The sequence below is a fragment of the Hyla sarda genome, chromosome 1, assembly GCF_029499605.1.
Source record: "Hyla sarda isolate aHylSar1 chromosome 1, aHylSar1.hap1, whole genome shotgun sequence".
NCBI classification, from domain to species: Eukaryota; Metazoa; Chordata; class Amphibia; order Anura; family Hylidae; genus Hyla; species Hyla sarda.
The window spans coordinates 326,835,787-327,412,502 of NC_079189.1; the positions used below are offsets into that span (position 1 = coordinate 326,835,787).

The window sequence follows — 576,716 nt, forward strand, 5'->3', positions numbered from 1 at the left end:
ATCTATCTGGGCAGTGTATGTATCTTGCCAGAGGCTTACTACACTAGGGTCTACAGCCGGTTTTTCCAACTGTTATGGGGGAACAGGTTGAACCTAGTCAAGAGGGAGGTTACGTACCACACGAGGAGACTAGGGTGTTTATCTATGGTAAACCCCGTGGGGTTCTTAACGAACACCTTCTTGAAAGCCAACATTGCAAACCTCTGGAAACAGAGGGCTCCGTACGCCCCATGGATATCTTCCGGCTTACACTACCCCGACTCTGAAGGCGATATGTCGGTGGGGTCTGGGAGTGTGGGAGATCAGGACCCAGTCAAGGCGTCTCCTTGACAAACGGATTCTGTTGACCCACTTCCAGAAGCCTCTGGCGCTCAGGGACTGCCCAGGTCGGGATCTGAGAGTGGGGTTGTATCTTTTAAACATGAAAAGGATCCCCCAGAAGTTTTGGGACTTGGCCTGGTGCTGCTTTCAGGGGAAGCTATGTGTAAGGGATAATCTGAAGTGCAGGAGATCTGATGACCGGGGATATCCCCGAGAAGAGTGCGGGGACACGCTATAAAGCATGGACCACTTCCTGCTTCATTGTCCCTTTAACATAGGGGTCTACAACAGGGTGGGCGCTTCCATCGGCTGGAGTCAACTTGCCGGCCTTGCCTATCCGGAGTGGGCTTATGGGGCATACAGGAACCTGGGTGGCCGAGATCGGGGCACTTTATTCTTAGTCAGTTTAGTGGTTAGGTACTACACATGGAACGCACGGTGCTTAGTGTCGACCCAACAGAAAATCCTCTCCGAGGTGGAGGTCTGTAGGAACATCACTGGTGACCTCGGGAAGATCAGGTCTTTGGAGTATGGCAGTCTTGGTACCAGTAGGGCTTCTCTCCTGTGGAGAGGTTTCTCATTTCATGTACCCTAGGTACTAAACCTTTTGGGTAGAGTACCTTTTATTTTGGTTAGGGGCAGTGTTATAGGGGTAGAGATAGGGTGAGGGCAGGGTCAGATTTATTTTAGGGATAGAATTAGGGAGAATTGTAGGGGGAGTTAGAGAAAGAGTATAAAATGATTTATGTATCAGGTCTGCCATCCTTCTCCCTGGTGGTGGGCTGATGCATGTGCACATTAGCTTTTTGTTTTGTTTTCAGTAGACACGGTGTTAAGGGCTTACAGGCAACCAAACTTGGGCCTAAAGGGGGTTGTGGTTCAGAGTGTATAAGTTTGTATATAAGTTGGTTGGGAGGAGTGTTAGGTGGGGAGGGTGTATTTGTGGGTGTTTTTTTATTTATTTATTTATTTTTTAAGTGGTGTTTTAGGGACCTTACATGGGTCAGTTAAGGACAGGACTTTTAGAACTGTATGGACGGTATGGACTCTGACCCATGTACAGGAGGGGTGGTGTGGGTGAGGGGATAGTTTTAGTGTAGGTGTTTTCTGTTGTTTTCTGTAGTGTATTTATTATATTTTGTATATTTTCTGTGATTTTTGTATATATTGTGTTTTGTTTATATTGTGTTTTGTATTTATATTGTTTTATATTATATAGTGTATAGTGGCAGTCGGGCCAGTAGTAAAGTGGTGTCATATGTGTTTATGTGTATGTTTGTGTTTCTCCTTGGGGGGGCCGCTCCCTTCCGGTGTCCTCCTCCTCGCCTCCGGCTTCGCGGTCTCGTTTTTCGGCGGTGTTGTCCTTCTCTTCGGTTCTGGCTTGCTCTTTTTGGGTCTCGCCGGATTCTGGGCCATGCGCAGATCCTCTCTGGCCGTCCTCGGCTCCTTGCCGCGCTGGGCGTGCTTTGCGGGCCTTGCGGCCGTGCGGGGGCGGTGCGTGGGGCTGGGCTCTTTGGGCCCTCTCTCCGGCCGCATCTCCGTGCTGCTTTTCCTTGCCCTTCTTTCACCGGTGGATCTGTGGCTGGGAGGCAGAGCGTTATTTTGTATCGAGTATTTTTTTTTAGTAATAGTAAGGATAATTTTTGAGTTATAGCCAGTTGTGATACTTTTATGTTCCTTTTTGTTTTATTTTTATTGCCAAGTCGTGCTGAATTTTATGTTTATATATTTTTTATAAGCCAAGTTGGGCTATTTTTCTGTTCATGTTTTTTTTTGTGTGTGTGAGAGAGTTATTTTGGTATGGGGAAAAGAAAAAAAAGTGTATTTTAGTAAATTTGGGCTGGCCGGTTAGGCAGAGTTTGTTTTTGTAATTTTACTTTTGTTATGTTTGTTATAGCTGGTTAAGCTCGTTTTTGTTTTATGTTTTGTATTGGATGTGTTTTGTATTTTTATAATAAAAAGAGTTACAGGATATAACTCGATCAGTACAGGATAAGTAATGTAATGTATGTACACAGTGACCTCACCAGCAGAATAGTGAGTACAGCTCTGGAGTATAATACAGGATATAACTCAGGATCAGTACAGAATAAGTAATGTATGTACACAGTGACCTCAGAATAGTGAGTACAGCTCTGGATTATGATACAGGATATAACTCAGGATCAGTACAGGATAAGTAATGTAATGTATGTACACAGTGACCTCACCAGCAGAATAGTGAGTACAGCTCTGGAATATAATACATGATAGAACTATTATAATTACTAGGTTCACACTGAAAAATCTCCAGACAGCAATGCATTTCTGAGCGGATCTGCAAAAAGATCTGCACGGTCCTAGCGCCGCCCAAAGGGATCGCTTCTGGAGATTCATCAATGTGAACCAAGCCTTATACATGTGAGAAGGGGATTATACATGTGAGCAAGGGATTATTATAATCCTCCACTCACATATATGTAACATCTCCCCATCACATGTATAATCTAATAATCTCCTCCTCACATTTATAATCGCAAAATCAGATTATACATGTGAGGAGGGGATTATAAATGTCAGGAAGGGATTATACATGTGAGGAGAGGATTATACACGTTAGAGGATTATTATAATCCTCCCCTCACATATATTTATCATATCTCCCTCACATGTATAATCTGATAATCCCCTCCTCACATTGATAATCCCCTCACATATATAATATCATAATCAGATTATATGTGAGGGGTTTATACATGTGAGGAGGGGATTATTATAATCCTCCCCTCACATATATGTATTCTCTCCCCCTTACATGTATAGTCTGATAATCCCCTCCTCACATTTATAGTCCCCTCACAAGTATAATCTTCTAATAAGATTATATGTGAGGGGGTTATTAGACTATATATGTGAGGGGGAGATGATACATACATGTGAGGGGAGGATTATAATAATCATTATTATCCTCCACTCACATGCATAATTTCTCCCCCCCCCCACACACACACACAATCGCAACCCTGCACCCCCCCTCTCCCTCCAATCCTCACCCCACCCCCCGGCCAAACCCTACCCCTCAACTCACATGTAATCCAGATGACATATCGGTCCATCTGGCGGTGAGTGACGCTGCAGCCTGGAGGCCGTGTGTGGGGGCTGTGAATCACTGATAGAGAGGAGCGGAGGACTTCTCTCTGCTCGGCTCCTCTCATCTCTATGATGCCCGCGGTCCGCCGTGACGTCTCACGTCAGCGGGCGTGACTATTTCCCAGGCAGCCACAGCGATCCTGGGATAGTGGCTGCCTGTGGAAGATTGACGGCGGAGGCGGCGGCAATGAATTAGAAAAAGGCCCCCTCCCGAAAAAGGTAGCAGGCGGTGTCGGTGGTGGGCCCCCTCCCTCCTGGCCCGCCTGTTTCCCAGCCCGCCTGTCATGACCAGGGCCCCGCGTGGGGCAAAAGAGGCTAGCTGCTTTTGGGCCCCCAGGAATGAGGGCCCGGGGCTGCTGCCCCTTTTGCCCCGCGTTAAAGACGGGCCTGGCCCCAGCGGTCAGTGAGTGACTGTCACTCACTGACTCGCTAACAGTTTCAGTTCTGGCTGGGCCCCCCTGGGCTCCTGGGCCCCTGTGCAGCTGAACAGGCTGCACATATGGTATGTCCACCCCTGACACCTCTATACAACATGTACAGCGCTATACCTTATATATATCAATATACATAATTTATGAATCATGTACACCTGTATTAACCTCTTAAGGACGCAGGGCGTATGGATACGCCCTGTATTCCGAGTCCTTAAGGACGCAGGGTGTATCCATACGCCCGTGGGAATTCCGGTCCTCACCGCTAGCCGGTTGGGGACCGGAGCCGGATGCCTGCTGAAATCATTCAGCAGGCACCCTGGCACATCGCCAAGGGGGGTCCTGAGACCCCCCCATGTCGGCGATTGGAGAAAATCGCATGTCAATTCAGACATGCGATTTTCTCCAATTCCGGGCTGATCGGGTCTCTGGTGACCCGATCACCCGGAAAATAGGGCTGATCGGTGTTGTCAGCAACAACCCCGATCAGCCTAAAGGATTGGAGTGAGATCGCAAAGCTGCGATCTACTCCTATCCCCTGCCATTACTCAGAACGGAGTTCTGACCAATGCAGCGCAGGACAGGGGGTTGCCATGGCAACCCCCCGTTCTGCCCGCCCCTGGATGTCAAGGGGCTCTGGGAAGAAGATGGAGGCCGTACCTGCAGGAGAAGATGCCTGGGGACCTGGGATCTTCGCTGGAGCCTGCAGGATCCTGATCAGGTAGGGAATTGACAGTGGGGGGGGGGGGGGGGAATTGAAAGTGAAAGTAAATCGATCTTTACTGTGGCAACCACTAGGGGGGCAAAACTGCAACTCCCAGCATGCCCACAGAGCCAAAGGCTGTCTGGGCATGCTGGGAGTTGTAGTTTTGCAACAGCTGGAGGGTCACAGTTTGCTGGAGGGTCACAGTCACTGTTACAGTGGTGCCCAAACAGTAGCCCTCCAGATGTTGCCAAACTACAACTCTCAGCATGCCTCGACTGCCCAGGCATGCTAGGAGTTGTAGTTCTGTAACATCTGTCCCTTCAGATTTAGCAATTTTCATGACAATTTTGAAAATTGCTGCTCTACTTTGAAGCCCTCTAATTTTTTCAAAAAGCAAAAGTATGTCCATTTTATGATGCCAACATAAAGTGGACATATTGTATTTGTGAAGAAAAATAAAATTTATTTGGAATATCCATTTTCCTTACAAGCAGAGAGCTTCAAAGTTAGAAAAATGCTAAATTTTGAAAATTTTCATGAAATTTTGGGATTTTTCACCAAAAAAGGATGCAAATAACGCCGAAAATTTACCACCAAAATAAAGTAGAATATGTCACGAAAATCAGAATCAGAATATTCGGTAAAAGCGTCTTCGCGTTATTAATTTGTAAAGTGACGGTGGTCAGAATTGCGAAAAAGGGCTCAGTCCTTAAGGTGAAAAAGGGCTGCGTCCTTAAGGGGTTAATCATATACAGCTCTATACCTTATGTTTATCTATATACATCATTCATGCATCATGTACAGGGGTGTGGGAATTTAATTAAAAAAAACTACTTGTCTACGGGACTAAAACGGAGCAAAATCTACTTGTCCCTCATGACGATCCACTTGTCCGGGCCAATTTTCGCTTTTATACCCGTTTTTTCCTCCTCGCCCTATAATAGCCATAACTACCTACTATAATGATATCTTTTAATTTTTCAATAACATATTCTCCGAAACAAAAAAATATAAAAATAAATAAATAAATAAATATATATATATATATATATATATATATATATATATATATATATAATCGGTGAAGTTAAATTGAAATAGTAAAAGATAATTTTGCAAATTTGGTGGTTTTCTATTCTACGCCATTTACCTTGTGGTTGAGCTAACATGTTGTTTTGATTCTTTAGGCCGGACTGATTACAGCAATACCAGATTTGTATAGTTTCCGTCATGTTTTACTAAGTTTTTTTTAATTGCCATTTTCTGACCCCGGTAGCTTTTTTTTCTAATTTTTTTTTCGCATACCAGGCTGTATGAGGGCTCATTGTTTGCACCATAATCAGTTTTTTGTATCGGTACCATTTTGGTATTGATCTGACTTTTTAATCGCTTTTTAACTTTTTTTTTTCTGGGATATTATAAAAATTGCAATTCTGTGGTTTGGTATTTTTTTTCAAATATACGTCATTTACCGTTTGGGATGCATAATGTTATATTTTAATAGTTCGTACAATTACGCACGTAGCGATACTAAATATGTTTATTATTATGTTTACATGTTTTTATATAGGAAAAGGGGGTTAATGTGTGTCTTTTAAACTTTAAAACTTTTTTTATTAAACTCTATTGATCTGTGTGCTCTGCGATCCATTCATAGAGCCTAGTCCAGCCAGACTCTATCAATGACAGGGCCACGGGACAGCAGGGAACAGAGGTAAGCCCTAGTGGATCGCCCCCCCCCCCCCCCCCCCCCCCGATCGTGCTGCGGGGAGGGGGTCGATCCACCCCACTAGCCCACCAGGAAGCATTCACATGTCCCTTTAGATGCCGATGTCAGCTAAAGGGTTAATAGCCAGCCGTGGCGATCGCTGCATGCTGTCTATTAGCGGTGGCCCCCGGCTACTGAGAATAGCTGGGGGCTGCAGAGTATGGAGAGGGCACGAATCGGGAGCCCGCTCCATACAGACAGCTGAGCGCCTCCACTCTTGTCAGGTCCGGCCCTGCTTGCCCGAAGCCGGGCTAAGGGCCGGAAAAATTCACCCGCCCAGCGCCCGGAACTGCATGTCCTGGGCGTCGGGCGATAGGAATTCCACATCCCTGTCTATACCTTTATGTATATCTATGTCCAAGGAGGAAGACAGCACTAGTCCCTGCTCTTATGCCCGTGACCATCCGGATAACCAGTCCAGATATAGAACATCCAATTGGTATAGGTCACAGCAAAAAGTATGCAGACTCCCAGTTTCAAAAAGGCTGTGGTCTTTATTTAGGTCATCAGCAATGCAACGTTTCGGCTATAGTGTAGCCTTTGTCAAGCATAAATACAAAGTGAATAAAGTGCATATATATAGATCTCAAGAACAATCTGATTGGTACAACGTCAGGTGCAAAAGTTCACAATTAAACATAGTTACCACCCATAAAGTTTTTCATTGGTTAATAAAAGCATGTGACCATGTTGTCATGGTAATCAACAAGTAAACAAATGTGTAAAGTGTTATAAGCATATATAAAGTGCATATTCTCATATTCCCTTAAAAGTGTTAGGCTCAGATGAAACTAATCAAAGTACGGATGCTGACCTGTATCCCCGATCCTGCCAAACAGCGCCTTATTATATACCAGCCTCTCGAGCATGTAAACTCCGTTTGTACACAGACCTATTGCGCCTGCGTGTATCCCTGTACACCACTCCTCCTTTGTGTAATTGGCTACATGCTGCCCTTACCCTTTTCGATCAAGTTATCACTATTGAGCATGCGCCGAATCGCCGCGCAAGCGCATCACTATCTAGTTCTCCGTCCGTGCGTGTCAATCATAGACCTCCGCTACAGACAACAGAGAGATTGTGCGCAGGCGTGGGAGCCAACAGACGAGGGATGGAAAAACCATCACCCGTCCGCGATCCCCACGACCGCGCATCAGCTCTAGGGTATGAATAACAATAAAAAATGGGAGAGGTGCCTGTGCATAAAATAAAATATAGTGTCATGGCTGTGCTTGCATGAGGCTGGTGGACCAATAAGGCACTGTTTGTATACAAATATTTACTACAAGTATAATTTATTAACATAGGAGTTTATTAATATTAATTCATATGTAAAGCAGTAATTTAACATAGGGGTTAGGTCAATGCATCCAGGAATCCATCATCTGAGCCATAAAGTGAAATAGTGACGAGTATCTAAAAACAAATAGAAAAACAGAGTACCATTATAAAATTGTAATAATCCCACTGAGCAGGTGTAGAATAAAAGAAAAAAAGGTAAAAAAGGAAAAAAAGAAAGAAATATAAAGAAAAGAGGGGGGAAAAAAAGGGAGGGAAGGGGGAAGGAAGAAAAGGAAAGTGTGAGGGGGGGGGGTTGTGGGGGGGGGAAGGGAAGGGGAGGGGAGGGGAGGAAAGGAAAGGGGTGAAGGGGAAGGGGAAGAAGGGGGGGGGGAAGAGAAAGGGGGAAAGGGGGAGAGGGGAGGAAGGGAAGGGGAGAAGGGGAGGGGGGGAAAAAGGAAAGGGAAGAAGGCAAGAGGGGAAAGGAAATCTAGAATGTGGAAAATAAAAATTAAACTAAAAAACAAAAAGAAAGGAAAAAGAAAACAATAAGAAATGGATACAGTAAAGGAAAAGAAGGGGATAAGGAGTCCAGAATATGTAATTACATGCACGGTTTCAGATTAAAATCTACATTTAATCCTCTTGGATGCAATGTTCCCAACCTGTGAATCCATCTGAGTTCTTTTTGTCTTAATACTTTTTCTCTATCGCCTCCCAACCTCATCGGGGGTACATGATCTATTACCCTGAATCTAAGTTGGCTTATGCTGTGCCCAACTTCGAGAAAATGTTTGGGTAGTGGTAAGTCAGTTTTATGGGTCCTAATGGATGATTTATGTCCATTTAGCCTAATTCTTATTTCATTAGTGGTCTCACCTACATAATACAGGCCGCAGGGGCACTGTATCACGTAGATGACAAAACTAGAACGGCAAGTATATCTTCCGTTGATCTTAATTGGCTGACCTGTATGTGGATGGCTAAAGGTATCGCCTTTTAAAAGGCTGTTACAATGACTACACCCCAAACATGGAAAATTACCTGGTCTAAGGGGTGCCAATACTGTTTGGCCCTGTTTGCTTTTCATGCTCCCCACATCTGACCTAGTAAGTCTATCTTTGAAGCTCCTTCCCTTTCTGTAGGCCATAACTGGAAAATCTTGTATATCAGTGGTCTTCTTTATTAGATCCCAGTTTTTTCGTATGATTTTCGCAATCCCTTGACTATTGGTGCTGTATGTACTCACAAAGGGTATCCTGTTAGAGGATCTCTTGAGTTTAGTGGTAAGTAAGGAGGCCCTATCCACAGTATCCAATCTCGCTCTATGATGTTTAAGTAGAGACTGTGGATATCCCCTTCTTTTAAATTTCTCATCCATCTCTCCAAGACGTTTGTCCAACTGTTCTGGACTCGAGACTATCCGTTTCACTCTTAGCATTTGGCTCCAAGGTAAGGATTTTAACATTGGTTTGGGATGAAAACTATCGTATGTTAATATGCTATTCCGATCCGTCTGCTTGGAATATAAATCCACAGATAGTCTCGAGTCCGTCAGCTGTACCTGTGTGTCAAGAAATTGTATACACCTATCCGAGTGTACCATGGTGAACTGCAACTCTGGATAAATCCCATTGAGTTCATCCAGGAACTGTTGTAACTGTACAGAGTCCCCACTCCAAATTACAAAGGTATCATCGATATACCTAAACCAACAGTGGACAAATCGAAACCACTGCGAGGTATAGATATAATGATCTTCAAATTGTGTCATAAAGACGTTCGCGTAGGTGGGTGCTACATTGGAACCCATGGCTGTTCCCCTGTTCTGGACATAGAAGTCATCCCCAAACAGAAAATAATTCCGCCTGAGGATGACCTCCAGTAAGTCCAGAACAAGGGAACGCGCCGGCTCGGACATATCAGTTTTCACCAGGCAATTAGAGACAGCATTAAGACCTTTGGAGTGCTCAATAGACGTATATAAATTTACAACGTCAAATGATACTAGTAGGGATCCCTCTGGACATACAATATTTTGTATTTTGTTAATAAAATCCCCCGTATCACGTATATATGATTTAGCTGAAAGGGCATGAGTCCTTAACACTTTATCAAGATAGATGGCTATAGAAGAGAATACGGAATCCCTCCCGGAGACTATTGGTCTCCCGGGGGGATTCCGCAAACTCTTGTGGATCTTCGGGAGACAATATAGGACAGGAGTCCTCGGGTGTTCCCGAATCAAAAAAGTCTCCAACTCTTCATCAATAATGCCCTCTTCCTTTGCTTTAGAGATAATCACTTTAAGTTGTTCCTGAATTTTGCCCAGGGGGTCCCTATCAACCTTCTGGTACACCTCCCGGTCCGCTAGCTGTCTATGAATTTCTGCCAGATATTGGGGGGTGTCCATGATTACAAGGGCACCCCCCTTATCTGCTGCCTTAATTGTAATGTCCTTATTATTTTGTAATTTCTCTAATACCTCCTTTTCTTTTTTGGATAAATTGTGCCATGTGGGTCCAACATCCTGACTTGTGCGCAAAACTTCAATTTCTCTCATTACTACCTCAACAAAGGCTTCTATACCGTTATTATTTTTTGGGGGCATAAATGTACTTCTATTAAACAGTCCCGTTTCTCTCAATGACAATTCAGTTGACATATTATCAATAGCAGTATTATCAACAGTATTAATTGGTCTGTCTTTGAAGAAATCCCTCAGGCGTATCCGCCTGAAGAATGCCTCCAGGTCAACCAAAACATCAAACCAGTCCGTTCCCACAGTGGGATTGAAGGATAGTCCCTTTTCTAATACTTTCAAATCAAAAGATGACAATTGAAGAGAGGATATATTTACCACTAATGTTTCTTGTGGTGTATCCGTCCCCTCGGTGGTTTGTTCTGTGCAGCATATCGTGTTCGCACCCCTCCGCTTGTGTTTCCGCCCTCCTCGTCTCCTTTTGGGGGCAGATCCGAGGTTTTGGATAAAAAAGGCCTCTGTGCTGAACTGTCAGAGGAATCTGTATCCACAGCTGTGGATAGAAAACCTTCCACATTTTGATTTCTCCTGCGGTTAGGTTGTTTGGGGCGTCGTCGTCTCCCACCTTTTTCCATGTCGAGATTACTCTGCCACATATAGATCTTTCCATTGGAGTAATCCTCAAGATCTCGGTGCCACTTATTACGTTTCACACCTTCCAGCTCCTGTTGATGTTTGAGGAGTCTAGTGGCCAATTTTTCTTTTGCTTCTTGATATTCCTGTGGGGATAACAATGCTTTCAGAGAGTCCTCAATTTCCAAACATTTATATTTGGTTTTTTCCACCTCCAGATTTAGAAATTCCATGTTCAGTAGTATAACATCATATGCGTATTTATTTGAAATCTGTATGAACTTAGCATGGAAAATCTCATTATGTGGAAATAAATTTGGGCTTAAGTGAGAACGCATACCACGTGGGATGCGTTGTTCCTTGTAGTACTCACTCAGCGTCACCAGGTGAAGCTCCAGGGTAATCAGTCGACGGGATTCTGCGTCCCATTTGCGTCTCAGGACATCAACAGACGGAGTGCTCAGAAAGGTTGCCTCTTTCTGTACCGTGCCCAGTATTCTGGCTGCATCCTGCTCAGTGTAAGAAAAGGTGTTTGAAGTGACCTCACCCGACGCCATAGAGTTCATCGGGGTAGACATCTTTATCAGCCGTAGGGGAGTAAATGGTCTGTGCACGTCTTCAATGGTGAGTAAACACGTCCAAGGAGGAAGACAGCACTAGTCCCTGCTCTTATGCCCGTGACCATCCGGATAACCAGTCCAGATATAGAACATCCAATTGGTATAGGTCACAGCAAAAAGTATGCAGACTCCCAGTTTCAAAAAGGCTGTGGTCTTTATTTAGGTCATCAGCAATGCAACGTTTCGGCTATAGTGTAGCCTTTGTCAAGCATAAATACAAAGTGAATAAAGTGCATATATATAGATCTCAAGAACAATCTGATTGGTACAACGTCAGGTGCAAAAGTTCACAATTAAACATAGTTACCACCCATAAAGTTTTTCATTGGTTAATAAAAGCATGTGACCATGTTGTCATGGTAATCAACAAGTAAACAAATGTGTAAAGTGTTATAAGCATATATAAAGTGCATATTCTCATATTCCCTTAAAAGTGTTAGGCTCAGATGAAACTAATCAAAGTACGGATGCTGACCTGTATCCCCGATCCTGCCAAACAGCGCCTTATTATATACCAGCCTCTCGAGCATGTAAACTCCGTTTGTACACAGACCTATTGTGCCTGCGTGTATCCCTGTACACCACTCCTCCTTTGTGTAATTGGCTACATGCTGCCCTTACCCTTTTCGATCAAGTTATCACTATTGAGCATGCGCCGAATCGCCGCGCAAGCGCATCACTATCTAGTTCTCCGTCCGTGCGTGTCAATCATAGACCTCCGCTACAGACAACAGAGAGATTGTGCGCAGGCGTGGGAGCCAACAGACGAGGGATGGAAAAACCATCACCCGTCCGCGATCCCCACGACCGCGCATCAGCTCTAGGGTATGAATAACAATAAAAAATGGGAGAGGTGCCTGTGCATAAAATAAAATATAGTGTCATGGCTGTGCTTGCATGAGGCTGGTGGACCAATAAGGCACTGTTTGTATACAAATATTTACTACAAGTATAATTTATTAACATAGGAGTTTATTAATATTAATTCATATGTAAAGCAGTAATTTAACATAGGGGTTAGGTCAATGCATCCAGGAATCCATCATCTGAGCCATAAAGTGAATTAGGCTAAATGGACATAAATCATCCATTAGGACCCATAAAACTGACTTACCACTACCCAAACATTTTCTCGAAGTTGGGCACAGCATAAGCCAACTTAGATTCAGGGTAATAGATCATGTACCCCCGATGAGGTTGGGAGGCGATAGAGAAAAAGTATTAAGACAAAAAGAACTCAGATGGATTCACAGGTTGGGAACATTGCATCCAAGAGGATTAAATGTAGATTTTAATCTGAAACCGTGCATGTAATTACATATTCTGGACTCCTTATCCCCTTCTTTTCCTTTACTGTATCCATTTCTTATTGTTTTCTTTTTCCTTTCTTTTTGTTTTTTAGTTTAATTTTTATTTTCCACATTCTAGATTTCCTTTCCCCTCTTGCCTTCTTCCCTTTCCTTTTTCCCCCCCTCCCCTTCTCCCCTTCCCTTCCTCCCCTCTCCCCCTTTCCCCCTTTCTCTTCCCCCCCCCCTTCTTCCCCTTCCCCTTCACCCCTTTCTTTCCTCCCCTCCCCTCCCCTTCCCTTTCCCCCCCCCCACAACCCCCCCCCCCTCACACTTTCCTTTTCTTCCTTCCCCCTTCCCTCCCTTTTTTTCCCCCCTCTTTTCTTTATATTTCTTTCTTTTTTTCCTTTTTTACCTTTTTTTCTTTTATTCTACACCTGCTCAGTGGGATTATTACAATTTTATAATGGTACTCTGTTTTTCTATTTGTTTTTAGATACTCGTCACTATTTCACTTTATGGCTCAGATGATGGATTCCTGGATGCATTGACCTAACCCCTATGTTAAATTACTGCTTTACATATGAATTAATATTAATAAACTCCTATGTTAATAAATTATACTTGTAGTAAATATTTGTATACAAACAGTGCCTTATTGGTCCACCAGCCTCATGCAAGCACAGCCATGACACTATATTTTATTTTATGCACAGGCACCTCTCCCATTTTTTATTGTTATTCATACCCTAGAGCTGATGCGCGGTCGTGGGGATCGCGGACGGGTGATGGTTTTTCCATCCCTCGTCTGTTGGCTCCCACGCCTGCGCACAATCTCTCTGTTGTCTGTAGCGGAGGTCTATGATTGACACGCACGGACGGAGAACTAGATAGTGATGCGCTTGCGCGGCGATTCGGCGCATGCTCAATAGTGATAACTTGATCGAAAAGGGTAAGGGCAGCATGTAGCCAATTACACAAAGGAGGAGTGGTGTACAGGGATACACGCAGGCGCAATAGGTCTGTGTACAAACGGAGTTTACATGCTCGAGAGGCTGGTATATAATAAGGCGCTGTTTGGCAGGATCGGGGATACAGGTCAGCATCCGTACTTTGATTAGTTTCATCTGAGCCTAACACTTTTAAGGGAATATGAGAATATGCACTTTATATATGCTTATAACACTTTACACATTTGTTTACTTGTTGATTACCATGACAACATGGTCACATGCTTTTATTAACCAATGAAAAACTTTATGGGTGGTAACTATGTTTAATTGTGAACTTTTGCACCTGACGTTGTACCAATCAGATTGTTCTTGAGATCTATATATATGCACTTTATTCACTTTGTATTTATGCTTGACAAAGGCTACACTATAGCCGAAACGTTGCATTGCTGATGACCTAAATAAAGACCACAGCCTTTTTGAAACTGGGAGTCTGCATACTTTTTGCTGTGACCTATACCAATTTTATGTATATCTATATACATCATTTATGCATCATGTACAGCTCTGTACCTTATGTATATCTGTATACATCATTTATGCATCATGTACAGCTTTATACAACATGTACAGCTCTATACCTTGTGTATCTATATACATCATTTATGCATTATGTACTCCTCTATACAACATGTACAGCTCTATACCTTATGTATATCTATATACATCATGTGCGCCTGTATATAACATGTACAGCTCTATACCTTATGTATATCTATATACATCATTTATACATCATGTACAGCTCTATTAACCCCTACAGGACTCATGACGTACCGCTACGTCATGACACCCTGAGTCTTAAGGACCCATGACATACTGGTACTTCTGTGGGAATTCCGGTCCTCGCCGGGCAGGGACCGGACCGGGGTGACTGCTGATATCGATCAGCATGCACACCGCGCAAATGCCCAAGGTGGTCATCAGACCCCCCCATGTCGTCGATCTCCGCAAATCGCCGGTGAATTCACACCGGCAATTTGCGGCTTTTCCGGGTCATACGGGTCTATGGTGACCCGGAAAATAAGGGGGATTGTAGTTGTCCAAGACACCCACGATCCCCCTGCCACCCCTCCTATCCCTGCTGTTGGTCATATAGAAGCGACGATCAATAGCAGATCGGCGGCGGGGGGGTTAACTTGTGGTTTCCCCCCACGTCTCCATGACAGCACCCATGAGATTATCTCCTCCTCCTGATTGGGACAGGAAAAAACACTGAGGTTAAATTCCCCACCCCTTCCTGTCCACACCAGTGTTTTTTCCTGTCCCTGTCAGGGAATGAGCTGAGAGGTGCAGGGGGGTTTCTTACTATCCTGCATGAAGAAATGAAGGTCCTTACCGGGGCCTTGCGGACTCGGGGTGTGAGCATAGCACACCCCCTGTCTTTTTCTCCCCGTGGTACGGTCCTCTCTGTAGGTCCGCTCCGGGAGCATGGAGGCGGAGGGATACCACGGGAGTACCGTATAGTGTACAGGTCTCTGTACGGTCTCTGCCTTCAGCGATGAGCTCTCTCCTCGTGCGAGCGCTTCTAGTTTGTTTTCTCCCGGCTCTTCCGGCCAGAGATGCTGGCGTCTGACGTCACTTCCGGCCGTAGAATTTGAATCTGGAGACCGGCTTTTTTCCTATAAGAAGCCCCTCTCCCAGATGGAAGCTGCTCTACCTGATTCCAGCGTTGGATAATACAAGGCTGCATCATGAGCTCACCTGCAAAAGTTCCAGATCCTCCAGTGATTCCAGGATCCGTGAGTACTGAGGGCCTTTGGGTTCGCCCTGGCCTATCTTCATTGCATGGTGTTTTATCCTTCTCTTCCTTGTATTTGAAAGGAGACAAGGATTCTGCAGGTTCTTCGGTTAAACCAAGAAAATCAAAACCTAAGAAATGTGTTATTTGCTATAAGGAGTTTCCTGAATCTGCTTCTAAACCTCTGTGTAAATCATGCATTGCATCAGTAGTAAAAGATTACTCTCCAACTCTTATGCAAGAAATTAAATCCATGATTCATTCAGAGATACAATTTGCATTGGCCTCTTTTACACCTGTTACCCCTGTGGCTCCTACTACTTCGGTTAATGCCTCAGCTGTAAAAAAAGACTAAAATGGTGTCTTTTTCGGATTCTGAAGAAAGTGTATCCCCAGAATTGGAAGAAGGAGAATTTGTGGAAAATACTCATGAAGAGGAAGATTCCTCTTTGAAAAAATTCTTGTTTAATTCTGATGATATAGAATCCTTAAATGGGCACTGTCATGAAATAAAAAAATTGATATGTTGTAGTACTTAAGTACTACAACATATCTCTAATATACTTTAATAAAAAAAAAAAGTGATTTTAAAAAACTGAGAGGGAAAAAAAGGGATGGTGGGAGCTACCCTTTAATTAAGTCTGTCCGTACTACCTTGAATTTAGAGGAAGTTCAGGAGAATAAGTCTATCCAGGATGACCTTTTTGGAGGCCTAAGAGACAGGAGACCCTGTACTTTCCCTGTTCATACAAATTTGTATAAAATTATTAAAGATGAATGGGCTAAGCCAGAAAAGAATGCCTTTATTCCTAGGGGTCTAAAAAGGCGTTATCCCTTTGATGTTACAGACTCTACCTGGGACACGATACCATTAGTAAATATCCCGGTTGCTAAAGTGGCAAAGCGTACCTCTCTGCCTTTCGAGGATGCTACACAACTTAAAAATCCAATGGATAGAAAGGCAGAGAGTTTGCTTAAATGTTTCTGGGAGGCTGCTTCCTCACTGTTAAGGCCTAGTATAGCCTCTACCTGTGTAGCCAGGACTTTAGGAGTTTGGTTAGACCAGTTGGAATACCACCTCCAGTCTGATACCCCTAAGGACCAGATTTTGGAATCCTTACCTCTGCTTAAGATGGCATCTAATTTTTTATCAGATGCATCTGCAGAATCGGTAAAACATGCTTCTCGTACTGCTGTTTTGTCCAATACCATTAGGCGTGTACTGTGGTTAAAATCTTGGTCGGGAGACATGACTTCAAAAAGTAAACTCTGCTCCCTTCCTTTTCATGGAAAATTTTTGTTTGGTCCAGAGTTGGATTCTATTCTGGAAAAAGCAGCAGACAATAAAAAAGGATTGCCCTTAGATAAGGTCCAACCTAAAAAGTCTCCTTTTCATCTTTTTTTCCCAATCAGACCATTCCTTCAGAGGAGGTAAAGGGAAAACAGGATGTTGGTCTTACAGGAAGTGCGGTAGGGGTAGAAATATCTTTACTAACCCCAGTCAGTCCTCTTCCAACCCTAAGCAATGACGCCAGGCCAGTGGGGGCAAGGCTTTCCCATTTTGCACCGGGTTGGGAGTCACTAATTCCCAATCCCTGGATAGTGGAGATAATATCTCAGGGCCTCTGGATCGAGTTGTCATCACCTCCCCTCCAAGGTAAGTTGTTACTCAGCAGAGTCAAACAAGAAAAACAGAAATTGGTTCTCAAGGGTGTTCGGGACCTTCTCTCCCTGGGTGCTATCCAGGAGGTTCCTCTCCTTCAGAGGGGCCTAAGTCATTATTCTTCCCTGTTTTTGGTTTCCAAACCAAATGGGAAGTTCCGTACGATTATAAACCTGAAACCCCTGGACAAATTTGTGGTTTACAAAAAATTCAAGATGGAAACTGTGAAGTCTGCAGTTCAGTTAATAAAGGAGGGAGCGGTGATGGCGACTATCGATCTTCGCGATGCATATTACCACATTCCCATCCATTCAAATTCCCAAAAATATTAGAGATTTGCCATCCAGTGGGGGTCCGGTACTTTCAGTTTGTCTGTCTCCCATTCGGCCTGTCATCTGCGCCAAAGTCTTAGCAGAGGTGGTTGCCCTTCTCAGGAAGGAGTCTATTCTAATTATCCCTTATCTAGACGACATACTGATAGCGGTGGACTCAGTTCCTCAGCTGGAACTTCATTTACAGAGAGCTATATTTGTTCTCCAGAAGTTGGGTTGGATCCTAAATCTAGACAAATCAGATCTTATTCCCAGTCAGAGGAAAAATTTCCTAGGTACCCTTTTGGATTCAAGGATTCAGACCTCCTTTCTTCCGGATTCCAAGGGTATTACTGCAGGCATTAGTCTCCAGGTTTCTAAGCCTCCATTCCTATACAATCAGGACAGCAATGTACACTCTGGGTCATATGACATCATGCATCCAATCAGTAGCGTGGGCTCAGTTTCACTCCAGGCCTCTACAAAAGTGGATCCTAACCATTTGGGACAAGTCTCAGAAAACTTTAGACAGAAGAGTGATAATTCCCACTCAAGTAAAAACCCATCTAAGAGGGTGGACGTTCAAGAAGAATTTAAAGAAGGGAGTAAGTTGGTTTCAGTCAAACCAGTTACTCATAACAACGGATGCCAGTACAGGAGGATGGGGTGCTCACTCATAGTCTCGAGTAGTTCAAGGGAAATGGGATCCTCAGACAGCAAGAAAATCGTCCAACTTCAGAGAGCTACTGGCAATATGGATGACACTCCAAGAGTTAGAGGAGATCAGCAAAAATCGCCATATCCTCATTTACTCGGACAACATGACTGCAGTGGCCTTTATAAGGCGTCAGGGAGGTCCAAGGTACACAGCTCTTCAGTCAATTTCGCATCAAATATTTCTTGGGCAGAAAACAAGGTGCTTTCTAACTCAGCAGTCCATCTCAAAGGGGTCTGGAACTTGGAGGTGGACTTCCTGAGCAGACACATATTAGACCCAGGGGAATGGTCTCTAGCTCCATGGGCATTCAGGATGATTACAGAGAGATAGTGGGTTCCTCAAATAGATCTGTTTGCAACCAAGAGAAATCACAAGGTGGATCTATTCTATTCCCTAAATCCAAGGGACTCTCCGCTAGCAGTAGATGCATTAGCTCAGGATTGGACATTCAGTATGGGATACACATTTCCTCCCCTGCCGCTAATATCTCGGGTCCTTCAGAAGCTGATGAACTATCATTGCATTCTAATCCTAGTAGCTCCATACTGGCCAAATAGGAGCTGGTTCTCTCTATTAAAGACTCTGGCTGTAGAGGATCCAATCTGTCTTCCTCTTTAAAAGGATCTGCTGTCCCAGGGACAATCCTTTTAATCGTCAGATCAAAAACCTCAGCTTGACAGCATGGAAATTGAAAAGTCCATTCTGCTAAAGAAAGGTTTCTCTGAAAAGGTAGTAAATACCCTTCTATCAAGCCATAAAGATACTACCTCTAGAATCTATACTAAAACCTGGAAGAAATTTATCTCTTGGTGTGGGGATTCTTTTTCTATCAACACTCCGGTGATTCCTAAAATTCTAGACTTCCTTCAGCAGGGATTTGATTTAGGTCTTTCTCCTAGTACCCTCAAAGTACAGGCTTCTGCTCTCAGTGCTCTCTATCATGTAAAATTGGCTGATAACATGTGGATTTCAAGGTTTATTAAAGCGTCCAGCAGTCTCAGACCTAATACTTTAAATATCTGTCCTCAGTGGAATTTAAAAACAGTTGTAGCGGCTATTCCTTTGGATACCTTTGAGTCTCTGGATTCTATTTCTGAAAAATTTTTGACTCTCAAAACTATATTTTAATCGCCATCACTACAGCTAGGAGAGTAGGTGAAATTCAGGCTCTTTCTATCCGAGAGCCTTATGTCAGAATTTTGGATGACAAAATCATTTTTAAGCTTGATCCTAACTTCCTCCCTAAAGTTGTCTCTACCTTTCATAGATCACAGGATATTGTGGTTCCATCCTTCTGTTCAGATCCAAAAAATGACTTAGAAAAATCATATAGTCTTTTGGATGTTAGAAGAGCTGTCCTCATCTACATTAAAAGAACTAGTCAGTGGAGGAAGGATGACAATCTGTTTATTCAGTTTGCTGGCCCTAATAGAGGCAAGAAAGCTTCTAGGAGTTCTATAGCCAGATGGATTAAGACCACAATTTCAGAGGCTTATGTGACCATAGGAAAAGCCCCTCCTAGACATTTGAAGGCCCATTCTACTAGAGCAATTTCCTCATCATGGGCAGAGAGAGCTGGAGCTTCTGTAGAACAGATTTGCAAAGCTGCCACTTGGAAAAACCTTCATACCTTTTCCAGACATTATAGAGTTCACATTTTGTCTTCTGAGGATATGACCTTTGGACATAAAGTTCTCAGTGCTGTAGTCCCTCCCTAAGTAAATTCTTTGATATTTCTCATGGGTGCTGTCGTGGAGACATGGGGGGAAATGGTGAATTATACTCACCGATAATTCCTTTTCTGGAAGTCTCCACGACAGCACCCATACATCCCACCCTTTGGTTTTTTATTATAGTGTTTTTTGGTGCACTTTTTTTCCTTTCCTTCTGTGTTCTTTATAAATACACTGGTGTGGACAGGAAGGGGTGGAGAATTTAACCTCTCAGTGTTTTTTCCTGTCCCAATCAGGAGGAGGAGATAATCTCATGGGTGCTGTCTCATGGGAGACTTCCAGAAAAGGAATTATCGGTGAGTATAATTCACCATTTCCCTGTTCTGCCCACCCACAATAGGCGGGGCAGAACGGGGAAACCAACGAGGACTGGCACCAGAGGTCCACTTACTCATCGGCGACAGCGGAGGCGACGAACGGTTGCGGTGATCGGCGGCGATGATGTGCAGCTGGCTCCCTGGATACTACGGAAGCCGGTGAGTTGCCTAGCAACATCTGGAGGACTACAGTTTGAGACCACTATACAGTAGTCTCTAAACTGTAGCCCTCCAGATGTTGCAAAACTACAACTCCTATCATGCCCACACAGCTGTTTGCTGTCTGGCCATGCTGGGAGTTGTAGTTTTGCAACATCTGGAGGGCCACAGTTTTGAGATCACTGTCCAGTGGTCTCTAAACTGTAGCTCTCCAGATGTCGCAAAACTACAAATCCCAGCATGCCCAAACAGCTGTCTCGGCATGCTGGGAGTTGTAGTTGCGTACCTCAAGCTGTTGCATAACTACATCTCTCAGCATGCCCTTCGGCAATCAGTACATGCAGGGAGTTGTAGTTTTGCTACAGCTGGAGGCACACTGGTTGGAAAATACTGAGTTAGGTAACAAAACCTATCTTTAGGTTTCCCAACCAGTGTGCCTCCAGCTGTTGCAAAAGTACAACTCCCAGCATGCACAGTCTGTCAGTACATGCTGGGAGTTGTAGTTTTGAAACTGCTGGAGGTTTGCCCCCCCCCCCCCCCCCCCCAATGTGAATGTACAGGGTTCATTCAGACGGGCAGGTTTACATTAAGTTTCATGCTTCAAGTTTGAGCTTCGGCAAATTTTTGGCCGCAGCGCAAACTTCTGGTGGGAAACTCACCGTAATCCGCCAGTGCGAATATACCCTAAAAACACTACACTTAACTACACTAACATTTAATAAAGGGTAAAACACTAAATATACACCCCCTTACACTATCCACCCAATAAAAATGAAAAACGTGTGGTATGGCAGGGTTTCCAAAACGGAGCCTACAACTGTTGCAAAACAACAACTCCCAGCATTTCTGGACAGCAACTGACTGCATGCTGGGAGTTTAGCACCCTGTTTGGGAATCACTGGCGTAGAATACCCCTATGTCCACCCCTATGCAATCCCTAATTTAGTCTTCAAATGCGCATTGCACTCTCTCACGTCAGAGCCCTGACGTATTTCAAGGAAACAGTTTAGGGCCACATATGGGGTATTTTCATACTCAGAAGAAATTGCACTACAAATTTTGGGGGCTTTTTCTCCTTTTACCCCTTATGAAAAGGTAAAGTTGGGGTCTACACCAGCCTGTTAGTGTAAAAAAAAATTACACTAACATGCTGGTGTTGCCCCATACGTTTTATTTTCACAAGCGGTAAAAGAAAAAAAAAAGACCCCCAAAATTTGTGACGCAGTTTCTCCTGAGTACGAAAATACCCCATATGTGGGCATTAAATGCTCTGCGGACGCACAACAAGGCTCAGGAGTGAGAGCGCACCATGTACATTTGAGGCCTAAATTGGTGATTTGCAAAGGGGTGGCTGATATTACAGCAGTTCTGACATAAACGCAAAAAAATTAATACCCACGTGTGACCCCATTTTGGAAGCTACACCCCTCACGGAATGTAACAAGGGGTATAGTGCGCCTTAACACCCCACAGGTGTTTGACGAATTTTCATTAAAGTGTGTGTATATATATATATATATATATATATATATATAAAAATAAAGTGCTGGCGCATACAATAAATAAACTAATAAATATGATAAAATACCTATTTATTTAGAGAGTGTAGGATAAATATATTACTTGCAGTAAGAGCTGATACAATACAATCATGTAGAATAAGAATGGCCAGATCAATCTGTGAATAAAAGGAATAAATATTTCATAAATAGGTAAAAAGGAACTGATTGTATATGTATATATTAGAATTGCTGAGTAGTGGGGGGACTCACCTAGTGTGCTATAATGTTTATTACAGTTCTCAGCTCAGTGAGTAAGGTTCCTTGTGCATCATTCCTTGTGAGTAATGATTGGCAAGTGTGGTTGCCTATGGTAACAGGAATAATGAGAGTTGGTTAACCTATACTTTCAATGAGGCCGTTAGAAGCAGTATCAATCTGTGATGAACAATATGTTCATACCCTTTTCTCCGCAATGATGGAAAATGTACTGTGGAGGGTTGCCTCTAGACACAATATGTACGTTGTATATAATTGAAAGCAATATGATCCTGTAAAAAAAGGGGGATACAGAAATAAGGCACAATGTAGTTCCATTATTTTTGCACTTATTTACTATGACCTGTAGAGGTGGAGAATACCTTTAGTAGTATCGTCCTTGCATACGGTAGAGTAGTATTTTCCGTGGTACCTGGAAGCTCGCGCGGTATATAATCCACATGTCTGGCTGTAAGAGTTCGGGGAGATAAGCGGAAGATGTCCCCGGCCGGTGGTGCTTCTACCGTATCTCTACCCGAGGTGATGAAGTTGATCAGCTGATATTTCCCAGTGACGTCACTACGGGGTTGTTTAAGGTCCAAAAAGCTATCTGACGCGTTTCGGAGACTTCCGGTCTCCTTCGTCTGAGATGGTTGAATGCTCCAGAGCCGTTCTATATATGTTGATCAACCGTTAACCCTTTGCAGACAGGTGAGGATTAAAGAATCCTTATTTCCTTTAATGTTCTCTATTGTTTTTGTCTTTCAGAAAGCCAAAAATCTCAAAGTCACTATTAAGTCCATGTGGGGTCCGGGTGTTGAGGTTAAAAATCCATTTAGCTTCTGCCTGGGACATTTGTTATATATAATTCCCCCCTTTCCAATTTTGGGTAATGATTTCTAGGCCAAAGAATTGAGTATTGATTGTAGTGAAATTATGTTTGGTTTTGAAATGATGTGACAGTGGGAGCCCCTCAAAGCCGTGTTTGATGTTATATAGGTGCTCTGCGATTCTTTGCTTCAGAAGTCTTTTAGTTCACCCAATATATATTTTCTTGCAAGGGCACCTTTATTCCATAAATGATCCCCTTTGATTTACAATGTATGTGTTCATTTATTTTCTTTTTATTCTCATAGTTTTGAATAGTGTGTATTGGGGTTGTTGCTGTCATATATTTGCATCCTGCACAATGAAAGTGATGATATAGCAGTTATTGTAGTTATTGGGTTTGTTTAACCTCTTAAGGACCCAGGACGTATGGGTACGTCCTGGGTCCCGATCCTACGATATAACGCGGGGTCACACGGTGACCCCACATCATATCGCGGCGGGCCCGGCGTCATAGTGAAGCCGGGACCCACCTCTAATAGCGCGCGGCACTTAACTTCTCCTGTGCTGTCCGATCGCCGAATGAATGCTTCAAGCCTGAGATCCAGGCTTGAGCATTCAATTGACGAAAACACTGATGATCCATTCCTATGGAGATGGATCAATTAGTGTAAAAGATCAGTTAATGCAATGTTATAGCCCCCTATAGGAGCTATAATATTGCATAAGAAAAGTGTAAAAAAATCATTAACCCTTTCAATTATCCCTTCCCCTAATAAAAGTTTGAATCACCCGGCGTTTCTAAGAATAAAAAAAACACAGTGTAAATAATAATAATAAAAATAAATATATGTGGTATCGCCGTGTGCGGAAATGTCCGAATTATAAAAATATACTGCTTTTTAAACCGCTCGTTTAATGGCGTACACGCAAAAAAATTCCAAAGACCAAAATAGCGCATTTTTTATCACTTTTTATACCACTAAAAAGTGATCAAAAAGTCTGATCAGAACAAAAATGGTATTGCTAGAAACTTCAGATGACAGCGCAAAAAATGAGCCCTCATAGCGCCCTGAACACAGAAAAAAAAAAAAGTTATAGGGGTCAGAAGATGACCATTTTAAACGTATACATTTTCCTGCATGTATTCATGATTTTTTTCTGAAGTGATACAAAATCAAACCTATATAAGTAGGGTATCATTTTAACCGTATGGACCTACAGAATAAAGATAAGGTATCATTTTTGCGTAAAAACGGAAGCCCCCAAAACTTACAAAATTGTGTTTTTTCATCAATTTTGTCGCACATCGATTTTCTTTTCCCGTTTCACCGTCGATTTTTGGGCAAAATGACTGTCATTACAAAGTAGAATTAGTGTTTCAAAAAATAAGCCATCATATAGAATTTTAGGTGAAAATTATGATTTTTTTAAATTAAGGAGGAAAAATTGAAAATGAAAAAATGGAAAAAGCCCGGGTCCTTAAGGGGTTAAGAGTTTTTATTGCTTGACGTTGTTTCACTGTAGGGGCTATGAGGTTACCTAGATTTTTAGCCTTTTTGAATACAAAAGAGGGTTTGAGGGGCAATCTATCACCTATGATCTTATCTTCCCGCAGTAAGCTCCAATGTTTTTTTTATTATACGTTTGACTAAATTGCTTTGGTTGGAGTAGGTGGTAATGACTGGTATATTGTATTGTTCCTGGGAGTCACTATGTTTTGTATCTTGTTTTTGTTCTCTTTAGGTTAATAAAGTGCATCTATTTACCGCCTTTATTTGTTGAGGAATTGTGTCCATTTTTTTATCATCATAGCCCCTATTCACAAATTTTTCCTTCAATAGGTTGGCTTCCTGTTCGTAGTCCTCTATCTTACTACAATTCCGTCGTAATCTAATAAATTGACTGCGAGGAATATTTTCAAGCCATATAGGCAAATGACAGACAGCTGTATTTGAGAATAAAACTGTTGCAGTCCGTCGGCTTGTGGTATGTCCTCGTTTGTATATATTTAGATCTAAAAAGTTTATAGACGTGGTGCTATACCCCGCTGTGAAATTTAAAAAATAATCATTTTTATTAATACAGTTTAAAAATGCTTTTAACCTCTTAAGGACATAGGACGTTCTCTAACGTCCCCGCTACCTGGGCTTTAATGCCCAAGGACGTTAGAGAACGTCCTGTTGTATTTCAGGTCTCTGCCGCTCGCCGGGCAGAGATCGGAAGCGGTTACTTCCTCCCGCCCTGCCCGGCCCCTTGAAGTCCGGAGAGGACGGGAGGAAGACCGGAGGACGCGGCGGGGGAGTGCTGGGGCCTGGCCCCGATACTTACCTCGTCCCTGAAGACCCGGATCCCAGCGATGAAGGCGACGGCGACAGGTGAGTTCCTCTTCAGCCGCGGTCGGGCCCTTTACAGCAATGCACGGCGCTGTAAAGCGACATGCATTGCTGTAATGGGACCCTGTATACTACAACTCCCAGCATGCCCAGACAGCCCTTGGCGTCTGGGCATGCTGGGAGTTGCAGTTTTGCAACATCTGGAGGTCCACAGTTTGGAGACAACTGTGCCCTTCCAGATGTTGCAAAACTACACATCCTCAGCATGCCCTTACTGTCCAGGCATGCTGGGAGTTGTAGTTCTGTAACATCTGGCCCTTCAGATGTTGCAGAACTACAACTCCCAGCAGGCCTGGACAGTTTTGGCATATTGGGAGTTGTAGTTTTGCAACATCTGGAAGGGCACAGATTGGGAACCACTGTATTAGTGGTCTGCAAACTGTAGTCCTCCAGATGTTGCAAAACTACAACTCCAAGCATGCTGGGAGTTGTAGTTCGGCAACATCTGGCTCTAAAGATGTTGCCGATCTTCTACTTCCAGCATGCCTGAGACTGTTTGGGAGTAGTGGTTTTGCAACAACTGAAGGCACACTGGTTGGGAAACATTGTATGTTTCCTAACTCAGTGTTTCCCAACCCGTGTGCCTCCAGCTTTTGCAAAACTATAACTACCAGCATGCACTGATAGACTGTGCATGCTGGGAGTTGTAGTTTTGCAACAGCTGGAGTTCCACCCCCCCCCCCCCCGTGAATGTACAGGGTACATTCACATGGGCAGGGGGCTTACAGTAAGTATCCGGCTGCAGGTTTGCGATGCAGCTAATTTTGCGCGGCAGCTCAAACTCGCAGCAGGAAACTCGCTGTAATCCCCCGCCCGTGTGACTGTACCCTAAAAACACTACACTACACTAACAAAAAATAAAATAAAAAGTAAAAAACACTACATATACACATATTCCTACACAGCCCCCCTCCCCAATAAAAATGAAAAACGTCTGGTACGCCACTGTTTCCAAAATGGAGCCTCCAGCTGTTGCAAAACAACAACTCCCAGTATTGCCGGACAGCCGTTGACTGTCCAAGCATGCTGGGAGTTTTGCAACAGCTGGAGGCACCCTGTTTGGGAATCACTGGCGTAGAATACCCCTATTTCCACCCCTATGCAAATCCCTAATTCAGGCCTCAAATGCACAAGTCGCTCTCACTGTGGAGCCCTGTCGTATTTCAAGGCCACAGTTTAGGGTCACATATGGGGTATCGCCGTACTCGGGAGAAATTGTGTTACAAATTTTGTTTTGTTTTTTCTCCTTTAACCCCTTATGAAAAGGTGAAGTTGGGGTCGCCAACAGCATGTTAGTGTAAAAAAATATATTTTTTACACTAACACGCTGGTGTTGTCCTATACTGTTCATTTTGACAAGAGGTAAAAGGGAAAAAAGCCCCCCAAAAATTTGTAATGCAACTTCTCCCGACTACGGAGATACCCGATATGTCGGCGCAAAGTGCTCTGGGGGCGCACAACAAGGCCCAGAAGGGAGAGTGCACCATGTACATTTGAGGTGATTTGCACAAGAGTCGCTGATTGTTACAGCGGTTTTGACAAACGCAAAAAAAGAAAAAAAAAACACATGACCCCATTTTGGAAGCTAAACCCCTCACGGAATGTAATGAGGGGTGCTGTGATAATTTACACCCCACTGGTGTCTGACAGATCTTTGGAAAAGTGGGCTGTGCAAATTAAAAATTTTGTACAGCCCACTGTTCCAAAGATCTGACAAACACCAGTGGGGGGGGTAAATGCTCACTGTACACCTTTTTACGTTCCTCAAGGGGTCTAGTTTCCAAAATGGTATGCCATGTTAGGGTTATTTTGCTGTCCTGGCACCATAGGGGCTTCCTAAATGCAACATGCCCCCCGAGCAAAATTTGCTCTCCAAAAGCCAAATATGACTCCTTCTCTTCTGAGCATTGTAGTTCGCCCGTAGTGCACTTCAGGTCCACTTATGGGGTACCTTCATACTCAGAAGAGATGGGGTTACAAATTTTGGGGGGTCTTTTCTGCTATTAACCCTTGCAAAAATGTGAAATTTGGGGGAACACACATTTTAGTGATTTTTTTTTTTTTTTTACATATGCAAAAGTCGTGAAACCCCTGTGGGGTATTAAGGCTCACTTTATTCCTTGTTACATTCCTCAAGGGGTCTAGTTTCCAAAATGGTATGCCATGTGGTTTTTTTTGCTGTTCGGGCACCATAGGGGCTTCCTAAATGCGACATGCCCCCGACCAAAATTTGCTCTCAAAAAGCCAAATATGACTCCTTCTCTTCTGAGCATTGTAGTTCGCCCGTAGTGCACTTCAGGTCAACTTATGGGGTACCTCCATACTCAGAAGAGATGGGGTTACTAATTTTGGGGGGTATTTTCTGTTATTAACCCTTGCAAAAATGTGAAATTTGGGGGGAAACACACATTTTAGTGAAAAAATATATATATATTTTTTTACATATGCAAAAGTCGTGGGGTATTAAGGTTCACTTTACACCTTGTTACGTTCCCCAAGGGGTCTAGTTTCCAAAATGGTATGCCATGTGGGGATTTTTTGCTGTTCTGGTAGCATAGGGGCTTCCTAAATGCAACATGCCCCCCCAAAACCATTTCAGAAAAACGTACGCTCCAAAATCCCCTTGTCGCTCCTTCGCTTCTGAGCCCTCTACTGCGCCCGCCGAACACTTTACATAGACATATGAGGTATGTGCTTACTCGAGAGAAATTGGGCTACAAATATAAGTATACATTTTCTCTTTCTACCCCTTGTAAAAATTAAAAAAATTGGGTCTACAAGAACATGCGAGTGTAAAAAATGAAGATTGTGAATTTTCTCCTTCACTTTGCTGCTATTCCTGTAAAACACCTAAAGGGTTAAAACGCTGACTGAATGTCATTTTGAATACTTTGGGGGTGCAGTTTTTATAATGGGGTCATATGTGGGGTATTTCTAATATGAAGACCCTTCAAATCCACTTCAGACCTGAACTGGTCCCTGAAAAATAGTGAGTTTGAAAATTTTGTGAAAAATTGGAAAATTGCTGCTGAACTTTGAAGCCCTCTGGTGTCTTCCAAAAGTAAAATCACGTAAATTTTATGATGCAAACATAAAGTAGACATATTGTATGTGTGAATAAAATGTTTTTTTATTTGGAATATCCATTTTCCTTACAAGCAGAGAGCTTCAAAGTTAGAAAAATGCTAAATTTTCAATTTTTTCATCAAATTTTTGAATTTTTCATTAAGAAACGATGCAAGTATCGACAAAATTTTACCAATAACATAAAGTAGAATATGTCACGAAAAATCAATCTCGGAATCGGAATGATAGGTAAAAGCATCCCAGAGTTATTAATGTTTAAAGTGACAGTGGTCAGATGTGCAAAAAACGCTCCGGTCCTAAGGTGTAAAATGGCCTGGTCGTTAAGGGGTTAAAAGCTCTTCTCCTCTGCTCCATATAAAAACCACGTCATTTATAAAATGCTTCCAGAGGACCAAATTCGCACCCAGCTGATTCTGGGGGTGTATGGTTACTACCTCGCAACACCCCACATATAGATTAGAATAGCTGGGTGCGAATTTGGTCCCCATCGCCGTGCCCCAGCTCTGAACATAAAAATCCTCCTCATAATTAAAATAATTGTGTTCTAGAATAAATGAAATACAATCCCCTATAAAATTGACTTGTTCTTCAGTAAGAGAATCTTCTGTTTGTAAAAAGCTTTCTGCTGCTTCTCTCCCTTTCTGATGCTGGATTACCGTATATAATGATGACAGATCCAGGGTGCCCAGGATATAGTGTGGCTTCCACTCTACTGTGCCCAAAATTTCCAAAATATGTGTGGTGTCCTTCAAGTAGGCTGGGATTTTAACCACACTTTTCTGTAGATAGGTGTCCACATAGTGAGACAGGTTGATACCAGAGACTATGGGTCTCCCAGGTGGATTCTTTTCATCTTTTTGGATTTTGGGTATATGGTAAAATACCGGTATTTTGGGATTTTCTACCATCAGATAATCTACATCCTTTTTATTTAAATATCCTCTTTCCAGACCTTTTGATAGAAGTGATCTAAGTTCTTTTTTGTATATTTCAGTTGGATTGTTTTTTAGTTTTTTATATGTCTGAGTGTCCCCCAGCAGTCGGGTACACTCGTTGTGGTATTGGGTGTAATCTAGTACTATTATACCCCCCCCCCCCCCTTTATCTGCTGGACGTAAAATTATATTTTTATTATCTTGTAAATTTCTTATTGCTGTTTCTTACCGACTTAGGTTTCTAGGCAAATATTTATTTTTAGTGATTTTGCGCACATCTTTAGTCACCATCATTTTGAAAGTGTGAAGAAGAAACAGCAATCAGAAATTTACAAGATAATAAAAATATAATTTTACGTAATTTTAGTAGGCCACTGGATATGTGAAATTGCTACATGATGATGTGTTTCCCTCTTTATGCACTGAAGCTGGCACGTTCCCTGAGTTTTTCCAGCAAGATGGTGCACCCCCACATTATGGGTGTCAGGTCCGAGCATTCCTAGATGAACAGTTTCCTGGAAAGTGGATTGGTAATCGTGGGCCAGTGGAATGGCCCCGAAGGTCTCCCGATCTGACCCCCTTACACTTTTATCTTTGTGGTCCTCTGAAGGCAATTGTCTATGCTGTGAAGATACGAGATGTGCAGCACCTGAAACTATGGATACTGGAAGCCTGTGCTAGCATTTCTCCTGAGGTGTTGCTATCAGTGTGTGAAGAGTCTGAGAAGAGGATTGCATTGACAATCCAACACAATGGGCATCATTGTTTTTCTTGTGAAATTCCCAATAAGTTTGATGTGTCACATGACCCTCTTCCTATTGAAAAAACTAAAGTTGGATTCAAAATGGCCGCCATGGTCACCACCAATCTTGAAAAGTTTCCCCCCTCACATATACTAATGTGCCACAAACAGGAAGTTAATATCACCAACCATTCCTATTTTATTAAGGTGTATCCATATAAATGGCCCACTCTGTATATATTTGTGATCACTGCTAAAGGGGTACGCCCCCTCCCATAGACTTGCCTTGCGGGGGCAGGGTGGGGCGTGACATCACATGTAGCGATGAGCGGCATATGCCATATTAAAATTTGCAATATTTCGCAAATATATGGACGAATGTTCGTCCTATGCTCGCAAAATTCGCATATTCAATATAGTTGCGGTTATTTTTGTGTGTGTGCATATGGATAACTACCTATCTATATTATCTATTTATATTATCTATCTATCTCCTAATATTCTTTAGTGAGGATATTCGCAAATATGAGTTTATTCGCAGATATTCGCCTACTCTCATATTTGCGAATATTCGCTCTCCAGTCAAACACAGTAAATAGTATAGGAGCCTTCTTTAGACCACAAGCTGTAATCAGGGAGGGATGAGATCACTGTCATGTGTTCTGTGAAAAAAATACACGTATCCGTAATTGCGAATATATAGTGCTATATTTGCCACATTCGTGAATATATGCATATATGCGAATATGCGAAATTCACAATAAATATTCGAATTGCAAATATTAGCGCTCAACATTAGTCACATGGGGCGGAGTCGTGACGCATAATATTCCAGCTCCGTAGTCATGACCCGGCAGAATCAGAGGCGGCTGCACTGCGTGCAGCTCCCGCAGGTGGATGCTGCGTGCGAGATAGTGGGGGTCCCCAGCAGCGGGACCCCCCGATCAGACATCTTATCCCCTATCCTTTGGATAGGGGATAAGATGTCTTAAGGCCTGAATAGCCCTTTAAATAAACATAATAAAGTTTAGTTCAAACATCTGAATGTTTTTTTTATGAAGCTAACTACTGTGTTCATCCAGACTCTAACATCATCCTTTTCTCAAACAAAAATACATGTTTTTTTTTATTTTTTGATGTTGAACAATGTGTGCCTATACTTCTGCCTGACTCCTATATAAAAGGGAAGCATACACAAAAAAGCAAAACAGCAGGGAAATGTAGCATCATGAGGTTGCTCAATATATATAAGGCTACGTTCACACTATAGAATATACAAGCAGAGAAATTAAGTTTGGAAATTCCAATGGGGAAGCCTTCTATTGTCTTTAGTAGGATTCTGCTACACTGTTCACATTGCAGACTTCAAATTCTGGACTCCTCAGAAAGAAGTATCGTGTTCATACTTTCCTGAGTCCCCCCACCCCACCCGAATGTTGGCGATCGCTGGGTGATTCTGGGTCAATCGGGTCTCCGGAGACCTGATTGGGGCTGTCTGAGACAGCCCCTATAACCCTTACCCAGAAGGAGTGAAGTGGCACTGGTGCCACCTCACGATCGCCCTGATTCATCGGCCGTTGGAGAATAGTAGCAAGAGACCCCTCCAAAATTTGAAACCCCATTTCTTCTAAGTAAGCAAATACCCCATATGTGGATGTAAAGTGTTCTGCGGGCGCACTACAATGCGCAGAAGATAAGGAGCAAAATGTGTTTTTTGGAGAGAGAATTCAGATGTAATTGAAGGCAGTGTGCGTTTACAAAACCCCATGCCGCCAGAGCAGTGAACCCCCCCACGTGACCCCATTTTGGAAAACTACACCCCTCATGGAATGTAATAAGGGATGCAGTGAGCATTTACACCCCACAGGTGTCTGACCATGGGTGCTTTGTAAACGCACATGGCCCGCAACTTCAATTCCAGCCAAATTCTCTCTCCAAAAGCCCAATAGCACTCCTTCTGTCCTGAGACCTGTAGTGCGCCAGCAGAGCACTTTTTGTCCACATATGAAAAATTTCCATACACAAGAGAAAGTAGGCTTCAAATTTTGGGTGCCTTTTTATCCCTTTACCCCATGTGAAAATGAAAAATTTGGGGGCAACACCAGCATTTTAGTGTTAAAAATCTAATTTTTCATTTTCACATCCAAATTTAACTAAAATTTGTCAAACACCTGTGGGGTGTTAAGGTTCACTGTACCCCTAGTTACATTCCTTGATGGATGTAGTTTCCCAAATAGTGTGCCATTTGCTTTGTTTTTTTGTTTTTTATTCTTGTTTTTGTTTTAGCTGTTCTGGCACCTTGCAGATTTTCATAATGTAACATGCCCCCCAAAACCATTCTCTTTCCAAAAGTAAAATTTTGCTCCTTTCATTCTGAACATTGTAGTGCGCCCGCAGAACTCTTTACGTCCACATATGAGGTATTTCCATACTCAGAAGGAATGGGGTTTTATATTTTGGAGGGCATTTTCTCCTGTTTCCCCTTGTAAACTTAAAAATTTGGGGTAGAACCAACATTTCAGTGTTAAAAATCAAAATTTTCATTTTCACGTCCAACTTCAACGCAAAACTGTCAAAAACCTGTGAGGTGTTAAGGCTTACTATACCACCTGTTACGTTTCTTGAGGGGTGTATTTTCTAAATAGTGTGCCATAGAGAGGTTTTCTTGCTGTTCTGGTACCATGGGGGCTTCCTAAATGCAACATGGCCCCCAAAAACCATGACAGCATAATTTGCTCTCCAAAATCCCACAGTTGCTCTTTCCCTCTTGAGCCATGTTGTGAGCCTGAGGAGCACCTTTTTGTCAATATAGAAGGTATTTCCATACGCAAGAGAAATTTGGTTACAAAATTTGGGGGGCTTTTTCTCCTTATTCCACTTGTAAAAACTACAAGAACATGTTAGTGTAAAAAGTGCAGATTTTGATTTTTCTCCTCCACTTTGCTGCTATTCTTGAGAAACACCTAAAGGGTAAACAAACTTTCTGAATGTCATTTTGAATACTTTGAGGGGTGCAGTTTTTATAATAGGATAATTTATGGGGTATTTCTCACAAAAAGGCCCCTCAAATCCAATTCAAACTTAACTGGTCCCTGAAAAATTCTGACTTTGAATTTTATGTGAAAATTTAGAAATTGCTGCTATACTTTGAAGCCCTTTAATGTCTTCAAAAAGTAAAAACATGTCAACTATATGATACCAACATAAAATAAACATATTTTATATGTGAATCAATATACACTGCTCAAAAAAGTAAAGGGAACACTTAAACAACACAATGTAACTCCATGTCAATCACACTTCTGTGAATTCACACTGTCCACTCAGGAAGCAACACTGATTGACAATCAATTTCACATGCTGTTGTGCAAATGGAACAGACAACAGGTGGAGTGGTTCTGCAGTTGGTAACCACAGACCACTTCTCAGTTCCTATGCTTCCTGGCTGATGTTTTGGTCATTTTTGAATGCTAGCGGTGCTTTCACTCTAGTGGTAGCACGAGACAGAGTCTACAACCCACACAAGTGGCTCAGGTAGTGCTGCTCATCCAGGATGGCACATCAATGCGAGCTGTGGCAAGAAGGTTTGCTGTGTCTTTCAGCGTAGGGTCCAGAGCTCTACAAAATGACACCAGCAGGCCACAAATGAAAATGTGTCCACTCAAACGGTCAGAAACAGACTCCATGAGGGTGGTATGTGGGCCCGACGTCCACAGGTGGGGGTTGTGCTTACAGCCCAACACCATGCAAGACGTTTGGCATTTGCCAGAGAACACCAAAATTGGCAAATATGCCACTGCGCTCTGAGCTCTTCACAGATGAAAGCAGGTTCACACTAAGCACATGCGACAGAGTCTGGAGACCCAGTGGAGAATTTTTCTGCTGCCTGCAACATCATCCAGCATGATCGGTTTTGCGGTGGGTCAGTAATGGTGTGGGGTGGCATTTCTTTGGAGGGCCACACAGCCCTCCATGTGCTTTCCAGAGGTAGCCTGACTGCCATTAGGGACCAAGAGGAGATCCTCAGACCCGCTGTGAGACCATATGCTGGTGCAGTTGGCCCTGGGTTCCTCCTAATGCAAGACAATGCTAGACCTCATGTGGCTGGAGTGTGTCAGCATTTCCTGCAAGAGGAAGGCATTGATGTTAATTTTCACAAAGAAATGATGCAAGTATCGACAAAAATTTACCACAACATAAAGTACAAAAAAACAGTTGCAGAATCAGAATGATTAGTAAAAGCTTCCCAGAGTTATTAATCCATAAAGTGACAGTGGCCAGATTTGCAAAAAAGGGCTGAGTCCTTAACCCCTTAAGGACCCAGCCATTTTACACCTCAGGACCCGGCCATTTTTTGCACATCTGACCACTGTCACTTTAAACATTAATAACTCTGGAATGCTTTTAGTTATCATTCTGATTCCGAGATTGTTTTTTCGTGACATATTCTACTTTAACATAGTGGTAAAATTTTATGGTAACTTGCATACTTTCTTGGTGAAAAATCTCAAAATTTGATGAAAAATTTGAAAATTTAGCATTTTTCTAACTTTGAAGCTCTCTGCTTGTAAGGAAAATGGATATTCCAAATATTTTTTTTTTTTTATTCACATATACAATATGTCTACTTTATGTTTTCATCATAAAATTTACGTGTTTTTACTTTTGGAAGACACCAGAGGGCTTCAAAGTTCAGCAGCAATTTTCCAATTTTTCACAAAATTTCCAAAGTCACAATTTTTCAGGGACCAATTCAGGTTTGAAGTGGATTTGAAGGGTCTTCATCTTAGAAATGCCCCACAAATGACCCCATTATAAAAACTACACCCACCAAAGTATTCAAAATGACATTCAGTCAGCATTTTAACCCTTTAGGTGTTTCACAGGAATAGCAGCAAAGTGAAGGAGAAAATTCACAATCTTCATTTTTTACACTCGCATGTTCTTGTAGACCCAATTTTTGAATTTTTACAAGGGGTAAAAGGAGAAAATGTATACTTGTATTTGTAGCCCAATTTCTCTCGAGTAAGCACATACCTCAAATGTCTATGTTAAGTGTTCGGCGGGCGCAGTAGAGGGCTCTGAAGCGAAGGAGCGACAAGGGGATTTTGGAGAGTACGTTTTTCTGAAATGGTTTTTGTGGGGCATATTGCATTTAGGAAGCCCCTATGGTGCCAGAACAACAAAATAACCCCACATGCCATACCATTTTGGAAACTTGACCCCTTAAGGAACGTAACAAGGAATTGAGTGAGCCTTAATACCCCACAGGGGTTTCACGACTTTTCCATATGTAATTTTTTTTTTTTTTTCACTAAAATGTGTGTTTCCCCCCAAATTTCACATTTTTGCAAGGGTTAATAGCAGTAAATACCCCACAAAATTTGTAACCCCATCTCTTCTGAGTATGGAGGTACCCCATAAGTTCCCCTTAAGGGCACTACGGGCGAACTACAATGCTCAGAAGAGAAGGAGTAATATTTGGCTTTTTGAGAGCAAATTTTGCTTGGGGGGCATGTCGCATTTAGGAAGCCCCTATGGTGCCAGAACAACAAAATAACCCCACATGGCATACCATTTTGGAAACTAGACCCCTTGAGGAACGTAACAAGGAATTAAGTGAGCCTTAATACCCCACAGGGGTTTCACGACTTTTCCATATGTAAATTTTTTTTATTTATTTTTTCACTAAAATGTGCATTTCCCCCCAAATTTCACATTTTTGCATGGGTTAATAGCAGAAAATACCCCCCAAAATTTGTAACCCCATCTCTTCTGAGTATGGAGGTACCCCATAAGTTCCCAATAAGTGCACTACGGGCGAACTACAATGCTCAGAAGAGAAGGAGTAATATTTGGCTTTTTGAGAGCAAATTTTGCTAGGGGGGCATGTCGCATTTAGGAAGCCCCTATGGTGCCAGAACAACAAAATAACCCCACATGGCATACCATTTTGGAAACTAGACCCCTTGAGGAACGTAACAAGGAATTAAGTGAGCCTTAATACCCCACAGGGGTTTCACGACTTTTCCATATGTAAATTTTTTTTATTTTTTTTTTCACTAAAATGTGTGTTTCCCCCCAAATTTCACATTTTTGCAAGGGTTAATAGCAGAAAATACCCCCCAAAATTTGTAACCCCATCTCTTCTGAGTATGGAGGTACCCCATAAGTGGACGTCAAGTGCACTGCAGGAGTGCCACAATGCTCAGAAGAGAAGGAGTCACATTTGCAAACTTTGCTGAAATGGGGGGGGGGACATGTCGCATTTGGGAAGCCCCTATGGTGCCAGGACAGCAAAAAAAAAAACACATGGCATCACATTTTGGAAACTAGACTCCTTGAGGAACGTAACTAGGGGTAAAGTAAGCCTTAATACCCCACAGGGGTTTCACGACTTTTGCATATGTAAAATAAAAAAATAAAAATGTGGGTTTTCCCCCAAATTTTAAATTTTTACAAGGGTTAATAGCAGAAAAGACACCCCAAAATTTGTAATTACATTTCTTTGGAATAAGGACATACCTTAATTTTTTATGATTTTTGCTCCGCGGGTGCACACCAGGTCTTGGAGTGGGAAGTCAGTCAGGGGCCTTGAGCTTATTATAGCAGCCAGGATGTGGGATCCCCCCTCAAGGAGCATTAATGGGGGGGAGCACTGAGCCCTAAAATAGGGGAACACTATGGGGGACAATGGGCCGTAACTGGGGTAGACAGGTGGGGTACAGAGGCCCGTAATATGGAGTACAGTGGGCCAGAAAACTATAAATCATAAAATAATAAAACGGGATATGTTCCCAGAATGATGACCCAGAGCATAGCCAAAACTAAAAAAAAATATGCCCACCCCAAACCCTATGCTCTGAGTCATCATTCTGGGAATGTGATGTGTGTGGCCGTCCCTAACCTGTTGCCTCAAATGCGCACCCCGCTCAGGTGGAGAGAGAGCGCTGCGCATTTGAGGCAACATAAAAAGTCCCCGATGATAGTGACTCAGTGACCTATGACCCATTTTTGAAAAAATACCCCCAGAGGTCTTCTCAGGTTTTTTTTTTTTTTTTTTTTTCAGTTTTTTTGGGGCAATTTAGTGATTTATGGGGGTTATATTTTGAAATGTACTCTGGACTTGGTACATTGGTCAAATTATGGAAAATTAAAATGAAAAGGGAAAATTTAGGGCTCCATGGAAGTGTGATACTCCCTGAAGCAGCCTATGCAGAGGCCCGGATTATCTGGGCAAGTGTCACATTGGTACCTGGTGTCCCTCCGAATCCCCCTCCTGTAACACACTCTGCATTTTTTCTGGGATCGCCCCTTCTTTCCACTGTGGGGGATCTCACCTGGAAAGTGTTGGCCTGGGACGATCCTGGCGCCTATAACTCCAGACCCTTGGGAAGTCCGGCCTGCTCTTTCCCGGTCAGCAAAGATCAGGAACCTTAGGACTTCTTCTTGGTACTGAAGGAATGTCCCCGTGTTGCCAGCGTACTGGGATAGTACAAAAGCGTTGTACATGGCAACCTGTACCAAGTTGACCGCAACTTTTTTGTACCATGCCCGTGTTTTCCGCATGGCGTTATATGGCTTGAGGACTTGATCAGAGAGATCAACTCCCCCCATATACCGATTGTAGTCCAGAATACAATCGGGCTTGAGGACCGGTCCCGCGGTACCTCGCACAGGGACAGGGGTGCTGCCATTCCCATGAATAGTGGTGAGTATAAGGACATCCCTCTTATCCTTATACCTGACCAACAACAGGTTATCATGGGTCAGGGCACGGGACTCACCCTTGGGGATAGGCGTCTTAACAAAATTTAGAGGGAGGCCTCTCTGGTTCCTCCGCACGGTCCCATAAGCGGACGTGGATCTGGCGGAAAGGGATTTGAACAGAGGGATGCTGGTATAAAAGTTGTCCACGTATACGTGGAAACCCTTATCCAGCAATGGGTGCATAAGGTCCCAAACGATTTTCCCGCTAACACCCAGAGTGGGGGAACAATCTGGGGGTTCAATACGGGAATCTCGTCCCTCATATACTCTAAACCTGCATTTATAGAGCTTCACGCCATACCGCGCCCGCTTTGAGGGAATATACTGGCGGAAGATGAGTCTCCCCTTAAAACTGATGAGAGCTACCGAGAGGTCCCTGAGCGGTACGTAGGCCTCCAAAAATTTGGCCCCAAAGTGATCGATGACCGGCCTCACTTTGTAAAGCCGGTCATGGGCGGGATCACCTCGGGGCGGACATGCCTCATTATCTGCATAATGCAGGCATTTCCGAATCGCCTCGTACCGCTTCCGTGTCATCGCCATACTGTAAAGCGGGGTCTGGTAGAGGACGTCCCCGCTCCAGTAATGACGGACACTTGGTTTTTTGTCCAGGCCCATATGCAGCGTGAGGCCCCAAAATGTCTTCATTTCCGCTGCATCAATGGCGCGCCATTCATTGGACCTGGCCAAAAAGGAATCGGGGTGGTGGGCAATGAACTGCTGGGCGTACAAGTTCGTTTGCTCCACCATTAGATTGACCAGGCTGTCACTGAAAAAAAACTTTAAAAAGTCCAGATCAGTGAACCCAGCCGTGTCAATCCGGATTCCTGAGTCGCCAACATACTCAGGAATCCGTGGCTGATAATCCTCTGGGGTGCCCCAGACAGGGTCAGCGGAAGGGGGCTCCGCTGCACTTGTCTGGGGGGCCGGACTCCTATTACGAGCGGCATTGCCACTCGTACTAGTGTCGGCCACTGGGTCACTCTCATGGGGGGTGCGTGGCCTCGCCTGGCGGCGTCTCCGCCGCCGTACAGGGGACTCATCATCACTACTTGATGATGAGGAGGGCGATGAAGAACACAAAAAAGTTGGATCTTCATCGTCCTCACTGGCAGATTCGGAGTCGGAGGCTAAAAAAGCGTAAGCCTCCGCTACCGAAAATGCCCGGCGGGCCATCGCCTTTTTTCTACGTTGGCGGGAGGGAGGGGGTGTGTGCGGGGGTGGGGAGGGGAAGTATTTACTGTGTGGTGCTTGGTGTAAAAAGTGTAATAACAGTAATATAAAAAAAAAGCTGTGGCCAAAAAAAAAAAAAATGGGGTGGCGCACGAAGCTCCCTGAACCCCTAATAGGACCCGGGGTAAGGGATCAGACCCTAATAGGACCCTGGGGGACCTATTAGGGGGTCAGGGGGGGGAGTTTGTTAAATAAAAAAAAAAAAGCTGCGGCCAAAATAAAAAAGGGGGTGGCACACGCAGCTCCCTGAACCCCTAATAGGACCCGGGGTCCGGGATCAGACCCTAATAGGACCCTTGGGGACCTATTAGGGGGTCAGGGGGAGGGGGGGGGGGTTCTTTTTTTTTTACTTTTTTTTAACTTTTTTTAAACTTTTATTACACTTTATTAATTATTTGCTCCTACCTGTCCCTGCACTCAGCTTTCCCTATTCTACGGCTCCTGAGGGGCTCCGGAGCTCTGAGGGGGGATCAACGGTCCTCTTCCTGCTGCTGTACCCGCTGACTGAACGAAAACAGCGGGTCCAGCAGCGGGAAGGGACCATTAACCCCTCCTCTGCTGCGCTGCTATTGGCCGGACGATCGCCGGCCAATAGCAGCGTTGCTGGGGCGGTGACAGTATTGTCACCGCTCCCCAGCAACTGCAGGTGATTGGCGGTGTAATTGTACACCGCCGATCACCATTTATTTCCAGGTCATCGGGTCACAAGTGACCCGAATCGCCGAAGATCGCTTGCGTGATTTCGCAAGCGATCTCCGGCGATCGCCGACATGCGGGGGTCCCGGGACCCCCCTCGGCATTTGCACGGCATGCCTGCTGAAGGATATCAGCAGACATGCCGTTCCGATCTCTGCCCGGTGCACGGCAGGGATCGGAAATCGCCAGGACGTACGGGGACGTCCTGGGTCCTTAAAGCCCAGGGTGCGATGACGTCCCCGTACGTCCTGGGTCCTTAAGAGGTTAAAGATAAACAAATATTTTTAAAATAAAAGTACCAGAAAGTTAAAAAAATTTGTAAATCACTTTTTTATTTAAAAATCTTAAAGGTGTACTCTGGTGGTTAAGATTTTTGGCTATATTGCATCTTCTTTTAATGTTCATGTTTTTTGCAATTGACATGTATTTTTTTTTTTTTTTTTACATTAACGTTTTATTAAAAGTACAAAGTCCAAGTAAATTACAAAAACACCATCAATAAACAGGCATCGTAGGAAACGCGGTTGTCGATAGGGTACACACATATGATGCGTACCATCACTATATAAATTCAGGTATTCAGTAACAAGACAGGATGTTGAATACATTAAAGTGAATAGTTAAAGACATGACAATTCAAACATCAACTAGTCAACTCAAGGTACATGGTCCAAGCTTCTATGTGATCAGGGTAGGTACAATCAACAACAATGTGGTTGGTGTAAGCAGCATATGGGAAGAAGAGGAGATGAGGACAGAAAGAAGGAGGAAGAAGAGACAGGAAGGGGTTCCAAAGGGACAGAAGGGAATGGGAACGAGGAAGACTACTAGGTTCGTAAGAAAGAGGTTGTTAGACTTACCCAGCGGGTCAGGAGGGCTTCAGAACAACATGGCAAAGCAATGAGGCATGGTGGCTATTTGTGAAAAATGGGCTGTTTAGGTAGAGGGAGCACCGGAAACTGGGCGTGCTGTAGGGCTTGGGGGACATATGTTTCCGAGTGAAAGATGCATGGACGTATAGTCCCTAGAGGATGTAAAATGTGTCCAAGGGTGCCAGACGGTGTTGTATTTGTCTATCTGATTTTTGGAGTCGGCTAGCAATTCTTCCATCCTGTGTAGATGGGAGGATTCTTGGAGCCAAGAGGTAATGGATGGGGGAAGTTGTGATTTCCAAAGTCTTGGAATTACCGTTCTGGCCGCAAGCAACAGAAACGATATTAGTTTGGCCGTGTGCTTGGGAATGTGAGCAGGAAGGATGGTGAGTAGGATGACTTCTGGCGTGGGGGGGAGCTGGGTCAATGTGATACGATGTATTATATCTATAACTTGAGTCCAGTATGTAGATAAGTGGGGGCAGGTCAGCCAAACATGAAGCATAGTGCCACCTACACCTCCACATCTCCAGCACGTATCTGGAAAATCGGGATAGAATTTGGCGAGTAAGGATGGCACTCTGTACCATCTCGTTAGAACTTTATAGTTGATTTCTTGTGCTTTACAAGAGATGGAGGTGTGGTGGCACCGATTCAGAGCCCTGGTCCAGTCCTCCTCCGCGAACCGATGTCCTATTTCTTTTTCCCAGCCTAACCGGAATGGGAGCGGATCGGTTGTAAATTCACGTATGAGGAGAGAGTAAAGGACACTGATTTTATGGTTGATTTTATGCGAGGAAACACAGAGGTTTTCAAAGTTGGTGAGTGGACGATGAAGTGATAGCTTCCTTTTGTTAGACAGGTAAAAGTGACTGAGTTGTGCGTATTGAAAGAGTAAGTGGGTAGTCACCTCGGTCTCCTGTAAGAGATCAGGTAGGCTCTTCAACGATGTCTGAGATGTTAATTTGGAAAAACAAGTGCCATCTCCCCTTTGGAAGGTGAGGAAGGGGCTCGTGGATAAGGCCGGGGGAAAAGCCGGGTTGTCAAACAACGGGGTAAGGGGGCCGTCTGGGGAGAAGAGCGAAAGATGACTAAGATATGTATTGCGAGTGCGAATGATTGAGTTAAGGACAGCCGGGAGACTGGCCACATCTTTAGTGGAAGAGATGTATTGCGGGAGCCAAAGTAAGAATTTGGGGTTTTGATTCAATATAGTACCCTCAAATTGTACCCATTGTTTGTCTGTATAATGGTGAAAGCAATCTAGTACGCGGGAGAGGACTGCAGCCAGGTAATATGAGAGAGGGTCAGGCATCGCCAAACCCCCCTCTCTTTTCCTTCTAATCAATATGGTGCGGGCCAGTCTAGACGGTTTGTGCATCCATACAAATCCAGAGCTGAGAGCAGAGAGTTCCCTGAAATAGGATCTGGGTATTAGGCAGGGAATACAGGAGAAAAGATATAAGAGACGAGGTAGCATATTCATTTTCAGGATATTTACCCTCCCCAGCCAAGAAAAGTCTCTCCGCTCCCATCTGGACAAGTCGGATTTGAGAGAGTGTAAGAGTGGTGGGAAGTTGATGCAAAAGGTTTCAGACGGGTCAGCGGGAACATGGACACCTAAGTATTTAATTGATTTAGCCTGCCATCGGAAGGGATAACATTCCTGCAACTGTTGTAGGGTGTGGGCAGGGAGTGTGATGTTTAAAGCTTCACATTTGGAAGTATTGAGTTTGTAATTGCTATAGTTAGAGAACTGGCGTATTGTGGACAATAGGGAAGGTAAGGTAGTTAAAGGGGAGGAAAGAAATAACAGCAGATCATCTGCGAAGGCCGAACATTTGTAATGGCCCGGGGAGACATTCAGACCCTTAATGTCCTCATTATTGCGAATGGCAACCAGAAGATGTTCCATACACAGGACATATAATAAAGGGGATAACGGGCATCCCTGTCGGGTGCCATTACAAATATTGAACGGGGTCGACAATTGGCCATTTATTCTTATCTGAGCCTGTGGGTGGAAATATAACGCCTGTATACGGGCCAGCATACGGGAACCTATACCAATTTGAGCCAGCGATGCATATAAGAAGTCCCAGTCCACCCGGTCAAAAGCCTTTTCTGCATCTAACGACAGCAGAAATAGAGGGACTTTATTTTGTCTAGCGTAAGAAACTACAGAAAAGGTCCGGAGTGTATTATCCCTCGCCTCTCTGCCGCTCACAAAGCCTACTTGATCCGGGTGTACTAGGGACGGCACATGCGTCGCCAATCTGTTAGCAATCAGTTTAGCAAACAGTTTTGCATCTGTGTTAATTAAAGATATAGGTCGGTAGCTCTGGCATAGTAGCGGGTCTTTACCCTCTTTTGGGATTACAGTTACAAAGGCTCGCAGAAAGGAACTGGGTGGGGGGGAGGAATCAGATATATTGTTGAATGCACTGAGTAATGGACCTGATAATTCCTCTCTAAGTGATCTGTAAAATTTTGCCGTATAGCCGTCCGGGCCAGGGCTTTTCCCCGCCGGCATGGAGGAGATGGCTAAGTCCAGCTCCTCAGATGAAAAGGGCTCTTCCAGTGTCTGTATCGTCTGTTTGGGTAGTTGGGGGAGAGCTGTGTCAGATATATATTGCATTAAAGAGGGGGTGTCAGGAGACGGAGATACTAGGTTTTTTGGTTTGGGCAGACAGTATAAAGCTGAGTAGTATTGCCGGAACGCCTCAAGTATTTCCGGGGTTAGGTAAGTTGGCAGACCCGTGTGGGATTTAATAGATGCTATGTAAAGTGAGGATCTCTTTTCCCTGAGGGCAGTTGCCAAAAGCTTTCCCGACTTATTGCCCCATTCATAGAAGAGGCGTCCAGTAATTTGTTTATAGTGTCTGTGTTTAATATTTATGTAAGATAGAAGCTCAGTACGTATCTTTATGAGATCTCGGTAAGTGGAGTCTAACTGAGATTTCTTATGGAGGGATTCAAGGGGTTGAAGCTCCTGGTATAGAGAAGCCAACTTTGCGGACGCTTCCCTCTTCAGCCTTGCCCCATGACTCATAAGTATTCCTCTCAAGACACATTTCAACGCCTCCCATTTAATCAGAGGCGATGATGAGTCTGAGACATGGTCAGAGTGAAAGTGAGTAATTGATTTCTTGAGGTCTTGTATACACAGGGTATCTAAGAGCAGAGATTCGTTTAGTCTCCATGAGGAGTGGGGTTTGGCTAAAGAGGGAAGCGTAAATGAGCATCTCACGGGGGCATGATCTGACAGGGTTTGGACATCTATTCGAGTACGTGTGATATTAGGAAGGAGATGGTGTGGGAAGAAAATGTAATCTATACGACTATAGGTGTTTCTTGGGTGGGAATAAAAGGTGTAATCCCTATCCTGGGGATGTAAGGCTCTCCAGGCATCGACTAATTGCAAGGAGTGCAATTTCTTTCTGAGAGCGCTGAGTTTGCGGAATGATAGAGTAGAATGACCAGAAGATGTATCTACCTGAGGGAAAAGAGGTAGATTGAAGTCACCACATAACAGGATCGGTCCCGTTGCAAAGGCTCTCAAAGCTTCAAGCGTGCCCAGAAAGAAGGGAATCTGGTTGTGGTTGGGGGCATACACAGCAGCAATTGTAAGTGGCTGGTTAACTAGCGTGCAATTGGCGAATACATAACGTGCATTAGGGTCTAGTTGGGATGAATTAATCGTGATGGGGAGGGATTTGTGGAAAGCGATTGAAACTCCCTTAGTCCTCGCTTCAGTGTTAACGCTGTGCAACCAGGAAGTGTAATATCTGTTATTTAATTTGGGTAGGTGTCCTTCTTTGAAATGCGTCTCTTGAATCGCTAGGATATGAGTTTTCAGTTTATGTTGGGAATACAGTATTTGGGCCCTTTTTTCCGGTGTATTGAACCCTTGAACATTAAGAGTAGTGAGTGTTATGTCAGCTGCCATTGTGTGGTTGTGTAATATGGGTCCACTTACCAGCCATGCCATGAGTCCATAGAATGCTCCGTCCGCTGGGCAGGAGAAGGTGAGAAACACGAATCCTAGGAGGGAAGAAATAAAGAAGAACAGTAAAAAAAAAACAAGAGATGGAGAGGATTAGAAGGAGAAGTATCCATAAGTGAATGGGTACACGGGTACTATAAGAGGAGGCCATAAGGGCCAAAGACCAGAACGGGGCCAGCCCGAACGGCTAGCTAGTGTGGGCAACGTGGAAGGTGCGACAGAGACAGGGCACTGTTAAATATGTTAAGTAGTGTAGCAAGTAGAGAATAGCATGTAAGTAGCACTCTGGGCTATTATACTATCTAAAGTAACTCTCCCAAACACTAAGGGGGGAGAGGAAACATGGACTAGGGCTTACAAACAAAAGGTGACCAAAGGGCCACTTAACAACAAAATGGTGGGAGGCAAAAGTCAAACATGGCAGCTAAATGTGGTGGTGTAAGGGGTGAGGGGAATGGTAGTTTTTTAACTAAGGTTGAAGAATACTTAGTGCAAACTGGCAACTATAAGGTGGTTCAGGAACCGTCCCGACTAAGGCCACTGAGCCGATCGCTCACACGGGGGGCCTCAGCTGAGGAAAACCGGTTGACCTCAAAGCGAAGGAGGTGCAGGCATAGCAGTAGTCCTAGGTCTTGCGCTTGTGTTTCTGGGAAAAATGGGCAAGTCCACTGTTGTCATCTCTGATGTCCAGATGCTTTTGGCGATCTGACACTGGGAGTGGCACCGGCTTCCATGGTGGGAATAAGCTGCACCAATCAGGAAGGGGGACATGTGGCAATTTGAATGTCTCTAGGAAGGCAGGGAGATCTTCCGGTCTGCGAAGAACAGCAACGGTGGAGCCATGTCTTGCAGTTAGCGAAAATGGGAATCCCCAGCGGTAGATGATTTTGGCATTTTGAAGCTTATGAAGGAGGGGTTTCAAGGTTGCCCTCAATTTCAGCGTGCGAAGTGAAAGGTCCGGAAAGAGTCTGATGCCAGTCCCATTATAAGCCAGATTAGGGAAGTTTCTTGCTTTGGTCATTATTTCATCTTTTAGAAGATAGTGGTGAATTCTGCATATTACATCCCTCGGCTTCTTCGGATCTGGGCTCTTTGCTTTGAGGGCTCTATGTGCCCTGTCTAGCTCTATTGGTGTGTCGGGGGGTCTTTGGAGAATGCCATTGAAGATCTTTTGCAGAGTCCCTGAAAGTTCTTGCGATGAGACTGATTCCGGCAGGCCTTTGATCCTGATGTTATTTCTCCTGTTCCTGTTATCCAGGTCATCTAGGTGATCAACATCTTGCGCTCGCTGAATGGTCAGAGTTTTGGTGGCGTTTTGAAGATCTTGAATTTGAGAAGAAACTGACGATCTGAAATCTTCAAGGCTTTGTACTCGCTCATTTAGTTTAGTGACTTCGGCCTTCACAGGCTTCAGATCCTGTCTCCAGGCATTTTTTAGGTTGGTAGCCAGGGATAGCATGTCATTTTTGGTTGGGAGCAGGGCCAAGAGGGCCTGCAGTTCTGGGAAGTTTTTCAATGTATTAGCTGCCATTTCAGGAGTTGGTAGATCGGTAGTCACTGCTGGAATTTGAGGTTCGCAGGGCAACAGCTGAGACGGCTTATTGAGAGCATGCAGACGGTTTGTAGCGGTCTGTGGTGAAGTTGGCGTATCATCAGATGATGAGTGACCAGAGAAGCGTGGGCTAATATGCGAGTGTTTTTTTGGAGTCTTAAATAATTTCTTTTTCGCCGGTGGACTAGCACCCCAATAATCAGGCGTGTCGCTTTCAGCGGAGGAGTCATTGGGACCTCCATCAGAGTTAGAAATGTCAGAGTCCATAGCAGCAGACCAGTCAGTGATGTCTTGGGCTGGAGGGCCTGGTACTCGTTCTGAGTTTGTATGTAAAAGTACAGTCTCAGCAGGTGGCATAGAAGTAATTGCATATTTCTGATTAGTACTACCCCAGGTGGCTGAGTTTTGAGTCTCTTTGTCAGTGTTTGCATTCACATTGAGCTCAGTTGTGAGACCTTGCTGTGGAGGCAGTGGTGAAACAGTTAAAGCATGTGTCTGTGAGAGCTGAGTCAGCGTCTCACTGTGCTGCTTCACTGAGCTGTCAGGACGGGAGGAACTTCCTGGTGGAGATCGTGCAGCTTCTGCTGGGGTCAGGCTGGCTGAAAGGTGAGTGGGGTCTGGAGAGGACTTGTTAGAGTCAGGTGTAGCCCCATGTCTTTTGTGAGGAGCAGTTCCAGTTATAGAGGGGCCAGAGGGAGTGTGGGTTGAGGCAGACTTTGAAAGTTGTGTGCCTCGCTGTACAAGCGGGGGAGGGAGAGAGCGAGATGGAGAAGGTACCTGTTTGTTGATGCTCTCAGCCATCATATTCAGCTGCTTCTTATGCACTGCTTCTGTGTCTGTCCGGGTGCCTGAGCGTGCAGTCACCAGCCCAGCTTGCACACACAGTATTTCCCGCGCTGCGCACAGTGGGTCCGGCTGTGTGGAGTGAGGAGGCCGCACTGTGGATGTCCGAGGCTCAGATGAAGCCGGGCACACTGTGAAGAACTTAGTTATGTGCTGGGGACGTTTAGCTGCTGCTTTCTTGCTTTTCTTTCTAAAATTGCCTCCCATGACACTTAGAAAAGCCCTAGATGTGGTAGCCCAGGCAGGAGCACTCACTCCATGCGGCTCATCTCTCGGAGCTCCAAGCCACGCCCACCTCGCAATTGACATGTATTATATGTATGTGTAGCATGTGTCTTTTTTTCTTACCTGTTTGTGGGCCAGGAAGTTCTATAGTTCTGTGTTGGATCTCTTACTGTTGTCCACAACATCTGCCATGTTAGGATTAGGGTGTGGACAACACGTCAGGGCTTTTTTTTTCTCTGTTCTTTCAGAGCCTGGAGGACACAGGTCTGCATGAGAGAAAGAAGCCACACCCCCTCATCTCCCCCTCCCAGAGGACAGAGGTCTGCATGAGAGAAAGAAGCCAGAGCAAGGGGAGAGAGAGGACATACACAGCTCCTCATCTCCCCTCCCCCTGCTCTTCTTCTGAGGACGCAGGTCTGCACTGAAAGAAGACAGAGAAGATAAGAGTGTTATCTGAAGGGGAGGATAACAAAGTGCACGGGCTGGGGATGTTACAAACAAAGTGCACTGTTTCCCATCCAGGGTGTCTTCAGCTGTATCAAAACTACAACTCCCAGCATGCCCGGACAGTTTTTGGCTGTCCGGGCATGTTGGTAGTAGTAGTTTTGCAACACCTGGAGGCACCCTGGTTGGGAAACAATGGTGTATGCCCTATAGAGGTGTCTTGAACTACAACCCCCAGGAGACTACAGATGCAGCATGCTGGTGTTATATATAGGTGTTGCTGGCGGGTTTATAATGCTTTTCTTGTAACATGCAGAAGAGCAGATATGTAATGCATACAGCAACTTTTGCAGACTTGGTGTGTGCAGACATACATGGCTCAGATTTATCAAACTGTATGAGAGCAAATAATGGAGTGATTATCCCACATCAACCAATCACAGCTCAGGTTTCACTTTACCAGAGCTAGTTAGCGGAGCTGTGATTGGTTGCTGTGGAAAATCCCTCTATTTTTTTCTCTCACACAGTTTGATAAATCTGGGCTATAGTCCGCTGTGTAGAGCAATGTTCTGCCACAGTTCTGGGTGGGGAACTAACAGGTGTGTTGTGGGAAGGTAGAATGGGTTTTTGGTGTTTTCAGAACTGAGACAAACAGGTAATGAATTTTATATGCTCCTGCAGCTTTATTTTTACTTGATGTCGGAATACTTCTTTAATCCCTGCTTTGTGAAAAGGGGTTTATTTTTGTCCAGGCACCTCAATTTGGCACCTCAATTCCTGGAGCCGGTTTCCTACGCAACCTAAACAAGCTCATAGGTGGTATAACCTTAGCCTGCAATATTTTCCTTTTCTGTGTATAGTGACGCATGGAGGAGCAGGTAGGGGCAACAAGATACATAAAATAAAGCCATCTGATCCAATAAATAAAAAAAGCAACCCAAACAAATAAACATTCATTAAAAAAATAGCATCTTGCCTCTGCTCCCTTATGGGCTCAGTATACTGTATAAAACTATGTCCCACTTTCCAAGTAGATTCTTTTTTCCTAAAATAAAAAAGCCAGAACTAGTTTAGGCTGAACAGAAATACTAATGAATCTGGTTAAGATTACTTCAAACAGTGCAAAACTGAACCTTGGAATTAAAATACATTAGGATATCTAGGCCAGATAGATGCATACTTCATCACTGCCTTTGAAGCACATTAACCAAGAGCCTATTCCTAACTTGTTCATTTTAGATATTTTTATCATTACAATACTGTAATAAATGAATGTACTCCATAAATAAACCCAATAGGGGCCCTTCATTTTTTGCTATTGTCTCACTAACTCAAAAGGCTGCAAAGTAAGCTAACAAAAAAGCAGCTATAAGCAATACTACCCCACACTCAGAAAAAACAAACCTAAGATAAAACACCACATAGCTTCAACAATATATCAAATTGATATGTTTACGATCATCTTTCCTGGAGTACAGCCTCCTGTAACCCTGTAAGTACTTTCTAACTTGGAAGATTCCTGAAAATACCTGGTAAAGCTTTCAATTTGAGAAATGTCTGCCAAATTCATTGCTGTTACAAAAGGAGATTTATTCCTCTACATTAAACTAGCAAAAAAAAAAAAAAAAGACAATTGGCCCAGACTTATCAATCTTTGCTAGATTTATTCCTCAGACACATAACAACCAATCACAGCTCAGCTTTCATTTGTCAAATTGCTCTGATCATTTTTTTTAAATGAGATTAATAAATCTGGACCAAGGAACCACCTATATCTGATTGGTAGCAAAAATAGAGATATCCAGAACAACAAGCAAATATATGGGTGGCAGATATAAAAAACAAAAAAGTTGTAGCATCACCTAAGATAAAAAATGAAGACTCTTTTTGATCAAAACATGGAGTTGGCCTCACTTTGGATGGGACTCAGGTGGGATTTGTAAATACTTAATATTTACACTAAAGCAAAACATTGGCAGTAGAGATGAGCGAACTTATAGTAAATTAGATTCGTCACGAACTTCTCGGCTCGGCAGTTGATAACTTTTCCTGCATAAATTAGTTCAGCTTTCCGTTGCTCTGGTGGGCTGGAAAAGGTCGATACAGTCCTAGGAGACTCTTTCCTAGGAATGTATCCACCTTTTCCAGCCCACGGGAGCACCTGAAGGCTGAACTAATTTACGCAGGAAATGAGCCGAGAAGTTCGTGACGAATCTAATTTACTGTAAGTTCGCTCATCTCTAATTGGCAGTTCTCTCCTTACAACTGTATACTTAGCCCAATTTCAATTTAACAAAGACCTAATATTTTCAAGGATTGAGTCATACGTCCCAAATCTGTTCCCTAAAGTCTGTTAGACAAGGAGTTCCCACCTGATCTGCTTTTGGTACAAACTCTCAGGTAACATTTTCTTGACTCTAGGTTGCTGCTGGTTGGGTTGCATAGCCTTTTTATAGCATCTTTATGTTGGACCAGGCCCTTCACAGAAAGAGAATATGCCAGTAGCTGCAATTGCTTTTCCATTAGTACTGGGAATCCCTTAAAATTTAAAAAAAAAAAGACTAACTACTTTGGGAGGGGGGGGGGGGGGTAACATGAGATCTAGCTCAACAAGCTTACAACCTAGATAGACAAGGCATTTCTGACATTACATTTCATTATAGCTAAACCTAACTTTAGAAATTATATCCAATTGCTGAAATAAGCCAGATCATTTATGAAGCTGTTTCTCCCTCAAAACTGCTATAACTGCAAAAAATGCAAAAAACATGACTCTAATTATAAGTCGAGAGAGGTGCTGTATGTGTTCTTCTTTTATCTGCATTTTTATCCTATTTTTGTCAACCTTAACTATATATGTTCTTTAGTAAGAGGGCAGCAGGGACAATAAATCCATAAATTCATTTCTCAATAGTCTTCCCTTCACCGAAGGTGAGAGGTGATAACCCAGTGGAGATATATTGCACGACAGTGTATCTTAAACTCATAACTCAGAAACACCAGAACTTTTTTCAACAGAAGGTCTCAAAGAATCAACACCCAAGAGCTCTGAAACTTTTACTCTAATAACAAAAGGAAAGAAAACATGAGTGGCTGTTACCTCTACTTCCCCAGCCCACACATAAGCAAGATTATTTTTATATTATGGTGAATATTCTTAGACCGAAACATATTTTTCATAAGGTAACTAAACAACAAGACATTAGCAATACCTTTGTTAGCCACCGTGGGCTCCTGTTGACTCTCTGGGCTGCTGTGGAACTCATTTGTGTTTAGTACCACAGGCTTTCCATTTATGAATTATCTTCCATGTGAAGACCTTCTTCTGGGTTGCGATGGTGGCGAATAATAAATATTTTTGATCTTCCTTCTCCTCTTCATAGGGACCTCTTTGTGCTGAATATCATACTGGACCTTCTCCCTGCTACCTCTTTTTCCCTGAGTGTGACTAGTTTAAGAACATAAAGTCCCTTCTTTTACCTCTGGCACAAGTCTTGTAGACATCTTCTTAGCCATTCTTCCCCCTTGCACTCTATTTATGCTAAATAAGCTGGTGTACAAGGTCTTTTATCTTGGTACAGGACTTAAAAGGGCACTCTTATTAACCCCTTAAGGATCACGGGCGTATGGGTAAGCCCTGACGTCCTGTACTGAAGAACCAAGGGTGTACCTGTACGCCCATGGGAATTCCGGTCCCCGCCGCTCGCCGGGCAAGGGCGGGACCGGGATGCCTGCTGAAATCGTTCAGCAGGCACCCGTGCAAACCCCTGGGGGGTCCTGAGAAGCCCCCCCCCCCCCCCATGTCGACAATTGCTGCAAATCGTCGATCAATTCGCGATCAATGCAGCGATTGTGGTTCAATCGGTGACCCGGAAAAAAAGGGTGATAGGTGCCATCCGACACTGCACCTATAACCCTTTAGCACCTCACGATCTTCCTGATTCATCAGCAGTTACCTGATTCAGGACTCCTGCTGTGAGGGTGTCCCTAACGGCACCCACTCCGCCCAAATTCCGGAGGGGGAGAGCGGGTGCCGGGAGAGAGTACCTAAACTGGGGACCCCCGATCTCCGGCATCAGTGGCGGGATTGGGGCCCCAGGAGCGGAGACAGCGGCGGCTGGCGGCAGAAGGAGGTAAGGCTGGCCTCCTGCTGTTGCTTAGCGACAACTCCCAGTATGCACAAAAGGGCATGATGGGAGTTGTTGTTATGCAACAGCAGAAGGTACTACTGCAACTCCCCGCATGCCCTTTGGTAGATTGTGCATGCTGGGGTTGTAGTTATGCAACAGCTGGAGGCACATTTACAAAAAAGTTTACATCTATGAAAAAGTGTGTCTCCAGCAATTGCATAACTACAATCCCCAGCATGCACAAACTACCAAAGGGTATGCTAGGAGTTTCAGTAGTGTGGCTCCAGCTGTTGCATAACTACAACTCCCAACATGTATGGTCTGTCAGCGCATGCTGGGAGTTGTAGTTTTGCAACAGCTGAAGGTTTGCCCCCCCATGTGAATGTGTGAATGTATAGGGTAAATTCACATGGGCGGGGATTTACAGTGAGTTTTCTGCTGCAAGTTTGAGATGCGGCAAATTTTCCGCCGCAGCTCAAATTCCCAGCGAGAAACTCACTGTAAACCCCCGCCTGTGTGAATGCACCCTAAAAACACTACACTACACCTACACAAAATAAAAAGTAAAACACTACATATACACATACCCCTTGCACAGTCCACACCCCCAATAAAAAAAAAAAATGTCTTGTATGGTACTGTTTCCAAAACGGAACCTCCAGCTGTTAAAAAACAACAACTCCCAGTATTGCCAGACAGCCACTGAGTGTCAAGGCATGCTGGGAGTTTTGCAACAGCTGGAGACACCCTGTTCGGGAAACACTGCCGTAGGGTATTTTGATGGCAAAAGCAATTCCCAAATTTAGGCCTCAAATGCGCATGGGGCTCTCTTGCTTTGGAACCCTGTCATATTTCAAGGCAACAGTTCAGGGCCACATATGAGGTATCTATGTACTCGGGAGAAATTGTGTTACAAATTTTGGGGGGCTTTTTCTCCTTTTACCCCTTATGAAAAGGTAAAGTTGGGGTCTACACCAGTATGTGTAAACATTTTTTTATTTTTTACACTAACATGCTGGTGTTGCTCTATACTTTTAATTTTCACAAGCGGTAAAAGGAAAAAATTTTGTACGGAAATACCCCTTATGTGGACACAAAGGGCTCTATGGCACACAACATGGCTCAGAAGTGAGAGCACCATGTACATTTGAGGTCTAAATTGGCGATTTGCACAGGGGTGGCTGATTTTACAGTGGTTCTTACATAAACGCAAAACAATAAATACCCACATGTGACCCCATTTCGGAAACTACACCCCTCACGGAACGTAACAATGGGTATAGTGAGCCTTAACACCCCACAGGTGTTTGATGAATTGTCCTTAAAGTTGGATGTGAAAATAATAATAATAAAAAAATGTCACTAAAATTTGTAGCCCCATTTTTTCTGAGTATTGAAATACCCCATACGTGGATGTAAGGTGCTCTGTGGGCGAACTACAATGCTCAGAAGAGATGGAGCGCCATTAGGCTTGTGGTTACAAATTTTTGGAGGCTTTTTCTCCTATTACACCTTGTGAAAATGAAAAATTTGGAATAACACCAGCATTTTAGTGAAAAAAAATCAAATTTTTTATTTTCACGTCCAACTTTAGCGAAACATTTTCAAGCACTTGTGGGGTGTTAAGAGTCACTGTATCCCTTTCAACATTCCTTGAAGGGTATAGTTTCAGCAAAATTTGCTTTCCAAATGTGACTCCTCTTCTGAGCATTGTAGTGAATAGCAGAAAAGTGAAGGAGAAAATTCACAATCTTCATTTTTTACACTCGCATGTTCTTGTAGACCCAATTTTTGAATTTTTACAAAGGGTAAAAGGAGAAAATGTATACTTATATTGTAGCCCAATTTCTCTCGAGTAAGCACATACCTCATATGTCTATGTAAAGTGTTCAGCGGGCGCAGTAGAGAGCTCAGAAGGGAAGGAGCGACAAGGGGATTTTGGAGCGTACGTTTTTCTGAAATGGTTTTTGGGGGGCATGTTGCATTTAGGAAGCCCCTATGGTGCCAGAACAGGAAAAAAAAAACCACATGGCATACCATTTTGGAAACTAGACCCCTTGGGGAACATAACAAGGAATTAAGTGAGCCTTAATACCCCACAGGTGTTTCACGACTTTTGCATATGTAAAAAAAAAATACAAAAAAAAAAAAAAAAAGTGTTTCCCCCCAAATTTCACATTTTTGCAAGGGTTAATAGCAGAAAATACCCCCCAAAATGTGTAACCCCATCTCTTCCGAGTATGGAGGTACCCCATAAGTTGACATGAAGTGCACTATGGGCGAACTACAATGCTCAGAAGAGAAGGAGTCATATTTGGCTTTTTGAGAGCAAATTTTGCTCGGGGGCATGTCGCATTTAGGAAGCCCCTATGGTGCCAGGACAGCAAAAAATACCCACATGCCATACCATTTTGGAAACTAGACCCCTTGAGGAAGTTAACAAGGAATAAAGAGAGCCTTAATACCCCACAGGGGTTTCACGACTTTTGCATACGTAAAAAAAAAAAAAAAAAATTCACTAAAATGTGTGTTTCCCCCCCAAATTTCACATTTTTGCAAGGGTTGATAGCAGAAAATAGCCCCCAAAATTTGTAACCCCATCTCTTCCGAGTATGGAGGTACCCCATAAGTTGACCTGAAGCGCACTACGGGCGAACTACAATGCTCAGAAGAGAAGGAGTCATATTTGGCTTTTTGAGAGCAAATTTTGCTCGGGGGGCTTGTCGCATTTAGGAAGCCCCAATGGTGCCAGAACAGCAAAATAACCCCCACATGGCATACCATTTTGTAAACTAGACCCCTTGAGGAACGTAACAAGGGGTACAGTGAGCATTTACCCCCCACTGGTGTCTGTCAGATCTTTGGAACAGTGGGCTGTACAAAATTTTTAATTTGCGCAGCCCACTGTTCCAAAGATCTGTCAGACACCAGTGGGGTGTAAATTCTCACTGCACCCCTCATTACATTCTGTGAGGGGTGTAGTTTCCGAAATGGGGTCACATGTGTTTTTTTTGTTTTTTTTGCGTTTGTCAAAACCGCTGTAACAATCAGCCACCCCTGTGCAAATCACCTCAAATGTACATGGTGCACTCTCCCTTCTGGGCCTTGTTGTGCGCCCCCAGAGCACATTGCGCCCACATATGGGGTATCTCCGTAGTCGGGAGAAATTGCATTACACATTTTGGGGGGCTTTTTTCCCTTTTACCTCTTGTCAAAATGAAAAGTATAGGGCAACACCAGCATGTTAGTGTAAAAAATTTATTTTTTTACACTAACATGCTTGTGCAGACCCCAACTTCACCTTTTCATAAGGGGTGAAAGGAGAAAAAGCCCCCCAAAATTTGTAAGGCAATTTTTCCCGAGTATGGTGATACCCCATATGTGACCCTAAACTGTTGCCTTGAAATACGACAGGGCTCCAAAGTGAGAGCGCCATGCGCATTTGAGGCCTGAATTAGGGATTTGCATAGGGGTGGATATAGGGGTATTCTACGCCAGTGATTCCCAAACAGGGTGCCTCCAGCTGTTGCCAAACTCCTAGCATGTTTGGACAGTCAACAGCTGTCCGGCAATACTGGGAGTTGTTGTTTTGCAACAGCTGGAGGCTCCATTTTGAAAACAGTGGCGTACCAGACGTTTTTCATTTTAATTGGGGAGGGGAGGGGGGCTGTGTAGGGGTATGTGTATATGTAGTGTTTTTTACTTTTTATTTTATTTTGTGTTAGTGTGGTGTAGTGTTTTTAGGGTACAGTCACACGGGCAGGGGGGGGTTACAGCGTTTTTCCCGCTAAGAGTTTGAGCTGCCGCGCAAAATTTGCTGCATCGCAAACTTGCAGCAGGATACTCACTGTAAGCCCCCTGCCCATGTGAATGTACCCTGTACATTCACAAGGGGGGGACCTCCAGCTGTTGCAAAACTACAACTCCCAGCATGCACAGTCTATCAGTGCTTGCTGGTAGTTACAGTTTTGCAACAGCTGGAGGCACACGGGTTGGGAAACACTGAGTTAGGAAACAGACAATGTTTCCCAACCAGTGTGCCTTCTGTTGTTGCAAAACCACAACTCCCAAACATTCTCAGGCATGCTGGGAGTAGTAGTTCGGCAACATCTTTAGAGCCAGATGTTGCCGAACTACAACTCCCAGCATGCTTGGAGTTGTAGTTTGCAACATCTGGAGGACCACAGTTTGCAGACCACTAATAAAGTGGTTCCCAATCTGTGCCCTTCCAGATGTTGCAAAACTACAACTTCCAGTATGCCAAAACTGTCCAGGCATGCTGGGAGTTGTAGTTCTGCAACATCTGAAGGGCCAGATGTTACAGAACTACAACTCCCAGCATGCCTGGACAGTAAGGGCATGCTGCGAATGTGTAGTTTTGCAACATCTGGAAGGACACAAACTGTGGACCTCCAGATGTTGCAAAACTGCAACTCCCAGCATGCCCAGATGCCAAGGGCTGTCTGGGCATGCTGGGAGTTGTAGTATATAGGGTCCCAATACAGCAATGCATGTCGCTTTACGGCGACGTGCATTGCTGTAAAGGGCCCGACCGCGGCTGCAGATCTACTCACCTGTCGCCGCCGCCGCCATCTTCCTCGCCAGGATCCGGGTCTTCAGGGACGAGGTAAGTGCCGGGGCCGGTCCCCAGCACTCCCCCGTCCCCCGCCGCGTCCTCCGGTCTTCCTCCTTTCCTCTCCGGACTTCAAGGGGCCGGGCAGGACGGGAGGAAGTAACCGCCCCCCCCCCCCCTGCGATTGGTCGGTTAACTAACCGAAGAATCGCAGGGGATCGGAGGAGGTGGCAGGCTTGCCACCTCGCTCCTGTACGTTAGCATGGTCCTGGCTGTCTGTGACAGCCGGGATCATGCGAAATTACCGGGCGGTCGGGTCCCAGAGACCCGATCAGCCCGGTATCGCAGCATATCGCAAGGGCGATTTCCCTTGCGATTTGCGGCGATCGCCGACATGGGGGGCCTACATGGCCCCCCTCGGCGTTTGCCCTGGATCCCTGCTGAAGGATTTCAGCAGGGATCCGCTTCCGATCACCGCCGGGTGAGCGGCGGAGACCAGGAAAAGACATGACGTATGCATATGTCATGGGTCCTTAACCCCTTAAGGACCCAGCCATTTTACACCTCAGGACCCGGCCATTTTTTGCACATCTGACCACTGTCACTTTAAACATTAATAACTCTGGAATGCTTTTAGTTATCATTCTGATTCCGAGATTGTTTTTTCGTGACATATTCTACTTTAACATAGTGGTAAAATTTTGTGGTATCTTGCATCCTTTCTTGGTGAAAAATCCCAAAATTTTATGAAAAATTTGAAAATTTTGCATTTTTCTAACTTTGAAGCTCTCTGCTTGTAAGGAAAATGGATATTCCAAATAAATTTTTTTTATTCACATATACAATATGTCTATTTTATGTTTGCATCATAAAATTGACGAGTTTTTACTTTTGGAAGGCACCAGAGGGCTTCAAAGTTCAGCAGCAATTTTCCAATTTTTCACAAAATTTCCAAACTCACAATTTTTCATGGACCAGTTCAGGTTTGAAGTAGATTTGAAGGGTCTTCATATTAGAAATACCCCACAAATGACCCCATTATAAAAACTGCACCCCCCAAAGTGTTCAAAATGACATTCAGTCCGCGTTTTAACCCTTTAGGTGTTTCACAGGAATAGCAGCAAAGTGAAGGAGAAAATTCACAATCTCCATTTTTTACACTCGCATGTTCTTGTAGACCCAATTTTTGAATTTTTACAAGGGGTAAAAGGAGAAAATATATACTTATATTTGTAGCCCAATTTCTCTCGAGTAAGCACATACCTCATATGTCTATGTAAAGTGTTCGGCGGGCGCAGTAGAGGGCTCAGAAGCGAAGGAGCGACAAGGGGATTTTGGAGAGTACGTTTTTTTAAAATGGTTTTTGGGGGGCATGTTGCATTTAGGAAGCCCCTATGGTGCCAGAACAGCAAAAAAAAACCACATGGCATACCATTTTGGAAACTAGACCCCTTGAGGTACGTAACAAGGAATAAAGTGAGCCTTAATACCCCACAGGAGTTTCACGACTTTTGCATATGTAAAAAAATAAAAATAAAATTGCACTAAATTGTGTGTTTCCCCCCAAATTTCACATTTTTGCAAGGGTTAATAGCAAAAATACCCCCAAACATTGTAACCCCATCTCTTCTGAGTATGACGGTACCCCATAAGTTGACCTGAGGTGTACTATGGGTGAACTACAATGCTCAGAAGAGAAGGAGTCATATTTGGCTTTTTGAGAGCAAATTTTGCTCGGGGGCATGTCGCATTTAGGAAGCCCCTATGGTGCCAGGACAGCAAAAATCCCCCACATGGCATACCATTTTGGAAACTAGACCCCTTGAGGTACGTAACAAGGAATAAAGTGAGCCTTAATACCCCACAGGAGTTTCACTACTTTTGCATATGTAAAAAAATAAAAATAAAATTTCACTAAAAGGTGTGTTTCCCCCCCCAAATTTCACATTTTTGCAAGGGTTAATAGCAGAAAATACCCCCAAAATTTGTAACCCCATCTCTTCTGAGTATGGAGGTACCCCATAAGTTGACCTGAAGTGCACTACGGGCGAACTACAATGCTCAGAAGAGAAGGAGTCATATTTGGCTTTTTGAGAGCAAATTTTGCTCGGGGGCATGTCGCATTTAGGAAGCCCATATGGTGCCAGGACAGCAAAATAACCCTGACATGGCATACCATTTTGGAAACTAGACCCCTTGAGGAACGTAAGAAGGCGTAAAGTGAGCATTTACCCCCCACTGGTGTCTGTCATATCTTTGGAACAGTGGGCTGTACAACATTTTTTGTTTGCACAGCCCACTCTTCCAAAGATCTGTCAAACACCTGTGGGGTGTGAATTCTCACTGCACCCCTCTTTACATTCCGTTAGGGGTGTAGTTTCCGAAATGGGGTCACATGTGGGGTTTTGTTTTTTTTGCGTTTGTCAAAACCGCTGTAACAATCAGCCACCCCTGTGCAAATCACCTCAAATGTACATGGCGCACTCTCCCTTCTGGGCCTTGTTGTGCGCCCCCAGAGCAGTTTGCGCCCACATATGGGGTATCTCCGTACTCGGGAAAAATTGCATTACAAATTTTGGGGGGCTTTTTTCCCCTTTACCTCTTGTCAAAATGAGTATAGGGCAACACCAGCATGTTAGTGTAAAATGTTTCTTTTTTTTACACTAACATGCTGGTGTAGACCCCAACTTCCCCTTTTCATAAGGGGTGAAAGGAGAAAAAGACCCCCAAGATTTGTTAGTCAATTTCTCCCCAGTACGGCGATACCCCATATGTGACCCTAAACTGTTGCCTTGAAATACGACGGGGCTCCAAAGTGAGAGCGCCATGTGCATTTGAGGCCTGAATTAGGGATTTGCATAGGGGTGGACATAAGGGTATTCTACGCCAGTGATTCCCAAACAGGGTGCCTCCAGCTGTTGCAAAACTCCCAGCATGCCTGGACAGTCAACGGCTGTCCGGCAATTCTGGGAGTTGTTGTTTTGCAACAGCTGGAGGCTCCATTTTGAAAACAGTGGCGTACCAGACGTTTTTCATTTTTATTGGGGAGGGGAGGGGGGCTGTTTAGGGATATGTGTATATGTAGTGTTTTTTACTTTTTATTTTATTTTGTGTTAGTGTAGTGTTTTTAGGGTACAGTCACACGGGCGGGGGTTACAGCGAGTTTGAGCTGCCGCGCAAAATTTGCTGCATTGCAAACTTGCAGCCCGATACTCACTGTAAGCCCCCTGCCCATGTGAATGTACCCTGTACATTCACAGGGGGGGACCTCCAGCTGTTGCAAAACTACTACTCCCAGCATGCCTGAGAATGTTTGGGAGTTGTGGTTTTGCAACAGCTGGAGGCACACGGGTTGGGAAACACTGAGTTAGGAAACAATGTTTCCCAACCAGTGTGCCTCCAGCTGTTGCAAAACCACAACTCCAAAACATTCTCAGGCATGCTGGGAATAGTAGTTCGGCAACATCTTTAGAGCCAAATGTTGCCGAACTACAACTCCCAGCATGCTTGGAGTTGTAGTTTTGCAACATCTGGAGGACTACAGTTTGCAGACCACTAATACAGTGGTTCCCAATCTGTGCCCTTCCAGATGTTGCAAAACTACAACCCCCAGTATGCCAAAACTGTCCAGGCATGCTGGGAGTTGTAGTTCTGCAACATCTGAAGGGCCAGATGTTACAGCACTACAACTCCCAGCATGCCTGGACAGTAAGGGCATGCTGAGGATGTGTAGTTTTGCAACATCTGGAAGGGCACAGTGGTCCAAAAACTGTGGACCTCCAGATGTTGCAAAACTGCAACTCCCAGCATGCCCAGACGCCAAGGGCTGTCTGGGCATGCTGGGAGTTGTAGTTTACAAGGTCCTATTACAGCAATGCATGTCGCTTTACGGCGACGTGCATTGCTGTAAAGGGCCCGACCGCGGCTGAAGATCTACTCACCTGTCGCCGCCACCGCCATCTTCCTCGCCGGGATCCGGGTCTTCAGGGACGAGGTAAGTATCGGGGCCAGTCCCCAGCACTCCCCCGTCCCCCGCAGCGTCCTCCGGTCTTCCTCCCGTCCTCTCTGGACTTTCAGGGGCCGGGCAGGGCGGGAGGAAGTAACCGCCCCCCCCCTCCTGCGATTGGTCGGTTAACTAACCGACAGATCGCAGGGTATAGGAGGAGGTGGCCGGCTTGCCACCTCGCTCCTATACGTTAGCATGGTCCTGGCTGTCTGTGACAGCCGGGATCATGCGAAATTACCAGTTGGTCGGGTCCCAGAGACCCGATCAGCCCGGTATCGCTGCAGATCGCAAGGGCGATTTCCCTTGCGATTTGCGGCGATCGCCGGCATGGGGGGCCTACATGGCCCCCCTCGGCGTTTGCCCTGGATGCCTGCTGAAGGATTTCAGCAGGCATCCAGTTCCGATCTCTGCCCGGTGTGCGGCAGAGACCGGAAAACGCCAGGACGTACGGGGACGTCCTGGGTCCTTAAGGCCCAGGGTGCGGGGACGTCCCCGTACGCCCTGGGTCCTTAAGATGTTAAGACCCAGGGTGTGATGACGTATGCATACGTTATGGGTCCTGAAGAGGTTAAGGTGTGTATTTTTTATTTTTTTTTGCTGTTCTGGCACCATGGGACCTTCTTAAATGTGACATGCCCCTCAAAAACCATTTCAGGAAAAACTCACTCTCAAAAATCCCATTGTCGCTCCTTCCCTTCTGAGCCCTCTAGTGCACCTACAAAGCTCTATACGTTCACATATGAGGTATTTCCTTACCCAAGAGAAATTAGGTAACACATTTTGGGGAGCTTTTTCTCCTTTTATCCCTTGTAAAAATTCAAAAACTGGGTCTACAAGAACATGTTAGTGTAAAAAATGGAGATTTTGAATTTTCTCCTTCACTTAAAGGGTTAACAAACTTTCTGAATGTCATTACTTTGTGGAGGACAGTTTTCATAATGGTGTCATTTATGGTGTATTACTAATATAAAGGCCCCTCAAATCCACTTCAAAACTGAACTGGTCCCTGAAAAATTCCAATTTAGAAATTTTTAAGAAAAATGTGAAAATTGCTGCTGAACTTTGAAGCCCTCTGATGTCTTCCAGAAGTAAAAACGTGTCAACTTTATGATACCAACATATAGTAGACATATTGTATATGTGAAACAATATATAATTTTTGGCATGTCTATTTTCCTTACAAGCAGAGAGTTTCAAAGTTAGAAAAAGGCACCATTTTTTGTATTTTTCAAGAAATTGGGGAATTTTTCATCAAGAAATGATGCAAGTATCGACGAAAATTTACCACTATGTTAAAGTAGAATTTATCACGAAAAAACAATTTCTTAATCAAATTCATAGGTAAAAGCATCCCAAAATTATTAATGCTTAAAGTGACAGTGGTCAGATGTGCAAAAAATGCTCTGGTACTTGTCCAGAGCACATTTCCCCCCATTTTTTTGCACAGACTTTGGACTCCTGCTGGCCTGGCAGAAGTCCAAACACAGGAAATGCAGTCTGGAGTGCTGAGATGGGTGTGTCCAGTCTTATCCAACCATAGCTCCTCTCACACTTAACTGCCGTTTGCTGTTGGTTGCAGAGTAAGGCTGCATTCACACCATGTTTTTGCAATACGGTTCCCGTATCAGGTTTTGGATGAAAAACCGATTGCTCAAAACCGTACTTAACTGTATCAAAATGTGTGTACAATTTTTAACCCGTATACAGTTAAAAACAGTATACGGTTTGAAAGATGATGTCCGGTTGCATCAGTTTTTTTAAGAAAAATCTGTTTATGTTTTTAACTTTTCAATCCATTATGAATAAAGTTTCACTTGCTTGATAAAAATTTCAAGAAAAAAAAAACTGTGCAAAGTGAAAAGCCGTATGGTGCAAACCAGATGGAACCGTATGCACATACTGTTCTCTACTGTTCCCATTGACTCCCATGTTAAAAAAAAAAAAAAACCTACACGGTTTCAATACGGTTCTTCACCCGGACCAAAACCCATGGTAGGCTACGGTTTTGGGTGCAGGAAAAAATGGACAAAATTGTACAATGCGCAAAACGGATGCTACCTGATGAATAGTTTGGCATATGGTTTTCAATGGAGAGTCAATGCATACAGTTTTCAAATTGAAAATGTAGACGGGAACTGTATTGCAAAAACGTGGTGTGAATGCACCCTAAAGGAAGAAGTTCTCCCCTGTATGGCTTCAGATGATGCCACACCTGCTGGGTAAAGCCCCTTCCTGGTCTGTGAACCTGAACATGAGGCTGACCAGAAATATAACATTATAACATTCATCAAGTTAATGAGAGGTACTCTCTAACTTTTTCAATAAAGCAGCTAAAGTGAACTGATCCTTAGAGACAGTCACTCCCTGCTCACAGTTGGATTATTCAGTTAAGAACATCTTTCAAACTTGTACTGGAACTGAAGAATCCTCAGGAATCCAGGCAAGTCCATCTAGGAGTAAGGGGGTGTGTGGCAGAGAAAGCAGCCATACCCCACAAAGAAAAGAAGGTTCCTTAAAGGGGTGCTCCATTGGAAAAAAAAAATTCTAAATCAACTGGTGCCAGAAAGTTAAGCAGATTTGTAAATTACAGGCAAAAAACAGAGATTTCAATGTCCGGCACAGCTGCTGACCACCGGTAGGACCTGGATCTAAGGATGAATAGATGTAGTCCCCGAAGCTAAAGTAGTGCTCTGACTTGTAAGACGAGTCAAGTATAAGATGCAAGGAGAAGGTGGAAAAAGTCGGCAGACTCACCAAGGCTTCTTTTTTCAGGGTAGCTTCTTTATTTAATACTCACATATAAAACATCGCGAAGAGAGGGAGAGAGGATCACAGTGTGACAGCCTGACAGTGAATCACAGCCTGACAGTGAATACCCCACACTGTGATCCTCTCTCCCTCTCTTCGCGATGTTTTATATGTGAGTATTTAAAAAAGAAGCTACCCTGAAAAAAGATGCCTTGGTGAGTCTGCCGACTTTTTTCACCTTCTCCTTGCATCTTAGATTTGTAAATTACTTCTATTAAAAAATCTTAATCCTTCCAGTACTTATCAGCTGTTCTGGAAGTTCTTTTCTTTTTAATTTCCTTTCTGCCTGACCACAGTGCTCGTGCTGACACCGCTGTCCATTTTAGGAACTGTCCAGAGCAGGATAGGTTTTCTATGGGTATTTGCTCCTACTCTGGACAGTTCCTAAAATGGACAGAGGTGTCAGCAGAGAGCACTGTGGTCAGGTAGAAAGGAAATTCAAAAAGAAAAGAAGTTCCTGAAGATCATAACAGCAGCTGATAAGTACTGGAAGGATTAAGATTTGTTAATAGAAGTAATTTACAAATCTGGGGGGCCTGACGAAGCGCAAGAGCGCGATAATGGACCGTCGCCCACCGGCCGAGCTCACCCGCTCCTGTACCATCTAGCCACCTCCCTGTTATGCTTTTGTTCTCGCACTATGAATAAAGAAAAATTTGCAATATAACCAGTGTCCGAGGTGAGTGCTCCGAAAATACTTTTCTTGTCTTATAAGAATATGGTTTGCATACCTTGCCTGGAGTCGAGTAGCAACACACTGAGACACGCACCGAGATACAAGCTGCTTGCTCCCTGTCTGCTGACAGGTGGGCATTCCATAATTGTTCTGACTAGTGCCAGGTCATTTCTCCTATGTGATACACATAATTTACAAATCTGTTTAACTTTCTGGCACCAGTTGATTTAAAAAAAATGTTTTCCAGTGGAGTACCCCTTTAATCCTATTTTTTATCACTTGAATAAATGAGGGGTAGGGGTGGCTTACTTTATTCAATGTTTTGTTCTTATATTAACTGCAGTTTAAAAAACTTTTGTTCTCCTCCTGAGGATAGGCCACCACCAATGTCTTGACTTATTTCTGTCTCCTCTTTAAAAACATATGCAACTACAAGCAAGCATGTACATAGGGGAGTTGGTAGGAATAGCTGTTGGCTAAAAGGAATAGCTGTTGGCATTAAGGTACATGGGCAATCAGGGAATCTGGGCTGATATACAGTCATGGCCATAAATGTTGGCACCCCTGAAATTTTCTAGAAAATGAAGTATTTCTCACAGAAAAGGATTGCAGTAACACATGTTTTGCTATACACATGTTTATTCCCTTTGTGTGTATTGAAATTAAACCAAAAAAGGGAGGAAAAAAAGGAAATTGGACATAATGTCACACCAAACTCCAAAAATAAGCTGGACAAAATTATTGGCACCCTTTCAGAATTGTGGAAAAATAAAATTGTTTCAAGCATGTGATGCTCCTTTAACCCCTTCACGACCCAGCTAGTTTTGGCCTTCATGACCAAATCCGTTTTTTTCAAATCTGACATGTGTCTCTTTAAGTGGTAATAACTTTGAACTTCTTTTACCAGGCAAAGTGATTCAGAAATAGTTTTTTCGAGACATATTGTACTTTATATTAGTGGTAAATTTTTGTTGATACATGAAGCAATTTTTTTGAAAAACTAAAATATTGTGAAAAATTTTAAAAATTTTCATTTCTCTATGTTTGAAAGAGAAATAAATGTAGTTATTAATTCACATGCACAACATGTCTACTTTATGCTGGCATCATTTTTTAAACATTCTTTTACTTTTTTACGACATTAAAGGCTTATATTATTATGAACATTTTTGAAAATTTTCTACAAAAGTTCAAAATCAAATTTTTTGGGGGAACAATACAATTTTGAATATATATGTGTGTATATATATATATATATACACATATATATATATATATATATGTACATATATATATATATATATATATATATATATATATATATGTGTGTATATATATATATATATATATATATATATATATATATATATATATACAGTGGTCCCTCAACATATGATATTAATTGGTTCCAGGAGAACCATCATATGTTGAAACCATGTCGAGTACATATGTCTATGTAAAAATTGTAATTGGTTCTGGGGCCTCGGAACCATTGTATGTTGAATACTTATCTCTATGGGAAACTGCCAATTGGTTCTGGGATGACCATTGTATGTGGAGTGTATGGGGAGTGTTTAACAAACCATGGTGCCTCCAGCTGTTGCACAACTACAATTCCCAGCATGCATGTACAGCCATTGACTGTCTGGGCATGCTGGGAGTTATAGTTTTGCAACAGCTGGAGGCACACTGATAGGGAAACATTGATGTATGGGGTGTATAGTGTGTATATGTATTGTATGTGATGTGTGACATCGCATACAGTACTGTACAGTTCTTTAACCCCTTAAGGACTGAGCCCTTTTTCACCTTAAGGACTCAGCCATTTTTTGCAATTCTGACCACTGTCACTTTAAACATTAATAACTCTGGAATGCTTTTAGTTATCAATCTGATTCCGAGATTGTTTTTTCGTGACATATTCTACTTTAACTTAGTGGTAAAATTTTGTGGTAACTTGCATCCTTTCTTGGTGAAAAATCCCAAAATTTGATGAAAAATTTGAAAATTTTGCATTTTTCTAACTGTGAAGCTCTCTGCTTGTAAGGAAAATGGATATTCAAAATAATTTTTTTTTTTATTCACATATACAATATGTCTACTTTATATTTGCATCATAAAATTGATGAGTTTTTACTTTTGGAAGACACCAGAGGGCTTCAAAGTTCCGCAGCAATTTTCCAATTTTTCACAAAATTTTGAAACTCGCTTTTTTTCAGGGACCAGTTCAGGTTTGAAGTGGATTTGAAGGGCCTTCATATTAGAAATACCCCATAAATGACCCCATTATAAAAACTGCACCCCCCAGAGTATTCAAAATGACATTCAGTCAGCGTTTTAACCCTTTAGGTGTTTCACAGGAATAGCAGCAAAGTGAAGGAGAAAATTCACAATCTTCATTTTTTACACTCGCATGTTTTTGTAGACCCAATTTTTGAATTTTTGCAAGGGGTAAAAAGGAGAAAATTTTTACTTGTATTTGAAACCCAATTTCTCTCGAGTAAGCACATACCTCATATGTCTATGTTAATTGTTCGGCGGGCGCAGTAGAGGGCTCAGAAGGGAAGGAGCGACAAATGGTTTTTGGGGGGCATGTCACATTTAGGAAGCCCCTATGGTGCCAGAACAGCAACAAAAAACACATGGCATACCATTTTGGAAACTAGACCCCTCGGGGAACATAACAAGGGGTAAAGTAAACCTTAATACCCCACAGGTGATTCACAACTTTTGCATACGTAAAAAAAAAAAAAAAAAAAAATTCCCTAAAATGCTTGGTTTCCCAAAAAATTTACATTTTTACAAAGGGTTAAAGCAGAAAATACCCCCCAAAATTTGAAGCCCAATTTCTCCCGATTCAGAAAACACACCATATGGGGGTGAAAAGTGCTCTGCTGGCGCACTACAGGTCTCAGAAGAGAAGGAGTCACATTTGGCTTTTTTGAAGGAAATTTTGCTCTGGGGGCATGCCGCATTGAGGAAGCCCCTATCGTGCCAGGACAGCAAAAAACCCCACATGGCATACCATTTTGGAAACGAGACCCCTTGGGGGAACGTAACAAGGGGTAAAGTGAACCTTAATACCCCACAGGGGTTTCACAACTTTTGCATATGTAAAAAAAAAAAAAAAATTTTACCTAAAATGCTTGGTTTCCCAAAAAATTTACATTTTTACAAAGGGTTAAAGCAGAAAATACCGCCCAAAATTTGAAGCCTAATATCTCCCGATTCAGAAAACGCCCCATATGGGGGTGAAAAGTGCTCTGCTGGCGCACTACAGGTCTCAGAGGAGAAGGAGTCACATTTGGCTTTTTGAAAGCAAATTTTGCTCTGGGGGCATGCCGCATTTAGGAAGCCCCTATGGTGCCAGGACAGCAAAAAAAAAAAAACATGGCATACCATTTTGGAAACTAGACCCCTCGGGGAACGTAACAAGGGGTTAAGTGAACCTTAATACCCCACAGGTGTTTCACGACTTTTGCATATGTAAAAAAAATAATTTTTTTTTAACCTAAAATGCCTCTTTTCCCAAAAATTTAACATTTTTAAAAAGGGTAAAAGCAGAAAATACCCCCCAAAATTTGTAACACAATTTCTCCCGAGTACGGCGATACCCCATATGTGACCCTAAACTGTTGCCTTGAAATACGACAGGGCTCCAAAGTGAGAGCGCCATGCGCATTTGAGGCCTAAATTAGGGACTTGCATAGGGGAGGATATAGGGGTATTCTACGCCAGTGATTCCCAAACAGGGTGCCTCCAGCTGTTGTAAAACTCCCAGCATGCCTGGACAGTCAGTGGCTATCTGGCAATACTGGGAGTAGTTGTTTTGCAACCGCTGGAGGCTCCATTTTGGAAACAGTGGCGTACCAGACGTTTTTCATTTTTATTGGGGAGGGGAGGGGGGTTGTATAGGGGTATGTGTATACGTAGTGTTTTTTACTTTTTATTGTGTGTTAGTGTAGTGTTTTTAGGGTACAGTCGCACGGGCGGGGGTTCACAGTAGTTTCTCGCTGGCAGTTTGAGCTGCGGCAGAAATTTTGCCGCACCTCAAACCTACAGCTGGATACTTACTGTAATCCTCCGCCCATGTGAGTGTACCCTGTACGTTCACATTGGGGGGGGGACATCCAGCTGTTGCAAAACTACAACTCCCAGCATGTACGGTCTATCAGTGCATGCTGGGAGTTGTAGTTTTGCAACAGCTGGAGGCACACTGGTTGTGAAACACAGAGTTTGGTAACAAACTCAGTGTTTTGCAACCAGTGTGCCTTCAGCTGTTACAAAAGCTACAACCCCCAGCATGTACGGACAGCGGAAGGGCATGCTGGGAGTTGTAGTTATGCAACAGCTGGAGGCATACTACTTTGGCTGGGGATGCTGGGGACTGTAGCTATGCAACAGCTGGAGATACACTGGTTTGCTACATAACTCAGTGTGCCTTCAGCTGTTGCAAAACTACAACTCCCAGCAGTCACCGACAGCCAACGGGCATGCTGGGAGTTGTAGTTATGCAACCAGCAGATGCACTACTACAACTCCCAGCATGCACTTTAGCTGTTGGTGCAAGCTGGGAGTTGTAGTTACACAACAGCTGAAGGTACACTTTTCCATAGAACAAATGTGCCTCCAGCTGTTGCAAAACTACAAGTCCCAGCATGCCCATAAGGGCATGCTGGGAGTTGTGGTGGTCTGCCTCCTGCTGTTGCATAACTACAGCTCCTAGCATGCCCTTTTTGCATGCTGGGAGCTGTTGCTAAGCAACAGCAGGAGGCTGTCACTCACCTCCAACGATCCTCGCCGCATAGGTCAGTCCCTCGTCGTCTGCGCCGCGGCCGTCGCTCCTGAGGCCCCGATCCCAACATTGACGCCGGGGATCGGGGTCCCCAGCACCCGGGGTGCACGTCCCGCACCCGCTCACGTCCTCCGGAAGAGGGGCGGAGCGGGTTGCGGGAGTGACACCCGCAGCAGGCGCCCTGATTGGTCGGCCGGTAATCCGGCCGACGAATCAGGGCGATCGTGAGGTGGCACCAGTGCCACCTCACCCCTGCAGACTCTGGCTGTTCGGGGCCGTCGGAGACGGCCCCGAACAGCCTGTAATTCCGGGTCACCGGGTCACTGGAGACCCGATTGACCCGGAATCTGCCGCAGATCGCTGGACTGAATTGTCCAGCGATCTGCGGCCATCGCCGACATGGGGGGGCATAATGACCCCCCTGGGCAATATGCCCCGATGCCTGCTGAACGATTTCAGCAGGCATCGGGCACCGGCTCCCCTCCGGCTAGCGGCGGGGGGCCGGGATTTGACAGGACGTACTCAAACGTCCTGAGTCCTTAAGGACTCGGAAAAGGGGACGTTTGAGTACGTCCTGCGTCCTTAAGGGGTTAAATACCTTCAGGGGGGACAGAATGTCCTCCATTACGATCCTGCCGACTACAGCTCTATAGGAAAGGAAGGGGAGCAGCTCATTGGATGCCTGCAGCAAGATGCTGCAGGCTATTGGCTATAGCTGCACTGGGGGGGCGGGGCTTACACAGAGCTCACAGTGGAAGCCTGCGTGAGTTAGCAGGACAGCATGTGAGTAACAGGAGGCAGAACGGGGTACACGGGGCACATTAAACAACTATCTGTCAGTTGCTGAAGTTGTCAGCGCTGTCAGATAGCTGTTTGTACGATGGCCCCGACACACAGCAGCATCATATGTCGAGGCTGCCTTCAACATACGATGGGCTCTGAGAGGCCATCATATGTTGAAATGATCATATGTCGGGGCCATCATAAGTCGGGGGATCACTGTATATATATTCATATATATATTAAATTTTATTCCAGTTATTTATTTTACTTCTTTACATCAGCTCCCCCCTAGTGTCTAGTGCACAAAACATGTAGTAACAAGTTTAGGACACTAGGGGGAGCTGTTGTACAACTAAACTAAAAAAAAAGTGAAAGTGAAACTAAAGCATGCCAGCAGGCACAGCGTTGGCAGCTCAGGACGGGTAAGGGACACTGGGGTCTCCTAGCAGAGCAGTCTCTCTGTCCCCATCCCTGTAATCGGGAGACACAAACTGCGCTGCTCAGAATTTTTCTGTGCGAAATGCTGCCATCAGCTAGTCAGATTTGACTAGCTGATAGGAGCGATTGCTGTGAGGGGGGAACGAAACCCCCTAGGTCCCGAGGCAAGATGACTGGCTATCAGTGATAGCCCCCTTCTTAGCAGGCGCGGTGGGATGCCGCGAGTAGCGGCTAGTATCTGCATGATGTACATGTACTTCAGGTACGTATGGGTCGGGAAGGGGTTAAAGTCACCTGGGGCAAGTAACAGGTGTGGCCAATATAAAAATCACACCTGAAAGCAGAAAAAAAGGAGAGACGTTCACTTAGTCTTTGCATTGTGTGTCTGTGTCTTCCACAATAAGTATGGACAACAGAAAGAGGAGAAGAGAACTGTCTGAGGACTGGAGAACCAAAATTGTGGAAAAATATAAACAATCTCAAGGTTACAAGTCCGTCTCCAGAAATATAGATTTGCCTTTGTCCATAGTGCACAACATTATCAAGAAGTTTGCAACCCATGGCACTGTAGCTAATCTCCCTGGGCGTGGACGGAAGAGAAAAATTGATGAACAGTGTCAACGCAGGATAGCCCGGATGGTGGATAAGCAGCCCCAAACAAGTTCCAAAGATATTCAAGCTGTCCTGCAGGCTCAGAGAGCATCAGTGTGAGCATGAACTATCCATCGACACATAAATGAAACGCTATGGCAGGAGATCCAGAAGGACCCCGCTGCTGACACAAAGACATAAAAAAGCAAGACTACATTTTGGCAAAATGAACTTGAGTAAGCCAAAATCCTTCTGGGAAAACATCTTGTGGACAGACGAGACCATGATAGAGCTTTTTGGTAAAGCACATCATTCTACTGTTTACCGAAAACGGAATGAGGCCTACAAAGAAAAGAACACAGTACCTACAGTGAAATATGGTGGAGGTTCAATGATGTTTTGGGGTTGTTTTTCTGCCTCTGGTACTGGGTGCCTTGGATATGTGCAAGGCATCATTAAATCTGAGGACTATCAATGGATTTTGGGTCGAGCTGTACAGCCCAGTGTCAGAAAGCTGGGTTTGCGTCCGAGATCTTGGGTCTTTCAGCAGGACAATGACCCCAAACATACATCAAAAAGCACCTAGAAATGGATGGCAACAAAGCACTGGAGAGTTCTGAAGTGGCCAGCAATGATTCCAGATCTAAATCCCATTGAACACCTGTGGAGAGATCTTAAAATAGCTGTTGGGAAAAGACACCCTTCAAATAAGAGAGACCTGGAGCAGTTTGCAAAGGAAGAGTGGTCCAACATTCCGGCTGAGAGGTGTAAGAAGCTTATAGATGGTTATAGGAAGCCACTGATTTCAGTAATTTTTTTCCAAAGGGTGTGCAACCAAATATTAAATTAATTTTATCGAGCCCATTTTTGGAGTTTGGTGTGACATCATGTCCAATTTGCTTTTTTCCTCCCTTTTTTGGTTTAGTTCCAATACACACAAAGGGAATAAACATGTGTATAGAAAAAAATGTGTTACTGCAATCGTTTTCTGTGAGAAATACTTCATTTTCTAGAAAAAATTTCAGGGGTGCCAACATTAACGGACATGACTGTATGTACTGATATGAGTTTTTGCACATGTAAAAGTTTACAATGTGATGATGCAAATTTACTAACCGATGCACAGAATTTTTTTCATTTGTACGCATTTTCCTACTAGGAGTCGATGCCTGTAGAATGAATGAGATATTTGCTTGTCTTGACAGTGCTCCAATTACAATCCCATATTCTGGTTCTCTTATCTGTGATCACAGTATCAAATACGTTTGAAGTCTTTGTTATCATCCAGGTTGCTAACCATAGCTATTATTCACTTTGAACATCACTCAAATCCTCAGAACACCAACAGAGCCATCTTTTTTCCTGAGTATCCTTTTGTGTTGAACAATAGTTGGTTTCAACGCTCATTTTTATTTTTATTTTGAATAGCAGAGTGATGCTAATGAAACTGTCTATCTAATAAGTAAACTACAAATAATGACTAGAAACTTTTCAAACTGTTTTTACCAACTTCAAAAACAATCAGTGTTTTATTGCCTAAAAAATTAAGGTAAAACTTAATAAACTAAAAAGGCAAATAAATGAATAGAAATCTAAGGCATTCTAAAATAAAATAAGAAGTAAAAAATAAAGCACTTCAAGCTGTATCAATGTTTCTATGAAGTACACTGATTAGCCAGAACATTAAAGGGGTTATCCAGTGGCTGTTTTATTTATTTATTTATTGTGAAGTATGTCCATTGTGTGGGAAATAACAAAATAAACTTGTACATACCGCCAGTGTTTCTGCAGTGCCTCTGGTGTCCTACTTCGGTCCCCCACGTCTTTCTGAGCTGCAGCGTAACTGTGAGGACCCGGAAGCACCTGGGCCCATTGTAACATACTGCCGCTTAGCGAATCGCTGGCCGAGACAGGACACTACTGTAGCCAGCCATTCGCTTAGCGACAGTGTGACATACTAGGCCCAGGTGCTTCCCGAGCCGACACATTGGAATTGTGGAAGTACTGGAGGTAAGTACAAGTTTATTTTGTTATACCCCACACAATGGAAATACTGGATAACCCCTATAAACCACTGAAAGCTGAATTCAGTGACTACAATGGCACCTTCAGTGTAAGATTTAAACTGTGTTTTTGTCTCCATTCACTGTTTCTATTACAGTAAGTTTAATTTAGCTGTATACAAATAAGTATTTATCTACTATTTAACTACTAAAGCGTATATGTTACAACTATTACTTTTTTTATTATGTACGTCAATGGGAAATTGCTTCTGGGGTATGGCATACAGCAGCATCAGTTTTTAAGCATTCATAAACTTTTTTTTCCCCAAGTGTATAAAATGTTAAATGGAAACAAAAAGTGTAGAAACTGTTGTGTCTTGTATATCAGAGATAAATATGTTTTGTATGTTTGGTTTACTGTATATTGCACAGTATAGCTGAAGCTGCAAGGTATAACAAGGGTGAATGCACTACACAAGTGTTGTAGAATGTACACTAAGTAAAGTACACTTAACCTTTTAAGGACTCAGGGTTTTTCCATTTTTGCACTTTTGTTTTTTCCTCCTCACCTTCTAAAAATCATAACGCTTTCAGTTTTCCACCTACAGACCTATATGAGGGCTTGTTTTATGCGCTACCAATTTTACTTTGTATACATATCAGTCATTTCACCACAAACTCTATGGCAAAACCCCCCAAAAAATTGAAAAAACAAACAAACGCCATGTTGTAATTTTTTGCGGCTTCTGTTTCTATGCAGTGCACTTTTCGGTACAAATGACACCTTATATTTATTCTGTACATCCATATGGATACCCAAATTTATGTAGGTTTTATTTCATTTTTCTACTTAAAAAAATGATAACTACATGCACCAAAATTTGAATGTTTAAAATTGTCATCTTCTGACCCCTATAACTTTTTTACTTTTCTGCATATGGTGATGTATGAGGGCTCATTGTTTGCACTGTGGTGTGTAATTTTTATTGGTACCATTTTTGTTTTGATGGGACTTTTTGATCACTTTTTATACATTTTGTAGGATATACAAAATTACCTAAAATACACAATTTTGGACTTAGGAATTTTTGAACATATATGCCATTGACCGTGCAGTTTAAGTAATGTTATAATTTTATAGTTGGATATTTACGCATGCAGCGATACCACATATGTTTATGTTTATTTTTGTATAAATTTGTTTTTACAGGAAAAGGGGGGTGATTAAAACTTTTTCTAGGGAAGGGGTCAATTCACAATTATTAACTTATTTTTTCCTTTTTTTTTACACCATTTTTTAGTTCCCATAGGGGACTATAACATGCAATCTTCTGATTGCATACACTGTTCAATGCTATGCCATAGCACAGCATTGATCAGTGTTATCTGTGTATTCGATTGCTACAGGCTGCTAAGGATGCCTGGAGCATCGCAGAAGAGATCGGAGGGAATGGAGGTAGGAAGGGCCATCCTCTAAGCTGATCGGAACACCACGGTGATCCGGATCAGCCCGACTGAGCTGCCGGGAATGCTTTTTTTTTTTTTTCATTTTAGACGCACCAATCAACTTTGATCGCCGCGGTGATGCCCAGCATTAGACATGGGTCCTGCCTGTTGATAGCCACCGGAACCACCCCGCTATGATGTTGGGTCAGCTCGTGACCCCACATCATGGCAGGCAAGCGGGCGCAGGGTGTACAGGTACACCCTGTATCCTTTACAGGTTAAGGGACAGAGCACATGGCAGGTGTAGCCTATAAAAAAAAAAAAAAACATTATCACCTGTCCTGAGTTGATCATGAGTTAAAAATGAGTGGAGAAAACTAAAAGGACCATAAAGAAAAACCTACCATCTAGCCTATGCCACACTGACAGGGTGTCCACTACATTCAAGAAGGGAGCTTTCAGGAGAAATTTACTCACAGGGCCTGATAGCAAGTCATGGGATACCCATCTGGATGTGTAAGCTGGAACGTGTCTCAGTAAAATCAACTTTACCGTGATATGTGATCCTGTGCACAAGTCTTCAAACCACTTCAGTCCCACCCCTGAGAAGACCCTGCATACAGTTTTGGGATTGTACTAGAGAGCCCAAAAGTCATTTAAGTCTAAGTCATATATCTTCAGAGTCAAGTAGCAAGTCAGGCTATGCTCTAATTAGCAACCAAAGTCACATTCTGGGATAGACCCAATCGCTGCGTCCTAAACTTCTAAATAAGTTAGTCTTGCCCCTTCTTCTGGTTAACTGCACTCACAACAAACACATATTGTACCTACCAACACCACCAGTACAAAGTACACTGGTAGTTTAAACATGTGCAGACAAAAATAGTGCACTCTTGGGTATGAATTACATGGGGTTGCCACACCACTTGCAGCACCTTTGACAACTGAGTAGAACTAAAGGTCCAGGCAAATAACCCCTAAGTCACCACACATTCACATCTAGAATTATTGTTGTACCATGTACATCACACAGTGGTGGATTATAATAGGGCCCCATTGCTCCCATGGCTGCCCAAAGTACCCAACACTTAATCTGCATCTCTTTCCTTTAAGCTGCACTTATTTTCTTAAAAACCTATCTAAGCTCAGGAAAAGCCTGCTCTTGCCTGTCTTAATTCTCCTTATATTTTAAATTAGAACAATATATTACAGCTGGCATTGCCCACCCACATTGTTGCCAAACTCCTCTTCAGGTCTAGACTTTGTCCCAATGATTCCTGATGTTTTCCAATATTAGGGTGTAGTGTGTGGCAGCACACATTATGTAATGACATTGTACAGCACAAAGTGCAGCAGTGCTTGAACCTGAAGAGGAGGGTTAGTATATTAGTGTGGTACAGAGTCTTAATATTTTTTCTACTTTTTTTTCTAATGAGTTGTCTTCCATCTTGATTCCTATTTCCGCTCCGATATGGCCTCTTGATACAGCCTACATTCCACATGATGCCTTTGGCTTTGCAGAGAAAGAGGGTGTGGGTCTAATCATTGCACTTAGCACAATGATAGATCACACTATAGATATTGTATATCTTCTGTTTATCATTGTCAGCTTTTTAAAGCAGAAATCAGGGAAAGTGGTGCCAAGCTGCATTTTATAGGACACACTAGATAATATGAACACAGAAGAGACAGGCAACACAATTAATGGGGTTACATTGTTGAGTTCTGAAGCTAATCATTGTATGGACTCACTTACTATATCACTGAACTCCTGATCTCATCTAAAGAACAGACATGCTCTTTTTAGCAGCACTCTATACATGGATGGGCATGCAGAGGAACAAGTAGGGTGGAGCTGAATGGAGAAGGAACGTGCCAGGAGGAAGCTTAAACATTTATAGGAAATCAGCCACAATGGGAGACTGACATTCTGTCTACAGAGTAGAACATGTAATTAACTGGTTGCCATACTGGGGACATCACATCACATGATAAGGTTTTCTTAATGTATGGATGCATACATTAAAACTGGATATAAAGACTCTATACTGCTAGAATACTGCTGGTGTGGTAGCATTATATGGGCAAATAAACAGCTCACTTTTATGCTGTAGGATTAATATTCCATACATTATTAAATATAGAAATTATGGTTAAATAATATTCAGCTTTTCTTCTGTTAACAGAATCATAGACTTGTTTGAGTTCTTTCATTTTATTATAAAATGTATTATAAGCTTTGCTTTTATGGGTAATTCACGTCAACAACATAGTTTAACAATGAACAAAATAAACAGATTTTTGTGTTGAACCTTAAATCTAATTAATATAAAGCAACAAAAAGATATATTTATATAAACACTGGCAAACTCTGTATTTTATGTTTTTTTTCTAACTCACTGCCATCACAAGTATATCCCATACAATTACCTTAGGCAATGAAAACCATTTAGACGCAGTATTTAAGTAAACATTAGAAAGTATATACAATATCCCTATTCAATTAACATTCAACCTTCAGCAGCATATTATTAATATACATTTGCATTTGAAAATAAAAAAAGAATTGTAAAAAAAAACATCCACAAGCATAAGAAAGTATATCACATTATGGCATTCAAATTTGAATTAAAATGCACTCCAGATTAGATCCTGCATGAAATGTATTCTCTTTTGTGCAACAAATCCAATTTACCACTAAAAATGAGAAAACCCATTCTTTCTTTTTCTGAAAGAAACAAAAAAAAAGAAAAACAGTTAGTACGTGATTAAAACGGCAGATGTGGCACATCAAAAGAAAACACGGATCACATTCTAAAAGAAATGAAAGCACACAGAAAGAATAGCTCATCTTGTATAGATCTCTCTGCCTGCCTATATCTAAAGGACTTTGTGAATAAAAATTGGAAATTACAAAACCATATAAAATTTATGTCACATTGGTTACAGGATTTGCATACGTCAACAGAATGGCTAATCTGACTCTATTTAACTCATTCCCAGTTCATGCTACATTTATTACAAGGGAAATATAATAAGATCAGTTTGAGGTTGGGAAGATGTGCTACATTTACGGCTTAATGTTTCATAACTCCACTAAATATTTATTAAACGTTGTAATACGGCAAACTAAATTTATCATTCTTAGTAATTTAGACCCATAAATAAAAGGTTGTTCATTATCCCCTTGGAGCTGCAATTAGTTTTGACAGTGACTTTTTCTTCGGTTTTATCCCTGTCTTCTGAGAGCCATAATTTTGTTCCTTTTTTCGCTGTATGAGGGCTTGTTGTGTGTGATATAATATGTTTTTTTATTACGTCATTAAATGTACCAGATAATGTAGTTCTGTGGGGTGGAGGAAACACAGCGCAGTAGAATTATACTACACTTGGTTTTGCCACTGGAGATGGGTCCTATAGAGACACAATGGAAAGTTTATCTCATATGGCACAGCGATATACAGCTGAAAGCAGCCAGGGGCGGGAAGAAAAGCTCTTCGTCAGTTATTTAGGTGTCAATTTTGAGATGCATCATGATTTGACAAATGAATATTGTGCACAGTGCTGTAAAATAGTCATTTGGGGGAAAAGCTCTTGGGAAGTCTACAGGGATTTATAAAATGCCAAACCTACCTTTGTTTTTTGGGTTCGGCTTTTTTCCTAGTTTTTGGGCTGCATGCTGAGACTATGGCATTATGCCATAGTTTCAGCATCTACTGAGATAAGTTGTGATGCTATGCATCACTACTTGCCTCCACTGGCCATACAGTATCTATCGCTGCATAGAGCAGCGCTGTATACTGTCTCTGTTATTCAATGCTGCTACATTGTCTATCTCCTACCCAGCAAGAATATGCAGTATACCAACGATCTGTAACCCCTTACCAGTACACTTTTTGTATCAACCCTTTATGGTCGTGCAAGATGTAAGCTTGCCGTCATTCAATAGATAATGTCATAGTTTCTTTCAGAAAATAAAAATCTGTCTGGGTTGCATGACACAGATAGGCAGATGGCACTTATCAGTCAAGGTTACTACAAAGTGAGAGCAAGCAGACATCTTGACAACAATGAAGGCTTGGTGCAGAAATTATATTTGAAACAGTAAACAAATTAACAGTGTAGAATAGTTTAGAGAAGATACAGGATGGCAGGTAAAGGCATAACAGGTTACTATGTATAAACATTGAAATAAAGCTTTGAAAAGTATGACTACACTATTCCATTGTTTTGGTTGCTATACCTCAGGTTTTGACAGAGTACATATTTATTTTATATTATTGTATTATTTTATTGTTGCTCTCATGAAATAATGTTAAGATACAGCTTTACCCAACATTTTAACATGCTTTTACCAAATGTTATTCATTTGCATTTTGGGGTATAGTTTACTGTGCCACCAGATTTTTGTAACTTCCAATTTACAGAAACAGAAAAACTGGCTGTGCTAAGTTGCCACAAAGTAATATAGTTAGTATGGTTGAAAAAAGACCGATGTCCATCAGGTTCCACCAAGGAGGTGGGAAGGGGTATGGATGGATTAAGAGGAGGGGGTGGATTCTATATCTCTACATTCACAAATTAATGTTATTTTGTTCTAAGATTGTATCTAAGCCTGTTTTGAAGCCCTCAACTGTTTTATGTGACCAGTTTGTGAGGTACACTATTTTACAGATTCAGAGTTCTTATTGTAAATAACTCTTGTCACTTCTGGAGATTTAACCTGTTTAAAACCAAACTGAGTGGAACAAGTTTCCCCATACTTTTGTATGGTCCATTTATTCAAATGTAAGTTAACGGCCAGTAGCCAGTGATATTCTCACCAGGTAGGTTGCGGTCAGGGAACCCCATTACTGGAGATATTAATCCCAGAAGTGTGCCTAAAATCTATCAGACATTATTAGCATATCTTGTGGATATGTCATAGATGCCTAAACTGGTAATACTCCTCCCTTATATTAATGAACATATAGTATTAGACATAATCTACTGATCACAAGTTGGAGTATTACATTTGTAATCTTTAGGGGGTGACCATGTTTGTGAGTATATTAGTCTTAATCTAAACCGATATTGCTTTTAAAATGTATTTATAATAGTGGGTTATTTCACATAATAAATGATCCAGTAGATTATGGATTTGCCTAATTCTACAGTAATTGTTTTAGCTGCAGATTTGAAATTTGGGTTGCGTTAAAAAGTGACATGTAACTGACCATTGTGCTGGGAAGGCTGCATGAACCACCACTGGATCAATTGTCTACAATCAACTGCCAGCCGTACATCCCCTGTTACACAGGGAGAAGTGCAGCCAACAAAAATTGATACTGAAGCAGTATTATTAACTGACCCATAGCCTTGTATTGGTCCTACAGAAGACCGGAAGACCTAACCCCATCAATAGCTCCCAGCAATTACAAATCAAGGTTGAGCTGATGCATGGTAGCCGAATGTAACGGCTGCCTGCCACTGCTGGTAGCGCATCCCGTGCAGAAACCATATGTGGACCTAATAACTCAAGGCGCAGGATGACTTAGTCTATCTATCAGCCAGTACTGGTCGTATCTGCTCGATGACCTTGGTCCGCCCGCTTACTGTCTCTGTTGTCCCAATACAGCTTGGCCAGTTTCTGTAGCAATGCATGACTCAATACCCATTATACATTTGTGCTGTTTGGTAAATAGAGCATAATATTAATTCAGACTTTCTTTGATACCTTATCTTATGGAAACATAGTAGATCAGACTTATTGCTTGGTTTTGTATGATCTGGATTATTATAGATTCTCTTGAGGACGTCACTTATTGTGATAGAAACTTGCCGAGCGTGATGCATAAATCTAACATTTACATGCAAATTGTTACTATGTCAGTTGTATATATCTGAGTCTGAGATGATCTGATACCATTCTTGTATTTTTTGGTGGTGGGTCAACACCTATGACTATGGCGAGATTTTAAATTATATTAATATAAGTTATGTTTTAGGCTTCTCCCCTTTAAAGGGGTACTCCACTGGAAAAAATTTTTTTTTAAATCAGCTGGTGCCAGAAAGTTAAACAGATTTGTAAATTACTTCTATTTATAAATCTTAATTCTTCCAGTACTTATCAACCTACACAGGAAGTTCTTTTCTGTTTAAATTTATTTTCTGTCTGAGCGGTCCAGAGCAGGAGAAAATCCCCATAGCAAACCTATCCTGCTTTGGAAAGTTCCTGACATGGACAGAGGTGTCAGCAGAGAGCACTGTGGTAACACAGAAAATAAATTAAAAAAGAAAATAACTTCCTCTGGAGCATACAGCAGCTGATAAGTACTGGAAGGATTAAGAATTTTAAATAGAAGTCATTTTTAAATCTGTTTAACTTTCTGGCACCAGTTGATTGAAAAAAAATAATTATTATTGTTTTCAGTTTTTTTTACCTTGATATTGCTCTGTTCAGTCTCAGTGAGTTCCACAGACTGGAAAAGGATGTTCACCAGGAGGTGTGACATCATCTAAAGCCCTGCTGGGGAGAACTTCCTCCCTCACTCTGCTACACACAGCCAAATTTGAGATAGGCTGTGATTGGCTGAGGCTACAGACACCTCCCTCATCTCCCTGAACTCTACTATACACTCTACTGAGGTCCTGCCTGCATTTCTTGACTTAGGTCTCAAGGCTGCTGAGGGAGACAATTTGCAAGCAGGACCGCAGGCAGGACCAGAAGGAGGACTGGTGGCCAAACTTCTAGGGGTTAATTTAACACATAAAGTTAAAAAAAAAATTATTAAGAATTAATAGTAATTCAAATGGGCTAATCTATATATATATTTTTTTTTTTTACTAATGACAGGTATAATTTAAAGCTCAGATTGTGGCACTCTGAGCTAGAGCAGGTTAAGGGATGAAATTGATTTTTGTTTATTGTATTTTGGTTATTGTGGCACGTGCTTCAAGCCCACCCATCCTCATATAGTTACATAGTTAGTACATTTGGAAAAAGACATATGTCCTTCAAGTTTAACCAAGGAGGTAAGGTGTATGGAAGGATGAAGATGAGGAGATGCTATGTTTATGCATATGCATTCTTGGAGAGGAGTGATGCATAGCATCCCTACTTCCCTCCAGAGCCATACAGCATTTTCCAGGGCAGCATTCTGCTGGAATATGATCCCAGAACAGATTGGGACTACAGAGCTGGGAGAACAGCTGATGCTGAGCAGTAGATATATGTTGTATATTTACTGCAAAGCAAGAACTTGCAGTGAGCCTGCAATGTGTATACAATATACACATTGCTGGCTCACTTAAGCCCTCGCTGAGCTGAGCGCTATGCACCAGCTCAGAAAGGAAAGAGTTAACCGTTTTGGCGGTATGCACTATATACAGCTATCTATAGATAGCTGTATATTGTGTATAGAGAAGACACTTACCTCCCTCGCTCCTTTCACCGCTGGGTCCATGCAGCTCCCAAAAAATGGGTTAGGACATTTTTGGCGCTCTCCGCTGGGGAGAGTGCTCATAGTTCAATATCTTCCCAAACAGAGAGCCTCCAATTGTTGCAAAACTACCCAAACCCAAGGCAGAAGGGTCTGTTCACATTATACACAACGTACATAGTGTTGAGCAGCATAGGCCATATTTGAATTTGCGATATTTTGCCAATATATGGATGAATATTCGTCATACATTGCTAAATTTGCATATTCAAAATATTCACATTTTATTTTCGCACATGCGAATTTGCATATGCTAAAATTAGCATATGCAAAAATTTGCATATGTGAAAATTAGCACACCAGTCTCCCACAGTAGTATTAGAGCCTTCTTTACACCACACAAGCTGGAAGCAGAGAGGGATGATCACTGTGATGTGTACTGTGAAAAAAAACAACAATATTCCTAATTGCGAATATATAGTGCTATATTCGCGAATTCGCGAATATGCGATATTCACAAATAAAATTTGCATTGTGAATATTCATGAGCAACACTAAATGTACAATGTGAACAGAGCCTCATACTTACTAGCCTGGCTCCCATCTGTAGCTCCGCCCCCTAATGACGTAATCACTAGGGGGGCAAGCTACACAGACCCGCAGGGACAGGGAGTGATGGAGGTAAGTTGACCTTGTGTTCTGTTTACAGTATACAGCTATCTATAGATATCCTGTATACAGCCCAAAGGGGCTATAGGAGCAGGGAGTCCTGTCAGTCTGGTGACAAGATTTCGGGCTCCTGTATAGTATACAGTTGCAAGAAAAAGTATGCGAACCCTTTGGAATTAGATTTCTGCACAAATTGGTCATAAAATGTGATCTGATCTTCATCTAAGTCACAACAATAGACAATCACAGTCTGCTTAAAATAAGAACACGCAAAGAATTAAATCTTACCATGTTTTTATTGAACACAACATGTAAACATTCACAGTGCAGGTGGAAAAAGTATGTGAAACCCTAGACTAATGACATCTCCCAGAGCTAATTGGAGTGAGGTGTCATCCAACTGGAGTCCAATCAATGAGATGAAATTGGAGGTGTTGGTTACAGCTGCCCTGCCCTATAAAAAAAAAAAAAAACACCCACCAGTTCTAGGTTTGCTTTTCACAAGAACCATTGCATGATGTGAATGATGCCTCGCACAAAAGAGCTCTCAGAAGACCTATGATTAAGAATTGTTGACTTGCATAAAGCTGTAAAGTGTTATAAAAGTATCTGCAAAAGCCTTGCTGTTCATCAGTCCATGGTAAGACAAATTGTCTATAAATGGAGAAAGTTCAGCACTGCTGTTACTCTCCTTAGGAGTGGCCGTCCTGTAAAGATGACTGCAAGAGCACAGCGCAGACTGCTCAATGAGGTGAAGAAGAATCCTAGAGTATCTGCTAAAGACTTACAAAAGTCTCTGGCATATGCTAACATGCCAGAGATACATAAAACACTAAACAAGAATTGATTTCATCGGAGGATACCACAGAGGAAGCCACTGCTGTCTAAAAAAAACATTGCTGCACGTTTACAGTTTGCACAAGAGCACCTGGATGTTCCACAGCAGTACTGGCAAAATATTCTATGGACAGATGAAACCAAAGTTGAGTTGTTTGGAAGAAACACACAACATTATGTGCGGAGAAAAAGAGGCACAGCATACCAACATCAAAACCTCATCCCAGCTGTGAAGTATGGTGGTGGGGGCATCATGGTTTGGGGCTGCTTTCCTGCATCAGGCCCTGGACGGATAACTATCATCGAAGGAAAAATTACTTCCCAAGTTTGTCAAGACATTTTGCAAGAGAACTTAAGGCCATCTTTCCACCAGCTGAAGCTCAACAGAAGATGGGTGCTGCAACAGGACAACGACCCAAAGCATAGAAGTAAATCAACAACAGAATGGGTTAAAAAGAAGAAAATATGCCTTCTTGATTGGCCCAGTCAGAGCCCTGACCTCAACCCGCTTGAGATGTTGTGGCATGACCTCAAGAAAGCGATTCACACCAGACATTCCAAGAATGTTGCTGAATTGAAACTGTTCTGTAAAGAGGAATGGTCAAAAATTACTCCTGGCCATTGTGCACATCTGATCTGCAACTACAGGAAATGTTTGATTGAAGTTATTGCTGCCAAAGGAGGTTCAACCAGTTATTAAATCCAAGGTTTCACATACTTTTTCCAGCTGCACTGTGAATGTTTTCATGGTGTGTTCAATAAAAACCTGGTAAGATTTAATTCTTTGTGCGTTATTAGTTTAAGCAGACTGTGATTGTCTATTGTTGTGACTTAGATGTAGATCAGATCACATTTTATGACCAATTTGTGCAGAAATCCATATAATTGCAAAGGGTTCACATACTTTTTCTTGCAACTGTACACAGGTACACTATGCACCCCTGTATACTATAAGGCCGTGGGAGGTGAGGAGTGGTGCTATACATCACTCCTCATCTCCTTACACTCTGTGGACCGGGGGCTCAGCATCCAACCCACAGAATGGTACCATGAAGGTGGTAAGAAAACTGCCGCAGGGTAGAAAATTGGCTGTTTCCACAAAAAACTGCCACAAAAACTGCCAAAAAGCAGTAAAAAGCCGTGGCAGTTTTTCTGGCATTTTTCCTGCCATTTTCTTAGGTGTAAAAAAAAACTAAGTGAAAACTTAGCCTAAGGGTACGTTCACACGGGCGGATTTACTTGCGGGTTTCCTGCTGCATACTTGAAAGGAAGCGGGCTCTTCTCGGCTGTCCACAGCAGATTTTCCGCTGCGGAAAATCCACCGCAAGCCCCATTGAAGTCAGTAGGGTCTGCGGCAGATTTTCCGCAGCGGAAATTCCGCTGCGAAAAATCTCCTGCCAACAGCCGAGAAGAGCCTGCCCCCTTTCCAATACGCAGCAGGAAACCCGCAAATAAATCCGCCCGTGTGAATGTACCCTTAATGTTATGTTATACTTGAAAAAAAAAAACAAGCACATAAATGGCTACTTTGAAAAAAAAAAGTTATGGCTGCTGGAACAAAGGGCAATTTTACCAGTCATTAAACAGTACTTACTTAGAGCAGTCATGCCCTGTCCAACTTGGTGGGCAATGACATCTGTTTGGTCTTACACATCTACCTCCATTTAAGCAAGGGGACTGACAAACAGCTGTAAGAAGAAAGTATAGATTACAATGAGGCAAAAAAAATTAATTCGTGTACAGGATACATACAGTATATAAAAAAAACCCACAAATTACTCAGATCAAAAACTAACGATATAAAGTGGAGCTGTTGTTAACATTTACCTTTCACAGTGAAACCCTCTGACAGATTCCTTTAAGGGCACGTTCCCACTTGGCGTATACGCAGCGTATTTCACACAGCGCAAAATCTGCAGCAGCAGTGGTAAATACACTGCTTATCCCTCGCTCACCATACACACAAGGGTTTCCGGCGACAGCCCTATGTTTGCAGTGAGTTTTGGAGGCGGGGCTGTGTGACGGTGTGCCTGTGATGTGCGGCTCCGCCTCCAAAAGTCACTGCACACATAGGGCTGCCTTTGGAAAGCATTGTGTGTATGGTGAGCGAGGGATACGCAGCATATTTTCCGCTGCTGCTGCAGATTTTGTGCAGCATGAAATACGGTGCGTATACGCCAAGTGGCAACATACCCTTAAACTATAGTTAACTGACTTCAGTAGGTGATCTGAAATCTACGTGGACTAAAAAAAGCATAAGCAAAAAGGCAACAACACTCAAGTGGCTGCATATTCTCTACCTTCATCCAAAGTACAGAATCAAATAATCCACATGAACAATTTCCTTCTGAACAAGTGTTGAAAGTTTTAAGAACATTAGTATTATTCACTGTAAAGCAGGATTTGATAGGAAAGTTTTCATTACTTACCAAGATGACAACGAGATCCAGTCCACCCCTTTAAACAGTCGCATTTGTATGGAGCTGTACAACGACCTCCATTTAGACAAGGAAGGATGCAAATTGCTAAGACAGAAAACAAATAGTTTACACTTTAGTTTACACAGGAACAGAACCAAGAAAAAATATATAGCTATGACTAATCAAGGAACACATGCAATTGGTCCAAAGAAAGCCCAAGGCTGGACATTGGCATAATTTACATCAATGTGCAGTGCTGTACCATGACTCCCTCTGAACTGTGGGTAGCACAGAGGGGTCCGCCCTGAAGCTCCCATTGAAGTGAATGGGAACTTCAGTGTGTAGCCACACAAAAAAAAAAAGAATTGACATGTCACTTATTCTCTGCACAGTTCTCCACCTCCCATTCAAGTAAAATAGGAGTGAGTTTCAGGAGCCATGTAAACATGCCCTAACAGTAGGACAGGAAATGGGGCACTTTCTGAATTAAACATAAGGTAAGGAGAAAAAAAATATTCAGTAGGGTGATATAATAGTGAAACCAGAAGGAGAAGGAAAATCAAATCATCTGGTAAGTCCCTTCAACCAGAACAATCTTGTAATGTCTGTTTCTGTGTTTTTGCATTTTTCCGTTTTAAGTCCTGTTTAGACAGTTTTTATGTTTGAACAGTTTTTGTGCTAATTCTTCCTTGGGTTGAAAGAGTTAATGCTCTCAGCCTTTGAGAGCTTGGTTGTGGTTTTAAAACCAGAGCTCTGCTGGTACTCTGTGCTGGTGATTAGTTCTACTTTGACTATGACTGTTTTATGATTCACCTTTGCTATGTCCGTCTGTTAATATCTGTGTTTTAACCATGGTTATTATTCTTGTTATGATATAGATTTTAGTCTGCTTGGTTTTAGTATATCTATCGGCTTTTGGTATTACATCTTAGTCTGTGTTCACACTGTTAGTCTTGTGCTTGCACCCGTGCTCATTATTTAGTATTCCTGTTTAGAGTCTTGACCCGTATTCCTCCATGTTATGGAATTTGGCTTTTGAAGTTTTCTCTGGAGTCAGACTCATCCGGTTCTCAGTCTAGTGTTCTGTGTATTATATTTCTGTTTCCTTCTAGGCCAGTATCCTGATCACACGGTGGAGTGTGCCTGCTGGCTAGGAGTCTATTTGGCTTTGGTATTGATGTCCCTCCATGTTTGGCGTGGGGAGTCTAGTGTGTTCTTTGTTCAGTTTCCAGTGGGAACAGTGTTCTATGTTTCCTGACCTGTTTAGTGTTTGACATTCAGTTCATCTGTTCATCCCCTGCATCTCCTGGTTTTTGCTATATACTTATTCCATATCTAGTCTTGTTCATTTATTTATATCTGCTGTTAATCTTGATTCTGGTTTCTGAACTGTGTGTTAGTATGCTATATCCTGCCCTGTTAGTATTTATATCTTGCCTGGTATATCTGTTCTGGTTTTTGTATTCCCGTTACGTTTCTGACCTGTCCCCGACTATGTACTGTATTATTTGTGTACCTTTTGCCCATTGCACTTTAGCGCAGGAAGGGACCAGCTCCAAGTTGTCAATCCGCCGTTTAGGACGGATGGGCAAGTAGGCAGGGAGAGTGTTTCTAAAGACAGCTTAGGGCTCCCTCTCCCTGTCCACCCCTGGTCATGACAAATATAAGATGAGCACAGTATATTTTTCTACCATTTGACATTATGATATAACAGAACTGTACTTATGCTTGTTCTGACCTGTACATATTTAAACAAGAGATCTGTTTTAACCAGAAATACTCTTATGCTTGAACATTTCTAGACTTGTGCTTTCACTATGTGTTCCACTAGAAAAATGTAGGATATCACACTTATAATTCCTGTGTTATTTCCTGAAAAGATCATTGAGGAGGACTTGGAATGCAAAAATAAATCAACTAGGGTAGGGTCACTCACAACTTATATGCAGCGTATTTTACAGTGCACAAAATCGGCTGTGCACAAGGCAGCAGCCCTGTGTGTTCAGTGAGGTTTGTAGGTGGGCCTGCACGCTGCCATTACTGTGATGCAGGCCCCGCCTCAAACCTCACTGAGCACACAGGGCTGCCACCAGGTAGAAGAATGTGCAGCGTATTTCGCACTGTGCAGCATGAAATATGAGACATATATGTTGTGTGTTACCCTACCCTTAAACTGAGCTGAACAAGCAATATATACACATCCAGAATCTGCAGTCTTTATAACAGGTCCATAAAAAGTAGAAATACAAAAATTCTGATATTACAAATAACTGTATTTTTTAATTATTAAATGTGATATATTTGACAGAGGATATGCATAACTGTGTGAGATCTCTTTATCTCTTCACTGCCATCTGAGGCTTTACTTCACCATTGACTGATCTCCTCTGATTTTGTTAACATCTAGAACTGCCATATTGTGCCTGAGTAACAAGGTTCCTTTGTTTACTGTGACGCCCCATGGGTGTGGACTCACCGTGCCACAAGTAGTAGCCAGCGAGGCAGGCAGAATGGGGCAAACTGACACTAATGACAGCACCAGACAGCAGAGCTGATTGAGGTGTTTATTAACAGAGCAGGTACTGTGACAACGGCTATAGATGCAGAGTGGAACAAGCTGCAAACAGACAGAAACCATGGTAGACAGCCCAAGTTAATGACAGGAGAGACAGGTCTGATTCTAGGGGATGAAGCAAAGGCAAAGTCCAGTATACAGGCAGGGATCAACAGACAAGATACGCAGGCAAACAAACGACTTAGCAGTTCAGTATACACAACCTTGCAGAGGCATCAAGCAATAGGTGTGGCTTCTTTATTTAGAGAGTGCCTTGCAGGGACTGGAGGGGGAACTACTAAGTAGTGCACGCTGACCCTATAAAACTCAGCCAGTGCTCATGTGCAGCCCCTAGTGGCTAGAGTGGAAACTGCAGCAATAGACACATCAAAGCAGGAAGACCAGGAAATACAGCAGACACATGGCATAGAGAATGTTGCCCAAAGCTGGTAAGAACCAGGACACATGGTATGCTGGTGGTTGCAAACCAGAGTTAGCTTTACATTCATTTGTGAAGGTGTTTGTTGCTTGGGGTTTAGGATTTGACCTGAACTGTATTAAAATTTGAGACCATAATACAGTCCAAATAATTGTAAGAATTTTATAAATCATTTTCTAGTCCTCCCATTTCCCAGTAGATTGCTCTTTTGCAGGACTAGTTATAATTTTTAGTGGTGTAATGAAGAGAGTCAATTAATATTTTCAGTATGTGGTCATATGTATTATATGCTGTTATTATCATCATAATAATAATAAATAATATTTACACATCCAACTTACAATAAAAAGACAAGCACTTGTAAATAAGGTAAATTTTACCTTCTCTATTTCTCCTATCCGGAAGTGTTTTATTGACTTACAAGCCTTTACTTGCAATAAATCTAGAACTTGTACTGGAGTCATTGATTTGCCTGTTTCCAAATAGTTTGCAGCTCTCTTCTGATGAAGAATTGCTTCTAAAATAGTTTGCTGCAACCTTTGCAGACTGTCACCTCATCCTTAAATCATTGCTAAGAAATGGTGCAACTGAGCAGTTCATAGCCCTAAAATACATTGCCACTCTGTCCTTCAGCATCTTGCCACAAAGCAGAGAAATTTGCTATTGACATTGGAAATCTTATATGTGAAGTATGTTTATCCAGATTTCAGTTTTTAAAAAAAGGTATGTGGTACCGATATATTCCACATCAGCTCCAAGATAATAACATGTCAGTGACCATTTGTAATAAATCTACATATATGCAGCTACTGTAATTGAGTATTTACTTTCTTCCTACTTTGTACTTGACAATAATAAAATCTCTGCTTTTAAAATTGTTCTTGTATTAAAGTGGTTTTACAGGACTTTAATATAGATAATTTATCTTAGGTATCAATTTCAGATCTTAAGAGGATCTAAATAGAGATTAGTGAATATTTTGAGGTTTATTTGGCAAAGTATGTGCAGGAAGAGGGACTCCTTTTACAGGAGTCCCTGCTTCGTACACTGAGTGAGTCTGGTGCAGAGTGTAGTTGGTAGGAATCGTGAATCATACAGCAATACCACTTACTTCCAGAAAGCTCTGTGTACAGGAGCAGAGATGAAATGAATGAAAGACAAATCACAAAAAAATTCACATTTTAAGTAGTCAGAATTTTTCTGAAATAAGGAAATTTTCACTATAAGGGATCCCTTATGTTATGTCTGCACTGTTATGTTATGTCTACACTGTATAGAATAAATTGGGGATAGATTGGGGATCATATTGACAAACACATTATAATAATTTGGAGGTGAGAGAGTAATTTAGTTATTATTTATTTTTTGTATGTCATACTAATATCTATTCATCTCATTATTGATCATGGGTGTTATTAATTGACCTATAGTATATACATGTTTGTATAGTATATATGTTTCCTTCTGGTTTGTTAATTTATTGTCTGTGACTCCACATCCTAGTGAAGTGGAGTCACAGGCAATAAATATGCAAACTGAGCCAGTGAAGCCCCGCCTCCTGTTCACTATTCACTGAATTCAGCAGAGGATCTTCTGGGGGACATATCTAAGGATCTACTGGATGTATTTAAGTGACCCCTCATTGGACTCCTGTTCACCGCAGGAGGAGTGATATAATATATGGTTACAAACAAGAAGATAAAGAATTTTATGCATAAGGAAGAAATGAACATGGAATCCTATGCACAAATATGTTACCTTGTTGAACCACGTGGATGTAGTAGTGGACCCTTATCAGGACTGTGGAGTGGATTATATCATCATGGACGTTATATAAACAATAATCCACGATTATATTATTTGGATTGGTCATAAAATGTGTGTATGACCATGATTCTCATGGCAGATATGGTAATTGTATCAGGATGGGGATGCACTCACTATGTGGGTTTTTTAGGGTGGTTGGGTCATCATGGAGGATAGGGGAGTAGTCATTGAGGTGTGAGGTCATGTTGGGGATGGGAAGGGGGTGGTGGGAGTATGTTTGGGAGTGCTATATTGATGCAAGAGGGTGTGATTATACTATGTGTAATTAAAAAGGGGGGGGGTAAATTTTTGGGGTTTATGCACTAAGGGACATATTTTACAGTTCACCATTTTGGGGCACACTAGTCACGGTTCCGTATGGGTTGTTTATATTACATACGTATATAATTCACATATTAATTGGGCCAGTGGCCCTCTTACAGGAGTATTGTCAGGAACGAGCACAAGGTATTATTGTGGTACTACACTGGGTTTAGTCACTTTAGATTATTGAGTTTGGGTGGTTTGGTATTCCTCACATGTAGTTCCATCAACTAATTTCCATGAGTCATGGGTAGTGTTCATTATGCCAGGATAGTTGGTTGGAGGGATAGTTGAAGAGGGACCATGAATGGTATGACTTAGTTTATTATGGGGCGTGGTGTAAAGATTGGGGATCATATTGACAAACACATTATAATAATTTGGAGGTGAGAGAGTAATTTAGTTATTATTTATTATTTATTTTTTGTATGTCATACTAATATCTATTCATCTCATTATTGATCATGGGTGTTATTAATTGACCTATAGTATATACATGTTTGTATAGTATATATGTTTCCTTCTGGTTTGTTAATTGATTGGCAAGATGCTGAATAACGCCCCCTTATGGTGCTTGTCCAGTACAACTATGCATTGCCCGGTGCGCATGCGCATGATTCCGGCAAGGCGCGGTCTTTCGTTCGGCAGTCTATACGGGCGGATGTTGTCATCATGACGTACTTCCGCCTGTGACGCTGCCCGGAAGCCGTGCGGCGTCCAGATCACGCTCATGCGCCATTAGAGGGCATGTAGTATAAAGGGCTAGCAGTTCCTCACTCCCATGAGCCTCTTGAGAAAGGTATTTGCCCGAAACACGTGTCGAGGTGACAGGAGCGTTTGGGGACGTATTCAGCATGTTGCCGACAGGTACAGTACTTGATATGTATATTTTATAACAGCATGCTGATAGGAATATTGTGTACATCCTTTATACTTATTATTTAGGTTCCCTACAACCTGCCTTTTGTGTATGTGGGGGGGGCATTTTAAGGGTGGGTATTTTTATGGGTTTTTTCTACCTGTTGTTATTGATTAATAAAGTGATGTTGGTTATATATATTTTTTCTGGGCAAATTTTTTGTAGGTTACATATCTGCAAAAAAGCCTACTATTTTTTCCCTTTTTTTCCCTTACAATCGTCAGTTACCTAAATAAATTGCATATATTAACATTCAAGTTATCTGCATATCTGAGTGCCAAATATGTGGGGGTTATTTTATATGTATTTAATGAAATACAACTAACCGGTTAACGACCATGGACATCTTTACCCGTCAATGTGCCATTAACCGGGTATGACGAGGGCTCCCGACTCGAGCCCGCGTCATACCGGCCAGCCCCAGCTTATTCCTGTAGCTGGGGGCCGGCGTTAATAGCTGACATGCGGCGATCACTGTGGGTGGCTATTAACCCTTTAGATCGCTGCTGTCAAACCGGACAGCGTTGTCTAAAGATGCCTTTATCCCATCCCTGGTGGTCCAGTGAGGTGGCTCGCGATCGCGCGCGGGGTGGGGGTTGGGGGGCTTGATCCACCGTGGAGGTAGCTGGAGGGCTTACCTCTGCTTCCATGGCAGCTGCTGCTCTGTGAATGATAAAGCCTGGCAGGACCAAGCGTTATCAATCATCAATCGAGCACAGAGCACACAGATCAATGGGGTTCTATGGAACCCCATTCATCTGTATGAGGAATCAAATTATTCCTCCTAGAAGTCCCCTAAGGGGACTAAAAGTGTAAAAAAAAAAAAGGTTAAAAAAGGTTAAAAACACACACATTAACCCCTTCCTTATTGAAAGTTTAAATCACTCCCTTTTTCCCAAATTCCATATAAAAAATATATAAACATAATAAAAATAAACATATGAGGTATCGCCGAGTGCGTAAATGTCCAAACTATAAAAATACATTGTTAATTAAACTGCACGGTCAATGGCGTACGCGCAAAAAAATTCCAAAGTCCAAAATAGCGTATTTTTGGTGACTTTTTATACCATAAAAAAATTTATAAAATGCGATCAAAAAGTGGTACCGATAAAAACTTCAGATCACAACTCTAAATATGAGCCCCATACCACCCCATACACGAAATTTTTTTAAAGTTATAGGGGTCAGAAGAGGACAATTTTAAATGTATACATTTTCATGCATGTAGTTATGATTTTTTCCCTATAAGTAGGGTATCATTTTAATTGTATGGACCTACAGAATAAACATAAAATGTACTGCGTAGAAACGGAAGCCCCCAAAAGTTACAAGATTGTGTTTTTTCTTCAATTTTGGCGTACAATGATTTATTTTTCTGTTTCGCTGTAGATTTTTGGGTAAAATGACTGATGTCATTACAAAGTAGAATTGGTGGTGCAAAAAAAAAAAAAAGCCATCATCTGGATTTTAGGTGCAAAATTGAAAGGGTTATGATTTTAAAAGGAAAGAAGGAAAAAAACGAAAGTGCAAAAGCAGGATAGGAATAGGAATAAATAGAGAAACTGACTTCCTGTGCACACATTGGATGCTAAAAACAAAATAAGAAATCAAAATAAAGTGCAATATGGCATACAAAGGAGTAGTCCCACAAATACAGTATATGGGCAGGTAAACTTAAAAAAGTTTTAACCAGGAGGAATGCACGAGGTATAAAGTTTAACAGTGCAGACTACCGCATATATCATCACAAACACGTGTCCATAAGTTGCTTTGTCTAGGGGATCCTAGAAGACTGTTTTGCTTTACCTGCTTTCATACTGTGTTTGTGGGAGTTTATTTTGTGTTTTTATTGATTTCTTCTTGACAGTAATAAAAACAAATTACATTGAATTTATGCTATATTAATATCTGCTCTCTCTTGTTAATATAATATTATGGGACATGCTTGAATGTTACACGTAAGAGTTAGCGAGTCTCAATGTCGATCCCATAGCAAAAGGTGTGACCTAAATGGGGTTTATAATGTAGCTCTGCAATAAAAGCACTGGTGGCAAAATTGACTGCTTTTCTATTTACATCATCTAGGGCCAGGGAATAAAACTTTTTTGGGAGTGTTTTTTTTTTTTTTAATATATGTTTTTTACTTCCATTCTTTAAAATTCCATATTGGGACTTTAATTGATTTAATTAACTTTTTTACTACCATTAAGCTTGCATAATTGTGCATGCCAGGAAGTATTCCTAATAGGCAGACAGAAGTTAGGTCCAGAGCTATCTCTCTGGTGATATCCTGGAAATAATGTTGTCAAGACCAGTGATCACCTTAAGAGGGCCTCCTCACTTGTACAACTCTACAAACATGGAGGAGTTAGTTACCAGGATTGGAGTTTTTGGTGAGTGCACTAAAAACCATGATGCCGGGCCTGAAAGAACTCTAATGTACATCAGAGTGATAGCCACCCTTGATATTTATTTTTATTATTGGGTGTCAATGGTATACTCATTGGCTATCATTTTTTTTTATTAATACACACATTTTCTTTAAAAAAAAAAAACTCAGTTACTTCAACATTAGAATCTAAGTGAAAGTAATACTTACGTTCTTCACAAAGTCTTCCCATCCAACCTTCAGGACATGAACATGCATTTGGTCTTTCACAGACACCACCATTCTGACATGGGAATCTGCACACGGCTTTAAGGAGAGCAATAAAAATCAGCATTCTGTTTGTTTTATACAGAGATGCAAAGATAAAACCTTTCATGCATCTACTTATAAGTCACTAAGTCTCCTAAATGCCCTAATATAAATGAAAAGCTGTAATCATCTAGAAAACTATCCCACCTAGAGGAATGCAATACAGATAAGTAAACTGTCAAATAGACAAAAAGTTTCCCAGAAGCATAAAGTAACTAGCAAAACCATCTGACAGTATGCTAAGTTACTGATATACTTTACTGTTCCTGGAAATGTGAGTGTCTCATGTGTCTTGACAGCTAAATTTCGTATCTAACATTCAAATACATTGTACATTAAAATGAATATTACTATTATTCTGAAATGCTTACGCGCTTACCAAAGATGTACCATGCATAATTCGGTCTGAAATACAAGTCCTAACTGCATAAAATCTGAACATTTAGTCACATGCAGAAAGCTACAGATTAATACTTTCCCCTCAACAGTGTCCAGAAAGCTAACACAAAATACAAGCCAATGCTAGTAAGGGCAGGAAAAAGCAGGGGCCACCAGTTCGAATATTTAAGAATAATGTCAGGCACATGATTGTTCAAGTTTCAGGTATAAACTAAGGGCATGACTGTACATCTGAATCTGTACACACTTTTCCTTAGTTAATTGACCCATCTAATGTTAAAGTTTAAAAAAAAATATGTGAATTAGATTTTAATCTATAGACATTAGCAGAAAATGCCATATGGTATTCATTACACTGAAGTTGGGTTAAAACATTGTATTTTGATTAATATATTGATCCAGTTTCGGGGCTCATTTTGATTAATATTTGGTCTTTATTTTACCCAAATCAGGAGTGGAACTGACACAGAAAAAAAACAAAACAAACATATAATGTAATGATATAATATCATATAATATCCTGTTTTGGTAAAATAATAATGTGTAAAACCACATATATGATATGCTATGCCTATGCTTAGCACTGAACAGTAATAGCAAGCAAAAGATTGCTATAAAGTAGTCCCATGTGGAGAGTAAAAAAAAAAAAAAAGTTTTAATATATGTAAAATAGCCCCTCCCCCAATATAAGGAAATCTCCCTTTTTCCATTTTACAAATAACATTTTTTTTAAATAATAAATAAAAAAAATTGCATCACATCACATCCCAGAAAAAAAAAAAATGAGCCATCATATATGGAAAACTAAGAAAGTTATAGGGCAGTAAATAGGTCAATTTAAAATTTTCTCATTTTGTTTGGTTTTAACAGCAGTACAGTAATAGAAAAGCATGTAAACATGGGTATCATTTTAATCATATTGACTCACAGAATAAAGAAATCATGTCTTTTTTTTTATCACAAAGTGGACAACGTAAAAACAAAACCCCCAAAATATGAAAAGTTGCATTTTTCCTTTACTTCAAATAATATTTTTTTGGTTGTGCTATCGCCACGCCCCTCCCATAGACGTGCATTGAGGGGGAGGGCCGTGATGTCACGAGGGGGATTGGCTGTGACATCATGATACTCCGGCCCCTGTATTGCCCTCATCAGGCACGGAGCAAAGTTTGCTCCATGCAGCAGATGACAGGGGGTGCTGCAGAGAGGGGCAGAGAGCTGTTTGTTGCCTCAGCTGCAGAAACATTTTCAGAGGAGGGAGAAATTATTTTTTAGGGCAAATCTGTGTTCCACAAACACTGGTCTTCTGGTTATACTAGTTTGTAGATGGTATAATCCATACCAAGCAGTCCATTCCTAATAGTATTTGAGACAGAGTCTTTTTGCAATTTTGGGTTTAGTACACAGTGACTGTGTGCTACAGCATTGTTGTGTACTGCTGGTGTTGTGGGCCTTTTTTTTTCAGCGTGCTGTAACGCATTTTCTGCCCTCATAAGAGCATACCACATACCTACATCTAAGTGGTGTACTATTTTGTACATGTTAATCTGTCAAGGGCCTACATACTGTGAAAGGACAGCCAAAAGTAATCACTGGCTGGTGGTTTACTCAAATAATTTTTGAAGTGTACAGTAGCGCATTTTTCTGCCCTCATAAATTCATACCACATACCTTCATCTAAGTGGTGTACTATTTTGTATCTGTTAATCTGTCAAGGGCCTACATACTGTAAAAGGACAGCCAAAAGTAATCACCGACTGGTGTTTTCCTCCAATATGTTTTTTTAAGCATAATGTAGAGCATTTTTCTGCCCTCATAATTGCATACCACTTACCTACATCTAAGTGGTGTACTATTTTGTACCTGTTAATCTGTCAAGGGCCTATATACTGTGAAAGGACAGCCAAAAGTAAGTGTCCGATCACCGAATGACTGCTCAGTGCCTGAGATCCAGGCATGAGAAGTCAAGCGGCAGAATCATCGATCACTGGTTTCCTATGAGAAACCAGTGATCAATGTAAAAGATCAGTGTGTGCAGTGTTATAGGTCCCTATGGGAGCTATAACACTGCAAAAAAAAAGTGAAAAAAAAGTGAATAAAGATCATTTAACACCTCCCCTATTAAAAGTTTGAATCACCCCCCTTTTCCCAAAAAAAAAAAAAAAATGTGTAAATAAAAATAAACATATGTGGTATCGCCGCGTGGGGAAATATCCGAATTATAAAAATATATCGTTAATTAACCCGCACGGTCAATGGCGTATGCGCAAAAAAATTCCAAAGTCCAGAATGGTGTATTTTTGGTCACTTTTTATTTCATGAAAAAATGAATAAAAAGTGATCAACTAAGGGTCAGAAGATAACAATTTTAAACATATAAATTTTCCTGCATGTAGTTATGATTTTTTTCAGAAGTACGACAAAATCAAACCGATATAAGTAGGGTATCATTTTAATCGTATGGACCTACAGAATAAAGAGAATGTGTCAATTTTACCGAAAAATTTACTATGTAGAAACAGAAGCCCCCAAAAGTTACAAAATGGCGTTTGTTTTTTTCAAATTTATCTCACAATGATTTTTTTTCCCATTTCGCTGTACATTTTTGGGCAAAATGACTGATGTCACTGCAAAGTAGAATTGGTGGTGCAAAAAATAAGCCATAATATGGATTTTTAGGTGCAAAATTGAAAGGGTTATGATTTTTTAAAGGTAAGGAGGAAAAAATGAAAGTGCAAAAACGGAAAACCCCCTGGTCCTTAAGGGGTTAAGGGGGTTACATTTCCTAGGAGATGTGGATGTGCCGGAGCTGAGACACAGAGGAGGAGGTCGCATGCGGGCGTGTCCCGCAATGTAAATCCCAGTCCTGCCGGCAGATGGGGACACAGGGACACTGCGCTCATGGCCGGAGCTTGCAGCCGGAGCACCGAGTGTAACAGTACTCCCTCCCCTTTGGTCTCCCCTCCTCTTGTGGTTCAGAAATCATTTGAGAAGGTCCTGGTCCAAGATATTGTCCTGTGGTTCCCAAGACCTCTCCTCCGGACTGAATCCTTCCCAATCCACAAGAAAGAAGCATTTTCCTCTGACCAGCTTGGAATCCAGGATTTCCTTAACAGCAAAAACATCAGAGGTACCAGAGATGGAGGAAGGCAAGATGTCCTTTTGAGATAATCGATTGTGGATGACAGGCTTCAAGAGGGAGACATAGAAGGAATTCGGGATCCAGAGAGTGGAGGTCAGATGGAGGGAATAAGCCACAGGATTAAGTGTTTTTTTGACTTTATAGGGACACAAAAAGCGTGGACCCAGTTTATAAGAGGGGTACCTTAAAGCGGATATATTTGGAGGATAACCACACTTTGTCCCCAGGAGAGAACCCAGGAGGGCGTCTTTTCCTGTCCGCTTGCGACTTCTTACGGGTCGTGGCATGAAGAAGGGAGAGATGAGTCTTCTGCCAGATCGAGGCGAAATTTCGCACCAGTTCATCAGCCATAGGTACTCCGGAAGAAGATAATGGAAGAGGAGGACGAGGATGAAGTCCATAGACCACAAAGGAGGGTGAAGTCCCAGTGGATTCAGAATCCCTATGGTTGTACGAAAATTTGGCACAGGGTAGTAAATCAGCTCAATCATCTTGGCGAGCAGAGAAAAAATGACGAAGATAGTCCCCCAGGACCTGGTTCACCCTTTCGACCTGACCATTGTATTGAGGGTGGTAAGCCGAGGAGAAGTCCAATTTAACTTGGAGACGAGAGCAGAGGGCCCTCCAGAACTTGGAGACAATATGAGTAGGCAATCCATATAGATGGAAGAAATTACCAAGGAATAGCTTGGCAAGCTGCACTGCAAATGGTAAACCTGGCAAGGGCGCAAAATTAGCCATTTTAGAAAATCGGTCCACCACAACCCAGATGACCGTATTGCCGCCAGAAGAAGGAAGGTCAGTAATAAAGTCCATTGCTATGTCGGTCCAGGGCAGCTCAGGAACTGGCAAAGGATGTAGTAAAGCAGCAGGCTTGGCACGAGGGATCTTGTCCTGGGCACAGAGTGAACAGGAATGAACGAAGTCAATTACATTTTGTTTTAGAGTTGGCCACAATACTGTCGGGAGATGAGTTACAAGGGCTTACAAATACCAGCATGACCGGCCAACAGAGAGGAATGACCCCATTTCAAGACTCAGAGTCTTAGGCAGAGAGTAATGTAGGTCTTCCCAGAAGGCAGGTGCTGAAGACTTGCTGGTGCTGCGGAAATGAGACGATTAGGAGGTACAATATGCTGAGGGTGCGATTCTTGGTCTTGTACCTCAGAGAATCAGCCCGAAGATTCTTCTCTGCTGGACGGAAGTGAATAAAAAAGTCACATCTGGAGAAGAACAGAGACCAGCGAGCCTCTTGAGGAATGAGACAATGGGCAGTCTGTAGATATAGCAAGTTCTTGTGGTCAGTATAAATAGTAAGCGGATGTACAAAGCCCTCCAAGAGATGACGCCATTCTTCAAAGGCCAACTTAATAGCCAAGAGCTCGTGATCTCCAATTCTATAATTTTTCTCCGCAGGAGAGAAAGTCTTAGAGAAGAAACCGCAGGTTACAGCTCTTCCTTTGGATGATTTTTGTGTCAAAACTGCCCCTGAACCAACTGAAGAAGCATCCACTTCCAAAATAAATGGCTTGCCTGAATCTGGTCTTGACAACACAGAAGCAGAAGGTAAGGCGGATTTTAACTGTTTGAATGCTTCTTCGGCCTCAGGAGTCCAGACCTTCGAATTAGCAGTTTTCTTGGTAAGAGAGACAATGGGGGAAACCAAGGTGGAATAGTGTAGAATAAATTGCCAATAAGAATTGGCAAAACCAAGGAAGCACTGAATCGCTTTCAAGCCCGAAGGTCGAAGCCAATCCAGTACAGCGGACAACTTGTAAGGATCTATTTGTAGACCTTGAATGGTAACAATATACCCCAGAAACGGAAGGCTGGTCTTTTCAAAAGTACACTTTTCAAGTTTTGCTTAGAGATGATTGTCTCGGAGGTGCTGTGAAACTTAGCGGAGGTAAGAGCGATGAGTGTGGAGATTGGGCGAGTAGACGAGAATATCTTCCAAATAGACAACAACACAAGTATAGGTGGTCACGAAAAATGTCATTGACAACCTCCTGGAAGACTGCTGGAGCATTACAGAGTCCGAATGGTATCACCAGATACTCGAAATGTCCGTCACGAGTATTAAACGCAGTCTTTCACTCGTCCACTTCTCGTTTACAAATCAAATTATAGGCCCCACGAAGGTCTAGTTAAGAGAAGATCCTGGGACCCCGGAGACGATCAAATAATTCAGAGATGAAAAGAAGTGGATAGCGGTTCTTTATTGTAATTTTATTCAAACCTCTGTAGTCGATGCAAGGACGCAAAGACCCATCTTTCTATTCCACGAAGAAGAACCTGGCTCCAGCAGGGGAAGAGGACTTCCTGATAAATCCCTTCTGAAGATTCTCCTGGATGTAATTAGACACAGTCTGAGTTTCAGGGACCGGCAAAGGGTAGATTCTGCCCCGGGGAGGTGTGGAGCTGGGCAGTAAATTAATAGGACAGTCATAGGGACGATGTGGTGGTAGGACTTCAGCTTGTTTTTCACTGAAGACATCAGCAAAGTCCTAAAGGAACGATGGCAAACAGGGCAGAGGACAAGAAGATGATTCCAACTTAGCCAAATGTATTTGAATACAGTGGTTGTTGCAATGCAGTCCCCAAGGAAGAACTTCTCCAGATTTTCAATCCAACTGTGGGGCATGGAGTTGCAACCACTGTAGACCAAGCAGGAGAGAAGAAGTACAATGAGGGAGTACATAAAAAGTCAAGTTCTCCATGCATAGACAACCAACCGTTCAGTGCGGTATAGCACAGTACAGTCCAGTCTTTCTCCATTGACTGTAGAGATGTACAAGGGCTTTAACAGGCAAGATACAGGAAGATGATACCTATGTACTAGGGAGGCATCAATAAAATTTCCCACAGACCCAGAGTCCAGGAAGGCAAGAACAGAGACAATCTCTTTGGAGGGTAGAAAAAGCTGGACCTTCAAATTTAAGCGTGGAGAGGTGGTATTCACACCTAAGGAGGCTTCTCCCACAAACCCTAGATACGGTTATTTCCCTGTGGCTGTGGATGTAGAGGACAATCTTTTAGGAAATGATCCGCGCAGTAAAGGCATAGATTCTCAGTTCATCGGTGAGTTCTTTCCTGCAGGGTCAGGTGAGACCGATCCACCTGCATAGCCTCCACTGTGGGAGGCAATGTAGAAGATTGCGGTGGTTTCTGGAAGACAGGTGCCAGAAGAGGAAAGCGCAGAGGTCGTGCAGATTCCCTTTCTTGGCGAAGTTCTTCACGTCGCTCAGAAAAATGAATATCAATCCGGGATGCCAAGTGTATAAGTTCATTCAAGTTAGATGGCAATTCCCAGGCAGCAAGGGCATCCTTGATATGACTGGATAGCCCTATCTTGAAGGTGGCACAAAGACCTTCATTGTTCCATGATAACTCCGATGCCAGGGTAAGAAACTGAATGGCATACTTGCCCACAGAGGAGTTGTCCTGCGAATTATTCAGCAATGCCATCTCAGCGAAGGAGGCTGGGGCTGGTTCCTCAAAGACACCCCGGAATTCCGTCAGGAAAGCCTGGAGATTGGTTGTGAGAGCATCACTGCGATCCCAAAGTGGAGTTGCCCAGGCCAAAGCCCTTCTAGTTAAAAGACTGATGATGAAGGCCACCATTGCTCGTTCCGTAGGGAACTGTTCCGCCATGAGTTCAATGTGCATGGAGCACTGCGTCACAAAACCACGACAGGACTTGCAAACGCCCTCATATTTCTCAGGAAGAGACAAGCAGAGTTTCGTTCCGGAGGAGACTGCAGCAGCGGGAGGCAGCACTGGAACAGGAGGAGGCTGTGGTTGTGGCCGTTTCTGTTGAGCAGTTAGCAACTGCCTCATCATGGCGGATAACTGGCTCAACTGCTGTGCCTGCTGAGCCAACTGCTGTGACTGGAGCGACACGATAGAAGCGAGATCCGTATTATCTGGCGGAGCTGGATGTGGATCCTCTAACCTGTGTGGCTGATGACTCAGTCTGTATAGGAGAGCGGAGTCTAAGGTGCCGCTGGTCTTCACCAGAACCCTGCGCAAAGCAGAATGGGATTGCTGCGGCAGGCGACACCCAGGTCGCTACCCCCGACATGGCTAGACCACAAAGGTAGCTGGGCAAGGTGAGGTCCGGAAGGATAAGGCAGTAGTGTAGTCAAACGTAGCAGAAGGTCAAGGCAAGCCACAACGGTGCAAAGTCAAATAATGTAGTGGGAAGGTCTGAATACATGCAGTGTCACATGCAGTGTTGCTGGTCAGTTATAGCTTAGTAAATGAGGGCCAATATGTTCATACTTTCATGCCAGTAGACATAATTCAACACACCATCAAACAAAATAAGCATAAAGTAGAAAAGATTAATACATATGTGAATCCATGCATCCATAAGGCTTGAAGATAATTCCCAAGCTTTCCTTAACAGTCTGTCTGCTTTCCTGTCCATGGGATCTCTTTGCTGAGACAAATCCTCAAACAGAATGTCTTCTTGTTTTCCATTTGCTGGGAAAACTCTTTTTTTTTTTTTTAGCTCACATGACTTGGGGCAGAGTCATCAGAGGAAGATTTTGTGTGACCAGCTAGTACCGTAATCGCTTTCCTCCATGATGACACATAATGCAACCCCTTACCTGGTAGTATAAGTAGGTAACAGATGCCCTATGAAGCTATGTGGATTGACAGGACAAAATGCCAGTACCGCCATTATAGAGGCTGGAATTCTAGTTCACAAACTTCCAGTTCTGTTGTACATACTCCTGGTGGTTTAATTGCTATGGCCTGGCCTCTAGCATGCTTTCCAATGGAATTAACCCCCCCCCCAAGCATACAGAACCATGCCCTGGAACTACCAGATGAGCCAGACAGGAGGATGGGTCGGGTTATCAGGGGACTTCATGAGGCCATGAGGGAGACTCTCGAGTTTGTCTTCTGAAAGAACAGAAAGAACACTGGAGGGTGGGATGACCTGAAAAATTTACTCTCTAACCAATATCTCTGTAATGGAGGTGGTGATCATGGGGTGATTGAGGTGGATTTCCACAAAGAATTAAGTACGTTTACTGCCTAGAAGACACAAGGTTCCCACTTTATCTGCAATTGTTAGAGTTTGGGATGTCAAGAAAAACACAGTTCCATATACAAATGTTTTAATTGATCAGATGTCATTGATTGACCAATCACAGCTACTGCCAGAACAGGACTGCTCTAATTTATCCCCAGACTCTTGGGGGATCATGTATAATATATGACATGCTACATCAGCAAAAATCAAACACCTTTGCGCAAAGGTCATGCCAGCCATGACAACACACAGCTAGTTGCACAATGCTGGCGTTAAATTGCTAACCACAGGAATCACTCTGTGTGCTGGATGCAGTGCGCCAGCTCACAGAGTATTAATCAGTATCTAATAATGCTATGCATCACTACTTATCTCTGCTGGCTTTATGGTATACAGTGGGGCAGAAAGCGCCATATACTGTATTCAATGCAAACAGTACAGAGGTCCGGACTCCCAGCAGTTTAATGATGTTGTACCTGCTCTCCACGTGGCTGAGCTTTGCTGATGGTTATACAATTGCCAACACAACTCAGGTTCTGCAGTAGACATATATTGTATGCCTCCTGCCTAGCCATGCTGCTCAGCTGTGCCAGATGCAGAAAAAAGTCACTTATATTAATACATGACCCCCTTAGAACTTAGGCTGCTGCATCACTTGACACATTAAAACATTAACATAGCACCATGAAAAGTATAACCTTAACTACCTTCTAGCTGCACCATAAATCTATGGCACAGGGAGGGAATCAGTCAAAACTATGGTTTCTCTGAGGCGCCAAGTAACACATGGTTCATTGTAATCAGATTGAATGTTACTCTGTCATGCTGCCAGAAGTTTGGACACCATGAACCTGCTGCAGGTTCCTTTATTGTCGGAACCTGATTATAATAAATTTCAGCTTGTCTGGTGTTTAAAACAATCTTTAACATTTATCACAGATAAACTGAAACTCTTTCCATGAGGTTCAGTGCAAAAAGGCAATAATTATGTATTATTATAGCAAAACATCTCTACAGGATGTTAACAAAGTGTGGGTGGAAACATTACATTTCCATACATTTTTATAGTTGTTTTTGTGGAAAACTATTTTCTTCTAATCAACTGGTGGCAGAAAGTTAAACAGATTTGTAAATTACTTACATTTAAAAATATTAATCATTCCAGTTCTTATCAGCTGCTGTATACTCCACAGGAAGATCTTTGCTTTTTGAATTTATTTTCTGTCTGACCACAGTGCTCTCGCTGCTGACGCCTCTGTCCATGTCAGGAACTGTCCAGAGTAGGAGCAAACATATCCTGCTCTGGACAGTTCCTGACACAGATAGAGGTGTCAGCAGAGAGCACTGTCGTCAGACTGCTAAGAACTATGCAACTTCCTCTGTAGTATACAGAAGCTGGTGCATACTGGAAGGATTAAGATTTTAAAATAGAAGTAATTTACAAATTTGTTTAACTTTCTGGCACCAGTTCATTTAAAAAAAAAATAATAACTTTTTCACCGGAGTACCCCTTTAAGTCTGCTCTGCTAGTTGAGTAGAATTTAAGGAAAACTTTCAAGTAGAACCAGAAAGCTATAATAAATATAAGTGGTTGATTTTTTTTTCTTTATTACGTTCATAAAAATGTTGATTAGCTGTCTCTCAGTTATAACTGCCTTTCCTCTTGAAGTTTTAACAAAAGTGAAACAAGGAAAATTTAGCTATTACATCTTCTATGCTCTGGGATTTGTCTCTCATTTTCCTGACATATAGCACTTTTCTTGGTATATCAGACATTTAGAAAATGTACATATAATCCCGATAGAGGGGCATAGCTGTAATGGATGCAAAAGTAGCCTGAACTGGGATTAAGATGTTTTAGGCTATGTTCACATTACCATCAGGGGTCCTTCCATAGCCTCTGTTAGTAGATCCATTAAATTTAAAGAAAAACTTTGTAATACACTAAACTAGTTCATTAGGTTGCCATGGAATTCCATTGGCACCTGGCGATCATGTCGCTGGGAAGCCGATAGGAAAAATAATTCTCACAAACTCCTTACATGCTGCACTCAAAATTTGACTGCAGCATGTAAGAGGTTAAACTACCAGGAGTGAAAGTCTCCCTACTCCTGGTAATTGGAGCAGGAGCCTGGATGTCATGCTGACAGTAAAGATCCTGCATCCAGGGGGGTGCAGAATCCCATATAAGTCTATAGGCTTTAATTTGAGGTGGAATTCTGCCAGCGGAAATTCCACTGTGTGAATAAACCCTAAGGCTAGGTTCACACTACGGAATCGCTGGGCAGAATTTCTGCCGGATATCAAGCCAGCGGCACTAGGACCGCATAGACTGCATTGCCGTCCCCATAGATGCCAATGTATTTCTGAGCAGATCTCCCAAAAGATGCACCCAGAAATGCATTGCCATCTATGGGGATGGCAATGCAGTCCGTGCAGTCCTAGTGATGCCAGCTCGATGTCCGGCAGAAATTCTGCCCAGCGATTCCGTAATGTGAACCTAGCCTAACTGTAGGTACTACAATATTTTTTACAAACAAACAGGAGCAGGGACTCCTGTCTTTGTTCTGAATTGTCTCAGTCATCTCCATTCTTCCCTTAGGTTGCTTTAGATGTGTATTTGATGTAATGCAGATAGAATGCTGTATCTGATAAATGTGTGCTGTTTCCGTTCTCTTATTTTGCTGGCTGGCTGGGCTGTTAGTGTGACTATAGATCTGTGCTGTGTGTGCTTTGTCAGATATCTGAAGGGCTCTCGTTTGTTATGTCTTCAAAAGGCTCAGTCAGTTTACAGAGGGCGATGTGCTGCCGATAGCGCTAACTTTAGTGGGCGCACAAGATCTGAATAGCCCACGAAAACTGGTCCTTTTACATTGGTCAATTATTAGGAACAAGCATTCCTAGGAACACTCATTTGCCCGATAATCAGCCTGTGTAAAAGAGCCACAATCAGTCTCTGAACATACAGATTGAACCAATTGGCAGGGAAAATGGCAATAAAAGTTGCTGTAAGATAAGAGGCATGATAATTGATGTTTTAATGGATTAAGTTGCTTCTATTGGAGTGTGACTTGAGTTTAAAAAAATAAAAATAAAACTCTAATATGATTAAATGGTCACTGTCAGATACAAAAACTTTTTATTTGTTGTGCATCTTGGCAAAACATTTCTAAGTCCACTAGGTGAGGGTGAGCTAAGCGAGGTCTGTGCTCTCTCCTGTCTGATAGTACTCCTCTGTGCTCTCTCCTGTCTGATAGTACTCCTCTGTGCTCTCTTATGTCTGATTGTACTCCTCTGTGCTCTCTCCTGTCTGGTAATACTCCTCTGCTCTCTCTCCTGTCTGATAGCACTCCTCTGTACTCTCTTCTGTCTGATAGGACTCCCCTGTGCTCACTCCTGTCTGATACTACTTCTCTGTGCTCTCTCCTGTTTGATAGGACTCCTCTGTGCTCTCTCCTGTCTGATAGGACTCCTCTGTGCTCTCTCCTGTCTAATAGAACTCCTCTGTGCTCTCTGCTGTCTGATGATACTCCTCTGTGCTATCTCCTGTCTGAGAGGATCCTCTGTGCTCTCTCCTGTCTGATAGTCCTCCTCTGTGCTCTCTCCTGTCTAATAGGGCTCCTCTGTGCTCTCTCCTGTCTGATAGGATTCCCCTGTGCTCACTCCTGTCTGATAGAAATCCTCTGTGCTCCCTTCTGTCTGATAGGACTCCTCTGTGCTCTCTCCTGTCTGATAGTACTCCTCTGTGCTCTCTCCCATCTGATAGGACTCCTCTGTGCTCTCTCTTGTCTGATAAGATTCCTCTGTGCTCTCTCCTGTCTTATAGTACTACTCTGTGCTCTCTCCTGTCTTATAGTACTACTCTGTGCTCTCTCCTGTCTTATAGTACTACTCTGTGCTCTCTCCTGTCTGATAGGACTCTCCTGTGCTCACTTCTGTCTGATAGTACTCTTCTGTGTTCCCTTCTGTCTGATAGGACTCCTCTGTGCTCTCTCCTGTCTGATCTTACTCCTCTGTGCTCTCTCCTGTCTCATAACACTCCTCTGTGCTCTGTCCTGTCTGATAGTACTCCTCTTTGCTCCCTTCTGTCTGATAGGACTCCTCTGTGCACTCTCCTGTCTTATAGTACTCCTCTGTGCTCTCTCCTGTCTGATAGTACTCCTCCGTGCTCTCTCCTGTCTGATAGGACTCCTCTGTGCTCTCTCCTGTCTGATAGGAGTCCTCTGTGCTCTCTCCTGTCTGATAGTACTCCTCTGTGCTCTCTCCGGTCTGATAGGACTCTCTTGTGCTTACTTCTGTCTGATAGTACTCCTCTGTGTTCCCTTCTGTCTTATAGGACTCCTATGTGCTCTCTCTTGTCTCATAACAATCCTCTGTGCTCTGTCCTTTCTGATAATACTCCTCTGTGCTCCCTTCTGTCTGATAGTACTCCTCTGTGCTCCCTTCTGTCTGATAGGACCCCTCTGTGCTCTCTATTGTCTGATAGTACTCCTCTGTGCTCTCTCCTGTCTGATAGTACTCCTCTGTGCTCTCCCCTGTCTGATAGGACTCCTCTGTGCTCTCTCCTGCCTGATAGGACTCATCTGTACTCTCTCCTGTCTGATAGTACTACTCTGTGCTCCCTCCTGTCTGATAGGACTCTCCTGTGCTCACTTCTGTCTGGTAGTACTCCTCTGTGTTCCCTTCTGTCTGATAGGACTCCTCTGTGCTGTCTCCTGCCTGATATGACTCCTCTGTGCTCTCACCTGTCTGATATGACTCCTCTGTGCTCTCTCCTGTCTCATAACACTCCTTTGTGCTCTGTCCTGTCTGATAGTACTCCTCTTTGCTCCCTTCTGTCTGATAGGACTCCTCTGTGCTCTCTCCTGTCTTATAGTACTCCTCTGTGCTCTCTCCTGTCTGATAGTGCTTGGGCTCTTTCCTGTCTGATAGTAATCCTCTGTGCTTTCTCCTTTCCTATGAGACAGGAGAGAGCACAGGAGTTCTATCAGTAAGAAGAGAGCACAGAGGAATGCCAGCCCACCCTCACTTACTGAGGAGAAGGCAAGTGAAGCAGAAGCATTTGAGCAGCACAGCCATGCCTCCAGGACACTTGCAACTGTGAGAAAATTCATTATTCAGGTGTACATCAATATTTATGGGTATGTTTAAATCATGCACCAAAAGCCCTTGTGATCTTCAGCTAGAGTGCAGGGAGATCATATGAGTGAGTTCCATGCATGAGCACTTTTCACCCCACACTGGAGCTGAAGGCCAGAAATCATGGATGTACACTTAAACATTCATTAGCCAGCATCATCCATGGTGTATTACCTATAGTTTCAATCTGAAAATATGCAGATTTTCTGTGAACTAAAATGTACATTGCAGCTGTCGTGTATAAACAAGACCTGATATGTTTAAGCTAGCCTTATAAAGCTGTTTAGTTAACTCTAAAGACTCACTAAGTATCTCCGGTAATAAAGACTTTCAAGACAATCTCTACTAAACCTTTTATAGTTTTATATAATCCAATACAAAATATCAAATTGCTCTCTGAAGATCAATAATTTATCCCCTTGCTGTTTATTTATTTATTTTGAGTAGTATACACTTATTTGTACAGGAAATATGATGTTTATGCAGCGCAGTTATCATTTTTATGGTGCGGGAATTTCTTAGACATAATTTTCATGTATGATTTACAAACGATTAAACACCTTTTACACTATCTTGTGAAATCAAATGCAAATATAAAATGACTTAAGCAATAAAAGATATTAGGTTTACAGCAGCAAGCACATTATGCATATGAACAAAATGTAAGGTAAATTATATCCAAGGAACCAGCCTAGATTGTTGCTGGACTGCAGCCTTTAAAATATAAGTAGGTATTAAAATGTCCCTGATTTTTTTTAAGGGTACGTTCCCACACGGCGTATTTGCTGCGTATTTGCTGCTGCGTATTTTATTTTCTCTGTTGAAGTCAATGGGTTGGAAAATACGCAGCACCAAATACGCAGCAAAATACGCCGTGTGGGAACGTACCCTAAGAATCATTCTGTAATTTTCACTGCTGGTGGTCCATGCAAATTTGAAGGCTTTACAGATTTGGCTCTTCTGCAATAACTTGTACTTTTTTATTTGCTCAAATATAGTTTATTTTTATGGTATTATTTAGGGATGAGCGAATCGAATCTCACAAATCTGAATTCGTTACGAATTTCAGGAAAAATGTGAATATCGCCGCGATTCAATGGCACAAATCGCTTTATTAAACTCCATTTAGTACGGTCCAGGCTCCAGAGCATCTAAGATGGCGGCACCACATGTCAGGACATAGTGCAAGGAATGCTGGGAAGGCGGGAACAAGGATGACCCTGAATCACATGCATCATGCAGCCTATCAGCATCCAGCCACCGCTGTGATGTCACAGCCCTATATAATCGGCAACCATCTTGCGACCACTCACATCAGCGTTCTATTGCAGAGAGAGAGGGACAGAGAGCAGTGTGTGTTGCACAGAAAAGCATTTTTACAGCAGCGATTCACCACCAGCCCAAAGCCAGCCAAGAAACATTTATAGGAAAGGGAGAGAGATTGAGAGAAAAAGTGCAATTTTGGGGGTAGTACACAGCGACTGTGTGCTGCAGCACTGGTGTGTACAACAACTGAAAAGCTAATAGCAGCCAGCCAGTTAGGGTGAGCAGAGCACCCCTGCTGCTGTTCTAGACAAATACTATTTTAAGCGTAGTGGAGTGCATTGTACCGCCCTAATAAATGCATACCACATACGTACATCTAAGTAGTGTAACATTTTGTTCCTGTTAAAGTCTTAAGGGCCTAGTTACTGTGAAAGGCCAGGCAAAAGTACACACCTGCTGGTGTTGTAGACAAATACTGTTTTAAGCGTGCTGGAGTGCTTTGTACTCCCTTAAAGGTGCATACCACGTACGTACACGGGTGGCGGATCCTCTGTGTCAGTGAGGTGATGACGTGGGCCGTACCAGGGGAACGGAATCTAAGGGGTTACTGGTTTTCACCAGAGCCCGCCGCAAAGTGGGATGGACTTACAGCGGCAGGTAACCCCCAGGTCGTTCCACCCGATAGCGACTCAACCTCACTGACAGCTGAGACTGGCGCGGTACAGAAGGATAAGGCAAGAGCAAGGTCGGACATAGCAGAAGGTCTGGGCAGGCAGCAACGGTTCATAATCAGGGGTAAGGCAAGGGTCTGGATACACAGGCAATGCAACACACAGAAACACTTTCTCAGGGCACAAGGCAACAAGATCCGGCAAGGACAGGAAGGGGAAGTGGGTTTAAATAGTGTAGGGAGTGCTTGGAACTAACTGGGCCAGGCACCAATTAATGGTGCACTGGCCCTTTAACCCCTTAAAGGGTAGCTCCCACCATCATGTTTTTTTTTTCTGTCCCTGCCTATTGCCCTTCTATCCCTAACCCCCTCCCTGCCTTTATTTTTGCTCACTACCAGGCAGACTTCCGCAGCAGGCACCACGTCACTGATGCCTGCTGGGGGGGACTTCCACCCTTAGTTCTAACAGGGTGCCTCCAGCTGTTTCACAACTACAACTCCCAGCATGCCCTGACATCTATTGGCTTACAGGGCATGCTGGCAGTTGTAGTGGGGAAACAACTGGAGGCACCCATTCATACCAACCTCCCACCCCCACCCCCCTCCCCTCACCTCCGGTCGCTCACATGGGTAGAAGAAGCCGGGACCGCGAACTCTGCGCTGCGCAGTGAGCTGCGGAGAAACGGGGAATCCAGATGCAGGACGTGCCGGGGAATCCAATTCAGTTACTGGAGTCTGCTGAGAGAGTGCAGACTCCAACTGGGCTGAGGTACAGACTGCGTGCATGGTGCGGGCAGGGCGGCTGCTCCTGGACTTTACTGCGCTGGCTTCCTGCCTGTTTGATTGACAGACAGGAAGCCAGTGCGCAGTGAATGAATTTCGACTCATTTGCCCTGCTGAAATGAGTCGAAATTCTGTAGTGACGTCACTGCAGAATGCATTCGGCCACTGGGAGGGCGACCCCTAGTGGCCGAATTTAAAAGTGATTTTAAACTGTTTTAAAATCACTTTTTTTAATTAAACTATATTAGAGATATGTTGTAGTACTTAAGTACTACAACATATCAATTTTTTGTTTTCATGACAGTGCCCATTTAAGGACCCAGCCATTTTACACCTTAGGACCCGGACATTTTTTGAACATCTGACCTCTGTCACTTTAAACATTAATAACTCTGGAATGCTTTTAGTTGTCATTCTGATTCCGAGATTGTTTTTTCGTGACATATTCTACTTTAACATAGTGGAAAATGTTTGTGGTAACTTGCATCCTTTCTTGGTGAAAAGTCCCAAAATTTGATGAAAAATTTGAAAATTTAGCATTTTTCTAACTTTGAAGCTCTCTGCTTGTAAGGAAAATGGATATTCCGAATATTTTTTTTTATTTTATTCACATATACAATATGTCTACTTTATGTTTGAATCATAAAATTGACGTGTTTTTACTTTTGGAAGACACCAGAGGGCTTCAAAGTTAAGCAGCAATTTTCCAATTTTTCACAAAATTTTCAAACTCACTATTTTTCAGGGACCAGTTCAGGTTTGAAGCGGATTTGAAGGGTCTTCATATTAGAAATACCCCATAAAAGACCCCATTTTAAAAACTGCACCCCCCCCAAAGTATTCAAAATGACATTCAGTCAGCATTTTAACCCTTTAGGTAATTCACAGGAATAGCAGCAAAGTGAAGGAGAAAATTCACAATCTTCATTTTTACACTCGCATGTTCTTGTAGACCCAATTTTTGAATTTTTACAAGGGGTAAAAGGAGAAAATTTATACTTGTAGCCCAATTTCTCTCGAGTAAGCACATACCTCATATGTGTATGTAAAGTGTTCGGTGGGCGCAGTAGAGGGCTCAGAAGCGAAAGAGCGACAAGGGGATTTTAGAGAGTACGTTTTTCAGAAATGGTTTTTGGGGGGCATGTTGCATTTAGGAAGCCCCTTTGGTGCCAGAACAGCAAAAAAAAAACACATGCCTACCATTTTGGAAACTAGACCCCTTGAGGAACGTAACAGGGAATTAAGTGAGCCTTAATACCCCACAGGTGTTTCACGACTTTTGCATATGTAAAAAAAAAAAATAAATTCACTAAAATGTGTGTTTCCCCCAAAATTTCACATTTTTGCAAGGGTTAATAGCAGAAAATACCCCCCAAAATTTGTCACCCCATCTCTTCTGAGTATGGAGGTACCCCATAAGTTGACCTGAAGTGCACTACGGGCGAACTACAATGCTCAGAAGAGAAGGAGTCATATTTGGCTTTTTGAGAGCAAATTTTGCTCGGGGGCATGTCGCATTTAGGAAGCCCCTATGGTGCCAGGACAGCAAAATAACCTCCACATGGCATACCATTTTGGAAACTAGACCCCTTGAGGAACGTAACAAGGGGTACAGTGAGCATTTACCCCCACTGGTGTCTGTCAGATCTTTGGAACAGTGGGCTGTATAAAATTTTTTATTTGCACAGCCCATTGTTCCAAAGATCTGTCAGACACCAGTGGGGGGTAAATTCTCACTGCACCCCTCATTACATTCCGTGAGGGGTGTAGTTTCCAAAATGGGGTCACATGTGGGGTTTTGTTTTTTTTGCGTTTGTAAAAACCGCTGTAACAATCAGCCACCCCTGTGCAAATCACCTCAAATGTACATGGTGCACTCTCCCTTCTGGGCCTTGTTGTGCGCCCCCAGAGCACTTTGCGCCACATATGGGGTATCTTTGTAGTCAGGAGAAACTGCATTACAAATTTTGGGGGGCTTTTTTCCCTTTTACCTCTTGTCAAAAGGAAAAGTATAGGGCAACACCAGCATGTTAGTGTAAAAATTTTTTTTTACACTAACATGCTGGTGTAGACCCCAACTTCCCCTTTTCATAAGGGGTGAAAGGAGAAAAAGCCAACCAAAATTTGTTAGGCAATTTCTCCCGAGTACGGCGATAGCCCATATGTGGCCCTAAACAGTTGCCTTGAAATACGACAGGGCTCCGAAGTGAGAGTGCCATGCGCATTTGAGGCCTGAATTAGGGATTTGCATAGGGGTATTCTACGCCAGCGATTCCCAAACAGGGTGCCTCCAGCAGTTGCAAAACTCCCAGCATGCTTGGACATTCAATGGCTGTCCGGCAATACTGGGAGTTGTTGTTTTGCAACAGCTGGAGGCTCCATTTTGGAAACAGTGGCGTATCAGACTTTTTTCATTTTTATTGGGGGGGGGGGGGCTGTGTAGGGGTATGCGTATATGTAGTATTTTTTACTTATTTAATTTTGTGTTAGTGTAGTGTAGTGTTTTTAGGGTACAGTCACACGGGCGGGGGATTACAGCGAGTTTCCCGCTGCGAGTTTGAGCTGCCGCGCAAAACTTGCTGCATCGCAAACTTGCAGCCTGATACTCACTGTAAGCCCCCTGCCCATGTGAATGTACCCTGTACATTCACAGGGTTGGGGGAACCTCCAGCTGTTGCAAAACTACAACTCCCAGCATGCACGGTCTATCAGTGCATGCTGGTAGTTAGAGTTTTGCAACAGCTGGAGGCACACGGGTTGGGAAACACTGAGTTAGGAAAGAGACAATGTTTCCTAACCAGTGTTCCTCCAGTTGTTGCAAAACCACAACTCCCAGCATGCCCAGGCAGCCGAAGGGCATATTGGGAGTAGTGGTTACGCAACAGCTGGAGGAGAACAGTTTGGGGACCACTGTGTAGTGGTGTCCAAGCTGTAGCCCTCCAGATGTTGCAAAACTACAACTCCCAGTATGCCAAAACTGTCCAGGCATGCTGGGAGTTGTAGTTCTGCAACATCTGAAGGGCCAGATGTTACAGAACTACAGCTCCCAGCATGCTTGGACATGCTAAGGATGTGTAGTTTTGCAACCTCTGGAAGGGCACAGTGGTCTCCAAACTATGGACCTCCAGATGTTGCAAAACTGCAACTCCCAGCATGCCCAGACACCAAGGGCTGTCTGGGCATGCTGGGAGTTGTAGTATACAGGGTCCCATTACAGCAATGCATGTCGCTTTACGGCGACGTGCATTGCTGTAAAGGTCCCGACCGCGGCTGAAGAGGAACTCACCTGTCGCCGCCACCACTGTCTTCATCGCTGGAATCCGGCTCTTCAGGGACGAGGTAAGTGCCGGGGCTGGTCCCCAGCACTCCCCCGTCCCCCGCCGTGTCCTTCGGTCTTCCTCCCGTCCTCTCCGGACATCCAGGGGCTGGGCAGAGCAGGAGGAAGTAACCGCCCCCCCCCATGCGATTGGTCAGTTAACTAACCGACGGATCGCAGGGGATAGGAGGAGTTGGCAGGCTTGCCACCTCGCTCCTATACTTTAGCATGGTCTTGGCTGTCTGTGACAGCCGGGATCATGCAAAATTTCCGGGCGGTCGGGTCCCAGAGACCCGATCAGCCCGGTATCGCCGCAGATCGCAGGGGCGATTTCCCTAGCGACTTGCGGCAATTGCCGACATGGGGTGCCTACATGGCCCCCCTCGGCGTTTGCCCTGGATGCCTGCTGAAGCATTTCAGCAGGCATCCGCTTCTGATCTCTGCCCGGGGCGCGGCAGAGACCGGAGAAACACCAGGACGTACTAATACGTCCTGGGTCCTTAAAGCCCAGGGTGCCAGGATGTTCTAGTACGTCCTGGGTCATTAAGGGGTTAAATCTGAGAGACCCGCCGCGCGCACCCTAGAGAGCGGGGCCGCGCGCCGGGACTGAGCAGAAGGACTGGGCCGGTGAGTGATACGGGATGCGATCCGTGGGCGCATCCCCGCCGAGGGACACAGAGCAGCGCTCCCGGTCAGCGAGTCTTGTTGCCAAGGGATACAGGAAGATCAGTGATGAAGTCCATGGCTATGTGGGACCAAGGCTGTTCAGGCACCGGCAGCGGATGGAGAAGTCCTGAAGGTTTCTGACGAGGGGTCTTGTCACGTGCACATACTGTACAGGCTCGTACGAAATTGGTCACATCTTTTTCCAAGGAGGACCACCAATAGTGTCTGGCAATCAACTGTAAAGTCTTTTTTATTCCAGCGTGACCAGCCAGAAGGGAGGAATGGCCCCATTTGAGGATCCAGAGGTGAAGACTGGGAGAAGCATAGGTCTTCCCTGGAGGGACAGGTACCAGAGAAGCAGGAGCAGAAAAGATTAGGCACTCAGGGGGAATGATGTGCTGAGGAAAAAATCCGCAAGTGACATTTTTTCCTTTGGTGGATTTTTGTAGGAGAACAGCTTCGGCTCCAACAGAGGAGGCGTTAACCTCGAGTAAGAAGGGCTTCTGAGGATCAGGTCTGGACAAGACAGGTGCAGAAGAGAAGGCGGCTTTTAGGTGGTTAAAGGCCTGTGGTGGCCAGGATTTCGGTTTAGCATTTTTCTTAGTCAGTGCTACAATAGGAGCAACGCTGGTGGAGAAGTGGGGAATGAATTGGCGGTAGTAATTTGCAAATCCAAGAAATCTTTGTATTGCTCGCAGGCCAGTGGGACGAGGCCAATACATTACCGCAATAAGTTTATCAGGGTCCATTTGAAGACCTTGTCCGGACACAATGTAACCCAAGAAGGAAAGACTGCTGCGTTCGAATAGACACTTCTCAATTTTGGTGTAAAGTTAATTTTGGCGTAGTCGCTGGAGCACTTGACGAACATGAAGGCGATGTTCCTCTAGGTTGGAGGAAAAAATGAGGATGTCGTCAAGATAGACTACCACACAAGAGTACAGCATATCCCGAAAAATGTCATTAACAAAGTCCTGAAAGACTGCTGGGGCATTGCATAGACCAAAAGGCATGACTAGGTATTCGAAGTGCCCATCTCTGGTATTGAGGGCGGTCTTCCGTTCATCACCTGCTCGAATACGGATGAGGTTATATGCGCCCCTTAGATCTAGTTTGGTGAAAATCTTAGCACCTCGCAGTCGGTCGAAGAGTTCGGAGATGAGAGGCAGAGGATAGCGATTTTTTACGGTAATTTTATTGAGACCGCGGTAATCAATACAAGGGCGGAGAGATCCATCTTTTTTAGCGACAAAGAAAAATCACGCTCCAGCCGGGGAAGAAGACTTCCGGATAAAATCTCTATTGAGGTTTTCTTGTATGTACTCAGACATAGCTTGGGTTTCCGGCGCAGAAAGTGGATAAATCCTACCACGGGGCGGTGTGGTACCAGGGAGCAGGTCGATAGGACAGTCATAGGGTCTATGTGGTGGTAAGACCTCTGCCTGCTATTTACAAAAGACGTCCCAAAAGTCCTGATAGGCCTTAGGAAGACCTGGCAAAGGAGTAGCCATGAAGACTTGGCAGGAAGAAACTGGGTGAAGACATCGCTTGTGGCAAGAAGATCCCCAGCTCTTAATGTCCCCGGTAACCCAGTGGAGGGTAGGCAAATGACGTTGGAGCCAGGGCAAGCCCAGAAGAATTTCAGAAGTGCAGTTGGGTAGCACAAAAAATTCAATATGTTCATGATGGTGAACTCCAACAATCATGAGTAGCAGTTGAGTGCGGTAACGCACGGTGCAGACCAGCCTCTCTCCATTGACGGATGAAATGAAGAGAGGCTTGACAAGACGGGTAACTGGAATGTTGAATCTGTTTACTAGGGAGGCTTCAATGAAACTTCCTGCTGAACCTGAGTCCAAGAAGGCCACAACGGAGAAAGAAGTAGCATTAGCGGGTATAGCAATCCGCACAGGTAAAGTCAATCGTGGAGAGATAGAATTCACTCCTAGCAACGACTCTCCTACGTTAACTAGGTGAGTGGGTGCGTTTCTCAGACGCGGAGGGCAGATAGGACAGTCTTTTAGGAAAAGTTCGGTGCTTGCACAGTATAGGCACATGTTTCCATTCCTATGGCGAGTCCTCTCTTGTTGGGTCAGGCGAGACCGATCCACTTGCATAGCCTCCTCGGCAGGAGGCACTGGAACAGATTGCAAAGGACGATGAAAGAGAGGAGCCTGGGAGGGAAGCCGCCTGGTGTGAACAAGATCCTTTTCCTGACAAAGCTCCTGGCGTCTTTCCGTGAAACGTATGTCGATGCGGGTGGCCAAATGGATGAGTTCAGACAGGTTAGCAGGAATTTCTCGTGCGGCCAGGACATCTTTGATGTGACTGGATAAGCCTTTCTTGAAGGTCACGCAGAGGGCCTCATTATTCCAGGATAGCTCAGAGGCGAGGGTGCGGAACTGGATGGTGTATTCGCCCACTGAAGAACTCCCTTGGACAAGATTCAGCAAAGCAGACTCGGCTGAGGAAGCCCGGGCTGGCTCCTCAAAGACACTACATACTTGGATGGAGTGGATTGTAGCAGTGGCAGGATCGTTGTGGTCCCAAAGCGTTGTGGCCCATGACAAGGCCTTTCCAGACAGCAGGCTGACCACGAACGCCACCTTAGACCGCTCTGTAGGAAATTGGTCAGACATCATCTCCAGGTGTAGGGAACACCGGGACAGGAACCCACGGCACTGTTTAGAGTCCCCATCAAATTTGTCTGGAAGAGACAGGCGGAATCTGGGAGCAACTACTAGCTGCGGAGGAGATGCAGGAGCTGGCGGAGGAGATGGTTGCTGTTGTTGCGGCAGAAGCTGTTGCAGCATAGCGGTCAACTGAGTCAACTGCTGTCCTTGTAGCGCGATCTGCTGTGATTGCTGGGCGACCACAGAGGTTAGGTCAGCGACACTGGGCAGCGGGACCTCAGCGGGATCCATGGCCGGATCTACTGTCAGGATCCGGGCTGGTAAGCGGGGAGGACATGGGTGGTGGATCCTCTGTGTCAGTAAGGTGATGACGTGGGCCGTACCAGGGGGACGGAATCTAAGGGGTAACTGATTTTCACCAGAGCCCACCACAAAGCGGGATGGACTTGCAGCGGCAGGTAACCCCCAGGTCATTCCACCCGATAGCGACTTAACCTCACTGACAGCTGAGACTGGCGTGGTACAGAATGACAAGGCAAGAGCAAGGTCGGACATAGCAGAAGGTCTGGGCAGGCAGCAACGGTTCGTAGTCAGGGTCAAGGGTCTGGATACAAAGGCAATGGAACACACAGAAACGATTTCTCAGGGCACAAGGCAACAAGATCCGGCAAGGACAGGAAGGGGAAGTGGGTTTAAATAGTGTAGGGAGTGCTTGGAACTAATTGGGCCAGGCACCAATTAATGGTGCACTGGCCCTTTAAATCTGAGAGACCCGGCGCACTCGCGCCCTAGAGAGCGGGGCCGCGCACGCTGGGACTGAGCAGAAGGACGAGGCCGGTGAGTGACACGTCCCGCCACGGGGATCGCATCCGCGCCGAGGGACACAGAGCAGCACTCCCGGTCAGTGTGTCTGACCGAGGCGCTGCAGGGAAGAGAGTAACGCCGCGAGCGCTCTGGAGGGGAAGCGGCGCCCGGAGCGCTGAATGTTACAATGCTGTTCCCTACCACTTTTTAGAGGTCTATGCATCACATCAATACTTGGTGGTGTAGGTGGCACATGGTGTTTTTTGGATAAAAAAAAAAAATGTGGGTACATATATTTCATCCTAAGAATATTATTAAAAGTTAAGTTTTATGTAATGCATATCCGCAATACTTACTTGTGCACACTAACACTTTTACAAAAGAGACCATTTTCTTCTGCCTTCCTGCCTCAGCTACTATTCTGATCCTGCCACCTGCCTGATGCCACACATCTGATGCCAAGTTCTCCTTTTTTCACCCACCTTCCTCACCGGGTACTGGTATTGCCACCCACCGATCTAACTACCTGCGTGGACGATGGTGTGAGCCGCACCAGGGAGCGGAGTCTAAGGAGCTGCTGGTTTTCACCAGAGCTCACCGCAAAGCAGGATGGACTTGCTGAGGGCAGGCGGCTCCCAGGTCACTACCCCTGGCACGACTAGTCCACAAAAGCAGCCGAGGTGATGCGTGGCACAGAAGGAAGAGAGGCACTCAAGAGTCGGGGACAGGCAGGTAGATCAGGGCTGGCGGTAAGGTACAGTGGCCAGGAAACGCAGTAAGAGAACTGGTACACAATAGCAAAAACAACTGGAATGCTTTCTCTAAGGCAAAAGGCACAAGGATCTGGAAGGGAAGTGTCGGGTCAGTTCCAGACAAGCACCAATCAATGGTGCACTGGCCCTTTAAATCTCTGAGAATCGGTGCACACACGAGGGAGGAGGCAGGTATGTGCGCCGGATAGCAGAGAGGATGGAGGAAGCAGGGAGATGGTGGGGCAGGTGAGAACCAGTGGACCGCGTGCTTTCGCATCATGCGAAGCACAGTGCAGTCCATGCGGGGAGTCGGGCAAGGAGAGCGCCCATGGCCAGCGGCACTACTTGTAACATAACCCCCCTCCCTTAGATCTCCCCCTTTTTTTTACGTACAAGATCCCAGTCCAAGATGTTTTCATCGGGTTTCCAAGATCTCTCTTCCGGCCCAAACCCCTTCCAATCCACCAGAAAGAACCGTCTTCCTCTGACAGTCGTGGTGGCCAGAATCTCCTTCACTTCAAACACATCAGAAGCATCGGAGACTGGTGAAGGAGAAACATCCCCCTGGGAAAAACAGTTAAGAACTAGAGGCTTAAGAAGTTAGACATGGAAGGAGTTCGGGATGCGAAGGGAAGAAGGCAGGCAGAGTTTTTAAGACACAGGGTTAATAAGGGGCAGAATTTTGAAGGGACCAAGGAACCGAGGACCTAGTTTGTAACTGGGGATCTTTAATCAAACATATTTGGCAGACACCAGACTTTATCTCCAGGAGAGAAGATCGGGGTTGGTCTTCTCTTATTGGCCTGAGTCTTTATGAGGGTAGAGGCATGTTCTAAGGAATGCCAGGTTTCCTGCCAAATAGCCAAAAAATCCTGGACCTGAACATCCACGGCAGGTACCCCAGAAGTAGTAGGTAGAAGAAGAGGAGGGCGAGAATGGTGGCCGTAGACAATATAGAATGGGGATTTTCTGGTAGCCTCAGAATCTCTGTGATTATAAGAACACTCCGCCCAAGGAAGTAGGTTTGCCCAATTGTCTTGTCGTGCAGAAACAAAGTGACAGAGGTAGTCACCAAGAATTTGATTTGCCCTCTCTACCTGGCCATTGATCTGTGGGTGATATGCAGAACTAAAATCCAACTTCACTTTGAGATGAGAACATAGGGTCCACAAAAACTTGGAAACAAACTGGACCCCTCGGTCAGAGACAACGGTAAACCATGTAAACGAAAAATATGCTGAAAGAATTGTTCCGCCAGCTGTGGAGCAGAGGGAAGTCCAGGCAAAGGAACAAAATAGGACATTTTGGAGAAACGATCTGTGACAACCCAGATGACCGTGTTGTTAGAGGAGGGTGGAAGATCAGTGATGAAGTCCATGACAATGTATGTCCAAGGACACTCCAGAATGGGCAGAGTTTGTAGTAGACCCACAGGTCTAAGTTGAGGCATCTTGTCACAGGGACAGGTAAGACAGGAACGGACAAAATCTGAAACATCTCGCTCCAAATTCAGCCACCAATAATGTCAGGAGATGAGCTGAGTAGACTTTCGTATTCCCGGATGCCCGGCCAGTAAAGAAGAGTGTCCCCAATTCAATACTTTAATTCTAAGGCGAGATGGCACAAAAGACGTCCCTGGTGGAACTTGCTGTGGTCGAGAGGAGCGACTAAGAACAAACATTCAGGAGGCACGATGTGCTGAGGCGAGGAGTCCAGACCCACCACATCAGAAACTCTGGAGAGAGTATTGGCCTTTATGTTCTTATCCTCGGGCCGAAAGTGAATAATAAAATTGAATCTGGAGAAGAATAGAGACCACCTGGCCTGCCGGGGATTCAGAAGCTGTGGGAACTGAAGATACAAAAGATTCTTATGATCCGTGTAGATACTGACTGGATGAGTAGATCCTTCCAGTAGATGACACCATTCTTCCAGGGCGAGCTTAATGGCCAAAAGTTCACCATCTCCAATTGAATAATTCCTCTCGGCAGACAAAAAGGTCTTGGAGAAAAACCCATAAGTCACGGTTTTACCCCAATAAGTCTTTTGGGTCCGAATTGCTCCGGCTCCAAAAGAAGAGGCATCTACTTCGAGGAAGAAGGGTTTTACTGAATCAGGTCTCGACAAAACTGGTGCAGAAGCAAACACCTATTTCAATTGGGAGAACGCTTCTTCGGCCTCAGGAGGCCAGGATTTGGGGTTACCATTCTTCTTAGCGAGAGCCACAATCGGTGCAACCAAGGAGGAGAAGTATGGAATAAACTGTTGACAACAATTGGCAAACCCCAGAAAGAGTTCTATAGCCTGCAGGCCAGAAGGTCGAGGCCAGTTAAGAACCGAACACAACTTATCAGGGTCCATCTGAAGGCCTTGGTTAGAGATAATATCTCCAAGAAACAGAAGGCTTGTCTTCTCGAAGAGGCATTTCTCGAGTTTGGCGTAAAGTTGATTATGCTGTAGGCGTTGTAGGACCAGACGCACGTGTGTACGATGGACCTCCAAGTTGGGTGAGACGATCAGGATATCATCCAAATACACCATGACAGAATTGTAGAGAAGCTCACGGAAGATGTCATTGACGAATTCTTGAAAAACGTCCGGGGCCTTACAGAGACCAAATGGCATCACAAGGTATTCGAAGTGCCCATCATGGGTATTACAGGACGTCTTCCATTAATCTCCTTCCCGTATTCTGATGAGGTTGTCTGCTCCTCGCAGATCGAGCTTGGAGAAGACCTTGGCACCCCGCAGGTGATCAAAGAGCTCAGAAATCAATGTTAAGGGGTACCGAATTGATAGTGATCTTATTAAGTAATCAATACAAGGGCGGAGAGACCTGTCCTTCTTTTTCACAAAGAATAATCCTGCACCTGCAAGGGAGGAGGATAAAGCCCTTCTTGAGATTCTCCTTGATGTATTGAGTCATGGCTTGCATCTCGGGAACAGACAGGGGGAAGCTTCTTCCCCAAGGTGGCGTAGTCCCTGGCAGAAGGTCAATTGGGCAGTCATAGGGAGGAAGACTTTCAGCCTGATTTTCACAGAACACGTCTGCAAAGTTCTGGTAAGGAACAGGCAGACCCGGCATAAATGAAGGAGGTAGAAAATACTTAGGCTGTGGTGATGCCAGACAGTGGTTTTGGCAGACAGGTCCCCAGTGAATGACTTCAGCAGTTTGCCAGTCGAGAACCGGGGCGTGATGTTGAAGCCAGGGAAGACTGAGGAGAAGCTCCAAAGTACAATGAGGAAGCACATAGAACTCAATCTTCTCCTTGTGTAAAACACCCACTTGCAACAAAAGTGCTTCAGTGCATAAGTGCACCGCGTAGTTCAAGCATTCACCATTGATGGAGGAAATGTATAAAGGCTTGACGAGCCGTGTCACTGGAAGACAGTGCTGTGGACCAGAGAAGCATTGATAAAATTTCCTGCAGAACCAGAATCCAGGAAGGCAGAGGCATGGAACGAAGCTATTACAGAGGTGAATAATAGAACTGGCATGGCCAGTCAAGAAGAGGGAGAATTCACACCTAGAGACGCCTCTCCCATGGGCCCTAGGTGCATGCGTTTCCCAAACAAGGTTACCGTAGAGGACAATTTCTGAGGAAATGTTCCGTGATGGCACAATACAGACATAAGTTCTCTTCACGTCGGTGGGACCTCTCTTACTGGGACAAGTGGGCATGGTCCACTTGCATAGCCTCTTCGACAGGAGGCAACGTTGGTGGATGAGGTGGCCGCTTGAACAAGGGCACCAATCGGGGAAAACAACGTGTTTGAACAGGTTCGCGTTCCGCCTGCCTCTCGGCAAAGCGCACATCGCTGCGAGTGGACAAGAGAATGAGCTCAATCAGAGAAGATGGAGGATCTTGTGCAGTGAGAGCATCCTTAACTCTACTAGAAAGTCCCTTTTTAAAGGTAGCACACAGAGCCTCATCATTCCAGGCCAATTCGGAGGCTAGAGTGCGGAACTTGACCGTGTAGTCACCAACAGTAGAGTCCCCTTGGCAGAGGTTCAGTAGTGTGGTTTCCGGGCTTTCCTGGAAAGAAGACTGACCACGAACGCGACCTTGGCATGCTTTGTTGGGAACTGGTCAGCCATAAGTTTCAAATGATTAGAACATTGGGTCACAAATCCCCTGCACAATTTAGGGTCCCCTTTGAACTTCGTTGTCAGAGACAGACGTAACTTGGAGCCAACGGAAGCTGCAGATACTGGAGGAGCCACTGGATCAGGTGGAGGCTGCTGCGGCTGTTGAGCAGAGAGGAGCTGCTGCATCATTGCAGATAGCTGATTCAGCTGTTGCGCTTGTTGCTCTGTCTGCAGAGATTGTTGTGCCACTATGGCAGATAGATCAGCGACATTCGGCAGAAGCACCTTGGTGGGATCCATGGCCGGATCTTATTGTAATGGCGGGTGGTGTGGATCCGCTGTACCTGTGTTGACGATTGTGTGAGTCACACCAGGGAGCGGAGTCTAAGGACCCGCTGGTTTTCTCCAGAGCCCGCCACAAATCGGGATGGACTTGCTGCGACAGGCGGCTCCCAGGTCGCTACCCCTGGCACGACTCGTCCTCAAAGGCAGCCGAAGTGATGCGTGGCACATAAGGATGAGACGTACTGAGAGTCGGGGACAGGCAGGTAGGTCATGGCTGGTGGAAAGTACAGTGGTTAGGAAACACAGTAAGAGAACTGAATAGCAGAAACAACTGGAACGCTTTCTCTAAGGCAAAAGGCACGAAGATCCAGCAGGGAACAGGAGAAAGTGCAGGGCTAAATAGGGTCAGTTCCAGACAAGCACCAATCAATGGTGCACTGGCCCTTTAAATCTCTGAGAACCGGTGGACGCGGGTATGCGCGCGCCGGCTAGCAGAGAGGACGGAGGAAGCAGGAAGATGAAGGGGCACGTGAGAACAAGCGGACCGCACGCTTTCGCAACGCATCATGCAAAGTGCAGTATTGCCGTGCTGGGTGTCGGGCAAGGAGAGCGCCCACAGCCATCGGCTCTACTCGTAACACCAGGCTGTGTCATTCAGCCACTATATGGTCTCATACTGATGCCACCTCCAGGCTCTGTCAATGTGCTGCTCTGTGACAGTACAGTGACCCCCCGACCTACGATGACCCCGACATACGATAATTTCAACATGCGATGGCCTCTCAGTGGCCATCGCATGATGAAGGCAGCATCAACATACGATGCTTTTGTATGTCGGGGCCATTGCATAAAAGGCTATCTGGCAGTGCAGACTGCTTCAGCTACTGCCGGATAGCCGTTTACGGTGCCCCATAAGCTCCGCAGATGGTTACTTGCCTGTCCACGGCACTCCAGGACCCCATCTTCGGGATCCCCTGCATCGCCGCCACTCTCCATCGTCGTCATCACGCCGCCGCGCACGCCGTCCCATCATCCAATAGGAGCAGCGTGCGTAGAGACGTAATGGCGGCGATGAGGAACAGAGACGTTCCAGAGTGGCGGGGACACCCCAGGGACGTGGCGACATCGATGGACGGCTACATCCAGGGCAGTGGTGATGGTGGGGACAGGTGAGTATAATGGCCTATATTTAACATTGCACGGATCCCTCAACATATGATGGTTTCAACAAACGATGGTTCATTTGAAATGGATTACCATCGTATGTTGAGGGACCTCTGTAATTCTAATAGCAACGCATCTAATCTACATGTCATACTGAATAACAGTATTATTTCACTAACCCAGCACTCCCTATGCGTGTTACAGCAAGGCAAATAGTTCTACACCCCTATTGTGGCTCTCTGTAGGTCAGAAATAGCCGTTTTTAATAGAGATTTGCCATGAATAAATTCAAACCAAACCAAATTTTTCCGGAAATTTGGCAAATCACCCAAATCGACTTTTTCAAAAATTCGCTCTTCTCTAGTGTTATTCTCTGATATGTTGACTTCAAAAAATCTGGTAGCTGATGAGGGCAAGTGTATCCGCAGATATGTCCTGTAACTGCGAGAGGGATAACACAGGAAGGTACAGAACAGTCTGCAGTGTCACACCTGTAGCCACCACCACAAGTTATATTACAAGCACCACCTGAAATGGTGACCAAACACTAGAGGTGCTGGTGGCTGAAAAGGCTATTTTACACCTATTTATGACACCGAGTATGATATATGTCAATCAATTGTATATATTTGTCAAAAAGCTGATCTGTCTTTCTGTATTTTTTCAGACATTGTGAGATGCTGTAGTTGAAAATTATTTAATGGTGAGCGAACCGACACATATTCATGTCATCAGTGGAAGCCCAGACTAGATCACAGATCACAGTAGAGATCAATTGGTAATTTACCCCTTAAGGATGCAGCTCATTTTCACCTTAAAAACTGAGCTATTTTTTGCAATTCTGACCACTGTCACTTTAAGCATTAATAACTCTAAGATGCTTTTACTGATTATTCTGATTCTGACACAGTTTTTTCGTCACATATTCTACTTTATGTTAGTGGTAAATTTTCGTTGTTACTTGCATCCTTTCTTGGTGAACAATCCCCAAATTTCATGAAAATTTTTAAAATTTAGCATTTTTCTAACTTTGAAACTCCCTGCTTGTAAGGAAAATTGATATTCCAAATACATTTTATTTTGATTCCTAAATACAATATGTCTACTTTATGTTGGAATCATAAAATGGACATATTTTTACTTTTTGAAAAAATTAAAGGGCTTAAAAGTATAGCAGCAATTTTCTAAATGTTCATGAAAATTGCAAAATCTGAAGGGACAGATGTTACAGAACTACAACTCCCAGCATGCCTGGGCAGTCTAGGCATGCTGAGAGTTGTAGTTTGGCAACATCTGGAAGGCCACCATTTGGGCACCTCTGTAATAGTGGTCTCCAAATTGTGACCCTTCAGATGGATGTTGCAAAACCACAACGCCCAGCATGCCCAGACAGCCTTTGGCTGTCTGGGCATGCTGGGAGTTGCAGTTTGGCAACCACTAGGAAGGCGGCAGTAAAGATCGCTTTACTGCCACCTCCCTTGATGCTCCACGCCGTCGCCTCCCCACCTCCGCCGCTGATCTCCGTTGATATCACCTACGATTGCTGGTCCCCATGGCATCTTCTTTGCAGGTACCGGCCGCCATCTTCTCCCCCCGTTCTGCCAGACATCCAGGGGTGGGCAGAGTGGGGGGTTTCCATGGCAACCCCCCATCTTCAACTGCCATTGGTCAGTACTCAGTGCTGCTCGCTCCATTGGTCAGTACTCAGTGAACCTCGCTCCTATCCCTTAGGATAATCGGGGCTGTCACTGACAGCTCCGATCATCCCTATTTTCAGGGCGATCGGGTCACCAGAGACCCGATCAGCCCAGAATAGCAGAAAATTGCATGTCTGAATTGACATGCGATTTCCTATGATCGCCAACATGAGGGGTCTCAGGACCCCCCCTCGGCGATGTGCCGGGATGCCTGCTGTATGATTTCAGCAGGCATCTCGGTCCGGTCCCCAATCGGCTAGTGGCGGGGACCGGAATTCCCACGGGCGTATCCATACGCCCTACGTCCTTAAGGACTCGGGAAGCAGGGCGTATGCATACGCCCTGCGTCCTGAACAGGTTAAGTCAAATTATCATTTTAATTTGTAGCATTGTGATATAAGACTACTACCATCATAAACTAACTATGAGCTCAAAAAGTTATGCAGAAATCTCTAATGTTTGGCCAGTTGTAGAGTAGGAACCGAGTGGCCTAAGATTTAAAAAATGCACCAAATTCTGCCTTTAACAATTTGTAGCTTCACCTTTAAAAAGTTTTTCATTGATTTCAATGGGAAATGTGGTATGGCTTGAAAACAGAAGTGACAAAAGTCACTTTTAGCTCTTCCTCGCTTTGAGCTCTTGATTGAAATCAATGTGTGTGCTTCATGACCCTAGTGCACTGACTCAGGGTTTAGAGATAACCATGGAACAACACTGCACACAGGAGAGCTAATTGACCATAAACTTATTGTAAATTTATACATACTATATATATTTTAGCCTACCGTTCTGTGCTTTGCTGCCCATCTAGTTTGACCCTTGCTTGCCTTTGACTATCCCTCCACTTTGTGTGTTTTTGTATTGGATTACTTTCTGGTTTAGAATTTTGCCTGTTTGACTCGGCTTTATTTGTCAATCTGTCTGTTTGTAGTATTATGCTCCCTAGTTAGTGCTTTGGTTACATTATTGTGTCCTGACTTCTGTACAGTGCTTGTTTATTTAGTAACATAACATAGTAACATAGTTTGTAGGGTTGAAAAAAGAGTCCATCAGTTTCAACCTAAAACCCTACTGTGTTGCTCCAGAGGAAGACAAAAAAAAAAAACATGCGGCTGATTCCAATTGCTCCATGACAGAGGAAAAGTTCCTTTTCAACCCCATTATGGCGAGTAGAATAAATCCCTGGATCAACGTTTGTTTTGGACTTTGCTACGCCCTACACATTATCAAGCAAAGAGACTGGCACCGTGGTTGGGAGCTACCCTATTAAGGAGCTGGGCACTCCAAATGGCAGGGACAGAGGTCTGAGTGAGCTCCCTCCACCATCCCACCATGCCTTACATGATTGCTGTACAAGGCTCAATGCTGGAAGCCAAGTAAAGAGGGGCAGGAGGGAGAAACACATTCTGCAACTCAGCATCACCTCTATGACACTTGAGCTTGGAATGCCATAATAGCTTAATTAGCCTAGCTTTTCTAAAAGTACATATAGTTTTATATCACAGAATTACAGTAATCATAAAACATTGTAACATACCTCTGCATGTAGGAGGTGTGGTCCATGTTTGATTCTCTAAGCAAATACTTCTAAAAGATCCCTCTAACATATATCCACTGTAACAAGAATATGTCACCATGTCTCCATAGTGATGAAACAATCCTCGTAGCATTGCATTTTTCACATGAATTGGTGGTCCACAAGATATTTCTAAAATAAATTAAATTTATCTTAAATGTTTATTTTTTTAGATAAAAAATATAAATATATTTTTTTTAGATAAACAAGGCACGCATGTAGGTGTTTGGGGTGGAGGGTTAGGAGTCAGGCCCTCTTGTCTCATTCAGATCTCCAAAGTACCTCTGTAACAAAAGGTCTTAGCAGCTGGGAAGAACTTCAGTCAGTATGGGAAGAAGTATGTTAAGGGTTTTTATGTGATGTTCTGTTGGCTGTAGGTATCAGGTAACCATTACAATCCAATATTGATATCTTTGCAACATATGTCACTCCCTGGTTCCAGTTTAGCTCCATGCTGTGAAAGTACAGCGCTCTATAGTTTGTCTCTGAATGTATGCTCTCCACATAACATGACAACTGTGGTTATTATGTAAGGGATGTCACTGCTGCTGTCTGAGTTTGAAATTTCCAACCCACCATTAGCTTGAAGTTTACGAGACTCCCACAGACTTCAAGAGATGCCCACAAATGTAGCCACTTCTCAACTGAAGTGTGTGGGGACACAGCCACACAGAATTAGTTGAGGGGAGTAACAGGATCCTCATTCTCCCAATAAATGAGGTTCCCAGGGGTGGGATCGGAACCAATCACACATGTTGCATATCTCTTGAACTTGCCTTTAATGTTTACTAACACAGAAAAGAGGAAATAAACTTGGTACCAGTCACACCATATCATCATGTATCTCGGCTTATATTACTGTAACAAGTATCAGTTCATAGTCAAGCTAGTGTTAAATAGCAGACATATTTATTAAAATTAAGCATGACTGACATATGGAAAGCAAAAATGTATTTTGGGAAATGTAAAACTGTAGTAATATTTTTCAATGTAAATATGTACTGCTTATGCCATATTACGATAAAAAATTGTATCAATCAGATTCAAGGTCGTCAGCTTATTCCCTCGGATTGTTCGATGTAGAGAAGGGTTTGTCCAATTGATCAGGGCAATAAGTAAGCAAATAAATCTTTTACATTTACTCAAAAGATTACTTCTACATGAGATCATGTACAAGCAGACACTTACTTTCACATTTAGCACTTGTTTCTGTCCAGGTTAAATCAGCATTACATGTTATAACAGCCTGGCCAACAAGACGATAGCCCTTTCGACATTTCATGGACAATTTTTGGCCAACATAAAATTCAGTTTCTGTCAGAATTGCATTGTCAGGGATTACAAATGGCACAGGGCAAGGGTTTGCTGATAAAACAAAACACAAAAAATGTATAGTCATTAACCACATATTGTTAGCTACAAAAAACTACAAAAAACTTTTTTATAGTCCTCCCTCATGCAGTTTATCTGCCATTTTTCCCCTCAAAGTAATAAACAAAAAGTATTGTAGGTATAATATGTTATGTTTCCTTATTGACTCCAAGCTAACATTTTAATGTAGCATTTCTTCACAACATGAAAAGGGGCATGTATCCACAGAGTTTTTTTGTTCAGCATTTTAAGGAAAATGGCATGTGTGAAACCACCCTTAGGTCAAGATTTTTTCTGAAATTTTTTGGAAAACTGCCACTGCAGAATTCAAAAAGAATGGGAAATATAAAGGAAGGAATTATACTTCTTCCTACTGGATCCACTTCTGACTGTTACATTATGCGCTCTGGCCGCACACGCTGGCCGTGAGCGCATGGTCCTGTTGCCTACTGCTGCCGGCGGGGCTGGGACTCGGACGCGGGACGCGCCCACATGCGAGCCCCAGTCCATCACTCACCTTGTACTTCTCCTGCCCCCACCTCTGCCTCTCTGCTCCGGCACGTATGTCCCTGTCCCCTAGGGTGCGGAGCTTTAAGATTTAGGGTGCGTTCACACTGAGTAATTCAAGAGGAATTTACTCGAGTAATTCCTCTTCAATTCTCCACTCCATATTAATGCACATCTCCTATGCCCATTGACTTTGTTATTTCTGCTGTTAATGTTATTTCTGCTGTCCTGTTCACACTGCGGAAATTCTGCCAGCAGAATTCCGAAACTGAATTCCTTTCCGCTTGAAGAAAGAACATGTTAATTCTTCAAGCAGAATCCGCGAGCAGAATCCAATGGTAAAAAAAAAAATTCTGCCCGACATCGTTTTCAAGCGGAATTCAGAAAAGTAGATCAAATAGCCTCCTCCTTCATTCCTCTTCATTTCCGCAAGAAAATTCCGCTTGAATTCCGCTTGATCGAGAAGGCAACAATTTCCTGACCGAAATTATTCCTTGTGAATTCCTCTTTAATTACTCAGTGTGAACGCACCCTTAAAGGGCCAGTGCACTCATTAGTTTAATTCACCTGTGGCTTATTGATGAATTCCTCCACCCTCCTCACTTCCCTACGGGATCTTTGTTGCCTTGTGCCTGAGAGAAAGCATTCCTGAGAGTTGTCTTGCCGTGTATCTGATCCTTTGCTCTGTGACTTGACCTTGCTCCTCTGCCGCCTGCCTATTGACCTCCTGCTATCCTGACTACAAGCTGCCTTATTCCTCCTGTGCTTCGCATCTCCTCAGCCACCTGTGTGGTCGAGCTGTGCCAGAGGTAGTGACCTGGGTGCAGCCTGCCACAGGAAGTCCATCCCGCCTTGCGGCGGGCTCTGGTGAAAACCAGTGGCACCTTATACTCCGCTCCCTGGTACGGTCCAAGTCATCTGCCACACATGCCCAGCGGATCCACATCCACCAGAGTTCCTGTCTGTGTCCGTGCACTACCCTCAGCAGATTTTTATCAGTGGAATCTCCTCTGTTGCAAATCTGCTGTAGACCCCATTGATGTCAATAGGGTCTGCAGCGGATTTTCAACAGAGGAGATTCCGCTGGCGAAAATCTGCTGCGGGTAACGCATGGAGACCCCGCCCCTTTTCAAACTCGCAGCAGGAAATCCTCTGCGAGTTTCAAAAGAAATCCACTCGTTTGAACTAGCCCTTATGCAGGTTTATACATAGCATAGTTTGAAAGGGGCAGGCTCTCAGCGGGCTGTCCACAGCAGATTTTCGGCAGCGGAATTTCCGATGCAAAATATCAGCCGCAGACTCCATTGAAACCCGCTGTGAGTTTGAAACAAAATCGGTTTGCAAGAACAAGCCCTTTGGTTGCAATTTCACTGCAGTTTTTGACCGAATCCAGAAGTAGATTCAAAGGGAATAGGAAATATAAAGGAAATATTCCTGCTGGATCAACTTCTGGCTTTGGCTCAAAAACTGCAGTGACAGTTTTCCAATAAAACTGCTAAGTGGAAATGCAGCCTTAGACTGGGTTCACACATAGTATTTTAATCAGTATTTTTTACCAAACCAATAATAGGCCCTAAAAACTTTAAAAAATGCCAAATTTTCCATTAGTTTTCTCTGTATTGGTTTCGGTGTCGTTTTGGTAAAAATAAAAAAAATAGTTCCCAAAATGCTATGTGTGAACGTACTGTTAGGCTGGTATAACACATGCAGTTTTGATGCCGATTTTTGTGCATTTTGTATGCAGTTTTCTGAGCCATACATAGGAGTGGATTCAAATTAAACTAATTTTATTTGAGAAAGTTTAATACGTCACTGTATATATTGAATATGAACATTTAGTTGGTTTGTGTAACAAATTTGATGTTCCATTAGATTTTCCATTAGATCCTGCAATGACCTAATGTTGCGTCCTCACTCCTAAGTATTTTAGCTAAAACCAGGAGTTGGCCAAATGACAGAAATGATACAAATCTTTTCATTATAGTTTTTCTCTGTGTTAGTTCCAATCTTGGTTTTGGCTAAAATTCTGATCAAAATAGTGTGTGTGAACCCTGTCTGTGTACAAATGCAGCAGGCAGAAATATGTATGAGAATATGATGATAAAATAAACACACACGTTTACATAAAGGTGCAGGATGACTCCAGTTTCCATCTTCTGTGCATTTGGAAAGATCTTCTCCTTCCAGACTATATCCATTATTACAGTGGTACCTCACAGTACTACCAACAGTAGCATTTATGTACTCAGTGTGTCCATTTTTCATATCATTTGGGACTTCACATCTGGTCTCTGAAATAGAAAGTTTATTTATTGAACATTGCATAATAAAATAGCTAAACTGACAACCTAGGTTAGACAAGGAAATCTGTCATCAGCATCACCCGCGTTAACCTGTCATACAGGCTTGTAGTGCTGGTGATACTGATCAAAATGATCCTTACAATGTCCTGAATAGGCCAGCCATTGCACCATTATCGCTGTTTTTCTTTTTATGTAAATTAGGTGCTTGGGGCATAGGCGGAGCTAGGATCACGTGGGCACCCCACGTGATCTTCTGCCGGGCGGGCGTCAGTTTCAGCCTCATTCACCCTCACGGCTTCATCCTCACCCTGGCTGCGGGAATGAAGCTGCAACTGATGCCGCTTCCAGGTGTACTCTGGGAGCGGCGCATGCGCAAGAGCAAGGAGGAATGCCATGCATAATGATGAGCCGGGGGCGCAGCGCCCGCCTCCGAGAAGATCACGTGAGGTGCCCGGTGCCCGGACTCTTATAGTAATATAGTAATAATACACAGTGCCCACCCCAAGATGACCACAAATATGGCCATTTATATAAAATTAGGCCCCTTATAGACCATTTCAGTCTCAAGTTTGTCTACATCTCTAAGAATTGTATTTCTGTTCATAAGTTCCTAATATGTTTAACCCCTTAAGGACTCAGCCCATTTTGGCCTTAAGGACTTAATTTTACGTTTTCATTTTTTCCTCCTCGCCTTCTAAAAATCATAACTCTTTTATATTTTCATCCACAGACTAGTATGAGGGCTTGTTTTTTGCGCGACCAGTTGTCCTTTGTAATGACATAACTCATTATATCATAAAATGTATGGTACAACCAAAAAACACTATTTTTGTGGGGAAATTAAAAAGAAAAACGCAATTTTGCTAATTTTGGAAGGTTTCGTTTTCACGCCGTACAATTTATGGTAAAAATGACCTGTGTTCTTTATTCTGAGGGTCAATACGATTAAAATGATACCCATTATTACATACTTTTCTATGATTGTTGTGGTTAAAAAAAAAATCACAAACTTTTTAACCAAATTAGTACGTTTATAAACCCTCTATTTTGATGACCTCTAACTTTTTTATTTTTCCGTATAAGCGGCGGTATGAGGGCTCATTTTTTGCGCCATGATCTGTACTTTTTTTTACCCCATTTGCATATAAAAAACTTTTAATACATTTTTTATAAGTTTTTTTTAATAAAATGTATTAAAAAAGTAGCAATTTTGGACATTTTTTTTTTCGTTCACGCCGTTCACCGTACGGGATCATTAACATTTTATTTTAATAGTTCGGACATTTACGCACGCGGCGATACCAAATATGTCTATTAAATTAATTTTTTACGCTTTGTGGGGATAAAATAGAAAAAAACGGACGTTTTACTTTTACTTTTACATTTAACTTTTACATTTTTTTTATTTTTTTTTTTACACTTGAATAGTCCCCATAGGGGACTATTCATAGCAATACCATGATTGCTAATACTGATCTGTTCTATGTATAGGACATAGAACAGATCAGTGTTATCGACGATCTTCTGCTCTGGTCTGCTCGATCTCAGACCAGAGCAGGAGACGCCGGGAGCCGGAAGGTGAGGGGACCTCCGTGCGGCGTTCTGAATGATCGGGCGGGCGATCCGATCATTCATTGAAATCGCGCACTGTCGCAGATGCCGGGATCTGTATTGATTCCGGCACCTGAGGGGTTAATGGCGGACGCCCGTGGGCGTCGGCCATTGCCGGCGGGTCCCTGGCTGCGATCAGCAGCCGGGATCAGCCGCGCATGACACGGGCATCGCTCCGATGCCCGCGGTTATGCACAGGACGTAAATGTACGTCCTGGTGCGTTAAGTACCACCGCACCAGGACATACATTTACGTCCTGCGTCCTTAAGGGGTTAATAGGGAGCTTTCAATTCCACCAGTACCTGCCACATAAGATGGAATGGTATGACCTGAAGATGTAAAATATGTGCAGGAGTACATCAAAGTACACCCAGATCTTTTGGATATAGAGGTTGAGGACACTAAAACTATCCCCTCCTGAATGCTGCCCTTTCCTGGAAATTAGTGGGAAGATGGTGTATCCACTGGTGGATCAGGTGGACCATTTACCTGAAAAACACGGGATCCTAATCAGCTCAGTGGACAGGAGGAGGTCTCTCTCCAGTCTTCCTCCTGTCCGATCGGCACTTTAAGTGTGCAGGCAGCCTCAGCAGCCTGTATTAATGGAACGTCGATAACACTGATCAATTCTGTGCATTGTTCAGTGTATGCAATTAAAAGATTGCATGTAACAAAATATTGAACATAATATGCTAAAACATTGTTAATAAATGTGAATAAGTCCCTTTTCTAATAAAAGTTAAAATCACCCCCCTTTAACCATTTTTGAAAAAAAAGTTATGGAAACAAAAATAAACATTTGGTATAGCCGCTTGCGAAAGTGTCCAAACTATTAAAATATATTGTTAATAAACCACACGGTCAATGGTGTAAATATAAAAATATACCAAAGTCTAGCATTGCTGATTTTTGGTTACTTCATATATTAGAAAAAATAAAACAATAAAAAGTAAACTTAAAGTCCCAAAACAAAAATGGTGCAGATAAAAACTACAGAGCACGGTGCAAAATATGAGCCCTCATACATCCCTGTGTACAGGAAAATAAAAAAAAATTGTTGTCAGAGGAGTATAATTTTAAGCATACAAATTTTTGTACAAAAAGTTATAATTTTGTTAAACGTAGTAAAATAAAAAGTGCACTACGTAGAAACAGAGGTCTCAAAAAGCTGCAAAATGGTGTTTGTTTGTTTTATTTATTTTGTCCTTCAAAAATATATATATTTTTTTGTTTCACTGTAGATTTGATGGTAAAATGAGTGATGTCCTTACAAAGTACAATTGGTGTCGCAAAAACACAAGCCCTCATATGGGTCTGAAAATTGAAAGCTTTATGGCTATAAGAAGGCAAGGAGAAAAAAAAAAGGTCAGATATGAAACTTTGCTGCATCCTTGAGGGGTTAAAGTATTAATGTCATCTGAAAAACTGTTGTAGTGTTGTCCATACATATCACAAGTTTAGATCACACCCTGTGATTGAGAGTTATTGTTACGTTATGCGCTCCGGCCATACACGCTGGCCGTGAGCGCATGGTCCCCTTACCTTCTGCTGCCGACAGGGCTGGGACTCGCATCGCGGGACGCGCCCGCATGCGAGCCCCAGTCAGTCACTCTCCGGGTGTTTCTCCTGCCTCTGCTCTGGCGCGCGTGTCCCCATCCCTTAGGGCGTGCGCACACCAGAGCTTTAAGATTTAAAGGGCCAGTACGATCATTAGTGTAATCCACCTGTGAATTTTTTATAAATTCCTCCACCCTCCTCCGTTCTCTGCCGGCCGGATCTTTGTTGCCTTATGCCTTTGAGAAAGCGTTCCAAGTATTGCCTTGCCGTGTACCAGATCTCTTGCTCTTGTGACTTGACCTTGCTCCTCTGCCGCCTGCCTACTGACCTCCTGCTACATCCTGACAATGCTACTGTGCCGCCTGCCCTAACCTTCTGCTATCCAGACTACGAGTTGCCTTATCCCTCCTGTGCCTTGCATCTCCTCAGCTGCCTGTGTGGTCAAGCCGTGCCAGGGGTAGCGACCTGGGTGTCGCAAGCAGCAGCAAGTCCATCCCGCTTTGCGCGGGCTCTGGTGAAAACCAACGGCACCTTAGACTACGCTCCTTGTACGGTCCAAGTCATCTGCCACACAGGTCCAGCGGATCCACATACACCCGAGTTCCTGTCTTCAGAAATGTGAGTGTTAGGGTTATAACCATATCAAGTGCTTTGTAGCACTCTTTACTCCCCAGCTGGCTGCTTAGTTTGACTAATTCTCTGCATTAGGGTCTATGGAAATTAGTTTGTTTGTGTGACAGCTGGGGAGTGAAGCACATGCTGCTGTGCACTTTAACCCTTTAAGGACCTAGCCCATTATGACCTTAAAGGGTACTCCACTGGAAAACATTTTTTTTATCAACTGGTGCCAGAAAGGTAAAAATATTTGTCAATGACTTCTATTAAAAAATATGAATCCTTCCTGCTATATGCTCCACAGGAAGTTCTTTTCTTTTCAAATTTCCTTTCTGTCTGACCACAGTGCTCTCTGCTTACACCTCTGTCCATTTTAGGAACTGTCCGGATCAGGAGAGGTTTGCTTTCTGTGGAGCAAATAGCAGCTAATAAGTACTGGAAGGATTAAGATGTTTTAATTTAAGTAATTTACAAATCTGAGAAAACTATGTAGGTGTGTGCAGCTCACAACTATTACGCACCGAGGTCAAACTGGGCAAGCAACTATACCTTAATTGCTAGAAAGGGAAAACCAAAAAATACAATGTAGCCCGGACCTTCTAAGTGAGTAAAAAATGGATATACGTGGATCGTGCTTCAATAATAATTATCATTTATTATAAAATGTAGATAAGATTTCGACACTTCTCACAGGGCCCTTGTGAGAAGAACATACATATTAAAAGGCAACCTAACAATGTATTTAGGCAATAGTAATTAAAACTGTAAACTTGGCATAGAATAATAGAATAAAATAGCAGAGTAAGATCTGTACCATACAAATATATTAGAGAGTTGCTTTTCTAGATATTTACCCTAAATATCTAGAAGAGCAACTCTCTAATATATTTGTATGGTACAGATCTTACTCTGATATTTTATTCTATTATTCTATGCCAAGTTTACAGTTTTAATTACTATTGCCTAAATACATTGTTAGGTTGCCTTTTAATATGTATGTTCTTCTCACAAGGGCCCTGTGAGAAGTGTCGAAATCTTATCTACATTTTATAATAAATGATAATTATTATTGAAGCACGATCCACGTATATCCATTTTTTACTCACCTAGAAGGTCCGGGCTACATTGTATTTTTTAATTTACAAATCTGTTTAACAATCTGGCACCAGTTGATTATTTTTTTTTTTTTTTTAGTGGAGTACCCCTTTAAGGGCCAGAGCATTTTTTGCTATTCTGACCACTGTCACTTTAAGCATTAATAACTCTGGGATGTTTTAACTTATTAATTTGATTCTGAGTTTCTTTTTACGTGACATGTTCTACTTTATGTTAGTGGTAAATTTTTTTCTTTACTTGCTTCATTTCTTGGTGAAAAACTACAAAATTTCATGATTTTTTGGGAAATTTAGCATTTTTCTAACTTTGAAACTGTCTTCTTGTAAGAAAAATGGACATTCCAAATAAATAATATATTGATTCACATATACAATGGGGGGAGATGTTTAGGCGCAGTTCAGGCGCAAGCAGCATATTTTTCAGACTTTTATGCGCCTTTTGATATAGACAGTTTTACTCTTTTTCCTACCGGTAGAAGTTTTTCTTTTTGACCATGCAGTGGACACGTATGTATAATTTGCGACTTTTGTCAAAAGTCGCTATTTTGTGCGCAAAGGTACTTTTTTAGGTGCAAAGCTGCACCACCTACCAGTAGGCGTGAGAATAATTTCTACCTTCCACAACTCAACCTTTAACACTTGTGGACCACTCACCACTCACGGTGATGCCTTGCTTTAACCCCTTAGACTCCGCAATCAAATTTGATTGTAGCGTCTAAAATGCAAGTAAAAATGTCCAGACAGCTCTGTGAAAGTACGGTAAGTAAAAACACCTAACCTTCCAAATTCAGGACCCAGGAAAGTGTCAACTTCCCTCCCTCATAAGTGTCTAGAAAAAGTGTATGTGGTAGAGCTTTTCCCACCACAGCAGAGCTGCGCAAAATTCATCATCCTGCTGCACCTTCTTGATAAATAAGGTGCACACTAGTCAAACCCACCACTCAACTAAATGTGGGAAAATAGGTCTACTGTAGACATTCTTTGATAAATCTGGGCCAATATATCTACTATATGTTGGCATCACAAAGTTGACATGTTTTTACTTTTGGAAGACATTAGAGAGCTTCAAAGTATAGCAGCAATTTTTATAATTTTCATGAAAAATTCAAAATCTGCACTTTTCAGGGACCAGTTCAGTTTGAAGTGAATTTGAGGGGTCTTTCTTTAAGAAAGACCCCACAAATGACCATTTTAGAAACTGCACCCCTCAAAGTATTCGAAATGACATTCAGCAAGTTTGTTAACCCTTTAGTTGTTTCACAGGAATAGCAGCAAAATGGAGGAGAAAAATCTAAATCTCCATTTTTAACACTAACATGTTCTTTCAGCCCCATTTCTTTTAGGGAAAAAGGAGAAAAAGACCTCCAAAATTTGTCACCCAATTTCTCTTGAGTATGGAAATACCTGTGGATAAAAAGTGCTTTGCGGGCACACAACATGGCTCAGGAGGGAAGGAGCAAATTTGGGATTTTGGAGAGAGAATTTTGCTGTAATGGTTTTTGGGGGCATGTCGCATTTAGGAAGGCCCCATGGTGCTGGTGCTAAAATGCAAGTGTTACCTCAAATTTTTCATTTTCACAAGGGTTGATCAGAAAAAATTCACCAGTAAATTTGTATGTAGCCCAATTTCTCCCGATTAAGGAAACTTTTTATGGACTAAAAGTTGTCTTCTGGCCCACTACAGGTCTCAGAACAGAAGGAGCACAAGTGGGCTTTTGGAGAGAGAAATAGGCAGGAATTGAATTTGGGGGCTATGTCCATTTACAAAGCCCCCATGGTGCCAGAACAGTAGAAACCCCCCACATGTGACACCATTTTGGAAACTACATCCCTTAAGGAATGTAATAAGCGTTACAGTGAGTACTTACACCATACAGGTTTTTGGACCAGTGGGTTGTAAAAATGAAAAATTAGATTTTTAACACTAAAATGCTGGTGTTACCCCAAACTTTTCATTTAAAAAAAGTTATTACAAAGTTAATTGGAGAAAAATCCCCCCAAAATTTGTAGCCCAATTTCTCCCAATCAAGGAAATACCCCATATGTTGACAAAAAAAAAGTGGTCTGCTGACGCACTACAGGTCTCAGAGCAGAAGGAGTGCTAGTGGGCTTTTCGAGAGAGAATTTGGTAGGAATTGTAGTTGGGAGCTATGTGCATTTACATAGCCCCCATGTTGGCAGAAGAGCAGATCCCGCCCTAACTGTGCCAGGCTTTTTGAAAATATACATCTTAAGGAATGTAACAAAAGGCATAGTGAGTATTTACTGCTCACATTTTTTTTTGAATAGTGGGCTGTTAAATCTGATTTTCTACACTGATGTCACGTATGGGCAGGGAAGGAGTGCACTCTACTCTCACCCGCTCCCCTGTCCCTGCCCTAAACAACAGGTCCGTAACCACGAAGACAGTCTCTTCCTATAAACATGAGGGGCGTAAATGTCAAAATAATAAACTACAATGACACAGACTTAGGTCCGGGGACAGTAGGAACAGACAGACTAAACAATAAGTCCAATGTCAACAATCCGTGTCTGAAGCCAGGAGATGTCACAGTACAAAATTGCTAATACCAGAGAGAATAGTGAGAGAGAGGAGCCAAAAGTTCAAAAAGCCACATATTACAAATACAGAAGACAGCTAGCTAGAGTACAAACTGAGCTCTGTAGCAAGCACTGACTGGGAGTAGACTGCCAGCTTATATGAGCCAGAACAGGTGTTCCAATCAAGGTCAGCTGACCAGTCAGACAGCCGGGCGTAACCCAGCAACAAAAAAAACAACAAAGAACCTGTCAGAACCTTTTAACCCTATAGGTTCTGACAACTGAATTGCTAGTGTTAGGAGAAAAAGACCCCCAAAATTTGAAGCCCAATTACTCCCCAGTAAGGAAATACCACATATGTAGATGTCAAGTGCTGTGCGGGTGCACAACAGGGCTAAGGAGTGAAAGAGAATTTCCCTGCAATGGCAGAGGTTCTGACCTAAAATTTCAAAAAAACAACAACACGTGACCTAAATTTTGAAACTACACCCCTTAAGGAACGTTAAAAAGGAGTATAGTGAGTATTTACAACTCACAGGTTTTTGGAACAGTGGTCTGTTAAAATGAAAAAAATTATATTTTTCACAGAAGAACTGGTGTTACCCAAAATGTTGCTAATTCACATGGGCTAATAGGAGAAAAAGACCCAAAAATGTTTAGCTCAATTTCACCAGAGTAAAGAAATACCCCAGATGTGGACGTAACCTGCTGTGCGGGCACATAACAGGGCTCAAGACTAATAGAGCAATGTTCGCATTTGAGGGCTATGAAATTTTAGTAGCTGACGGTGACATATATTCAAATGGGAAATAAAAAAAGAAACACCAACATGTGACACCATTACAGAAAGTACACCACAGGAATCTATATAGGACTTTTACAACGGACGGGTTTTTCTTATATTTATTTTCCAGGAATGAATGAAGTAGTTTGTGGAAAAGGAAAATTGCAATTTTCCAACTGAAATCTGTGTACTTATTATGATGACCCAGAGCATAGCCAAAAGTAAAATGTGTGCCCGCCACAAACTCTATGCTCTAATTCATCATTATGGAAATGGTTTATTTGGGTGGCCATCCCTAAACTGTTACCTGAAAATGCGCAGGCCTATGTTTCTAACCTACATCAGTAACTGACGGTTACATACATTCAGAGGAGAATAAAAAAAGGAAACAGCCATATGTGACCACATTTTGACCGGACGGGCGTTTCCTAGATTTATTTTTTAGGAATGGACGAAGGGTAGTTTTGGGAAAAAGAAAATTGCAATTTTCCAAATAATATGCCAATTTGGTACCCAGAATAATGACCCAGAGTATAGCCAAAAGTATAAATTATGCCTGTCCTACTCTGATTCATCATTCTGGGAATGTGATGTGTGTGGTCGTCCCTATTCTGTTACCTCAATTGCGCACCCTGCTCAGGTGTAGAGAGAGTGCTGCGCATTTGAGGCAACTTGAAAACCCCAAATGCAAATGACTCTGACACATGACCCAATACACCAAAGGTCTTATCAGGGGTATTATGTTATTGGGTTTTTGGATGTTTTTTGGGTTTAAAATTTGGAAGACAATGTACTGTGGACAGGTACATTGGGGTCAAATCAGGGGGAATTTAAATTGGGAAAGGAGAATTTAGTGCTCCATGGAAGTGTGATACTCTCTGAAGCAATTTTTAATGCAGAGACCCGGATGATCGAGGCAAGTGTCGGTGAGTGAGCGATGGTGTCCTTATGTATCCCCCCCCCCCTGCAACACACATTTTTTCTGGGATCAACCCTTCCTTCCAGTGTGGGGGACCTCACCTGGAAAGTTTTGGCCTGGAACGATCCGGGCGCCTACCTATTGTGATGAGCATAAGGACATCCCTTTTGTCCTTATACGTGACCAGCAACAGGTTTTTATGGATAAGGGCACGGGTTTCACCCCTGGGGATTGGCACCTGGAGGGGATCGTTCAGGAGGCCTCTCTGATTTTTCTGCACTTTCCCAGAAGCGGACGTAGATCTGGTGGTGAGGGATTTGAAGAGAGGGATAATAGTATAAAACTTATCAACGTAAAACCATTATCTAGTAGTGGGTGCAAAAGATCCCACACAATCTTCCTGCTGACACCCAGAATGGGGAGACATTCTGGGGGTTCAATATGGGAATATGTTTAGAAGAGTGAGGGAGGATGTTCTCCCCTGTATGGCTTCAGATGATGTCACAGCCTGCTGGGTAACGCCCCTTCCCAGTCTGTGAATCTGACTAAGACTGAGCAGAAAATACAGAGCAATATCAAGGTAGAAAGCTAACAAATAATAAAAATAAAGGCAGGGGGTGGTTTATCATGATGGGGGGAAGTGAAATTTAACAAGATCATAACATGTACTCTTTAAATGAATCTGTGTACTTAGGAAAGGTAAGCTGTATTTTAACCTGTTGTTTTTGTGTAATTATTTTGCCTAAATATTATTGGGATGATATCTATCTGAACCAAATGTATTTTTCTAAATTAAAGATGCACTTAGCTACTTACTCACACACGTAGGAGGAGATGGACGCCATTGTTTATCCACATGACAGATCCTACGGCTTGGTCCATTCAGTTCATATCCTTGGTTACAACTATAGTGAATTTCATCTTCAAAAAAATAATTAGTACCGTGGATAAGACCATTCTGTATTGGCTCAGGAGGGTTGCAGAAAATCCCTAAAGAGAAAACATTTTAGAGTAGTTATTAAAACAAATAAGCTGAAATATAGTATTGACTACATTATGCATTAGTTATGTTTTATGACATTGATGTACGGTAATTCTGTAGTTCACAGGAATTCACATAAGAGAGACACATAATGGACAAATGTCCTGACTTGGATCAGAGGGCACAGGTTAAAGGTTCAAAACGTATGACTGCGGCTGAGCTGGAAAAAAAATGTATTTACTGGTGATGAGTTAGCATCATATATTAAAGAAAAAATAGTGGTAAAAAAAAAAATGTGTATTCTTCCAAACACCACCTTTCCCATTGCTTAAATACAGACATTAAATTTCACACTACTTCAATATCTGTAGACTATTACTCAAAATGCTATGCATGCTTAAATAACACATTGCAAATAGTAAGCTAAAGGTGATCCTTTTAGTCATTTTTTATCCATAGGCCAGTAACCATGAGAAAGGGCATCCTCTAAGTCTAGCTAAAACAAGGGTTCACCTTCATCACAAACAGGGATCTTTACTGTAAGAGCATTGGGGGAGATTTATCAAAACCTGTCCAGAGGAAAAGTTGCTAAGTTGCCCATAGCAACCAATCAGATAGCTTCTTTCATTTTTAACAAGGCCTTTACTAATCTGTCGCATGTGTCGTTTTTTTTTGTGTTGCACGATATTAAATTCTGTCGCGCGGGAATAAAAAGTGTTGCACTGGAAAAATAAAAATTAAACCAAATAAATAAAATAAAGTTACTCTGCACAAGTATGTAACTTTACATACATGATTGTTAATGGGTTAACAACCCAAAAGTTTAAAAAAATATATATATATTAAAAAAAAATTATATATATAAATTAAAACAATCCATTATTAAAGCGTTGAGGGGTTAAAAATGCTTTTAAAGTATAAAACAAGTAATTTAATCATGAACCACAATGGTCAGCTGTCCCTTCCTCAAAAACACTCCATTTTTCCATTTTCACTCGACCCCTGGGCTGTCGGTTTTTCAGAGTTGAGACATCACACTTTTTTCAGAGTGATTTCACAATTACTCCGAGTGATTTTTCCATTTTGTTGGGTTAATGCCCATTTTTGAGTAAACCACACCCATTTTGTAGGTTAAATTTAACTCTCTGAGTGTTTTTGAAAATGTAGGTTGTGTGCCTAAATTTTGGGCGCAGATTTGGTCGCACGTGGGATGCGACCAAATTTTGGGCGCAATAACCGAGAAAAACCGTCGGTTCTCCTTCAGTAAATGAGGGCCAATGTTGTGATTGTTGATTCATGAAAGGGTACTCTGGCGTAAAGCATTTTTTAAAAAAAATTTTGCCTGCATTTAGCAAAATGAATTTTAATAATATGCAGAAGGTAAGAATGATGCTGCAACTTACCAAACTTTCAGGCTTTATTTTGGGATCACTCCCACTTACTACATTACTCCTACTAAGAAAGTTAAGAGGGCTGTTACCCACAGTTCATATACTGAAGTCTGTCATCATCTTGTGCTGTAAGGAGGCTGTTTACCCTTCATAGAAGAATTATTATTTTTTTTTTAAAGTTATTTTTCTCTTTTAAAGGCGATGTCCATGTTGGGCCCTCAAATTATCGTGATACCATAGATCGTTATGGTATTACTACTATTGCCAGCTGGCCCTGCACTTGTATTTTCATTCTTCCTGTGGTTGCTTCAAATGAGATCCTGTTTAGAGATGAACCAATCGAAGCTGACGAACCTAAATTCGTTACAAACTTCAGGAAAAATTTGATTTGCAATGAATGTGAATATTGCAGCGATTCTATCGTGCAAATCGCTTCATTAAACTCCATTTACTGCGGTCCAGGCTCCAGGGCATCTAAAATGGCGGATCCACATGTGAGTACATGGGGCAAGGAATGCAGGGAAGGCAGGTAGGCGGGATAACCCTGAATCACATGAAGGATGCAGCCTATCAGCAGCCAGTCATCCCTGTGATGTCACAGCCCTATATATTCGGCAGCCATTTTGCGGCTCGTCATTTGATTCATTACACTGCATAGAGATAGGATGGATATCGCTGTGTGTGTTACACAGAATTTTTTTATTTTTTTTGCAGCAGCGTTTCACCTCCTAGTCATCTGAGCCTTCTGTTGGACACAGAGCACAGCGTTTTTGCACACAAATTACTTACTGCAGCGATTAACCCCTCAGTCACTGTGAACAGCATTGTATCACAGAGAGGGGCAGAGAGTTGTGTGTTGCCTTAGCTGCAGAAAGGTTTTCAGAGGAGGGAGAAATATTTTTTAGGGCAAATCTGTGTCTTTGTTACACAACTGGTCTGCTGGTTATACTAGTCCGTAGATGGTATAATCCATACCCAACAGTCCATTCCTAATAGTATTTGAGAGAGAGTCTTTTTGAAATTTTGGGTTTAGTACACAGTGACTGTGTCTGCAGCACTGTTGTGTGCTGCCGGTGTTGTGGGAATTTTTTTTTTTTTTTAGCTAGCGTACTGTAGCATATTTTTCTGCCCTCATAAGTGCATACCACATACGTACATCTAAGTAGTGTACTATTTTGTACCTGTTAATCTGTCAAGGGCCTACATACTGTGAAAGGACAGACAAAAGTACTTACCAGCTGGTGTTTTACAAAAATACTGAGTTTTTAGGCGTACTGTAGCACATTTTTCTGCCCTCATCAGTGCATACGTACACATACATACATCTAAGTAGTGTACTATTTTTACCTGTTAATCTGTCAAGGGCCTACATACTGTGAAAGTCCAGGCAAAAGTACTCACCGGCTGGTGTTGTACTCAGATACTTTTTTTTAAGGGTACTGTAGTGCATTTTTCTGCCCTGACAAGTGCATATAACATACCTACATGTAAGTAGTGTACTATTTTGTACCTGTTAATCTGTCAAGGGCCTATATACTGTGAAAGGACATTCCAATAGTACACACGTGCTGCTGTTCTAGACAAATACTGTTTTAAGCGTAGTGAAGCGCATTGTACTCCCCTCATATACGCAATAAGTACGTTGGCAGAGTAGTGCCAGGACATGCACAGTGGAGTGGCAGAGGCTTAAATTCATCAGGCACAGGCATAGGTCGCAGCAGAGTAGGTGCGTGTGGCAGCCAAAGTCGCAGCAAGAGGTCTGAGCTCCCGGTGTCAGCTAGCAGTTGTGATTGATCGGTTCACTCGGCCATCCACTTCATTCCAAGTGAAATCCGACACCCCCAGTCAACAGTCGGTGGGTTCCTCAGACTCAACCCTCAGTTGGCATGGCCCTCATGCTGCTGCTGCCACCTCCAGGCTCTGCCATTGTGCTGCTCTATAGTCTCCTCATGCTAATGCTATTACTTACTAAATGTAAGTAGTGTACTATTTTGTACCTGTTAATCTGTCAAGGGCCTATATACTATGAAAGGACAGCCAATAGTACACACCTGCTGCTGTTCTAGACAAATACTGTTTTAAGCGTAGTGAAGAGTATTGTACTCCCCTCATATACGCAATAAGTATCTAAGTCTAAGTATCTAAATAGTTTGAAAGGACAGACAAAAGTAATCACCGGCTGGTGTTTTACAAAAATACTGAGTTTTTAGGCGTACTGTAGCCCATTTTTCTGCCCTCATCAGTGCATACCACATACTTACATCTAAGTAGTGAACTATTTTGTACCTCTTAAACTCTCAAGGGCCTAGATACTGTGAAAGGCCAGGGAATTTAAACTCTCAAGCATAGTGAAGAGTATTGTACTCCCCTCATATACACAATAAGTATCTAAGTCTATGTATCTAAATAGTTTGAAAGGACAGACAAAAGTAATCACCGGCTGGTGTTTTACAAAAATACGTGTTTTTAAGCGTACTGTAGCACATTTTTATGCCCTCATAATTGCATACCACATACGTACATCTAAGTAGTGTACTATTTTGTACCTATTAATCTGTCAAGGGCCTACATACTGTGAAAGTCCAGGCAAAAGTACTCACCGGCTGATGTTGTACTCATATACTTTTTTAAGGGTACTGTAGTGCATTTTTCTGCCCTCATAAGTGCATATAACATACCTACATGTAAGTATTGTACTATTTTGTACCTGTTAATCTGTCAAGAGCTTATATACTGTGAAAGGACAGCCAATAGTACACACCTGCTGTTTTTTTCTATAAACTATTTGCTCATATATACTATGGTAATACACTAGGATCGTGCTCCTCTCTCTTTTTTTGTCTCTTCAGTTAAAAGTATTTGTTTAGCATGGATAAGCATTTTAATTCAGACCCCAGAATCAGACCCCACCATAAAACAAACCCCAGAATCAGACCCCACCATAATACAGACCCCAGAATTAGACCCCACCATAATACAGACCCCAGAATCAGTCCCCACCATAATACAGACCCCAGAATCAGACCCCAGTATCACTGCCCGCATAATACGGACCCCAGAATCACACCCCAGTATCACCGCCCTGCATAATACAGAACCCAGTATCACTGCCCTGCATAATACAGACCCCAGTATCACCGCCCTTCCTAATACAGACCCCAGTATAACTGCCCTGCATAATACAGAACCCAGAATCACCGCCCTGCATAATACAGACTTCATCATAATACAGACCCCAGAATCAAACCTCACCATAATGCAGACCCCAGAATCGGTCCCCACCATAATACAGACCCCAGTCACCACCCACCATAATACAGACCCCAGAATCAACCCTCACCATAATACAGATCCCAGAATCAGACCCCACCATAATACAGACCCCAGAATCAGACCCCAGTATCACTGCCCCACATAATACAGGCTCCAGAATCAGACCCCACCATAATACAGACCCAGAATCAGACCCCACCATAATACAAACCCCAGAATCAGACCCCAGAATCACTGCCATGCATAATATGTAGATGACTGTTATTGGGATCTGTAGATGATACACTGTTATACGGGGATCTGTGGATGACAGACTTATGGGGGGGATCTCTGGATGACCCATTTATGGGGGATCTTATGATGATACACCTTTGTGGGATATGCAAATCACACACTGTTATGGGGGTTTCTTAGATAACACACTTATAGGGGGATCTGTGAATGAAACATTTATGGGGGATCTTTGAATGATACACTTGTGCGGGATCTGTGAATTACACACTTAAGGGGGAGCTGTGAGTGAACACTGTTATGGGGAGCTGTGAGTGAACACTGTTATGGGGGAGCTGTGAATGACACACTTATGGGGGAGCTGTGAATGACTGTTGTTATGGCGGAGCTGTGAATGACACACTTATGGGGGAGCTGTGAATGTACACTGTTATGGGGGAGCTATGAATGAACACAATTATGGGGGAATCAGTAGATAACACAGTTATGGGGATCTATAGACTGACAGAGACCAGAGCCTGTCAATGGGGCAGGAAAGCTGCTGTCAGAGCCAGGAGCTGAGCTTAGTGTATTCCACAGAAACATACAGACGACTTACTGGTCTGTAGAATTGACCTCTTACCTCCTTCAGACACCTCACTGCGGCTGGTACAGAGCTCAGAGCGATCCCCCTCCCCCCTCCATACTGCCGACAGACAGCGGAGCATGTCAGCTGAAAGGTGACAGGGGAGGAAAAGATAGAAAACTCTCTCTCTTAAGTTGTTCCCAGAGCAGCACAGCAATAACCAAGCAGGAATAGGGAGGGGGAGGGATACATCTTCCATCGCTGGCCGGATTTTTTAGCAGCTGCTGAAAGTGACAGTGTCCTGGGACTACCTGCAGGTCGGCACTCGCTAGCATGCCACTCAAATGCACCCTGCGTGCCATGAGTGGCACGCCTGCCAGGGGTTGCCGACCCCTGCACTATTTGGTCTCCTGATACTGATGCCACCTCCAGGCTCTGTCATTGTGCCGCTCTGCGGCAGTAATTCTAATAGCGATGCCTGTAATATGCATGTCATACTGAATAACAGTATTATTTCACTACCCCAGCACACTCCATATGCGTGTTAGAACACAGCAAAGTGTTCTAGACCCCTATTGAGGCTCTCTGTAGGCTAGAAATAGCTGTTTTTAATATAAATTTGCTGCAAATAAAAAAAAAAAACGGAAAATTAGGTGAATCGGCCAAATCAAATTTTTCTAAAGTTCGCTCATCTCTAATCCTGTTGTGTTCTATTGTCCTCTGTAGGATTCTATATGGCACCATATGGCACCATATAGAAGTAATACAGAGCAGCACAGAGTGTCTATGCTATGCGCAGAGTGTCTATGCTATGTAGTACCTTGTGAATGTTCTGCCATGTGTATGTCAGCAAAAAAACAACATTAGCAACATTAGTAAGCAACATTTATCATGGGTAATTTATGTTTATACAACACTCTTTCGAGTTTTTAGCAGTTTTTGTAACAAATGTTGAAAATTACTTTTGCATTGAGGTTCCACTCCACTCCATGACTTGTTAGCCTCACAGACTCTTTCAACTGGACCCTAAAAAGAAAAACAAAAACTAATAAATAAACATAAGAATGAACCTTACACATTGTGCAACTCAAGGTAATGTCAGTTATTTTAATTTAATTTATGTGAATTGATGTTTTAAAGTGCATACATGAATTATATTTTTCCAAGAGGAGAACAATTCACCCATGAAAATTATATTCTGTTGGTATAAACACTATTACTGACAATTTTTGTATGAACACTACAAGGGTTAACAACTACCTGAGAGTGCTGACTGATAACTAAATGCCCTGAGTGATTGAACCAATTTTGATTCTAATTGTAGATCTCTATGGTGCTGCCAGTTGAGGTCTTTAGCTCGGAAGTCAGGTTGGTACTCAGTATAGAAATAGAAATGTGCCCATATTACACTTTTGTGAAAAATGTCCGTGACTATGTTTTATTCTGTGTTTTATAGCATTTTTCCATGTGTTTGGAGATTTTTTTTTTACCCTGTGGCAGTTTTTCACTGCCTTCAGGGTACCACTCCGTCAGTCGGATGCAGAGCAAGGGTTAATAGCCGCCAGCAGCAATCACCACATGTCGGCTATTAACGCCGGCCCTCAGCTACAGGAATCAGCTGGGGGCCAGCCAGTATGGCGCGGGCTTGAGCCCGCACCATACACTGCTTGCCATCTCATCACGAGCCGGCTCGTCCTCCGACGGCAACCAGTTAAGGAGGCCAAACAATATCCAGCATAACACAGCAATGTATACTGTCCCTGCTGTGTTGCAGACACAGCTCATGCTGGGCAGGAAGTATTCATCGTATATCTCCTGCCCAGCAAGAATTTACAGAATAAAAGCATGCACAACAAAAATGTATGCTAAAAACATACAATGTGAGCTGAGCCTCACTTAACAACCTGGCTCCTGTCTGTAGCTCTGCCTCTAGTAACATCATCAGGGGACAGGAGATACACGATGTATCCATGCAAAGAGGAAAAGCCGCACTGCCCTCCATTCAAAGAATCCACCCAATGGATGTATCCTGCACACTTAACACTCCTATCCTTAAATGTCTCTGCTGGCGATGTGCTCTTTCACGAAGACTAATAGAGCTAAATTCACACAAAGAAAAATTAGATTGTACTCACGGATAAAGAAGGTATGGTTTCTTTGCAGTCAGGTCATGGACACACACAAAGGCCGACGGGCCGTTTCACGCTATGTCTAGCGCTTAATCTTGACCTTGATAGGCCTTTTTGTGTATCCACGACATGATTGCAAATAAACCGTACCTGCTTTATCTGTGAGAGCCATCTAATCTTTCTTCATGTGGATATATGATGTATACCTTCTGCCCAGCCATAGCCGCGGGCACAGCTCATCCCTGCTAACACAGAGACAATATACAGAACTGCGCTTTGTAGCACTGGATACTGTATGGCGACAAAGGTAAGTAGTGATGCTATGCATCACTACTTACCTCCCAAGATGCCAAAACTATGGCAATTTTGCTTGAAAAAAAAAAGATTAAGCAAAAGGCAAAGATGAAAGACAAAAAGTACAAATTGGATTTGGCATTTTATATTTCCCTTACTGCCAACATCTGGCTCTGGCAGTGTTGACATTTTATTGGATGCTTTTACTCAAAAAAATCAAGTGAGAGCCCAGCCTGTAAGTAGAAGCATGGGTAAAGGCATTCCTTACCTTCCTGGATCTGTTCCCACCCTTGGCACTTAATATTCAGTTGCAGCACAAAGCCATAATATAGCTGTGTATGGAGAGTATCTCAATGACTATTGAGATATATTTGACTCAAAACCGGATTTCCCCTTAATAATTGATTGATTCCTGTTGATAGCAGTTTGAACCCCACATTACACATGTAAATTCAGCAAACCATTGAGGTCTTCTCGCAGAATGTAATTTGTAATTATTTTCTTAAGAAATTGTTTGCACTGTTCCTTTAAACAACAGCTAAAATTTTACCGAATGTTTCTGAGAATCTTGAAAGCAGACTATTAACTCACTTCCTCAGAAGTGTGCTTATAATGTGCAAGAAACATTTGGCTTGTTTGAAATATGCCTAAGTGTAATATATCATCAATTACTGTATTTGTTGGGCGCTCACTTCAGATCTTCTGTTCCTGTAAATTAGGCAACATTTGGATGCATTAAAACACCTTCTGCTGCATTATGTAAAATATAATGAATGTTGTAAATGTGCCATGGGTGAGATAGTAGTTTTAGGTTAATAAGTCAGTACACAAAAACATAGGTGTAACATAAAAAGCTAAAACACATTTTATACACTACTAGCTGAATACCTGGTGCTGCCTGGTTTTTCCTACCTAATCCTTGTGGGGGAGAAAAAGCAACAAAGGAGGAAGCTTTTGTCCTCATATCCGGTCCTTAAATCCTTGCCCCATATCCTCTCCTCATATCCCAAACCCAAATCCCCTCCTCATATTCCGACCTCATATCATGTTCTCATATCTGAACCTCAAATCCCGACCTCATATCCCGACCTCATATCCCGTCGCCCATATCCTGTCCCCATATTCCGTCCCAATATCGCATTCTCATATCCGACCTTATATCCTGACCTCATATCCCGTCCCCATATCCCGTCCCAATATCTCATCCCCATATGCCATTTCCATATCCTGACCTTATATCCCCTCCCCATATCCCAACCTCATATCCCAACCTCATATCCAGTTCTCATATCCAGTCCTCATATCCCCAAATCATATCCCGACCTCATATCCTGTCTCCGTATCTAATCCTCATTTCTAATCCTCATATCCCGTCCTCAGGTGGGTCTGAGTTATGATGAAGATATTGTAAGCTGATAATAAAAGGGGTGTGGCTTAAATGGCAGGCATGTCTTTGCGAGATGGGGCATGAAATGCGGGGATGGTGTGGCTTGCCAGCCGGACTGACACATTTACCAGGAGATGCAGAGCTTGTGGAGTAAGGTACCAGAAGTCCTATATACTTGCATGGGACTTAAGACAAAAACCCCATCCTTCACATATGGGGGTAGGTTAGGGTTAATTTAACTATTATATATTTTTATTTGACATATAAGTAACATGTGACCAGGTATTATCGAAATATCTCCAGCCGTACGGAAGTTATGCTGGAACATACATTTCTTATAGATTTGCATTGGACTTTAAACAAAACCCCTGACTCTCACAAATGGGGGTAGGTTAGGGATAAATTAACTATCCTATATTTTTAGTGGAAATATTAGTAACATCTGATTGATTACTATCGAAATATCTCCAGCTGTTTGGAAGTTATGCCTTAACATATATTTCCCATAGACTTGTATGGGACTTTAAACAAAAACCCTGACTCTCACAAATGGGGGGTGGGTAAGGGTTAGATTACCTATCCTATGTTTGTTGTTGACATATAAGTAACATGCGTACCATATTTCATGTTGATATCTTTAGCCGTTTGGAAGTGATGCTGGAACACACACATTGTGGGATTTTATCTATACACATTGCCAGTTTTTTCCTTCCTAATCCTTGTTAGTGTCTCTGTGAGGACTCCAAATACAGGATGTGAGGGCAGGACAAGCAGGGCTCTGTGCAGGCTCCTGGCTTGTCAATCATCCTGCTGTGTGAGCCGGGAGCGTGTCACAGAGCCTCAGTGTGCAGAGCCCTGCTTGTCCTCAGTGTACAGAGCCCTGCTTGCCCTCAGTGCACAGAACCTCAGTGCACAGTGCACAGAGCCCTGCTTGTCCTCACTGCACAGAGCCCTGCTTGTCCTCAGTACACAGAGCCCTGCTTGTCCTCAGTGTACAGAGCCCTGCTTGTCCTCAGTGCACAGAGCCCTGCTTGTCCTCAGTACACAGAGGCCTGCTTGTCCTCAGTACACAGAGCCCTGCTTGTCTTCAGTACACAGAGCCCTGCTTATCCTCGGTTTACAGAGTCCTGCTTGTTCTCAGTGCACAGAGCTCTGCTTGTCCTCAGTGTACAGAGCCCATAGATTTGCATTGGACTTTAAACAAAACCCCCGACTCTCGCAAATGGAGGTAGGTCAGAGATAAATTAACTATCCTATATTTTTTGTGGACATATTAGTAACATGTGATCGAGTATTATCAAAATATCTCCAGCTGTAGGGAAGTTATGCCTTAACATATATTTCCCATAGACTTGTATGGGACTTTAAACAAAAACCCTGACTCTCACAAATGGGGGTGGGTAAGGGTTAATTTACCTATCCTATGTTTGTTGTTGACATATAAGTAACATGTGTACCATATTTCATGTTGGTATCTTTAGCCGTTTGGAAGTGATGCTGGAACACACACATTTCCTTCCTTATCCTTGTTAGTGTCTCTGTGAGGACTCCAAATACAGGATCTGAGGGCAGGACAAGCAGGGCTCTGTGCAGGCTCCTGGCTTGTCAATCATCCTGCTGTGTGAGCCGGGAGCGTGTTACAGAGCCTGAGTGTGTAGAGCCCTGCTTGTCCTCACTGCACAGAGGCCTGCATGTCCTCACTGCACAGAGCCCTGCATGTCCTCAGTGTGCAGAGCCCTGCTTGTTCTCAGTGTACAGAACCCTGCTTGTCCTCAGTATACAGAGCCCTGCTTGTCCTCAGTGCACAGAGCCCTGCTTGTCCTCAGTGTGCAGAGCCCTGCTTGTTCTCAGTGTACAGAGCCCTGCTTGTCCTCACTGCACAGAGCCCTGCATGTCCTCAGTGTTCAGAGCCCTGCTTGTCATCAGTGCACATAGCTCTGCTTGACCTCGCTGCACAGATCCCTGCTTGTCCTCAGTGTACAGAGCCCTGCTTGCCCTCAGTGCACAGAACCCTGCTTGTCCTCAGTCCACAGATCCCTGCTTGTCCTCAGTGCACAGATCCCTGCTTGTCCTCAGTGTACAGAGCCCTGCTTGTCCTCAGTGTACAGAGCCCTGCTTGTCCCCAGTGCACAGAGCCCTGCTTGTCCTCAGTGCACAGAGCCCTGCTTGTCCTCAGTACACAGAGCCCTGCTTGTCCTCAGTACACAGAGCCCTGCTTGTCCTCGGTTTACAGAGTCCTGCTTGTCCTCAGTGCACAGAGCTCTGCTTGTCCTCAGTGTACAGAACCCTGCTTGTCCTCAGTTTACAGAGCCCTGCTTGTCCTCAGTGTGCAGAGCCCTGCTTGTCCTCACTGCACAGAGTCCTGCTTTTCCTCACTGCACAGAGCCCTGCTTGTCCTCAGTGTGCAGAGCCCTGCTTGTTCTCAGTGTACAGAACCCTGCTTGTCCTCAGTGTACAGGGCCCTGCTTGTGCTCACTGCACAGGGCCCTGCTTGTCTTCAGTGTACAAAGCCCTGCTTGTCATCAGTGCACATAGCCCTGCTTGTCCTCACTGCACAGATCCCTGCTTGTCCTCAGTGTACAGAGCCCTGCTTGCCCTCAGTGCACAGAACCCTGCTTGTCCTCAGGTCACAGATCCCTGCTTGTTCTCAGTGCACAGATCCCTGCTTGTCCTCGGTTTACAGAGTCCTGCTTGTCCTCAGTGTACAGAGCCCTGCTTGTCCTCAGTACACAGAGTCCTGCTTGTCCTCAGTACACAGAGCCCTGCTTGTCCTCGGTTTACAGAGTCATGCTTGTCCTCAGTGTATAGAGCCCTGCTTGTCCTCAGTGTACAGAGCCCTGCTTGTCCTCAGTGTACAGAGCCCTGCTTGTCCTCACTGCACAGAGCCCTGCTTGTCCTCACTGCACAGAGACCTTCTTGTCCTCAATGCACAGAGCCCTGCTTGTCCCACCCACACTTCCTGTATTGTGTCTCTGAACAGAGACACACAGGCAATAGATGCAGGGAAAATACAGCATTTTTTCACCCAAAAATATAAAAGATTTTTAATCAGTGTATATTACAAATATATATATATATATATATATATATATATATATATATATATATATAATAGTATAATGTTATTATCTACCAATTTAAAAAGTTTTTGCAATTGACAGGTACACTTTAACCCCTTAATGACGCAGGACGTATATTTACGTCCTGCGCCGGCTCCCGTGATATGAAGCGGGATCGCGGCGCGATCGTGCAACATATCGCGTCGGTCCCGGCACTCATCAACGGCCGGGACCCGCGGCTAATACCACACTTTGCCGATCGCGGCGATGTGCGGTATTAACTCTTTAGAAGCGCCTCTTCTAAAGTGAAAGTGACCCGGCTGCTCAGTCGGGCTGTTCGGGACCGCCGCGGTGAAATCGCAGTGTCCCGAACAGCTTACAGGACACCGGGAGGGCCCCTACCTGCCTCCTCGGTGTCCGATCGGCGAATGACTACTCCGTGCCTGAGATCCAGGCAGGAGCAATCAAACGCCGATAACACTGATCAAAGGCGTGTTAATACACGCCAGTGATCTATGCAAGAGATCAGTGTGTGCAGTGTTATAGATCCCTATGGGACCTATAACACTGAAAAAAAAAGTTAAAAAAAAGTGTTAATAAAGGTCATTTAACCCCTTCCCTAATAAAAGTTTGAATCCCCCCCTTTTCCCATAAAAAAAATAAAACCGTGTAAAATAAAATTAAAATAAACATATGTGGTATCGCCGCGTGCGTAAATGTCCGAACTATAAAAAATATATCATTAATTAAACCGCACGGTCAATGGCGTACGCGCAAAAAAATTCCAAAGTCAAAAAAAGCGCATTTTTGGTCACTTTTTATACCATTAAAAAATGAATGAAAAGTGATCAAAAAGTCCGATCAAAACAAAAATCATACCGATAAAAACTTCAGATCACGGCGCAAAAAATAAGTTCTCATACCGCCCTGTACGTGGAAAAATAAAAAAGTTATAGGGGTCAGAAGATGACATTTTCAAACATATAAATTTTCCTGCATGTAGTTATGATTTTTTCCAGAAGTGCGACAAAATCAAACCTATATAGGTAGGGTATCATTTTAACCGTATGGACCTACAGAATAATGATAAGGTGTAATTTTTACCGAAATATGCACTGCGTAGAAACGGAAGCCCCCAAAATTTACAAAATGGCGTTTTTTCTTCGATTTTGTCGCACAATGATTTTTTTTTCCATTTCGCCGTGCATTTGTAGGTAAAATGACTAATGTCACTGCAAAGTAGAATTGGCGACGCAAAATATAAGCCATAATATGGATTTTTAGGTGGAAAATTGAAAGGGTTATGATTTTTAAAAGGTAAGGAGGAAAAAACGAAAGTGCAAAAACTGAAAAACCCTGAGTCCTTAAGGGGTTAAAGATAAATGATGGCTCCATCAATGGCTGTACCGATGAATGTAGACCATCACTTACCTGTATATGGGGGAAATGGTCTAAGCAGTATGCTGGCAAATATTAAAACACAGTCTAGTTAATGGGAGCAATAGGTAATAGAGTGGGTTGATGATTCTGCCCACCTACTCCAGTATGCAGCTCCGAGTAAAATACTGGAACAAGCATTACATAGACTGGAAATTTCTTAGGGTAAGTACCATTCAGAGATTAATTCTGCATGGAAAATACAGAATCTCAGCCACACAAGTCCCATTTTTGAAAGCCTCAGAATAAGTTATCAATATTACAATAGTCAGGATCCAACTCCCAGCACCCCTGTGATCACCTGTTTGAAGGAGCTGCAGCACTCATGTGAGCTCTTCAATCTCCTCAATAAACTTATTTTCCATTTACCTGGATAGGACAATGCCAAAGTACCTGGCACAGCCGCTACAAATAGTACAGTAATGGAAAGTACAAGTATAGTAAGTGCTTAATTCGCTTCAGCAATGGTGCCGCAACACCCTTCAAACAGCTTGGGGGTAGTGCCAGGAGTCAGACCCCTATCAATCAATCATGCAAATAGGCCATCACATATTAAAGCTTGAAAGGGTTAAATACTTTGCCTCTCAATATGCAAATGTTTACATTTCATTATTAAAAATAACAAAATAAATAAAATGGATATGTGTATATGTACTTACATGTATTTCATATCCAGCATCACATTGGTACACAATGGAAGATTTGTAGAAATATTGTGTACCAAGCACTGTGCCATGATTAGGAGCAGGAGGTTGTCCACATGATATAGGAGAACATATGTCATCAGTCAAAGGAGGTAACCAGTTACCATCTGTCTAAATGATAGAACAAATGTTATTTTAAATACTGTGATTTGAACAGTAACACAATTTTAAAGGAGAGGCTGTGTGAAGGAATCCAATGTACAGTATATTCATACTTCTCAGTCTACAATAGATAATCAGTCTTAATAGGAACCTACAGCAGTTTGCTTGAATACTGTTGCTTTTTAGCGTACCTTTTGCGTTATTATTTTAAAAAAAAGAAGATATGCATGTACAATAACAGAATGTTGTAAATCAACAACAAATCTCAGAGCAAGGTGACCACTGGACATTCTGTAACAACGACAGTTCTAGAAAATGTATCAAGACTTACACTAGAAAAATGGTATTAAAAAGTTGCTAGTTTCTGTGCAACATTAACATAACAAGGTTTGCACAAAAAATGTATGACTATTTTAAAGCAAAAACTGGCATGTAAGCAGGGTAAAGTACACCAGAGTCCACAAGAAAGCAGTGGAAAAACTGCTTGTCTGAGAGACCCAAACAGTACTATCTATGAGGCCACAGTCATTCCAGTCACTGACAATAATCATCTAAACTCTGCACAGTATTCCTCAACCATTCTGTTGCCCGGTTTCAAAGAACATAGAGCAAGAGCAGCAGCAGTGAAAGGAATATCTGGGTCATCATAAATAATCCTTAAAGGGGTACTCCGATGGAAAACTTTTTTCTTTTTAAATCAACTGGTGCCAGAAAATTAAACAGATTTGTAAATTACTTCTATTAAAAAATCTTAAAGGAGTACTCTGGTGCAGAGTACTCCTGCTCCGTCCTGCCCGGGCTGCAAAAAAAATGAAAATAAACCATCACTCACATTCCTGGGTTCCTGTGGAGCGCCACTACAGGGAAGTCAAATCCTGAAGTCAAATCCGGAACCTCACAACCAAGGCCCAACAGACCTGGTGGTACCAGAGGTGGTATGCAAACAGAGACAATACTGTCTAAAGTAACAGTTGAGAGCACCCAAGCCAAAACACTTGATGAGCAAAGACTTTAACGCTATGTTTAGATGAGGGAATGTCCGCACGGAAATTCCCCTGACAGCAGAGCGCTGGCTAAACATGCTGGCGCTATGAATCGTTTGGAAATGTGCTGTCTTATAGACAGCAATGCATTTCCCTGTGAAGTCCGCAGAAAGAATAGACATGTCTTTTCTTTCTGTTGACACCGGAATCTGAATTTCCACGCCAAATGTTTCCGGCACGGAAATTCTGCTATGTGAACAGCGCAGTAGAATCCCACTGAAATTAATGAGACTCTGCTGCTGAGGAATGTCAGCTGCGCACAGAAATTCCATCATGTGCACATAGCCTAAAACTCTCAGGAGAAACGAGAAATGTCATACACTTCTCAATACCGAATACTGTATAACAAGAAAAAAAAATCAGATCACCAAACACAGCACACAAGCAGGATAGTCAGCTTAGAACTGCAAATGTAAGCCAGAAAGTGGATCAATAAATAGCCTGATAACAGGGAAATAGCCACAGCCAGACCAAAGGAAAAACAAGGTATGGAGCAACAACACTGGCATAAACAAAGCTACCGCTTCCTAGCAACTGGCTCTACATCAAAGAGCAGAAGATGCATGGCAGGAGTTCTCTCTTAGGCTGCATTCACATTACGTTTGCAGTCTACGGCTTCCGGGTGGACCTAAAACCTGTGGTATACTACGGTTTTAGGTCCGGTCACAAAACCGGATACAGGGCAAAAATGAGTCACTATTTGGCTCTGGTCGGCTCATTAAAGTGAATCAGAAGCTGCGCAGGTCCGGCTGGGATACGGGAGTGCCCAGTCCTTAAAATCCCCAGCAGCCGAAGGCTGCAAACATAACATGAATGCAGCCTGACAGGGGCAGGGATAACATGAATTATATAATACTAATATTAATTATGTATTTATCATTCTGATGCAAATCAGAATCATGTGTCAATAAAATTGTAAATGAATTTCAATGAAATCAATTAGTCACCCAGGCCTACTTTATGTCATACTTCGCTACTCGTGGTAACGTGAGTTGGGCTACAATTTGTTTCCCAATCAGGGTGCTTCCAGCTGCTGATAAACCACAATTCCCAGCATGCCTGCACAATCTTTAGCTGTCCGGACATGCAACAAGTTGTAGTTTTGCAGCAGCTGGAGGCACCCTGGTTGGGAAACACTGGTCTAAAGAATAGTGGTTACAAACCTGGAAATCTGCTTGCAAGAATTCTGAAACTTCTGTGATGCTGGAATTATCCAGTAAAGCATATTTGGTGTCTGGTTACCACTCTGAGGGGGTATCTTATCAAGGGTGGTATAGATGAATGGTTTTTCTAGACCTTTAATTTGTGTGGTGGTAGTGTATATGTGTGCCTAATACATTAAATGGTCGCATGGCAAGTGATAAATATGGTGCTAGCACACATTTTTTTTATTACTCCTCTGCAACTTTTTAAGCTGTTTGCGGTAAAATGTGCGACTTTTTGCAAAATGCTGTCCACAGCCAGTTTTGTAAGCCAGGTCTTGGCTAATGTAGATATGCAACAAATTGAGGGCTTTGCGACAAATTGTGCAACAAATCGTACATGATAAATTCACTGCAAAATGTTTAAGGGGTACTCTGGGAAACTAAACCCATAGCCCTTCCTTTCCCTCTCACCAATCTATTTATTTGTCTAAATATCATTCATTAGCTATATAGATCAATTTTCCTCTTTCAGCTGTCACTTACATGCAGGGAGTGAGAGAAAGACATCATTATCAGATGCTATTTGTCTTGGTGCAAAGGCCTCACTAAGAGTAGTCCCCACCCTCCTGGAAGACAAACACCATGTGATTTCTGTCTTGTCTAGGGGTCTGTCTTCACAGCCACAGGATCTGTATGGAGGACTGTATGGAGGATATTTAAATAAAAGGACAGAAAACATACTACTCGACTCCTAGAAATTCAGAATCCTCCTTATTGCTGCCTAGTAAACAACTACTTCAGGGTACGTCTACACTTGGGTATTCTGCTCCGTATTTTGCTGCAGATTTTCTGCTGCTGTTTTTCCTACAAGTCGGTAGGTAGGAAAATCAGAAGAATAAAATATGCTGAAAAATATGCAGCAAAATACATATATGTGAATGTACCCTAGGAATGGAAGAAAATAGAAAATAACTTTTCGATGTCTAATAGCAACTCAGCTGGTACATGAAAAATGATAAACTGGCATCTATTCAAGCAGACCATCTGGACTCCATGGATAGATTATGTTTTTCCTTCTTAACACAGCAGAAATCTAGTCTTAATATAATAGAGCATAACCTACTCCTCCCCCTTATGCCTTTTCCCCTGTTTTTTTTTTCACAGCTTTAAGTTGACCCTTTTCAGGACCCTTATTTATTCTTGAACAGTTTGTGAATCTTACATGTTATATCTGTTAATTTGCATTGGTCAGCACAATGATGGATTGTAATTCTAACTGACCATTGTTATTTTATAACCAGGTGATGGGGAGATAATACTAAGAGTACCTTTAGTGTTGCTGATCTCTGTTAACTCAGATAATTACTTTTTTTGTTATCAGCTCAAGTGTCATAGAGGCGGTGCTATAGGAAGCAGTATGCCCCACCCCTTCCCTCTAACTTTAACTTATGTACACAATGAACCCTGCATGTCAGTCTTGCAGAGCAGAAAGAGATTTTATCCATTTACAAACAGGGTTTAGAAAAACTAAGCATACTCTCAGTTTTATATCCCTAGCACCTACCTTCTAAGATCTGACAGATTCCATGTCTTTTCATGTTTTTTACCTGTCATCACACTTATTTTATTGTAAAAATGCAAAACTAACATAAATCATGAACTGTGCTAGGAAATTGCATATATATTGTACATATACATACACATGTATCACATATAAACACATATATTTACCATACAGGTTGAAGTGCTCGGTCCTGATAATGTATAACCAGTTTTGCATATGACTGTTACAGTTTTATTTATATCATAATCTGCCTTGATTTTTACTGTATCTGACTGCAATTTACACTTTCTTGGCATACAAATAATTTCCTCTGTTGACCAGGCTCCATCCTCTAAACAGCTTTTTATTGCAACATCCCCATCCATTATATAGCCATCTTCACATCTGTAATACAAAAGTATTATTGATATATGAGTTTATAGGTGTCTTAGGCTTCTTTCACACTACCGTCATGTTCCTGCATTATGACAGACGTTTTTTTGCTGAAAAAGGTCATGAAAAAATAAACAAAATAACTGAACAAAACGGATGCTAACGGATGACCAATGTCTGTTATTTTAACGGGCATTCTGTCAAAATAACAGACATGTTCCATCCCTTATCACCCGTTATTTCATCCATCTTGCACCGTTATAGTCCATTATTTTATGGCCGTTATTTTATTTCCTGGTTGTGATGCTGTTCTGAGCGTGTGTAGTACAAATAATGGCTCATAACGGACATTAAAATAACAGGCACTAAAGGATGTCAATTGTGAACATCTGTCACCCATAGACTTCAATGTTAAAATTTTTACGGTCCTTAATCCACTGTTATTTTTGATGGGACAAATATGAGTGCATGCACTGTCTTTTGTGCCGTCAAAAATAACAGCCAATAGTCATAACAGGTCATAACTGGTGATGAAGGATATTCCAAAAATCCCATTCACATGAATGGTATATTTTGACAGCCGTTTAAGAGACTTTCAGACGGGAATTCATGATGGGTTTTTACAGGTGACCAACAGTAATGTGAAAGGGGCCTTAGGCTTCTTCCAAAATATAAGGGGTTAGTTAATTGTTGATGGCGTACATGTAAAAAAAAAAAATACCAAAGTCCAAAACTCTGCATTTTTGGTCACTTCATATACCATAAAAATAAATAAAAAGTGATTCCAAAAGTCCCATCAAAACAAAAATGGTACCGATAAAAACTACAGATCACAATGCAAAAAATGAGCCCTCACATACCCCCATATGCGGAAAAATAAAAACCGTTATAGGGGTCGGAAAATGACAATTTTAAACATTGTAATTTTGGTGCAGGTTGTTATAATTTTAAAGTAGTAAAATAAAATAAAACCTAAATAAATTGGGTATCCTTGTAACCATATGGACCTACAGAATAAATATAAGGTGTAATGTTTACCGAAAAGTGCACTGCGTAGAAATTGAATTTTTTTTTTGTTTCGTCGCAAATTATGTTATGAAATAAGTGATGTCATTACAAAGTAAAATTGGTGACGCAAAAAACAAGCCCTCATATGGGTATGTAGGTGCAACATTTAAAGCGTTATGATTTTTAGAAGGGGAGGAGGAAAAAATGAAAGTGCAAAAACAAAATAGTCTGGGTTCTTAAGGCCAAAATGAGCCTTGAGGCGTAAAACACATGCAAGGACATGGTCAAAGGTGAACCTTCACTAGGTGAATGTCAAAACATATTGCAACAAACAACAACAAAAAAACAAACTTACCGATATTCAATCACACTTCCAAAACTGTAGGAGTTGCCAGTTATTTCAGTGTTAGGAATAATGGGTGGTGGTCCACAGGAAAGTAACTGACAAACAGGGTAGGGTTTACTCCACTTTCCTTCTTCTGTGCACACAAGATCGGGTATTCCTTGCATTACATAGCCAGTGAGGCAAGTGTATTTGATTGCATTCTCAAGTGTTGAACTACTTCCATTGATGAATGCATTTGGAATTATAGGTGGAGGACCACAAGAAACCTTTCCACAATATGGAAAGCCTGAGCTCCATTTTCCAGCAGACTCACAACTTAGTTCAGAATTTCCAAACAGTTTGAAGCCATCATGACATTTGACTGTGATTGAATGGCCACAGCTTAAGTCATCCCCAATAACTTTAGCATTTTGGACAAATGGTTTAGGGCATTCACAAGGAAGACAACTGGGGGCATTTCCACTCCACAAGCCACTTGCTAAACATTGTCGTGTTGGACTTCCATGTATTTCATAACCAGAAAAGCAAATATATTGTACATATTCATTGTAAAGAAAGCCTGAACTGTTAAGGAAACCATGAGAAATATCTTCTGGAGGACCACAGTCAATGGCAGCACACAGTGGAGGCTTTGCATCCCATGTCCCATCTTTTTGGCAGGTAAGTTTTGATGCCCCTTCCAATATATATCCATCATTACACTTATAAATAATACTGCTTCCAACCATATATTCTGTCCCTTCAATCTGCCCATTATCAGCAGCTGGAGGTGCTTTACACATGATTTGTAAACATTCTGATATTGTTCCACTCCAGTGTCCATCCTCAAGGCAGGTTATGTTACTATCCCCACTGAGCTGGAAGCCTTCAAAGCACTCATACTCAATATGTTTTCCGTACCGATAATCATTCCCTTTGACTTGTCCGTTTATCAAGGCTGTGGGTTGACCACAAGAAATAGGAATGCAGATAGGTTCTTCCCCATCCCATTGTGTATCTTCTTGACATGTTCTTTTGCTAGAACCATGGATTTTGTACCCTGGGTCACATTTATAATATACAACACTCATATATGAGTAATTTGAGGCTTCTATGTGCCCATTTAGTATCTGGTTAGGTGGCTTGCAAAATATGACAGCACACTGTGGAATATCTTTACTCCATTTCTTAGTAGACAAGCATGTGCTATTCTCTGACCCAATAAGTTCAAATCCTTCTTTACATTTATAATAAATAGTGCTATCAACTGAATTATCTGCATAGTGTACCATGCCATTTTCAGGAGCTATAGGAATCTTGCATTCAATTGGTAAACAGACAGGAGCACTTCCATTCCAAGTACCATCTTCCTGACAATACAATAGGGGTGTTCCAAAAACTTCATAGCTATTGTAACAAGTGTATAAAATAAAAGTTCCATACAAAAATTCTGATATATCATTGTTTTTATCAATAACTGAATAATTACCTTTGTGGTAACTATGTAGAGTGACTGGAGGTTGGGTGGTAAGTGAGGCATCATACATTTTAAGCTTCAGGTCCCCATTTATTATTTTGTCTTCATATATACTATACTGCCCAAAGTCAATATGTGGTGGGAGACCACAATCTGTATGCACACACAGTGGAGTAGGACTGGACCACCCTGAATCTTCACAAGTAATTATGGCAGGTCCAGTCAACTGAAATCCAGGCATACAACTATAAATGATCATGGCTCCATACCTATGATCAGCTCCTTCAACAAAGCCATTGTGAATAGCTTGAGGGGGATCACAGGCTATCTCTTTACAGGTAGGGGGTTCAAAATCCCATGCTCCTGTTTCCATGCAAGTAATAATAGGTTGTCCTTCAAGTCTAAATCCTTTATTACATGAATAGGTTACAGTTTGTCCATAATGAAGGCTGTGTGAAGAACTTTTTCCATTTGGAATATCTTTGGCTCCAGGACATCTGACAGGCTTACATACCGGCAGACCACCCAACCAGTGTCCTAATGGTCCACAAATTAATGTAGCATTTCCTAATAACTCATATCCAGGCTTGCATGTATAAAGAACTGTGCTCAGATAAGTCAGTCCTTGAACATCAACAATTCCATTAGGAATTTCATCTGGTTGAGGACACTCAACTGGAATACAGCTGGGAAGTTCTGGACCCCAACTGCCATCAGCTTCACATATTATTTCAGATGGTCCCCGAAGCAAAAAGCCATCCATACAGGTATATTGTATTGTAGATCCGTAATGAAGAGAAGGCACTGATTTGGGGTCTCCAAAATCAATTTCTGGTGGCTTAGGACAGAGAACAAGCTTACATAATGGGAAAGAATCATTCCAGTGCTGTGATGGTAGACATCGTAAAACAGAGGAACCTTGGAGAACATAGCCCTCTCTACAGGAAAATCTCACAACTCCTGTTTCATTAGCAACTTCTTTAAGTACTAGCTGGTTTTGTAATAGTGGGGGTTCTTGGCATTTTGATGGCACACAGGTAGGTAACAGTTTTTTGTCCCACTTTCCATTCTTCTGACAAGTCCAGCTCGTTTCTCCAATAAGTTCATAGCCCTCATCACATACAAATTCAATTTTTGAACCAACATCAATAGTTGCTCCTTTAATGTCACCATTTTTTAGAGTTGGTGGTTTTTCACAGCTAAGTAGAATACATGATGGTGGAGATTCACTATACCACTGTTTGTTGGACTGGCATACTCTTTTACTGCTCCCGATTAGTTTGTATCCAGGTTTGCAGGTGTAAGTTACCGAATCCTCAAAAACAACCCCTGTTTTATTCTGAAGAAAGAAATACAAATGTTGATTTAAATATTGTCAAAATTGAAATGCTTAAATATGCAACCATATGTATCAACTTACTTTAATATTTTACTTAAAATCTTAGTGTTACCATCAGTTTCTTGTTATTCACTGCTATAGAATACTTGGAAGCCAGTTCCCTTTGCTGTCTGAAATGATTCTATTTTACCGGCTGCTGGTGATATTAACCTCCAGCATCATTATGATTCCTCACACAAGAACCAATCCCTAAATCACCCAATGCCAAGCAGTTTCATATTGGCAACATATAAAAATGCATTCAATTTGCCTCTAGCTGCCAAGAAATATAGGTCTGGAACACAAAGTATTTCACATACTATCTCTATATTTTTACTCTATGGGCTTTTCTTTTAGAAAACTTTCATTTACTATTTATAACATTCCACAGTAAATAACCTTGAACATTGAAAAGCATGTGTCCACATCAGATCATTTTACGATTTTCATATAGAATCGATCTACATAAAAAAGTTGAGTAAAATTGTAAATATACTGTATTACTTGCCTTGTATTTATCCTGCACTACAGTCTATTTTATACCCCAAAGCTTCATGTACAATACTGCAAGCATGAGAAATTATATCTTATATTACTCAATTCATCTTTTTCTGGTGATTTGAATTATAAAGCTAATGAAACATTATTATTTGACAACTTGTGTGCAGTCTAAACCAATCATTGGCCGAGAAGGACAATTCCTGCTCCAACATGTCGTCCTGGAAATAGCTACATGTAGAAAGCAGCAAGGGAACAGAAGTCGCAACACTGGGAGCTGCAGGGGTCCGAGGAGGGTAAGCATTGTTTATTTTAGCAGCACTACAATAACTGTAAGCAGGCTTTGTTAGCATGTTATGCTATCGCCCTAATTATTATAAATTGTTTTACAGGTTTGGAATATAACAAGTTTGGAATATAACATTAGTTTCTCCCATGCCTTAGAGCAGTTGACCGAGGGATGTAGGACATTTAAGGATCGTCAGAACAAATTTTTAAAAGAATGACTAAAATCCCAAATCACAGCTTGAAAAATGTTCTCTTTACACCAGGCTTTCACAGCAATTGTCTCTGACAACAAGCTTAGTTTCACTGACAACCAGCAGAACTGTATAAATAGGCTATTATGTTTGCTATAACTCAGAATTAGTACAATATTCTCATAGATGAGTTCTATATATACATATAAACTATATTGTTTACACAAAAAGACTACAATATACAGGGTGGGACTTTTAAATGGATACACCTTAATAAAATGGGAATGGTTGGTAATATTAACTTCCTGTTTGTGGCACATTAGTATATGTGAGGGGGAAACTTTTCAAGATGAGTGGTAACCATGGAGGCCATTTTGAAGTCGGCCATTTTGAATCCAACTTTTGTTTTTTCAACAGGAAGAGGGTCATGTGACACATCAAACTTATTGGGAACTTCACAAGAAAAACAATGATGTGCTTGGTTTTCACATAACTTTATTCTTTCATGAGTTATTTACAAGTTTCTGACCACTTATAAAATGTGTTCAATGTGCTGCCTACTGTGTTGGATTGTTAATGCAACCCTCTTCTCCCACTCTTCACACACTGATAGCAACACTGCAGGAGAAATGCTAGCACAGGCTTCCAGTATCCGTAGTGTCAGGTGCTGCAGAATGGGCAAAACAAAAATTGGAACAGGACCCTCAGTTTACGCAGAAGATTTTGTTCAGTGATGAGGCAAACTTTTATGTAAATGGGGAAGTTAACAAACAAAACCACCGCTATTGGAACACAAAAAATTATGGTATGGTGTGGTATATGGGGTACAAAGATAGTGGGGCCATTCTTTATCAATGGAAACCTCAATGCCACTGGATATGCGAAATTGCTACATGATGATGTGTTTCCCTCTTTATGCACTGAAGTTGGCACGTTCCCAGATTTTTTCCAGCAAGATTGTGCACCACCACATTATGGGTGTCAGGTCCGAGCATTCCTAGATTAACAGTTTCCTGGAAAGTGGATTGGTCGTCGTGGGCCAGTTGAATGGCCCCCAAGGTCTCCCGATCTGACCCCCTTAGACTTTCATCTTTGGGGTCATCTGAAAGCAATTGTCTATGCTGTGAAGATACGAGATGTGCAGCACCTGAAACTACGGATACTGGAAGCCTGTGCTAGCATTTCTCCTGCGGTGTTACTATCAGTGTGTGAAGAGTGGGAGAAGAGGGTTGCATTGACAATCCAACACAATGGGCACCACATTGAACAAGTGGTCAGAAACTTGTAAATAACTCATGAAAGAACAAAGTTATGTTAAAACCAAGAACATCATTGTTTTTCTTGTGAAATTCCCAATAAGGTTGATGTGTCACATGACCCTCTTCCTATTGAAAAAACTAAAGTTGGATTCAAAATGGCCAACTTCAAAATGGCCGCCATGGTCACCACCCATCTTGAAAAGTTTCCCCCCTCACATATACTAATGTTCCACAAACAGGAAGTTAATATCACCAACCATTCCCATTTTATTAAGGTGTATCCATATAAATGGCCCACCCTGTATAACTGAATCAAGGCAAACACCTGGTTCGGGCGGCTGGGGTCATGACGCTATGCCCCCTCGTGACCTCACAGCACACCCTCTCCATTCATTTCTATGGGAGGGGGTCCCTCTCGTATGGGGGGGGGGGGGGACCCTGCCCTGGAGATCAGACATCCTATGCCATATCCAAATAAACATTGCAGTGACTTGCTGGTAAAAGTAACATTTAAAAAAAATTATAACTTTTCATACACCCTCACATGTGCACCTCATCCCTTCCAGTAGCTCAGGTACTTCCTTAAGAAAATGTGGCAAGTGCGGATGCCTGGTTTACTTTCTCTAGGACTGCAAAAATATGACCTCTATATAAAGCCACAAACCATTTGTACAAAATTTTAACTTTTCATGTGTTTCTTAGAAGCCACCAGTTCGAAAGTAATATCTAAAATGGCTGCATTTCCTGGCACTGCTTTCAATTTAACGTTCACTGCAGGTTCTCCTTAATAAGTATGAGTTCTCTTTAAGAAAAATAATTGACCTATGCTAGAAATAAACAAGCATAATACATTGACTTTGCAAGCAAAATACTATCAAAAGAAAAGAAGTGAACACACACACCTCTATGACACCATTTTCGAGCTCAGGTGGTTGGCCACAGGACACTGGATGACAAGCAGGAAGTCGACCACTCCATTCTCCAGATGCCTGACATGTCCGTTTCTTCTCCCCTTTTATGTAGTACCCTTTATTGCAACTGTAAGCTACCACTGCATCAAAGCTGTAGTTATTTCCACTGACATAACCATTTTTGATACCAGGTGGTTCTCCACAACGGACTGGGATGCACTGAATTGTTGTAGGTGATGGGTTCCATTCTCCACCACGTAAGCACTCAATCTTGGAGGATGTGTTTAGTATGAAGCCTTCCATACATTTGAAGCTAACTGTTGTGCCAGAGACAAATTTTGCTTTGCTACTTGATTCCAAAATACCGTATGCAACAGCGGGAGGTTTCTCACAAAAATCAGCAATACAATAAGGCATGTCCTTGCCATCAGGAGGTACCCACTTTCCTTGAGCATTACACAGCATTTTACTGTTGTCAGCCATACTATATCCATCAAAACAATAGTAATATGCAGTGTCTCCATAAAGTCTATGGGCACTGTCTGAAGAAGCATGATCAACGTTTGGAGGCTCGTCACACAAAACAGCCATACATTGTGGAATATCCTCACTCCATTTCCCAGTTGTTAGGCAGGTAATAGTTTCTTGACCAACTAGATCGTAGCTGTAAGAAGATAAAAGGTAACAAAGTTTGCATTCTATTTAATGATGCAAAATGTGCCGATGCTCATTTTAAAGTGAAAAGTCATCTACTACCTTTCATTTTGTCTTTATAATATGTTTTTATAGGGTTTGCCAGCTCTATATCATGTTCCAAGCTAAAGTATCAAAGAGGTGATGCTGAACTGCAGCATACAAGACTCCTCCCTTACCTAGCCCTCCAGTAACTGATTGATATAAAGGGCTTGGCTTCCAGCACTGAACCATGCATGTCAATCCATCAAGGCAAACTGGGGTTAGGGAAGGTGGAGGTGTGCAAACCACAGCTTGGGGCTGCCTCCTTGACAAGAGCTCTGGACATGACATAGAGCTGACAGATTCCCTTTAAACTCCATGTCAGCATTGCGACCTATTAAATGTCTTCTGGCATCCTTCTCTCTCCACCAAGCCCAACCTTTCTTGTTCCTATGTATGTTCCTCCCATGCATAAAGTGCTACTAAATATATCATTTCTGCCTTATATTATAAACCAGAGGTGCAGTGATCCAAACAAACAGTACAATGGTTAACTCAGAATTTAAAAAATCTCTGTTTTCCCTCTGTTGCCTGTGATATGTAGCTTGACACTTCTTTCCTTTGCCTCCCCCTTGGAAGAGCTGATGGGGTGAAACCTATCACAAGGATATAGAAGCCTGTAGCTGTATATAAGAGGAATATACTGATACTCTATAGTGTGAGTTAGAGGACAGAAGATCTATGTCACAGATCTATCACTTTCTGTGCTTAGGTGGAACTCACAGAAGAGCAAGGGCAGTGTAACGCCACTCTATCGACTCTGTCTCTGCAGAGACAGAATCATTACTGAAATTGTAGGCTACATTAGAGAACCATTTCAGAAGGAAAAAAGGACTCAAGAGGGCAACCCGTAAGTAACACATAACAGATATACACAAGAGGATCTGCATTATTTTTGAGTAATAGCCTATACTGCCTGGTCAGAGTGTTTTTTTAATTACTAGGCATAAAGCATAAGCTTTCCCAGTGGTGGTTGTAAGTAGCTAAATGACATCATGCCTTTCTGGTTAAATTGGGGCTCTGTGTTAGAATGGAACTTCAACTGCAACACACATATGTTGAAATATATAAGAAATGAAATTAGATTTACTGTATGCAAAATAACTTGTTCATAAAGTATTGCCGTTAAATACATCACATGGTCATTTTCTTTGATAGTCTACTGTACGGTACTAAGAAGAAAACCTTTAAACAAAGCACTAAAAAGATCTATAGAAATGTTAATTGATATATGATTGTTACTAATGTGAAGCCAGGCACACATATTGTAATTCCCAAATCTATAGGAAAACCTAATAGTCATACCCTTCTTTGCAAGTGTATGTCACAGTGTTTCCAAATGTGAAGACATTTCCTTTGAAGATGGCATCTCTAACAACAGGTGGATGGCCACATGACACAACTTCACAGGATGGAGGCTCACTACTCCAGTTCCCCCAAGCTTCACACGTCAAAACAGATGGACCCTGCAAGCTAAGGAGAAATGTTGTTAACCAAATCACAACCAAGTAAAGGAACTGCTAAGTTACCCTGATCAACTGAAGCTCAATCTTAGGCAGTGTAAACATAGACTAGATCTAATGCACTCCAAATTTTGACCAACTATTGAATGGCTTAAACTTTGCAAGAACTTGGCTCACAATGTTTGATTGTAGGCCACACCACTTTAGAAGAAGCCACATCCCTGTTTTTAACCTTGGCAGGAAAAGTATCTTAAACACATAATAAATGTGGTTCACCACATGTAAGACAGTTTGTGGCACAAATTGTGCCAGAATTCTGGCACATTTTTAATAGTATATCTTGGTCAGTGACTTTTTACATGATCTATAAAAAGCTCCAAAGCCACCACACTGCCTAGATATTTTCCCTGTAAACCATCCTGTCTGATATGCATGGCTCATGTGGCCCCTGTTGTCTTCTCTGACTGCTTGATATTCTTTGCCATACTTCTCTCCCCTTGCCTACATCTCTCAGCAATCATTGCAGCTCTGCTCAGCCAGCCCCACCCTTCTGTTCTGAGCAGCAAAGAGAGATTCAGTGTCTGATTGGCTGGTGCTGCATACAACTCCCATTTCTCAGCACTAAAGAGAGCATGACTCATCAGTCAATTATGGGCTATGGGTTTAGTTCTCCGTAGCACCCCTTTATACATGATTCCCATGCCGCCAGCATATAAAACAAACACCTGGACTTACCTGCCGCTGCTCCGCCCTCCAGTGTAATCTTCTTCCTGATTGTTCTGCCTTCGACGGTGATAGGCTGAGCTTCAGTGTGACATATTGAGCTCCGGCACCAGGACAAAGATCAGTGCCCAGGCTCAATATGTCACACTACTGCTGCTCTGCCTATCACTGGCCAAGGTGGGATATTGCAGCCAGTGATTAACTGAGCCACAGTGTGACATGTCGACTACCAGTAGGGATACTGGTGCACCGAGGGAGGTAAGTCAAGGTATTGTTTTTGTTTTATATGCCGACAGCTTTGGGATGATGTTTAACCTGTTAAGGATGTACCTGTACGCCTCGCACCCGCGATATAACACAGGATCACGGGCTGACCCCGCGTTATATCGAGTCGGTCCCAGTACCTAGTAATGGCCGGGACCCATGGCTAATACAGGACACCACCGATCGCAGTGATGTCCGGTATTAACCCCTTGGACGTGGCGATCAAAGTTGATCGCCGTGTCTAAAATGTAAAAAAATACCTCCCGGCAGCTCAGTCGGGCCGATCAGGACCACTGTGGTACCAAAAGGAGTGTCCCTACCTTCTTTCTCGGCGTCGGATTGGTGATTGATTGCTCCAAGCCTGAGATCAAGGCTGGAGCAATCAAGAGCCGAAAACACTGATCAATGCAATGATATGGCATAGCATTGATCACTGTATGCAATCAATGTATTGCATGTTATAGTCCCCTATGGGGTTATAACAGTGTAAAAAAAGTGTAAAAAAAAAAGTTCATAAATATGATTTAACCCCTTCCCTAATAAAAGTTTGAATCATCCCCCTTTTCCCATTAAAAAAAAACTATGTAAATAAAAATCAATATAAACATATGTCGTATCGCCACGTGCGTAAATGTCCAAACTTTAAAAATATTTTGTTAATTAGACTGCACGGTCAATGGCGTACACGTGAAAAAATTCCCAAGTCCAAAATAGCATATTTTTGGTCCCTTTTTATACCATAAAACAATGCATAAAAGGCGATCAAAAAGTCCCATCAAAACAAAAATGGTACCGATGAAAACTTCAGATTACACTGCAAAAATGAGCCCCCATACATCCCTGTATGCGGAAAATTAATAATGCTATAGGGGTCAGAAGAGGACATTTTTAAACATATTCATTTTCGTGCATGTAGTTATGATTTTTTCCAGAAGTAAAACAAAATCAAACCTATATAAGTAGGGTATCATTTTAAAAAAAAGTTAATAAAGATCATTTAACCCCTTCCCTAGTAAAAGTAAGAATCACTCCCCTTTTCCCATTTAAAAAACAAACAAAAAAAAAACTGTACAAATAAAAATAACCATATGTGGTATCGCAGAGTGCGGAAATGACTGAACTATAAAAATATATTGTTAAGTAAACTGCACGGTCAATGGCGTACGTGCAAAAAAATTCCAAAGTCCAAAATAGCGAATTTTTGGTCACTTTTTATATCATGGAAAAAATGAAAAAATCAAATAGTCAGATTAATACAAAAATGGTACCGCTAAAAATGGCGCAAAAAATTAGCCCTCATACCATCCCGTAAGCGGAAATATAAAAAAGTGATAGGGGTCAAACGATGACAGTTTTAAACGTATTCATTTTCGTGCATGACGTTATGATTTTTTCCAGAAGACAAAATCAAACCTATTAAAGTAGGATATCATTTTAATCGTATGGACCTACAGAATAAAGATAAGGTGTCATTTTTACCGAAAAATGCAATGCATAGAAAAAGAAGCCCCCAAAAGTTACAAAATGACAAAGTAGTGTGCTTTTATTTTATTTTTTTATTTTGTCCCACAAATATTTACATTTTTTTTGGTTTCGCTGTAGATTTTTTGGTAAAATGACTGATGTCATTAAAAAGTACAATTGATGGTGCAAAAAACAAGCCATCATATGGGTCTGTAGCAAAATTGAAGGGTTATGATTTTTAATAGGTAAGGAGGAAAAAATGAAAGCGCAAAAATGGAAAAACGCTCCATCCTTAAAGGGTTAAAAAAAAGTTCTACACAGGACTACCCCTTTAAGACTACAGCTTCCTTGAAGTGGCAATATGGGTGAAATCATAGTCTGAGATGCACTGTGTAAGTGAATAAATTAATAAAGACCAAAGAGGTGAGTATTCCTTTTTTTTTATTCCCCCACTATTTTTCAACATACCTCAAAATTGACTAGAAAGACTGTCCATTCCTCTTTTATTTGCATACCACTGAAGAAAGGAGAAGCCTTTGCTACAATGAATTAGTTTATTCAGCTTAAAAGAAATAATGAATAAAATAAGGCTAAGACATTATAGTATATGTTAAATACCTTACCTGTATCCTGTATCACATGTATATGATGCTGTTGACTTGTATATTAGACCAGTTAATGTGACATTCCCATAAGCTATTTCCTTTGGTTTAGAGCATGTGACTGCCTCACAGGATGGGACTCCATTGCTCCAGGAACCATCAGCAAGGCATACCGTTTCTTTATTGCCTAGTAATGTATATCCCTCATTGCATCTACAGAAACAGAAATCAAAAGCACTGAATACAGTTTTGGCCTATACAATTGGAAATTGATAGTGCATATTGAATATAACAAACATTATTCCTGTAATATTAATATAATGTTAATTGTATCTAATTGTAAAACTCCAAATCAATATGGGAATGGAATCAATATGGGTCAAAAAAGCATTTCATCACTAAACGGGTATTCCAGTATTTCAGCCTTTGAGCCCATGAGCCAAAGTTATAATACTATGTTATATGTATTTTATTACCTTAGTGCGCCTCTTTGTCCAATTTTCAAGCACAGGAACCACACCCAGAAGTGCTGTATTGCAGGTCTTTTGATTTTTCTGTTGTCTCTGACCTTTCCCAATACTAATATATGTTAATTTAATAGTAAGCTGGAAAATTTCATGATGTAAAACCCCTTTAAGTCTATCATAAATGTACACAGTGAAATTGTATGTATTGAAATTTTATGATAAACAACAAACAGTAATTTACCTGAAAAACACTGTCAACCCATAGGTGAAATTGGAGCCAACAATACTGCCATGTTCTGGAACTGGAGGATTTCCACATGACACAGCTTTATAGCATTAAAAGACAAAAAAAAAGTTGTAACATACTATAATTAAAATCTATGCATTCAGATATATGCTAAAAGTACGGTTTAGTGCTGATTATTCATAAAGTGGTGGCAGATACATGCACCAACACTTCATGGGATGGGAAGAGCCCTTATAATTGTTTCTAATGTCATTTATTGTATAAATCCTCTTTGATTTGAGCTTCTTACTACTTGTACACCTGCTATCTATCTGCCTCCTGCTTCATATTACATAGGACCTTTTTACATGTTCCTAGTAAAACACTGTCATGAAGTAAGATCGCAACACAGATCTCCCCTATGTTTACATGTCCTACAGTCCACCCCCCCCCCCCTTCCCCTACAGTGGACTCTTTCATCTTTGAAGCAGGATGTGTCACAGAGCTGTCAAAATAGTGAGACCTCATTGACACTAGCCCCTTTAGTTTCCCATTTATAAAGGACAAGCGCTTTAGTACCTAACTATATTGTGTATATTTTATTAGGATTTTATATTTTAGTCTTCTATTGATTCATGAGATTTCGCAGGAAGTTATAGGACCTTTTAGGTTTACCAAGCCACCGATTTGGACACTGCAAAGCATTTACTGGGGCTAATCTACCTCTGGTTGGCAGATGTCATTTCTACACAGAATCTACTCCAGGAACTTACACATCATCCCTTTTTTTCCCCCAATATTCAAAGTTTCAGCTACGGCTGAAAACCAGAATGTGTCCTTCTAAAATTGTTGCAACAAACTAGGAAGCACTAAGTTAGTTGTAATTAACAATGCACATTATTAGAATAATGTTACAATAAAAATATCACCTTTAACAGTTTTCTGTACCTTGGCAGTAGGGTATTTCAACATTCCAGTCACCAGACTCCAAACATGTAACTTTCGTGCTACCAATTAAGTCATATCCCTTATTGCATGAAAAAGTCAGCTCACTGCCAACACCAAAGAAGTCGCCAGAAAAATTTCCATTTTCCAACTGATCTGGATCTTGACATTTTACTGGTTCTACAATGTTAATAAAATGAATCAGATATGGATAGGCGTGTAACCCTTAAACAAATGTGTAAAATTGTTATTTCTTTTTAAATTAGTATAAATTAGAGTGGGTAAGTTAGGTTTCCTATGCTCATTTATCTAAGGGGAGTAAAGGTTAGAAGAAGAGATGTTGAATTTGGGGTTACTTAGTTTTATCATGTTCAAGTATATTCTGTACAGTGTATTCAAATCACAGTTACTATACAGTAAAGGCAAAATAGCATGGATTTGTTTTAGATTTAGTTTTTTCTTTTTTAGCAATTTTTTATTTTATTTTGTTGTGATCACAGTAATAAATTGAAATTTAAGTGCACTATGTGAATATACTCAAAAAAGCAGTTTAAGGGTAAGGTCCCACTGGGCGGATACACAGCATCTTTTGACGCTGCAAGAAATCTGAAACATATACTGTGTATGCCCTAGGAGCAGACACAGGGCTTTCCCCACTACATAAGGATCTGGAGCAGTCTGTGAATCACAGTTATGCTGGTGCGCGTGACCGGCCTCTGAAACTTACTGCAGACACAGGGCTGTAGCAGGAAAAGCCCTGTGTGTTTGCTCCTAGCACCTACACAGCTTATTTCCTGCTGCTTGGCAGATTTCTCGCAGCATCAAATACGCTGCATGTCTGCCCCTGTGTGACCCTACCTTAAATGCAGCCAGGACTAGGGAAATCCTGTATAACCTGATTACCCCATCCACACAGAGTGAGTGACATCTCTTACTGCATCAAACTTTACAAGACTAACAGGACCAGATTTATCAATCTAATACAAAAACTGCATAATTTGCCCTTAACAACCAATCACAGCTCAGCTTATACCAAAACTATTTAAGAAATGAAAGCTGAGCTGTGATTGCTTGCTATGGGCAAATCAGACTATTTTTGTCTGTTCCCCAGTGTCCATGCACAGTATGTGCATTCACAGTATTTTGAGCCTCTTTTTGTTCAGTAATTCAGTTCCAGTGAGCATTTCAGCAAGACAATGATCCCAAAGTCACAGCCAATCTCCCAAATGGTTTCCAAGAAAGAAAAGTAAGCTGCTAGAATGGCACAGCCAATCGCCTGACTTAAATCCCATTGAAGATCTATAGAAAGAATTAAAGATCATGATTAGGGATGAGCGAATTGAATCTGACGAATCTGAATTCGTTACTAATTTCATGAAAAATTCCATCCGCACCGAATGCGAATGTCGCCGCGATTCCATTGCGCAAATCGCTTTATTAAACTCCATTTACTGCGGTCCAGGCCTCAAGGCATCTAAAATGGCAGATCCACATGTAAGGACATGGGGCATGGAATCATGGAAAGGCGGGAACAAGGGTCGGCGAGATGACCCTGAATTGCATGCAGCCTATCAGCAGCCAGCCACCCCCTGTGATGTCAAAGTCCTATATAATCGGCAGCCATCTTCCAGCCACTGACTCCAGTGTTCTATTACAGAGAGAGAGGGACAGAGAGAGACACAGAAAAGCATTTTTGCACTAGCGATTCATCTCAAGTCAAATTCCAGCCTACAAGCATTGATAGGGAAGGGAGAGAGATTGACAGAGAAGGTTCACCTGTGGGTGTATTGCAGCAGGCTGTCAACAGCAGTTCTCCTCAAGCCCATGTCCAGCCTACAAGCACAGATAGGAAAGGGAGAGAGATAGTGCACCTGTGGGTGTATTACAGCAGGCTGCCAGCAGCGATTCCCCTCAAGCCCAAGTCCAGCCTACAAGCACTGATATAGAAAAGAGAGAAAGTGAGAGAGAAAGTGCCTGTTTGGGTGTATTAAAGCAGTGATTCACCTCAAGCCCAAATCCAGTATAGATGCACTTAAAGGAGAGTGAGAAGCTGTGAAAGGACAGCCAAAAGTACACACCTGCTGGTTTTGTAGACAAATGCTGTTTTAACCGTAGTGGAGCGTATTGTACTCCCCTCATAAGGGCATACCACATACCTACATCTAAGTGGTGTACCATTTTGTTCCTGTTAAAGTCTTAAGGGCCTAGTTACTGTAAAAGGCCAGCCAAAAGTACACACCTGCCCAAAAGTTCACACCTGCTGGTGTTGTAGACAAATACTGTTTTAAGCATACTGGAGCGCATTGTTCTCCCCTCATAAGTGCATACCACATACGAACATCTAAGTGGTGTACCATTTTGTTCCTGTTAAAGTCTAAGGGCCTAGTAACTGTGAAAGGCAAGCCAAAAGTACACACCCACTGCTGTTCTAAGCGTAGTTAAGCATATTGTATTCCCCTCATATATGCACTAAGTAGAGATGCACTAAGTCAGGCAGAGAAGTGCCAGGACGTGCACAGAGGAATAGCAGAGGCCTAAATTCATCAGGCAGAAATCGCAGCAGACTAGTGGCAGCAGGAGTCACAACGAGAGGCCTGAGCTCCCGGTATCAGCTAGCAGTCGTGTCTCGACCAGTAACAAATCTGTGGTCATTGACTGGTTAACTCGGTCATCCACTTCATCACAAGTGACATCTGGCACCCCAGTCAACAGTCGGTGGGCTCCTCAGACACAACTATCAGTTGGCATGGCCCGGGAGCAGTCTATGTCCTCCAATTACTTCTGTCCTATGATGTTCCTACCCCATAGAAGTATCCTATGCTGTGGGTTCAGCTCCACTTTTAAGTCAGGACGACCGTCAGCAGCCCAGCCAAGAAGTGGAGGAGACATCCCCCACTTCCTTCGCTAGGCGGGTAAGAAGTGATTAGGAGAGTGGTGTGGTTGGTGGTGTTGGGAGCATTCAGGCTCCTGAAGTACACACTGTTGAGGAACCTGAGGAGGACATCAGTGACGTGCTGACACAACTCGATGATGATGAAGCCGATCGCACTTGGAAGCCAGGTGCAGAAGGGGCTTCTTCATCAGGAAAAGAGGGTGGCAGGTTGCCCATGAAGCAGCAGTTGAGCCAGCATGGTTGTAGCATGGTTGGGAGACAGCATGGTGACAGCAGTGGGAAGTCTGGAGCCAAATGTGCCCAGGGTTGACAACCTGCTTCGTGGCAGCCTAACTTCCCGAGAGGTAGTGGAACAGGGGTCCCTGGAGTCGGCGGCATTTTGCCACCATGTGGTCTTCTCATGCTGCTGGGACATTACCTAAAAATGTTTATGGTAGCACTAACTACCCTAAATCTTCAATTAAAATTTGAAAATGTATCTTTTAATCTTTCCTATTGTGAGGCCCTATGGACTCGTCGGGCTGCCCCCACCTCTAGGCCCTGTCATTGTGCCGCCATGTGACTCCTTGTTAGATTGAGTTTTGTGGCCATACAGTATTAGTTCAAAGTAAACGCTGGGACATTAAACTTGGGAATCTAACATAAATCTTAAATTTAAATTAAAAAAAACTATGTAATCTTTTCAAGACTGGGGCCCTATGGTCGTCGACATCATATATTACCTGTGGAATTACCACAAGAATCCAATGAAACAGGTTGGAGCGATAACAATGAACCATAACTGATTTAATGAAACATTAGCACTTTCACAGTCAGAGGGGCGCTTAGAAGCAGGGGCTGGAACAGGTGGTAGCTTACCTCGCGGAGGACCGCCAGCTCGATGCTAACCAGAATGGGTACTCAAATAAATAAATTCAAATTAAATTAAATAAAAATTAAATAAAAAAATCTCTTCATTCTCTTCAATTTTGATGCCATATGGTCTCCCTGCTGCCACATCCAGATGCTCTGCGGCAGTGATTCTAATAGTGATGCCTGTAATCTGCATGTCATAATAAATAACAGTATTATTTCACTAACAGCACACTCCCTATGCGTGTTAGGACAAGGCAAAGTGTTCTACACCCCTATTGAGGCTCTCTGTAGGCCAGAAATAGCCATTTTGGGGGGAAATTCGGCGAATCGGCCGAATCAAATTTTTTAAAAATACGCTCATCTCTAATCATGATTCATAGAAGAGGCCCATGGAACCTTCAAGATTTGAAGACTGTTTATGTGAAAGAATGGGCCAAAATCCCATACAGGAGGCACCTTAAAGATGTCATTACCCACAAAGGCTTTTGTACAAAGTATCAAATAAATATCAGTAAGCATGTTCAATACTTTTCCTCTTTTGTCATTTCACATTATTACACACAACTTAATTTCTTAGCTTAATTGTTTTGGTTTGTATGGATTACTTAGTTATCAACGTCTGGTGAACATTTCTTGTTAATGTCACCTTTGAAAATGTATTTAGGGAAAAAAATGGAGATGTGTTTAAGACTTATTTCACCCGCTGTATATATTTCTCCTGCAGGTATAAGAGATGAGTGGAGTAGCGATGATAACTTTATTGGCTAACTGAGAAGATGTAGATATCAAGCTTTTAGGACCTCTTAGTTCCCTATATCAGGCATATTACCAATAAATACCAATAAAGATATCATCGCTACTCCACTCATCTCCTATATTTCTAAAGCTAAAACAGTACAAACCCTCATCTGATCCCTGCAGGTATAGAATACATGCACAGATTGAGTCCACCAGAGGGAAAGCACTACTGACCTATTAGAACCCCCTCCTTTGGGACAGAGAAAAGGATCCCTAAAATAGTAGACTATCCTCTACGATTTCCATATGTTCTAATAGGTCATATGAACAAGGATAGGTAACAGGGCACCCCTTTTAAATAAACCAATTTTCTGGAGTTTGTACTTGTTATATAAACAAACTACCATACAAACTACAATATTTACCTGTACATGTTTTTCCATCACCAGTGTATGGCTGTATACAGGTACAAATGTACGAGCCATTGGTATTTGTGCATGATGCATGTTTATCACAATCGGAGCCAACTGCGCATTCATCAACGTCTTAAAACAAGCAACACAAATAAGAGTTATATATTAATACAAGCATGCTCTTTCTGTGTAAACACAGTGAACTTAAAATATAGTGTAAATGGAGTCAATCCAGTGAGTCTTACTCAAGTGTAGCAATTGCACACTCCTTATAACATACCTGTGAAAATCAGCTTATTTTTCTTGTTGTACCATACTCATTATTATTGTATGCATATCATTATTGTATGTAACAATGAGAGTAGAGCAACTTTGTTCACACAAAAGCAAATCCCATCTAAGTAGCACAAACAAAATCATTTGTGCGAGTTGGCTGTGACTTACAGTTGAGATTTGGCAATAAAATACATAGCCGAATTGCAGAGTCACAAACAAGTCACAATTACATGCAATATGCATTGCAACCAGTGACTAAACATCCATCAAGGATGTGACAATTGTGCTATGTTGCATGTCGCTCTGTCACATAATTTATTAACATTTTGTGACATAACACAGTGCAGCACTGGCATCTTTGTGTTGTACAACCAAAGTCGCAGTGTAGCCCCCAACCTATGTTAGGTTGTCTAAGCGTCCCCTGACTTCGAATCTGGAGGACCATCATTTGAGGGCATGTGTACTTAAGGAGTCACATAAAAAAAATTTCAGCCATACACATGCTGTTTATGTATGCTACAACATTGTGGCAGTTGGCAGTCCTTTGCTCGGGGACTCTCTTTGGCCAAAGTGCAGGATTGTATGTGTTATTTCTGTGGTAACAGCCACAGTTAGTTAATAAGTGTGTGTGTGTTAGGAATATTGGTAGGAAGACTTTTACAAATATAAAGAATATGAGAAAAAATTGTGTAATTGCAATAAAATGTTATGCGTTGTTTGAATCTACAGCAATAAAACTCTTGTGGAAAGGAGATAAGTGTCTGATCACAGGGGGGTCTGACTGCTGGGACCTCCCGCGATCTCCAGAATGGTTGCTGACTCTTTCCACTGACTTCTCCGGCCCCAACCTTCCGACAGTGACAGCCCACTCAGCCAATCACAGACCATCACTATTGAGACTAGTTCATCTTGGAAAGATGGGCTGAAGTGCTTAGCGGGAAAATGTGTGTGTTGTTCTGGAAATCACAGGGGGTACCTATAGTCGGATCCCCCGCAATCAGACACTTAGCCCTTAGTTTTTTAACACTAGAAAAACCCCTTCAAAACCTTTATATGAATTATGCATAATTTTATTACAGAATATTTAAATTCAACTTACCCAGACACGTAGGTGAGGTTCCATCCCAGCTTCCATTGTCCGTACAAAACATCCTTGAATCTCCAAGCAAATAGTACCCAATATTACATTGGTAAGTGACAGTACTTCCAGCAAAAAAGTGTTCATCCGTATTAATTCCATTTTTCAGATGAGGAGGTTTTCCACAGCTGATTCCTTAATAAAATGATGGATTTTTAAAACATCTTAAAATATCTTTATTTATTACATATTATCTCTATTGGGGGGAGTTATTTATTTAGCAAAAGTTAACCAAATGCATTTTCACATCAGTACTCATCTAAATCCAAGCACATTATAACTATTTAAGCAGCAAATGATTACATATTCTAAAGCCCAGCTTACCAATTTAATACAAGTGAATATTGCCTTAAAAGCAAATCTTATTTATGACCCATTATCAGACATAAATTGGAAATTCCAGAGCTACATCAGTTTTGCAGTAAAAGCACTTAAACAGACTGTAAACTTGAAGGTAATATTTAGAGTGAAGTCTAAGTGATCACATGCCGATCAAGATTTAGAATTTATTCCTCAGTAATCTAAAAGCCTCCTGTGACATTAACAGCTTTATGGTCATTATCTAATGTTAATATCATAAGTCTCAGGATTTGGTGACATCTGCTCCCCCATCATTTTAGCAAGTATGAGTATTAACTTTAAAATTTCCATCACTTTGCTCAGCATTCTGCAAATTTCTACTTGAATACTAACTTTCACAGCGTGGTGGAGGTTGGTCCCACTCTCCCAGGTTAAGGCATTGTTGTTCTGAACTACCCATGATCTGATAGCCAGGGTCACAATACAAGCTGATCCTGGAGCCTGGTGTAAGATCACTGGCAGATGCATGCAAATGAGGTGACAAGCCTTCCAAGGCTGGACAATCTACATAAAAATTAAATACATCAATTATTTTCTTGCGTTCTGGATACTCATTTTAAAATATATTACATTCTGTTAAAGTATTGTTTCAGTATAAATGCATTTGATCAATAAAAAAAAAGAAAAGAAAAAAAAAAGAAAAGAAAGAAATTATAACATTTTCTAATGGTTATGTAAAAGACATGACAATACCATAGCATTCTTATACCAGTGTAGTATAACTCTATAACTGCAGTTTAGCCTAGCCAGTCAATGTCACATCTAAGGTATCTTTGGGCTACCTTAAGGCTAAAAACCAGAGTGTGTCATCCTTATCATAAGGTTATCAAAAAAATGACACAAAATTTGTATTGGGGAAAGAAACATCAAATCACATGAACACAGGTTTAGTTTTATTCAGTTAGCCATTGGATACACTCACAACACAGGACACATCCATGGACTACACCATGCATTTGTCTCAGGGGGTAGCACTTTTGCCCTGTACTGCTGGGGACATGGATCCAAATCTGACAATGGGCAACATCTGCATGGCATTGGTAAATTCTCCCTGTGTTTGAATAGGTTTTCTCCGGGTGCTATGGTTTCTTTCTGCACTGCAAAAATAAAAATACTGATGCAGGTTGTGAGCCCCAGTGGGGACTTTGGAGATGAAAAACTCTGTAAAGCACTGTGGATGATGTTGGCATTATATAAATGAGTAAATCTAATTAAAAAAATCACTGCCTTTGACTGTGCATCTATTGGAGATTAACCCCTTAACGACGCAGGACGTAAATTTATGTGGTACTTAACGCACCAGGTGATGTGGTACTTAACGCACCAGGACGTACATTTACGTCCTGAGCATAACCGCGGGCATCGGAGCAATGCCGGCATCATGCGCGGCAGGTCCCGGCTTTGGATCACAGCCAGTGACCCGCCGGTAATGGCGGACACCCGCGATCCCGCTGATGTCCGCCATTAACCCCTCAGATGCCGTGATCAATACAAATCACAGCATCTGCAGCATCGCGGTCACTTAACAGGATGATCGGATCGCTCGCAGCGCTGCCGCGGTAATCCGATCATCCTGCACGGCAGACGGAGGGCCCCTCACCTGCCTCCGCTGTCTTATTTCGGGAGTCTTCTGCTCTGATCTGCCTTCCCGCAGACTAGAGCAGAAGATGACCGATAACCCTGATCAGTGCTATGTCCTATATTTAGCCATGAACAGGATTAGCAATCGAGTGATTGCTATAAATAGTCCCTTATGGGGACTATAAAAGTGTAAAAATAAAAGCAAAAAAAGTAAAAAAAATAAAGTAAAAAAATTTGAAAAACCCCCTCCCCCAATAAAAACGTAAATTGTCCAATTTTCCCTATTTTACCCCCAAAAAGTGTAAAAAAAAAAATTTCATATACATATTTGGTATCGCCGCGTGTGTAAATATCCAAACTATTAAAATAAAATGTAAATGATCCTGTACGGTGAACGGCGTGAACGGAAAAAACAAACAAACTCGAAAATAGCTGCTTTTTTTATAACATTTTATTTTAAAAAATTTATAAAAAATGTAATAAAAGTTTTGTATAAGCAAATATGGTATTAATAAAAGTACAGATCACGGCGCAAAAAATGAGCCCTCATACCACTGCTTATACGGAAAAATGAAAAAGTTATAGGTCTTCAAAATAGGGGGATTTTAAACGTACTAATTTGGTTAAAAAGTTTGCGATTTTTTTTAAGCGCAACAGTAATAGAAAAGTGTATAATCATGGATATCATTTTAATCGTATGGACCCAGAGAATAAAAAACACATGTAATTTTTACCATAAATTGTACGGCGTGAAAACAAAACCTTCCAAAATTTTCAAAAAATTGCGGTTTTCTTTTTAATTTCCCCACACAAATAGTATTTTTTGGTTGCGCCATACATTTTATGGTAAAGTGAGTGATGGCATTACAACGGACAACTGGTTGCGCAAAAAATAAGCCCCCATACTTGTAAATATAAAAGAGTTATGATTTTTTGAAGGGGAGGAGGAAAAAACGAAAACGTAAAAATAAAATTGTCTTAGTCCTTAAGGTCCAAATGGTCTTAACCCCTTAATGACGCCGCATCACATCGCATCGGTCCCGGCGCTCATCAACGGCCAGGACCCGCGGCTAATACCACACATCGCCGATCGCGGCAATGTGTGGTATTAACCCTTTAGAAGCGGCGGTCAAAGCTGACTGCCGCTTTTAAAGCGAAAGTGAAAGTATCCCGGCTAGTCAGTCGGGCTGTTCGGGACCGCCACGGTGAAATTGCGGTGTCCCGAACAGCTTGCAGGACACTGGGAGGGCCCTTACCTGCTCCGTGCCTGAGATCCAGGCAGGAGCAGTCAAGCGCCGATAACGCTGATCACAGGCGATCAGCATAGGAGATCAGTGTGTCCCTATGGGACCTATAACACTGCAAAACAAAAGTAAAAAAAAAGTGTTAATAAAGGTCATTTAACCCCTTCCCTAATAAAAGTTAGAATCACCCCCCTTTTCCCATAAAAAAACTGTGTAAATAAAAATAAACATATGTGGTATCGCCGCGTGCGTAAATGTCCGAACTATAAAAATATATTGTTAATTAAACCGCACAGTCAATGGCGTACGCGCAAAAAAATTCCAAAGTCAAAAAAAGCATATTTTGGTCACTTTTTATACCATTAAAAAATGAATAAAAAGTGATCAAAAAGTCCGATCAAAACAAAAATTGTACCGATAAAAACTTCAGATCACGGCGCAAAAAATTAGCCCTCACACTGCCCTGTACATGGAAAAATAAAAAAGTTATAGGGGTCAGAAGAGGACATTTTTAAACGTATACATTTTCCTGCATGTAGTTATGATTTTTTCCAGAAGTACGACAAAATCAAACCTATATAAGTAGGGTATCATTTTAACCGTATGAACCTACAGAATAATGAAAAGGTGTCATTTTTACCGAAATATGCACTGCGTAGAAACGGAAGCCCCAAAAAATTACAAAATTGCATTTTTTCTTCGATTTTGTCGCACAATTATTTTTATTTCTGTTTCGTAGTGAATTTTTGGGTAAAATGACTGATGTCACTGCAAAGTAGAATTGGTGACGCAAAAAATAAGCCATGATATGGATTTTTAGGTGGAAAATTGAAAGGGTTATGATTTTTAAAAGGTAAGGAGGAAAAAACGAAAGTGGAAAAACCCTGAGTCCTTAACCCCTTAAGGACACATGACGTTCTCATACATCTCCATTTCCGAGTCCTTAAGGACACATGACGTATGAGAACGTCATGTGTTTTACCGGCCCCCCGCAACCATCTGGAGCGGAGCCGGTCCCCGATGCCTGCTGAAATCGTTCAGCAGGCATCGGGGCATATCGCCCAGGGGGGTCATTATGACCCCCATGTCGGCGATGGCCGCAGATCGCTGGACAATTCAGTCCAGCGATCTGCGGCGGATTCCGGGTCACTGGTGCCACCTCACGATCGCCCTGATTCGTCGGCCGGTAATCAGGCCGACCAATCAGGGCGCCTGCTGCAGGTGTCACTCCCGCAACCCGCTCCGCCCCTCTTCCGGAGGACGTGAGCGGGTGCGGGACGTGCACCCCGGGTGCTGGGGACCCCGATCCCCGGCGTCCCTGTTGGGATCGGGGCCCCAGGAGCAGCGGCGGCGGAGACGACGAGTCACTAACCTGTGCGGCGATGATCGTTGGAGGTGAGTGACAGCCTCCTGTTGTTGCTTAGCAACAGCTCCCAGCATGCAAAAAGGGCATTCTGGGAGCTGTAGTTATGCAACAGCAGGAGGCAGACCACCACAACTCCCAGCATGCCCTTATGGGCATGCTGGGACTTGTAGTTTTGCAACAGCTGGAGGCACATTCTTTCTATGGAAAAGTGTACCTTCAGCTGTTGTGTAACTACAAATCCCAGCTTGCACAATCAGCTAAACTGCATGCTGGGAGTTGTAGTGGTGCATCTGGTGGTTGCATAACTACAACTCCCAGCATGCCCGTTGGCTGTCGGTGACTGCTGAGAGTTGTAGTTTTGCAACAGCTGAAGGCACACTGAGTTAAGTAGCAAACCAGTGTGTCTCCAGCTGTTGCATGACTACAATCCCCAGCATCCCCAGCCAAAGTAGTATGCCTCCAGCTGTTGCATAACTACAACACCCAGCATGCCCTTCCGCTGTCCGTACATGCTGGGGGTTGTAGCTTTTGCAACAGCTGAAGGCACACTGGTTGCAAAACACTGAGTTTGTTACCAAACTCGGTGTTTCACAACCAGTGTGCCTCCAGCTGTTGCAAAACTACAACTCCCAGCATGCACTGATAGACCGTACATGCTGGGAGTTGTAGTTTTGCAACAGCTGGATGTTCCCCCCCCCCCAATGTGAACGTACAGGGTACACTCACATGGGCGGAGGATTACAGTAAGTATCCAGCTGCAAGTTTGAGGTGCGGCAAAATTTCTGCCGCAGCTCAAACTGCCAGCTAGAAACTACTGTGAACCCCCCGCCCGTGTGACTGTACCCTAAAAACACTACACTACACTAACACACAATAAAATAAAAAGTAAAAAACACTACATATACACATACCCCTACACAGCCCCCCTCCCCTCCCCAATGAAAATGAAAAACGTCTGGTACGCCACTGTTTCCAAAACGGAGCCTCCAGCGGTTTCAAAACTACAACTCCCAGCATGCACTGATAGACCGTACATGCTGGGAGTTGTAGTTTTGCAACAGCTGGATGTTCCCCCCCCCCAATGTGAACGTACAGGGTACACTCACATGGGCGGAGGATTACAGTAAGTATCCGGCTGCAAGTTTCAGCTGCGTCAAATTTTCTGCCGTAGCTCAAACTGCCAGCGAGAAACTACTGTGAACCCCCACCCGTGCGACTGTACCCTAAAAACACTACACTACACTAACACAAAATAAAATAAAAAGTAAAAAACACTACATATACACATACCCCTATACAACCCCCCTCCCCAATAAAAATGAAAAACGTCTGGTACGCCACTGTTTCCAAAACGGAGCCTCCAGCTGTTGCAAAACTACTACTCCCAGTATTGCCAGATAGCCGTTGACTGTCCAGGCATGCTGGGAGTTTTACAACAGCTGGAGGCACCCTGTTTGGGAATCACTGGCGTAGAATACACCTATGTCCATCCCTATGCAAGTCCCTAATTTAGGCCTCAAATGCGCATGGCGCTCTCATTTTGGAGCCCTGTCGTATTTCAAGGCAACAGTTTAGGGCCACATATGGGGTATCGCCGTACTCGGGAGAAATTGGGCTTCAAATTTTGGGGGATATTTTCTGCTATTACCCTTTTAAAAAATGTAAAATTTTTGGGAAAACAAGCATTTTAGGTAAAAAAAATATATATTTTTTTACATATGCAAAAGTCGTGAAACACCTGTAGGGTATTAAGGTTCAAATTACCCCTTGTTACGTTCCCCGAGGGGTCTAGTTTCCAAAATGGTATGCCATGTGTTTTTTTTTTGCTGTCCTGGCACCATAGGGGCTTCCTAAATGCGGCATGCCCCCAGAGCAAAATTCGCTTTCAAAAAGCCAAATGTGACTCCTTCTCTTCTGAGACCTGTAGTGCGCCAGCAGAGCACTTTTCACACCCATATGGGGTGTTTTCTGAATCGGGAGAAATTGGCCTTCAAATTTTGGGGGGTATTTTCTGCTATTACTCTTTTTAAAATTGTAAAAATTTTGGGAAACCAAGCATTTTAGGTAAAAAAAATTTTTTTTTTTACATATGCAAAAGTCGTGAAACACCTGTAGGGCATTAAGGTTCACGTTACCCCTTGTTACGTTCCCCGAGGGGTCTAGTTTCCAAAATGGTATGCCATGTGTTTTTTTTTTGCTGTTCTGGCACCATAGGGGCTTCCTAAATGCGGCATGCCCCCAGAGCAAAATTTGCTTTCAAAAAGCCAAATGTGACTCCTTCTCTTCTGAGACCTGTAGTGCACCAGCAGAGCACTTTTCACCCCCATGCGAGGTGTTTTCTGTATCGGGAGAAATTGGGCTTCAAATTTTGGGGGGTATTTTCTGCTATTACCCTTTTTAAAAATGTAAAATTTTTGGGAAACCAAGCATTTTAGGTAAAAAAAATATATATTTTTTTTACATATGCAAAAGTCGTGAATCACCTGTAGGGTATTAAGGTTCACTTTACCCCTTGTTACGTTCCCTGAGGGGTCTAGTTTCCAAAATGGTATGCCATGTGTTTTTTTTTGCTGTTCTGGCACCATAGGGGCTTCCTAAATGCGGCATGCCCCCCAAAAACCATTTGTCGCTCCTTCCCTTCTGAGCCCTCTACTGCGCCTGCCGAACAATTAACATAGACATATGAGGTATGTGCTTACTCAAGAGAAATTGGGTTTCAAATACAAGTAAAAATTTTCTCCTTTTTATCCCTTGCAAAAATTCAAAAATTGGGTCTACAAGAACATGCGAGTGGAAAAAATTAAGATTTTGAATTTTCTCCTTCACTTTGCTGCTATTCCTGTGAAACACCTAAAGGGTTAATACACTTACTGAATGTTTTTTTGAATACTTTAGGGGGTGTAGTTTTTATAATGGGGTCTTTTATGGGGTATTTCTAATATGAAGACCCTTCAAATCCACTTCAAAACTGAACTGGTCCCTGAAAAATAGTGAGTTTGAAAATTTTGTGAAAAATTTCAAAATTGCTACTGAACTTTGAAGTCCTATGGTGTCTTCCAAAAGTAAAAACTCATAAATTTTATGATGCAAACATAAAGTAGACATATTGTATATGTGAACCCAAAAAAAATATATTTTGAATATCCATTTTCCTTACAAGCAGAGAGCTTCAAAGTTAGAAAAATGCTAAATTTTCATTTTTTTCATCAAATTTTGGGATTTTTCACCAAGAAAGGATGCAAGTTACCATAAAATTTTACCACTAAGTTAAAGTAGAATATGTCACGAAAAAACAATCTCGGAATCAGAATGATAACTAAAAGTATTCCAGAGTTATTAATGTTTAAAGTGACAGTGGTCAGAATTGCAAAAAAACGCTCCGGTCCTTAAGGTATAAAATGGCCTGGTCCTTAAGGGGTTAAGGGGTTAAAGGGGTACTCTGGTGAAAAACAATTTTCTGTTACAATCAACTGGTGCCAAAAAGTTAAACATATTTGTAAATTCCTTCTATTTAAAAAATTTTATCCTTCCAGTACTCATCAGTTCTTTTCTTTTTGAGTTTCTTTTCTGTCTGACCACAGTGCTCTCTGCTGACATCTCTGTCCATTTTAGGACTTGCCCAGAGCAGGAGAAAATCTCCATAGAAAACCTTACCTGCTCTGGACAGTTCCTGACATGGACAGAGGTATCAGCAGAGAGCACTGTGGTCAGACAGAAAAGAAATTCAAAAAGAAAAGAACTTCCTCTGTAGCATACAGCAGCTAAGTACAGGAAGGATTACGATTTTTTAATAGACGTCATTTACAAATCTGTTTAACTTTCTGGCACCAGTTAATTTAAAAAAAAATATTTTCCACGGAGTACCCCTAAGGAAGTAAATAAATCACAATACAGCACTATCATTTTTCTTATTCCTTAATGATTTGGTAATGACACCTGACAAAGAGAGAAGTATTGGTCCACATATACAAAAACAATATGTGCACTAGGGGCCCCCATGTCGTGCAGTCATTTATCATATTAATATCTTTTTATGTAATAGACAGACCTCTAGAGGGACCAGGGCACAGGGATTGCTGATATACAGTACAGACCAAAAGTTTGGACACACCTTCTCATTCAGAGTTTTCTTTATTTTCATGACTAAGAAAATTGTAGATTCACACTGAAGGCATCAAAACTATGAATTAACACATGTGGAATTATATACATAACAAAAAAAGTGTGAAACTACTGAAAATCTGTCATATTCTAGGTTCTTCAAAGTAGCCACCTTTTGCTTTGATTACTGCTTTGCACACTCATTCTCTTGATGAGCTTCAAGAGGTAGTTACCTGAAATGGTCTTTCAACAGTCTTAAAGGAGTTCCTAGAGATGCTTAGCACTTGTTGGCCCTTTTGCCTTCACTCTGCGGTCCAGCTCACCCCCAAACCATCTTGATTGGGTTCAGGTCCGGTGACTGTGGAGGCCAGGTCATCTGGTGCAGCATCCCATCACTCTCCTTCTTGGTCAAATAGCCCTTACACAGCCTGGAGGTGTGTTTGGGGTCAGTTTCCTGTTGAAAAATAAATGATGGTCCAACTAAATGCAAACCGGATGGAATAGCATGCCGCTGCAAGATGCTGTGGTAGCCATGCTGGTTCAGTATGCCTTCAATTTTGAATAAATCCCCAACAGTGTCACCAGCAAAGCACCCCCACACCATCACACCTCCTCCACACCAGCACACCTGTGAAGTGAAAACCATTTCAGGTAACTACCTCTTGAAGCTCAACAAGAGAATGCCAAGAGTGTGCAAAGCAGTAATCAAAGCAAAAGGTGGCTACTTTGAAAAACCTAGAATATGACTTGTTTTCAGTTGTTTCACACTTTTTTTGTTATGTATATAATTCCACATGTGTTAATTCATAGTTTTGATGCCTTCAATGTGAATCTAGAATTTTCATAGTCATGAAAATAAAAAAAAACTCTGAATGAGAAGGTGTGTCCAAACTTTTGGTCTGTACTGTATAAATTAAGCAGATTCTAGATATAAGTGAAAAAAAATTGTACATACCTGAACAAAATATACTTTTTTTGTCTACTTTAACTTTTCCAACCACGCCTAGAAGAAAATCTGCCCAAGCTAAAACATTTCCCTTTTGAAGATGATGTGGGCATGAATTTGCCAATAATTTTACCTTTAAAATAAAAATATTCACAATAATTTGTATGTAATGTAAATTTAAAAAAACTAACTTATGTCAAAGATACATGCCAACAGTAACATACCTGTTCTGGTGAAAGAGGGTAATCCCAAATATTAAGCTGACTGATCAATCCAACAAAAGATTCTGCAGGGTTGAAACCTTCCCCCCTCTGATCCTGTTCCTGTGCAATCACTAATGCTCCCCCGCCTAGAACACCAAAATGTTATACTCAATGTAGATTCAGCAACACATAAAAATACTTTCACATTACAAGAAATTATGCCTATTTTCCACTTTAATTTTCTTGGCTTTTCTTTTACCACATTATTATTATAATTAAATGTTTTAGAGTTTAAAAAAATTGAAATTGCTTCATCAATTACCAAAATTCTTTGTAAAGTTCTGCATATATTCTTTGAGTTTGGTCATATCGCCAGAGCTCTCTATAAAGCTGATTCCTGGGAAATTTTATTGCAGATGTCAAGTTGTACAATCTTTTTAATGGGTTAAATTAAGAAAACATGAATACTGCCCATTTTCTAAATAGATTTTGTTGTAATAAATGGGAGAATGTGCTCTTGTAATAGGATAGCTAATACAGAGAGCAGCATTTATTATAAAAGTTATAATTGCTCATAAAAACTTTATATTATTTTACATATATAGATAATAGCAGAGCAGAATTTAGTATTTACTAGTATATTCTGAGTTAATTTTGGACTGGTATGTTTGACTCACTATTTAGTCAAGTCTGTAACCTACCAGGTATGTGTTTTCCTACTGATAGGCCTTTCCCATGATCAGAGAGTTTCCCATCAATATAAACTTTCCAAGACCCATCAGTGCTTGTCCAAGTAACGACAATATGATGCCATCTCCCATCATTTACAGAGGGGCAATTGGTTATTTTTCCTTTGCCATTAATATAAAGCACCCATCTGCAATATATAAAATGGTTATACAATGAGCTATTTTTTCCTGTTCATGTCATACCATAAGTTTTAATTGACACCATTAAATTACCATGGGCCTAGAGATAGTATTCTGAAATCTAACCTTGTACTGTATCTAACACCATAGGATCCAATGAAACACAAAAAGTTGAACACTAAATCGCCAAAAGTAAATATATAAATTATTTCTTTCTTTCTTTCATTTTTTTTTTTTTTGGGGGGGGGGGGGGGGGGGGGTTGAGTTAAATGTTTGTTACAAGATAATAAATAAATAAGCTGAACACTAAAAAATTTGGGGTACTGATTTGTGTTTTTGTACATTGGATACTGGCAGCAGCATCATAGAGAGACGCAGCTCGTGATAGAAGTCCCATCTGTCTCTTGTGACAGAACGTGGAGCTGCCAGCTACAACTATGTCTGCATCAGACACACATACAGTTGAGAGCTGCGTCCACCTGGGAATCTTAGTCGGGCTCGAACCCACAGGTCCGATTAAACCCCCTGAATACTGGATGACATTGGGAAAAGGTCTGGAGGAACAGTGCAACCAGCAAATTGATAAAGATTACTATTCACAGTTCTGATCTAACAATTAGATTATTATCACCATGTGAGTGTGTTGTCTGAGAAATTGGACATTTAATACACATCATTTTGTACAACGGTGAACTATGTGGCCCCATGATCAAAAAGGGAATGTACTTGTAGTTGTACTTGTAGTTGTATTTGTGTAGTTGTATTTCTCTGTCATATTACTTTCTGACAATATATTGAACTCTGCCTGCATATGCACAAAACCATACAGAAACACCATATACAGTGGGGCAAAAAAGTATTTAGTCAGCCACAAATTGTGCAAGTTCTACCACTTAAAAAGATGACAGAGGCCTGTAATTTTCATCATAGGTATACCTCAACTATGAGAGACATAATGAGAAAAAAATCCATAAAATCACATTGTCTGATTTTTAAAGAATTTATTTGCAAGTTATGGTGGAAAATAAGTATTTGTTCACCCACAAACAAGCAAGATTTCTGGCTCTCAAAGACTTGTTACTTCTTCCTTAAGAGTCTCCTCTGTCCTCCACTCATTACCTGTATTAATGGCACCTGTTTGAACTTGTTATCAGTATAAAAGACTCCTGTCCACAACCTAAAACAGTCTGCCCCATTCACCCTTTTTTTCCAGGTCACTGGAGATCTGATTGACTGAATTGTCTGAATTGACCAACAATTTGTGGCGATTGCTGACATGGGGGGGGGTCTCAGGACCCCCCAGGGGAATGCACGGGGTGCCTGCTGAATTATTTCAGAAGGCATCCTGGTGCGGTCCCTGCCCGGCTAGTGGCGGGCACCGGAATTCCCATGGGTGTACAGGTACGCCCTTGGTCCTTATTACCAGGACGTCAGGGCGTACCTGTACGCCCTTGGTCCTTAAAGGGGTTACCAAGGAAAAAAAAATTTTTTTATATATCAACTGGCTCCAGAAAGTTAAACAGATTTGTAAATCACTTTCATTAAAAAAATCTTAATACTTTCAGTACTTATGAGCTGTTGAAATTGAGTTTTTTTTTCTGTCTAAGTGCTCTCTGATGACACATGTCTCAGGAACTGTTCAGAGTAGATGCAAATCCCCATAACAAACCTCTTCTACTCTGTGCAGTTCCCAAGACAAGCAGAGATGTCAGCAGAGAGCACTGTTGCCAGACAGAAATGAACAACTCAACTTCAGCAGCTGATAATTATTGGAAGGATTAAGATTTTTTAATAAAAGTAATTTACAAATCTGTTTAACTTTCTGGAGCCAGTTGATCTAAAAAAAAGTTTTTCCTGGAATACCCCTTTAAGTGGTTAAGTGGGAGAACTTGCACAATTTGTGGCTGACTAAAACTTTTTTGCCCCACTGTACATATGTACACCACAATGATAAAGAAAAAATACAGCACATGATATAGTATTGTCTGTGGTGATTAACTGTATACAATTCTGCAGCAAACTGATATATATAGCTACCTTGTGATTACTAAATGGATTCCCCCATGCATTTGTTGACTGTGTGGACTAAACATAATATGAATATAGCAAAACATAGTAAACAAGCTGATAAAGTGAAAAATTAAACAAAACAAGACCCTGGTCTGTCACGTCAGAGCTATACTCCTACATTTATCGTATTTACACCAATACTCAATCTGTGTTTGTAATATATTTATTCAGTATAGAAAAATATCATGTACTAACAGAATTGTTAGCAAAAAAGATCAAAGACAAGCTGAAACGGAAATAAACTGCAAAACAGTTCAACGACAGATTCACAAACTAAATGTAAAGAGGGACCATGACCAAAGAATTTATCATACATTAGTGCTTAGGAGCATATTCACTGTTTTATATAAGTACGGAAAAGGAACATTGTGTGATATCATATAGCAAAGATAAATGCATGCTTTTGTGCCTGGTTATGTTAAATATGTTCTAGTTACCCATTATAGTCTGTGAGAAGGAACGCGTTGTCAATGCCATCACCAATGGCATAGGATATTGGTGTCCCATAATTGGTCACATCGGAGGATTTCATCCAGAAGGCACAGGTGATTTCACCGAGTGTCGGTAAAATGTTATCAAGCATGACATAGCTGTAGATGGCGGAGACCTCAAACTCCAGGTTAAATCCAGAGGACTGTTCTGCAGCAAACATAAACATCTTCACATTTCTATTACAATGGCATGAATAGGATACACTCAGGTCAACACCATTATATAATCTTTTTCCATAAAAGTACAGTTGAAAAAAATTATTACCATACTGAGCAGAGAACCGAGAGAACATTCTCACAGTATATCCCCAATTCTCAGCAAACCGACCCCCGCTGATTCTAAGAATGAAAGCCTGTGCAGGGAACTGTAACACAGCGCCATTCAAGTAAATACAGCAGTGCTATACGGCTGCTAAGGAAGCCTTAGGTCCTTTATTCTCAGGATGGGTGGGGTCCAGGCAGTTGGACCCCTACCAATCAAAGGTGGCATATCTCATCTATGTGCCATTCCTTACTGTGATAGGAATAATCCTTTAAATGGGTACTTCACAGCCGTCATGCCCCATCCCATAGACTTGCATTGAGGGGGCATGCCCGTGACATCACTAGGGGCACGAGCAACCCCAGCAGTGCGAAAACAGCATTCGGAACATTTAGTTCCCCGCTGGCCATTGGAGTACCCCTTTAATAGTAATGTGTCAATGTGGATTTAGAGCTGGTGAAAATAAAAGAAACTAAAGAATTTTCTTTTTGATATGCAGAATAATATGAAAGAATTTGTGTGGCTGCCTTGTACAAAATCAAAAAATGAACCTCAAAGTCTTATATGACAAAAGCTTGAATTGCTCCTCAGGGGCTTCCTTGTTCCCTTCATATCAGTAATATCAGTATGGCTCTTTTTATTTTTGTCTACTCCATTTACCACATGTATTGGTAAATCTCCCGACGGATGAGGCAAATGTATCCTTAGACCCTAATCCCTCAATGGAGGCCAAAAGAATATCACCTCCCTTGGGGTGGCTTGCATTGGGGTTGCTGTTTTATTTCTAGATGGAATAGGGCAGATCATTCCAGGCCTTAGCTTTCTAGACTTATGTATGGCTGAAGTAGGAGCAGTGCTACAAGCTAGAAACAAAATCAAAAGGAAACAATACCCTCTGGTTCTTTCCATACTTCAAACTATTCGAGCCTACTGATGGAAGCAGCATGGAATTTGATGTATTTCTGGCTTTCTTGTCGCAGTATACTAGAGAATTAAAGAGAATGCATCTCCTAGCTAATTTTTTATATCCTAACATAAAACTAGGAATTAAACAAATAAAAAAAAAATTGATAATACGGATCCAGTAGATAAAGGAAATTATATCTCAGAGGCACAAATAAATCTAGAAACTCAGCATCAACACACATAGATTTTGATAAACTAATAATCTTTCTTCATTGCTTTAAATCAGTTAGCCATCTGGACACATTAACCAAATGAACCAAGAGTTTAAAAAAAGGTGGAAACACAGAGTAGCAGTAATAAAGCTTATGTATTTCTGACTGGAAATGATCAATGTAACTAGACAATGATATTCTGCACGCCAACTGCAACACCTTCTGCGCACTAGATAATAAAGATGCTGGGGAGTAAGTGTCAAAGCAACTGATAGGAACTGTTCTTAAAGGGATTGTGTTATCAGAAAATGACCTATTGTTTAAGTCAAGTTTTTATGTTACACATATTTCTAAGAATTTTTGGCAATGGATATTTTCTATTGCACCACTAAGCCTAAAACTAAACTGAGACTTCCTGCTCTGTGATGATAAGGATAAGACTGCTGGAAATTGATGTCTACAGAATTTTACTGAAAGGTTACTGTAGTAGATAGAAAAGACAATAAAAATTCGCCCTCCCCTGTAGAATGACATCGGCACAGGTCATAAAAGTCACAAAACATGCTTAGAAACCCACCCTATGTCCACGTGGCTTGCCATAAAGCATATCTCTAAATGTTGTTAAAAACAGCTCAGACAAAATGACTATGTGCTAGAAATAAAATAATTACAAAATAGAAGAATACTAGAAAAATAGAACATTATAATTGAATTCAAAAACACAGATTATGTGTAGCCTAAACTGATTTATGTTAGTATCCTGTTTGCAGGTCTGTATATTCAGCAAAGTGTGTTTGGGCAGTAGGTAAATACCTGTTTCACACCTGCTTCCTGAAAATCCTGGTGCACATTTACAAGTGTAAGAATTGATGCCATCTGTACACTTAGCATGGTTAAGGCAAGGGTTGGATTCACATTCATTGACATTGACTTCACACAGCTTTCCGATGAAGCCTTCCTTACATGTACACCTAAAATATAAATCACACAGATAAATATATCCCCATGCAAAAAGGAACACATTTAGAATGCTGATCAATGCTTTTATTTCAGACATGTTTCATTAATACATTTTCTTACTGAGGCATTAGGCATTAGTTGCCCGATTATGTTGTATTCATATCTTACAGTACACAATAGCTCCCTGGAGACACCATAAATATCTTCAGTCAATACACATATTTAACTTAAAATATTGGAAGCTAATGTACTTTTCTGCCAAAAATGTAGGACTGTTAAATGATTGGAAAAAGTATACTCCCCCTCCATAGCCTTGAAATAAGGGGGTGGGGCGTGACGTCACATGGGGTGGAATCGTGTCTTCAGGATACTCAGGCCCCATAGTCGTGAGGCTTCAGACTCGGAGCCTCCAGCACTAGCGTGCAACTCACACTCACACAGGTGGGTGCTGCATGAGAGATTGTGGGGTTCCTCAGCGGCAGGACCCCGTGATCAGACATCTTATCCCCTATCCCTTGTATAGGGGATAAGATGTCTTAGGAGTGGAGTACCCCTTTAAGGATCTGACATTGACAAGGGCCAACTATAATGGCTAAGGTCAGTATTTCTAAAATGGCAGGTTTTACCTATATGAACTGGTTAGTACCTACAGTACCTAAAAATTGTTGCAAACTGAGTACACCCCGTTCAGCAGGTGTTTGTTGCTTGAAAGCCATGGCAAGCCTTCTCAGAAGGCGAGAAACATTCCCCCATTTTAGGTTTATACCGAGGGTCTGAGTGTCGCTATCCAGTACTCTTCTTTTCCCTTCAAACCCACAATATGCCTGTTATTGTGCAAGCAGAAAAGCATACACCTAGCCATCCTTGCCAGCTTTTCTGAGGGCCCACCTTTTTTTCCACCTCTGTCCCATGCTGCCAAGGTCTCTCGACCCCTCTCTCTTCCATAGAGTCCATCTCCAAATCCTCCTCCTCAGGTCCCACTACTGCCTCATCCAACTCATGGAGAACATCCATACTGCTTCCATCAAGACATGTAGTCTCCTCCATCTCTCCTTCTTCCATCATCACTGTCAGCTTCTGCTCCAAAAGGAATATTAGAGGCATTACATCCTCAATGCCACTGTTTTCATTGCTGACATATCTTGTAACCTCCTCAAAAGGCACAAACAAGCGACAATTGTCCATGATTAGCTGCCAATCCCTGAGCTGTAAATCCCACCGGCTCCAGAAATTGTCTTGCTGTTGCATGAGAAAGTCGGACACCACTTTGTGCTGCTGGTAGAGGCGGTCAAACATCTATAAAGTGGAATTCCACCATTTTGGAATGTCGCAAATAAGGTGTTGTTGTGGAAGAACATTTGGTGCTGTAGGTGAAGCATGTCATGTTTAAAAGCAAACAAATGGCTAACCCGAACGCAAATTTTTATGCACGTAGACACCATTGGCTTGACACCTGGACAAGTTGCCAAGAAACATTTCAACACAAGCTTTAGCATGTGTGCCAAAACAGGGAGAGTGTGTCATGCCACCTAGACGCAGCGTTTTGAGGATGTTTGTGCCGTTATCGGCAATAACGTTTCCCAATGTCAGCTCACAACTTGGGAACCACTGTAAAACCTCTTGTTGCAGACAGGGCAGCAGCTCATCTGCCATGTGGGTTTACTTGTCCAGGCTCAGCAGGTGTAACACAGTATAGCAGCACTTGATTTTGCAGCTATGGAAGGAGAGTGGGGGAGGAGGAGAATAAGCTGCACTCTTCCCCGTGGGGTGCAAGATGTCCATGAAGGAGGATAGGCGCAACGGTGGAGGTGTCACAACAATTTTTTGGCTTTGTTGTGGTAGAGCCTCGTTCTGCAAGATGTTGACCCAGTAGGCCTTAAAAGACGTATTGCCCCTGGCCGTAGCTACTTCTCCACGTATCAACCGTGGTATGCACTGTTCTACACACAGACAATTACATGGAGTGGCCAACCCTCTCCGCCACATGATTGTGCAAAGCGGAGACTGCTCTCTTTGCAAATAATGGCGACATTTGTTGCTTGAAGGCCGTGGAGTCAACAAGATGGTATGGGAGGGCTTGTGCCATCAGCAACTTGGCCAGGTATAAATTTAGGCCTACTACAACACAATGACTGGGAGATCCCTATTAATTCCCTTCTTGGCAAGTGTTTGCTTGCTCTAAAAAGGGCAGCCCCACACAGGAACATCTCCCTATTGCCACCTATGAAAATAGGGAGAGGTTCCTGTGTGGGGCCGCCCTTTTAGGGCGAGTAACACTTGCCAAGAAGGGAATTAATAGGGCAAGAGTAGGGCCTTACAGGGGATGTTTTTACCGCCACCTTTTACAATGGACCATACATTGTTCACTTCCACCTTTTAGAGGTTTTTGCATTACATCAATACTTGGTGGTGTAGGTGACACATGGTGTTTTTTGCACAACTTTCTTTTTGTTTGATATCAAAATATTTTTGGGTCTACATATTTTATCCTAAGAAAAGTTAAAGTTTTGGCTAAAGCATATCTTCAATATTTGTGGTCTGATGCAGAGGAATTTCTGTAACTGGGGAGCAGCAACCATATTTGTAAGGTGATGGTGTGGCACCATGGTTAATATACTCAGATGCATCATGCATTGGTGGCTGGAAATCCTGGCTGATCCAAGCCTGATTCATCTTGACAAAGGTCAGTCTCTCCACATTTTGTGGTTACTATGGCCCCCGCCGCACTAAACACCCGCTCTGATGGCACACTACTGGCCGGGCAGGACAGCTTTTCCAGGGCAAACTCTGCTAGTGGCATCCACAAATCCAGTTTGGCTGCCCAGAAGTCCAGCGGATCATTAATGTGGGTTGGCAGGGTCATGTCCAAGTATGCCACCACCTGCTGGTTCAGGTCCTGCTCCAGGTCTACCTGCTGCTGATGAATTGCTTCACTATGCGGGTGAAGACAACTACTCATCAGCGACTGTAGACTCAGGCTGCTGCTGATGAAGCTGGTGCTGCTTCTGCCACCCCACCCCTCCCCAGCAGCCATGGCAGTGAAAGGTGAGCGCAGATGGCCCCCCAAGTCAGACCTGCGAGAGGATGGACGATGGCGCAGATAGGAATTCCAACGGGTGGAAATGTCGCATATCAGACTATGTTGTGGTATACCGTTCTGACGCTGCAGCTCAAGGAGGGTGTGCTTTGCGTTGTACGAGTGGCTGAAGTGCATGCAAAGTTTCTGTCCCATTGTTAGGATGTGTTGCAATTGGGTGGAAACGTTTGACAACCAGGTTGAACACGTAAGCCATGCAGGGCGCATGTGTAAGCCTTCCTTGACACAGCGCAGACAAGATGTTCTTCCCGTTGTCGGTCACCATGGTTCCCAATTCCATTAGTCGCGGAGAAAGCCATGATTCGATTCTTGAATCACTTTCAGCAGTTCCTCACCTGTTTGACTCCGTTCACCAAGGCAAACCAGGTGAAGAACAGCGTGACACCACTGTGCCCTGCACACATGGTACGCTGGAGGGGCACTGAAACTTGTCCTTGCAGTGGAGGCTGGGGATATGGCAGAGGATGAGTAGGCAGAGTCAGACATTGTCGCAGGACCAACGGCGTGAGAGCGTGGAGGCGGAAGCGGCGTGACCTGGCCAAGTTGCTGGTGTGGCTGTGCAGGAACCACATTCACCCAGTGGGCCTGAGGAAATGTATTGTCCCTGACCGTAGTTACAGCTCCACACATGAGCGCTGGCATGCACTTTGGTACACACTGCCAGGCTCAACGACTGGTCCACCTTCTGTTCTTCATGTTTCTGCAAGGCTGGTACTGCCTTTTTTGAAAAGTAATGACGGAAAGATGCAGAGTCCACCACTTTAAAAAGGAGGGACTGCAGCACCAGCAACTTGGACAGGAGCACATTCAGGTTCTGCGCCATTGGATGGGTGGGCGCATATTGCTGTCTCTTGGACATGGCTTCTGTGATGGATTGCTGCCGGAATGACTGACAAGAAGTAGGAGGAGCAGGAGCATCAGGACCAAAAGAAAATGGAAATGACAGACAGGTCCCTTCGGCTAAGGTGGTGGAGCCTTGGCTGGCTGAAACAGGGAGCGGCATGCCACTGGGTGGTGACGCTGCATATGTTGACGCAGAGCCGTGGTGCCAACATTATGACCCTGGCCACGCTTCACCTTCAGCTGACACATCTTGCATGTGGCCATGTTAACCTCCTCCTGATGCTTGATAAAAAAACTGCCACACCGCCAAGTAGCTGATTTTCCCCCCAACAGTCTGCACTGACTGACTGCTACTGCCGCCAACTCCATAAAAAAACCCTGCTCCACTACCTCCCGGGCAGGTAGTCTGTCGCAAAGCAGGTGGTCTTTTCTGGGCACGTTTGGCTCCAGACTTCCTATTGCTGCCACCATGCTGACTGCCCACCATGCTACCATCTTGCTGGCTCAGCTGCTGCCTCACAGGCAACCTGCCACCCTCTTCTCCTGATGATGATGAAGCCCCATCTGCACCCAGCTCCCAAGTGCGATCGGCTTCATCATCATTGAGTTGTGTCTGCACATCACTGATGTCATCCTCAAGTTCCTGAATGGTGTCTGTTTCAGGAGCCTGAACGCTCCCAACACCACCTCCCATGCCACTCTCCTCATCACTACTTGCCCGCCTAGCAGAGGAAACGGCGGATGTCTCCTCCAATTCTTGGCTGGGTAGTAGCTGCTGAATGTCCTCTAGTTGATCGTTGATGCAATACTGCGTGAGGGAACTACATAGGACAGAGACAGTTGGAGGACAGGAACTGCTCCCGTGCCATGCCAACTGAGGGTTGAGTCTGAGGAACCCACCATCTGTTGACTGGGGGTGTCAGATGTCACTTGAGATGAATTTGATGACCAAGTTACCCAATCAATGACGGCTGGGTTGCTGGTCAAGACACGATCGCTAGCTGACACTGGGAGCTCAGACCTCTCGCTGCAACTCTTGCTGCCATTTGCGCCTACTCTGCTGCGACCTCTGCCTGCGCCTAATAAATTTAGGCCTCTGCCACTCCTCTGTGTACGTCCTGGCACTTCTTTGCCTGACATACTTGTACAACAGCTGAGTGTGTATATATTACACTTGATAGGAAAATACGCCCCAGTAAGGTTACACCTGAATTAGGCGTTTAAAGCAGGTGTGTAGATATTTATGGCCTTTATCATTAACTGGCCCCTATGAGTTTAACAGGAAAAAACGTAAAAGCACTGAGTGCATATATTACACTTAGGATAGCTAAATACGCCCCAGTACAGTTACATCTGAAGTAGGCATTAAAACCAAGTTACTAGGTCTTTTAGTGCTCACACTAACTGTCCCCTATGAGCTTTAGAGTAATATACCCCAGTACGCTTGCAACATTTAATGTACTCTCTCTCTCTCTCTCCCTCTACTGTCCCTGTCTATCTGCCTGCCTTCTGTAACACACACAGACACTGTCTGCTTTCTCAGGAAATAATCCCAGCAATGGCTGTCTGCAGAGATGGCTGCCGAATATATAGGGCTGTGACATCACAGGGCTGGCTGGCTGCAGATAGGCTGCATGCCTCATGTGATTATGGGTGATCCTGCCTACAACAACAAAAAATGTGGTCTCAAATGGCTGGAGGTGCTCAACCCGAAATGCGGTTGTGCATTTATACTGGGGGAGCAGATCCTGCCCTTGTAGTCCGTTGCTAGGGGCGATCATAAAAATGCGTACAAAGGAGCCGACCTAATGCTACCGTAATTGCCCACTGGCCCTTGTTTTGCTTATTACGCACAGGTAGGTTTAGCGCTAGGTCCTGTGCCATTTGAGAAACCTTGGCATTGGTGTGCGGGCTCTGGTATGTCCTTCATATAAGGATATACTGGGAATGTCTAAATTTTAACATCAGTGTTGAGGGATAGCCAATGTCACTGTATAGATCTACACTGTATAGATCGTTTTTGTGTGATTTTTCACCAACTTGTCAAATCTAAGTTTCAAAGCATTGAATGCTTTTTGCGTGGCAGAGATGACAGCACAATGAGTACTGAAGGTGTTTGCGGGACAATATAAAATGCACCAGAACCGTATAACACTACAGGCTAGATATGTGTAACTTAAACACACTTTTTGGGTGGCAGGGATGACAGCATAATGCGTACTGAAGGTGTTTTCAGAAATCTATTATATTCACTACTGTGTTGACAGGCCCTATAGGTATATAGGTGCTTCTTGAATACGCTTTGTGGGTGGGTAGCACAGATCAATTTACCTCACTGGAGATGGTTAAGACACACTATTCAATTCAGGTACATGCAGGTATGAGCCTTAAAAAGGCTGTTGATGTGTGGTAGCAAAAGATGAGCCCTTCAGAGGCTGTGATTAGGATGTCCCCTTAAATGCTGTTTTGGTGTATTGAAGCCCCTATAGGAAATCCTATATAAATCCTGTTCACACAAACATGTCTCTCTTTCTAATCTTTATCTCTCTCTTTCTAATCACTCACTGTCCCTATTTATCTTCTCTTTGTAATCTGTATCTCAGTCTTTATCTTTCTAACCACTAACTGTCTCCAATGTCTGGCTCTCTGCCTCTCTCTTTCTGCTCTCTGTAGAAGTTCCCAGCATGCTATGGGTGACATCTGCCTTTTATCTGTGTCCCTGGCTGTGTCCTATTGGCTTTTGTGCTTGATTGACACAGTAAGCAGTATATCACATGATAGACCTGGGTTATCATGTGACCTGCTGCTTTATCTGCGTCATCTTACCACCCCCTGCTCCCCCTGCTTCTTCCGTCCGCCCAAAAAAACATGCTTTCAGGGTTTTGGCGCTATTTACCGGCTCGCACGAGCCAAACCGCTAAAAGCTTCAGTGTTCGCCGAGCTGGAAAAATCCTAAGGTTCGGGTCACTCAGAAGGAAGAAGGCGTTGTCAGCTCATCAAATAAACAGTAGACTCCAGGAGCTGCTCGCATCCTACACGTGCAACGGTCCAAGCAAAGAAAGTTTGAGTACTCCAAGAAGTCCATAAAATCACTGGCTTTGTTAAAAGCAGAATTCTACAAATGTCACACAGGAGTAAGGTTTCCCCCTTTGTCGTGCTCTTAACAAAAGGATAACTTCCTGAAACGTGTCCAGCTCTTACTCTTGAGTGACATTTGTACAACCCTGCTTTTAATTTTTTTTTTTTTTTTTTTATAAAGCCAGAGATTTTATAGATTTCTTGGAGCACTCGAACTGCCTTTGCTTGCTCAAAAGAATTATTATGTTGTCCTATATATGCCTTTTAATACTTCTTTGTACATAAGAGAATTTTTTTTTTAATTCATTTTATGGGTCTGTGTGATAGTGGTGCATGTGTATACCATGCAACATCCTTTAAAATTTCAACAGGAACCTGGTTTATGATTCTGTTAAAGCTCTGTTCTCACTACTGTCATGTATTCTATCCTTAAAATGATATTGCAAGATTCTTTTTTTCAGCCATTGAGCCAATGTACAGGACCCACACCCGTAAGTGCTGTAGTGCAAGTTTTTATTTTACTGTTGCTTCTGGTTATTCCCAGCAGTCCATTCAGCTATGCTGCCATAGGTGGGTGGATAACATTACTTTAGTAAATCCCTTTTAACCGGTTATTCACCTATCCCCTGCAGCATAGCCACACCCCCTGGAGAGCATGTGACTTATTACATATTGGCCCTCATTTACTGTAGGTAATTCTACACTTTTTATTTGGTTTTGTGACCAAATTGTATTGCATGTTGTGTGCACCAGAGTTTGCGATCAAGAAATCCCAAAAACCTTACCATCCCTCTGTATTACTCAGAAAACCTGAAAAGGGCGTGGCCAATGGGAAAAGGGATGTGTCCCCAGAAAAAGGGACATGTCGTCGACAGTTTAGAAAAATCCCAACAAAATGTGGTGAAAACCCCACAGCTCAGAGCAAGTGTAAAAAAAGCAAAATGCAGGAAAAGGGGCAACTTGCCTGTCGAGAAAAAAAAAAGAAAAAAAAGAAAACTACAAAGTTAAATTAAAATTAAAAGACTTGCACTACAGCACTTCGGAGCATGCGTCGGCATAAAACAGGATAAATGGGCACATGGAGGTAATAGAAGCATATTACACGTTATTATAACTTAGCATCATGGGCTTAAATGCTGAAGACAAAATATCCTGGAATATCCCTTTAACAAGTATGACAGCAAATCCCAACTTCTAATGGGATCGGTCAGCTTTCTACTGAAGTATCACTGTTTTTGATGATAAGCATAGCACATAGCTTACTGAGCTATTTGTGTGAGCTAAAGCAATGGACTCTAGGTAGAAATAAATAAAGGCCCATATACTGTATACTAAAGAATATTACACTGTGCAAAATGTTCATTATTCAGAGTTGTACAAAATCACAACCACCATGCCATATTCTATAATAAAGGCAAGATGCTCATGTATGAGCAATTATGTGCATTCTCATATTGATCCTTTATGGATCTATTATGGATTAAAATTAAAATGTCTTGCTGTCAGATATCTTATGGTACTGTTTATACACTGCTCAAAAAAATAAAGGGAACACTTCAACAACATAATGTAACTCCATTAGGAAATCACACTGTCCACTCAGGAAGCAACACTGATCGACAATCAATTTCACATGCTGTTGTGCAAATGGAACAGACAACATCAATTAGCAAGACACCCCCAATAAAGGAGTGGTTCTGCAGATGGTGACCACAGACCTCTTCTCAGTTCCTTTGCTTCCTGGCTAATGTTTTGGTCACTTTTGAATGCCGGCAGTGCTTTCACTCTAGTGGTAGCATGAGATGGATCTACAACCCACACAAGTGACTCAGGTAGTGCAGCTCATCCAGGATGGCACATCAATGCGAGCTGTGGCAAGGTGGTTTGCTGTGTCTGTCAGCACATCAGGAAATGTGGAGGAGGCCGCAGGAGAAGCACTGCCAGAGCCCTGAAATATGACCTCCAGCAGGCCCCAAATGTGCATATGTCCACTCAAACGGTCAAAAACAAACTCCATTAGGGCCCAACATCCACAGGTGGAGGTTGTGCTTCCAGCCCAACACTGTGCAGGACGTTTGGCATTTGCCAGAGAAGATCAAGATTGGCAAATTTGCAAATGGCGCCCTGTGCTCTTCACAGATGAAAGCAGCTTCACACTGAGCACATGTGACAGACGTGACAGAGTCTGGAGACGCCATTGAGTACTGCTGCCTGCAACATCCTCGAGCATGACCAGTTTGACGAAGGGTTAGTAATGGTGTGGACTGGCATTTCTTTGGGGGGCCGCACAGCCCTCCATGTGCTTGCCAGAGGTAGCCTGACTGCCATTAGGTACCGAGATAAGATCCTCAGACGCCTTGTGAAACCATATGCTGGTGCGGTTGGCCCTGGGTTCCTCCTAATACAAGACAATGCTAGACCTCATGTGGCTGGAGTGTGTCAGCAGTTCCTGCAAGAGGAAGGCATTGGTGCTATGGACTGGCCCACCCGCTCCCCAGACCTGAATCCGATTGAGCACATCTGGGACAACATGTCTTGCTCCTTCCACCAATGCCACGTTGCACCACAGACTGTCCAGGAGCTAGGGATGCTTTAGTCCAGGTCTTGGAAGACATCCCTCACAAGACCATCCCCCACTTCATCAGGAGCATGCCCAGGCATATTAGGGAGGTCATACGGGCACGTGGAGGCCACACATACTACTGAGGCTCATTTTGGCTTGTTTTAAGGACATTACATCAAAGTTAGATCAGCCTGTAGTGTGGTTTTCCACTTTGATTTTGAGTGTGAGTCAATATCCAGACCTCCATGGGTTGATAAATTTAATTTCCATTGATAATTTTTGTGTGATTTTGTTGTCAGTACATTCAACTATGTAAAGACGAAAGTATTTCATACGATTAGTTCATTTATTCAGATCTATGATGTGTTATCTTAGTGTTCCCTTTATTTTTTTGAGCAGTATATGTGTCCTTTCTAAAATTTACTTTTCACACATCATGTCCATTAGCCTAACTAGACCATAGTTAGTAATAAATACAAGAATAATTTCCTCCCTATGGACAATCTTCTACAGCAATCCTATTGTTAAGTTTTATCACCTGAAGCTATTAATTCCATCAATGCAGGAGGCCCCATTCTTGCAAGGTCTACTTTGGCAATCATCAATGTTTTGTTCACATCGTTTGCCGGTATATCCGGGGGGACACAGACATTGAAAATCTCCTTTCAGATCCGTACATTCACCGTTGTTTACACAAGGCTTTGACAAACATTCATCGATTTCTATTTCACAATTTGTTCCTGAAAAAAAATCCAAAAGAATAAACAGATTATCACACAACTAACTTATTTTTTAAAATAAAGTGATGGGACATCTATGGGTCCAATGACTGTAATCACTTCAGCAGCAGTAAAACACAAGATGTTTTTATACTTTACTTGTTATGTGTACTTGTTAGGCCCCTTTCACACTGCCGATAGTGCATGGCAGTGTGACGGCCACTGGGAGAGCCGGGCAGAATAACAAAAGAAAAATTACTGCATGTACCATCTTTTTCTCCCGCTATTCATAGCAGCGCCCGGCAGCCCCCATTATAGTAAATGGGAGCAGCCAGGACCCCTTGTTTTCCATTGCTCCCTGTTATGAGAACGGCCGTTAAAGTCAGGGGAAAAAAAAAAAAGAGACTTTGACTTTGCCGTTATCGACGGGGAAAAACGGCAGTATGATAGTAGCCTTATACATCATTGTTTGGGAGAGATTCAACAGTCATCTCTACATTATTTTTGTGACTAGGGTGTATCAGAGTGGGTTTTCCATCCTTTGAACTTCAATACAGATCAGTCCACATTTATCTTTTATTTGGTTAAAGCATTAAAGGGGTACTCCACTGGAAAAAAAAAAAAAAAATAGTAAAATCAACTGGTGCCAGAAAGTTAAACAGATTTGTAAATTACTTCTATTTAAAAATTGTAATCCTTCTTAGTACTTATCAGCTGCTGTATGCTCCACAGGAAGTTCTTTTCTTTTTGCATTTCTTTTCTGTCTGACCACAGTGCTCTCTGCTGACACTCTGTTCGTGTCAGGAACTGTCCAGAGCAGGAAAGGTTTGCTATTGGGATTTTTTCCAATTCTGGACATTTTTCCCATCCTGACATGGACAGAGGTGTCAGCAGAGAGCACTGTAGTTAGACAGAAAATAAATTCAAAAAGAATATAACTTCCTCTGTAGTATACAGCAGCTGATAAGTACTGGAAAGATTAAGATTTTTATATAGAATTAATCTACAAATCTGTTTAACTTTCTTGCACCAGTTGATTTAAAAAAAATAGTTTTCCACCGGAGTACCCCTTTAATGTTATTTCATTTTTTTTTACATATCTTAGTGCTGAGAACACCATAACCCCCACCACCCCCCTTATAGCTAGTAGAAGTGCACGGCTGTGTACTTGATCCCCCTGCTTGCCGCTCAATCCAACTCATTAAAGTAGATGGGCATAGTCTGTAAATCTATGGCATAATTAGTCATATTGAGTGGTGAAGCGGTGAACTGTGTGCTGAAAAGTTCATTGTGGCATTTAAAATAAAAGTAAAACAGTCTCGGCAGCTCAGCGAGAGGACGGTGAGAGGGCTCTTACCTGCTTCCAAGCAATTCAATCGATGATTTGATGCTCCAGCCATGGCAGGCTGGAGCAGATGAACACTGCGAACACTGATCAATTCTATGCTATGGCATAGCATTGAACAGTGTATGCAATCTATTGTTTGCATGTTATAGGAATGGGGACTATGAAATTGTGTAAAAAAGAAAGTTAATAAAAGGGAATTTGCCCGTTCCCTAATACAATTTTAAATCACCCCCCTTTTCCCATAAAAAAATATGTAAACAAAAAATAAACATAAACATATGTGGTATTGCTGCGTGCATAAATGTCAGAACTATAAAAATGTAATGTTACTTTAACCACATGGTCAATAGCGTATACGTAAAACAAATACCAAAGTCCAGAATTGCGTATTTTTGGTCACCTTGTATACCATTAAAAAATTTATAAAAAGTGATCAAAAAGTCACATCAAAACAAAAATGATACCGATAAAAACTACAGATCACGGAGCCAAACATTTGCCCTGACACATCTCCATATACAGAACAATAAAAAAGTTATATCGGTCAGAAGAGGACATTTTTAAACATGCTAATTTTCATACAAAAAGTTATAATTTTTTTAACCGCTTAACGCATATGAACGTTTATAAACATCCATAAGTGTCTCCTGAGGTATGGCGCGCGCTCAGCAGGTGAGCTCGCATCATACCTGGTGGGTCCCAGTTGGTAACAGCTTCTCAGCAGCTCAGTCTGGCTGATCGGGACCATCGCGGTAAAATCGCGAGGTCCCGATCATCTAGGACGCAGCAGAAGGGTGCCTTACCTGCCTCCTGCGCATCTGATCGACGATTGATTTCTCCAAGCCTGAAATCCAGGCTTGAGCAATCAACCGCTGATAACACTAATCCCTGCCATTGAATGCAATGGCAGTAATCAGTGTATTCAATCAATGTACTGCATGTAATAGTCCCCTATGGGGGCTATAACATTGCAAAAAAGAGTAAAAAAGTTAATAAAGATCATTTTACCCCTTCTCTAATAAAAGTTTGAATCACCCCCCCTTCTCCCAATAAAAAAAACTGTGTAAATAAAAATAAAAATATGTGGTTTTGCCGCGTGCATAAATAAAATTAATTTGTTAATTAAACCGCACGGTCAATGGCGTACGTGCAAAAACAATTCCAAAATCTAAAATAATGTATTTTTGGTAACTTTTTATACCATAAAAAATGAATAAATAGCGATCAAAAAGTCAGATCAAAACAAAAATGGTACCGATAAAAACTTCAGATCATGGCACAAAAAAATTAGCCCTCATACTACCCCATACATGGAGAAATAAAAAAGTTATAGGGGTCAGAAAAGGACAATTTTAAACGTATACATTTTCCTGCATGTAGTTATGATTTTTTTCAGAAGTAATACAAAATCAAACCTATATAAGTAGGATATCATTTTAACCGTATGGACCTAAAAAATTAAGATAATATGTCATTTTTACCGAAAAATTTACTGCGTAGAAACGGAAGCCCCCAAAAGTTACAAAATGGCGTTTTTTTCCCATTTTGTCGCACAATGATTTTTTTTTTTTCGTTTCACCATAGATTTTGGGGTAAAATGGCTGATGTCATTACAAAGTAGAATTGGTGGCACAAAAAATAAGCCATGATATGGATTTTTAGGTGCAAAATTGTGTTATTATTTTTAGAAGGTGATGAGGAAAAAAATGAAAATGCAAAAATTGAAAAACCATCCGTCCTTAAGGGGTTAAAAGTAGCAAAACAAAGCCTATATAAGTTGGGTAACATTTTAATCATACAGACCTACCGAATAAACATATTATGTCATTTTTACCAAAAAGTACACTGTGTGGAATTGAAAGCCCACAAAACTTACAAAATTGAACTTTGGTAGCGCATAAAAAAAGCCCTCATATAGGTCTTTTGGTGGATCACTGAAAGCGTTATGATTTTTAGAAGGGGAAGAGGAAAAAAACGAAAGTGCAAAAATGAAAAATGGCCCAGTCCTCAAGGGGTTAAAAACAGTTAAGAAGTGCAGAGATACACTCCTAGGTGACCTAACAGCGTTATACAAGGCTTTTAGGGCTCCTAGACAGTTTCTTACACGTTTATGAGCTATTGGTGATGTACAGGTTCGGACAGTTTGGTCAGGAAAATAACTTTTTGTCAAAGTTTGGTTAAGTAGCAGAACTGACCTGTTGAAAAGTTTGCTTATCTATAGTGCTTACCATTTATAACAGTGGAACCCAACCTGCAATGATCAGGATCAGAGATAACTCAGTTTTGACATCTTTAATGCCATATTTTTTTAAAGTAATAAAACATGTGCCTATTGTCAAATTATTTCCTATCTGTTCTAGGAGTACCCTCATTTATGTCCAGACCAGTTTCATTATTTTGTTTACAAATTGATTCTGTTGAACCAATTTTCATCAGTTAATTGTTATAAGTTTGTTTTATTTATTATATTTGTCAGTTTTAAGTTATATCAGGGAGCATTGTGGGGTTTTCTGAAAGGGTATCAACAATTTTGCCCTCGTCTGTTTATAAATTTGGCATCAACATAATTGTACTGAACCATGCAAAATTGGAGAATTTGCATTTTTTTCCCCTTCCACCCCAATGTTAAAAATGTTTTTCAGCACATTAAAAAGGTACATTGCTGCAGCACAGTTACAAAACTGAAGGCAAAAAGATAAAAACCCAAAGCCTACAGGCCAGAGTGCTCACCTCACGAGGCTGAAATTTAAAGTTTGTGTTTTAATCAAAAACGTGTTGCCTCAATTTCACATTTTCAATATATTATTTATATTGTTCTATAAATTATATCATTAAAAAGTAAACCTCGTGCCATAAAAAAAGCAAGCATTTAACCCCTTAAGGACTCTTTTTCACCTTAAGGACTGAGCCCTTTTTTGCAATTCTGACCACTGTCATTTTATGTATTAATAAATTTGGGATTCTTTTACCGTTTATTCTGATTCCGAGACTGTTTTTTCGTGACATATTCTACTTTAACAAAGTAGAATATGTTACTTACATCCTTTCTTGGTGAAAAATCCCCAAATTTCATGAAAATGTAAAAAAAAAAATAATTTTTCTAACTTTGAAACTATCTGCTTGTAAGGAAAATTAATATTCCAAAAAAAAAAAAGTATATTAATTCACAAATACAATATGTCTACTTTATATTGACATCATAAAGTTGACATGTTTTTACATTTTGAACACATTAGAGGGCTTCAAAGTATAGCAGCAATTTTCAAGATTTTCAATCTTAATTTATTAGGGACCAGTTAAGTTTGAAGTGGATTTGAGGGGCTTTTCTGTGAGAAATATCCCATAAATGACCCCATTATAGAAACTAAACCCCTCAAAGTATTCAAAATGATATTCAGAAACTTTGTTAACCCTTTAGGTGTTTCACAAGAATAGCAGCAAAGTGGAGGAGAAATATCAAAAACTGCAGTTTTTACAAACATGTTCTTGTAGCCCCATTTTTTTTTTCATTTTTAAAAGTGGTATAGGGAGAACCCCCCCCCCCCAATATTTGTAGCTCAATTTCTCTTGAGTATGGAAATACCTCATATGTTGACATAAAGTGCTCTGCGGGCTCACAACATGGCTCAAGAGGGAAAGAGAAACTGTGGGATTTTTAAAACAAATTTTGCTGTCATGGTTTATGGGGGCCATGTTGCATTTAGGAACCCCCATGGTGCCAGAACAGCAAAATAACCCCCACACTGCACACTGTTTTGGAAACTACACCCCTCAAGGAATGTAAAAAGGGTTATTGTGAGCCTTAAAACCTCACAGGTGTTTGACGACCTTGCGTTGAAGGTGGACGAGAAAATGGAAAAAATAGATTTTTAACATTAAAATGATGTTGTTACCCTAAATTTTTCTTTTTCACAAGGGGTAATAGGAGAAAATGGACCCCGAAATGTGAAGCCCAATATCTCTTGATTAAGAAAACACCACAAATGTGAATGTTAATTGCTCTGCTGGCACACTACAATGCTTAGAAGTGAAGGAGCAAAATTTGGCTCTTTGAAAGAGAATTTTACAGAAATAGTTTTTGGGGAGCATGTTGCATTTAGAAAGTCCCCTGGGTGCCAGAACAGCAAAGAAACAAAAAAAAAAAAAAAATAAAAAACACATGGCATACTATTTTGGAAAGGAATGTAACAAGGGGTATAGTGAGCCTTAACACCTCACAGGTGTTTGACAACATTCCATTGAATTTGGACGTGAAAATGGAGAATTTGATTTTTTAACACTAAAATGATGGTGCTACATCAAACTTTTCTTTTTCATAAGGGGTAATAGGAGAAAATGGACCCCAAAATTTGAAGCACAATTTCTTCCGATTAAGAAAACGCCCCATATGTGGACGTTAAGCGCTCTGCTAGCGCACTACAATGCTCAGAAGAGAAGGAGCAAAATCTGGCTTTTTGAAAGAGAATTTTGCTGAAATGGTTTTTGGGGGGCATGTTGTATTACCAAAGTCTGCAGGGTGCCAGAACAGCAAAAAAAAAAAAAAACACATGGCATACTATTTTGGAAACTACACCCCTCAAGGAACGTAACAAGGGGTATAGTGAGCCTTAAAACCTCACAGGTGTGTGACGAGTTTGCATTGAATATGGACTCGAAGAATTTTTAACACTAAAATGATGGTGTTACCCAAATTTTTCTTTTTCACAAGGGGTAATAGGAGAAAATGGACCCTAAAATTTGAAGCCCAATTTCTTTCAATTAAGAAAACGCCCCATATGTGGACGTTGCGTGCTCTGCTGGTGCACTACAGGTCTCAGAACAGAAGGAGCGCCATTGGACTTTTGGAGAGAGAATTTTGCTGAAATTGAAGTCGGGGCCATGCGCATTTTGAAACCTCCCATGATGCCAGAACAGCAGAACCTCCCCATATGTGACACCATTTTGGAAACTATACCCCCCTCCAGGAACATAACAAAGGTTACAGTGAGTACTTACACCTCACAGGTTTTTTGAACATTGGGCTGTAAAAGTGAAAAATTTTATTTTTAATACTAAATTGCTGGTATTAAGCAAAAATTTTTAGTTTCACAAGTAGTAAGAGAAAAAAAAACTCCACAAAATTTGTAGCCCAATTTCTCCAGAATAAGGATATACCCTATATATGGCAGTAAAGCAGTATGCGGGTACAAAACAGGGCTTAGGAGTGAGACAGCACCGATGAGATTTGAAGCCTAAAGTGGTGCTTGGTTGAGGTTCTGACATAAAATCTAAAAAAATAACAAAAACACGTGACCACAATTCTGAAACTACACCCCTCAAGGAAGGTAACAAGGGGTACAGTGAGTTCTTACACCTCACTGTTTTTTTTGAACAGTTGTCCGTAAATTTAAATATTGGATTTTTATACACTAAAATGCGGGTAATGGGAGAAATTGGGTTAAACATTTTGAAGGGCTTTTTCCCCTGACTATGGAAATGCATCCACATATCGGGTAACATGCTGGGCGGGCACACAACAAGGCTCAGAAGTCAAAGAGGTCTGTTTGTATTTGTGACCTATGGCATATCAGTAGCTGACAGTTACATACATTCAGAGGAAAATTCAAAAAAAGAAACACCCACATGGGACACCATTACAGAAAGTACCCACCCTGAGGAATAGGTATAGGGGTAAAGAAGACATTTTGAATGCATGGGTGTTTAATACATTTATTTTCCAGGAATGGATGAAGGGTAACTTTTGAAAATTGCACTGTGTTTTTGCTTCATCTGGGGCAAAATGGACAGAGTTAAAGAAAGGGTGGGAAGGGAGTCCCCGATATCCCCACTCTGCTGCGGGATTCTTTTGCATGTGTCAGCATGCAGAGGACTAGTGTTGAGCACGAATATACATAATGCAAATTTTGATCGCGAATATCGGCACTTTGCGATTTCGCTAATATTTAGAATATAGTTCTATATATTCGTAATGACGAATATTCATTTTTTTTGTTTTTCTCACACGTTTTTATGCAAATTTAATGCAAATTTTTAATGCAAATTTTAGCTTTTTTGTTTTCACATGCTAATTTTTATGCTAATTTTTTATGCGCATATTTCATGCACATTTTCGCATGGAAAAAAAGTGAACGGACATAGCGAATATGTGCACAATTTTTTTTCATCCGTTTCCCTAATTTTAATTCCCTAGAATTATACTCCAATGTATCTGTCCAAAGTACATTGTCGTCCAAAAAAAAAAAAAAAAAACCTCTTTCCCAATACCCCTGATAATATCTTTCTTTTCCCCAAAAAATATGGGTAATGGGACACAGAGTCAACAGCATTGGGGGTTTGCAGTTGCCTAAAATGGGCAGCGATCTCTCCCCACCTGAAGCAGTTTTTAATGCTGAGGCCCAGATGATCGGGGCAAGTGTGACACTGAGTGGTGGTGTCCTTCCGAATCCCCCTCCTGTGACACATTTTTTCTGTGATCGTCCCTTTCTTCCAGTGTGGGGGACCTCACCTGGAAAGTGTTGGCCGGGGACGATCCAGGGAACCATAGTTCTAGAGGTACTCTGACCCGCTCTTTGGCGGTCAACAAAGATGAGGGCCTTTAGAACTTCCTCTTGAAACTGCAGGAATGTCCCTGTGTTGCCAGTGTACTTGGACAGTACAAAAGAGTTATACTTGGCAACCTGTACCAAGCAGACCCTAACTTTTGTACCATGTCCGTGTTTACTGCATGGCATCATATGGCTTGAGGACTTGATCAGAAAGATCAACTCCCCACATATACTGATTGTAGTCCAGAATACAATCAGGCTTGAGGACCGGTCCCGCGGTACCTCACACAGGGACAGGGTTGCTGCCTTTCCCATGAATTGTGGTGAGCATAAGGACTCATGTCTCTCTTGTCCTTATACCTGACCAGCAACAGGTTTTCATGGGAAGAGGCACGGGACTCACCCCGGGGGATAGGAGTGTGTAGAGGATGGAGCGGAAGTCCTCTTTGATTCTTTTGGACTGTCCCACAAGCGACCGTGGATCTGGCGGCGAGGGATGTGAAGAGAGGGATACTAGTATAAAATGTATCCACGTAAAGGTGGTTACTCTCGCTTGCTTGGGATGTTTTGCCAGAAGCGGAGTCTCCCCAGATGTAAAATGGTGCTGATCAGAGTGGAGCAACATACTCCTGCTCTCCTCCCCCCTCCTCATACACTGTGATTGGTGCGGTCTGCCCAATTACAGCTGTACTGGGGGGTGGCAACACTGCCACCCCCCAGTACAGTACAGATGATGATTGGTGGTGTATATTACACCACCGATCATCATCCTTATCTGGGTCTTTGGGTTATACCGTATTTATTGCCGATCTGCGATCCTCAGGATCCATCTTGGCACTGTGCCGGGATGCCTGCTGAATGATTTTAGCAGGCATCCAGCTTCGATTCCCGCCCAGTGAACGGCAGGGAATGGAATCCTAGCACATCGCTGGTCTGAATTGATGTGGGGGGACCTCAGGACCCACCTGGGCGATATGCCGGGATGCCTGCTGAATGATCTCAGCATGCATCCTGGTCCGGTCCCTGCCAGGCCAGCAGCGGGGACCAGAGAAAAGCAGGGCGTACCTGTATGCCCTCAGTCCTTAAGGATTTGGGAATGGGGGCGTATGGGTACACCCTGCATCCTTAAGGGGTTAAAGGTCTTTGTAAATGAAAAACATATTAAGAAGGGGTTTAGCCGCACCCATGACATGGGCACTTTAAACTATCATTTATTCTGACAATGACAAATGCAGTACATACCTGAGCCCGTACACCAACACCAAGATTTCTCATGTGGCACGGGACCTAACACTAAACCTACCTGTGCCGTATGGGCAATACCAGGGGCCAGTGGACAATTACAGCAGCATCAGGTCCGACTCACAGCCTGCTCCCAGTTACCTCCAGTGTGACTGGGCACATATACAATGAGAGGAGGGAGGCAGGCTTATAGCCCCACCCAAGTTGACTAATGTGTTGCCGGCCTCACAGGTGAACCTTAATGCTGCCTAGAAAGTGATCAAGGTTCATTAAAGGGAACCAATCATCAGATTTTACCCTATATAACGCTTGGCAAAGCGTTATATAGGGTAAAATCTTTATTTTCACCATTCCCGGGGGACGCTCCTGCCCCCAGGGATGGTGAAGATATGAAGCTATAAACTAGTCACCGCCGCGGCCGTAAGTAGTCACCTGGGCGGGGAGCTCTTCTCCCCTACTCCCGTTCTTCGGCCGGGAGCGATGCCCCCTCCGCTTGATTGACGGGCCGCGTCATCGCTCTGCTCAGTCTGTTCAGTGAGCGGAACGATGACGCGGCCCATCAATCAAGCGGAGGGGGCATTGCTCCCGGCAGAAGAACGGGAGTAGGTGAGAAGAGCTCCCCACCCAGGTGACTACTTACGGCGGCGGCGGTGACTAGTTTATAACTTCATATCTTCACCATTCCTGGGGGCAGGAGCGTCCCCCGGGAATGGTGAAAATAAAGATTTTACCCTATATAACGCTTTGCCAAGCATTATATAGGGTAAAATCTGATGATTGTTTCCCTTTAAATGTGGAGTTTATACATCTCGAAATATAGGATTTAAACAACAACAAGAAGAAAAGACATGGTCTCAAAAAGCAGGAGGTGCTCAACCCCAAATGCAGTTGTGCATTTATGCTGGGGGAGCAGATCCTGTGCTTGTGGTCCATTGCTAAGGGCCACCCCCAGCATAAAATGCATATGGACATACTGGCTAATGTCTCAATTTTAACATCAGTTTGAGCGTTAGCCATATGTCACTGTTTACATCTACCACAGCAGTGCACCTAAATTTATGTATTACTCTATATGTTACATGTCCACACCTTTCATCTAGTGTAGGATGTCATTGTGGTACTTGTGGTCTGCTGCAGGCATCCCCAGTGTATGCATTTTATGCTGGGGATCGCCCTTAGCAATGAACCACAAGTGCAGGATCTGCTCTCCCAGCATAAATGCACAACTGTGTGGTGAGCCCTGGGGTGTGAAGGTGAGGTGTATGGGACAGATGTTGTAGCCCAGGGGCAGATGGTGTTAACCCCTAAATGTTTGTGATGCCAGGGCGGGGTTTTCCCAATAACCACATGAACGGTGATACGGCTAGTCCTAGTTAGGCAGGGAAAATAAGAGTCCAAGGTCAGGTCAGGGTTAAGGGTAGCTTTACTGAAGTAGACAGATGGTAACAGTCTTTACAGTTAGGCCAGGACCCCAGAGAGGTGGGCAGTAACACGGAAGGGACCTTGCAGCTTGCTGGGACTTGCAGTGACTTGACAGACTTTAGGACAGCCACGTTGACTATAATAGACTTGACTTGACTGAGGGTAGTGACAGCAGACATAGATGACTTGACAATCGGTCAATCGGGTCTCCAGTGACCCGGAATTACTGGCTGATCGGGGCCGTCAGAGACGGTCCTGAACAGCCATAGCCTGCAGGGGTGAGGTGGCACTGGTGCCACCTCACGATCGCTCTGATTCGTCGTCCGGTTTACCGGCCGACCAATCAGGGCGCCTGCTGTGGGTGTCACTCCCGCAACCCGCTCCGCCCTTTTCCAGAGGACGTGAGCGGGACGTGGACCCCGAGAGCTGGGGACCCCGATCCCCGGCGTCAATGTTGGGATCGGGGCCCCAGGAGCAGCGGGACTGACCTGTGTCCCGGAGCAGCAGGAGGAGGTGAGTGACAGCCTCCTGCTGTTGCTTAGCAACAGCTCCCAGCATGCAAAAAGGGCATGCTGGGAGCTGTAGTTATGCAACAGCAGGAGGCAGACAACCACAACTCCCAGCATTCCCTTATGGGCATGCTGGGACTTATAGTTTTGCAACAGCTGGAGGCACATTTTTTCTATGGAAAAGTGTACCTTCAGCTGTTGTATAACTACAACCCCAGCTTGCACAAACAGCTAAAGTGCATGCTGGGAGTTGTAGTGGTGCATCTGCTGGTTGCATAACTACAACTCCCAGCATGCCCGTTGGCTGTCGGTGACTGCTGAGAGTTGTAGTTTTGCAACAGCTGGAGGCACAATGATTGTGAAACTCAGAGTTTTTTTTTACCTAACTCAGTGTTTTTACGACCGGTGTGCCTCCAGCTGTTGCAAACTACAACTCTCAGCAGTCACCGTACACCACGCACCGTACATGCTGGGAGTTGTCGTTTTGAAACAGCTGGAGGCACACTGGTTGTGAAACACTGAGTTAGGTCACAAACTCAGTGATACATAACCAGTGTACCCTCAGCTGTTTCAAAACTAAAACTCTCAGCATGTACAGTCTGTCAGCGCATGCTGGGAGTTATAGTTTTGCAACAGCTGGATGTCCCCCCCAATTTGAACGTACAGGGTATACTCACATGGGCGGAGGTTTACAGTAAGTATCCAGCTGCAAGTTTGAGCTGCGGCAAATTTTCTGCCGCAGCTCAAACTGCCAGCGAGAAACTACTGTGAACCCCCGCCCGTGTGACTGTACCCTAAAAACACTACACTACACTAACAAAAAATAAAATAAAATGTAAAAAACACTACATATACACATACCCCTTCACAGCCCCCCTCCCCTCCCCAATAAAAATGAAAAACGTCTGGTACGCCACTGTTTCCAAAACGGAGCCTCCAGCTGTTGCAAAACAACAACTCCCAGTATTGTCGGACAGCCGTTGACTGTCCAGGCATGCTGGGAGTTTTGCAACAGCTTGAGGCACCCTGTTTGGGAATCACTGGCGTAGAATTCCCCTATGTCCACCCCTGTGCAAGTCCCTAATTTAGGCCTCAAATGCGCATGGCGCTCTCAGTTTGGAGCCCTGTCGTATTTCAAGGCAACAGTTTAGGGTCACATATGGGGTATCGCCGTACTCGGGAGAAATTGTGTTACAAATTTTGGGGGCTATTTTCTGCTTTTACCCTTTTTAAAAATGTAAAATTTTTGGGATAACAAGCATTTTAGGTAAAAAAATTTTTTTTTTTACATATGCAAAAGTTGTGAAACACCTGAGGTGTCTAGTTTACAAAATGGTATGCCATGTGTTTTTTTTTTTATGTCCTGGCACCATAGGGGCTTCCTAAATGCGGCATGCTCCCAGAGCAAAATTTGCTTCCAAAAAGCCAAATGTGACTACTCCTCTTCTGAGACCTGTAGTGCGCCAGCAGAGCACTTTTCACCCCCATATGGGGTGTTTTCTGAATCGGGAGAAATCTTTACATTTGCAAAAGTCATGAAACACCTGTGGGGTATTAAGGCTCACTTTATCCCATGTTACATTCCCCGAGGGGTCTAGTTTCCAAAATGGTTTGCCATGTGTTTTTTTTTTTAGCTGTTCTGGCACCATAGGGGCTTCCTAAATGCAACATGCCCCCCAAAAACCATTTCAGAAAAATGTACTCTCCAAAATCCCCTTGTCGCTCCTTCATTTCTGAGCCCTCTACTGCGCCCGCCGAACACTTTCCATAGACATATGAGGTATGTCCTTACTCGAGAGAAATTGGGCTACAAATACAAGTAAAAATTTCTCCTTTTACCACTTGCAAAAATTCAAAAATTGGGTCTACAAGAACATGCGAGTGTAAAAAATTAAGATTTTGAATTTTCTCCTTCACTTTCCTGCTATTCCTGTGAAACACCTAAAGGGTTAAAACACTTATTGAATGTCATTATGAATACTTTGGGGGTGTAGTTTTTATAATGGGGTCATTTATGGGGTATTTCTAATATGAAGACCCTTCAAATCCACTTCAAACCTGAACTGGTCCCTGAAAAATATTGAGTTTGAAAATTTTGTGAAAAATTGCTGCTGAACTTTGAAGCCCTCTGGTGTCTTCCAAAAGTAAAAACTTGTCAATTTTATGATGCAAACATAAAGTAGACATATTGTATATGTGAATCAAAAAATAATTATTCGTAATATACATTTTCCTTACAAGCAGAGAGCTTCAAAGTTAGAAAAATGCAAAATTTTCAAATTTTTCTTCAAATTTACGGATTTTTCACCAAGAAAGGATGCAAGTTACCACAAAAATGTACTACTATGTTAAAGTAGAATATGTAATGGAAAACAATCTCGGAATCAGAATGATGAGTAAAAGCATTCCAGAGTTATTAATGTTTAAAGTGACAGTGGTCAGATGTGCAAAAAACGCTCTGGTCCTCAAGGCCAAAATGGGCTTGGTCCTGAAGGGGTTAAATCCTATATTTGAAGATGTATAACCTCCATATTTAATGAACCTTGATCACTTTCTTGGCAGCATTTAGGTTCACCTGTAAGGCCGGCAACACATTAGCCAACTTGGGTGGACCTTATAGCCTGCCTCCCTCTTCCCATTGTATGTGTGCCCAGCCACACCGGAGGTAACTGGGAGCAGGCTGTGAGTCGGACCTAATAATGCTGTAATTGCCCACTGGCCCCTGATATTGCCCATATGGCAAAGGATGGTTTAGTGTTAGGTCCCTTGAGAAACCTTGGCGTTGGTGTGTAGGCTCTGGTATGTCCTTCATATAAGGATATATACTGGCGAATGTCTCAATTTTAACATCAGTTTTAACATCAGTTGTCACTGCATCTACCACAGTAGTGCATCTAAATTTATAAATGACAAATGCAGTCCAAGAGAGGAATTCCAAGGCCTTTCATGCCTTTATGGAATTGCTGCACTAAGAAAAATAAATAATAGAAAAATAGAAATAAAGAAAAAAATGCTGATAATATTATAGTTATAAAAGCATTACAGGAAATAAAGAGAAAGGAGAGGAGACAATGGCTTGCCTCTATAGTACACAAGGCAAAATAAAAGAACAATAATACACATTTATGCTACAGCTTTACATTCTGACCTGTTTCACATATTTGCTGATTTATGTGTACGTCTTGTATAAAACATAACTTTATTTTGACCTGTGGTCTGACTGTAGAAAACCAAGGCATAAAGGGCTGTGTTTATTTGTGCTGATCATAACAGCACATAAAGACTACTTAATTCAATCCAAGGTCACTTGAAGCATGCAATATTATCTAATAAGCAGGATTCTAGCAGGGAATGCCATGGGATCATAATAACTATCTTCTCTAATATTGAGGTGGATTAATGCTGAGAGCAGACAATAGACATCTGCAGTGAGCCATGGTGCTGAGAAAATTGGCATTTACTGTTCTCTGCAGGTGCCTAAGACAGAACGCTGAGGCCGGCTAGATCTGCAGGATGTTATTCTTTTTTCTTTATTCCATGAAAAATCATAAAGATTAACTCGTTTATGATTGTTTATGAAAGTCGAATATGTTGTGCATAGACAGCAGTGCCGATGTGAGGCCAATGCTCTAGGAAGGAAAATGCCCAGGCATAAAAGAAATCTGATATTAGCCAAGGTGACCTGCTTAATATCCTCATCAGCTGGATGTCTTCAGTTTTACACATATTATATGCAGAATATCCCATCGTCATTGCGGGAGGCAATAATAGGTCTTTATGATATTAAAGGAGTTGTCTGGTGAAAAAAAAGTATCCCCTGTTCAAGAATAGGGGATAAGTTATACATATCAGCGATCTTCTGCACGCGGTCTCGACAGGCGACTAAAAGGGGGCACATCGACCCTGCATGGAGGGCTGGCCGACACGCCCCTTCATGTACACCAAAGAGATACATGGAGGGGGTGTGCCAGCTTCCGGTAAACTGCCGGGGTCCCATGCAGAAGATTGTGGGGGGGTCCCAGGGCTCGGACCCCCCACGATCTATAAACTTATCCCCTATCCTTGGATAGGGGATAAGTTATTTTTCACTAGACTACTCTTTTAAGTATGAGAAGCAAAAACACACCCTTTCTTTACATTAGAGTGATCGGAAAAACAGAGCTGAAAGGACTGTAATGGATGCAAAGAAGGGGTTAAACAAAGACTCCCATATTACCGTTCACATTTACAAGTAGTACGCACAGGGAAGTCAAGTGTAATATGGCTACACTTTATGTCAATCAATGTGGATCAATATACTGTAGTACTGTACCACTAAGGATGCACTTCAGCAGCCGCAACTAATAAGAAAATGAACTATAAAATGAGAGAATAATCTTTTTCTAAAGTGTACTTGACCAAGCATAGAGCATCCTCTTATCAGTCTATAGCTTTGATATAACTTGTGAGACAAAGGTTCAATTATTTTTTCTTCTTTTTATTTATTTATTTTTTTTTTTTAAGGTTCTGCTCACATCTTGTTTTTTTTCCTGTGTTAGAGATATTCATTTAGAACTCCACCTCCAAAGGAAGGCTGTAACATATGCTGTTGTATAGGCATACAGTGGCTTATGTCATCCACTGTGTGGATTTTGACAATAAGGCTATATACTTTTTTATTTTACAACAAAATGTATGCCAGATCATTTTTTTCTGTAAATACATAAAAAAAATTGCCATTTGGATCAAACACCACATATACACTGTACACAATTATTAGGCAAGTGAGTATTTTGACCATGTCATAATTTTTATGCATATTTTCCCAACTCCAAGCTATATAACCTGGAATACTTAAGGCTTAGTCATATAACATAGAGGGGGAAGATAGTGTAGCTAGAGAGATGGGCTTATTAATCTACTTGGGGGTTGAGCGGAGGGAGGGGTTAGAATGGTTAATAAGGATAGACTTCATAGGGAAAAAAACATACACCATTGAATTGCATGTTGACTAATGCCAGAACTCTGTCCAATAAAACTGATGAACTGGAGTTGATAATGTCTGAGGAAAATTATGACATAGTGAGTATAACAGAGACTTGGTTGGACAATAGCTATGACTGGGCGGTCAACATAATGGGGGACTTTAACTATCCTTATATAAACTGGGAGACTGAGACCTGTGAATCTCATAAAGGAAACAGGTTTATGACTATAGCTAAAGACAATTATCTGTCCCAAATGGTACAGAGCCCGACCAGAATATTATTCAACAGACCTGACAAGTAGAAGGACAACTGGGAAATAGTGATCATAATATGATACATTATAACTTGTTCTGCAAAAAGGGAATCTCTCAAGGATCCACAAAAACAAGTTTGATCATCTCAGAGATGCCCTTAACAATATAAATTTGGAGAATGTCCTAAAAATAAACAAGAATACTGACACTAAATGGGAGACTTTTAAGAATATTTTAAATTCTCACTGTAAGGAATAGAAGAAAACCAATGTGGATGAATAAAAATGTTAAGGAAGCAATAAATGACAAAAATAAAGCATTTAAACTACTAAAAGAGGTCAGCAGTGAAGAAGCATTAAAAAGCTATAGAGAAAAATCTAAAATATGTAAAAAAAAAAACAGATAAAAGCCGCAAAAGTAGAGACAGCAAGACTCAACATCAAGTAAAACTAACCCCAACATGTTCTTTAACTATATAAATAGCAAAAATGAAAGTGTCGGCCTGTTGGCCCTTTAAAAAAAAAAACAATAAAGAAGAAATTATAAACGGGAATCAGGAAAAAGCTAATATATTAAACAAATTCTTCTTCACTGTATTCACCGAGGAAAATGAAATGCCAGGTGCAATACAGCGAGATAAGGTAAACTCCCCAGTACAGTAACCTGTCTAACCCAGGAAGAAGTACAGTGCCACCTACAAAAAATCTAAATAGACAAATCACCAGGTCCAGATGGCATTCACCACGTGTTCTAAAGGAATTAAGTAATGTAATAGACAGACCTCTATTTTAATATTCAAGGACTCTATAGTGACAGGGACTTCCACAGGACTGGCGCATGGCAGATGTGGTCTCAATATTTAAAAAGGGGTCAAAAGGTGACCTCAGGAATTATATGCCTGTTAGTTTAACCTCCGTTGTATGTAAATTGTTTAAGGGTTTTATAAGGGATGCTATTTTGGAGTATCTTGATAAAAATAAATGTATGACTCCATATCAGCATGGCTTTATGAGGGATCGGTCCTGTCAAACTAACCTGATTAGCTTTTATGAGGAGGTGAGTTCCAGACTGGACCAGGGGCAATCACTGGATGTCATATATCTGGATTTTTCCAAAGCATTTCATACGGTGCCACATAAAAGGTTGGTGCATAAAATGAGAAGGATTGAGCAGGGGAAAATGTGTGCATGTGGGTAGGTAACTGTCTCAGTGATAGGAAACATAAGGTGTTTATTAATGGTACTTTTTTCTGGTTGGGTGACTTTTACTAGTGGGGTACCACAGGAGTCCCTCTTGGGTCCTGTCCTATTTAATATATTCAATAATGGCCTTGTAGAGGGGTTGAATAGTAAAGTAGCAATCTTTTCAGAAGATACTAAACTCTGTAAAGCGGTAAACACAATAGAGGACAGTGAACTGTTGCAAATGGATCTGGATAGCTTGGGGGTTTGGGCTGGGAAGTGGCAGACGAGGTTCAACACTGATAAATGTAAGGCAATGCACATGGGGAGGAGAAATTCGGGCTGGGATTATGTATTAAATGGGAGAACACTTGGAACAAGTGATGTGGAAAAGGACTTGGGAGTCTTAGTTAACAGTAAATTTAGCTGTAGTGACCAGTGTTGGGCAGCTGCTGCCAAGGCAAGTAAAGTCATGGGTTGCATCAATAGGGGCATAGATGCCCACGACAAGGAAATAATTCTACCACTGTACAAATCACTAGTCAGACCACACATAGAATACTGTGTACAGTACTGGGCACCAGTGTTCAAGATAGATATAGTGGAGCTGGAGAGGGTTCAAAGACGGGCAACCAGGGTAATACAGGGAATGGGAGGACTACAGTACCCAGAAAGATTATAAGAATTGGGGTTATTTAGTTTAGAAAAAAGAAGGCTATGGGGAGACCTAATAACTATGTATAAATATAACAGGGGGCAGTAAAGAGATCTCTCCCATGATCTATTTATACCCAGGACTGCATCTAACAAGGGGGCATCCTCTACATTTGGAGGAAATAAGGTTTCTACACCAGCACAGACAGTGGTTCTTTACTGTAAGAGCAGTGAGACTGTGGAATTATATGCCTGAGGAGGTGGTCATGGTGAACTCAGTAAAAGAGTTCAAAAGGGGCCTGGAGGCATTTTTGGAGAATAATAACATTACAGGTTATGGATACTAGATTTATAGGGACAGAAGGTTGATCCAGGGATTTATTCTGACTGCCATATTTGGAGTCGGGAAGGAATTTTTACCTCTAGTATGAGGGATTCTTGCCTTCCTCTGGATCAACTCAGTAGAAACTCAGGCTGAAATTGATGGACTCTTTTTTCAACCTTAAGAATAGAGATGAGCGAATTTTTAAAAATATTTCTTTTAAAAGGCTTAAGCAACAGTGGGAAATTAAAAGTCTGCAACATCTCCTAACCTTGGACATGATACCTAAAGGGTTAACATTACATAAAGCACCGGCATCTGACCTCTCAAGTCCGGTTTTTGATAAGAAATGGCACGACTCATTGAAGGAGCAATCACATATCCTTATACAATTAATCATAGAGAGAAGGCAACAAATGTTTGAAGAATTTGATAATACACTGGTGTCTATCAAAGATCAACTTTTTAAATATGAGCAAAATGAACTCTATCTAAAATATCAAAACAATATATGCTTTAAACTAGATAAATTAGAAAAAGATATTATCCAGCGTAAATCAAAAAAATTACTATGGCTCTCTACCAATCCCAAACCCAATCCGGATACATCAGTTAAACAACCAATTTATAGCATTCCTTCACAGCATTCATCTTGGAAGTCCACAAGATCCAACCATACATATCATCCACGCGCACACCATTCACCTTGGAGAACCTCCAAACCCAATCCAACCTACCAAAACTACCCCCAACATTCACCTCAGTGGCACAACAGACCCAATCACGCTGACCATCAATCTTGGAGAAACAATCACACAATGGACTTTTACAAAAAGAGACGTCCACATATACCTCACATGCAACCCACACAAAGACCCCCTCCACTATTATCTTACACACAACCCACGGCAAGACCCTCTCCACTATTACCCACACCACTTCCGATTCCCAATTCCACACATCAGAATCAAGCACCCCCACCCACACACTCAGTCAAGAAGCACACCACCCCAGCAGATATACACCAGATACCATTGTCACCCCTTCTCAACACCCAATCTTGCACCCACCCCCAGAAAAAGAGGGTTAGATGAAAAAACAGACCCAAATACACAGACACAACCCCCGTCCAAAATAGGGAAACTACAATAGAACCCAGTGCCATCATCAATTTAAGCGAACACATCCTTACTCCAGCCCAAACTTCTTTACTTAATAAAGGCCTTAAATTTGCCCCGACACATCCACTAGATAAATTCAATGCTTATATTGGGATTGAAAAATATATCAGACAATTATGCCTCAAAAAGTATTTTTTGAAACATCCCCTCTCCCCCAAAAAATCAGGATCAGACCCTTTTATACACAGATTGCTCCCTCAAATCTAAACTTTATCCGAGACAAGAAGCAGGTCCAGCTCTAACTGCTTTTAAACATGCAGTAGAGAGTAAATTATCCCAACTGCCAACTAGACAGATCAATAAACCAAATTTGACATATAAAGAAAGAATGGCCATTGCTGAGCTCCAAAAAAATGCACAGATCACCATCAGACCAGCCGATAAAGGGGGTGGTCTAGTCCTATTAAACACATCAGATTACAATTCAGAGTGTCTGAAGCAACTATCAGACTCCAATACATACAAAAAGCTCAATAGCGATCCACTACCCCTCTTTTCTAAAGAACTTAAAACTATGTGCAACCGTGCCCAAGAAAAAATTATCTTAACAGAAAAAGAGACTAGGTTCATCCTCGGTACACAAGAACGACTACCGGTATTCTACTGTATCCCCAAGATCCACAAGAACCCCACACACCCCCCCGGCCGACCCATTATATCGGGTATAGGCTCCCTAACATCGAATCTGTCTCAATATATTGATAAATTTCTGCAACCCCATGTACAATCCACCCCATACTACTTAAAAGATACGACACAGATTGTACAGATAATAGAACAGTTCCCTTGGGATCCTAAATATATTTTAGCCACCCTAGATGTCAGCTCCCTCTATACGGCATAATCTGGGACTGTCTGCAGTAGAATATCACCTACTTGAAGCCAATATTTTACCCGAGCAAACATTTTTTATTCTAGAATCCATTGAATACATTTTAACTCACAATTATTTTGATTTTGAGGGGGATTTTTACCTACAGGTTAACGGCACTGCCATGGGTACCAGATTTGCACCGAGCTATGCTAATTTATTCATGTCCCACTGGGAGCACAGCAATATTACCCCAAGTCTCGGTGCGCATCTGGTACTCTGGCGCCGTTACATAGACGACATCTTTTTAATCTGGAACGGACCCATAGAAGGACTTAATTATTTTTTTGAAAACTTAAATATCAACACCTGGAACCTGAATTTTACTCCACATATTGGCAACACACATGTTGAATTTTTAGATCTTTTAATCACATCCACCCCCACAAAACTAGCTTGCAGCACCTTCACCAAACCAACAGCACGTAACAGTTTTATCCTCTTTTCAAGTTGCCACTTACCAAGATGGTTACTCAATATCCCCATTGGCCAATACAGAAGGCTAAAAAGAAATTGCACTGACAAGACCCAATATCAGTTAGAAGCAGCCGATCTCACCAAAAAATTTGCGGCTAAAAACTATCCCACTAAAACACTTACAATGTCAAAAGAAAAAGTAAAAAAACTAAACAGGCAAGAATTTTTTTGAGGAACAAACTCGACCATCCAACGCTGATAATAATAAAACACGTCTAATTTTCCCTTTTAATCAAGAGTATAAAAAACTTAAACAAATTTGCTTGAAACATTGTCACCTCCTTCTACAAGACAAAATAATAGGCCCTCTTCTCCCCAGCACACCTCCCATCGTCTTTACAAGAGCGCCCAATTTGAGCATACAAGTGGCTCCCACTGTACGTAACACCAAAGAAAGGAAATCAGACACATGGTTGACCACCGGCGGTTTTCATAGATGTGGCACCTGTTCAGGTTGCAAAAACACCAAATTTCCAAAGAAAACAGAAAAAGTAACCTCTACTTCAAATAACTTTCAGTGGTCCATTAAACAATCCCTAACATGCAATTCCAAGGGTGTTATCTACATCATTACATGCAGCTGCCAAAAACAGTACATCGGCAGGACCAAACGTTCCCTTAAAACACGTATAGCTGAACATATATATAACATAAAAAAAGCAGCGACAAACACCCGCTATCGGCCCATTTCCTCAAATACCACAAATCATACCCATCAGAATTCACTTTTGCTGCTATTCAGACAGTAAAAAGAAATTGGAGAGGCGGCAATTTTATTATACAAATGTCAAAAGCCGAGGCACGAAAAATTTATGAGTTTGGCAGCCTCGAACCCAAAGGCTTGAACGCAGAACTAGAATTATTCGGCTTTTTATAAACATACCCCCCTAACTATTCATTTCCCAGTCCTTTCCCTCCACCTCCCCCCTATATATGAAAATTCTTTATTTTTATTTAATTATAAGTAGGGTGCAAATTTTTATAGGTATAAATTATTACACTATTATATACTTATTTTATTTTAAATAAACACCATATGAACATATAAATCTACTTAATCTAGTCTATCAGCTCTATTCGATCACACCCCGTCCCTTTCCTTCACCACATCATATTTATACCCACATCTATTTTATCTTTCACTGTATCATATTCATGCCCTCATTTCACATATAGCAATATTCATATACACTCTAAATAAATTCTCTATATTTTTATCTCCCAACCTGTTTTATACCAGTTTTTTTATCACCTCTGGTTTTTTCCTAACATTTGAATTATAATTTTTTTCCCCCTTTTTATTATCATTATATATTAAATATTAGCCCTATTGGCTAGTCTCTAAATCTGCACACATAGAGCTCAAACATATGATATCCCTTTTTATCACTGGACATTCGAAATACGAGTATCCAGTCAAATCATTTTTGACCAGGCAAACATTTTCAGATCCATTTTCCCATACTTTTCACATAAACAGCATCATTACCATTTTTGCAGCTCACGTCATCTAAATTTTATTCATTATTCACTCAAATAACATTTATAAAAATATGCATCATAAATAAATTTGTAATTTATCCTTACTGTATCCGTACTTTTCTTTCCCTTTCCCTTTGCATGTCAGAATACTCTAAAATTTATCTTTCAAAGCACTACATCCATTACTCTAATTCACGTACATAATGCATAGCAACCAAAATTCACGAACATAATGCATAGCAACCAAAATTCACGAGCATAATGCATAGCAACCAAAATTAAAGAACGTAAAAGACTGCCTTTTAATATCTATCCAATTAGAAACATAACACTACTCTCCTTACACACAGTATCATATGTATCCCTATTTTTCTTCTTAAGTATTTTTCTTTTATTCCTCTATGCAATTCTGTTTTCTCTGTATTCTATTCTTTTTCCATGTTTTTTATTTTTTATTTTTTTATTTGAACGTGTCCAAAAACTTTATTGAAGCTAATTGTAAACTCTGACACTTCCCTTCCAAAACCCGCATCCAGCCTTTGTATTACACAAGGACAACGCCCACAAAATGGGTTATAAAAGACTGAAATTTTCAGCCATGACCCATACAGTCTTCATGAACCTCCACCATTGAAAAAGGGAATGCAGTTCCCCGAAACGCATCTGGTGTTAAGACAACCCTGCACATCATCTGAGACAATCATTACCGCATTGCCGGTCCTCACCTACTCTCTCACCTGCTCCCCGTGCCATCGGGGTAGAGAGGATACCTCCAGCATTGCCATACGCTGCTATGACCGCTAGGCTTCACAGCGCTGCCACACGCTGCTTCCCAGCCATCATCTCCGACCCCCAGCACCGGATCATATCACCCCTCCTACATTTCTCCCGTGCCACCGGGACAGAGGGACGTGTATCCAGATCGCAAGCACAGCTGCACTCACCTGACTGTGCACACTGTAGCCGGTAAGAGGCACTAAGTGCCTGAACTGTATAGCGATTGCCCTCTTGCATTCAGTCCCCATGCCGTCGGGGTAGAGGGGGCATCGCCTGTATCTCTGCACCTAAAAACGTTTATAGTGGGCCCCAATCTGGGAGGCTCCAGAGCTACCGAAAATTTGCCTTAGTGGATTATCAACTTTTTTGCTATGTACTTTCATCTGGATTAATCCTGGCTCCTATAATATGACTTTACAGTATAACTAAACAGATACTGTTTGCACTGTCCCATTGCCCCACTTTCATTGTCTCATTATCCAATTGTTGAAGTGCAATACCACTGTGCATATTTTATATTTTTAGCATTTTATACCATTGTAACCATTTTTATCTAGTGACCAGTCTGTGACAAGGGCCCTGCCGCAGAACTCACATCATTTTTCCAAATAAATGTTATCATTTTATGCTATTTTAGACACGTTTTCTTTTTTCTCTCTCTTTCTCCTAATTTTTGACCTTATATATTTTACTCTGACCTAGCCTAGCAGGACTGCCCCCCCTTTTTATTAGTAATGTATTTTAATAATGTGTTTTATGTGTGTGTGTTTTACTTTTTTCTGTTTTGTCTTTTTGTGTTTTACAGACTGTTCCATGATTTGAGTATTAGTACCTGTACTAATGGACAGATTGCCCCAGGTGTGTGGAGTGATGCGATCATACTATCTATTGCAGAGATGGAGCGACTATCCATTGCATTTGAATCTCTGCACTATACTACACCTGGCCAGTGATGTAAATAGAATTAACATCCCTTATTCATATTTCCCGCAGAGACCTGTGATTGGCCAGAAGGTTCCAGCCACTCACAGCTCTCTGCGGGAAATACGAATATTAGGTATATATACGGCATATACTGATACTACAGTGGGACCAGAGAAGAGCGGCCAGGCGCCCGCATCTATACGTTATACAGGACGATCGCATCGGGTGTCAGGAGTGACACCCGCTGCGATCTGTCTATTAATGCAGGTACTCATTAAGAGTATGCTCCATGTTTGGAGCAGTAGTACCTGCAGTTAAGGACAGATCACGTGGGTGTCACTCCTGACATCCGCTGCGATCGTCATATCTGTTGCAGAGATGCAAGCACAGGAGAAAGCCGCTTGCATCTATACATTATACACGATGAATATCCTAAAGTTCTAGTAATCTATTTGTCATTTCTAAACTGTTCTTGATATTACATTTTTATCACAAGAATAGTTTTTATATTCTCATTGAATCTAAAATGTTGAAAGAAATCCCATCTGTATGCTGCCTGTGATCCATGGTAAAACAGGTTATTTAGTATAGAGTTATAAATAGATTTGTAAATGAATTGCACAGATTTATTAAAAAAAAAAAAAAAAAAAAAACATTGCTCTACTACAAGATGTTCCAAAAGTCATTTATCAGAGGATTTATTCTGCCGCCTGGCAACATCCAACAATGAAAGTCCTTCACCCAAAGAACTTTTATATATGTAACTTAATACCCATCTACCTACTGGTGGGGGGGATGGGACCTAGTTACCAAGAGGAACATTATCATTATTTGGGGCACATTGGGTGGGAAAAAGGTGAAGATTCTGCAGATACAAGTCATAGATAGAAGTTGTCATGGTGGTCTGGATGAAGAAAAATAGGATAGAGAACATTTACAGTCAGAGAAGATGCCCCCTGTGAGTTACTGTATGTAATCATTTGCATAATCAGCAGAGTCTTTGTTGTGTGACAGTATGTTGTTATGCTATATGGTCATGATGTGGCGGTATTTTGTGCCCTTTGTATAATGGTATTATTGGTAATGTTGGACTTGATACACTGTTTTTTGTTGAGTAAGAGTATGATGGTAAAAGGTATGGTGATAAAGTATGTTCCTTGTATACTGGCATTATTTAGTAGCCGTAGGACTATTATTAGTGTTGAGCGGTATAAGCCATATTCGAATTTGCGATATTTTGCGAATATATGGACGAATATTAATCATATATTCGCTAATTTCGCATATTCGTAATATTCGCGCTTTATTTTCGGATATGCAAAATTCGCATGCCAGTCTCACACAGTAGTATTAGAGCCTTCTTTACACCACACAAGCTGGAAGTAGAGAGGGATGATCACAGTGATGTGTACTGTGAAAGAAAAAATGAATATTTGCAAATATTTGCGAATATAGCACTATATATTCACACTATATAAAATTTGCATTGCGAATATTCGCGAGCAACACTAACTATTATTTACTCGGTTGGAGACAAACAATCTGATTTTCCTCTCAGGTGGTAACCGATCACAGCTCATCTGCTGGTTCAGCTTTATTCTTACCAAACACACACCACTTTAACAACTGCAGCACGTGCAAACTGTTTACCATGTACTAGAATGATTAATACAAGCCATGGTCAACACAACCATCTCTATATGAATATGTGCTTCTAAATTGTGCATAACAAATCAATTGTACTTTTTATTTAAAAAAAAATTAAACTTACCTAGAAATCCATTCGCACAGCGGCAGTGGTACATGTTTATGCTGTCAATGCACGTGCCCTCGTTTTTACACGGACTAGAAGCACATTCATTAATATTTTCTTCACATATAGAACCTTAAAGTAATTTAAGATAAATATTATCTTACAATAGTACATATATATTAAAGTACATTAGTGTGAAAGGCAAGCAGTGTTCTATTTTTTACAAGTTATGACATGACCAGTTGTAAAGAATGATTAGTACAGTGTACAGTATATTTCATGGTTTTAGTGCTATAATGCTACAAAATAGTTGAACTTTAACGGTCTATTCACATGTTCGGTATCCTGCGCATATTTGATGTGCAGGATTTTATGCTGTAGATTTTAATGTTAAAGGGGTATTCCAGGAATTTTTTTTTTTATTTGACTATGCTACAGGGGCTGTAAAGTTAGTGTAGTTCATAATTTAGTGTCTGTACCTGTATGTGACGGTTTTCTCACAATACTTATGTGATTTTCACCCCAATATTTATATTCATCAGCATACAAAATTACTGTTGTCTCAGATTTTTCCCAGGTTGCAATGCGGCCGAGACCTGACTCACTAGTCAGCTGATGACAGGGAGCCTGTCTGCTTCAATGGGTGGAGGGATCGCTTGGTGGGAGAGAGATCAATCTGCAACTAATGCAACAACTGTAGGCACCCTGATTGAGAACCACAGGTCTTTTGTTTCAATGGGTGGGGTGGCTGATGTGTGGGAGGGAGGAACATGGAATTGTGGGATTTGTAGTCAAAAAAAGAAAAGTCAAACAGGAAATACCAGTTCACAAAAAGCTAGGCACAGTGTTATGGTAATCTCATGACATAGCCATTTAGCCCCAAGACAAGCGCAGATCGTTCCTAAGCATGTCCATTACTGTCTGCCAGGTATGTACTAAAATCACCTTATGGTGGATAACCCCTTTAACTAAGTGACTGAACACTGCTTTAAATCTGCAACTTCAAATCCTGCTCATCAAATATGTGCAGGATACTGTACATGTGAATGGACCCTAAAGGGGTTATTTAAAACAAATATGATTTCTTAAAAAAACAGCACCACATCTGTGTTCCGGTCATGTGTGGTATTGCAGCTCAGTTGCTTGAAAGTGATTAGAGCCAAATTGTAATACCACACACAAGACAGGTGAAGTACTGTTTTAGCTCTGCTTTTCTATTGCTGGGTATCCCCTTTAGGGTAGGGTACCACAGACCGGATCCGCATAGCATTTTATCCTGCGGATCTGCCGATGACCCAACCTTATATTGTGCCTCCAGCTGTTCCTCCCGTGTCCTGCTCGCAGTGGCAATGCGCTGCTCTGAGCAGCTACACGGGCTTGCGAGCTGCCACGATGCCTGAGTACACTGCGTATGCGTGTGGTGACTCGCAAGTCCCTGTGTGGCTTTTGGAGTGGCGCATTGTCTCTGCGAACAGGACACAGGGGTACAGCTGGAGGCTCAATAAATGGTCGGGTCATCGGCAGGTCCACAGCATAAAATACGCTGCAGATCTGTTATGTGTGACCCTACCTTTAAAGAGGTTTTCCCATTGGAGACAGTTTTCACATATCCTGTGGATGTCCCTACCTCTGGCCACACATTTTTCATAGCTGTCAGCTGAATGCTCATTTGGTGAACAGCTATCTCCTGGGATCCCTTCATGCACATGCACGCTCTGCTGAGCATACATACATGTAAAGACAGGAGATAAAGCCGCTACCAGACGCTTTATGTTGGAGGACAATCGGGACGCCCCCATACACATTACTGTTTCCCAACCAGGGCACCTCCAGCTGTTGCAAAACTACAACTTCCAACATGCCCAGACAGCCTTTGGCTGTCCGGGCATACTGGAAGTTGTAGTTTTACAACAGCTGGAGGTACTCTGGTTGGGATGCACTGCATTAGGTGATCGGCGTGTTTGGCCTACATTAACCTTATATCGATGGCCAGCTAAAGACTCCCATCTATCATGAAGCTGTCACATCACTTGTCACATCACTTTTACAGATCTTGAAAAAAAAGACACATGATTTGTGTCATAACTTATTATTTTATGTCATTGGTCTACCCCTCTAGGTACCATATTTTAGTAGCTTGTTTTAGTAACACTGCAGCCACTTATTTCTCCTGTAGGTGGATTTTTTTGCATTTAAGCCTCTTTACATCTCTAGTTAGACAAAGGTATTTTTTCTAATAGGTCTAAATGATGTCAATTCAGTTAATACCATTTTGCTTTTACTATGCCGTTGTTCTCTTTTTACCTCTGAAGCCAGCGGGACAACGGCATTCGAATTTCCCAACCCCATCATTACATATTCCATTGTTTCTGCATGGCATGGATTTGCAGTCATCAATGTTAATTTCACACTTCGTACCTGAAAGCAGATTACTAAATTACAAGAGCAGATGCATATTATGCTGCTATAAGAGGGTGCACACTTACAAATTTCCAAGTAAATGTTCCGAACAAATGTTTCATTCTGGCTAAGTAGGAACTACACTTGGCAGCCAGGGGACAATACTCATTTGTAGGAAACTTAACAATAAATGCTACACAAGTTATTTAGCCCTGGCCCATTTTAATTTTAGCAGTTTTTAATTATCATTAATTTTAATGGCAATAGATGGAAACGGATGTAGGGGAAGAAGAGGGAAAAAAAAGGTATTATTTTATTATAAGGATATAATAAATCTGCCAACTATCATCTCTGGAGGCAGACTACTAATGGTGACATCACTAAAATTTCTTTTTACCATCTGTTCCTCACATAACAATGTATTTAAAAGAATAATGTTCATTTTGATGACTATTATCACAACGACATACTAGAAGAGTCCTAGGCATGTGTTCTTTCTTTTCTGAGATGGCATAATTCTAGGCCCAGGTCCTGCAACTGTGGTACCCTAGAGGGTTTGATACTGTGATTCTTAAAGGGGTACTCCGGTGGAAAACTTTCCTCAGGGGGCGTGCAAGCTCGAAGGAGCGAAACGTATGTAGGGGTTGAGCATATCCCTGGGTAAGACCTATTGTATCATATGGTATTGGTAATATTAGTCTGGTTTATGTCTTCATGGTACTTCTTACTTTCTTATTCTTACCTGCTGCACATATGCTTCCTGAATGAGACTCTTTATCTGGACTGTTAACTTATATGTAAATACGGCTTACCTTTGGTATTTTCTATCCATGGTGTTACTTTGCTGTGCCATCTTTTATGTATTTTTTATGTATGTCTGTATTGGTTTAATAAAGATTTTGTAATGTTTTTCATAAGTTTTTTGGATATCTAGTAATTATTCCTTTGGTGTTTGTAAATTACTTCTATTAAAAAATCTTAATCCTTCCAGTATTTATTAGCTGCTTAATACTACAGAGGAAATTATTTTCTTTTTGGAACACAGAGCTCTCTTCTGACATCACGAGCACAGTGCTCTCTGCTGACATCTATGTCAATTTTAGGAACTGACCAGAGCAGCATATGTTTGCTATGGGGATTTTCTCCTACTCTGGACAGTTCTTAAAATGGACAGAGATGTCAGCAGAAAGCACTGTGCTCATGATTCAGCATGTGTTTTAAAAAGAAAAGAATGTCGTCTGTAGTGTTCAGCAGCTAATAAATACTGGAAGGATTCATATTTTTAATAGAAGTAATTTACAAATCTGTTTAACTTTCTGGCACCAGTTGATACAAAAAAATTTAAAAAAAAAAGACTTTTCCACTGGAGTACCCCTTTAATGCTATATGCTCCCTTTGGCTTACCATTTAACCCCTTAAGGACTCAGCCCATTTTGGCCTTAAGGACTCAGACAATTTAATTCTTACGTTTTCATTTTTTCCTCCTCGCCTTCTAAAAATCATAGCTCTTTTATATTTTCATCCACAGACTAGTATGAGGGCTTGTTTTTTGCATAACCAGTTGTCCTTTGTAATGACATCACTCATTATATCATAAAATGTATGGCGCAACCAAAAAACACTATTTTTGTGGGGAAATTAAAACGAAAAATGCAATTTTGCTAATTTTGAAAGGTTTCGTTTTCACGCCGTACAATTTATAGTAAAAATGACATGTGTTCTTTATTCTGAGGGTCAATACAATTAAAATGATATCCATTATTACATACTTTTATATTATTGTTGCGCTTAAAAAAAATCACAAACTTTTTAACCAAATTAGTACGTTTACAATCCTTTTATTTTGATGACCTCTAACTTTTTTATTTTTCCGTATAAGCGGCGGTATGGGGGCTAATTTTTTGCGCCATGATCTGTACTTTTTTTTTATATCACATTTGCATATAAAAAGCTTTTAATTCATTTTTTATATTTTTTTTTTTTATAAAATGTATTAAAAAAAGTAGGAATTTTGGACTTTTTTTTTTTTTCGTTCACGCCGTTCACCGTACCGGATCATTAACATTTTATTTTAATAGTTCGGACATTTACGCACGTGGCGATACCAAATATGTCTATAAAAAAAAAAATTTACGCTTTTTGGGGGTAAAATAGGAAAAAACGGACGTTTTACTTTTTTATTGGGGGAGGGGGTTTTTCCTTTTTTTTTACTTTTACTTTTACATTTTTTTACATTTTTTTTACACTTGAATAGTCCCCATAGGGGACTATTCATAGCAATACCATGATTGCTAATACTGATCTGTACTATGTATAAGACATAGAACAGATCAGTGTTTTCGGTCATCTTCTGCTCTGGTCTGCTCGATCACAGACCAGAGCAGGAGACGCCAGGAGCCGGACGGAGGAAGGAGAGGGGACCTCCGTGCGGCGTTATGAATGATCGGATCCCCGCAGCAGCGCTGCGGGCGATCCGATCATTCATTCAAATCGCGCACTGCCGAAGATGCCGGGATCTGTATTGATCCCGGCACCTGAGGGGTTAATGGCGGACGCCCGCGAGATCGCGGGCGTCGGCCATTGCCGGCGGGTCCCTGGCTGCGATTAGCAGCCGGGATCAGCAGCGCATGACACGGGCATCGCTCCGATGCCCGCGGTTATGCACAGGACGTAAATGTACGTCCTGGTGCGTTAAGTACCACCTCACCAGGAGGTACATTTACGTTCTGCGTCCTTAAGGGGTTAAAGAGTAACTGAAAGGCACTAAACCCAATATCCTGGGCTATAGTGCAGGTGGACAGCTTTAAAAAGAGGGGTTACTTACAGTAATCCTTGGTTTAGTTGCAGAGTTATGGCAGGTTAATCCTCTATTCCTTTTGCGCAGTTCTGCGCAATAGAGACCGGGAGCCGGCTTGCCAAGCTCCCCTGCCTCCTCGATATTCCCGGTCTGGCCCACACCTGTGATAAATATGCTAATGTATTCATCGGGGGTGAGCACTCCCTGCTCCCTGAACAGAGTGCAGGTGCCATTGCCTCTCTACACCTGAAAGGCAGCGATGCCCTGATGAATATATTAGCATATTTATCACGCGGGCTCGGGGAGCCGGCTCCCTGTCTTCCTTGCGTAGAGCTGCACAATAGGAATAGTGGATTGACATGCCATTACTCTGCAAGTACACCAAGGATTAAAGTAAGTAACAGCTCTTTTTAAAGATGATTATCTGGACTATAACCCAGTATATTGGGTTTAGTGGGGGTGAACAGCCTGTCAGTTTCTCTTTAAATAAGTTCTCCAGTCTCAGAAATCTCTAGCATATCCACAAGACAAGATATGTTTTTAATGTCTGATAAGGTGGGTTTCCTACCTTTAGTGGGCCCACCTATTGGAAGAATCAAGACCACTGTTCCACTAAGGTGAGGTGAGATGAGTGCAGATTGATTGAAGAGGGGACCATGCTACTCAGTTACCTAGTACCCTAGACTTAAAGGGATTATCCAGCAAGAGTTTTTTTTTTCTTTATTCCTTTGGCCATTGCACATTATATAAAAAACAAACTCCAGTGTTCCCAGCTCCAGTCTCTGGCTGCGACTGTCATTCTGTCAGAAATCGTGACACTTGGGCCCAGAGTGACGTCAGGGCTCAGAGTGTCATACTGCCCCTTAGCCAATCAGTCAACAAGGCGGGACATTGCCCCATCGTAAAACCCCTTTAAAGAAGTGCATGACTCCAAACAGTCGCTTGTTTTGTGTGCAAGAGACTATCCTGTATAACTTCAGAATTATTGCAGTGCCAAGTGGATATTCTACACATTTTCATATCACTGTAACATAAGACTTATCTGCCATAAGGATTTTGGAATTTTAACATATTTAAATTTAACATACATGAACATCAATTTTTTTGGGCACGGATGTATGGAGAGGTTTAAGAGCTGAGCCTGCCTCATATCTGGTGGGGGCCAGCTGCTATTTGCACTTGACAACTGCCATCTGTGGCCATTAGATTTAACTCCAATGTGGCCCATTTAACCTCCTAGATACCGCTGTCATCAGTAACCATGACATCTGTGTGTCCCATGACCATATCTCCCACATTCAGAAGGCCTCTGTGACATCAATGTTTGTACAGCTATTGCGCCCTGTCATGGTAAGGGCAGCATTAGTGTGTTGACAGGTGTCCTTTAACACTTTATATTGGTCTTTGTTTTTCAATGTTCTTTGAGAAAATATAATAATTTAGAATTTTCGATAATCTTGCTCAGGTCTTGGAGCAAAGGAGGATGACTCATGCTACTGTAACATAATAAATGTCTCAGCTGTGAAATACAATTTCAAGTATTTCACATAAAACTATCCATCAACTCCCCAAGTGGAGCAACCTGTGTATATAACCTGTGTATATAAAGAAATCTTCCCTAGTATTAAATGGCAAACACTACATTTAATTACCTGTGTAGCCTCTGAGACACGTGCAAGTATATCCACTTCCAACCTGTTTACAGGTTCCACTATTCTGGCATGGATTTAAAAAGCAATCATGAAAAACCTGTCAAGTAAAACAAATGGCCATTAGAAACATATATTAAAAAAGGGAACATAATAAAAACAATGCTATATTAAAAAACATTAAAAGGAAATAACCATGAAAAAATATGTATTAAAACGTATCACAATGAAATTAACATAAAAAAGCAATATTGCAGCCAGGATAGAGTATCGTATTATCCACACAAGGCTTCGGATTTAAACTCTATTTCCTATTTGCTATTCCCCAGTGGAAGAGAACCCGCTATGAGGAACCATTTCTCAACACTAACATCTCTTCCTACCCTTGTTGCTGCACTATTTCTGCACAAACCAGATACCTGCACACAAAACCTCATTTGCTAAGTGCAGTCATGCATGCTTACTTCTGTTGTAACTGTGGAAACAATATAATTAGACATTTTTGAAATAGGATCCTTGCATGGTTTAAGTTAATTTAATCATCTTAAAATACAGATTTCACATTTTCATAGAATCTCAGGCTACCATGTAGTAATTATTTATTGAAAGCCCTAAAGAGATTAGAAACGAGACTGTAAAGTATACGGTGTGATATAGCTCCATAGTGTTACATAGTATAGCCCCCCCTAAAGTGCACCCATACAGGGGTGCAGTCATTATCCATGTATCAACAAAACCATCTGCCTTTTGTTGAGGTACCTCTAGTGCCATCATCTCATTGCTCCACAGTGATTCTGATTTATTTCTCGTGATAACATCCTTATTGAAAACAAGAGGGAAAAGAATTCCTCAGCAAACCCTCCACCAAAATGTACACCATGCAGATTTGAAATCCGCAACATAGGTGAATTTGTGTGAAATTTGCTGCTACCAAACTATAAGGATATGTTCACACAGTGTAAAATTTGCTGGCGTATTTTATTTGCATGCATTTTAGTTTTTGCATATTTTCAGCCCAAAAAAAATGGCTCCAAAAGAATCTGGAAGTTTTTTTTGAAATGGGGGTCATAATGTGAAAGCATGCTGCTTTCCGCTTCCCTGATTTATTAAGAGGTGCACACGGGTAAAGCAGGTCGCATTCATTGCTTCTGAAATGCACAATACCTTTGAGATAGCATAGTATTTAGCTTCAGTTTACACTACATGTGGGGCATAAATTGTAATAAATTTGACACGCCTACTTTCACGTTCACTTTACTCCAAGCTCCGTCTACTTGGCTAATGAGGTGCAAAGTTAAAAAGGTCCAAGTAATTTCTGCAGAGTGGAGACCTTCTCAAACATTTTGTGACTATTAAAGTCTGCACCCAGTGTTGAAAATTATAAATCCCCCCCTCACACTTTACCACACACACTGGTTTACCCTCTATGAAGAGTATAGCCAGTTTTTCCTCTATGAAGAGTATAGCCAGTTTTCCACCCCTCCCCCCAAATAAACATAGAACATTTTCCAGCCAAGTTATTTCTGACGTATAAGAAAATATTCTTTTCATTAGGGTGCTCCTTAACAGAATGCATATCATATCCACACAATGGGATGGGCTGTCTTTTTTTGGCAACTCCGGATCCAATCCATTCCAGTACTATAACTTGTTGTCAGTAATAATGGTGAACTTCTCACAGTGAAAAAGATTTGATAACAGAAAATCACAAATGAGTTTGCTAAGAATTTAACTGCATTTTGAGAATTAGTTTTCTATTTGATTGGGATTTTGCTACTTCTTATTATAAACTGGAATATCCCTTTAAGGCCAGATTCACACATGGCACGTTTTGTTACAGAATCTTCTGCAACTGACCCATTCATCTGAAGGTGACTTTCAGAAATCCTCATGCTTCCCACCAAAACAATCTTGAATGGAACTTATTTTAGTCACTAAAATTTCAGCAACAAAACTTGAGCTTGTTTTTTGCAGGGCAAGTTTTCTTTTTTTTATCTCCACTATTTTGGGGGTTCATATATTTTATTGTTTAAAGGGGTATTCCAGGCAAAAACATCTTATCCCCTAGCAAAAGGATAGGGGATAAGATGTCTGATCGCGGGGGGCCCGCCGCCGGGACCCCCTGCGATCTCCCTGCAGCAGCCCGCATTCTATGCAAAGCTGCGTCTGAAGTTTCGGAAACCTCCGGGCTTCCGAGACGGGGACGTGACATCATGCCATGCCCCCTCCATTCATTTCTATGGGAGGAAGTGTAACGGCCGCAACGCCCCCTCCCGTAGACATGAATCACATAGACAAGAAGAGATCGTGGGTGGTCCCCAGCGGCAGGCCCCCCGCGATCAGACATCTTATCCCCTATCCTTTTGATAGTGGATAAGATGTTTTTGCGCGGAATACCCCTTTTAAGATTTATTAACTTTTTTGCTCGTCAAATGAAAATTGTTTTATTTTTTTTATTTATTTTTTACTATTGAAATTGAAATAACCTTACAGCTTTATTCTGTTGTTCAGTATGATTACAGCGATACCAAATTTGTGTACATTTTTTTCCTACATTGCCATAACAGAAACATTTAAGAAAATAAATAGCATCACCATTATACAAGATGCATAACTCTTTTAGATTTTTTTGCCTGATGGCGCTATGTTAGGGCACATTATTTATTCGAAAACTTGTAGTATTTGTTGGTGCCATTTTGAAATGTGTATGACTTTTTTTTTTATTTTATTTTCCTTTGTTTGAGAGGTGGATTAACAAAATTTTTTTTTACAGTGCTTAACTAATGCGATAAATATTAAAATTATTTTATTGTTCGGGTCATTAAAAATGTGGCAATCTTAAATTTTTGTGTTTGTATTTTATTTTTTATATATAAAAAGGATCACATATATATATTTTTTTTTTTGGGGGGGGGGGAGAATGATACTTTATTGTAAGTACAATTTATTTATACTTTTTTGTTTTTGTTTTACTTTATGGCCAGGTACACTAGAAAGGTAGAAAAGGTACCCTTAATTACTGCCATACTGCCCATGTATCAGCAGTCATTAAGAGGTTAAAGAAGCACTTTTGGTTTGTTTTTATTTTTTATTGTTTTGCCAATATCATGCACACTCTCCACAACTATTCTGAATGTGTCATTTGTTTAATTCCAGCACAGCTGCATTCATGCATTTTATTATTGTAATTAGGTCATGTGATCAACAGCCTGACCCATAGAAAATCACAGTTAGAGATGAGCGAACTTACAGTAAATTCGATTGTCGCGAACTTCTCGGCTCGGCATTTGATTACTTATCCGCCATAAATGAGTTCAGCTTTCAGGTGCTCCGGTGGGCTGGAAAAGGTGGATACAGTCCTAGGATACAGTCCTAGGAGACTCTTTCCTAGGACTGTATCCACCTTTTCCAGCCCACCGGAGCACCTGAAAGCTGAACTAATTTATGCAGGATAAGTAATCAACTGCCTAGCCGAGAAGTTTGTGACGAATCGAATTTACTGTAAGTTCGCTCATCTCTAATCACAGTGTTTATTCTATGGATGTGGTCTGTCCTGGGTCAGCTGCTTTAGCTGACAGTGACTGTGAACTACAGCCTCACCTATTGGATGCCTACTGGCAGCTCACAAACCCTTCCCCTCTCCTCTTTCCCCCCCCCCCCCCCTCCCCTCCCAGCCCTCTGCTACTTCTATGGGATCTGGATATATATTGTAATTGTACACCTTCTTTAAACTTGTGTTCTTACTGATCCTGATTTACTATGGTAAACGTGGCATGTTTTGTCGAGTTGTGCGCCAGATTCTCACTTTGTGTTCTTGCTGTGATCCACCAAAATTTTGCCAACTTTGCATTTTTAACCTAAATTTTGGAATATCACCACAAATCATGGTCAAAATATGGTAAGAACACTAGAAATATGTGGTAAAAATGAATCATGTGAATATAGCCTGAAGGTTTTAAATCTTCACAAAACACCTGGGATTCTAGGTAAAAAAAAATAGCCTATGCTGCATTTAATAAACAAATAAATAAATAAATAAATAAAAATTACTAAAAACTAAAGATTTTACAAAAAAAATACTAAAGTAATAAACTTTGTAATAAATTAATTTGTACTTATAATTGTATTTTCAGCTATTTGATCTTGTCATAACAATCAGTATAATGCATGCTTAAAAATACATACTTTCAGCTTTTTCTGCCTAAATTGCCTGGTCAGTATGCTGCTCTTGAACGATAACAGGTTAATTTTAATAAGTGGAAGGAGATAAGTGGTGCTATTAGAGTGTGTTCACACATTTAGGCTTTTAATTACAAATACTGAATACAAACCAGGAACCGATCATCAATGTAGGACATATGAAGGAAGACTGACTTTTTTTTCTTTTATAATTCATTCCGTGCTTTGTATTCAACAATTTCAATTAAAATCCTGAGCGTGTGAACACATCCTTCAAGTTGTATTGACTTTGTGCCTTTATATGCTTTATAACGCTTTAAGTCCCTCAAACATATTCATGAAAAGTAAGCCAAATACAGCAATTTTGGTGAGACTGTGTTAAGTATGTCTATTGGAGCCTTCCGACTCCACTCCTACAAATGATGTTGGGTGAAAGAAGTACGAGGCATGTTAAATTTCAATGGCCCTTCTCCCCATTGAAAACATGTTCATGTTTGTCCAAGGAGGTAAGCATGTATATTGAAAATTGGAGTAATGACTGACAACTATTGAAGGTGTATAAAGGGCTATTCCAGGAAAAAACTTTTTTTTTATATATATCAACTGGCTCCAGAAAGTTAAACAGATTTGTAAATTACTTCTACTAAAAAATCTTAATCCTTTCAGTACTTATGAGCTTCTGAAGTTAAGGTTGTTCTTTTCTGTCTAAATCCTCTCTGATGACACCTGTCTCGGGAAACGCCCAGTTTAGAAGAGGTTTGCTATGGAGATTTGCTTCTAAACTGGGCGTTTCCCGAGACAGGTGTCAGCAGAGAGGATTTAGACAGAAAAGAACAACCTTAACTTCAGAAGCTCATAAGTACTGAAAGGATTAAGATTTTTAATAGAAGTAATTTACAAATCTGTATAACTTTCTGGAGCCAGTTGATGTATAAAAAAAAGTTTTTTCCTGGAATACCCCTTTAACCCCTTAACCACTTAAGGACATAGGACGTTCTCTAACGTCCCCGCTACCTGGGCTTTAATGCCCAAGGACGTTAGAGAACGTCCTGTTGTATTTCCGGTCTCTGCCGCTCACCGGGCAGAGATCAGAAGTGGATGCCTGCTGAAATCCTTCAGCAGGCATCCAGGGCAAACGCCGAGGGGGGCCATCCAGGGCAAACGCCGAGGGGGGCCTTGCGATCTGCGGCGATACCGGGCTGATCGGGTCTCTGGGACCCGACCGCCCGGTAATTTTGCATGATCCCGGCAGTCACAGACAGCCAGGACTATGCTGAAGACTAGGAGCGAGGTGGCAAGCCTGCCACCTCCTCCGATCCCCTGCAATTCTTCGGTTAACTAATCGACCAATCGCAGGGGGGGTGCGGTTACTTCCTCCCGCCCTGCCCCTGGAAGTCCGGAGAGGACGGGAGGAAGACCGGAGGACGCGGCGGGGGACGGGGGAGTGCTGGGGCCCGGCCCCGGTACTTACCTCGTCCCTGAAGACCCGGATCCCGGCGACAGAGATGGCGGCAGCGGCGACAGGTGAGTTGATCTTCAGCCGCGGTCGGGCCCTTTACAGCAATGCACGTCGCCGTAAAGCGACATGCATTGCTGTAATGGGACCCTGTAAACTACAACTCCCAGCATGCCCAGACAGCCCTTCGCGTATGGGCATGCTGGGAGTTGCAGTTTTGCAACATCTGGAGGTCCACAGTTTGGAGACCACTGTGCCCTTCCAGATGTTGCAAAACTACACATCCTCAGCATGCCCTTACTGTCCAGGCATGCTGGGAGTTGTAGTTCTTTAACATCTGGCCCTTCAGATGTTGCAGAACTACAACTCCCAGCATGCCTTGACAGTTTTGGCATACTGGGAGTTGTAGTTTTGCAACATCTGGAAGGGCACAGATTGGGAACCACTGTATTAGTGGTCTGTAAACTGTAGTCCTCCAGATGTTGCAAAACTACAACTCCAAGCATGCTGGGAGTTGTAGTTCGGCAACATCTGGCTCTAAAGATGTTGCCGAACTACTACTCCCAGCATGCCTGAGAATGCTGAGAGTTGTGGTTTTGCAACAACTGGAGGCACACTGGTTGGGAAACATTGTCTGTTTCCTAACTCAGTGTTTCCCAACCCGTGTGCCTCCAGCTGTTGCAAAACTATAACTACCAGCATGCACTGATAAACTGTGCATGCTGGGAGTTGTAGTTTTGCAACAGCTGGAGGTCCCCCCCCCCCCCTGTGAATGTACAGGGTACATTCACATGGGCAGGGGGCTTACAGTGAGTATCAGGCTGCAAGTTTGCGATGCAGCAAATTTTGCGCGGCAGCTCATACTCGCAGCGGGAAACACTACACTACCACAAAATAAAATAAAAAGTAAAAAAACACTACATATACGCATACCCCTACACAGCCCCCCTCCCCTCCCAATAAAAATGAAAAACGGCTGGTAAGCCACTGTTTCCAAAATGGAGCCTCCAGCTGTTGCAAAATAACAACTCCCAGTGTTGTCGGACAGCCGTTGACTGTCCAAGCATGCTGGGAGTTTTGCAACAGCTGGAGGCACCCTGTTTGGGAATCACTGGCGTAGAATACCCCTATGTCCACCCCTATGGAAATCCCTAATCCAGGCCTAAAATGCGCATGGCGCTCTCACTTTGGAGCCCTGTCGTATTTCAAGGCAACAGTTTAGGGTCACATATGGGGTATCGCCGTACTCGGGAGAATTTGCCTAACAAATTTTGGGGGGCTTTTTCTCCTTTAACCCCTTATGAAAAGGTGAAGTTGGGGTCTACAACAGCATGTTAGTGTAAAAAAATTAATTTTTTACACTAACACGCTGGTGTTGCCCTATACTGTTCATTTTGACAAGAGGTAAAAGGGAAAAAAGCCCCCCAAAATTTGTAATGCAACTTCTCCCGACTACGGAGATACCCCATAAGTGGGCGTAAAGTGCTCTGGGGGCGCACAACAAGGCCCAGAAGGGAGAGTGCACCATGTACATTTGAGGTGATTTGCACAGGGGTGGCTGATTGTTACAGCGGTTTTGACAAACGCAAAAAAAAAAAAAAAAAAACATGTGACCCCAGGCCCGTCGCTACCGGACCGGCAAACCAAGCAATTGCTTGGGGCCCTGAGCTGGCTGGGGGGCCCCGAGCAGAGCCGGTGCTTGCCCGTCATGTAGCGACGGGGCACTTAGGGGGGCCCGCACATTTCACCAAAATTGCATTTTTGGGGGGCGCGGGCCCCTTAAGAAACAAAGCAGGGCCGGCACCGGACAGGTCAGGGGATGATTGGAGTAGAGACATCACGTGCCCCGCGCAGGCACGCACGTCTACGCCAATCACCTGACCTGTCCCTGCTTGCGTCCCCGCGGGAACCTCCAGCATCCTCCGTGCAGTGACAGCAGCAGACTCACGCCTCTGCAACGATCCCCGGCAGGGTAAGTAAACTGGCGCGGGGGGCCCGGGGGGGGGATTGTATGGTTGTCAGGGGACTGCAATGGTGATGAGAGGTGTGTGTGTGTGTGGGGGGGGGGGGGTCATGGGGGTCATGAGAGATGCAGGGGGGTGTTATGGGGGTCATGAGAGATGCAGGGGGGTGTTATGGGGGTCATGAGAGATGCAGGGGGGTGTTATGGGGGTCATGAGAGATGCAGGAGGGGTGTTATGGGGGTCATGAGAGATGCAGGAGGGGTGTTATGGGGGTCATGAGAGATGCAGGGGGTGGTGTTATGGGGGTCAGGAGAGATGCAGGGGGTGGTGTTATGGGGGTCATGAGAGATGCAGGAGGGGTGTTATGGGGGTCATGAGAGATGCAGGAGGGGTGTTATGGGTGTCATGAGAGATGCAGGAGGGGTGTTATGGGGGTCATGAGAGATGCAGGAGGGGTGTTATGGGGGTCATGCGAGATGCAGGGGGGATGTTATGGGGGTCATGAGAGATGCAGGGGGGTGTTATGGGGATCATGAGAGATGCAGGTGGTGTTATGGGGATCATGAGAGATGCAGGGGGGTGTTATGGGGATCATGAGAGATGCAGGGGGGTGTTATGGGGGTCATGAGAGATGCAGGAGGGGTGTTATGGGGGTCATGAGAGATGCAGGGGGTGTTATGGGGGTCATGAGAGATGCAGTGGGGTGTTATGGGGATCATGAGAGATGCAGGGGGTGTTATGGGGGTCATGAGAGATGCAGGAGGGGTATTATGGGGGTCATGAGAGATGCAGGAGGGGTGTTATGGGGGTCATGAGAGATGCAGTGGGGTGTTATGGGGGTCATGAGAGATGCAGGGGGTGTTATGGGGGTCATGAGAGATGCAGTGGGGTGTTATGGGGATCATGAGAGATGCAGGGGGTGTTATGGGGGTCATGAGAGATGCAGGAGGGGTATTATGGGGGTCATGAGAGATGCAGGAGGGGTGTTATGGGGGTCATGAGAGATGCAGGGGGGTGTTATGGGGATCATGAGAGATGCAGTGGGGTGTTATGGGGGTCATGAGAGATGCAGTGGGGTGTTATGGGGGTCATGAGAGATGCAGTGGGGTGTTATGGGGGTCATGAGAGATGCAGTGGGGTGTTATGGGGGTCATGAGACATGCAGTGGGGTGTTATGGGGGTCATGAGAGATGCAGGAGGGGTGCTATGGGGGTCATGAGAGATGCAGGAGGGGTGTTATGGGGGTCATGAGAGATGCAGGAGGGGTGTTATGGGGGTCATGAGAGATGCAGGAGGGGTGTTATGGGGGTCATGAGAGATGCAGGAGGGGTGTTATGGGGGTCATGAGAGATGCAGGAGGGGTGTTATGGGGGTCATGAGAGATGCAGGGGGGTGTTATGGGGGTCATGAGAGGTGCCCCCCCTGCACCTCTCCTCATCACCCCCCCGGTTATAATAGTGATGAGGAGAGGTGTGGGGGGGGGTTATAGTAATGATGAGGAGAGGTTTGGCGGGGGGTTATGGGGATGATGAGGACACAGAGGATAAGAGGGGGTGTATATGTATATATGATGTGTATGCATGTGTGGCAGTATTGTATTCAGTGGATACAGTGTGGAGCAGCATTATATTCAGGGTACAGTGTGGGGCAGCATTATATTCAGGGTACAGTGTGTGGCAGCATTATATTCAGAGTACAGTGTGTGGCAGCATTATATTCAGGGTACAGTGTGTGGCAGCATTATATTCAGGGTACAGTGTGTGGCAGTATTATATTCAGGGGTACAGTGTGTGGAAGCATTATATTCAGTGGATACAGTGTGTGGCAGCATTATAGTCAGGGTACAGTGTGTGGCAGCATTATATTCAGGGTACAGTGTGTGGCAGCATTATATTCAGGGTACAGTGTGTGGCAGCATTATATTCAGGGTACAGTGTGTGGCAGCATTATATTCTGGGGTACAGTGTGTGGAAGCATTATATTCAGGGTACAGTGTGTGGCAGTATTACATTCAGGGTACAGTGTGTGGTAGCATTATAGTCAGGGTACAGTGTGTGGCAGCATTATATTCAGGGTACAGTGTGTGGCAGGATTATATTCAGGGTACAGTGTGGGGCAGTATTATATTCAGGGGTACAGTGTGTGGCAGCATTATATTCAGGGTACAGTGTGTGGCAGTATTATATTCAAGGTACAGTGTGAGGTAGCATTATATTCAGGGTACAGTGTGTGGCAGCATTATATTCAGGGTACAGTGTGTGGCAGTATTATATTTAGGGGGTACAATGTGTGGCAGGATTATATTCAGGGTACAGTGTGGGGCAGTATTATATTCAGGGGTACAGTGTGGGGAAGCATTATATTCAGGGTACAGTGTGGCAGTATTATATTCAGTGGATACAGTGTGGAGCAGCATTATAGTCAGGGTACAGTGTGTGGCAGCATTATATTCAGGGTACAGTGTGTGGCAGCATTATAGTCAGGGTACAGTGTGTGGCAGCATTATAGGCAGGGTACAGTGTGTGGCAGCATTATAGTCAGGGTACAGTGTGTGGCAGTATTATATTCAAGGTACAGTGTGAGGCAGCATTATATTCAGGGTACAGTGTGTGGCAGTATTATATTCAGGGTACAGTGTGTGGCAGTATTATATTCAAGGTACAGTGTGAGGCAGCATTATATTCAGGGTACAGTGTGGGGCAGTATATTATTTAGAGTACACTTTCTGGCAAGGTTATAATGATTACTGTCTTCATGCAGAGGATGAGGATCTACTGACATTGAGGAGCCAATGATGCCTGGATGTCAGACTCTGCAGAGAAGATGGAGCTGGAAGAAGACATGGTCTCTGGACCAGATGAAGAAGAAAAGATAACAGAGAAGATATCACTCAAGTCAGAAGACGTCACTCAGGTCACTGATATCATTGTGTATTCTCCTGACTGTCCCATCAGAGCTGTAGTCACTTGTAAGTTCTGCAGTGATGATGGGTAAAACTGTGTCCAATCTGTGTCTCTTCAGCTGTTACAAAACTACAACTCCCATTGCCAGAGGCTCTCCAGAATGATGGGAGTTTTAGCTTTCCAACAGCTGGAGAACCACTTTAACCGAGGTGATCGGTGGGGGTCTCAGCAGTCAAACCCCCACCCAAAAAAATGGCCCTGGGGGGGGGGTTCTGGACAGGGGGTATGGGTAGGGAACACTGCTGCACCTAATTTGGGGGGAACACTGCCTACCTAATGTGGGGGAACTCTGCTGCACCTAATGTGGGGGGAACACTGCTGCACCTAATGTGCGTCGTATTGACGTTCGCTCACGTTGCGCTTCCAGAATTCAGGGGCCGGCGTTACTATGTCCCGATGCCGGCCCTAGAGCGTGACGTGCATCAACATCAAAGGGTGGGGGGGGGGGGCCTCCATGTCCATTTTGTTTGGGGCCCCCAAATTCCTTCAAACGGCCCTGTGTGACCCCATTTTGGAAACTACACCCTTCACGGAACGTAATGAGGGGTGCAGTGAGAATTTACACCCCACTGGTGTCTGACAGATCTTTGGAACAGTGGGCTGTGCAAATTAAACATTTTGTACAGCCCACTGTTCCAAACATCTGACAGACACCAGTGGGGGGTAAATGCTCAATGTACCCCTTGTTACGTTTCTCAAGGGGTCTAGTTTCCAAAATGGTATGCCATGTTGGGGTTATTTTGCTGTCCTGGCACCATAGGGGCTTCCTAAATGCAACATGCCCCCCGAGCAAAATTTGCTCTCCAAAAGCCAAATATGACTCCTTCTCTTCTGAGCATTGTAGTCCGCCCGTAGTGCACTTCAGGTCCACTTATGGGGTACCTCCAGATACCTTCATACTCAGAAGAGATGGGGTTACAAATTTTGGGGGGTCTTTTCTGCTATTAACCCTTGCAAAAATGTGAAATTTGGGGGGAAACACACATTTTAGTGAAAAATTATTATTTTTTTTTACATATGCAAAAGTCGTGAAACTCCTGTGGGGTATTAAGGCTCACTTTATTCCTTGTTACGTTCCTCAAGGGGTCTAGTATCCAAAATGGTATGCCATGTGAGGGTTTTTTTGCTGTTGTGGCACCATAGGGGCTTCATAAATGCGACATGCCCCCCGACCAAAATTTGCTCTCCAAAAGCCAAATATGACTCCTTCTCTTCTGAGCATTGTACTTCGCCCGTAGTGCACTTCAGGTCCACTTATGGGGTACCTCCATACTCAGAAGAGATGGGGTTACAAATTTTGGGGGGGTTTTCTGCTATTAACCCTTGCAAAAATGTGAAATTTGGGGGGAAACACACATTTTAATGAAAAAATATAAATATTTTTTTACATATGTAAAAGTCGTAAAACACCTGTGGGGTATTAAGGTTCACTTTACCCCTTGTTACGTTTCCCAAGGGGTCTAGTTTCTAAAATGGTATGCCATGTGGGGATTTTTTTGCTGTTCTGGTACCATAGGGGCTTCCTAAATGCAACATGCCCCCCAAAAACCATTTCAGAAAAACGTACTCTCCAAAATCCCCTTGTCGCTCCTTCCCTTCTGAGCCCTCTACTGCGCCCGCCAAACACTTTACATGGACATATGAGGTATATGCATACTCGAGAGAAATAAGGCTACAAATATAAGTAAACATTTTCTCCTTCTACCCCTTGTAAAAATAAAAAAATTGGGTCTAAAAGAACATGCGAGTGTAAAAAATGAAGATTGTGAATTTTCTCCTTCACTTTGCTGCTATTCCTGTGAAACACGTAAAGGGTTAAAACGCTGACTGAATGTCATTTTGAATACTTTGGGGGGGTGCAGTTTTTATAATGGGGTCATTTGTGGGGTATTTCTAATATGAAAACCCTTTAAATCCACTTCAAACCTGAATTGGTCCCTGAAGAATAGTGAGTTTGAAAATTTTGTGAAAAATTGGAAAATTGCTGCTGAACTTTGAAGCCCTCTGGTGTCTTCCAAAAGTAAAATCACATAAATTTTATGATGTAAACATAAAGTAGACATATTGTATTTGTGAATAAAACATTTTTTTATTTGGAATATCCATTTTCCTTACAAGCAGAGAGCTTCAAAGTTCGAAAAATGCAAAGTTTTCATTTTTTTCATAAAATTTTGGAATTTTTCACTAAGAAACAATGCAAGTATCGACAAAATGTTACCAATAACATAAAGTAGAATATGTCATGAAAAAAAAATCTCGGAATCAGAATGAAAGGTAAAAGTATCCCAGAGTTATTAATGTTTAAAGTGACAGTGGTCAGATGTTCAAAAAACGCTCTGGTCCTAAGGTGTAAAATGGCCTGGTCCTTAAGGGGTTAAGGACTCAGGGTTTTTAATTTTTTGCACTTTCGTTTTTTCCTCCTTACCTTTTAAAAATCATTACCCTTTCAATTTTCCACCTAAAAATCCATATTATGGCTTATTTTTTGCGTCACCAATTCTACTTTGCAGTGACATCAGTCATTTTACCCAAAAATTTACGACGAAACGGAAAAAAAATCATTGTGCGAAAAAATCGAAGAAAAAACGCCATTTTGTAACTTTTGGGGGCTTCCGTTTCTATGCAGTGCATATTTCGGTAAAAATGACACCTTATCATTATTCTGTAGGTCCATACAGTTAAAATGATACCCTACTTATATAGGTTGGATATTGTCGTACTTCTGGAAAAAATCATAGCTACATGCAGGAAAATGTATACGTTTAAAAATGTCCTATTCTGACCCCTATAACTTTTTTATTTTTCCACGTACAGGGCGGTATGATGGCTCATTTTTTGCGCCGTGATCTGAAGTTTTTATCTGTATGATTTTTGTTTTGATCGGATTATTTGATCACTGTTTATTCATTTTTTAATGGTATAAAAAGTGACCAAAATACGCTTTTTTGGACCTTGGAATTTTTTTGCGCATACGCCATTGACCGTGCGGTTTCATTAATGATATATTTTTATAGTTCGGACATTTACACACGCGGCGATGCCACATATGTTTATTTTTATTTTTATTTACACTGTTTTATTTTTTTCATGGGAAAAGGGGGATGATTCAAACTTTTATTAGTGTTTATAATTAACACTTTTTTTAACTTTTTTTTGCAGTGTTATAGGTCCCATAGGGACCTATAACACTGCACACACTGATCTCTCATCCTGATCACAGGCATGTATTAACACGCCTGTGATCAGTGTTATCGGCCCTTGACTGCTCCTGCCTGGATCTCAGGCACGGAGCAGTCATTCGTTGATCGAACACCGAGGAGGCAGGTAAGGGCCCTCCCGGTGTCCTGCAAGCTGTTCGGGACGCCGCGATTTCACCGCGGCAGTCCCGAACAGCCCGACTGACTATCCGGGATACTTTCACTTTCGCTTTAGAAGCGGCGGTCAGCTGTGACCGCCGCTTCTAAAGGGTAAATACCGCACATCGCCGCAATCGGCGATGTGTGGTATTAGCCGCGGGTCCCGGCCGTTGATGAGCGCCGGGACCGATGCGATGTGATGCGGGGTCGTTGCAGGGTCGCTTCATATCGCGGGAGGCGGCGCAGGACGTAAATATACGTCCTGCGTCGTTAAAGGGTTAAGGCCCTCATTTTAATGACATAGGACAATAATTTTGCTTACATAAAAAAAAAAAAGCTACTATACCATATCCTATCACACAAATTTAGTAAAACTGTGGAATATTGCCTTCAGTTTTCTTGGGTATGATGCCACAAGGTTTGTACAAATGGAATTGGGGACTTTCTACTATTCTACTTTGCAGAGCCTCTCAAGTTCTGCCAAGTTGGATGGGGACCACGGACGCATAGGGACCATCAGTCAGGTCTCTCTAGAGATGTTTCACTGGGTTACAGTCAGGGCTTAAGCCACTTCTGTGTTGTCTTGGCTATACGCTTAGGGTAAGGTCCGGAGCACTCTGGATCAAGGTTTTTATTAAGAATATGTCTGTACTTTGCCCCATACAGCTTTCCTTTAACCCTGACCATCCTCCCTTCCCCATCCTCTGAAAAACATCCCCACAGCATAAAGTTGCCACCACCCTGCTTCTCTTGGAAGTTTCTTCAACCATTGAAGTGACCATTGGTTACCTCTCTAACCAATGTCCTTCTCACAGATTACTTAGTATGGTCGGCAGTCAGCTCTAGGAAGAGTCTAGTTGTCCCAAACATCTTCCATTTTACAAATTAGGGAGGCCACTGCTCTCTTGGGAGCTTTCAGTGCAGCAGAATTTTTTGTACGGATCCACAGATCTATGCCCTTATTTACATTTCATGCCTTGGTTTTAAAGGAGAACTCTGATGGAAAAAATGTTTTTAAATAAACAGATTTGTAAATGACTTATATTTAAAAACTCTTAATCCTTCCAATATATATCAGCTGCTGTATGCTACAGATATACTACAGATAAATGTGTTACGTTTTTTCCAGTCTGGCCACAGTGCTCTCTGTTGACACCTCTGTCTGTGTCAGGAACTGTCCAGAGCAGGAAAGGTTTTCTATGGGTTTATGCTTCTAAGCTGGACAGTTCCTGCCACAGACAAAGGTGTCAGCAGAGAGCACTGTTGTCACAATGGAAAGAACTGCACAATTTTCTATGTAGTATACAGCGGCTGATAAGTACTGGAAGGATTAAGATTTTGAAATAGAAGTAATTTACAAATCTGTTTAACTTTCTGACACCAGTTGATTTGAAAACATTTGTTGTCCACTTGTTTCCACCAGAGTTCCCCTTTAAATCCAATTTAGTCATTGTCTGGTTTAGACATTCTCCGTTGTGATACCCTATGTAGAAAGGGCTATTTCTTTACAAATCCTGTCCAATCAACTAAATTTACTACATGTGACTCCAATCAAGGGGTAGAAACATCTCAGAGATGATCAAGAGAAATGGGAGACCCAATAGCTAAATTTCATTAATTGTGTAATTCAGTAATTGTGTAGGCTCTGCATACTTATGTCCATGCAAAATTTAAGTTTTTCATTTTTAGTAAATTTGGAAAAGTTTCTAAAATGATATCTTTATATTCTCGTTAGTACAGAATAATGGAAAAAAATATATATACATATATTTTTAACTTAGCACAAGGTCACAACAAGTAAAAGGGGCTGAAGACTTTCCAAATGCAGTACATTTCTATTTTTTTTTCTAAATTCTTTCCAGTGACTTGGTATAGGGAACTCTATTAAATTGCTATATTTCCATCAATATATTAGCCGTGCCTTTTTCTTAAATGATAAAAAGATAGATGAAATTGTAAATTGTAAGCCCTCGCGAGCAGGGCTCTCTCTCTTTATATCTATCTGCAATCTAGCTGTCACGTCCACTGTACTTGGGTTTGTATTCTGTATTTTAACTTTTATCAAATGTAAAGTGTCCTGGAACCAAGGGCGCTATATGAATAAATAATAATAATAAAAGTAATCATAATAATAATACACATTTTGCATAAAAAAGGATAGTAAATTATTTTTCAATCATTTTTTTACAAACATGCAGGATAGACAAGGGCATAAACCAAAGAGATTTTGGTGCATGCGGTCTTCGATGTAATTGTCTGTTTCTCAGTGCAGGAGTGATTTCCCTTTGTTATTTAATCAATGTTGGAACAGGAAGCACAGGGCATTAGTGTGAAACTAACATATACATAATAGACTGACATAGAAAGAGGGAGGGAGATTATGGATAGGGCAAATGTGTCTGTGTTTGTATGTATTTATTTAAGTGGACAGTTGGGTGACCAAAAGGTGGGCTGACAGATATACCCTTGTCGTACTTATTGTAGGCCCCAAAAATGAATCACTATGTTTAATAGCATAATAGCATGATGTCGGCCATTTTGTTTATAATCTAAGTAGGCCACAATTCTGAAGTTTCATCTCTACAAAAGAGCCAGATTGAGAGAATACTTCTTGTCTCCTTAGATATTTATGGCTGTTTAGATAAGACAGATAAGAGACCTAGTTAGCCAGTCTTGTGAATGTTATTCTAACAATTAATTACCCATTTGACCAGACTCAGAGATTCACACATCTATGTGAAAGAGACCTCCGTGGTATTCTTATCTCTCCAATAAATTTGGATGTCTAGATAGGCTCCAAGATGTCTATGACAATCCAGGTTTTAATTACTATATATATATATATATATATATATATATATATATATATATGTCAAAAATAGTCCCTGAACTTATAATATAGTGCTCCATACTTCAAGTGTGGAATGTGGGTTTAAGACCAGTTATTGACAGTTAACCCTTAATGCAATGCTTGTATGGATTTAAACACCGGTCACCACCTCCCGGAAAATCTGCTCCACCTGTGCACAGTCGTGCCGATCCCGCCTCCGGCCAGGTACTTATATGCAAAAGAGAAGTATCGACCAGCACTCGGGATGCAGTAAACAAAATTTTGCTTTATTAAGGAATCTTCAGACAATGGTCACAAAAGAGAAAAGTGTCTGACGCGTTTCGCACATACGTGCTTAATCGTGGACTGACTTAATCGTAGAGTCTACGATTAAGCATGTATGTGCGAAACGCGTCAGACACTTTTCTCTGTTATCACCATTGTCTGAAGATTCCTTAATAAAGCAAAACTTCTTTTACTGCATCCCGAGTGCTGGACGATACTTCTCTTTTGCATCTTAATGGTAATGATGCTAATTGCTTATAGCACCCCCTAGCGTATGGGTAGCGTATGGGTAGTTGACATTACACCGACAGGAAAGGCATTATGGGCGATATGCTCAATGCATTCTGTGTATTATAGTGATGTCATAGTCATTACCATATGTACAAACCCAACCTACATTCATTGGGGAATTCCAATTTAGGGAGGTGTGTCTAACTAATTAAAAAGTGAGAACACAAAGACACCTAGGGAAAAAGAAAGTCAAATAACTCTCTCCCACACACAGGAAAGAGGTCCAACAAGGTGGAAAAGCCATGTGACATCCCAGCAAGCCGGACTGATCACACCGTACCAGCCAATGGCTATCCATGATGATGAGATGGATCGTTCAATTTTCCTAGGACCAGAAACAAGGTTCTTACATAGACTTGGTAAGAGACACAAAAATGGTATTCCATTTAATTAAGACTAATTGGGATAATGTGGATGGAATTACACAATTTAGATTGGCGGATACATTTATAAAATAAAATAATTAATTATCTCCATATTGAGATTACAGTTTTAGGATATTTTGAGACTTCATTCTACCTGCAGAAGAATCAGGACTCAATCTATCAAAGCATTAAATAATTGCTTAGACATATTGATAGAATTCCTACTCGCCAAACTAAGTGTTATAAGTATATTTCCCACACAGGAAACTTGTTTCAAGTTCTTCCTCCTAAAATATAGTCTAGCGAGATCATAAAACTCTAAATTTCTTACCAAGAACATTTATAGAAAATAGTCCAGAATGGGGCGGAAATATATTATAGTTTTTCCATGTTTATATCCTTAGATGGATTTGCTCATTCTAGGAGTCATGTGATTTGTAGTTGGTTAGAAGGGAGTGGGGAGTGTATTTAGCATTCCATATTAATCTGTCTATGATTAGATATTGCCCATCTTGATATCATAAGGTTTCCTCTGAACACAGTGATATGTAACCTTTTTTTTTTTATATGATATTCCTAACCTAGTAGCTTTTGTTTCATTGCAACAAGTTACTTACTAGTCACATGTATTGTTCTAATTAACAAGCTTGTAATCTTTACTAATATATCTAATTGATATTCATTTGCATATATCATTGTGTTTATTACTCATTTATGTTTATAACCTTATAACCAAAAAATCTTCAAACTTGTATAATACCTGTGTATTATTTTATATTGCAAAACTGCATCCTTAAGGATTAATGGCATCCCATTATAAAAAGAACTTGTTGATATCTGAGGAAATAGTCAGACTCAGATGTGAATTGTATTGATTGGCCTTGTCTACAATTCACTAGGTCATAATTTTGATATTTTTGACAATTTTCATAAATTTTTCATAATTAATATTTTTATGACCATAATTCATAATTTAATTATTACAGCATAACACCCTTTTGTGTGAAAAGAGTGAGCAATATTTATGCATTCATTTATTTTAATTTTTGCTCATTCTGGGTCTGGGGGGGGGGGGGGTGTCCTATGCATTCATTTTTAGACTTAGAAATAGCTGTTGATCACCGAGTAGGACCATGCACTGGACCCAATATAATATATTTACCCACAGAGCTGTATATGAATCTAAACTCAGTTTCTCCTACTCTATAGCATGCTGTTAGTAAGTGTATGTAATCAAAGTGATAATGTCCCTTTAACTGCAAAGGTCACAGATACAGTTTGAATAATAAATAACATTTTAATTTAAAATTCTATGTTCTATATATTCATTTTAATATCTTTTTTGTATCCTTGTATTTACAAGCCAGAGCCCTCAACAAAATATTAATTCAATAGTTAATTTTTTGGTAATAGAAGAGAAATTGTTTTTTAAAACATGAATCCAAAACATATTTCTGTATTATGTTTAGCGTAAGAGCATTCTTTATATTTTAATCTTGCAAAATTATACTTTAGCTTTCTAGGCTATTGCTTCTTGTCACATATAGTGCGCGTACATCATGTATAATGTGTCTGAACGCAATCTCTGTAAGGCAGTAGACTATTGTTTTATTGAGCTCCGCACTACTTATCACTGGAATTAAATCTGGAAGCTTTGACTTTAATATTAAAGCATTGATTCAGGTAAATAGGTTACCGTTACATTAACATTATGCATTAGTTGCTTAGCTTTGCTAATGCATTCAATAGACTTCCTTTATCGGACTTTATGACTAGGCCATTAGAGGTAGCACAATGAAACAAATTGTATCCTTGCCTGACTGCTGACTTTGTATTTGCTGTTGACATTTTGAGGAGAAATGGGAATCATTACGCTTTCCTCTGCTGCCGAGAAGCTGGAGCCAAAACCTACAAAATAACATTATAAGAAACACATGTTATCAATCTTGTGATTACTTATAACATCTGTGATTAAAGCAAAAACCAACTCTCCCTTTTTAGCTATGGAAAAGGGCGCTATTCACTAAATTGCTACATTACTGCCAGCTGGCTCTTTTGCCACATTCCTGTTACATATAGATTTTTTTTTGCAAACATGTGTTTTAGTAGTCAAAACACTTAACCCAGGGTGATGGAAATTTGTGTGTGCCTGCAGAGAACTAGCAGCCATATTGCTTTCTCCGACGTACCAGTAGTACGTCAGTATGTCAGTCACTACTTTAGTAACTATAATAAATGCAAATAATAAGCACTGAAAAACATAATTCTGCTTCACCAAATAGCCTCTTTCTATTGCTATAAAAAGATATGGTAAGTAAAGACATTGACCGACATTTATCATTGTCTTTAGACTGTTTTTTTGTCTCCAAAGGGCGCAAAAAAGGCGCAAGCAGGGTTTATTTGCGCCTTTTGGTTCACACATTTCTGTTGATTTTGAGTTGCAATTCACTGATTTTGGCAATACACATGATATGAAAGGGTTTTATGAAAAAAGGCGCAAAGCCACTAAAAAGCCTTTAAAACTACACCAGCCCAAACTTAGCTTAGCTTTTTGGTGTATGTGAAGAGAGAAATTTTAGAAAATGTGACCTGCACAAAATTTATCAAATGTTCTGTGACCATTTAATAAATTTGGTGCTCCTACACATTACTAGCACACAAAAAAGGGTGTAGAAAAATGCTTCACTTACACCTACAATGATAAATGGCGGCCATTTTCTACTATTTAAACAAATAATAGACATATTCTGATCAAGGCTTTAGGCCATATAGTCTATTCTTATAAGATATAATAAACAAGAAAATATTAATGCATATTTATTTATATTGCACCAACAAATTACTAAGCATTTTAGAATTTTGAGGATACAAATAAGGACAAAATTAGACATTACAATAATACACACTGATGATTCAAACATGAGGGCTTATAGTCTATGAGGAATGGGGTTAAGACAAAAGGCAGAAAGTTTATTGCTGAGAAAAGCAAGGCAGGCACCAATGCTGGAATGCTAGGGGTTAATGACACAGCGTATGGAGTGGAACAGCGCAGAGGTTATGAATGAGTACACTTCAGTGGGTGCCAATCAAATGTCCAGAAATAGTATATGCAATACACGAGTAGAGAAAAGTAGATTGCACTCACCCAGTAGTAAAGTTAAAATGTCCTCTTTATTAGATCATCACTTAAAACTTTCCGAAGGAAGGGTAGAGAGATGCGGTCAGCGTGAGCTGACTGACCGGCCGAGGCAAGGCAGCGCTCCTTTCGCGGTTCAGCCTGCTTTCTCAAGCCTCGAGGCTTGAGAAAGCGGGCTGAACCATGAAAGGAGCGCTGCCTCGCCTTGGCCGGTCAGTAAGCTCACGCTGACCTCATCTCTCTACCCTTCCTTCGGAAAGTTTTAAGTGATGATCTAATAAAGAGGACGTTTTATCTTTACTACTGGGTGAGTGAAATGTACTTTTCTCTACTCGTGTATTGAAAAGGCCGAAAGTGCTTTGTATATTCAATGGTCCAGCCACTAGCCAATCTTTGAATGTTGGAAAAGCATAGTGTAGGGAGACACTCCGGATGAATCTGGCTGCCTCATTTAGGGTGGACTGGAGGGGGGGAGTTTAGAGAAGGGAAGGCCTATTAGTAAAGAGTTACAATAGTCAAGGTGATAATAAATTAATGCAACAACAAGAGTTTTAGCTGTTTCAACAGTGAAAAAATGACGGATTCTGTAGATTTTTTTTTTAGGTACAGATGACAAGATTTTGAAAGTGACCCAATATAGAGAATGAAAGATCAGAAACCTGTTGCCCATGAGTTATGGTAGTACCACACACTGAGATGGACATGCCAGATTTAGGAGAAATACAAGAAGTTCTGTTTTAAAAAGATTCAGTTTCAGATATAGGGATGACACAATGTTTGAGACAGCAGAGAGATAGTCACTGGTATTTTGTAGGAGTGCAGGGGTGATGTCTGAGGAAGAGGTATAGAGTTGTGTGTCATCAACGTAGAGATAAAAATCAAAACCGAATGACCAGGGAGTCAGGAGTTTGTCTGGCACAGAAAGGAACCATCAGGCAGCCAAGTAAAATCAATGGATTTATTAACTATTATCAACGTAGGGATGGTCTGGAAACAAAATCTACTGATGGTTTGTTCAATGAAAGCTGTGCAGAGCAAAATTTGGAAATGATCCCTGAGGAACCCCAACAGCAAGAAGAAGAGGAGAAGTAGAGATGGAAAATTATATACTGAAGGAGTGTACAGAGAGGTAGGAAGAAAACCAGGAGAGAGCAGAGTCCCTAAAGTCTATGTGTCATTAGCAAAACCTTTTCATATAATGTAGAGAATAACATGATATGTATCTTTGTAATATACATTGGTTAAAAAATTCTATATTTTTGTCCCTGCAGCTATTGTCTATGTGTCTTTGTGAGGAGACAAAATACATAAAGTGTGGGCAGGACCAGCAGGGCTCTGCACACTGAGGATAAGCAGGACTGTGTACACTGAGGACACACAAGGCTCTATGCACTGAGGACAAGCAGGGCTCAGTGCACAGAGGACAATCAGTGCTCTGTACACTGAGAACAAGCAGGGCTCTGTACACTGAGGACAATCAGGGCTCTGTACACTGAGGACAAGCAGGGCTCTGTACACTGAGGACAAGCAGGGCTCTGTACACTGAGGACAAGCAGGATTCTGTACACTGAGAACAAGCTGTGCACTGAGGACAAGCAGGGCTCTGTAAACTGAGGACAATCAGGGCTCTATACACTGAGAACAAGCAGGGCTCTGTGTACTGAGAACAAGCAGGGCTCTGTGTACTGAGGACAAGCATGGCTCTATACACTGAGGACAAGCAGGGCTTTGTGCCCTGAGGACAAACATGGCTCTATACACTGATGACATGCAGGGCTCTGTACACTGAGGACAAGCAGGGCTCTATACACTAAGGACAAGAAGGGCTCTGTATACTGAGGATAAGCAGGGCTCTGTGCACTGAGGACAAGCAGGGCTCTGTACACTGAGGACAAGCAGGGCTCTGTACACTGAGGACAAGCGGGGCTCTGTACACTGAGGACAAGCAGGATTCTGTACACTGAGAACAAGCAGGGATCTGTGCACTGAGGACAATCAGGGCTCGATACACTTAGAAGAAGCAGGGCTCTGTGTACTGAGGACAAGCAGGGCTCTGTAAACTGAGGACAAGCATGGCTCTATACACTGAGGACAAGCAGGGCTTTGTGCACTGAGGACAAGCAGGGCTCTGTACACTGAGGACAAGCAGGGCTCTGTATACTGAGGACAAGCAGGGCTCTGTACACTAAGGACAAGCAGGGCTCTGTATACTGAGGACAAGCAGGGCTCTGTGCACTGAGGACAAGCAGGGCTCTGTACACTGAGGACAAGCAGGGCTCTGTATACTGAGGACAAACAGGGCTCTGTGCACTGAGGACAAGCAGGGCTCTGTGCACTGAGGACAAGAAGGGCTCTTTGCACTGAGAACAAGCAGGGCTCTGTACAATGAGGACAAGAAGGGCTCTGTACACTGAGGACAAGCAGGGCTCTGTACACTGAGGACAAGAAGGGCTCATTACACTGAGAACAAGCAGGGCTCTGTACATTGAGGACAAGAAGGGCTCTGTAGACTGAGGACAATCAGGGCTCTGTACACTGAGAACAAGCAGAGCTCTGTTCACTGAGAACAAGCAGGATTCTGTACACTGAGGACAATCAGGGCTCTGTACAGTGAGGACAAGCAGGGCTCTGTATACTGAGGACAAGCAGGGCTCTGTGCACTGAGGACAAGCAGGGCTCTGTACACTGAGGACAAGGAGGGCTCTGTATACTGAGGACAAACAGGGCTCTGTGCACTGAGGACAAGCAGGGCTCTGTGCACTCAGGACAAGAAGGGCTCTGTGCACTGAGGACAAAAAGGGCTCTGTGCACTGAGGACAAGCAGGGCTCTGTACAATGAGGACAAGAAGGGCTCTGTACACTGAGGACTATCAGGGCTCTGTACACTGAGGACAAGAAGGGCTCATTACACTGAGAACAAGCAGGGCTCTGTACACTGAGGACAAGAAGGGCTCATTACACTGAGAACAAGCAGGGCTCTGTACATTGAGGACAAGAAGGGCTCTGTAGACTGAGGACAATCAGGGCTCTGTACACTGAGAACAAGCAGAGCTCAGTTCACTGAGAACAAGCAGGATTCTGTACACTGAGAACAAGCAGGGCTCTGTACACTGAGGACAAGCAGGGCTCTGTACACTGAGAACAAGCAGGGCTCTGTGTACTGAGGACAAGCAGGGCTCTGTACACTGAGGACAAGCAGAGCTCTGTACACTGAGAACAAGCAGGGCTCTGTGCAGTGAGGACAAGCAGGGCTCTGTGCACTGAGGATAAGCAGGGCTCTGTACACTGAGGACCAGAAGGGCTATGTGCACTGAGGACAAGCAGGGCTCTGTACAATGAGGACAAGAAGGGCTCTGTACACTGAGGACAAGCAGGGCTCTGTACATTGAGGACAAGAAGGGCTCTGTACACTGAGAACAAGCAGGGCTCTGTACATTGAGGACAAGAAGGGCTCTGTACACTGAGGACTATCGGGGCTCTGTACACTGAGAACAAGCAGAGCTCTGTTCACTGAGAACAAGCAGGATTCTGTACACTGAGAACAAGCAGGGCTCTGTACACTGAGGACAAGCAGGGCTCTGTACACTGAGAACAAGCAGGGCTCTGTGCACTGAGGACAAGCAGGGCTCTGTACACTGAGGACAAGAAGGGCTATGTGCACTGAGGACAAGCAGGGCTCTGTACAATGAGGACAAGAAGGGTTCTGTACACTGAGGACAAGCAGGGCTCTGTACCTTGAGGACAAGAAGGGCTCTGTACACTGAGAACAACCAGGGCTCTTTACATTGAGGACAAGAAGGGCTCTCTACACTGAGGACTATCAGGGCTCTGTACACTGAGAACAAGCAGGATTCTGTACACTGAGAACAAGCAGGGCTCTGTACACTGAGGACAATCAGGGCTCTGTACACTGAGAACAAGCAGGGCTCTGTGTACTGAGGACAAGCAGGGCTCTGTACACTGAGAACAAGCAGGGCTCTGTGTACTGAGGACAAGCAGTGCTCTGTGCACTGAGAACAAGCAGGGCTCTGTGCAGTGAGGAAAAGCAGGGCTCTGGGCAGTGAGGACAAGCAGGGCTCTGTACATTGAGAACAAGCAGGATTTTGTACACTGAGAACAAGCAGGGTTCTGTACACTGAGGACAATCTGGTCTCTGTACTCTGAGGCCAAACAGGGCTCCGTATACTGAGGACAAGCAGGGCTCTGTACACTGAGGACAAGCAGGGCTCTGTACACTGAGGACAAGCGGGGCTCTGTACACTGAGGACAAGCAGGATTCTGTAAACTGAGAACAAGCAGGGATCTGTGCACTGAGGACAATCGGGGCTCTATACACTGAGAACAAGCAGGGCTCTGTGTACTGAGGACAAGCAGGGCTCTGTACACTGAGTACAAGCAGGGCTCTGTGCAGTGAGGACAAGCAGGGAGGGCTCTGGGCAGTGAAGAAAAGCAGGGCTCTGTACACTGAGGCTCTGTGACACGACCCCGGCTCACACAGCAGAATGATTGACAAGCCGGGCACATGAACATAGCCCTGCTTGTTCCACCCACACTTCCTGTATTTGGTCTACAGGAAAAAGCTGCAGGGACAGAATTTTTTTCATCCAAAAATATACACATTTTATAACCAATGTATATTACAAATAGACATATAATAGTATTATCTACATTATGTAAAAGGTTTTTGCTAAGGATAGGTACACTTTAATACCAACAAATCGGAGACTGAAAAGGAGTTGGTGATCTATGGTCTCAAACACTGCAGAGGAACATAGGAGAAATTAATAGAAAGAAGCTGGTATAATTTTGCTCACATTAGTTCAATGCATAACTTAAAGTGTTACTGTCATTTATTTAAACTTTTGACTTGTTGTTACAGACATGTCAAAAACTTATATTGCACCTGGTCTTAGTCCTTAGACTCTTTGCAATCGTGAATCATAGCCTAGTAAAGTGCTTGGCAGATCGTGCTTCATTCTCTGACTGTCAAACGATTCTTTTACTGCCTTAGTCTATGGAGTAAAACAGTTGGATCAAACAATCGGCTACTGCGCACTTCACCCAGCTATTACTCGATCACAGCGGGTCTCAGGAATGAGACCTTTAACCCCTTAACGAAGCAGGACGTAAATGTACGTCCTGGTGAGCTGGTACTTAACGCACCAGGACGTACATTTACGTCATATGCATAACCGCGCGCATCTGAACGATGCTCACGTCATGTGGAGCAGGTCCCGGCTGCTAATAGCAGCCAGGGACCCGCCCGTAATGGCGGACATCCACGATCGCACGGATGTCTACCATTAACCCCTCAGATGCCGTGATCAATACAGATCACGGCATCTGCGGCAGTGCGGTACTTTGAATGGATGATCAGATCATCAAGTATGGCAACCGGAGGTCGCCTCACCTGCCTCCGCTGCCTTCTCCGGGTCTTCTGCTCTGGTCTGCAATCGAGCAGACCAGAGCAGAAGATGACCGATAATACTGATCAGTGCTATGTCCTATGCATAGCACTGAACAGTATTAGCAATTGAATGATTGCTATAAATAGTCCCCTGTGGGGACTATTAAAGTGTAAAAATAAAAGTAAAAAAAGTAAAGAAAAATGTGGAAAAAAAACCCTCCCCCAATAAAAACATAAATTGTCCCATTTTCCCTATTTCACCCCCAAAAAGTGTAAAAAAAAATATTTTATATACATATTTAGTATCGCCAACTATTAAAATAAAATGTTAATGATACCGTCATGGGTATCATGGGTATAATTTTAATTGTATTGACCCAAAGAAGAAAGAACACATGTCATTTTTACCGTAAATTGTACGGCGTGAAAATGAAACCGTCCAAAATTTGCAAAATTGCAGTTTTCTTTTTAATTTCCCCACACAAATAGAATTTTTTGGGTTGCGCCATACATTTTATGGTAAAGTGAATGATGGCATTACAACTGACAACTGGTTGTGCGAAAAACAAGTCCTCATACTAGTCTGTGGATGAAAATATAAAAGAGTTATTATTTATTGAAGGCGAGGAGGAAAAAATGCAAACGTAAATGCAAACGAGTCCTTAAAGCCCAAATGGGCTGAGTCCTTAAGGGGTTAAAGAAAAGCTCCACTCAGTTTGTTAAAAATTACATTAAGTTCATCGTAGAATCTCATGTACCCTTGTGAAGCCTTTCCATGAAGTGTTCAGCTGATCATGCAACAGGCTCTAAGGGTAATTTATTAATGTTTAGGGGAATTAAATGGGCACCAATATGTGAGAAGCACTTAAGGAGCATTATTACTGGGAACAGGGCATCATTACTGTGACATGCCAAAGAGGGCATAATTTCTCCAAGGGCAACATGTTTGTTGTCTGGAGATACTATGGGCCTCATTTACTAAGCTGAAACCAACCAGTTTTTGTCTGGTTATTTTGGCGCAGAGTGTCTGAGACATGTCTGCGCCAGTGTGCGCCAGTGTGAGCCTGAAAAATCCAACAAACCCGACATTGCACTGTGAAAAGCTGAAAAGGGGGCGTGGTCTGTTGCAAAGGGGCGTGATCATCTCAAAAAGGGGGGTGGTTTCACAACCCGACCGATTTACTATTGAATTCACAGAAAATCCTGTGGGTAAATGGCTGGAAATATCGACCTAGAAAAAGCTGGTCAGAAAATGTTCCCGACTTTTCCCAATAGTAAATAGAGAGGGATCCTGCATGTCTGAAACAACTTTTCCCACTAGTAAAAACCCGAAATTCTTAGTAAATGAGGCCCTATGTGTGCATCAATACTGTGTGAAGGCACTAAGAGGGGCAACATTACTTTGCAAGGGCATAATTTCTGTGAGAGTGTACTAAGAGGCCTTCTTACAATGTGGGAGATACTAAGGAGTAATCATTACTGTAAGGCGGCACTATCATTGTGTGGAGCACTGTTACTGTATGCCACATGCTTATTGGGGGGGACACTATTACTTAATGGGGCACTATTACAGTGTAGGGCACAGAGGAGTATATTATTTGCGTGAGGCACAAAGAGAGCACTGTTACAATGTGGGACACTATATGTATGGCATTATATTCTCAGTTGTACGGTAATGTTGAAGGGTGGAGAGGATAATGGTAAAGCAAAGAACTAAAGACATTTGAGAAGCACTGAAGAGTTCAGGAGTGGCCATGAGAAATATTTACTGCAGTCTGGGTTTGGATTGAGAAGAGAAAAGAGACAGTGACTGTCTTGACTGAAAACATCATCTGGGAGTCATTGGATGTCACAGTTATACATTCTGCATCTCAACAATGCAGTATTCACTTATACGCTGCAGATTGCCTGTGTGAATATGGTATCTGTGGTTTCATTGGATAAAATAGTTTTTGTATAGTGGTATGCTCTATGATGTGAAGAAAGAAGTTGTATTCAGTTTCTAAAGGGGTAATGCTTTTTTGTTTAATAGTTTTCACTGTATATAACTTCACACATGTACTGTACCATTCGGTATATGATGTATGCAAATGTGTGCAGTGCTCAACCTGAAGCATTGCTTCTAAAAGAGAATTTAATAGAAGTTTTGTATGGAGACACCACAGAATGCCTGTAATAAATAAAAATCCACTCTGGGTAGTCCTATGTTCACTAGATGAGCATGGGAAGTGTGTACATTGTTATATATGTTTAAATGTTTAAATGCATGATACAGTGAAACGTCTCTAAAAGTCCACTTCTTTGAGAAGACCATCCCTTTATGCAGACCAGATTTTCAGCTCGTCATACATTATGCACAGTAGCCATATTTTTTTTGAGAAGACTATCCCACAGAAGACCAATGTTTAATGCAGTTTGGTAGTCCTCTCACCTTGTTTGTTTATGTTCTTTCATCTTGAATAGGAGTGTATATAGAAATGTACATATACCTGCCAGTATGCATGATAATGTAAGTCATAAATCTAATATATCACATAAACATGATATAATGAATTTTCAATTAGATACAACGTACTGCTAGCAATTGCGTAGATAAAACAGAATATTAGAAATGAGCCTTCAGCACCAAAAAGATTGAGATTCCTTCATGTCTATTTTATGATGGTCATTTTTAAATTACCTGAAATCCTGATCTTAGCTGTGTTCTATTAGTTTGGATCTTATTGGATTTGTGTATTTTGTAACTTTTTTTTAACTAATTTTTCAAACCATACATTAGTATTCAAGGGAAAAAAATTTGGCTCCACTATTAATAGTAATTTATTAGGAAGATCAATAACATGGAAATCTTGTTAGAGAACATTAGAATGCAGTGACAGATGTATTATTAAGGTGATGAGATTAAGCCATTTTTATACATACTAGTGGTTTTGCATTGCCTTTTTTCTGCTCAACAAAATTCTTTGGCAACAACCTGTTACATTTTGTTTTAAACCCTTCCGCTATAGGATGCATGCATACGTCCAATCGTCCGACACGTTCGCACAATTGGACGTATGCATATGTCATAGTGATTTCCTGCACTGCCACGGGCAGCACAGTTGATCGGTGACGGGACCCAGCTGTTAATCACAGCCGGAGTCCCGCCGCAGCTGTTGGAGCCATGATCGTGCCGGTCCTGGCAGCATTAACCCCCTAGATGCCGTGATCAATCCTGATCATGGCATCTATGGTGTTGACAGGGGGAGCGCTTCTCCAACGGCGGCGCCGCGATATGGTCACCGGTCGCCGTTGGTTGCTATGGCATCAGCAGGTCAGATCATGACCTTCTGTCTGCCTGCTACGCAAGCCTGTGAGACCCAGCCAGAGGCTGGATCGCACAGGCTATACAGTGTGCAGCTGATCGGGTCATACTGTGCTGCAGTACAAATGTATTGCAGCATAGTATAACCTGTAAAAAGTGTAAAAAATTTAAAAAAAAGTTCTTCAATAAAATTATGAACTGTAAAAACAAACAAAAAAATGCCCCTTTCCCAATAAAAGCCCTGTATTATCACCAAAAAAGACCAAAAACTCAAATGATATACATAATAGGTATTGCCACAACCGTAATGACGTGTACTATAAAACTATAATGTAAATTATCCCTCACAGTGAACGCCGTAAAAAAAATACATAAAAAAAAGAGCAAAATTCGCCAATTTTGGTACAAATAGCGGAATAAAAAAGATCAAATGCTGGCACATAGCACAAATGTGATACCAATAAAAAGTAAAGCTCATCCCGCAAAAAATAAGCCCCTTTTCAATGACGTCAGATGAAAAATAAAAAAGTTACGGCTGTTACGGAAAATGAATGGCAGAAAAAGAATTTGCTCAGAAAAGGAAAAAGAACATAGAAAGCTATATAAAATTGGTATCGCCTTAATCGTACTGACCCACAGAATAAATATAACATCACTTTTACCGCACAGTGTACACTAGGAAAAAATATAAAAAAAGTTTTACACAAAAAATGCTGCATGTGTCAACAAAAATGCACCACTTATAAAAAGAACAATATGTCAAGAAAAAACTATCTCAGAATCGTTCTGCTTAGAAAAAGCATTCTAAAGTTATTACCATTTAAAGGGGTACTCCGGTGTTTAGACATCTTAACCCCTATCCAAAGGATAGGGGATAAGATGCCTGATCGCGGGAGTCCCGCTGCTGGGGACCCCCGGGATCTTGCACGCGGCACCCCATTTGTAATCAGTCCCCGGAGCGTGTTCACTCCGGGTCTGATTACCGGTGACCACACGGCCGGCGGCGTGTGACATCCCGCCTCCGCCCCCGTGTGACGTCATGCTCTGCCCCTCAAAGCAAGCCTACGGGAGGGGGCGTGACAGCTATAACGCCCCCTCCCGTAGGCTTGCATTGAGGGGCGGAGCGTGACATTGCATGGGCGCGGAGGTGTGACGTCACACGCCGCCGGCCGTGTGGTCTCCGGTAATCAGACCCGGAGCGAACACGCTCCGGGGACTGATTACAAATGGGGTGCCACGTGCAAGATCCTGGGGGTCCCCAGCGGCGGGACTCCCGCGATCAGGCATCTTATCCCCCATCCTTTGGATAGCGGATAAGATGTCTAAGCACGGAAGTACCCCTTTAAAGAGATACATGTCAAATACAAAAAAAAGAGCCTGGTCATTGAGGTAAAAAATTGGTCTGTCCTTAAGGGGTTAAAGGAACCTTTTTAGTAATCTTGAAGGAAAAAAAAAAACAGTACCTCTAAACAGTTGCAAAAATTTGAGATGAACTGGGCTGTTTTAACTTCTTTTTGAACTGTGCAACTTCCTTTTTGGTCAGACAATGCAGTGTATACACAAAGCTTGTTTACCTGAGTGTGTTATACTGTTTGTAACATATAGACTTAAAGAATACCTCTCATGATCTTGTTACATTTTATAATCATCCCAGTTCACTGCCCCCATCATGATAAACCCCCTGCCTTTATTTTTTTTTTAGTTTTCTACCTTGATATTGCTCTGTATTTTCTGCTCAGTCTCGGTCAGATTCACAGACCGGGAAGGGGTGTTCCCCAGCAGGGGTGTTCCCCATCTGAAGCCATACAGGGGAGAACTTCCTCCCTCACTCTGCTACACACAGCCCAGAGCAATTTAGTGTGAGATGAGCTATGACTGGTTAAGGCTGCACACCCCTCTCAGCACTCCAGACTGCATTTCCTGAGTGTGGACTTCTGCTAGGAGTCCAAAGTGCAAAGATGGGGGAAAATGTGCTCTCGACAAGTAGGGAGACATCTAGCGGCAGTATTTTTAAACACAAATAAAACATAGAAAACTTTTTTTTATTTTTTTAAACAAAGTACATTAGAAAGATTTTTAATTTACCATAAGGAGTGTAATAGCAAAAATTTGTTTTAATGAGAGGGCCCATTTAAGGAAAAAACCATAATAGATTATTTTTCCTACTTATGAAACTCAGGGCATTACATGGTTGCTATTATTAGCTACTGGGTTAAATGTAAAACCAACTGCAAACCCCATGAAGCATAGATACTATGTAAGTATGGTTATATACTGCTTAGGCTTCTTTCACACTGCCATTAGGAAACGGCCATCGGGGGAGCTGGGGAGAATAGCGGGAGAAAAATTACTGCATGTACCGTCTTTTTCTCCCGCTACAAAATAAGGGCGCCCGATGGACACTATTATAGTAAACGGGATCCATTGGGACCCATTGCGGCCTGTCATGTCCCGACAACAGCCATTAAAGGCTGGACAAAAAAAGAAAAAGAGAAAAGAGCCTAACGGCCATTCAGGGGCAGGGTGGTAGCCTTATACAGCTTTCTTTCACAGCTACATGAATAGTAGCTGTGAAAGAGGCAGAGCTGTATGGAGTTTACATCAGAAAGTTATCTATCATACTGTTTCTTGTCTGAGAGACATAATTTTTTGGTTAATTGAGTATACTCATAGAGAAACTTACTCATTGAGTATACTCATGGAGAAGTGATAAGATCAGAGGAGGTGTTAAGATCAGATGGAACCATTACAAATTTGATCCCTGAATCCCCTTTTATCACTTATAGAAGAGATAATAATTTAAAAGACCATCTTACCCAGAGCTATCTCCTATTCCCAGGGCGGAAACATCCCTAGCCAGGAAAATTGTGGGTTCCTATCCATGTGGTCACTGCACAGTTTGCCCATATGTGGTAGCCAGTAAGACCTTTAGAAGTGAATCCACAGGTGAGGAATATAACATGAGACACTTTGCCAACTGTAGTACCCTAGGAGTGGTGTATCTATTGACATCTGAATGCCCAAAAAACTATGTAAGCAAGACTTTTCGCCCTTTTAAAAACGGTTTAAGGAACATATAGGGGACATTATACATGAACAGAATACCCTGGTAGCCATCCTTTTTTTAAAAGTTTCATCAAAGCAAATGCTTGGTCCTAAAGGAACAAATTGTGGAGGTGGTGAAACCTTTACAACAAGGGGGGAAATGGGACCGCATCCTACTCCAAAGAGAAGCAGAATGGACCTATAGGTTGCAAACGGTGCGACCACATGGTCTAAATTATTTTATTTTATTTACTAGTTTTCTGTAAATAGTGTTTGTATGGTCCACTCCAAAATCTGTTCAATACCTCTTTTACTCCAATAAAATATGACAATAGACTTAGAGTCACGTTCCCAGACTCTGGTTTAATGTGTTTAGAATCATTTGTCACATCGGCCCGGCACAGTAGTTAGACTAATTGGGTAAAGTTTAAAGGGGCACTCTGTGGCTCATTGTTTGGAACAAGCCCCCGGCACCGGCTCCAGCATTCGGAACAGTTTGTTCAAAATGCTGAGCAGCACCCCTTTAACCTCTTCAGGACACAGGGCGTATGGATACGCCCTGCATTCCGAGTCCTTAAGGACCGAGGGCGTATCCATACGCCCGTGGGAAATCCGGTCCCCACCACTAGCCGGTTGGGGACCGGAGCCGGATGCCTGCTTAAATCATTCAGCAGGCACCCTGGCACATCGCCCAGGGGGGTCCTGAGACCCCCCCATGTCGGCGATCGGAGAAAAATCGCATGTCAATTCAGACATGCGATTTTCTCCAATTCCGGGCTGATCGGGTCTCTGGTGACCCGATCACCCGGAAAATAGGGCTGATCGGAGTTGTCAGCAACAGCCCCGATCAGCCTAAAGGATAGGATTGAGGTCGCAAAGCTGCGATCTACTCCTATCCCCTGCCATTACTCAGAACAGAGTTCTGACCAATGGCAGCGCAGGACAGGGGGTTGCCATGGCAACCCCCCGTTCTGCCCGCCCCTTGATGTCGAGGGGCTCTGGGAAGAAGATGGAGGCCGTACCTGCAGGAGAAGATGCCTGGGGACCTGGGATCTTCGCTGGAGCCTGCAGGATTCTGATCAGGTAGGGAATCGACAGTGGGGGGGGGGATTGAAAGTGAAAGTAAATCGATCTTTACTGTGGCAACCACTAGGGGGGGCCAAACTGCAACTCCCAGCATGCCCAGAGAGCCAAAGGCTGTCTGGGCATGCTGGGAGTTGTAGTTTTGCAACATCTGGAGGGTCACAGTTTGGAGACCACTGTTACAGTGGTGCCCAAACAGTAGCCCTCCAGATTTTGCCAAACTACAACTCTCAGCATGCCTCGACTGCCCAGGCATGGTGGGAGTTGTAGTTCTGTAACATCTGTCTCTTCAGATTTAGCAATTTTCATGACATTTTTGAAAATTGCTGCTCTACTTTGAAGCCCATTTTCCTTACAATTAGAGAGCTTCAAAGTTAGAAAAATGCAACATTTTCAAAAATTTTCATGACATTTTGGGATTTTTCACCAAAAAAGGATGCAATTAACGCTGAAAATTTACCACCAAAATAAAGTAGAATATGTCACGAAAAAACAATCTCAGAATCAGAATATTCGGTAAAAGAGTTTTCGCGTTATTAATTTGTAAAGTGACGGTGGTCATAATTGCGAAAAAGGGCTAAGTCCTTAAGGTCCTTAAGGCTGCGTCGTTAAGGGGTTAAGGAGACTTACTTTATTTTTGGTTAATATCCTTTCAGATGCGACTGTGGAATACAAACCATATAGTTGCCTTGCAGCATGTGAATCAAAATGAGGCTTGAATATAGTAAACCCAGCCCCTAGCAGCCCGTGTTTTACCTAGCCAGGTGACGGACGTGCATTGCCAGAGCAGGTAAAGGGAAATGACGTACGATATAGGTGTGGATCAGGGTATGTTAAAAGCAAGACCGCAAAGTAGTTTGGTATACGACTGCCATCAGTGCTGTGTCAGCAATGTGCTATGAGAAGTAGTGATGAGCGGCATTGCCCATATTCAAATTTGCAATATTTTGTGAATATATAGACGAATATTTGTCCTGTATGCGCAAATTTCGCGTATTTGATATATTCGCATATGCGAATATTCGCATATGCGTATATTTGCATATGTGAATATTCGCATATTCGCGTATTGGAGGAAGAAAACAGTGTGGGGGTGGGCAACTTTACTATTGGTTGCTAGGGATGTTGTTGATGACCTCTGACAAGTGTATTTGCATCATTCTAATTGGCCCACAAGTGAAAAGAAGGAATATGTGCATATGCAGAAAAAATATGCGATATTCGTGATAAAACTTCGAAATGCGAATATTCGCATCCAACACTAATGAGAAGCTGAGCATGAAAATTGTAGCTAAATAAAATGCTGTCCTACATTGATTCCTGACGAAATTTACAGCATGAAACGCGTTAAATCCGCATGATGATGATGAACTGACTATTGTACAGGCTGAGCATACAGAAGTTGAAGCAAGTCCGGGACATCAGGTTTTCATTACAGTCTCTGTACGCTATGTATATCAGTAATTTTGCCACTGCTTGCCACTGCATATGGAGTTGAGTTGAGGGGCAAACCGCAATATGTGCACTGAGGTTGTTTGATACGGACATTGAGACAAGTTAATGTGCAAACTCCTATGTACAGTTGTGGTCGTAAATGTTGGCAGCCCTGAAATTTTTCAAGAAAATTAAGTATTTCTCTGAGAAAAGGATTGCAGTAACACATGTTTTGCTATACACATGTTTATTCCCTTTGTGTGTATTGGAACTAAACCAAAAAAGGGAGGGAAAAAAGCAAATTGGACATAATGTCACACCAAACTCCAAAAAGGGTCTGGACAAAATTATTGACACCCTTTCAAAATTATGGATAGATAAGATTGTTTCAAGCATGTGATGCTCCTTTAAACTCACCTGGGGCAAGTAACAGGTGTGGGCAATATAAAAATCACACCTGAAAGCAGATAAAAAAGAGAGAAGTTCACTTAGTCTTTGCATTGTGTCTGTGTGTGCCACCCTAAGCATGGACAACAGAAAGCGGAGAAGAGAACTGTCTGGGGACTTGAGAACCAAAATTGTGGAAAAAAATCAATAATCTCAAGGTTACAAGTCCATCTCCAGGGATCTAGATTTGCATTTATCCACAGTTTGCAACCCATGGCAATGTAGCTAATCTCCCTGGGCATGGATGAAAGAGAAAAACTGATGAAAGGGTTCAACACAGGATAGTCCGGATGGTGGAAAAGCAGCCCTAAACAAGTTACAAAGATATTCAAGCTGTCCTGCAGGCTCAGGGAGCATCAGTGTCACCCCAAACTATACGCCGACATTTAAATGAAACGAAACACTATGGCAGGAAACCAAGGAGAATCCCACTGCTGACATAGAGACATAAAAAAGCAAGACTATGGGCCTCATTTACTAAGCTGAAACCGACCAGTTTTTGTCTGGTTATTTTGTCTGAGACATGTCTGAGACATGTCTGCGCCAGTGTGCGCCAGTTTGCACCAGTGTGCGACAGTGTGTGCCTGAAAAATCCAACAAACCCACAAAGGGGGCGTGGCCGGTCAAAAAGGGGCGTGGTTTCACAACCCGACCGATTTACTATGGAATTCACAGAAAATCCTGTGGGTAAATGGCTGGAAATATCGACCTAGAAAAAGCTGGTTAGAAAATGTTGCATGCTTGAAACAACTTTTTCCACCAGTAAAAACCCAAAACGCTTAGTAAATGAGGCCCTATATTTTGCCAAAATAAACTTGAGTAAGCCAAAATCCTTCTGGGAAAATGTTTTGTGGACAGATGAGACCAAATTAGAGCTTTTTGGTAAAGCACATCATTCTACTGTTTACCGAAAATGGAATAAGGCATACAAAGAAAAGAACACAGTACCTATAGTGAAATATGGTGGAAGTTCAATGATGTTCTGGGGTTGTTTTGCTGCCTCTGGCACTGGGTGCCTTGAATATGTGCAAGGTATCATTAAATCTGAGGATTACCAATGGATTTTGGGGGGGCACTGTACAGCCCAGTGTCAGAAAGCTGGGTTTGTGCCCAAGATCTTGGGTCTACCAGCAGGACAATGACCCCGAACATACATCAATAAGCACCCAGAAATGGATGGCAACAAAGCGCTGGAGAGTTCTGAAGTGGCCAGGAATGAGTCCAGATCTAAATCCCATTGAAAACCTGTGGAGAGATCTTAAAATTGCTGTTGGGAAAAGGCGCCCTTCCAATAAGAGAGGCCTGGAGCAGTTTGCAAAGGAAGAGTGGTCCAACATTCCAGCTGAGAGGTGTAAGAAGCTTATTAATGGTTATAGGAAGCGACTGAATTCAGTAATTTTTTCCAAAGGGTGTGCAACCAAATATTAAGTTAAGGGTGCCAATAATTTTGTCCAGCCCATTTTTGGAGTTTGGTGTGACATTATGTACAATTTGCTTTTTTTCCTCCTTTTTTTGATTTAGTATCACACAAAGGGAATAAACACGTGTGTAGCAAAACATGTGTTACTGCAATCCTTTTCTGTGAGAAATACTTCATTTTCGTGAAAAATTTCACGGCTGCAACATTTACAGCCATGACTGTAAGAACTAATGCCACTGCATATGGACTTTGAGTTGATTTGCAAACCGCAATATGTGCACTGAAGTCAGCTGAGGCGTACATTAGGGCAAACTGATGTGAAGGATTTTACATGCAATATTATGCACATATGAATATGAATAAATATTTACTATGCCTTAAGGAGATAATCTTCTGGATGCTTCAAAAAATACTGATCATCCACTTTGATATGATAAGACTGTGAGAATAATATATACCTATGTGAACCGCGACATATATACTGGAGTTCCCTTTCCATTACAGGACTGTTAATATGTATGCTCTGCCTAAACATGTACTAAAGTAATGCCTCTGCCGAATATGCACCTTATATCAGCACAAGTATTGGCGGCCGAATTGTTTATATGCACGTAATTTTTCTATACTATTTTTCATATTTTTTCACAGTACTATCTGTTAAATGGATAAGAATAAAGGTGAAGTTTTATTAATCTCACAAATCGTCAGTGCTATATAATTTATGGAGTGAGCTCTATATGGACATAATTACTATGTGATACACAAATCAGTGCACTATATCGGGAGAAGTGTTCCTAATACTCAGCACCCCCTCTGGGCATTTTAGGGGAAGACCCTGAGTTAAGTGGGTATTCCCATCTCAGCTTCTTATCCCCTCACCCCCGGAAGAAGGAAGTGAACCAAAACAGTAATAAGGGTAGGGTGTCCTGCATGCTATTTAGATTACCTCTATCATGTGGGTATCTGCTGCTCTTTATCTGTATGTCTGTTTATTTTGCACTTGCGCTTTGTTTATAGAGCTTGTTTGTGCAGTGTATACCCATTTGTCTCATTTCATGTATGGAAGGCACATGCCTCTTATTCTATCAAGCAAGGCCCCTAATATTTAACACACAGAGCCGCCCGCCGCTGTGTTTTTCAGTTGCCATTGTCTTAAGTATGTATTTTTATTACAGGTTTTTCTTTTATGTTTTCTAATAAAGATTATACTTATTAATATACATCCTTACTGCTTCAATTAGTTTTTGTAGCTATTAATTTTCTTATCCCCTATCCATAGGATTGGAGATAACAAGCTGATTGGTGGGGGCCGAATCCCAACAATTTTGAGACCAGGGACATAATTGTCCGCCAAAATGAATGAAGCGTACTGCATGTGCCACTGCTCCATTCATCCTCTACTGGGGTGTTGAACATTTTCGATTCTAGTTCTTGGCCCAACAGAGAATGAATGGAGCGCATAAATGTACACAAATTGCTCTCTGTTTGTTGCAAGGACAATTTTGTCCCTGATCTTGGGATTGGTTAATTGCTTGGTTCATTGATTAGCTTGTAATAACCTACCGTCACTCTAGACCAGCAGAGATACCAAAATATTAAAGCAGTTTTCCAGTAGCTTTAAAAAATGTGTATACAGGCGGGGACAGGGTAAAACAAAAGACCTTTGCTCACCCCTAAATTCACCAGCATTCTAGAGCCGCTAATGCTCCAGTATCCCCAATAGGAAGAGCTGTGATGACTTTTCACACGTACATCATGTCATGACACCACCTCTGTCAGGGGACACCAAAGCAGGGGTGCTGTAGTGACAAGGATTTGGGTGGTGAAGTTTCTTCTTAATCCCAGTCCATGCTATATACAGTTTTATTTTATTTTTTAATCTAACAAAAAATCCCTTTAAGCAACATTAGACACCCAGGTATATACTACTGTTAATAACCCCTTAACCACCCCTAAAAATGTGAAGTATATTTTAAAATATGGCAAATAGAATTTTTTGGGTAGAGGAAGATAAATTTTGCTATATCATTTGTGAGCATCAATGAGCTTGGAAACACTTTTTATTTAACTTAGTAAGTTGTCATGATGTATGGAGAGTAAAGGTTCAGTTTCACAGAAAACTCTTTTACTTCTAACAGACTTTGCTACTAGCTTGAATCATTACAAATATATACCGCATGTACAGTATGTTAGGTACATATGTGAGCATTGATTTAGATGGTTTTTTTTTTACACAAGGTTCTCATGACAACAGTATAATTGACAGAAATGCAGAAGGACAATGATTCTTTGTAATGATTCCATGAATTGTATCTCAGTATAAAAATGAGACACCAATATTTAATATTTTACATTTCTAAAATGACAGCTTGTTTTATAGATAAGAGATGGAATTTCTAAATGTTGTATCAACCGGGGACTTGTTATACTTTACAATTAACATAAATATTAAAAATTTCTATTGTGCAGTACACCAACTACATATGAATGAACTGTACAGCGATAATTCACAAATAATTCACAATAATATAGATACAGTTTGAAATTTAGTGTCATAACTGACATGTCCATAGCTAAAGGTTCTGTGATAGTTATGCAGAAATATAATACATTTACCATCATCTACTGTAATATATTCAAAGAGCTGATATTACTTTGTAGCAGAATTATATGCCATGTGTACGGCTCAGTTCCATACAAAACAGGTTAACAAGCTCTTCTAATACTGACTCAGAATTCCAATGAGCACAAAAGGCAGCTTACTTGAGCAGTCTGTTATCGACCTGGCTCCAGTCATAGTTGTTGTTCCGTAAAATGGACATGACAGGCAATAAGATTTCCCCGGTTCCGGCTGATAGTAGTCCCTTGGACAAGGAAAGCATGGCACCAGTCCAGACCGTGAAAACTCCCCGACATGGCATGGAACTTAAATGTAAATACAGGATGTTAAAATGAATTGTTTAAAACTTGGAACCACAATCAAAGCTTATAAACAACATTCAATAAATCACAAAAATGAGAATATTTGTCTGACACGTGCAGTGCCCTTCAGTTGTGAATCTAAGTAATTGAAAAAGAAGTTCACACAAAATATAATATTGTCTAGTTTACATTTTTGACTTATATTATTTTTTAAATGCATATTTAAATGTGATGAATTCCTATTACACAATTAGAAAATATAATATTTGAATCTTTAAATATAAATAGTCATCAGTGAATACATAAAAATAATACTGCTTGCTGGTTGGTAGGACATTTAGGGGAATCTATGTATTGGCTGCTAAGAGCTGTAGACACCCCTTGATAGCTGTTAGGGTTAAAAAAAAAACCTGTACCTTTTCTGGAGGTGATGGTGATTGCCAAACTTATAAAATCAAGGGGGTGGGGCAAAGTGTCAAGGGGGTGGGGCAAAGTTGCAAAGTGCCACTGCCTGGTACATCCCCTCGCTTACATTTACTCTCAGACAGTATAACATTAAACATTATATAATTTCCATTTGTATACATGACATAGATGAACTCTGTTTATTATCTGCATTAAATACTTTGATTTATTTTCCACAAACCTCCACATTCTGAGACATCCACTGCTCCTCTTTTAACTGTTGACATTCCCTTTGGGCAGGAGACACAGAACTTTGCTCCTATCAGCGATTGGTAAGTACCATGTGGACACGACTCACAGGTTTCAAGACCATTTGAAGAATAAGTTCCAGGCTTGCACTGAGCTAAATTTCAATACAAACAATTAATAAACACTGTTTACTATTATAGAGATGTTATCCACTTTACTATTTTATAGATACTTGAGTAGGTAAAGGGTAGTTTTTGGTACTTCATAGTCTGTTCTGTACATATGCAGATATATGATAATAGCTGCGTTCAAGAAACCATTAATAAAAACTTAATTACTTTAAAAGGGTACTCCAGTGGAAAACTTTTTTAAATGACCTGGTGCCAGAAAGTTAAACAGATTTTTATACTACTTATATTTAAACATTTTAACCCATCCAGCACTTATCAGCTGCTGTATGCTCTAGTGGAAGTTCTTTTATTTTTGCGTTTCTTATCTGTCTGACAACAGTGCTCTCTGCTGACACCTCTGTCAGGAACTGTCCAGAGCAGAATAGGTTTGCTATGGGGATTTGCTCCTGCTCTGCACAGTCCCTGACATGGACAGAGGTGTCAGCGAGAGCAGTGCTATACAACCGAAAAGCAATTCTAAAATTAAAGAACTTCCTCTGGAGCATACAACAGCTGATAAGTACTGGGAGGGTTAAGATCTTGAAATTGAAGTAATTTACAAATCTGTTTAACTTTCTTGCACCAGTTCATAAAAAATAAAAATGTTTTCTACTGGAATACCCCTTTAAATTAAATTAATGTTGGTTTCAGATGGGCATTATATGACCATGAATATCACCCTGACTCTGGGTCAAATCACTCAAAGTGACAACATTCCAACAGCATTAGGATCTATGTTGACCTATGCAATTCGTACAGAAATATCTTGGCATATTATGCTTATTTGAAACTGACCTTAAAGACATTCTCCTTTTAATATAGTGGGTGGTTGATTTAATAAACAATCTAATGTGTTTGGGTATAATTAGTCTGCTAACAGACAACATATTTTAATATACTATACCTGAACCTTTGTTTTCCTATGGCATATGAGTCACCAGAAGTGCCTGGAAGTAGGTTATCTCTCTTAAATTGATTTTCCAGGGATTTTACATTGATGGGTTATCTCCAGAATAGGCCATTAATGGCTTATTGGCAGGGATAAAACACCCAGCTGTTTGGCCAAGCTGTAGCTCTAGCATGTAAACCAAGAAGGGACCTGAAGCCCGGACTCTGTTCATTGTATAGGGAAGCTCTGCAGCAGAACCTGTGCCCACCACTTCACAATGAAATGAACCATCTGCATCTGACCTGTTCATTCTGTATAAGTTGGGGCCACAGTTCTTCTGTGGATGTCGGCATGTTGCGAATGTTGATGGCCTTCATGTAAAATGCGGGTAAAACTGCTTTAACATGCTCAACTAATCCTAGCATGTCATGTTTGTAGAGGAGCTAGGATTGATAGCAGATGAGTTAGACAAGTCCAAGTGGTTGTATCATCTTTGGACAATACATTTTTGTCAGAAGGGTCATGAAAAATTTAATGCGCCATAAATGGCTCCATGTGAACCCACTGGATCACCATTAAACCCAAAGCAGGGTGTTCCCAAATCTTCTAATATTGGGAGGAAGAGAGCTTGCTGTGCATATGCAGTACTTCCCAATTATAGTCTGTGGGGATTTGAAGATAGACCGTCCTTCCCGGAACAGAACACCAGGCTATGGTAAAACCCACCCCGATCAGTCAGTCCACTATAGTCAGTATTAAAATCATTATTATATTTTCCTCCACTCTCAACCAACAAACTTTAAACAACTAAAAAATGCTTTTTGTTTCCTAGATGATCTATGGATTTTTCATCCACAAAGCATCAGTTATGGTGCTAAAAAACATCTCCTATCATACAACTATTATTGTGACTAATTCAGCATGAAATGCTGTTACTTTACACCACAGCAATATGTCATCTGTTTATTTCATGCACTGGCATTTAGTGCAATCAAATAAATTATCCATGGCCACATTGTGATACAAAAGAAAAAAAAAAAAAAAGAACAGTTCTTTTGTGTGGAGTATTCCCCTAAACTTTCAGAGATGTATTTTAATGGATTTTGTGCTTCAGTAAATTTGTTCGCTTTTTAATTTTATATAAATATATATTTTTCAAATGCAAATAAGTTAAATATGCAGTTCCTCTTCAAAACCAAAAAGCTTTCATGTTGTTCTTTGCTAAAGTACATATTAAACAAACTTTCCACTAAAGTGTATATATGACATAAAAAGTACAGTAATAATCATAATTATACCAATAATAACACAACACTTTTCAGCAGTGCTTCATCCACTTTACTATAGTGATTATATAAATTATGCTGCATATTGCTCCAGTAAAATATTTAGAGTATATTTGGCTGCCTAGAGCGCTGTCAGAAACTTTTATTTTTCTTCTAGTTTCCTGTATCTAAAAAAAATTATGGGGTTATCCATGATTAGAAAAGCAGGGGTTATTTCTTCTATAAAAAAAAACAGCACCACACCTGTCCTCAGGTTGTTTGCAGTATTACAACTCAGTTCCATTTAAGTGACCTAAGCCGAGATGTAATTCCACAGGTGTGGTGCTGTTCTATTCCTGGATAACCTAATCCATCTGACTATGAAGGCAATAAAAGGGGGGATCACATTGCTAAAAATTATACTTCTCAGTTAGGCTGGGTTCACACTTTAAAAATTCTGTATGTGTATATTGCCGGGCCATACCAGCAGAATGGCATGCCAATGTTCGATGGACTTTATGTAGTCTAACAATAATGCCCAGAAAAGAAGATGTTTCTATTATGCCAATTAAAAGAATACACTGCTCACAAAAATAAAGGTAACACTAAGAAAACACATACTAGATCTGAATAAATTAACTGATCGTATGAAATACTTTCGTCTTTACATAGTTGAATGTGCTAGCAACAAAATCACATAAAAATATCAATGGAAATCAAATTCATCAACCCATGGAGGTCTGGACATGGAGTAACACTCAAAATCAAAGTGGAAAACCACACTACAGGCTGATCCAACTTTGATGTAATGTCCTTAAAACAAATCAAAATGAGGCTCAGTAGTGTGTGTGGCCTCCACGTGCCCGTATGACAGCCCTACAACACCTTGGCATGCTCCTGATGAGGTGGCAATTGTTCTCTGAGGGATGTCCTCCCAGACCTGGACTAAAGCATCTGCCAACTCCTGGACAGTGCAACGTGGTGTTGGTGGATGGAGCGAGACATGATCTCCCAGATATGCTCAATCGGATTCAGGTCTGGGGAATGGGCGGACCAGTCCATAGCATCAATGCCTTTCTCTTGCAGGAACTGCTGACACACTCCAGCCACATGAGGTCTAGAATTGTCTTACATTAGGAGGAACCCAGGAACAACCGCACCAGCATATGGTCTCACAAGGGGTCTGAGGAGCTTATCTCGGTAGCTAATGGCAGTCAGTCTACCTCTGGCAAGCACATGGAAGGCTGTGTGGCCCCCCCAAAGAAATGCCACCCTACATCACACCGCCAAACCGGTCATGCTGAAGGATGTTGCAGGCAGCATAATGTTCTCCACGGCGTCTCCAGACCGTGTCACATCTGTCACATGTGCTCAGTGTGTACCTGCTTTCATCTGTGAAGAGCACAGGGCGCCAGTGGCAAATTTGCCAATCCTAGTGTTCTCTGGCAAAATGCCAAATGTCCTGCACAGTATTGGGCTGTAAGCAAAACCCCCACCAGTGGATGTCAGGCCCTCATACCACCCTCATGGAGTCTGTTTCTGACTGTTTGAGTGGACATATGCACATTTGTGGCCTGCTGGAGGTCATTTTGCAGGGCTCTGGCAGTGTTCTTCCTGCTCCTCCTTGCACAAAGGCAGAGGTAGCGGTCCTGCTGCTGGGCTGTTCCTCCTTCACGTCTCCTGATAACACCTCAATGCTCTGGACACTACGCTGACAGAAACAGGAAACCTTCTTGCCACAGCTCTAATTGCCTATAATTTCCACCTGTTGTCTGTTCCGTTTGCACAACAGCATGTGAAATTGATTGTCAATCAGTGTTGCTTCCTGAGTGGACAGTGTGATTTCACAGAAGTGTGATTGACTTGGAGTTACATTGTGTTGTTTAAGTGTTCCCTTTATTTTTTTGAGCAGTGTATATTTCTATTATGCCAATTCTTTTCTGTCCTGAACAGTATTACAAATCATACTATTTGTGTACCAAAGGGAATTTGGGGAGTGATACTGAGCTCACGATCACTTGTGTCCTCTGACAATAAACATATAAACCAGATTGAATAAAAATGAGTACAAACTAAGACAGCCAGATTTCAAATGCATCAGATTGATCAAAGTTTAAAAGGATACTCCACTGGAAAATATTTTTTTCTTATTCCAACTGATGCCAGACAGTGAAACAGATTTGTGAATTACGTCTATTAAAAAATCTCATTCCTTCCAATACTTATCAGCTGCTGGTATGATCCACAGGAAGTTCTTTCTTTTTGAATTTCCTTTCTGCCTGACCACAGTGCTCTCTGCTGACACCTCTGTCCATGTCAGGAACTGTCCAGAGCAGGAGAGGTTTACTATGAGGATTTGCTCCTACTCTGGACAGTTCCTAAAATGGACAGAGGTGTCAGCAGAGAGCACTGTGGTCAGACAGAAAAGGAATTCAAAAAGAAAATACCTTTCTGTGGCTCACACAGCAGCTGTTAAGTACTGGAAGGTTTAAGCTTTTTTAATAGAAGTAATTTACAAATCTGTTTAACTTTAGCATTTATATACCACAACATTTCCTAAAATCCAACACATACAATATGTTAGCAGGCAAAAATGCATACCTAAATAAGAATTAAAAATAATATAAAGCCCTTATTTTATTTGTTACAACATAAGTCATTATCTCTCATAACCTACCTTTGCATTCAGATATACGCTTCGAGTGCAGGTATTCAGTGTAAGTGCCAGAAGGGCAGCTTTTACAATCCATTTGGCCTTCTTCATCCTGGTATGATCCTATCCAGCAGCTGTCACATGTGTTGTGTTCCAGGGAATAAAACGTACCCTTTGGGCAGATTACTGTGGAGTCATGCAAATAAGCAAGTTATATCGACAGCCACCAAAAAGCCAATGCCAAGACAGATAAAGAGCACAAAGCTGCGGGCTACTAGAATCACAAGACACTTATACAAAGGCTTAATTGCTGTTCTTGATCCAGTCCCTACTAATCACAATGATACATTCATGGGGAGTTCTACAGCATGATCTTTATTGCTAAATAATAGCTGTCTATCTACTGGAAGTTACGATCAGTTGATGAAAAAGTGCAAAGTTAAGAAGATTACCTCTGATTTATCTTAATCCTATAATGTAACTCAAGAGTTCAGCATTTTCCATTGATCAAGACATTCTAAAAGACAGATGCTTAGCTTCTTTATAGAGCAAAATATCTTTTCATGCCTTATTATAACATTTAATAAATAAACCTGATTACGTATTGATTTTTTTTCCTCTATGAACTACAGCTGAAAATAAAAATTATGACACAATTGTAAGTGAAATTACCGCAAGAGTGTCATTTGGCAAAGGCAACCTGAAAAGGGAACACAACAAAGAGCTGAAAGATAAAATATTTTGCCAATAGTAGTACATGTAAAAATGTTTTAAACCCTGAAATCATTTGTAATGGAAAATATTTTTCTTTCCATTTTTTTTCCAATTACCATTTAAGTAAAAAGGCAGCCAGCACATGCTTACCCCTTTATTTATAGCATTTGTTTTCTCGTAGCAAGAAAATTCTGTATACTGATAATGCACAGCAAAAAAATCCATTTTTTATAGTCTCATTAAAATATATTAATAGGTAGATAGGTAGATAACCAAAGAACAGATCACTGCAGCACTCTGGAGTAGTGAAATAAAGTGGGTAGTGTTTTATTCCATCAAAAACATCAGACGATGTTTCAGCTGCCTCATTGCAGTCATCATCAGACCTGAGGCAGCTGAAACATCGTCTGATGTTTTTGATGGAATAAAACGCTACCCACTTTATTTCACTACTCCGGAGGGCTGCAGTGATCTGTTCTTTGGTTATCTAGTTGGAGCCCTAGTACCAGGGGCTTCCCACTGATTTCCACCCAGTCTTTCAAGTCCTTAAGGTGTGCTGCTTCACCCTCTGGTTTTGTAGATAGATAGATAGATAAAATTTACAAAAGAACAGTCAAGCCTGTGGTTGGCAGCCTCTACTAAGAAAAGCTTGTTAAAAAGTTGTTACTTTTATTCATTACGTTTACAGAATCTCACATAAGTGAGTACACCTCTCACATTCTTTTAAATATTTTATTATATATTTTCACGTGACAACACTGAAGAAATGACACTCTGCTACAATGTACAGTATTGAGTGCACATCCTCTATAACAGTGTTTAATGTTGTGTCTCTCAAAATAACTCAGCACACAGCCATTAAATGGGTACTCCTGTGGAAAACATTATTTTTTTTAATCAACTGATGCCAAAAAATTAAACAGATTTGTAAAGTACTGAATTTTAAAATGCTAATCCTTCCAGTGCTTATCAGCTGCTGCATACTACAGAGGAAGTTGTATAGTTCTTTTCAGCCTGACCACAGTGTGCACAGTGTGCTCTGCTGACACCTCTGTCTGTGTCAGGAACTGTCCAGAGCTGGAGAGGTTTGCTATGGGGATACCAGACAACCCCCCCCAGCGATTCTACATATCTTTCCCCACTGCAGCGCTTCTATTTGAAAACTCCGCCGGGGAATTACTACTCCCATCATGGAAACAAGTATGTTCCATGATGGGAGTAGTAGTAGTCCCTCAGCACTGCAGGAGTCTGCTGATGTCACCTCTTCTGAGCATGATAATAGAATAGAAATAATAACGGATATTATAAACCAGGTGCAAATGGATGACATAAAGGCTCATCCATTTGCCATAAACTTCAATGTTAAAAATAACGTCCGTTAATTTACCCGTTTCTTGTGACGGAAGAAAAATTTATGCATGTGCTGTTTTTTCTTCCGTCACAAATAGCGTCCGTTATTCATGACGGGCTATAACAGGTCATAAAGGATAATCCAAAAATCCCATAGACTTTAATGGGATTTTGTAACCGTTTAACATCCATTTTTAAGGATTTTCTAATGGAAGTTTATAACGGGTCTTTTAACGGAACAACTTTATAGTGTGAAAGGGGCCTAAGATGGCCTAGGCTATAAGAAGATTGCCAAGAGCCTGAAACTGGGCTTCAGCACAGTGAGCAAGACCATACAGAGTTTTCACAGGACAGGTTCCACTCAGAACAGGCCTCGCCATGGTGGACCAAAAAAGTTGAGTGCACTTGCTCAACGTCATATCCAGAGGTTTTCTTTGGGAAATAGACATATGAGTGCTATCAGGATTGCTGCAGAGGCTGGCGTCCATCAAGTTCTATAGTAGTGTCTGCTGTATTTATAGGAAGAATACCGCTGCATGTAAAGCTATACTTCCTCAGATCAAATCTGACAAAATGTATTACTGACATCTGGTTTTAATTAATAAGCTAAGTTAAAACCTTGTGGTACACATTTATAGTTATTTATGTACTCTAGATTCTCAATAGGCAGTTCTCAAAGTAACACTGGTGGTTTTCTTCCACTTCGTGTCCTGCCAGACACAGCCGTTGGGTTACAACTCACAGCCGCTCCCTGTTCTGTCTCTTACTTCTATGCTCTCCCTCTTCCTAATTCCACCTAATGTAGTGTGCCTAGGTGTACCTGTAGGGTGTGTGCCCATGCTACTTTTGCAAATACACCAAAATTCGGTTCCCAGCCAATAATATTTTAGCTTCTCCCACATTAAACTGCCTGTACAACAAGGTTCTCTGTGTTTCGGCAAAAGTGTTTTCAGTTAGTGCTTCTACTATAGTGCTTGACCTATACCTGATTTTTTTTCTCTGTCTTTGCCTGTCTTATGTACATTACTGCCTTACCAACCCTCTTCTCCCACTCTTTACATACTGATAGCAACATGCAGTAGAAATGCTAGCACAGGCTTCCAGTATCCGTAGTTTCAGGTGCTGCACATCCCGTATCTTCACAGCATAGACAATTGCCTTCAGATGACCCCAAAGATAAAAGTTTAAGGGGGCAGATCGGGAGACCTTGGGGGTCATTCAACTTGCCCACGATGACCAATCCACTTTCCAGGAAACTGTTCATCTTGGAATGCTCGGACCTGACACCCATAATGTGGTAGTGCACCATCTTGCTGGAAAAACTCAGGGAACGTGCCAGCTTCAGTGCATAAAGAGGGAAAAACATCATTATGTAGCAATTTCACATATCCAGTGGCCTTGAGGTTTCCATTGATGAAGAATGGCCCCACTATCTTTGTAACCCATATACCGCACCATACCATCAATTTTTGTTTTCCAACAGTCTTGGATGGATCTATCCAATGTGGGTTAGTGTCAGACCAATAGCGGTGGTTTTGTTTGTTAACTTCACCATTCACATAAAAGTTTGCCTCATCACTGAACAAAATCTTCTGCGTAAACCGAGGGTCCTGTTCCAATTTTTGTTTTGCCCATTCTGCAGCACCTGAAACTCTGGATACTGGAAGCCTGTGCTGGCATTTCTCCTGCGGTGTTGCTATCAGTGTGTGAAGAATGGGAGAAGAGGGTTGCATTGACAATCCAACACAATGGGCAGCACATTGAACACATTTTATAAGTGGTCAGAGACTTGTAAATAATTCATGAAAGAATAAAGTTACGTTAAAACCAAGCACATCATCATTTTTCTTGTGAAATTCCCAATAAATTTGATGTGTCATATGACCCTCTTCCTATTGAAAAAACAAAAGTTGGATTAAAAATGGCCAACTTCAAAATGGCCACCATGGTCACCACCCATCTTGAAAAGTTTCCCCACTCACATATACTAATGTGCCACAAAGGAAGTTAATATCACCAACCATTCCCATTTTATTAAGGTGTATACATATAAATGGTCCACCCTGTACAATGGTTCAGCCATCTTTTATGCTGAACTGGACAGTAGGTATGTAGCCAGTGCCAACTTTAAATCTGCTGCAAAGAAGCAAGGAGTCCATGTTCCCTTTTCATACTTTCTATGGCACCCTATGCTATTAGTGTAGGATGCCATGAAATAGAAGCAAGGATACTGTGAGTAGATTTGCTGAGCCAGGCACTCCGTGCCAACCCCAGGGAGTCTCTGGCTCTGCTCAGAAGTTAGCAGGTGATGCTTCATGTACTACTGCCATGTTTTTGCTTGCAACCTTGGGCTGTATTTATCTCTGGGACTGTACTGCTGTTTTGTTAAATCAGTGCACTCTGGAAATAAAATAATTAAAAACTCCATACAGCCTGACAGATACTGGTGCTATTTGACTACTTATTAGTTTGTTGTTATAACTGTTTACTTTCCAGAGAACACAAGTCAAAGGAAACACTGGAAACAGGGTTTCTTATTTAGGAATATAAGTTATTCCAAGTGTCCTATCTAGTGTACTTTTTGCATGTAGAGAGGAAACCCCATGCCTCGCCCAATGCAGCTAGTGGTCCAGCTTAAAAGTAAGCCAGCAATGCATAAAGCATTGCTGACCTACCTCTGAGCAGAAGCACAGATCCTCTGGGTTGGGTGCAGAACACCTAGCCAAGAGAATGTGATAACAGTAGGCTGGCCTTGCATAGAACATCACTGGCTTACTGTTCAGTAAGTGAAGCGCATGTTGGGTGGTAAATAGAGATTGGGGAGGAGGAGATACAGAGCAGTGCAGTACTATAGGGAGGAGATACAGAGCAGTGCAGCACAATGGGGAAGGAGATACAGGGCAGTTACAGGTGAGCATTTACATTTTTGGACGTGTTTGTCTACTTATTTTAATAAAAGCTTCATGGTTTGACTATTAAATTGCATTATATCGTGAACGGACGGATATTCAAGGGACTGGGACAGAGAGATAATTCTGTATGAAATCCTATATGATTCAGTCATTTTATTGTTTATACACTACCTTTTCAATGTCATTATTATCCCTTCCACGGAATATCCATTTTACTTGCTAGTTTTAAGGCACATGTATTCTTGCTCTTCTAAACATCCCACAAGTTTTAGTGCTCTGTAGAGTAATTGCTCTACTGCTCATATACACTAAATATCTCAATAAAAACAAGATTTAAAATAATAAAGGAAAACAGTAATGCCTATTATGTTCTTAATTTGTACCTTCTAGCAACATACTGAGCAGCTTCGAGCCATGCCTGCGTTCTGTGCTCATCTCATACAGACTACAATATTAAATATAATCCCCTATATGTTTATCCATCCCAGCTTTCCATATGGGACACATTAGTGAATTTCTGTTCTTGAAAGAAGTACCATATTTTACATTCTTTTACATTCTTGCTTACTTCATATCCTATTTAAAGATCTCCACTAGGTTTCAACACAGTGCTCTTAAAATGTTTGATTAATGTTTACCTTTCCGAACCTTCTGCCTCATCCATACTAGTCGTGTGCAAAAGCTGATTACTGTCTGAAGCCACAGCGCAATATTCTACTGCATACAAACACTGCCACCTTCAGGGCAAACTGATCATTTTTTGTCTTCTCTTTCTTTTTTTACAGACGCTTGTGCTTCTGGATTGTATGGCTGAAATCATTAAATTTCTACATACAATCACACTTCAAGCAACAAACACTTGCCATTAACATTTAACACAATGAGTGTGGTGGGGGGGGGGGGATAATGAAAAGCTGGTAAATTTTTAGAAAGGCTAGGCAGTCTAAGGCTGCAACAGATGTTTAAAGGGGTATTCCAGGCAAAAACATCTTATCCCCTATCGAAAGGATAGGGGATAATATGTCTGATCGCTGGGGACCCACCGCTGGGACCCCTCGCGATCTCCCTGCAGCAGCCCGCATTCTATGCGTAGCTGCATCTGAAGTTTCGGAGACCGCCGGGCTTCCGAGAAGGGGATGTGACGTCACGCTATGCCCCCTCCATTCATGTCTATGGAAGGGGGCATTGCGGCCATCATAGAAATGAATGGAGGGGGCGTGGCATGACGTCACGTCCCCGTCTCGGAAGACCGTCGGTTTCTGAAACTTCAGACGCAGCTACGCATAGAATGCGGGCTGCTGCAGGGAGATCGCGGGGGGTCCCAGTGGCGGGCCCCCAGCGATCAGACATCTTATCCCCTATCCATTTGATAGGGAATAATGTGTTTCTGCCCGGAATACCCCTTTAACAGGGGCTTAGGTTGTTTGAAAATCTGTTATATTTTTACATTGTCTACAGTGCACCACCTTTTAGTGGGCTTAGTTTACTCAAGAAAAGCATTTTTGGCACATTTTAAACCCCACTCCCTTTACCAAAGCCACACCCTGTAGTCGAGCAGGGCACAAAAATTTTGAAAAAGTGTGTGAAACACATTGAAAATGCAGTGCAAGTCTTGTTTTTTGGTGCAAATTGTGCCCGATTTTTGGCGCAAGCAGTTATGATTATCATCCCTTATGTCTTAAAAGAGCTACTAAGTCATGACTATTGCAGGTGTTTAACCTGTTAAGGACTAAGGGCGTACAGTTACTGGTGTTTGAACTGTGCTCACGAACTGAGCACACTTCATACCCAGTGGGTCCCAGATGCTATCAGCAGCCAGGACCCACTGTTAATCCTGGACATCATTGATCGTGCCAATGCCTGGCCTTAACCCCATTAGACACCACAATCAAAGTAGATTGCATTGTCAAGATGTGGGAGTTAATGGTGCCGGCTTGCTCAGCGGAGTTGATTGAGACATCCGCAGCAATACCATGGGTCCCGATCAGTTTAGTGGACTGCAGGTGGGCCTTACCTGCCTCCTCGCTGTCCGATTGGTGCTCTGAAGCTCTGGTCGGACTCTGCAGGCTGGAGCAGCTGAGCACTGATAACACTGATCAATAACAAGGTAAGAAAAGACCGAACGCACTCACGTATTCCAAGAAGGTGCAGGTGTTTCATTTTATTTAAAATGCATGAAAACGATCATCAGCGGTATGCCAGATCAGGATTAGATAGGAGCCTATCTAATCCTAGTCTGGGGTCCTGCTGATGATCATTCTGGAAAATGAAAAAGTTTAAAATTGTCAAATTCTGACCCCTATAACTTTTTTATTTTTCCGCGTATGGGGCAATATGAGGGCTCATTCTTTGCGCCGAGATCTGAAGTTTTTAGCGGTGTCATTTTTGTATTGATCGGACTTATTTATATGAAAAATTACCAAAAATAGGCTATTTTGGACTTTTGAATTTTTTTGCACGTACGCCATTGACCGTGCGGTTTAATTAACAATATATTTTTATAATTCAGACATTTCCGCACACGGCAATACCACATATGTTTATTTTTATTTACACAGTTTTTTTTTATGGGAAAATGGGGGTGATTCAAATTTTTATTAGGGAAAGGGTTAAATGATCTTTATTTGCTTTTTTTTGCAATGTTATAGCCCCCTAAGGGGGCTATAACACTGCACACACTGATCTTTTTAGGAAACCATTGATCAATGATTCTGCCGCTTGACTGCTCATGCCTGGATCTCAGGCACTGTGCAGTCATTCGGCGATTGGACACCAGGAGGCAGGTAACGGGACCCTCCTCGTGTCCTACAGCTGTTCAGGATGCCACGGTGGTCCCGAACAGTCCCCTGAGCTAACCGGCAGCAGTTTACTTTCACTTTAGACGCGGTGATCAACTTTGAATGCCACTTCTAAAGGGTTAATAGCACGCGGCCGTGGCCCTGCTTCATAGAATGGGAGCGGATTCAGGGCATACGGGTACGCCCTGGGTCCTTAAGAGGTTAATATCCAAATTAGTATGAATGTCCCATGTGTTAATTTGGGAATCTGATAGAACAACACCTGGACAATGACACTAGTGGTTACAGAAGTCAGGTGACAAGAGTCCCCTGATGAACCCCATCATCTACAAGGGAGAAACACTTCAAGATGAGGACACGGGGAAAAGGGTGTTTTAGGTGACCATAGTTGACAGCCACTGAGAAGCAGGGCCACCTTATTTTGGGTGACTACTCTCTTTTAGGCAGGAAAAGCACTGTCTCATAAAGTAGGGATAGAGGCTTTATCCCAAGTTGCTTTCATCAATTCCTGCCAGACTGTAACAAACACCAGTGGCAATATAAAATATTGGATCATCTCCCTCCCTGAGTAAGCGTAAAGCGAAACGGCGTAGGGGTGGTCACAGCTCCAGGCATGTAAGTACAGCATGTTGCCTCCTTGGTATAGGTTTGGGGAATCTTTTCCTTTCCTTGCTTATGGCACTTTGTGGACCGGATGAGGCTCTTGACAGCCCTGTCTGGGAGCACACCTGTCCACATATGTACTGATCCTATATACCTCCCGAGTGGACAACCTGATGATACTACCACTATATATGTATATTCTATGTAAAAGCAAAATGTCCAGCGCGAATATGAAGGAACTGGATGTTTATTCCAATAGCCAAAAAGACAAGGAGAACATGACAAGGTGACGCGTTTCGGTCCTAAGGCTGGACCTTAGTCATACACAAGGTTGTGTATGACTAAGGTCCAGCCTTAGGACCGAAACGCGTCACCTTGTCATGTTCTCCTTGTCTTTTTGGCTATTGGAATAAGCATCCAGTTCCTTCATATTCGCGCTGGACATTTTGCTTTTACTTGTCAGTTCCAGTCGGTGTTGCCCACGCCGGTCCTGGCGCGACGGGCTGAGGGAGTGAGCTGGACTATACACTTCTTTGTCTGCATGTATATTCTATGTTTTAATTCCTGACTCCATTACATACTTTGTGCTATATATGCTATTATAGTCCAACTGTTATACAGGGTTATTTGTTTGGGCAGGCCATCATATGTACATCTGTACTTATAGTAAAGTTTTGTGGTGGAGTAATTCATCACTTCTTTCTGGAATTGCGACTTTTTCTAACTGTGGCTTATCCTTTTAAATTTACATTTTCAAGTGTTTATTAATAAAGATTTCTACTATTAAAATCTATGTTCGTAGTTACTTTTTTGGCAGGTCAGTCATATGTGGCCAAACTATTATGCTTATGAAGGGAGTGGATTATCACTAGGTGCATAAACTTTGTAGTGTTATGTGAGTAATCCAGTGTAGTTACTGGCTGTATAGATCCCCCTGACCTATATGGAGGCATAATCATCCCCTGGCCCTTATCTTCTTTGTAAACTTATCTAAAAACATTTGTTTTTTTCAGAGATCACATGAACAATGTATGTAACATCACTGCAGCACTTTTCTTTCTTTTTAACATGGCCACTATTGTCACTATTTATTATTCATTCACATTTTATATATTGATTTTATCACATTTATTTGCGATGTGATAAATTTTTGCCTTGTTAATTCATTGGCACTACCCCTTGTTCACCTGTATTACATTTTACACATTTTTTTGACACACATACATCACTTTCATTCTTATTATCACTTATAATCTTTTATTCTCCAATTTATTATATTCACTTAATCTTCATTTTTATCTTTATCTATTCATCTTATTATTTGGGGAATTTTGTGCATGTTCAATGTTATGTACTATCTATTGTATGGGGACTGCCCCCGTCTCACTTGACTCGGGGTATGCAGCGTCATGTCATCCAGTCTGTGATGTCATACCCGGAAGTTGGTGAAGCAGGGAGTGCAGTGGCAGGAGCGGCGGAACAACGCTGCTGTAACACCGAGCGCTCTGGGTCCCGCTCCTCCCCCGAAGCGCTCACAGCATTTTTCTCCTGCTTGCAGCGCCTTGGTCAGACTCGCTGACCGGGAGCGCTGCTCTGTGTCCTCCGGCGGGGATGCTATTCCCGCGGCGGGACGTGCCTGCCCGCGGGTCGCATCCCGTTCCATTCACCTGCTCCGTCCTCCTGCTCAGTCCCGGAGCGCGCGGTCCCGCTCTCTAGGGCACGCGTGCGCCGGGTCTCTCAGATTTAAAGGGCCAGTGGACCATTAATTGGTGCCTGGTCCAATCAGTTCCCAATCACTCTCTACACATATAAACCCACTTCCCCTTCCTGTCCTTGCCGGATCTTGTTGCCCTAGTGCCCTGAGAAAGCGTTTTGTGTATCCCTAGCCTGTGTATCCAGACCCTTTGCAGTTGCCCCTGACTACGAACCTTAGCCACCTGCCTTGACCTCTTGCCACGTCCGACCTTGCCTTCACCTTGTTCTTGTGTACCACGCCTATCCCAGCTGTTAGTGAGGTCGAGTTGCTATCAGGGGATACGACCTGGGAGTTACCGTCGCAGCAAATCCATCCCACCTTGCGGCGGGCTCTGGTGAAAACCAGTAACTTCTTAGAACCAGTCCCCTGATACGGCCCACGTCATCGCCTCACTGACACAGAGGATCCACAACCCGCATACCAGTCCGGTTCCTGACAGCTGCATTCAGGTATTATTAATTCATTTTATGATGTGGCACCAAGTGATTGGTCTCTGGGAACATAAATACTGAACCCTGCTGGGAGGACACCGCCCCTTAACAAAGGTATCCTGTGCCCTATTACTGTAATGTATGGTTGAGTGTTCATCTGTTTGCACTATGCTTTTGTTTAAATTGTGATGCTGCTACTCCCCTGCTGTGATAAGGCTTGCCCTATGTTATGCACTGAGGCACTTTGTATGATATCTGAGTGATACTGTGGCTTGTTTTTATACCCCCTGGGTGGATATCCTCCTATTTTACTATATATTATATTTTAATAAAGTATGTCTATTTTTTAACATGGCAGTTCCAGCCTGTACCATGTTTTCTACAACTACAGTGAACATTAAATTCAGTTTAACTCAGACTATTATATTTTGCAAATGAACATATAGAATAATACAAATGTGCCTTGGCTATAGATTTTTTATATATCTGCAACAGATAGAAAATACATTCCTGTTCCAGCTAGAGATTTACACACATTACGGTTTGTCTATTTCTACAGTGCTGCACTTGACACATTTGTTACATACAGCTGCAATTATTCCTGTAACACCAAATCTACCGTGAGTAAGCTCAGGGGTAAACTGCAATTATATCTGCCAAAAAGTATAAACATATTCCAAAGAGAAACCGAGCAAATGCTGTGGAAATAACACATTGCACACTTAATTCATTACAGACAAGTTATGTGGATACTATCGCGTGTGAACCCTAAGAAGTATATTTCCGATTAGCCTTCACATTGTAACCATCTGGTTAACACTGTCTAGGTCCTCTCATGCTACCAAAACAGCTTTTCCCCTTGAGCCATGGATTCCACAAGACTTCTGATGGTGTCCTGTGGTATTGGGCACCCAGATGTTAGCAACCGATCCTTTAAATCCTGTAAACGGCAAAGTGAACCATTCATAAAATCTACTTGTTTTTTGTAGCAGATTTCACGGCTGTTTGATCTGATTGAGATGTGGATGTGGAGACCAAGTCAACATCTTGAACTTTTTGTCATGTTCCTTAAAGGGGTACTCTGCCCCTAGACATAAAGGGGTACTCCACCCCTATATGTCTGATCGCAGGGGTCCCACTGGGGCCCTCGCGATCTCCCTGCTGCACACGACGTTCTTTTAGAGCATCTGGTGCAGTGTCGGAGGCTGATGATGTCACCGCCACAGCCGCTAGTGACGTCCCAGCCACACCCATAGTCTTGCATTAAGGAGCGTGGCCGTGATGCCATAACATCACCAGCCGTCGCCCCCCATCACCAATCATCTGGCATGGAGCAAAGTTCGCTCCATTCAGCAGATGTCTGAGGTGCCGCAGCCGAGATCACGGGGGCCCCAGCGACGGGACCCCCACGATCAGATGTCTTATCCCCTATTCTTTGGATAGAGGATAAGATGTCTAGGGGCGGAGTACCCCTTTAAAGAAGACGTCTCATACTAACAAACTTCCGCAGGAAATCAATGGGACTCTTCTGCTGCAAAATTTCATGGAAAATCTGCTGTGTGAACATAGCCTAAGCAATTTTTTCTCTGCTTTGCTATTCATTTCTAGAATTAGTATTCCTTTAACCCAATAATGACCATGGACGAGTATAGACGTCCAGGTTGGCGGCCGTTCCCGCACCTGGACGTCTATACTCGTCCATTATTCTCATGGGTGCTGCCCAGTGCACCCACGAGATCGTGGCAGGGACTCGGCTGTATCACACAGCCGGGACCCTGCTGCACTGCCAGGACCGAAGTAAACTTCGGTCCCGGCAGTTTTAACCCTTACAGCCGCGGTCGGAAATGACCGCGGGCTGTAAGTGTTATGACAGAGGGAGGGAGCTCCCTCTGTCACTCCTGCAGCACCCCGCATCGCGATCGCGGGGTGCTGTGTGTGCCGCGGCTGGCCGGGACCTGCCGCACTGCCGGGAGTGAAGTTCACTTCACTCCCGGCAGTTTAACCCTTACAGCCGCGGTCAGAAGTGACCGCGCGCTGTAAGGAGTTCTGACAGAGGGAGGGGGCTCCCTCTGTCTCCTCTGCAGCACCCCGCAGCGCGATCGCGGGGTGCTGCTTCATACCTGGGCAGCCGGGGTCCTACAAAGACCCCCAGGTCTGCCCTGGGTATTGCCTGAAAGGACGTGCCAGAGGCACGTCCTAATATGCTGTCTGCTAGTGAAAACTGGCAGGCAGCATATAACTATAATGCTTTGGAATACTAAGTATTCCAAAGCATTAAAAAGTGTAAAAATAAATAAATAAAATAAAAGTGTAAAAATAAATAAAAATGTAATAAAAGTGTAAAAAAAATAAATAAATAAATAAATAATAATAAAAAAATATATATATATTATACATACATATATATATATATATATATATATATATATTAAAAATACATTTATTAAATGAATCTAATTAAAAAAATGCATAATGTGTAGGATCGCATTGGCGGACATCCACAGCATGTAATATGCTGCGGATGTCCACCATGTGATCCTACACATTATGCAGCAGTCACGGTAATGAGCTCCCTGCTGCGGCTGGGTAGCTTTGTGTGTCCACTCATAGCGGCGGATTTCCCACCAGCAGTCATGAGCGGACACACTGAGCTACCCAGCCGCAGCAGTGATGGATATATCCGCCATGAGCGGGTGCTTATTCCCACAACATGGCGGATATATCCATCAGGAGCCTTAACTGTCACAGACAGACGCGTTATAATGCCAGCCGACCAAGGACTAATTCGGGTGGTCCCTGGTGCAGCCAATAACTTGTAGGAGTGCGGTATATAAATGTTCTGCCCTGAAAGCCAAATGGCGCTCCTCTCCTTCTGAGTCCTACCACGCGGCCTAGGAACCATATATGGCCAAAGCGGGGGTATTTCTGAACATGGGACAAGCAGCTTAATAAAATATAGGGTGCATTTCTTTCAATATCAGAAGTGATGTACAAAAAATATGCCCCCCAAATGATGCATTTGTGAAAAATTGCAAATTTCGAATTTTTAACACTGACTTTGTAATAATTCCTGCCAAAAAACTATGGTGTTAAAATACTCACTGTACCCCCTAGCGAATACCTTAAGGGGTCTAGTTTTTAAAATGGGGTCATTTGGGGGGGTGTTCCGATGTTCTACTACCTTTTAATTTCTGCAAACCTTGCATAGCACACAAAAAAAGATGTACTTTTCAAATTTTCAACATTTTCAAAATTTCAAGTTAAATTGTTAGGCTTCTAACTAATTTAAAATGTTAATGAAAAATAAAAAAATGACGTCAAAATAAAGTAGACATCTGAAAGTATAAGTTTCATAAACTATTTGGTCAGTATGTATAAATATATGCACCCTATTAGTGTTAAAATAGCAAAAAATCGTAATTTTTGGTAAAAATTTCATGATTTTTTGCATTATAAAAAAAAAATACAAATGATATCGGCTTACTTTTACTATGTACATGAAGGACGACTTGTGACAAAAAAACAATGTCAGAATTATCGTGATTGGCAAAACGTTACCAGAGTTATTCTCTAATAAAGACAGACATCCCCGATTTGAAAAAACAGGCCTGGTCTTTCAGGGGCGTACAGGTTTATTTGTATTGGTCCTTAAGGGGTTAAACAAAACTTCTACTTCTATTCGGTTAATAGGCCAGTACAGAAGCATGTTAAAGCTAGCGGATGCAACTATGTACTTTTAGAACATCAAACTCAGCAGCATTTATATTCTGAATACAATTCCCACTCCATGATCTTTACATAAATACAAAAGTGTATATGAAAACATCACACACCTTCAACTGATTGATAAAACCTGCAGCAGAAAACTAAAGGTCTGTTCCAAAAGACATTCAAAGTCAATCACCATAAACGCTTTTTTACTTATCGAGCTGACAACAGGCTCTAATAAAATATAATAATCCCCACAGGGAACTCTCTTAATGTCTGATCTAAAGAGTGGTGAAAGTGACTGGAGAGTGCTGAGTTCCCTCTGGGGTTTATTTAAGTTAAACTTACTGACAGTGAGCAGTATGGCTGAAAAAAAGGACATAATTGACCTAAACACATAAATGATGTTGTTGGCATATACAGTCATGGCCATAAATGTTGGCACCCCTGAAATTTTTCAAGAAAATGAAGTATTTCTCACAGAAAAGGATTGCAGTAACACATGTTTTGCTATACACATGTTTATTCCCTAAACCAAAAAAGGGAGGAAAAAAGGCAAATTGGACATAATGTCCCACCAAACTTCAAAAATGGGCTGGACAAAATTATTGGCACCCTTAACTTAATATTTAATTACACACCCTTTGGAAAAAATAACTGAAATCAGTCGCTTCCTATAACCATCAATAAGCTTCTTATACCTCTCAGCCGGAATGTTGGACCACTCTTCCTTTGCAAACGTCTCCAGGTCTCTCTTATTGGAAGGGCACCTTTTCCCAACAGCAATTTTAAGATTTCTGCACAGGTGTTCAATGGGATATAGATCTGGACTCATTGCTGGCCACTTCAGAACTCGCCAGTGCTTTGTTGGCATCCATTTCTGGGTGCTTTTTGAGGTATGTTTGGGGTCATTGTCCTGCTGGAAGACCCAAGATCTCCGACACAAACCCAGCTTTCTGACACTGGGCTGTACAGTGCGACCCAAAATCCGTTTGTAATCCTCAGATTTAATGATGCCTTGTACACATTCAAGGCACCCAGTGCCAGAGGCAGCAAAACAACCCCAAAACATAATTGAACATCCACCATATTTCACTGTAGGTACTGTGTTCTTTTCTTTGTAGGCCTCATTCCATTTTCGGTAAAGAGTAGAATCATGTGCTTTACCAAAAAGCTCTATCTTGGTCTCTTCTGTCCACAAGACATTTTCCCAGAAGAATTTTTGCTTACTCGAGTTCATTTTGGCAAAATGTAGTCTTGCTTTTTTATGCTTTAGCGTTTAATTTCATTTAGATTTCGATGGATAGTTTGTGCTGACACTGGTGCTCCCTGAGCCTGCAGGACAGCTTGAATATCTTTGGAACTTGTTTGGGGCTGCTTATCCACCATCCAGACTATCCTGCATTGACACCTTTCATCAACTTTTCTCTTCCGTCCACGCCCAGGGAGATTAGCTACAGTGTCATGGCTTGCAAACTTCTTGATAATGTTGTGCACTGAGGACAAAGGCAAATCTTGATCTCTGGTGATGGACTTGTAACTTTGATTGTTGATATTTTTCCACAATTTTGGTTCTCAAGTCCTCAAACAGTTCTCTTCTTGTCTTTCTATTGTCCATGCTTAGCGTGGCACACACAGACACACAATGCAAAGAATAAGTGAACTTCTCTATTGCCCACAGCTGTTTCTTGCCCCAGGGGAGTTTAAAGGAGCATCACATGCTTGAAACCATCTTATTTTCCCACAATTTTAAAAGGGTGCCAATAATTTTGTCCAGACCATTTTTGGAGTTTGGTGTGACATTATGTCCAATTTGCTTTTTTCCTCCCTTTTTTGGTTTAGTTCCAATACACACAAAGGGATAAACATGTTTATAGCAAAACATGTGTTACTGTAATCCTTTTTTTGTGAGAAATACTTGATTTTCTTGAAAAATTTCAGGGGTGCCAACATTTACGGCCATGACTGTAGAACAACAGAGTTCTATTCTTGGAATACATTGAACCATATAGCAAGTGCTTAACTATATGAGGTGCTGAGGTTACAATTCACCTTGAGCATGAACCCTGATGGGCCCTAAACAACCACTCTGACCCACTCTGACCCATGAGACTAGTACAATAAATGACAGGGGTCGTCTCACAGATTTTGCATTAATATACTGCAGCCATTGCTTCATGGGTTGTTTAAGGCTTAAATAATCAAGTTGATTGTCCCTTAATTTATAGTCCTGTATTTCCTATCAAAGTTCTCAGAATAAAAATGAAAGTACTATATATTTAATACTAAAGGTACTGCTTCATGCCTACAGAGGTTGTATGGACAGTCATTCATCTAAAGAACAGTCATTCATCTGAGGAACAGACAACAATTTCCACCATCATATTTACCATCATATGCTTGGCTGTGATGTAGGACAGAGCTGAATGAAAAGCAGAGCAGGTGACCACCAAAGTTTGGATTCTTAAAAAGAGAGGTGAAAAATTTCCAACTTTAGGTATCAAAAACCATATTATAAGTCTGCTCCCTTGGGCACCAAGTAGCACTCTTGTCGGGTTATTTGGTCCCAATATAATCAGATGTTATAATATGAAAGATATATGAAACATGGCAAAGTGTCTGCCATGTCGTATGAATTCTCAGAAGGTCAAAGTATCTCTCTAGAAATGTGTATTCCTTTCAAAAATTGCAAAGGTGTTATCTCTTCTAAGAGACATGTAGACAGAAACCAAATTTGAGACAGCGGTCTATCTCCAGTGTTTTTACCAAACAATGACAGAGTCTTGAGAGAAGCAAGTACTTGAGATCTTTAAATCTTAACTGTGTTAGGCTGGGTTCACACTATGTTTTGTAACTACGGTTCCCGTATACGGCTGGGAGGAGGGGGGGCAGGGCTTAATCACGGCACCCGCACTCAGCCGTATAGGGGAACCGTATTTAATGCATGTCTATAAGCCGACGGGAGTAAACTGCAGCCTCCGGTCGGCTGCTTTTTCGGCCGTATGCGGTTTCGTGACCATAGGCAAAAACGCGGTTGACCAAGTTTTTGCCTGCGGTCGGGAAACCGCATACGGACGAAAATGCAGCCGACCAGAGGCTGTGGTTCACTCCGGTCGGCTCATAGACATGCATTAAATACGGTTCCCCTATACGGCTGAGTGCGGGCGCCGCGATTAAGCCCCGCCACCCCTCCTCCCAGCCGTATACGGGAACCGTAGTTACAAAACGTAGTGTGAACCTAGCCTTAGCTGGGATTGAACACAATAGATTTCATATTTACTAAGCTAGAGATACCGGGGGACTCTAAACAAAAGACAAGGTGCAGATTCAGCTAACTAAAGGGGAAATACAGGTTAATAAATGTCTTCATAAAACCATTCCTATATATAATCTTATAATATAATCTCTGTGGCATGAATATGCTATCTTGCCCTATGATAACAATATTGATATATAACTGATAGTGGCATTATAATGATTATTATTATTATTATTATGTATACAGCTATGTAGCTAAATGTTATGTTCAATTGTATAAATAATGTGTGGGATGTCCAGTCATGTAATTTGTGTTGCCTGATAAGTTAATTCAGGAATATAGTAGCCATGATACATGATATAGATATGTCACTTAAGGAGAATTTATCACACATAGAATATACACTTGTGGAGAATTTAATCACACATAGAATATACGGTTATAATTAATGACTAGCTGTGATGTCATGTGACTAGAAAGGCGAGTAGCCCTGATCTCCATACACCCCCAGCCCCCCCCCCCCATCATCATTAGATGATCTGATATTTGTTTGGGTGGATCTTTAAGTCAAAAAACAAGCTAAAAGCAGGGGTAAGGAGGACAGATGGAGGAACTACAAAATGAAGCAAGAGGAGGCATCACTAAAGCAACACAGATCCCCATTACTGAAGTTCCTAGAGGCTACCTGAAGGGGCGGAGCCATAAAGAGCCAGGGAGAAAGCTTTGTGCCTTAAGTCATGTATTCTCTGATAACCGGTTATGACTACAGGCGTTTCCATGGACCCCATCTTTCTTTTATCAAGAAGTAAAACTATGCCTACACTTGGTAAGATACACAGGTTTCTTATTTGATTGTTACCTCATTTTTAATGTGGACGGAATTATATTATGTAGAGGAGCAGACCTGGCTTATATATAATCTCAATTATGAGATGGTAATAGTAATTTATAAGCCACACCCCCTTCTACTGCAGAGGAACTGCATCTTATGGGGATCAATGAAATGATCATAGTGCATATTAGTATAGTCCGATGGAATCTTTCTCTGTTCCACCACATGATATAATAATTCCCAAGAGGAAACTTAATTTAAGTCTTCCTAATTAGCAGCCTACTATAAATTAAATATTTATCTTCCCAGAGATAGTTGTGGTTATACCTGGGGAGGGGGGGGGGGGGTTACTCCCATTTTATATATGTAAAATGCCCATAATATATTATGTAATCAGATGATCTCTATGCAAAATAATATAAATGATGTCTGAACTAGCCTACTTCTGTGACTAAGCTTAACCCTGTTCCACTTCTTCAGTATTGAGACAAGTCGTTCAACTCAAATAACACTAAACTAAGTCATTACATAAAGTATAAACATTATTATTTGACATGGCTAAAAATGGAGAGGGTGCAGAGAAGGGTGACAAAGGGTGACAAAGGTTATCAAGCTAGACGTTTTAGGGCGGATTTGATCACAATGTACAAAAATATGAGTGGACAGTACAGAGATCTTTCTAGTGATACTTTTATACCTAGGCCAATAACCATGAAAAGGGGGCATCCTCTGCATCTACAGGAAAGAAGTTTTCACGATAATCAGAAACAGAGATTCTTTACTGTAAGAGCAGTGAGACTATGGGACTCTCTGCCACATGATGTTGTGATGTCTGATTTAATAAACACGTTCAAGAGGTGCCTTGATGTTTTCCTGGAAAAGTATAATATTACAGGTTATGGATACTATATTTATGTGGATAAAACATTGATCCAGGGATTTATTCTGATTGCAAAATTGGGATTGGAAAGGAATTTTTCCTCTGTCATGGTGCGTCTGACATCAGCCTTATGGTGTTTTTTTTTGCCTTCCTCTGGATCAACACAGTAGACTTTTAGGTTAAGTTTGATAGACTCTTCTTGTCTTTTTTCAACGTTATTAACTATAAAACAATTCAACTTACCACACATTCGTCCTTTCAGTACAGAACCTGGCCTACAGAAGAGAACAGCTTGTCCTTCCTCCAATGAGTTACTATCGGCTATTATCATTTCTGAAGAAAAGTGAAAGGAGTACAAGGGCTCCTTACGAAGAGTCCTCTTCAGCCTATTTGTTATGGTCTCTAAGGTTTTAAGGAGACGTTCTTGGTTATTTGATTCCAATGTGTCATTTCTTGCCTCTGGCAGTGGTACGCTTGCTGAAAATAAACATGGTGATAAGGTTCAAATTTTTTTTATTTGTGCAGTAGGTTTATTAAACATTTGACTATTGTTTTCAGATTGTTAATGGCAACATCGATATCACATAATGCCTCAGCAGATGTTCACAAAGATTAATGGAAGAAAAAATGAGCATGAAGATGGGTCATTTGGCATATGATAAGATACCATGTGATAGAGCGTCCTTCCAAACAACTGAGAAATATGATATCTAAACATAAAGATAAAGCTGTAAAAACATATCAACTAAAAAAGTTTGCGCTATAGAACCATCTTCATTTCTGAAGGTTTAAATAAGCCTGTGTAGAGCCTCTTGTTCTTAAAAGTCTCTAACACTCCAATAAGAAATGCTTTTAAAGTTCAGCAAGACATCTGCTTGACCTCTGAACCCTTGAGAGTTCCTACTATCCTACTGTTTACTTTGAAAAAATGCAAAGATAATGTACATCACACTAGCAATAGGGGTGCTTAAGATATTGTAATATAAGCTGATGCTAAAGCAATATGTTTTATTTTTCTTAGAATAAAGTGGAATGCAAGTAAAAATTACTTGAACATTGCAGCTGAGACACATGCAAGTAGTCCGTACATTTACTACAATTACAGTGTAACTGTCACTTTAAAAAACTTTTGACATGTTGTAGAGATATTTAAAAGTTTTGGTCAATCAGAGACTGAAAACTCAACCAATTTTTAGAACAAGTGGAGAGAAAAACATGACTAGCTGAGACAATCCCATAGACTTACATTGTAAGTTTGTCTGACTTAGAGATCTCTTCTTTCAGTTCTAGTTATTGGTCGTGGTCTAAACATTCAGACCCCAATCAATCAAACTTTTGGCACATCTCTAAAAATGTCAAAATTTTGTTAAAGTGACAGTGCTCATTTGAAGGAATGATCCAGTGAACAATTATAAATAGCTATCACATAGTGTTAATATGTGTTTTTCTCCTATACAATGCTAGGGCTTTGAAATTCTTGTAATTTTTATTTTTACTGCATTATTTGCAATACATCGCTTTATCAAGTAACTGCCAAGTAATCATGACACAAATGTGATATTGGTACTTGTGTCTGTCATATGTTAGTTACCTCTTCCTATATAGATATTAACAGGCATCTGAAGACAACTAAGCCCCTCCAAGTCTGCTTAAATAGTAGAGGCAGCAGTTATAAACTAAGTGAGTACATCCCTCACATTTTTGTAAATATTTTAATGTATATTTTTCTGTGACAACACTGAAAAATAACACTCAGATGGTGTCAATGGTGTATGGAGCATGAAGACAAGTGTATACAGTCAAGTATGGTGGTGTGAGTATCATGTCTTGGCCTGCACAAGTTTTGCTGCCACTGGAAAGTTACAGTTCATTGAGGAAACCAAGAATGACAAATATGTTCTGGGCCACAGAGCAGTATGCCAACATGATAACAACCCCATACTCACCTCCAAGACCACCACTCCCTTACTAACGAAGCTGAGGGTAAAGGTGATGGAGTGGCCAAGCATGTCTCCAGATCTTAACCCTATTGAGCATCTGTGGGGCATCCTCAGACAGAGAGTGGAGGAGCGCAAGGTCACTAACATCTACCAGCTCTGGGATGTTGTCATGGAGGAGTGAAGGAGGACACCAGTGGCAACCTGTAAAATTCTGGTTATCCAAGAGGCTAAAGGTAGTTTTGGAAAATAATGATGGCCACATAAAATATTGACACTTTGGGCTTAATTTCCAAAGTGTACTCCACTTTGGAGTTAACCTGGAGGATGACATTTGCTGGCATTGAGATTCTGGACATTATGACACCAGAGATAGTGGCCCTCATTTACTATTGCAAACCCGACATGTTTTGTCGGGTTGTGCGCCAGTTTCGGGCGCATTGCACCTGAAATTCTGTCTGCGTCTGTATATGCTCCTGAAATTCTGTCTGCGCCTGAATTTGCACCTGAAATTGCACCTGAATTGGAAAAACCCCAACTAACTCTCCATTTTGCTAAGGAAACCCGAAAAAGGGGCGTGGCCATCAGGGAAGGGGGCGTAGTCACAGAAAAGGGGCGTGTTCCCGACATTTTCACAAAATCCCAACATATTTACTAAAGTTTACACAGAAAATGTGGTGGATTTCCTACAGGTCAGAGCAGGTGTAAAAAAAGCAAAGTGTAGGGAAAGTGGAAACTGTAGGGAAAGCTTAGTAAATACCGTGGAAAATAAATTGTAGGGAATTAAAACCCAGAAAAAACCTACAAAACACTCTTAGTAAATAAGGGCCAGTGTCTGCAGTGCTTTTTTTGTGTGTTTTGCCATTAGTTTTTACCTTTTAATTTGTTTTGCAATAATTTATGTATGTTGCACTTTGCGTATATGTTTTACCTTTCACATGTCATTCAGTGCACACCCTTTTTTTGCATGCACTGTGAAGACTGGGCGAGCGTGAGGAAGCATTCTTTCAAAGAAACACAGTTTTTGCTGCTTCATTCACCCATTCCTCTTCCCTTCACCTCCTTGATTAAAATTGATGGACATGTGTCTCTTTTCAACCGTATTATGTAACATGAAGTTCCACTATCCCTTTTTTGGATTCAAAAACTGTACAATGTTGCCTATGTTATAATGACAGTGTTCGGCTATTGGACACTGCATGTGATGATCGTGGTTTGGCAACCGGCCCTTCTCCTCTGGGGAGATAAAATTCCAAGACCAACACAGGGCGGTAGTAGACAACCCCTTTAAAGGACAACCCCTTTAATAGTTCTTCAAAGTACTTCAACCTTGTGGTCTACTTTTAATTTTACGCTTATTTTTCCAAAATATTGTTGTACTTACCTGTAATATTAAAAACAAACTTAACTTTCTGTTCAGTTGGTGAAATATTCACCCTTCTATGTCTCTTCACACGTAGATGAGATGTGGTATCAGACATGGACTTTTCACCCAGTTCATCCTCTGTTACATCAAAAACATCATCATAAGAGTAATCCAATCTGTTCGCCGCTCCCCAGCCACCAGGTCCTGGAAAAGGAAAATACATGTAAAACTCTTATTTCTTCATTTTCAAATATAATAGCTATCTACATAAGATATAGGAGGAGCTTTAGACATTATAAAATATGAAATGGAGATGAAAGAATAAATCATAAGTGGTAATTGTCCAGTCACCTATAGCAAATCCATTCTCATAATCATAATTGTATTCAAGGCACTGTCGCTGGTACTGATCTTCAAGCCGGCAATCAATGTCATCGACATCACTGCAGAAAGACGGAACCTGTAAATAAATACAAGTCTATGAAACATTGCACCAATCGATATATTGATACCCAAAATATAATGCATCTTTTGACTAAAGCTACAGATATCTGTTTTATGGCACATGAATAAATAGGAATAAAGTAGTTAATCGGTTGTATGATATTTTTTTGTTTATTGCTTATATAATAACCAATTAAGACTAAATTAAAAGTTAAAGGGGTACTCCGGTGGAAAACATTTTTTTATTTTTATTAACTGGTGCCAGAAAGTTAAACAGATTTGTAACTTACTTCTGTTTAAAAATCTTAATCCTTCCAGTACTGCAGCTGCTGTATAATACAGAGGAAGTTGTTTTCTTTTTGAATTTATTTTCTGTCTGACCACAGTGCTCTCTACTGACACCTCTGTCCATGTCAGGAACTGTCCAGAGCAGGAGAGGTTTGCTATGGGGAATTGTTCCAGCTCTTGACAGTTCCTGACATGGACAGAAGTCTCAGCAGAGAGCACTGTGGACAGACAGAAAATAAATTCAAAAAGAAAAGAACTTCCTCTGTGTATTATACAGCAGCTGATAAGTACTGGAAGGATTAAGATTTTTAAATAGAAGTAATTTACAAATCTGTTTAACTTTCTGGGACCTTTATCCATTACTGAGAAATGAGTAAGTCTAGTAAACGCATTACCACTGAAACTGCTGACTTAAAAACTTCTCTCATACACTTATGCTAAATGACACTAATGCTCACGTATGGGAGTTTTGTGCTCCAGGTCAGACCTGGAGCAGACTTGTGACTTTTTTAAAGGGGTTTGCAACTTTTTTTCCCCCTATGTGTGACTTTCACACATGATACATTTGTAACCACTTCAAAGTGAAAACTGAAAATAGCTTAGGTAAGGCTGTTTGTAACTTTTTGCTTACCCACAAAAGTCGCACAAAAAAGTGCTTAGGCGCACGTGTGACTTTTTGTAATGTGACGACTATTTATGTCAGTTACAATACTGAAGCGATAGTATAAGTTTATAGGAAATACTGTACAACTGAAAGGTAGCTTCAATATCCTGCAATTCAGCCTCAAGCCTGGGTAGAAAATGAGAGGCATTTTGGCCTGCAGATCCAGCACTCTTGTAGTTTGCTTGAAATGGCATTTCAGCTGGTCCCATAAATACTTGATTGACCAAGGAAATAATGTAATTTGGTGGAGATATTACTGGAAAACCCATGCTTTGTGTGGAAGAGCATAAATTTGCTGAATGAAAAATGGCAGGTGACAGCCCTGCCATAATAGGTGACACATGTGGCCACAGGATGTCCTACACATATTGCTGAGCAGCTAGTTAGTGTCCCACTTTTAGGAGTGAACAACTTTTGTATGTGGTGACTCCCCAGATCGTCGCGTTTGTCAGTGTATCTCCACTAATGGTCTGTCTGGGCTGTCCTGAGCCTGTTCGCGTTCATTTTTGGCCATGCATAACTACTGCTTTAACACCTCCTATCAGCTGGGTCAAAACGGCCTAATTGTCGAGCAATTTGTCAAAGCGACCATCCTCAATTCATTGATGTGACTCTTTTCAATCTGTCAACTGTGCAAAATATCTTTGAGTGTGACTTAGAAGAAAGTTTACCACTCAACAATCTTTTACCAGGAGGTACACTACCCAAAAGTAGCCCCTGAAAGTTTTTTTTTTTTATAGAGCAGTGGTAGAAACACTTTTATGTCCTCTTGACCCAGCGTCTAATCAAACCACACCACCTGTGAATGCTGAGTTTTCAGCAATGTGACATTTCTTTTTGGGTGCATTAGTTTCTTTTTGGGTGCATTATCAAGAACATTAGGTCATATATTCCAGTCAGGAAACTAAAGCAAAAGCAAACCTTACTAGAATAAGGTGTTTCATACAAGAGTTTGAAACACCTATTGTATCTTCTGATGGGCTCTGAGTACCGTAAAGATGATGTATCCTAGACTTCCAAGGTGTTATTGTTTATAACATTTTTAAGTACTGTAAAAGTAAAATCGACTCTTGAATGAACTGCAAAAAAGCAAACTCGCATACCATTTTACCAAGAGATGTTTGAAAAGCATCTGCAAAGTTCCTCAGCAGGTTGGTGTCATCACATCGTGTGGCCTTGTACAACATTTCAAAGGACTTGAATCCATGGTTAGCAAAACGTTTCACTGTAGATTATAAGTGTAAATGAATAACATTAACAATCCTGTTCTCCCAGCACCCTTTGAAAAAACATGTAGCAAGTGATGCTCAAGATCTTCTAGTAACCACCTCCATTATAACATGTTTAGGAAACTAAAAGAAATAAGGTGACGCTCATTTTTTTTACTTTAAAGGGGTACTCTGCTGGTCAGCATTTGGAACAAACTGTTCCGAACGCTGGAGCCGACTTCAGGAGCTTGTGACATCATAACCCCGCCCCACATGACATCACACCCCACCCCCTCAATGCAAGTCTATGGGAGGGGGTGTGACGGCTGTTTGTTCCAAACGCTGAGCAGCGGAGCACCCCTTTAACTTATAGTTAACTTCAACCTGTTTGAGACAAAACTTGACTATAGACTATATAGGTTTAAATGCATTACTATTACTTTCATTCACCTTTAGTGTTGAGCGGCATAGGCCATATTCGAATTCGCGAATATTCGCGAATATATGGACGAATATTCGTCATATATTCGCGAATATTCGCATATTCGTTATATTCTCGTTTTATTTTCGCATATGCGTAAATTCGCGTATGCGAAAATTAACATGTGAAAATTAGCATATAGAAAATTAGCATACTCGAAAATTCGCATATGCGAAAATTAGCATATGCAAATTTTCGCACGCCAGTCTCACACAGTAGTATTAGAGCCTTCTTTACACCACACAAGCTGGAAGCAGAGAGGGATGATCACTGTGATGTGTACTGTGAAGAAAAAAAAAAAAAAAAGAAAAAAAAAAAAAAGAATATTCGTAATTACGAATATATAGCGCTATATTCGCGAAATTCGCGAATTCGCGAATATGCGATATTCGCGAATAATATTCGAATTGCGAATATTCGCGAGCAACACTATTCACCTTTAATAAAAAGGGATATAACATGTTTATCTTTGATGGTGCTTACCAGAGCAGTCAGGCCAATCTGTTGCTTGTGGTGGCTTCCATAAACCATCTTTAAAAGTACAATATAGATTCTGAACAGTGCCTTCTGCTACTTCAAATCCTTCCTTACACTGGAGTGTGCAGTTTATGCCATCCGTGTCCTTAGAGCAGACAAATTCCCCATTTTGAGGTGTTGATGGAATTTCACATGGTGAGCCTACCGATATGACAGTATCAGTGAGAGACAATTCTGTATTGGTTTATTTTAGTTATCTTTTATTAAAAGTTATCACCATACAAGTTCTAGTTGACTAATGTACTTAATAAGTGTTAAATGTGGAGGCCAGTATTATGCTGTCTTGGCAATACACTGTGCCACAGCTGTAAAAATCTACACCAGCTTAAAGGTGTACTTCCCCCTAGAAATCTTAGATAAGGTGTCTGATCGCGGGGGTCCGGCAGCTGGGACTCCCCGTAATCTTCTCCGTGACACCACGGTCATCCCAGGCTCCATGTCAGATGACGTGCTACCAAAGCAGCCATGTCCCCTTTATTCATGTCTATGGGAGGAGGTGTGACGGCTATGTACTAGCCATCATGCCCCCTCACATAGACATGAAAGGAGGGGGCTCCAAGCTCTTCTGGCTTTTGCCCAAAAACTTCAGTGGCAGTTTTCCAAAAAATGATAGAAAAAAACCTGTGTGAAAACCTAGCTTAAAGCTGGCATAGATTTCCACTACAATTTAAGCCTGCTACCAAGCATAAATTGTGGTAGTTTTGGCTAAAAGCTCTGCCACTCCAAACAAAGCCCCACTCACTTAATGAGCCAAAAGTTTGGGAAAAAGTTGCAAAATGTATTACTCTTAACTCATCTGTGCCAGGCATAGACCTTAATAATTTCCCTTGTTATGTAAATGAAGCCTTTTGAGTGTTTTGAGTGTGTCGGCATATTGTGTTATGTTAGTTTCATGATAAATTGCAATCCTTAACTAAATTAAAAGAAAGGCGGGAAGGACATATTTGAAGAAGAATAAATACACTGAAAAGGTTTTAATGAATTTAGGTTTTAGTGTTGACCCAAAATTGACAAGAAAAGAATAATAGATCCTAGAAGCCTTTCTGAAGCCCAAAAGACAAATTTGAAGTTTTACATTTTACAATTTTTACATGTTTGATCCATTTTATTGGAAGGACAATTATGCTTGGATGGGAATAAGGAAGAAGATGACCACCACTTAGATACATTTATTCAGCCTTAAAAATTATGAACGCACAGTTGGGAGGTCAGAAGGCTTTGAAAAATGAGATGACATTCTGGAGACATTCTAGTGAAACACCATATGGTCTCTTGGAGATGAACAGTACTTCATATATACAGTATGTGTCAATGTCAATTTCAAGGAAACCTTTTTATAATGTACTCATCGCTCAATAACTTACCATGTGATGTATTGAACACTTTACAATTAGATGGTTTATGTGTTTCTTTAGTTAAAACCATTAGAGAACTTTATGGTAGCAATTTAGTGGTGCAATTTTAGACTGTGAAATGTTCAATGTTTTAAGCAATTAAAAAGCAATAGGATAATAGTAACACTAATGTTCTAAAGCAACATAACAAAATGAGAAAAAACACCTACAAACCAATTACTGGGCTATAGCGACCTTATACTGTACCTTTAATGACAATATGAATCTCACACGTTCTAGTATTACCCGAAGGATCAATCGCAACATACTGAACAGTTGTTTCCCCTTTAGCAAAAATATCTCCAGGAGAATGAGTTTTGGTAATAATTAAAGGAGCACCTAGAAAAATACGTATAAATAGGCAAAGGACAGAAATTTAGGTTGATGACCACACATGATTTATGTCAGAATAAAGCAGTTTAATAGCCAACTTATTCATACTGGGAATTTAGAAATTGATATTAAAAATTGGAAATAAATGTTAAGTTGCCTAAAGGTTGCTCATTTCAGTTATTTTAATAATGTAATTACTTCATGCCATAGACCAGTGTTTCCCAATAGGGGTTCAGTGAAATCTGCTTAGGGGACACCTTATAGGCACCCACAGCAAAATATGACAATTTTATGGTAGGTTATAGCCAGGGTAGAAGGATGAATTGTTATTTATGGGTTATTCGTTTATAGTTAGAAAATTGGTAATCATTGCCATGTAATGTATTTTACCCCCATACCTTATAACAATATTTTGTGCAATTAGTTACATATAATTTTTTACTTTTGATAACACCTTAAGATAACACTATTGTTTATTGCTTATTGGTTGTATTGGAAAAAAAAATATTCATATCAACTGGCTCCAGAAAGTACAGATTTGTAAATTATTTCTATTAAAAAAATCTTAATCCTTCCAGTACTTATTAGCTGCTGTACACTACAGTGGAAGTTGAGTTGTTATGACCACAGTGCTCTCTGCTGACACCTCTGTTTGTCTCAGGAACTATCAATAGCAGGATAGGTTTGCTATGGGGATTTGCTCCTACACTGCACAGTTCCTGACATGGACAGAGGTGTCAGCAGAGAGCACTGTGGTCAGACAGAAAATAACTATACAACTTCCTCTGGAGCATACAGCAGCTGATAAGTACTAGAAGGATTAAGGTTTTTTAATAGAAGTAATTTACAGTTCATGCTGGCTATTTTTTCTTTTTGTTCTTTTGCAACTTAGGGGGAATGGCACCCTCTGTAGCTGTGCACCCCTCCCCTTTTTCCCAGGAGGTATTTTAAGTTAAATTGATAATGGCTCCAGCATGTCACCCAGTCAGAGACTATATGCCCAGTAGAGGTGAGTGTTATTAGTGTTAGGCTCAGAATGTGTGTTAGGGTGCCATCCGAAATGAGGCCACCTCAGCATGGAGCCTCCATTTTTTGACCAAGTGTGCTGCTGCAATCTTCTTTTTTTGTATAATTTACAAATCTGTTTAACTTTCTGGCACCAGTTGATTTAAAAAAAAAATTCCACTGGAGTACCCCTTTAACAGCACTTTATAAATAATGGTTTGAGATTTAGCAAACATATTTAATATGCATACAAAATAGCTCTCCTCCAGAAAGATGAGAGCTGTCTCACTAAACTACCTACTGGAGGTGACTACCTTGTAAGTTATTGAGCCTTCATACAAGACTGGGGTTCACCAGCCAAACCAGAATCTGGAAGAGAACAGAGTTAACTAATATCTTGCACTGTACTGACAAGGGGCAAGAACCCTGACACAAATGTCTACCTATGGGTCCTCTTCCCTTTGGAGGAGATGCTGATGATTTGGTTGATTTGAGTTTCAAGCCTGTTTCTACCTGGTAGTACTCCTAGAGGAAAGTTAATATGTATACCTTTTTTACCAAAGAGATTTGTCTGGCCTTGAATACTTCTAGAGATAGCTAGCAGTCTCCATTGTCTTCAATTGTATTCTTCTGCAGCATGAAAACTGAGGAATTTATGTGACAGTAACTTTCGCTATTGGAAATTAAAATTCCGGTCTCATATTAATTCTTTCTGCCCTCTATGGATATGGTGTATGCTTGAGCAGTTCTAGTGCTGATTGATTTGTTTGATGCCTGCAGTGCATGTAATATCTGCCCAGATTTTCTCTGGATGGATATTTCATAGTGTGAACCTAGCCTTAGAAGCCCAACTTGCTCTTACCTGAGTTGTCGGAGAATTGTGGTTCTTCCCAGGTAACACTCTGCTTGCTATCAATTGCTTGAATGGCTGGCGGTGATCTGCATCTGTCTATGACCGGAGGATCTACATCTAAAACACATATAACACAAATAACAGTTATTGTACAGTTAATAAACATAGCTGCTTCCTTCCAGAATCAGCACCACACCTGTTCATGGGTTGTGTCTGGTATTACAGCTAAGTTCAATTAAAGTGAATAAGGCTCTGCTGCAGTACCAGAAACAATCTGTGTACAGATTTTGGCCCTGGTTTTAGAAGAAAGCGGACATGTTTTCATTTTTTTTTCTTTAGGTTCTCCACAATTTCCAAGGCATGTTCTAGACTTTACACTACGCTATAGGTGTGCATTATCATTATATCTATAACAGTTTTTTTTTGTAAGCCTTTATTACCTATTTACATGCAAAATCCATCTATTCTAAATGTATTTAATCTATACTAATATTCAAAGTTACACACCTCTTAATAAGGTTCTCAGTAGGGTGTGGGGACCTTAATAAACCTTCATTACAGAGAATCTGCAAATGCTGTATTATTCTATTAAGCAAGCTGTAGGTGTTCTATTGTCACTGATTTTTGAAGCCACCTTGCATTTATAATAAGGCTTTACTGTTCAATGTTTCTTAACTAATCCACTTAAATTGTTAAATTACACAATTTACTTTGTTAATTTATTGTCACTTTTAGGTTTAGGCTATAAAAACATTAGAGTGAATAGCTTATAGTAACAGTATGAAATAACAGTCCTGGTGTGATGACTAAATAATGACTTGGAAATTGCCTGATCTCTAAGTATTATGGAAAAGGACAAAAGCAAAGTATCACAGAAGCCAGGCACACTAAAACCTTTTAAGCTTAAAATCAATATATTTCTACTTTTTGTCCATTTTTTGCCATTTTAGAAAGGTCACACATATAAGAGTAACTTGAGAAGAGAAATTTTTAATAACAATCTAAGTTTTAATATGTTAAATGTTACTATAATTCCTTGATATGTTTGCATAAAAACAACTATGGAACAAATATGATGTACATAAATATCCAATAGTATGCTTAAAACTTACCAATAACCTTGATGTTGAAGGTACAACTCGCCTGGTTACCTGAATTGTCTGTTGCAGTATATTTTACAGATACCTCCCCGATAGGAAACATATGAGGTGGTAGAAAAGCTGGACTAACCTCAATCAACACCTTGAAAAAAGAAGGTTTAAATAGTATATACTAGGATGTATAACATTCTTGTTGATCTTTACATTGTGATTTAGCAATAAGCTCTTTGAATGTGCCCAATGACATCACCCAGTGCCACATCACTTACCAATCTATTTCAGTCGGAAACCATTCATTTCTTCTTCTATCCATGTCATAAGTCACCAATATACCCTTAGATTTCTGACAAGGACTTCCACCTTCTAAGCTTCAGATTTACAGTACTGTGCAAAAGTTTTAGGCTGGGATAGAAGAATGCAGCAAAGTTAAGTGAGAAATTAGTTCTGGTGACTTTGTTTGGGCCCAACTTTAGGCCAAAGAATAATTTAGATATGTAAGGATTACTGTATAAACTTTTTACATATAAAGCAAAAGAATCAAAAACATTTGTCACCAATTTCTCATTTAACCTTCCTCACTCTGCTTTACTTATACATTTTGTTTAATTGTCTACAATTGTGACCATTAACCATTGCTGAACCTTTCTTTACTTACCTTGTTATGTACTTAAACTTATTTGTACCTGTATACACTGAAAGGACTTTAAACTCAGTATTTTAGCATTTCTTTTTAACTGGTATTACATGTTTCTTTTAATTTTTCTGAAAAATTCAATAAAAAACAATTTTTACTGCAGTAAAGTAAGAACACTTTAAAAAAAAGAAGTATTAGTGTTAATATTGTAGTTTTATCAATAATCCAAAATGAACAGAAGAGAAATCTAAATCAAATCAATATTTGGCGTGGCCTCCCTTTTCCTTCAAAACAGCGTAAATTCTATTAGGTACACTTGCACAAATTTTTTTCAAGGAACTTGACATGAATATTGTTCCAAACATTTTGGAGAACTAACCATCAATCTTCTGTGGATGTAAGCTTAAGATAGCTTTTAATAATATTCTATGATTGGGGTCATTGTACTTCTTCACAATTAATTTGGAGCCAACCAGGCGTTTTCCTGATGGTATTACACGATGAATAATTTTTGGTCTTTATTTCTCAGCATTGAGGACACCATTAATCTTGGCCAGATCCCAAACTCCATTTGGTAAATTGCAGCCCCAAACTTGCAAGGAATCTCCAACATGCTTTATTGTGTTACCTGCAGACATCCATTATTGTACCATTTTTTTGGTTGCAGACAAATGTTGACTCATCAGTCCAGAGCACCTCTTGCCATTGTTTCTGTACCATAGTTCCTATGTTTTTGTTCACAGATGATTAGCTTGTCCTCCATGTCAAAATCAAAGATTTGTGGGCACAGTTCTTTCATAAAGAGCACTTCTGGCCAGACTTCTCCAAACAGTAGATTAGTGTACCTGGCACTGTTGCACATCTTCTGATTTTGAAGAGAAGTAAGCATAATGGGGAGATTTATCAAAACCTGTGTAGAGGAAAAGTTAACCAGTTGCCCACAGATCGCTTCTTTCATTTTATCAGAGGTCCTTTTTTTTATATGAAAGAAACAATCTAATTGATTGCTATGGGCAACTGGTCAACTTTTTCTCTACACAGGTTTTGAGAAATCTCCCCCATTGGATGTGTCTATCAATGTGTCTTTCATTTTCTGCACTCAGTTTCCTTGACCAGCCCCTGCATCTGTTGTCTTCAACATTTCATGTTTCTTTCTCCTTTCTGCTTTTTCTTGAACAGCACATTTTTAAAACCAAGTCTGCTTTGAAATCTTTGCCTGGGAGATACTTGCTGATGCAATATAACTACCATGTGTCTTGTTGCTGTACCCTGTATAATGACACTGTCTTCTACATCCTCATATTTGTAGCAGAGTTTGGCTGTTCCTCACCGAGTACACAGCTGTTTCTGCTTCAGTTAATTACTCTGTTTTAATCTACATATGGAAATAATGATGATCATCATCTGTTTGGTATAATTGGTTAATCATGCACCCTACTATAATCCTACAAACGACTTTATTCAAGTGTACATAGAATGATTGATGTTGTTATAAAGGAAAAGGGTGCTCACCCCTAAAATTCATTTGATTTAGATTTATCTTCTGTTCATTCACGTTGCATTTTGTTAATTGATAAAAAAAAATAAACTATTAAAACATCTATTTTTAAAAGCATTCTTACATTGCAGTCACACCTGCCTAAAACATTTGCACAGTACTGTAGCTGTGGTTTTGGTCACAGATTTAACCATTTAGCATGTATAACGAGAACAAATTGTGGCAAAAAATTGGAAATGTATATTAGACCTTTCTTGATGAATATCAGGAAAAAGAGACATAGGTGATATAAAACTTAATTCTAAAAGCAGTTTCTCCATTTACAATAATTTTAAACAAATATGCCTCAACATCACTTTTTATATTACAAAATATTAGTAAAGATCAAATTGATATTGTTACCTCTTCTTCTGTATTATCTGTCGCTTTCGGAATTTCCCAATCAATTTGTGCTGTATTTTGGTGCTGAATGTTTTCTGCAGTTATATTATCCGGACATTTGATTACTGGAGGTTCAATGTCTGAAGCACATAGGAAGACAGAATAAGTGCAAGGCTGAAGGTTAAGCAGGTAGGGGGAGATTTATCAAAACCTGTCCAGAGTAAAAGTTGCCCAGTTGCTTATAGCAACCATTCAGCTTGCTTATTTCCTTTTTAACAAGGCCTCTGCAAAATGAAATACGTGATCTGATTGGTTGCTATGGCCAACTTTTCCTTTGCACATGCTTTGATAAATCTCCCCTGTAGTGTTCACATAGACTGAATGGCAGTGCATAGTATAGCTATTTACTATGGATGTTTACTCAGTGCTGCCATACAGCATCAGCTGCTGTATGTTCAAAAGTTATTATCTCCATGGGCACTGCATCATAGGGAACATATATCCATACTTACAACATTCCCCTACTATTGAGGGTTAGGACTAAAAACAAACTGACGCTTTGTGAGGTCACAGCTGCCAAACTTAAGGTGGCCAAATATAAATATATTGCTTGTATTTACTACACAGGGGGAATGGCACCCTCTTTAGCTGTGCACCCCTCCCCCTTTCTCACAGGTGGTGTTTTAAATTATATATGGATCCAGCATGTCACCCAGTCAGAGGCTATATGCCCAGTAGAGGTGAGTTGGTATCTGAGTGTTAGGCTCAGAATGTGTGTTAGGTTCCCATCCTAAATGAGGCCACCTCCCTGTGGTGGATGGGGGACACGTTTTTGATCAAAAAAGTGCGCTAAGAGCCTCAATTTTTTGACCAATGTGTGCTGCTGCAATCTTCTTTTTTGTATACTCTGTATCTGCCACAGCAGTGTGCACCCATGTATTAGGTTGTTGTGCTGGCTATTTTTCTTTTTGCTTATATATATATATATATATATATATATATATATATATATATATATATACCAGATACAGGCGCAGCACTCCAAAAAAAAATATTTTAATGTTTCATGTCAGCATTACAACGTTTCAGCTCCTCCTGGAGCCTTTTTCAAGCATGATGGTTTTTATCTTGGATGGACTCTGATCAAGTCCTTTGGGACGCTGGCACAGATTCTCTGGTTGGACTGGATAAGTAGTGCTGCTTTATTTCGGGATAATATATATATATATATATATATATATATATATATATATATATATATATTATTTTTTAGTAAATTAGGGGCATAGCTATAGGGGCATGCAGAGGTAGCAGTCGCACCAGGGCCCTGGTGCCTAAGGGGAGCCCAAAACATATCTGTCCTAAAAGAGACCAGTATTATAATTGTCACATGGAGCCTGGTTGCTGATTTTGCTTCGGGGCCCAGAAGCCACAGGTTATGCCACTGTTGTAGCTTGATAGTTGATCAACTGTTAAACAATTGATCGTCTGATGAATGATCATATTGCAGACACAGCCATACACATTTTAGTCCATATTGTTCATTACAGTTGTTTTAATGGACCATAAGATCAAAGATATCATGCAAAGGATAAATGACCTTTCTGGTAGTATTTTGGAAATGTTCTGAGAATATTCTTTTACAAAAATTGTTCATGCAAGAAAGATCTTTCCTATACAACACTAATTTTGTCCACCCATCAGCCAAAAATGTCAAACACTTTTTGTTAGATGATAACAATCTATCATAGGCTAAAACAATTGGTAAATTGTTTTATTATCAATTTAAATCTAATGTGTATAGGTAAGTTAAGCAATGTTGTTATTCTTATTGCTTTGCTGTTACCTCTGCATGTTGCTGTTTGGACATCTTCGCTCCACTTCCCATTGGACATGCATTTTATTTCATTCTTGACACCAGACAAGACAAATCCTTTTCCACATCCCAAATAGCATACTGATCCGTATATGGCTGCCTCTTGTCCACATGTCAGTGGAAGTAATAGAACATTATCAGGTTTGGAAATCGCAGGGCAGTAGATTTCTGCAAGAGACAATAAGTCATTGAATATTACTTAATTGGTTAGATCCATAATAGATATTATCCATATTTTGGCACATTTTCACTCCATGTTTTCAAACCTTTTTAGGCCAAAATTATATTTTCTGCAGGAGGCTCTTACCTTCTTTACCAAAAAAATTGTTTAATAAATTATTAATGGAGACAGGATTATTAGTAGAACAGATTAATGTATAACATGTAAAGCACAAATACCCCTGATGATAAGACACACTATACCTGTACATATTGGCTCCTTTGCATCCCAGTATGAGTTTTCTTGGCAAACAAGTTTAGAAACTCCCTTTACTTTGTATCCATGATTACAGGTCACAGAACATACAGTTCCATAGGACGTGTCACTTGAGGAACAGCTTATTTTGCCATTTTCAATGGGACGAAGTTTTGGACAGGTTCGTACTGAGTAAAAAAAGATATTTACATTTTATTTAGTAATGTTAAAAAAAAGTATTAAAACACACCTGCATAGTTTTGTTATTTTATTTTAATCCTTCAAAATGATAACAAAGGGATTTTAGTTTTCGCCCAAAACAACTAAGTCTCCATGGTGTGCAGCTATTTCTCATTGTCTCCATTTTAGAGGACATGACCATATCTCAGCAGCATTAGTCCCATCTAAACTTTTTTCCCTTACTTATCTGGCCAATCACAGGAGAAAGTCCACTAGCTCTGACAGATTGTGCTGGAGGATGATTTAGAGCACACAATTTCTAAATATAGTAGGTGTTTATAAGGTGCTAAGACATCCTAGCAACCATAGGTTGCACCCCACAATGCACACGGCATGAGGCTGTTCCTCCTTTTTCATACATTCCACAGCAATCCTGATCTGATGAAGGTCACAGGTTGACCAAAACGTTATCAATTCAAGTGGATTGCGAATGACATAAATTTACAATATTGCACATGAGTGCCAAGATATTGTTTGTTATTGAGCTAAAGGAGTGGGATCCTGCTTTTGCACCGTTGAAAAATAAGAGAGTGCCATATCCTACTACTATTGATATGACATAGAACAGTACATGAGGAAACAGAATCTGGCTGTCATTTAGCATTGTTGAGCATCAGCTACAGCCAACTGCCCAGCAGTAAATACTATTTATGAAAATGATTATTCAAAATCTTCACTTTAAGTCATCTTGGCAGGGATAGAGTTTCTCAAGGTGTTTCTACGGAAATGATAAAAACACAAATTTAAGGTGCACAAATGGCTTTAAACAGCCATTAAATCCCTATTCAAGTGATAAAATGATAAATGACTATTCATGTGCTCTTTGTGTCGGCCTAAATACTTTTCCAGACTCTCTTTCTAAGACAGTGGAGGACCTTTAATTGTTAAGGTTTCCTTTGATTCTAGGTCAGCGAGTTAATTAGAATCATGTTTTGTTGCTTTAACCTGATTGTGTAAAGACTGAATGCCTGACATTGAGTATTTTTCTGTGGCTACTGCATCTTCTTAGCAAAATACAAAAGTTTATTCATTGCTATCTTACCTCTGCAGGTGGCTTCAGAGCCAGACCACAGTCCATTTGGTTGACAAAGCCGAATGCTGCTTCCAACTAATTCATACCCTGTCTTGCATCGAATTCCACAGGCTGCATCAAAGTGATTGTTGCAGATGTTCTGGATGAAATAGCCATTCTCTGGAGGCTGCAACTCAGGGCAGCGCACAACTAATGATGTTTAGAATATAAAAACAACTGTTATGGGAGAATGATTTGCATTTCCATTAACCGAGATGAAATCTGCGACAAGTTACAGCAAGTTTCATTTGTAGGAGGAAAATGCTTTCAATTTGTAGCTTTGTGTAGTTTCTATGCGTTTCTGTAATTAATGTTGTCATCTGGAGAGAATAGCATAAGACTGTAAGCGAACCAGACAATACAGTGAAAGATTAAAGGGATAAAGTGGGCAAATGTTGGGCCTCCCTAGGTATTATATTGCCTACAGCATAGATGCAACATGTGCAACAAATGGATAATACAGACACAAATCCTACTGCAGATTTACAGTGTAATACATTCAAGCGTATTGAATTCTGAGACATGGCAAAGGTTATCACACTGTAAACACACTCCATGCTTTATTTTCAACAGCAAGCTATCTACACGGTAATTGTAAGTGGATGCTTTCTTTTCTTTGGTCTATCTGTGAGGCTGAGTGCACACTTGAATTTTAATAGTAGGCTTTAATTTAGTTTGTTTTTAAAAGACTATAATGGATTCTATTTGTTTCTAGAATTTTAATCTTCATTACTTTTTCCAGACGATCTGCCTTGATATATCCCATTGGTGCAAGTGTGACACAATTATAATATACAGTATCCATATTAGGACATCCTCAGGCATCATTCTGAACTCCCCCGACAGACAAGTGCCCTGAAACACGTCTATTTGCCTTTAGCACACTACAAACACACCACTGTTATCCGCAAGTCCACACTGAATTGAGGATTTGGCATCTAATCTTTTGCAACAGCCGCAGCCTTTTGAATCCAGCCCCCTGTATCCAGTCCATCCATCAGCTCATTCATCGCACTACTGATGTCAGAAGCCACCGGATACCACTGACTTTTGACATCTGCAAGCTGCTACCTTCACTACTCATACCATCTTAGCGGCATTAACTGGGTCTGTGGCAGGCAGACCAGCCGTGGAGGCGCACGCCGGCGCTCCAGTTCAGCATATGCAGACATTGGCCCGATGGTGCATCTGTGGATACCAGCTTACTGGGACAATATACCTCGACTGGTAACTAAACATCCATTCATCTGTATGGACTTGGATACTTATAACCATTATCTATTGTATTGCGGACTGTGGTACAATTATTCGGAACCAACAAATGCCGGATTATTGAATACTATTGACTTTAACAGTGGAATTTTATGATTTGAATTTAAGTGCGTTATATAATTACCTTTCCACAAGGGCCCTGTGGAAATAGGTTTATTAACACATTGGTTTTGTATAGTTTTATCAATATATGCATTTTAATAAATTTTGCAATTCTTCATTATAAAATTTAAGCACAATCCCCTTTTTTTTTACTATTCTTCTACTATTATCATGTATCAGATTGTCTGGTATTAGCCTTGAGGTGATGATTCATATTTTTTTAATTCTGAACTCCGTCCTCCCTCAGGCAATATTCTGTCCTCCCTCCTCCCTCAAGCAAAACTCCCTCCTCCCTCAGGCAATATTCTGTCTTCCCTCCTCCCTCAGGCAAAACCCCATCGTCCCTCAGGCAAAACTCCACTCTCCCTCAGGCAAAACTCCTTCCTCCCTCCTCCCTCAGGCATAACACCGTCCTCCCAAACCCCATCCTCTCTCATCAAAACTCCCTCCTCCCTCAGGGGAAACTCCCTCCTCCTTCCTCCCTCAGACAAAACTCTGTCCTGCCTCAGGCTGAGAGGTCTACAGAGTGTGAGAGAGGCCACACACGGGAGCATGAATGCATAGTGCAGTGTTGCTCAACCAGGGTGTCTCCAGCTGTTGCAAAACTACAACTACCAGGTGTGAGGCTATACTGAGTTTTGTCTGAGGGAGGAGGGAGTTTGGTCTGCGGGAGGAAGGAGTTTGGGCTGAGGGAGGATGATTCCTGAGGATGCCCTAATATGGACACCGTAATAATAAAGTAAACCCATCCAAATGGCTAGACTAGTGTAGGTCTAGGGTAGAAAAATGACAAACTAACTTGAAAAAAATATATCTATATTAAAGGAAAATACTGTACTTTGTGTTTTTTAAAGGGGTACTCCGGTGGAAACTATTTTTATTTTTTTAAATCAACTGTTGCCAGAAAGTTAAACATATTTGTAAATTTAAAGAGAAGAAAAAAATGTGCAAGTGCAGCTCACAATTATTGTATAGAACTAACCGAGGTCAAAACAGGGCATGCAACTATACCTCAGTTGCAAGAAAAATTGAAAATAAAAACAGAAAATTTGCCTGGACCTTCCAACATAGTGTAAATAGTTATATGTATATATATATATATATATATATATATATATATATATATATATATATATATATACACACACACACACACATATATATATATATATATATATATATATATATATATATTATAGATACTATATAATAATATATAAAATAGATTACTGGGTTGTGCTTCAATAATAATTTGATTGTTTTATTAAAATATCATAATATAAAATGCAATAAGTTACTCCTCACAGGGCCCATAGAACACATAAAATGTATAATGTAGGCAATCTTACAATATAAATATAAATAGATCAATCACTGGTATATATAGCTTAGTATATGCATACAGTTCCTATATTCTATGTAGCTGAATTCCACAATAGGGTGCTGTTAAAGATAAAGATTATGTGTCCTTTTGGACAAAGCCGTTTGTATCAAATTGTATACTATGCATGTAATAGTTGTAGCAGCTCGGACAGCTCACGCTGGAGGCAGGTAAAGTTGTTCCCGTGCCTGGGTGGATTATGGCACAAAATAGCTCCAGGCGGCAGTTCTAGATGGTACTGATGGTGTAGCCTAGCGAAGTCCTGATGGCAGGCGGCGGTCGTCACGGGCTGGAGGGGCTGGCACGCGTTGATGGTTTCAGAAGACCGGGAGACCGTTGGCGCTGGCAGGCGCTTAGGATGTTATTTTCCTCACCACTGGACTTAGATGCTGGCAAGATATGACCAGAGATCGCAAGCTGAGTGCATGGAGCTTGCCTCGTGTTAACTGCGTGTGACATCAGCAGAACTGGAGCTGGAGTTGTATTAGCAGGACCGGACACATACAGGACTGGATCGACTTCTGCACGAAAGTCCACAAAATGTAATCGGCTTCCTCCGTAGGTAGTGAGCACAGTTTATATGTAGCGTTAATACCAGTGATGGTGCAAACAAGACTAGACGTGTTTCAGGGTTTTCTAGTGCGACCCTTTCCTCAGTAGTCATGGTGGTTGTCATATGCGATTGCCTATTTATAGGAGCACGAATCCCGCAAATTAACAAGCTTCAAAGTAATAGTAAAAACATTACATGGATTAATCGGATTGGTTACCTAGAGAGCAATAGACATAAAGGAGGATATAGGTGTGTGTGTGTGTGTGTGTGTGTGTGTGAATACCGTCCAAAAAATGAAAAGTAAAAAGATGCGTTTTCACTGAAAGAAGTTGCTTTTGGGTAATAGTGAATAATATTACATTTTAATAAATTTGATGACCTATAGAAAAAGGATACCAATAATGGTTTAAAGATTCTATTAATATAGAGTCATATTTTACATGATTAAACATATGAAAACAGTTAAAATAAAATGTGTAACATTAGTGAAACGTGAATGCTGATAGTGGATGAATGGAATATAATTATATACAGTAATCCATACTAAATAGATAAAATAATACTAATGTGGGTATATGTAAAAATATGCCTAATATAAATAATACTGTAAAATAGGGATAGAGTTAGACTGATTAATAGTAAAAGAGAAAAGATAATGGAACATAATAAAATATGAATACGAATAAATAAAGAATAAAAAAAAAAATAATAATAATAAATAATAAAAAGATTTAAAATATAAAGAAATAAAAACTGCAGAAAAAAGAAGTGAGTGTAGAGGATGGAATCAGCCTATGGGGCACCCCCTCTTTTACACAGGGGTGTCCTCATAGGCCAAGTGCATCCTCTACAGAAATCCAAAAAGTTCAAAATTGGAGTTGAGTCCACCTGGTTCTAGTGTTGCAAATTCAAAGATTTTTTTACTTTCAGCCTTAGACATTTTTAACAAAAAGCTACCGCCCCGCCAGTCTTTTTTGACCAGTTGGAGACCAGTAAACTAGAGAGAAGACATATCACTGTTATGGACAATGGAGAAATGGGCTGACAGTGGATGTTTCAAGTTTTTATTTTTAATATTGTTAAGATGTTCTGCTATTCTCATTTTAAGGGCCCTCTTGGTCCGGCCTATGTATTGTTTTTTGCATCCGCATTCAATTATATATATAAAACACCCTTTGAGTTACAAGTTATTAAATCTTCAATCTTCCATTTAAATGAATTAGTTTGTGAACATATCTTGATGACTTTCTTTGGGCCCTTTACTTTTGTACAGTTGGCGCATATCCCACACCTCACAAATCCCTTTGTGTTTAACCAGGAATTATTCTGTTTTTTGAAGGTGGTTTTATGGATGGTACTACAGTAAGGCCCAAATTTGGGGCCCGAGTATATACTTTCGGGGGACATGGCGGTAATAATGCCCCCACCTCACGGTCTTGCTGTAACAGGTGCCAGTGTTTTCGTAGTATTTTCCCCACTTTTTTGTATGAATTGTTGAAAGGAATCACGAACTTACCTCCAAATTCATCTACTTTTTTTTCTTTCTCTCTGTTTTTGAAAGGAATCACCAACTCACTTCTTTTTTCTGCAATTTTTATTTCATTATATTTTTAATCTTTTATTATTTATTATTATTTTATTTAAATTTTTTATTTTGTATTTTTTTTATTCTTTATTTATTCGTATTCATATTTTATTATGTTCAATTATCTTTTCTCTTTTACTATTAATCAGTCTAACTCTATCCCTATTTTACAGTATTATTTATATTAGGCATATTTTTACTTATACCCACATTAGTATTATTTTATCTATTTAGTATGGATTACTGTACATAATTATATTCCATTCATCCACTATCAGCATTCACGTTTCACTAATGTTACACATTTTATTTTATTTTAACTGTTTTCATATGTTTAATCATGTAAAATATGACTCTATATTAATAGAATCTTTAAACCATTATTGGTATCCTTTTTCTATAGGTCATCAAATTTATTAAAATTTAATATTATTCACTATCACCCAAAAGCAACTTCTTTCAGTGAAAATGCATCTTTTTACTTTTCATTTTTTGGACGGTATTCACACACACACCTACATGCTCTTTTATGTCTATTGCTCTCTAGGTAACCTATCCGATTAATTCATTTAATGTTTTTACTATTAGTTTGAAGCTTGTTAATTTGCGGGATTCGTGCTCCTATAAATAGACAATCGCATATGACAACCACCATGACTACTGAGGAAAGGGTCGCACTAGAGAACCCTGAAAAGCGTCTAGTCTTGTTTGCACCATCACTGGTATTAACGCTACATATGAACTGTGCTCACTACCTACGGAGGAAGCCGATTACATTTTGTGGACTTTCGTGCAGAAGTCGATCCAGTCCTGTATGTGTCCGGTCCTGCTAATACAACTCCAGCTCCAGTTCTGCTGACGTCACACGCCGGTAACACGAGGCAAGCTCCATGCACTCAGCTTGCGGTCTCTGATCATATCTTGCCAGCACCTAAGTCCAGTGGTGAGGAAAATAACATCCTAAGCGCCTGCCAGCGCCAACGGTCTCCCGGTCTTCTGAAACCATCAGCGCTTGCCAGCGCCTCCAGCCCGTGATGACCACCACTGACTGCCATCAGGACTTTGCTAGGCTACACCATAAGTACCATCTAGGACCGCCACCTGGAGCTTTTTTGTGCCACAATCCACCCAACAACAAAGAATCCCCAGGGATTCCAGGGCAATTTATATGTTACTACAACCTTTAGGGGTCACCCCCCAAGGGGTCAGCCCTAAACTAGAAACCCTCCCTAAAACTCGATTTTATTAAATCATTTAAAACATATGAGCTCTTGTATATTGGTTTAAAAACACAGCTAATTGTTGTCTTTGTGATAAGCGTGCATCCAAAAAAAAACCTTATGGTATTGCTCATGTGCTCAAACAGCACTAGTATGAGGATGCCATTAGTCTATCAAATGAACACTAATTGCTGCTTATTAAAATATAGATAGCCTTGGGCAGCGGAAGGCTATCTATATTTTAATAAGCAGCTATTAGTGTCCATTTGATAGACTAATGGCATCCTCATACTAGTGCTGTTTGAGCACATGAGCAATACCATAACTTTTTTTTTTTTTGGATGCACGCTTATCACAAAGACAACAATTAGCTGTGTTTTTAAACCAATATACCAGAGCTCATAATCCACCCAGGCACGGGAACAACTTTACCTGCCTCCAGCGTGAGCTGTCCGAGCTGCTACAACTATTACATACAGGACCGGTAACATAGTATACAATTTGATAAAAACTGCTTTGTCCAAAAGGACGCCTAATCTTTATCTTTTACAGCACCCTATTGTGGAATTCAGCTACATAGAATATAGGAACTGTATGCATACACTAAGCTATATATACAAGTGATTGATCTATTTATATTTATATTGTAAGATTGCCTACATTATACATTTTATGTGTTCTTCTCACATGGGCCCTGTGAGGAGTAACGTATTGCATTTTATATTATGATATTTTAATAAAACAATCAAATTATTATTATAGCACCACCCAGTAATCTATTTTACATATTATTATATAGTATCTATAATATACATTATATATATATATATATATATATATATATATATATATATATATATATGTAACTATTTACACTAACCTGGAAGGTCCAGGCAAATTTTCTGTTTTTATTTTATATTTGTAAATTACTTCTATTTAAAAATCTTAATCCTTGAAGTATTTATCATCTGCTGTATGCTCCAGAGGAAGTTCTTTTCTGTCCAGAGCAGGAGCAAATCCCCATAGGAAATCTCTCCTGCTCTGGACCATTCCTAACATGGACAGAGGTGTCAGCAGAGAGCACTGGGGTCAGGCAGAAAAGAACCATGCAACTTTCTCTGTTGTGTACAGCAGATGATAAGTACTGTAAGGATTAAGATTTTTAAACAGAAGTAATTTACAAATCTGCATAACCTTCTGGCACCAGTTAATTTAACCCCTTAAGGACCAAGGGCATACAGGTACGTCCTTGGTCCTGCTCTCCTGATATAACGCGGGGTTACACAGTAACCCCGTGTCATATCACGGCGGGCTCGGCGTCATAGTGAAGCCGGGCCCTGCCTCTAATAGCGCGCAGCGCCGATCGCGGCGCCGCGCGCTATTAACCCTTTAGCCGCGTGCTCAGAGCTGAGCCGCGCGGCTAAAAGCGAAACCGAAAGTGGCCGGCTAGCTCAGTCGGGCTGTACAGGATAGACGCGGCTAATCGCGGCATCCCGAACAGCTGACAGGACAGCGGGAGGGCCCCTACCTGCCTCCTCGCTGTCCAATCGCCGAATGACTGCTCAGTGCCTGAGATCCAGGCATGAGCAATCATGCGGCAGAATCGTTAATCACTGGTTTCTTATGAGAAACCAGTGATCAATGATGAAGATCAGTGTGTGCAGTGTTATAGGTCCCTATGGGACCTATAACACTACAAAAAAAAGTGAAAAAAAAGTGAATAAAGATCATTTAACTCCACCCCTATTCAAATTTTTAATCACCCCCCTTTTCCAATAAAAAAAAAACACAGTGTAGATAAAAATAAAAATAAACATATATGGTATCACCGCGTGCGGAAATATCTGAATTATAAAAATATATCATTAATTAAACCGCTCGGTCAATGGCGTGCGCGCAAAAAAATTCCAAAGTCCAAAATAGTGCATTTTTGGTCACTTTTTATATCATTTAAAAATGAATAAAAAGCGATTAATAAGTCCTATCAATGCAAAAATGGTACCGTTAAAAACTTCAGATCACGGTGCAAAAAATTAGCCCTCATACCGCCCCATACACGGAAAAATAAAAAAAGTTATAGGGGTCAGAAGATGACAATTTTAAACGTATTAATTTTCCTGCATGTAGTTATGATTTTTTCCAGAAGTCCGACAAAATCAAACCTATATAAGTAGGGTATCATTTTAATTGTATGGACCTACAGAATAAAGATTAGGTGTCATTTTTACCGAAAAATGTACTACGTAGAAATGAAAGCCCCCAAAAGTTACAAAACTGCGTTTTTTTTTTTCAATTTTGTCGCACATTGATTTTTTTTCCGTTTCACCGTAGATTTTTGGGCAAAATGACTGACGTCATTACAAAGTAGAATTGGTGGCGCAAAAAATAAGCCATCATATGGATTTTTAGGTGCAAAATTGAAAGAGTTATGATTTTTTAAAGGCAAGGAGCAAAAAACGAAAATACAAAAACGGAAAAAACCCGGTCCTTAAGGGGTTAAAATAAAATGTTTCAACCTCAGTACCCTTTTAACCCCTTAAGGTCTCAGTTTTTTTTTCCGTTTTTGCACTTTCGTTTTTTCCTCCTCACCTTCTAAAAATCATAACGCTTTCAGTTTTCCACCTACAGACCCAAATGAGGGCTTGTTTTATGCGCCACCAATTTTGCTTTGTAATGACATCAGTCATTTTACCACAAAATCTATGGTGAAACCCCCAAAAAATATTTGTGGGACAAAATTGAAAAAAAAAACTCAATTTTGTAATTTTTAGCAGTTTTCGTTTCTGCACAGTGCATACCATATATTTATTCTGTAGGTCCATATGGTTACAAGCATACCTAATGTATATAGGTTTTATTTTATTATATATAACAGAGAAAGTCCAGTTCACCCTCTAACCTTGAAGTAGTCTGTGCGCACGGAAATCACGGTGTGGTGGAAACAGGATACAAATACAAATAAAATCTCAAACTTTATTGTCTTCTTTAAAATTTGCAGTTAACAAGCATGTACAATGAGGAAGGGCTCAAGCTTGACGCGTTTCGTGGTGTCCCACTTTGTCTAAAGCATACTGCCAGCATTATGCACAATGTTAAAATAGAGTACATCTAACAAACTGATGGAAATCAGCTGAGAGCACACAACTAAAACAACGAATAACACTGGTACATCACTATTCACGAAACAAAGGGTAAATATTAGCCCCTAAGATAACAAATGTTGCTGAAAAAAGAAAAAAACTGAAGATATAAACAAATCAAAAATAGATATAATTTACACATTAATCACAGAATATACATAATGTCTCATGATGTACATATAATAATATCAGAGTTATTTATTAGCTGGAACACAAAACGTATAGAGACACCAAAACGCAAATATATCAGTGAGAACAACAGCCTAAAAACCAGTCTCTTGACATATGCAAAGGATGCGTTCAGTGGGTCCAACATCTTAAATCAATATGTGAGGATTAACCCCTTCCCGCAGAATGTAATATATAAATGCCGGGTTGTGCAGTGTGTTCGCATTTATAAATGACATTCAGTTAACCCGGCGATGCGCAGCATCGCACGGGTTAACCAGCAGAAGTCCCGCTGTTTCCAGCAGGGGACAACTTCTGCTTCACCCCCAGGACCATCCATTGACGGTCCTGGTCAGCGATCACTGTGATTGGTCCCTGTGGACCAATCACAGTGACCTGGGGAGAAAGTTCAGATGCCCCGCACTGCCCGCCCCTGGAAGTCGGGCAGAACGGGGGACGATGGCTGCGGGGGCTCACGGCATAGGTGGGGGAACACGCGGGGACCGGCGGCCTTACCCGAACCAGCGGCGGGGCCGAGGAGCAGCGCGGGACCGGCCACATGGACGAGCAGTGGCGGGACCGGCAGGTAAGTATATGGTCCTCAGAGGCAGCAGTGAAGATCTTCACTGCTGCTTCTAAGAGTCTGAAAACTACAACTCCCAGCATGCCTAGACAGCCTTTGGCTGTCTGGGCATGCTGGGAGTTGTAGTTTTGCAACATCTGGAGGGCCCCAGTTTGGAGACCATTGTATAATGGTCTCCAATCTGTGCTCTTCCAGCTGTTGCAAAACTACAACTCCCAGCATGCACTGACTGTCCAAGCATGCTGGCAGTTTTAGTTCAGCAACATCTGGCCCTTCAGACAGCTGAAGGGCATGCTGGGAGTTGTAGTTTTGCAACAACTGGAGACACACTGGTTGGGAAACATTGTCTGTTTCTAACTCAGTTTTTACTAACCTGTGTGCCTCCAGCTGTTGCAAAACTATAACTCCCAGCATGCACTAACAGACCATGCATGCTGGGAGTTGTGGTTTTGCAACAGCTGGTCCACCCCCCCCCCCCCCTGTGAATGTACAGGGTACATTCACATGGGCGAGGCTTTTACAATGGGTTTCTCGCTGCAAGTTTGAGATGCAGCAAATTTTGCGCTGGGAAACTCGCTGTAATCCCCCGCCCATGTGACTGTACCCTAAAAACACTACACTACACTAACACAAAATAAAATAAAAAGTTAAAAACACTATATATACACATACCCCTACACAGCCCCCCTCCCCCAATAAGAATGTCCGGTATACCACTGTTTCCAAAGCAGAGCCTCCAGCTGTTGAAAAACAACAACTCCCAGTATTGCCGGACAGCCGTTGACTGTCCACGCATGCTGGGAGTTTTGCAACAGCTGGAGGCACGCTGTTTGGAAATCACTGGCGTAGAATACCCCTATGTCCACCCCTATGCAAATCACTAATTTAGGCCTCAAACGCACATGGCGCTCTCACTTTGGAGCCCTGTCGTATTTCAAGGCAACAGTTTAGGGACACATATGGGGTATCACCGTACTCGGGAGAAATTGCGTTACAAGGTTTGGGGGGCTTTTTCTTCTTTAACCCTTCATGAAAAGGAAATGTTGGGGTCTACACCAGAATGTTAGTGTAAAATTTTTTTATTTTTTACACTAACATGCTGATGTTGCCCTATACTTTACATTTTCACAAGAGGTAAAAGGGAAAAAAGCCCCCCAAAATTTGTAACGCAATTTCTCCCGACTACAGAGATACCCCTTAGGGCGCAAAGTGGGAGCAAAGTGCTCTGGGGGCGCACAACAAGGCCCAGAAGGGAGAGTGCACCATGTACATTTGAGGTGATTTGCACAGGGGTGGCTGATTGTTACAGTGGTTTTGACAAACGCAAAAAAAAAAAAAAAAACAACACATGTGACCACATTTTGGAAATGACACCCCTCACGGAATGTTATGAGGGGTGCAGTGAGAATTTACCCCCCACAGGTGTCTGACGGATCTTTGGAACAGTGGTCCGTGAAAATGAAAACTTGTACAGCCCACTGTTCCAAAGATCTGTCAGACACCAGTGGGGGGCAAATGCTCACTGTACCCCTTGTTACGTTCCTCAAGGGGTCTAGTTTCCAAAATAGTATGCCATGTGTTTTTTTTTGCTGTTCTGGCACCTTAGGGGATTCCTAAATGCGACATGCTACCCGAGCAAAATTTGCTCTCAAAAAGCCAAATATGACTTCTGAGCATTGTAGTTCACCCATAGTGCACTTCAGGTCAACTTATGGGGTACCTCCATACTCAGAAAAGATGGGGTTACAAATTTTGGGGGGTATTTTCTGCTATTAACCCTTGCAAAAATGTGAAATTTGGGGGGAAACACACATTTTAGTGGAATTTTTTTTTTAAACATATGCATAAGTCATGAAACACCTGTGGGGTATTAAGGCTCACTTTATTACTTATTACGTTCCTCAAGGGGTCTAGTTTCCAAAATGGTATGCCATGTGTTTTTTTTTCTGTTCTGGCACCATAGGGGCTTCCTAAATGCGGCATGCCCCCCAAGCAAAATTTGCTCTCAAAAAGCCAAATATGACTCCTTCTCTTCTGAGCATTGTAGTTCGCCTGTAGTGTACTTCAGGTCAACTTATGGGGTACCTCCATACTCAGAAGAGAAGGGGTTACAAATATTGTGGGGGGGGGGGTATTTCCTGCTATTAACCCTTGGAAAAATGTGAAATTTGGGGGGAAACACACATTTTAGTGAAAAAATAAAAAAAAACATATGCAAAAGTCGTGAAACACCTGTGGGGTATTAAGGCTCACTTTATTCCTTGTTACTTTCCTCAAGGGGTCTAGTTTCCAAAATGGTATGCCATGTGAGGGTTTTTTGCTGTTCTGGCACCATAGGGGCTTCCTAAATGCAACATGCCCCCCAAAAACCATTTCAGAAAAACGTACTCTCCAAAATCCCCTTGTCGCTCTTTCCCTTCTGAGTCCTCTACTGCGCCCGCCGAACACCTTAGATAGACATATGAGGTATGTGCTTACTCGAGAGAAATTGGGCTACAAATATAAGTATACATTTTCTCCTTTTACCCCTTGTAAAAATTCAAAAATTGGGTCTACAAGAACATGCAAGTGTAAAAAATGAAAATTGTGAATTTTCTCCTTCACTTTGCTTCTATTCCTGTGAAACACCTAAAGGGTTAAAATGATGACAGAATGTCATTTTGAATACTTTGGGGGGTGCAGTTTTTATAATGGGGTCTTTTGTGGGGTATTTCTAATATGAAGACCCTTCAAATCCACTTCAAACCTGAACTGGTCCCTGAAAAATAGTGAGTTTGAAAATTTTGTGAAAAATTGGAAAATTGCTGCTGAACTTTGAAGCCCTCTGCTATCTTCCAAAAGTAAAAACATGTCAATTTTATGATGCCAACATAAAGTAGACATATTGCATATGTGAATAAAAAAATTTTTTTATTTGTAATATACATTTTCCTTACAAGCAGAGAGCTTCAAAGTTAGAAAAATGCAAAATTTTCTAATTTTTCATCAAATTTTAGGATTTTTCACAAGGAAAGGATGCAAGTTACCACAAAAATTTACCACCAAGTTAAAGTAGAATATGTCACGAAAAACAATCTCGGAATCAGATTGATAACTAAAAGCATTCCAGAGTTATTAATGTTTAAAGTGACAGTGGTCAGATGTGCAAAAAACGTTCTGGTCCTTAAGGCCAAAATGGGCTTGGTCCTGAAGGGGTTCAATCATGAGGTAAGTTAAGACCATCTGACTGTCTACTCCCCAAAATAAAAATCCAGAAGCTCTCTCTTCTAGGCAAAAAAAAAAACTTTTGCCCTGTATTTCCAAACTTGTAGTGTCACCTCTATGGCATTCTCTGAAATGTCGCATCAGAGCCGACACTCCCACAGCACTGTTGGAAATGTCAGAAATGTGCCTTCTGATGCGAGACTTCATCTTTCTGCAGGTAGTACAGGCTTCCAAATATATGACTCCCCTTGTATTACAATTAATGAAATTCTTGTGGGCATATGTTTTCAATGTAGTGTAGGAGGTAAATTCAGAGGTTCTAGTCATAAATGTGCAAGTAATGCATCGTGTTCTGGTACATTTAGGCTAGGTTCAGACTACGGAATCTCCAGGCAGAAAATTTCCGGCCGGAGATTCTGAGTGCGGCCAGCGCCGACTGATTCAGTCGGCGCTAGGACCACGCGACACTGCAGTCTCCAATAGACTTTAATGTGTTCCGCGAGTATTTCCACCTGAATAATGAGCAACGCCATTCTTCAGGCGGAAATTTCCAAGCGTATTTTCCGTTCACAATTTCTGCTTCCCAAAATGCGAAGTGTGAATTTGTGAACAGAAACCCATTCACTACACTATACATTTTAGCAAGCGGAATTTTTGCCTGCAATTTCAAAGAGGAATTGCAGGCGGAAATTCCGCAGTCTGAACCTAGCCTTATAATTACCCTTACAGGTAAGCCAATGAGGTGCTGTAGGCTGTAATGAATTAAATTCACTGGGAGATAGAAGATTGCCAAAAGAGGGAGCTTTCTTGGATACACAGTTTATACCTTCATTGACTATTTGTTTTAGGCTGGGTTCACACTGCAGAATTTCTGGGCAGAATTTCTGCCAGAGATCGAGCCGGCGGCGCTAGGACCGAGCAGACTGCATTGCCGTCCCCATAGACTGCAATGCATTTCTGGGTGGATTTTTTGGGAGATCTGCTCAGAAATGCATTGACATCTGTGGGGACGGCAATCCAGTCCGTGCGGTCCTAGTGCCGCCGGCTTGATCTCCGGCAGAAATTCTGCCCAGAAATTCCACAGTGTGAACCTCGCCTTAGAATACTGTCTTGCTCTAATATAAGAATGTAATGTTGCAGAATTTGTTTAATTTGCGTGAATTGTCTAAGGTAAGATGTAATAAAAAAGAGTTTTATTCTCGTTCTGTTTGAGCCTATCTGGTGTTTTTTTTTTTTTTTTTTTTTTTTTGCAAGAGATTAGATCAGGGACAGACCTCTAATCTTGACATATTCAATGTTCTGTGTACAATAACCCCGTTGGAGAAGGCAATCAGTACATTTTTTAGCTTCATTATTAAATGTGTCTACATCAGAACATTTCCTTCTTAGTCTATGAAATTCTCCATAGGGGATATTATTAGTGACATGTTTAGGATGACATGATTTTTTTCAACAGAATTATGTTGCCAGCTATAGGTTTTCTGCCGGGTTTAACCACTACAAATCCATCTTGGCTTGTGAGGATCACGTCAAGAAATGGAATATAATTAGGTCCATAACATGACATGAAACTCAAATTCATAGCATTATGATTTAGGTGCTCAATGAAAGCATCATATCCATCCCTTCCTCCTTTCCAAATCACTACCAAATCATCAGTGTAACGCCGTACCCAGTGCAAATCTTCAATAAATGGATTGGATAGTAGTAAATATATGTTTTTCTTCAAAAACAGACATAAAAATATTTGCAAATGAGGGGGAATATTTCTCCCCCATAGAGGCCCCCCTTGTTCGTAAATAGAATTGTCCGTCAAACACAAAAAAATTGTTGGTAAGTAGAAATTCCAAAAATTATTTCAGTGAAGGAGAAAATGTACTGTAGTGATCCAAAAAGTATTGTAGTGCAGACAAGCCCTCTCCCATAGGAATGGAAGAGTAAAGGGCAGTGACATAAAACGTACCCCACTTAAACTCGTCAGTCCAGGATACAGTGTCGAGAATACCTAAAAGACGTTTAGGACGGGGGGGAAAAAAACCTTGTGCACCTTAGGTAACGCATGGAAAATAGGGGTGACTGGGTGCTCCACATATAAATACTCAGCAGTTCTCTGATCTAAGTCTCCCATAGCCTGACCTTCATTTAACAAGCATTTCATTTTATTTTGAATGGCATTGATGTGATCAGAGGTGAGTTTTCTATATGTGGTCACATCATTAAGTAACTTCTCAGTAATAGTTTTTTATATAAACCTGCATTAAGTAAATCATTCAACCACCTTTGTCTGCGCTGTGCACCACAAGATCGTGGTTACTGCGCAGACAAAGCAGAACTTTCAACTTCTGTTAAATTGTTCACACCTTGTGCATTACATTGTGAAGTTTCTCTATGCAAATTAACCAAATCCTGCTGCACTAATTCCTGGAACCTATCCAATGCCTCATACCAGGAGGCAATTGGATAGAATCCAGGTTTATGTGGGGAAAAGTGAGCAGGAGTTACATCAGAACAAGGTAAGGATTCTACTTCTATTGCATGCAATGAAAAACATTAATTTGATAATTTATATTATTAACACGATTATCATTGTACATTTGCATTTCAGTTGTGTATTGTTGGTCTTTAGAATTACAAAGAAAAAAATGTCTCTTTAAAGGGGTAACGCCTGGAAAATATTTTATTTTTAAATCAACTGGTACCAGAAAGTTAAACAGATCTGTAAATTACATCTATTTGAAAATCTTAACTCTTCCAGTACTTATCAGCTGGTGTATGCTCCAGAGGAAGTTCTTTTCATTTTGAATTTCCTTTCTGTCTGATCACAGTGCTCTCTGCTGACACCTCTGTCCACCCCCAGCTTCGGGTTGCAGACAAAACATAGTTGTGGCTCTTGGGTTCCCTTCAGGGTTGCTGGGAACATCTTTTTTGTGGCCAGTAGGTCCTGGTGACTCCGATACTTCTTGTGACATTGTACATGAAATAAAGTCCACCCTTCAAAGGTATCATTGAGGGGAGCACGAGAACACCAGGCACACATATAACAGAGAAAGCTCAGCTCACCTTGTAACCTTGAAGTAGTCTTCGCACACGGAAACCATGGAGCAGTGGAAGCAGGATATGAACAAGGAAAAATATGAATAAAATCTAAAACCTTATTGTCTTCTTTAAAAGTTGCAGTTAACGCGTTTCGCTTTTGAAACAAAGGGTTAATATAAACCTCTAAGGTAACAAATGTTGCAGAAATTTTTTTTGTTACCTTAGGGGTTAATATTAGGGGTGCACATCTAGTGGACACCTATAGAAGCAATATTCATATACAATTCCTTTATTATCATATAAATATAATGCAAAACACATAGACCCAAGGGCAGTTAAAAACAATTAAAAAGGCTCATACAGAGCACAGCACAACATGGGAAAGGAGCCATGAACTCCCTCTCTCCACTATCCCGTCCTCCAATATAATTAAAAAATGGTGGCTGCTAGTCCTAGATGACCCAATGTGTCCTAATGTTCGTTAATAAATGCACTGTAGTATGGACACAGCATCTGAATATAACAAATGAATAAATTCATCAATGTAGTAGTCACCATAGTACATCTAAGACATGAAGCAAGTTGTAAACAATATGGCAAACCACAGACTGAGGAACAGCCAGGTGCATGGATGGATAGGACGGGATACCACAGGCCCCATGTGTTCCGTTACTGGTGGTGACTTCCTAAGGGATATTGTCTGTACTCTGGTATCTCATCTTATCCATCCATGCACCTGGCTGTTCCTCCATTTGTGGTTTGCCATATTGTTTAAAACTTGCTTTATGTCTTAGATGCACTGTGGTGATTACTACATTGATTAATTTATTCATTTGTTATATTCAGATGCTTTGTCCATACTACAGTGCATTTATTAACTAACATCAGGACACATTGGGTCATCTAGGACTAGCAGCCCCATTTATTAATTATATTGAAGGACGGGATAGTGGCCCCTCTCCAATGTTGTGCTTTGCTCTGTATGAGCCTTTTTAATTGTTTTTTTAACTTCCCTTGTGTCTATGTGTTTTGCATTATATTTATATGATAAGAAAGGAATTGTACAATAATATTGTTTCCATAGGTGTGCACTTTGTACAGTGATAGCTCTTTTTGTGTCACATATGTGGTTCTTTTTCTGTTAGTAGCACCATTATTTATACATTCATATAGGTGGAACCCCCCTTGTTGCAAAGTGTGACAGACTTTGATCTAATGCACACAGAATTAAAGAAAAAACTGAGTGCAGCAGAGGAATCACTGACCGCTATAAAACAAACCAAATACCATCGAAATGAGATGGACAATCATAAAAATGAAGTGTACCTGTGGCATTGACATAACTCATCTCAAACCGGAGGACCTAAATCTATTCTAAAAACAAACGGTACACCAACTTACCATGGAAATAAAAAAAAGAAACAAGAGAAGCTCTAACAAGAAACGCACTCCTAGACGTGTCAGTTTCTCTGATACAAATAAATCACATGTCGTGGATACAACTTTTTCCAATTTGATTACATCTTCTGCATCAAGTATGGAGTCTGTTAATTCCATTCTGGCAAAAAACAAGAAAAACTGGAAACAGGAAAACTGCATTATACTACTCGGAATTGCAACTAAACAGTGAGTATTCTGTCTTAAATCTATCCAGTTACATTATTTCAGATTCAGAACGTTGACTTTTGTCTAAAGGCCTAAGTTTTGCCCCATTTTGTGATTTCAATTTATACAATACTATTCTGGACATTAATAGACTGGCTAGATCACTCAAATTAAAGAGAAATGTTTTTCTTTGTGACTCTAAAGACCAACAAAACACAACTAAAATGCAAATGTACAATGATAATCTTGTTAACAATATAAACGATCAAATTCATGTTTTTTTATTGCATGCATTAGAAGTAGAATCCTTACCTTGTTCTGATGTAACTCCTGCTAACTTTTCCAAACGTAATCCTGGATTCTATCCAATTGCCTCAGATGTGAGGCATTGGATAGGTTTCAGGAATTAGTGGAGCAGGATTTGGTTAATTTGCATAGAGAAACTTCTCAACGTAAAACGCAAAGTGTGAACAACAATTTAACAGAAGCTGAAAGTTCTGCTTTGTCTGCGCTGCGCAGTAACCACGATTTTGTGGTGCACAGCGCAGACAAAGGTGGATCAGTGGTTTTATTTAATGCAGGTTTATATAAAAAAAAATGAATGAGGAGTTACTTAATGATGTGACCACATATAGGGAACTCACCTCTGATCACACCAATGCCATTCAAAATAAAATGAAATGCTTGTTAAATGAAGGTCAGGCTATGGGGGTCTTAGATCAGAGAACTGCTGAGTATTTATATGTGGACCACCCAGTCACTCCTATTTTCCATACGTTGCCTAAGGTGCACAAGGGGTCCCCCCCCCCCCGTCCTATTGTGGCGGTTATAGATTCGCATGGTGAAGAATTAGGTGAGTGGGTGGATGGATATCTGCAACCCCTAACTAAAATCACCCCGTCATTTATCAGGGACACTAAACATCTTTTAGGTATTCTCGACACTGTATCCTGGACTGACGAGTTTAAGTGGGGTACGTGTTATGTCACTGCCCGAGGGTTTGTCTGCACTACGATACTTTTATTGATCACTACAGTACATATTCTCCTTCACTGAAAGATGTTTTGTTTATGGCTGTGGAATTTTTACTTACCAACTATTTTTTTGTGTTTGACGGACAATTCTATTTGCAAACGAGTGGGGCCTCCATGGGGGAGAACTATTCACCCTTGTTTGCAAATATTTTTAAGTCCGTTTTTGAAGAAAAACATATATTTACTTTATCCAATCCATTTATTGAAGATTTGCACTGAGTACGGCGTTACACTGATGATTTGGTAGTGATTTGGAAAGGAGGAAGGGATGAGCACCTAAATCATAATGCTATGAATTTGAGTTTCACGTCATGTTATGGACCTAATAAAATTCCATCTCTTGACATGATTCTCACCAGCCAAGATGGATTTGTAGTGGTTAAACCCTACAGAAAACATATAGTTGGCAACACAATTCTGTTGAAAAAATCATGTCATCCTACACATGTCACTAATAATATCCCCTATGGAGAATTTCATAGACTAAGAAGGAAATGTTCTGATGTAGACACATTTAATAATGAAGCTAAAAAACTTACTGATCACCTTTTCCAACAGGGTTATTATAAACAGAACATTGAATATGCCAAGATTAGAGCTCTGTCCCTGAATCGACCGGATCTAATCTCTTGCAAAAAAAAACAAAAACAAAAAAAACACCAGATAAGCGCAAACAGAACGAGAATACATTTTCATAGAAACAGAGAGAGCTTCTAGATTTTTATTTTGGGGAGTAGACAGCCAGATGGACTTAATTTACCTCATGATTTAATCCTCACCTATTGATGTAAAACTTTGGACCCACTGAACACACCCTTTGCATATGTCAAGAGACTGGTTTTTAGGTCGTTGTTCACACTGATATATTTGCATGTTGGTCTCTCTATACGTTTTGTGTTCCAGCTAATAAATAACTCTGATATTATTATATGTACATCATGATACGTTATGTATATTCTGAGATTTTGTGTAAATTACATCTATTTTTCATTTGTTTATATCTCCATTTTTTTTCTGCAACATTTGTTACCTTAGGGGTTAATATTAACCCTTTGCTTCATGAGTAGTGATGCACCCATGTTATTCATTGTTCTAATTGTGTGCTTTCAGCTGATTTCCATCAGTTTGTTAGATGTACTCTATTTTAACATTGTGCATAACGCTGGCAGTATGCTTTAGAAAAAGTAGGACACCACGAAACGCGTCAAGCTTGAGCCCTTCCTCATTGTACATGTTTGTTAACTGCAACTTTTAAAGAAGACAATAAAGTTTCAGATTTTATTTAATCTGTCAAGCGCTGGATTTTTCCTTGTTTATTTTATTATACTACCTATAAAAAAAAAAATTATAACTACATGCACCAAAATTAGTATGTTTAAAATTGTAATCTTCCTACCCCTGTAACTTTTTTATTTTTCCACATACGGGACTATATGAGGGCTCATTTTTGCGTCTTGGTCAATTTTGTACTTTGGAATTTTTAAAATTATACACCATTGATCGCCGCGTCTAAGGGGTTAATGCAGGGCATCACCTCAATCGGTGATGCCCGGCATTAGACAAGGGTCCTGGCGGAATTAGACAAGGGTCCTCGCGGCCACGGGAACCAATCGGCTATGACACAGGGTCAGCCCGTGAGCCCGTGTAATAGCAGGGGAGCGGGCGCAGGGCATACAGGGACGCCCTCCGTCTTTAACAGGTTAAACCTATCCTAATATTGTATGTTTAGGGCATCAAGTCCACACAAATAGAATGGTTACCCTTACCTTTGCAGATTTGACCTTCTTCTTCATATCCCTCTTTACATACACAGTCGTCTACGGATGTGCTGCCTGGTGGAGATGTGTGGTTTGGATCAGGACAGGAGATACAAGTGCTGACTCCTCCAGGTTTACCATCAGGTTTGTACGTTCCAGACGGACAGGCTGTTTTAAGAAATATGGGAAAAATTTGAGAAAAAAAATACTATAACAGGCTATTCAGGTTATTCATAATTCAAAAAAAGGCCATAATGTGCACACAAGGGGAAGGTTAATATTTGGAAATTGGTAAATTTTTATATTTTGTAATCCCCCTTTCTTTTATAACCTGCTGCTCACAGTTATGCTTGGTTTAATAGCAATCTTCTAGTCTGTCCAGGAAGTACTTGCTTAGTCTCCACTGCTCATGCAAGCAAGAGGGATTGTGGGAAAGTGTGAGCGCAGCCGCAGTTCAGAGAGGAAACCAGGAATTGATCAGATCCATGTTGGGGAAGAACAGTACAGGAATGTAAGTTTATTCACCAAAAAACAGAATGTTTATGCTCCTTTGCAAAATATGTATGTTGTACACATCTGATTTTTTTTTTTTTACCAACTTTGCTGAAACAACCCCTTTAATATTTCACTTAAGTTAGCTTTGGAGAGATTAGTATATAAATTGGATGGCACTTCCATTGAAGGTGGTGCACATGGTGGATCAAGTCAAGAAACAGTGTAAATAAAGTCCCAGCACTCACCAATTATATTCAGGAAAAAGAAGCTTTATTGCATATCCTTCAAATCAAACAGGACACTTTTCACCGAAACTTATCCTGTTTGTCACCAGTTCTCATTTTAGCATGTCCTACAGACGATCTTCATCAAATATGCCAGAGTGATTAACACCTCTCCATATCAACCATGCAAGGCCTGGTTTCCTTTACTGATGCACTGTTGCTTAAAGTGTATCTGTTGTCAACAAAAATGTTTAATATAATGTAGATAATACCATTATATGCACATTTGTAATATACACTGGTAAAAATTTTTTTATATTTTTGGGTGAAAAAATGCTGTCCCTGCAGCTATTGCCTGTGTGTCTCCGGTAGGAGTCCAAATACAGGAAGTGAGGGCTGGACAAGCAGGGGTCTGTGCAGGGTTCCTGGCTTGTCAATTATCCTGTTGTGTGAGTCTGGAGCGTGTCATAGAGCCTCATGGCACAGAGCTCTGATTGTCCTCAGTGTACAAAGCCCTGCTTGTCCACCCATACTTCCTGTATTTGGACTCCTTCCAGAGACACACAGATAATAGGTGTAGGGACAAAAATATACACATTTTTTAATCAATGTATATTACAAATATACATATAGTGGTATTATCTACATTATATAAAAGGTTTTCGTTGACGACAGGTACACTTTAAGAATGATCTATTCCATCCAGACCTCAGAAAGCTCTACCTTACAGCCTGGAATGTGACAGATCAAGTCTGATTCTGTAATCAATACTACTTTATGAAGCCCAGAAAGAGTCAATAAATTGGAATTATATTATCATCTGGAAATAAAATCTCAGCATCTAATTTCAATATTTTAGTATTTTAGCAATAAAAAAAATGGTTTTCAAAAGGGTTAGAAAACCAATACCCAGAAGGTTTATACTACAGTGATGAACTGCATGACAGAGGCAAAATAGGGGCAAAAGGAATTCTCAAACTATCCCCTTATCTTCAGGTTTTGAAAAGCATTGAAAAATCAGAATCCTCATAATTAAGAATCTGAGGTCTGTTTGGAATATGCCTGTCACGATCACACCCTATTAGTCCAGATGAGACACTGTAGAGAGTATGTAAGTGCAAGGGTAATGCCATCAGACATCTGGGTACCTGCTTTTATTCCCAGCAAGCCACTAAATAACCCTTTTTGTAAATTTGTTCTGAATTGATATATTAAACATTTCATCTGAAAAAAGATTTCACAATGCTATGAACAAAAATACAGAAACAAATGACATATAGGTTACAAAAAGATAATAAAGGGTGCAACAAGACAATTCAGGAAACTAAACTGGATAAACACAGGAGTCCTTACATATGATTATTGGTGCATAAAAGTTTGGAACAAAGAAATCCCTTCAGCATCTATATTGTATAGCTAAATTCATAGGGTTAAACCTCCTCCCCTCCTCCTGGGTTGATCAGGTAGGTGCTGGACCATATGTCCTCCAGAGTTTAGGCCTATGTGACTTAGGTCCCTTTCACACTGCCATTGCTCCCAGTCAAGAACAGATGTCAAAGTCTTTTTTTTTTTTCTGACTTCAACTGCCGTTTTCATGATGAGGAGCAACTGTAAAAAACGGGTCCCGGCAGCTCCAATTTACTGTTATGGGGGCCACCGGGTGCCGTTTTAAATAGCGGTAGAAAAAGACAGCACATGCAGTAATTTTTCTATTGCTATTCTGCCCGGCTCTCCCGGCGGCCGTCATACTGCTGTGCACTAACGCCAGTGTGAAAGAAGCCTTACCTCCGAATCACCTAAAATCTCTCCAATGGTCCAGGTCTGGAAATTATATTTCATCCTTAGTTTTATGGCCTGGTTTTTATGAGCGGGCCAGAGATATGTTGTGTCCGGCCTTGGCTCAAAAGGTTACTGTACAGTTCAGAATACAACTGTACATTACACATCTATATATATAAAAGTCAACGTGTGTGTGTGTGTATGCATGTTCCCCAAAAACTTCCAAACGGCTAAAGATATTAAAATGAAACTTGGCACACATGTTACTTATATGTCAGCAACAAACATAGGATAGGTGATTTAACCCTTACTCACCCCCATTTGCCAGGAGCAGGGTTTATGTTTAAAGTCCCATACAAGTCTATGGAAAATATATGTTACTGCATAACTTCCAAACGGCTGGAGATATTTCTATAATACTCGGTTACATGTTACTTATATGTCCATTTAAAATATAGGATAGTTAATTTAACCCTTAACTACCCACATTTGTGAGGGTCAGGGTTTTTGTTTAAAGTCTCATGCAAATCAATGGGAAATGTATGTTCTCACATAACTTCTGTACGTCTGGAGATATTTCAATACCTGGTACACATATTACAGGTCGGGATATGAGGACGGGATGGGAGGTCGAGATAGGAGGTCGAGATAGGAGGTCAAGATAGGAGGACGGGATGGTCGGGATAGGAGGACGGGATATGAGGACGGGATATGAGGACGGGATGTGAGGACGAGATGTGAGGACGGGATAGGAGGTGGAGATAGGAGGTGGAGATATGAGGTCGGGATATGAGGCTAGGAGGCTGGGATGGGAGGTTGAGATAGGAGGTCGGGATAGGAGGTCAGGATAGGAGGCTGGGATAGGAGGTCGAGATAGGAGGAAGGGATAGGAGGTTGAGATAGGAGGTCGGGATAGGAGGTCGGCATAGGAGGTGGAGATAGGAGGACAGGATAGGGTGTTGAGATAGGAGGACGGGATAGGAGGTCGAGATAGGAGGACGGGATAGGAGGATGGGATAGGAGGTTGAGATAGGAGGACGGGATAGAAAGACGGGATAGGAGGTTGAGATAGGAGGACGGGATAGGAGGTCGGGATAGGAGGTCGGGATAGGAGGACGGGATAGGAGGACAGGATAGGAGGTCGGGGTATGATGACGGGATATGAGGACAGGATATGGGGTTGGGATATGACAACAATATATGGGGATGGGATTTGAAGTCAAAAGCTTCCTCCTTTGTTGACTTTCCTCCACAACAAGGATGAGGAAGGAAAAACCGGGCAACGCCGGGTACTCAGCTAGTACATAATAAAATACAAAATGAGTGAATTCTCATTCAGGCCTTGTACTAGATATGACACACATACACAATTAACATACATATGGATCGATCTTACACTCAGGCCTTGCGTTTGACAAGGCCATTGGTTCTCAATAGGCTGACCAGAACTACTTCTTTAAATTGACCTTAAATGACTGTCTACTAAAGTCGTATTTATCTTCACTATAATTAATATAGTTAATATAATTGCATTCACTGCACTTAATTTCTTTCATTGGAAAAACTTTTAATATTCCAGTTAAAAAATATATAGTTCTTCATAGTGTAACAACATTATACTCTTTATTTCTCAGACCTTTGGGGTTTGTGCAATCAGAACACAAGACCTAAGAAGTCCTGTAGCAATAGATGAGTCACTGACAAACTTTCCTCAACTAGGATCTATATTCAGGCAATATTTGCAATATTCTAAAGGAGCAGAGGGTTTGTCCACCGGAGTTCCTGATTAAAGGAACTCTTTTTATTACACTAAGCTCACAAAATGTATATGTACAACAACACATTTTAGGACTGAACTACAGTTTTTGACAGGTTAACACACTAATCAGTGGTTGTTTGCTACCTTAACCTCAAAATGAGTTTTTACGTACACCCTATGTAATCTACATATAAATAAATAAATAACTAGATGAGTATATGCATACTTACTATCCATGAATTCTGCTCTGACTAGCAATCCCTTTTTTCTCTAGGTATATGGCAACCTTTAAATATTGACACACTCTCTTGAAAAAATGAATATGTCATTCCATTTTTGTCGAAGCAATTATGCTAGAGACCTGGGTCTATTGCATTGATACATAGTGTTTCTATGATTGTTTAGAGACTGTTAAGTGTACAGTATATTTGCCTTCACCCTGGTTGTGTCCTTTTGATGCCCAGTGGATTATTTATGAAGTTTATTATGTAAATCCTTACATTTTCGGAGTATTTGTCTCTTGTATTGGTCTTTCCAGTTTTCTAATTAAGCTGTAGTATCACCTGGCATGGAAGCTTCACCACTTGTAACGCAGCACCGGCTCAGGGCTTCCTCCTACTAGTAATACTGCATGCAGGGATAATGATTCCTGAAATGCCATTTCAGAATTAAATCTTTCAGAAGCCAGAAGCCATTAGCCTGGCAGGCTCAGCTGCACAACATGCTGCTAGGACTATAAAAATAACAAATTAATCACTTTTCTAGAAATACCAGTAATGCATTATTTTACAGAAAGCAGGAGACACAAATGAGGCGAATATGTGTTTCCTGAACAATATAAGAATTGTTGCTGATCTCTGCATTCCAAGTAAAACAAGTGAAAAAAAGACCACGTCTCCTATTCAGGCTCCATTGAAATCAGACTGAGAAGCAGAGGAACTGATGGAGACTTCTGAGTCAATAAATTATATTACACATATGTGGCTCATGAACTAAGCTTGCAGACAAATCAGAATGAGTGATTGTAGGCACTGTACACTGTTGATGAGTATGTCTTTAGATGTTTGGACCTTCTCTCTACATAGCTCTGGAACATGCTACGATGACAGTATCAAGAAGAAATTCCTTTAAGGGCCTAGCAGACTTCCGAGTGATAACAGCTTTTTGGCCGTGGTCTTATATATTAAACAGGGCACAATGTATATTACAACATCTTGGCCTATCTACAAGGAGTGTTTAGATAGATAAACTATGAATTCTCCTGAGTGAACATAATAAATAACAATCTCTCAGCTACTGTATCAGTCTCGTGTACATTCTTAAAGGAGTAGTGCAGTGAAATATAACTTAGCCTCTATCCAAAGCATACGGAATAAGTTATAGATCGCAGGGGGGGTCTGAAAAGAGAAAGAGAACATTGAGTACCGCATAGGGTAAAACTCTTAAGAGGCAGAGAGAGAGAGCAACAAGAACAATCTACTATTGCCAGTAGTCAGCTGTGCGCGGGCAGTAGCAGGGAATGATAGGCCATTAGGGGTATTGGCAATAGAAGACTGTTCCTGGTTCCCGGTCAATCTTTAAATAGCTTTACCTTATACCGTACAAAATGCTCTTTGCCTCTAGCATTGGGTGCAGCATCTGGTAAAGAAATATAGACTTATGGAGCATGTGGAGCTCAAGCCGATAGTGCAGCTCTCCTACTGCCGGTATACCACTACAGTGTATGGACAGTGCATAGATACAGCACTTTAGAATAGACCAGTGGGAATAGGGCAAGCGGTTGTTGCTTTGAATACATGCAGTTAATATGTTGTTTGCTTCAAGAATCAGCTCAAAACTTTTAAAGTAGTTCTGTAGGGAAGTATAATTCATCCCTTATCCAAAGGATAGGGGATAACTTATAGATCGCGGGGGGACCTGATCTCCTGAACGGGGCCCCGGCAGTCTGCTGGAAGTGACCGTTCTGACCCCATCAGGAAGCCGCGGCGGACACCCCCCTCCATGTATCTCTATGGGATACATGGAGGGGGCCTGTCGGCCGCCGCTCCATGTGGGGGTCGGCACGCCCGCTTTCAGCAGACTGCCAGGGCCCTGTTCAGGAGATTGCGGGGGTCCCCCCACAATCTATAACTTATCCCCTATCCTTCGGATAGGGGATGAGTTATATTTCACTACAGAACTTCTTTAAAAATTGTGAGCTGATTCTTAACTGCATGTATTCAAAGCAACAACCACTTTCCCTGTTCCCAATGGTCTATTCTAAAGTCTATACACAGTGGTATATGGGCAGTAGGAGAGCTGAACTATCGTCTTGAGCTCCACATGCTCCATAGGTCTATATTTTTTACCAGATTCTGCACCCAATGCTAGAGACAAAGAGCATTGGTAACGGTATAAGGTAAGGCTATTCAAAGATTGACAGAGTGCACCGGAACAGCCTTCTATTGCCAATACTCAGCAGATAGACTGAAGCATCAGACTAAGGCATGGCTCTATCATTCCCTGCCACTGCCCGTGCACAGCTGGCTACTGGCAATAGTAGATTGTTCTTGTTGCTCTCTCTCTCTGCCTCTTAATAGCTTTACCCTATGTGATACTTAATGTTCTCTTTCTTTTGGCATTGGATATGGCATCTGGTAAAGCAATATACACCTATTGAACACTGGGGGCAGCAAACCAACAGTGAAACCCTTTTACTGCCGTAATCTATTACTGTTTATAGACAGTGCATAGCAACAGCGCTTTACATCAAAAGGGGAAGGGTCCTGTTTAGCAACTGTTTTTATATAGAAGAAACAAGAATAGGCTTATAAAATAAATTGTTTAAAATTACTTATATTTTCCAATATAAAAATATTTATAATGACATTTACATTTTAAATATCCTGAATTTCCTTTTTCGACAACAGACATTTTTCTATAAACTACTGTTTATGAAAAAGTTTGTTATTCTTGCTTTTACTAGATTCATGAAAAGCTGCTTATAATCGGAGGTACACTTTAATAAACATTATCAGTTGCCTGTATGAAGGTGCTTCATAGTCATCTACAAATAACTGGAAAAAATGGAAATTTCCTCTAAGCTAAAATGTCTAATCTAACTATACAAAACCCACAGGATTTAGCTTTAAAAATATACCGCACTTTTATCAGCATAGGGTAATTCCATACACATTATGTTGATTTAAAACTCCCCTTACAATTACAGGGTAAGACAATCTTGCAGATAATAAGCTATGTGTATGCATGGAGCTTCTTCAACATTAGAGGGCTGTTTTATATGAATCTTTATATGACTTTAAAAAGAGTTAATGGGGAAATATTACAGTAAGTATTTTCTAAATCTAAATCTCATTAAAGCAGTCACATAAAAAAAATACATACATCTACTACGGATTTGAAAGTCAGGCAATTTGTATGGAATTTAAGCACAGTTTAAATGTATCTATGGGGAATAGATTTAAAAAGGGAGAATCCCATAAAATTACCATCAACCTAGGTCATTTGCGGAGAAAAACACAAGTGAGGTCGCAGGGTGGCTCATTGGAAATAGTTTTTAACTGTAAAAGGGTTGGGCATTGCTTCTAAGAACACCCGGGGCACCTTAGGTGAAGTGTACAGGGTGTGTTGTTGGTACTTATAGATAGACAAGATACTCTGTACCTGCAGCATTGTATAAATGAAATGCTAATTAAAATAACAATGCCATAACATGAACAACTATTCACCTTGTTCCTCTTTCACCTTGTTCCAGCTATGCTTTTGCAAAGTTTGCTGCCCAGGCTGCCTGCTTTTTTAATCCATCTCTCCCATGCCAGCCTTAAAGGGGTACTCCAGTGGAAAACAATATATATATATATATTTTTTTTCAAATCAACTGGTGCCAAAAATTTTTAACAGATTTGTAAATTACTTTTATTTAAAAATCTTAATCCTTCCAGTACTTATCAGCTGCTGTATACTACAGAGGAAGTTTTATAGTTATTTTCTGTTTGACCACAGTGCTCTCTGATGACACCTTTGTCCATGTCAGGAACTGTCCAGAGTAGGAGCAAATCCCCATAGCAAACCTCTCCTCTTCCTGACATGGACAGAGGTGTCAGCAATGAGTACTGTGGTCAGACAGAAAATAACTGTACAACTTCCTCTGTAGTATACAGCAGCTGATAAGTACTGGGAGGATTAAGATTTTTAATAGAAGTAATTTATAAATCTGTTTCTATAACCAGCTGATTAAAAACAAAATTTCCACTGGAGTAACCCTTTAATATCTTGTATGCCAGCCTAATGTCCTCACTACAGTCACAATGTCATCAATGTCTAAGTTCCCATATGAAAAAGTGAACATCACTACCTGGGATTTGCTGTCTAGCACTCTTAAAGACTCCATCATAGGAAACCTGTCACAAAGCTGTTGTATTGTGAAAGCTTGTGCCTAAGTTAGGCACAAGTTTTAATCTTAGTGCCAAGCAGGCCCGGATTGGCCATTGGGCAGACTGGGCATTTGCCCGGTGGGCCAGGCTGTCCGACTGCCCTGAATCTGCAGCTCTGAGGCAGAACTAGTAGCCGGCCGTTGCCACTGCTTTATGGATAGCGGCCGGCAGTACTAACACAGTGACAGACGGGGTTGGGACCCTTTGTGTGCTGGCCTGCAGCACAGGATGTCCGGTCGCAAGCAGAGGACAGTGGCCGGCGGTGCCGCTTTAAGAGCAGTGGAATCACGTGCCACGTCAGGTGCCACGCAGGCATGTGTCTTTATTCCCGCGGCAGCTCCCTGTACAGTAGCGCGGCCTGAGCTGCGTCCGCGGCTACTGTAAGTGAGCTGCGTTGTTGCCAGGGAGACGTGTGACCTCCCTGACATTAAGTGGAGGTGCTGCACAGTGCAGGAGGACGTCACACATCAGTGTGGCCCCACCAAACGTGCGGCCCCGCCGAGCACTGCATGAAGGAGCAGGCAACGGGACCGCAGGAGGCCCGGACCCCGGTAAAGTAAAAAAAAGTTTTGAAGTTAAAAATAAGCGTATGGGATGGAGGGAAGGCATTAAGATAGAGGGGGGGGGGGTTGAGCACAAGGCATGGAGGAGGTCAGGAGGAGGAAGGGGAGGTTTGAGCACAAGGCATTAAGATGGAGGGGGAGAGGGAGAATGGCAGAGGGGGGATGGGGAGAAATAAAGCACAATGCATTAAGACTTAATGCATTGTGCTTTATTTCTCCCCATCCCAACTGCGCCATTATCCCTCCCCCCCCTTCATCTTAATGCCTTGTGCTTTATTTCTCCCCATCCCCCCTCCGCCATTATGCCTCTCCTCCCTCCATCTTAATAATTAAGATGGAGGGGGAGAGGGATAATAGCGGAGGGGGGATGGGGAGAAATAAAGCACAAGGCATTAAGATGGAGGGGGGAGAGGGATAATGGAAAAGGGGATCAGAGGGAGAGGGGACAATGGCACAAGGGGATTAATCATCCCCCCTCCATATTAATCCCCTTGTGCCACCATTATCCCCCCTTCCTCTGATCCCCTTTTCCATTATCCCTCTTTCCCCTCCATCTTAATGCATTGTGCTTTATTTCTCCACATCCCCTCTCCGCCATTATCCCTCTCCCCCCTCCATCTTAATGCCTTGTGCTTTTTTTTCTCACCATCCCCCCTCCGCTATTATCCCTCTCCCCCTCCATCTTAATGCCTTTGCTTTATTTCTCCCCATCCCCTCTCCGCCATTATCCCTCTCCCCCTCCATCTTAATGCCTTGTGCTTTATTTCTTCCCATCCCACCTCCCTCCACCATAATCCCTCTCCCCCTCCATCTTAATAATTAAGATGGAGGGGGAGAGGGATAATGGCGGAAGGGGGATGGGGAGAAATAAAGCACAAGGCATTAAGATGGAGGGGTGAGAGGGATAATGGCGGAGGGGGGATGGGTAGAAATAAAGCACAATGCATTAACCCCTTAAGGACCATGGGTTTTTCCGTTTTTGCACTTTCGTTTTTTCCTCCTCGCCTTTTAAAAATCATACCCCTTTCAATTTTGCACCTTTTATTTTTTGCGCCACCAATTCTACTTTGCAGTGACATCAGTCATTTTACCCAAAAATCTACGGCGAAATGTAAAAAAAATCATTGTGCGCCGAAATTGAAAAAAAAAAAAACGCAATTTTGTAACTTTTGGGGGCTTCCATTTCTACGCATTACATTTTTCGGTAAAAATGACACCTTATCATTATTCTGTAGGTCCATATGGTTAAAATTATACCCTACTTATTGTTACGCCGAGCGCTCCGGGTCCCCGCTCCTCCCCGGAGCGCTCGCTTCACTCCCCCCGCTGCAGCGCTCCGGTCACGTCCTCTGACCCGGGGCGCTGCGATTCCGCTGCCAGCCGGGGTGCGATTCGCGATGCGGGTAGCGCCCGCTCGCGATGCGCACCCCGGCTCCCCTACCTGACTCGCTCTCCGACTGTTCTGTCCCGGCGCGCGCGGCCCCGCTCCCTAGGGCGCGCGCGCGCCGGGTCTCTGCGATTTAAAGGGCCACTGCGCCGCTGATTGGCGCAGTGGTTCCAATTAGTGTGTTCACCTGTGCACTTCCCTATATCACCTCACTTCCCCTGCACTCCCTTGCCGGATCTTGTTGCCATTGTGCCAGTGAAAGCGTTCCTTGTGTGTTCCTAGCCTGTGTTCCAGACCTTCTGCCGTTGCCCCTGACTACGATCCTTGCTGCCTGCCCCGACCTTCTGCTACGTCCGACCTTGCTTCTGCCTACTCCCTTGTACCGCGCCTATCTTCAGCAGCCAGAGAGGTGAGCCGTTGCTAGTGGATACGACCTGGTCACTACCGCCGCAGCAAGACCATCCCGCTTTGCGGCGGGCTCTGGTGAAAACCAGTAGTGGCTTAGAACCGGTCAACTAGCACGGTCCACGCCAATCCCTCTCTGGCACAGAGGATCCACTACCTGCCAGCCGGCATCGTGACAGTAGATCCGGCCATGGATCCCGCTGAAGTTCCTCTGCCAGTTGTCGCTGACCTCACCACGGTGGTCGCCCAGCAGTCACAACAGATAGCGCAACAAGGCCAACAGCTGTCTCAACTGACCGTTATGCTACAACAGTTACTACCACAGCTTCAGCAGTCATCTCCTCCGCCAGCTCCTGCACCTCCTCCGCAGCGAGTGGCCGCTCCTGGGATACGCTTATCCTTGCCGGATAAATTTGATGGGGACTCTAAGTTTTGCCGTGGCTTTCTTTCCCAATGTTCCCTGCATCTGGAGATGATGTCGGACCTGTTTCCCACTGAAAGGTCTAAGGTGGCTTTCGTAGTCAGCCTTCTGTCCGGAAAAGCCCTGTCATGGGCCACACCGCTCTGGGACCGCAATGACCCCGTCACTGCCTCTGTACACTCCTTCTTCTCGGAAATCCGAAGTGTCTTTGAGGAACCTGCCCGAGCCTCTTCTGCTGAGACTGCCCTGTTGAACCTGGTCCAGGGTAATTCTTCCGTTGGCGAGTATGCCGTACAATTCCGTACTCTTGCTTCAGAATTGTCCTGGAATAATGAGGCCCTCTGCGCGACCTTCAAAAAAGGCCTATCCAGCAACATTAAAGATGTTCTGGCCGCACGAGAAATTCCTGCTAATCTACATGAACTTATTCACCTAGCCACTCGCATTGACATGCGTTTTTCCGAAAGGCGTCAGGAACTCCGCCAAGATATGGACTCTGTTCGCACGAGGCGTTTCTTCTCCTCGGCTCCTCTCTCCTCTGGTCCCCTGCAATCTGTTCCTGTGCCTCCCGCCGTGGAGGCTATGCAGGTCGACCGGTCTCGCCTGACACCTCAAGAGAGGACACGACGCCGTATGGAGAACCTCTGCCTGTACTGTGCTAGTACCGAACACTTCCTGAGGGATTGTCCTATCCGTCCTCCCCGCCTGGAAAAACGTACGCTGACTCCGCACAAAAGTGAGACAGTCCTTGATGTCTACTCTGCTTCTCCACGTCTTACTGTGCCTGTGCGGATGTCTGCCTCTGCCTTCTCCTTCTCTACAGTGGCCTTCTTGGACTCTGGATCTGCAGGAAATTTTATTTTGGCCTCTCTCGTCAACAGGTTCAACATCCCCGTGACCAGTCTCGCCAGACCCCTCTACATCAATTGTGTAAATAATGAAAGATTGGACTGTACCATACGTTTCCGCACGGAGCCCCTTCTTATGAGCATCGGATCTCATCATGAGAGGATTGAACTTTTGGTCCTCCCCAATTGCACCTCGGAAATTCTCCTTGGACTTCCCTGGCTTCAACTTCATTCCCCAACCCTGGATTGGTCCACTGGGGAGATCAAGAGTTGGGGGTCCTCTTGTTCCAAGAACTGTCTAAAACCGGTTCCCAGTAACCCTTGCCGTAACTCTGTGGTTCCTCCAGTAACCGGTCTCCCTAAGGCCTATATGGACTTCGCGGATGTTTTCTGCAAAAAACAAGCTGAGACTCTACCTCCTCACAGGCCTTATGATTGCCCTATCGACCTCCTCCCGGGCACTACTCCACCCCGGGGCAGAATTTATCCTCTCTCTGCCCCAGAGACTCTTGCCATGTCCGAATACGTCCAGGAGAATCTTAAAAAGGGCTTTATCCGTAAATCCTCCTCTCCTGCCGGAGCCGGATTTTTCTTTGTGTCCAAAAAAGATGGCTCCCTACGTCCTTGCATTGACTACCGCGGTCTTAATAAAATCACGGTTAAGAACCGCTACCCCTTACCCCTCATCTCTGAACTCTTTGATCGCCTCCAAGGTGCCCACATCTTTACTAAATTGGACTTAAGAGGCGCCTATAACCTCATCCGCATCAGAGAGGGGGACGAGTGGAAAACGGCATTTAACACCAGAGATGGACACTTTGAGTATCTGGTCATGCCCTTTGGCCTGTGCAACGCCCCTGCCGTCTTCCAAGACTTTGTCAATGAAATTTTTCGTGATCTGTTATACTCTTGTGTTGTTGTATATCTGGACGATATCCTAATCTTTTCTGCCAATCTAGAAGAACACCGCCAGCATGTCCGTATGGTTCTTCAGAGACTTCGTGACAACCAACTCTATGCCAAAATTGAGAAATGTCTGTTTGAATGCCAATCTCTTCCTTTTCTAGGATATTTGGTCTCTGGCCAGGGACTACAGATGGATCCAGACAAACTTTCTGCCGTCTTAGATTGGCCACGCCCCTCCGGACTCCGTGCTATCCAACGCTTTTTGGGGTTCGCCAATTATTACAGGCAATTTATTCCACATTTTTCTACCATTGTGGCTCCTATCGTGGCTTTAACCAAGAAAAATGCTGATCCCAAGTCCTGGCCTCCTCAAGCAGAAGACGCCTTTAAACGACTCAAGTCTGCCTTTTCTTCGGCTCCCGTCCTCTCCAGACCTGACCCTTCCAAACCCTTCCTATTGGAGGTTGATGCCTCCTCAGTGGGAGCTGGAGCTGTTCTTCTACAAAAAAATTCTTCCGGGCATGCGGTCACTTGTGGTTTTTTCTCTAGGACCTTCTCTCCAGCGGAGAGGAACTACTCCATCGGGGATCGAGAGCTTCTAGCCATTAAATTAGCACTTGAGGAATGGAGGCATCTGTTGGAGGGATCAAGTTCTCCTGTTATTATCTACACCGACCACAAGAACCTCTCCTACCTCCAGTCTGCTCAACGGCTGAATCCTCGCCAGGCCCGGTGGTCTCTGTTCTTTGCCCGATTTAATTTTGAGATTCACTTTCGTCCTGCCGATAAGAACATTAGGGCCGATGCTCTCTCTCGTTCCTCGGATGCCTCAGAAGTTGAACTCTCTCCGCAACACATCATTCCACCTGACTGCCTGATCTCCACTTCTCCTGCCTCCATCAGGCAGACTCCTCCAGGAAAGACCTTTGTTTCTCCTCGCCAACGCCTCGGAATCCTCAAATGGGGTCACTCCTCCCATCTCGCAGGTCATGCGGGTATCAAGAAATCTGTGCAACTCATCTCCCGCTTCTATTGGTGGCCGACTCTGGAGACGGATGTTGTGGACTTTGTGCGAGCCTGCACTATCTGTGCCCGGGATAAGACTCCTCGCCAGAAGCCCGCTGGTTTTCTTCATCCTCTGCCTGTCCCCGAACAGCCTTGGTCTCTGATTGGTATGGATTTTATTACTGATTTACCCCCTTCCCGTGGCAACACTGTTATTTGGGTGGTCGTTGATCGATTCTCCAAAATGGCACATTTCATCCCTCTTCCTGGTCTTCCTTCTGCGCCTCAGTTGGCTAAACAATTTTTTGTACACATTTTTCGTCTTCACGGGTTGCCTACGCAGATTGTCTCGGATAGAGGCGTCCAATTCGTGTCTAAATTCTGGAGGGCTCTCTGTAAACAACTCAAGATTAAATTAAACTTTTCTTCTGCATATCATCCCCAGTCCAATGGACAAGTAGAAAGAATTAACCAGATCTTGGGTGATTATTTGCGACATTTTGTTTCCTCCCGCCAGGATGACTGGGCAGATCTCCTCCCATGGGCCGAATTCTCGTATAACTTCAGGGTCTCTGAGTCTTCCTCCAAATCCCCATTTTTCGTGGTGTACGGCCGTCACCCTCTTCCCCCCCTCCCTACTCCCTTGCCCTCTGGTCTGCCCGCTGTGGATGAAATTTCTCGTGACCTTTCCATCATATGGAGAGAGACCCAAAATTCTCTCTTACAGGCTTCATCACGCATGAAGAAGTTCGCGGATAAGAAAAGAAGAGCCCCTCCCGTTTTTTCCCCTGGAGACAAGGTATGGCTCTCCGCTAAATATGTCCGCTTCCGTGTCCCTAGCTACAAGTTGGGACCACGCTATCTTGGTCCTTTCAAAATTTTGTGTCAAATTAATCCTGTCTCTTATAAACTTCTTCTTCCTCCTTCTCTTCGTATCCCTAATGCCTTTCACGTCTCTCTTCTCAAACCACTCATCCTCAACCGTTTTTCTCCCAAATCTGTTCCTCCCACTCCTGTTTCCGGCTCCTCGGACATCTTCTCGGTCAAAGAAATCTTAGCTGCCAAAAAGGTCAGAGGGAAAAATTTTTTTTTAGTGGACTGGGAGGGTTGTGGTCCTGTAGAGAGATCCTGGGAACCTGAGGACAACATCCTAGACAAAAGTCTGCTCCTCAGGTTCTCAGGCTCTAAGAAGAGGGGGAGACCCAAGGGGGGGGGTACTGTTACGCCGAGCGCTCCGGGTCCCCGCTCCTCCCCGGAGCGCTCGCTTCACTCCCCCCGCTGCAGCGCTCCGGTCACGTCCTCTGACCCGGGGCGCTGCGATTCCGCTGCCAGCCGGGGTGCGATTCGCGATGCGGGTAGCGCCCGCTCGCGATGCGCACCCCGGCTCCCCTACCTGACTCGCTCTCCGACTGTTCTGTCCCGGCGCGCGCGGCCCCGCTCCCTAGGGCGCGCGCGCGCCGGGTCTCTGCGATTTAAAGGGCCACTGCGCCGCTGATTGGCGCAGTGGTTCCAATTAGTGTGTTCACCTGTGCACTTCCCTATATCACCTCACTTCCCCTGCACTCCCTTGCCGGATCTTGTTGCCATTGTGCCAGTGAAAGCGTTCCTTGTGTGTTCCTAGCCTGTGTTCCAGACCTTCTGCCGTTGCCCCTGACTACGATCCTTGCTGCCTGCCCCGACCTTCTGCTACGTCCGACCTTGCTTCTGCCTACTCCCTTGTACCGCGCCTATCTTCAGCAGCCAGAGAGGTGAGCCGTTGCTAGTGGATACGACCTGGTCACTACCGCCGCAGCAAGACCATCCCGCTTTGCGGCGGGCTCTGGTGAAAACCAGTAGTGGCTTAGAACCGGTCCACTAGCACGGTCCACGCCAATCCCTCTCTGGCACAGAGGATCCACTACCTGCCAGCCGGCATCGTGACACTTATATAGGTTTGATTTTGTCGTACTTCTGTAAAAAATCATAACTACATGCAGAAAAATGTATACGTTTAAAATTGTCATCTTCTGACCCCTATAACTTTTTTATTTTTCCACATATAGGCGGTATGAGGGCTCATTTTTTGCGCCGTGATCTGAAGTTTTTAGCGGTACCATTTTTGTATTGATCGGACTTTTTGATCGCTTTTTATTCATTTTTTCATGATATGAAAAGCGACCAAAAATACGTTATTTTGGACTTTGGAATTTTTTTGTGCGCACGCCATTAACTGTGCGGTTTAATTAATGATATATTTGTATAGTTCGGACATTTACGCACGCGGTGATACCACATGTATATATTTGTTTTTATTTACATGATGTTTTTTTTATGGGAAAAGGGGGGTGATTTGAACTTTTATTAAGGAAAGGTTTAAATCACATTTATTCACTTTTTTTTTTATACTTTTTTTTTTGCAGTGTTATAGGTCCCGCTATGCCAAGACCGACCCGATATGATGCGGGGTCACCGCGTGACCCCGCGTTATATCGCAGGAGCCGGCCAAGGACGTAAATATACGTCCTTGGTCGTTAAGGGGTTAAGATAAGGGGGAGAGGGATTATGGAAAAGGGGATCAGAGGGAGGGGGAATAATGGCACAAGGGGATTCATATGGAGGGGGAGAGATTAATCCCCTTGTGCCATTATTCCCCCACCCTCTGATCCCCTTTTCCATTAGAAATCCATGCAGAGGTTATAGCCCCCCAACTTACTCAGTTATATAAAGAATTCCAAGAAAAAGGTAAAATAAAAGCAAAGATTCTTGAGGCATTGATAATAACTATTCCAAAACCAGGTAAAGGGACAACCACCCCATAACATTTTAGGCCTATATCCTCATTGAACACAGATCTGAAGTTGTATGCAAAAATCCTAGCTCAATGTTTATCCATAATTCTTCCATCATTGGTAGATCAGGATCAAGCACGATTTGTGAAAGAACGGCGGTTGTAGATGCCATCCGGCGCTTCTTGAACATTCTTTCAGTAATATTGAGCGGTCGAGTGCCTTTTCTGCTTCTGTCAGTAGATGCAGAGAAGGCATTTGACCGGATCCATTGGGGCTTTATGAAGGCTGTGCTGCAGAAGTTCCAGCTTCTGGATTTTTTAATAAATTCTTTAATGGCCATGTATACGACCCCATCAGCAAAAGTATATACCCTGGGCGCTCTTTCCTCTACAGTGAATATACAGAATGAAACCAGGCAAAGGAGCCCCTTGTCCCCTTTAATTTTATTTTATAAACTCTGGAACCTCTAGCTGAACTTATTTGGACATCCAAATTAATAACAGGTATACAAATTGTGCAGACAGACCATTGTATAGGACTTTTTGCAGACAACATTTTAATAGGAATTTCATATCTACACAAGACATTATCACTATTATGGGAAATTATAATGCAATATTCAAAGATTAGTTACTATAAGGTTAACACAACAAAATCAGTTTTTATTTACCCATAAATATGCACCAAAATAGTATATTAGACATAATACATACTTATGCATTTGCTGATGCTAAAGATGGTATTAAATACATAGAGATTCAGCTTTCTAAGGATTCTCTAGGTTTATCACAAGCAAATAGAAACTCAAAGCTCTTGTACTTATTTCAGAACCTTCCTGTTAAATTTCCCTCAGCATCTATAGCATATACAATCTATGATATCTTGGTTTATATGGAAAAAAGGATGAGCTGGAATTACATCCTGTCTGTTATATACCCCAATAGCAGAAGGTGGGATGGGCTGCCCAAATATTGAGCTATATTGTAAGGCAGCAATCTTGAATCAAATAAAAGAATTGTGGCATAATTATCAGTTAAAAACATGGATAACTTTTGAAGCAGACCTTATGAAAGCAACATCTATAAAAACAGTATTATGGGCCCAGGCTTTGTCAAGTAAGATGTTAAAACCTAAGAGTCCGACTATTAGCTCTACTCTGTCAGTGTGGAAATATGTGACCAACAAGTGGCTTTTAGATGTCATTACATTTTCAGAGACTCCCATAGCACCACTTCAACTTTTATTAATAGACACAGATCTCAAATATTAGGAAAATAAAGGAATATATACATTGTCAGATATCTCTCAGGGTACAACTCTTTGGTTTGGTTTAATTTACCGGCACATGATTTCTTTAAAATATTATTATTATAGAACTTGTCTTTGTTCACAGTAAGACAATCCTGTGGTTGATTTAGCTCATAGTCATTTGGGCACCTCCTGTGGGGAACTGTGGGGGCAGCCGGTGGCAGATGTAATGAATCCATTCATGCATACCAAGTTACATACCTTAGATTACTGTCACGAAACAAGACAACAGTCTTTTGTGAACAATGACTATCAGTCAGCAATTGTATACCTGAGGCATAATTAAAAATAAAGCAGGAGAAAAAAAGGAATATTCGAAAACACGTCTCCCTTTTAAACCTGAGGCATTTTAGAAAATTAAAGCCACAAACCTTCCATTGAATGGCATCACACTCTGTTGTATTTAATATACTGTTTAGTTTTAACATAGATAAAAGTCTCAAACTTCACCCATTTGTTTTCCAAGCCAACTATATACAATACTATTGACTAGGGTGCCCGTTTTTCTTCTCTTTTTTTCTGATTACATCATATTACCTGGCAAATGTTGCCCACCCTTAAGGGCAACACGCACAATTGTTTTTTCCAATTAGAAAATATCTTTCATCTCCACTACAAGCTTAATGTTTACATGAGAAATGTGCCCTGAATTGTACCTACTCTAATCTTAAGGATTATACTGAAACGATGACCTGGGATAATCCAGATATCAGCATTACTGTCTCTATTGTGTTTTGATGTGTTTCAAACAAACAACTCATAGACAAGCTATCCTTGTCTGATAACACAATGCCAGGATGGTCTTTCACTAAATACCCATGCCATACAGTGGAAAGGACTGAGAACTTGTGACAGAGGTATCTGCAAGCAAGAGGCATGGCGTTGCCGAAATCTATCCACTCTAGACAGGCCTTGCAAAATTATACAATAAGGATCAATTTCTTACCATCTTTCCTGCTGAAGATGACTCAGATTAGGTTTCACAAGCTCTATATATGGTTGGTTGGTTAGGTAGGGCTTGGGAGAAGCCAAAAATGCAGCCACTTCCAGATGGTGGGCTGTGAGCGACTTAATACACTACATCAAGTAGGTGAGGAGCTGCATAAGAACAATTATCTGCACAATTCAAGGCACATTTCCAATGTAAAACAAAAAGGAATATATTTGAAGCCATGACTTTGAAGTACACAAACAATTCCCTTCCTGATTTTGCTCAAAAGAGCCAGTCACAGCGGCATTGAGTTGATAAAATTAATTCTTGTGCCATTGCCCCATGTGGAACTTATTAAGCACAGTCAGCGTAAAGATAAGAGAGAGCTGTATAACTTGATTTTCAGTGACGTTCCTCTGTTTTAAAGGAAATTCTATATAACAACATTTCTTATATGTTTGCTAGGGTAAAAATGAAAAAAAAAAAAAAAATATATATATATATATATATATATATATATATACATATATATATATATTAAAAAAAAAAAAATATATATATATATATATATATATATATTTACCTACTCCAGTCCCCTGCAGATCCTGTTGCAGCTCTATCCACAACCTCCCCCTTTTCTTTTATTTTTCCTACTTCTTCTGAGACAAGGTGTCAGAGCAGGACTTGTCCACTTACTGGTTGTAGCGTTGGCCCTACTAGGTCAGTGACTGGGTCCACTTACTGGGATTAAGTGGGGTACCAAGTCCACCATATGAATAGAGTGCACACTACTGCCTCATTCAGTGTATGGCATTTTGCTATCTCTGTCAGTTCCATATACAGGAAGAAGAGCCATAGTGCACTCAGGACTCAGGACCCCCCATTTTTGTCTTAGCAGTCAAACTCCAACAATTATACACATAACACATGTCCCGTGAAAGGGTGATAAATAAGCAATTATACTACCAGAGATGTTAAAGGGGTTCTCCACCATAAGGTGATTTTAGTACATACCTGGCAGACAGTTATGGACATGCTTAGGAAGGATCTGCGCTTGTCTTGGGGCTAAATGGCTATGTTGTGAGATTACCATAACACTGTGGCTAGCTTTTTGTGAACTGGTATTTCCTGTTTGACTTTTTTTTTTTTACTACAAATCCCACAATTCCATTTTCCTCCCTGCCACACATCAGCCACCCCACCCATTGAAACATTAAATGAGCTGCATCCATTTAAAGAACCTGTGGTTTTCAATCAGGGTGCCTACAGCTGTTGCATTATAGTTGCAGATTGATCCCTCTCCCACCAAGCGATCCCTCCACCTATTGAAGCAGACAGGCTTCCTTTCATCAGCTGACTAGTGAGTCAGGTCTCGGCCGCATTGCAACCTGGGAAAATCTGAGACAACAGTCATTTTGTATGCTGTTAAAAATAAATATTGAAGGGTAAATCACAGAAGAATTGTGAGAAAACCGTCACACACAGGTACAGACACTATATTATGAACTACACTGACTTTACAACCCTTGTAGCCTAGTCAAATAAAAAAAAATCCTGGAATACCCCTTTAAATATTATTAGCTTATAAACCACAGTAAACCATTGGGACATTGCTAGATCTACTGTTTTTCCACCTTACATCAAGTCATAGTCATGCAGTAGAATTATATATTTGGCCATATGATAGGAGTATAGGAGGAATGTTAGCATCAATAAACAATAAACCTACCATTGTAAAAATCCTGGGTTTGTTCATGCAAATGCATACCTAAGAGATGAGAGTATAAATTAACACTTGATGACGCGTTCACTCCATGTCACTTCCTCAGGGGAAGTCACCATGAAGTGACGGAACGCGTGGGGTCCTGGCTGTCCTGCACCTATACCTAGCTTCTCCTCCGTCTGTGGTTTGCCATTAATATTATTTTTTGTGTTGCTTTTTCTTATGCACTTGGGTATTTATTTATATTATCTGTAGAGATGTCGTGAATTGTTCACCGGCGAATTTTGCATGTTCGCATCGCCAGGCGAACATATGTGAAGTTCGATCCGCCCCCTATACTTTAACATTGCAGTAAACTTTGACCCTATGAGTCAGAGTCAGCAGACACATTACAGCCAATCAGCATCGGTCCCTCCCTTCCAGACCCTCCTACCTCTTGCATTTTAGCCTCATTCAGCATGCTGCAGGCTTAGGAAGTGGAGGGTTAGAGAAGCTGCTCCTGCTGTATAGGGAAAGCGATAGCTAGGTTGCTGCTAGGTGGTGTATTCAGGGTCCAGTTTACTCTTAAAGCACCAGTGTAAAATCTGCTTTAAGGACAGCACCCAAAAAAGCCCTTTTTAGGGCTGAAAGATATCAGTCCTAGTTGGGAGGGAACCGCTGGTTAAAAGGGGTACTCCAGAATCAAACTTTAGTTCCTTCAAGCAACTATCTACTACAGTATTAAAAGGGCTGAAAGATATCAGTCCGTTAGTCTTGCAACAGCTGGAGGCACCCTGGTTGGGAGGGAACCGCTGGTTAAAAGGGGTACTCCAGAATCAAACTTAAGTTCCTTCAAGCAACTATCTACTACAGTATTCAAAGGGCTGAAAGATATCAGTCCGTCAGTCTTGCAACAGCTGGAGGCACCCTGGTTGGAAGGGAACCGCTGGTTAAAAGGGGTACTCCAGAATCAAACTTAAGTTCCTTCAAGCAACTATCTACTACAGTGTTCAAAGGGCTGAAAGATATCAGTCCGTCAGTCTTGCAACAGCTGGAGGCACCCTTGTTGGGAGGGAACCGCTGGTTAAAAGGGGTACTCCAGAATCAAACTTAAGTTCCTTCAAGCAACTAACTACTACAGTATTCAAAGGGCTGAAAGATATCAGTCTGTGTGTTTTGCAACAGCTGTAGGTACCCTGGTTGGGGACCACTGCATAAAAGGGGAACTCCGCTGGCAAGTTTTTTTTGCTCATTGTCACACTAGTGCAAATCACATTAGGTGTGACAGTTGTGCAAATTAAAAAAAAAAACCTTTTTTGGCTGTTAAATAAAATCAGCCGTCACTGTTAGTTCACGTCACAGTTGCCATTTTTCCTGCCTACAGGGCAAATTGTGTCACCCTAGTGCAAATCACATTAGGTGTGACAGTTGCACAAATAAAAAAAAATACCTTTTTTGGCTGTTAAATAAAATCAGCCGTCACTGTTAGTTCACGTTACAGTTGCCATTTTTCCTGCCTGCAGGGCAAATTGTGTCACCCTAGTGCAAATCACATTAGGTGTGACAGTTGCACAAATAAAAAAAAATACCTTTTTTGGCTGTTAAATAAAATCAGCCGTCACTGTTAGTTCACGTCACAGTTGCCATTTTTCCTGCCTGCAGGGCAAATTGTGTCACCCTAGTGCAAATCACATTAGGTTTGACAGTTGTGCAAATAAAAAAAAAAAATACCTTTTTTAGCTGTTAAATAAAATCAGTCGTCACTGTTAGTTCACATCACAGTTGCCATTTTTCCTGCCTGCAGGGCAAATTGTGTCACCCTAGTGCAAATCACATTAGGTGTGACAGTTGCGCAAATAAAAAAAAAAAAAAACTTTTTGGGCTGTTAAATAAAATCAGCCATCACTGTTAGTTCACGTCACAGTTGCCATTTTTCCTGCCTGCAGGGCAAATTGTGTCACCCTAGTGCAAATCACATTAGGTGTGACAGTTGCGCAAATAAAAAAAAATACCTTTTTTGGCTGTTAAATAAAATCAGCAGTCACTGTTAGTTCACGTCACAGTTGCCATTTTTCTTGCCTGCAGGGCAAATTGTGTCACCCTAGTGCAAATCACATTAGGTGTGACACTTGTGTAAATTTAACCAAAAAAATGACAAGCAGAGGAAGGCCACCCCGCTGGGGCCGTCGTGGTGCTGGGATTCCCTTTGGCCCTAGAATGGCCAGTGTTCACGTACCCTGAACCCCCAAAGTTCACCCAATCTACTACTAAAGCTTCCACTCGGAACCTTGACGCACCGTCCTTCTCCTCCTCTAGCTTAGCTTCGGGCACCTCTCATGATACCACTTGCCCGCCTGCTGCCACCACCAACACTAGCACCACAGCAGCTTTACATGATCTGTCAGAGGAGTTATTTACACATCAGTTTGAAGACATGAGTGATGCACAACCATTATTGCCAGAGGATGTAGTTAACAGGGATATGTCTCAGTCAGGCAGCATTACACACATGGACGTACGGTGTGATGATGATGTTGTACCCGCTGCTGCTTCCTTTCTTGAGGTGTCAGATACCGGTGAAGGTGTTGATGATGACGATGTATCCGTGGATGCCACGTGGGTGCCCGCTAGAAGTTCAGATGGGAAGACAGAGAGGAGGAGGAGACGAGTTGGAAGCAGTGGGAGGTCGTCGCAAGGAGCTAGTGGCACAGTCAGACAGCATGCATCGGCACCCAGGGTCAGCCAGACGGTACGCCAATCAACGCATGCTGTTGCCACCACCAGAATGCCGTCATCGCAGAGCTCAGCAGTGTGGCATTTTTTTTGTGTGTCTGCCTCTGACAACAGCGAGGCCATTTGCAACCTGTGCCAGAAAAAACTGAGTCGTGGGAAGTCCAACACCCACCTAGGCACAACTGCTTTGCGAAGGCACATGATTTCACATCACAAACGCCTATGGGATCAACACGTCAGTACAAGCAGCACACAAAGTCAAAGCCGCCATCCTCCTCCTGGTCCAGCATCTTCAGCCAGGTCAACGACTGCTGCCCTCCTTGCCCCCTCTCAACCATCCGCCTCTCCGTCTCTCTCCTTGAGCAGTTTCTGCTCATCTGCCCACAGTCAGGTGTTTGTCAAGGAGATGTTTGAGCGCAAGAAGACAATGTCTCAAAGTCACCCCCTAGCCCGGCGTCTGCCAGCTGGCTTGTCGGAACTGCTAGCCCGCCAGCTTTTACCATACAAGCTGGTGGAGTCTGAGGCCTTTAGAAAATTTGTAGCCATTGGGACACCGCAGTGGAAGGTACCCAGACGAAATTTTTTTGCACAAAAGGCAATCCCCAACCTTTACTCCATTGTGCAGAAGGATATTATGGCATTTCTGGCACACAGTGTAGGGGCAAGGGTCCATCTGACCACTGATACCTGGTCTGCAAAGCATGGTCAGGGCAGGTATATCACCTACACTGCTCATTGGGTAAACCTGGTGACGGCTGCCAAGCATGGAATGCGTGGCTCTGCAGAGGAGTTGGTGACACCGCCACGACTTGCCGGCAGGCCTGCTGCCACCTCCTCTACTCCTCCTACTCCATCCTCTTCCATAACATCCTCGGCCGAGTCTTCTTCCACTGCTGCGTCTTGCTCCACATCACCGGCACCCCCCCAGCTCCCCAGGTGCTATTCCACATCCCGGATATGGCAGTGTCACGCCATCTTGGGGTTGACTTGCCTCAAAGCGGAGAGTCACACCTAACCAGCGCTCCTGTCGGCCTGAACGCACAGGAGGACGAGTTGCTGACTCCGCACCAACTGGAGATCGGCAAGGTGGTTTGTGACAACGGAACAAATTTGTTGGTGGCATTGAGGTTGGGCAAGTTGACACATGTGCCGTGCATGGCACATGTGTGTAATCTGATTTTACAACGCTTTGTGCTCAAGTACCCAGGCTTACAGGATGTCCTGAAGCAGTCCAGGAAGGTGTGTGGCCATTTCAGGCGTTCCTACACGGCCATGGCACACTTGTCAGATATCCAGCGGAGAAACAACATGCCAGTGAGGCGCTTGATTTGCGACAGCCTGACACGTTGGAATTCAACACTCCTAATGTTCGACCGCCTGCTCCAACAAGAAAAAGCCGTCAACGAATATTTGTATGACCGGGGTGCTAGGACATCATCTGCGGAGCTGAGAATTTTTTGCCACGTTACTGGAGGCTCATGCGCAATTCCTGTAGGCTCATGCGTCCTTTCGAGGAGGTGACAAACCTGGTCAGTCACACCAAAGGCACCATCAGCGACATCCTATCGTTTGTTTTCTTCCTGGAGCGTGCCCTGCGAAGAGTGCTGGATCAGGCAGTAGATGAGCGTGAAGAGGAAGAGTTGTGGACACCATCACCACCAGAAACAGCCTTATCAGCATCGCTTGCTGGACCTGCGGCAACGCTGGAAGAGGATTGTGAGGAAGAGGAGTCAGAGGAGGAATGTGGCTTTGAAGAGAAGGAGGAAGACCAACCACAGCAGGCATCCCAGGGTGCTCCTTGTCACCTATCTGGTTCCCGTGGTGTTGTACGTGGCTGGGGGGAAGAAGATTATACCTTCCCTGACATCACTGAGGACGAGGAACGGGACATGAGTAGCTCGGCATCCGTCCTTGTGCAAATGAGGTCTTTCATGCTGTCGTGCCTGTTGAAGGACCCTCGTATAAAAAGGATGAAGGAGAACGACCTGTACTGGGTGTCCATGCTACTAGACCCCCGGTGTAAACATAAAGTGCCTGACATGTTACCGCATTACAGCAAGGCGGAAAGGATTCAGCAGGTCCAAAATAAAGTAAGAAGTATGCTGTGCACAGCATATAGGGGTCATGTCACAGCACAACAGGGATCTAACAGGGGAAGAGGTGAAAGTAATCCTCCTCCTCCTCCCACGAACACGCCGGCAAGGACAGGAAGCTGTAGAGACATGCTGTTGATGGAGGACATGCAGAGCTTTTCAAGTCCTACGCATCGCCACAGCCCTTCGGGGTCCACCATCAGAGAACGACTTGACCGACATGTAGCAGACTACCTGGCCTTAACCGCAGATATCGACACTCTGAGGAGCGATGAACCCCTTGACTACTGGGTGTGACGGCTTGACCTGTGGCCTGAGCTATCCCAATTTGCGCTCAAACTTCTGGCCTGTCCCGCTTCAAGTGTCCTGTCAGAAAGGACCTTCAGTTCAGCAGGAGGTATTGTCACTGAGAAGAGGAGTCACCTTGGTCAAAGAAGTCTGGATTACCTCACCTTTCTTAAGATGAATGAGGGATGGATCCCGAAGGGACTGACACACGGAGCGATACATTTGACTGAACAAGGCCTAATCAGATGACCTGCCTTGGCCTCAAAATGGTCCACACGCTGCTGTATTTGAACTCTGAATGCCGGATAACTTGCGTGACTTATTCACCACCAACTAGGGTTCAAGCCGCAATGTTTTAGGGCACTTTCTGCATGGCAAAACAAACAGAAATTTTTGTGGCCGCTGCTACAGCTGCGACAATACCAAATTTTCCTGCCAGGTGTACATGCCTAATTTTTCTGGCCTCTGCTGCTGCTGCACTTGTTATGGTGCTGCAATTTTTCTGGCTGCTGCTACAGCTGTGGCTGCGACAATACCCAATTTTTCATCCATGTGTACACGCCTAATTTTTCTGGCCTCTGCTGCTGCACTTGTTATGGTGCTGCAATTTTTATGGCCGCTGCTACAGCTGCGACAATACCACATTTTCCAGCCAGGTGTACATGCCTAATTTTTCTGGCCTCTGCTACTGCACTTTTTCTGGCTGCTGCTACAGATGCGGCTGCGACAATACCCAATTTTTCATCCATGTGTACATGCCTAATTTTTCTGGCCTCTGTTGCTGCACTTGTTATGGTGCTGCAATTTTTATGGCCGCTGCTACAGTTGCAACAATACCAAATTTTGCAGCCAGGTGTACATGCCTAATTTTTCTGGCCTCTGCTACTGCAATTGTTATGGTGCTGCAATTTTTATGGCCGCTGCTACAGAAGCGGCTGCAACAATACCAAATTTTTCAGGCATGTGTACATGCCTAATTTTTCAGGTACTCTCTGCTGACATCTCTGTCTATTTTTGCAACCGTGGATATTAGATGTATGCTAAGGGTAGCATGGTGGCTCAGAGGTTAGCACTGCTGCCTTGCAGCGCTGGGGCCTTGTGTTCAAATCCCACTATGTGCTGCCTCAAGAGGGGCTCTAACTATGTGCTGCCTAATATGGGGGAATCTTATGTGCTGCCTCAAGAGGGGCTCTAACTATGTGCTGCCTAATATGGGGGAATCTTATGTGCTGCCTAAAGGGGAGCTCTAACTATGTGCTGCTTAACATGGGGGAATTGATGTGCTGCCTAAAGGGGGAATCTAACTATGTGATGCCTAAAGGGAGGCTCTAACTATGTGCTGCCTAATATGGGGGGATCTATGTGCTGTCTAAAGGGGGGAATCAAACTATGTGATGCCTAAAGGGGGGCTCTATGTGCTGCCTAAAGGGGGCAAAATCATGTTATTCCAAACCATTTAGGAATAATAAGTGATGTATGCCCTTTATGAATTAAAACCAGACTGTGCATCAAGTATGTAATTTTCCATGGGAGTTTTGCCATGGATCCCACTCCTGCACACCACAGTTCAGGTGTTAGTAGCCTTGAAACAACTTTTAAATCACTATTGTGGCCAGAAAGAGTCCCTGTGGGTTTTAAAATTTGCCTGCCCATTGAAGTCAATGGCGGTTCGCGAACTTTTGCGGACGTTCGCGTTCGCGGTTGGCGAACCGAAAATTTTATGTTCGCGACATCACTAATTATCTGTTTGTGCACCAGTATTATTTGATAATGTGCAACCTGGGAGTAGCAGCTTTATAATTTGATATCTTTGCAGGACAGGTTGGGCAGGGGGTACATGCTAATTTTTTTTTAGCATTTTAAGTGTTTTTAGATGTCTATGCTGTCTTATCTAATCTATATTTGTGTTTTTGTACTTAATAAAGATTTGTTGTACATTTAGGAATTTCTGATTGGGTGTGCACTTTTTGCAGCAATTTCTCTTTTGTGCTGGATTTGTAACCTTGAGATTGATGATATTTTTCCACAATTTTGGTTTTCAAGTCCTCAGACAGTTTTCTTCTTCTCTTTCTGTTGTCCATGCTTAGTGTGGCACACACAGACACACAATGCAAAGACTAAGTGAACTTCTCTCCTTTTTATCTGCCTTCAGGTGTGATTTTTATATTGCCTATTTATTTAATCACAAGAGCGCGGAGTGGGGAAGGAGTAATAAGAATAATTAACACCAAAACCCCAGTCACCGAAGTGACGGGTTATAAAACCCCTATTAGCTTATATTCCCCCTCCTATAGAAATTATATTGTGTTAAAACGTCACTTTTATTTGTTATTCATTAAAAGGTCCAAGGCGTGTTAAAATATCAGCACAGTCCCAAAAGTTATAATACCACTCTCCTACAGGAGTAGTATTTCTGTAATAACGTCTGCAGTACGTATTAAATGGGACCATGTGCTGTTTTAAAACCACAAATTATGTCTCCCCTACATGTTTCGTGGCACCAACCACATCCTCAGGGGCTATTAGACATATAGCCCCTGAGGGGGAATATAAGCTAATAGGGGTTTTATACCCTGTCACTTCGGTGACTGGAGTTTTGGTGTTAATTATTTTTTATATTGCCCACACCTGTTACTTGCCCCAGGTAAGTTTAAAGGAACATCACATGCTTGAAACAATCTTATTTTTTCACAATTTTTTAAGGGTGCCAATAATTTTGTCCAGCCCATTTTTGGAGTTTGGTGTGACATTATGTCCAATTTGCTTTTTTCCCCTCCCTTTTTTGGTTTAATTCCAATACACACAAAAGGAATAAATATGTGTATAGCAAAACATGTGTTACCGCAATCCTTTTCTGTGAGAAATACCGTATATATCGGCATATAACACGCACTTTTTAGGCTAAAATTTTTAGCCTAAAGTCTGTGTGCGTGTTATACGCCGATACCGCCCCAGGAAAGGCAGGGGGAGAGAGGCCGTCGCTGCCCGCTTCTCTCCCCCTGCCTTTCCTGGGGTCTAGAGCGCTGCTGCCGACCCTTCTCACCCCCTGGCTACCGGCGCCGCTGCCCGTTCTGTCCCCCTGACTATCGGTGCCGGCGCCCCATTGCCGGCGCCAATAGCCAGGGGGAGAGAAGCGGAGCCGACAGCCAGGGGGAGAGAAGGAGCAGCGGCACCCATTGCCGGCGCCGCTGCCCCATTGCCTCCCCCCATCCCCGGTTGCATAATTACCTGAGTCGGGTCCGCGCTGCTGCAGGCTTCCGGCGTGCGTCCCCGGCGTCGTTGCTATGCGCTGAACGGCGCGGCGCATGACGTCAGTGCGCCGCGCCGTGCATAGCAACGACGAAGGGGACGCACGCCGGAGGCCTGCAGCAGCGCGGACCCGACTCAGGTAATTATGCCACCGGGGATGGGGGGAGGCAACGGGGCAGCGGCGCCGCCAATGGGTGCCGCTGCCGCTTCTCTCCCCCTGGCTATCGGCGCCGGCAATGGGGCGCCGACACCGATAGTCAGGGGGACAGAACGGGCAGCAGCGCCGATAGCCAGGGGGTGATAAGGGCCGGCAGCAGCGCTCTAGACCCCAGGAAAGGCAGGGGGAGAGAAGCGGGCAGCGACGGCCTCTCTCCCCCTGCCTTTCCTGGGGGTATATCGGGGTATACACGCGCACACATGCACCCTCATTTTACCATGGATATTTGGGTAAAAAACTTTTTTTACCCAAATATCCTTGGTAAAATGAGGGTGCGTGTTATAGGCCGATGCGTGGTATACCCCGATAAATACGGTACTTCATTTTCTAGAAAAAATTCAGGGGTGCCAACATTTACAGCCATAACTGTAGATTTCCTATTAAAAATCAATGGAAGGCAGTTTGTGGGAAGATTTCACTTGGAATTTGACATATGATGGATACCAAAATTTTCATTTAAAAAATGCTTAATGTTAATATACCATAAAATTATACTAAAACTACACAGCCATAAAAAATGGGTTAACTATAATAAGCAGTTCTTTTTTCTGGTTCCCATAATAATGCAGTTCACATAATATTACTGTGCAGAACAACTTTCCTAAGTAATTACGTTCTTTCTCTTTATCTTCTTATACTGTTCCTTATATCTTCCACAATTACAGTTAAGTGAAATTCAGTAACATTGATTTATTTCCAGACTTTCCATTTCCAAACAACTTGTCTCTTATTTACCACGTAATGAAAAACACAGAGTAACATGTATCAATAAAAGGTTCAAACACTTTATAATAGACAAAGGAACAAATACTATTGTAAAGATTACAGTTTGCTCTGGGAATACATTCTAGGGATATACTTTCTTGTATGACAAGGTTTGGGTGAATTAGCCATTTTTGTTTCAAAGTCTTGGGAGGCTGAGCCTTATTTAACTCTGTGGAATGTTCCCGCTGGCTGCTTTCATTGTAGGAAATTGTAGACTTCCTGGTGAGTACAAACGCAAAAAAAAAAAAAAACAGTTCACAAGCAAAGTGGTCTAGGTATATTGTCACACGCTGTCTGCAATTGTCTAGAAGAATAAGAATAGTAACTAATATGTCTATGGCATATGCACTATCATTAGGAGTTTTTTGCATTGTTCAGTTACTTTCACAAACTGTACGCTCCTCTGGCTTCAATGTACAATCACCTTAAAGGGGTACTCTGTCGCTTAGACATCTTATCCCCTATCCAAAGGTTAGGGGATAAGATGCCTGATCGCGGGGGTCCCGCCGCAGTTAAAATCAGTCCCCGGTGCATGTTCGCTCCGGGTCTGATTACCAGCGAACCCAGGGCCGGCGGCGTGTGACGTCACTCCTCCGCCTCCGTGCGACGTCACGCTTCGCCCCTCAATGCAAGCCTATGGGAGGGGGCGTGACAGCTATAATTCCCTATTACTATTCTGCTACTTTGGCACATTCACTCTCGGCTTCCCTGAGCACGTTCTGCACTCTTGAGCCAATGTCTCAGCTTAAAACACATATTGCTACCACTTTTGGCCTGAACCACTGTTCCTGTGCCTTCAGCTTCAGTACTCAGCTTCCACACTCACTTCCACACACACCTCCCTGCTCTGAAACATTAAAAACATGGCAACAGTCACCGCCCACACTTGTACACTCCAAGGATAGGTTCTTTAGGGCCAAGGCAACACGTTAAAGTTATTTGCCCAGATTTTTCAAACTGTGTGAGAGAAAAGGTGGAGTGATTTTCAAACAGCAACCAATCACAGCTCAGCTAACAGGCTGTGGTAAAGTGAAAGTTGAGTTGTGATTGGTTGCTGTGGGAAAATCTCTCCACCTTTTCCCTCACACGGTTTAATAAATCTGGGCCATTGACTTTAATGTACAAGAGGTACAGTACTTTACAAAAAGAAATGAAGAAATAAAAAGACATACAAATGATGCAAAACAATTATAAGAGTAAAAGGAGAAAAACAGAACAGACAATATTTAACATGGGTCAGGAATAGTCCTTCATCTGGGACAGGGAAAAAATCATTACAAGCCCAATTCAGAATCCACGACTTTTATGAATCCAGCAGGGCGTGTGTTGGAAGGGGTTTCTACTTTCCTCTTAGGTTGGCCCACAGGGAGAGGACTTCATCCTCCTCCTCAATATCCTACCCTCTTATGATAGTCGATTATATATTATTAACTCCCACTGTACATAGAAGACAATACCTAGTTGGGAGCTCCTTTATTTACACAATTATGTCTTGACAGGATGGATTAGGATAAACATACCTGAAGAAGCACATACAGCTTGATCTATGGGTACAACAGGGTTATGTTTGAATTCTACAGGGGCATTTCTAGGTTAAAGCCAGTGGCCCAAATGTCAGCTGCCAGTAATCCCCCCTCCCCCCCTTGCATCATGCAGGTCCTGGTTAGCCAGTCACTAAGAAGCAGAGATCTCCACACACAGCCCAATGGCAGTGACTGCCTGATTGGGACCTGCTCTGTACTGCAGAATGCTGGAGGTGTAGGACCTTTGGTGATGTCACAATCATTTGACAGGAGGCTGAAGGACCTGTAGAGCAGAGCAGCCGAGAAAGAATTCTGGTGAGATCTTTCTCCATAACTGCTCTGCTGGTGTGGAGTCATACACCAGGGTGCCTCCAGATATTGCAAAACTACAACTCCCAGCATGCCTGGACAACCTTTTTGCTGGGAGTTGTAGTTTTTGCAACAGCTGGAGTCGCCCTACATGGGAAATACTGCTATACAGTATATACACTATAATGTAAACCCATGTACAGGGTAAGTAATGTAGTTTTATACAGTGACCTCACCAGCAGAACAATGAGTGCAGTTCTGGAGTATACCTTATGTTACTGTATTAATTATAGGATGTAACTCGAGATCAGTAGTAACATTTAGTATACCCCAGAGCTGTACTCACTATTATGCTGGTGAAGTCAATGTGCACATACATTACATTACTTATTCTGTACTGATCCTGAGTTATATCCTTTATAATACCCCAAGCTGTACTCACTATTCTGCTGGTGGGGTCACTGTGTACACAAATTACATTACTTATCCTGTACTGATCCTGAGTTATATCCTGTATTATACTCCAGAGCTGTACACACTAATCTGCTGGTGGGGTCACTGTGTACATACATCACATTAGTTATTCTGGGGGCCCCACAAGTTGTCAGTCCACCCCTGGTGCAGGCGTGTGACTTGCTAACAGCCACATCAACAGCACTGCAGATGGTTGTAGGCTAGCAGATGCTGTGCGGCGTGCCCTGGCCCTACTTCTACTATGCCATTCCCTACTACTACCCTGCTATGCATCCCCCATGGGCACAGTGACATCACAGTGCTAGTACACACTGTACTGTGACATCACTGTGCATATTAACCCTGGACTGTGACATCACTGTAAATTTTAACCCTAAGCTGTGACATCACTGTGTATATCACTGTACTGTGATGTCATTATGCATATTAACCCTTTTAAGGATTTCTCCCTGGGGATAGCTCTGGGATCGTCCTTGACACCATCGCAAGACACGTTTCCACTTCAATAAACCGGCAAACAACAGTACTTTATGCAAGTCTGGCCCCTTACCAGCTTTATTAGACAGGTTGTAGGATAAATAAAAACATAAGACAGGAACAAACAAAAACCCTAGACCGTCCAGTCACAAACTAAACAATCCAGCATGCCTGGTCTATCAATTGGTGGGCTTTTCCCAGCCAGTTAAACTTATGCCTCCTACAACCTTCTACTCACTGTTCACACACAACGTATGCAACCACTTGCTGTGTGTCCACACCACTCTTTGGGGCCACTCACAGCTTGGGCTGTGTGTTCCTCAGCAGGACCCCTGCCTCTCAACACGGCCACCTTGCTGTCTTCTTGGGAGAGCCCCAACTATTGTGCCTATCTTCTTTTTAAACACACTCCATGGTGAGCTAGGGAAATACACCCTTCCCTTGCCACAGTGTCACACCCTTTGCAGTGATAATGTGCACAGTGACATCACAGTACAGGGTTTATATGCACAGCGACATTACTGAACAGAGTTAATATGCACAGTGACATCACATTACAGGGTTAATATGCAAATTTTTCCTGAAATTCGTAACAAATTCAGATTTGTCAGATTCGATTTGCTCATCCCTACTTTTGATCCCTGACCTCTGTGCTGTGGGTTTTGAATACTTTGACCTTGTTATGCCCAGCATCTTAGTAGTGTAGAAACCGACACCATGGTTGGAGCCACCTATTAAGGAGGTAGGTACCCTAAAAGGGACAGAGGTCTGGATGAGCTCAGGGCTGCACTTATCCCTGCCCAATGTGACATTTTAGGAATGGAAGTGTGTATCAAAAATACTGTTTATTCACACTTCAGGCTCACATGTGTGAAGGGGTTTCATGAATATTCATGAGGTGGGCAGGCATATCAGTGCAGAGGGGATGGCAGGGATGCTGGGTATGCCGGGTCCCGCCTCAATTGTGCAAAGCTGGCCATTTCCAGATAAGCAATGTCGGCAGTGTATAGGTATAGGTTTAATTGTCAGTTTCCCTTTAAATTCACAGCATGTTCATTTATGTTGCAGATATGCTGTGGATATACTGTAGTTTTTCCTCATTGACTTCAGTATATTTTAATCAGACAAAACTAAAAGTCTTACATCTTCTCAGAGCCACAGACAATAGATGAACTACACCAAATTCAAAAGAAATATCTAAAATGTAAATACTGAACAGAGGTTTAAATTAGATCATGCAAAATAAGATATGGAATGCCTAAAATACTATATATTCACACATAAAGAAATGTTATGTTGTGTATCTTGTAATGTGTCAGTTGTGTCTGATACCTAAAAGTCCTGTTTACATTATATGGAAACAATGAGAATAGTAAACTAGGGACTAGGGTCCAACTGTCTTATCTACCTCCATGGAGAGGATTAACCTAATCCTACTTTTGGCTGAGTACAGGATGTGGGCATCTCCTTCTTGGCAATACTGGGAGTCCGATAGGCTGGAACCAGAAATAACTTACTTTAATAACCTTTCTGTTTGAAGGTTTATAAAAGTTTTTTCGTGTTGCAACATTAATATCCCATGCTCCAGTACTGCAGTACATTAGGCAAAGAATATCCACACATATCATTGTACTTGCCACAGAGTAAGGGTGAATGCACACCACGTTTTTGCAATACAGTTCCCGTATCAGGTTTTTGATGAAAAATGGATTTCTCAAAACCTGACTTAACTGTATCAAAACGTGTGTACAAATGTCAACCCGTATACGATTAAAAACCATATACCGTTTGAAAAATAATGTCCAGTTGCATCCGTTTTTTAAGAAAGAAACGTATACGTTTTTAACTTTTCATTCCATTTTAAATAAAGTGATCAATCAAGTGTTTGATTGAAAAACTGTGCAAAGTCAAAAACCTTATGGTGAAAACCGTATGGAACCGTACGCACATACGGTTCTGTACGGTTCTCATTGACTCCCATGTAAAAAAAAAAAACATATACGGTTTAATACGGTTTTTCATCCGGACCAAAAAAATGTGGTAGACTACGTTTTTGGGTACGGGTAAAAAAAAGGACAAAACCGTATAAGACGCAAAACGGACTAAACCGGATGATGCGTCTAACATATGGTTTACAATGTTAAGTCAATGCATACGGTTTTCTATACGGTTTCGTATAAAACGTGGTGTGCATGCACCCTAAGCAATATATTTTAATAACGTTTATATAATATTCCCAGTGCATTTCAAAACATCAGGCATAGCGCTCCCAAAATATAATACATTCCCCACTGTTTTCTACTTTACTGCTTACATTTCCACAACTATTAAACCAACAACCACTTCCTGTGTGATTCTTTACAGTCACAGATCACTGGGCAGAAATGACCCATGATAGATCAGGACAGATGTGAGACATTCCAAGAAGATGCCAGAAATCTACGTCTATCTCACTAAAGCTTGCACGTTTGTTTCCCATGGATCTGTAGAGTCAGGATCCACAAAAAAAGAGGGGCCAAGAGCTGCACCAAGAGCTGCATGTGCTCCCCTGATCCCTCTGTGGCTGGCCATACTGGCTTTAGACCATTATACTGGCCATAAAAAGATAATAGCGATCATTTGACTGTTGTCAGATATTTTAATACATAGTCATAGTCAAAGTTAATCAATGTCAAATAGTTAGCTAGATATTTCAGTAAATTTTTTTTTTAATTTAATTATTTATTTATTTATTTATTAATTTAGGTTTTTATCAAACCTTTTTTAGATACAGTAAGTGCATGTAGTAATGATAGCTATAGAGGGTGCACATTTTTCGCCCTATAGGACGCACCGGTATATAAGACGCACCCAATTTTAAAGGTGCAAAATCTAGAAAAAAAAAGATTCTAAACCTAACAGTGATCTTCAACCTGCGGACCTCCAGATTTAGCAAAACTACAACTCCCAGCATGCTGGGAGTTGTAGTTTTGCCACATCTGGAGGTCCGCAGGTTGAAGACCACTGATATAGGAGGTAATACTCACGTGTCCCCGCCGCTCCGGACCGATCACCGCTCGTCACCGCTGCCCTGGATGTCGCTCCATCGCTGTCGTCACGTCCCCGTGGTGTCCCCAATGCTCCGGACGTCTTCTTCCACGGGATCCACGCTCTCCGTCGCCGTCATCACATCGCTACGCATGGCGGTCCACGGGACAGCGTGCGCGACAATGTGATGGCATTGAAGGAGAGCGGCGGCCATGCAGGGGATCCCGGCACAGAGCAGACACCGAGGAGGCAGGTAAGGTCCCTCCCGGTGTCCTGTAAGCTGTTCGGTACACCGCGATTTCACCGCGGCGGTCCCGAACAGCCAGACTGAGCAGCCGTGTTAGTGTCCCTTTCACTTCAGACACGGCGGTCAGCTTTGATCGCCACATCTGAAGGGTTAATACAGGGCATCACTGCGATCTGTGATGTCCAGTATTAGCCGCGGGTCCCGGCCGTTGAGGGCCGCAGGGACCTCCGTGATAGGTGTGTATTCGCCGTATAATACGCACCAACTTTTCCCCCCAGTTTTGGGAAAGAAAAGTGCATCTTATACGGCGAAAAATACAGATAATATATAAAAAACTAATACAGATTTTAAGACCCAGGATTTTCAACTTATACCTCAGAGTGGTAACAGCATTTTTTAGTACCCTTAAAACATGTTGATGGCTCCTTGTAGGTCATGCCCCTGCCTAGATTAATACTGTAAATTCCAGTGTAATGGGGCAGTACGGATGGTTATTGTACCTTGTTGATAAATGCAGCTCAGCATTTTTCTTTGATACCCTATTATTTTGTGTTATTACATATTTAATACGCACATAAAGTTTAGAATTACTGAAAAAAATACATTATATTTTGCCCTTTTATGACTCTCCAAGTAAAGAAAAATCTAAAAGACATAGTTCATACCAGTATTGCTTAATGAGTTGTCCTGTCTTGCACTTTTTATATGTCTTAATTTGTGCTTGAAGGTTTATAGCCCTGGCATGTTTTTCAAAGCACAAAGATCTTAATAGGAGTTATTTGCTAAGAAATGAAAATGATGGAAACAATAAAACAACTGTTTTCTTTCAGCAAAACCAAGCTGGAGGAATTTTACAGATCTCAAAAAATACCAACTTGGCTAGAGAACTTTTATTGATTTTCCTTCAAAATAATAGCAACGGGTCAAGTATTTACATCAAGAGCTTGTACTATATCAAGAGATTTGAGCACCCATGAATGACCTGAAGGGATCTACCATCACCAGTTCTGGGATGGGATCTTTGGATCCTGACAGCTACATATTTGTACAACTTTATGTAAGTGTTCTAGGCAGGATTATGGAATACAATGGAACAGACTTTTATCCATTCACAAAAGCATGTCTCACTCTTGACAATACCACAAGCCCAAGCATATCTCAAGTATCATCTGTTGATCTATTTATTATTTATTTTGTCTGAATAGAAGAAAGCTACCATTGTAAGCTATCCAAACCTCCCTTCAGCTTAAAGAGGTACTCCGGTGCTTAGACATCTTATCCCCTATCCAAAGGATAGGGGATAAGATGCCTGATTGCAGGAGTCCCGCTGCTGGGGACTCCCGTGATCTTGCATGCAGCACCCCGTTTGTAATCAGTCCCCAGAGCATGTTTGCTCCGGGTCTGATTACCGGCGACCACAGGGCCGACGGCGTGTGACGTCACGGCTCTGCCCCCGTGTAATGTCACGCTCCGCCCCTCTATGCAAGCCTATGGGAGGGGGTGTGACAGCTATCACGCCCCCTCGCGTAGGCTTGCATTGAGGGGCGGAGTGTGATGTCACACGGGGGCAGAGGCGTGACGTCACACGCCGTCAGCCCTGTGGTCGCCGGTTATCAGACCCGGAGCGAACAAGCTCCGGGGACTGATTACAAATGGGGTGCTGTGTGCTAGATCCCGGGGGTCCCCAGCAGCGGGACTCCCGCGATCAGGCATCTTATCCCCTATCCTTTGGATAGGGGATAAGATGTCTAAGCACCGGAGTACCCAATTAACTTCTATATGACTAATTGTTTCTTTGTCTACCTTCATGAAGAATATTCACTTCTGCTATCACTTTATCTTCTGTTTGCGTTAAATCCACAACCCCTTCATGCCTTCAGTGGAGTCTATCAGCCCCTCTCTATGAGGGGCATTTAGTAAGATGTGTGAGATTTAGTTAATTTTTTTTAATTATTTTTTGTTTGTTTTTTGCATGTTTTTTATTTATTTTTTTGCATGACTCCGCCAAATATAGCAAATGGTCGCAGAGCATTTGATACATTTTGTGGAGGATGCACATTTTCTGAAATTTCACTCTTCACATACACCAAAAAGCTACGCTAGGTCTGGGCTGGTGTAGAATTGTGACTTTTTGGTGGGTTTTGCGACTTTTTGGTGAAAGCCACAGTTGATAAATTAATTACCGCTGCACAAGACTAACCCTTGACAGCTGGTCTGTATGCTCTTTAAAAAAAAAAAAGGTAAATCGAAAAGGCGCAATAAAAAGCCTTAGGTACAGCACTGCGCATAAATAGAGACAAATCTACACACAAAAACAGCTCTAAAGAAAATGATAAATGCCCCCATTTATCCCTTGCTCATGTACAGCTCACATGCACTATTCACTTTCTTAATATCATGAATCACTAAAATCTCTCCTGTCTCCATTCTCCCTGTTTAGCCACAGGGGATATCTCTCCTAACTCTGGTCTACCTTTGGTCTCTGGTCTGGTATACTTGCAACATAAAAAAAAAAAAAAAAATCTAAATACCTTTGTTTGTATGTTTTTGCCTGTCTCCTTTAACTGAGGGCAACATGCTCACTTTTATAAATGCCTTTTTTATAATAAGAAAATAGCTATTTGGGACACAGAACTTTTCACCTTCTCAGTCGTTTTTCTTTCCAACTGCTACACCGCTCCTCACTCTTTTCCATCTACCACCCAAACCATGTTCTATATTCTGCCAACAATCTAAGATTAGCCTCCTCCATAATCTTAACTTCTTAATCCAAAAGTTTCAAGAAAAAGACCACATATTATCAACATACTGTTACTTAATGTAAAAAGACTAAACACAAAACAATTTCCCCCCATACACTAGTGGATACCATCCTTCTAAAGTTTCCAAAAACCGTATAATGGATTACAGTGCAGTTACATCCAATGACTCACAAGTAATATCTACTCTGATCCCAGTCAGTCACTTTTCCTTTTGTGAATCCATCAGGCGATCCATCATGCCATGGGGTATAACATGGCTTCCTCCTGTTTTGTGGATCAACTCTACGTTGAGCAGTATTTTTAAATGTCATCATACAGTGTCATCATTATTAATGGTGTGCACCTCTTTTCCAGTGCATTTTTTTCTTGATTGATTTTGTTATTGTTATCATTGGGGTAGCACCATTTTTTCATGATTTTAGTCTGAGGCCTCCAACATTTGTGTATAGTACTTTTTCTGTGTAGGCTCCCCTACTTGTTTTGGCTTAAAATACAGAAAAAAGTACTGACCAAAATACTTTAAGTCCAAATGTAAGTGATGGGGCTCTTTTATTCTTTCAGCAGCAGGACAGATATATTAAAAAAAAATGACTGCAATACCCAAATGCTTGTATGTTCTGTACCACACCCATGTCTGTTCCTAGTACATTTTTCAGACCACAGACTGTTATGGCTTAATTTGTATGGCACAAATCCAGGCTCAATCTGAGTATTTTCACCCTTCATTTATTTTGTATTATATAGCAGGTCAACTCAAATACATCAAATGGAGGTATTAACCACTTCTCCACCTACCACAGAACACATTTAGCACGCACCTTAAATATTAGCAACCAATAGTCATGAATAGATGGCACCATTATACATCTTGGAGACAATCTAAAACAAATGTAAAGTATATTGAAGTATATCATACCTATATATATAGGGGGTATTTATCAAAGGATTTATGTGTTTTCTTCCCCGTAACTTTGGCACAGTGTCTTTTTGCGCCAAAGTTTGGCACATCTTCTCCACTGTCATTTTTACAACTTTCTCAAAATCCCACAGTCCTGTGTGTGATTTTAACTTTAGTCAGCAATTCATCATTTGCGCCAATCGATCTTTGGCGCAATTTTAGTGCCTTTAGGGTTTTCTTTTGGCGCAATTCACCACCAAGAAATTTTGCACATGGAAAACACACATAGCAATGTCAGAAAATGTAAAGGCGTCAAAATACATAAAAAAAAAATGTTTTGTGAAAGCAGCGACGCTTCCGGGGCTGCTCAATACTATCCTGCGACATAGTTGTCTCTGAGGGACCTTCACCCTCCGTTGAGCCAGCATTGGACATGGCCACACAGGTTCAGGAAAGTTAAGCACTAAAGTAACCAAAAAAAAAAATACTCAAGTTACACATTTCACATGGTGGTTATAAACCCCACAAAAGAAAATAACTCCTGTCGCTTGCTGATATACTGCAGGAAGGACTCCGAAACGGCTGCTCTACAGGGTAAAATACGCTGTCCTCTGTGGTGGTAAGTTCTGCGTAAAAGGCGCTGTGAACAGCTGATTTCAACATTTGAGCCAAAATTACTAACAACTTGCACCAAATGATAAATGTGGTGCATGTCCGCGAAAACCAAAGTGAAAAAAAAAGGGTAAAAAGAAACTGTCAACAGGCAAAATTGATAAAGTTATATTATCTTATATATATTATCTTTTTCTCTATCCCTTGCATTATCTTACAAGCATATACAAACATATATTGTAAAGAAGTGTTATGTTATGTGCGTTCGGTTACACAGGATGGAGACAGTGTCATCCACTGAGTGTATTAGAAATATAAGCACAGTTTCAGACTTTTGGCATATCATTTTGGAATGCCTAATAGTTCAGAAGTTATGGCAGGAGGTTTCAGATTTCCTCTCTCGGGTCATGGACAATTCCTCATACCCCATACCCCAGAGGTTTGCATGTTTGAAGTTCTTGATGAACTTGGCAATATCATTTGACAATAACCTTATATTGTCCTTAACCTTATATTAGATGGACCACGGAACCATCTCTAGCTTTATAAGGGACATCACTGTCCCGTCATTATCTGTATCTTTGTCATCTCCCTGTAGGCCAAAGGGGTATCGGCTCTCCTTTAGGAGAAGCACTTAACGGTGTGTGGAGAATTTTAAGCCATTTAACACACCACTGAGAAAGCAGCTCATTTATACGCCACCTGGTCAGGTGACAAACCCTGAGTGTCAGGGTAATGCTCACTATGGAGTCACTAACACCAAGAGAGTGTCACCTGATTAGTAGACATATAAATAAGATGCTTTACATATTCTTCATCTCTCTGTAGATTGACCTCTAAATTCCATAGTACTATGCTATCGGTATGATGGATTCTGTAACCTTTTTTTCATTCCATTTTGTAATTTGAACCACCATAGCATGAATCCTTTAGTGTAAGTTTTATTCCTGAAATGTCACTGTACAATGACATGCTGGATTTTACAATCATTGTCTTCTTTTCACTGATCCTTTATTATAAAGCTGATACAGACACAGATAAAATGGCTAATAAACTTAGAATAAACGTGGCAGTTATATTAAATAAAACAATACTATATTAGTCTGAGATATTAGACTCAGCAAAAGACTGAAATTATTGTACAATAATATGTAAATGGAATAAAATACCCTTTGTAGAAAAATGAATTGCAAAAAGCCATATTACACACATGGATAATTATGCTTTAATATATAGAGATGTATAAAGCTAGGAGATAAAACCTCAACCTCACAGCTAATATTTGAACAATATCTATACTCATTATGGGTATGTTCACACGTACAGGATTCTGCGCAGATTTTATGCGCAAGATTTGTAACTGCAGATTAGAAGCTGTGCTCAGTCATTTAGTTTACATTGATATCTGCAGCAAAAAATCATGCGCATCAAATCTGCGTATGTGTGAATGTACCCTAAAGGAAATTATTGGCTTAGGAAAATGAAGTATAAATAATGGGGAATGAGGAAGTCTAACCAAGTCCATACGCATTATTGGACCATATTGGCATCATAGAGGTGATAGCCCGACCAGTCTATATCTGACAGCTTTCTGATAATAAAAAAAAGCGGGTAGTCCTTTATTTCTCCTGTAACATTGTGCTTTCCTCATCCTGAAAATGGGCAGAACCCTAGTCTCAAGAATTTTTCTGGTTTAAGGTGGTAAAGTTTACCACAGCATTGGCACTCAAGCATCCTGGCAGAACATTATAATCTTTATTACTTTAACTAGGTGCTTACAGAAACATTGTATGAACATTAAAGGAAATCTGTCAGCTGCCACAAGCATTCCGAACAGCTGACAGATTAACACAGTACACACTCTACCTATATATTTGCTGTCTGTGCTGTATAACTGGAATAACACATCTTAATTCATCTGATCCAGAGACGCCTCTCCTTTCCCACTTCTACCCTGTGATTGATAGTCAGCACCTAGCCCTGACTACCAATCTTGCAGGTACAGCATGGCTCTGAGGCCATGTTCACACGTCTGGAATGTCTGCATGGAAAATCTCTGTGCAGACATTCCGGAGGCTGTGGGCATCGGCATAACATGCCGGCACTAAGACCGCATGGGAAGCGCTGTCTCAAAGATGGTTATGTAATCTGTGAGGAGTCAGCAGAAAGAATAAATCGGTTAATTCTTTCTGCGTCCACAGAAAACAAAATTTCTGTGCCAGAAATATTTGGTGCGGAAATTCCACCCTGTGCACAGTGCATCAGAAACCCACTGAATACGATGGGACTCTGCTGCTCCGGAATCTCCAGCAGAATTCTAATGCAGAATTCCGCACAGAAATTCCGGACGTGTAAAGATGACCTCACAGTCACAGTGCAAGTGCGGAAATTGCAGTCAGGGCTTGGCGCTGGAAGTGATAATGAAGTGACTTGTTTTTAAGAAACCTAAACAACCTTATTGATAATATGTTCTGCATGCCCAATGATAACAATAAGTATGATACACATATGAAGAGTGGGCCCAAGGAGTGCCAATCTCTTGCTGTTCCCAATCATTCTCTAAAGAGATATGTCATACATGGAGCAGAAAACGCATGCCTGCTTTAATTTAGCAGACAGTGGTTGCTTTTCCCTATTACACACCAAGCAAATGACATTCCTACAATTATCGTTACAACTAGAGTTGAGTGAACTTACAGTACGTGTCACCAGATCCAAATCTCAAGCAGTCGTGGTAGATTTCTTTTGTGTAGAAAAATTAGTTCAGGAATACAAGTTCTCCGATTCCCTGGAAAAGCCATACCAGACCTCTCCAAGGAATCAGAGCACTTGGACATCAGAATTGCTTTCTGTAGACCAAACAAATTAACCTCTGCTGCTTGAGGTTTACTCATCTTTAGGGACAACTCTTTCTACCAATGACTTTTACATAAACATACTATACTGCAAGCCATGTGCCATCAGGTTTTAGCATCAGGTTTTCATAGCACCTTCGTGAAGTGTACTTTTCTAAACTGAACCATTAACTCCTGTTTTTGTTGAACATATATTTTATCAGCTCTATTGTAATTGTTATACTATTCAGTAAACAGTCTCTGCATTAAACCATACTTACTAGTGTATCCCATCACTAGGGACTGTGTAAAAACAAATATAATCTTGTTTTTTTCCCAGACATTTGCTAAGCTAGGATGATGCCAAATGTCATTTATGCTTTCTTTTATAAACCATTGATACATTTCACAGTTAGAGGGGAAATACATTAAGCTGATATAACAGTTCCTAGTATCTTCTGAAAACATTGCCGGGCTTCAACTTATTTTTATAAGTCATTATGAGCTAAACAAGGCACGCCTATCAAGATATAAGCAATGAAGTCACAAGAGGCACAACTTGTCCTGTGATAGATGACAATAAATATAAGGCCCATTACAACATGTGCTCTATATATATAAGGTCCATTACAACATGTGCTCTATATATAAGGCCCATTACAACATGTGCACTCTATATATAAGGCCCATTACAACATGTGCTCTATATATAAGGCCCATTACAACATGTGCACTCTATATATAAGGCCCATTACAACATGTGCACTCTATATATAAGGCCCATTACAACATGTGGGCAAAGTGGGAAATGGGCAAGTGAGAATCATTGCGACAAAGAGAACACTTTGAGCACTGCCCCACAATCTTGCATATTGTTGTTCCAGGATGGATTCTCCCTGTTGATTTTAATTGATAAAACCTATTTGGAAATAGTTTTCATGCCAGCATTCTTTTAAAAATCACATCCTTTGTATGATATATTTATTGCTTTTGTTACACAATGCCTGGTTCTGGTAGCATTGTCCATACAGTCCTTAAAACATCTGTTTTGAGAAATTACATTTTATATCAGTAGGGCACACATAAGCCAAGACATTAACCAAGAACATAACTTTCCAAGCCAAGCATTCCAATAATAACAATAATAGCAGCTAACATTTATCTAAAAGTTAGACAACACTTCTAAACTACCCCTTGTCATTTTACTACATAAAACCTAACAATGTTACTGGGTGAGGCTCTCATAAAAAAAAAAAAAAAATGGAGAGGCCCTGCACAATGGTCCTTCCTGGGTCTTTGTATCTTAAAGGGTACCTGTCACCGAACTGAACTTTTAATACACTTTGTTATTTACTTGCTGTTAGAATTCTCAACCTATATATATTTTTAATGTGATTGAAAAAAACAGCCACTAGGTGGTCCTGTTCTGTTCCCTGCACAAGTCAAACAATTAGTCTGGTCTCTTTCCGGCCTGGCAGGAGACCAAACTCAGGAAGTGCGTGTGGGGCATGGTGAGGCACAGCTCTCGCAGGCTTCAGTGACGCCAACCCTGCAGGGGAACACCAACTTTCTCCTGCTGGGAACTCACACAATGTGAGCAAGTGGAAAGATATGATACAGAGCATTTTAACCTGTTAAGGACCCAGGGCGTACCTGTACGTCCTGAGTCCACTCCTGTTCTATAACGCGGTGCCACGGCGTAGCCCCGCGTCATAGCGGGTCGGGCCCGGCCTCTAACAACGGCTGGGACCCATGGCTAATAGCACATTGATCGTGGTGCCGCACGCTATTAACCCTTTAGATGTGGCGTTCAAAGTTTAACGCCGCGTCTAAAGTGAAACTAAATAACTGCCGGTTAGCTCAGGGGGCTGTTCAGGATCGCTGCGGCAAAATCGTGGTGCCCCGAACAGCTGTAGGACACAAGGAAGGTCTCCTACCTTGCCTCCTGGTGTCCGTTTGCCGAATGACTGCTCAGTGCCTTAGATCCAGGCATGAGCAGTCAAGCGCCAGAATCATCGATCAGTGGTTTCTTATGAGAAACCACTGACCAATGTAAAAGATCAGTGTGTGCAGTGTTATTGCTATAACACTGCAAAAAAAAAAGTTTAAAAAAAAGTGAATAAAGATCATTTAACCCATCCCCTAATAAAAGTTTGAATCACCCCCCCTTTTCCCATTTAAAAAAAAATGTGTAAATAAAAAATAACATATATGGTATTGCCGCGTGCGGAAATGTCCGAATTATAAAAATATATTGTTAATTAAACCACACGGTCAATGGCCTATTCCAATAAGTCCTATCGTTGCAAAAATTGTACCGCTATAAAATTCAGATCACGGCGTAAAAATGAGCCCTCATACCGCCCTATACGCGTAAAAATTAAAAGTTATAGGGGTCAGAAGATGACAATTTTAAACGTATATATTTTCCTGCATGTAGTTATGATTTTTCCCACAAGTACGACAAAATCAAACCTACATAAGTAGGGTATCATTTTAATCGTATGGACCTACAGAATAAAGAGAAGGTGTCATTTTTACCAAAAAATTTACTGTGTAGAAACGGAAGCCCCCAAAATTTACAAAATGGCGTTTATTTTTTTCAATTTTGTCTCACAATGAATTTTTTTTCCGTTTAGTCGTAGATTTTTGGGTAAAATGACTGACGTCATTACAAAGTAGAATTAGTGGCGCAAAAAGTAAGCCATAATATGGATTTTTAGGTGCAAAATTGAAAGGGTTAGGATTTTTTAAAGGTAAGGAGGAAAAAACGAAAATGCAAAAACGGAAAAACCCCAGGTCCTTCAGGGGTTAAAGCTCAGAATCTTTTTTTAAGGGCACTAGGGTTGTTAGGAGTAGTTAGGGAATATAATCTGAGTTAGTTTAGAAAATATGGTTCGATGACAGGGGAAAATGCATTTAGCTGAAATATTAGGACAAATATTAGAAATATCCCAGGTTAAGTACAGGACACAGCCAAGTATTAAGAACCTCACTAAATGATTAATTAGGTTTTGTCTGATGAATTTCTATTCTTTTTATCATAACTATCATAACATTGACTGTTTTCTTTGGAATTGACAAATGAATAACAGGCCAAAGAAACACCATCTGGAGACATATATGGTATTGTTTGCTGTTGCTCAATAGGTTTGTGATATTAATGACTTCAATGCGTGTGTTGCAAAACTCTTATCTGCCAAATAGTGCAAAGGGATCAGGTGAATGCCAAGCCATAGTTTTATTTAGGGTTTTAAAGAAGACATGTAATTGTTACGCCGAGCGCTCCGGGTCCCCGCTCCTCCCCGGAGCGCTCGCTACACTTCCCTCACTGCAGCGCCCCGGTCGGTTCCACGGACCCGGGGCGCTGCGTTACCACCTCCGGCCGGGATGCGATTCGCGATGCGGGTAGCGCCCGCTCGCGATGCGCACCCCGGCTCCCGTACCTTACTCGCTCCCCGTCAGTTCTGTCCCGGCGCGCGCGGCCCCGCTCCCTAGGGCGCGCGCGCGCCGGGTCTTTGCGATTTAAAGGGCCACTGCACCGCTGATTGGTGCAGTGGTTCCAATTAGTGTTTACACCTGTGCACTTCCCTATATCACCTCACTTCCCCTTCACTCCCTCGCCGGATCTTGTTGCCCTAGTGCCAGTGAAAGCGTTCCTTGTGTGTTCCTTGCCTGTGATTCCAGACCTTCTGCCGTTGCCCCTGACTACGATCCTTGCTGCCTGCCCCGACCTTCCGCTACGTCCGACCTTGCTTCTGTCTACTCCCTTGTACCGCGCCTATCTTCAGCAGCCAGAGAGGTTGAGCCGTTGCTAGGGGATACGACCTGGTCACTACCGCCGCAGCAAGACCATCCCGCTTTGCGGCGGGCTCTGGTGAAAACCAGTAGTGACTTAGAACCGATCCTCTAGCACGGTCCACGCCAATCCCTCTCTGGCACAGAGGATCCACTACCTGCCAGCCGGCATCGTGACAGTAGATCCGGCCATGGATCCCGCTGAAGTTCCTCTGCCAGTTGTCGCTGACCTCACCACGGTGGTCGCCCAGCAGTCACAACAGATTGCGCAACAAGGCCAACAGCTGTCTCAACTGACTGTTATGCTACAACAGTTACTACCACAGCTCCAGCAATCATCTCCTCCGCCAGCTCCTGTACCTCCTCCGCAGCGAGTGGCCGCTTCTGGAATACGACTATCCTTGCCGGATAAATTTGATGGGGACTCTAAGTTTTGCCGTGGCTTTCTTTCCCAATGTTCATTACACTTGGAGATGATGTCGGACCAGTTCCCCACTGAAAGGTCTAAGGTGGCTTTCGTAGTCAGCCTGCTGTCTGGAAAAGCCCTGGCTTGGGCCACACCGCTCTGGGACCGCAATGACCCCGTCACTGCCTCTGTACACTCCTTCTTCTCGGAAATTCGAAGTGTCTTTGAGGAACCTGCCCGAGCCTCTTCTGCTGAGACTGCCCTGTTGAACCTGGTCCAGGGTAATTCTTCCGTTGGCGAGTATGCCGTACAGTTCCGTACCCTTGCTTCAGAATTATCCTGGAATAATGAGGCACTCTGCGCGACCTTTAAAAAAGGCCTATCCAGCAACATTAAAGATGTTCTGGCCGCACGAGAAATCCCTGCTAACCTACATGAACTCATCCATCTTGCCACTCGCATTGACATGCGTTTTTCCGAACGGCGTCAGGAGCTCCGCCAGGATATGGACTCTGTTCGCACGAGGCGTTTCTTCTCCCCGGCTCCTCTCTCCTCTGGTCCCCTGCAATCTGTTCCTGTGCCTCCCGCCGTGGAGGCTATGCAGGTCGACCGGTCTCGCCTGACACCCCAAGAGAGGACACGACGCCGCATGGAGAATCTCTGCCTGTACTGTGCTAGTACCGAACACTTCCTGAAGGATTGTCCTATCCGTCCTCCCCGCCTGGAAAGACGTCCGCTGACTCCGCACAAAGGTGAGACAGTCCTTGATGTCTACTCTGCTTCTCCACGTCTTACTGTGCCTGTGCGGATGTCTGCCTCTGCCTTCTCCTTCTCTGCTGTGGCCTTCTTGGACTCTGGATCTGCAGGAAATTTCATCTTAGCCTCTCTCGTCAACAGGTTCAATATCCCGGTGACCAGTCTCGCCAGACCCCTCTACATCAATTGTGTAAACAATGAAAGATTGGACTGTACTATACGTTTCCGCACGGAGCCCCTTCTAATGTGCATCGGATCTCATCACGAGAGGATTGAACTGTTGGTCCTCCCCAATTGCACTTCTGAAATCCTTCTTGGACTTCCCTGGCTTCAACTCCATTCCCCAATCCTGGATTGGTCCACTGGGGAGATCAAGAGTTGGGGGCCCTCTTGTTCCAAGGACTGCTTAAAACCGGTTCCCAGTAAACCTTGCCGTGTCCCTGTGCTTCCTCATGTAACCGGTCTCCCTAAGGCCTATATGGACTTTGCGGACGTTTTTTGCAAAAAACAAGCTGAGACTCTACCTCCTCACAGGCCTTATGATTGTCCCATTGACCTCCTCCCGGGCACTACTCCACCCCGGGGCAGAATCTATCCTCTGTCCGTCCCAGAGACTCTTGCCATGTCTGAATACGTCCAAGAAAATTTAAAAAAGGGCTTTATCCGTAAATCCTCCTCTCCTGCCGGAGCCGGATTTTTCTTTGTGTCCAAAAAAGATGGCTCTCTACGTCCTTGCATTGACTACCGCGGTCTTAATAAAATCACGGTTAAGAACCGCTACCCCCTACCCCTCATCTCTGAACTCTTTGATCGTCTCCAAGGTGCCCATATTTTTACCAAACTGGACTTAAGAGGTGCTTATAATCTCATCCGCATCAGAGAGGGGGATGAATGGAAAACGGCATTTAACACCAGAGATGGACACTTTGAGTATCTGGTCATGCCCTTTGGTCTATGCAACGCCCCTGCCGTCTTCCAAGACTTTGTTAATGAAATTTTTCGTGATCTACTATACTCCTGTGTTGTTGTATATCTGGACGATATCCTGATTTTTTCTGCCAATCTTGAAGAACACCGCCAGCATGTCCGTATGGTTCTTCAGAGACTTCGTGATAATCAACTCTATGCCAAAATAGAGAAATGTCTGTTTGAATGCCAATCTCTTCCTTTTCTAGGATACTTGGTCTCTGGCCAGGGACTACAAATGGACCCAGATAAACTCTCTGCCGTCTTAGATTGGCCACGCCCCTCCGGACTCCGTGCCATCCAACGTTTTTTGGGGTTCGCCAATTATTACAGGCAATTTATTCCACATTTTTCTACCATTGTGGCTCCTATTGTGGCTTTAACAAAAAAAAATGCCGATCCCAAGTCTTGGCCTCCTCAAGCGGAAGACGCCTTTAAACGACTCAAGTCTGCCTTTTCTTCGGCTCCCGTGCTCTCCAGACCTGACCCATCTAAACCCTTCCTATTGGAGGTTGATGCCTCCTCAGTGGGAGCTGGAGCTGTCCTTCTACAAAAAAACTCTTCCGGGCATGCTGTTACTTGTGGTTTTTTTTCCAGGACCTTCTCTCCGGCGGAGAGGAACTACTCCATCGGGGATCGAGAGCTTCTAGCCATTAAATTAGCACTTGAGGAATGGAGGCATCTGCTGGAGGGATCAAGATTTCCAGTTATTATTTACACCGATCACAAGAACCTCTCCTACCTCCAGTCTGCCCAACGGCTGAATCCTCGTCAGGCCAGGTGGTCTCTGTTCTTTGCCCGATTTAATTTTGAAATTCACTTTCGGCCTGCTGATAAAAACATTAGGGCCGATGCTCTCTCTCGTTCCTCAGATGCCTCTGAAATTGAACTCTCTCCTCAACACATCATTCCTCCTGACTGCCTGATTTCCACTTCTCCAGCCTCCATCAGGCAAACTCCTCCAGGAAAGACCTTTGTTTCTCCACGCCAACGCCTTGGGATCCTCAAATGGGGTCACTCCTCCCATCTCGCAGGTCATGCGGGCATCAAGAAATCTGTGCAACTCATCTCTCGCTTCTATTGGTGGCCGACTCTAGAGACTGATGTGGTGGACTTTGTGCGAGCCTGCACTATCTGTGCCCGGGATAAGACTCCTCGCCAGAAGCCCGCTGGTTTTCTTCATCCTCTACCTGTCCCCGAACAACCTTGGTCTCTGATTGGTATGGATTTTATTACTGACTTACCCCCATCCCATGGCAACACTGTTATTTGGGTGGTCGTTGATCGATTCTCCAAAATGGCACATTTCATCCCTCTTCCTGGTCTTCCTTCAGCGCCTCAGTTGGCTAAACAATTTTTTGTACACATTTTTCGTCTTCACGGGTTGCCTACACAGATCGTCTCGGATAGAGGCGTCCAATTTGTGTCTAAATTCTGGAGGGCTCTCTGTAAACAACTCAAGATTAAATTAAATTTTTCTTCTGCATACCATCCTCAATCCAATGGACAAGTAGAGAGAATTAACCAGATCTTGGGTGACTATTTACGACATTTTGTTTCCTCCCGCCAGGATGACTGGGCAGATCTTCTACCTTGGGCCGAATTCTCGTATAATTTCAGAATCTCTGAATCTTCCTCCAAATCTCCGTTTTTCGTGGTGTACGGCCGTCACCCTCTTCCCCCCCTCCCTACCCCCTTGCCCTCTGGTCTGCCCGCTGTGGATGAAATTTCTCGTGATCTTTCCACCATATGGAAAGAGACCCAAAATTCTCTCTTACAGGCTTCTTCTCGCATGAAGAGATTCGCAGATAAGAAAAGAAGAGCTCCTCCCATTTTTTCCCCTGGAGACAAGGTATGGCTCTCCGCTAAATATGTCCGTTTCCGTGTCCCGAGCTATAAGTTGGGACCACGCTATCTTGGCCCTTTTAAAGTTTTGTGTCAAATTAATCCTGTCTCTTACAAACTTCTTCTTCCTCCTTCTCTTCGTATCCCTAATGCCTTTCACGTCTCTCTTCTTAAACCTCTCATCCTCAACCGTTTTTCTCCTAAATCTGTTCCTCCCACTCCTGTTTCCGGCTCCTCGGACATCTTCTCTGTCAAAGAGATTTTGGCCTCTAAAAAGGTCAGGGGAAGAACTTTTTTTTTAGTGGATTGGGAGGGTTGTGGTCCAGAAGAGAGGTCCTGGGAACCTGAGGACAATATCCTGGACAAAAGTCTGATCCTCAGGTTCTCAGGCCCCAAGAAGAGGGGGAGACCCAAGGGGGGGGGTACTGTTACGCCGAGCGCTCCGGGTCCCCGCTCCTCCCCGGAGCGCTCGCTACACTTCCCTCACTGCAGCGCCCCGGTCGGTTCCACGGACCCGGGGCGCTGCGTTACCACCTCCGGCCGGGATGCGATTCGCGATGCGGGTAGCGCCCGCTCGCGATGCGCACCCCGGCTCCCGTACCTTACTCGCTCCCCGTCAGTTCTGTCCCGGCGCGCGCGGCCCCGCTCCCTAGGGCGCGCGCGCGCCGGGTCTTTGCGATTTAAAGGGCCACTGCACCGCTGATTGGTGCAGTGGTTCCAATTAGTGTTTACACCTGTGCACTTCCCTATATCACCTCACTTCCCCTTCACTCCCTCGCCGGATCTTGTTGCCCTAGTGCCAGTGAAAGCGTTCCTTGTGTGTTCCTTGCCTGTGATTCCAGACCTTCTGCCGTTGCCCCTGACTACGATCCTTGCTGCCTGCCCCGACCTTCCGCTACGTCCGACCTTGCTTCTGTCTACTCCCTTGTACCGCGCCTATCTTCAGCAGCCAGAGAGGTTGAGCCGTTGCTAGGGGATACGACCTGGTCACTACCGCCGCAGCAAGACCATCCCGCTTTGCGGCGGGCTCTGGTGAAAACCAGTAGTGACTTAGAACCGATCCTCTAGCACGGTCCACGCCAATCCCTCTCTGGCACAGAGGATCCACTACCTGCCAGCCGGCATCGTGACAGTAATCTATTACATAACAGTGTTCCCTAACTGAAAGGAACAGTACACACACTTCCCGAAGATGAGGAACGTAAGCCCAGTACTTTCCATAAACCAGGGGAGTTATATCTTCCCAAAGCCACATGGGATTTGTATTACTCAACTGAATGGGACCACAAGAAGAAAATATATATCACAATTTTTAGCACATTAATATTGCTCCTGAAAAAACAGTGTAAACTGTAGGCTACCTTTGTAAATGGTTACAAAGTAACATAATTCAGCCGCCTGTATTAGAACAGAATAGAAAGCATGTCATCAGAAAGAGTCAGCTTGCACTGTCAAGTTGTGGTAATATAATGTCTTTCCTGCAGTGGTATACGCTGAAAAAGGGGGCGTCATAACAAATGTCGAAATGGGCCTCTAATTCTGGCATCTGATTTTGCCCCCCCCCAGGAGAGAAAAGTTTGGTGTTGATTTCTCCTTGCTTTCCATGACCCATTGCTTGATATCCCCTCCATCAACGCAGGGATTTTTCATTTTCTTGTGTAATTTTTTTGCCTTTCAATAGCAAAACAGAAAAGCACCATGGGGGGCTGACCTGCACCATTGATCCACCAATGCTGGCTTAACTTTGACAGCAGTTAAGGGTTAATAGCCATCAGTAGCAATCGGCGCATGCTGCCTTTTAGCGGCTGCCCATCAGATTACCCTTTGTCCTGTGTCATCAAGGGGTTAATGTGTCGACAGTGTAATTCCATGGAGAGAGGAGTTCTGCACAGTTTTTTCACCTACAGAAAAAGGAATGGGAGGGCCTGTGAGGTTGAACCCCCCCCCCCCTCTCTCCAAGGACCCCATAGCAGCTGCATGGTCTACCAATATGGTACATATACCCTTATTTGCCTGTGACTCAAACACTGTGGGAAACTTCTCTACTGTTTTGAAATCTTCACTTTCCAATGTTTTGGAATGCAAAGTACCTAGTAAATGTGGGGCAAATATTCAATATTGGGTCAAATGGTGAGCCTTAATATTGTAGACAAAATGTTTGAAATGTTGTTAAGAAATGCTGTCCTGTAGTATCTCAATGAAAAGAAACATACTGTACTCCTTGCCATTTGGACTATGAACATAGTTTGGAGGCCTTCAATAGACCCATGGCTGTCATGTCAACTGCAGTTCGATTCACCAAGAACTCAAACTTTGGGCGGTTTGGTTTGGCAGAACATGCTAAAATAACATCAGCCACATGGCAGAAATGAGAGGAGGAAGGATAACATAACTTCAGGGAATCCCAGAATGCCTTTCAAACAGCTCTCCTAGTTACTCAGTAGGGAGAATAGGCGTAATCAGTGCCACTATAAAGTCCTATCCACATAGCTATTGTAGAGATAGTGTTAGGTAAAGATGTGAGGGACACTGAGCAGTGAACAAGACAAATAACAATATATATATACTAGCTGAGTACCTTCCTCATCCTTGTTGGGGAGAAAAATCAACAAAGGAGGAAGCTTTTGACTTCATATACCATCCCCATATATTGTTGTCATACTCCAACCCCATATCCTGTCCTCATATCTCAACCTCATATCCTGACCTCATATCCCATCCTTATATCCCGTCCTCATATCCTGACCTCATATCCCATCTTTATATCACGTCCTCATATCCTGACCTCATATCCCGACCTCATATCTCGACCTCATATCCTGACCTCCTATCCCGACCTTGTCTCCCGACCTCCTATCCTCCTATCCTGACCTTCTGTCCGGTCCTCATATCTTGACCTCATATCTCGTCCTCCTATCTCGACCTCATATCCCGTCCTCATATCCCGACCTCATATGCCGTCCTCATATCTCGACCTTCTATCCCGTCCTCCTATCCAGACCTCATATCCCGTCATCATATCTCGACCTCATATCCCATCCTCATATCCCGTCCTCCTATCCCGACCTCCTATCCCGTCATCATATCTCGACCTCATATCCCATCCTCATATCCCGTCCTCATATCCCGTCCTCATATGCCGTCCTCATATGCCGCCCTCATATCTCGACCTTCTATCCCGTCCTCCTATCCAGACCTCATATCCCGTCCTAATATCTTGACCTCATATCCCGACCTTATATCCCGACCTCCTATACCGTCCTCATATCTCAACCTCATATCTCAACCTCCTATCCCATCCTCATATCCCGTCCTCATATGCCGTCCTCATATCTCGACCTTCTATCCCGTCCTCCTATCCAGACCTCATATCCCGACCTCCTATCCTGACCTCCTATCCCGTCATCATATCTCGACCTCATATCCCATCCTCATATCCCGACCTCCTATCCCGCCCTCCTATCCTATCCTCCTATCCCAACCAACTATCCCGTCCTCATATCCCGTCCTCCTATCTCGACCTCCTATCTCGACCTCCTATCTTGATCTATCTCGACCTCCTATCCTGACCTCCTATCCCGACCTCCTATCCCATCCTCCTATCTCGACCTCCTATCCTGATCTCCTATCTCGACCTCCTATCCCGATGTCCTATCCCGACCTCCTATCCTGACCTCATTTCTCATCCTCCTATCTAGACCGCCTATCTTGACCTCCTAACTCGACCTCCTATCTCAAACTCCTATCCCGACCTCCTATCCCATCCTCCTATCTCGACCTCCTATCTCGACCTCCTATCCCGTCCTCCTATCCCGTCCTCCTATCTCGATCTCATCCTCCTATCTCGACCTTCTATCTTGACCTCCTATCATGACCTCCTAAAGGAGGAAGCTTTTGACTTCATATACCATCCCCATATATTGTTGTCATATCCCAACCCCATATCCCATCCCCATATCCTGTCCTCATATCTAAACTTCATATCCTGACCTCATATCCCATCCTTACATCCTGTCCTCATATCTTGACCTCATATTCCATCCTCATATCTTGACCTCATATCCTGTCCTCATATCCCGACCTCATATCTCGACTCCCTATCTCGACCTCCTATCCCAACCTCCTATCCCAACCTCCTATCCCGGTCCTCCTATCCCGGTCCTCCTATCCTGTCCTCCTATCCCGTCCTCCTAGTTAAGGGTTAAATTAACTATCCTATATTTTAAGTGGACATATAAGTAACACGTGACCAAGTATTATCGAAATATCTCCAGCCGTTTGGAAGTTATGCAGTAACATATATTTCTTATAGACTTGTATGGGACTTTAAACATAAACCCCGCCTCTGGCAAATGGGGGAGAGTAAGGGTTAAATCACCTATCCTATGTTTGTTGTTGACATATAAGTAACGTGTGCCAAGTTTCATGTTAATAACACACACACACATACACACATTGAGTTATATATATATATATATATATATATATATATATGTACACACACAATACTTGTAGTAAAGCAACATAGTGCATTCTGCAATTGTTCAAAATCTGTTTTGATTGGAAGTTAAGTGGGACAGTTTTTTTGGGGGGTTACACTTTTGTGGAAAAGCAGAGTTTTGTGTCACTTTTGTGCACTTTCTGGGATGCCAATCCTGTTGCTACGCCCGAAAATGTAAATAATTTTTCACAGCTTGTAAAAAGCCACTGCTTCTTTTTTTAGGCACATAAACCTGTTGTTACTCCTAGAAAGGGATCATTTTTGGATGACTTGGAAAAAGCCATTGATTCTTTCCATAGCTCCATGCACATGGGTACCATCAGTTTACTCACAGTCATACATGTTGCCCTAACATTAAAATTAACATTGCCTTAAAAACAGCTCAGAAGTACACAGATATACTCCTAGGGGACTTAACAATGTAATACAGGGCTTTTTGGGCTGTTAGACTGTATTTTTTCAGAGTTTGGCGAACCGGCAGAACCACATTTTTGAAAAGTTTGCTTATCTAGTTATGGCATTAGGAAGAGCTAACATGGACATCACTAGGTCCATCAGAGGCAATAGCACTCTGTGCTGCTGCCTCTATTAGTTGCACAGATATCCTATAGTCATAAAAGCTTTTTTCTTCTCCTCAGCATCCCTGGCTAAGAGTCACCTGCTCCTACCTGGGGGAGCTTTAAGGTGTATTTACACGTACATTATCCTGTACATATTTGATGCTATAGATTTTAAAGGGGTACTCCGGCAGAAAACTTTTTTTTTTCTTTAATCAACTGGTGCCAGAAAGTTAAACAGATTTGTAAATTACTTCTATTAAAAAATCTTAATCCTTCCAGTACTTATTAGCTGCTGAATACTACAGAGGAAATTCTTTTCTTTTTGGAACACAGTGCTCTCTGCTGACATCACGAGCACAGTACTCTCTGATGACATCTTTTTCCATTTTACGAACTGTCCAGAGCAGCATATGTTTGCTATGGGGATTTTCTCCTACTCTGGACAGTTCTTAAAATGGACAGAGATGCCAGCAGAGAGCACTGTGTTCCAAAAAGAAAAGACATTCCTTTGTAGTATTCAGCAGCTAATAAGTACTGGAAGGATTAATATTTTTTTTATAGAAGTAATTTACAAATCTGTTTAACTTTCTAGCACTAGTTGATTTATAAAAAAAGAAGTTTTCCCTTTAACCTCCTTAGCGGTATGATTCCGTCTGGAAATTTGTACCAAAAGCGGTACAATTTTTTGCATTGAAATTCCACATCTCCCCACCGTCACATTCCCCCTCCCTTGTCACATTTCCCCCCCCCCCATAGCACATTCTCCCCCTCCTTGTCACATTCCCCCCCCCTGTCACATCCCCCCCCCCTTGTTGCATTCTCCCCCCCCCCCTGTCACATTCATCCCCCCTGTCACATTCATCCCCCCTGTCACATTCTCCCCCCTTGTTACACTCTCCCCCCCGTCACATTCATCCCCCCTGTCACATTCCCCCCCTTGTTACATTCTCCCCCCTCCATGTTACATTCCACTCCCCCCCCTGTCACATCCCCCCTTTGTCACATTCCTCCCCCCTGTCACATCCCCCCCTTGTCACATTCCCCCCTCTGTCACATTCCCCCCTATGTCACATTCCCCCCCCCCCCCTTGTCACATTCCCCCCTTGTTACATTCTCCCCTGTGTCACCTTTTCTTGTCCTGCAGCAGAATACACTAGGTTTGCCGGGCAGATTTCAAACCTAGTGTATTTGCTGCAGAACAAGTCCTTTCCCCTTCAGCCAATCACAGGCTTTACACCACTGCGGCCTGTGATTGGCTGAAAAGGGAAAGGTCCTGTAAGATGAATAGAGCAGGGACCAGAGCGCACGGAGGGGAATGACATCTGCAGGGACCGGGACTAGGTGAGCAAAAGGTTTTTTTATTTTCTTCCTTTTTACTTTTACACTTAGTTCAGGGTTTTTCTACCAGGGGGCCTCCAGCTGTTGTGAAACTACTGCTCCCAGCATGCCCGGAAAGCCTTTGGCTGTCCGGGCATGCTGAGAGTTGTAGTTTTGCAACATCTGGAGGCCCCCTGGTTGAGAAACACTGACTTTTAGTATATGTCTTTACCTGCTCTGGCCGACCCCCGCCAATGGAGCTGACCCGAGCAGATAATCACATATTTTCCCGGGGGCTGCATCACTACATCGCAAAAAGCAAAAATCGCGATTCGATTGCTTTTGCGATATACTGTGCAGCCCGCACAGCAACTCTGCAATTCTACCCCGAGCGTGACTCGGGGTTACCGCTTCTAGCAGCGAAAATTAACCCCGAGTCACGCTCGGGAATACCGCTAGGCTGGTTAAGCTGCAGATTTCAATGTAAATTAAATGACTATACACAGCTTAAAATCTGCAGCAGATCTTGTACCTTTAAACTTCACTTTTGAAAGCTGGCGGTACTTTCACTCCAGTGGTAGAATGAGACGGAGTCTACAACCCACACAAGTGGCTCAGGTAGTGCAACTCATCCTGGATGGCAAATCAATGTGAGCTGTGGCAAGAAGGTTTGCTGTGCCTGTCAGCGTAGTGTCCAGAGCATGGAGGCGCTACCGGGAGACAGGCCAGTACATCAGGAGATGGGAAGGAGGCCATAGGAGAGCAACAACCCAGCAGCAGGACCGCTACCTCTGCCTTTTTGCAGGGAGGAGCAGAAGGAGCACTGCCAGAGCCCTGAAAAATGACCTCCAGCAGGCCACAAATGTGCATGTGCCCACTCAAACAGTCAGAAACAGACTCCATGAGGGGGTATGAGGGCCCGACGTCCACAGGTGGGGGTTGTGCCCACAGCCCAACACCGTGCAGGACGTTTGGCATTTGCCAGAGAACACCAAAATTGGCAAATTTGCCACTGGCGCCCTGTGCTCTTCACAGATGAAAGCAGGTTCATGCTGAGCACATGTGACAGACGTGACAGAGTCTGTAGACGCCGTGGAGAATGTTCTTCTGCCTGCAACATCCTCCAGCATGATCGGTTTGGCGGTGGGTCAGTAATGGTGTGGGGTGGCATTTCATTGGGGGGCCACACAGCCCTCCATGTGCTTGCCAGAGGTAGCCTGACTGCCATTAGGTACCTAGATGAGATCCTCCGACCCCTTATGAGACCATATACTGGTGCGGTTGGCCCTGGGTTCCTCCTAATGCAAGACAATGCTAGACCTTATGTGGCTGGAGTGTGTCAGCAGTTCCTGCAAGAGGAGGGCATTGATGCTATGGACTGGTCCGCCCGTTCCCCAGACCTGAATCTAATTGAGCATTCCTGGGACATCATGTCTCGCTCCATCCACCAACGCCACGTTGCACCACAGACTGTCCACCTCATCAGGAGTATGCCAAGGCATTATTGGGAGGTCATACTGGGCCCATGGAGGCCACACACTACTGAGCCTCATTTTGACTTGTTTTAAGGACATTACATCAAAGTTGGATCAGCCTGTAGTGTGGTTTCCACTTTGATTTTGAGTGTGACTCCATATCCAGACCTCCATAGTTTGATAAATTTGATTACCATTGATAATTTTTGTGTGATTTTGTTGTCAGCACATTAAACTATGTAAAGACTAAAATATTTCATATGATTAGTTCATTCATTCAGATCTAGGATGTGGTATCTTAGTGTTCCCTGTATTTTTTGAGCAGTGTACATTAACTGAAAAAAATTCAGCAATAAGTTGACATATTGGGGGAAAGAAGTATCAGGTTGTTGTATTTTATGTATGCCCCATTATTTTGTGTTGCCTGAAGTGTCTGGCAGTACCCTCTTCCCATTAAGAACACATGCATGCTCAGCAAGGCTGAGTGTGTTTGTGTTTGTGGAGTGGTGAGGAATAGCTTTCTGCTTAACAAGTATTGACCCAACATCTTTCTACAGTTTGAGCAGCTTTAGGAATAGACTATAAATTATGACCGTTTGTGGCATTTTTCTAAGGAACAAATGAAGGCAATATTTCTGAGCAGCAATGACCCTACACACTAACAGATAAGACCAGTAATAGTAATGCCAGATGCAAATAAATTACTTTCATGTAAGGAATTGCTAACACTACAATTAATCATTGGACAATCGGTCAGCTACAGACTAGTTTTCTTTTTGCAAATAGCTAAAGCCGAAAGTATTTGGAAAGAGTACAATAAAAACACAACTGGAACATGAATGATGACTATCTGTTTTTACTTATAATATATATAGCAATAGTTTTAATCCATGTAAGAATGAGGAAGCACCAACTTAACTCTTACATGTTTTTATAAATGTACTAAAGACCAGAAAAATGTATACTGCCAACAAACCTTTAGTGTTCTTTAAATGCATTCAGCTTAGTGCCAGCTCAGTTTCACTTAGAAAAGTTACATTTTTAAATCATTAATATTTCTAACAAAAATACCCTTGGACAATTTTTAGATTTTTTAAAGCATTCCAAACAAAAATAAACTAAAATGCAGATGGTCCACTCATCCATTTCTTGTTTTGATCTACAGCACTTACAGTTAGGCTAAGCCCCCTTGGCACTAGGCTAAATCATCCCTGACACAATCTAAAAATAACATAGAAGATTGCACAGCACCATCACAGATGAAAAATGTTACCTTTCAGTATAGCCTCAGTCACAACCTGAGAGCAAATTGAGAGAAATATTAAAGAGATATGGTAGAGATGGTAGAGATGGTAGAGATATTAAAGTAACAATGTATCCAGGAAAAAAAAATTACTCATGTACTTACTGTGGGGCCATAATATGTAAGTAATCTGAAACAGGCTGAATGCTAGAGATGTGCTGCCTAACCACCCACCTTAACCCCTTAAGGGCATAGGCCGACATTTATCGTTGTCTTTAGACTTTTTTTGTGTCTACAAAAGGCTCAAAAAAGGCTCAAGCAGGGTTTATTTGCGCCTTTTTGCGCCTTTTGGTTTACACATTACACATTTACAATAAACACGATATAGAAGGGTTTTATCAACTTTTTTTATGATATGGAAGGGTTTTATCAACAAAGGCGCAAAGCCACTGACAAGTCTCTAAAACTACACCAGCCCAGACTTAGCTTAGCTTTTTGGTGTATGTGAAGAGAGAAATTTCAGAAAATGTGGATCTAAACAATATGTATCAAATGCTCTGTGACCATTTAATAAATTTGGTGCTCCTACACATTACCAGCACACGAAGAAAAGGTGTAGAAAAATGCTTCACTTACACCTACAATGATGAATGCTGGCAATAGCGTTTTTCTGTTCTCGCACTTTAGTTTTTTCCTCCTTACATTTAAAAAATCATAACCCTTTCAATTTTGCACCTAAAAATCCATATGATGGCTTATTTTTTGCACCACCAATTCTGGTTTATAATAACATCAGTCATTTTACCCAAAACTCTATGGAGAAACCAATAAAAAAAAAGTAATTGTGCATCAAAATTGAAGAAAAAACACCATTTTAAAAACTTTGGGGGCTTCCGTTTCTACGCAGTAAATTTTTCGGTAAAAATAACACCTATCATTTTGTTCTGTAGGTCCATACAGTTAAAATTATACCCTACTTATATAGGTTTGATTTTGTCATACTTCTGGAAAAAATCATAACTACATGCATGAAAATGAATACGTTTAAAATTGTCATCTTCTGACCCCTATAACTTTTTTCTTTTTCTGCATACAGGGCAGTATGAGGGCTCAATTTTTTGCATTGTGATCTGAATTTTTTATTGGTACCATTTTTATTTTGATCGGACTTTTTGATCGCTTTTTATTCATTTTTTTATGGTATAAAATGTGACCAAAAATATGCTATTTGAACTTAGGAATTTTTTTGCGAGTATGCCATTGACTGTGCTGTTTAATTAACAATATATTTTTATACTTCGTACATTTACGCGTGCAGCAATACCACCATGTTTATTTTATTTTTATTTACACAGCTTTTTTTAACCCCTTAACAACCACGGATGTATATTTACATCCTGTGGCCGGCTCCCAATCTGTGAAGCACGCTAAGAAGCTGAGCACGCTTTATATCTGCTGGGTCCCGGTTGCTATCAGCAACCAGGACCTGCGGCTAATATCAGACATCGCAGATCGGGCTGATGTCCGGTATTAACCCTTTAGACACCGTGATCAAAGTTGATTGTGGTGTCTGAAACGGGAGAATACACTGCCGGTTAGCTGCGCAGAGCTGTTCGGGACCGCCACGAGAGGTGTCTTACCTTCTTCCCAGATGCCCGATCGGCATTGGATTGCTCCAAGCCTGAAATCCAGGGTTGAGCAACCAAGCGCAGAAAACACTGATCAATGCACTCCTATGGCAATGCATTGAACAGTGACTGCAATCAGTATATGCAATGTTACAGCCCCTAGAGGGGGCTATAACACTGCATAAAAAAAGTAAAAAAAAAAAAAACTTGTGAATGTGATTTAACCCCTTCCCTAATAAAAATCAGAATCACCCCCCTTTTCCCATAAAAAAAAAGTATGTAAATAAGAATAAAAGCTAACATATGGGGCATCGCCGCGTGCATAAATGTCTAAACTATATGGTTAATTAAACCACGCGGTCAATGGCGTACGCGCAAAAAAATTCCCAATTCCAAAATAGAGTATTTTTGGTCACTTTTTATACCATAAAAAAATTTACAAAAAGCGATCAAAAAGTCAGATCAAAACAAAAAGGGTACCAATAAAAACTTCAGATCACGGCACAAAAAAATTTGTGGAAAAATAAAAAGTTATCCATTTGTGGTTCCATTTGTGGAAAAAAAAAGTTATAGGGGTCAGAAGAAGACAATTTTAAATGTAGTAATTTTCGTGCATGTAGTTATGATTTTATGATGTAGTTGAGAAATACTCGCGGAACACAGTGCAGTCTATTGGGGACTGCAATCTCCTCACGGTCCTACTGCTGACTGATTCAGTCAGCGCTGGTCGCACTCGAAATCTCTAGATGGAAATTTTCTGTCTGGAGATTCCATAGTCTGAACCTAGCTTCAGACTGGTTGAATAAGTAACAGAGAAGAAGTGCACACACAACTTTAATGGGTATTCTCATCTCCATAATGAGTTTTTGTATTATAGGGCATGTAAAGTTATATACTTTTGTAAATATATAGAATTTTCACAAATTGCCTCTGTTTCATGCCGCAGTTACTTTTCTTTATTCTATCTTGTTTACTGCTTGTTGCCTAAGCTACAGACCACAGACCACCAAGCTCTTTTGTTTGTGTGCAAGCTGTACTGTGTTAGTGAGTCATTCAAAGTGCTAGTAGCTTGCACCAGCAAATCCTAAGTCAGAAGTGTTAATCACAGATCAGGAGCTTGCCCTGCTGAAAGCAGAAAGATAGAGAGGAGACTCTGCTCTGCTATGAAAAAGGCAGATGAAAAGAAAAAAAAAGGATCCTTTTTTTTTCATCATGGTGGGTCATGTGTAGGCCTCATTGGGACTTGAAGTGGATCATTTAGGTGAAGATTCATGTCAGTTTGGAATATCAGATGTATAAACTTCATCATTATGTAATCCAACTTGAACATGATGCTGCTGCTGCAGCCTCTTGCAGGGGTTGCACTGGCAGAGGGAGTGGAGTGTTGACTGTGGAGTGGGGAGCATAAAGTAGTCCCTCATGTGGCAGGTGTTTGCTGTTGGAAAGCCATAGCAAGCTGGCTGCATAGCTTGTCCATATAAAAATCTAACTTAGCATCCTTCTTGGAAAGTCAAAAGTCTAAGGGTAAGGCCTTACTTTTTGTTTAGTTTGGTATATCAAAATAGTAAAGAAGAAAAAGCTTTTGTTAACAATAAAAGGTTGGAAACATTAACAAAAAAGCTACCATTATGTGAGTTGCAACAAGATAGGTGTCCCAAAATGGTGAAGAAGAAATAGCTTTCGTATAAAAACCAAAATAAAATTGTCCCTTTTTTGGGGGATTATGGACTGTGTATGTGTAGGCCTGGCTGGTAGTAGCAGCAGCTAGGGTGGTGGACTGGTGGTAATTGTAGTAGCCAGCAGATAGCAGTCAGTTGTGGACTGGTGGTAGTTGTCGTTGCCAATGGACAGCAGGCAGTGGAGGACTAGTGATATTTGTAGCCAGGCCTTGTAATGGTGCTCCATGTGCTTGCATAGAGCTGTCATTCCTAAAGTCGGGCCCTGCCTATGCCTTACTTTCTTTTTGCAGATACATCACTGTGCCTGTTTTTTTGCATCTGGTAAGATAGAAAATAATTTCCACATGGCTGAATACTGTAAAAAGATAGGTACACCACCGGACTGTGCCCCTTCTCTGGAAGGTGTTTTTCTCAAGCCTACAGATGCAGCAACATCACCATCATCCGCTCCTGAGCTGGTCATACCAGCAGGCCTACTTCTGGTACATTTGTTAGATGTGTTGCTCCAGGTGTCCTATTGTTCTGATAACCTTTAGTAATGGTTTACGAGTTATTGTATGATGTTAGCTGTTTCGGCTTGGGGAATTGCTGTTTTATGCATGCTATCAGCACATACTGTTATTTAAACACATGTATTGCCCATACACTGTGATTATGTTGTATTAATGACACCTAAGTGACACCTTGTGTATTCTTTGACCCCCAGTGGGGGGAATTCCTCTGATTTATACTGTACCTATTAATAAAAGTTGTGTATTTTGGATTAATATTTTTCAAGTGACTCCATGTTTTCTATTTCTATGGGCTCAACCTCCGCTATTCATAGATGATATTATCATAATCATCATCAAACTCTTCCTCATTGTCCTCACCACTCCTTTCATGGGCTCCTTAACCCCCACCCCAGCATACCTACTATGATGCATTACAGTATCACCACCATGCCTACCACTACCAGCCCCACTACTGCTTCCACCTACACCTCTACAACACACTGACTGTCCTCACAAAACTTCTCCTTGTGGCTAATGCTATCGTTCTGCTTAGCACAAGGGAATGGATGCGAAGACATGATGGAACAGGTTACCTATGTAACTATAGACGGTGTGGAATCCAGTGACACTTGGCTCAACGTCATATTGTCAGACTCTTCCTCTTCCTGAGAAGATCCAGAATGAGCCAACCAGACCACAATGGCCATATTTTCATCAAAACAACGCAACCCCTGATGGACATGGACAACCTGATGCTTCTGCTCCTACTACCACCAGGTGCTGCTGCTACTTGTACTCGGCCTGGTTAAACGGGTGGTGCCCACAGAGCTGGTACTGCCACCAACATGCTTACCGGCAGAGGACATGGCAGTGGTGCTCTTTCTTCTACTCTGTCCTCGGACAACTATTCCTTAAGCAGATTTATTTTTTATTTGTAAAATATTTGGAGGTTATTGTTGTGGTCTGTCCCTCAGCAACTAGTCAAGTGGCGGAGAAACTGCCAGTCAACTTTTACTTTCAACACTTTTAATGCAGATTTATGTTAAACCTTGCTACAAATGCTATATGTTTGATTAAATCCAGAAGATACACATAACTTGGCCTGAAATGCTTATTACACAGTCACTCTCAATGCATTTATTGCAGATTTATGTTAAACCCAGCTGCAAATACTGTATGTTTGATTAAACCCCAAAAATACCAGCATACAATGTATGCACACAGATACGAGATACAAAAACAAGTTCGGAGGAATGGACAAAGCAAATTCGTCAGAACCCAACCATATCACATTCACATCCCATAACTAACTATATAAAAGTAACAATGTAGCATGTCCCTGCCAGCAATACACCAACATAAGTTGAGAGAAAGAAGTCAAAACACATGGAACTCATTACAAGGGACCATAAAAACCATATGACAGGCTATTCCCATGCACCATAAATAGGAGAAACGAACTGAAGAAAATGCTCTCTTTTACAGGTGTCAGATAGATTCTATTTAGACAATACAAGCAACATAAAGTCACAATGTTAAGCACACACATTAGGATTTATGACCGCTTTTCTCGCATGTTTTTTTGTTTAACTGCTTTTTTCATCTTCAACATGTTTTCCAGCATCATTGAAGGTAACTTTAGTATTAGGTTCTGCAAATTACTTAACATTTTCAAATTTTTTCGCTCTAAAAACAGGTAAATATGAGATGTGATAGCAAAAGTGTTGCAAAAAATATGTTCTGTATCTTCTAAGTTGAATATGTAGTAGAAATCTCGTAATAATGCAACATTTCTAAACAAATAGAGATGCAAAAAATATGAGATATAGAGGGCTATTATCTAGTTAAGTTTTGCAGTATGTCTTTAATACATTAATACATCTATGTGATTTTATGGTTCATTAAATATACATTATTTCTTAGTAGTTCCCCCCCCCCCCCCCCTGCCTTATATTGTCTGCTTCACCAACAGATTCGGCCATTTCAGCCAACCATCACCTGTAAATTACATACAAAAAATTATGGGAGTTGTAGTTAAGCAACAGCTGGAGGCTCTCTGTTTGGGATCGCACTGGCAGAAAGGTTCTGCTTACATTATACACTTTTACCATGCCTTTTTAAAATAATAAGGCATCCTAAAAAAGCACAATGTGAACAGACCTCATACTTACCTGTTCTCTTGCTGGCCCAGGGCTAGAAGAAGACCGGGGACCAAAGGGAAAAAAAAGTAAGTGATCTCCTTCAGTACACAGTATACAGCAAAGGCTGTATATTGTATACAATCCCCTAAAGGGTTAATTAGCGCTCAGTAGTGTTAATTAACCCCTTCATTGCTGGACTGGCGCATGGCGCTCAGACATGTCAAAAGTTGTTGATCGCAGTGGGTGTCACTTCTGAGACCCACTACCATCCTCAGTGCAATGCCGCCGGCTTCCCCAGCCTGTAATTAAGGATTGCAGCGGGTTTTAGGAGTGAGTGAGTGAGTGATAATATGGCTTAGGCTGGGTCCACACTACGTTTTGTCCCATACGGGAGCGCATACGGCAGGAGGGAGCTAAAACCTCGCGCTCCCGTATGTGACCGTATGCGCTCCCGTATGCCATTCACTTCAATGAGCCGACCGGAGTGAAACGTTCGGTCCGGTCGGCTCATTTTTGCGCCGTATGCGCTTTTACAACCGGACCTAAAACCGTGGTTGACCACAGTTTTAGGTCCGGTTGTAAAAGCGCATACGGCGCAAAAATGAGCCGACCGGACCGAACGTTTCACTGCGGTCGGCTCATTGAAATGAATGACATACGGGAGCGCATACGGTAACATACGGGAGCGCGAGCTTTTAGCTCCCCCCTGCCGTATGCGCTCCCGTATGGGACAAAACGTAGTGTGGACCCAGCCTTAAATGGGTTATCCAGGAATTGAAAAACAGAGCTAAATTCTTTCAGAACCGCAAAAAATGACAAAGAGGCAGTGCAGCTCAATCTACCATCTACTCCAAGGTTAACTGGTAGGTCTGAAAACCCCAAAAGACCCAGTAATCAACAAAAAGAAATATATAATAAGAAATAATTATATAACCAGTCCTCAAGAAGTAGTGAAAAAAGGAGAGAGAAAAGGAAAGGATGAATACAAAGAGAGAAGTATTAGTGATTTCGAATAAAAAATGTACAGTGATATGTGAGTAAAAATAAAAATAAAAACAAAAAGAAAAATGGAAAGAAAAAAGAGAAAAAAGAATGAAAGAAAAAGGAAAAATAAAATAAAAATAAAAGTGAGTATGAAAGTGCACAGTATCAAAGAAAAGTGGATAAGTGCAAAGTAATAATCAGAAAAAATGAATGAAAGTAAAGTGAATATTAATAATTATTAGACATCAAAAAAACTAAAAATATAAGAATAATGAGAATGCCTGCAGAAAATGATAATTCTTAAACAATCATATGCATTTATTAAAAATAATAATAATAATAATAATTGATGCCTGGGCAGGGCCCTTGCTCAGGTATGCGGTATAAATATTCCAATAGAATAATTAAAAATGCCAACTATCTCAAAATATAAAAATTAAAAAATTAAAAAATTGTCCTTTGTAGCCGAAAAAATGTATCAAGTGATGTGAATAGCAACAGTATTGAATGTAATATCCAGCGATCGGAGAGACTGTGTACTCCAGTGATACTCCAATGTGAAACACGGTCACCTTAAACTGTAGTAAATGTTTCAATATTTCATTCATCAGGCTACTGAGGAATGTGACATTAAGTCGTGAAACGCGTCTAGCCTTGTCTCATATCTATCAGCCATCCCTATCTCAATTTGGTTTTATACCTGTATCAGCCGATACTGCCTAGACAGCGCTGTAGGACCCGGACTAGTAGACCACTGTGAATTAGCGCGCTATTCACACGCCACGAGGATGCCGGGCAGCCGCTGCCGATTTCTCCACAGACCGGCCACTGAGCTGTGCCAAGCACGATATTCCTGCTTGGAATACGATCTATTACCTAGCGCTTTACATCATCGTAATCAGGATCATCACATCGTCCCAACCACGGCACGAAAAGTACCTCCCTACCCATACCAGGGTAGTGATTGATCCGGTCCGTGCGGGCACTGGGCTCCCACAGTCCCCGGAGCCTGCAACTCTGGAGACATTCAGCTGCCGATCATCACGGTGAACAAAATCATAAGGTACTGTGCCTGACCTCACATAAGCAACTGTATCTTGCTATTAATATTGCTATTCTACAAACACCTGTTGTGGGACACAAGTTGATAACAGTGAGCAATCACATTATATTTTCTGAATGAAATATTGAAACATTTACTACAGTTTAAGGTGACCGTGTTTCACATTGGAGTATCACTGGAGTACACAGTCTCTCCGATCGCTGGATATTACATTCAATACTGTTGCTATTCACATCACTTGATAGATTTTTTCGGCTACAAAGGACAATTTTTTAATTTTTTAATTTTTATATTTTGAGATAGTTGGCATTTTTAATTATTCTATTGGAATATTTATACCGCATGCCTGAGCAAGGGCCCTGCCCAGGCATCAATTATTATTATTATTTTTAATAAATGCATATGATTGTTTAAGAATTATCATTTTCTGCAGGCATTCTCATTATTCTTATATTTTTAGTTTTTTTGATGTCTAATAATTATTAATATTCACATTACTTTCATTCATTCTTTCAGAACCTGCTCCCCTCTTGTCTCCAGGTTGAGTGTGGTTCTGCAGCTCAGTTCCATTAAAATGAATGGAGCCAGGTTGTAATACCACACACAACCTGGAGACAGGCATGGAGCTGTTTTTGAAAGAAATAGCCTCTGTTTTTCTATTCCTGGATAACCCCCTTAAGTTGTGCTGCATAATAGCACAACTTAACTATTTAATTTCTGGTTCTCGGTGAAAAGTTCACCACGAACCAACCACTTTTCAAAAGTTCAGCGTGCCCGGAGACATTTTTGAAAAGCTCTCTCATCTCTATTCATATCCTTTGTGATCTGTGCTATTGCTGCTGCAGTACTGTTTCTTTTAGGTGGCATGGTCCAGAGCAAGTTTGGCTGCACTGGGGTTGCTGGATCACTAGGTTGCTCCCCCTATGGGTGTCGGTGTTGCAGTGATCGTGGTCAGAGGCCAGCACCACACTATTTAAGTTAGGGACCCATTAGAAAGAGGTGGCTGTAAAGTGGCAAATGGGTTTATACAGTTTGATATCAATGTATACTAACTACCTGATGTTAACTGTTGAGCTAAAAAGCAAAAGATCAACGTACAACATGTGAATGTGAAACCATGTTTTTCTTTATTCATTTGTGGTACATAAATTGTTTGTAATCTGGTTTTGGAGTATGCTCAAGTCATTTATAGCTAAGTTGAAAGGTAAGAGTGATTGAAGAAATCTGATTAACCCTTAAAGGGGTAATCAAGTGGAAAACCTTTTTTTCAAACCAACTGGTGCCAGAAAGTTAAACAGATTTGTAAATGACTTCTATTAGAAACAAAAATGTAACCCTTCCAGTACTTATCAGCTGCTGTATGCTCCAGAGGAAGTTGAGATGTTCTTTTCTGTCTGACAACAGTGCTCTCTGCTGTCACCTCTGTCCATGTCAGGAACTGTCCAGAGTAGGAGCAAATCCCCATAGCAAACCTCTCCTGCTCTGGACAGTTCCTGACACAGACAAAGGTGTCAGCAGAGAGCACTGTGCTCAGACAGAAAAAAAAACAACTCAAAAGCCGATAAGTACAGCAGCCGATAAGTACTGGAAGGGTTACAATTTTTTAATAGAAGTAATTTACAAATCTGTTTAACTTTCTGGCACCAGTTGATCTTAAAAAAAATATATATATATATTTTCCACCAGAGTACCCCTTTAACAGTAGCATTCAAGTCTGAGAATAAAATGTCTCTTGTGACTATATAATTTTTTTTTGAGCTTATGTGCGCAATACTATTCTGTGTTGCTAACAGTTAGAGGTTTAGTATTACACTGCCCAAACTATTTATTACTATTACCCAGAACTACGCCATATGTCACAGGAAATGGTTTTGGTTTGCATTAGTGAGCTGTGAAATATTTGTCACTATTCAGTTGTAACAGAATTGCTGAGTCACATTTCAGTAGAAAGCAGTTTCCTAAGCAATGCATGATGTATGTTGTGTCAGACAGTTTATATTCCACAAATGGAATCACTTACTCTTATGGAAAAAAAAACAAAAAACTTTCAATTCTAGCAGCTTTAAAGAAGCACTACGTGTGTATATAGTGCAGCATATTAGAGAATAATATATAGGTTTTTGTGTATGCCTTGTGCTTACCTGTTTTAGCTGATGTAGCAGGCATAAGATTGGCTCCATGTTTGTATGCAATTCCATCCAGGGGCAAAGCTGCCTCTCTGCTGCCCAAAGCAAACTAAAGAAAGGCACCCACTTACATAAAGTGTTTGACTAAGTTTTAACTTCTTGATCACTTTTCATTCAGTTTTTTTCCTGGAATTTCTTTTGCATCTACACATAATATGTATACTGCAGATTATTTAATGACTCACCAGTATAAAATCTGCAGCAGAAAATCTACAACATATATTGTGTGAAGGCACCCTAGGGTATTTACACACAGTGTAAAAGAAGCTCCAGAAAAAAAAATTCTGTCAAAACTATGCAAAAGTGGCACCCTTAGGATATGTTTAGAGATGACCACATTTTAGAAAAATTTGATTCGGTCGATTCGCAGAATTAAAAAAAAAAAAAAAATCGGTTTGATCCGAATAAATTCACACCAGTGGCTGGCCAGGCTATACAGTGCAGAGATGCGAGCACAGGAGAAAGCCGCTCCATCTCTGCAATAGAAAGGACAATCGCATCGGGTGTTAGGAGTGACACCTGCTGGGATCTGTCTATTATGGCAGTCTGTCCCATGATGGGAGTAGTAGTACTACCTAAAAAATAGAGAGAGAAAAAGTGAAACATACACACACACACACTTTATTAAACACAATATTACAATAATACAATATTAATTAAAAAATTATTATAAAAAGTATATTATTTTTACATTTAAATGGCCTCTTTCTACATTTTATTATTGTCGGCTACATTTTTAGGTCCCTGCCCACTCCGCAGGCAGGGACCAGAAAATTCAGCGCTCAATATTAAAAATGGGGCTAAAATAGTAAAGTGAAAATAAAAAATATATGATTTAGAATGAAAACAAAAAAAAAATAAACAAAAAATGTTAATTTTTCAATAGGGATCAATTTATGTGGGTGGGCAGGGACCTAAAAATGTAGCCGAAAATAATAAAAATGTAGAAAGGGGCCATTTAAATGTAAAAATAATATATTTTTTATAATAATTTTTTTTATTTTTTTTAAGGTAATGTATTTTAATATTGTGTTTAATAAAGTGTGTGTGTGTTTCACTTTTTTTCTCAGTTTTTTTTTAAATTTTTTAGGTAGTACTACTACTCCCTGCATGGAACAGACTGCTCCATGATGGGAGCTGTAGTACCTGTACTAATAGACAGATCACAGCAGGTATCACTCCTGACACCCGATGCGATCATCCTATCTATTGCAGAGATGGAGCGGCTTTCTCCTACGCTTCCATCTCTGCACTATACTCTGGCCGGCCAGTGATCTGAATAGAATTCACATCACTTATTCATATTTCCCACAGAGAGCTGTGATTGGCCAGATGGTTCCAGCCGCCCACAGCTCTCTGTGGGAAATATGCATAATAGGTATATATGCGGCATGTACTCATACTTCAATGGGACCAGAGAAGAGCATCTATACATTATACAGGACGATCGCATTGGGTGTCAGAAGTGACACCCGCTGTGATCTGTCTATTAATGCAGGTACTATAGCCCCCAGCATGGAGCAGAGTGTGTTCCATGTTGGGAGCAGTAGTACCTGCAGTTAAGGACAGAAAGGAGATAGCCGCTCACATCTATACACTATACAGGACGATCGCAGGGGTGTCGCTAATGAAGAAATTAGTTATTTCGAATTGAGTCGAAATCCGTATTCAGTCCGAATTTTTCATGACATTTGGAACAAATTTGACTTTGTCTGATTCGATTAGCTCATCTCTAATTATGTTCACACAGTTATAGCTGTAAAATTAATAAAAGTGTTCCTTAATGGCTGTTTTACTATTAAGCCTCCTTTCACACTGTCATTGCTCCCCATTAAGAATGGCTGTTGAAGTCTCTTTTTATTTTTTTATTTTATTGTGACTTTAACGCCCGTTCTTGTGACGGGGAGCAATGGGCAACAACTATTATGGGGGGGGTCGCTGGGCGCCATTTTTTTTTTTACGGGAATAGTGGGAGAAAAAGACGGCACAAGCAGTAATTTTTCACCCGCTTTTTCCCTGGGCTGCCACTGCCGTGTGCTAACGGCAGTGTGAAAGAAGCCTAAGTTTAATATTTTGAGCTTTAAAACAGACAAATTATGGCTTAAAAAAAGCAGAAAATACTGTGTGTGAATGAAAAGTCCAGCACCTTGTTTTATGGTATTAAAATTCAGTTTTATTACAGATTCATAATGCAGGACATCATTGCTGTCGAATACCATGGTTGTTGGTGCAATGATGTCCTGCATTATGGATCTATAATAAAGCTGTGAGTATGAATACAATGGGATGAAGTGTTGGCGTTCCGAGTTGCATGTCAGTATGGTTACAGCGATAAGCCATGTATGAGATTTGTGCGAGAGTCATAAAGGATGTACACACAAAGCAGTGTTCCTTGTACAATCCGGTACTGTATAGTAACTAAGTACTTTCCTTATTGGTTCTCTCTGCTCAATATGTTGTAGCATCATGTAGCATTCTACTGTACATTCCATGTTACTTCCTAGGGCCAGATTAATAGATTTCCTTGGTTAGCATCTGCTAAGTTAATAGTAGATCTTACCTGTACACTCATATTGCAGCCCTTTACCGTAATATCCTTTTTCACAGATGCACTCGTATTGGCCAGTGTGAGTACCGCACTTGCAGCTTGCCATGACATCACAGCAGTCTTTCCCAGCATCGCACAGATAAGAGCAATGTACAATGTCCTCCTGAATGTAGCTCCCAGAAGGCAGATCTGTAAATGTAGAAGTATAAATGACATAAATATACCATTACCTGTACGTTCGCTTCTGTTCCCGACTCCTTGTGATGACATATAGCCATGTCCAATTAGCAAACAGAAAATTCTTGTTCTCTATTGATCCAGGTACAAGGGAAATAACTATTGACAAGATGTCCATTTAAATTACTACTCGAAAGAGAACAAACACCTTAGTGGAACAAAAAGTGTTTGTTTAACGTATAATGTACGCCTTTGTTCTATCCAGGATTATAATGTTCACTATTTAACCTTTAATATACACCATAATAGGAAAGAAATCAGCTGCAGCCGTTCTCTCCCTTCTGTTGTTAGTGTAAAGTGAACCTGGCATTTGAAAAAACTTTTTATATACCGTAATGTATATTAGGGCTGCAACTAGCAATCATTTTTAAAAGAAATAAGCTGGCAAGTTATCGGTTCGATTAATCAAAAAATAAAAAAAATAAAAAAACAGGATTAAGGGAACATAGTAGGGTTAACACTAGGAAGTGAGGACCACATTGTGAAGAATTAAGAAGGGGAAAAGAGAGGGGACAGCCCCTGAACGATTAACTGGCCAGCAGCATCTTCAAAAAGGCACCAGAGGGTAAGGGGAGACGGAAAATGGAAATCGTCTACAACGATTTCCATTATTGATTTTTAATGATATTATTGATTAATTGTTGCAGGCCTAATGTGGATAATAACATCATACATATAAGGAGCATACAGCAGCTGGTAAGTCCCAAAAGGCTTAAAGGGGTACTCCGGTGGTTAATTTTTTTGACTATATGGCATCTTCTTTGTAAGTTTAGTTTTTTTGCAATATACATGTGTTATATGTTTTGGCAGCATGTGTGTGTTTTTCTTACCTGTTTGTTGGGCAGGAAGTTCTGTAGTTCAGAGGGTTTTCTTTTACTGTTGTCCACAGTTCTGAGTCTGTTGTGGACAAGATGTCACAGCTTTTTTTTTTTTCTCTGTCTGCATGAGATGAATAAGCCACGCCCCCTCATCTCATCCAGCTGAGTACACAGCTCCTCCCCCCCCCCCCTGCTCTGTATTCTAAGGACGCAGGTCTGCACAGGAGAAGGACCTCACAGAGAAGATAAGTGTTATCTGAAGGGGAGGATGAGAAGGTGCAGGGGCTGGGGATGTATGGACTGCAGGGGAATAAATCTCATACTGGGAATGATCTCTATGGGGGAGATTTATCAAAACCTGTGCAGAGGAAAACTTGCCAAGTTGCCCATAGCAACCAGATTGCTTCTTTCATTTTTCACAGGCCTTCATAAAAATGAAAGAAGCAAGCTGATTGGTTGCTATGGGCAACTGGGCAAGATTTCCTCTCCACAGGTTTTTATAAATCTCCCCTATATGTGAAGGGGGAGGGGGGGGATCTCCGGAATGACACATGCTGGGAGTTGTAGTCCCTGTTGTGTGTGTGTGTGTGTGTATGCTAGTGTTTACAAACCAGTGTGCCTCCGGCTTTTGCAAAGCTACAACTCCCAGCATGCCCTGACAGACTTTGGGCATGCTGGGAGTTGTAGATTTGCAACAGCTGGAGGTATACTGGTTGGGAAACACTGTTCTAGCCTATTCAGCATACACATCATGTTACACCAGTGTTTCCCAACCAGTGTGCCTCCAGCTGTTGCAAAACTACAACTCCTAGCATACCCAAAGGCTGTCAGGGCATGCTGGGAGTTGTAGTTTTGCAACAGCTGGAGGCACCCTGGTTGGGAAACACTGGTGTATGCCCTATAGAGGTGTGGTGAACTACAACCCCCAGGAGACTACAGAGGCAGCATGCTGGTGTTATACCACAGATTGAAGACTCCTGAATGACACATGCTGGGAGTTGTAGTCCCTTTAGTGTGTGTATGACAGTGTATCCCAACCAAGGCTGATTATATTAGTGTGCTGTGTATAAGGGGGCTGACCCAGGAAAATAGTAGGATGGGTAAAGGGCGGAACAAACAAACAAAAAAAAAAAAGGAGCAGCCCCAAACCAGCAAGGCATGTGGTATGCTGGGATTTGTAGTTTTCAGCACAGCAAGAAACAGGAAATAGAAGCAAAGAGAGGAAGAAAAGGGGGGGGGGGATAAAAAGACAGCAAAGAACGGAAATAGAGTAGGCTAAACAACAAGAATAGAAATGAAACAAAACAAATAGGGTAAGTCAAAAATGGAAACACACTTTGACCACCGGAGGACCCCTTTAAGGTTTTTAAATAGACATAATATACAAATATGTATAGCTTTTTGACACACAGTTGAGTTTTTTTTCCCTCCGGAATACCCTTTTAAGGCTCTGTACACATGTTATTTTTTTATGACATTTGGCTTATATGCCAGGTAAATCTATAAATGGATGAAGGCCCCAACATAGGGAACTGCATGCCATACAGTGGTATATGCTACCCAAAGACTCTGATGGACTGTGCCACTGTTACTTTACAATGGTCTAAAAATTCATTAACTTTATTATTTTTATTTTATTTTAGCATTATGATTTTTATTAACATGGTAACTAAGTGATGTAGTATAAATTAAATATATGTGTATATTATACAATATACCTTCATGTAGTGCATGTCGAGCTAGTGCTTCAAACTCAGCAAAGCTATGCAACAGGTAACAGTGCTCCTCTTTCGGCTGGGATGCCATGTCGTGTAGCTCTCGAATATTGCCTTGCCATATTCCAACTGTAAAGATTTCCACTCCAAGATCTCGTAGACCGGCTGCAACAGGTCTTGGGTCTCCCCCATTTGAATAGCCATCCGTGATAAGAAATATCACCTTAGTTGAATCAGTACGGGATTGCCGTAATATTTGCTGTAAAACATAAAAATAGGTATATATAAGTATGTGATTATTATTATTAAAATAATACATATATATATATTTTATGTTATACTTGCGGATGTCATATGAGTCATGATGGCGGCCTGAGCTCCACTCACCTGCTCCATGGTAGACAATAGGAGAAGATTGCAGATATTACTGATTATTGCTATGCCTATGTGGGGTGGCCCAGTACGGGATGTTTACCCCGTGCTCCTGCTGTCCTGTCAGGCAGCCTCCTTCAGTGTCCCCAAGGCCCCCTGCACTTGTTTCCCCATTGTAAATATGTTTTACCATGTAAAGTGTTATAAAAATTTAATGTTGCTTTAAGAGTTATACCATGTGATATGTCATGTGATTGTTACCCAGGAGGTACCAGTGACCAGGTGATCCCAAGAGTGACCTATGGGCTCCCTGCCAGTCTTCCCATAGAAGCCCTGGGTGGAGCTGGCTTCTCTGTTTTTTGAGTTCTGCTCTTCTGCTAAGCTGAGGTCCAGTGCAGTCGTGCCCAGTGTGTGTGTCCAGAGTGTTGGAGACCTCAAAGTCCAGTCCTGCGGCCACCATCAAGTCAAGTAAGCAAAAATCCCAGCTTAATGAGTAAAGTCAAGTCAGTACCTGTCATCTGTCAAGTCAGCGTGGTCTGCATTCAATTGTTCAGTCCTATTACAATTGCCAGCAAGCCCTTAAGGTCTCTGCATCACTGGTCACTTCCTTGGGCCCTGGCTGAACTGTATAGACTTTACCAACTGTCTACCCTCAGTAAAGCTACCATTGTCCGTAACTTGGCGTCGGAGTCTTTATTGCCCCCATGCCTAGCCCAGGATCCAGCGGTATATCTTCGGGTTCTTACACCCTAAATTATGCCCTGGCGTCACAAATACAAGGGGTTAACGCCATCTGCCCCTAGAGTAACAACATCTTCCCTGCACCACACACCCCACCATACCACCTATACATATCACTGTACAGCAAAATCAAATGCTAGCAAAATTGCTATAAATACTCCCTTGTGGGACTGGATAAACGGTTTAAAAAAGATAAATAAGCCCTCCCCCAATTAAAGTGGTAAACAAAAGGGCTACAGATAAAAAGTACAGAAAAATAATAAAGTTATAGAGGTCAGAAGAGGACACTTAAGCGTACTCCTTTCCTTACAAAAAGTTAGATTTTTTTTTAAGTAGTACAGTAACAGAGCTGGTTGTGTCCTTAAAGGGGTACTCCGACCCTAGACATCTTATCCCCTACCCAGATGTCTGATCACAGGGGTCCCTCCACTGGGGACCCTGGCGATACCAGCTGCGGCACCCCAGAACTTCGCTCCGTACCAGATGACTGGCAGTGCGGGGGGGTGGGGGGAAGCTCGTGACATCAAGGTCTTGCCCCACACGTAATGTCAACGGCCACACCCCTCAATGGAAGTCCATGGGAGGGTGCATGACTTGCATTGAGGGGGCGTGACCGTGACATCACGAGCGGGCCATGGCACTGCACCCAACCCTCTTAACAATTGCCGGGTGCAGCAGGGAGACTGCGTGGGTCCCCAGCGGCTTGACCCGCGCAATCAGACATCCCCTATCCTTTTGATAGGGGATAAGATGTCTAGGGGCAGAGTACCTCTTTAAGGCCAAAATGCGCTGTGATCTTAAGGGGTTTATTCATGTTTAATGGGGTATGAGATCAACAGCTATTTAAAGGGGTACTCCGGTGAAAAACTTTTTTTTTTAAACAACTGTTGCCAGAAAGTTAAACAGATTTGTAAATTTTTTTTTTGTTTGAACATGTGCTGCACTCTTCCCCACCCCCTCAGCCCAACCCTATATAAGTAGTAGTTAGCTACACATGGGCCATTTCTTTCCTAGCAGCCTCCCAGTCTGACTGGGAGAGCATGGTAAGTGAGCTATTACACCTTGTTCACACTGGTGTGGTGCTGTGCGGTGTCCGTTGCTGCCGTGGCGCCGTGTCTGCGGGGGGTGCGGCCCATGGACTGGTTTGAGTGGCATTGGGGCCGCTCTGCCGGTGGGTCGTTCCCCCCCTGTGGGCATTGGTGTCGTGGCGGTGGTGGTCGCCGCCCGGTGCTGCGCCATTTTATGCTAGGGACGTTAGGGAGCCACTCTAAATAGGTGGCCTTGATGTGGCGAGTGGGCTTGTACTTTTTGATCAAAAATGTATACTAACAACCTGTTCGTTTTTGATATTATGCTGAGAAGCAGTCAGATCATTATACAAGATTGTAGATGTGCACCATGTCTGTTTTTCTACCCGAATTCACAGATTTGTAAATTACTTCTATTAAAAAATCTTAATCCTTCCTGTACTTATTAGCTCCTGAATACTACAGTGGAAATTATTTTCTGTTTGTAACACAGAGCTGTCTGCTGACATCATGAGCACAGTGCTCTCTGCTGACATCTCTGTCCATTTTAGGAACTGCCAAAGTAAAAGGAAATACCCATAGCAAACATATGTTGTTCTGGGCAGTTCCTAAAATGGACAGAGATGTCAGCAGAGAGCACTGTGCTCATGATGTCAGCAGACAGCTCTGTGTTTCAAAAAAGAAAAGAATTTCCGCTGTAGTATTCAGCAGCTAATAAGTACAGAAAGGATTAAGATTTTCTAATAGAAGTAATTTACAAATCTGTTTAACTTTCTGGCACCAGTTGATTTAAAAAAAAAGTTTTTCACCGGAGTACCACTTTAACCGGTTTCTCAATCCACTTATATACCATGATGGGAAGATGCCAATGCTGCCAATCTCTTCTGGCTAGTATCCATTCTCATATTTTACACTGCTTTCTACAGAGTACATAAAGTACAACTTTTTACAGGGATAACCCCAAAGACCAGATCGATTAGATAGATAGAACCCTTTAGTGCAAAAGTCAGAAACTGCATGTGCTGGGGTAATTACCTGGACAGCGGGAGCATTTAATGTGCAAATAAAACACTTTGTAAACGCATAGTATGCACAATAATTGAAGTTACCCTGGAATTCTGTGACAAGTACTGTTGGGTCCAGGTGATGGAAGTGATAGAGCATCCGGACTATTTTTGAATATTTTTTGTATTTTTTCAATTCCTGTACTTTCATATAAGCAGGAACAATAAAAAGTAGGGACATATATGCAACAACTTGTAATACAATAAACACTCCTGTGTCATCCTTGCAGAAACAGTCAAGTGACACTGTGGAATTAAAGGGGTAGTCCAGTGGTGAAAAACGTATCCTCTATCCTAAGGATAGGGGATAAGTTTCAGATTGCGGGGGGTCCAAACACTGGGGCCCCCCGCAATCTCTCTGTATGGGCCCCCGGCTTTCTGGCCAGATAGTGCGTGTTAAAATGTATACTAACAACCTGTTAGTTTTTGAAATTATGCTGAGAAGCAAGTAGATCAAATTACAAATGGTGGATGTGCGGCTGTGTTTCTCTCTTTGTGTTGCACATTTGTAGTCTCTCCCTACTTCCATAGCCTGCACTCCACTCCACCCATTTGGCCAGGCGTTTTTAATTAGCAGGAAACTGCATAAGGGTTTCCTCCTACCATTCTCCCAGCCCTCTGGCAGTGAGCACATGGTAGGTTTCATACTGGTGTGGTTCTCTGTGGCGGCCATTGTTTCTGTGACGCTTTGTCTGTGGGGTGGAGTGGCCCAGAGCCAGGGGCTTGGTCAATCAGTAGTGGGGCTTCCTGGCAACTGATTCACCCCCCCCCCCCCTGTTGGGCATGGGGTCTCGGAGGCAGTGGTCGCCGCCGGGGGCTACACCAGTGTCAGGTTAGGGACCCACTCTAACTAGGTGGCCTTAACGTGGCGAGTGGGCTTGTACTTTTTGATCAAAATGTATACTAACAACCTGTTAGTTTTTGAAATTATGCTGAGAAGCAAGTAGATCAAATTACAAATGGTGGATGTGTGGCTTAGTTTCTCTTTTTGTGTTGCACATTTGTAGTCTCTCCCTTCTTCCATAGCCAGCACTCCACTCCACCCATTTGGCCAGGCGTTTTTAATTAGCAGAAAATGCATAAGGTTTTTTTTCCTACCATTCTCCCAACCCTCTGGCAGTGAGCACATGGTTGGTTTCATGTTGGTGTGTTTTTCTGTGGCGGCCGTGATGCTTTGTCTGTGGGTGGAGTGGCCCAGAGCCAGGGGCTTGGTCGGGCAGTAGTGGGGCTGCCTGGCCACTGGGTCGCTCCCCCCCCCCCCCCCCGTTGGGCATGGGGTCTCGGAGGCAGTGGTCGCCACCGGGGGCTACACCAGTGTCAGGTTAGGGATCCACTCTAACTAGGTGGCCTTGAAGTGGCGAGAGGGCTTGTACTTTTTGATCAAAATGTATACTAACAACCTGTTAGTTTTTGAAATTATACTGAGAAGCAAGTAGATCAAATTACAAATGGTGGATGTGCGGCTGTGTTTCTCTTTTTGTGTTGCACCACCACACGAAATGGCGGCCGACACGCCCCCTCAATACATCGCTATGACAGAGCGGAGATTGTCTAATGCCCCCTTCCCGCAGGCTGTCGGGGCCCCGTACAGGAGATCCTGGGGGGCCCAGCGGTCAGACCCCCCGCGATCTGAAACTTATCCCTTATCCTTAGGATAGGGGATATGTTTTCCACCACTGGACTACTCCTTTAACCGCATATTAAAGAGATGTGTGGCACTGAAGAGCACAGGTGGCGGTCAGAGTGTGAATATACACAATAAATGTTTTTGATACTTGTTGCTATTTTTTAACAAAAGGACATATTAAAAGGGAAGTTTTAAAAGGTTCCCGGGGATTTTGTTATTTTTTATAGATAGATAGATAATAAATTACAAATTTGGTTATACAATGTGCAGATGCAAAACCACAAGCATATCCACACCAAAATTTGCACAAATTGGTGCAGATTTACCCCTGCAGAATTACCTGTGACAATGTTGCATATTTTCCACTATGAGAAATCTGCAGCATTTTCTTCCCATACATACAGCAGGTATCTTTGCAAAATAAAATGTTCAATTACACAAAAAACTGTAAAATATATAATTGCTTTGCTTTTCATACTTTTATTTGGCTGAACCCTGACTCAACTTTAATTTTTTTTTTCACTACAGAATTGCGTCTGTGAACTTTCACATATCACCCACGTCTATAATAACATTATTTTATCATTTTTGTTCACATAAGATGTAAAGGAGCAGTTGATAAGTCTACAGTGTCTTAGACATGCACTAAAGATCACAGAGATTCTCATTACAGCAGCTGCTTCGATAACTCAACACTTCAGTGCTGGATATGCCTAGTATTCTACTATTGTATGTGCGATTCATTTTTGGCAACAAACATTTTCTCATAGTTAAGTGGGTGGTCTGATGAAATGATACCACTAAACATAGAATCCAAACAAAGAAAAAGGAACAACAAAACATAACATTGTATCCTAATCTTTCTAGCTAAAGTTATGTCCAATATCATAGTTGCAGAACATAAAAAAATAAAATAGAAAAGCAGCGTGATCATCTCTTAGGAAGCCGCCATGGTTTCTCCACCCTATCATACCACTCAACCATTCCAGACTCAACATGACAGTCCTAGATTAAAAACATTGTCCTAATGTCCCAGAAAAGCTGTCAGATTTCAAGTGATTTGAGAGTGTTACTCATTCTGATCTTGGATATAAGAGAAATATATAGAATAAAAGGCAACATACTGATCATTTAGAATGCATGGTAGAAATTTCACCCAAAAACTTTTATATATATATATATATATATATATATATATATATATATATATATATATATTTATATCAACTGGCTCCGGAAAGTTAAACAGATTTGTAAATTACTTCTATTAAAAAATCTTAATCCTTCCAATAGTTATTAGCTTCTGAAGTTGAGTTGTTGTTTTCTGTTTAACTGCTCAATGATGATGTCACGTCCCGGGAGCTGTGCAGTTCCTATGGGGATAATTTCCCATCATGCACAGCTCCCGGGACGTGACATCATCATTGAGCAATTAGACAGAAAACTTCAGAAGCTAATAATTATTGGAAGGATTAAGATTTTTTAATAGAAGTAATTTACAAATCTGTTTAACTTTCCGGAGCCAGTTGATATATATAAAAAAAAGGTTTTGCCTGGAATACCCCTTTAATGATGAATAGAGATGTAGCGAATTGTTCGCCGGGGAACAGTTCCCGGCGAATTTAGCATGTTCGCGTTCGCTTCGCCAGGCGAACATATGTGAAGTTCGATCCACCCCCTATACTTTAACATTGCGGTAAACTTTGACCCTGTGAATCAGAGTCAGCAGACACATTACAGCCAATCAGCAGCAGTCCCGCCCATCCAGACCCTCTTACCTCTTGCACGGATGCCATTTTACCCTCATTCGGCATGCTGCAGGCTTAGGAAGTGGAGGGTCAGAGAAGCTGCTCCTGCTGTATAGGGAAAGCCATAGCTAGGTTGCTGCTAGGTGGTGTATTCCGGGTCCAGTTTACTCCTAAAGCACTAGTGTAACATCTGCTTTAAGGACAGCACCCAAAAAAGCCCTTTTTAGGGCTCAAATATCAGTCCGTGTGTCTTGCAACAGCTGGAGGCACCCTGGTTGGGAGGGAACCGCTGGTTAAAAGAGGTACTCCAGAATCAAACTTAAGTTCCTTCAAGCAAGTAACTACTACAGTATTCAAAGGGATGAAATATATCAGTCCGTGTGTTTTGCAACAGCTGGAGGCACCCTGGTTGGGGACCACTGTTTAAAAGGGGAACTCCGCTGGCAAGCTTTTTTTCTTTAAAGCAACTAACTACTACAGTATTCAAAGGGCTGAAATATATCAGTACGTGTGTTTTGCAACAGTTGGAGGCACCCTGGTTGGGGACCACTGCTTAAAAGGGGAACTCTGCTGGCAATCTTTTTTTCTTTAAAGCAACTAACTACTACAGTGTTCAAAGGGCTGAAATATATCAGTACGTGTGTTTTGCAACAGCTGGAGGCACCCTGGTTGGGGACCACTGCTTAAAAGGGGAACTCCGCTGGCAAGCTTTTTTGCTCATTGTCACACTAGTGCAAATCATATTTGGTGTGACAGTTGTGCAAATAAAAAAAAAATACCTTTTTTGGCTGTTAAATAAAACCAGTCACTGTCAGTTCACGTCACAGTTGACAGTTTTTTTGCCTGCAGGGCAAATTGTGTCACCCTAGTGCAAATCCCATTTGGTGTGACACTTGTGCAAAAAATATATATATACAGTAACCCCCCCGACCTACGATGGCCCCGATATATGATAAAATCGACATACGATGGCCTCTCAGAGGCCATCGCATGTCGATGTCAGCATCGACATACGATGCTTTTATATGTCGGGGCCATCGCATTAACTGCTATCCGACAGCGCAAAATGCTTAAGCTGCTGTCGGATAGCAGTTTAAGCATCCCTGGCAGGTTTGCTCACCTATTCCCGCTGCTCCAGGTCCACTTCGCGATCCTCCGGTGTCTTGTGCACCTTCTCCAGGGTCCTTATTACGTCACTATGCACGCCGTGCTGTCGCAGCAGTGTAATAACATCACCAGAAAGCGAGGCCCGGACCCTGCAGAAGATGCGCAAGACACCGGAGGATCGCGAAGAAGACACCGGAGCAGCGGGACAGCATCGGGAGCCCCTGGGACAGGATCGGGAGCAGTGAGGACCTGGTCCGGAGCGGCGGGGACAGGTGAGTACAGCTTCCTATACTTTACATTGCACGGATCTCTCAACATACGATGGATTCGACAAACGATGGGTCGTTTGAAACGAATTACCATCGTATGTTGAGGGACCACTGTATACCTTTTTTGGCTGGGAAATAAAATCAGTCACTTCACTTCACACTTGGGAGTCTTTTGGCCTTTAGGGCTCATTGTCACACTAGTGCAAATCATCATTGGGGTGACCGACCATAGTGTAAATTTGAAAAAAAAAAGACCTTTTTTGGCTGTGAAATAAAATCAGTCAGTTTACTTCACACGTGGGAGTTTTTGGGCCTGCTGGGCTCATTGTCACACTAGTGCAAATCATATGTGGTGTGACCGTAGTGTAAATTTGAAAAAAAAATCCTTTTTTTGGCTGTGAAATAAAATCAGTCAGTTCACTTCACACTTGGGAGTTTTTGGGCCTGCTGGGCTCATTGTCACACTAGTGCAAATCATATGTGGTGTGACTGTAGTGTAAATTTGAAAAAAAAAAATCATTTTTTTGGCTGTGAAATAAAATCAGTCAGTTCACTTCACACTTGGGAGTTTTTTGGGCCTGCTGGGCTCATTGTCACACTAGTGCAAATGATTTTTGGGGTGACCATAGTGTAAATTTGAAAAAAATATATACCTTTTTTGGCTGTGAAATAAAATCAGTCATTTCACTTCACACTTGGGAGTTTTGGGGCCTGCTGGGCTCATTGTCACACTAGTGCAAATCATATGTGGTGTGACAGTTGTGTAAATTTAACAAAAAAAAATACATTTTTGACTGTTATAGATTGAATAGCAGTTAGTTGTCTGCAAGCGTGTGTGTCAGGCCTACAGCGTCTACGTCTGTCAAGGACATGTTTGAGCATAAGATGCCAATGTCACAAGGTCAACCCCTAGCCCGGTGTCTGACAGCTGGCTTGTCTGAACTTATAGCCTGCCAGCTTTTAAAAAATTAATGAAAAAATGTTTTTAAAAATTAAAAAAAAGGGAAAAAAAATAGCTAACATTTTTTTTAGCTATTGGGACACCGCAGTGGAAGGTACCCAGACAAAATTTCTTTGCACAAAAGGCAATCCCCAACCGGTACTCGATTGTGCAACAGGAAGTAATGGCATGTCTGGGACACAGTTTTGGGGCAAGGGTCCATCTGACCACTGATACCTGGTCTGCAAAGCATGGTCAGGACAGGTATATCACCTACACTGCACATTGGGTAAACCTGGTGACGCTGTGCAGGGTTGCCGCGGTGGATTTTGAATGAAGACGGGCCTCTTGAAGCTGATTGGTCACTCGCTGCTGGATGGTGTGGGGGCGACCAATCAGGAACGTGCCGTACATGGCTGTGTACAGTTACGCTGTCATAGGAAAAAGTCGGTGAGGGGATGTCATCCAAACATGGGCTTTTGGATGGTAGGCTTAACTCTGATTGGCTGTTCGGGATGTCGAGTGAGCCAATCAGAGAGTTCAGGTTGCAAGTCTTTGCCGCTGGTGGCGGCAGGATGTCTTTCAAATCTTTCAGCCAATCGCTGCTGGGCATGTCCAGGCGACGACCAATCAGGTTAAAGATGTATAATTCCTCTTTGGGGAATTCCTAGAGGCATCGGCGGCAAATCTTTTTTGAAGAATTCGTCCAATCGCTGCTGGGCAGGTCCGGGCTGCGACCAATCAGGGATGAGACATGTATTTCCTCTTTGGAGGATTCCAAGAGGCATCGGCGGCACCTCTTTTTTGAAGAATCCAACCAATCACGTTCCGTCTGGGTAAGGTGGCGACCAAGGATGACTTGCATGACTTATTCGCCACCAACTATGGTTCAAGCCGCAATGTTTTAGGGCACTTTCTGGCTGGGAAACAAACAGAATTTTTCTGGCTGCTGCTACAGCAGCGGCTGCAACAATACCAAATTTTTCAGCCATGTGTACATGCCTAATTTTTCTGGTACTCTCTGCTGACATCTCTGTCCATCATGCCAGTGAGGCGCTTGATTTGCGACAGCCCAACACGTTGGAATTCAACACTCCTAATGTTGTAATCTTGCTCCAACAAAAAAAAGCCGTTAACGAATATTTGTATGACCGGGGTGCTAGGATATCATCTGCGGAGCTGGGAATTTTTTTGCCACGTTACTGGACGCTCATGCGCAATGCCTGTAGGCTCATGCGTCCTTTTGAGGAGGTGACAAACCTAGTCAGTCGCACCGAAGGCACCATCAGCGACATCATACCATTTGTTTTCCTCCTGGAGCTTGCCCTGCGAAGAGTGCTGGATAAGGCAGTAGATGAGCGTGAAGAGGAAGAGTTGTGGTCCCCATCACCACCAGAAACAGCCTTATCAGCATCGCTTGCTGGACCTGCGGCAACGCTGGAAGAGGATTGTGAGGAAGAGGAGTCAGAGGAGGAATGTGGCTTTGAAGAGGAGGAGAAGGACCAACTACAACAGGCATCCCAGGGTGCTCATTGTCACCTATCTGGTTCCCGTGGTGTTGTACGTGGCTGGGGGGAAGAAGATGATACCTTCCCTGACATCACTGAGGACGAGGAACGGGACATGAGTAGCTCGGCATCCAACCTTGAGCAAATGGGGTCTTTCATGCTGTCGTGCCTGTTGAGGGACCCTTTTATTTAGAAAAGGATTTCTCTGTGTTTTTCACCGTCCTGCATTATAGAGTCTTCTAGACTTTATGATAATTTAAACTTGAATTTTCATGAGTACTAACCATTACACAAAGGAACGCTTGTTGCCTGTGATTTTTTAACTTAAATTTTCAAAAGTAAAATACAGAGAGGGATGAACTCTGTTTCTTTATTTGATGAAAAATTTTATTTAGAAAAGAATTTCTTTGTCTGTTTCTCCGTCCTGCATTATAGAGTCTTCTGGACTCTTGGATATGCGCTTGTTCTTATTTTTCAGCCATGTGTACATGCCAAATTTTTCTGGCCTCTGGTGCTGCATTTTTTCTGCGGCTGCAAAAATACCAACTTTTTGAGCCATGTGTACATGCCTTATTTTTCTGGTACTCTCTGCTGACATCTCTGTCCATTTTAGCAACCGTGAGCCAGAATTTGCGCCAGAATCTGGCGCACAACCCGCAGGGGATCGGAACATGCCGCCCGCTCCCCTGCTTAATAACATCTGATCGGATCGGGTCTCAGAAGTGAGACCTGGTGCGATCAATCCCTCAGCCCCTCTACTACTACCCCTGATGGAGGTAGTAGTACAAGCACTAATGTTGTTAGAATTTGCAGAGACTTTTTTCTGTCGCACAGAATACATTTTGTGCGACAGAAAAAAAACCTGCGACAGAAAGAAAGGGAAATTGGGCGACAGATTAGTAAATAGCATCCGAAAAAAAAGGAGTAAAGGACTTGCAAAAACACAAACCGACACTCCACTCTTAATAAATGAGGGCCATTGAGTGAAGGCATCATGTAGCCTTTCTTTTGGCTGGGGGAGTTATGTACCCTGTTCATCAGGACTGATCACACACCTTCTTGTTTAGTTACAAAGTAGAAGTATTTCCCTGTATTTTGTTCTCATTGTTGTATTTTTAACCAAAATCTGAAGTGTAATTGATACAGATAAAAACTACAATGTAAAGATTTGCATTTGTTTCTGAGTTTTGGACCCACTCCTGGTTTTGGATAAAACACTTACCAAAATACTTCCCACAATTAACTCCAAAATGAAGACCAAATGCTGACCAAAATACTATGTGTGAACACAGCCTTAGGATAGCTATACATAATATTAATTAGATAATGGACTTTTTTATTGCCATTATTTTATGCCATTATTTTATTCTTTTACATCTTTTAACCACTTCATCAGACGCAAGGGCCCTGCTGAGATGATAGTAGGTTAATTTCATCAACCATCATCTATTTTATCACATTGCCTTTTAATCAATGGATCTAAATGTTCCTTTATTCATTATACACCTTTGATGACTGGTATTCATATAATTTATATAGTACATATATAATTTATAGAAAGTAGAAGTCCAACGCAGGTAAACGGTGCAAATAAAAGCAGATTTTTATTCAAGCCACAGGACAGCAGTAGACAGGGTTACGCGTTTCAGCCGGTGTAACCAGCCTTACTCATTGGTATGAGTAAGGCTGGTTACACCGTCTGAAACGCGTAACCCTGTCTACTGCTGTCCTGTGGCTTGAATAAAAATCTGCTTTTATTTGCACTGTTTACCTGCGCTGGACTTCTACTTTTCTATATTACCTTGGTGTTGGTTCACACAGTACCGTGCGACAGGTTATCTGGCTAAGAGGTGAGCTGAGGAACTATCCATTTCTCATATATAATTTATATATTTTTTTCTAGATAATGGACTTGCCGACCATTTTCTGTGGGGAACTCCCAACTCTCCTCTGATGGGAGGTGTAAGGAGAGAAAAGGATAGGGCAGTTGGATTTTTATCCTTTTCTTCTAAAATAAGGGAAACAAGGAGTCTAGCAGTGATGTAGTGCCATTTATCCATTAAGAACACATACATGCTGTGCTGTGTATGGGGGCTGGGCATGCAGGGCAAGTTAGCAAAACAAGCCAGCTAAAGTTTATGGCTTGCCTTAGGATTTTACCCAGAATGCTCATATGTTCTGTCCAAAGTTAATACAATAGAATTACCTAAGTCCACCTACTCTAACATGTCACACAGACAGTTCAGAAGATGGCAGTGTTGGGTTTTCCTGAGGTTTCACTCCCTTGGATTCCCCAAAAGAGGAGTCCAAACCTCTTTGCCACCACTCATAAATAAAACCCTTATAATAGCGTGCCATTACTTACCATGCACTGTGTTGGCGGATCAGTACTCTCTAGGATCCCTTTATTTTCTAACATCTTATTTCCCAGACTCCTGTAAACCTGACCTGGGGAGCAGTATATGATTGGGTTTAAGAACTATCAGATTTTTAATGCAAGTAGCCTTTACAGTTCTTGCTGTGTATGGTTTTACATTGCTTGGGAGATGTGAGTGGTGTCACTAAGATGCTTTATTTACAATGGCATACAAGTAGAAGAATAAAGAAAATACGTGGACGATGATGGGTAAGGGCTGTATTGTAGCTTATTCATGGCATTGGTAGAAGAATGTAAAAATAAGGTCACCATATGTTTTTTTATTCATTCGCATGAAAAAAAATTAGAATGGAAAATGGAATTTCAGTTATAACCCAAGAATTGCACGATCACCACATGTTCTTAAAGTGTTTGCACAGATCTGTTTTAAGAATCTGCTCCTTGCTACGTTCTCCTACTCCAGTATAAACAACACACTTCTGTCAGTGGTGTGGGGATTTATAAGAGGCTGTAGATAAACACGTGTTTAGTGCAACAGATCTACAATGCAAAAGTGTTTACTATTTAAAGAGCCATCCATAACTACTTGTATCCACTGTCATTTCTTCTAAGTAATACTAGTTCAGGAGCTGAGGCTCTCTTCAATTCTGCCATGAGGCAGTGCCAGATCCATCATACAACTGATCAGAAAGGCAGACACTGGCCCACATTTATCATTGTCTTTAGACTGGTTTTTGTGTCAAAAAAAGGGGCAAAAAAGGCGCAAGCAGGGTTTTGTGCACCTTTTTTTTTGCCCCTTTTTGTTTACACATTTCTGCTGATTTTGAGTTGCAATCCACAGATTTTGAGTTGCAATCCACTGATTTTGCAATAGACATGATGTGGAAGGGATTTATCATTGCGCCTTTTTGTGAAAAGGAGCAAAAAAAGGCGCAAAGACACTGAAAAGTCTCTAAAACTACACCAGCCCAGACATGGTGTAGCTTTTTGGTGTATGTGTAGACAGATATTTCAGAAAATGTGACCTGCACAAAATTTATCAAAGCTCTTTTACCTTTTAAAGGGGTACTCCGGTGGTCAATGTGTTTTTCCGTTTTTGACTTACACTATTTGTTTTGTTTCATTTCTATTTTTGTTCTTTAGGCTACTCTATTTCCGTTCTTTGTTGTCTTTTTATTCCCCACTTTGTTTTCCTATCTTTGCTTCTATTTCCTGTTTCTTGCTGTGCTGAAACCACAAATCCCAGCATGCCACATGCCTTGCTGGTTTGGTGCGGCTCCTTTTTTTTTTTGTTTGTTTGTTCCGCCCTTTACCCATCCTACTATTTTCCCGGGTCAGCCCTCTTATACACAGCACACTAATATAATCAGCCCTGGTTGGGATACACTGTAATACACACACAAAGGAGACTACAACTCCCAGCATGTGTCATTCAGAAGTCTTCAGTCTGTGGTATAACACTATCATGCTGCCTCTGTAGTCTCCTAGGGGTTGTAGTTCACAACACCTCTGTAGGGCATACACCAGTGTTTCCCAACCAGGGTGTCTCCAGGTGTTGCAAAACTACAACTCCCAGCATGCCCTGGCAGCCTTTGGGCATGCTAGGAGTTGTAGTTTTGCAACAGCTGGAGGCACACTGGTTGGAAAACACTGGTGTAACATGATGTGTATGCTAAATAGGCTAGAACAGTGTTTCCCAACCAGTGTACCTCCAGCTGTTGCAAATCTACAACTCCCAGCATGCCCAAAGTCTGTCATGGCATGCTGGGAGTTGTAGTTTTGCAACAGCTGGAGGCACACTGATTTGTAAACACTAGCATACACACACACGCAACAGGGACTACAACTCCCAGCATGTGTCATTGAGGAGTTCCCCCCCTCCTTCACATATAGGGGGAGATTTATCAAAACCTGTTCAGAGGAAAACTTGCCCAGTTGCCCATAGCAACCAATCAACTCTCTGCTTTCATTTTTCTGAAGGCCTGTGAAAAATGAAAGAAGCAATCTGATTGGTTGCTATGGGCAACTGGGCAAGTTTCCCTCTGCACAGGTTTTGATAAATCTCCCCCATAGAGATCATTCCCAGTATGAGATTTATTCCCCTGCAGTCCATACATCCCCAGCCCGTGCACCTTCTCATCCTCCCCTTCAGATAACACTTATCTTCTCTGTGTTCCTTCTCCTGTGCAGACCTGCGTCCTTAGAATACAGAGCAGGGGGGAGGGGAGGAGCTGTGTACTCAGCTGGATGAGATTAGGGGGCATGGCTTATTTTCCTCATGCAGACTGAGAAAAAAAAAAAGAAACTGTGACATCTTGTCCACAACAGACTCAGAACTGTGGACAACAGTAAAACAAAACCCTCTGAACTACAGAACTTCCTGCCCAACAAACAGGTAAGAAAAACACACACATGCTGCCAAAACATATAACACATGTATATTGCAAAAAAACTAAACTTACAAAGAAGATGCCATATAGTCAAAAAAGTTAACCACCAGAGTACCCCTTTAATAAATTTGGTGCTCCTACACATTATCAGCACTAGTGTTGAGCGGCATAGGCTATATTCGAATTCGCGAATATTCGCGAATATATGGACGAATATTTGTCATATTCGCGAATATTCGCATATTCGTAATATTCTCGTTTTATTTTCGCATATGCGAATATTTGCGTGTGCGAAAAGTAACATATGCGAAAATTTGCATATGCAAAAATTAGCATAAGCGAAACTTCGCATATACGGAAATTAGCATATGCAAATTTTCGCATATGCGAAACTTCGCACACCAGTCTCACACAGTAGTATTAGAGCCTTCTTACACCACATAAGCTGGAAGCAGAGAGGGATGATCACTGTGATGTGTACTGTGATAAAAAAAAAACAAAAAAAAAAAAAACGAATATTCGTAATTACGAATATATAGCGCTATATTTGCGAATATTCGCGAATTCGCGAATATGCGATATTCGCGAATAAAATTCAAATTGCGAATATTCGCGAGCAACACTAATCAGCACACAAAAAAAAGGTGTAAAAAAATGCTTCACTTGCACTGCAATGATAAATGTGGGCCACTGGACCTCCTATGGGGTTTGTCAGGGTCCCAGTGCAGTTTTTGTTGTTTAGCAGTACTTTAAGCCTTCCACTGTATGCTGCAAATTCTTGCTAGTAAATATGATAGAATTGCAGATGGTGGCCCTGTTCAATCATAGTGTTTACATGTGCATTGAAGGTTTCATTGTTAGAGTGCAGCTCACTACTTTTCATCAGAACAACATAGCCCTTCATAGTCCTTTCAATCCTGGTGAATTGTCGTACAACAGTTCCATAATAGTATTGTAAATTGTGTTATAAAGTTCTAACCAGAGCATTATACAGTAAATGAAAGCAATTATGGTGTGCCAGATTCATTGTCACCTGATGGGCTCCACTGGCTTATAAAGGGATTAGTCAGCACGCTGTTAAGTTATTCATGGTTTTATTGGCATGACTAGTGCTACATGCTGCTATTTTCTTGTAAATAAAAGTAAAAAATTATCTCAATTGTACCACAAATAAACCACAGGGAGCAAAGCACTAACATAGAGCATCACATGCCTAGCAGGGTCACCATGCAGTGGTTGGCAATAGGGTTGCCAAATGGAGCCCTGCATTGGGATTGGGATCCCGCAAGTTCCAAAAAAAAAACATGTGGGCGGTAATGAAGTTGTTAGGTGGGAGCGGGCGGCCACAGAACACACAGTGGGTCTCTGCAAAATCCTACGCAGTCCAGCAAACTTGTGCAACGAAATGGCACAAGGGGATGATGAAATGACAAAAGGGGAGGGCAGAGCCAGCTATGCATACAGGCAGCCGCCCAGAGCGCAATGTGGATGGGGGCGCCACTCTGCCTACAGCAATATAGTTTGCCAGCATCTGAAGCACCCGCCCATCCAGCAAAACCCTGCCATAACCCCCCCCCAGTAGTAAGGGGACATGAAGAGGGGGTTTGTTACAGTGTGCCATCCCAGAAGTAAGGAGATTACATGAGAAGGAGGTGTGTAACAGCGCATCCCTACAGTATTTTGGTAATTACATGAGGAGGTTTGTTACAGTGTTTTACCCCAGTAGAAAGGTGATAACATAAGGAGTGGGTTTGTTACAGTGTGTCACCACAGTAGTAAGGTGATTACATGAGAAAGAGGTTTGTTACAGTGTATCACCCCAGTAGTAAGGTGATTACATGAGAAAGAGGTTGTTACAGTGTGTCACCTCAGTAATAAGGCCAATACATGAGAAGGAGGTTTGTTACAGTGTGTCACCCCCGTAGTAAGAAGATTACACGAGTAGGGGGTTGTTACAATGTGTCACCCCATTAGTAAGGAGATTATATGAGGAGGGGGGTTGTTACAGTGTGTCACCCCAGCAGTATGGTAATTAAATACATGAGGAGGATGTTTGTTACAGTGTGTCATCCCAGTAGTAAGGTGGAGCATGTCAAAGGGTGGAGCCAATGGGCGAGGTTAAGGGGCGGCAAAATGAGCTTTCGCCTAGGGTGACAAAACCCCTTGCACCAGGCCTGGGGGGGGGACTATTTCTATAAGCTGTAACAAAATGTTTGCAGGAGAGGGCGGGAATAGAACACATGTGTTGCGGGAGCGGGCAGTAATAGTCAGAAATCTAGAGGCAGTGGGATTAAAAAAACAGTCCCAGGGCTCTATTGCCAACCACAGGGTCAAGTACAGGTATGAGCCACGTACTGGCAAAGGAAAACACATTTAGCAAAACTAGGGCAGAGGAAAGTTGCAGAGTTGATATAACAGCAAAATGCAAAAGAAAGTCTCAGTCTGTTGTGTGCATATATGACAATAATGAAATCCCTGGTCTGGAGCTTTACTAGTTGCTTCCAATCAATGTATTGCTCAATATCCTAGGGCTGGGCTTGCTTTAACATAAGCAGTTTTTTTTTTTTTGCAAACACAAAGAAAAGCACTCACGATTCCTTGTATTTCTTCACCATCTGGTATTCTTTTAATTTCTTTTGTTACGATATGAAGGACATAGAGAAGATGTAAGGCTTACATATAAGGCATTTTTAGTAGCCGAAGTATCTCTAAGTCCAAGAGAGAGTCAGGATCTGACGCACAACATTTCAGGGTGACATGAGTAAGGGGGTGGACCCCGAAACGTCCCATGTCAGATCCTGACTCTCTCTTGGACTTAGAGATACTTTGGCTACTAAAAATGTTGTCACCCTTATATGTTCTCTATGTTCTTCATATTGTAAAAAAAGAAATTAAAAGAATACCAGATGGTGAAGAAGTACAAGGAATCGTGAGTGCTTTTCTTTGTGTTTGCAAAAAAAATAAAAAACCCTGCTTATGTTAAAGCAAGCCCAGCCCTAGGATATTGAGCAATAAGTTGCTGAGTTGCCCATAGCAACCTATCAGATCGCTTCTTTCATTTTTGAAAAGTCCTCCGAAAAATGTAAGAAGCGATCTGATTGGTTACTATGGGCAACTCAGCAACTTTTCCTCTGGACAGGTTTTGAGTAATCTCCCCCATGGTCATGCTGATGTACTTTGACACGTTGCTGAAGGAGAGGAGGCTTGCGGTGCTGGAGAGTGAGAGACAAGCTGATTTGGAGGGTTGCCTGTTCAGTCTTTTAGGGAAAAGCAATGTGCTCCTTTTGACAAGCAGGACCTGGATTTCTCACCACATGTAAGGAAAGAGGAAGAAACCCCATTTTACAAGCTTCCCCATTGCTTAATAATACATGTTTCCCCAAGGATCCATTATCTTTCTACTGTGTATATATTGATCTGCCATACCAATAACTATAATACCATTGGCCACGCTCATCTGACTTGCAACAATAGCAATAAAATCCATCAAAAGTAATCCAACAATAGTCAATAATAAAGACATAAAAATAAAACATTGTTCACATAACAGAGAAATCAGAACCCCCTATGGAATTGCCCAGACAGCTTATTCGGCTGGAAAATGAAGGTTTCCGTTGGCTGTTTCATGTGTGCAGATGTAGACCCAGATGTATTATCTCTACTATTGTGAAACGTACTGGAATGTACAGTATGCAGCTAATTTAGCTGCACTGAAGACAATGATACATTGCTGTGCAATGGCTGCCTACCTCCTGCTGCCCTTACCCCACATTAACAGGAAGCAAGATAAAGAGGGCACATGTAACAAAGTTAGATTTCTTAGTAATGACTTAAATGTCCTATTTCCAAAACAAAATGGAAAGGCAGTGGTGTCCTTGTATGCAGCATGAGGTCTGCAAGGGCTTTAATGTACCATTCTGATGATCTTAAATGTAACACAAAAATAGATTTTAAAGTAAAAAAAAAATAAAAAATATATATATATATATACATATCCAAAACCAAGTAGAAGCGGCACACCAGAATTCCAGTAAAATCGTGGATTTATTTACACATCTGTGCAGAAAAGCTACGTTTCGGCTCGACAATAGAGCCTTTCTCAAGCATATATATAATATATATATATATATATATATATATTGCAGGAGATATCCAGTGCTGAAAAAGGTATCCCCTATCGCCTAGGGGATACGTTTCAGATCGCGGGGGGTCTGACCGCTGGGGCCCCCCGCAATCTCCTGTATGGTGCCCTGGCAGCCCGCGGGAAGGGGGCATGTTGACCACTGCATGAAGCAGCGGCTGACACGCCCCATCAATACAACTCTATGGCAGAGCTGGAGCGCTGCCTTTGGCAATCTCCGGCTCTGCCATAGCGATGTATTGAGGGGACGTGTCAGCCACCGCTTCATGCAGTGGTTAACACCTGCTATCTGATCAGCGAGTCGGGGCCCCGTACAGGAGACCGCAGGGTGCCCCAGAGGTCGGACCCCTCGCGATCTGAAACTTATCCTCTATCCTTAAGATAGGGGATAAGTTTTTCAGCACTGGACTACCCCTTTAATTATTATATTGTACATTTTAGCTTGGGTTAACAGCATAAAAAAATGTGTGCCTATTTTATTTTAAACTGTAATGTAAGCTGTAATTAGCCGAAATGTGGTCACGAAATAGTGTGCGGCCAAATTTTCGGGGAAAATTATCTGTAAATGATGTGTGCCGAAAATTTTAAGTTGTGTGAACCAAACCTTACATCTTTATGCATCCAAAAGTTACAGTATTCAAATACATAGTTCAAATAAGACACAGGCCCATCAAGTCGGATATTTAACATTTACTAAATTTATAAATCGTTCTCAATGCCATTTGTTATAGTTACATGGTTTTGAAGTTATACAAATGTGCTAAAACTGTCTTTAAAGCAACCTAGGAAACTCAATTTTCCCCAAGTCTTTGCCAGTCCGCACGTTCTACAAATAGTCTTGTAGAATTCTTGCATGGAACACAGGTGGCAATCTCCTCCCATTTTCAGCAAACACTAGTGAGGCAGTGCCAAGGAAAGCGGGCTTAGCTGCCCTATTATTCAATTGCATTTTAAGCAGTGGGAGTGCTCCTTTAACCCCTTAAGGACCAAGACAATTAGGTCTGTACGCCCCTTAAAGGGGTATTCCAGGATATTTTTTTTATTTGACTATGCTACAGGGGCTGTAAAGTTAGTGTAGTTCATAATATAGTGTTTGTACCTGTGTGTGACGGTTTTCTCACAATTCTTATGGGATTTTCACCCCAATATTTATTTTTAACAGCATACAATATGACTGCTGTCTCGGATTTTTCCCAGCTTGCAATGCGGTCGAGACCTGACTCACTAGTCAGCTGATGACAGGGAGCCTGTCTGCTTCAATGGGTGGAGAGAGCAATCTGCAAGTAATGCAACAGCTGGAGGCACCCTGATTGAAAACCACAGGTCTGCAGCTCATTTATGTTTCAATGGGTGGGGTGGCTGATGTGTGGGAAGGAGGAAAATTGAATCATGGGATTTGTAGGCAAACAAGAAAACTGAAAACAGGAAATACAAGTTCACAAAAAGCTAGCCATAGTGTTATGGTAATCTGATGACTTTTAGCCATTTAGCCCAAGACAAGCGCAGATCCTTCCTAAGCATGTCCATTACTGTCTGACAGGTACGTACTAAAATCACCTTATGCTGGATAACCCCTTTAAAGATCAGGCCTGTTTTTTCAAATCTGGGATGTCTGACTTTTTTTTAGAAATTAACTCTGGTAATGTTTTGACAATCACGATAGTTCTAACAGTTTTTTTTTCACAAATTGTCCTTCATGTACATAGTAAAAGTAAGCCAATATAATTTGTATTTTTTTTTTGTAATGCCAAAAATCATGAAATAAAAAAAACATAAAGATTTTTTGCTATTTTAACACTACTAGGTTGCATATATTTATACTTTCCGACCAAATAGTTTATGAAACTTATACTTTCAGATTTCTACTTCATTTTGAAAGCATTTCTTTTGTTTTTAATTAACATTTGAAATGAATTAGAAGCCTAACAATTTAACCCCTTAACGACGCAGGACGTATATTTACGTCCTGCGCCGACTCCCGCGATATGAAGCGGGATCGCGCCGCGATCCTGCATCATATCGCTTCGGTCCCGGCGCTCATCAACGGCCGGGACCCGCGGCTAATACCACACATCGCCGATCGCGGCGATGTGCGGTATTAACCCTTTAGAAGCGGCGGTCAAAGCTTTGACTGCTGCTTCTAAAGTGAAACTGAAAGTATCCCGGCTGCTCAGTCGGGCTGTTCGGGACCGCCGCGGTGAAATCGCGGCGTCCCGAACAGCTGATCGGACACCGGGAGGGCCCTTACCTGCCTCCTCGGTGTCCGATCGACGAATGACTGCTCCGTGCCTGAGATCCAGGCAGGAGCAGTCAAGCGCCGATAATGCTGATCACAGGCGTGTTAATACACACCAGTGATCAGCATAGGAGATCAGTGTGTGCAGTGTTATAGGTCCCTATGGGACCTATAACACTGCAAAAAAAATGTAAAAAAAAAGTGTTAATAAAGGTCATTTAACCCCTTCCCAATAAAAGTTTGAATCACCCCCCTTTTTCCATAAAAAAATAAAACAGTGAAAAAAAAAAAATAAATAAACATATGTGGTATCGCCGCGTGCGTAAATGTCCGAACTATAAAAATAGATAATTAATTAAACCGCACGGTCAATGGCGTACGCGCAAAAAAATTCCAAAGTCCAAAAAAGTGTATTTTGGTCACTTTTTATACCATTAAAAAAATGAATAAAAAGTGATCAAAAAGTCCGATCAAAACAAAAATCATACCGATAAAAACTTCAGATCACGGCGCAAAAAATTAGTCCTAATACCGCCCTGTACATGGAAAAATAAAAAAGTTATAGGGGTCAGAAGATGACATTTTTAAACGTATAAATTTTCCTGCATGTAGTTATGATTTTTTCCAGAAGTGCGACAAAATCAAACCTATATAAGTAGGGTATCATTTTAACCGTATGGACCTAAAGAATAATGATAAGGTGTAATTTTTACTGAAAAATGCACTGCGTAGAAACGGAAGCCCCCAAAAGTTACAAAATGGCGTTTTTTTTTTCGATTTTGTCGCACAATGATTTTTTTTTTCCGTTTCGCCGTGCATTTTTGGGTAAAATGACTAATGTCACTGCAAAGTAGAATAGGCAGCGCAAAAAATAAGCCATAATATGGATTTTTAGGTGGAAAATTGAAAGGGTTATGATTTTTAAAAGGTAAGGAGGAAAAAACGAACGTGCAAAAATGGAAAAACCCTGAGTCCTTAACCCCTTAAGGACTGAGCCCTTTTTCACCTTAAGGACTCGGCCATTTTTTGCAATTCTGACCACTGTCACTTTAAACATTAATAACTCTGGAATGCTTTTAGTTATCATTCTGATTCCGAGAATGTTTTTTCGTGACATATTCTACTTTAACTTAGTGGTAAAATTTTGTGATAACTTGCATCCTTTCTTGGTGAAAAATCCCCAAATTTGATGAAAAATTTGAAAATTTAGCATTTTTCAAACTTTGAAGCTCTCTGCTTGTAAGGAAAATGGATATTCAAAATAATTTTTTTTTATTCACATATACAATATGTCTACTTTATATTTGCTTCATAAAATTGATGAGTTTTTACTTTTGGAAGACATCAGAGGGCTTCAAAGTTCCGCAGCAATTTTCCAATTTTTCACAAAATTTTGAAACTCGCTTTTTTTCAGGGACCAGTTCAGGTTTGAAGTGGATTTGAAGGGTCTTCATATTAGAAATACCCCATAAATGACCCCATTATAAAAACTGCACCCCCGAAAGTATTCAAAATGACATTCAGTAAGCGTTTTAACCCTTTAGGTGTTTCACAGGAATAGCAGCAAAGTGAAGGAGAAAATACACAATCTTCATTTTTTACACTCGCTTGTTCTTGTAGACCCAATTTTTGAATTTTTGCAAGGGGTAAAAAGGAGAAATTTTTTACTTGTATTTGAAACCCAATTTCTCTCGAGTAAGCACATACCTCATATGTCTATGTTAATTGTTCAGCGGGCGCAGTAGAGGGCTCAGAAGGGAAGGAGCGTCAAATGGTTTTTGGGGGGCATGTCACCTTTGGGAAGCCCCTATGGTGCCAGAACTGCAAAAAACCCCACATGGCATACCATTTTGGAAACTAGACCCCTCGGGGAATGTAACAAGGGGTAATGTGAACCTTAATACACCACAGGTGATTCACGACTTTTGCATATGTAAAAAAATAAATAAATTTTTTTTACCTAAAATGCTTGGTTTCCCTAAAGTTTTACATTTTTAAAAAGGGTAATAGCAGAAAATACACCCCAAAATTTGAAGCCCAATTTCTCCCGATTCAGAAAACACCCCATATGGGGGTGAAAAGTGCTCTGCTGGCGCACTACAGGTCTCAGAAGAGAAGGAGTCACATTTGGCTTTTTTGAAGGAAATTTTGCTCTGGGGGCATGCCGCATTTAGGAAGCCCCTATGGTGCCAGGACAGCAAAAAAAAAACACATGGCATACCATTTTGGAAACTAGACCCCTCGGGGAACGTAACAAGGGGTAAAGTGAACCTTAATACCCTACAGGTGTTTCACGACTTTTGCATATGTAAAAAAAAATAAAAAAATTTACCTAAAATGCTTGGTTTCCCAAAAAATTTACATTTATACAAAGGGTTAAAGCAGAAAATACCCCCCAAAATTTGAAGCCCAATTTCTCCCGATTCAGAAAACATCCCATATGGGGGTGAAAAGTGCTCTGCTGGTGCACTACAGGTCTCAGAAGAGAAGAAGTCACATTTGGCTTTTTGAAAGCAAATTTTGCTCTGGGGGCATGCCGCCTTTAGGAAGCCCCTATGGTGCCAGGACCGCAAAAAATACCCACATGGCATATTATTTTGGAAACTAGACCCCTCGGGGAACGTAACAAGGGGTTAAGTGAACCTTAATACCCCACAGGCGTTTCACGACTATTGCATATGTAAAAAAAATAAAAAAAATTTTACCTAAAATGCTTCTTTTCCCAAAAACTTTACATTTTTAAAAAGGGTAAAAGCAGAAAATACCCCCCAAAATTTGAAGCCCAATTTCTCCCGAGTACGGCGATTACCCATATGTGACCCTTAACTGTTGCCTTGAAATACGACAGGGCTCCAAAGTGAGAGCGCCATGCGCATTTGAGGCCTAAATTAGGGATTGCATAGGGGTGGACATAGGGGTATTCTACGCCAGTGATTCCCAAACAGGGTGCCTCCAGCTGTTGCAAAACTCCCAGCATGCCTGGACAGTCAACGGCTGTCCGACAATACTGGGAGTTGTTCTTTTGCAACAGCTGGAGGCTCCGTTTTGGAAACCATGGCGTACCAGATGTTTTTCATTTTTATTGGGGAGGGGAGGGGGGTTGTATAGGGGTATGTGTATATGTAGTGTTTTTTACTTTTTATTTTATTTTTTGTGTTAGTGTAGTGTAGTGTTTTTAGGGTACAGTCGCAGGGGCGGGGGTTCACAGTAGTTTCTCGCTGGCAGTTTGAGCTGTTGCAAAAAATTTGCTGCAGCTCAAACTTGCAGCCCGATACCTACTGTAAGCCTCCGCCCATGTGAGTGTACCCTGTACATTCACATTGGGGGGGACCTCCAGCTGTTGCAAAACTAAAACTCCCAGCATGCGCTGACAGACTGTACATGCTGAGAGTTTTAGTTTTGCAACAGCTGTAGGCACACTGGTTATGTATCACGGAGTTTGTGACCTTACTCAGTGTTTCAAAACCAGTGTGCCTCCAGCTGTTGCAAAACTACAACTCCCAGCATGTACGGTGCATGGTGTAAGGTGACTGCTGGGAGTTGTAGTTTGCAACTGCTGGAGGCACACCGGTCGTGAAACACTGAGTTAGGTAAAAAAAAAAACTCTAAGTTTCACAACCAGTGTGCCTTCAGCTGTTGCAAAACTACAACTCTCAGCAGTCACCGACAGCAAACGGGAATGCTGGGAGTTGTAGTTATGCAACCAGCAGATGCACCACTACAACTCCCAGCATGCACTTTAGCTGTTTGTGCAAGCTGGGAGTTGTAGTTATACAACAGCTGAAGGTACACTTTTCCATAGAAATAATGTGCCTCCAGCTGTTGCAAAACCATAAGTCCCAGCATGCCCATAAGGGAATGCTGGGAGTTGTGGTGGTCTGCCTCCTGCTGTTGCATAACTACAGCTCCCAGCATGCCCTTTTTGTATGCTGGGAGCTGTTGCTAAGCAACAGCAGGAGGCTGTAACTCACCTCCTGCTGTTGCTTCATCGCTGGACTGTCCCTCGCCGCCGCCGTCGCTCCTGGGGCCCCAATCCCAACATGGACGCCGGGGATCGGGGTCCCCAGCACCCGGGGTCGTCTTCCCGCACCCGCTCACGCCCTCCGGAAGAGGGGCGGAGCGGGTGCGGGAGTGACGCCCGCAGCAGGCGCCCTGATTGGTCGGCCGGTAATCCGGCCGACGAATCAGGGCGATCGTGAGGTGGCATCAGTGCCACCTCACCCCTGCAGGCTCTGGCTGTTCGGGGCCGTCAGAGACGGCCCCGAACAGCCAGTAATTCCGGGTCACCGGGTCACTGGAGACCCGATTGACCCGGAATCGCCGCAGATCGCTGGACTGAATTGTCCAGCGATCTGCGGCGATCGCCGACATGGGGGGGCATAATGACCCCCCTGGGCGATATGCCGGGATGCCTGCTGAACGATTTCAGCAGGCATCCGGCTCCGGTCCCCAACCGGCTAGCGGTGGGGGACGGAATTCCCACGGGCGTATGGATACGCCCTGCGTCCTTAAGGACTCGGGATGCAGGGCGTATCCATACGCCCTGCGTCCTTAAGAGGTTAAGGGGTTAAAGGGGTACTCCGGTGAAAAACTTTTTTATTTTTTTTTTAAATCAACTGGTGCCAGAAAGTTAAACAGATTTGTAAATTACTTCTATTAAAAAATCTTAATCCTTCCTGTACGAATTAGCTGCTGAATACTACAGTGGAAATTATTTTCCGTTTGAAACACAGAGCTGTCTGCTGACATCATGAGCACAGAGCTCTCTGCTGACATCTCTGTCCATTTTAGGAACTGCCAGAGTAAAAGGAAATCCCCGTAGCAAACATATGCTGTTCTGGACAGTTCCTAAAATGGACAGAGATGTCAGCAGAGAGCACTGTGCTCATGATGTCAGCAGACAGCTCTGTGTTTCAAAAAGAAAAGAATTTCCGCTGCAGTATTCAGCAGCTAATAAGTACAGGGAGGATTAAGATTTTTTAATAGAAGTCATTTACAAATCTGTTTAACTTTCTGGCACCAGTTGATTTAAAAAAAAAAAAGTTTTTTACCGGAGTACCCCTTTAAGTTGAAATTTTCTAAATTTAGAAAATTTGAAAAGTACATATTTTTTTATGTGCTATGCAAGGTTTACAGAAATTTGAAGGTAGTAGAACATAGGAACCCCCCCCCCCCCCAAATGACCCCATTTTAAAAACTAGACCCCTCAAGGTATTCGCTAGGGGGTACAGTGAGTATTTTAACACCATGGTTTTATGGCAGGAATTATTACAAAGTCAGTGTTAAAAATTCGAAATTAGCTTTTTTCACAAAAGCATAATTTTTTGTACATCCCTTCTGATATTGAAAGAAATGCTGCTTGGCCAGTGTTTGGAAATACCCCCGCTTAGGCCATATTTGGTTCCTTGGCCGCGTGGTAGGACCCAGAAGGAGAGGAGCGCCATTTTGCCTTTCAGGGCATCATTTTAGGCCGAATGGATTATAGGCCTCACTTCATGTCTGCAAAGGGTTTTACCTGACAGAACCATACAGAACCCCCACAAGTGACCCCATTTTGGAAACTACACCCCCTAAAGTATTCAGACAAAAAGTGAGTACTTTAAGTCCTTTTTGTGTGGCTGGAATGGTTACAAAGTCAGTGGAAACATTTTTATTTTCTTTTTTTTTCACAAATGCATAATTTGTGGGACATACTTTTTGTACATTGCATCTGAAAAGTAGAAAATGCGCCCCATATTTTATTACGCTGTTCGTCCCGTGTTCGGTAATACCCCCGCTTAGGCCATATTTGGTTGCATGGCCACATGGTGGGACCCAAAAGGAGAGGAGCACCATTTGGCTTTCAGGATATCATTCTACAAATTATAGGCTGCACTTCATTTTGCAAAGCATTCCAGCTGTCAGAACAATACTCCATTTTTGAAATGACACCCCCTAAAGTGTTCACCTAGAGCAAAAGGGAGTACATTGAGCCCTTATTGTGTGGCTAGAATTATTTCAAAGTCTGTGGAAAAGAATTGCAATTATCGTTGCCTTCGTGGCATGTGGGCTGTGCATGAGAAGCACATGGGAATAGGTGAAATGGCACTGTAGTTGCAGTAGCAGTGTGCTGTTTTTCTGTATCATCACCTTAAAGCTGTTATCTGGTGTTTTGCAAAAATGAATATTCTGCTGGGGCCAGATCTTCTGTTTTCTTCCTGCTTCTGAGATGAGTGCTTTTAAAGCAGGACCTACTCACTCAGCCAACCACTGCCTAAGACGTTACATCGTTACAGCCAGTGCAGTGATTGGCTGAGCTGACAGATTCTGCTCCAAGAGCATGTTCTTGAAGCAGGAAGTAGAAAAAACATGAAAAACATCAGCACTAAGTAATCTATTTAGTTAGTAACATTAGTTTCGCTGTTGGACCTTATCTACCCATTGCTCTAGTAGACTGCACTATGTGCTAGAAACTAATAGCCAGTATCATATTTAATGGCCATACACAGGTGGCAGTTGTTGTTTTTTATATTACTATATGGATTTTCCATTATAAAGCTTAAAGGACTGGGAAATTCTAATGTTCAATGGAGTTTTTCCTTATACTGAAGTTGGACGGCACAGCAGTAAATAGAAAGCATAGAACAAGTCAGTTATAACTATATGGATGGGTAATTGGGTAAGTGAGTTATGTTTTCATACTTCGGACTCACCACAAAAGATTCATGTCAACAGAAATGTTACGCCGTCACCCTTGTTATTGATATAGAATATGGACTCCCGGCTGCAGAGCTCTGCTTTATCATACTGCTGCTGTTGAAATATCCTAGATAATGTATCTATCTGATTGTAAGGAAGAGCTGAGGACCTTGTCACACAGTCTATCAGCTCTGGTCTTGTATGTTTGTTCCCAATGGCTCATTACTCATCACAGATGACTCCATCAGGCAGTAGGACGTTGCTGCTTCATTTCATACCAGTCAGAGAAAATGAAGTGTTCTCTAACAGGTAACATATACAGCACAAGTGAAGCAGAAAGCTGTCAGGTAAGAGTATAATGAAATCCTTATTTCCTGCAGACATCACAGAATTATTAGGGTATAACAAAGTGTGATTTATAACCTCTTCCGCAATATTCCCAGGCTCAATATAGTCAACACAGTGTAAAGCGCACAATCTAATCTAATAAAAGAAGAAATGGAAGCATTTACTGTAATAGCTTTCCATACATTGTAACACAGTTTGAAGGTTGTCATTATAGGAAAGCACAGATCTGTCTATTTACATTCCTTTAAAAAAAAAAAATTAAGAACAATAGATAATAGATGACAAAGAACAATAGTGGAAATTATCAGCACTTTTGAGCCTATAGTTTTAGTGTAATTTGCACAATTTTTTTTAGGCCATTTTCACTATGACATATTATTTTAGATGTAGTTATTTGTGCAATTGTTTGTGCAATTGTACTATTCTCATTGGGTAGCATAGAAATTCAGAAGGCAAAAAAATTGATTAAAATACATTTACCAAAGTTATCATACATTGCAAGACAATTTGATTAATTTGGTGTTTTTGATATTTGCATTAACAAAATCATCTAAAAAAGCTTTACACAATGCTTGATTACATTCTGTACAGGTGATGTAACTATCCAGATCAATAACAAATTGAATTGCAACAATAAGCATACATTCCAACCTTTCTGAAGCCCTAACCCCTTAAGGACCAGGCCATTTTTCACTGTAGGACCAGAGCGTTTTTTGCACATCTGACCACTTTCACTGTAAGCATTAATAACTCTGGGATGCTTTTACCTTTCATTCTGATTCCGAGATAGTTTTTTTTCGTGACATATTCTACTTTATGTTAGTGGTAAAATTATGTTGATACTTGCATCATTTCTTGGTGAAAAATTCTAAAATTTTATGAAAAAATAGAAAATTTAGCATTTTACTAACTTTGAAGCTCTCTGCTTGTAAGGAAAATAGACATTCCAAATAAATGATATATTGATTCACATATACAATATGTCAACTTTTTGTTTGCATCATAAAGTTGACATGTTTTTACTTTTGGAAGACATCAGAGGGCTTCAAAGTTCAGCAGCAATTTTCCAATTTTTCTAAAAATTTTCTAAATCTGAATTTTTCATGGACAAGTTCAGGTTTGAAGTGGATTTGAAAGGCTTTCTTATTAGAAATACCCCACAAATGACCCCATTATAAAAACTGCACCCCTCAAAGTATTCAAAATGACATTCAGTAAGTGTGTTCACCCGTTAGGTGTTTCAAAGGAATTGCAGCAAAGTGAAGAAGAAAATTCAAAATCTTCATTTTTTTACACTCGCATGTTCTTGTAGACCCAGTTTTTTAAATTTTACAAGGGGTAAAAGGAGAAAAATCCTCTCAATATTTGTAACCCAACTCCTCTCGAGTAAGGAAATACCTCATATGTGTATGTCAAGTTTTCGGCGGGTGCAGTAGAGGGCTCAGAAGGGAAGCAGCGACAATGGTATTTTGGAGAGTGAGTTTTTCTGAAATGGTTTTTGGGGGGCATGTCACATTTAGGAAGCCCCTATGGTGCCAGAACAGCAGAAAACCCCCCACATGGAATACCATTTTGGAAACTACACCCCTCAAGGCACATAACAAGGGGTCCAGTGAGCCTTAATACGCCACAGGTTTTTGACAACTTTCCGTTAAAGTCGGATGTGTAAATGAAAAAAAAAATTTTCACTAAAGTGCTGTTTTTTTTTCCAAAATTTACCATTTTTATAAAGGGTAATGGGAGAAAATGCCCCCCAAAATTTGTAACCCCATCTCTTCTGAGTATGGAAATACCCCATGTTAGGACGTTAAATGCTCTGCGGGCGAACTACAATGCTCAGAAGAGAAGGAGTCACATTTGGCTTTTGGAAAGCAAATTTAGCTGAAATGGTTTTTGGGGGGCATGTCACATTTAAGAAGCCCCTATGGTGCCAGAACAGCAAAAATACCCACATGGCATACTATTTTGGAAACTACACCCCTCAAGGAACGTAACAAGGGGTACAGTGAGCCTTAAGACCTCAAAGGTATTTCACAACTTTTTGTTAAAGTTGGATGTGTAAATGAAAAAAAATTTCCCTAAATTTAACATTTTTACAAGGGGTAATAGGAGAAAATCACCCCCAAAATTTTTAACCCCATTTCTTCTGAGTATGGAAATACCCCATGTGTGGATGTCAAGTGCTCTGTGAGCGAACTTCAATGTTCAGAAGAGGAGGAGCGCCATTGAGCTTTTGAAGAGTGAATTTGTTTGGAATGGAAGTCAGGGGCCATGTACGTTTACAAAGCCCCTCGTTGTGCTAGAACAGTGAACCTCCCCACATGTGACCCCATTTTGGAAACTACACCCCTCACAGAATTTTATAAGGGGTGCAGTGAGCATTTACACCCCACTGGCATTTGAGAGATCTTTGGAACAGTGGGCTGAGCAAATAAAAAATTACATTTTTCATTTTCACAGACCACTGTTCCAAAAATCTGTCAGACACCTGTGGGGTATAAATGCTCACTGTACCCCTTATTACATTACATGAGGGGTGTAGTTTCCAAAATGGGGTCACATGTTGGGGGGTCCATTGTTCTGGCACTATGGGGGCTTTGTAAACACACGTGGCCTTCAATTCCGGACACATTTTCTCTTCAAAATCCCAATGGTGCTTCTTCTCTTCTGAGCATTTTATTTCACCCGCAGAGCAGTTTACATCCACATATGGGGTATGTTCGTACTCAGAAGAAATGGGGTTACAAATTTTGTGGGGCTTTTTTCCTATTTTCCCTTGTGAAAATGAAAAATTTAGGGTAACACCAGCATTTTAGTGAAAAAAATATTTTTTTCATTTTCCCATCCAACTTTAACAAAAATTTGTCAAACACCTGTGGGGTGTTAAGGCTCACTATACCCCTTGTTACATTCCGTGAGGGGTGTAGTTTCCAAAATGGGGTCACATGTCGGTATTTATTTTTTACAAATCTGTTTAACTTTCTTGCACCAGTTGATTTAAAAAGAAAAAAGTTTTACACCCATTTAACTTGTTAGATGTAGCGTTTAAAATGAAAAAGAGAAAAAACTAATCCCAGCTGCTCAAGTTGGCTGATTGGGACTTCTGCTGTGAAATAGCGAGGCCCTAATTAGCTGCGGGGATGGCGGGAGGGCCTCCTTGCTGTCCAATCGGTGCTACAATGAAAACAACAGTTTGCCTTATTTTCTGTTACAAAGCTGAGAATTTATTAATAGGGACATTTCACACGTCACAAGTTAAAGTTCGCTTGATTTGCCAGATGTAACAAGAGGCATAAACCTCTTAAAAGGGTACTCCGCCCCTAGACATCTTATCCCCTATCCAAAGGATAGGGGATAAGATGTCAGATCGCCGGGGTCCCGCTGCTGGGGACCCCGGGGATCGCTGCTGCAGCACCCCGCTATCATTACTGCGCAGAGCAAGATCGATCTGCACGTAATGACGGGCAATACAGGGGCCGGAGCATCGTTAAGTCACGGCTCCGCCCCTCGTGATGTCATGTCCCGCCCCGTCAATACAAGTCTATGGGAGGGGGCGTGGCGGTCGTCACACCCCCTGCCATAGACTTGCATTAAGGGGATGGGCCGTGATGTCATGAGGGACGGAGCCATGGCGTCACGCTGCTCCCGCCCCTGTATCGCCAGTCATTACGCACAGAGCAAACTCGCTCTGCGCAGTAATGATAGCGGGGTGCCGCAGTGGCGATCCCCGGGGTCCCCAGCAGCGGGACCGCGGTGATCTAACATCTTATCTCCTATCCTTTGGATAGGGGATAAGATGCCAGGGGCGGAGTACCCCTTAAATAAATGTAGCCTTTTGCTCTTACTTTCCATGTGCTAGACTTTGAAAGCTCAAAGTATGAGAAGAATTTAGATTTATGCCGATTTTTCAATTAAGTTTTTTTAAATCCGTCACACCATTTTTGCTAAGCCACACCCACTGTTTAGCAATGTGGCATAGGTGGTGTAAAAAGGTAAGACATTGCTCATGTTGTGTGCAAATGACAGCTTGAGCAAAAATTTATGAATTTTGTCCACCAAGTCTCAAGTGGTGGATACCTGTCACAATAGTTATGCTGCCAGAGCGGCATAATATAGCAGTACATTGTTTTCAGGAGTCTTATCATTTTAAGCTGTTATATACAGTAGTCTTCAAGGAATAAATGTGTCCATTACTTTTTCAAGTTCACATCTGTGCCAAAACTGTCACAGAATCTGTTCACTATAAAAAAAATGGGGCTGAACGGCCTATTGCACAATGGACATTGAGTCCCAACGGGTCCCATAGATTTAAATAGGGTCAATCCATTTTCCTTCTGGTGTCTATCTTCACGCATGTCCTTCTATTACAACTGATTGGGTGAACAGAGTTTCAAGGCCTAATTCCTAACCGAACAGTTTTGGGCAGTGCAGCTAATGAATATCCTTGACTCTTCTCTGGCAGCACTGGCCTCACGTTGCATGCTTTCAGACCACTGAAACAACTCTGTTCCTATATTAAACTGCCCTCAGTGTTCCCAGCATAACTAATGTGAAAGATTCCCTTTCAGAACATCAAAGAATGGGGACTGGCCCACTGGATTGTTATGCCAAATGGAACAAAATATATTGTTATGCTCGGTTAACAACCAGTAAACCTAAATACAGTGGACTGCAATCACTAAAGAAGAAGAATTGTGTATAAAAACAGGATAGCGGATAAGTTTCATATCACAGGGGGTCCGACCACTGGGGCCCCCTGTGATCTCCTAAAATGGTCCCTAGCTTTCCCGGGGAACAGAGCGTGTCGACCCCCTCCGCATGAAGCGGTGGCTGACACGCCCCCTCCATATATCTCTATGGGAGAACCGAAGATAGAGATATATGGAGGGTGTGTCTGCAGCCGCTATGACATGCCCACTTCTCGGAGAGAACCAGGGCCCCTTACGGGGCCAGTGACCGTCCCCAGCAATCTCAAACATGTCCCATCTAGGGGATACGTTTTTGTAAATGATATATCTTCTTCAGTATGCTAAACAGCCTGTCGCCTTCTTACTAATGGTTATAAGGCAGATACAGTGATCATCACTTATTGGAGAGAAGGAAAGGCAGGAGGTGACAGGGACCCCCCCCCCCCACCCCTCCTCACAGTGGACTCACAGTTATAAGGGTCTTTTGATGCTTCATTTTGCAGGTTAAGTTTTTTTATATGGCAAGTGGATACTGCAAAGTGCAATGTGAAAGTAGCCTTAGGCTAAGTTTCCACTAGTTTTTTTTGCAAAAACGCAAAGAAAAACACCAAATCTGCCCCACGACATTTTTTTAAGTGAAAAAAAAAACGCTGCGGCCAGATGTTAGCAGCAAGTCAATAGGAAAACGCTAAATGCCTTTTCCACTTAGCATTTTTCAGTTTGGCGTTTTTCACTTTATTTTGGCATTTCCTGCTCTTTGGCAGTTTTTCAAAATTGCATTATGTTGAGCCTAAGGCGTTTTTTCACTGAAATCGTGGCGTTTTTCTCCCACCATGTGGGTTTTAACTTTGGCATTTTTGCACTTTTGCAGGTTTTTAATCTTTTTTGGACTTTAGCAAACAGAGACCAATTTATGTGGGCAGACAGGGACCTAAAAATGCAGCTGGCAATATTAAAAATATAGAAATAGAAAAATATAGGGCCATTTAATTGAAAAAATTATATATTTTTTATAAATAATTTGTATTAAACTTTTTATTAGTAATATATATTAATAATGTGTTTAATAAAGTGTGTTTATTTTTTGTTAACTTTTTTCAAATTACATTTTTTAGGTAGTACTACTACTCCCAGCATGGAACAGACTGTTTCATGCTGGGAGTAGAAGTACCTGTACTAATAGACAGATCGCCCTGAGTTTCACTTCTGACACCCATTGCGATCCTCCTACATAATCTATAGAAGCAGGTGGCACGGCCGCACTTCTCCACTCCCCTGCACTGCAGCCTGTGATATGGAGTTAATTTCACATCACAGATTCATATTTCCCGCTGAGAGTTGTGATTGGCTGGATGGTACCAGCCAATCACAACTCTCAGCGGGAAATACAAATCTGTGATGTCAAGAGAACTTCACATCACAGAAAGATACAGTGCGAGCTTGTGACCAGAGAAGAGCGGCCAGAGAAGGTTCCAGCCAATTACAACTCTAAGCGGCATATACGAATCTGTGATGTGAAGAGAACTTCACATCACAGAAGGATACAGTGCAGTCTGTGGAGCAGAGAAGAGCAGCCTGCATTAATACCTGCATTAATAGAGTGCAACAGGTGACACCCGCTGCAAACTGTCTATTACTGCAGGAACTACAGCTCCCAGCATGGAACAGAGTGTGCTCCATGTTGGGAGCAGTAGTACCTTCAGTTAAGGACAGATCACAGCAGGTGTGTCACTCCTGATACCCGCTGCAATCGTCCTGTATAAGCTGTCCGGCCCGCCACTCTTCTCTGGTCCCCTGCCCCCACTGTATCCTTTTGTGATGTGAAGTTCTCTTCACATCACAGATTCATATATGCCTCTGAGAGTTGTGATTGGCTGGAACCATCTGGCCAATAACAGCTCTCAGCGGGAAATATGAATCTGTGATGTGAAGAGAACTTCACATCACAGAGAATACAGTGCAGGGAAGTGGAGAAGTGCAGCCGTGCCGACTGCTTCAATAGATTATATAGGAGGATCGCAATAGGTGTCAGAAGTGACATCTGGGGCAATCTGTCTATTAGTACAGTTACTACTACTCTCACCATGGAACAGTCTGTTCCATGCTGGAAGTAGTAGTACTACCTAAAATATCAATGTTCAACCTATACCCCTAATGAGTCCCTATTGAGTTGATCCAGAGGAAGGCAAAAAACCCTCATACTCGAGATAAAAATTCCTTCCCCAATCCAAATATGATATCAGAATAGATCCCGATAGATCTAGAATCCATAACCTGTAATGTTATTATTCTGAAAAAATGCATCCAGACCCCTTTTAAATTCTTTAACCGAGTTAACCATGACCACCTCCTCAGGCAGAGAATTCCACAGTTTCACTGTTCTTACAGTAATGAACCCTAGTCTGTGCTGGTGTAGAAACCTTCTTTCCTCTAAATGTAGAGGATGCCCCCTTGTTATAGATACAGTATAGAAACTCTGGCCCCATAGTCGTGACCCTTCAGACAATAAGTGAACATCGCTCTGTGCAGTTGCCACAGGTGGGTGTCTGCATGAGAGATTGCGGGGGTCCCTAGCGGCAGGCCCCCAGTGATCAGACATCTTATTCCCTATCCTTTGGATAGGGGATAAGATGTCTTAGGGTTGGAGTACCCCTTTAAGGTGAAAATGGGTCCTTTAGGTGTTAAACCATCTTTTTTACATTTTGGGTTGAAATTTTAAACTTTAAGGGATTCAATTTATCATTATGTGCAAGTAAAAATAAGTAAAATATGCTGCACCGAATTCTCTATAGCCTAAGTATAAAGTACATAAACTTATTGAATGTTCTGAATGACAGGTGTTAGTGTTCTGAGGCCATAAATATTGGCAAACACCCCAGCTCTATCTTCTCACGATGAATGTTCCACAGCTTTAAGTCTCCAGTTGAATGATTTTGGAATTAAAATGTTAAATTCCAGACTTTATTAGGCATTTTACCAAGAACTCTACCGCTGTGCTACAAGATCTGGCCTCTTAATTCTTACTCCAGTAACCTACACTAAGAAATACATGTGTGGGAAAATACAAAAATGTAGCCTTATTATATCAAACTAAAGATACTCAATACCCTGTTTTACTGTGTTTTATGCATAACATGCAATGTGGTAGTATTCTACAATCCCCATGTGGACAACCAGCACCACTTTATCCAGTTAAGAAATAACACTATCTTTATTCCAAAAACTTGTTAAAAATGACATTAAGATTGAGTGGATTTAGTAGAAGTGCTTTCTGCCTGAATGAATTTATCCATATGTGCTTACAACAGTACTCAACTTTTTATATACAGTAGATAATATCATAAATAAAAACAATATTGTATGTAATTTACTTGGAATCTACTTAGGCCTGATGAATGTAATTATTTCTGGATCCATATGGTATGACTTTGTGATAGGGTAATCACAGGCTGCAATAGGCCCATACTGTACCCTTGTGTGACTGCAATTCTATTTAAAGGCACACAGAGTTTTTTTTTTTCATTACATGATATATTGCAAAGCTACCCCCTTGATTGAAAAAAAATGCTTTTAGGTATGGCAGTACGGCTGTAGTTATATAGAGGGGGAGGGGGTCAGTCTGCATAAGGTGTCACAGACCTGAGGGGGTACCACCAAGCCACTTGCCTTAGTATGATATCAGGACACTTGCCTTGATCCCAGGACAGGGAGCTCTAGCAAAAAGTTGCTTTAGGCTGTGGCCTACACCCAGAGCAGAGCCCTGACCTCTGCCCTGATGCAGGCAGGGACGTCAAACATCAGCGCAGCCTGAATCAGAATGGAAGCTGCTTCTGCTCTGTGTTGGAGGTGTGGTATAAGTATTTATATTTTTTTAATATTTTTGTTACTTGGGATATTGCTGCCTATTTGGGCAGAAGAGGAATTACTGCCTATTGAGTGAGTGAATGAGAGGGAAATGACACCCTATTGGGCAATTACTGCCTATTTGGGGTGGATTACTGGCTATTATCACTGGCTACTAAGATGGTTACTGGGGTGATTACCGGCTACAATAACTGGCTACGGGGGGCTTACTGGCTATGGGGTATTACTGGCTACAGTGGCAATTACTGGCTATAGGGAGGATTACTGCCTACTGGGGCAGATTAATGCATACTGGGGGCGGATTACTGGCTATTGGGGGAACTATCTGACTAATTGGGTAGAGTACCTGCTTATTGGGGTGGCTACGGACCTAATGAGGGAATACTTACCCACTGGGGCAATTGCTTGCCTACTGAGAGAGCTACCTGGCTAATTAAGGGGATTCTTTGGTTACTTGGGAGGCTTACTTGCCTATTGAGGAAGCCAGTCTGTAAACACTGTCTAGGGGCAATATCCCAACATTGTATGAATATATTTATAGCGCACAAAACTTTAATATTTTCATCATGCTAGACGGCTGACAGCTGCTGTGTCCTAACTTAGCATTTTACTACTTTGCTGCACACAACCCTGTTAAGGCTGATTATTCGATTTAAACCTAGCACTTCTTATCATGGTTTTTGAAGACATGAGTAATACCGAAAACAGATGGGACTTCTGAGGATCCTTTCATGCACAGCAGAGCACAAACCATTTCATTGACAAGTAGTATGTCCCATGGGGAGCTGTAACACTGTGTTTTTCCAGAGGAATTCTTTGGATCATCCCTTGTGGTGGCATGCTCACTAGTGATCCCCTGCTGTCCCTTATCTGTCTGTATGAATAACAATAATGATGGCTATCACAGTTCATTACTGGAGGCATCAGCTCAGTAAAAGTAGTGTTTGTTTCAAAGGAGGCTTACGAGTTTTGTATATGAATTGTTACGCCTAGCGCTCCGGGTCCCCGCTCCTCCCCGGAGCGCTCACGGCGTCTTTCTCCCTGCAGCGCCCCGGTCGGTCCCGCTGACCGGGAGCGCTGCACTGTTTTGGCCGTTGGGGATGCGATTCGCACAGCGGGACGCGCCCGCTCGCGAATCGCATCCCAGGTCACTTACCCGTCCCGGTCCCCTGCTGTCATGTGCTGGCGCGCGCGGCTCCGCTCTCTAGGGCGCGCGCGCGCCAGCTCTCTGAGACTTAAAGGGCCAGTGCACCAATGATTGGTGCCTGGCCCAATTAGCTTAATTGGCTCCCACCTGCTCCCTGCCTTTATCTAGTCTCCTCCCTTGCACTCCCTTGCCGGATCTTGTTGCCTTGTGCCAGTGAAAGCGTTTAGTGTGTCCAAAGCCTGTGTACCTGAACTTCTGCTACCCATCCTGACTACGAACCTTGCCGCCTGCCCCCGACCTTCTGCTACGTCTGACCTTGCTTCTGCCTACTCCCTTGTACCGCGCCTATCTTCAGCAGCCAGAGAGGTGAGCCGTTGCTAGTGGATACGACCTGGTCACTACCGCCGCAGCAAGACCATCCCGCTTTGCGGCGGGCTCTGGTGAAAACCAGTAGTGGCTTAGAACCGGTCCACTAGCACGGTCCACGCCAATCCCTCTCTGGCACAGAGGATCCACTACCTGGAAGCCGAATCGTGACAGTAGATCCGGCCATGGATCCCGCTGAGGTGCCGCTGCCAAGTCTCGCTGATCTTCCCACGGTGGTCGCTCAGCAATCGCAGCAGATTGCCCAACAAGGACAGCAGCTGTCGCAGTTGACCGCCATGTTACAGCAAATTCTGCCTCTGCTACAGCAGCAACCATCTCCTCCGCCAGCTCCTGCACCTCCTCCGCAGCGAGTGGCCGCTCCTAACCTCCGCTTGTCCCTGCCGGACAAATTTGATGGGGACTCCAGACTCTGCCGTGGATTTTTGTCTCAGTGTTCCCTGCATATGGAGATGTTGTCAGACTTGTTTCCTACTGAACGGTCTAAGGTGGCATTCGTAGTAAGTCTTCTTTCAGGAAAGGCCTTGTCTTGGGCCACACCGCTCTGGGACCGCAATGATCCTGCCACAGCCACAGTCCAGTCCTTCTTTGCTGAAGTCCGAAGTGTCTTTGAGGAACCTGCCCGAGCCTCTTCTGCTGAGACTGCCTTGCTGAACCTGGTCCAGGGTAATTCTTCCGTTGGCGAGTACGCCATACAATTCCGTACTTTTGCTTCTGAACTATCCTGGAATAATGAGGCTCTCTGCGCGACCTTTAAAAAAGGCCTATCCAGTCGCATCAAGGATGTGCTGGCCGCACGAGAGATTCCTGCCAACCTCCAAGAACTCATCCATTTGGCTACCCGCATTGACATGCGTTTTTCTGAGCGACACCAAGAGCTCCGCCAGGAAAAAGACTTAGATCTCTGGGCACCTCTCCCACAGCATCCTTTGCAGTCTTCGCCTGGGCCTCCCGCCGAGGAGGCCATGCAAGTGGATCGGTCTCGCCTGACCCAGGAAGAGAGGAATCGCCGTAGAGAAGAAAATCTCTGTCTGTACTGTGCCAGTACTGAGCATTTCTTGGTGGATTGCCCTATCCGTCCTCCACGCCTGGGAAACGCACGCACGCACCCAGCTCACGTGGGTGTGGCATCTTTTGCTTCTAAGTCTTCTTCTCCACGTCTCACGGTGCCCGTGCGGATTTCCTCTACAGCCAACTCCTCCATTTCAGCCGTGGCCTGCTTGGACTCTGGTGCCTCCGGGAATTTTATGTTGGAGTCCTTTGTTAATAGATTCAGCATCCCGGTGACCCGTCTCGTCAAACCGCTCTACATTTCCGCGGTCAACGGAGCCAGATTGGACTGCACCGTGCGTTACCGCACAGAACCCCTCCTGATGTCTATCGGACCCCACCACGTAAGGATTGAGTTCTTCATTCTCCCCAACTGTACCTCTGAGGTCCTCCTCGGTCTGCCTTGGCTCCGGCTTCATTCCCCCACCATTGATTGGACCACCGGGGAGATCAGGAACTGGGACTCTGCCTGCCACAGGAAGTGTCTCTCCCCCCCTCCCAGTCCCATCAGGCAAGCCTCTGTGCCTCCCCATGGCCCCCGTCCTGGTGTCACACTGCCCCGTGCCAGGCCTCGCCCTCTGCCCTCCCTCCCCATTCCCACTCCTGCTGTACTGCCTGCCGTTGAGGAAACCCTCCATTCTTTCCCGGTGTCCTCATCCCAGGGGAGGCAGTTACCGGACAAAGAGAAGGGGAGACCTAAGGGGGGGGGTACTGTTACGCCTAGCGCTCCGGGTCCCCGCTCCTCCCCGGAGCGCTCACGGCGTCTTTCTCCCTGCAGCGCCCCGGTCGGTCCCGCTGACCGGGAGCGCTGCACTGTTTTGGCCGTTGGGGATGCGATTCGCACAGCGGGACGCGCCCGCTCGCGAATCGCATCCCAGGTCACTTACCCGTCCCGGTCCCCTGCTGTCATGTGCTGGCGCGCGCGGCTCCGCTCTCTAGGGCGCGCGCGCGCCAGCTCTCTGAGACTTAAAGGGCCAGTGCACCAATGATTGGTGCCTGGCCCAATTAGCTTAATTGGCTCCCACCTGCTCCCTGCCTTTATCTAGTCTCCTCCCTTGCACTCCCTTGCCGGATCTTGTTGCCTTGTGCCAGTGAAAGCGTTTAGTGTGTCCAAAGCCTGTGTACCTGAACTTCTGCTACCCATCCTGACTACGAACCTTGCCGCCTGCCCCCGACCTTCTGCTACGTCTGACCTTGCTTCTGCCTACTCCCTTGTACCGCGCCTATCTTCAGCAGCCAGAGAGGTGAGCCGTTGCTAGTGGATACGACCTGGTCACTACCGCCGCAGCAAGACCATCCCGCTTTGCGGCGGGCTCTGGTGAAAACCAGTAGTGGCTTAGAACCGGTCCACTAGCACGGTCCACGCCAATCCCTCTCTGGCACAGAGGATCCACTACCTGGAAGCCGAATCGTGACATGAATTTTTTAAGGGGTTCTGCACATAGCTTTTTTCTGTTGGATTACATTTAAATTTGATAGTAAAACATTGCTTTTTTTTATTTGCCTGTCAGGCTATGTTCACACGTCGGAATGTCGCACCGACGCTTGGACCGCACAGGATGGCTATGCATTCCATGCGGAGTCCGCAGAAAGAATGAACGTGTTCATTCTTTCTGCAGACAGGGAAAATTGAATCCCATTTGGCACGCAGCAGAACCCATTGAATTCAACAGGACTTTGCTACAGCGGAATCTCCATGCTGAATTCCAATGTGGAATCTGGCACGGAAGTTCCGATGTGGGAACATGGCCTGACACTGGCTAGTGGTTGGCTGTGCACAGACAGTACAGTAATAGGCATTTCCACCATCCTAACCTCACTGCTGGTCTAAATGTAGAAGGCTGCTGTATAATCCCTGCAGGTTAGGTGGAGGTCAGCACTGGTTTTGCAGCCCTTACTCATCGGGAGTGGAGTCAGTGGCGGATCCAGGGGAAGGGGGGGGAGCCAATGGGGCAATTCCCCCCCCCCCCCAAGGATGATTTCCCCCATCACTATTAAGGACTATTTCCCCCATCACTATTAAGATCTTTTTGGGACACAAAGATGCCCCCATTAACTCTCTGCGGCTTCACGTTAACTATAAAAATGCAGGGGTCGCCGGGAGGTGGCGCACGTCGGGACGTCACTGATGTCCCGTGCATGCGCCCATAGGAACAGAGGAGCGGAGCATCAAGCAAGAGGTCTCGCGCTGGCCAACATAGTAAGTTGCCAGCAGCATGTCAGCTTTCGGCGCTCCGACCACCGCTCCTCCGTTCTCAGGACCTATAGGCCATAGACTGTGACCCCGAACCGGAGGAGTGGTGGACGGAGCACTGAAGTGGGGGAGTACACAGGCATATCGCCTCCAACCATACACTGTATATGGCTGGAGGCTGTATGTCTGTGGGGGCCACTGCTAACCTAATGTGGGGGAACATACTGCCAACCTGATGTGGGGGAACATGCTGCCAACCTAATGTGGGGGAACTATACTGCCAAACTAATGTGGGGGAACTATACTGCCTAACTTATGTGGAGGGAACTGTGCTGCCAACCTAATGTGGGGGGAACTGTGCTGCCTACCTAATGTGGGGGGAACTGTGCTGCCAACCTAATGTGGGGGAAACTGTGCTGCCAACCTAATGTGGGGGGAACTGTGCTGCCAACCTAATGTGGGGGGAACTGTGCTGCCTACTTGATGTGGGGGGAACTTACAAAAAAATACCATCAAATATTATTAAAAGGTATAGTTCACATAAGAACCTGATTTAAAGAATAGGTGATTTTCTGATGACACATTCCTTTTTAAGTACTGCTGCTGGCTATCTGAGATATACAGTATAGTCTATTATATCAGAGACAATGCATGGCTATGCTTTCATTAACCTAGGGCAAAGGTTTAATTTGCTGCCATTACTATGTATCTGAATAGCGCTGCTACAAAAATGCAGAATGGCTTGTTGGTGCCGCTCCTTAATGCTAAGCACCCAGGGGAAAATGCTTATAGTATATAATAACATAACTTTTTATATAAAACCTATTTTCTATGTATGTTCTATTAGCTAGTGATGGAATAAAGTTTTTTTTCACGCCCATAGTCTGACTGACTAAAGTTTTTCAGTAACAGAACACAAAGAGCTAGCATTACACTGCAAGTAACACATGGCTTGTATCATAAAACTGCGTGGGTGTAAGGTCTGAAGCCATGTACTCCCAACTGACATATTTCAGCCTAGGGATATCCATACAGCCGGGATAAATCATGGCTTAAACAACCCTAAAATACTAGCGATTCACAGAGGATCAGTAACACTTCCCAATGGACACAGCAGCTGTAAACTAAAAATCTTCATCACTTCTGTGCACGTGTAGCAGTTTTGTTAGCATATTGCAGTTAGAATAGCGTGATCAGTATCGTGTAAAAACTAGAAGTAATTTATGCATTGTTTACTGAAGACCTAACTTAATGATAACATTATTCCCTAGAATTCCCTAATATAATGTTATCATCACAAATACTCCCTGGACTAGTGGAAATGACTTCACAACAAAACTGCAAGACTGAAGGGAATTCTGTTTCCCTAATTCTGTCATTTAGCATTAGCAAAGTTTATATAATATCTCAATAAACTCTTAAAATGTATTATCACGATGCTCATCTTCAGGCTATGGAAGCCTTTGTCAGCAATGCAGTATAGGGATTACCTCCTCTCAAGGATATTTTTTAGAAATTCCTACTAGGGTATATACATTATAGAAAGGAGTCCCAGTTCATCCATGCAATACATTCATATGAAAGGCCGCATTTAATCTGCAGGCGGAAAAGAGCCACCAAGGGCATTTTCCTAGGTAAAATGAGCTTGGGTATAAGCTAGACCAATGGTAAAAGTTTGTTTCATATTAATGAGGCATATGTGTTAAGGCAACTCCTTTAAGATAATACAAGTCATGATAAATGGATCCTATAGTTCCTGTGTAGCAGTTTATATCAGGGTATGATCAATTGTACAAGTAGAATATTGCATTACAACCACTCTTTTAAGGCTATGTTGACATGGCAGAATTTCCGTGTGGAATTTTGCACTGGAATACCGCACAGAGATTCCGCAGCAGCAGAGTCCCATTGATTTCAATGGGATTCTGCTGCGCTGTTCACATAGCTGAATTTTTGGGCCGGAAACATCTGGCGCGGAAATTGTAATTCCAGTGTCTGTGGAACGAATAAACATGTGTATTCTTTCTTTGGGCAACACACGGAATGCATTGCCGTTTAAAAGATGGTGCATTACCAAGCAGTGCTATTCTCCAAGGATTTTCAGTGTTGACTAGCAGGGAGATGACTCTTGTTCTTCTAAAATGAACATTTGCTATAAGGTTATGTTAACACGACAATGTCCGCATTTAAAATCTCTGTGTGGACATTGCCCCTGAATGCGCAGCGCCAACATAACTTGTACCGGACAAGTAGAGCAGAAGCTGATTTCTGAAAATTAATATGCAACAACCAAAGTAATAGGTGTCTCCAGCTCCCAGAAAGGTTATAAGTCCAAAATGTATTAAAGCCTGATTTAAGGCAAGTAGAAAAAGAGTATCATTAAATGCAAGTGTAAAAGCAACGCATTTTGAATTGTTAACTGTCCTTATTCATGGCAACTGTATTTGCTGCCATGAATAAGAATTGTTCATTATTAAAAAAAACATTTTAATAAATGTTGGACTTTTAACCTTTTTGGGAGCTGATTACATCTATTCCTTTGGTCACTGTTCATTTTAGGCAACTACTTTTATAGACAGAGAGTGTTCAATGGGTGCAATGTACTACTTTGGTCATAGCAGGGAAATTAAGCATAAAGAGACCACATTTCCTGATGACAGCAGGACCCCCCCACAGTCAGCTTTTTGTCTGGGGAACTTTCTGCTAGACAGGATAATTCCCTGTGAATGGTTAACTCCAATACAATACTGTAATCTGTTACATTTAAGAAGAACACACAAGACAACATAAGGGGTTATGTGATCAATGTAAAATGTTAAAATACAGCTCAAAATGTTGTAATATCAGAAAACGACATCATACTTACTATACCAGTCCCTTTCACTGTTCCAACACTTTTTTTGACCCTCCATCTCAAGAAAAACAAGTAAATAAAGACAGAGAGGTACATTGGAAGCATTGGAACAGGAACAGTGGGGTATTGGTAAGGTAAATATATCTTCTTTTAATATTTTACAACATTCTGCACTGTATAAAAAAATGAAGGGCCAACCCCTATAAGTCATTATTAACCCCTTAACGGCCAAGGACGTATATTTACTTCTTTGGCCGGCTCCCTCGATGTATTGGGTCGGTCCTGGCATGTATCTGAAGCCGGGACCCGGGGCCAATAGTGTGTGGCAGCGATCGCGGTGCTGCGCGCTATTAACCCTTTAGACGCAGCGTTCAAAGTTGAACGCCGCATCTAAAACGAAAGTGAAAGCTGCCTGGCTGCTCAGTGGGGCTGATCGGGACCACCGCAGTGAAAATGCAGTGTCCCGATCAGCTGGGACACAAGCGGTGGTCCTCTTACCTTCCTCCGGCATGTCCCTTCGGCGATTGATTGCTCCAAGCCTGACCGCCAATAACAGATCAATGCAAAGCTATGGCTTTGCAGTGAACAGTGTATAAGATCAGTGTGTGCAATGTTATAGCCCCCTATGGGAGCCATAACACTGCCAAAAAAAAGTAAAAAAAAAAGTTAATAAATGTCATTTAACCCTTTTCCTAATAAAAGTTTGAATCACCCCCCTTTTCCAATAGAAAAAAAAAATTTAAATAAAAAGAAATATAAACATATGTGGTATCGCCGCGTGCATAAATGTCCGAACTATAAAAATATATCATTAATTCAACCGCACGGTCAATGGTGTACGCACAAAAAAATTCCAAAGTCCAAAATAACGTATTTTTGGTCACTTTTTAAATCATGAAAAAAAAATGAATAAAAAGTGATCAAAAAGTCTGATCAATACAAAAATGATGCCGCTAAAAACGTAAGATCACGGCGCCAAAAATTAGCCCCATAAGCGGTAAAATAAAAAAGTTATAGGGGTCAGAAGATGAAAATTTTAAACGTATACATTTATCTGCATGTAGTTATGATTTTTTTCCAGAAGTACGACAAAATCAAACCTATAAGTAGGGTATCATTTTAATCATATGGACCTACAGAATAAAGATAAGGTGTTATTGTGTCATTTTTACCGAAAAATTTACTGCATAGAAACGGAAGCCCCCAAAAGTTACAAAATGGCATTTTTTCTTCTATTTCGTCGCACAATGATTTTTTTTCCGTTTCGCCATAGATTTTTGAGTAAAATTACTGATGTCACTGCAAAGTAGAATTGATGGCGCAAAAGATAAGCCCTCGTATGGATTTTTAGGTGCAAAATTGAAAGGGTTATGATTTTTAAAAGGTGAGGAGGAAAAAACTAAAGTGCAAAAACTGAAAAACCTGTGGTTCTTAAGGGGTTAAGTAACTGAAACAAGTACATTGGGGCAAATGAGCTGCAGTAATGGGGGTTTTGGGAAAAAAGCAATCTGTTGTTAAGTTACATGGCATATATATATATATATATATATATATATATATATATATATATATTTTTTTTTTGGCACAGTAGTTTTCTTCTTATTTTAGGTCCAACACTGAGAGTTCAAATGATTATAACGTTTAGAATAATGTCTAATGTCTAGTAAATAAAGTTGTGAGAACACACCCCTTTTCTTGGTCAACCACGGCCCTTTTTTTGTTTGGCCATGTACCTTTTCTGGGTTTGTCGGGTTTGAAGGTTTATTTTGGTGCATTGCACACAAATTTTGGCACAGACACAATTTATGGTGCACTACGCCACATTTTGGCATACAACCTGACAAAAGCAGGTTAGGTTTGCAATAGTAAATCAGGGCCATTATGTTTAACTCCACATGGATATATAGGAATAATGGGGCAGCACAGGAATAAATCACTATAAATAATGTAAGAATAGGTGTAGTAATTCAATTAAAAGTATAAAAGTATAGATGTAAAGCACAGAACCAAATGCGGTTGATATCATTTAGTGGCAAGCAGAATAGAAAAAGTTAACATACTCTTTAGGTTGAGGTAACTTTCAGTTTTAATATATCCAAGCTGCATTGTCAGAATGCCCACCATTGTTCTAAGGGCTTGTAATGGCAGCAGAACATGAAGACATATGTAAGCTGCTCAATAAATAAAGAAATACACTGCGGGTCTATTGGCCTTAAAAACGTCCACTTGTCTGCTTTGTCTTCTAAAGCTAATTTTTAGCAGTGTTCTGACCCTATTCCCGCATATATTATTTCTTTAGAGGTTTTCTGGCAATAGGTGCTGGCATCTCATCGGGCATTTTGCCACTGAACTGCAAAGAAATAATAGCTCAGTGATATTTGGAAAACCCCAGTTATCACATACCAGACACTCTGTTTTTAGGCATCTTGCACACATCTATTTTTGAGATGTTTCCCATACATTTTGAATACAGTCCCATAATAGGCCCATGCTACACCTCTGTTTGCCTAAGACTGTGAATAAAGGAAACATTGCACGTGGCATGTCATATTACGATGAAAGTCTCCCCTAAACCTACAGGTTAAAGGGGTACTGCAGCCAGAATTTACTTATCCTGTGAATAGGGGATGAGTAGCTGGTCGCTGGGGTCCGACGGCTGGGGCCCCGTCCTGCTCAGTAAAGAGCTTGTGTCGTCTACTTCAAGAGGGAACACCATCCATTGAAATGAATGGAGCGTGTGCCATCTAGAGATAGACAACACATGCTCCTGACTGATCGGACAACCCCCCCCCCCCCCCCCCCCCCGTGCGCGATAGGACCCCACACGATGAGCTACTTATCCCCTATCCTGTGGATAGGGAATGAGTTAATTCTGGCTGCAGTAGCCCTTTACTAATAGGGGTTATAGGACATTAAACATATGGATTACAATACATACATAAATATTAATTTAAAACAACTTTTTACCTATTGTCCAGAAATGTCAAAAGTTGAGATTGCACTTGAGACCTGCTGCTATCAGCTGGATGAAGTACACACCTCACTACACAGCTGTTGATCAAATTCAACCATTTTACTTCATACGTTTATAGAGTTAAAAAGGATGGATTTGCTGGCCAGCTAGGGAGTAGAGCATTCATTTCACCAGAAATAGGTCAAAAGTTGTTCTAAATGACGGTGACACTTTAAACTTCTAAGCACTCCATTGACTGTTGCTGGCAGACAGAATTTTATAATGTTACTGTAATTTGGAGCTCATTATCAGAAACCAGCACAGTGTTAAAAGGTGGACATTTAATTCAAGACGACCCCCACTTTGTCTTGTACGGATCTAAGATCGATCCGTCACATGACTGGGAACTCATGGACCCCATTGACTTTTAATAGGTCCTTCCAGGATTCTTATGATGGTCATTATTTTGATAGAGCCTAAAATACAGATGTCTGTAGAGTCTTAACTAGCAATATTACAATGTAAAGCATTTTGGAGAGACAGATCAGCTGCTAAGCTAATATTTTTTTTCACTAGCAAAATAAAACAAAACTTGTTGGGTATTGTTATAATTGTATTTACCTACAGAATCACGATAATGTGGCTTTTTTTTTTTACTAAAAAGTGCACTATGTAGAAACCCAACCCCTTAAAATTTGTCATACATTTTGTGGTAAAATGTCATTACAAAATACAATAAGCCCTGCAAACAACAAGCCCTATAGAAAATTTATGAAAAATTGGAAGAGTTATGGATTTTAAAAGGATAGGAGGAGAAAATGAAAACGCAAAAAACTAAAAATGACTGCGTCATTAAAGGGTTAAAGGAGAACTCTGACCCAATTTTTTTTTTATCCTGCCCAGGCTGCAACAACAAAAATAATATACCTTAAAGGGGTACTCCAGTGGAAAACTTTTATTTTTTAGATCAACTGGTGCCAGAAAGTTAAACAGATTTGTTAAGCAGATGACTTCTATAAAAAATCTTAAGCCTTCCAGTACTTATTAGCTTGTGAATACCACAGAGGAAATTCTTTTCTTTTTGGAACACAGAGCTCTCTGCTAAATCACGAGCACAGTGCTCTCTGCTGACATCTCTGTCCATTTTAAGAACTGTCCAAAGTAGGAGAAAATCCCCATAGCAAACATATGCTGCTCTGGACAGTTTCTAAAATGGACATAGATGTCAGCAGAGAGCACTGTGCTCGTGATTTCAGCAGAGAGCACTGTTCAAAAAAGAAAATAATTTCCTCTGTAGTATTCAGCAGCTAATAAGTACTTGAATGATTAAGATTTATTAATAAAAGTAATTTACAAATCTGTTTTACTTTCTGGCACCAGTTGATAAAAAAAAAAAAAAAAAGTTTTCCACCAGAGTACCCCTTTAACCCCTTAAGGACGTAGCCCATTTGGGCCTTAAGGACGCAGACAATTACATTTTTACGTTTTCGTTTTTTCCTCCTCGCCTTCAAAAATTCATAACTCTTATATTTTCATCCACAGACTAGTATGAGGACTTGTTTTTTGCGTGACCAGTTGTCCGTTGTAATGCCATCACTCACTTTTCCATAAAATGTATGGCGCAACAAAAAAAATACTATTTGTGTGGTGAAATTAAAAAGAAAACCGCAATTTTGCTAATTTTGGAAGGTTTTGTTTTCACGCTGTACAATTTATGGTAAAAATTACATGTGTTCTTTATTCTTTGGGTCAATATGATTAAAATGATACCCATGATAATTACTGTTGCGCTTAAAAAAAATCGCAAACTTTTTAATCAAATTAGTACATTTAAAATCCCCTATTTTGAAGACCTATAACTTTTTCATTTTTCCGTATAAGCGGCGGTATGAGGAATCATTTTTTGCACCGTGATCTGTACTTTTTATTGATACCATATTTGCTTATATAGAACTTTTAATCCATTTTTAAAACATTTTTTGGGGAATAAAATGTTATAAAAAAGCATCAATTTTGGACTTTTTTAATTTTTACGTTCAGGCTGTTTACCGTACGGTATCAATAACATTTTATTTTAATAGTTCAGATATTTACGCACGCAGCGATACCAAATATGTATATAAAAAAAATGTAACACTTTTTGGGGGTGAAATAGGGAAAATGGGACAATTTACGTTTTTATTGGGGGAGGGGGGTTTTCAAATTTTTTTTTTTTTTTTTTTTTTTACTTTTTTACTTTTATTTTTACACTTTAATAGTCCCCATAGGGGACTATTTATGGCAATCACTCGATTGCTAATACTTTTCAGGGCTATGTATAGGACATAGCACTGATCAGCATTATTGGTCATCTTCTGCTCTGGTCTGCAGGAAGGCTGATCAGAGCAGAAGACGCCGGGAAGGCAGCGGAGGCAGGTGAGGGATCGCGGATGTCCTCCATTACGGGCGGGTCCCTGGCTGCGATCAGCAGCCGGGACCTGCCGCGCATGATCCAGGCATCGCTCCGATGCTTGCGGTTATGCTTAGGACGTAAATGTACGTCCTGGTGCGTTAAGTACATTAACGTCCTGCATCATTAAGGGGTTAAAGCAGTGCTCTGGTGGAAAACTTGGTACTCTGATGGAAAGCTTTCTGCTGACACTTCTGTCAGTCTCAGGAACTATCCAGAGTTGAAGCAAATCAGAGCATACCTATCCTCCTATAAACAATCACTGACATGGACAGAGGTGTCAGCAGAGAGCCCTGTGTCAGAACTAAACAGCTTCCTATGGAGCATACAGCAGCTGAAAAGTACTAGACGGATAAAGATTTTTAAATAGAAGTAATTTACAAATCTGTTTAACCCCTTAAGGACCGGGGTTTTTTCTGTTTTTGCATTTTCGTTTTTTTCTCTTTGCCTTTAAAAAAATCATAACTCTTTCAATTTTGCACCTAAAAATCCATATGATGGCTTATTTTTTGCGCCACCAATTCTACTTTGTAATGACATCAGTCATTGTGCCCAAAAATCTACGGTGAAACGGAAAAAAAAATCATTGTGAGACAAAATTGAAAAAAAAAAAACGCTGTTTTGTAACTTTTGGGGGCTTCCGTTTCTACGTAGTACATTTTTCGGTAAAAATGACACCTGATATTTATTCTGTAGGTCCATACGGTTAAAATGATACCCTACTTATGTAGGTTTGATTTTGTCGTACTTCTGGAAAAAATCATAACTTCATGCAGGAAAATGAATACGTTTAAAATTGTCATTTCTGACCCCTATAACTTTTTTATTTTCCATGTATGGGGCGGTATGAGGGCTCATTTTTTGCGCCGTGATCTGAAGTTTTTAACGATACCATTTTTGTATTGATAGGACTTATTAATCGTTCATTTTTTCATGATATAAAAGTGACCAAAAATGCACTATTTTGGACTTTGGAATTTTTTCCATTGACGGCATTGACCGTGCGGTTTAATTAACGATATATTTTTATAATTCCGACATTTCCGCACGCGGCGATACCATATATGTTTATTTTTATTTACACTGTGGTTTTTTTTATGGGAAAAGGGGGGTGATTCAAACTTTTAATAGGGGAGGGGTTAAATGATCTTTATTCACTTTTTTTTTGCAGTGTTATAGCTCCCATAGGGACCTAGAACACTACACACACACTGATCTTTCACATTGATCACTGGTTTCTCATAAGAAAACCAGTGATCGATGATTCTGCCGCTTGACTGCTCATGCCTGGATCTCAGGCACTGAGCAGTCATTCGGCGATTGGACAGCGAGGAGGCAGGTAGGGACCCTCCTGCTGTCCTGTAAGCTGTTCGGGATGCCGCGATTTCGCCGCAGCTATCCCGAACAGCCCACTGAGCTAACCGGCATTGTTTCAGTTTCATTTTAGACGCGGAGTTCAACTTTGAACGCCGCGTCTAAAGGGTTAATAGCACGCGGCACAGCGATCAATGCCGCGCGCACCTAAAAATCCATATGATGGCTTATTTTTTGTGCCACCAATTCTACTTTGTAATGACGTCAGTCATTGTGCCCAAAAATCTACGGTGAAACGGAAAAAAAAATCATTGTGAGACAAAATTGAAAAAAAAAACGCTGTTTTGTAACTTTTGGGGGCTTCCGTTTCTACACATTACATTTGTCGGTAAAAATGACACCTGATATTTATTCTGTAGGTCCATATGATTAAAATGATACCCTACTTATATAGGTTTGATTTTGTATCACTTCTGGAAAAAATCATAACTACATGCAGGAAAATGTATATACGTTTAAAATTGTCCTCTTCTGACCCCTATAACTTTTTTATTTTTCCGTGTATGGGGCGGTATGAGGGCTAATTTTTTGCACCGTGATCTGAAGTTTTTAGCGGTACCATTGCATTGATTGGACGTTTTGATCACTTTTTATTATTTTTTTCTTGATATAAAAAGTGACCAAAAATGCACTATTTTGGACTTTCGGAATTTTTTTGCGCGCACGCCATTCACCGTGCGGTTTAATTAATGATATATTTTTATAATTCGGACATTTCCGCACGCAGCAATACCACATATGTTTATTTAAATTTTTATTTACACTGTTTTTTTTTATGGGAAAAGGGGGGTGATTCAAACTTTTAATAGGGAAGGGGTTAAATGATCTTTATTCACTTTTTTCCACTTTTTTTTTGCAGTGTTATAGCTCGCATAGGGACCTATAACACTGCACACACTCATCTTTCACATTGATCACTGGTTTCTCATAGGAAACCAGTGAACGATGATTCTGCTGCTTGACTGCTCATGCCTGGATCTCAGGCACTGAGCAGTCGTCATTCGGCGATCGGACAGCGAGGAGGCAGGTAGGGACCCTCCTGCTGTCCTGTAAGCTGTTCGGGATGCCACAATTTCACAGCAGCTATCCCGAACAGCTCCCTGAGCTAACCGGCATGCCACGGGTCCCGGGCCCCGCATTATAGATCGGGAGCGGACTCATGACGTAGCGGTACGTCATGAGTCCTTAAGGGGTTAAAGGGAATCTGTCTGTTGTATTTGCTGCAAAAAGCTGCAGACACCATTGTATGGCTGTTCGGGTATTATAGCAAACTACCTTTTCTGAAGCTGCTGACGGTTACAAAACTTATAAAATCTCCTTTTTCATTTTCAGCCAAGTGTTAAGGAGGTGGGTTGGAGCAGCTCAAGTGCCACATCCTGGCACACCTCCTTGTTCACCATCACCTCCCAGACCCTCCTTCACTGATGTACAAGGCTTGGTACATTAGTCAAGGATGGGTAGGAGATGAAGACAATCAAGGGGGTATGCCAGGATGTGGCACTTTAGCAGCATGACACCACCTCCTTGGCACTTGTAACTACTATCCAATAGCATGTACCAATAAAAGATCTGACAGATTCCCTCTTAAAACTCACTGCAATGGGCTATACACAGCTTTCCAAATTGACTGAATGTGACTGTGTTGGTAGTATTCTGTTTCAGCATTTGGGCCCCCTTTTAATTTTGCCCTGGGCCATTCCCTATCTAAAACTGGTCCTGCCCAACAATAGTGCTTTACGACTGACGTGATGATAATAATACAAATGTAAGAGAGCTTGGTTTATAATGTGGCATAACTCTTTGATGACATCAGGTTGTTTTATCACGTTATTCTAGCAGACGGTAGGGTTTCCTATTATGTTATCCTTAGTCAGTTTGTTAAGACAGAAATGGTGAAATAACCAACTGTTACGCCTAGCGCTCCGGGTCCCCGCTCCTCCCCGGAGCGCTTACGGCGTCTCTCTCTCCGCAGCGCCCCGGTCGGTCCCGCTGACCGGGAGCGCTGCACTGTCATGGCCGTCGGGGATGCGATTCGCACAGCGGGACGCGCCCGCTCGCGAATCGCATCCCAGGTCACTTACCCGTCCCGGTCCCCTGCTGTCATGTGCTGGCGCGCGCGGCTCCGCTCTCTAGGGCGCGCGCGCGCCAGCTCCCTGAGACTTAAAGGGCCAGTGCACCAATGATTGGTGCCTGGCCCAATTAGCTTAATTGGCTTCCACCTGCTCCCAGACTATATCTGATCACTGCCCCTGCACTCCCCTGCCGGATATTGTTGCCATTGTGCCAGTGAAAGCGTTTCCTTGTGTGTTCCTACCCTGTGTTCCAGACCTCCTGCCGTTGCCCCTGACTACGATCCTTGCTGCCTGCCCCGACCTTCTGCTACGTCCGACCTTGCTTCTGTCTACTCCCTTGTACCGCGCCTATCTTCAGCAGTCAGAGAGGTTGAGCCGTTGCTAGTGGATACGACCTGGTCACTACCGCCGCAGCAAGACCATCCCGCTTTGCGGCGGGCTCTGGTGAACACCAGTAGTGACTTAGAACCGGTCCACTAGCACGGTCCACGCCAATCCCTCTCTGGCACAGAGGATCCACCTCCTGCCAGCCGGCATCGTGACAGTAGATCCGGCCATGGATCCCGCTGAAGTTCCTCTGCCAGTTGTCGCTGACCTCACCACGGTGGTCGCCCAGCAGTCACAACAGATAGCGCAACAAGGCCACCAGCTGTCTCAACTGACCGTGATGCTACAGCAGCTACTTCCACAGCTTCAGCAATCATCTCCTCCGCCAGCTCCTGCACCTCCTCCGCAGCGAGTGGCCGCTTCAGGCCTACGACTATCCTTGCCGGATAAATTTGATGGGGACTCAAAATTTTGCCGTGGCTTTCTTTCACAATGTTCCCTGCACTTGGAGATGATGTCGGACCAGTTTCCTACTGAAAGGTCTAAGGTGGCTTTCGTAGTCAGCCTTCTGTCTGGGAAAGCTCTGTCATGGGCCACACCGCTCTGGGACCGCAATGACCCCGTCACTGCCTCTGTACACTCCTTCTTCTCGGAAATTCGAAGTGTCTTTGAGGAACCTGCCCGAGCCTCTTCTGCTGAGACTGCCCTGCTGAACCTGGTCCAGGGTAATTCTTCCGTTGGCGAGTACGCCGTACAATTCCGTACTCTTGCTTCAGAACTATCCTGGAATAATGAGGCCCTCTGCGCGACCTTTAAAAAAGGCCTATCCAGCAACATTAAAGATGTTCTGGCCGCACGAGAAATCCCTGCTAACCTACATGAACTCATTCATCTAGCCACTCGCATTGACATGCGTTTTTCCGAAAGGCGTCAGGAGCTCCGCCAGGATATGGACTTTGTTCGCACGAGGCGTTTTTTCTCCCCGGCTCCTCTCTCCTCTGGTCCCCTGCAATCCGTTCCTGTGCCTCCCGCCGTGGAGGCTATGCAAGTTGACCGGTCTCACCTGACACCTCAAGAGAGGACACGACGCCGCATGGAAAATCTTTGTCTGTACTGTGCCAGTACCGAACATTTCTTGGTGGATTGCCCTATCCGTCCTCCACGTCTGGGAAACGCACGCTCGCACCCAGCTCTCGTGGGTGTGGCGTCTCTTGATGCTAAGTCGGCTTCTCCACGTCTCACGGTGCCCGTACGGTTTTCTCCTTCAGCCAACTCCTCCCTCTCAGCCGTGGCCTGCTTGGACTCCGGTGCCTCTGGGAATTTTATTCTGGATTCCTTGGTGAATAAATTCCGCATCCCGGTGACCCATCTCGTCAAGCCACTCTACATTTCCGTGGTCAACGGAGTCAGGTTGGATTGCACCGTGCGTTACCGCACGGAGCCCCTCCTAATGTGCATCGGACCTCATCACGAAAAAATTGAGTTTTTGGTCCTCTCCAATTGCACTTCCGAAATTCTCCTTGGACTACCCTGGCTTCAACACCATTCCCCAACCCTGGATTGGTCCACAGGGGAGATCAAGAGCTGGGGTACCTCTTGTTTCAAGGACTGCCTTAAACCGGTTCCCAGTACTCCCTGCCGTGACCCTGTGGTTCCCCCTGTAACCGGTCTCCCTAAGGTCTTTATGGACTCTGCCTGCCATAAGAAGTGCCTCTCCCCCCCTCCCAGTCCAGTCAGGCAAGCCTCGGTGCCTCCTCATGGCCCCCGTCCTGGTGTCACACTGCCCCGTGCCAGGCCTCGCCCTCTGCCCTCCCTCCCCATTCCCACTCCTGCTGTACTGCCTGCCGTTGAGGAAACCCTCAATTCTTTCCCGGTGTCCTCATCCCAGGGGAGGCAGTTACCGGACAAAGAGAAGGGGAGACCTAAGGGGGGGGGATACTGTTACGCCTAGCGCTCCGGGTCCCCGCTCCTCCCCGGAGCGCTTACGGCGTCTCTCTCACCGCAGCACCCCGGTCGGTCCCGCTGACCGGGAGCGCTGCACTGTCATGGCCGTCGGGGATGCGATTCGCACAGCGGGACGCGCCCGCTCGCGAATCGCATCCCAGGTCACTTACCCGTCCCGGTCCCCTGCTGTCATGTGCTGGCGCGCGCGGCTCCGCTCTCTAGGGCGCGCGCGCGCCAGCTCCCTGAGACTTAAAGGGCCAGTGCACCAATGATTGGTGCCTGGCCCAATTAGCTTAATTGGCTTCCACCTGCTCCCAGACTATATCTGATCACTGCCCCTGCACTCCCCTGCCGGATATTGTTGCCATTGTGCCAGTGAAAGCGTTTCCTTGTGTGTTCCTAGCCTGTGTTCCAGACCTCCTGCCGTTGCCCCTGACTACGATCCTTGCTGCCTGCCCCGACCTTCTGCTACGTCCGACCTTGCTTCTGTCTACTCCCTTGTACCGCGCCTATCTTCAGCAGTCAGAGAGGTTGAGCCGTTGCTAGTGGATACGACCTGGTCACTACCGCCGCAGCAAGACCATCCCGCTTTGCGGCGGGCTCTGGTGAACACCAGTAGTGACTTAGAACCGGTCCACTAGCACGGTCCACGCCAATCCCTCTCTGGCACAGAGGATCCACCTCGTGCCAGCCGGCATCGTGACACCAACTCAGCACTGTAACATATGTACGTGACTTTTTTTTATGTTCTGTGCTTTCTCCAATAAACTTTATTCAGTTTTGAAAAACCTTTAAATCTTTACATCTAAAAAATATTGTAGAAAAGAAAAATCTAAAATGTAATATTCGAATACCACAATTTTAACCGGAGCAATATATGTCTGGATAACTTTTTTGCAAAATGTGAGCACCATACTTTAAAAATATTAATATACTGTATTAGATGGGCACTGCCACACAACCTTTTGACATGTTGTAGAGACAGGTCACAAGTTTTCATCTGTCATGGTCTGAATGTTTGGATCACGACCAATAGCTAGAACTTGCTTGAAGAAGAGCGCGCCAAGCAAGACAAACTTACACTGTAAGTGTATGAGATTGTCTCAGTCAGTCACGCTTTTCTCCTCGCTTGTTCTAACAATTGGTTGGGATCACTAAGACCCCAACTGATCAAAACTTATGACAAAAGTTTTTTGAAGCGACAGGTCCACTTTAAGCCTTTCTGTATTCAGCAGTGCCATACAACACTTAAGCTTATCTGCTTTGGATGATGATCATAGAAAATCATTATAGCGATAATGATGATTAAAGTTTTTACAGGATGACATCAATTACAACATCTGGAAAAGAATCAAACTCTGCATAGTCATGTGGATCCACTTAAGTTTACAACCAGACCTCTAGTTGTTCCTCAATGAAATAAACTACTTAAAGTAGCTCCATTACTAAAACGATTGCAACATATTATGCCATTATTACACAAACTACTGTCCTATTCCTTTTATGTGCTGTTGTTACACCAAGATACTACTATCTAAATAAAATGGTACATTTTTTGTATTATAATAAAAAGGCTTTCACAGCAACCCCCTAACTTACATTATTTGTCTGATTTCCTTGTAGCTCCAATTTCCACTACTATAGGAAAACGTGGCCATCACTATCCCTCTTGCTCACCCTCTTCTCTAGAAATTGAATCACTTACATTCCTAGGTCAGGGCTACTCTGTGACTTTTTGCAGTGCTATTGTTTGATATGAACTATTGAGCTACAATTGCAATACACTAAGTTGTCTGCAATTTTGTGGACTGTAGTATTGCTACAAAAAGTCACCCTGCAGCTGGAGCATTAAAACTAACAACTCAAGTAGCAGAAGTGTGCTGTATACTTCATTAAAATGTTTCTCAGAATAATCTATCAAGACGCCAATGACCATTATATGATCTAATAAGATCTGACTTAATAAAAACATGTTTAGATATCAATTGGAGCCTGTCAACCTTTTCTTACCAGCTGAGTAATGTATGACTGTTATGCAAAATAAGTATACACAACTTGAAGTGTGCAGAGAATCTACATCAAGTTTTGCATACACGCTTGTCATGTGCTAGCCTCCTCTCAGGAACAATCAAGTCTAGTAGATCGATGTGGGTGCTAGCTGTCCTGCCATTGGCATAAAGAATTGACCATCAGTAACTAGCTTTTACTATTAATATTGCTGATGACTAGCTGTATTGTTATATTAAGTCTTGATGACTAATTACAAAATTAAATTGATATGTTTACAAATAGACAGCTGTAGTTCATAATATCTGTCTTTCTCTTTTATTTGTAAACTTAAAGGCAAAGAAACATACTTACTAAAAAGAAGAACAACCAAACACAACTATATGAAGAGCATTACAAAGTTTGAGAGGGAGAAGAACAACCAAACACAACTATATGAAGAGCACTACAAAGTTTGACAGGGTTACATTGTTCATAATTGGCAGACTTAACGGTCTGTTCTGTTGTCTTACCACAGCTTGCTGGAAGGCTCCTTTGGTGTAAGTCCCCCCTCCTTTGTAGGTGATAGCTGGGATCTCTCTGTTAAGAAGAGAACACTTGTGTTGGTGGGACTGACTTGAGGAAATGTAATCCACTCTGGTTTGAACATTGTTCTTGGAAGAGAAGGTTACAATAGCCACTCTTGTAGCAGAAGTCACCACCGGAAAATCTGAGAGGAGCTTCTTCACAAACCTTAGTTCATTAACAAAGTTGGCATGTCCTACACTAGAAGACTCATCCACCAAGAAAACCAGGTCCAGGTTGTGACTTGTCTCCCTCAACCTCCTAATGTTCTTCTTAAAATACTGTCCCAGCCTCTCCACTTTATTTTCTGTGCTTTCTGTACCTTGAGTAATCCTGCTGTCTGAGATCTGGAAAACTTGTGATGAGGAGCTCCTGAAAGCTGGGAACTGGTGCTGAAAAGTTGTCCAACAGTGGACCAAAGAAAGACAGCAACAAATAGAAGCCAAGCGCAGCATGGTCACCTGAGCAGGAAACAATTGGCTGGTCCTTAGGAAGTAATAATAATGTGCAATACTTTTCTATTGCTCCTCGCTTTCCCCCAGTTCTTAAAGTCTTGTAGTCGTAGACTGCGTGATCTGAAACTAATATTCCACATCGACTATCCAAGTAGCTTTGCAGATGTGAAGAATGATAGGGAACATATTGAGAGAAGGGTTGCCTGCAAGCTGCATGCTCTGCTTATGTGCTGTACAAATCAAGGTCCTTCCCTCCTCTTCATTCTTAGGAAGCTGTGCAGGAGTATTTCCAAGAGTCTCTGCAAACCTCTATCTTCTTCTCGTGCTTCTCACTCCCTCCCTTTTCTATTGTCTCGGCTCCACTTTCCCCTCTCTCTCTCCTTGTCTGTGTTTCCTACTCTGCTTGGATCTGCCTTTTTTTTTTTTTTTTTTTGCAAATCTTCCTTCCTTCACCCCCTCCTCTGTTCATGGCTGATTTGCTGAGCTCTCTTCTCACCAGAGTCCTATGTATGTCAGGCTGTCAACATTCCCCAAAAAACGCTCATCAGCCCCCTGATTGATCCCACATGTCTGGCAGAGATATGCAGAGGCATTCAAAGGACATGTCTGCAGATACCATGAGTGCCACTGTAATTGAAAACATCTATGGGGAGGCTAAATACATTCACCTATAGTACATTCACCTATTACCTAAGTTACGTAACTGTACTGTTATATAACTTTATGGAAAACTAACATGTGTAGTTGGAGGAGGAATGATAGACAGACAGACAGACTAGGGTAGTGGTCTCCAAACTATAGACCTCTAGATGTTGCAAAACTCCCACTACCAGCCAATGACTGTCCAGGCATGCTAGGAGTTGGAGTTTTGCAACATCTGGAGATCCACAGTTTGGGGGCCCCTGGACTAGAGTTTATTTGCTGTCACAGATCTGTTATAATTTCTCAGGACAACTGTAATTTCCAAGTTCTGTATCTTGCAGTGACTAAAGTTTACTGCTAGGGTAGATATTACTTTAAAGGGGTATTCCAGTAAAAAACATTTTTTTTTTCGTATCAACTGGCTCCAGAAAGTTAAACAGATTTGTAAATTACTTATATTAAAAAATCTTAATCCTTCCAGTACTTATCAGCTGCTGAAGTTGAGTTGTTCTTTTCTGTCTGACAACAGTGCTCTCTATTGACACCTCTGTCTGTCTCAGGAACTGTCCAGAGCAGGAGAGGTTTGCTATGGGGATTTGCTCCTACTCCGGACAGTTCCTGAGACAGACAAACATGTCAGCAGAGAGCACTGTTGTCAGACAGAAAACAACAACTTAACTTCAGCAGCTTATAACTACTGGAAGGATTAATATTTTTTTTAATAGAAGTAATTTACAAATCTGTTTAACTTTCTGGAGCCATTTGATGTGGAAAAAAAAGAAGAAAAGAAAAAGGGTTTTAATTGAATACCCCTTTAAAGTCTAAACAGAGAAACCTCTCCAAAAGGGGAGACTACCGATTCGAGAAGACCACCCCTTATCCAGACCAAATTTCTTGCAATGGATTATTAGTCCCCCATACATTATTATTAGAAACCACTTTCTCTCTTTCGCCACATGAAAGACCACTTTTCAATGCATTTTTGGGAGGTCTTCTCAAAGAGGTTTCACTTTAGTAAAATATAAAGTGAACTACAGCATATACAATGCTTTTTGTTTTGTGTTATTTCTGTTGTGCCTTTTGGATTCATGTGTGAGTAAAGCTTTTTCTGGTATTTTTCATATGGTCCACTATAAAAGACTTGAAAAACTTAAGGAAAAATGTGTTTACAAAATAAAGCTCTATCAACAAAATGTCAAAACCACCATTAAAAACTTTATAAACATTGCAAGTTACATTTAAAAAATACGAGCTGTTTTTCACACATTTAAAGCACCAGAAAATAACACTTTATAAAGGAGTCCTAAGGCCTCCTTGACATTTTTTTCTGTATTTTCTTTCCTTGTAAAATGTGCCAGATTTTTAAGTGGTTTTCACAAATTTTTATTATTAGGGTTTGTTTTGTTTAATTTGAATATCAAAGTGCAGCAACATTTTTATGGTACTGCAGGAAAGATTTGCAAAGGTCAGGTAGTCAGGTGATCGCCCACCATGCATTGTAACGGTGAGTGACAGCTGACATGGACCAATCCAAAACGGCCCTGCCCATATAAGGGAGCAGCGGCCATTAATCTCTCTTTCCTCGTGGGCTGCTGATGGAGGAGGATCTGCACAGCTGTCGTCAGCAGTGACAAGGCCCAAGCCTTACAGCAACGGCCATCATTACAAAACTTTGAGTTATCTTAATCTCTGTTAACTCTGCAAGATCACCGGACCTAAACAGACCCCTAAATCCGGACGGATCTCTGCATCAATCCTAATTCTATTAGTCCTTTGGATAAGCTAATGGTCCGCAGCATCTATCAATCACTGCCGTGCTGTATAGAGACTGTATTGCTAAGACTGTTGCTGTTAATTGGATGTACCACAAGTACCTCAGTAAAGTTTATAAAAGTTCAAGTTCATCCCTATTGTGGACCTTCATTCATTTATGCATGCACCTATCGTTTCTGGGAAGGGTGGCGATAGGTCGAAGATTCACCTCAGCGTATTAACCCGCACCCTGGCGTCACGAGTGACAGGGGTTAAATTAACCCCTCATATACCGAAACAACACCCCAACTACACTACACCCCCAAGGTGCTACCATATATATATATATATATATATATATATATATCTATATATATACTGCCTCAAATGTAGTTTTACTAAAGGACTTACCGTAAATCACCTGACTGATCTGTTCTATCTGACTGATCTCTGTGAGTAGAGAGGAAAAGTACAGTGCAGTCTTCAAGGCCTTACATAGTGCCCTCCAGAATGTGGAGACCAAATGATCATATTTATGAAAATGGAGATAAAAAAATCTCTTTAAAGAAGTTCTCAGACAGCTGAGGAGCAGAGGATGACCCAGGCATTTGGAGGAAATGGGCTCTTTCTAGCCAAATGCAAATAGTAGTAAATCCTTGACCAGGCCGCAATTCTGTGATGAAGTCCATCAAGTCCTAGCTTCTGCTGAAATGAGAAAATGAAACCCAATGGCATCTGCCTAAATTGTCTGAGCGTGCGCAGGTAGCAATAAAGAATTTTGTGGGAATTTATTAAGACTGGCAGTTCTTAGCAAAAATACTTTTCTTTAATCGTAACTAGCGATCCAGTTCTGGATTTAATAATAAAAGAAAAGAAACAGGTGGGGTTTATTTCCAGAACATATCAATTACTAGCTATAAAGGATTGGACTATACACCGGCACCGGCATTCTTTCAATGGCAAATGGAAGCAAATATTAATGGTGAACAGTGGAAATTCCTTCTTAATAATATCCCAATTCAAGCATTAGGGGAAGGGGCAAGATTAACACAATTATATATTTTGTATAGATCTTATAGAACCCCTGCCCTTCTTTTTAAAATCGGATACCGAAAAAATGCAAAACGTCCTCGGTGCCTGCAAGACCCCGCAGATATCACACATATGTTCTGGGAGTGCCCATATATCCAAAGGTATTGGAAATCCATTACAGAATACATTGGGACTGCATGGGATATACCTATAGAACTAAAAATTTGTATACTGGGATATATTCACAACTTAAAGGGGTATTCCAGGAATTTTTTTATTTGACTATGCTACAGGGGCTGTAAAGTTAGTGTAGTTCATAATATAGTGTCTGTACCTGTGTGTGACGGTTTTCTCACAATTCTTATGTGATTTTCCCCCCAATATTTATTTTTAACAGCATACAAATCTGACATAGTCCTCCGCAAAAAAGTTTAGTACATTTTTTTGTTTCCACACACCAGCAAAAACGCAAGAAAATAAAATGCTGACAAAATGCAGGAAGAATCTGGGACAGTTTTTCTGTCGTTTTTGCTGATGGACAAAAAGCCTCAATGGAATCCTGGCCTCAAAGCAATAGAACAAATCCCTATGTCCACTTTTCCTGTGAGACAGAGAAGGAGTGTACGGTAGAGCGCGCGCGGGGGGGGGCGTGTCTATATTTGCACAAGATTTATCAGAGGAATGTACAGCCTTAGTAAATTCTGAGCAAGAGTGTACAATAGACAAGCAGTGTAAAGGGGTAGATCTGTGTCTACAATAGACAAATAATGATAAATCTCCCCCAATATGTTCATTGCTTTAATATTCTGTAAGGCTATGCAATGATTAATGAAAGGAAAATAAATAAATAAAAAAAAAAAAAAAAGGACTGGCAGTTCTTAAAGGGGTACTCCACTGGAAAACATGTAATCAACAGATGCCAGAAAATTAAACAAATTTGTAAATTACTTCTATTTAAAAATCTTACTCCTTCCAGTACTTATTAGCTGCTGTATGCCCCACAGAAAGTTATTTTCTTTTGGAATTTTTCTGTCTTACCACAGTGCTCTCTGTCCATGTCAGGAACTGTCTGGAGCAGGATAGATTTGCTATGGGGATTTGCTCATACTTTGGACAGTTCCTAAAATAGACAGAGGTGTCAGCAGAGAGCACTGTGGTCAGACAATGTGGTATGGCAGCAGGGTGGTAGGTGCAGGGTAGATGTTGTTACCCTAGGGCCAGATAGTATTAACCCCTTGTGTTTGTGACACCAGGGCATGGTCTAGCCTTAACCACCCAAAGGTATACCGCTGTATCCTGGGCTAGGCAAGGCGGGCAATGAAGACACCGACACCAAGTTACGGACAACGGTAGATTTACTGAGGGTAGACAGTTGTTACAGTCTATGCAGTACAGCCAGGGCCCAAGGAGGTGACCAGTGACACAGAGACCTCGCATGTTTGCTGGGACTTGTAGTAGACAGGCGAATTTAGTGCAGGACACGCTGAGTAGATGGAAGACTTGACTGACAGGACAGTGACTTCAGCTTACTTGCATTTGACTTGAGGCTGCAGGACTTGACTTGAGGCCTCCACTGCTCTGAACACACACTGACCTCAGCAAAGACTTGGAGCCCAAAAAGAAAAGGAGGCTAGCTCCTCCCAGGATTTATGTGGGGGAGTCTAGCAGGGAGCCCATAGGTCACCTTTGGGGTTAGCTGGTCACTAGTACCTCCTGGGTGGCAATCACATGGTACATTTATTAAAGGTACAATACAAAATATAATACATAACCTATTTACATGGGGGGAACAACTGCAGGGGGCCCTGAGGACACCGAGGGACTCTGCCTGACAGGGCAGGGAAAGTATGGAGAAACACTGTCCCGTATTGTGCTACCACAACAGAAAGTAAACTCAAAAAGAAAAGAACTTCCTCTTACTGGAAGGATTAAGATTTTTAAATAGAAGTAATTTTCAAATCTGTCTTTCTGACACCAGTTGATTTATTAATAATAATAATAATAATAATAATAATAATGTTTTTCAGCGGAGTACCCCTTTAAGTCTTCAAAAGTTCTCTGATGTGAAATGCACCAAATTCATTAAAAGTTTTCTTTTTTCTGTGGGTCAATACGATTACAATGATACCCATGGTTACATACTTTTCTATTATTGTACAACTTAAAAAAAAATCGCGCCCTATTTTGACCACCTATAACTTTTTAATTTTTTCAGTATATGGGGTTTAAAACTTTTAAATTACTTTTTAGAATTATTATTTTGAGTAAAATGTGACAAAAAAGCAGCAATTTAGGTCTTTTATTTTTTACGTTTACGCCATTCACCGTACGGGATCATTAACATTATATTTTGATAGTTCGGACATTTATGCATGTGGCGATACTAAATATGTTTATCATTTTTTTGTTTATTTTTGCTTTTTGGGGGTAAAATGGGAAAAAAGGACAATTTCCATTATTATTGGGGGAAGGGGATTTTTCAAAATGTTTTTACTTTTTATGTTTACATTTTTTAACTTTTGTTATACAGTTTTTATGTCCCCATGGGGGACAATCTATAGCAATCTCCTGATTGCTAATACTGTTCAGTGCTATGCATAGGGCATAGCGCTGATCAGTGTTATTGGCTATCTTCTTCTCTGGTCTGCTCGATCTCAGACCAGAGCAGAAGACGGTCGGAGGCAGATGAGGGGACCTCCGGCCACCATTATAGATGATCAGATCCCTGCGACACCGCCGCAGGCAATCCGATCATCTATTTGAATGTGCGCATTGCCTCAGATGCCGTGATATGTATTGATCACGGCATCTGAGGGGGTTATGGCAGACATTGGCGTGATCGCTGATGTCTGCCATTAGCGGCGGGTCCCCAGCTGCTGATAGCAGCTGGGACCTGCAGTGCATGACGCGAGCACCGCTCCGATGCTCGTGGTCATGTACAGGACGTAATTGTACGTCATTGTGCATGAAATACCTCCGCACCAGGACGTACATTTACGTCCGTTGTCGCTGAGGGGTTAAATACCAATTAAAATTTCATTAGATATAAATTATTCATTTAATCCAGCTATACTTTATGTTATTTACACCACTACTATATGTGATATCACTTGATATGCAGTGCCTCAGCCTTGAGAACAGTGTACACAACCACAATTGTTTGTTTTTGTATGGGTACTCTATACCTATATAATATCTAGCCTAGGTCGAGCTACCTATACCGACTCTTTAGGGCTGTATTTAAATGCCAGAATTTTTGTATGGAATTCTACATGAAAATTCAGCACGAATTTACAGCCAATATACTGTGGAATTTCAACTGCAGGAACTCCATTGAAGTAAATTAGCTATGCATTTATGCAGAATTTTCATGCCGAATTCTGTGCAGAATTTCTGCCATGTGAATATAGCCTTACTAAATACCTTAAAAATGTATTGCTATTTTCCATTATGCCCAAATAATATCAGTTTCATGATACTCTACCTTGTCACCGAAAAGGTGTTCCATATAAAGGCATGGTTGGTGATGGCCTATTTTCTGATTAAACTGGGAATGTTGATACTTTTCTCACAAAAGTTATCGGCCTCTATGGCAACCCCACAGTGAGCAATAGTTTCTTGTGACACTCCTTTTCCATGTCTAATAAAACAAGGTATGGTTGACCCTTTCCGCCCCTTCTTCATGTACCGAATTTCACCCTTAATATACACTATTTCTCTTCGTAAGTCTCACAATATTTGAAGCAGCGACATGAGAGACAACTTTTCATGGTTTGGTTGTGTTCATGGAGTAAAAACAAATACACTCCCTAGGTTTTTTTTTTTCTCTTTTTAATTTAAATGAACAAACGCCTTAGACTGCTAGTTTGTAGGAAATATTATCGAGCGGCTGGTCATGCTTCTGTCCTTAATTTTTTTCATGGCACCTCCTATAAATTATGGGTGAAAATAGCACAATCCATTAGCCCAAGTCTCTCACAACTCTAATCTCTTGCACTTTACCCATATACTTTCATTAACATTCTTGCAAACCTAGCACATTTGCGCAATTGCATCCTCACAAAAAATGCCTCACCTAGAACCTCCTATGATTATATGCAGCTCACACACTTTTATACTAAAATCCAGAAAAAGTGAATGTAAAAAAACTAGAGTATGTCTAGGTTCCTGTTCACACCATCTGAACACTTTATATATTGCTTATTAACCCCTTAAGGACCCAGCCCAAATGTACCTTAAAGGGGTACTCCGGTGAAAACCTTTTTTCTTTTAAATCAACTGGTGCCAGAAAATTAAACATATTTGTAAATTACTTCTATTAAAAAATCTTAATCCTTCCAGTACTTATTAGCTGCTGAATGCTACAGAGGAAATTCCTTTCTTTTTGGAACACTGATGGCATCAAGACCACATTGCTCTCTGCTGACATCTCTGTCCATTTTAACAACCGTGCATAGCAGATGTATGCTAAGGGCAGCATGGTGGCTCAGTGGTTAGCACTGCTGCCTTGCAGTGCTGGGGCCTTGGGTTCAAATCCCACTAAGGGCAACAATAAATAAAGAGTTATTATTATTATGACATCAGCAAAGAGCACTGTGCTTGTGATGTCATCAGAGAGAATTCCAAAAAGAAAAGCATTTTCTCTGTAGTATTCAGCAGCTAATAAGTACAGGAAGGATTAAGATTTTTTTTATCGAAGTAATTTACAAATCTTTTTAACTTTCTGGCACCAGTTGATTTAACAGAAAAAAGGTTTTCACAGGAGTACCCCTTTATGCCATTTTTTGCATATCTGACCACTGTCACTTCAAGCATTAATAACTCTGGGATGCTTTTACCTTTCATTCTGATTCTGAGAAAGTTTTTTCGTGACATATTCTACTTTATGTTAGTGGTAACATTTTGACGATATCATTTCTTGGTGAAAAATTCCCAAATTTGATGAAAAAATTGAAAATTACATTTTTTTTTTTTTTTACTTTGAAGCTCTCTGCCTATAAGGAAAATGAATATTCCAAATAAATTATACATTGATTCACATATACAATATGTCTACTTTATGTTTGCATCATAAAGTTGACATGTTTTTACATGGGCTTCAAAGTTCAGCAGCAATTTTTCACAAAATTTCCAAAATCTGAATTTTTCAGGGACCAGTTCAGTTTTGAAGTGGGTTTGAAGGGCCTTCATATTAGAATTACCCCACAAATGATGCAATTATAAAAACTGCACCCCTCAAAGTATCCAAAATGACATTCAGTAAGTATGTTAACCCATTAGGTGTTTCACAGGAATAGCAGCAAAGTGAAGGAGAAAATTCAAACTCTTCATTTTTTACACTCGCATGTTCTTGTAGACCCAGTTTTTGAATTTTTACAAGTGGTAATAGGAGAAAAAGCCCCCCAAAATTTGTAACCCAATTTCTCTTGAGTAAGTAAATACCTCATATGTGTATGTCAAGTGTTCGGCGGGCGCAGTAGGGGGCTCAGAAGGGAAGGAGCAACAATGGGATTTTGGAGAGTGAATTTTGCTGAAATGGTTTTGGGGGGCATGTCACATTTAGAAAGCCCCTATGGTGCCAGAGCAGCAGAAAACCCCACATGGCATACCATTTTGGAAACTGCATCCCTCAAGGCACGTAATAAGGGGTCCAGTTAGCCTTAACACCCCACAGGTGTTTGACAACTTTTCGTTAAAATCGGATGTGTAAATGAAAAAAAAAATTTCACTGAAGTGCAGTTTTTTCCCCAAATTTACCATTTTTACAAAGGGTAATGGGAGAAAATGCCCCCCAAAATTTGTAACCCCATCTCCTATGAGTATGGAAATACCCCATGTTAGGATGTAAAATGCTCTGTGGGCGAACTATAATGCTCAGAAAAGAAGGAGTCACATTTGGCTTTTTGAAAGCAAATTTTGCTGAAATGGTTTTTGGGCGGCATGTCGCATTTAGGAAGCCCTTGTGGTACCAGAACAGCAAAAAAAATACACACATGGCATAGCATTTTGGAAACTGCACCCCTTAAGGAACGTAACAAGGGGTACAGTGAGCCTTAACTACCCACAGGTGTTTGCCGACTTTTTGTTAAAGTTGGATGTGTAAATCCCCCCAAAAAGTTTTTTTTTACTAAAATGCAGTTTTTTCCCTATATTTTACATTTTTACAAGGGGTAATAGGAGAAAATGACCCCCAAAATCTTTAACCCCATTTCTTCTGAGTATGGAAATACCCCATGTGTGGATGTCAAGTGCTCTGTTGGCGAAATACAAAGCTCAGAGGAGGAGGAGCGCCATTGAGCTTTTGGAGAGAGAATTTGTTTCGAATGGTAGTCAGGGGCCATGTTCGTTTACAAAGCCCCCAGTGGTGCCAGAACAGTGGACCCCACCACATGTGACCCCATTTTGGAAACTACACCCCTCACAGAATGTAATAAGGGGTGCAGTGAGTATTTATACCCCACTGGCCATTGACAGATCTTTGGAACAGTGGGCTGCGCAAATGAAACATTTTTTTTTTTCATTTTCACGGACCACTGTTCCAAAAATCTGCCAGACACCTGGGGGGCATAAATGCTCACTGTACCCCTTATTACATTACATGAGGGTTGTAGTTTCCAAAATGGGGTCACATGTGGGGGGGTCCATTGTTCTGGCCCTACGGGGGCTTTGTAAACACATGTGGCCTTCAATTCCGGACAAATTTTCTCTTCAAAATCCCAATGGCACTCCTTCTCTTCTGAGCATTGTAGTGCACCATCAGAGCACTTTATATCCACATATGGGGTATGTTCTTACTCAGAAGAAATGGGGTTACAAATTTTGGGGGGATTTTTTTCTATTTTCCCTTGTGAAAATGAAAAATTTTGGGTAACACCAACATTTTAGTGAAATTTATTTTTTTTCATTTTCCCATCCAACTTTAATGAAAATTTGTCAAACACCTGTGGGTGTTAAGGCTCACTATAACCCTTGTTACATTCCGTGAGGGGTTTAGTTTCCAAAATGGGGTCACATGTGGGTATTTATTTTTTTGCGTTTATGTCAGAACCGCTGTAAAATCAGCCACCCCTGTGCAAATCACCAATTTAGGCCTCAAATGTACATAGTGTGCTCTCACTCCTGAGCCTTGTTCTGCGCCCACAGAGCATGTTACGTCCACTTATGGGTATTTCCATACTCAGGAGAAATTGTGTTACAAATTTTTTTCCTTTTACCGCTTGTGAAAATAAAAAGTATGGGGCAACACCAGCATGTTAGTGTAAAAAAAAAAAAAAAAAAAAAAAATTTGCACTAACAGGCTGGTTTAGCCCCCAACTTTTCTGTTTCATAAGGGGTAAAAGGAGAAGAAGCCCCCTAAAATTTGTAGTGCAATTTCTCCCGAGTATGGAAATACCCCATATGTGGCCCTAAACTGTTTCCTTGAAATACGACAGGGCTCCGAAGTGAGAGAGCGCCATGCACATTTGAAGACTGATTTAGGCATTGCATAGGGGTGGATATAGGGGTATTCTACGCCAGTGATTCCCAAACAGGGTGCCTCCAGCTGTTGCAAAACTTCCAGCATGCCTGGACAGTCAGTGGCCGTCCAGAAATGCTGGGAGTAGTTGTTTTGCAACAGCTGGAGGCTCCGTTTTGGAAACACTGCCGTACAAGACGTTTTTCATTTTTATTGGGGGGGGGGGGGGGCAGTGTAAGGGGGTGTATATGTAGTGTTTTACTCTTTATTATGTGTTAGTGTAGTGTAGTGTTTTTAGGGTACATTCGCACTGACGTGTTACGGTGAGTTTCCCGCTAGGAGTTTGCACTGCAGCGAAAAATTTGCCGCAGCCCAAACTTGAAGCTGGAAATTTACTGTAAACCTGCCTGTGTGAATGTACTCTGTACGTTCACATGGGGGGGGGGGGGGGCAAACCTCCAGCTGTTTCAAAACTACAACTCCCAGCATGTACTGACAGACTGAGCATGCTGGGAGTTGAACTTTTGCATCAGCCAGAGGCACACTGGTTGGAAAACCTTCAGTTAGGTTCTGTTGCCTAACTCAGTATTTTCCAACCAGTGTGCCTCCAGCTGTTGCAAAACTACAACTCCCAGCATGTACTGATCACCGAAGGGCATGCTGGGAGATGTAGTTATGCAAAAGCTGGAGGTACGCAACTACAACTCCCAGCATGTCGAGACAGCTGTTTGGGCATGCTGGGATTTGCAGTTTTGCAACATCTGGAGGGCTACAGTTTATAGACAACTGCAAAGTGATCGCCAAACTGTGGAGGGATATAGTTTAGAGACCACTTTATAGGGATTTCAAACTGTAACCCTTCAGCTGTTGCAAAACTACATATTCCAGCATGCCCAAACAGCTGTCTGGGCATGCTGGGAGTTGTAGTTTTACAACATCTTGAGGGCTAGAGTTTAGAGACCACATTAAAGTGGTCTCAGACTGTACCCTCCAGATCAACTTACCGACTTCCGTAGGATCCAGGGAGCCGTCCTCTTCTGCCTCACGTCATCGCCGCCTGCCGATCACCGTCGCCCGCAGCCTCCGGATGAGTAAGTGGACTTCGGAGCCGGTCCTTCGGTCGTTTCCCCATTTTGCCCCGCCTATTGTGGGTGGGCAGAACAGGGAAAACGAAAGTTAAACCCCCCCGCCCTCGATCTGCTATTGGTGGTCGCGTCTAGACCACTTGCGATTTGCGCCGATCGCCAACATGGGGGGGTCATCAGACTCCCCTTAGCATTTGCACGGGGTGCCTGCTGATAGATATCAGCAGTCACCCCTGTCTGGTCCCCGCCCGGCACGCGGCGGGGACCGATATTCCCACGGGCGTATGGATACGCCCTGGGTCCTTAAGTACCAGGACGTCAAGGCGTATCCATACACCCTAGGTCCTTAAGTGGTTAAATGGGTGCTTCAGTAGAATTTTTTTTTTAATCAACTGGTGCTAGAAACAGATTTGTAAATGACTTCTATTTAAAAATCTTAAACCTTTCAGTACTTATCAGTTGCTGTATGTTCCAGAGGAAGTTCCTTTCTTTTTGAATTTCTTTTCTCTCTGACCACAGTGCTCTCTGCTGACACCTCTGTCCATGTCAGGAACTTTCCAGAGCATGATAGGTTTGCTATGGTGATTTTTTCCTGCCCTGCCCTGACATGGACAGAGGCGTCAGCAGAGATAACTGTGGTCAGACAGAAAAGAACTTTAAAAAGAAAAGAACATCTACTTGAGCATACAGCAGCTGATAAGTACTGGTAGGATTAAGATTTTTAAATAGAAGTAATTTACAAATCTGTTTAACTTTCTGGCTTCAGTTAATTAAAAAAAAAAAAAAATCCAGTGGATTACCCCTTTAATCACTCAGCAGACACCCTTTCCTCTTATTGTGTTGCATTGGAGAAGGCTCTAGGCAATTTTTTTTTATAAATCCCAGTGGCTCAAGTGTTTCCTATATATACACAAAGCCATAGTAGGTAACAAAGCCCAGGAAACATCTTTTAAAATCCTTTCCAGATGGTCCATTGCCCTAGAATACTATTTAAATGGAATCTCTAAGTACAAGACATCTGTTGGAGATGTGGTGTGGAAAGGTCTCTGTGGTGCTCTCATACTGTTTATGATCCTTAATTGCTTCCTAAAATACAAGTGTTCTCTCATTGGCCACCTCCTCTAAGCCACAATTAATGTTATCTCATGTCATCAGAAAAGCCAACAACCACCCATCATGAATGAAGGGAAATGCAGATGAGCAGCAGAGACGTACGGCGCTGAGCAGCAGAGAATAGACATGTCACGGCGGTGCGCTGATTGCGCTAGGAGCAGGGCAGTAGCAGGGACATGTCAGGTGGCGGCGGTGAATGAAGGAAACCTACTTGCGGAACATGTCGGCTTCATTCATTCATTCACCACCGCTGCTGCCTTGCCCCAAGAACATGAGGAGCAGGCAGTGGGAGGGGAAATAAGGACACTAGGGGGGGGGGGGATAAGGATAAGCACTCTGGGGCCAATGAATTATTATAAACACACTGGGGCCAATGAATTATTATTAACCTACTGGGGCCAATGAGTTATTATTAACACACTGGGGCCAATGAATTATTAGAAATATGCATGGGGGCATACATTTGAGGGTCAAATTAGTAGTTTAAAAACCCCGCCGGGAGCCCTGAATGGATCCATGGTGGCAGCCATTCAGGGCTCCCGGCGGGGAATTTAAAAGTGAAAGTGAAACGTAGATGCAATTCTTGGGTGTATAAAAAAATTATAAAGCCACCAAAAAAAAAAAATTTAATGTTAACTTTTAAACAGATATTAATTTATGTGGGCGGGCAGGGAACTGAAAATGTAGTCGACAATAATAAAAATTTAGAAAGGGGCCATTTAAATGTAAAAATATCATATATTGTTTTATAATTCATAATTTTTTTTTTATTAGTAATGTATTTTAATATTGTGTTTAACCCCTTAAGGACTTCGCTTATTTCCACCTTAAGGACGCAGTCTTTTTTTGCAAATCTGACAACTCACTTTATATATTAATAATTCTGGGAAGCTTTTACCTTTCATTTTGATTCCGAGAATGTTTTTTCATGACATATTCTACTTTAACATAGTGGTAAATTTTTCTCATTACTTGCATGCTTTCCTGGTGAAAAATCCCAAAATTTTATAAAATTTTTTAAAAATGTTGCATTTTTCTAAATTTAAAACTCTCTGCTTGTAAGCAAAATGAATATTCCAAATAAATTGTATATTTATTCACATATGCATTATGTCTACTTTATGTTGGCATCATAAAGTTGACATGTTTTAACTTTTTGAAGACATTAGAGGGCTTCAAAATTCAACAGCAATTTTCCAATTTTTCCCGAAAATTTCAAAATCTGAATTTTTCAGGGACCAGTTCAGTTTGAAGTGGGTTTGAGGGGCTTTCTTGTCAGAAATACCACATAAATTAACCCGATTATAAAAACTGCACCCATCAAAGTATTCAAAATGACATTGGGAAAGTTTGTTAACCCTTTAGGTGTTTTACAAAGTGAAGGAGAAAATTCAAAATCTTCATTTTTTACACTGGCATGTTCTTGTAGAGCCATTTTTTGAATTTTTACAAGGGAAAAAAGAGAGAATTCCCCCCAAAACTTGTAACCCCATTTCTCTTGAGTAAGGAAATACCTCATATGTGGATGCAAAGTGTTCCGTGGGTACTCTAGAGGGCTCAGAAGGGAAGGAGAGACAATGGGATTTTGGAGAGTGAATTTTGCTGAAATGGTTTCTGGGGGTGCATGTCACATTTAGGAAGGCCCTATGGTGCCAAAACAGCAAAAAGAAAAAAAAAACACATTGCATACTATTTTGAAAACTATACCCCTCAAGGAACGTAACAAGGGGTACAGTGAGCCTTAACACCCCACAGGTGTTTGATGACTTTTCGCTAAATTCGGATGTGTAAATGACATTTTTTTTTTTACTAAAATGCTGATTTTTCCCCAAATTTAACATTTTTACAGAGGGTAATAGGAGAAAATTCCCCCATAATTTGTAACCCCATTTCTTCTGAGTATGGAAATACCTCACATTGCTCAGAAGAGAAGGAACCACATCTGGCTTTTGGAAAGAAAATTTTGCTGACATTTTTGGGGGGCATGTCGCATTTAGGAAGCCCCTATGGTGCCAGGACAGCAAAAAATCAAAAACACATTGCACACTATTTTGGAAACTACACCCCTCAGGGAACGTAACAATGGGTAGAGTGAGCCTTAACACCCCACAGATGTTTGACGACTTGTCGTTAAAGTAGGATGTGTAAAGGAAAAAAAAATCACTAAAATGCAGTTTTTTCCCCAACTTTTACATTTTTACAAGGGTTAATAGGAGAAAATGCCCCCCAAAATGTGTAACCCCATTTCTTATGAGTATGAAAATATCCCATATGTGGATGTCAAGTGCTCTGCTGGCGCACTACAATGCTCAGAAGAGAAGGAGCGCCATTGGGCTTTTGGAGAGAGAATTTGTTTGGAATGGAAGTCGGGGCCATGTGCGTTTACAAAGCCACATGGTGCCAGAACAATGGACCCCCCACATGTGACCCCATTTTATAAACTACACCCCTCACAGAATTGAATAAGGGGTGCAGTGAGCATTTACACCCCACTGGCTGAAAAATTACATTTTTCATTTTCACAGACCACTGTTCCAAAAATCTGTCAGACACCTGTGGGGCATAAAATCTCACTGTACCTCTTACTACATTATGTGAGGGGTGTAGTTTCCAAAATGGGTTCACATGTGGGGGGTCCATTGTTCTGGCACCATGGGGGCTTTGTAAACACATGTGGCCTTCAATTCCGGCCAAATTTTCTTGTCAAAAGCCCAATGGCGCTCCTTCTCTTATGATCATTGTAGTGCACTCACAGAGTACTTTACATCCACATATGTTCTTACCCAGAAGAAATGGGGTTACAAATTTTGGGTGGCTTTTTTCCTGTTTCCCCTTGTGAAAAGAAAAAATTTAGGGTAACACCAGCATTTTAGTGAAAATTTTTGTGAAATTTGTCATTTTCCCATCTAACTTTAATGAAAATTCATCAAACACCTGTGAGGTTTTAAGGCTCACTATACCCCTTGTTATGTTCCGTGAGGGGTGAAGTTTTCAAAATGGTGTCACACGTGGGTATTTATATTTTTGCGTTTGTGTCAGAACCGCTGTAAAATCAGCCACCTCTGTGCAAATCACTAATTTACACCTCAAATGTAAATAGTGCACTCACTCCTGAGCCATGTTGTGCGCCCGCAGAGCATTTTACATCCACATATGGGGGTATTTCCGTACTTGAGTTAAAAATTTGGGGGGTCTTTTTTTCTTTTACCTCTTGTAAAAATGAATGGTGTAATGGGGCAACACCAGCATGCTTGTGTAAAAATGCAATTTTTTTTTACACTTACAGGCTGGTGTAGACCCCAACTTTTCCTTTTCACATGGGGTAAAAAGAGAAACAGCCCCCCAAAATTTGTAAAGCAATGCTCCTGAGTACGGAAATACCCCATATGAGGCCCTAAACTGTTTCCTTGAAATACGCCAGGGCTCCGAAATGAGAGAGCGCCATGCACATTTGAGGACTAAATTAGGGATTGCATAGGGGTGGACATAGGGGTATTCTAAGCCAGTGATTCCTAAACTGGCCTCCAGCTGTTGCTAAACTCCCACTATGCCTGGAAAGTAAATGGCTGTCTGGAAATGCTGGGAGTTGTTGTTTTGCAACAGCTGGAGGCTCCATTTTGGAAACACTGCCGTACTATACGTTTTTCATTTTTATTGGGGGGGACGGTGTAAGAGGGTGTATATGTAGTGTTTTACCCTTTATTTTTTGTTATTGTAGTGTAGTGTAGTGTTTTTAGGGTACATTCGCATTGGCGGGGGTTTACGGTGAGTTTGCGCTGCTGCTGAAAATTTGCCCCAGCTCAAACTTGAAGCAGGAAACTCACTGTAAACCCACCCATGTGAATGTACCCTGTACACTGTTGCAAAGCTACAACTCCCAGCATGCACTGACAGACCGTGTATGCTGGGAGTTGTACTTTTGCAACAGCTGGAGGTACAGTTAGGTTCTGTTACCTAAGTCAATATTTTCCAACCAGTGTGCCTCCAGCTGTTGCAAATCCCAGCATGTACTGATCGCTGAAGGGCATGCTGGGAGTTGTAGTTATGCAACAGCTGGATACACACAATTACAACTCCCAGCATGCTGAGACAACCATATGCTGTTCGTGCATGCTGGGAGTTGTAGTTTTTCCAGATTTAGAGGGCCATGGTTTAGACACCACCGCACAGTGTGGCCCTCCAGATGTTGCAAAACTACAAATCCCAGCATGCCCAGACAGCAAACTGCTGTGTGGGAATGCTGGGAGTTGAAGTTTTTGTAAGATCTAGGGGGCCACAGTTTAGAGACCACTGAACAGTGATCTCCAAACTGTACCCCTAAAATCTTGCAAAACTACAAATCCCAGCATGCCCAAGCAGCAAACAGCTGTCTGGGCATGCTGGGAGTTGTAGTTTTGCAACATCTGGAGGGCTACAGTTTAGAGACCACTGCATAGTGGTCTCCAAACTGTCACCCTGCAGATGTTGCTAGACAACAACTCACCGACTTCCATAGTCAGCAGGATCGCCGTGCAAGCTGGGGGATCGCCGCCCAAGCTGGGGGATCGTCCCCCCACAGCTGCCGATTGCTGCCCGGTAAGGGATCTCCACCCCCACTTACATCATGGTTCCCCTTCTCTGCCCGGACTACCATGGGTGGGCAGAGCAGGGGAACCAAACTTTAACCTCCGCCCCCAATCTGCTATTGGTCAGTCGCTTCTGACCGACCAATAGCAGGGATGGGAGGGTGGCACCTTGCCACCTCACTCCTATCCCTTCCGGGGGATCAGAGGTGTTTTGGACACCCCCAAGCCCCCTTACTTTCCGGGTCACCGGAGACCCGTATGACCCGGAATCGCCGCAGATCGCCAATCTCAGGACCCCCCTGGGCGATATGGCGGGATGCCTGCTGAATGATTTCAGCAGGCATCCCGGTCCGGTCCCCGACTGGCTAGCGGCAGGGACCAAAATTCCCTTGGGCGGACCTGTACGCCCTGCGTCCTTAAGGACTCAGGATGCAGGGTGTATGCATATGCCCTGCATCCTGAAGAGGTTGATTAAGTGTGTGTGTGTGTTTCACTTTTTTTTCTCTATTTTTTATATTCTTTAGGTAGTACTGCTACTCCCAGCATGGAACAGACTGTTCCATGAAGGGATCTGTAGTACCTGTACTATTAGGCATATCGCCCCGGGTGTCACTCCTGATACCCGATGCGATTGTCCTTCCTTTCTATTGCAGAAATGGAGCAGCTTTCTCCTGCGCTCGCATCACTGCACTATACTCCCCTGGCCAGTGATGTGAATATAATTCACATCACTTATTCATATTTCCCGCAGAGAGCTGTGATTGGCCAGATGGTTCCAACCATTCACAGCTCTCTGCGGGAAATATGAATAATAGGTATATATACGGCATATACTCATACTACAGTGGGACCAGAGAAGAGTGGCCGGCCGCCCGCATCTTTCTTATGTTTCTTATACTTGCTTGTACTATTATTCTAAGCAAAGTTTGTTGAAATAACAGTGCCTATTTAACCACTAGAGGACAATGAGTGCCCCTTTTGTAGGAGGTGAGGCGGCCGGGATCCTGGTGCTGCTTATCATTAATTAATGTGGATCAATGTGTCTAAAGGAATAAATGAATGATGCCAATTATCAAAGTGATTGCGGGGGTCCAATGAGTTAAAATTTTGTCAGAGGGTACCCTTATCGCCCTCTGGCCTTTAGATTGAAGCTCCATTGATGCAATCTCACATAGCCAGGCTGTATCAATAGGGCATAAATCTCATTGTTCAATGCTATGCTATGGCGTTCTTGTTGCGTGGACCAGCGATCCGGAATAAAACTTCTTGCTGTTTCCGTGAGTGCCGTCTGCGATCTCTTCTTTCTTTTATACAATAAAGTGCACTGTGTAAAAACAAAACACTCCAAAATTTGCTAAATTGCACTTTTCCTTTAAATTTCCCCCCACAAATAAAAAATGTTTTGAGTTTGTTGTACATTTTATTATAGTGAAAGGTGTCAGTACACGGAACAATTGGCCACACAAAAAAAAGTCCTCATATGGGTCTGCAGATGGAAAAATAATGTGATAATTACTTCTGGCTCTTAAAGGACGAGGAGTAAAAAACAAACACACAAAAATAAAAAATGTACTGTGTCCTCAAGGCCTAAATTGGCTGTTTAAGATTGTGGTTCTGTTCTGTTTTGTTTTCTTCACCCTTATTTACCTTGTTTTACTGTATTGTAAAATAAAGCTTTTATTTCAATTAATAAATTCCAACACATAGTGACTGTTAGGATTCACTGTTAGGAATCACGGCAGATGTACAGCAAGAGGTAGTGGATCCTCTGGGCCTGTGTGGATAGAGACTTGAGCCGTGCCAGGGAGCGGAGTCTAAGGTGCCACCGGTCTTCACCAGAGCCCACCGCAAAGGTGGATGGTCTTGCTGTGGCCGGTGACACCCAGGTCGCTGCCCCTGGCACGACTCGTCCACACAGGTAGCTGGGGATTGACGTGGTACAGACAGAGACTGGAAGGGATGTGGCAGGCAGGACATGGCTGGCAGGGCAGTAGGACAAGGCAAGAACACAGGAACAGGAGAGGCCGGAACTGGGGACAGGTAAATAGACTTTGGAACAGGACTTGATTCGGAACAGGACTAGAACCAGGAATAGGACTTGGACTCAGGAACAAGGACTAGGACAGGAACAAGGACTAGGCTCAGTAACAAGGACTAGGCTCAGGAACAAAGACTAGGCTCAGGAAAAAGGACAGACAACCAAGATCCGGCCCAGGGAGCAGGGAGGAGCAGATACTTATGGAGCAGGGACAGGTGCAAGCACTTTAACTAATTGGGTACTGGTCCTTTAAGTAACAGAGCTCCGGCGCAGTCACGCCCTAGGAGTTGCAGGGACACCAGGGAGAAGAGACACAAGGAGGTAAGTGACGGACTGAGATTCGCATGCGGGTGCGTCCCGCTATGCGAATCACAGTCCCGCCGTCAACAGGAACAGAGAGTACTCACAGACGGCGAATCTGGCCGGAGCGCAACTGTAACAGTGACATTTCCACTCACGCATCTTTATTAACTATATCTATCTTTATCTAATATTTTTTTGATGATAAATGTCATTAAAGGGGTTCTCCACCCCTGGAAATCTTATCCAGATGTCTGATCGCAGGGGGTCAGGCCACTGGAACCCCTGCAATCTCCGTGAAGCACTCGGAATGCTGGGTTCAGGAAGCCGTGGTTGTAATGTCACATCACGCCCCCTCCATTCATGTCTAAGGGAGGGGCGTGAAGGCTGTGGTCGCTCATCACGCCCCCACCCATAGACATGAATGGAGGGGGCGTGGTGTGACATCACAATCAAAATGTTCAGAACGCTGGAGTGCCGCCCGGAGATCATAGTCTCAGTGGCCGGACCCCCTGCGGTCAGACATCTTACCACTATACTTTGGATAAGATGTCCAGGGAAGGATTACCCCTTTAACTTTACCTTTCATTGGCTTTTGTGTTATAGTTGATCAGCATGCAGTATATTATAAGCAGTTCATAGTTTTTATCAGCACTACAATCTCCCTTGATTGTCCTAGTATGATCAAGACTTTATTACAGATAATTATTAATTTACATATCAAATGAGAATGAGCTTTAAATTTAATTATGGCAAAAAAAAAAAAAAAAACACAACTAAGTCTCAAAAAAAATAAAAATAAATAAATACTTTACCCTTGGAATTCTTTCTTTGATGAGCCTGGAGTGAAAGGCTTCTAATTCTTGTTATTCACACATATTGACTGTAGGAGACCAATTAACCTAGACCTCCACTGAACTGTTCTTTGATTGTATTGCAGAATACCTGGAGATGTGGTTATCTTGTTCCTTCGGAAAGAGACGGCTATAAAGAATTACAAGTATCCAAGTGAGCGATCATGCATAACAATCTGGAAAGGGGATCATTTCTGCAACACCTCCTAAGCTTTGCCTGAGCTAATTCTTTATCTGGTATCATTGTGTTGGAAAATGATTTCAACAATGATAATCTCCGTGAGAGAAAAAAAATTGGTGGCAGATGGTATTATCCTATAGAATACGGCTCCTTCAAACTGCTATTCTGTAGAAGCAAATATAAAGGCAAGAAAGAACCAAAATAGAGCCTCATGAACTACTATACTGGACCGCTGTGATCCGTGTATCTCCATATGCTTCCACATTCCATGTACATGAAATATACTGGGAATATATCCTTAGTTAATATCTGGTGCCTTAAAATGATCTTATAGCTACTAAAAACTATGGAAGCCACATAAAGTGTATTATAGGAGGAATATATACTTAGTGAGTATCAGGACAAATTGCATTTTTAACCCAATAAATTTACACAAAAAGGTTTATTTTTTTGTTTTCACAAAGCTTGCCGGTATATTTTTTGTCAATGGCTTGTTTAAACCTAACTGGAAAACAATGTAGCATTTTTTATTAGTGTGCAACATTTTTCCTGAGATGTAAGACAAATTTGCAAATGGGGTGGAAAAAAAAAACATAGTCAGATAAAATCCAGATAGGAAAAAACCTACAATAGTTAATCTGGGGCTTTGTGTTATAATATTACTGATTGTTATTAAATGGGAAGTCTTTATCCGCAGTATAGGGGATAAGTTTTAGATCGTTGGGGGGTCCCCACAATCTCCTGTATGGGGCCCCGGCTCTATGGGAGAGCCAGAGATATGGTTCTCCCATAGAGCTATATGGAGGGGGCGTGGTGGCCCCTGCTTTGGGCAATTGTTGTGACGCTCCCCTCCCGGGGATAGCTGGTGTCCCATACAGGAGATTGCAGGGGGTCCCAGAGTCGGACCAGCCCCCGCACAATCTAAAACTTATCCCCTATCCCGTGAATACAAAGCCAAGAATAAGTTATAATTAAGAAGTAGAAGTTTCAGTTTTCCTTAATTTATATGTGGTGTCCTGGTACAGGACATGGTCCTGTACCCTTCCTAAGTCCCCTCAGGAAGAGTCCCTGCAGTCCATAGAGCTCTCCTGTAGGGCTCCCCCCTCCCTTACTCATCAGTTACTGCGTCATATAAATATGCACATAATATTTCTGTATATTGTTCAGTATGTTCAGCCCCCCTAGTATCTAAGGGGCTGTAGTCTATAAATTCACTCTCTTGGTTCCTGCTCCCCATCCTGTACACTACAGCAATACCAATTTATGCACAATTGCATCTAGGCCAAAGCCTAAAGAACCTGCAGCCACTTCAAAACGTGAGTTATCAAGCTCTATCTACAATTCTAGTGACTACTACTCAACTCAAGTATACAATACAATTAGTAACACAGTGGCCTGCATAAATCTCAATACTACAAGTCCCAGCAAACCTGTGAAGTATCCTGCATCCCGGTTGATTCTAGAGAAACTGCATAACTGTAAAGACTTTTCCATAAGAAGTTTAAGTAAAAGTTCCAGTTATCTCATAATTCCTGCTTTGTACATTCCTTTATTGCCTGCCGTTTCTGGGTTGGTTGTCGGCAGGGCCTTATACAGAAAACAACCACATCCTGGTGTCACGACAAATTAGGGGTTAATAACACCTTACCCCACAGGGTTAACACCACCAGACCCTGCTACACCGTTACAACACCCCAGACACCACATATATGTATCCTCAATTGATGACCTCTTTCTGGCTTTATACTAGTACTGTGCATTTTCCATCTACTAATCTACTTTCTAGATATGATAATTTTTATTTCTTTTCTTTGTAAATTAGGCATTCAGTTTGTCTTTTCAAAGAGGGCACATACTATTATACAGTATGTGGGTCCTCAAATGAGTTTTTAATGCATTTTTTAAACACACTACAAAAACACTGCATGTGTAGACAACATAAGACAATTAACATGTTCGGGGTAAGACAGTGTTTACACTGTAATTCCGTTTACTAACACTGCAATTTTTGCTGAAATTGAAATACAATTGTTTTGAAATCATCTGGTGCCAGAAATGTATGCAGATTTGTAAATTACTTCTATTTAATAATCTTAATCCTTCCAGTACTTATCAGCTGTTGTATGTTCCGGATGAAGTTGTGTAGTTCTTTCCAGTCCACAGTGCTCTCTGCTGACACCTCTGCCCATGTCAGGAACTGTCCAGAGCATGAGAGGTTTGCTATGCAGATTTGCTTTGACAGTTCCTGACACAGACAGAGGTGTCAGCAGAGAGCACTGTAGTCAGACTGGACAGAACTACACAACTTTCTGTGAAGCATAAAGCAGCTGATAAGTACTGGAAGGTTTAATATTTTTTAAATAGAAGTATAGGTATAAATAGGTATAATCAACTTTGAAGTAGAAAAAAGTAGGTAGGCGATCCAGCAATTCCGTATAAAATAGTCGGCAACACACTCAAATACTAATCAATACTTAAAGGGTAGCTCCCACCATCCTATTTTTTTTGTTGCTGTCCCTGCCTATTGCCAATCTATCCCTAACACCCTCCCTGCTTTTAATTTTAATTTTTACTATATTAAAAATGCCTATTGTCTGCCTAGCAGTGGGCTCACTACCAGGCAGACTTCCCCAGCAGGCACCACATCACTGATGCCTGCTGGGGGGGACTTCCGCCCTTAGTTCATCTACACAGGGTGCCTCCAGCTGTTTCACCACTACAACTCCCAGCTTGCCCTGACATCTATTGGCTGTCAGGGCATGCTGGGAGTTGTAGTATTGAAACAGTCTGAGGCACCCTGTGTAGATAAACTATTAGTTAGTTACATGCGGCACTAGCCCGTCCCCTCCGTCTCCCTCCCACCGCGCCATACCCCGTTCCCTCCATCACAAACCCCCCCCCCCGCATATCCCGTTCCTTCCATCACAACCCCCCCTCCCGCATACCCCGTTCCCTCATTACACTTACTGCAGAGTCCGGCAGCGGGCATGTAGGGACAGCATCGGCGACGAGGCGGCGGCGATGTGCGGGAGGACTGGCCTCCCAGCCAGTGGCCGGGGAGCCAATGCGCTCGCTCCCTGCCTGTCTGATTGACAGGCAGAGAGCGAATGCAGCCTAACTGAAAAAGGACTGATTGCCAGGCCAAAATCAGTCCTTTTTCAGGCGTGACGCCACACCAGGCTGCAGCCGGCCACTAGGAGGGAGACCCTTAGTGGCCGGTTTTCAAATGTAAATTAAACCATTTTAATAAAAAAAAAAAAAAAAGTATATTAGAGATATGTTGTAGTACATAAGTACTGCAACATATCAAAAAATAAAGTTGGTGACAGTGCCCATTTAAGCACCTTCTCTGCAGAAATATCACATATTGCTAGGCTTCACATCTTATAAGGATGTTATGTGTTAAAAGAAAAAAAAATGTGTTCCACTCCGCTGTGCAAGTGATGTGAAATGATTTCTATTAAAGAGCGTTGCTGAAACAGTTATCACATTGATTTGTGTGTAGGCCCCGGACATCTCTCAGACAATTAGAGCGCTAGGTCTTGAGAGACGGCATCTGCGGAAACTCTTCTTCAATAATTCAATATATGTCTCTGGAATTAAAAGGGTCTGGTGGGACTTTCCTGTGGGCAATTAGAAAGAAAATGATACATGACCACCTGAAGGCGCAGGACTATTCTTTATCTTTTCACTTGGAATTCATAGATTTGCCATTACTTAGATTGCTGTAACATAAAACAGTTATATTCAAATATATTGTGAAATCAGAATCTCTTCGTAAATATCCTTTATAACCAAAGCCAATTGCAATATTAATGCATGAAAATGAACATATTAATCAGCAGACATTTATACTCTTTATTGCCAACATTTTCTCAGACAAAATGAATAGTGGGAAAAACAACAAAGGAATATTACAAACATCTGGAGATTTAGGACAAAATCTAAAGCTCTGTATTACCGTTCCAGGCTATAAGTTCTATCCCATCTGTCCTTTAATTTAAACAATGTCAGTGTGGATTGGTGCTAACATTCCACCAAATGCAACACTATACAGATTGTCTCATGTTGACTACTTGATGGATGTAGGGCGAGTGGTTTGAGAAAATACCTTCAAAGAGGATATCAATCAACTGGAGACTGGGTTACAAGGGTCAGAGCTTTGATAGTAGGATGTTGTAGAATGAGTGAAGAAAAACAGAGATAAGTGGAACAGGATATGCAACCCTGTGATGGAATTATCAGAAGGCAAATAACCATGCTTAATGAATTGAGCTGTGTCATGTAATATTATCCATGCTAGACCACAGTTTACTAACAGGGTTAATTTACCGACTACACATTGATAGTGAATTGATAATTGTTTCAACGACAAACACAATCGGGAACACCCACACAGAAGAGGCGACCATGGTGTATTCTAAAGTAGAAGTATGGGTGTGCTGACCTGCACGAAGCTTATTATGGCAAATTTAATAATGTAGTAGTGGTGCAAGACTGGCTAGCGTGTGAATGGGTGTAGTATGAATGTGCCTGCTTATCCAGTAATATTGGAAAGATGACTGTATGGTATTAGTGTAGTAAGGTCAAAGCATGACATATGTCAAGAAAAAATATGGAAGATAGAAGAAAGGGAAGAGGGGGCCATACTATGTTGTGCCCCCCCCCCCCCCCCCAACACCTAAAGCGTTCCCCCGATCCAGGCTAAGAGACCTGTTGGAAAATGGGTATTGTACTAGCACACATCATAAGTAAACAAAGAGGAGGCACTAGAAAATTACAGAATAAATAATCAGTGATGACTATGAAGCAATCCGTAAATTACTTTGTATTCTCGTCCAAAGGGTTCCAGACTTTGGAGGGTGTGGATCCAAAAAGCTTCTCTTTCTTTGAGTTCTTCTTTTAATGTGTTCGCCCCTTATCGAGGTATCGGGACTTAAAGTTGCATACCCACCATGCATTGTTGTACTTATGTCTACATGTTTTTTTTGCTTTATTCTTATTTACCTTCTCTTATTATATTTTATCTAGAATTATGCTTCCTGTACAAGTTTTCTGTAGTTCTTCTACTCTAAATGGTCATTTTCTTATGTGACTATATCATATTTCAGGATCTCCACATATCCAGCCTGCAACATAAACTATACCTCATGTGGTTGTGGCCTCACATAGACTTTTCTTATTTGTAAAATTACATAGAACTTGTTTTTCTTGATGTATATAGACTTATCTAGTCACACTTATATGTATTATTTACATATTTTTTTTCCCCAGAAGCCTTAAGAAAGGTCCTCACTGGACCTAAACTTTGGACTAGAATTATTCTGTTAGTTTAATCACATGAATAAATTTACTGTGTAGCAGCAATACAAAGACACCTCTTTCTTCCATCCAGAAACAGCAACATGCTTGTACTTTGCATGTAATATTGCTGCACAATACTGTTGAAGTTAAAGGGGTACTCTACTGGCCAGCATTCAGAACTAAATGATCCGAGCGCTTTTTCGCACTGTGGGGGTCAGCCACGCCCTCATTATGACATGGACACGCCCCCTCAATGCAAGTCAATGGGAGGGCGTGTCATGCAAAAACAGCGTTAGGAACATTTAGTTCTGATCGTTGGCCAGTGGAGTACCCTTTTAATGTTAGAACATTACCTGCTGTATTAAGAGGATACGTTCTGTATAGATAGATGGCTGAACCACTTAGGAACACCATGCATATATTGTAGGCCCTGAAGATGTAGCATATATTTTTTAGTTTTCAGGTTTTGTTTTTCTGTTCTGGAAAAAAATTTCAGTACATAACTTTCAGTGTTAATTTTCTCTAAATGATATACAGTATATAAATAAATATATATTTATGTTTTTAGGACTTAAAACATAGTTTAAAATATGGTTGTTTATTGTTTAATTATTTTACAAGCCATCTGTTCTTCGATACCTTAGGTATACCTTAGAAAAAACACAGAGGGAGCCAGCACTGGATGACCACTGGGGATGTGCCCGTAATACCCGAACGCCAAGGACGGGTACACTTCACACTCTCTCCAAAGGAAACAGCAACAATCGCCAGGTCCAGTATAATAGCAAACTGGTGTTTATTGCATCAATAACAGCAATGTTTCAGCAAAAAGTTAGCCTTTCTCAAGCATGCTTGAGAAAGGCTTACTTTTAGCCGAAACGTTGCTGTTATTGATGCAATAAACACCAGTTTGCTATTATACTGGACCTGGCGATTGTTGCTGTTTCATTTGGAGAGAGTGTTAGGTATACCTTAGGTAGTCCCTAACAGGGACTATCAAAGGGTATCCATGCAGACTTTAATGAGCCCAGTACTGTCCCTTACAATCATCACCTTCAGCAATTTAAACATCTTCAAAAAAAAACACCTCTTTGTGAAGGTCAATGCTGACCTGATAATTTAATCCCTTATGTCATATGTATACATTCCATATTCCCTAAGAGAATACATTTTTCCTGCAGTTTTAGGCATTTGTGTTGTACAGGTTTCACTATATCTTCTTTTCCCGTTTCTTCCAATTCGTATTTTTCACAATGAAATACAGAAATGGTTTAATTCTAAGATGCTCAAGTATTAAAAAGATGTAAAACCAAAACATAACTCTCTTAGGAGGCATTCCAAACTTGGCAGTTACGTCGTATGGTTGAAAAACACAGTATCAAAACAAAGTTCTTCATTATGAACAGAAAAATTCTACAAAACAATTGGTTGGTGAATTTAGATTGTGCCTCTCTGCAGTTCTCTCTAAACACAGATCAATCCATCATTTTCAAGGTTTTGGCTCGTGCCAACCACTGCTGAGGCCAGTGATTGGCTGCAAAGTGTCCTTGGCAGTGGGTCATACATAAACAATTCTGGAAGATTTTTTCACTGGACTCATCAAGCATAACGCACCAGTAGGCTGTCTTTTTTTAATTTCATACCATTAGCAGCCTTTCATGTATATATCTCAGGCAACCCATTTTAATACTTGATTTTGTTTCATGGTTAAGCCCTCTTGTCCACTTCCTGACTTTATCTCTTCCCTGCATCGCCCAGTCCAAGCTGTGGCACTCAGCAGTCAATCTCTCAGGATCACTTGATGCAGTCTTCTTGATGCAGTCTACTTGTGTTTGCTCATTGCATTGCCCTGTCAGAGCCATGACAATCAACAGTGCTATTGTCTTTCTTGGTGCACTCTTACTTTGCCCTGAAACAGCCCTGTATCTTTGCAGCTTGATGTCTCCGGGGACACAAAACACTTCTTACACATACACCGCCAAGTTTCAGATATTCTACATTCTGGTGAGAATTTCTCAGTTTGAGCTCAGACAGCATTTGGTTTACTTTTATTACTGACATAGATACCCAGCACCAGTACAATGACAGCAAAATAGTTGAACAATCTACAGTCTATAATAACCATAATAACCGTAATGGTAATTAATGAAGTCTGGTAATTCTGAAACTAGTAAGTCTAGGACTTGTCCTTTCAGCATCTTTACAGTATTATGGGCTTCCTCAACCAGATGTCATTGTTCTCCAGACCAAATGGACTTTCTGGTAGGATTTCTTTATCAAGGACCCTCCAGCAGCTAGTTGTCTTTCCTTCGCTGGGACTGGATTTGAACATTGCATATGTAATGTCCATTTATTTGTTTTTGTATTTTTCTGTTTAGGTGTGTATTCACACACTAGTATGTTCAGATCAGTTTGCTATAGTTAATGCTCTGATCGAATGAGAACTCGGGAGGGGTTATTTAACCAGAGTTCACCTGCATTTGGGTGCTGGTTATTTTGTGCAATAATGCTACTATGATGTCTGTTTGTACAATACACTTCCAAGTCTGCTTGATCATGCACCTTGTATTTACCCTGTGATATTATCTGAGGTTAAATAGTCTTATTTATTGTAGATTTAAGTCTGTGTTATTTGAAGGTTTTTAGGATGTATGTCTGTTCTGCTTAGCCTGTGTTCACACTGTGAGAATCCGGTCCTGTTCCTCCACATAGTGGAGTTGGGTTTTGAATTTATCCTCTCTTGTATCTTGAAATATATCCTGTTTTGAATCTTGAGAAATATCTTGTCTAGTATCCTGACCAGTGTTCCTCTACGTTATAGAGTTTGGTTTTCCTCTATGGTGTTCCTTTATGTTGTAGAGTTTGAAGTTTCATGTATTATATTTCTGTTTCCTACTAGGTCAGCATTCTGATCACACGGTGGAGTGTGTCCGCTGGCCAGTAGTCTATTTGGCTTTATTACAATGGCTACTCCTTTTGTGAAGTGGGGTGTCCAGTTTGTTTTATCTGTGTCCCAGTGTGTACAGTGTCCTATGTTACCTGATCAGTTTAGTGTTTTTGCTCTCAGTTCTTCTGTCCATCCCCTTAGTATTGTTCATTTTATCATGTCTGCCATTTATCTGATATCTGGTTTATGAACTGTTTGTTAATACACTATATTCTGCCCTGTATTTGTATCCTACCTGGTATATCAGGTTGTCTGGTAGTTTTCAGTTTCTGGCCTGTGACCAACTATGTATATTATTAGTTTTTTTGCCACTGCACTGAGGCGCAGGGAGGGACCAGCTCCAAGTTGCCGATTTCCCGCTTAGGGTGAATGGGCAAGTAGGCAGGGAAAGTGTTAATGGGGACAGCTGAGGGCTCACTCTCCCTGTCCCCCCAGTTGGTCATGAAAGCATACTGGAGAAAACTGAATGTCTGCTGCACGCTTCTCTACTTGGAACTGACTGCCCATTTTTTTCCTGTCCTTAGGACCTTCACATGTCGATCATGTAACTCTAGGTCCACAAGTAACTGTTGTTGGCAAGTGTGGGTTATACCTCCTACTGTCTAACATCCTTACATCACTGCCCAATCAAGGTCCTGTGTCCTATAGCCTGTATTAAGGTTTTATGCTGCCCTAGGCCTGACTCATTTTATCTACCCCTATGCCCCCCTTCTTATAAAGATCACATCTTTTCCTATTTAGGGATACTTTCACTCTGCCATTGCTCCCCATCGAGAATGACCGTCAAAGTCTCTTTTTTTCTTCCTGACTTTAATGGCCGTTCTCATAACAGGGAGCAACAGGAAACAATAAGTCCCGGCAGCTCCCAGTTACTATTATGGGGGCCACTGGGACCCGTTAGGAATAACAGGAAAAAAAGACATCTCATGCTGTAATTTTTCTCCCGTTCTTCTGCCCGACTGTCCCAGTAGCCGTCTAACTGCCGTGTACTAACGGCAGTGGGAAAGGGGCCTAAGATCCACTACTTCCTCTGTAAACTCCACTTCTTTATGTTTTGGCCCCACCTTCATGGGGGTTGGACTAGTCCAAGGGTGCCACTGTGCCAGCTGCCTCATGAATACAGGACATGGCCTGAATGCATATAACGTAGTGAATGATGACAGCCACCTCACCTTCATACATAGAATTTGTAACAAGCTGAGCATTGTAGCCAGCTCAGCATCATCCAATGATTAGAGTTTCCATCAGCATGAGCCAATGTTAGCTGATGCTGACAGAGGACATGTCTGTCTCCTCATTTGATCATGAGTATGGATAAGCAGGAAGTGGTTTGCAGGAAAGACACCCCCTCACAGAGAAGTGCTGACCCACACTCATCAGGCCGCTGTCACAATGTTACTAGTACCACCATCCTTACGTGGGTTGTCTGAAGTTGGTGGAAACCACTGCCCCCTGATAAAGTGCCACCCTAAGCCTGGGCCTTGTTAATCTAGTTAAAGATACAGGGCTGACTACTATGCTACATCCAGCAAAGTGCACAGCTAAGTTATAAACACGTGATATATAGATATGCACAAATGAGTATCTGTTACAGCTTGAATCCTGCATTCCATTCAGGAAATCTCTGAGGGAAATAATGCAGGTAGATGCTGATCCAACTGTCATGAATACAATATTTACCTCCAGCATCAAATACCATTCCATCATGAGTAAGTGAGGTTAAAAACAATGCATCTTTATTTTTCAAACCTTTAAAACCAAAATTGTACATAATTTATAAACCTAAAAACCAAAGTAATGACCAATTCTTATTCATTGCCCATCAGTTCAAAACATATAATTTTATAGAGGATGTGAGCAGCATTAGGGTCTTAAAGGTTTGAAGAATAAAATAATATTATTTTTAAATTCACTTATTTACTATAAAATGGTTTTTGATACTGAAATGCCACCATTTTGTTTTTCATGAATTTACATATATCTAATGTGACATATTTAGCATATTTACACTACTTGCATTTTTCATTACACAGCATGCACACTGGTTGAAGCATTATTATTGTTTTTATTCAATAGCATAAAAGCTAAGCATTTTCCTAATATACTTAATTGAAAATTTTGATTGCTAAAGATACTGGTTAAAAAAATGGCCACTAGGGGTCTCTGTTAGAGATAAGCGAATTGAATGTGATGAATCCGAATTTGTTACGAATTTCAGAAATAATTTGATTTGTAACGAATGTGAATATCACCGCGATTCTGTTGCGCAAATCGCTTCATTAAACTCCATTTACTGTAGTTCAGGCTCCAGGGCATCTAAAATGGCGGATCCACATGTGGGCAAGGAATCCTTGGAAGGTGGGAACAAGGGTAGGTGTAATGACCCTGAATCACAGGTTTCAGCTCCACTATTCAGTAAAGATGATCTAAATAAGGACAGTCAGCAGCTACTGCCCAGCCAAGAAGTGGAGGAGACATCCGCCGCTTCCTCTGCTAGGCGGGCAAGTAGTGATGAGGAGAGTGACATAGGAGGTGGTGTTGCCAGCGTTCAGGGTCCTGAAGCAGACACTGTTGAGGAACCTGAGAAGTGACGTGCAGACACCTGTTGATGATGATGAAGCCGATCGCAATTGGGAGCCCGGTGCAGAAGGGGCTTCATCATCATTAGGAGAAGAGGGTTGCAGGTTGCCCGTCAGGTAGCAGCTGAGTCAGCAAGGTGGTAGCATGGTTGGCAGTCAGCATGGTGGCAGAAGTGGAAATTCTGGAGAAAAACGTGCCCGGGGGAGACCAACTGCTTCGCGACAGCCTACCTCCCTGGGACAGAAGCAGTCAATTAGTGCGGACTCTTGGTGGGAAAATCAGCTACTTGGCTGTGTGGCAGTTTTTCATCAAGCATCCGGAGGAGGTTAACATAGCCACATGCAAGATGTGTCGGCAAAAGGTGAAGAGTGGCCAAGGTCCCAATGTTGGCACCACGGCCCTCCGTCAACATATGCTGCGCCTTCATAAAGTGGCCTGGATAACCGTGGCTCCAATGTGGTTCTCCAGCCTGCTGCATCACCCAGTGGCATGCCACTCCCTATTTCAGCCAGCCAAGGCTCCACCACCGCAGCCGAAGGGAGCTGTGTGTCATACCCTCTTTAATTTTGCAAACATCTTGCATCTGTCTCTTTAATTTTGCAAACGAATCCTGGTAGCCAAGTCTTTTTGATCCTAACAAAAAGATATTTTGAGATGAAGACAGCTTGCAACCTTTTCAGTAGAGGAGCATTATTAATATTATTAGGTGCCAAAAATGTATTTATAATTATTATTTTCATGCACATTTTTATTTCTCTATGGTCATTTTATGAACTTATTTCTTATGTGCACCATCTAGATTCTATATGGCTGCTTTAGGGTTATAAAAAGCATGCACTTTGGGAATAAAAAGAGTTTGTGCAGATCTAATGACAAGGGAGAGGGAAGACAGAGAAAAGGAGCAAGTTTTTTTTAATTTTTTTTACAAATATTTTTTTTTGCAAATAACACTTCAAACAAACACTTCCCATACGTTCTTTGAATATACTGGGGGCAGCATTATCCACACTGCTCAAATATATAAGTTCAAACAAAAGAAACAGTCTGTGTAAGGGCTTAACCCTGACCATCTTCAGTCCTATGAAAAAAAACCTACATATATACATTTCTTAGACATTTACAACGATGGCTCCATACACATTCCACATAATGCAGAAAAGAAATGCCGTGTATAATTACTGTGTAGGAAGAGATTCTATGAAGCCTGAATCTATTCATGTTCTCCATAATGTAATGTAAAGGGTTATAAAATATTCCATTGTGGTAATATATTGTTTCTCTTCCCTTTCTATCACATACATTATACCAGTGCTCTTTTAGAATACATCTAAAGGTTATAAATTCTTCACACGTTAGGAGATTTATGATTTATTGCGGTTGGCATTTGGTATTATTTGTTGCATACAGAGTTTGGCAATGGTTAAACATTTGTACGTTGTGATATATGATAGATGACCATAACTACATGAGTCAGGGCGCTAAAGGTAAAAGGGAGAAATCTTGATAAATGGTATCATTTCCAAAAATTTCAGTAAGATCAACAGTTTACAAAAAAGTATTTTTTTTTGTTCAGTCTTCCAACTTATATCTGTATTATTATTACATTTTTTGTTCCATTAGAAAAAAAACACAGTGCCATCAACTAATTTTTTTTGCATTCCATTTTTCCAAATGTCTTTTTCATGTTTTTAATAATGTATTTTTTTAATGGGATTCTGGTATTTTTAGTTTATTTTTTTAAACATGTGTATTTGGTTTTGTTCACTTCAGAATTTTGTGTATTAGTTGTCATGGCTATCATTATTAACATGATAGATTTGACGAAAGGGACTTTTATGATAAAAGTGGACCCTGCATGCACCCTAAAGGTTTATTCTCATTTTTGTACACAAAAAAGTATTTTTTATAGATTTACCGTGCCTACTCAACCTGTAGGTACCTGTTACTTTATATACTATTTGTTGAATTTTTTTGCTCCATATTGGATTCATTTTTGTTATTTACTTTGTGAAAAGATGTCAGTTTTTTTCCACATGGCTGAGAAACAGAAAAAGTTATTTTTATAAGTTAAGAAACCAACCATGAGCTCCAGGAAAGGTACAGTTTGCATTTATACTCTAACAGTTATCAAATGGTGTCTGCAGATTCCTTTAAATCTAACAGTATGGATTTCTGACCAGAAGAGTGTATGCAACCCTAAAATACATCCAGGAGGATTGTATTCTGGGACCTGTAGTGCTACTTACATGTCAATGGTGATACGAGTGGTGTGACAGTCCCATGTAACCGTCACAGGTAAACACATCTTTTGTCAATGAAGGGCTGCACATGTTGGTACAATAGTGGGGACCCTTGGCATTCATCCCAGTGTTCTGCATGTTGGTGATGGTGGTCGGGATGCCCTTGAAGTTGTTTTTACGACAAAAGAAACAAGGAAAGGGTGCAACGCAAATTTACTTAAAAACTTCTGATATTAACCCCTTAACGACGCAGGACGTATATTTACGTCCTGCGCCGGCTCCCGCGATATGAAGCGGGATCGCGCCGCGATCCTGCATCATATCGCGTCGGTCCCGGCGCTCATCAACGGCCGGGACCCGCGGCTAATACCACACATCGCCGATCGCGGCGATGTGCGGTATTAACCCTTTAGAAGCGGCGGTCAAAGCTGACCGCCGCTTCTAAAGTGAAAGTGAGAGTGACCCGGCTGCTCAGTCGGGCTGTTCGGGACCGCCGTGGTGAAATCGCGGCGTCCCGAACAGCTAACCGGACACCGGGAGGGCCCTTACCTGCCTCCTCGGTGTCCGATCGGCGAATGACTGCTCCGTGCCTGAGATCCAGGCAGGAGCAGTCAAGCGCCGATAATGCTGATTACAGGCGTGTTAATACACGCCAGTGATCAGCATAGGAGATCAGTGTGTGCAGTGTTATAGGTCCCTATGGGACCTATAACACTGCAAAAAAAATGTTAAAAAAAGTGTTAATAAAGGTCATTTAACCCCTTCCCTAATAAAAGTTTGAATCACCCCCCTTTTCCCATACAAAAAAATAAAACAGTGTAAAAAAATAAATAAATAAACATATGTGGTATCGCCGCGTGCGTAAATGTCCGAACTATAAAAATATATCATTAATTAAACCGCACGGTCAATGGCGTACGCGCAAAAAAATTCTAAAGTCCAAAAAAGCGTATTTTGGTCACTTTTAATACCATTAAAAAAATGAATAAAAAGTGATCAAAAAGTCCGATCAAAACAAAAATCATACTGATAAAAACTTCAGATCACGGCGCAAAAAATGAGTCCTCATACCGCCCTGTACGTGGAAAAATAAAAAAGTTATAGGGGTCAGAAGATGAAATTTTTAAACGTATAAATTTTCCTGCATGTAGTTATGATTTTTTCCAGAAGTGCGACAAAATCAAACCTATATAAGTAGGGTATAATTTTAACCGTATGGACCAACAGAATAATGATAAGGTGTAATTTTTATCGAAATATGCACTGCGTAGAAACGGAAGCCCCCAAAAGATACAAAATGGCATTTTTTTTTCCGATTTTGTCACACAATGATTTTTTTTCTGTTTCGCCGTGCATTTTTGGGTAAAATGACTAATGTCACTGCAAAGTAGAATTGGCGACGCAAAAAATAAGCCATAATATGGATTTTTAGGTGGAAAATTGAAAGGGTTATGATTTTTAAAAGGTAAGGAGGAAAAAACGAAAGTGCAAAGACGGAAAAACCCTGAGTCCTTAAGGGGTTAAGGACCAGGTCCATTTTGGCCTTAAATGGGCACTGTCACTAACTTTATTTTTTGATATGTTGTAGTACTTATGTACTACAACATATCTCTAATATATTGTCATTATTTTTTAAATTTTTTATTATCAGGGTGAAATTTACGTTCAAAAACCGGCTACTAGGGGTCACCCTCCTAGTGGCCGGCTGCAGCCTGGCGTGACGTCACGCCTGAAAAAGAACTGATTTTGGCCTGGCAATCAGTACTTTTTCATTTAGGCTGCTCTCGCTCCCTGCCTGTCAATCAGACAGGCGGGAGTGAGCACATTAGCTCCCCGGCCACTGGCTGGGAGGCCACTCCTCCCGCCCATGTCGTCGCCGCCGCTGTCCCTGCACGCCCGCTGCCGGACTCTGCAGGTATCATAATGGAGGGAACGGGGTATGCGGGGCGGGGGGGTTTGTGATGGAGGGAACGGGATATGCGGGGGGGGGGGGGGTTGTGATGGAGGGAACGGGGTATGGGGGTTTGACGGAGGGAACGGGCTAGCGCTGTAGAGCCGCATGGCACTAACTGATAGTTTATCTACACAAGGTGCCTCCAGCTGTTTTACTACTACAACTCCCAGCATGCCCTGACAGCCAATAGATGTCAGGGCAAGCTGGGAGTTGTAGTGGTGAAACAGCTGGAAGCACCCTGTGTAGATAAACTAAGGGCAGAAGTGTTGTCCCCAGCAGGCATCAGTGACGTCGTGCCTGCTTGGGAAGTCTGCCTAGTAGTGAGCACACTACCAGGCAGACAAAAAGTTATTTTTAATATAATAAAAAGAAAAATTAAAAGCAGGGAGGGGGTTAGGGATAGATTGGCAATAGGCAGGGACAGAAAAAAAATATAGGATGGTGGGAGCTACCCTTTAAGGACCAGACCGATTTTATTTTTGCATTTTCGTTTTTTGCTCCTCAACTTCTAAAAATCATAACTCTCTTATATTTCCATCCACAGACCCATATGAGGGCTTGTTTTTTATACCAATTGTACTTTGTAATTACATCACATATTTTACCATAAAATGTACGGCGCAATCAAACAAATATTATTTATGTGGGAAAATTGAAAAGAAAAACGCAATTTAGCTAATTTTGGAAGGTTTTGTTTTCACGCTGTACACTTTCCGGTATAAATGACATGTTTTCTTTATTCTGTGGGCCAATACAATTAAAAAGATACCCTTGATTACATACTTTACTATAATTGTACCGCTTAAAAAAAATCGAAAACCATTTTAACAAAATTTGTATGTTTGAAATTGCCCTATTTTGACCACCTATAATATGAGGGCTAATTTTTTGCGCCATGATGTGTAGTTTTTATCAGTACCACTCTTGCTTAGGTTTTACTTTTTATACATTTTTGATAACTTTTTTTTGGAATAAATGTGACAAAAAAGCAGCAATTTTTTACTTTTTTTTTACGTTTATGCCGTTCACCGTATGGGATAATTAGTTCAGACTTTTGCGCACACGGCAATACCAAATATGTGTCTTAATAAATTTTAACGCTTTTTTGGGGGTAAAATGGGAAAACGGACATTTTACTTTTTTATTGGGGGAGGGGATTTATCTAATTTTTTTTACTTTTTTTATTTACATTTTTTTTACTTTTTTTTTACACTTTTTTATGTCTCCATAGGGGACTATTCATTGCAATCAGTTGATTGATTATACTGTTCAGTGCTATGTATAGGGCATAGCACTGCTCAGTATTATCGGTCATCTTCTGCTCTGGTCTGCTCAATCTCAGACCAGAGCATAAGACCCCGGGAGATGGCTGGAGCCAGGTGAGGGGACCTTCTGCCACCATGCTGGATGATCGGATCCCTGCGGCAGAGCTGAGGGCGATCCGATCATCCATTCAAAGTACCGCACTGCTGCAGATGCCGTGATCTGTATTGATCACGGCATCTGAGGGGTTAAAACCGGACATCCGCACGATCGTCCGCGCCACCGTTACCAGCGGGTCCCTGGAAGCTGATAACGGTGCTCGCGATCATGGTGGCGCGTAAATGTACGTCATGGTGCGCTAAGTATCATGTCACCGTGACGTACATTTACGTCCATTGTCGTTAAGGGTTTAAACAGCAATAACAGTTCATTTCACATCTCCTAGGCTGTAAGTGCTGGTTTCTAGTGCCCGCAATGTGAATATCTATCGTGAATATTGTATATTCGCGAATTTGCGAATATTGCGAATATAGCGCTATATCTTCGCAATCACGAATATCCGCTTTTTTTTCACAGTACAAATCACAGTGATCATCCCTCCCTGCCTCCAGCTTGTGGTGTAAACATGGCTCCAAAACTAGTTACTGTGTCAGACTGGCAGGCGGCCGAAAATTCACATATGCGAATATCCGCATATGCAAATTTTTGCTCATATTGATCCCTCTCTTCTTTTAGCTCTTTTATCATGCGATATTGTGCATGCAAATTTTATGGCGAATGCGCACGCAAATTTTATGGCGCATAGTAAAAAAGGCAGCAAATGTTGTGAATATGTGAATTTTGCGAACATATGATGAATATTCGTCCAGATATTCGTGAAATATTGTGAATTTGAATATGGCCTATGCCGCTCAACACTTGTGAATGGTACTCTCTTGTTTCGGAGCTCCTGAATCATCAATCGGGTCTATCCCAGGACAGGATTTGGTCCCTAAATAGAGTATAGCCTGACTTGTTCTTTGGCTATGAAGATAGGATTATGACTTGTGGGAGACTCTCTAGCACAATCCTTGTATTTTACTCATTGAAGCAGGGTCTTCTCAGCGGTGTACCTGTGGTACTCAAAGACTGTAGCAGAATACCATACCAACAGAGTTGGTCCTGCTGTGACGCATTCCTGCTGGCGCATTCAGATGGGTATCCCCTGACTTGGATCAGTCAGCTTAACCAGACCAGGAATTTGAGAAGCTATTTCTGGTTTTCTTTGTGTGCAATCAGGCCCTTGATAAATTCTCCTGAAAGCTCCCTTTTGATTGTAGTGGACACCCTCTGAGCAAGGTATAGGCTTGATGAACAGACAGCTTGACCTCTCCCTCTCTCTCTTGTTCCCTACTTGTACTACACTCAGAACAGGTGAGCAGGATTTTTACAGACTCTACCTCACATGCACATTCCATGTGCTCTGGCCCTTAAAGGGGGCCTAACTTTTTTGTGTGACCCCTGCTCTACAGCACGTGAGTGTGGTGCATTAACCCATTTCAGCTTTTTGCTAAACTGGGCAAAATACACAAAATTATACATATGGAAAAATACATATTATTAATGTCAAAGACAAAAGCCTTTATCAGTTACCCAAGGCTTTTACGCATTGTGGTACATTACAGTGACAGAAGTCTAATTGATAGCCATTCTTCTGTATGGTTTTACAAACTGCATTCATAATGGCTAAAAAGTCAGAACCCACTGCATTCTTCAAAAAGAACCACTGATGTAAATTATACTATTAGTAGTACAATACTTGACATGTTATGGATGACCCACAATTTCCCTGTTCAAAAATGAGGTACATTTTCTATTTTCTTTCAGTTCTGGGCTCCTTGGCAATTTACTAGACTTTGGATTAAAGTCAAATCATTGTGTTAATAATTGTTTGTAATTATCTTTTAAATGGAAATGTCTATGACCCTGCATGAAGTCAGCAAATAGTATGTAGTGAATGTTGCAGACATTATGTTTGAAATACGTTTTTTAAATAGGGGCATTGTTGAACAGTCAGAATGACATTGAAAATAGACATGGCCCCTTCAGTCTTAGCATCTATAGCAAAAGATTTCTATGTTATTTTCACAATGGTCACTGCATGTTTTGGCACACTCTCCATACCAAGTTGCTCTGCTTTTCTTTTCTTTGTAAATGAAAAACCATGGGAAATTTGTTCGAAATGATACAATGTCATTGTACTTAAACACAGTCGTATGCAGATCACAAATAAATTGTAATTTTAACTAAAGGAAAATCAATTAGTTTCTATGAAGCCATCGCATATAAAGTGAAAATGCAGTAAATAGAAAAAAAGAAATATAAGACATATAAAAAAAAATTATGACCAATGTTAATGGGGGTTTCAAATCAACCTAAATAAATCAACATTATACAAATTTGTAAATTGACTATATTAAAAAAAAAAATAATCAAGTCTTTCAATGCTTATTAGCTGGTGCATGCCCTGGTAAGTCATATAGTGTAGAATAAAGAGAAAACTTTATGGGCTTTTGGTTCAAACAGAGGAGACCTTTATTCAGGGATTGTTACATGGGGAGAAATTGAAGAAAATGAGTGGAGCTGCAAGGAGATGCGGGATAGCTATGGGCCATTTTGTGGGGATTACCGCTTGATGAAGCCATCTGGGAAGACTGGAAGACCAGACTGTACATCTTAATATATCATGTTTAAAATACATGCACTTCTTAATTTTGCATGAACAGAGGGGAAAAACTATGAAAAAAAGTAAAAGTTTTAAAACACTTCACAGAGGCTTACTTTATTTTTCATTCCCATCTGTCAAATACTTTATTCATTACTTAGGAATAGAATCAGGTTATTCAAACTTTTCCAAAAAGTACTGTATGGTTCACAACCTGCAATTCATAACCCTTTAAACATGTGTATGAAGTTTCCCTTACTGGTTTGTAGTAGATGGGAGAAGGATTTGGGACCTATATCGGATGAGGAGTGGTCCACTGTCCAGGTGCTTACTCCCTCTCTATCTCTCTGAGGCAATCCATAGTCACAACTATTCCTGGTACATAGGGTATTTAAGACCCCAGTACTGCTGCATAGGATCGGTCTCCAATCTGACTCCACGTGTCCTAGGTGTGGTCAGTTGGGGGCTCATCTATTTCATCTGCTGTGGGACTGTCCTCTTTTAGCTCCGCATTGGAGGGAGATGGTCCTGCACATCTGCACAGTCTATGGGCTTACCCTGTCACTGGAAGTTGTGCTATCTATGAAAAGCATAAGGCTACGGTTATAAGGCTACGGTTATAAGTTCAACACCATCTGGGGCCCCTGGGTGCGTAACTACAGGCTGGGTTTGGAGAATTCCTGAGAGGTGCCTTTCTGTTGCTCCCTTGGAGTTTGGCAGGGGAAGGGAGGGTTGTTCTGGCCCACGGGCGCACGACTTGTACTTTTGTTTGTTGGATGAATGCTGGTTACACCTCTGCTGTATGATGTTATACACTGTTTTGATGGCACTTGTATGTCTTTTTCCATGTACTACCTTGCCTAATGGGATACTCCATGTTGCATTTTCTCACATGTACACAATTAAACCCACGGGCAGAAGCCCGGGGTAAAAAAAACCCTACTAATTCCCACCCCTAAAACTTCACTTTTAATAGTGTTTTATTAAGATCCAGATAGGTTTAAAATAATGGTCAGACACTGGTGTTTATTGTAGTACTGTAGGCTATCTAGCCAAAGATATGGGTGAACCTGCAGTGTTCACCTCTATACACCAAGGTATCTTAACCTATGTAAAAGACTGAGAACGTGCCCCCTCTATGTTTCGTTGTGTCCGCAATGTCATCAGGAGGGATAATGGGCCATCACAAGGATAATGGCAGATTTCATGTACAAATCAATCCTGATGACATTGCGGATGCAACAAAACATATAGGGGGACATTTATCTAAGCATTAAGTAGATTTTTTTTTTACTTACAATAGTTGCAAAAAAGTCACAAGTGCGACTACTCTCCTTTTTTCTGCGACTTTTTGATTGTGCAGTGTCCTAAGCAAAAAATTAAAATCTTGCTTACCAAAGCAAAAAGTGATTTTTGACTTGCAGTGGTCAGAGATTTATCAAGTGCAAAAGTGGCAAAAAAGTCGCATTACATGAAAAAACCTATTAAATTTACTCCAGCTCAGACATGGAGCAGAAAAAGCCACTACCAAAGCAAAAAAAGAAAAATTGCTTATGTGAAAGAAATTTATCAACAGGCTGAAACCAGTTGATAAATAAGTCGCATATAAGCCAAAAAATTGGAATAAAAAAATAACTAAAAAAAGGAATACATAAGCAAACATTGATAAATGTCCCCCATAGTGAGGGCACGTTCTCAGTTTTTTAGGTTAAATATACCTTGGTGTATAGAGGTGAACACTGCAGGTTCACCCATATCTTTGGCTAGATAGCCTACAGTACTACAATAAATACCAGTATCTGACCATTATTTTAAACCTATCGGGATCTTAATATAACACTAATAAAAGTGAAGTTTTAGAGGTGGGAATTAATAGAGGTTTTTTACCCCGGGCTTCTGCCCGTGGGTTTAATTGTGTACATTTATGTCCCCTTACTCACCTAGGGGTAAAAAGTGAAATTGTATTTGCTCACGTGTATGGAATTGAGAATATGGTGGACACAGGACTGTTGATTTTTTCCGGGGAGGGGGGGGGGGCTGTTGGAGGGGGGTTCTGAAGGTTGAAGGTGGGATTGTGTGTGTTTTTCTTTTATTGTAAAATGTTAATTCCAAGAAAAATAGCTGATAAAAAAACTTGTGTTTCACAATAACAAGGCGCTCTAAAGCCCTGTATAACACAGCTAGTGTCACCTAATAATGTATTTAGGTTAATGTCAAAGTAACGGCAACATGCGGTAACCCATGGTAACCAATGGCTTGTTTAAAAACACTGCCCTAGCAGATTTTGTATGCTTTTTAACACTAAAATAAAGCATCCATTTTTGTTGGCAGATGCCTTCTAGTGTTAAAATGCATACAGAGGTAGAAGCCTTCAGAAAAATTCAGAACTGCCACGGGTTCTGTGGCTGGCAAGTGAAAGCGCAATGGCTTTTTTAAGAGTTCCAAAAATTCTCCCTTGTAGGGCATAGAAACAGGATTGGTGTCCTGAAAAATAAAGAAGAAATAGCTTTTGTAGAAATGAAAAGATGAAAAAAAATACTTATTTTTTTGGGATCGTGGATTGTGTATGTGTAGGCTTGGTTTTAGTAGCAGCAAGAGTGGAGATAGAAGTAGCTGCAGCAGTACAGTAAAACACAAAGTGCAAAGTGTAAGCCTGGTAGTGGGCGGCAGAAGTGGTAGTGGACTGGTGTTAGTTGTATCCAGTGGACAGCAGGGGTCGTGAACTGGGAGTAGTTGTAACCAGTGGACCGCAGTCATAAGTAAACAGCAGGCAATGGGGAATGGTGATAGTTGACAGCAGGCAATGATGTCCTGTTGTGATTGTAGCCAGTAAACAACAGGGGTGGCAGTAGTAGCATCTAATCAATGGCATCAGGTACAGGCATTTTAAAGTTCTCACTGATCCATGCCTGATTATTTTCACAAATGTGAGTTTTTTGTTGACAGACCACCTTGTTCACTTGGGGTGACGGTGCTACCTGCTGCGCTGAACACTCTCTCTTATGCTACACCGGAGAGTGGACAATACAGAACACATGGCAAACTGGGCTCATTCTGGTTACGTATATACTCGAGTATAAGCCGTTCCGAATATAAGCTGAGGCCCCTAATTTCACCCCAAAAACCTAGGAAAAGTTATTGACTCGACTATAAGCCTAGGGTGGGAAATGCATCATTCCCCGCTGTCATCATGCCCCCCTGTAATCATCCAGACCCCCGTCATTAACACCCCCGTCATCATCACCCCGTCATCATCACCCTGTCCTTATCACCCTGTCATTATCACCCTGTCATTATCACCCTCATCATCATCACCCTGTCATTATCACCCTCGTCATCATCACCCTGTCATTATCACCCTGTCATCATCACCCTGTCATTATCACCCTCGTCATCACCCCCCTCGTCATCATCCCCATGTCATCATCCCCCCCTTTCATCATCACAGCCTGTCAATCCCTTCGTCATCATCCAGACCCCCCTTTTGTTTTCTACTCACCTCCCCAGTTGTTGCTTTCTTGGTGGGAAAGAAGGGTGAGCTGGTCCAGGCCATCCATCTTCACCGGGAGGCCCTCTTCTCCGGGCTGGCCAAGGACTAGTGACGTTGCATTGATGCAGATGCTCAGGGACGTTCGTGTGCAGCAGACATCCGTGATGTCCGTGGCATCCCTGTGCATGAACGTCCCTGCGCGGTGGCGTCAATGCAGCGCCACTAGTTTGGGGCCGGCCCAGAGCGGAGAAGAGGGCCTTCTGGTGAAGATGGACAGCCTGGAACGACTAACCCTCCCCACCGGACGGTCCCTGCAGCATAGATGGCCAAAGATGGATGGCCTGGCCCATCCCCTCACAGCTATGCCAGAAGCTTTTTTTTTGTTTGTTTTTGTTCACTCGAGTATAAGCCGAGTATATAAAGTAATAGCCTTATCTGGTGACCAAGAAGTCCATGGGGTCTAAGATAATGGTGCCTGTCAGCTCAGGTATGCATCAGCTTGGTTGTTCAGGTTTGGTAACAATTCATGTTAGGTCAGAATACTGGATGTAAACACTTTATCATCATGTACTCCAGCGTAAACATTCTCCTGCTGATGATATCCTCTTACCGGGGTAGTGCAGGCAGAGGCAGGTGACTCAGCAGGGAGTGGAGAGTGGATTCCCATTTGGCAGGTCTTTGGAAAGCCGTGGCAACCTGGCTGTGAGTCTAAGAGGGTGGGTATTCACTACTCTCCTCTTCAAGCCCACAATATACCTATCAGTGTCCAAGCACAAAAGCATGCAGCTCACCATCCTTGCCAGGGCCCAGCTAGTTCCCCCTCATCCCATACCACTATGGCTGGTCTTAAAGGAGAATTGTAGTGACAATTTTTTCATTATGTCTGTGCCCGGGCTGCAAAAACAAATAACAAAAGAAAAAACTTTAACTCACCTTCCGACGTTCCCCCGTTGCATCAGTATCGATGTCCCATTCCTCCGGGGCTGGTCATTTTCCTGCTTCCTGGGGACGGTGAATCATACTGCACTCAGTGTATCGCTGGCCGCAGGCCGCAGGCCAAGTGCACTGTCATGTAAGGAGCCTGGGAACTGTCATGTAAGAAAATTATAACTTTTTGCACGAAAATTAGTATGTTTAAAACTTTTAAATTTTTCCGCATAGGGGCGGTATGAGGGCAATTTTTTTTTAATTTTTTTTTTGGGGGGGGTGATACAAAGGGATCAAAAATATGCAATTTTGGACATTGGAATTTTTTTACATGTACACCATTGACCATGAGGTTTAATTAACATTATATTTTTATAGTTTTGACATTTACGCAGGTGGCGATACCACATATTTTTATATTTATTATTGTTTACATTTTTTTATGGGAAAAGAGGGGTGATTCAAACATTTATTAGGGAAGGGGAGAAATCCCATTTCTTAACTTTTTTTCACTTTTTTTTTACACATTTATAGCCCCCATAGAGGACTATAACATGCAATCTTCTAATTGCATACACTGTTCAATGCTATGCCATAGCACAGCATTGATCAGTGTTATCAGCCCTCTGCTGCTCCAGCCTGGATCTCAGGCATGGAGCAATAAAGCGACGATCGGATGGCGAGGAAGAAGGTAGGGACCCTCCTCGAGTCTTCTCAGCTGATTTGGACACTGCAGTTTTACCGCGGTGGTCCCGATCAGCTGCGCAGAGCTGCCAGGAAGCATTTTATTTTTTATTTTAGACCCGACAATCAACTTGCCACGTCTAAGGGGTTAATACTGGACATAACTGCATCGGTGATGTCTGGTATCAGCCACGGATCCCGGCCGTTGATAGCCGCCAGGACCGACCCGCTATGCCGTGGGGTCAGCTCGTGACCTTGCATCATAGCAGGGGAGCGGGCGCAGGGTGTACAGGTATGCCCTGAGTCCTTAAAAGGTTAATTGTTGTCGCCATCATCATCATCACTTGCATCTTGTATTTTTGCCTCATCCCCTATCTCTTTGGCAGATTTCATGTACAAATCCTCCTCAGGCCCCACTTCTTCATCCTCCACATCCAACTCCTACTCAAAAATAAAAAATCTTGTTGCCTCTTTGACAGACTTGAGCACACGACAGTTATCTCTGATTAGTTGATCTGAAAGTCACACTGGCTCCAGAACATAATTGTCTGCTGCATTAGGCAATGTTTCCCACTGCTGGTACAGGCGGGCCAAGATGTTTAAGATTGAGTTTAACCACATTGGAATGTTGCACATTTGGAGATGTCCAGGTAGACCATTTTGGTAAGTCTAGAAGGGCATGCTGAAATTCATAATAATGGCTAAAGGGAATGTAAAGTTTCCTAAACATAGCCACATTTTACAAGATTTAACATATGTGCTATACAGGGAAAATGTGTCATATCACCTAGATGCAGTGCATTCACGTTGTTTGTGCTATTATAAGTGATCACATTTCCCAATCTCAGATTATGAGTAGAGAGCCATTGTAAAATCTCTTGCTGAAGACGCCCTGTCTGTAGCAAGCGATTTTGCAATGGCTCTCTACTCATCGAGGCCTTTGCTGTGTGGCTTTTCTCACCTAGGCTTAGCAGATGTAATACAGCATGGCAGTGTTTGACTTTGCCTCAATGAAAAGAGGGATCAAAAGAATGTCTGTGGAGGAGGATAGGCAGCAGGTGTCTGAAGTTTAACCAGATTGTCACACCCGTGAAGGTATCACTACTATATCCTGGCCTTGTTACAGTGAAGCCTCGTTCTTCAAAATGTTGACCTAGTGGGCCGTGAAACACATGTTTTGCCCCCGGCCATTGCTACTACTTCGAGTATTTACCATAGCATGCACTGTGCTGCACACTGAAAACTGCATTGAGTGGCACACCCTTTCCTCCACATGAATGTGCAAAGTTGGGACGGCTTTCTTGGAGTAATAATGACTGGGTATGCACCACCTGGTAAGAACCCCTCTAGTTGCCTAAAGGTAGGGGAGACAACAAGATGGTAAAGCAGCGCCTTCCCAACAACAACTTTGCCACATGTGGTCAGTTGCACAACAGCAAAGTGACTAAGCAATTACTGTTGTTTGTTTGAGCTGATCATACCAGCAGGCCTATATCTGATACACATGACAGATGTTCTGGCCTTACCTCGGCTTTGCTCTTCATCTCTGACAGTGCCACCACTACCCTCCAGCTCTAAAAACACCACCTCCCAGTTACCTGGTTCCCACGTCCTATCCAAAACTACATCTTCATCAAACTCGTCCTTATTGTCTCTGTCATTCCGCTCAGTATTAAATTCTGATGTCTGAACATGGGCTCCTTGCTTCCCCTCAGAATATTCATCAAAGTGCCTTACAATAATACTTGAGCCTACCACCATCAGTCCCACTAGTGTTATTCTCCAAAGGCTGACTGTCCTCACACAACTCCTCCTTGTGGTTATCCTTCTCCTTAGCACAAAGAGAGGGAAGCAAAGATAGAGATGATGGAACAGACCATCTAGAAAGGTCACTTGTACTGTGCAACATAACTATAGAGAAAGAGTGCTCCACTGACTCTTGGTTTAACCACTTAAGGATGAAGGGCGCACCTGTATGCCCTTGTCCTGCTCGCTTTTTATAACGCAGGCTCAGGAGCTGCATTTAATAGGCTTTACACATTATCAGCCATGAAGCTGTATACATGTTATTCTATTGTTCCTCATAAATATTCCTTGCAATTTGTCAGTAATCATAGATACATAAAGAAAGAAGGACCACACTCACCAATCTGGGGAACACAAGCAGCTTTATTCTGGAAAATGCACGGCATCAGACATCATGCAGTAAGCATTCCAATCAGAGTGGGGTCAGGAAAGCGGGCGAGTGGAACACAGGTGTGGGGCATGTGCAATAGGGAATTGAATTGTTTCACGTCAAAGGTGATGCTTCATCCGCCCTCTCTGAGGGGGAAGTTCCCAGGGTTTTTATATATGTGCATAAGTTGGAAAAACCCTTAGCAACAGCAAAAACCAAATTGTGTAATAAAACATGCAAGAAAATGAGAACATAGTTTCAATGCATAATTAAAATCAACAAAATCAGGGAAAATGCAAAACATGACGTGCAACAACCAAAAAAGGCCAGTAATTATAAAAACTGGGAGAAATCGCTACGCTCGTTTAACCCCTGAGCTCAAGTGGATGATCCACTTCGCTTCCTGCTGTAGCAAACGAGTGTCGCAAACTATCCCAGCCCCTGAATAAACTCTTTCAAGACCCATACATTTTAATTCAGCAGGACTACTGCTATGACTCTCCTTAATATGGGAAATTAAATGAGTTGTTCCCTTCTCTGTCCTAAGAGAATTAAAGTGTTCTTGTGTGCGATGAAAAAGGGGTCTTTTAATTTTCCCCACATAAAATCTACCACATGGGCAGCAAATGCAGTAGACTATGTAGGTTCTCTTGCAAGTTATGAACTAGTTTACTTGGACCTCATATCCTCCTACTCGGAAATTCTGTTTGCCTAAATTATGCTGACAAAAAGAGCAGCTCTTACAAGGAAAATTACCCAGAGAGATTGTCATTTAACCAATTCGTAGACTTTTTGTGGACTATTTGTTTTTTCTTCTTTTTAATGTAGTCTCCTATTGTGCCTGTTCTTTTGAAGGTAATTATTGGTTTATGAATTGCAAAATAATTAAGATCAGGATCATTTTCAATCATAAACCAATGCCTGAATGCATGAATTTTTAATGACCTGATTAAGAGGTGTATTTCTAAATGCAAACATGAATCTTTTCTTCCTGTCATGTTCTTTCCGCCTACAGCTTTTACTGGTAAGTAATAGGTTCCTATTGAACTTCTTAACTCTATCCAGGGCTGCATCAATTATGTTCGCGGGATAACCTCTCTACATTAATCAAGATTTTAAATCTGCCGCCTGTTGCAGAAAAACTTCAAAATCACTGTTTACCCGTCTAAGTCGTACCATCTGACTATAAGGTATAGAGTTTTTTACATGTAATAAATGTGAACTTTTATAATGAAGCAGAGAGTTTTTAGCTATTTCCTTCCTATAGCCTGATGTGGAGATTTTGCCATTTTTTGCATCGATGCTCACATTGAGAAAATAAAGGTGAGTATCACTGAAATGGCTTGTATAGAACACATTTGCCTGATTGTTTGAATTCATGTAGGTAACAAAAGCATCAAACTCTTCTCTAGTGCCATCCCACACCACAAGCACATCATCAACGTACCGATGGTATAATTTAAGGTGACGGGTGAAAGGGTTGGCACTAGAGAAGGTGAGCTGGCTCTCTAAGACTGCCAAAAATATGTTGGCCATCCCCCCGTGTCTGTCTGTACAATTGTGTATCATACATGAAAAAAATTTTTCTCCAAAATGAACTTCAAAGAAGTAGATACAAAACGCAAAAAGAATCAGACTTATCCGTATGGGACAAAAAAATCGCCCATAGCCTGTACACCCGCATCATGGGGGAAGCGGGTGTACAGGCTTTCGACATCAACGCTAGATGGAATCCGCTCTGCCACACAAACCCATCCAGCGACGATATAAGATCACTTGTGTCACGTAAATAGGAGGGGATTCCTGGGAGGAGGGGGGAAGGAGCCATTCTAGATAACTAGACAGGTACTGAGTCACCAAGCTGATCCCCAAAATTATAGGTCGCCCTGGGGGTCAGCTCATCGATTTATGCACCTTCGGTAGTAGGTGCTAACTAGCAGGGACAGGATTTTTGGGTAATAGACGTTCGGCTGTCTTTTCAGCCAACACCCCCATCTCCACGCTGACCCTTAAGAAGGTACACAATTTATCAAGAACTCGTTTAGTTGGATCACTGGTACACCTTTCATAAGTTTCAGCGTTAGAGAAGTGGTTATTACCCTCCCAATCATGGTCTACTTTGGATTATATAACCACAGCTCCGCCCCTATTCAGATTTACACACAATTACATGGGGTTGGCTAGCTAGCCAATCCAATGCAATTTTTTCAGTTTTGGTTAGATTTAAAGTAGACTATTCTTAATACCAGTAGGGTAGATAAGAGATTTGACATAATTAAGGACTGCCCTTTTGAACAAATCCAAGGAGCTCCCTACAGGGACAGGAGGGTTAAAGTTTGAAGGATTTCCCCCTAGAAAAAAAAGGAGGGTTGTCTTGTGCTGGTGCACTAACCTCTTGTAGCTCATTGAGGGTTTGTACACATAACTCCTCTTCCCTGCTGAACTCCTGTAAAATTCTAAATCCCAAGGAACTAATCTTAAAGGGGACTTCACCTTGCCACTGGACCTGGGTTACAGTGTTTTTTTTTTACTCCAGCAAAAAACTTCTGTAGATTCATTTTTCTGACTGCTTTATAGAAATCTATTTCAAAGGGCTCTAACATAAAACCCTAATTGAGCCCATAGTTAAATCCCTTGGACATTGCTCTAGTGCAATCTGAGGAGAGAGTCAGTGGAGTCAAATTGATCACCTTGAGCTACCTCACGAACTGTTGAAGATCAAGCTCAAGCTGAAACCAGTCAGTCATTTGAGTTGGGCAAAAATGTAGCCCCTTAGCCAACAGTTCAAGCTGATTAGTAGTTAGTGGTGTTGAGGATATATTTACCACTGATTTATCGGCGTTGTTCTCTTGTTGAAATTCAACTTCGGTCGAGAGCCCTTGGTGTTGGTTCTGTGTCCCCTGGTTCACACTTGACCGTTTGAGTCTCCTGGTGCGCTTGCGGTGGATAAATCCGTGTTCCCTAAAAAAGGGGAAGAAGGAAGTAGCATTAGAGTCAGTATTTCTTACACCTTTGTCGCTGCAGGCAACATCCCTTGACAACGTTTCTGTTACATTGTTTTCTCTGTTACATTGTTTTCATATGTTCATAAATCCATGAAGTATTATTCGTCACCCACTTCTTCATTATAGGTCACCTAGCACCCCCGAAATCTGGCGACCATTATATCAACATGATGCTGCCACCTGAGGAGTAAGGGATTGGAGTGTCGGGTGTGCGACGGTTTCCGTCGCACCCTGACATTCCTGTGCGCTGTTTATGTGCATCTAGAAGATTGTTGTTTCGTGACTTTTTTTGCCCATGGTTTTGCCCTTAATAAAGATGGTGCTGTGCAGCCTTGCACTCAGCCATGCATGCGCGGTGGCTGAATATGCATTTCACATCACATGACCGCTTGCGAGTGATGTCACTTCCGATTCTCGGAGCTCCGGCCTGGAAGTTATGGAATCTGGTATCCTCGTAGTATACACTACTCATACATTCTAGTGAGTGACCCCGGCATTACTCCGCCCCTTTTCTTATGTACGCTAATTGATGATTAATATGTATAATTTCTATGCACCTTTGTATGCCCTTTGCACCTTTATTGCATTTTGGAATGCATTTATGACACATTAGGTGGCTGTAACGGCTACCCAGGTAGAGAGAGGGTATCAGCCATTGATGACGTCCTTTTCCCTGCAAGCTGCTGTGTCAAAGTAAAGCTGGTATAATCCTATTCACGATATCCAGATAGAGAGTCAGGTCTAGCTGTAAAAAGAGCAGAGTAATATTCCCAAATAATCCCCTTTCAAGAACGAGACGAGGCTACGTTTGAAGGGTCAAGAAGAACTCTTTATTGTGGAACAAGTGTCTTCTTTTATAGGAAGGACATCACAGGGGGAAGGGTCAGTAAATACAATCCAGGTGACAGGTAGTCTGTGAGATAATCCAACAAAGGTAATCCAGGTGACAGGTAGTCTGTGAGATAATCCAATAAAGGCAATACAGGTGACAGATAGTCTGGGAGATAATCCAACAAAGGTAATTAGCTCTCCCTATATAGTGCCTTGAGTGCAAAAGGTATATTGTGCACAGAAAGTGTATGAAAACAGTAAATAAAAGTATTTTAACCCTGAGCTTTATGTCACTGGACAACATAAACTGAGGGGTACAAATAGTGATGTCCTTAAGTCCATCCAAGTAGGTAGGGTGACTCTAGGATCCGTCACAAGTATAACTACCGAACGGCTGGTTGCATTCTCTGGTAATGGCATTTCTCATACAAAATCCATGAGAATAACTCCAGCTATTTTAACAGTCCAGGCATGTAGTATAGTCTTGCTACAGTGGCAACTCCCACATGTATATGCATTCCCTATATATGTTTATAACTGCACCTTATGATATATTATGACACTATGTCCTGTCATTTGTTGCTTAAGAATGGCTGGGTGAGCTAGCCGAAACATTGACTCACGTTTGTACGCAATAAACTTCAACTTCTTCATCTTACTGGAGTGCCGCTGTATTTTGGATTTGCTATGTATATGTATATATATATATATATATATATATATATATATATATATATATAAATATATATATATATATATATATATATATATAGTTGTGTACAAGGTTTAAAGAAAAAAAATTGGACTCTCATGTAAAACAAGATTATAGATGATCTTATTGGGTATGGTGCTAATAAAGACATTGGTGTTCTAAAAAAAATATACATAATGTAAAATGTAGTCAAATAAAACTGTGTATGAATGAAATGTTGGTTCAGCACATGCTATGTATCAATATATATAGTATACTTTACTGCTATAAATGATGATAATATCGGATGGGATGATGCTGAATTGTATTAATGATAAAATCATAAAAAATTTATAATAATAATCCTATATTTATTCCGAGCAAACATATTTGTTTTCTAGAATGAATAAATAAATACTATAAAAAGCGGGAATGATAACAGAAATATTATAACCCAGGCTGGTCTCAACTTTAAACCATTTGCAGGAGAATGGGGAGAGGGTGTACTTTTGGCTGGCCCTGAAGGCCCTGAAGACTTTAACAGCAACAAAATAGTACACCACTTAGAGGTACGTATGTGGTATGCACTTATGAGGGGAGGACAATGTGCTCCAGTACGCTTAAAACAGTATTTGTCTACAACACCAAAAGGTGTGTACTTTTGGCTGGCCTTTCACAGTATCTAGGCCCTTAAGACTTTAACAGGAACAAAATGGTACACCACTTAGATGTATGCACAGGTTACACATAATAGCGGACAATATGCTTTTAGTGCTCTGCTCACTCTAACTGGCTGGCTATTATCAGTTGTTGTACACATCAGTGCTGCAGCGCACAGTCGCTGTGTACTACACCTAAAACTGTGCTTTCTCTCTCAATCTCACTCCCTTCCCTATCAGTGCTTCTAGGCTGAATTTGGGCTTGAGGTGAATCGCTGCTGTAAAAAAGCTTTCCTGTGCAACACACTGCTCTCTGTCCCCCTCTATTTTACGTTTTAGGTCTTATTTTTTGAGACTATTCACTACCCATTCCCCTCTGTATACACTCACACCGGCGTCTCCCGCATACACAGCCACGCGCCAGCCATTATACATAAACCACTGTTATAAAAAGTTTACACCTATCATTTCTACATACCTATATCTACAAATATACAGTTATTTTTTACCTATCACTAAACCACCCACTACAGACACATCTATCTGTACATTCCCATTGAGAACCACAAGTCTATCTATACATCCTTTACCAACCATCAGCTATATTAACTATGGAATACTGCGCAAATCGTCTAAATGAGAGGGAAAACTTATAGAACAATCAGTCAAACAAGTGATATATACCCAGAACACGGTTCAGAACATATCGGAACCGAAAGACAAGATACCGGTTGTGGATTTACCCCAAATGTTTCTGGAACTTAAGAGATCACTGAAAAGTGAGATCCAGCACCATCACGATTTGAAATACATGCGGATATATATACAAGAGAATACTATCCCCAGGGGTTTGAGGCTGCGTCCAGAACCAGCCTTTAAAAATTATGAGGCATTCGTTAAGAAATGGGAAAACCTCATCCATGATTTTTCACTTAATTTGATGCAAGCACTATGTGGAAAAAGAGAACAACTATGTACAGAACTGGAAGAGAAAATCACGAAAATCACAGACACCCTGAACCAGTATATGGAGAACCGTGATTTTACGCGGATGGACAAATTACTGACTATGAGGATTCTGAATCAGGAGAAAGTTACATTGGAGAGAAAAACGCAGGGACAAAAACGATTACCTTACCAACAATGTGAAATATTGGGAAAAAAAACAAGACTGAGGACACAAAAAACCCGAATACTAATACGGAATCTAACGTAAGGTTAGAAACCGTGGGTAGTACATCCCCAAGACTAAAGAATCGGGGACAAAATACCGGATCCAGAAATGGCCGGTCATTTCTTAATACCAGTTACAGGAAACACAATGACAATAAGAGGTCTGAAGTTTCTACGCATAGCGGACACAATAACAAGAAAAACCTAGTTAACATGATCCGGAATCGAGGACCGCCACACAGAACTGAGGAGTACAACAACAAAGAGGAATCAGAAGATAAAATGAGGAAAGATTACCCCCTCCTCAGCAAAAAACTTTTTTCTACACATGGCACCCCTAGGAATAACGGAGCACCTCGGAATGACCCCAAAGAGACCAAGAACACTACTGGGACATCTGAATCAGAGGGGTACGAACCAACAGTCACCCAGTACCTTGAACAGGCAGTGGAACTTTTGGAGGAACCCTCGGATCTGGATACCCTCCTACAACAGGCTCGGGAACTTTCATCCCTAGCACTACCTCCTACATCCTTTATAGGGGTGACATCAAACACACGGAATGGTAACACAGACACAGACCAAATAATGGGGACACAGACACTACAAACATAGAAGAGTCCACCCAGAATAAAATATTAGAAGAAGAGGACACAAGATTACCCAATACACCCCCTTGTACCAACAAAGGATCCCCAGCTTTTTTAGAGCTTCCACAAGCTCTCCCCCCCTCCCCCCCCCCACGTACCAGAGCAGGACAGATACCCTCACAACACTTATAACGGAATACTACAGTCCAGCCAGAACAAAGAGGAAGCTGTCAGAAGAAAGACAAAGAGGGGATGTCGGGGGGGAAAAAAGAAATGGCCCTGACAGCCAGAGAGCAAAGAAGAACAAGAAACTCCGATGAAAATTTTAAATTTATGCAACCACCCATTATCAGAAACAGAAACGGAGGGCCACAAAAAAGGACTCTCTTTCTGTCCATCAAAAAGAGTTGACGAATTTAAACTATTCGTCAACTTACATACAATCATTAGGAAACTCACCCTAAGTCGACATTTTAAAATGATAGAGGAGAAGGGTCCCAAAGAGATAGGTGACCAAAAAAATAGAAGACCACTCCACTCATTCCACCAGCTATTAACAGTGGTCTCAAACCAAAATCAGCATTCTACCCAGCTCATCATAAAGGGGAATTCATGGAAGCATTCTACACATTAGTAGCAAGCGAGTTCCGGTCCATCAACAAAAAACAACAAAAAATAAAACATAACCTTACGAAACAAGAAAATGAGGCAATGAAAAAACTGGCAGAAAATAGAAGTATTGTCATCCGCAGTGCAGATAAAGGCGGCGGAGTGGTGATCCAAGATCGCCCCACCTACCTCGCAGAGGCGTTTAACATCATATCTGATCCCCTGTACTATAAGGAACTCAGGACAGATCCTACAAAGGCATTCCAGAAGGAATGTTATTCCCTTATTGAATGTGCCGATGAAAATGGGGTCCTAAACAAAAAGGAGCGAGACTTCATGAAAATCCGTAACCCCTGCTTAACCTGTTTTCTACCAATAACCCAAATTACACAAGGATCCGGTAAATCCACCAGGACATCCCATTATTTCAGAGATTAACTCAATAACGAGCAATCTCTCTAATTACATCAATATTATGATGCAGAAATATGTACTAGCCCTCCCATCCTATTTGAAGGATACACCTACCCTCATTAACCTGCTGGAACCAATACCCTGGAACTCAAGATTTATGTGGGCGACTTTAGATGTTTCTGCCCTATACTCCTCATCATCTTGGACTGGAGGTTATTACATCCGTCTTATCCACAGATCAATCCATGCCCCAGGAACAAAAAACCTTTCTTACAGACAGCATTGCGTTTATCCTCTCACACAATTATTTTGGATTCGAACAAAAAAACTAAATTTTTTGCAGACCACCGGAACGGCGATGGGCACGTGTTTCGCACCATCATTCGCAAATCTATATATGGGCGACTTCGAGAAAAATTTCATTCATCAACCACTCACCTGGAGCAAACATATCATATTTTATAGAAGGTACATAGACGATCTGCTGTTTATCTGGGACGGGACGGAAGAACAATTCATTTCATTCACCACTCATCTGAATACAAATAAATACAATTTAACGCTAACAGGTAAATGCATAAAAGAAGAAATAGAATACCTGGATCTAGTACTAACATCAGAAGAAACCAGAATTATCAATGAAACATTTTTTTAAACGGTGGACTGTAATAGTCTCCTAGACTATAGAAGCTGCCACTTCCAGAAATGGAAGAAGAGCGTACCATAAGGACATTTCCACAGGATAAGTCGGAATTGTACAAAAGAGTCTGACTTCAAAATACAGAGTACGATCATAGAAAGGAGATTAAAAGAAATGAGGTACCCTAGCAATATTATAAAAAATGCTTACAAGAAAACAGCAGAATCTCGCAAGAAGAATCACCCTCCAAGCACCCACAATACTGATCAAACAACCTTCAAACTGAACTTCATCACAGACTATACAGCAAGTTTCAAAACCATTGGAAACATCATAAAAACACATTGGAATATCCTACAACATGATCCTATACTGAAAAAAATCTTACCAGATAAACCTGGCTTCACATATAGAAAAGCGGGAACAATTAAAAATAACATTGCACCAAGCCGTCTGAAGAAAGTCATAGAGAAGAAACAATGCGGATTACCGAAATCACAGCAAAATGAGTAAACATCAGAGATAGAACAACAGAATTCAGTAGCAACCAGATGGGAGAAATTTTCCAGATAAAAACCCGTATGGACTGCAACTCCACATATATAATTTACCCAATAGAATGTACATGTTATCTACAGTACATCGGTCGCACATCCCAACAACTGAGGACTAGATTTAAAGGACACAGATATAATGTCATTCACCAATATCAAAAACACAGTGTATCAAGACACGCAAAGGAGGTCCATAACAGCAACTTCAAGGACTTTACGGTAACAACATTGGAGCAAATCCCGGAAGATATAGAGGACCGCTTCGGACAACTATGCAAGCAAGAATCCTAGTGGATTTATAAGATGGACACACTATACCTTTCGGGTCTTAATGAATCCATCGAGCAAGTCTGAATTCACTGTCTGAATCAACTGCAAAGGAAGACTCCACCACTTTCCATCTAATGGACTATAGCTGCGTCCACTCAGATTAAACACAAGCACTTATCATCTGAAATGAAATAAATTGAAAGATCACTTATGAGGACCTACATTCAATATGCCTGACAAGAATGTTCATATGAACTATCACAGACTGAGTTTCTACCATCCAAGATTGGAGTGCTACACTATCAGCCCCCTATCTATAATTATCCCACCCACTCCCAGTAATTAAGGATGAAGATATACAACATTGGTTCTAAGTCTGAACTACAACTCCCATCACTTATCCAATCTGTTCAGACAAACATGCCCATATGATTTGTCATAGTCCCCACTGTGCAACATCGGAGCCGCGCAATCCCTGATCAGAAAGATATTCTTATACATATCTGCTACACATAAATTGGAACACAGTATCCCTAGAATTCCACTCATAACACCTTATACATAAATTGCTTCTAGAATAAAGATGTACGAAACCAGCTAGATACTTGAACTATAACTCCTTACACGCACCACGTTATCCATTTAAATATACATGCCCATAGGAGTTGTCATAGTCCCCGTCCCCGCGACCCTGTCTTACCACTCAAAATGCTGCATATATCTCAAAGCTCTGACAGCATATAATATGCATACAACTACACACCGACTCACAGTAACATACCATTTTCATTCTGCTTAGTTTTAGTTTTGATTTTAGTGCAAAGACATATGCTGTTTTAAACTAACATCACCGGACAATATGATTTGCGCATGTGAATATACTGTGAAACATAGCCCTTCCCATCCTGAAGACATCACCTTGACAGGTGCGATTTTTACGTCACCAGTATGCGCAGTTCACATGGGGCGGTCCCGCACCTGACCCGTTTTTACTGTTTTTAATGTCACTTACCTTTGTCTGCAACATATAAGCCATTTGTCAGGCCCGAGGCCTGATTATTACAATCCTATATGTGTATTATAATTGTAACTGTGTAATGTCTTATCCAAGACATGGGTGAGAGGTCAGTCAGGCTGTGTTTTGCGTATTGAATTTTATTGGGGGGTCTGGCTGTTTGTTTACTTCTTTTTTGAAGTCATGCACTCTGGTCCCAACATATAATAAACCAGATAAAGGGCCAGGAAGAAAGAAGACCCCCTGGTGGGGATCAGAGGGGAGGGGGGAATGGAGTCTCCCTCCCAAGAAAGCAGACATGATATTTAAAACAATGCTAGACTTAGGGTGTTCAATGCTGTGCAACAAGCTGACAAGACCATCCTAAGAACAGCTGGAACTCACTCATGGACTGCTGTATCATCATGCTGTAAGAACTTCATCTTTTGTTTTCTGAACTTGTCTTGCAAAACTCTTTTATATATTTTTATACCTGTATGTCATTTGTTTCTGTATTTTATATAGTCAGCACTGTGATACCTTTTATAAGATTAAATGTTTAATTAATCAGCTCTGGTCTTTGATCTCTAAATATATGAACTCACCTTTCTGAAGGAGGCTCTGGTAAAAAAAACATTTATCTAAGGGTTAATTTGGTGACTTGCTGGGACTTGTAGTGGATACCCAGAGGTCTGGCGGCTTTAACCCTTGCACCATCACACTCTCTCTAATGTCTTGGCTGGACCGATAGGGTGTGATCGTGACAACTGGTGGCAGCGTCGGGATATATTTAGAGATTTTTAGTGCTTGCTGGATTTTACCTGTAGGGAAATCTTAGCACTAAAAAGAAATTGCATACATATTCTTGTGTGTAAATTCCAAAGACAGAGCTCGGTGCTGGTTTAAAAGACATACAAAAAGAGTGCAAGACAGTTCTGTCCTCCCCATCTCCTGTTTTACCTCCTCTGTCTCATCTCGGAAATATGGAGGCATATCGCAAGCAGTCCAAGCCTGCACTGGAGCTAATGTGCCAAGAAAAGGACATCCCTACTGCAGGAAAGAACAAGGAACAACTTATTGCTGATCTTGTGGAGTATGATGCCCTTGCAGAGGAGCTGAGTGACATGAGACAAAGTCCTACAGCTGGAACTGCCATCCAAGGACTGATATCTCCTGGGGAATGCAACATTACTCCCCATCAGGACAGTACTCCACATGAGGCCTTGGACTCTTATATGCGGACTGCCTTACAACACCTTGGGAATGTGGATGCCAATATGAAACTCCAACTGCTTCTTCAGTTCCAAACTGCAGAGAGAGAGAGGCTCAGGCACGAGCCGCAGAAAGGGAGGCCCAGGCACAAGCCGCAGAAAGAGAGGCCCAGAGAAGGCATGAACTGGAGGTTCTGAGTCTGAGAGGAGATGCTTCATGGAGTGATGTGCAGGATCAAGGAGACCACAAACCCCGCTTGGAACATTTCCCCATGTTGGAGAAAGATGGTGATCTGGATGTATTCCTGAGGGGATTTGAAAAGGTTTGCCGGCAGTTCCATCTACCTAAGGGACAGTGGGGACGATATCTAACCCCACGGTTGCGAGGGAAAGCTCTGGATGTGTTTGCTTCTCTTTCCTCTGAGAGTGACCAGGACTATGAGGCAATAAAATCTGCCCTGCTCAAAAGTTTTAATCTGACTCCAGAGACTTATCGGAAAAAGTTTCGGACTTTGCAACAAAGTGCCACAGAAAGCTGCACTCAACATGCAGGTCAGCTAAGGACTGCATTCAGGCTATGGACTGGGGGCCTACAAGTCACTACTTATGAGGCCCTGGAGGACTTGATGGTCCTGGATCAGTTTCTCCAAACACGGAGCTTTGAAGCCAGAGAGTGGATTTTGGACCGCAAGCCCAAGACAGCCATGGAAGCAGCAGAACTAGGAGATGACTTTGCCAACAACCAGGTGCCAGCAGCAAAGCATGGATCTGCACAAGCTGGAGCAAGTACCTGGAGGGGAGCCACACAACTACAAAGCATCACCAGGTCAGCCTGGAAATTCTTGCCATCATTCCCAAAAGCAACAAGAGCCACATTGGGTCAGGGGGACACCCGCTGATGTTACAGATGTAACAATATTGGGCACCTGATTCTGCCACTTGCCCCAACAAAAATAATTCTCCTCCAGTAGTTGGAGGACACACAGCCGTTCTTCTGGTGTCCGGAGCGGTGGAGAAAAGAGCCGATAACCTGCAGAGTGTAACTGTGGGTTACCGGGTGACAGTGGGTTTGAGAGATTTTGGAGCCTCCTTTACCTTGGTGCAGCCTGAAGTGGTGGATATGGAGGACATCATCCCTGGAAGAACCATGGCTTTAAAAGGAATTGGAGGTGTGCGGCCTGCTGTCCCCATGGCCCGTGTATGTACCTGGATTGGGGTACAGGCCAAGGTTTGCGGGAGGTGGGGGTCTCTGAGGACATCCCTGTTAATGTTCTGCTGGGGAATGATTTGGGTCAGATGCTCTGTCTTTATGCTCCAGAGGACACTACCTGCACATCGGATGGGCTAGGAGAGAGCCCTGTTCATTCTGAGGTACTGTGCAAGAGTTTGGGAGACACTGCGAGATGTGGAAACTGGGAGGGTGTACAGGGGATTGATAAATGTTTACCTGTGACTGAACCAGTAATGTTTTCCAAAAGTGAAATGGAGTGTATTGTAACATGTGGTGACAATGCATTTCCAATGCCAAAACCTAGTGGAGATGGGCTAGGGGGAGGGGTTGGTGTGCCCCTGGTGACATGTAAGGACGAGGGACCAGCAGTGAGTGATATGTCCCAATCCTGTGAGCCTAAGGAGGAGGAGGGAAGGAGTGATAGCCCTGTGTATGATGCCTGTATTGTTATGTCTGGAACTGAGAGAGAGGAAGGTAAACCCCAGGGAGGCATACCAATGGTGGCAGTGGTAACGCGTCAGCAGCGTGCCAGGGCTGCAGTTTTAAAAAGAAGGGAGGATGGTGATGCAAGGGGCAAGCTGTGTGACATGCAAGCCACAGCAGAGGAAGGTGGAGATGCTAGTTCACCTGGGGGAAATGTGCTCCCTGATACCACGAGATGGGGGGAGGGAAATGAGCATTTCCAGGACACTCTGTGCAGTGACCCTTCCCTTGAAGGGCTGAGACAACGTGCTTAACATACAGGTGTTGACACAGATGGGCATCAGGTATATTGGGAAAATGATATCTTGTACTGGGAGTCCCTTTCCAAAGGCATGCTAGGGGCCCAGGAGGGAGAAAGGCAGTTATTGGTTCCTAGGCAGTACAGGAAAGAGCTGCTGAGGTTAGCCCATGAGACCCCCCTGGCAGGACATTTGGGAGTGGCCAAGACAAAGTCCAGGTTGGCACACAATGGCCAGGTATGGGTACTGCTGTTGCAAATTACTGTAGATCCTGTAATGTCTGCCAAAGGGTGGGTTAGTCTGGGGATGTAACTTGTGTTCCCCTAGTGCCCCTACCAGTCATATCTGTACCTTTTGAACGAGTGGCAGTGGATATTGTGGGGCCTCTGGCTATACCCAGCAGCACAGGGAAACAATTTATTCTTACTGTTGTAGATTATGCAACCAGGTACCCTGTGGCTGTTGCCTTATCCTCCGTCCGAGCAGATAAGGTGGCAGATGCTCTGATCAGTATTTTCTGCAGGGTAGGGTTCCCCAGAGAAATGCTCACTGATCAGGGCACACAGTTCATGTCCAATCTCATGCAAAGTCTCTGTAAGAAGGTGAATGTATAGCACTTGGTAGCAAGCCCATACCACCCCCAAACAAATGGTCTTTGTGAGAGGTTCAATGGGACCTTGAAACAAATACTAAAAACCTTTGTAGAATCAGAGGGCAGGGACTGGGAAAAGTATTTACCCCATCTGTTATTTGCTTACAGGGAGGTACCCCAAGAGTCTACAGGTTTCTCACCCTTTGAGTTATTGTATGGTCGCAAAGTGCGGGGACTCCTAGATTTAGTTAGGGGAGAATGGAAAGGGGGGCTACATGCCCCTGAGACTTCTGTGGTGGAGTATGTTCTGAGATTCAGGGACAGGATGCAGGCATTGACTGGGCTGGTACATGGCAACCTCACAGCAGCACAGTCCAGGCAGAAGTACTGGTACGATCGCAATGCAAGGGGCCGGGTCTATGAAGTGGGACAGAAGGTAATGGTTCTGAACCCCATCAGGCAGAATAAGTTGCAGGCCGCCTGGGAGGGTCCCTTCCCCATTCTGCAGCGCCTAGAACCCACCACATATGTAGGTGCCCTTGATGAGAAAGGTCAGAGGCAGAGACAGTACCACATTAATATGGCATACTATGACCCTGAAAGGTGGTACTCAGTGTATGTAGTGCACCAGAGGAAGGGCTGGGTAGTGATCCTCTACTAGACCTAGTGGAGGAAGCTAAGAGCCAGGGATCCCTTCAGGATGTGGAGATCAATCCAAAGCTCTCAAATGAAAGGAGGAGGCAGCTTAATCAGGTACTAGGCCCCTTCAGTGCCATCTTTGCCTGGGAATGCAGGGCCTGTGGTGTCAAGAAAAGAAATAGAAGGTTAATGGAGACAGATCTATCAGCCTGGAGCGGCAAGATCTCTCTGTCCCCATCTTAAGGGGGAGGTGTCAGGCCCAAGGCCTGATTGTTAAAATCCTATATGTGTTATAATTGTAACTGTGTAATGTGTTATCCAAGACATGGGTGAGAGATCATTCAGATTGTGTTTTGCGTATTGCATTTTATTGGGGGTCTGGCTGTTTGTTTACATCTCCTTTGAAGTCAAAGGCTTTTTTGAAGTCATGCACTCTGGTCCCATCATATAATCAACCAGAGAAGGGGCCAGGAAGAGAGAAGACCCCCTGGTGGGGATCAGAGGGGAGGGGGGAATGGAGTCTCCCTCCCAAGAAAGCAGACATGATATTTAAAACAATGCTAGACTTAGGGTGTTCAATGCTGTGCAACAAGCTGACAAGACCATCCTAAGAACAGCTGGAACTCACTCTCATGGACTGATACCATCATGCTGTAAGAACTTCATCTTTTGTTTTCTGAACTTGTCTTTCACAACTCTTTTATATATTTTTATACCTGTATGTCATTTGTTTCTGTATTTTTATATAGTCAGCACTGCAATACCTTTTATCAGATTAAATGTTTAATTAATCAGCTCTTGTCTTTGATCTCTAAATATATGAGCTCACCTTTCTGAAGGAGGCTCTGGTAAAACACGTTTATCTAAGGGTTAATTTGGTGACTTGCTGGGACTTGTAGTGGATACCCAGAGGTCTGGCAGCTTTAACCCTTGCACCATCACACTCTCTCTAATGTCTTGGCTGGACCGATAGGGTGTGATCGTGACATCATTGTTTATTGAGAAAGAGGTGGAAGCCTGGAAACGCATCAGAACCGGCACAATAAAGAATACTGGATACCTTCCTTTCTTGCGGCATGCGCCAAAGAACCCAGATTTTTTCTTAACCTTCCACTTCCTCTCTGCAATAGAATGCTGATGTGAATGGGAGGTGAATCACTGCTGTCAAAATGCTTTTCTGTGCAACACACACTGCTTTCTGTCCCTCTCTCTCTGTAATAGAACACTGATGTGATAGGCCACAAAATGGCTGTCGATTATATAGGGCTGTGACAGGGGTGGCTGGCTGTTGATAGGCTGCATGCTGCATGTGATTCAGGGTCATCCCGCCGGACCTTGAGGCCATCTTCCCAGGATTCCTTGCCCCATCTCCTCACATGTGGATAAGCCATTTTAGATGCCCTGGAGCCTGGACCGCAGTAAATGGAGTTCAATGAAGCGATTGGAGCGATCAAATCGTAGCAATATTAGCATTCGTCGCTTAAGTACCCTCCACACTTATACAAATTTACCATCACATTCCCAATTTTACCTTACATAGTAATATTGCCCCCATATAGCAGATAGGCCCCGTCTGTACCCCTTTATAGAAGTTAGGCCCCCTCTGTAATCTCATATAGCAGTTAGGCCCCTCTTTGCCCCTATAAAAAGGTTAGGCACCCTCTGTGTCCCCATTTGGCAGTTAAGCCCATTATGTGCCTTTTTTAGTAGTTAAGCCCCATATTAGCTAGATAGGTTCTCCCCTGCCCCCCTCGTATCAGGTAAATTGGTTGGTAGGCACTAGGCAAGCTCTTCTCCCTCCATAATAGCTAGGTACATTTTTTCCTTTTTTATATTAGGTGGTAGGTAGGCTTATCTCCCCCTCCATCTTTTAATATTAACTAGGTAGAACTCCCCCTGCTTATATCTGGTAGGTAAGCAGGCTCCCCCCCCCTTCAATATCAGCTAGATAGATATTCTCCCTTCTTCTATTAGGTAGGTAGACAGGTGTCTCCCCCTCCCTCTATCCATAAGCTAGGAAGATATCCTCCCTCACCCCCCTCTTATATTAGATAGGTACATGAGTGGAAAGGTGGCTTCTCCCCCCTTGGTTAGGTAGGTAGAAAGGGAGGAAGGATCGCCCCCTCTACATTAGCAAAGTAGTAAATGTAATGTAAAAATAAAACAAAACAAGAAAAACTCACCTTCCCATAGCGCCCACGCAGAGCCATTTCAACTGCTGCAGGACGCACAGAATGTCTATGTTATGGTGCCGGCGGGTGTAATAATATGACGTCATTGCACCACGGGCGCCATGACAGACATTCTGTGTGGCCTCCTGGAAGGTACTGGGGTAAGTGGTGGGTTGTGGCCACTGTACACAAGGTCCTGTTATTTAGTGTCAGCCCTCAAAACAGCTAGCACAAACCCTGATTATTATCCTGGTAACCATTGCCACAGGGGTACCTGGTAACAACAAGCTGACGTTATTTAGGCTGGGGAGGGCCAAGAACAATGGTCCTCACCCACACTGATAATGGCAGGCTGTTGCTGCATGGTTGGTATCTGGCTGGGAAGATAACTTATTAATAAATAAAAAAAAATTAAAGACACATGTTGTTCCCTTGAGAAGGAATGATTTCCCTTAGCTTAGATCTAGGCACTTATAGTAACTGCATATTCTGGTGCATTTTAGAACGGTCATTATTAGGCTGGTTTAGGTAAGGGGGTGTGGCCTAGTTAATAAAAGGACCTGCAGCAAATCACAGAGTTGGGCTCTACATTGGTTCAACACAAGCCAGAGTTAGCATGTCAGGATCTGTCCTTTGTGGTATATGACTATTTTATTATATTCCTCTTCACAAGGTTAGAAAGCATTTTATTTCTACAATTTCAAAAAGTATTATAGTGATTCTAATAGACAGTGCAGTTCTGGTAAAGTTTTGTTAGGTCAGTATGATGACAAATACAATATATAATTCAAAATATTATAATTTCCTATTCAATTTATTAGCATATGTATTGAAATGCTTTTTCCTCTTTTGTTCAAAGAATAGATCAGTAAACAAGATAAAACTGTAAATATGTTTTTTTTTCTGTTAATGACAACGTGACTACCACAAAAAGAATGCTTTAATTGTATGTGATGTTACCGAGACAAAGATCACATATAATGTTATACGGCAATTTAAACATTCTGCATCTCACAGAGAAACTAATATATTGATGCAGCCATGACACACACAGCTTTATTAAAATAGATACTTTGACAGAGCGTTGAATGCAAGATGGCATAAGACAAAATAAATTGTTTCAAACAAAAAGCATATTATCGAATTACTGACTTAAAATAAACATTGTTTCATCATAAAACTCATAAAAATGAACATAACATCACTTTAACAGTATAAGTGTAAGGATCCGAAGGGTTAACTTCCACTGAGAGCTTTTGTTTGGTCTTGTTTCTTTGGTTACGCCTGTCCGGACTGGTCAGCTGACCTTGATTGGAGCACCTGCTCTGGCTCCATATAAGCTGGCAGTCTACTCCCAGTCTCTGCCTGCTAAAGAGTTCAGTTTATCTCCTAGCTAGCTTTACACTGTATCTGTGATATCTGGCATTTTGACCCTTTGGCTCCGCTCTCTGACTCTTCTTTCTGGAATTAGTGATTTTGTACTTTGACAACTCCTGGCTTTTGACTCGGATAGTGGACATTTGACTTATTGCGGGAGTGTGTTAGTTTTGCTTTGTTAGTCTGTCTGTTCCCTACTGTTCCTTGACCTGAGTCTGTATTAGTGTATTTTATTATTTTGGCTAATTACGTCTCTCTCTTGTCTAGGGAGGGACTGTCTCCATGGTTATGGACCTGTCGCCTAGGGCAGGCAAGTAAGTAGGAAAGGATAGGGGAGTGGGCGAGAATAGTGTGCACTTCTTCCCTGCCCGGGCGTGACAATAAGCTTTATTGTTTAAAGGGAAACTGACTGGTTCACATGCACTAAACCCCAATACATAGGGGGCAGAAAGGCTCAGAACATTGCCTTCTGCCTCCATTGCCCAAAGGGAGTTAATTAAAATATTAGCAACGGGGCCCAATATATTGTGTATCTCTGAATCTGTACCATGAATCTAGTAAGTAATATATCATTTTAATCTGGTTCATCTGCACCCGATGCAATTGTTTTAAGCCAGTAAAGCATGCAACAGCGCACCTCTTTCCTTAGCCAGTTGGCAGATGTGACCTCTTCCCTACTTAGACTTATGCAGAGAAAATATTGGATATGTTTGACTGTCAACGCAGTTGGTCTAAGGACTGAGACCCACAGTTGGCAATGTATCAAAAGTTGTTTAAAATGACAGTAACACTTTATTTCCTGCATATCCACAGGATAAGTGTCTGATAGATGATGGTCCTAGATATCTGGGATCAAGCTTTAGGGCCTTGTTAGGGCTCTGCCCTCTGCTCCTGGCAGTGCCATGGTTTGCATTGCGGGACACACGAGCATGCGAACCCCGGACTGACGCTTACCTTCCGCCCCATCCTCTTCTGTCCCCACTGGACCTTCTCCTCATGTTGCGGGACGTGCTCGCTTTCAAGCTCCACTCTGTGCCTCTCTTTCTGCCCGTCCCTGCCGGCGTGCGCGTCCCCGCCTTTTCTAAATTTAAAGGGCCAGTGCACCAATAATTGGTGCGTGTCCCAAACCAATTTTGCCGGATCTTTGTGCCCTAGTTGCCAAGAGAAAGTGTATATTTGTGTCGTGCGTTGCCATGTATCTGATCCCTTGCTACATATACTGACCTTGCTCCTGTGCCGCCTGCCTTCTGACCTCCTGCTACGTGACCTTACCTTGCTTCATTGCCGCCTGTCCTGACCTCCTGCCTGTCCTGACTACATATTTGCCTCTTCCTTCTTGTGCCACGTTATACCTCGGCTGCCTGTTGGGGCGAGTCGAATCAGGGGTAGCGATCTGGGTGCCGCCTGCCGCAGCAAGTCTGTCCCGCTTTGCAGCGGGCTCTAGTGAGAACCAGCAGCACCTTAAACTCTACTCCCTGGTATGGCCCAAGCCATCATCCTCAACAAGTCAATAGATCCACCTAACCACAGCCGTTACAGGCCTCCAATACCGCCTCCATGTTTGGGTCAGAGAGAGGTGGTCGGAAAGCTGCAAACAGCCAAACAGGGAGTCTGTTTTTCTTCCATTAATGTAAATAAGAGTATAAAAATAGCATAGCTTGCAGTGCCCCATTGTTCAAACATCTCGCAACCTCTATGGGAGTTATGTAAACTGCAGAATTCAGTCGGTTTGGCTGTTTTCAGCTTCCTGGCCATCTCTGCTGGCTGCAAGCAAGCATTGGTAAAATGTTATAGATATTATTTCTGTATACAGTAACATGGAATTATTCTGTATGCACAATTTTTGCTGTAAATGTAGGCATAAGATATGAATGAAATATGAAGAGCTACTATTCAGTATAGTACGAAGCATCCATCAGTACTATGCTCTAAGAATGGAAATATTGGTTAACACTACATAGTTTATGAAATTATACAGAAACCTTAAAGGGGTACTCCGGTGAAAACCTTTTTTCTTTTAAATCAACTGGTGGCAGAAAGTTAAACATATTTGTAAATTACTTCTATTAAAAAATCTTAATCCTTCCTGTACTTATTTGCTGCTGAATGCTACAGAGGAAATTATTTTCTTTTTGGAATGCTCTCTGATGACATCATGAGCACAGTTCTCTCTGCTGACGTTATTATAATAATAATAATAATGCTTTATTTATTGTTGTCCTTAGTGGGATTTGAACCCAAGTCCCCAGCACTGCAAGGCAGCAGTCCTAACCACTGAGCCACCATGCTGCCCTTAGCATACATCTGCTATGCATGGTTGCTAAAATGGACAGAGATGTCAGCAGAGAGCACTGTGCTCGTGATGTCATCAGTGTTCCAAAAAGAAAGGAATTTCCTCTGTAGCATTCAGCAGCTAATAAGTACTGGAAGGATTAAGATTTTGTAATAGAAGTAATATACAAATATGTTTAACTTTCTGCCACCAGTTGATTTAAAATAAAAAAGGTTTTCACCGGAGTACCCCTTTAAAAGACATACAGCTATTTTAGTTCTTAGCAGTTTCTGTTTATACCCATTCCTCCAATAAGCCTTCTGAATCCTGGTGGTCGAAACAAAGGCAGCAGTAGCAGTGATTGAAGAGAGACATAAGAGTCTGTTCCCTGTGTTAGTAGACATTTATGGACATTCCCTTTGGATACCAGATGTTTAATAACACCTTATGAGACAGTGGGGTCCAAAACACAGAAAAATCTTCCATCTGGTTTCACTCTAGGTTTTGGGTAAAAATACTGACCAAAATGTTGAGCAAATATTGACCAAAATACTGTGGCCAAGATTTATCAATTTGTCGGGGTCCACAATTGGTGTGATTTGCCTACAGCAACCAATCAAAGCTCAGCTTTCCCTTTACCAGAGCTCGTTAAAATATGAAAACTGAGCTGTGATTGGTTGCTCGGGGCAAATAACATCAGTTGTGGACCCTGACAGATTGAAAAATGTGGGCCTTTGTGTTAACCCTTCCAATATATCTCATTCTTCCTGGATCCTTTGTGAGCTTTGGTTTAAAAACTGCATTAAAAAAATATGTTCTTCCAATCAACTGGTTCCAGAAAGTTAAACAGATTTGTAATTACTTCTATTAGTAGTGCTTACCAAAGCACAGTATCTGGAGGAAGCCAATAGGTTACTTGGAGGCAAATCTGTTTACACTGAGTTAATAGAGGATCCCACCGGGCAGTATCAGAGTCTTCCGGGTGTTTCCTAAATATCCACGCAAGCCTTATTGGTACTACGTACCCAAAGTCCATAAGTCCCTGAGCCGACCCCCGGGACGGAGGGGTTGTCAAAGTACATAGATTGGCTAATTAGGCCAATTTTGGCCAAGCTCCCAACATATCTTAAGGATACAGGAGAATTTTTGCAGGCTATTCAGGAAGTGTATTGGCAGGAGGATTTCCAGTTCCATAAGCAGTAATGATGACATCTTTAACAACCACTTGATTTAGTGAATTGCCTAGTGGCCAGGGGAAATCCATCTGAACAAGTTCAGAAAGCTTTTGAAAGAGCCAGTAAAATTGATCGGATGTCCCTATTGAAAAATAAAAGACGAAATTGGGACAATAGGTGCTTCACTTTCTCATTTGCACATTCCCCTATTGACAATGTGATCCAATCAGCGATCCGCCGCCATTGACATACAGTGGAGGGGGATCCTGACTTAAGTGATACTGCCATAAAAAAAAAAAACTACTTTTCCTATTGCAAAAATCGCACCATAGCAAGTAGGTTGGGATCCAAGCAATTCAAATCTACTAACAAAAAATGTTTGCCTTCCGGTAATTATCACTGTAAGCAATGCTCTTGTAGTTTTAACATGGAGGCGAAATACGTACATCTGGGTGGCATAGAATGATATGTCAGAGCTTTTATTACTTGTAAATCTAAGTTTGTAGTTTATGCAATTATATCTCTATGTGGACAGTATTACATCGGAAAAAACCACCTACGTGTATGTGCACTTTACATCAGTACTTTCTGGAATGGGGTGTCCTCGGCTCATAGAACTTGTGAAAGAAGATCATCATAATAGTCCCAGTGTTTTACGATTTGCAGGACTGGAACACTAACCGGTGCCCCAAAATGAGGGGATCGTCATAGACTCTTATTACAGCGAGAAGAAAAGTAGATTCTCAGAACGGATGTTTTTGTAACGTGTTCTCTTGGTTTTATTGATATCTAATGTTAATGCTTGAATTATGTTGTAAACATTTATGATATTTGTATATGGTAAAGTAACTGTGTGTATTTGTATTGTATATACAATATAGCAGAAGTGTAAGCCTACTTTGATCCACAGCTCCAGTTGCGTTTCTTTTTTGTCAGCCACCATTCATATGTGTCTGCGGCACTCCCCCTGCCCTTGTGCGGATCTGAGCTAATCTTGGGATTCTGAGGAGAGGAGGAGCTTGTTCTCTTTCCATTCCCTCACCTGCATCACTCAGACATTGGGAGTAGTCACGTGACTACATTGTGGTCAGCTGACATGTCATCTGGAAGCGGTGGATTTAATGCGCAATGTGATGATAGTCTAGTGTAAGCTGAGAAGAAGCATGCCAGCGTGAAACAATTGTCGCTTATTGCACCGTCTCTTGTACCTGCCGATGATCACGGATTAAAGCGTGTTTGGAGCATATGGTGGATGCCGTTCTTTCATTTTACTTACCAGTATAATTGTTTGGGACTTCTATTAAAAATCTTAATCCTTCCAGTACTTATTAGCTGCTGTATACTATAGAGGAAGTTGAGTTGTTTTTTTCTGTCTGACCACAGTGCTCTTTGCTGACACCTCTGTCCATGTCAGGAACTGTCCAGAGTAGGAGAAAATCCCCATAGCAAACCTGTCCTCTTCTGGACAGTTCTGACATGGACAGAGGTGTCAGCAGAGAGCACCATGGTCAGACAAAAAAGAAATTCAAAAAGAAAAGAACTTCCTCTGTAGCATACAGCAGTTTATAAGTACTGTAAGGATTAAGATTTTTAAATAGAAGTAATTTACAAATCTGTTTAACTTTCTGGCACCAGTTAATTTGAAAAATAATAATAATAATAATAATGTTTTCCACTGGAGTACCCCTTTAAAAGTGTGTGTGTGTGTGTGTGTGTGTGCTTAGCCTTATCCTGTAGCTCTATGAATTTAGAAGCAAGCATTTCTAAAAGTTGATTTAAACATGTACTGTATTGTGCTTTCCTTTTATTTGTAGATAAGATGTAATGCATGAATAACTGTATGTGTAAAACCTTTTATAACATATGGTTTGTGTTAAGTACTCCATTAGAAGTAGCTTTCATGTTCTCATTTATGCAGCTGATTTCAATTGAAATGCTGCTTAGAAAAGAACATTATCCAATAATAATCCTAACCACTGAAATATATGCATAATACCACATTGGGTGAACATTTAGAGAAGCATCGTATATTCTCCTTTAGTGGTTGAATGAATAAAGTGGCACAGTTAAACTGAGGAAAGCCATTCATTCAGGTAAGCATACAAATACTAACACTATTTAAGTACAGGCCTTGGAACAAACATACCGTAGTTCCTTACTAAAGTAATGACATCTTAAAATGTCTAGTCTTGTTAGGCAAATAATATGGTGCTAAAATGTTCAAGATAGTACGAGCTGTACAGCACTGGAATTTGAGGGTTATGAATGAAGCATCTACAGTCCTTCCAAAAAATGTGTTGCTGGAGTTTCAGGAAGAGAGTCCAGTTAGCCAGCAGCTCTTAAATCAGTGTTGTGTGGCAAAATTAATGTTGGTACATTAAAGTTTCACCTCAAATGATGCCATCCACAGGATCTTGTACAGTAAAAGCAAAGCAGTGATACTAGCCCATAACCTAACATGTGGCTGGAGGAAACTTGATAAACACAGATCAGCCATAATTTAGTAATACATTGCCTAATATTGTGTAGGTTCCCCTGGAGCCGCCATAACGACTCTGACCTGTCAAGACATTGGGCCAACAGTTCAGATTAGATGGGCCAAGTCCTCTCATGCTACATGCTTCTATGTTTCTAAGAAAACTGAATGTATCATATGGTATCTGGGACAAAGGCATAAGCTACCAAGGTCAGTAAAGGTTGGTGGGTGCCCAAGGTAAACACTGATATGGGTTCTTCTTAGCATTAGCAGCACTAGTTAACCAGAGGGCCATCCCTGAGCTGAATATCTGTTTGCTTTCCCTGGTAAGTCCACAGTCTAGTACCAACACTGCCTCCTGTCAATGCACAGTCTAATGTATATAAAGCCCCAGTAGTGTACAGTCTAGTGTAAATGCTGCCTTGGACAATCCAGCACTGCCCACAGTCAGTCCATAGGCTAGTCCAAACACTTCCCCCTGGTCAGTCCATAGCCCAGTGTAAACACTGTAACCAGTTCAGTCCACCATCTAGTATAATCACTGCCCGCTATTACTCCATAGTGTAGTGTAAACACTTCTCTTGGTCAGTGCACGGTTTAGTGTATATGCATCCTATGGTCAGTCCAGTGTAGAGTAAATGCTGCCCTCTGTCAGTCCAGAGTCTAGTGTAAAAGCTGACTCTGGACAGAGCACAGTCTAATCTAAACTTTGCCCCAAGTAAGTTGCAAAGTAGTATAAATGCTGTCACTGGTCAGTATATAGTCTAGTGTAATCCCGGCCCCTGTTCATTCCACCATCTAGTGTAAATGCTGCCCCCAGTCAGTCCACAATCTAAAAACACTGTCACTGGTCAGTCTATGGTCTAGTGTAAATGCTTTTTCCTGTCAGTCCACAATCTAATATAAACACTGCCCATGGTCAGTTCGCGGTCTAGTGTACACTGTCCACTTTTATTCTAGTCTAGTGTAATTGCTCCCCCAGTCAATCCACAGTCTAGAGTAATTGCTCCCCCAGTCAATCCACAGTCTAGAGTAATTGCTCCCCCAGTCAGTTCACAGTCTAGTGTAAATGCTGCACACAGTCAGTCCACAACATAATGTAAATGCTGACCTCAGTGCACAATCTAGAGTAAGCTTTGCCGTCCATTAGTACAATCTAGTGTAAACCCCCCCTGGTCAGTTCATAGTTTAGTAGGAACACTGACCACAACCTAGTCTAGAGCAAAGCTGCCCCTGGTCAGCCCACAGTGTAGTGTAAAAGCTTCCCCTGGTTGGTAAACAGTCTAGTATAAATGCTTTGTTACCCCTAAGGAAGTCATTCGGCCCATATTTGGACGTGTGGACATGGTCTTAGCCCCTCTCTTTCTCTTCTCATGCTTTTTTCTTTCTTCCTTAGGTTATGTATTGAAGACATTTATGCTTTGCATTCTTCTACACATTGGTCTACCATGGCTTTCTTCATCTATGAATAGGAGCAGTGTCTTCTCCTTGTTAAAAAGAGACAATGGCCCTGATTTTTCAAAAAAGTGTGAAAGAAAATTTTGCCCATAACAACCAATCACAAATCAGTTTTCCTCTCTTAAAGCGGTACTCCGCCCCTAGACATCTTATCCCCTATCCAAAGGATAGGGGATAAGATGTCCGATCGCCGTGGTCCCGCTGATGGGAAGCCCTGGGATCCCCGCTGCGGCACCGCGCTCTCATTACAGCACAGAGCAAGTTCGCTCTGCATGTAATGACCGGCAGTACAGGGGCCGGAGCATCGTTACGTCACGGCTCCGCCCCTCGTGACGTCACGACCCGTCCCTTTCAATACAAGTCTATGGGAGGGGGCGTGGTGGTCGTCATGCCCCCTCCCATAGACTTGCATTAAGGGCACGGACCGTGATGTCACGTGGGGCGGAGCCATGATGTCACGCTGCTCCGTCCCCCGTATCGCCCGTCATTACGCACAGAGCGAACTCCCTCTGTGCTGTAATGAGAGTGCGGTGCCGCAGCGGGGATCCCAGGGCTCCCCAGCAGCGGGACCGCGGTGATCTGACATCTTATCCCCTATCCTTTGGATAGGGGATAAGATGTCTAAGGGCGGAGTACCCCTTTAATGAGCTCTGGTAAAGTGAAAGCTGAGCTGTGATTGGTTGTTATGGGCAAAATATTTCCAGTTCTTCTCTCACACATTTTAATAAACCAGGTGCCATTGTCTCCATTGCCTCTAGGAAACACATTTTAAAGGAAGGGCGATACTCCAATATGCCAACTATTTTTCTTTGTGGTTCCATTATAGGAGCTCTAACTCTTCAATAATGATACATGTCCCTTTTTGTTTGCTCTCGTGCTATGATTCTTAAGAAAGGAGAGCCTTACTTCTGCAAGGTTACATTTTCTCTTTACCTTACACACTAGTGAACTTATATGTCCCTCACACTCAAAAGTTTGTTGGCTTTTACGGATGCTGGAGGAACATAGAGCATTAGCTGAACACCCTCTCATCTTGAGCACAGACCTTAACCCCCTTAAGGACGAAGGCCATTTTGACCTTAAGGGCCCGGCCAAATTAAATTTTTACACTTTTGTTTTCCCCCCCTTCCCTTCTTAAAATCATAACACTTTCAATTTTGCACCTACAGACCCATATAAGGGCTTGTTTCTTGCGTTACCAATTGTATTTTGTAATGACATCAATTATTTAATAAAATCTACCGTAAAAAATTATATATTTGTGGGTAAAACTGATTAAAAAAAACATAATTTTCAAACTTTTGGGGGCTTTTGTTTTTACTAGTGTTGAGCTGCATAGGCCATATTCGAATTTGCGATATTTTGCGAAAATATGGATGAATATTTGTCATATATTCGCAAAATTTGCGGCTTTTTTTACTATGCGCCATAAAATTTGCATGCGCAATATCGTGTGATAAAAGAGCTAAAAGAAGGGAGGGATCAATATGCGCGAAAATTCGCATATGCGAATACTCGCATATGCAAATTTTCGGGCGCCCGCCAGTCTGACACAGTAACTAGTATTGGAGCCTTGTTTACACCACAAGCTGGAAGCAGGGAGGGATGATCACTGTGATGTGTACTGTGAAAAAAATGCGAATATTCGTAATTGCGAATATTTAGCGCTATATTCGCAATATTCACGAACATGCGATATTCACGATAAATATTCGCATTGCGAATATTCAAGGCCAACACTTGTTTTTACACAGTGCAACTTTTGGTAAAAATGAAACCTTATCTTTATTCTGTAGGTCCATACGTTCACAAGGATACAAAATTTATGTAGGTTTTATTTTCTTTTACAACTTTAAAAAAATTAGAACTACATGCACCATAATTAGTATGTTTAACCCCTTAAGGACCAAGGGCGTACAGGTACGCCCTTGGTCCTGCTCTCCTGATATAACGCGGGGTTACACAGTAACCCCGCGTCATATCGCGGCGGGCCCGGCGTCATAGTGAAGCCGGGAACCGCCTCTAATAGCGCGCAGTGCCGATCGCGGCACCGCGCGCTATTAACCCTTTAGCCGCGCGCTCAGAGCTGAGCCGCGCGGCTAAAAGTGAAACCGAAAGTGGCCGGCTAGCTCAGTCGGGCTGTTCGGGATAGCCGCGGCTAATCGCGGCATCCCGAACAGCTGACAGGACAGCGGGAGGGCCCCTACCTGCCTCCTCGCTGTCCGATCGCCGAATGACTGCTCAGTGCCTGAGATCCAGGCATGAGCAGTCATGCGGCAGAATCGTTGATCACTGGTTTCTTATGAGAAACCAGTGATCAGCATAGAAGATCAGTGTGTGCAGTGTTATAGGTCCCTTTGGGACCTATAACACTGCAAAAAAAAAGTGAAAAAAAAAAGTGAATAAATATCATTTAACTCCTCCCCTATTAAAAGTTTGAATCACCCCCCTTTTCCAATAAAAAAAAAAACACAGTGTAAATAAAAAGAAAAATGAACATATATGGTATCACCGCGTGCGGAAATGTCCGAATTATAAAAATATATCATTAATTAAACCGCTCGGTCAATGGCGTGCGCGCAAAAAAATTCCAAAGTCCAAAATAGTGCTTTTTTGGTCACTTTTTATATCATTTAAAAATGAATAAAAAGCGATCAATTAGTCCTCTCAATAAAAAAATTGTACCGTTAAAAACTTCAGATCACGGCGCAAAAAATGAACCCTCATACCGCCCCATACACGGAAAAATAAAAAAGTTATAGGGGTCAGAAGATGACAATTTTAAACGTATTAATTTTCCTGCATGTAGTTATGATTTTTTCCAGAAGTCTTAAAAAATCAAATCTATATAAGTAGGGTATCATTTTAATCGTATGGACCTACAGAATAAAGATAAGTTGTCATTTTTACCGAAAAATGTACTACGTAGAAACGGAAGCCCTCAAAAGTTACAAAACTGCGTTTTTTTTTTCAATTTTGTCGCACAATGATTTTTTTTTCCGTTTCACCGTAGATTTTTGGGCAAAATAACTGACGTCATTACAAATTAGAATTGGTGAAGCAAAAAATAAGCCATCATATGGATTTTTAGGTGCAAAATTGAAAGAGTTATGATTTTTTAAAGGCAAGGAGCAAAAAACGAAAATGCAAAAACGGAAAAAACCCCGGTCCTTAAGGGGTTAAAATTGTCATTTTCTGACCCCTATAACTTTTTTATTTTTCGGCATACAGGGCTATATGGGGGCTCATCTATTGCGCCGTGATCTGCAGTATTTATATCAGTACCATTTTTATTTTGATGGAACTTTTTGATCGCTTTTTATAAGTTTTTTTTATGGCATATGAAGTGATCAAAAATGCACAGTTTTGGACTTTGGTGTTTTTTTACGTGTACGCCATCAACCATGAGGTTTAGCTAACCTTACATTTTAATAGTTCAGACATTTACGCATCATGCAGTGATATCACATATGATCATGTTTATTTTTTATTACATAATTTTATTTAAGAAATGGGAAAAGGGGAGGGGAATTCAAACTTTTATTAGGGAAGAGGTTAATTCACTTTTATAAAAAAAAAATGTACCCTTTTTTTTTTAGTCATGCAATCTTTAACCCCTTAAGGACGTCCTGCGTCGTTAAGGGGTTAAATTCAGTGTTATCGATGCTTTGCTGCTCCAGCCTGCATGGCTGGCTGGGAGCAGCTGAAAACCAATCGGACGGTGAGTAGGCAGGTAAATGTCCACCCACCATCCACTCAGCTGATTGGGACTTGTAATGTCACCGCAGATGTCCCGATCAGCTCAACTGAGCTACCGGCACCAGTTAGCCTGCATTTTAGATGCCATGATCAACTTTGATCGCAGTGTCTAAAGGGTTAATGCTGGGTATCGGCCCGATCGGCAGTGCATACCTGTACGCCCTTCATCCTGGACAGGTTAATTGTGTCCTGGATGCTCAGAGTAACTCCTTGGCTAAACTCTCATCTATGTCCTTTCTTGCACTGAGTAGATTTTTTTTTTTTTAAGACAATTAAGATAAATTAGTCTGGTAGACGTCTGGTGGATCTTGCATTCCTTATAGATTGATTTCACATTTTATTCTATTTCACACAAAACATGACATAGACCGGATCACATCTTTATACATATTGGACCAGTTATCTTGTCTGACTATTCCCCAGTTCATGTTACTCTTACATCCTCCTGCCTTCCCAGACATGGAGACTCAGTAATACCCTGTAAGAATACCCACTTTATCTTGACCATTTTAAGTCTGTCCATTTTTTATACTGAACTTATCTCAGATGTCTCTCTCCCCATAGTCTTGGAAATATATAAAGTCTATATAAGAGGCCTACTTACAGTATTTCCTTGGGTATGAGGATCAAGTCAAAAAGACATAAGGAAATTTCTTCCTTGCTAACACAAATTTCTGTTCCAGACTGCTTGCATAAGCGCATGAACATACCTGAAACCCTTTCTGACCTCTCTTTCCTAAGGGAAAAACTCAAGACTATATTTTGCTGTGAGGTGGAATTCAACATTAATTTCATATGCTCCCATTACATTAAGTTATACACGGAAACCATAGTTTTAGGGGTTCCTTTACTAGGTCTCTGTCTGTCCAAGCACTCTTTGGCAGCCCACATGCTGTCAGTGTGCAAGTCTCCTCTCCAGCACACCACAGGTCTCCCTTTCGTGATTCTTCCTTCTTCTTCTTTAATTTATGTATTATTCTATATTTTACACATCCACACTTTTCATCGGGTGTAGGATGCCATTGTGGCACTTGTATTCTGCAGCAGGCATTCCCCATTATATGTATTTTATTGTAGGATCCTTGCATGCCTCTATTTCATACATGTCCCCTTCAGGCCAGCGGGCTGCACAGCACTACTTAAAGGTCCTACAGGCAGAGCAGAAGTTTGCCAGAGTACGAATCCAAGACAATGGTCCTCAACGCATATCATGATCAAGACCAAGGCTGCTGTCAGAAGAAGGTTCTACTGGATTGGGATGCAGAGCGACATCTAGAAATGTTCCAGTGAGTGTGCCGCAATAAGCCTTGTCACAGTTACCAATGGGAGAGTTCCAGTCCAGCTAGTCAATCTGTCTGAGGTTGCAACAGTCTTACCTAAATACACCCCAGTCGCCAAGCTGTATCTTCTAGAGTCAAAGGACATCTTAACAGAACACAAGGGGCCCAACAGTGGGCGGCCCAAGTGACTCCGGGATCTGCTGCAAGTTCCAGTGAACCCTGGCTGGCACAACTCCAAGTGGGAGACAAAACCACTCCGAGAGATCAAGTCGGTGGATTCATCAATGTCACCAAGAGGTACCACGAGGCTTTCAGTAAACACCTCACAGTCTTTGGACGTACGTCCATGATCCAGCACTGGATTCTGACAGGCGATAGTCCACCTATCAAAGAAAGACACCGTCCGGTAATGCAGGCATGTATCAAACCGTTAAGAAGATGCTGACTGACATGAAGGACACGGACGTCATTCAAAAGAGTCAGTGTCCCTAGGTGGTGCCCCTTGTCTCGGTCAAGAAGAGGGATGGTACCATCCATTTTTGTGGAAACTGAACAATGTCACACATAAGGTCGCTTATCCCCTTTCAAGAATCGAAGAGTCACTTACAGCCCTCAGGTCGGCTGCCTACTTCTCCACCTTGGACCTAACCAGTGGGTATTGGCATGTGCCTATGGCCGTGGAAGACCGAGAGAAAACCGCTTTCATGACACCCATGGGACTGTTCGAATTGAAGAGTATGCTCCTGCTACTTTCCAGCATCTGATGGAGCAGTGCCTGGGCCATCTAAACATTTAGAGTTTCCTGTTGTACCTAGATGATGTCATTGTGTACTCCAAGTCCTACCAGGAGCACCTTAGTCATCTGTCAGATGCCTTCCAAGTCTTCATCAAAAATGGACTGAAGATTAAGCCGTCCAAGTGTTTTCTGCTTAAACCTCAGGTACATTACCTGGGTCATGTTGTCAGCATCGAGGGAGTCCAGCCTGATCCCAAGAAGGTAGAGATTGTCAAGGACTGGCCTACCCCGCACACAGTGAAAGATGTCAGGAGCTTCCTGGGATTTGCCGGCTACTACCGCCGCTTCATTCTCTACTTTGCCCAGATTGCAAAACCCCTCACAGCTCTCTTACAGTGTACGACGGAGAACTACAGTGGAAGACAACCTGTTGAATGGGATGAAGAGTAAGAAACAGCATTCAAAGCTCTTAAACACCTGTTGACAGAACCACTTATCCTGAATCTTGAATGACCCCCGGCGAAGAACCACCTGTTGAAGATGAGTGGGAAGACATGGAGATGCACCCACTCTACCAGAAGTTTGTGAGTCAGAATACTGTGACCACCCTAGAAGAGGGTGAACCCAGGTCCGAGAAGGTCCAGGAAGAGCTATACACCTGGAAGACTCTACAAGACAAAAGTTGAGTTATGGGGATCTGTTGGACTACCCTCTGTTAATAAAGGTACCAACCCGTCTATGCCGGGCCCAGTGTGATTATGAGTTGAAACGTCTGTGGAGACAGAGGAAGCGACTGTTCGTGCACAAAGAATTGTCGTACCGAAACTCTTTGGATCCGGTTTCTGGTGATCGACTTTATCAGATTGTGGTTCCCCGAAGAGATGCGGCAATGGTCCTCAACGCATATCATGATCAAGACCAAGGCTGCTGTCAGAAGAAGGTTCTACTGGATTGGGATGCAGAGCGACATCTAGAAATGTTCCAGTGAGTGTGTCGTCTGCAACGTCACCAAGAATGGAGGGAAAGATGCAAGAGCACCTCTCCATTCTATTCAGAGTGAAAGGCCTAACCAGTTGGTCGCGCTAGACCATGTCAGGTTGTCTCCTACCTGGTCTGGGTACACTTATGCTCTCACCATGGTGGATCACGACTCCAAGTGGGTTGTCGTAGTGCCCGTTAAAGACCTCACAGCAAAAGCCACAGCCCAGATGTTCTACTCTCATTGAGTACAAATCCTTGGGTGTCCGGAGTCTGTCCTAACGGACCGAGGAACGGCCTTCGAGGCCCAACTCTTCCAGGAGCTGTGTCGGTTCCACACCTGCAAGAAACTCCGGACTACTGCTTACCCCCCTCAAGGGAATGGGGTCTGTGAGTGCATCAAGTTTTTATCCACATGCTGTGAGCAGCGTCTGTGTCAAAACACGAAGAGTGGCCCCGGTTGTTGCCCGAATTGCTGGAAATTTATAATAAAACAGTCCACTGTTCTACTGGATACACCCCGTTCTACTTGATGATGGTTCGACACGGGCAGCTGCCAAAAGACCGGACTCCAAGCTCCCTTCAACAACTCCACGCAAGCTTCTGTGGAGTTGGTCTCTGACCACCAAAGAAGGATCCAGGAAGCCAGAGAGCTTGTCAACAAAAAGATGGGTGAGGCTCAGCAAAGGTAACAGCAAGACTACAACCGTCATGCCTCCGCCAAACCCCTCCAGTTAAGCAATAAAGTCTGGCTGCGGAAGTTCCCGAGGACCCACAAACTGGACTCCGTTTGGGAAACTGAGCCCTACAGATTGACAGCCATATCCTACCCAGACTCAGATGGGCACACGATCCAGAAATTAGGGTACGAGCCACAAGTCATCCACCGTAACCGGATAAAGATATGTTGCAAAGAACCTCCTGTACCTCCTCCACCAGCTGTCAAACCTGTGAGGGAGTACATACCTGGAGAGGGGATCCACCCATCCATGAATGTCCCCATGTACTCTCCCAGCCATCCTGCAATCTTCGGTATCATTCCATCTCAGGGGCCGATGCAACCAACTCTAGTCACCTCACCATCTCAAGTCCTGTCACCATTGGCACCAGTCTACACTCCGGTTTCCAGGTCTTCAGTGTCTCTGCCAACAAGCCCGAGTCCAGATAGTCCAGAACCAGATCCAACTCTGGAAATGGATCTTCAAGAGACCTCTATCACTCCAGTCGTGCCAAGAGCTCCCGAAGAAGGAAGTGTTCCTGATTCGCAAGAGGTGGTGCTGCTTCCCAACGGTCCACCCAGGGTCAGCTACCTACAAGATACAAAGATTAACACCATGCATAGTCTAGTACTACACATAGTCCGTAAGTACACATAAATTCATGTACACATATCTAATGTACACAAGGGCTGTAGCACTACATCACAGTCTATTCAAATGTCTTCTTTGAGTGTCCTATGTCTCACATGTCTAATTTTTTAAGTGTCCACGTGCTCAGGATACTTTGTTAGCCAGAAGGTATTCCTGTACTCATTATATAGTCAAATATAAGGTTAATAGGTCATGTTCCTAACATAGTCCTAAGTATGTTGCGAAGAGTACTCATTCTTATTCTACAGTAATCCTATGGTTGCTCAGTTATACAATTTGTCAGAGCATGTATGGACATTGATACAGAGACTCTTGCATTCTCAGTTTTTGTCAACAAACAGCCTAGGTATGGACGATGCTTGCAATGCCACAGGACTGCATGCTGCCCCATGGCCATTTCGCTCCTCAGCCTTCTAGGATGGACGTCGAGGGCAACTTTACTTAAGTAGGGTTTTTTGTGGTGTCCTAGTATGGGATATGGTCCCGTATGGTCCTTCTGTCCTATCAGGTTGAGTCCCTGTTTGTCCCCGAGGCTCTCCTGCAGTATCTCCCCCGGGTACATAGGTTTCCCATAAAGGGTTTTCACATAAAGGGTAAATGACCTTTATTGTTATTCACATGATTATGTTTAAGTCCCATGTTTAAGTCATATGATTGTTACCCAGTGACTAGGTGACCTTTATTGACCTATGGGCTCTTTGCACAGCCCCCTATATAAAATAGGGAAGAGCTGCAATCTCTCTCTTTCATTTCTCTTGTTCCTTAGGTCCAGTGCAGTGAAGATATTTTACAGAGTATATCCAGAGCATTGGAGGCCTCTAGCCTAAAGTCTGAAGCCACCTGTCAATTGCAAGTAAGCTATAGTCATCTAATTGTCAGTCATCAAGTCAGTCAAGTCAAGTCTACTGTCTAATCACCGTGGCCTGCATTATAGTCAGTCTACGTACTTCAAGACCCAGCAAGCCTGCGAGGTCTCTCTGTGTCACTGGCCACCTGTCTGGGATACTGGCTAAACTGTATGGACTGTACCACCTGTCTAACCTCAGTAAAAGCTACCGTTACCATTAACCTGTCCTTGGACTCTTTATTGCCCCTGCCTGACCTAGGACTAGCAGTACTTCCTTTGGGTGGTTGTATAGGAAAACCACGCCCTGGTATCACGAACATGAAGGGGTTAATACCATCTACCCCTGGGCAACACCATCTGCCCCTTACACCTCTCCTCACATCCCATGGCTCACCTCACACAACTGCATTTGGGGTTGAGCATTTCCTGCCATTTGAACTGTATGTGTGTTTAGCCACACTGGAGTGAACTGGGAGCAGGCTGTGAGTCGGACCTAATGCCGCTGTAATTGCCCACTGGCCCCTGGTATTGCCCATATGGCACATGTAGGTTTAGTGTTAAGTCCTGTGCCACTTGAGAAACCTTGGTGTTGGTGTGTGGGCTCAGGTATGTCCTTCATATAAGGATATACTGGCTAATGTCTCAATTTTAACATAATTTTAAGGGGTTACTGTCTACAGCTACCAGTGCAGTGCACCTAAATTTATGTATTATTCTATATATTATACATCCACACCTTTCATTGGGTGTATGATGCCATTATGGCACTTGTGGTCTGCTGCAGGCATCCCCCATTGTATACATTTTATGCTGAGGGTTGCCCTTAGCAACGGACAACAAGGGCAGGATCTGCTCTCCCAGCATAAATGCACAACTGTAGCTGGGGTTGAGCACCTCCTGTCATTTGAAACCACGTTTTTTTCATTTTTACTTCTTTAATCCCTAGTTCGGGCCAATCTGTTTTCTTCTATATATTGTGTATTTATCAAGGGAATGTACAAAAATACTATTTGTATCACTGTTGTTCTTGCTCATTTGGCACACTTATTTTGTATGGCTTTTTCTGTGTTAAATAAAGAATTGGTTAAAAAAAAGGTAAAAGGAAAATTTTCAGCTGTATTTGTGGATTGACTACTGTTTATCAGCCAAGGATAACTTGGCTGAAAAATGAAATAATAATATGTTTGAGCTCAAAAGTCTAGAGATATTGGGATAATAATTTATTTAATATGTATAAAATAATATACATAAATAGGAGGTTCACAGGGCCCTTGTGAAACCACCCCTTACAATAGCCACAGATAAAATCTAATGAATATTGCACTGTGTAGATATTAAATATAGCCAATACATAGAATACCACCAATTATAATCACTAGTTAGTGGAATTAGATACAATAGTCTATGATAGCTGAGCTGGTTTTATACGGAATGACTGGAGTAACTTTTATCATTCCACAATAAAGTGCATAACTCCAGATATTTATATTATATCCAAGTAAATGTCTGTAACAGTTCCAGGCTTGGAAATAAGGTACAATGAGTGTCTATTTATATCTTATCCTTATATCACACATTCCGACACAAATAAATATCCAAACAGACAAGGTGTTGTACAGGGCGATGTCTGCCCGATATCTCTTGTGATAATATGATAATATGATAAGTGATAATATTGTCCAACACAGCTATAAGTAGATTGTACTCAACTCACCCTCTGGAGGATCAATAGATCTGGTGATGCGCACCTCTCACCTCGTGGGGGCTTCGGGTATCTGTAGATAGTTGTGCTGTGTATCTGTAGATGTTGGCGGCACGACCAGCTGGATTAGCAATTCCCGTATGTTCGCGCTCTCAGTGTTTGTCAGCTATAGATAATGTGAAGACTTCGCTAGAAGGACTGGGCTAGTGTCCTCGTGGATGCTGAGTGTGCGTTCCGATCACTCTGATGACAGAGGATGATGTAGCATGATGCTCAATGATGTGCTTGGATCCCTCTGATGACAGAGGATGGTTCCAGGCGATTGACAACAGCTCAATAGAAGTAGATATTCGTGGTAGCGAGAAAATATCAAGCTATAGGTGGTATTACTTGACTTAGTCACAACTCGGCCCTCGTGTGGCATCACGTACCACCCCCACAATTCAAGTCTATGGGAGGGGCATGACGGCAGACTCCAAGAATTCAAGGCTGCAGTGCTGCTTGCAGCTCCCATAGGTGGGTGATGCATGCAAGATAGCGGGGGTCCCAAGCGGAAGAACTTCAAATTAGAGTCATTAGCTCCAAAAGGGCTAAATACAGACTTCGAGTTGTTCTGCTTTTTAGATTCTGCTTCATAATGGTAGGATTGCTAGTGATGGCCCATCATGGTTTGGCTGTTATACCAGCACCTCGATGGCCCCTTGCTTTGGATCCATCCACGTTTCTTCTGATAATATTGATCCAAATTTTCCTCCATGTCTATTCTCTGTGTTTATTTTATTTTAATTTTCATTTTTATTTTCGTTTATCATTTTCATATTTTTTTATTTTTACTTTTATTTTTATATTTTTTTACTTTTATTTTTATTTTTTTCATTATTTCATTTTACCTTTATTTGCATATTTACATATACAGCAAGAATATTTAGCATGAAACCCAGACAATATATGTCTGCAATGACTTGACATGTTCATCGCACTGATAGGATTTATTGGCACTATCCCATTGTTTATTTATATATATCCTTATTTTATTTTCATCTATATTTGCATCTCTGTTTATAAGATTGGTTTTACATTCATGTGGTACAATTTTGAAGATCACAAACTGCTGATAACCATTTACTCTATTTTATTGTGTTGTGTAACATTTAGATCCATTCCATGTTTTACTTCTGCCACCATTTGCATAAGTAATCAGTGGGAGGGCTATTCCCTATATATAGCCAGGGCTAATACCCTCACTGTATAACTACTGCTGAAGAAGGAACCTATGGCTGGTTCTGAAACGCGTCCAGTTTCTAGCACTGTATACTAAGTCTAGTAATACCACCTATAGCTTGATATTTTCTTGCTACCATGAATATCCACTTCTACTGAGCTGTTGTCAATCACCAGGAACCATCCTCTGTCATCAGAGGGATCCAAGTGCATCATTGAGCATCATGTTGCATCATCCTCTCTCAACAGAGTGATCTGAGTGCATGATCGATATCCACGAGGACGCTAGCCCAATGCTGCTAGCGAAGTCTTCACATTATCTACAGCTGACAAACACTCAGAGCGCGAACATACAGGGATCGCTAATCCAGCCGGCTGTGCCCCCTACATCTACAGATACACAGCGCAATTATCTACTTACAGACACCTGGAGCCCCCACGAGGTGAGAGGTGCGCAGCACCAGATCTATTGATCTGGATATTTATTTGTGTCGGAATGTGTGATATAAGGATAAGATATAAATAGACTCTCATTGTACCTTATTTCCAAGCCTGGAACTGTTACAGACATTTACTTGGATATAATATAAATAACTGGAGTTATGCACTTTATTGTGGAATCATAAAAGTTACTCCAGTTATTCCATATAAGACCAGCTCAGCAATCATAGACTATTGTATCTAATTCCACTAACTAGTGACTATAATTGGTGGAATTCCACATATTGGCTATATTTAATATCTATACAGTGCAATATTCATGTGATTTTATTTGTGGCTATTTTAAGGGGTGGTTTCACAAGGGCCCTGTGAACCACCTATTTAGGTATATTATTTTATACATATTAAATACATTATCTCAATATCTATAGTTGTTTGAGCTCCAACATATTATTGTTTTACTTTCCTTGCATTTATACACTGTGGGTATAATCATTGGGTTGGGTTGCTCAGTCTAGCCAGTGCCATTTAGTATCAATTGAGCCATATCAGTTTTTTAAAATAAAAAGGTAACTATACAGGTTTGCAACCACCATTAGCTCCAGGAAAGGGGCAGTTTGCATTTATACCCTCTTAGTTATCCAACAATGTCTACAGCTATTACCAGCAAAAACAGCTGACAGATTCTACAAAACCAGTAAAGTCAGGGCTAGCTCTGCAAATAGGCAAAATAGGCAGCCGCATAGAGCACACTCATGATGGGAGCGCCGCTCTGCCCGCAGCAATAAAGTTAGCCAACATTTGAAGCACCCACCCATCCAACAAAACCATGTCACCTCAAGAGTAAGGTGATTACATGAGGAGGAGGTTTGTTACATTGTGTCCCCCAATTAGTAAGGTAATTACATGAAAAGGAGGTTTGTTACAATGTGTCACTCCAGTAGTAAGGCAATTACATGAGAAGGTTTTTTACAGTGTGTCAATCCAGTAGTAAGGTGGGGCGTGTCAATGGTCAGCAAAATTAGGGTGGCAAAATCCTTGCACCAGGCCTGAGAAAAGAGTGTTTTTAAATATTTTTTTCTTAAGTTATCTTTTAAAACTAGTTTAATGGACATTATTTGTCGCTGTCCGAAATAACCCTTTAAATCGTATTTTTACATTAAGAGAAAATTTTAAACATGGGGCTATGTCAGAAATTAGCTTCAGCGGCAAGGGGTTAAAAGGATTTCCCACAGTGAAATATGGGTGAAATCCTCTCCATAAATAACATGTGAGTTATGAAAGCCACCAGTGGAAGTGAATTGAAAGGAATAATAAACAGAAACCCCTTAACAACCATGGACATAAATGTACGTCCTGGTTTGGTGGTACTTCGCGCACCAGGCCGTACATTTACGTCCTGTGTATGACTGCGAGCATCGGTGCAGTGGACCCGCTGGTAATGGCCGACATCCGTGATGTCCACCATTAACCCCTCAGATGCCATGATCAGTACAGATCACGGCATCTGCGACAATGCGCATGTTAAAATAGATGATCGGATCGCCCGCAGCGCTGCCATCCTCACCTGCCTCCTTCCGTCTCCCGACATCTCCTGCTCTGGTCTGAGATCGAGCAGACCAGAGCAGAAGATCACTGATAATTCTGATCAATGCTATGTTCTATGCATAGCACTGAACCGTTTTAGCAATCAAATGATTGCAATAGATAGTCCCCTATGGGGACATAAAAAGTGTAAAAAAAAAAAAGAAGTAGAAAAATGTAAAAATAAAAAGTAAAAAAAAAAAGTGAAAAATCCCCTCCTCCAATAAAAATGAAAATTTTCCATTTTCACCATTTTAACCCCAAAAAGCGTAATTTTTTTAAATAAACATATTTGGTATCACCGCGTGCATAAATGGCTGAACTATCAAATTATAATATTAATGATCCCCTGCGGTGAACGGCATAAACGTAAAAAAAAAAAATTTTGTCACATTTTTGTCCCCAAAAATTTTATAAAAAATGATTTAAAAGTTTTATATATGCACATATGGTATCGATAAAAAGTACAGATGATGGCGCAAAAAATGAGCCCTCATACCGCCCTATATACGCAAAAATGAAAAAGTTATAGGTGATGAAAATAGGGCGATTTTAGATTACTGATTTTGTACAAAAAGTTTTAGATTTTTTTTAAGCGGTACAAAAATATAAAAGTATCTAGCCATGGGTATCATTTTAATCTTATTGACCCACAGAATAAAGAACACATGAACACATAAAGTACAATTGTTCACACAAAAAACAAGCCCTTATATGGGTCTGTAGATGGAAATATAAAAAAGTTACGGATTTTAGAAGGCGAGGAGGAAAAAACAAAAACGCAAAAATACAATTGGCCTGGTCCTTAAGGTGAAAATGGACTTGGTTCTTAAGGGGGTAAAGGAAGAACATATACTTCTCCTTCCTCATGGATTTGAAGGGAACCAATCATCAGATTTTACCCTATATAACGCTTGGCAAAGCGTTATATAGGGTAAAATCTTTATTTTCGCCATTCCCGGGGGATGCTGCTGCCCCCAGGGATGGTGAAGTTATGAAGTTATAAACTAGTCACCAACGCCGCCGTAAGTAGTCACCTGGGCGGGGAGCGTTTCTCATCTACTCCCGTTCTTCGGCCGGGAGCGACGCCCCCTCCGCTTGATTGATTCATTGTTCTGCTCACTGAACAGACGGAGCAGAGTGATGACGCGGCCCGTCAATCAAGCAGAGGGAGCGTCGCTCCCGGCCGAAGAACGGGAGTAGATGAGAAACGCCCAGGTGACTACTTATGGCGGCGGCGGTGACTAGTTTATAACTTCATATCTTCACCATCCCTGGGGGCAGGAGCATCCCCCGGGAATGGTGAAAATAAAGATTTTACCCTATATAACGCTTTACCAAGCGTTATATAGGGTAAAATCTGATGATTTGTTCCTTATAAACAGTTTTATATTTTAACAGTCACTTATTATCATTCTTCTGGTAGGTCTCCTTTAAGAGCCAGCTCTGAGCTGATTCTGAGAATTGAAGTGCGTCTAGAGAACAGGCGAGAGATAACCAGGACAAGGATCAGTAATTGCTTATCTGCAGGTGTCCTGATAAAGTGATTGTGAGAGTTCCATACATTTCAAAGAAAAGCTATATTCTGCGTACAGTTATCCTTTAGTCACTGATAAACTGGGTCAGCCTGCTGCTAGGACAGAATTGTTGAGGTGTCATGTAAGAGCAGCCTTGAATTCTTTTCATATCTCAATCTCCAAGACAAAGAGATGAGGAGTAAATATTTCTTCACCGTTAGGCTTCCAATGTCATCTCCTGGTAGAGACAGATCAAGAAAGTGGATCTTATAGACATCAATTTATTTCTTGACTGCCTACTTTTAAAGAATCTGCTTCATGGAAACTAGACATACGGTACATCTTACTCATAAATACAGGCTATGGTCACATAATGACAGCAAAAGTGTCCTTGTACAATGCCCTTGTGATCAGTCTGATGCTGTGTTCTCACAGTTTTTCTGCATGTATTTTGTTGTGTAGTACACATGTATTTTGTTGTGTAGTACACATGTATGTTGTTGTGTAGTACACATGTATGTTGTTGTGTAGTACACGTGTATTTTGTTGTGTAGTACACATGTATTTTGTTGTGTAGTACACGTGTATTTTGTTGTGTAGTACACATGTATTTTGTTGTGTAGTACACGTGTATTTTGTTGTGTAGTACACATGTTTTTTGTTGTATAGTACACGTGTATTTTGTTGTGTAGTACACGTGAATTTTGTTGTGTAGTACACATGTATTTTGTTGTGTAGTACACATGTATGTTGTTGTGTAGTACACATGTATTTTGTTGTGTAGTACACATGTATTTTGTTGTGTAGTACACATGTATTTTGTTGTGTAGTACACATGTTTTTTGTTGTGTAGTACACAGAAAAATATGTGCTGAAAATGTGTACACAGCTTTCAGATTTACAATGGGAACACACTCAGCAGTTTATGCTTTAAATTACAGTGTATTTTTTTTTTAGCATGCATTTTCACAGGTCACTTATTCTAAGCATAGCTATCAGGAGTGAGCATCAGAGGGGCAGGATGGATGTGAGCATGCTCTGCCATTGGCAGGGGACCCGAAGTCCCTCCCCCAAGATGCCAGCACCCAGTGGAACGCCAGGGAAACGTGGAGGGGCGCCAAATTTTAACGGAGGGGTATAAATTGCTCCTCTGTTCCATCCTGCATCCCTCTGAACAATGCATGCATCTGCTGCCCCCCCCTACCCCCCCCCCCGGCTCTGCTCATTAATGTTGCTCACGAATATTCGCAATACGAATTTTATTCGCGAATATCGCATATTCGCGAATTCGCGAATATTCGCGAATATAGCGCTATATATTCGTAATTACGAATATTCGGTGTTTTTTTTTTATTTTTATTTTTTTTTCACAGTACACATCACAGTGATCATCCCTCTCTGCTTCCAGCTTGTGTGGTGTAAAGAAGGCTCTAATACTACTGTATGAGACTGGTGTGCACATTTTCGCATATGCGAATTTCCGTTTATGCTAATTTTTATATATGCTAATTTCCGCATATGAAAATTTTCGTATATATGCGCATTTTTGCATATGCAAAAATAAAACGAGAATATTACGAATATGCGAATTTTCGCGAATATATGACGAATATTCGTCCATATATTCGCGAATATTCGCAAATTCGAATATGGCCTATGCCGCTCAACACTACTGCTCATCTGGAGCGCTTGGCATCGGCATTAACTGTTAACTGTGACTAGCTGGCCCTTATGGGGTTTACTTACTTCTGTTCTGCTTCTCACTTACCGTATTTTATTTTGAATGTTTATCATATCACTGCAGTTTTGGATGTGGGCTATTCTGTGGCCTGGCTTCCTGATCCAGTTTCCATGTGAAATCTTATTGGGATCTGTGCAGAATCGTCTCAATAGAAAACATATGATTTATACAGTATTTATAAAGAAATAAACAGTACAGAAAGGACTTCTATACCTTCCTGCTGGATCCACTTCTAGTTTTGGCTCAAAAAACTGCATCAAAGACTTCAGTGGTGTTTTGTTTTTTTAAAACACTTTATCAAATACAGAACACATCTATAGCATCCATACCTTATCCATCTCTGTAAACTACAATGAGCGTTTTCCAGCAGCAAAATGAATGAAAGTAGAGAATGCTGTATATTTAAAATGCATACCTATGTTGTAAGCTGCATAAATTGATATTGTGGTCTGCAAAAAAAAAAAAAAAACAGATGTAATATGGATGCAAAATCTGCTTGTTGGAAAGTGGCCACTGGCCATAAACTGTTTTATTTTTTCACATTCTTACTGCATAGGAAATGTTTTGTTATCGTTTTTCTGGTAGGTTTCCTTTAAATAAAAACGAAGATATTGGAAGAGCTGTAAACATCTTTTACCTGTAGTACCACTTTGTGTAGACCCTGTTACATGTGATTTGCATTACTATTGTAAATCCCTTAGAGGACATTGTAATTTAAATCTTTCCAACCATGGCCAATAAAGAGTCATTGTAGCATATCCTACTTTCCTGAGCTTTGCCGTAGCACCAGGTTGCATTCACAAGTAAGCTGTGGATATATATATATATATATATATATATATATATATATATATATATATACATTTTTTTTTTAACTTTTAACATCTATCATAACATAAGAGAATTGCATCTCCAGCTTCTATATTTGCTGATGCTAACTGTAAGAGGATAATTTTTCAGTTCATTGAACTTTATGCTATGTTTTCTTTTCACTGTGTGGAACAGACATTGACAAAATATAATCAGTAAGTAACTGCAGTTGATTCAAATAAATTTAATTACCATTTTATTCCGATGTTTTTGTCAGTGCTGTATGTACAGTAGTTTTTATTTTGTTCTAGATTCTCCTGCCCTCTAGTGTCTATTTTGGGAAATGCATCGTGTTAAAAATGCATGTCTTGTACTGTGTTTTCCTCAAACATTGCCATCAGAAATAGCACAGTCATTTATTGCTATAACAGCAGTAGTATTTATTTCCTCAATTTTTTCTAAATACCGGCCATATTATATATCTATGGGAATATAATTAATGGATATTTCTGTTTTTTTGACCTCTTTGTTGTCACATACAATTCCTTTTCACATTAAATAATATATTTGATGCAGTATATCTGCACCCTTCCCCACCCCCTTAGCCCAACCCTATATAAGTAGTAGTTAGCTACACATTGGCCATTTCTTTCCTGGTAGCCTCCCAGTTTGACTGGGAGTGCATGGTAAGTGTGCTATAACATCATGTTCACACTGGTGTGGTGCTGTACGGCGTCCGTTGCTGCCGTGGCGTTGTGTCTGCGGGGAGGTGCAGCCCATAGACTGGTTTGAATGGCGTTGGGGCCGCTCTGCCAGTGGGTCGTTCCCCCTGTGGGCACTGGTGTCGCGGCGGTGGTGGTCGCCGCCCAGTGCTACGCCATTTTATGCTAGGGACGTTAGGGACCCACTCTGAATAGGTGGCCTTAACGTGGCGAGTGGGCTTTGTACTTTTTGACAAAACGTATATACTAACTACCTGTTAGTTTTTGAAATTATGCTGAGAAGCAATTAGATCATTATACAAGATTGTAGATGTGCACCATGTCTGTTTCTTCTACCTGAATTCACATTATCTTGCTCTTAACTTTACTGATCCGCTATTCTACATAAACCACCCCCCACCATGCTTGCAGCCCACTATGCTCAAATTCAATCTAAGCTTGGCTTTAAAGAAGCTTAATATGGCCTAAGTTTTTTACATTTGTATTATGGCTGTAAGTTCCAACCTGACCAGGAGTCTAATGATCTGGACTGAAAGCTGCATGGATTCTTATGATACTTTCAGCCTGGAGCATCAGAGCTGCAGTTGTATGAGGACTTATGGGCATAAAGAAGGGCAAAAGTTTACATGCTGCAAATACCACATTCTTTTTCGTCAGAGACTTGCCTAAAACTAGGGTCAGATCATAAAATCCAACTTTAACACAGATGTTAGTGTTCATCAGTATAGGATATGAAAAGTTATGGCGATATGGAGTACAATTTGGTGGCAGAATAATAACATTAGATACAATAAGAACTTATGAAATAAGACAAAAGTAATTTGAAATAAAAAAAAAGTAGGTAGCTACAACCAAGAAAGTGATTATATGGGATATTTGCCAGATGAGTACTAGCGTGGAAGTTGTGTAGCCCGTACAACCTGGATAAACATATGAAAATCATGTATATACAATGTATATACTGTGTACGTGTTTCCTCAAATCTGGGCTTATGTTTTGTATTGAATACTAGAATTGGGTTTGTGTGATATGGATAAATATGTATGGACCATATAAATAAGTGATGATGTCTATATGGATTTTAATGTGTGTATAGAAGGGTGTATGTGTGTGTGTAAATGTAATGTTTATATATATATATATATATATATATATATATATATATATGTAAATGTGATATTAAAATGATTGTAGGAGATTCAGTGTGATCATAAAACATTTATTAAATACAGTTATAATCACCTACCCCTGCAGGGCCCTTGCAGGGGGCAGGAATTAATACAAATATAAGTAAAATATACGTTAAAATATGAAAATGAAAGAAAAATAGTAATAAAAGTAAACCAGCTTATTGTTATATGTTCAGGATATAAAATAAATAAGCAGCAGTTGGTAGTACGTTGTTGGTGGTATATTGGAGTTATACTTCTATGCTCATTGGTGGTACAGTAATAGTTAGTATTTTACCACCGTTGGTGAAATAATGGAGTTATACTCCTATGTTCATTGGTAGTACAGTGGGTTAGCAATATGCAATGGTGCACAGCACCACTTACCTGACCTCCCAGGCGGTGTCCCTATGCACACTGACGAGCTGGTTCGGCTAGCGTCCGGCACAGTTGTATGTGCCTGTCTGGAGGGAAAGCCGCACTTCTCCGCGTGGTCCTGTGGTGCCGGACTGGCACGGCTGGCATCCGGCCGATGTGAAATGTCCGGGCTTCAACAGGTGACTGTGGGAGTGATGATGTAAGGGAGGTCGGCAGTGGATGCTGGCATCCTGTGTAGAAGCGCACGTAACAGTGCTGATGTCCTGTGTTGCTGCGCATGTAACAGTGGGCCGCTCACTCGGGGCTTCCAGCAGTTGCAAGTTGGTTTGTGAAGATCCTGGTTTCTATGGTGGTGAGTATGGTATAATAGATTGCTGGTATATGTAGAGGCTAGACGCGTTTCGAGACGTTCATCTGTCTCTTTTTAAATAGTTGTGATGATCTGTTGGAAATGTGCTGCTTTTATAACCACAGCTTTTCTGTAACTGGTGGATTTTCTTAGCTGTAAATGGAACAAGCACTGAATCTCATTAGTAATTAGGGATCTGGATGATCCTGAATAGAGATGAGCGAATCGAACTCGACGAACCCGAATTCGTTATGAATTTCATGAAAAATTCGTTTCGCAACGAATACGAATATCGCCGCGATTCTATAGCACAAATCGCTTCATTAAACTCCATTTTACAGCGTTCCAGGCTATTGGGGACCTAAGATGGCTGATCCACATGTGAGTACATGGGGCAGGGGATTATGGGAGGGCGGGAAACAGCTGTGGGAATGAAGTTAGACGGGCTGACCCTGAATCACATGTGAGATGCAGCCTATCAGTGTTCACTGACCCCTGTGATGTCACAACCCCTATATAATCGGCGGCCATCTTGCCTCTCTTCATTTCATATATGCACTCAGATGGAGAGGACGGGACTGCGTGTGTGTGAATAGCTCATACCACAGCGTTACACTGCAACTACTAGTCACATCAGCATTAGGGAAAGGCAGGAGTGCAGAGTGCTGTGCTGTAACACTGAGAAGGATCATTGATTGCTAAACCTCCTATTCACGTTATTGAGCATTACAGCAGAGAGGGGCAGATAGCTGTCAGCTGCCTCATACAGATCTCCAAGCTGCCTGAACTTTCTGAAGCATCTTATCTCCTCATTGTTCAGCACAATTGACTTTATTTTTATTTGCTCCACACATCTTCTGCTGCTTAGAATTGTGTGACAGAGTGCAATTTAGGGTTTGATCCCTGGATTTTTTTTTTGTGGTGCTGCACTGTTGGGTCCTGCTGCTGTTCAGAAATACGTGATTGTTCAGTGGACTGTAGAGCCTTTGCACCATTTTGAACCTGTTAATCTGTCAAGGGGCTACATACTGTGCAAGTCCAAACAATACTATTCAACAGCTGTTTTTTTTGTTAAACAGTTTTTTTCTACGTATAGTTATATTACTGCCCTCATCAGTGCATACTGCATAGGTACATGCAAATATTGTACCATTTAGTACCTGTTAAGCTGTCAAGGTGCTCCATACCTTCAAAGTCCAAACAATAGTATTCACCGGCTGGTTTTACAAAAATACAACATTTTTTCTGCTAATAGGCATATTACTGCCCTCATCAGTGCATACCGCATAGGTACATCCAAGTATTGTACCATTTAGTACCTGTTAAGCTGTCAAGTTGCTCCATACCATCAAAGTCCAAACAATAGTATCTACCAACTGGTGTTTTACAAAAATATAGAGTTTTTTCTGCTAATAGGCCCTCATCAGTGCATACCGCATAGGTACATCCAAGTATTGTACCATTTAGTACCTGTTAAGCTGTCAAGGTGCTCCATACCGTCAAAGTCCAAACAATAGTATCCACCGGCTGGTGTATTACAAAAATACAGAGTTTTTCTGCTAATAGTTAGGCATATTACTGCCCTCATCAGTGCATACCGCATACGTACATCCAAGTATTGTACCATCTAGTACCTGTTAATCTGTCAAGGGCCTACATACTTTTCAAGGACAGCCGTAAGTCATCACCTGCTGCTGTTCAAGACAAATACTGTTTAAAGAGTAGTGTATCATATTGTAGTAACCTCATAAAAGCACTAAGTATGTCAGGCAGAGAAGTGCCAGGACGTGCACAGAGGAGTGGCAGAGGCCTAAATACTTCAGGCAGAGTTGGCAGCAGACTTGGGGCGAGTGGCAGCAGGAGTTGCAGTGAGAGGCCTGAGCTCCCGTTATCAGCCAGCGGTCGTGTTTCCACCAGCAACCCATCTGCCGCCGTCGATTGGTTAACATGCTCATTCACATCATCACAAGTGACATCTGACACCCCCAGTCAACAGTCGGTCGGTTCCTCAGACACAACCCTCAGTTGGCATGGCCCGGGAGCAGTCCGTGTCCTCCCATTGCCTTTGTTCTATGCTGTTCCCTCTCCTAAAGAAGTATATTATGCTGTGGGTTCAGCTCCACTATTTACTGAGGATGATCCGATAGAGGACAGTCAGCAGCTACTGGACAGCCAAGAAGGGGAGGAGACATGCGCCGCTTGCTCCGCTAGGCGGCCAAGTAGTGATACGGAGAGTGACGTGGGAGGCGGTGTTGCAAGTGTTCAGGGTCCTGAAGCAGACACTGTTGGGGAACCTGAGGAGGACATCAGTAACGTGCACACAACTGTTGATGATGATGAAGCTGATCGCAATTGGGAGCCGGGTGCAGAAGGGGCTTCATCATCATCAGGAGAAGAGAGTTGCAGGTTGCCCTTGAGGCAGCAAGGCGGTAGCACGGTTGGCAGTCAGCGTGTTGGCAGGAGTGGAAATTCAGGAGCCAAACGTGCCCAAACGTGCCCAAACGTGCTTCGCGGCAGCCTACCTTTCCGGGAGGTAGTGGAACAAGGGTTCCTGGAGACGGCACCAGTAGCAGTCCATTAGTGCGGACTGCGGATGGTAAAATCAGCTACTCGGCGGTGTGGACATTTTTTATAAGGCATCCGGAGGAGGTTCACGTAGCCACATGCAAGATCTGTCGGCAGAAGGTGAAGCGTGGCCAGGGTCCCAATGTCGGCACCATGGCCCTGCGTCAACACATGCTTCGCCACCATAAAGCGGCCTGGGAGAACCGTGGCTCCGATGTAGTGGTCCAGCCTGCTGTATTACCCAGTGGTCATCCGCTCCCTCCTTCATCCAGCCAAGGCTCCACCACCTCAGCCGAAGGGAGCTGTGTGTCAAACCCACCTTCTGTCGCTCCTGCTTCTCCCGCTTTTAGTCAGCCATTCGGCCAATAATCCATCGGCGAAGCCATGTCCAAGAGACAACAATATGCGCCCACTCATCCAACGGCACAGAAGTTGAATGTGCTCCTTTCCAAGTTGCTGGTGTTGCAGTCCCTCCCTTTTGAAGTGGTGGACTCTGCACCTTTCAGAGAATTGATGGCTTGTGCCGAGCCGAGGTGGAGAGTCCCAAGCCGTCATTTCTTTGCTAAGAAGGCAGTACCAGCCCTGCATAAGTTTGTATAAGAGAAGGTGGGCCTGTCCTTGAGCCTGTCGGCGTTTTCAAAATTGCACGGCAGCGCCGACGTGTGGAGCTGTAACTATGGGCAGGGACAATATTTGTCTTTTAGGGCTCACTGGGTAAATGTGGTTCCTGCACAGCCACAACAGCAACTTGGACAGGTCACACCGCTTCCTCCTCCATGCTCTTGCTCCCAGACAGTTGGTCCTGTTACAGTGTGCGACGCCGCCTCCTCATGCTCCACCGTGTCCTCGGCCTCCACTGCACGTCCAAATCTCGGTGGCCATTCATCGTACCATGTGTGTAGGGCATGTCGGTGTCAAGCTGTTCTTCACATGGTTTGCCTTGGCAAACGGAGTCACACAGGGGAGGAACTGCTAAAGTTCATTCGTAAAGAAATCCGAGTATGGCTTTCTCCACGAAATCTGGAAATGGGAACCATGGTGACAGACAACGGGAAGGACATCGTGTCCGCGCTGCGACAAGGAAGTGTGAAACATGCGCCCTGCATGGCACACGTGTTGAATCTGGTTGTCAAGCACTTCCTCAAGTCTTCACCCCATTTGCAAAACATCCTGAAAATGGCAAGGAAACTGTGCATGCACTTCAGCCACTCGTACACCGCCAAGCACACCTTCCTTGAGCTGCAGCGTCAGAATGGTATCCCACAACATAGTCTTATTTGTGCCGTTGCCACACGTTGGAATTCCACCCTCCATATGTTGGACAGATTATACGCACAAAGAAAAGCCATCACTGATTTCTTGATGATCCAAGCAGATAGGAGTACTCCCCTGTGTAACTTCAATGTGAACCAGTGGCAGCTCATACGTGACACCTGCCGTTTGCTGAGGCCCTTTGAGGAAGCCACATTATTTGTGAGTCGCCTGGATTATGCCATGAACGACGTAATTCCACTCCTACATTTCCTACAACAAATGATTGAAACCATGGCTGGTCACGGCAATGGAGACGTTGCACCTACATCTCAAGGCTACATGAGCCCTGTGGGGGCTGAACTGGAGGAGGAGGATGATGAGGGGCAGAGCAGAGCACCAGTTTAGGTTGGATGAGATGGCCAGTGTTTCTAGTCTTCGGACAGGAGAGGAGGAGCAGGAGCAGCCAGAGGAGCTGGAGGAAGTTGAGACAGAGGACCCAGACACACCGTGGCAGTATGCAGTGGAGATGGAGGCAGGTAGTCCCTCCAAGTCACTGGCGCAAATGGCACGATGCATGCTCAGTTGATTGCGTAGTGACCCCCGAATTGTCAAAATTTGTCAGTGGGATGACTTCTAGATCTCCACCATATTAGACCCTCGCTACTGTCCCAAAATGGGGGCCTTTTTTACACCCACTGAGAGGGAGGACAAACTGATCTACTACAGAGACATTCTACGTAGTCAGTTGGCTGATGCCTATTGGCCACATGGTCCTTCCACTCGCAGATCTGACTCGGGGGGCCCTCTGTGCTCACCTTCCACTGCCATGGCTGCTGGGGAGGGGTGGTAGGAGCAGTACCAGCTCAATCAGCAGCAGCCTGTGTCTACAGTCGCTGATGAGTAGCTTTCTTCACCCGCATAGTGAAGCAACTCATCAGCAGCAGGTAGACATGGAGCAGGACCTGAACCAGCAGGTGGTGGCATACCTTGACATGGCCATGCCAACAACCATTGAAGATCCGCTGGACTTCTGGGCAGCCAAACTTGATTTATGGCCACAACTAGCAGAGTTTGCAATGGAACAGCTGTCCTGCCCGGCCAGTAGTGTGCCATCAGAGCGGGTGTTTAGTGCGGCCGGGGCCATAGTCACCCCAAGGCGAACTCGTCTGTCCACTAAAAATGTGGAGAGACTGACGTTTGTCAAGATGAATCAGGGATGGATCAGCCAGGATTTCCAGCCACCAATGCCAAATGCCTCAGAGTAGATTGACCAAGCTGCTACACCAGCATTGCCCAATTATGGTTGGTTATGAAACCCTCTTGGGTTATCAATCAATGGAACCCTCTTTGGTACTGCGATTGCCTGCTCCTGGCTCATCCTGTGTCTTTCAGGAACTACTTGCCTCACTGATGCTTCTGGCCTTGGGCCTTTAATTTTTGTATGTTTAGCAGTAGCTAAATATATGCTTAATGCAAATGTCAACATTGATCTTTAAATGTAAGGGGTTATGAAACCCTCTTGGGTACTGCGAATGCCTGCTCCATACTCATTCTGTGTCTTTCAGGAACTACTTGCCTCCCTGCCCTCAGGCCTTGGGCCTTCAAGTTTTGGATGTTTAGCAGTAGCTAAATACATGCTTAAGGCAAATTTCAACATTGACTTTTAAATGTAAGGGGTTGGTTATGAAACCCTCTTGGGTACTGCAAATTACTGCTCCTGACTCATTCTGTGTCTTTCAAGAAATAATTGCCTCCCTGAAGGCCTTGGGCCTTAAATTTTTGGAAGTTTAGCAGT

General features: G+C 42.1%; 1 protein-coding gene across 6 annotated transcripts; it reads right to left on the bottom strand.

Annotated features, from left to right (window-relative positions):
- Positions 1–76,149: 76,149 nt before the first annotated feature.
- Positions 76,150–477,885, bottom strand: SVEP1 (sushi, von Willebrand factor type A, EGF and pentraxin domain containing 1). 6 transcript variants are annotated; one of them, XM_056519363.1, is made up of 50 exons: positions 433,471–433,530; positions 431,327–431,409; positions 418,561–418,816; positions 415,800–415,976; positions 342,765–342,923; positions 322,086–322,265; positions 320,812–320,991; positions 320,359–320,556; positions 318,534–318,652; positions 316,012–316,141; positions 314,909–315,016; positions 312,916–313,047; positions 311,261–311,455; positions 310,192–310,313; positions 308,044–308,152; positions 307,711–307,896; positions 304,633–304,866; positions 285,171–285,332; positions 280,162–280,323; positions 279,357–279,518; positions 259,134–259,225; positions 239,632–239,728; positions 235,087–235,200; positions 232,801–232,914; positions 206,693–206,894; positions 196,427–196,584; positions 194,180–194,381; positions 191,505–191,680; positions 190,825–190,949; positions 190,610–190,733; positions 181,696–181,866; positions 180,964–181,137; positions 179,601–179,720; positions 174,693–174,869; positions 173,760–173,844; positions 173,073–173,264; positions 169,841–170,008; positions 167,792–168,464; positions 161,829–164,614; positions 160,261–160,477; positions 156,195–156,350; positions 148,192–148,255; positions 141,604–141,777; positions 131,459–131,632; positions 128,652–128,828; positions 127,425–127,595; positions 93,936–94,031; positions 85,301–85,396; positions 84,466–84,559; positions 76,150–76,672 (listed from the first exon to the last, which is right to left on the bottom strand). In XM_056519363.1, exons 2-50 carry the CDS (start codon positions 431,378–431,380, stop codon positions 76,642–76,644), a joined length of 10,425 nt encoding a protein of 3,474 aa, XP_056375338.1. In that variant the 5' UTR covers positions 431,381–431,409; positions 433,471–433,530; the 3' UTR covers positions 76,150–76,641. The 6 variants fall into 6 exon arrangements, with proteins under 6 accessions (XP_056375338.1, XP_056375320.1, XP_056375311.1 ...); XM_056519345.1 differs by lacking the exons at positions 431,327–431,409; positions 433,471–433,530 and adding an exon at positions 476,951–477,882 and having other exon boundaries at positions 131,465–131,632; XM_056519336.1 differs by lacking the exons at positions 431,327–431,409; positions 433,471–433,530 and adding an exon at positions 476,951–477,882.
- Positions 477,886–576,716: the final 98,831 nt, after the last annotated feature.

What these genes read in the sequence shown, in the direction of transcription:
- SVEP1 (XM_056519336.1), bottom strand. Translation starts at nt 477,457, where the DNA reads ATGCTGCGCTTGGCTTCTATTTGTTGCTGTCTTTCTTTGGTCCACTGT. An exon ending in GAGCCTTCCAGCAAGCTGTG is followed by an intron (nt 418,817 to 476,950) that starts GTAAGACAACAG and finishes TATGTTTTACAG; the next exon opens with CAAATATTACGGCAATCCCG. An exon ending in ACATGTGATACAGGATACAG is followed by an intron (nt 170,009 to 173,072) that starts GTAAGGTATTTA and finishes ATTTCTCCTTAG; the next exon opens with CTTGCAGGGTCCATCTGTTT.